At 41.9% G+C, this 466430-nt stretch overlaps 30 protein-coding genes and 1 non-coding gene across 71 annotated transcripts; 17 read left to right on the forward strand and 14 right to left on the reverse strand.

Annotated features, from left to right (window-relative positions):
• Positions 1–5882: 5882 nt before the first annotated feature.
• Positions 5883–8215, reverse strand: LOC135947771 (uncharacterized). The gene is made up of 5 exons (XM_065496710.1): positions 8074–8215; positions 7454–7735; positions 7103–7383; positions 6616–7046; positions 5883–6112 (listed from the first exon to the last, which is right to left on the reverse strand). Exons 1-5 carry the CDS (start codon positions 8149–8151, stop codon positions 5883–5885), a joined length of 1302 nt encoding a protein of 433 aa, XP_065352782.1. The 5' UTR covers positions 8152–8215.
• A 498-nt stretch (positions 8216–8713) lies between these two features.
• Positions 8714–10875, forward strand: Pcmt (Protein-L-isoaspartate (D-aspartate) O-methyltransferase). Of its 2 annotated transcripts, XM_065497727.1 has the most exons (8): positions 8714–8905; positions 9252–9394; positions 9456–9560; positions 9621–9741; positions 9796–9881; positions 10005–10183; positions 10246–10337; positions 10570–10875. In XM_065497727.1, exons 1-7 carry the CDS (start codon positions 8785–8787, stop codon positions 10328–10330), a joined length of 840 nt encoding a protein of 279 aa, XP_065353799.1. In that variant the 5' UTR covers positions 8714–8784; the 3' UTR covers positions 10331–10337; positions 10570–10875. The 2 variants fall into 2 exon arrangements, with proteins under 2 accessions (XP_065353799.1, XP_065353800.1); XM_065497728.1 differs by lacking the exon at positions 10246–10337.
• A 1429-nt stretch (positions 10876–12304) lies between these two features.
• On the forward strand, positions 12305–17582 carry LOC135945072 (uncharacterized). Its single transcript, XM_065492483.1, has 7 exons — positions 12305–12472; positions 13289–13582; positions 13654–13754; positions 13826–13990; positions 14191–14706; positions 15635–15894; positions 17239–17582. The coding sequence occupies exons 1-5, from the start codon at positions 12317–12319 to the stop codon at positions 14471–14473; spliced, it is 999 nt and encodes a 332-aa protein (XP_065348555.1). The 5' UTR covers positions 12305–12316; the 3' UTR covers positions 14474–14706; positions 15635–15894; positions 17239–17582.
• A 574-nt stretch (positions 17583–18156) lies between these two features.
• On the forward strand, positions 18157–21513 carry LOC135947848 (glutamate receptor 1-like). Its single transcript, XM_065496814.1, has 7 exons — positions 18157–18336; positions 18721–18990; positions 19051–19319; positions 20198–20427; positions 20492–20706; positions 20901–21166; positions 21219–21513. Exons 2-7 carry the CDS (start codon positions 18817–18819, stop codon positions 21511–21513), a joined length of 1449 nt encoding a protein of 482 aa, XP_065352886.1. The 5' UTR covers positions 18157–18336; positions 18721–18816.
• A 354-nt stretch (positions 21514–21867) lies between these two features.
• On the forward strand, positions 21868–26051 carry LOC135943832 (glutamate receptor 2-like). The gene is made up of 9 exons (XM_065490502.1): positions 21868–22054; positions 22143–22333; positions 22911–23198; positions 23255–23367; positions 23437–23601; positions 23660–23889; positions 24444–24658; positions 24708–24970; positions 25458–26051. Exons 1-9 carry the CDS (start codon positions 21883–21885, stop codon positions 25786–25788), a joined length of 1968 nt encoding a protein of 655 aa, XP_065346574.1. The 5' UTR covers positions 21868–21882; the 3' UTR covers positions 25789–26051.
• Positions 26052–28826: 2775 nt separating this feature from the next.
• Positions 28827–74003, reverse strand: LOC135948468 (potassium channel subfamily K member 13-like). The gene is made up of 5 exons (XM_065497765.1): positions 73535–74003; positions 35766–35968; positions 33016–33354; positions 31954–32268; positions 28827–31286 (listed from the first exon to the last, which is right to left on the reverse strand). The coding sequence occupies exons 1-5, from the start codon at positions 73917–73919 to the stop codon at positions 31128–31130; spliced, it is 1401 nt and encodes a 466-aa protein (XP_065353837.1). The 5' UTR covers positions 73920–74003; the 3' UTR covers positions 28827–31127.
• A 371-nt stretch (positions 74004–74374) lies between these two features.
• LOC135937392 (myosin-11-like) lies at positions 74375–75568 on the reverse strand. Its single transcript, XM_065480546.1, has 3 exons — positions 75006–75568; positions 74726–74945; positions 74375–74667 (listed from the first exon to the last, which is right to left on the reverse strand). The coding sequence occupies exons 1-3, from the start codon at positions 75539–75541 to the stop codon at positions 74551–74553; spliced, it is 873 nt and encodes a 290-aa protein (XP_065336618.1). The 5' UTR covers positions 75542–75568; the 3' UTR covers positions 74375–74550.
• Positions 75569–76243: 675 nt separating this feature from the next.
• Positions 76244–80021, reverse strand: Hakai (E3 ubiquitin-protein ligase Hakai). The gene is made up of 6 exons (XM_065480535.1): positions 79885–80021; positions 79472–79644; positions 79259–79415; positions 79015–79202; positions 78771–78959; positions 76244–77598 (listed from the first exon to the last, which is right to left on the reverse strand). Exons 2-6 carry the CDS (start codon positions 79577–79579, stop codon positions 77029–77031), a joined length of 1212 nt encoding a protein of 403 aa, XP_065336607.1. The 5' UTR covers positions 79580–79644; positions 79885–80021; the 3' UTR covers positions 76244–77028.
• Positions 80022–80638: 617 nt separating this feature from the next.
• On the forward strand, positions 80639–84956 carry Rab8 (RAS oncogene family member Rab8). The gene is made up of 5 exons (XM_065480557.1): positions 80639–80815; positions 81370–81430; positions 81494–81698; positions 81751–81891; positions 83537–84956. The coding sequence occupies exons 1-5, from the start codon at positions 80692–80694 to the stop codon at positions 83633–83635; spliced, it is 630 nt and encodes a 209-aa protein (XP_065336629.1). The 5' UTR covers positions 80639–80691; the 3' UTR covers positions 83636–84956.
• Positions 84957–85177: 221 nt separating this feature from the next.
• On the forward strand, positions 85178–88009 carry LOC135943728 (NHL repeat-containing protein 2). Of its 2 annotated transcripts, XM_065490402.1 has the most exons (9): positions 85180–85582; positions 85652–85808; positions 85878–86278; positions 86379–86590; positions 86645–86873; positions 86928–87116; positions 87171–87284; positions 87342–87519; positions 87574–88009. In XM_065490402.1, the coding sequence occupies exons 1-9, from the start codon at positions 85265–85267 to the stop codon at positions 87825–87827; spliced, it is 2052 nt and encodes a 683-aa protein (XP_065346474.1). In that variant the 5' UTR covers positions 85180–85264; the 3' UTR covers positions 87828–88009. The 2 variants fall into 2 exon arrangements, with proteins under 2 accessions (XP_065346465.1, XP_065346474.1); XM_065490393.1 differs by having other exon boundaries at positions 85178–85582; positions 86379–86873.
• A 146-nt stretch (positions 88010–88155) lies between these two features.
• LOC135943757 (PRADC1-like protein) lies at positions 88156–89292 on the forward strand. Its single transcript, XM_065490424.1, has 5 exons — positions 88156–88297; positions 88421–88557; positions 88624–88739; positions 88800–88967; positions 89027–89292. Exons 1-5 carry the CDS (start codon positions 88231–88233, stop codon positions 89145–89147), a joined length of 609 nt encoding a protein of 202 aa, XP_065346496.1. The 5' UTR covers positions 88156–88230; the 3' UTR covers positions 89148–89292.
• On the reverse strand, positions 89283–90656 carry Rpi (Ribose-5-phosphate isomerase). Its single transcript, XM_065490413.1, has 7 exons — positions 90331–90656; positions 90211–90271; positions 90036–90151; positions 89844–89977; positions 89648–89789; positions 89489–89594; positions 89283–89436 (listed from the first exon to the last, which is right to left on the reverse strand). Exons 1-7 carry the CDS (start codon positions 90565–90567, stop codon positions 89354–89356), a joined length of 879 nt encoding a protein of 292 aa, XP_065346485.1. The 5' UTR covers positions 90568–90656; the 3' UTR covers positions 89283–89353.
• Positions 90657–91048: 392 nt separating this feature from the next.
• On the reverse strand, positions 91049–92160 carry LOC135943768 (uncharacterized). Its single transcript, XM_065490434.1, has 3 exons — positions 91910–92160; positions 91591–91764; positions 91049–91533 (listed from the first exon to the last, which is right to left on the reverse strand). The coding sequence occupies exons 1-3, from the start codon at positions 91992–91994 to the stop codon at positions 91373–91375; spliced, it is 420 nt and encodes a 139-aa protein (XP_065346506.1). The 5' UTR covers positions 91995–92160; the 3' UTR covers positions 91049–91372.
• A 9925-nt stretch (positions 92161–102085) lies between these two features.
• Positions 102086–137550, forward strand: LOC135947698 (uncharacterized). Its single transcript, XM_065496593.1, has 20 exons — positions 102086–102391; positions 129131–129281; positions 129928–130153; positions 130747–130869; positions 130986–131257; positions 131694–132016; positions 132077–132308; positions 132373–132537; positions 132590–132743; positions 132798–132978; positions 133040–133264; positions 133317–133564; positions 133617–133799; positions 133858–134067; positions 134126–134303; positions 134364–134535; positions 134595–134748; positions 134806–134918; positions 134971–135178; positions 135809–137550. The coding sequence occupies exons 2-20, from the start codon at positions 129161–129163 to the stop codon at positions 136437–136439; spliced, it is 4119 nt and encodes a 1372-aa protein (XP_065352665.1). The 5' UTR covers positions 102086–102391; positions 129131–129160; the 3' UTR covers positions 136440–137550.
• Positions 137551–137590: 40 nt separating this feature from the next.
• Sec61beta (Sec61 translocon subunit beta) lies at positions 137591–138871 on the reverse strand. Its single transcript, XM_065496630.1, has 4 exons — positions 138715–138871; positions 138514–138614; positions 138156–138257; positions 137591–137971 (listed from the first exon to the last, which is right to left on the reverse strand). Exons 1-4 carry the CDS (start codon positions 138715–138717, stop codon positions 137884–137886), a joined length of 294 nt encoding a protein of 97 aa, XP_065352702.1. The 5' UTR covers positions 138718–138871; the 3' UTR covers positions 137591–137883.
• Positions 138872–138938: 67 nt separating this feature from the next.
• On the forward strand, positions 138939–147530 carry mop (myopic). 5 transcript variants are annotated; one of them, XM_065496592.1, is made up of 21 exons: positions 138940–139304; positions 139367–139569; positions 139653–139830; positions 139892–140036; positions 140088–140200; positions 140253–140671; positions 140729–140861; positions 140913–141047; positions 141451–141694; positions 141751–141956; positions 142019–142387; positions 143020–144132; positions 144186–144458; positions 144684–144731; positions 144794–144982; positions 145124–145417; positions 145639–145911; positions 145974–146158; positions 146215–146519; positions 146729–146861; positions 147043–147210. In XM_065496592.1, exons 1-21 carry the CDS (start codon positions 139218–139220, stop codon positions 147056–147058), a joined length of 5061 nt encoding a protein of 1686 aa, XP_065352664.1. In that variant the 5' UTR covers positions 138940–139217; the 3' UTR covers positions 147059–147210. The 5 variants fall into 5 exon arrangements, with proteins under 5 accessions (XP_065352662.1, XP_065352664.1, XP_065352659.1 ...); XM_065496587.1 differs by having other exon boundaries at positions 138942–139304; positions 146729–146866; positions 147043–147530; XM_065496590.1 differs by lacking the exon at positions 146729–146861 and having other exon boundaries at positions 138939–139304; positions 147043–147530.
• On the reverse strand, positions 147378–148977 carry LOC135947710 (peptidyl-prolyl cis-trans isomerase B-like). Of its 3 annotated transcripts, XR_010575705.1 has the most exons (6): positions 148779–148977; positions 148399–148726; positions 148261–148343; positions 148057–148199; positions 147708–147880; positions 147378–147647 (listed from the first exon to the last, which is right to left on the reverse strand). XR_010575705.1 is itself a non-coding variant. In XM_065496627.1 (5 exons), exons 1-5 carry the CDS (start codon positions 148863–148865, stop codon positions 147527–147529), a joined length of 762 nt encoding a protein of 253 aa, XP_065352699.1. In that variant the 5' UTR covers positions 148866–148977; the 3' UTR covers positions 147378–147526. The 3 variants fall into 3 exon arrangements, 2 of the variants coding, with proteins under 2 accessions (XP_065352699.1, XP_065352700.1); XM_065496627.1 differs by lacking the exon at positions 147708–147880; XM_065496628.1 differs by having other exon boundaries at positions 147378–147880.
• A 3193-nt stretch (positions 148978–152170) lies between these two features.
• Positions 152171–216812, forward strand: Ndae1 (Na[+]-driven anion exchanger 1). Of its 14 annotated transcripts, none has more exons than XM_065496607.1 (22): positions 152171–152194; positions 195847–195947; positions 197980–198108; positions 202562–202695; positions 203610–203840; positions 205188–205320; positions 207440–207655; positions 208294–208415; positions 208481–208666; positions 209205–209585; positions 210241–210485; positions 210545–210710; positions 210772–211089; positions 211153–211248; positions 211305–211481; positions 211542–211720; positions 211779–212097; positions 212170–212328; positions 212385–212590; positions 213236–213347; positions 213816–214091; positions 214666–216812. In XM_065496607.1, the coding sequence occupies exons 2-21, from the start codon at positions 195857–195859 to the stop codon at positions 214026–214028; spliced, it is 3813 nt and encodes a 1270-aa protein (XP_065352679.1). In that variant the 5' UTR covers positions 152171–152194; positions 195847–195856; the 3' UTR covers positions 214029–214091; positions 214666–216812. The 14 variants fall into 14 exon arrangements, with proteins under 14 accessions (XP_065352679.1, XP_065352675.1, XP_065352673.1 ...); XM_065496603.1 differs by lacking the exon at positions 152171–152194 and adding an exon at positions 153001–153196; XM_065496601.1 differs by lacking the exon at positions 152171–152194 and adding an exon at positions 157013–157067.
• A 670-nt stretch (positions 216813–217482) lies between these two features.
• On the reverse strand, positions 217483–223840 carry Gpo1 (glycerophosphate oxidase 1). The gene is made up of 10 exons (XM_065496611.1): positions 223665–223840; positions 222285–222412; positions 222064–222223; positions 221426–221648; positions 221206–221369; positions 220644–221135; positions 220196–220512; positions 219301–219780; positions 218779–218877; positions 217483–218717 (listed from the first exon to the last, which is right to left on the reverse strand). The coding sequence occupies exons 2-10, from the start codon at positions 222384–222386 to the stop codon at positions 218583–218585; spliced, it is 2172 nt and encodes a 723-aa protein (XP_065352683.1). The 5' UTR covers positions 222387–222412; positions 223665–223840; the 3' UTR covers positions 217483–218582.
• A 2466-nt stretch (positions 223841–226306) lies between these two features.
• Positions 226307–232838, forward strand: LOC135947701 (transcription factor Sp4-like). Of its 2 annotated transcripts, none has more exons than XM_065496609.1 (10): positions 226307–226442; positions 229293–229703; positions 229760–229855; positions 229989–230289; positions 230350–230573; positions 230637–230975; positions 231103–231310; positions 231370–231589; positions 231957–232125; positions 232187–232838. In XM_065496609.1, the coding sequence occupies exons 1-10, from the start codon at positions 226371–226373 to the stop codon at positions 232463–232465; spliced, it is 2319 nt and encodes a 772-aa protein (XP_065352681.1). In that variant the 5' UTR covers positions 226307–226370; the 3' UTR covers positions 232466–232838. The 2 variants fall into 2 exon arrangements, with proteins under 2 accessions (XP_065352681.1, XP_065352682.1); XM_065496610.1 differs by having other exon boundaries at positions 229760–229843.
• Positions 232839–232993: 155 nt separating this feature from the next.
• LOC135947704 (uncharacterized) lies at positions 232994–248188 on the forward strand. 2 transcript variants are annotated; one of them, XM_065496620.1, is made up of 9 exons: positions 232994–233133; positions 238225–238421; positions 243190–243350; positions 246420–246588; positions 246654–246791; positions 246985–247201; positions 247263–247447; positions 247501–247653; positions 247780–248188. In XM_065496620.1, exons 2-9 carry the CDS (start codon positions 238361–238363, stop codon positions 248052–248054), a joined length of 1359 nt encoding a protein of 452 aa, XP_065352692.1. In that variant the 5' UTR covers positions 232994–233133; positions 238225–238360; the 3' UTR covers positions 248055–248188. The 2 variants fall into 2 exon arrangements, with proteins under 2 accessions (XP_065352692.1, XP_065352694.1); XM_065496622.1 differs by lacking the exon at positions 232994–233133 and adding an exon at positions 234261–234583.
• On the forward strand, positions 243925–244065 carry LOC135934891 (U4 spliceosomal RNA). Its single transcript, XR_010574151.1, has one exon. It is a non-coding gene; the product is annotated as a U4 spliceosomal RNA (small nuclear RNA).
• A 15-nt stretch (positions 248189–248203) lies between the features above and the next one.
• On the reverse strand, positions 248204–249283 carry LOC135947709 (rRNA-processing protein UTP23 homolog). Its single transcript, XM_065496626.1, has 5 exons — positions 249118–249283; positions 248933–249029; positions 248740–248866; positions 248539–248688; positions 248204–248475 (listed from the first exon to the last, which is right to left on the reverse strand). Exons 1-5 carry the CDS (start codon positions 249235–249237, stop codon positions 248205–248207), a joined length of 765 nt encoding a protein of 254 aa, XP_065352698.1. The 5' UTR covers positions 249238–249283; the 3' UTR covers position 248204.
• A 42-nt stretch (positions 249284–249325) lies between these two features.
• Positions 249326–250695, forward strand: mRpL15 (mitochondrial ribosomal protein L15). The gene is made up of 5 exons (XM_065496625.1): positions 249326–249483; positions 249545–249683; positions 249898–250066; positions 250131–250290; positions 250344–250695. Exons 1-5 carry the CDS (start codon positions 249378–249380, stop codon positions 250643–250645), a joined length of 876 nt encoding a protein of 291 aa, XP_065352697.1. The 5' UTR covers positions 249326–249377; the 3' UTR covers positions 250646–250695.
• Positions 250692–257654, reverse strand: Dlic (dynein light intermediate chain). Of its 7 annotated transcripts, none has more exons than XM_065496619.1 (11): positions 257384–257654; positions 254182–254255; positions 254009–254125; positions 253723–253953; positions 253436–253608; positions 253149–253378; positions 252318–252429; positions 252056–252259; positions 251965–252006; positions 251807–251918; positions 250692–251293 (listed from the first exon to the last, which is right to left on the reverse strand). In XM_065496619.1, exons 1-11 carry the CDS (start codon positions 257449–257451, stop codon positions 251148–251150), a joined length of 1509 nt encoding a protein of 502 aa, XP_065352691.1. In that variant the 5' UTR covers positions 257452–257654; the 3' UTR covers positions 250692–251147. The 7 variants fall into 7 exon arrangements, with proteins under 7 accessions (XP_065352691.1, XP_065352685.1, XP_065352684.1 ...); XM_065496613.1 differs by lacking the exon at positions 257384–257654 and adding an exon at positions 255337–255484 and having other exon boundaries at positions 251819–251918; XM_065496612.1 differs by lacking the exon at positions 257384–257654 and adding an exon at positions 255337–255484.
• Positions 257655–258561: 907 nt separating this feature from the next.
• l(2)gd1 (lethal (2) giant discs 1) lies at positions 258562–264211 on the forward strand. 2 transcript variants are annotated; one of them, XM_065491196.1, is made up of 13 exons: positions 258562–258742; positions 258823–259062; positions 259270–259496; positions 259555–259742; positions 260182–260372; positions 260430–260862; positions 261846–261992; positions 262100–262428; positions 262485–262660; positions 262719–262839; positions 262895–263046; positions 263092–263206; positions 263754–264211. In XM_065491196.1, the coding sequence occupies exons 1-13, from the start codon at positions 258674–258676 to the stop codon at positions 263880–263882; spliced, it is 2517 nt and encodes an 838-aa protein (XP_065347268.1). In that variant the 5' UTR covers positions 258562–258673; the 3' UTR covers positions 263883–264211. The 2 variants fall into 2 exon arrangements, with proteins under 2 accessions (XP_065347268.1, XP_065347277.1); XM_065491205.1 differs by having other exon boundaries at positions 263116–263206.
• Positions 264212–269789: 5578 nt separating this feature from the next.
• Positions 269790–272841, reverse strand: LOC135947705 (Krueppel-like factor 10). Its single transcript, XM_065496623.1, has 3 exons — positions 272537–272841; positions 271383–271577; positions 269790–271035 (listed from the first exon to the last, which is right to left on the reverse strand). Exons 1-3 carry the CDS (start codon positions 272606–272608, stop codon positions 270247–270249), a joined length of 1056 nt encoding a protein of 351 aa, XP_065352695.1. The 5' UTR covers positions 272609–272841; the 3' UTR covers positions 269790–270246.
• A 164-nt stretch (positions 272842–273005) lies between these two features.
• On the reverse strand, positions 273006–276366 carry zuc (Mitochondrial cardiolipin hydrolase zuc). Its single transcript, XM_065496624.1, has 3 exons — positions 275970–276366; positions 275438–275622; positions 273006–275217 (listed from the first exon to the last, which is right to left on the reverse strand). The coding sequence occupies exons 1-3, from the start codon at positions 276281–276283 to the stop codon at positions 274835–274837; spliced, it is 882 nt and encodes a 293-aa protein (XP_065352696.1). The 5' UTR covers positions 276284–276366; the 3' UTR covers positions 273006–274834.
• Positions 276367–276468: 102 nt separating this feature from the next.
• LOC135947591 (uncharacterized) lies at positions 276469–278220 on the forward strand. The gene is made up of 2 exons (XM_065496508.1): positions 276469–277414; positions 277577–278220. The coding sequence occupies exons 1-2, from the start codon at positions 276579–276581 to the stop codon at positions 278076–278078; spliced, it is 1338 nt and encodes a 445-aa protein (XP_065352580.1). The 5' UTR covers positions 276469–276578; the 3' UTR covers positions 278079–278220.
• A 29-nt stretch (positions 278221–278249) lies between these two features.
• Eogt (EGF-domain O-GlcNAc transferase) lies at positions 278250–280916 on the reverse strand. The gene is made up of 10 exons (XM_065496507.1): positions 280830–280916; positions 280559–280744; positions 280112–280318; positions 279911–280053; positions 279687–279850; positions 279361–279635; positions 279065–279301; positions 278868–279001; positions 278715–278817; positions 278250–278662 (listed from the first exon to the last, which is right to left on the reverse strand). The coding sequence occupies exons 2-10, from the start codon at positions 280736–280738 to the stop codon at positions 278414–278416; spliced, it is 1692 nt and encodes a 563-aa protein (XP_065352579.1). The 5' UTR covers positions 280739–280744; positions 280830–280916; the 3' UTR covers positions 278250–278413.
• A 3490-nt stretch (positions 280917–284406) lies between these two features.
• Positions 284407–464173, forward strand: CadN (Cadherin-N). Of its 11 annotated transcripts, none has more exons than XM_065488164.1 (38): positions 284407–284546; positions 291220–292140; positions 292630–293255; positions 332421–332612; positions 333130–333376; positions 333437–333653; positions 333752–334028; positions 334608–334884; positions 334944–335136; positions 335460–335585; positions 335641–335787; positions 336254–336445; positions 338648–338838; positions 341443–341632; positions 341691–341873; positions 343288–343477; positions 431481–431624; positions 438803–438918; positions 443533–443697; positions 445386–445523; positions 452133–452319; positions 454270–454676; positions 455798–455947; positions 456326–456631; positions 457180–457453; positions 457526–457734; positions 458176–458339; positions 458499–458667; positions 458727–458933; positions 459284–459555; positions 459619–459824; positions 459960–460363; positions 460534–461215; positions 461269–461458; positions 462481–462716; positions 463299–463499; positions 463598–463762; positions 463951–464173. In XM_065488164.1, exons 2-38 carry the CDS (start codon positions 291302–291304, stop codon positions 464070–464072), a joined length of 9201 nt encoding a protein of 3066 aa, XP_065344236.1. In that variant the 5' UTR covers positions 284407–284546; positions 291220–291301; the 3' UTR covers positions 464073–464173. The 11 variants fall into 11 exon arrangements, with proteins under 11 accessions (XP_065344236.1, XP_065344211.1, XP_065344252.1 ...); XM_065488139.1 differs by lacking the exons at positions 443533–443697; positions 462481–462716 and adding exons at positions 443912–444076; positions 461816–462057; XM_065488180.1 differs by lacking the exon at positions 443533–443697 and adding an exon at positions 443912–444076.
• The last annotated feature ends 2257 nt before the right edge of the window (positions 464174–466430 follow it).

A 466430-nucleotide genomic window follows, 5' to 3' on the forward strand; every position in this document is an offset into this window, starting at 1 on the left:
CGCGTTAAATAAAGGACTTCATTAATATATCATGACCAACTCGCCGCCGACTCTGCAGTGCCTTCGACTCGCCGAGTAAAACAAATAGACTTATAAAAATTAATATAGATCTGAGATCTATGAGAGGCGTGCGAGAATTTTAAAATAAGTCTCATATACATAAAGTTATGCTGTTCCCTTTAAAAATAATTTGTTCCACCTATTGCCACAAATTAAGACAGCTTTTCGCAGCCTTGCGTTTTGTGGACCGGTTCAGTCTCCCAAAACCAGCCTATTGGCTCGCATTTTTAAGGCACTCTCAGGAGTGTCAAAGCAATTGAGCAGTTCTAAGATCTTATACTGGCTACCCAATGTCCGAGATGGCAAAAAGTGGTTAGTTTAGTGACTCGAAATGCTCAAATTGCTCAACGGGCTGGGAGGCGACTCGCTACTTGCTGGTTTGCACCTTTCCAGCATGCGTGATTTGGCTTCACGGGACGAATGTCTAGCGTTTCAATGCAGTCCTCGGTGCGGAGGCAAGTGGCCCTTCAGTGGGCTGGGTCCCTGTGCGGCCTGGTGCGCCCATGTTATCCGTTCGCGGTGTTATTGGGACCCGGGTTTCAGCATTCGTGCTATAGTGCAGTGCGCGCCCTTCCCGGTCCTCGGACAGGGATGAGCAATATATATCATGACCAACTCGCCGCCGACCCTGCAGTATACCATCCACTCGCCGAGTAAAACAAATAGACGTATTAAAATTATAATATAAATCTGAGATCTGACTGAGAGGCGTGCGAGAATTTAAAAATAAGTCTCTTACATAAAATTTACGCTCTCCTCTTTAAAAATAATTTGTTCCACCTATTACCACAAATTAAGACAGCTTTTACGCAGCCTTGCGTTTTGTGGACCGGTTCATGCAGTCTCCCAAAACCTTTTGGTCTTCTGCAAATGCCGTCCAGTTCGATGAATTTTGGTCTTACACAAAAAAACTCTCCCTCAGGATATCCTACTGCCGTTAATCTTTGGCAAACCTGAGCAAATCCTTCTTCGCTATTAACGCATCTGCTCAAAAAATCTAAAAGGCATTGTGAATTGGCTGGTCTATAGACTTTGTCGCTTTGTAAAGAAAGTCCTGCGGACTTTTTCACCAACGATACAATTGACCGACTCCACTCGACCACAATAACTTGTTCAGGGTGACGTCAGTTTCACTTTGAGCCCGAGCAAGATGTATTTAATATTTTTAAATTCTAGCTGAACAATAATGAACTCAAAATTCTAAACTAAAACCATAATTACCCCATAATCAACAACAGACGAATCAACAATTTAGCTGCAGTTTAACAAGGGTAGATAAATAGGCCCCCTACCTAGAATACAGAGAGTCACGGGGCGCGATCCAACAATCAGCAAGCCCCGGATCAAAAGCTACAGAGAGGCTGCAAAACGGTTTGGTTTGCGGCGATTGCACACGAATGGCCGGGTTCTGCGAGCATCTCATCACCGCGCTGCACGTCTCAAACCGCCAGCAGTGTATATGTGTTCGTCTCGGGGGTGCATTGTCGGGGTGGCGGAGCGCAACCACACACATGGTGACGGCGGTAGAACACAATGTCCAGGTGTGTGTACACACGGTGTGCAGAGCGGTATCGGGTGCAAACACACAAACACACACAATAAGTGAGACGAGATGCTGGCTGGCGAGTCAAGCAAGCGGCAATCATTTAATATTGAACGCGATCGGCAAACAAATTGGGCCTGGCTCAGCGCAAGCAGATCGGAGCTTTATTAAAGACTTTGAGTCAATATCGTGAGCGCAGGGTTCGGCGTTTTCGATTGACTGTGCATCGGCACTGCATAATGCGGGCCACGCTCAATGCGTCCAAAATCACGTTAAGCTGTTGTGCACACCGAAAAGCTCTCTCGCACAATTGAGTGGTCAATCTTCAAAAGAGTCGCCGCCTCACCTGAGCTAATTTTTTCCACCATTGTGCGGGTGAAAATAATGTTACATATTTGTGACAAGCGTTGAGTAATCTCCACAAGGGATTTTGCTTCTTGAAAGGAGCCGCTCGGTTGCGAATAATTACATATTTTTAGTTTTTTTATGGCCACATGTGAGTTGTTAAAATAAACGTGGATGTTTTGTTAGGCTCATATTTTTACCAAATAATCTTCTCCCTATGTAATATAAAAGGAACAAAAGCGTCTTTCAATCTTCCTTCCCCTAAAATATCTTTATGATCAATTGAATTTTGAAGGAGAAGACTATGAAAATAAAACACAATGAAAAGGTTTACTTTTAATTGAAAAAATTCTTGCTTTGTTTGTTTTGTTTTTGGCGTCTGTCCTCCCTAAAAAAATTAGAGCTAATTCATCTGAGAGCTCTTATTTTGCTGCCCCAACTTTGATTATGATGATACTGGGCTTTAAAATTTATATTTTTATATAGAGTCCTGCAGAACAGCCTCATTTGATGTAATTAAAAATGATTAATGCTGGATTAAAAATCTTTAACGAGGGAATAGAATGGACAAAACCCTAATTTTTGCTCTCGAATTGTCAAAAATATTGAGCAATTACGATTTTCTTGGTCTGATATGTGAATGTTTATTGATGTTAAGTTTTTTTGTTTGATTTTTTACCTAAATCCATCGCAAATGATAAACTTTGATATTTTTAATTATTGGTGCTTTATGGCTCCAACCTATAGAATACAGGATCGGTTCGTTTTGTGCCCGCAAGGGGCGGGGGTGGGGGCCAAGACAAGATGATGCTTCAAAGGAATCTTCTGTGGGGCCTATAGGGCCCCCGCAGTGGGCCCTTTTGTAAAACGCTCCCATATGGGAGTTAAATAATCAGAGTATACAAACAACATTTTTATTCCATCAAGAGATGTTTCAACCTTCTACTATGAGGGGGTGGAATTTATTTATTTTACCTCTGGCCGTGCACTCCAGGATTATGAAGAATGACAATGTTGTCAATGTTCCACTGAGGTCTTCACAAAAGGAGTATTATTGGCGGCACAGATTTCTTCTTTGGGTGAAGCGTGAAAATCGGTTATATATGTATTGTGCGCTTCAGTTAAAATTAAATATAGGATCCTATAGTTCCTATAGAAATATTCGTAGAAATAAACGGCGACGTGGAAGCTGCATTTGATGTATATATCAACTAAAATGTCATGACATCTATTTTTGTGCCTTTACAAGTGTAATATTCTTTAGTTGTAACCAGCCTGTTGCCTCGCATTGTTAAAGTTATTCTTAGGAGTTTCAAAGCAGTGAGAGATATTTGAACAGTTCGGGTGATCTACATATCACTGACTAACCTACATAATGTCAGCAGAAAGGCAAAAGTTGGTTAGTGACTCGAAATGCTCCACTATAGACGAAATAATCCGATAAAAATGCTTTGTTACAAAGAGGCTCTCAAATGTTGGGGGACTGCTTTATTTCGCGACAGCATTTTTCCATTTCAGCCTGTAAAATGTTTAAATAAAAGTGTAATATTGTGTTGCCATTTTAGTATTTTAACTCGCATTTCCGACTCTATAGCTTACAGTTTGTCTTAACAGAAAATCTTTTATCCATATTATACTACTCAGCTTGTAGAGGAAGAGTAAAAGGTTTTTCATTTAATAAAAAACTCTTTAGATTGATAAAATCCAACTAAATTTAATCTATGACTAATTTGTAAGTGAGAATAAACTATTATTTTACTGTTCACTCATATTACAGTGATATTTGAAATATATTTTTAAAATTTGATTAGCCAGTGTGAAAAATGTCAATGCTCCGAATTAGACCTCCCACGTCAACCTTATCAGCAGTGCTCGCGTTGATAGCGATTTTCGGGCACGTCAATTGCAGTGAGAGCGGAAAAGGCGACCGGGCGGGAGTGTGAGAAAAAGCCGATGTTTTTGTTGTTGCTGCTGCTGAAAATGCGCAAGGGAGTGCACACGGCGGAAAATATAAAGCAGTGGTAATGGAGCCAGCCAGCACGGGTGAGTGAGAGACAAAAGAGGGTGCGAGCCGCTTTTAGTGGTTATCAAGTGGCTGATAGCTCTCAAAGATGATGAGAAATCCCAATATGCACTTCACCGCCCCCGCCCCGTCGACTGGCTGGCTGGCTGGCTCGCGGCTCGCTGCCGTTTATCCCCCCGCCGGCAAATAACATTAGTACTGACTCATTAAGTGTGTGCCCCGAATAAATTAGCCGCTCTGCAAAATAATCAAGCGTCTGCCACTTGACTCTCTCGCGTTATTTTCGTTCGTCTATACGCCGCGCACGCTGATGGAATAATTATTGTTCGTCGACGTCTGCTTTTGACACATTGCGTCGCTCTAAGGCAGTGGATTTTTTAGTCACACGCACTGACGTGGGCGCGTTTAATTGAAAATTGATCTAAACTCGACTTCTTGCAGAATTCACTGTGCGTCACCCCAAATTACTTAATTTATCAGCGTGTGTTCGGATCCCTCTCAGGGATTTAAATTTCTACGGGCAATATTGTTCTGGATTTTTTTTATTAATAGTTGAGAGGGATATTAATAACTTTCTAAAATAGAAATAAGAAAGAAATATACACACCTAGTTAATTATGAAAATTAACTCTGCGTGGATTTACTCAGGGTGGCTATTAGGTAACAGGGAAATGTTGAGTGAGTTCGAAAATGATATTGTAAATTTTTAATTTGCCCATGAACGTCCTGGAAGTTGTTCATTAACGACGAGGATGAGACTGGAGTGAAGTGCTTTAGCGAAAAGTCGATTAATTTATTGAACCAAAGTAAACGAAGAACAAAAGAGAGAGTGCCGTGGCGAATCCTGTGATGACAAAATCTGGCTGAATTATTGATGCACTTACTCTCTCGCAGGCGGCCTTAATAATGGCTTTATTCTCGATTCCACACAGGAATTGAGCTAAAACTTAAATCAGTTCGAGCCGCGCGTTCTCTTTATTCCGCCACTTGCAGGCTCCCTCCAGAGATTTGAATTAACTTTTCGGTTTGAAAAGCTCTGCAACAACCGCCAAAAACTTTTATGGCTTTATATATATCTATGAAGCTGTCGATTAAGAGCTCACTTTCGACACGTAGCATAGGACCCTCTGAAAATTATCACTTCAAATTTATTCTCAAAGTTCTTTTCCTTCCTTTTATATGCGAATTGCCAAGTGCATATTTTAGATAATTATGAAATTATTAATTTGAAGAATTAGTCAACTATCGGTGTTATAATCAAAATGCTCTTTCAGTCTCCACAGCCCATCCGTAATTTTATTGATACCAAAAAATATCTGATAATTACCATATAAAAATTGTTTCACGTGTGTCAAGTTTACGAAACTCATAGCATACCATTATTTACACACTTAAACAACATTAAAAAACTTATTTAATAAGCAATCTGACCGCAATATCTGGTTTCTCGCCGCACCCGCGTTACATTTGCTCGGTTCGAGAGCGTGGCGAGATTTTGACGGCAAATTCTAAAAGACTTTGATTACAAAAGGAGGAGGGCCGGTAATCCCTGGGCGACACGGAAATGTCATCTGTGATGGCGCCTCGCAGGCAAATACGCTCCTCTCGCGCGTCGGGGATTAGCCAAGCCAGCCAGCATCCATCAGCGGCTGCGCCCGCCCGCCAAGAGGGATTATCCAGCAAACGCGGCCACATTACGCCCTTCGAGTGGGCCATTTGCCATCAAAACATAACTGCTAATAAAATAATCATCCAAGAGGGTGTGAGAAAGACGCACAACAAGCGCTTCCTCCGCACAAACAATTATTAACACAAATACATCAAGATTTTGCTCTACATAATTACAAGATTCGCGCGAATGAAATTAATAAGAGGGTGACAATGAGTCTTGGGGTAAAAATAGTGCGGTACTCATTTAGTCGGATCGGAATTTTCCTTGTTTATCGGTCTGGGCGGCAAGGAACTCCGCCTCACCAGTTTGGGCTTCGGCGGCAGGCTCAGAGGGGTTGCGCTCACGGGGTTGTTGCCCTCCGTCACCTCGGCGCTGGGGGACAGCGTGTTGGTCCTCAACACTCTGCTTTTCTCTGTTATGGCGACGGTACGTCTCCGCATGGCATCCACGCTTCTTGCTTTGGAAGCTACTGAAGAGAATAAATTAAATAAGAGAAATTATTTCCTTCATTCTTTAATTATAGACATAATAATTTTCAATTTATGTGGTTTTACTGCATGTATTTTCTGCAATTTGAGCATTTTAAGAACGGATTTTAGTGGTATGAGTTATAGTGTTGATTGTGAGACTTAATATGCGGGCCCCCATGACGATTATGTTTCTCTGGGTCAGCGTGTATTTAAAATATTAATAAGAAAATTAAGTACAAATTATTATGGTTTGATCCTATTCCCAGACAAAAGCTTTTGACAGTTCATATCAGCCAATGAAATAAGGCTCTCCCAGTCCCAAATGAGGACCCTTTGGGCTCAGCATGAAAATCCAAATACATAACCCACTATTCCAACGTTAAAATCGTCCCGTGATGCAAATTTAATTCAAATCGTTCATAATAGTAACTAAATACTAATTAAATTTTAATTAACAGTAAAAATTACAAAAACTCAGCTTAAATGCATAAATTTTCATTACCTGGTATCATCGTCGATGGCGTTGCTGGTCCTCGGAAAATGGTCTTACTAACCACCCTGACCGAAGGTGAGGTGAACCTGCTCACGTTCTGAGTGCCTGTCGTCCTTGCAGGGCCAGGAGTCCCGAAGACTTTTGCACTTCTTTTGGCAGCGTCGTGTGAAGTGTCGCCGGCTGGAAGATTGAAAGTGGTCTTTCGATGCGGCACCACTTTTTCCGCTTTTGTGGGCTCCAGCAGCTTCAGGGCGGAGGTCAGCAGTTTTCTGAGAGCGTCAGACTTGGTCAGTGGAGACGCTGCCGCGTTTTGCACCGCCTTAGGAGTGTCAGGGTCGGTTTCAGAGGAACTGCTGGACAGTTGTTTCCTCGGTTTGGGTGGCAGCTGATTCAACAGCGGCATCACGTTCTTAAGGTCTTCGCCACAACCAATGCTGGCTCTGAAAGTGAATATTTTTTTAAAATTTATTTTACGGAGATTTAAATAGCTCTGTACCTCCTATTGACTGTGGCATCAATCATGCTCCTTCCGCAGTCCGTCCTTTCCAAGGAGTCCATGGAGTGCTGAATGCTTGAAGAATTGCTGATGCCTCCATTTAACTGCGGCGCATGGGTCAGCGACAGCCGCTTTCTGTCAGATGCATTTTTCGCTTCTAATGCATTGAAAAGATCGTCTTGGAGAATTTGGAACACTTCTTTGATAACCCTCGATTGCTTGGCGTCAACTTCCGGCAGAAGAGAGCTCCCGATTTTACCATTTCTGCCATTCAGGTTTTCCTGAATTTCACAAAAAGGAGAAATTAAAAATAATATATCTGCAGAAATAAACGATCAGGAATTTTTATACCTGACTGGCAGTGATTGTCCAGAAGGATGCCTTTTCTTGCACGTTGCTGTCTGCTGCGTCGGATTTATTGGTATCGAAAACAGAGCAGCGGCACTCTACGTCAGGCGGCGATTCCATTTCCGCGACTACGCCTGAGGCGGCGCACTCTAACGTCAGCTTCAACCCTGACAGCTTTGATGCGGAATTCGATGGGGCATTTTTGCCGAGACCCATGCTGGTCAGCTTGAAACCGACCGCTTCCAGCAACGTGACCAGCTCAGGCACGTCTGGCATCGGAGGATCCTGAAAAATGTCGGCAATGCTCAGGTTTGAATAACTGATTCTCCGAATCTGTTGCATCTTTTGCCTTTCCGATGTAATTGGAACCAACTTGAATTTATAATAATTATGCCGTATGTTTTTTAATCTGCTTAAATTGAATTGAATTTGTTACCAAAGCGTAAAATGTATATATTTCCTTGATAAAAATATTTTTTAAGGAACAACAAGGATTTAAAAAAAATATTTTAAATTTGTTTCAACGTAAGGGGCAGTTAAATAAGAACGATAAACTTAAGACAGCATTGTGTTCTCTTTTCAACGTTTAATTAAATTGAGGAATTAAATAAAAAAAAACTAACCTTTTTCACGCTAATGTTATAGTACCACTGGCTGTATTTACGAAAAATTCGCTGCTCATTAATGCGTGGTTCCGCCATCCCTGACCGGTTAGCGTGTATTCAACTGACACGCCTCTGCTTAGGATCAGTTCTCGTGTAATACACACGCAATAAGATCCTACTTCACAATTTCCTCCACTCGGCGCTCACCCTACCACCTTGTAGTGCACATTTTTGGTGACAAGGCGATAGGAGAGAAATTTCTTCGAACATTCATTCACTCATTGTCTATTTCTCGGCTATTTTATGATAAAATGATTTGAATTTTTGTCTCCAAAATTCTTAATATTAGCAGCATAATGATAAAAATTAATTTTGCTATTTCATTTCAAAAACGATTTTGTATAGATTTGGATCAGTTTATTTAATTTTTCATTTTTGCATATGAAATTTTTTAGTTTGGTAGATTATCAAAGGATTTACCTCTACGATTTCCCACTGCGCCTAAAAATTACAAAAATGAAACAGGCTTTACACGCGCGCCATCTTTATTCCGTTGTAAGAACCACGAGCCTCTCAAAAGTTTTGCGGGTTGCCGACCTGGGCGCTCCCGACCAACAAAAATCATTTTACGCTCCTTCAACATCAGCTGTTGTTATTATTCATTCATCCCGTTCGTTTAGCGCATTGCTTGGACGACCATCAATACACAAAAATTTGTCACTCGACTTGATGCGACAACTGCTCTCGTTGACGACTCTCGGTTGCTTCGTCGTTCCAAACCTCCTGCGCTCCACCATGGCTTGGCGATCACACGGTGCTACGAATACAGAACTTGTCGCCAATCTTAAAGGTATTAGGGGACTCACACTTTCCGCTCACTCACACTTCTCGCTCTCTGATGGGAAGAATCAATGTAGTTATGTATCTAACGTATCCTAGCGAGAAGTGTGAGTGCTGGGCGAAAAGTGTGAGTCTATCAAATTAGCAAATGTGACGACCTGCCCATTCAAAATGATATTAATTTATAAGCTGCTGGTAAATTTTAATCAGTTTTTTATTAAAAATTATTAAATAAATCCATGACATGTTTTGTTCAGTTTTTTAATAAAAATGTTAAACATAACTATTTGCTTTTGCAAATATCGTGATTTTTGCATTATTGTTATTTGAATTTTAAGTTGAGCTTAATTTTTCAGCAAATGGAATCATAACTAGCGCAGAGGTTGAAAACGCTATGCTCAGGACAGACCGCGGCAAGTATATTTTGGAAGTGAACAAACCCTACCAGGACGCTCCTCAGGGTATCGGTTATGGTGTTACCATCAGCGCTCCCCACATGGTAAATGTTGTCCTTTCTTGAAGCCAAACTCAAGCAATAAAAATCTTCCCCTCGATCCCAGCACGCCCATGCACTGGAGATCCTAAAAGACCACTTGAAGGAAGGAAACAAAGTGTTGGACGTCGGTTCCGGGAGTGGCTACCTGACCGTCTGCATGGCTCTAATGGTAACCCAGCCTCTGACCTCTTATACTTATTAAATAAAAAATCAAATGGTGTACCTTCAGCTTGGTGAGACTGGAAAAGCGGTTGGAATTGACCACATTGAAGAGCTAGTGGATACTTCTATTAAAAATATCGAGCTAGACAATCCTGAACTCTTGTCCTCCGGCAGAGTAAAAATAATTGGTAGTATTTTTATATTTACTCTTAAAATATTTTTATCTTTCATATTTTTTTTAGTTGGAGATGGCCGGAAAGGGCACAAAGCTGAAGCCCCGTACAATGCCATTCATGTTGGTGCTGCCGCGCCAAAAGTTCCAGAGGAGGTGATTTTATTCAACTACCTTAATCCCTTAACTAAAAACTAGCGAGATGATAAATACCTTCATATTGAAAACTGACTCGCCAATACAAGGAAACCTAAATATTGTTGTATTTTATTATTCCAGCTTATCGCGCAGCTTGCTCCTGGTGGCCGAATGGTGATTCCAGTTGGACCGGAAGGCTGGGACCAACAGCTGCAGCAGATAGACAAAGCCCTGGATGGCACAATCACTAAGAAGACTCTAATGGGAGTTATTTATGTCCCCCTGACAGACAAGGAGCAACAATGGCCTTACCCTAGAAGGTAGACACGTCTGCACGATTTATTTGGGGCAAAGCAAGGCCACATTTTGGTTTGTGTTGCAGAATAGTCAAGCGAATCCAAAGGGCAGTGAGAAAAAAGCTGGGGAAAAACAATGTTTCTGGTCAAAGTTCCAACTCTAATTCTTGAAGTTTATGTGAGTTGGAAAGTCATAGCATGAAACCATTTAAAACTTGCCAAGTTAATTTCAATATGAAATTAAACTGCTCTCTGTTAATATAGCGTTTATTCTCATATAACTTTCTGGCGCTTTAAGGAAATCAGAGTAGTTAGAAGTAGAAATCTTCCCCAAACACCATCCAAACTGGATGTTTTGCCATTATTTTCTTATTAAACGGTTGCTCAGGGTGGATATTTTATTATTTCAGCGCTGACCTTTAGACAGATGTGCCTGCACCCTTAAATATTACTGATGATGACTCTGCCAGGTGCTGTCAAATTTGCTGAATTGGCTTTGGATGCAAGAGCTCAAACCCTAAAAGGACCAGCTGACAGCATTATTGTACAACTTGGATTGTGTTAAATATCGCGTATGCTTCGTGCCAAGAAAGACTGCAATTAATTTGAAATGGCAAAAATTTAATATTTAATGATTATGATTTTATTGGATTTGCTAAAAACTTGTGCTACTTTTGCAAGAAGTATAAAATAAACAATAATGTGACAAAAAATAAGTTTGTCTTGTCTTTCAAACCATTTCCAAGGTTGAAGAAAATATAGGGATAATCACTTATTGAAAGTAAACAAAACTGGATGACAAAGTAAAGTCGTGATTCATCTTGCATTTGCTACAAGCCTGACATGCACAAAAAGTTTCGCTCTACCCACAAAACTTTCCACACACTCCACGACTTTTTTCTCACAGGGAGGGAAACAGTTAAGTTGTTACAAAAGTTTACGGTTGCTACACGCTTATTACGCAAAATGACGTTGGCAAGCCGCGCCGCCGTAAATCTTTTATTTTCACTCAAACATCGGTGGCGAAAGAGAGCAAATATATAATCGCGCCATTTCACCCGTCCCTGAGGTGCTGTTCGCCGGCGATTTATCAGCCGCCGCGATATGATGCTCGCCGCTTTGCTTTTATGGAGTTACAGCTGTTTTATTGCTGCTGCTGCTACTGCATATTCCCTCGGCAGTGATTGGAGTATGTTTCTCAACACTTCGCAAATATTCCTGCGCTCCTATTTGCACTCTGGACCGTCCAACAGGGTTGTTTTCTACTATGAGGACAATGAAGCTTTTGGTAAGACAAAATTTCATTTCTCAATTTGAATATACGAGGAATATATGAGCCTAAATAATATTAATCTAAATAAAGAATATATTTATTTTGTAAGCGGAATAAGCAAATTACAAAACCGTTTAGTAGACAATTAAAAAATACAGAATATTTATACATTAAGAAATAAAATTTACGATTACAGAAACTCAATTATTTTTCCATGTGACTGATTTTTTGCTTATTTACTTTTTAAGTATTCCTCAAGGACCGGAAAAGTTGCTGCCTATCAAGTGTACTTACTTAAAATTGAAATTACTAACCTATATCCACTTAATTTTTCACAAATTAAATCGATGTGGCAGTGTTCCTTTTTAATTTTTTCCTAAGCTTAAGAGTTATAAACTGATATTTCATGTTCTACATAATTTCATTTAAGCTGTTGTAATTCAGCGCCGAAAATTAATTTTCCCGCAGATTTCCAATCTTCCTTGTTTGACAAAGGCAGATTCAATTTATAGCGTGTACCTAAACAAACAAACGGAGTGCAGAATATTAATTGCCTATTTATTTACATATTTGCTCTCGTCTGTGCTCAAATATTTGCAATCACAAATTGATGCCGCTTGGCCTAAAACTGTTGGAACCCGGGCCGGAACACTTTCTGCGTGCATGCAAAGCGTTTTTGGCCGGCAAACTCCGCGTCGTCATGCAACCCCGATCCACTACCCTCTCGATTATCTGTTCTTCTCTGTCATTTCTGACGCGCGCACCCCCTCAGTTAAAAAGAAAGCTCTTAGTGGAATGAAAAGAAATTCCTGCGCTGAATATTATCCTTGGAAATAAAGAAATCTTGTCGCATTATTTTGCCAACAGGCGATGCAGTCAGGTCGATGGCGCTGGGCTTTTCATTAGGTGGCTTCTCCGTCAGCGCAATGCCTGTCAAGCCTTCGAAAAACCTGCAGCCGACGACCCCCAGCCTAAATCGACGCGCCACTGCGATTTTGATCACCCAAAGTGACTTAGTCGCTGCTCGATTCATCAGAGTGGTTAGTTTCCCTTTCGCTCGGATCATCACCGGCACAATTTGTCAGTTTAATTTTGATTCCAATAAACAGTCGGAAAGAACATCATCATCATCTGGCATAACCAGTCAAAAAGTTTTGTCAGTGCGAAAACAAACTAGTGTCGTTAGTTGTTCTTGGAATGAAACTTTTGCTTATTCAATTTGCGCAGCCTGCTGCTGCTTGTGCGAACAAAACTGTTCCAGAGGCATGCAATAGCATTTCTGAGACATCACTACCAAAATTCAATTACAAAAGTTAGCCCAAAACGCTCGTTGAGCTAAACGGTAGACGCTCTCACTCAGTTATGAACTTTTGTTAGCGCTTTATGTGTTTATGCAACCTGAAAGCGTACGTGCCCGGCAAGTTGCCTAATTCTCCGATACCAAAGAGATAAGAAGTCGAACTTTGCTCCACTCGACTTCCAAATCACGATCGATTTTTAATTAATTGAAGATATTAACTTTCATTGCGGAACATAGTATATTGAAAATTGAGGCATTTACCACAGGTTTATCCAGCTGCGCAGTTTTTTTTTAATTTAATACACTAGAAAATTAGTATTAATCAGCCGATGACAAATACAAGTAAATTTGTTAATTATTTGCACTTTCATACATATATAGATCTGGCTGGTCATTATTTTTCAGGGGTTTCTACCAAAAATTCTCCTTTAGAATGCAATTAGTTCTCAAGCTTAAATTTTTAATATGTTATGTTAAACGAGTTGCTTTTAAAATGAAACTAGATCGTTCGCTTTGAACGCAGAAGTTAATTTTACTTCCAATATGTGTATCCTAGGCCAACTCTGAGGAATCTGTCGCCTTCTCACAATTGGACTGGCTCATTCTTGCGAGGAACAATTCGGCAGCGAAACTCACTGGAAGCAGTTTAGGGCTGCAGGCGGACAGCGAAGCCACGGTGGCCGCAGTGGCTGCGAACGGAGCTGTGGAGCTGCTCACCTGGAACGGTGCGCGCTTTGAAATGAGCGAAAAAGCGCACGACTCGGCCTCGCTCAACACCTTCTCCTCGAATCTCCGCTTCAAAGGGCGACGCAGCCTCGAGGGATATCATTTTTCTGTAGCCGTATTTCACGTGAGCCTCATTACTCTGACACTGAAAAGCAGCTCGAGACGTGAAATATGCGTATTTTTCGTAATAAAAAGGACCCGCCGTTTGTGATCATAAAGAACGAAGGCAACAAAAGCTCCGCAGAGGGGTGGCTCGTCGACGTCTGGAATGATTTGCGCAGTCAACTCCGATTCACGTAATATGTTATAAGGAAATTTATTGACGTAGGTGATAATAACGTGTTGTGCTGCTTTATTGCGAGACAAGGTCCAAATTTTACCAGCCGAGTAGACGCAACGCCAATGCAAACAAAACTAAAGTTTCCGTTCAAGAGCTGTCTTCTGGGAGGGCTGAGGTGATTCTAACTCCGGCTGTGCCTACTTTGGGAAACTTTCACCTGGCTGAGTTTACCTATCCTGTTGCCACTTTAAGGTCAATGTTATGATTAAAACTAGTTTGATTAATTAAATTGAAATTTTTTAGACACTTTTTAGTGTTTGTTGAGGAAGTTAAATCAAAAACTCAGAAATAAAACTCGCAAAAATTAGACTAAAAATGACACAAACGAAATAAAAAAGAGGTTTTACATCTTTAATCTCTTCCAAAATTTAAAAATATTTCTTTATTCTCAGACTGCGATTTTTGATTCACCGTTCATCGACTGTATCCGGCATAGGCCAGTTCGTGCATCCATTTTCGCCCTTTCTGTGGTACAGCCTTGTCGGCCTGACCACCTTCTCTGCCCTGCTGATGGGCACAGCTTACACCCTGGCCAGGAGGATCGGTCTTGAAACGCAGGAGGCGCCGATATTCGAGCTGCGCGAGTCATTCCTCATAATTTTCAGCTCGCTGCTGCAGCAAGGCAAGCACGAGAAAACCGAAGCAAAGCCGCAACCACCATTGATGTCGTACTAATCCAGAATTTCGTTGCAGGCACAGACAGCTCACCGAGCTCTCTATCAGGACGAATCATTCTGTGGTGCTCGTACACCTTCGGGGTGGTCATTTACACGGCTTACTCGGCTGCGCTAATTTCCAAGCTTGCAGTCAGAGAAGTGGATTTCCCGTTTCACTCGCTAGATCAAATGCTTGCCTCTAACTACAGACCGATCGTCGTGAGAGATTCGATCCTCCACTACCTGATTAAGGTATTTATTTCCAACAAAAAGAGCGACAAATTAAAATTTTTCATGTACTCGTAATTTCTTGTTGATGTTATTATTTTTTGAAAATCTATTGTTTGAAGTTGCGAAATTCTTCAAAAATAAAAAGCTTGCACCCTTTAAAATAATGCAAATTGGATGGCAGGTTTGTTATTTAATCCTAGTTTTCTATTTGAGGACAAATTTACAGTCAAATTTTATTTTTTTGCAGAGGGATTTTTTTTTAAATAATTCGAATGAAAAAAAATCGACCCGTGGACACCAAATTCCGTAAAGAAATGGGTATAGCTCCCATTCCATTCCCAAAGTTTTCAATCAATTGAGCAGAAATTAGCATGCAAATCATTAAAAGCATGAAAAGTTAATTCAAAGAAAATACTTTAACTTGTGCTTGCCTTTGCCTGCAGTGCTCATTAAAAGTTTTACCACATTTGTAAAAAGCGTAAAATTAGCCCTCTTTTTGGCAAAAGTTGAAAAGGAGAGCAGCAAAGTTCCCTGCGGTCTGGGTCATTAAGATTACTTGAGGGGTGATTCCTTTGAGGTGCACCAACATACTAATAAACTTTAATCACATCATGCGGTGAAACACACCTCATGCTTATTATCGCAATTGCTGTCGAGTAGTATGTATACATTATTTCTCACAGAGTCACTGAGCGTAAGCAGCTGACCCACTGCGACCTGTTAACCTAACTAAATGATATTATTATACTCCCATAGCAGGGTTTCAACAATCCTTTAACCATGGAAGTTTTAACGGAACTGGCCCAATTAAAATTGTAAAATGTTTCCAAAATATATTTAAATTGCATTACAACACTTATCCATAAACCTGAAATATTTGTTTGAGCAATCGATTCCTGAGAAAAATAAATCAAATGAATATTTCAGTTTGTTGTTTTTCTTTTTCAAGGAGGGTGAGACGGGCAGTTGGAAAAGTTTGCGAGAGCGGAAGCCAAGTGTAAAATTGGTTGGCGACGTGAGCGAAGCGATTGACGAGCTAATGAGGTCGAACGAGAAACTCGCCCTGCTCGAGGCACACGAAAGATTCGGCCCTTTGGTGCAACAGTCGCCGCTCGACTGCGAGCTGCTGGTCATGCCCGGACACGAGTTGCTTCCGGTCACCCTCATGCTGCAGAAATCGTCGCCTTTCAAAAAGGCCTTCGACCAATTGTGAGATTGACAGCCTTGATTCTTTAGTGGAAAATTGTTGCTAAAAATTGTAGACAAAATTTTATACCAAAGAATAGGATCAAGACGACTTGATTTAAGAATTAACTACACAAATTCATCAGCCCAATTTTACCTCCAACCAATTTAATTTAAAAAAGGGTACCAGTAAGATAGAGCCCAAACGCGTAGAAAATGTGTCAAGAAATGAAATCGTAGAATTTGAAACCAGAGTGACAAGATTCATTTTACCATTAAAATGCCTAAAACCAAAATAATTTGTCCTTACAGCTGTGAAAAATTACAACAGTCGGAGAAATGCACAATGCTTTAATTTAAAGGAAGATCCTTTTAAGACAAATAGCCCACTTTCTTAGAGCCATGTACCATCAGGCTGAGCAGAGCGAAAGAAATTTCAATTTGTCAGCTGACTTCCTCGCTGCGTGAGCGGTGATCAAGCTGTTCATACAAATCTGGCAGGTCATTAAAAACATGTTTCATGTTCTTGTTTTGTGTATTACTCCGCAATTTGTGCGCGCAAGCCGCTCCATTAATCTCGTTAATGACGCTGGTGGCAATTTTCGGCTGCACGCTCGCTCGCAGCACTGATAAAGAGCGCGCGGGGGCCTTCAATTTGAGTTTGGCACTGCGGCTGCGGCGCGGTCGCTGCGGCTGCTGCTCCTGCTCCTGCTGCACGGTTTTGTATTTTGAATTACATTGTTCGCGCGACTCGACGCGGGCACAATGGATTGTTGCGCAAATACTTCAACCTCAACAAAAACCATATTCATGTTCGGATCTGCCTTGCGATTAGCAATTTACCGCAGTTTTTTGTAGCTGTTTTTGTTTTATTCGCGGGAGTGCTGTTATGAAATGTTGTCTGCCTCAACAAAGCGGATATCTTTTTCATTTGATTAAAACAGAGAGTGTACACTACACGTGTGCTGTTGCAGACCTGTGCGTTTTTGTGAAAAACATTTCCTCTTTTTGCGGCATCTCTGGAAGCGTTCATCCCTCTTTCCCACTCTGGCCTCGCCAACAAAATTAAACTTTATGCCAATTTTGTTTCATTCGTGTGCCGCTATTTTAGAATATTTAAAAAACAAGAATATGATTTTTACATACTTAAATCATTTTTATTTTTTGTAGCATTGTTCTGGAAAGGAGAAACAAAGTTCTTTATTATAGTTGAAATATTTCACATGCCCTGATTCTAGCCTTTCCCTAAAAAGAGTTCTTTAAACTGGTTGAAAATTTTCATTATCATCTTCACGGCCAAATGCCATTCCACGCAACAGTAAAAGCGCCTCGCAAGAAATAACAAAAGCTAACTCGGCTACTTTTCAGACTGTTAAGAATGCTGGAAACGGGTCGTTTGTCTCGTGCTCGCCAACGCTGGATGTTTCTCGTGGACGAAGACCCTTGTCCGCTAGACTCGACCCTGCCCTCGTTCGCCCTCAAGCACGTCACTCTTCCCTTTCTCATATTCCTCGCCGGCATTGCGTCCTCCTTTCTAATTTTCATAATTGAGATCTTGGTGCACTGCGCAAAGAGGAAGTGAAAAGGCACCTCGCCGCAAAATATGAATAAATACGTATGTAAAGCTGCCTCCTAGCTGTGTGTGGTGTGCTATAGTACAACATTTTTACGCTCATGCGAGCGACTGCATTAAAAGCTTTTACGAGTTCAAACATGGCAATAATGGTGTTTGATTTTTCTTGCACCCGAATACCCGCTTTGCAGCCCAGCAACAAAAGTAATCAGAGCAGGCGAACATTAAACTAGCAACGCGAATTTCTGCTCCGCCAGCCATCCGAGCCGGTTGCAAAATGAAAATAGATTACTGCGGCTTTATGCCGATTTTTATTTCGCTTATTTTTCGGCAAATATGCGCCCAGACTGTAGACCAAGCACAAAACGCCATCGATTTTTTGATGGCCCTTGACGAGCAGAGGCCGATAAGAAGATTAGTCGCGTTTTACGATGGGAATCATGGTGAGTGATTTTCCTACATACACTAATTACTGTTCAGTATTATTTTGATTCACACAGATTAAATAGAATATTCAAATTAAGTCAGTTCAACTAAAATTTGTTCTCAGATTGAAGTTTTAAGTATTATAAATTGCTTCATTCACAAAAAAGGTTGACATAGAAATATATTTTTCAATTTATTTTACTATTAATTACATTACTATCGATTGAATTTGTATTAACTGTACGCCATCATTTTTTGAATGCTGCATATTCGCAGCCGTGCAGGGGCTGAGATCCGAAGAAGTGCATCTCAATCTGCAACGAGCTTGTTCAGCCAGAGGGATTTATTTGAGTGCTGCGAAAATATCGAGTTCGTCGAGCATTTCCCTCGTGCATACCAACCAGCCGCCAATTGTGGCGGCGTTTTTCTTCACATCCGCCGCACCGACTGCATCGTATCTCAGAACGGTTTGTATACGAGAAGGCTCATTCATTGATGCTCTTTTGCGCTGGTATGCCAAAGAGCTCGCATAATAAATATCGTTGCAAATTAATGGTCTATTCAAATAAGTCAATTTCGATAATGGATCTTTGCAAATCATGAACGGATCACTGGTTCTCCAAATAGAAAATAACATCAGTCTGGCATGCGTAGAAAGAGATAATAAAAACAAGCAGTTCCAGTTCCTGACGGAGGGGGAAGTAATAAATTAATTTCGAGAAAAGGAACAGGAAGTTCAAAAGTAAAGGAAAAGAAATTGATTTCCTGGCAAATTTCCCGGTTTATCTCGATATATTAAATTCTTGTGAAAATAAAAGTGCTGAGAGTGAATTTATCGATTTTTTTTTCAGGCAACGGAGCGTACGGACCGCGTTTTTTGGATATACTTTCCGCGAGCAGGAACAGGCATTCCAAACTGGCAATTTTTACGAGCAGACACGCAGTTGATGCTGCTGATGTGGGAGAGCAATTATGAGGCGAAAATTCTGCACTGGAGCGGCGCCGGTTTCGTCAGGTCCAACGTTTCGTGGAAGAGTGGTGACAAAATAACTTCATTAAACGCCCTCGCCCATCCCAAAATGAGCTTGGCAGGCAAAGTAATAAGCGTCGCCGTTTTCCATGTGCGTCAAAATCGAGGTTGCATTAATTTACATCGAGGTTAACACACGCCTGTGTTCCAGGATCCACCGTTTGTGATTTTGCCGGCGGGCGACTCGGAATTTTCGCAGCAGGCCGTCCGCGGCTGGCTGGTCGAATTGTGGCTCGAGCTGCAGGCCCGCATGAATTTCACCTCGAAATTTTACCGCACCGCAAGACAAAGCGGGGGAATTTTTAAAAGGGCCGTCACCGAGCTGCAATCCGGCAGGGCGGACGTCGTGCTCGCACCGTTTGCCGTTGTTTTCGGTGACGCGGATGTCATTGACTTCACCGCGCCGGTCACTACTTTGAGGTTCGAAATTCGTCATCACAGCTCAATTGGTTCACTCACGCAAATCTTTCATTTATTTAATCTCCATTCAAATACACATTTACAATACTATCGATAAAAAATCATCGAGTAACAATTATAAAAATTTTACAAACATAACACATCTTCAATGTTGTAATTATATCTGACTCCATCCTCTTCGCTCAAATTTGATGAGTAGAAAAATATCTTGCGGCGTAAAAGAGGTAAATTCTCATCTCAAAATTAACCAGTCCATATTTTTTTTATTAAATAATTTTTCCGTCTTGGTTTTCCATGGAATTTTGTATTCTGAAAATATCTAAAAGATTGAAGGATTTTTTACTGTTGTATCGATGTTAACTGTGAAGCCAAACCTTGTCGGAATACGAAATGAAAGGAGAAATTTCAAGCAACGAGGACGAAGTCATGGAAAAACCAAACTCGAGGGTTGGCATCTTAATTAACAACATAACTTGACGTACTAAAAGCGCTAGGCAACCCCAACGCATGAGCGTTCAGCAGGTTGCAGAGCTACACTAAATTTAATTTTCAAAGTAGCATTTTAGCATAGCTTTTTTGTAAGAGTTTAAAATATAGACTTAAAAATTGACATTGCATTAACAACCATAGAATTTCTTCTTATAATTTAAAACCTATTAATATGTTCAATTTTTTATTTAGTTGGAAAATATATTGACTTTCAGTTAGAAATTAAGCTCTCTTAATTTTAACACCAATCCAGTGGAAAATGGAAACGCCCAGTTCTTTACCCGAGATTAAATTGATTTTTAATCTCACCTCTGGTCCCACACATTCGTTCTCCAATTTCCGGAGGTGCATTTGGCCGACAGAGGCGTTTGAGCTTGTTGCTGTTTCAGTTTCGGCTTTGTGGTGCCTCGAATATCCGCCACTTCCAGTCTGAACCAATTTCTGAAGCCTTTTCCGCTACGCCTGTGGACAGCAATCGCCGCAGTACTGACCCTGGCGGTTATTTTAATGACCACAGCCTTCATGCTGGGCCAAATTTTCGGCTTTGAAGCTGCAAACCGGCCTCTGTACGGACTTTACGAATCGGCGCTCATTATTTACGGCTCACTGCTAACACAGGGTAAGAGCACTCCGCCGTCAAAAATTATTTATCATTCCTCGTTTCCGCATTTTTGCCCGTGCAGGCCCCGACTTTTCTCCTCGCTCGCTCTCAGCGCGGACGATTTTGTGGTGCTCGTACGCGTTTGGAGTTTTGATGGGACTGGTCTATTCCGCTTCGCTCACCTCTAAATTGACTTTGGGGATTCTGGAGCCGCCATTTACGGGGCTGGATGAGTTTCTCGCAACGTCCTACACACCGATTTTGGTCACTGACTCTCCACCTCATCGATTGATCACGGTATAAATAAATGAAAAAAAAACTGAAAAGTTTTAGCTTTTAATCCTGTGCTGTTGGTGGGTTGAGATTCCCTTTTTAAACTGGTGATGGCTAACCGAAAATTTTGACAGTGATGTAGAGTTGAATCAATAAAAATTCCTTTGCCCAAATCTTTAATTTTATTTTTGTTTTATCAATTTTCCTTCCATCTCCAGAGTGCAGTGTCGGGTGCTTGGCGAGATATGCGCGAGAGAAAGCCGCAGCCGCGCGTTGTGCAAAACATAGAGAGCGCTCTGACCGAGATAGTGGATCCGTGGTCATCAGCTACTCTGCTGGACGCCAAGGAGCGAATGCTACCCAAAATTCTTGACCTCGCTTTGGAATGCAATTTGATGATGGCATCTCAGGAAAACGTTTTCCAGCTGCCGGCCCACTTGATGATATCCAAAATGTCGCCTTTGAAGAAGCCTATAGACCAAACGTTGGTAAATGAGTTATTTTACTTGCGCGCCCGTTTTATATTTGCTCCCAAGGCTTGCAAGAATGCTCACCAGCGGACAATTAACCAGACTGAGGCAACGGTGGTTGCGTATTCCATCAGCCGAGGAATTTTGCCCGCGGACCACGAGTTTGCTCCAGTTTGGAATGGAAAATGTTGCAATGCCGTTTTACCCACTGGCCGGAGGATTTTGCATCGGAGTTTTGCTTCTTTTCTGCGAGCTTGTGGCACGAAGGTGGCTCTGGGACCAATTCCAGCCGCTGGAACTTCTACGGCAAATAATGCTGCAATATTCTGCGAGGACAACCATGCAAAACAATTTATTCTAACCACAATAATTACTGTAAAGATGTTTGTCTTGTAGTAGTTTTAGTTTATTATTGATTTCATATAAATGTACGTTGTTTTATATAAAAAAATTGTCATTCAAAATAATGGCATTGCTAGTACAATACTGACAATTCAACTTTTTAAAAATTACCTGGTCTTCATTATATAACATGCATTGCCAGTATACATTATTCAAATTCACTCAAATACGCGTAAACAGAGGACAAAAAGCTTTTATTACAAAAAGTTTTCAAAACACGCACAGAGACAATGGTAGTTAAATGCATTGGGCCGATAAAATCACCCCGTCGACAAAAGAGAGGTGAACGCGACTAGCATTTCACTCGCAGCAGCGATAAACACCGAATATGAAAATATTTATCGCGCTCCTCGGCTTCTTTTTCTTGGTGTCCGCGCAGAGGAAAGATGAAGACTGGGACGAGGTATTGTGGTTCCAGGCGTGCGATTTTGTGCTGCAATATCACTCGCAGTGGCCGATGCGGCGGACCGTTGTCGTGTACCACCCTCTGAAAGACAGGGGTGAGTTTGTTGGTCGTTCGATACGCACGTACAACAAATTTCCTCTTATTCAATAGCACACACCCTTTTGTTAATGTGTGCATTGCAGAGAACTACATGAAGGAACTGGCGATGGATTTCTCTAGGCGTCTTTCGAAGGTCGGTGTCTCCTCCACTTTCGTCCGAATACCAGGCCCAAATACGGTCGAAGTGCTGCGTTTAAAAGAGCCAAACCAACCGACCATATTTTGCGTTTTGATGCTCACGCCCAATGACGCGACCTCTGGATTTGTTCGAGCGGTAAGCGCGTGATTTCTATAAATATACATAAATAAAAATATGTTAACAGACTATATTATGACATTGCACAATTAATGTCGTTGACAAAAAAAACGGCTTGAAATGCAACAGGGCAAAAACTGACACGACTGCATCTTGGTATAAAAAATTGAAATTGAAAAAAAAATCAAATCAATTCAAATAAAATCCAAGCTGAACTACAAATTAGCAGACAATGACTTTGTTTTTAGAAAACTATGCTAACTAGATTTACTCTGCCGGAAACTAATTGATTAAAAAATAACATAGCCAACCAGCTGCTTTTTAATGCCTCTGAAATCGACCCAGGGTTTATGAAATCAGCAACCAAATTTGGAAGCGATATTGTGTTTGATGAAATAGACCAGCACATGTTCATGAAACATGCTTGTCACGTTTTTCCCTACTTGATTTGTAAAAAAGTGACTTAGCACTTCTGCGCGAGGGAGGACTGATTGCAAATTATGTGATGAACCAATTTGCTTCTATCATTTCCTCAACTTTGTGTCATTCATTCATTCAAGTTTTGTAAAAAGAGAGAGCACTATATATGTTGCAGGCAGCTGACGCTGGCGGTACGAAAGGTGACTTGGTGTCTTGGATGCATCTGAGTTTCGCCGATAAACAACGGTTTCTGACAGCTGACGTTGGTCTTCGGCCGGACACCCAGCTTGTGTCTGCCAAGTTTCAGCCGTCAGCGGTAACAAATCTGTACCTGTGGAACGGAATAGATCATATGCAGACGAAAGCGCCGTGGGATGGTCCAGGCAGGCCAATCCCGTCTGACGCTGTAGATCAACCAAACATGGATCTCTCTGGCCAGAAACTGAGTGTCGCCATTTTTGACGTTAACTTTGTCGTTTCCACATTTGAAAGAATTCTCATAGAGGTTATCTCCTATAGGACCCACCATTTGTTATCGCTCCAGCAACATTGAACAAGAAAATCAACGAATCTCAGATTTCAGGCTGGATGGTGGACGTTTGGAAAGATTTGCAGAGCTTTTTGAAATTTAGGTTTCATTTTCTAAAAGCATATAAAATATATTACAAACATTTTAATTCTTTTCTTAACACATTTTGCAGCTCTACCTATTACAAGCCAACGCGAATCGATTTGGCTGTAGGAGTGTTTCGACGTGCAGTGGAGGAGTTAAAGTCGGGCAGGGCCGACGTCGTTTTATATCCATTCGTGGTCACGGCAGACGACATTGACATCGCCGATTTCTCAATGCCTGTCACCAACCTAAAGTTTGATCTTGATTATGTAGACGGTCATTAATGATGCTGACAGAGATTCTACCAACAGATACCGCTTCCTCCTGCCGCGAGTGTCCGCGACGTCAACCATAGACCAATTTATTCAGCCTTTCCATATCCTCATGTGGAGGGTTATCGCAGCAGTTCTGACTCTGGCAGTAATTTTGATCACTGTCTCGTATATGTTTGGAAGGCTTTACGGCTTTGAGGAGGAGGGCACGCCAATTTTTCAACTCAAAGATTCCATTATGGTAATCTACGGGTCTTTATTTGCACAAGGTAACTCATCGCTCGTGCTGATTTATATTCATTTTTTTGTTTTATAAACAGAATTGTAATAATAATCAATATATTATGTTGTATCAGAATTGTTCACAAATTATTCATTCCAGAAATTAACACGTAATACGTTGGGAAAAATGAGAAAAGTTCCTTATTTGTTTTTTTCTTTTTTATTATTCGGTCAGGAAATGAAAATTTAAATAAATTGTCCAAATAAGAGACAAATAACAGAATTAATAATTGTTGCAAACTGTTAATATTTTTGCAAATATTAATATTTGAATTTTCATTTACGCATTTACTGACGAAAGCAAATAGAAAATTCCCTCCTTGGGAATTTTTCTCAATATTTTAAGTAGTATTCGTCACATGTGCAGGCATCAAAATCTACAAAATCCAGTGCGGACGGATAGAATTAGAATAAGAAATTCAATTTAACACAAATAAATACACAGACACTTATTATATTATTTGAGCTTTTAAAAATTTTAATATAACTAAAATCAAACTCATTTTCTAGAAAAATTTAACATTTACTTTTTCGTTGACAGGGCCAGATTTCGCACCGCTATCATACTCTGGAAGAATGATTATTTGGATGTCATTTCTATTTGGCGTGCTCGTCAGCCAAGCATACTCAGCTGCCCTGATTTCCAAACTGACCGTCGGAACCTTGGCGCCGCCTTTCACCACGCTAGACGAAATGACAAGCTCGACCTACACTGCCATTTACAGGCCTGACTCTGCCCCTCAGAGGCTGGTTGAAGTAAAGAATTCTCATTCCCTTAAAACAAAACACTGTAAAAACAAAACAGACCGCCAGAAAAGGTGCCTGGCGAGAATTGGGCGACCGCAAACCCTACCCGCGTGTGATGACCAATCTGCCAGACGCGATCATCGAGGTTTCCAACTCGTGGACGGAGACTACTCTACTAGAGGCGAAGGAACGGATGCTGCCGTTGATCAACCTACCGCCGTTCAACTGCAAAACAACCATGCTGCCAACAGACATCATCAACACTCAAGGCCAGCTTATGCTTTCAAAGTCTTCTCCGTACAAAGCGGCGATCGACCAACAGTACGTATATTGGGGTGGATTACACGGCACGGAATTTTAGCTCGACCTTGAAACACTGTACAAAGCTACCATTGGTGCCCAGCGTTGCCATTTTCTTTCATGGTTAAGCTAAAAAATGGTGCTGTAATCCGCCCTATGCTTTAATTTTGGCAAAAATTGATAAATTATTTGCCATTACTTATACTTTCACTTAAGCAAATAACTTATTTAAGCTGCATTTTTTTTAAATTTAAAATTAATTGTAGCTACTTTATTCAAAATCCATGGTATTTTCATTGTTCAGATAAGTTTTCGAAATATTTGTTTTTTCCAAGCAAATTTTTAACACTCTGATAGCTAAAATTTCATGTACATTTGAATCATTCCGATGATTTCGGTTATACACTTTTCACTGCAGCTGCGCAAATTCATTTTAGCCTGATTTTAAAATTTGCTTTTTATAATACACAAAGGAATAAATAAAGCAGCTGGAATTTCTTGTGCACAGGTTGATTTCCATGTTGGCGAGCGGACGTTTGGCTCGAGCACGCGCTACTTGGCTCGGCCAGTACTTTGAAGAGCCGTGTCCCAAGGAAACGACTCTTCCGCAGTTTGGCATGGGGAGCGTCATCCTCCCGTTCGCGATTTTGGGAGGTGGATTGGCGGTGGCTTTGGTTCTTCTAGCGGCGGAGTTTACGATCAAGAAGTGGTTTGGCCGTCTGCTAAATGAAGAGGATGGGCCGACCGCTTTGCAGGAGATTGCTCGCAGGAACGGATTTCGCATCTCTAAGCATTGGATGAAAGTGAAAAACAGCTTGCCTCTTGGACCAAAAAATTGAAACTTATAACTCTGACAATGACCAATAAAATGGTTTCTGTAGCTTGTCAAAATATTCCATTGGTTTCTATTTTTAAATGAATTTAATTATTTAAAGTAAAAAAAAAATTAAAAAGTTAAAGCAACGGCACGTATGACAACGTCGAATCAACTTTTTGTTTCGCGTGTACATGCAGATCCTGCTTGTCATTTATGCCTTTCTTGATGTAATTTAATGATTGTCTTTTCTTGAATTTCATGTTGTGAATCATGAATAATAAACAACATTATAGGGCTTCAAAGCAAGAAAATCTCATTCGCATTCATTTCATTTTTTTGCATTTTGAATTACCATTTAGATTTCCATGAAAAAACACATACATAATGCAACTATATACAATTAAATTTTATCTGCAATTTTGATTACAAAAAGCGCCTTAGTTAGTGTGATACATGCAGTTTACATTTTAAATGTTTATTTAGACGCTCAAACTCTCTCTCTCTCTCTCTCTCTCTCTCTCTCTCTCTCTCTCTCTCTCTCTCTCTCTCTCTCTCTCTCTCTCTCTCTCTCTCTCTCTCTCTCTCTCTCTATTTACACAATCGTTGCCCGACAGAGCGAAAGGAAATTAACTAGGTTAATTCCAAGAGATACAAGTTTACGAGCAAACAAACTAGAGCGCAATGCACATGTTTGCACGCCCGCCAGTGCATTGCGCTTAGTCTTTAAGCTGTGATTTCGCGGTCAGACGCAAGCTGAAATTCGCAATAATTGTTGCAAGTGCCGGCAGCGAGTGTGTGTGAAAATAATCTCGGTTGCCGCAGGACAAAGTTGGCCTGCTGTATGTGTGTTCTCTTCGCGTATAATTAAGTTGAGCCCCGAGTGAGTGCCCAAGGGTGCATGCGTTGACCGTGGCAGATGCTGCTATAACTGCAATACACCACTATCCACTTTTGCGCTTAGCGATTGGGGTCAAGGAAGAAGAGCTTGCCGATGCGAAACGCTCATTATTCGCTAGGATTATGGAGTCAATTAGATTTTACTGCTTGCGCTGTTTGTATTTGTCCCGGTGCCTGTGCATTCGCAAAGGCAGAAGTGCCCGAGCGTTATTTCTCGCTCGACACTACTCGGTAGAAGTGTATGTACTCTAGAACGAGCCGCTCGCCTTTTTGCACGAGTTTGCAGTCTATTCTTCAAGGCGTAGACTTCAGAATACGCTTTTCATGGATACTTTCCTTACTCCCAGAGTGAGAGAAAGGAGAACGGGGAAAATAAGGAATAGATTTGAAATGTGTTTACCATTTAGACCAATTCTTTTTTTATTTTATTTTTTAAATACATAATGCCGGAAACTGAAGCTAAAAATGGGTTGGAAATGAAACTACAAGCGAACGAAATGTTTGCGATGATTTACCACTTATAAACAAACAACAGACATCAATCAAATCGAATGGAATGATGAACGCCAGGCCACTCTCGACTTCCCCACGCTTATTTCGTACAATGTCCATCAATTTTACAACTATATTTTCGACGATTCCTCGTGATCAGTCATTTCCCCGGCGCGAACTTTCGTTCTCATCAATCACCTGCTGCTGTGACGGTTTCATGCCCATTCCGAGTCTGAGATTCGCTAAATTGGTGGAGCAGAAAGCGAGCGCACGGACTGCTTACGTTGCCCAAGAGCCAGCCGCTCGTCTCGCTGGCTGCTGTTGTTTGCGTTTCGCGACGGTTGGCCTGCCAGAATAAATCATTACACGAATAAGGGACCGCAAATAAAGCGGAGGAGACGTGCGATGCATCACACGCGAACGACCTTGTCTGTGTACCAGCTTTTGCAATTTATGTCTCTCTCACTCCATTGACAAAGAATTTGCGGCCACATAAATTGAAAGCGAAAGATAGATTCGACCAATATTATTTTCGACTTCGAAAATTTTAAGCTTTGAAAAGTAATTCAACCCCAGGAAAAACGAAAATTGACAGTAACTCCGGTTTTATGCATGCTAGAGAGATACAATTGCAACCAAAAAATATTTTTACTGTCCTCTTCAACTTTGCAATTTGGATCTGTGTCGAAAAATGTATTTTAACTATCTTATAATTAAATATTTAATTTACTAAAAGTGTATCGCGATTAACAAAAGGTGCAACTTAAAAAGAAAATCATGAAAAGATAACAACGTATTACTTAACCAAATGAAGGTGCAAAACTATCACCCATTAAGTTGAAGAATCTCCTATAATAAGAAACTCTTTCAGAATTTAGATCTTTCAGCTTCCAAACTGCAAGAGCTGCGTGTTGCCTTTCAAAAGAGCACTCGGTGATGGGAAGCAAAATGCAAAAAAATAACTTGTAAAGGAAAAAAAATTATTCATGTTTATTCTTTATGGAACAAAAAATGTTGAATAGTTTGTTAAATGGCTATTAAAGATGCTGGACCAAGTTTCCTAATTTTCATTCAAACATCATCCAAATTAGACTTTACAAAATTAATTTTTATGTGGATCAGTTAAGAGAAACTTTTAAAATGGAATTTATTTTGATTCTCATGTTTTATGTAAATACTGTAGCTCATGTAAAAATAATTTCAATGTCTTTTAATAACAAAAAAATCATATAAAACAACTTAATTTTAACGATATTAATCATATTAATACTGAAAATAAAATGTGAAAAATATGATGATTACGTTTTGCTATTTTTCCTTAAATCAAAGCTGAGTAGAAGCAAATTGTTAAAAAATTACCTTTTTTGCTTGAGAAAGTTGGAATGGAGCGTCGGAGCAACAGCAAGCGCACGAGTTGTGCCGCTTTTTAATCAATACGTCGCGCACAGTGAAAGTTGCATCAGACGCGTCGGCATCGGTGTTACTCTTCATTCCTGTGGCGGGCACGCTTGTTCGAAAGGGCAATATCCGCTCTCGGTGGGTAAAGCCAAACACTTGACTGCTGCTGGATGCTCTTTGAATCGCTGCCCGCCGCTCTCGGGTCTGTTCTTCGTTGCCTCTCTTCATTAAACAAATTGACGGTGTGCTTCGCGGAAATGAAAGTACTTGTGCCGACGTGAAATGACAAAATATCATCGTGTTTATTGATTCGCTTTTAAGTTTGAGGATTCTCTGGAGTTAATGTGAGAGTACATAATGTTTTTGTGTGTACAATTAATCGTAACAGCATTTATTTTTCATAGGTTCCCAGTCAGAAATGTGAAAAGCGGTTGGACATTTTTGATGCGTTTCATATCAATATCTAGTCTCCAATTTTTTTCAGTTCTTGTTAAGTTATTTTGAGCAAAAAATGCAACGGTGAATTGCTTAAAATAGTTTTTATTTTAAATTTGTCTTGGAATTTAATCAAACTCACTCAACTACTTTTCACACCTCCAACTCGTGACACGTTGACTTGAATTAATCAAGCATTATTTAAGCACTTATTTAAAGTTGAAAACTTCAAATTTACAAATAGAATCTCTGCTAGTTAAGCCTTTCGTAATATAACAAGTTCATAAAATTACCTTTCACTCTCTATGTTAACATTCTATCAGACGCGTGCCTTCATCCAGAAGTGTATTGGGAAAGACGCGAGACATGAGATATTGGAATGAATGAAATCTTTGGCAAGAAAACTAATCGCTTTTCCATCTCTTGGTTCTTATTGATTTAATTAACACAAAACTCGCCCACGCAGATGATCTTTTTCAAAAGCAAACCAATATAGTGTAAGATTTCCATAGAGAGGCAATTGAAATCAGATCAGATGGAGAAGTTTTAAAATTCATCAAGGGAATTTCGGGTTTCAAACGGCACTAAAGGAAAATCATTCATTCTGACTGCAAAGGGTTAGCGATGAGAATTCTTTCATACATAAAAAACGAAATCCAAATCCCACAGCAAATGCCTTGTGATTAATTAAAAGGCTCGTTAGATGAAATACAAACGAATCACGATAAGAACCCTTCATTACAGAATGTGTTGTGCGTCATAGCAGCAGCGTACCGAAAATCGGCCAAAATATTTTATCCATATTTGAAAGCAGATTAACCGCGGGGAATGGTCAACCAAACGAAACGCAGCCTCGATATTTGCAATGGATCAGTCTGTCATGTTAATTATAAATGCAATTACGACCAAACTCAATTATTCACGTGGCCGCGCCGATAACGCCTGCTGGCTTAATATGTGTTCGTGCTGGGGCTGCGCGCGCGAGATCATCTTGAGCAGCGAGGAAAGCAGAAGCTGCGCTGCTCTAATTAATATGCCGGAGTAGAAAAGCACCTCTTTACTGAATGCAGCTTGTTAGCACACTTTTATGTCTAGAGACATTTGAAGAACACTGCGAAATGAATAATTAACTTTCTAAAGGAAATGACTGCAGAGGGATGTGAGAAACAGTAAAATGTCTTTGGTAACATTGCACAAATTTTACCAAAAATTGTTTCCGTGTTAAATCCTAAAAGAAGTTTGCAAAATGGATAATTTTTCAATATTTTATGTGATATATTTTATCTAATATAAAACTCTATAGAAAAATGGGTTTGTATTGTGTGTCACCGCGAGAAAATCAAAAGGGATCGCCTTAAAAAAAATAGCCAATCAGAAGAAAGGAATGAATCGTGTTAATTATGAAATGCATATGTTAGAATTTTTTGCTATTGTTATACCTTTGCGTATTTCTATTAATATCACTCGACACCTTCCAACAAATAGTTCCGAGAAAGGGAAACGCAATGTATGTAATCCAGTTAGTTGGATCGTTTCCTATTTACTACCATCTTTTCCTTCATTCTTGGAATAAAATTTAATATTGCTTCCCCCTTTTTCTACAGCTTCTCGGTTACTTCGATAGTAGATACACCAAGGTATCCAATCCAAGAATTGTATTTTTCGCATCTGACAAAGCGGCTCCTATTTAAAGTGCAATATACCAAATGATTTTCTCGCGAATGGGAAAAAGAGCTGGTTTTTAGCAACAAAAAATGACGTTAAGGACAGGAAATATTCCACTGATAATTCGTATTCATCCCTGATTCTTCAAATATCAAGTTAAATAAACCAAAATAAAAATAGCTTGTAAGAGAGGTATTTAAGAGCTTTTACGAAACCTAGTTAGTCACACTCCCCTGCAGTCGGCGTGGAAACGAGCGTCTTTTGATCTAGAACGACTTCATCTGGATTTAGCCCAACGCGAGTGTCACTTGGCGCGCGAACCTACTTAACAATTAATTGAGCTTCTCTCACTAACGAAAGTATAACAAACCGACCGACTACGCTTTCTCTGCCGCTCCTAACGACATGCACTCGCAAAACGTAATTTCTCGCGTTCAAGTACTTGCACTGTATTTGCAGTCGTATCACAGCCTTTCACGCATTGTTGTCCAGCTTCTGGCTGACGATGGCCAGGGGCCCAACATTGCCCGGTGTGAAGCCGCCGCTGGCGCCCCTCGACGGCTGCGCGCTCACGCCCCACCGTTGCATCTGGGCAGTTTCGTAAAGCTGCTTTTGCATCACAGCAAGAGATACCTTTGGACATAAAATAATCGCGTGTTACCATGAAACATCCGATTAGAAAATTTCCTGTTGCTGTCAAAATTGTACAAGGGATTAAACCGTATAATAGATATAATATCAAGAAATGTGAGGTAAAAAATGTTTGTGGTTCTGAATCGTTTGCAGTGCATATATGCCACCGTTTAAAATTTATTTTTTATTTGAATCATTTTCATGCTTTTAATATGGATTTCATTGCAAGCACTAAAAAAATTAAGGATGTTTGACTCACTTTAGACTGAGTTTTACTCATAAAAAGTACGATCCAGACTCACAATTTTTACAAAGAAACCCAAAAATTTGTTTAGAAAATTAAATTTTTTCAGGAATATGAATTAGGATCAATAATTTATAGAGCTATTAGAGGAACTTAACGTGTTCTGTTTTCAACTAATTTTTTCTGCATGATTAAGCTTTCCCGAACCATGTCTTTTTTAATTACATGAGTGAACAATCCAAGAAGGTTCTTGTGTCATGGAGAGTCGAAAGAAAATATGTAAATTTTCCGACTAAATGCTATCTTAAATTGCTCAAAATTTAACTATTTTTCCTTTTTGATGTGAAAAATAAAAATGACGAAACAAATACAAAAGCCCAATGGAAGATTACATAATCATTTAAGGCGATGGTTGGTCCCTACCTTGTTGGCCTGGAGGAAATCTTTCATGGAGATCATCTCGCCACTGAGTCTGCGTTCTCCGTCGGAATCGTAGACAGAATCCGAGTCCCCAGTCTCGCTGGGATTCGTGTTAGGCGCTGCCAAGGCGTCGCCACCGCAAATGGGCGCGTGTCGGATCGGCGCCGGCGGCCGTCTCTGTCGCCGCAAATTGTTTGGCCGGGCAGTGCTTTTGCGGCGCCGTCGAATACGCTGCGACTGGCGGCGCCACATGCGGTTTGCAGCGCCAGCCGCTCGCTCGCAGCGGAAGTCAAGACGCGCGATCATCCAATTCAGAGCCTGAGAGACAAATTGGTCCAGGATATTTAGAATTAGGGAACTTAATGTTTAAACGAGACACTTTTGAACCGTAACATTCATGTTATGAAACCTATTCCGCATTTTAAAATTAAATTTTAATGTACTGATGAAAAACCAATGTCAATAGATATACCAGTAACTTTTTACAAAAATAAATTTCGTCTTAACATTTTTTTGTTGATGAGTAATTTTTTTTAATTCAATTTTGTTTTTAACATGGCTATGTAAAATTCTAGGGGCCAAACAATTATGAAGAGCTTTCAAAACCACTATTTGTTTTCAATAGAATAGGAGATGAAATTAATGGGAAATCAATAGCTTCCAAAACTAATTAATCAACACAATTTTACAGTATTCTAGATTTAAAAAAAACAGATAGGGAGAGAAATATTTAAAATTACATAGAAAAACAATACCGCATGCTATCGTACTATGCAAAATTTTAATTTCCAAAAGTGCATAATTTAAACATCATTCTTAACAAATAATCATTGAAGCTTGCAAGATAACTAATTTACGATTCCAGAGACTCTTCTCGACTAGAAAACTCGAAAGCAATTTAACGCTCTCCTAATAATTTACATTTTCTATCCAGTTGACTGAGCAGACAGGCTGAATTGAACGCGGTTTTTTTTCGCATGCAAATGCAGCGAGCACATGCATCATTCAACAGAGAGAGAGAGAGAGAGAGAGAGAGAGAGAGAGAGAGAGAGAGAGCTTTCTCACCTGCTTGATTACAATGGAGGTGACGTTGAAGAGCGAATAGGTGCAGCAGCAGCCAATGACGAGGAAGAGGAAGTTTCCGAAGCGGTACCAACTGTCGTAGGAGTAGCTCTCAGACTGCGTGGCTACGTAGTCGCCAAAACCGATGGTGGCGAACGACACGAAGCAGAAGTAGAGCGACTCGAGGAAGGACCAGTGCTCCAGCGGAGCGTACATCAGCGACGCACACGCGGCCACCACGCTCGCGGCCACGCTTAGGCACAGCATCACCCAGTACACGCTCGGCTTCCAGTTGTCCAGGCTCTCCTCGTCGTCGTCCAGCGATGCATTCGACACACACACCTGACAAATTGAGGAACATTAATTCTTCCTTCTAATAAATGTCAACTTAAAAGTGTAATCAGGTCGTATATGCAGAGACCTGATAAAATAAGGCCGAATAAAATTTCTTAATGTTGACCTTGAGGTCTCAGCAGCGTAATTTAATGCGGCTGGCTAGACCGAATTTTAGGACGGTGGCGGCTGATAAAATTTTAAAATTGAATGTTATTGATATAGTGCTTCACTGCCCGAAAAATTTCCCTGAGCCTTTCCGATTTGTTCTACTTTTTGACTAGCTGGCACGTCTGGGAAAAATCCAAATTATTAGCCCTTTGAATTCAGTCTCCCCAGAGTCTCCTAGAAACGAATGAGTTACATTGCTGTAGATTTTACACCATAATTTGCAGGTCTGTGCAAATTTGAAATTGGTTTTAACTTTTTCTGAGAAGGTGTCCGAGGTTTGCTATTTCTAACAAACCGGATATTTTACATCTGGTTATTTTACAAGAAAATTTCTTACCAATAAAGCGCAGAAAATGTATTTACAAATAATGTCTCTTAAAAAGTCCGAAAGTAACATTATTTCCAATATAATAATAAATCAATAAAATTAAATGAAGTGCAGCTGCTTTTCGTCATATATTGCCATTGGTGATGCATTTTTAAATTTTTTTAGATCTGTTCTGAGATTGAAAATTATCAATCAGGGATTTTATAAGTAATGTTGTATTGAAGAGTGCTCTCGCCCTCAAATTGCCCAAAATGTTCTACTCTCTCCCCCTGCACCCTTCAGATCAATAAAAAGAAAACCACTGACATATTAGTGACAAAAACTGCATGTAAGAAATAAAATAATGATTGATAGTGCTTTGCATTAAAAAAACGTGAGGTACAGGGATTTTTTATTCCAATAAAAGTGAGACGCAAGAATTTGGTGAGTCGTGAAATTTTGTGGAGATTTCCCTTCATAATCTTGATGCAGACGTATAATATCATAACTGGAATAAATTTTATTGCAAGCATTTGAGGAGATGTGAGAGTCCATGATTAAATTTACAATGGGTAGCACTGAAAATTCCTGCGCTGTGAAGGAATGTGTGAGTCACTGAGCAAACTCACCGACTTGACTAAATCACATGGTAGACAACGAAATTGAATTACATTATTGTTGAATGTTACATGTCTATTTGCACACTGCTTTTCAAACTTAAAAAAAAAGCTTTTGACACACCCGTAAAGCAAAGTGGAACGCCTGCAGTCGCTGAGTATGCAATTTTTCTTTCATGAATGACAAACTGGTTGCATAAATCTCAAATCCCAACGTCATTCCGTCCGTAATCATAATGCGGAAGAAGAAGGGGAATATAGCACACTCCTAAACATGCATATTTCTATGGTACCTGTGTTTTCATGCACTGGATTCTGCATAATCCGTGTACATTCAAATTTCCCTGCTTTTCAAGCAGAAGGAAGCAAATATAACGAAGTGAGTCATAAAATACTCACTCATATGTGAACACCTAGTAATAACTTTTGCTCGTTTCTGCGGTCTCTTTGGTGCAAAAGTGGCTCACAACTTATAAAGGTACAGATTTACCGCTTTTGCACAGCAGCCTACTTCTCTGAGCTTATTATGCAACCGGCCCGTGATATTGATTGAAAAAGATTCGTTGGAAGCAAATTAAATCACCTGCGCGTTGCAAAGTTCACATAAAAGCCTTGTGAAAAAGTTCTCGATGAGTTTCTGGAGCAAAAAGCTTTTTAGACTTTTATTGAGCGGCGCTGCTTGTAATATTCAAGTTGGAAGCGGCAAGGGGGAAACAAGACTTCTTAGTATCGTCCCAAAAACATTATTGTTACAACGTTGATATTAAATTATAAAAGTATCAGATGTCCTGTTTTGTTTCTTTGAATTCTTTTTAGATATTATTAGAAATGAAAGAAAGTCAATATCTTAATTTCTGTGTAGTTTAGTTGAGCACATTAACTTCTGCAAATAAAATTGAAACCAATCGAATCGGGATGGAGAAATGTTTTTATCTGTTGTAATCATCAATATGAGCAAAAAAGACTAACTCAGTTTGAATTGACTCTTGATTAAATTAAACAAATTTAGCAAAATTTTTAGCTCCAACATACATAGTCAATTTTAAATAATAGTAATAATCATGTGACTCTGATTTGATAACAGTTTTTGAAAGCCGTTTTAGATGGCCAAAAGTGGCTAGAAATAAAATTTGGGCCTAAAATCAATGAGTATGCAAACAATGAAGGCAGAATTCTTAATAAATGTATAGCATAATGTTCCTTTAGCTGAAAATTTCTACTTTTATAGGAAAGGAAAATAGTTTTAATTAAAAGCGATTCATTTTAGTATAGTGCAGCGTTATAGAATGTATTTACTCGACGTCGTTAGTAAAAGGCAATCTCACCTTATGGCCGTTGAGGCCGTTGGCCTGGTGCACGCGCTTAGACAGCTTGCGCACGTGGATGTAGCGAAGGGCGTATGCAAGGAACGTGATGATGCGCTCGAGGAAGAGGTTGAAGAAGAGGATGCCGCCGGAGCAGCCGAGGAAGCCGTACAGGATGACGGCAACGCGGCCCATCTCGGTCTGCGGGGTCGTGCTGCCGTAGCCTGAAAGCAATTAGCACGCAAATCATCGACACACACTTGGTGGGTTTTCGTGAATGTAATCAATTAGTTTTCATGGCTTCATCGCCTTAATGAATCTGACGCTTCTTTTATCTGGAGGGCCGAGAGCAGAAGCGGCGTGCTCGTCCAAATTGGGGTCATTCATGTGTGGCGTCAAAAGTGTATGCACTTTCGGAGGTGCGATTACTAAGTGAGCCAGCGCTGCCATGCAGCTATGTGAGAGATGTTTTGTCCCTTCCGAGTTGGGGGAGTCCCGGGGCGGGACTTCATCACATGTTTTGACAAGAGATCAAACAGTTGGAAAATACACGATTTTCTAATAAATAAGAGGTAATAGATGTACTGATTGGGATTGGAAATAAATTGTAGGAATTTTCATATAAACTTTGAATAAACTATTTTTGTTCACTGTTTTTTACTCAAATACAATTAGTAATTTTGCAAAGACTTGTATAAAATTACGCAATTTAAACGGAGTCCATGTGGATGTCAAATTATAGTGTATGGAAATTTGTTTAACAATATCTAGTTCCAACTCAAGTTCCATTCTAACTCATGAATTAGCCGAAAAAAGTTGAGCGTAACATTTATGTTCATTTACGAAAAAATAAACAGCTTAATTAACATCGAGCAAGCTTCATCTAAATTTAACAAAAAAATGTTAATATTGATACATTATTCTTTAACCTTTTCATTCAAGACGCACAAGTTCTTATCTAAAATAAAATTCAGTCTCAAGCTATTCAACACTGAACTTGATAAATAATGTGTCTTGGAAATTTTGGCAATTCTGCATCGCATCTACGAAAGGAGCTAAAAGAATTATTTTGCGTGCCGGTGGTGTTTAAATCAGGTCAATAGTTGTAAACCAACTTTGTGAGTTTGGATAACCGAGGCAAAGCTGGGAAATACCAATTCCGTTATGAACACTCTTCATAAGCTATCGCCGTGTAAACACTCGATTTGTTGTAACGCGGACGACAAAGAAGCGTCAATACATAATATGCACTTTGTGATGCATGCCTCAGAGGAGCAGCAAAGATGTGGATCAAAGAGAATGCCAATTTATCTTTTGCACGCTTCAAATAAGTCGGTGCAAAACAGACTTGTAAAACTGGCTCACGCTTTGCCGTTTTGACAGCTTCGTAATTTAACTTGCAGGCTTGAAAAGGCTGTAAAAATACGCTCTCGCTGTTATCAATGCAGCACACTTGACTACCCCTTCTGACGTTTCCTCTCAAGTCTGTCACCCGCAGCACCTCGAGTTGCATACAATTTGCACGCGAGGAAATGGAGTTAAATAGGAAATTGTTGTGCAGTGTTCATACACCGGAAAATCTTTTACAAATTCTAACAGCGTGTCTTTTCGTAAGTCGCTTGCAAGGGATTCCGGCTTTGCTGTATTCCCATTTTTCAATTTACTTTTCCCCTCAGGATTGAACTAAATACGAATATTATTGCTCGACACTAAACGAGGTTCTCTAATGCGGATAAAATTTTTTTAGCAAAGCTGCTACTTGACTGTGAGTTTCCTTTCATAAAATCTGCAAAGTATCGTTAAGTTTGTTTGGAAATACATCAGTTCCAATAATAATTGGCTTAACTCTGTAGTAGGCAGTGCTGGTAAATTACTCCAAGTGGATTTTCCGCGGCAAGCTTTGCGTAAAATATTTTCCAATTATTTTCATGCATCGCCAGGCAAACAGAAATCCAATTATACCCTCGAGAGGCAGCTTTGTGTTTGTATCTCAGTGGAATTAGTTCCGAAGTTCGGCACAGATAAAGAAAGCGAGAAGATTTGCGCGGAGACGAGAAAAGCTGCGGTGGGCGAATGGAATCGCTTTGAGATGGGAAAGCGTAAACCGTGGAAAAGCCTCTCATTGTTGACGCCGCCGCTGTCACAAAATCATCTGCGACTAAATTGGCAGCCGCTTTCGCACCAAGTTTTAATGAAACGGATTCTCGGCAATCTGTTATAACATTGTATTGATTAATTGGCATTTGACGAAATCAACACGTAAATTATTCAAACAGACGAGTGATTTATTTTAATTTTTGTAATTTTCTTTCTCTCTTACTATCTCCCTTTTCTTCAAATTGCGCTTATCTTAATTTTATGTGAGTCAAACGACAAATTTAAAGTCATGTAAAAATCATTTACCGCATGCTGAGAACCCCAATTATTGCGATATTTGGGATACCTCGCAGGCGCATGAGGGGAGTGCAATGCGTTGCACTCACGGTGATTTAATAGTCAGAGGCCCGAAAACCACCAAAAGGCATAGCACGCAAGCTGGTGTGCTATTTGCCAACCAACGATCTTTGTCCGATCGGATTTCTTAACTCCCCTTTGAAATTTCAAACGTAAGTGAGTTTTTATTTGGGCTTCTACCTTATTTATGTGACTTTTGTGCATATTAATTTATCGGGCCATTATCTGACTATTTAATTCGCTACCCTCAGGTGCCCTGCGGGGCCGTTTGGTATTTCTAACACCGACGGCCTGCAGCGCCTTCCTGGGCATCGTACAGGAGAGGTACGGGCATCGCCAATTGTGTCCGCGTGGAACGACCAACCCAATTCCACTCTGCATGCGCCAAACTGACCATACCCTTTGAGCCGTGAGAAGAACGACGACAAGATAGACTTGTGATTAGAGACCCTACCGATAGAAGAATTGTTGAGTAGAATTTTTTTGATAAGCGCAATTATTTCAATATCTAAACTTGTTACCCCTTTACTAACCCTTTCCTATTTTTTTATATATTTGTCGCTACACATTATCGCTACGCACATCACCATAGGTTTCGTAATTTGTGTAATAAATCCGACGAATATATTTTCTTTTTATCCAAAGTATTCGCCAATATTATTCATTTTTTTCGCCTTTTCAAAGTGAGCATATTTGTTATTTCCACGGAACCGAGGTCTGCACCGAACCCATCTTCTATTAATTAGGATTAATCTGGATTAGAATCTTGTGTTTTCCTCTGCTATTGGAGGTACAATAGCTGGCATCCCTAAATTCTTTAATAGAGCAAAGTTTGCGATATGGCATCCCTTATATGTGTCAAATGCGACATTTCGGTTCCCCCAGCGTAGTTTAAATTGTTTTCCATATTAGATGAGACAGTTCTCTTGTATCGCGATACCATTGCTGAAATTCGTGGTACTTAGAAATTTTTGTGGTGCGTTCTCTTGCGGCTGTTTGTTCATTTCTGGGGCGGCACGCATTTTTTCCGAAATTGTAGTGCGACTAGAATTTTGTTGAATTCGACTAGCGTGAATATTTGTAGATAAAATAGATGCGTAAAATCGTATGAATTTTTGAGCTGTTTTTCCGATTCGAGTAGAGAATTAGATTAATAGTTTATTTTGTGTTTAAAGATAAATAGAGTTTGAGAGTTAAATTTAAGTTTAAGTTTTTGATTTGAATTAAGTTCAGAGTGAAGATGGATCGACTCATAATTGAGTACGACCGTTTAGAGGAGAAATATGTGAAGAGAGAGTGCGAAGTCCATCAAATTGATTTCACGGCGGATGATTCGTTGACAAGTTTGCGTGATAAATTAAAGATCGCGCGCGGGAAGGTGCTTGCGGGTGAGACCCAGGAGGTTGTAGTGACTGATATCACTGCGATTACTGGCGAGATTGCTGTTTTGACTAGATATGTGGCCGAGTTAAAGAATTGGGCAGGCAAGGCATCTGTTGCTAAGGATCCGACTGAAATCCGGAAGGTGCGAACTTATATCGCGTATTTTAGGGATCGGGTTAAGCGACTCACTCCTCCTGAGGACGCGGAGAAATCGCGAGAGAATATTCAGTTACTCATGCGGCACATTGGCAAAGCGTATGATAAGTTGCGTAAAGGCGCGGAAGAGACTACAGAGCAACAGGCAGGGTCGAGTTTGGAGACGGCTCCAGAGGATCCGCAGTTAAATCAGCTAAATTTGTCAATTGAGTTGTTAGAGAACGGTGACTCGGACGATGATAGCGCGCGCGAGGGTCGGAGCGGCGAGCATGGAGTGACAACGGAAGGTGCAAAGTGGCCTACCGGGGCGCTTCTGTATATGCCGATGATCGTCGACGACAAGTCCGTACCAGTGCCGATACTGGCAGGGGATGAAAGGGCCAAACCGTGGCCGATGACTGAGACTGTGACAGAACCGCGGAAGCGCGGAAAGATCATATCCGTTAGGGACTGGAGGCTGAAATATGACGGAGATCCGAAATCAGATTTGAGTTTTGCAGAGTTTTTGCGTGAGTTTGATTTGAAGAGATACGAGAGCAATTTGTCCGACAAGGAGATTTGGCTTTCGGCTCATAACCTTTTCTCGGGGCAGGCCAGAACGTGGTTTATGGCGAATCGCGAGTGCTGGGCTTCGTGGGCAGAATTCGTGCCAGATTTTCTTCAAAATTTTAAACCTCCAAACTATGACGAGCGACTATGGCAACAATTGCGATTGCGAACGCAGGGTTTAGATGAACGGTTGAATTTGTACGTGGCAGAGATGAAGCAAAGTTTTGCTTTGCTTGCAAAACCACCGAGCGACGCGGAAAAGCTTGAATTCATTTTAGCGCGTTTGAATCCGATTTCGTTAGATAAATTGCCGGTCGAAAGTATTTCGTCAATTCAAGATTTAGTTAGGGAGGGACTTAGACTCGAGAAAATCCAATGCCGTATTCAAACCTACAAAGAACCGACAACTCCCGATAACCCTGTTGAACCAAAGTTGGTTTATAAATATGACGAGAAAGGGCGAACGAGCGAGAAAAAGACGAAAGAGGCGAAAATGAGCGCGATAGCGAGCGAGAAAAAGCAGCAGCAGCAGCCGCAAACGCAGGCGGCAGCTTCTGTGAGAGAGAATGCGAAAGGGAGTAAGTACACGCCGCGAGATTATGTTCCGGGTTCAGCAAAACCGAATCCTGCATTTGTGCGAGAGGCAAGAGCTGATGGTATAAGTAGTAGAACTTGCTGGAATTGCAGGAAACCGGGGCATAGTTTCAGGTATTGTCCTTCTTCTGACGCGAAGAAATTTTGTTGGACGTGCGGGAAGCCAGACGTGACAAGAGCGAACTGTCCGACCGCGCGTTGTAAAGAGTTTTCAAAAAACGGACCAACGGGCCCGACCGATGGGCACACTGCGTCGCCGCGGCCGTAAACAGTGCCGGCAATTAGGACCGGGCTGGAGGTGCCATTTAGACAAGATTAGGACAGATACGGTACGCGTGAAATTGGCCGCAATTAAAAATAAATTGCGTACAAATTCACAGAGCGGACCGGGTAATGATAGGACATTTTTGACTTTAGCAGATGATGACAGGCTTTTTCTGGACGTGAGAATTTTGAATGAACAGCTGACGGCTCTTTTAGATTGTGGTGCATCGGTATGCATTATTGGAGGGCCGGGCATTCCAATCGTAAAGCAGCTAGAATTGCGTGTAGAGAAGTCAAATATTAAGCGAGTTGAACTAGCTGATAAGACGTACAATGAGGTGACGGGTAGTGTTGATTTACCTATTATGCTGGACAATAAATCTTTTCTGATTCCGACTTTAGTTGTTCCAAAAATTGATCAGTCGTTAATTTTGGGGCTTGACTTTTGGAATAAAACGGGGTTCATTCCTGACGTGAGAAATGGCACTTGGCATTTAACGCGCGCAGGAGGAAAATGCACTCAGCCAAAGGCGGCAACGATTTTGACGGACGGCAACAAATTGGAGGAGCGCGACAAAGCGAAATTAGATGAATTTATTGCTGAGATGAGAGATAGTTTTCCGACAAAATTGGGACGCGTAGATATCGAGCATCATATTGACACAGGTGATGCAAAGCCTGTTAAATGCAAGCAATATTATATTGCTCCGCCAGAACTAGCGGTGATGCACAAAACAGTAGATGAGCTATTAGCGATGGACGTGATTGAGGAAGCGAGAAGTCCGTGGAATGCGCCAGGGTTTTTTGTACGCAATGAGGCGAAAGGATCCGAACCACGTTTCGTTCTTGATTTGCGCGAATTGAATAAACTCACGACACCTGACGCGTACGCGGTTCCAATTTTGGCGACGATTTTAGACCATTTGGGTGAATTTAAGTTTATCAGCTCAGTAGATTTCCGGAAAAGTTATTGGCAAATACCTCTGGACGCAGAGAGTAAGCCAAAGACGGCGTTTTTCATTCCACAGAAAGGTCAGTTTCAATTTAAAGTGGTACCATTTGGAGCCATAAATAGCGGGCCAGCGTTCATGCGTGTTTTCGACAAAATAATAGGCGATTCATGGATAAAAAAGTATTTAAAAGTTTACATTGATGATGTATTTTTGGGTACGCCGACACTCGAAATGCACTTTGAAGTGCTTCGCGAATTTTTTAGACTGATACGCGACGCAAATATGACTCCAAATTGGGATAAGAGTAAGTTCCTACGCAGCTCAATGAAAATGCTAGGATATGTGTTGGATGAAAACGGTTTACATCCAGATCCAGACAAGATAAAGGCGATTTTACAATTAAAGCGGCCGGAGAGCGTCAAAGAGATAAAAATGTTACTTGGCGGCGTTTCTTACTATCGACGTTTAATTGACAACTTTAGCACGATTATCGAACCATTGACGAGACTAACGCGCAAGAAAAATTCATTTGAATGGACGTGTGAGCAGGAGGCTGCATTTACTTCCATTCGCGAGGCGCTGATCAAAGATCCTGTAGTACGACTTCCAGACTTTTCGCGACAATTTATTTTGTCGACCGATGCGTCAGATGTAGGCATTTCGGGTGTGCTTACACAATTATTTGATGATGGCGAACATTCAGTTTTTTATGTCAGTAGAGTTTTGACAGAGGCGGAGCAAAAATATCCGACTATTCACAAAGAAGCGCTTGCAATAGTATGGGCGATTGAGCGACTTGAAGGTTATTTGGCTTATAATAAATTCTTGCTGTTCACCGACAATAGACCGCTAAAATTTCTGAAGGATCTTAAAAATCCGAAAGGAAGGCTAGCTAACTGGGTGTACAAATTACAGAAGTACAATTTTGACGTGTACCACAAGCCAGGAAAATTAAACGTAATGCCAGATTTGCTGTCGCGATCATTCTCTGCGCCGATCAGAATGTGTGCTGTTGCTTCAAACGCGCGCGTGAAAGACAATTGGTACCTGCATTTATTGCAAAATGTTAGATCCAATCCGCAAAAATTCCCTTTGTTTAAAATTGTAAATGATAAATTATTCAAAGTTGTAAAATCGTGGAACCCGTGGGAAGAATCGTGTTACAAACAAGTAGTACCTAAAGAACAGAGAGCCGAGATTTTAAATAGATTCCATGCACGCCCAGAAGCAGGTCATTTCGGTTACTCTAAGACTTATCACAAAATTGCTGAGAATTTTTACTGGCCCAAAATGCGTTCCGACATTGCGAGATTTGTGTCCAACTGCCGTACTTGTCTGGAGCAAAAATCATGTCAGTCCGCCCCGGCGGGATTTATGGCCTCTCATCAGGTCGAGAGACCCTGGCAGGTTTTTTCTTCAGATTTGGTCGGTGAGTTGCCGCGAAGCTCGAGTGGCCACAAATATGTTTTGACACAGCAAGATTTCTTTTCAAAAATGGTAATTTTGGCACCACTGCGCGACGCGACTGCAAAGAGTGTATGTGCGGCGCTTGAAAAATCATTTCTGTTGTACGGCGTGCCGGAATTGATGATTCAAGATAACGCCAAAATTTACCACAGTATTCAATTTAAAGAGTTAGCCAAGAAATATAATATTTCGTTGCAGTATACACCGCGGTATCACCCTCAAGCAAATCCAGCAGAACGAGTTAATAGGGTTTTTGAAACCATAATGAGAAGTTTCGTTTCCGAGAATCAAAAAGATTGGGACAAGCACCTAGCACATATTGCGTATGCGATTAACTCCAGCGTACATGAGACAACTAAATATTCACCATTTTTCTTAGCGTTCGGAAGACAGCCGAAATTATACAATTTTGACGCGCCGCGCGATAATGATAATGATTCAAAACTTAATCCAATTGAAGATTACTCAAAACGGTTTCCCAAGCTGAACAAAATTTATAATTTAGTTCAGGAAAACACGCAAGCAGCCAATAGGAAAAACGCGCATCATTATAATTTAAGACGTAGGCCATGTGAGTTTCGGGTTGGTGATTTCGTTATGAAGAGGAATTTTGTATTGTCTAAAAAAGGAGAAGGTATGTCAGCTAAATTGCTTCCCACGTATGTCGGACCGTTCGAGATTGTGGATCAAAAAGCTCAAAACATGTTCACTTTGATTGGCGAGAATGGTGATAACATTGGTGATTTTGATGCAAAAGATTTGAAGAAAATGCCTTCCCAGTAATTGATTTTCCAGTTGAAAATTTGATTTTCTGCGTGGAAAATTTAAGTGCGGGGGGAGGTATAACGTTGTATTGATTAATTGGCATTTGACGAAATCAACACGTAAATTATTCAAACAGACGAGTGATTTATTTTAATTTTTGTAATTTTCTTTCTCTCTTACTATCTCCCTTTTCTTCAAATTGCGCTTATCTTAATTTTATGTGAGTCAAACGACAAATTTAAAGTCATGTAAAAATCATTTACCGCATGCTGAGAACCCCAATTATTGCGATATTTGGGATACCTCGCAGGCGCATGAGGGGAGTGCAATGCGTTGCACTCACGGTGATTTAATAGTCAGAGGCCCGAAAACCACCAAAAGGCATAGCACGCAAGCTGGTGTGCTATTTGCCAACCAACGATCTTTGTCCGATCGGATTTCTTAACTCCCTTTTGAAATTTCAAACGTAAGTGAGTTTTTATTTGGGCTTCTACCTTATTTATGTGACTTTTGTGCATATTAATTTATCGGGCCATTATCTGACTATTTAATTCGCTACCCTCAGGTGCCCTGCGGGGCCGTTTGGTATTTCTAACACCGACGGCCTGCAGCGCCTTCCTGGGCATCGTACAGGAGAGGTACGGGCATCGCCAATTGTGTCCGCGTGGAACGACCAACCCAATTCCACTCTGCATGCGCCAAACTGACCATACCCTTTGAGCCGTGAGAAGAACGACGACAAGATAGACTTGTGATTAGAGACCCTACCGATAGAAGAATTGTTGAGTAGAATTTTTTTGATAAGCGCAATTATTTCAATATCTAAACTTGTTACCCCTTTACTAACCCTTTCCTATTTTTTTATATATTTGTCGCTACACATTATCGCTACGCACATCACCATAGGTTTCGTAATTTGTGTAATAAATCCGACGAATATATTTTCTTTTTATCCAAAGTATTCGCCAATATTATTCATTTTTTTCGCCTTTTCAAAGTGAGCATATTTGTTATTTCCACGGAACCGAGGTCTGCACCGAACCCATCTTCTATTAATTAGGATTAATCTGGATTAGAATCTTGTGTTTTCCTCTGCTATTGGAGGTACAATAGCTGGCATCCCTAAATTCTTTAATAGAGCAAAGTTTGCGATGCAAAACCGTGTTGAGATACTTTGTTGAGTATGTGTTTTCACCTAACGGGGAAATTTGTAACCGAGGATCGTTGGAAAGTAATTACATGAATGCAAAAGGGATGCTATTCTGAGAACCCTCCTTCACGTAATGCTTCAATGAAAATTTTAATTTTGATCAACTTGAGCACGTCAATCATCAGAGTTCTTCGAAACGGAGCTAATCAAATCAGAGAGTTTCAGATCCAATGACGCTGATCGTTTTTCAACCAGTGAGAATTTATTTTACAGGGGACAAAAAGAACTCTCTTTATCCCCTTAATCAGACGAGTTTTATCGGTGCCATTACTTGCCACTTTAATTTATCGGTCCAACTTTCTCGCTTAATCCCACAAAACAACAAAAGGAGCGTTCCACCACATTGCTACTTGGCGACTTCTCTTTCTTTCGAGTGCAGTGAGAGAGATTTCGATCGGGACGAAATTGTCGGGGAGCTGTCTTAGGGAAGATGGAGTGTATAGGTTGCCAAGAGTAGCACCTGCGTTTGGCACACCCAGACACGACAGCAAATTTTATGGCCACATTAAACGCAATGAGCTCCTTTCTGCCAGCACGTTTAATTCAGCCATTCAATCAATAAACACGAAAATTCGTTACTCTTAGCTATCAGGCTGACACGTGAAATCGGAAAGAAAACCGAAAAAGAACTCCATTCTGCTATATTTTCTCTCCGAAATAGGTCAAAAAAATTTCAAATCCCCTTTTAAAAGACTAAATTAATTTTAAGTTCGTATCATTTCAGGCGCAAAAAATGAATTTAAAGTTGTAGAATCAATTGGAACCACGGGTACAAAGCATGCAATTTTATGAGAAGCGTTTTTGAATTGAAAAATAGTAACTGACGTGCTTTCCCCCTTCATCTCTCGTCGTCTCGTCTCTACACATTTCTCAAGACTCAGCTCGCCACCAGGGACTGCGAAAATTAAAGCGAAAGTGGCAGCGAACAATTAGTCGACGGACGCCTAATTACTTTCACCGTTAAATTGAATCACAGATTATGCTCGAGCTAATGCCAGTAACCACCGCTGAGCGCGAGCGGCTGTCTGTTTCTCTCACGCGACAACATGAATATGCAATTTGCTGCGGGACCCAATTAAAAAATAATCAATCCGGGCTAATTAGTGCACCCCTCTCGTTGTTTCCCTCTCAGCACATTTCCACTTGAAGCGACAATTTTAATTCGCTTTATCTGTCAGACTCTGCGTACATCTCGTCAAATGCAGAATTAACCCACCAAGTTCCTCGTTTGAGTTGAAGTTGTCATGTTTCGTAAGAAATTTTGAAAGTACGTAATTTATGGAATTGTTGTAATCATTATAACCAGGTGTTACAATTACAACAGATGAGAATGGATGCAACATTCACAGCTTTTTAGGATTTTTAAATCAACTATGGTTTAAAATCCAATCAATATTACTTTCATTCCATTGATCCGATATTTACAAGTGTGCTCTAGGAAAACTTCAATACATAAAAATTAGAACAGCCAAATACAACAATACTAAAAACCATAAATACTAATTGATTTTTTTTGTTTCTCACTTTTAAAAATAATCTGCAAAAAATGGTTTGTCCGTATTGATTAGAATGCCTTCCCTGGCGGGTGCGTGTGTTTATTTTTAAATAACGATTATTAAAATATTTTATGAAAAGAAATATCATTAGTGAATCCGCTCAGCAAAAACAAATAATTACTCCCGAGAAATTGTTTCGTTCTGTGATGCTTCTCCATCATCTCAGAGCTTAACAAAGAGCTTTGTTCTCCCCTCGATTATACAAGTTTGCAGTCGGCTTTGGCCAAGAGTCGACAGACACTGGCGAGTGTAATTTGCGCTGAAAACTAACAGGCGCGATTCTCTTTGGCCGTATAGGTACGAAATAAGCGGATAAACAATTTTGGCAAAGTCCACACCGAGGGAAATGCCTCAGCGTGTCCTCGGTGGAAAGTAGCACAGCCGTCGGTGCCGCTCGCTCAGACGGAGGGACGACGCGATGGCCCGTAGAGTGACGTCAACTGGAGCCGATAAAAAATGGCAGGCTGACTGAATTATGATGTGGCCGTGGCAAAGCAGCAGCAACTAACAAAAGCGAACCCTTTGGGGAAGTATTCCCCCCCCCCCCAGCAGCTTCTGGCTTAATAAACACGCTTTTATGACCAGAAGCAGCCTATTTTTGCCCTTTGAGACTGGTTTTATGCTGCACTCGGCCCCTGCTGTTAATTACCCGTGGAAATTGCCACGAACAATAATGCAAGTTGGATAAAGAGACCATATCAAAGGAGGCTTTCTGGTGATAAGGAAACGTAAGGCAGCATAATAATGCCACTCTTTTTATACAAGACCTATGGAAAATAGGTTTCGAGATAAGATTCCTTTAAGGACGTTACAATCTTGACTTGGAAGTGGCACTCACAGGGCTGAGTTGCCCATGGTAAAAACAAATCAAGATCTTTTTTTGAATAATTAATAAAAGACTTCAAAACCCTTGATTCAAATATGCTAAAGCTTTTCCTTAAATATATATGCAATATGTTTTTATCGTATCATTATGAACACCAAGATATTTGTAAATGTTAATTTTGTGGTGGACGGTGTGGCATAAGTTATTATCATATTTTGAAATTTTCAAAAAAGAATTAGTTTAAGAGAAGCAGCAAAGAATTGTAAAAATTGATGATATAGAAGATTGTAGGCGTAGTGTGGCACGCATAATTCACCAGTTGCATAAACCCTAAGTGTTCGAAGCCGGCAACAGATGGCGCCACCGTAGACTTTCGATTTTAAGGCACTTCCGCTGCGATTTAAGACTCAATCTAGCTACTGTGCATTCTTCAATTAATATGCTTTTTTTGACGTGCTGAAAACCAAAATCGGTTCAGCCAATTGCCGTAGAATCGTGAAAAACTATTTTTTGAAATAAAAAATATTTTCCAACGTTTCTACGGCGAATGGCTGAACCGATTTTGGTTATCAGCACGTAAAAAAAGCAAATTAACTGAAGAATGCAAAATAGCTAGATTGAGTCTGAAATCGCAGCGGAAATGCCTTAAAACCGCTTAAAACAACAATTTTTAAGAAAGTCTGTGGTTGCGCCATCTGTCGGCGGCTTCAAACACTATGGATTTATGCAACTGGTCAATTAGGTTTTATAAATAAATGTATTCAATATGTTCTTAATTTTGTTTTTACTTTGAAACCCTGACTATTACCAGACAAAGATATATTTATATGAAGTTCATAAACGCAATTGCTCTACTCCGCGTAGAGTATGCACGAAATTTTGAGCAGACAAATAAAACATCACGTTCTCTTATTGAGCAGTGGCTGTGTCGGCCCCACAGGTCTCATCAGCAGTATAATACTTTCTATTCTATATTATAAATATTCAATTATGTTCAATTCGCAAATCCAGATTTCCAGCTTGATAATGAATGATTCATTTTCCGATTTGCTTGAAAAATATGCATCCATGGTTCGAATTTATTTGCATACTCGCCATTTTATAATCGGTTAAACGCTAAGGCTTTATTGTTATCCACGGGTAAAACTGCGTTTCAATAAATTCGGTCCGTTCATACGAACAACATGCAAATTAATCTGGTGGTTAGGCTTTTGAGCCGGTTCTGTTTGATTTACGTGCGAACACCAAACAAACGGAGCGGCGCTCGTGACGTTCGCAATTATTTGCATTGATCACAGCCGCCGCTCAACGAGCCTTTCATGCATGCTGAACGAACTGTGAAGTATAAAAAGGGGGCAACCACGCCCTCTGCGTAATAATCACTCGTTTCCCTTAATGAGAGAGACCGCGGAGAATGCAAACGGCTTGCACGTAGTAATGATAGATCTAAAGATTTTTGTTTGCTCTTATTACAAAAGGGAATATTTGTTTTCTTTGATATTTGATTATGATCACAGGGAAAAAAATCAAGCGCTCGTCTGTTTGATTTGCACATTTATTTTTAATTACCATTTTATTGCGGATCAGCAAAACAACTACGCGCTCTACTTTATGGTTAAGATTGTTTTTCAAATACAAACAAAGGCCAATTCGTAAAATTATATTTTTTATTCCTTCAATTATTATGTTTAGCGGCTTTAATCACTTCCATCTTAAATACAATGAGTTACATTTTAAATACCTTTTAACAATTTGATAGAAAAGAATTAATGCTTTAATCTCACAGAGCAAATATTTGGTGTTTGGCTAACTGATAAAATCGATCCCATTATATAACTCTCTCAGACATCCAATTTTAATCGCTTGCAGCAATCTTAAAATAACGGTTTGCTCGTTTGGACTCCAAAAGTAATAGATTATCTGCCCCGCAAGTAGTGCCCTGAAAGTCATTTTCCGCCACCAACTGGCTTTCTGACTTTCCGGGGGCAGGCGTGCGCGTATAAATCACTTTTTTATACGCGGCACGTGACAATTTTGTTGACATTCCGCTGAATAATAACCAAATTCAGGCTGAGTGAGAAATGGCGCCGACGGCGATAGCAAACAAAGAGCTCAAGTGACAGCACTTTTCTTCCCCTCGGAATTTATCAGTCGTTTTCGAGACGCATTTTTTTGCCGTCCACGCTAACTAGCACACAACGCGCATTAGTTCAGCGTGCATACGTCGCTTTTTATTTGCGAAAATGACACGCCACAATATTTATTTACGTTCGTCGCGAAAAGCTTTAGATGTATTTTCGCGAAATGCTTTCTCGCGCGTCGGCGGCAATTCGGCGTTGGCCGTACTTTGTACAAATTTATGCGAACACGTCTGCACTGCGGTTGCTTTTTCTGCTCACGTTTCAAGAAATGAGAAAAGATATTTATGCACTGGTAGCAAACACAACTTCGAGCGAACCAAAGCGGGAAAATTGGTGTGAGTTAACATTTTCCCGTTCCAACAAACCGTGGGCTTGATTTGATCTTAAAACAAACCAAAGGTATAAATTTAATCTTTCTGTGAAGTGGACATTTTAATTTATTTCCTAAGAACGATCGAGCTTCAGAGTAAAATAATATTATTTGTTCCGCGATTGCAAGCATAAGAACATGAAAATATGAAGCATGTTTTCGCTCGGGACCCGGCATAGATTGGAGATTGATAAGACGCCCACGCTTATGAAAATCGAATCAATCAATGCTCGCAGGTTGCGGCAGAGCAATCTCGACTCTCTCGGCGCAGTTCTGTCGATTTGATTATAATACTCAAACAGAATGTGGGACGAGCTGCTTTCGCAAAAAGCAACCCTCGGCACCGTGTGCAAACTCTTGTGCAATAATTATCATTACGCTCTCAAGCTGTGTGCAACGAGCAAGAAACTTGCTCTTGTCGCGCGGCGAAGATTTTTGCCTCGCACTGAAATGAAAGCACGTGTGTCTGGCGTGTTTGACTTTTGTCAAGGGTTGTAGATTTTAGACCGAAAATGTTTTTCCTCTGCTAAGTGGAGCAGTCTAAAGGCAGATACAAATTTAAAATTAACGGGGAGATTACATTTTTGTGCGAGGTTGTAAAACTGCAGATGATTCATTGACTCATCAAGAGTTTTGCATAAATTATTTCAGTAAAAAATATATTAATGTTTAATTTTCATGAATCTAAATAATCTGCAATTAACTTAAACACAAGAAATATTTAACAAATAAGACATAACAACGTTCACTTTATCTTTTGCGGCTTGAGATAAATTTTTGTAGCCTTAGTTTATTTTTTTTTTAATAATTAGAAAGTACGCAAAAAGTGACTAATGCAAATTAGTAAACTTATAAGTTCTTGTCATTCATCCTTTAAAAATTTTGAAATATCATAATCAAAATTCACGAAATCCACGTTTTGTGAGAGTAAACTTCTGTTAGCTGTTTTTCATGTTTACTAAAATCCTTCTATCTAGACTTTTATATATAATTAAATTTTTAGCTCTTTTTTTAATTCAGCCATTTTTAAATTCAGTGCATCTCCGGCCAAAGTATAATTCTGTTAAGTACTGACAGACAGCTAATTGTTCATTAACAAGTGATTAAAAATACAAAAATGCTTTGGCATTAATCATCATGCCGAAAGTACAAAATTCCAAGACAAAAAATTGTATACTAATAAAAATATATTTTGATGTTTCTAGCTCTGAGGTAATGCAATCAGCATTCAGTAAAATAATTATTTCTAATCCATCTCGCTGGGGAGATCCTTCTCCAACGCTCACACACGTTTGCATCTATTATTTATCGGGGCTCAAGGCACTTGCGTGCACAAACAAATTAGTTAAGCTTCATAAACTGTGTCTCAAACTATAGTTGTATTCCCGATTTCGCGCTGGCTGCTGCGGGTAATGCACATTTGAAAAGGACGTGTGTGTGTGTGTGTGTGTGTGTGTGTGTGTGTGTGTGTGTGTGTGTGTGTGTGTGTGTGTTTCTATGGAAATTGTGGCAGCAGCCAAGCCTCGCCTCACCCCGCGGCACCCACCATCAAATATGCAACAGATGCATCGGGGGCTTTGGGCGAAATGAGCGAGCGCACCGCAAGTTTTATCCGTCTCTCTCGCTCTCTTGCAAGCCGACAAAGCGGATTTATGTTCCCTCTGTGAATTCTGGAGCAACCCACACACACGGCAAGCCTCGATAATTTCTCCCTTCCGAACGGAAATTTCCAACGCACGAATATTAAACATTATATCAAGTGCGTTTGAAGAGCCTGTCTCGCGGTTTGTTAATAGCTCTATGAATGTTTCATAATTGGATTAGCTCAAATCAAATCCTGCATTTCTCTGCTAATGAACTGCAATTTTAAAAATCAGCGCTCTCTCTTTCTTCTTTGCTTTAATTTAATTAACTCATTGCAGATCTTTTTATGCAAAAGAATTTATTAAATAACTTTCTTTGCTCTTTATTTTTACCTGTCAGCAGTGTTCATCATGACAACGCGCATCATTGAAAACTCTCACGGACACTAATGAAATTCTCGGCGAATGCCGATCAATGCCCAGCAGTCGCTATCCTGCTGGCGCCTCTGAGAACAAATAATGCTGGCCAATCGTGTTTTCCACTCAACTAGCTTTGAAGCAAACCGCAGCAAGTGCAATAAAAACACTGTTCAATCTCTCCTGGAAACAAAAGAGTTGCGGCATGCACTCGTGCGGGATTAAAAATTCTCGTCAGCTTGTGAGGACCAGACGAGCCTTCATACATGGTGAGTCCAGATTGCCAGCACGCGAACATGTTTTCCCGACCGCGGGCGGAAAGCACAGCACTTCACCACCGAGGATTGTTTTGCGCCTGACACAGAACTCGACACTCATCCACGGTTCTCCCCTCGAAACGGCTTGAGGCCCGAAATTTGACGACGCGAGACCAGCAGCCCCGGGTTAATTATCAGCGCGGCTAAATTCTTGTTTAATTTTGCGTCCGTTTTTAACATGAAATCTATCCGAATTAAAAACATTTATTTGCTCAATTTTTAAATGTTAACTTCCTAGTCAAAATTTGAAATGAAATACGGAATAATATGTATAGTAAATGAATGTATATAGGAAAAAAGCTAAAATTCACTCAGTGCCGTTTAAAGAGGATTAATTTTGATTGCTCTCGTCAGTATATTTCACTTTTGGGGGAAAAGTTAATGCATTTGGCAACAAAGATCTTATGGGGTTTTGCAGTATCAATTCTCCTTAAATTTGCGGGAAAATTGGATTTAAAGTTTGCAAGCAAATCAAGCGGCGAACACTGTGTCCCTATTGAAAATTATAATGGGCAATTAATCTCATAATTCACACACTTGTGGAAAGATCGCGAGGAGAGCAATCAAAATCAAGCCGTTTAATTTTTCGAGGAATCGGGTAAAATCTAAAATTTAACTATTACGTTATAACGTTGTATTGATTAATTGGCATTTGACGTAATCAAACGTAAATTATTCAAACAGACGAGTGATTTCTAAAATCACTCGTTTGAATATTTTTCGTGTTGATTTCGTCAAATGCCAATTAATCAATACAACGTTATAGCGTGGTCCTGATTTTACTTTTGTGTACAGAAACAGCAAGATGAAGTGTCATTATATAAATACGTAATTTTTAACAATTTGGAAGTTTTCCACACTGGTAGCGTTTACTTCAGCTCTATGGAGGTTACCTCTGTAATGAAATTTATTGTCTTCCCTTGAGACCCTGTTTAATAACTGAGCGCAGCGGAAAAACGATGGTTAATCAAGTGGAATAAATAGATCCCGTTTTTTCTTGCCACGCATTGTGCCGACTAGATGAATAATGAAACTCTCTAGAGAGAGCAGCGCCACTTAATCCCATTAAACCCATCTTGGAGACAACCGAGAAGGGAACGCGCATTAAACCGCTTCATTTGACCCGCATACTAATTAAATATCGCTTAAAACACTGCATTAGAGAAACATAATGCACTGGAAGATTGGTCTTTCAAGGAAAAACGCATTGGAAAATGCAATGGAATAATACTCGCAGGGAAAGATTTTGTGTTGAATATGAATGTAAGAATCGACATGAAGTTGTGTTTTTTATTGAATGGTACTATTTGAATGAAATTATTGAATAATTTAATACTATAAGAAGGCGGACTGTTAAATAATTTTTTTTTTTGTTAAAATGGGAGCCATTTGAACATAAATAATTTGGGTACTATCTTTTCCAGCAGGGAGAAAACGCAACAGAAAACGACTGACCTTATATAGGGAATGGTTTTTGGTAATATTAGCTTTGCGCCCCTGTTCAAGCGCATTTGTATTTTTGTGTAAACCTATAGTTAGCCTCCTTTCCATCCCTTCAGGCGAGCGTACTTTTAGATCGACTAACATGAACTTTTATTTTTACCCAGCATTATTGGGTATAGTTTGGAACACGAAATCAAATGTGTATATACTGTAGACTGGCACCCACAATAATTTTCGACATGCGAGCAGCGAAAATAGGCCGAAATTGCCTCCGGCAGCCAGTTTTGACACCAATAAAACCTCTCATTTCGCGTGTCACTCTCACTTTGCAAGGCAATAAAACGGTCTCAAAGCTTTTTCGGGCGGCGATCAGCAAGCAGAGCGTATTTCCTCGATTTTCGACTCAGTCCCGCCGATACTGGATGCTTTGCGGGCAGACAATGTAATAATATAGGGTGCCGCGCCGCCGCGCACTCCACTGATTGTAATGCATTCATCATCGAGCTCTGATTCATTACGCTTCCTGTCACTTTTTGAGCCGTTGACAGAAGGTTCACGAAAACCGCGCACTCACGCGGCATCACAAACACTCACATGACAATCGCCGCATTTATATCTGAGTCGAGAGTTGCGGCAGAAATGGAGCGAACGATCCCGCGTTTTTTACGCCGCAAACTTGCACCGTTCGCTGATTGAAAAGTAGTTCATTCCTGAGAGTGATGAAAATGTAACTTGCAACGTGTGCACTGCAGTGTTGAAATCCGTAACATTTTCACCACGTGTACTTTTCAATTAGTTGGGAAACGCTGATTTCGCATGCTAGCCAACTTTTTGCTCGACGGCAAAACTAGACAAGTTAGAGTTATCATCATTAAGACATTATTCATTAGTTTGATTTTTGTAATTTTGGCTAATGGTGTAAGACACACGAATATTACGATGTGTATTTTTACGACTGTCAAAATTTTTATTGTGATACTAAGCTCACTGTGGAATGTATAAAATTCATATTTTAAAGTTTTGGTTTTTTAATTAGCTCTTTTTATAATCATATCAGAGAATTAAAGTGGAACTTTACAGAGGCCAACAATTGCGAAAATTTTGCATTTTTTCCAAGTAATTCATTAATTCTAGTGTTTGTGGAATTAAGCATTAGTTAATATCTGCATAGTGAATTATTAAAATCTGGATAAAGTAACACTTAAATTTCAGAATTTGAACAGTTTATCGAAAAATTGAACGGTTTTTATCAATGATTTCTTCGCTTTTTTTATTCCTCTCTTCGCGATTTATCCTACGGAGTACAAATTAGGAGGTAAATTTCCCTTCTGGGAAAATTAATTCAGATTTCTAATAAGGAGAAAGTATTCTCGCTGCTTGATTATTTCTCATTTATTTTAATTCTTCATTATATTTATTTAAACATCTAATTTTTAGAGAGTTTGTTAACTAAATGTAAAAAGGATTTTTCGCAATTTTTGTGTACACCACCTTTGCTATGGTTAAATTGAAATAAATAAGAAAATTGTATGGATTAAACGAGACTAAAAGTATGTTAAAAGGAAACTGGCGAGTCTGGTTTTCCACTTGATATGCATTTCATGATTATTAATCATCTTTAGTGCTTCTGTAAGATTTCTTATGATTCTGTGGTGGGGATGTGAAAAGCGTGTCAGGCAAGAAAAGAGGAAATATTTAGCTAACATTGATGTTTATAAACAATTAAGACGTAGTGTAATAGGGTAAAACACTTGATCTATTACTAACAATCGAAGCTCGTTTAGCAGTTACGAGCTCTATTCTAGGAAAAAAGACGATCCTGAAGTGACTGATTCAGCTTTTTGAAAAGGTCTGAAAGACACGGAAGGGTGCCTGCCGTTTGAGTCGGACTTCCGCCCACGCAGACTTGTAGAAATAAATGGGCATTTTGTGAGGACGCCCGGCAGGGGATGCCAAGGCCAAGAAGAGCGAGTGCATTCAAACCACCCACGTTTCAGCGGAGCGGAATTCAAATCAGGCCGACTGCTCTATCTGTCTCGGCCTCGATCAACGTGGCTAGGGCGCGCCGCCCCTAATCAATTTATTTACGGCGCGCGCGAGCAACTTTTCGCCGCCGCTCCATATTGGGACCCTCAGGGGCGGCTCTCTTGCTTTTTTTACTCTGGCGCCCCACATTCCGCACGTCTGCTTTATGTGCACGTGCCCCAAGCAAACACCTTTCGAACACGACACCCTTTTGGCGATTCACATGCTCCCGAACCGACTAGTGACCGCTAGCTGCGCGACCGATCAGGTTTTCATTGACAACCTCCTTCTCAGTCATCTTCGCACAATGGCAGCGTGTGGGAAGCTAGCGGCACGTGCTTCCTTCCTTTTCCTGCTTTTTGTGCCGTAAAAAGCTCGGCCAGCTGCCGCGTCTGATGACCTCATTATCAGCTTCATTTGCTCTTTTCACCATAGTAAAAGAAGCACCACCTGACGCTGACGTTTATGAGCTACGAAATTATGCGCTTGTAAAGTCTCATTTGTACGGCAGTAACTTTTCTAAATTTTCATCTCTTGCTGCATTGCAGGAAAAGCAGGGAGCATCTGCCCAACTTTTTACTTAAGATGATGAAATGCCATTTCCAGACTCTTTAACTAATTTTTTTGGTCCAAATGCATCAAGAAATTGCACGAGAAATAATTTTTATAAATTACTCCACAGTTTTATATACAGTTTTATATTCAATAAAATAATATTTAAGCTTTAAAGAGAATCTTTGCAGGGCAATTGAATGCATCATTTTGTGTTTGTTAAGATTAAGCTAAATTGAGATAAATTTCCTTCAGATCACACGCACAAATAGTTAATTCGACCAACAAATGCATCGTCAGAGATTTTCGTTTAAAGAAGCAGTAACCAAGAATCAACCAAATATTTGTAACAGAAACACTCAGCTTTTCGTGTTTTTTAAAGTCTATCAAATGGTATGCACCACGTGAGGAAACTTCCTTTTGACGAAATAAATCACGATTATCAGTACTTTAACAGCACTCGCCACTTGAAAATTAAATTTTGAGCCGTATTTATTAATTTTTTTGAAAAAGTTTAACCTGATAATAAGGCTTTTTTTAGAATTGCTGAGGATAAAAATATTTTCCTGCATGGTGCACTATCCACATTTAGGAGACCTGAATAAAAACAGAAAACCCGGCAACAACCATATAGAGTGGCAAAATCTGGAGCTCAATTAGTCTCTCCTTGACGTCAATGGAGTAACTTTGGAAACCATTGCTATCTTGCAAGAAGTCTGTGCTCCATTTTACAACACAGTCCTGTTTGGCGAGCGTGGAAAACGGACGTAGAAAAACACAAAGCAATCCCTGGTGGTCACCCATCCAAAAACATATTAGTTCTCCCCGGGAAACATGCGATGAGAGGCTCTGTTTCAGGGTGATAAATGCGATTATGTCAGAGCGTAAAATACCGTTCCCGCAGCTGCCTGCCTGCGCGAAAAGCCCCCGAGTGTGTAGGCAAAAAGTTTACCAGCAGTGTGATGCGGGACGGCATACCCCACTTAAATTACGATTCAAAAAGCGCCAGCGAGCGATCCGAACGAGCTATTCACAAGTTTGCTTTTGACCAATAGAAATTAAAAAAAAATATGAAAAATTGCTTTTCCACGAATGGTTTTTCGTAGAAATCTCGAGAATTCAAATCCAATTTTCGTTATTGCTTTAAAGTTTGATTGAAAACGTATTTTGTATTCTCTCATACTGGTTTTTTATGTAGGCAGGTTAGGGAGCAAGGCTCCCCCTCAAAAAATCAGAGCAGGAGTCTAAGGACAACAATAAAATTTTATTTTTAAAAATCTGACTCTAAATGTTTTAAGTGAAAGAACATTCCTTTCTCCCAAGCAGATTGCATCAGTCTAAATTTGACAAAACTGATTTAAACCTCTGGTGATTTTTTATTTGCCAAAGTGTAGCGCTGTCGAGGAAACGTCAAAGCTTCCAAACTCGAAACTGATTTGCACAAAGACCTTTGTTGCTGTAGAGTGCGGTTTATTTAGGAAAGCGAAATTTGCATTTACACGACACTCACAGCTGTGACGGCTAAGGGCACAAAAGGTGTTTCGGTTTCGACACTCCCAAACATGCACACGTGTGTTTCTATGTGTTCCTTCCTCAATGGTTTTGCCCGTGTTATTGAGAACGGAGATGGTATATATCAAGAAGGCAAGAACCAACTCCTACACAAGCTGCCAAAATAATCAAAGAGCAACTTAATTCCACTGCGGATTGCGACTCTGAATTTGAGTGGGCGCCTCAGGTGTTAATTTAATTAGACGTATGTCTTTTAGTTCTCAGAAGTCATTCGTTGGGACCTTTTCCTCAAAAGCTTGTGAGTCAATATGTTTTTACTACTGTTAAAATATTGGAAAATTAACAAATGAAAGTGTCCGCATTTCATCTTATGACGTAACTATGGTTATGATGGAACTGTTAGAAGTTTCGGTAATCCTGTAGAAGATTAAAGAGACAGACACAATTAATCTTCACGCAGTGAAAAGCACGTGCACGTCTGGGACAAAAATGAAAAGGCCCTGCTTTTTGACCCTTCACGCGCAAAAAAGATCCTTTTCATCCACTCATCCAGGTCAGTCTAAGCAGCGGACGAGACCAGCTTAGTTTTCCCTACTGACGTAGTCTCAATGCTTCAGTCCACATGGGCTTGGATGCTTTTTTTTATTCCCCTGCTGTTTCTCTTTCGCCAAACCGGCCGACCCGATTTAAGCCGTCGTAAAGAAAATATATCATGCACTCCGTTCATCTCCGGTTGAAACCTTACTAGTGAGTGTTTGCACCAATTTAATCAGCATATATACTTAAAAAATCTATTTTTCAAGGGAAAATCTGATGTGTTGCAACTTGAAGAATAGACATCTCTGACAAAGATGCTCGTAGGATATTACGTTTTGTTGTTAGAGTCAATTTTGATCACTTTTTAACGAAATAAGTAAAATCACCAGGGATCAAAAACCAACCCAAATTATTAAAAACTTTGTATTAAAATTGCCAGAGCACTGTACCTAACAAAAAAAATGGCAATTTCATCAGCTTCATTAAAATTTTACAGACATTTCAGAATAGCCCATCGGTCTCATCAAAAATGTCAACAAACCAAAACTAATCTAAATTGCACAGAAACTTTATTTTATTTTTATAAATTTTGAATATCTTTTCAACCCTCCGTAAATTGCTAAAAAGGTAAAAAAAATAACCACATATACTGAACTTTGCTAACGTCACTCTAGGGTTTAAACAAATACGATGATATTCTCCACCAGCTAAATTGTAGAGTCTTAAAAATTTCTCTTTGGGCAAAGTTGGGCATATTCGAGGGTTTTTTGCCAAATAATTTACTCATAGTGTAAACAACGATCTAAGTAAAACGATTACAAATTTTGTAGGTATGCTCTTTGGACAAACTTTAATCCAAAGCTGCAAAAGATAGTTTTCTTGCTCGTCTCTCAGGTAATGCCAGTTTATCGAGATCAACCTTGAACGCTTTTGCTGACAAGAGAGTGCACGTGCGAGCAACGAGGAATCAACCACAAATTGATAATTGAAAGTTTTTCAAAGTCAAACAAGACGTTTGATTGGATCACGAGCGAGCTCAGTTTTATCTCTGGGCAAAACAGAGATTTTACTGCAGTGACGATGATCAGGTTAGAACTTTGCTTTTGACAAGGCCGTGTTTGCCTAGCAGCACATAATCCTCCTCGTTGAGTAGGGGTGTTTGTCGACGAGCTCCAACAGATTTTATCTGCTCTAAGTTGGCGTCTAAATTATTCCCGGGCCACGACAAGCGCGATCATTCACAATTTCCTAATCCCGACGACGTGCGCCCGCTTCCTGCGCCGCCATAATTCTCGTGCAACGCGTGCGTGTAGGTTTGTGCTAATCGAAAATTATCTGCTACTGATCCATGTTAATGTAAAACGCGAGATCGTGCAGCTGTAACATTTATGTTCATGCCTGGCGGCGTCAACTTAATCACGTTGTTGCCACTCGAGAGAGTGAGAGAGACGGTTATGAAGTTGCACTAAATTTAACTGGCACGCAACGATCAGCCCTCGTTGACATAAACTCTTTGGCTTCCACAAGGCAGTGGTTTGTTTTACTCAGATTAAATTGTACAATTTTTAGGACCAAACGTTATAAATAATGAATTTTAGAGATCAAAGATAGAATTTTAACAGAAGTTTCTTCTGATCGTGACATATCTTTTATGAAGCCTAACAATAAGAACAAAGTGATTTAAAACTCTTTTTGTGTGGAAACATGTCGGAAAGGTTAAAGTTGCTTCTTTTTTGCTGAAACCCACGCAATTATTGGAAATATCAACCCTTGTACAATTTTTCAAAAGATCAATTCAGCAAGTTAAACCCTAGAGGTACGCTCTGTCTCCATCATTTTTTACGTACCAACTGACAAAAATATTATCTCTACTCCACTTTATACGAACTAGCTAACTCGTTCACCACACAAAGGCATATTGGGTTCGACGCAGCCTTTGGCTCATTCAGTTCCGTCTGCAAGTAGCGTCCTGCCAAAAGAGGGCTTTAGAAAACTGAAGCACCCTCTGGTCAAGTGGATTGTTTCCACGCAAATAGGCTCAACGTCGCATCACCTTGAATTACCTTTCTTTAAGCCTTTCCGTTCCAAATAAAGAGATGTGTAGGGTACCTATATACATTCCGTCAAACAATGACCATTCTGCAACACACAAATTCACACAACAGACTAATCACATTGTTTGACGAGCATATATAAACCGACGCGACGCAATTCAAAAAGAGAGAATTCCTGCAGCAGCCTAGACGACCGGACCAACCCTGAGGACTATCTGGACGAGGACCCTGTAAGACGTAAAGATCGCCATCGCAGCAGGACGATGTAGCTTCCGTCCCCGATGTTGTCGATCGCACGCCTGGGCTTAAGCGGTACCATACTTCGGATGCTGCGCCCCGCTTCACCGAAGTCCCTGACGAACCCACTCGGACGCGTCCCGAGTCTTTAATCCGTCCCACTCTCCGAGCCTCACAATTCCACACATATTCAGCCCCGCAGCCAGTCTACACTTTTCCGATGTCGTCCCATTTCCACAAGTCGCAGTCCACACACGCAGCCCACAACTACAGCTTTAATAAAATTCATAATATAGGAAAATACTGCGCATCATAATTCCTTCCTATAGATGTATTATTCAAGCTGAATTTTCGCAATCTCTTTATCTTTTTATCATCTTATATTAACGTTGATACGAGGGTTTTAAACAAATTTTGCCTAATTAACCACGAAATTGGAATATTAGTAAGATGGATAGAATGAAATATAATTTTCAAGTTATTTAAAATATAAAACTATTAGGAATAATTAATTTAAAAAAAGATTTTGGTTTTTTCATTTCAAAGGTGCTTGGATACATAAAAATCCATTGAGTTAATTTCATGCCCATCGTTTTCTATTCAAAGATCGAAGTGGTCCATTACGCAGGCTGATAAATAGGTCGTTTATCCTGTCAGCGGCAGCTATTGATTGAAATTTAGAGTCCGACTACTTTGAATTCAACCTGTAAAATACTCCGGTGAGAGTAAAAAATATCCTTCTGCTTTTTTACTCAGCCAACCTTTTCCCTAATCACCCGGCTGCACTCTCACTTTTCTTGTTTACAGCATGGTCATCAAAAACCCTTACACCATAGCTTAGCTGGCTGGATGTTAATTTACGCCGGAGATAAAGTGAACGAAGATTAGTGGTGCGAGGTTGATGGTAATTGTGACCGCATTATTACACGCTCCGCCGGTGCCATTGCAACATGACCTCGGCTCGCATCTCGGATGCTGCAGGAAAATGATTACAATGCTGAGAGACAGAGCCGAGTCCTGCTTTTCAACTTACACGCGCTACGTGTGCGCATTTTCTCGGTTAGCAACACTGATGCAAAATAGCCCGGCGCTCGTTCTGCTTTGAACTGCTGGTTGCACACATTTCGATAGAAAAAGGGCTTAGTATGCCACATATACGCATTGGCGAGTTTCAAAACTTCCGCACGTGGAGCTGAAGATATCTTTGTTTCTTCCGTTTCTTCATTTACGTTTTGACTTTGTCGCGAGCATCATTATTCAAGAAAGCTGAATGAACTAAGTGTGCAACTTTTCCCCATGCAACATTTGTGCTATATTAAATTTCACGTATTTCAAGTTCAAGCTGCAATTCTCAGAGACCTTATGTAAATTTCTGGATTGTTCACAGTTGATAGCTACGTGATTGGAATAAAGAGCGCTGCTCAAAATTTATGTTTAAACAAAGTGCGGTTCGAAAGTCAGCTGTAGGAATTTCCACCGGAGTATTTAGCTCTACAGAAACGCAGATTATGTACCGAGCAAAGCTCCCGCTTTTCCGCGTTGTTATTTTCCGTATTTGCATTTTACACTGCACCGCTTGACTGCTTGCTCATTCGTTCTCAAACTATAGCTTATGTAAATACGAGCGTTTATCTGCTTGTGTTGCTAAGGCAAAAGCGTTGGTGAATGATTTTAAATCTTTTTCTGATAATTCAGCGTTTTTAAATGCACCATTTATCTGAGACTTCGAAAATTAATTAACCCTAAAGTGAACGTGACCAATGTTGAGAGAAACACTGTACTTTTAGAATGAGCGTAAAAGTTTTGTCTTTGTTTGCCTTCAGAGATGAGTGCAAGCGGACGTTTTCAACGATCACTTATTCAGAATTCTCTGCAGGTATTACTATAGTATTAATTTTATTTTGGTAGCGATGTACATCTGATAAAACCTGCGGGGTCGAAACAGCCACTGTACAGTTTTAGAATGTGTATTTTTTCTAATTATTTCAATTTTTACTGTTTATCTATGGGAGAGGCTATTGAAAAATCAATTTTATTTAGAAAAAAATTGGTTTGACTTTACAAGTTAGATGGCTCAAATTAATTTTAATCTATCTCGGGAAATAATTTTATAGAATATGGTGGAGCCAAAAATTGTTGGAAAAACAATCATTCTAGATATATACGATGCTCACATTTTCAAACAATAAGGATGCTCAGGGCTTCGCGGCAAACAGTGCTATTGGAAATCGTGACGGCGAAAGAGAGCGAATTTAATTAGTTTAGCAAACGGAAAGCAAGGAGCCTCTCTTTTGTTTTTCTGTCGGCGTGGCGTACGGCTTGAGTAAATGTTGTGACTGGCTGTTTTGGCTGCAAACTGGCATGCTAATTTAGAACACAAACACAAATTTGAACAGATGCTAAAAAATTACAGGCTTTGGTTGGTTAATTAATAACTTCAGAAAAACTGATCTGAACCAAAATTTTTCATATTTGAGCAAAGAGTATTAATACTGTTTATTAAAAGATGTGCTCTGTGAAGATGGAGATGGATCTCTCTCGAATGAAACGCGAAAACTGACGCTTTCCGCGGAGAAACACGAGCCTGCAACAACACGCCCGCAGCTCGCATTGAAAGGAAACCCCTGAGTGCGTAGGCAAAAAGTTGGCTGGCAGTGTTATGCGGGATAGCCTATCCACTGCTTTGCCAATTACGCACACCCAGTGAGTTGGTAACGCGAGCAGAAAAGTGAGCGGAAAACTGGCCAGGATCAGGTGTCGTTGGTAATGGGCTAACAAATGGAAGGAGCAGTCTTATCTACAGCCAGATTTTTAAATCACACATTCAATGGTATATTTTTACTTTTGCACCGCACATTTTTTCAAATTTTTCTCTTGATTTTTAATTCACCGTTGGTTCAATTGTTAAGACTTAATAGGCAAGCACAAATTTCGACCCTCCGTTCCATTGTCTATATATATCAGTTAAGAGCCAGCCAGCTTTGTGCTGTTTTTACTGTTAATCATTTGGGCTGCAGAGAAAAAACAGCGAAGCTTTGCGTGATGTTCTCTATTCTACTTTCATTCGAGTTTGCTATGGCTGGACTTTTATTGAACAACTTTTGTGCTGGGCTTATAAATGAATTTTTTTACTCTGTCACTTTTGACCCACCGCTTTTACGGCCGAAATAAAATGTGTCGGTGCGTTAGTAACATGATCACGGTGCCTGTTTATTGCAGCTCCATTGGTGCAGATTTATCGCTCCATTTTTTGCTGTTCGCAAAATGTGCTTCGCTCACGTCGAAAATCTCAAACGGTAGACATTTTCTCAATATAGATTGTTTTTCGATCAAACCGTTTTTTCAAACGCCTACATTTTCCGCATCAGTCATCAAGCGAGGAGGAAAAGAGGAATTTGGCATTGCGGCGCAGTTCAAGCGGAAGGAGAATTCCCATCGAGCTTATTGCTGTCGGCGGCCCACGCGGCGATTGCTTTCCGCTCGCTCGCTTCGCCTCTCGCTGTCCGCTCGTTGTGATGATATCAACAACACGGAAAAGTTACCCCCGGTTTTTGAGGAACGTGTGTGTTTGTGCTCATCCGCTGACGGCGAAACCACTCACGCTTTTCGCAGCAAAACATGCGCAGCGAAGAGAGACGCAAAAAGAAGCAGACGCTGTTTATCCTTGGGATGTAATTAAATTTGCAGGTATCCTGGCGCAAAGCAAAACACGTCCAGCTTCCAGGCTCATTGAAAATAAATTATCAATGATGCCAAAAGCCATAAAATAGCTCTCAAAGGAAGGTGTTGAGATTAGATACGATTTTTTTCGTTTTTATGATATTTAATCCAGTTAAAGATAAAATTGATACATCCAAAAGCGTTGATTTGGAGAGATTGATTGGTTCTCGTCCAGGCGCATATTATTATTTTTCACCTCTCTCACTCGGTTGGAAACCATAATATCGTTCATATTCACGACTGCCAGCAAGCGAAATTAAATTACCGCAGACGTCACAGTTCCGAGCCAGCGAGACCGAGCCGCGTGAAATATATCACCTGCAAATGCACGACTCTCGCTCTCGCTCCCGCAAAAAGCAGCACAAATTTCGCCGATAATGCTGAATAAGAGAAAAAGACCGATGGTGCCCCTTTTGTTGCCGCTGCCGAACAGGTTTTAAAAATAACTTTTGCGGGCCTGAAATTACCCTCTGTCCTCGCAGGAGGGAGCATTGGAGCTCATGAATTTTCATTGCTTTGCGGGGAAATGGCACAAACAGAGGTGGATCGGTCGACCGGTGTTAATACTTGTAAAACCACTTTTTACTCCTGCATAAAGGCAAGCACCTTTTTGGGGAAATTTTTAAATTAAATTAGAGTAAGCCACAGCCTCCGGACGCAATAGGATGCTTATTTATTAGGACTGCAACTATTAAACGAAACTAGGAAAAATTTGAATGAACAATTTATTAAACGCAATTATCCGTGCAACACTAAGCCTGCAATTATTGTTTATCGTCAATTTTTAAATCACTTTGCCGTTTCTCTTAAACTAGTCTTTTTGTTATACATTTCTAAATATAATACTTTTCACACCATACACCTCACAATCTATATTTACAAATTTCTTTAGGTTCATAATGAGACATCTGATGGACACAGAACAAACATCGTGCTTTGACTCGCTCTAATGTTTCAAAGTCAGTCATGGTAAGGTACGCAGCCAAATAACTTTTATGCCATAAGAGGCATTAGGGGATACTTTTAGCTCAAAGACTTTAACTGCAGTTTCAATCGAAAGTTTATGCAAATTTTTAATGCTATAAGTTGTCAGAAGGGCAGCCCTAGCTCGTTCTCCACATGCATACCAAAAAGACTCCCGAAAAGCCAGAAAAGGCAAAAATTTTCTTTAGTAATATTTATTTGGAATTTATTTATTTATTTAATTTCATTTTACAGAGCTTTGTCAAATTCATATGTGATTTCTAATTTTTTATTCTTCAATTAAGTCTGTAATGTGGTGAGTGATCGGGCTAGTATAGCCATTTTTGTAATTATCCTGGCCATGAGTTTCAGAACTTTCTCACTAACACTACGAACGTCTATGTATTCATAATGTTATATTTTGACATCAATATTAAGTTTTAAAAATGCCATTTCATCTGCTATCGGAGATATAAAATGAAATAAATTGAAAATTTTTATCTGCTCTAAAAAGACAAGAAATTATATCAGCTTTCAAACGTGAGGTAAAATTTTAATATTTTTTTATCGCTTCATCCTTTCGAGATGGGTAGTGAGTGACATCAGCCCGCAATCGACCTCAAACATCGCTCGGATTCTCACATTGCAAGTGCACGCTAAGCATGCGCTCAAACATTTGGTTTCACATATCTTACAATCAGAACATCAAATATGACCCATCAATCGATTTGTCTCATTGCATATTGTAACTGAAGACCAAAATTGGTAGAATTGGCGAATCGAAAAATTTCGAATCCTATTCGATATTGGATGACATCACGCCAGACACGGATTTAAACAATTCAAGACCTATTAAAATGTATAAAATTTCCTTAAAAGTTTATGTTTGAGATTTTTGGAAATGAGCCGAAACCCATTTTAAGAAACCCCCCTCAAATTTATATGTTATTCACAGGAAGACAGAATACAATTCTATTCGTTGTCAGTCTAGGCTTTTTTAGCTCCGAATGTTACGAGCTCCAGGAATAACTCATTCCCTCGTCTGAAAAGACTATGTTTACGAGTGGTGCGAAAGGACCCTCATTCGCTCTGTCTAACACACCCAAATCGTTGATTTCTTTTCCTGTGACGTCACTAACCATTCATCATAGACGCAGTTGGATGTTGAGCGAGATGCAGAAATACAAAATCACGCAGTGTTGGCGGTCTCAGTCTGGCGAAACAAATAAAGGCCGCGCTGCAGATCAAAAGAATCGTGTCAATGCCAAACTGCTTTTTCATCTGCCGCCTTTGCGCACAGAAAAATGGAGTCCAAGATAAATTTTCCCATCAGCGCCTTTTTGCCTGGAAATGTTTGCGTTCGGATATTGGAATTAAGGAGGACATACACATCGTTTGCATGCAGGGCAGTAAAATTTAATAGCACATTGCAATCCACTTCAAATCACGCTCGTGCTCACTTGCTCTTGCACAAAGTAGGGCAACAGCATAAACTGACTGAACATGAAATTTTAATTCACCTGCAATATTTCTCGTTTTTATTTCACAAGGCAATTTTCCATCGAAGGTCTTTTGCTCCAGCTTCCACAAAGGGAGTCGAGTCAAATTAAGTTCTTGAAGAGAAGAAATAATGTACCAACCACTATAATTTGAATACATTACAACTTGCTGAGCTTGTTGGGGATGTGGAAAAATAGCCAAGAGCAATACATAATTCTATGGAATAAAAAGGGATAGTATTTTTTAACAGGAAAAATGTTCCACAGATCAATTGATAAAAAGTGTTGCTAGCCAGCAGACGAAGAATTATTTGTAAGCGGTCTAAAACAGACACTCCGCGCGGTGACATAAAAAAATCTTCAAAACATTTTGTAAGAATTAGGAAGAGTGCGACCGCCGTTACGATGATGAGTTCAGGGACCCAAAATCATAAGGCCGAAAGTGGTTTTTACAGAAAAGACTGATATCTGGGGGTAAATTTAAGCGAGCCGCCAGCCGCCGTGAATTTGTTCAAGGGGTCGGATTACGGCAACTTTGACAGAAAATGGCAATGCTGGGCATAAGGCTAGCATTATAGTACAGTGTTTCAAGGTCGAGCTTAAAAACGGTGCCGTAATCCGCCCCAAGGCGCCAGTAAAAAAATCGAAAAGTGCTGGGGAAAAAATTGGTCTCCGGTCCTTCGGACTGTTAAGCACCGTCAAACTTCAATTTCAATTTTTGTCAGCCTCGTCAGCCGTTGACGAAAGGAAATAATACAAAGTCGAATCTCTCTACTTTCCAATTGAGCAGATGCTAATTCTTTGATCACGCGCCTTTTCCATGAGAGGTAATTGTTGAAAACATCGCTCTTTAATTGAAGCGAAACACACTTTTCCGCTTTCACAATAAAATCAGTAAATCTATAGGGACGACCGAGTGCTTAGAGGCGGATGGTTCGTGTGACCGCAAATTGTGTAACGATAAATGTAGCACCTGTTTTGCCCACAACGGATCCCTCAATGATTATGCAACGATATTAGAAAAACCGCTGTAACCGCTCTTGAATTACTATCATTACCCATCGAGTGCTACTTCGATTTTAGTTTCAAATTGAAAAGTTGTTGATGCAATGGTTTACAGCAGAAATCCGATCGGACACTAATCAAATACCATGCAGAACTGATATTGTTTTTACGATTTTTACATTAAGAAATGACAAATTCTTTTGCTTAAACTGGGTTAGACTCGCCCCTTTGAATCGGGTTGTGGCCGACGGGCGAAAACTGAAATCTTTATTTTTAAAATCATCTTCCAGCTGTTAAACTATAATGCAAAATTACATAATACAATAATTCAAACCACCGACAACTATTGGCTCACAACAAAAAGGGCAGGACCGCGCTTCTGAACCGCTACAGTAGTACATATATACCGGGATTAATGAAAGAACACATAAGTATAGTACTTGTTTTTGTACATTTGATTCCCAGTTGGTATTTCGCTTCTCTTTTCCTTCAACCCTAGATGCGAAAAACTAATTTAATTGTTAATTAGCCACGCTTTTGCGAGCCATTTAGGGTCAAAAAAGAAGTAGCAGTACTGCTCAGTTAATGTTCAGGCGGGCGTCAAGGGACGCTAAAAGGCACGGCCAGGTGGAACGAATGCGCCTTTTCTGATGCAAATGGCTAGCCTCTCATTTAGAGCCGCGTGTGCGAAACGTAAAAAGTGAGAGAGGGAGAGAGAACGAAAGGGAACGAGCAGGGCATATGCTGCTGCGTGAGAAAAGTGGAGCGCAAACAATGGTATTTGCGAGCACCAACAACTCTTTTTGCGTGCCTGGACCCGCTGGATTAAATGCTTTTGGAGGCGGAATGGACAGTTTTGTTTCGAGCGAATAACGTGCCGCAGATTTTGCCCCCGACATTAAAAGAAAAAACAAAAATCGAGTTAGCAACTTGGGTGGATTTGAAATTCTCTTGGAAAGCATGAAATTCATCCCTGTCTGTGAGAGTTATTTTTTTCCGTTCAATAAAAAGGCGACAGTGATAGTTTGTCCCCAAATTTTGTCACAAAAGCAACCTTTGAGAAGCCAATAATTCGATTTATTGCAATCTCTCAAATTAATTGTATGAGTAAGTTAAATAAATACATTTGATATTAAAACAATTTTCATGAAAAAATTCGATTTTTAAAATTGTAACATCAGTCAGAACTCAACAAAAATACGATCGGTTTGACAAAAAATTCATCGGTAAAATTTAAATCCCGGCACTCTGTACCTATTACAGCTAGCACAAGCTAGCGTTGATTGCCTGTGCCGTAAAGTGGGCTTAAATTTTATGAAGTATGTATCATGAAGCGATCCTAAATTTTAAGCTTAATGAATTGCAAACAAACTACCACTTTGTGCGCAGAATTGTAATCTCGGTGGCTACAAACAAAGCAAAATGAATAATGTTCCATTCCCAAATTACGTCCTAAATTTTATATGACTCCTTCCACACTCACAACAATACGGCACCGGTCCTTTTTCCTGCTCAGAGTCGACGACAGAATAAAGGCAAAGGCAGCACATTTCCTTGAGAGCGAAGAGAAAGGAAAATAAAATCTGCGAAAGCTATGTAGAGTAGCTCAGCGAAACAAAATGAATTCCAGCAGCTTTTAATTTCGATCTGCAGAGCATTTAATAAAGCGCAACTGCACTGATCTTTAACGTGCCTCTTTATATATATAGGTATATAGGGTTGCCAGACTCTCAAACAATTTCATCGTCTTTGAGGATAGAAAATATTTTATATCAATCTATATTTTCTGAAGAAAAAAATATCTCATGCAGAGTTTGTTACACGGGTAAAGCTTAAACATAACAAAAATATTCGAATTTCACGTTTGTTATACTGTATTTAATTATTATTTAGTATCAACGGGGTAAATAAACACAATAACAATAATAATACAAATTAATTTACACATAAAAAATTTAGCCCCAAAATTTTTTGCAGTGATTTTCTAATATTAAAATACTCCCTTCATTTATTATTCCCTCTGTTCTTTTCAGACGTGGGCGAGACTCATATCGAGAAGGTGGCAACCGTAACTGACATGCTTTTCAATGCGCGAGTTGAATTTTAAAAAGAAACAAAGCGATCTCGGCACACGCACGCAGTTTGTTAGCGCCGTCATTGCTCTGATGAATGAACCGCACGGCGCTCAACTTCGTCTTTTCGCGTCGAGAGTCGAGATTGCTGTTTTAAGAGCGAAGCTCTTGAATGAATTGCGAAAACGGCGATTTTGTATTCAACGCCTGGCTTTCTTTCTTCTTTCACCCTGCATGGGAACACAGCGGGTAAGAAACTCGCACGTCACTGGCCATAAAACATGCATGCTGAAAGGCGACTTTTCATTTTTAGCCTACGTTCTTTTCACCCTCCACGTTCGCACGAAGGGACGAACGAGAAATTGCATGTCTGCGAATCGAAACTGAGCTTTTCCCCGATATATTTTCATTTTGGGTTTAAATGGCAAAAACCTGCCTTGGGTTGCAACTGATCGAATAGCCATGCAGGGATTGCTTTTTTGGTGTGTCAAATTTACCTAAAATGAAAATATCTTGCTGGCTCAGTATATAATAAAAATGGACACTGCCTGAGTGTGCAACTTCTATTTTTTATTCAAATGAGATAAATGTGTGTTAAAAATTTCTCCCTATTTACATCACACACTTTGGTGAAACCTGAAGTTTATATATATATATGGCGTTGTCCCCATATTTGTGTGCTTTGGAAATTTGACTCGAATCGGAAAGTTTCGATTGCCATTATTGAGAATCCCTTGCATCGAACACGCATCCAGTTTTTAGATAATGATCCTCCCTTCTAAAAGGGAGAGGCCTGATCAAAGCACTCTTCCAGATCAATTTCAGAGTGGCAGGGGACAAAAGACCAGCAGTAAAGTTGGATGCTGAAGGAATTTATATGATATATACGAAAACCGCGACGAAATTTACGGCCGGGCATAATTTGCGTAGCGGCTGCTTCGTCATTTTGGATTATGGCAGGAAAGCTGTTGGGGGTGGCTGGCTGGCTGACGCACTTTATTAGATTTTGATGGTATTTACGGTGCGCATGAATCGACGCGATGGCTTCAGAGCAGATTTTGCAAAAGGATAATCGCGCTGTTGACTGCGCAAACATCAGCGGTTCCGAGAATTTAGTTGGCAGTTGCGAAATTGTGTTTGCAGAATCGAAGAAAAGAGATCGCAAACATCAAAACGTTCCCGTGTTGAAACAAGTTAACGGAAGCTTTTTGAACATATTTGTTATCATTGTTTGATGCTTTTTTATGTGTTTTTTTGCCATGAGAAATTTAAAAAAAAATCGATGAAAAGAGGCTATAAAAAGCTTTGTGATAAATATTTAATGCAATTTTTATCCAACTTAAAATTTCCCCTGAGTTTTAAACAATGAGGTTATTTCCATTTACTGCGTTGTAGCAACTATGAATTCCAGCACTATTTTATCATTTTTTATAATGAATTCGTTCGCCAGAGACACGGTAAAACATTCTTTCGCGTTCCTACATTTCCCAGCAATTCCATGTCCTTTAAACCGGAGTGAGTCGAAAAGCGCCTACCAAAAGTGCTCTCCTGATATCATTTCAAGGTGCAATTTCGTCGAAAGGGAAAACGAACGACAAGAGAGGGCCATAAATTAATTGACTTGAGAGTGTGCGCATAAAAGCCCGGTTGATAGTTAATTTCAGTGTCAGCACTGCTGCGCCTAGGTCTTATATACGCTGCTGTCGCTTTATCAGAGTCGGTAAAATTTATTTGTCCTCCGCCGCCCACGCAGGATGAGTGCAAATCAGAGTCTCTGGGTCATTTCGAGCCAAGTCGCTTTAATTGTGCATGCATACACACTAAAAACGAAAGTCTTTTATGGATTTGGCAACGGGGCCTGCTTTTTTAATGTGTTGCTGCAACGTTCAGTGAAATAAAATGTTCGCGGCGAGTTGGAACCGCTGCCAAAAATTACTGCTGCTTAGATGTACACAACCCCGTAAAAAAGTAGAGCCTAATATGCCGCCTGTCAAAAGTAATGATTCCAGGAAGCGGTATTTTGAAGTGTCACTTAAGAAGAACGCGTTTCTATAATGAGATTTTGTAAAAACAAGCGTGAAGACGAGTTTTCAGTTTACCCTCCAACTGATCAGATCAACGCCGTGAATTTGTCTTAATGAGCGACGCGAGATCTAAAATATTTACAGTTGCATCCTCTGCTCTCACCGTTGGAAATAAACTTGTGCGCATTTTAATGAGAAATTTGTTTGTTTTTGGTATCCTCTAGTCGTTGGAATGATGGGCTCTTAAATATAAAAAGTTATTGATTTCTATATAGTGCGGTCAAGTATTAGTTCCGCGAGGACGTGATTATTTTAGTCATTAATATCAGATTTCTTTGACTATTATTTTTATTTTTAACATATTATTTTCGTTTTTAACTCAGAGCAGTAAATGCTGGAAGTAGTTTTATTATATTTGCTGATTGTGCAATTACATAAAAGTGGAGCTATAGAGGCGAAAAATACGAACATTTTGTACTTTTGGCTATATAGCAAGTAGTAATAGTGAGTGCTTCATTGAGTTTATTTGTGTGTTGAATTTAATAACTTCAATGTGCAATAGAGTAATATTCAGAATGTGTATAACAGAATAATTCCAAATTTTGCAAAATTTCTCGACAAAATAAAAGGTCAGTCAATGATATTTTGCTTGTTTTCGATTCCACTCATCGCGATCAATCCAATGGTGTGCGAAATATGAGGTGAATTTTCCTTCTATAGAAATAAATCACAATTTTCAATATGGACACAGCGTGCTCGCTTTTGATTAGCGTGCAAACCTTTGAGCCGAATTTCTCGCAAATTTAAAAGGCAACTTGGAAAATGTTAACTCCTACCCTATTTTTATAAGAATAATAGTTTTAAGTAAAGGTAAAAATAAAAGGGTGCAGCGACGCAGCAACAGTACAAAAAAGCAAAATGCTTGTTTAATACTTGTCTTTTAATGAAAAGTACATCATGGCAAAAAGGAAATCCGTTTCCGAACAAATATTTTGCTGATATACTTATATTGTAGGTGACCCATAAATATCCTTTACGCTTCAGTAATAGAAATAACTCAATCTATCCTTAAAAGGGAGCCCTTAAATTTTTTAGCACTATATAAAATCTTGGGAACAAAAGGCTGAGTAGAAAGCACTCACCTATAGTGGAGACAATTGTGCCGACAAAGTGGAAACTGCCGGAAAAGTCCCAGCGGCGCCTTTTGTGAACGAGCCCGACAGCACTAGCGTTGCCGTACGCGTAAAGCAAGTCGTTGACGAGCGCCATGTCCATCGGTGCGGCCGACTCGTTGGCCAGGCGTCTCTGGAAATCGGCGTACACGTCCCAGAACTTGTTCACCATTGCCAGCTCGGTGTCCTGCTCGAGGAACTGGAAGAGCGCTGCGCCGGCCACCATATAGAGCAGCAGCACGACGGCCAGCAACACGAACCTGGCGTTGTCTTCACTCAGGTGCAGCGCGTTGCAGCAGCCCGTGGAAGCGGCGGGGCCTCCGCCGCCACCTGCACCCTGCAGGTGCGTCACCATGCCAGCAGGCACTGCCTTCACATCGGCGGCCGAGGCATGCAGCGGCGCGGTCGCGAGTCGAGCGGAGACTGCCACCCGCAGCCAGACGAGGAGCTGCCTCCACGTGCTCGCCAACCCCTTCCCTGCCACTTGCTCTCTCTTCTCCTGCGTGTGCGGCCTATTTGCCCTTTCACTATTCGCTCCACTTTTAACTGTTGCGATTTTTATTCTGTCTTTTTAAATTGAATAGTTCATATATATCTGTGCTTATGAATTATTTGAAGTATTGAGTTTAATACCTAAAAATATATATTGTTTAAAATAATAATGTCACGTAAATTTCGTAGTTTTTTTTTTAGCTTTCGTCATTTTTAATTCATTAAATAAGAGATTTTATTGTATTTTGTAAAAGAAGTTCAATAAAATATTCAGTGGATAGATTTACAACAATGATTAATTTAATACATATTTACTTAATTACATTTTGTACTTCAGAAGACTACATCATAAATAAAAAGGTTTGAACTTATATTGATAGTAAAATCTATTTTCATCTGTTAACAATATCTTCGATTCTTTCCATTAAATTTATAACACCATGCAAACAAATGCGAATTAAAAACGTTTCTTGACAGTAAAATGCAGTATCAGTTTAGTTTTGGAGAGTATTCCTCCTGATCAGAGCCAAATTGTGGGAGTGTGCATTTTTGCGGAGTTCGCTCAGCTCCTTGTTGGTCCTGTAGAGCTGACTGCGCAAATCTTCCTCACGCTGTAAGAGAATATCTTGGTATATTAAGTTCGTAAAAGAAAACTCTTCATCGCCTTACAGCCTTGCAGTCACTGAGTTCAATCTTCAGCTTGTTGATCTCTGGTTTGTGGTTGGGGCGTTTTAGGTCATATCTCAAGGCTCGGTTTGTCTCTCGCAGCCGTTGCATCTCCTTCTCTTGCAGCTCCATCTGCTGCTCCCAAACTCCCAGCAGCTTCATCTTCTCCTGAATCTCATCCAGTTTCTGTTGTTGGTGTAAGTCAATGCCCAATTGTTCATATCTGTGAAGACGGTTTTATCAATTAAATCTATATCAATCACGCTTTAATTACAAAATATACCTTTCATCAAAGTCTGCCTCATTGTCCTGCTTAGCCGACAATATCTCCAACTGTGAATTTTTCTCACTCAGCTGCTCACACTGATGCTTCAAGCCATCAAAACCATTTTTCAAATTCTTAGCCTCGATCATGAGATTGGCCTTTTCCTTTTCAAGAGTTGAAATCCTCACCTCCAACTCAGAAATCACAGATTGGTGTTCCAGGCCTTTCTCCTTGAGCTTTGCCAGATATTTTTCTTCATTTCCCATGTTCACAGACTCCAGTTTTTCTTCCAATGCTTTCTTATCCTCTTCCAATGCTTTCTTATCCTCTTCCAAATCTTGGATCTGTTTCTTGAGTCCAATCTCAAGTATTTTCAGTTGGGTGATACTCTCACTAGCAGCCACAATCTGGTCCAGCTGCTCCAACAATTCTTGTCTCAGTCTTTCATTTCGGCCAAACACCCGATTTACGACCACAGCGCACACCTCTGGACAGTGGTCATTATGCAGAATGATTTTAAGTGGCTCATCCAACATCGCCTTTCCAGCATCCATTTCACCGTCAGGAAGATTTCAGCACTACAATTAAAATCTAGATTTAGTTAATGTGAAGGCACACAAATATGAGTGAATATAAATGCTAAATAGCATTTAATAGCTTTTAATATTAAAAGTATTACCTTGTTTCTGAGGAATGATTAAGAAGCAGGACCTCTGCCTGTGCAGCGATATTTGCCTGTGGCAACTGTCAGCGCCAGATGCGATTGGCTTTGGCGCTGACATCCGATGAAATATCTGAGGTATTTGCTGGACACCTCTGTTTGGTGAATTATTTGGATTATTGAGTCCAGTTGATGGAAATGGTTGAAATTTTTCGCATTCTTGGTCATGACACAATATGATTTCCAAGTGACATTGTTTTCATTACTCATTATTTCTCTTTGGAAGTGGGGATACATGGGCCAAAGTTGCCTTGCTGATTCATCAGCAAAATCAAATTTAGATCCTAATTTAACCACAACAGATGCGCCAATATCATTCTTGCATTCCTTTTTAATAAAAGCTAGGAATTTGTTTTAAAATTAAAACAAGAACAGGACATTATTATTAAAATACTCGACTAAAATAAAAGTAACACAGGAATAAAATTGGCACAGTTTGACTTTTTTAATTCCATCTTCTTGAGGTCAGCTTCTTTGGCTACATAGTACTTTAGCTAAGGAGCAGAGGTTGGCAGGTAATAATAATTCTCAAAAATTCCATCTTAACAAGAGGGTTATTTATTGAATTTAGACATAGGAAGTTAATGCTTGAAGAAAAACAACATTGCTGTTGGTTAGCAATAATTGTAATTAATAATGTACCGAGATAAAAATGCAAATCTGATTATCATCAAAAGAAATAAATAATGGAAGAGTGTCTCTAACTAAAATCACAATAATCATGTGTCTACGATTCTGTTTGTCAAGTGTAGTTTTTGTAAAAATATTGTCCGGAGTGAGAAACAATGCAGTATATAAAAGTGAGAGGTCAAGCGAAGCAGAAGTGTTTCAAATTTTAACATCCATGAGCAGTTTGCTTTCATTTGTACATCAATCATGTTCAAAAGCCCTTCAATGAACAGCAGGGCTTCAAAACGATTCTTGAACTGAGACTTTGCACAAAATATTTTCTTCTGGAACAAATATTCCCTGTCTTGAACAAAGTTGTTGTAAAATTATGCATAGTTTTGTGTTTAATACCAAATGACACATATAATGTTTTCATAAAAATAACATGGCAGAGAAGGAGGTGTAATCTCTTCATCTTGCACAATTTCATTGTAGCAATTGATGCGGAAAAGAACTAAAAATGTGTTTGAATGATCAGACAAACAGCACCCGGCTTGACCTCTCAACCCGCCCGTGATGATTCCTACTCGATTCAACAAAAATAGCGGTGGAGCTAATCCGTTGAAAATGAATAGCGGATTGCGGTAGAAGCCGTTACAAAAAGTGCGCTCACTCTCGAGAGCGAGGGAGATGAGGGTGTCGCGTATGGCCTCAGCGATAAAACGAGTTGGTGGCTGCCGGCGGATGCTGCCACTGGCCCTGGTAAGGAGGGTCGTACCTGGGCTGCGGGGGAGGGGCGGCCGGCACGCCGGGGTACACCTGCTGGGGGTACTGGTAGTACTGCTGGGCGGCGTACTGCGACTGGGCCTGCGCGTACTGCTGGCCTGCGTACGGCATCGACTGCGGGTGGTAGTTGGGTGGCGGTTCTGAAGTGTCCTGAATTGGCACTGTGATCAAGTTAGTCCGTGAGGCGGCCGCCGCGCTCTGGTAGGGCGCCGCACTCACCATCCGCTGGTACATGGCGGCGGCCGGCTGCTGGCCGAACGCCGCCCCGCCGTCGGCCGGATTGGTAGTCCATGCGACTGGCGGCGGCAGCGTTGTTGGTGGCTGCAACGAGCTAACCACTTGAGTCCTATCACTGCTTCCTCGGACAGCGTCCTGGTGCACTCGTGGGTCGGGTGCAGGAGGCGCCACCTTAACCAGCCGCGGCGAAGCCTTTTCCTCCTTGACAAACTCGCTAGCGGCAGCCGAGCTTTGAACATGCCTGTGATTGATGTGGGCCTGAAAAATTTTCAAATTTGTAGTTGATCGAATATGCAACAAATAAAATTTATTTTATTTTACCATTTTATGAATATTATTTTTCTGAATTAGCAACTTTAACATTCGAACCTGTTTAATGTTTTATCCTTTCGATATTTTAACGTTTTAGTGCAATGTTACCTATTGCCCTTCCCACCACCCCCGTTGTGTGTACGTCATTACTCATTATTTTTGGTCAATTTACCCAAAATTCTCGACAAAGAATCTTCTCATTTACTTAGGACAAAATGTATTTATCATTACAGTTGAAACAACTTCACTCTTGATTTCTCAACCAAATTCTAGTACCTACCAGTTTAAGTTTCAGGTTATTTTTCTATACTGTCCATGGAAAAAAATCAATATCTTGAAAATTTTGATTGATTTGAAATGAAAATCATTTTTACGAAAATAAAATATGCAATGCGAGGTTGAAACGGAATTTCAATACCTCTCGTTGATTTTGTGAATAAAGTAAGTAGGTGAGTTACTCCTTGTGTTTCATTCAACCGACACCTACGCTTTCAACTGGTGACCACCGACGTAACAGCCTCGACCGGCAACTCTAGCCGTCGCTCCGGACCGACCACCGACTAGAAACCAGCGTTCCGATTCCAAGATGTCCACACACCACTATCTTAACTCCTTCTCCCGACGCTCAGACATCTGCTGATCTTTCACCTTTCGGGATACTGAGCCTAACCAATCTGGACAGTCTGATCGCTCGACAGACGCTTACGCTCATCCAGCTGACTCATTCCAGGACACACTTGAATGTTATCAGATATTTCACTTTTACGCATCAACTCATTAACCTGGACTCTTGGCTATCATTGAACAGAACCCTAGGTATTTGGACGCTAGCACAATTTGTGTAGCTTTCGTACTGGTGTCTACAAAAGCAATTCTGGAACTGTCTTACACTCGCACATATTTGAGCACCAATAACGACATAAATTATATATTCCAACCTGACGTTTTCATATTACGTAAATTTCTAAATAATCCATAAACTATTAAGACAGTGTAAACAATTATTGCCATTTTTGATTCATTATAATATGAGTGCTGCGCTAATTTCCCCTCTCAAAATTTAAATTTCAAATATACAGCAACAGTTAGTTCATTTAAATGAAAAATCAAGAGCATACCTGGAGGTCTCGTTGTGACAAATAAGTTCTTCTGCAGCCGCTGTTTCCGTATCTGGAACCACCGTGCGTACACATGAACACCGTCCCTAAGCCAGTCTGCTCCACTCGAATAACTTTCTCACTACATCTTGGACACAGTTTTTCCTCTTTCTTAGCGCAAGTTAAACAGAACACATGTTTACAAGGTATCTGCAATGAAATATTCACGTTTAAAACGCTTCTTGTGGAGTAAAACACTTCTCACCATTCGGCCATATATCAATATAGGCTTCAAACACCGATCGCAACAGTGGATCATGGGGTTCAGCACTTTGTTGCCCATCAAGTTCACCCGGTGATCCCAATTGAGTCTTAACATTGGCTCCGGTGGGCCTCGGTTTATAGTGGTGAATGTGGGTGCCTCCAGTTGTGATATATCAGCCTCAGGGTCAACTGCAAGAAATAGGACATGAGGAGAGGCCCATTTCAAGGTGCAACTTCCAACTCACTGCATGTCACAGGGGAACTTGGTTTTGGAGTTTCGTCCTCCTCCTTAACAGGTTCTTCGGCGTCTGCAGTATCATTTTTGACTTCTGCCTGAAGGACAGGCGTTTGTTCGTCCTCAACGTCCATCTGCGATTCGTCTTCCCCATCGCTTTCGATGGGCTGGTAGATCAACCTTGTTAAACTCGCTTTGCTAAGTTGGAAAAGTCGATTTATACCTTGACGGCCTTCTTTCCCCGGCCCCTACCACGTCCTCGGCCCCTTCCGCGGGCTCTTCCTCGACCACGGCCTCTCATTGTCCTGGGGCCTGAGTCATCCAGTTCCATGCACTACTGCGGAGACTGCATCTGCGCGACTTGCATTGATACTCGCCCTTCTCAAAGATGTGCACCTGGTCGAAAGGGTATAAAAACGAAATTAAGATTGGACATTGGAGCGGCAAGCGATTGTTTAAAAGGTCGGCTGCAAGAAGTGCCGATGCCGAGACATGGAAAACACGTTGCCCGGTGCGAAAACTTCTTTACCACGCTTAAACCTCAGGCATTAAAGCAGTGTGCGGTGACTAAGAGACAAATATTTTTACTTCAGTTCTCAATAACTCACCTAAAAGAAAACAAAATTTTAAGCTCACCTTGATTTCAAAGAGTTTTAAGGTTAGATTTCAAATCGAAACCAAACATAAACACTTCATGGCCTTGGCAGCTGAGCAGAGCACCGCCGGCAAATTTGAAAGCGCATGCGTCTGAGTCGTGTGCTTCTTTTCTTGCTTGCTATCCCGTTCATCAGCAGGCGCGAAAGCAAAGCTCTATCGTGCCGATTATTTTATTATCTTATTTAATGAGTTTTTTCAAAAATAAAATAAATATTATTCTATCAAAAAATTCAAAAAAATTTAATTTAACTCGGTCAACCTTGCTTCTTTTAATTTTTTCGAATAATGATCAAAATATTTTGTGTTCTCACTACTCACAGAACAAATAACTATGTATTTTGATCTTACGTTCCTGTTGAACATTGCAAAGATTGCCAACCTATAGATATGTAAATCTAATTTTTCCAAGTTTTTTTATATCAAATAATGCCTTACAAAAACGAAATTGCTTCAATTTCAAACAATTAAATGCGCTCTCTCGTTTTTCTTCTTTATATTATATAATTTTTAATCATAAACATTTGAAAACAATCTAGTAAGAACTAATAATGAAATATTTTTTCAAATTGATTAATTTTCAAGCTCCAAGCATATTTGATCCGAACGATCAATTTTACAGTGTTAATTATGCCTTTAAAATTTTAAATCAGTTAGTGGGAGTTTTCGTCGATAGAGTGGAAGCATTAGAACTCAAACTTGGAACTAACTGTTGGTGATGGTAGTGTTGGTAGCACTGAATTGTACTCGACTCATCCTCTCATCACCCGTTTTTTAGACCGAGCCAAGATGGCAAAAACATACGATTATCTTTTCAAATTATTACTAATTGGCGACTCTGGTGTCGGAAAAACGTGCGTGCTGTTCAGGTTTTCAGAAGATGCGTTCAACACAACTTTCATCTCCACAATTGGTAGGTTTAGATGCATAAAACTGGGCAGAGCCAGCGTTTCCACACCCTTCTCTCCCGTCTGTTGTTCTCGCCCCTGTTTGCAAAACTGTCAAACGTTTGGAAAGTGCTCATAAAATAACTCGCGAATTCCTTTCTACATTGCATTATTGTCTGAGTGAACCTTGATCTATCATGATCATTAGTAAACAGTTCATATGTTTGGGCTCGTGACGTGCAACCAGACCTTTTATTTTGTGTGTAATCGAGAGTGAAATTCGTAGAAGACTACCAATTCGCAGGATGTGCAGTTTCACGCATGCCTTAGTTAATGAAATCAAGCTTACTTGTTGTTTCCCAAGGAGCTCTGTCGCAATTTAAATAATTAAAATCTTGTCTGCAAGGTTCCCATCGGAGCATAATTCAATTTCCTCATTAATTACGGGGGCGTGGCAACCAGCATCTTTTTACAATCTGATGTCATTATTCTTGATTGAATGAATCTCTTGAAAAGCCTCACTTGTTGCTATAGAAATGAGTTAAGGAACAACTTGGTTATTTTATTTTGTCTTTTGCAGGCATCGACTTCAAAATTAGGACAATTGAGCTGGATGGAAAGAAAATCAAACTACAGATCTGGTAGGTCTACAAAAATACAAATTCAACCTCATTTTACTTAATGAGCTTTTGCTGTCGCACTAGGGACACTGCTGGGCAGGAGAGGTTTAGGACAATTACAACAGCCTACTACCGTGGAGCCATGGGCATCATGCTAGTTTACGACATCACAAACGAAAAGAGTTTTGAAAACATAAAAAACTGGATTAGAAATATTGAAGAAAATGCCGCTCAGGACGTCGAAAAGATGCTCCTGGGCAACAAGTGTGAGCTGAATGATAAGAGACAGGTTAGAATTCATTTGAAAGTTGAGTTAAATTCCTAATTTTGCGATCTTCAAGGTGTCAAAAGAGCGGGGGGAGCAATTGGCTGTAGAGTATGGGATCAAGTTCCTAGAGACCAGCGCGAAAGCATCAATAAATGTCGAAGAAGCGTTCTTCACTCTTGCCAGAGATATCAAAGCAAAAATGGAACGAAAGTTGGTCAGTATACATTTTCTATTACCCTCCTAGAACAAACCAGCGCCCTTGATTAAGTCAAGCAACAAGCAATTCAACGCTATAGATCGATTTAGCCAGACCATGGTGTTGATGAAATCCTCTAATACTAATTTTCTTGCTCTTTCCTTCTCGCTGCCTATTCGTGGTTCAACCAATTTAGAAGGTAACCATGAGCATTCAAACTGCTAGATGTTTTTAGGGGCCTTGATTGTGTGCGTGTTTTTTTGTTTATATTCATAAATTGTCTTCAAAATAGCAATAGTTTATTTGTAAACAGCTAGAGAGACTTTAGTTGATGTATTCAGTGGAATTGAACAATTATTTGTTTCCCTTAAGGTGATAACTATTTCAAGCACCGAAGCACCTTAAATGTTATTTATAAGTTGGACTTTTTTTAAATGTTAAGAGAGGAGGTAATTTCAGTAACTTCTTCTAAATTTAAACTGTTTTCCTGTCAGAAATTTCTTGGACTCGTTAACTTTCAAAATATTTTGTTGACTATCTTATTTTTCAATTTTTCCCATGAATCACTAATATAAGCTTAAAAATTTCAACTCACAATAAACCATCAAATTTTTTCTTCATCAAAAGGTGCTGGAAAGTTAGATCCTGGTCTAAATTAAAGATAGTGTGTTATAGTTTGGGCATGAAAAGTAGCAAGTGAGGTCTTGTGTGTTGTTGCAGTCTTTTATGGTTTGATTTTGATTACAGTTAGAGAAGACATTAGTAATTTTCTCTTGAACAACAGCATGAATTCAGACATCAGCTCAGGGATATTAGCTTTTGTTGCCTGGTGCATGCTGTTGCATATTTTTAGATTTGTTAAAATGCTCCCTCTCCCACTACAGTAAATTTTTGGCGCCCTAGCTTGTTACAAAGTATGCTTTTGTAAGTAAATTTGGATTGGGTCACATCAGAATTCAAAATTTGAACTATTTTCTGCTTTATCATGTTAACGATGGGAAATGTCACAAATTTTTATTGCTATTGTCTTTATGAGGTGGTTAGTACTAGCTTGTTTCCCATACATTGACTTTGGAATTCTAGTCAAAGCTCTGTAGACGGCGACTTTCTGCATATTTAATTATCTTCGCGACATGAAATTCTGATTTAAACCAACTTAAAACAATGTTAATCAGTTACCTTTGATCAAAATACGACTAAATCGCCAAAATGCAAGCTTAACAGCATTATTCGCTTTGTAATCTGGATTTTCCCCCAAAGCTGGCATCAATTTTTAACAATAAGAATTGTATCTGCTATAGTTGAGAAATATTTTCTCTAATTTTTCATAATTTTGTATTCCTTGGAAAGGATACAAAACTCAATTTCATTGGAGTCAACCAAATTGCAATAAATGCGTGCGTTTTTATCTGAATTTTCGAATGTTAAAATAGTAAAAATTAGTATTCTCATTTTAGTCATTGTAGTGCTTCTCTGTAGATTCATCTATTTCATAACCGACTAAATTGGTCTAAAAGCTTTGACTTTGGTCTTCATCTGGACAAATGGACTGAAATTCCTAAGTCAACTCAAACCTATTTCCAAATTATAAAGCATGTGGATTAATACTCTGGTCAAACTTCACTAAATTTTCCGAAACATTAACAACTGGGACAATTTGCAGGAGGCGAGCAACCCACCCAGAGGCGGCGGCCACCAGCTGAAAGCGCAAGAACCGCAGAGGAAACCAGTCAGTTGGCTGTCACGCTGTTCGATACTTTGACAACGCCTGGCGCCTCAAGACCTGTGCACTTTCAACACAACTCCTCTAGAACTGGCAGTGCCGTGACAAATAAGCATTTTCTGCCGCCCGATTCACACCCGCTCGGCGTAGCATTCTTGGCAGACGGAATGGGAAAAGGAAGGAAATTGTGATCTGTTTTTAAATAATGTTAGCTTTTCACCTCCAAGCTGCTAGCAGTCGTTCTTTCTTCAAAAGCTCAAATTATTTAAATGCAGTGCAAGCAAAGTGGCTTTGTTTTGTGCCAGCCGGTTTCACATAATTCAAATGGTGTGCACAACTGAAATCGAAAAAATGCTAGTACTATTTATGTTGGTGTTTCCAAAAAATGTTTGTTCTTTGACACTCGGTGTGCTTCTCGGAGGCGTTGTTGCCTGCTGCTTTAAACTTTGATTACAGCCGAGCCGCGTCAACCGCGCCTGAAATTTCATATCTTTTTAAAAGCGGACTCCTTGCACTCCGTCAGCATCAGTCTCTCCTTCCACGCCGTGCCAAACAGATTGAAGGACTACTTGATGCAGCAGCTGCGAGAGGACTGCTTTTCTGCAAATTCCAACTGCCAACTCAAGATCAAATTTATCTCATTTATCATCATGACATAATCCAAGCCTATAAAGAAAAAGGATTCTGGAGAGATAGGCGTGATCTTTGTTTACAATGTGGTACGATGTAGAGTCTTTAATTTTAATGAGTACTGTGTAAATATCGAACTTCAGGACTGCACACGCTCTTGCTCTTTTCTCCATCATACACACTTATTAAATTATAAACTTGCGCTACCCTCACTAGAAAAGCTTAGGCTGATGAATTATTATTTGCCTGATTTTATGTGTACAAGTTGTGTATGGATTTCGTAAATCTACCTGGCCTTGTCAGTGGTTTATGAAAATCTAATTTTAGGCGATTGGAAGTTATGTGCCTTTTGTTAGCAATTATGTGTGCTACTGAGGAGCCTAATTTAAACAACGTTATTTATCGTAATCATTAGTGTGGTATTATTATTATATGTTGCTTAATTTGGTGCACCGAAATTATGTTCGTCTGACTGCTGAGGAATGTGAATGTTCAGTCAAGTTTCTCCTGTGCAGCAAAATTCATTAAAATTATGTTCAGTGTTCAGTATAATCGTCCACTTAAGAAATCAATTCACAAAATGCATACCATACAATTTGATAAACATCTTTTCGACCGAAATCATGGAAAATGTTATTTTTGTGACCGCTAAAGTTAGGAATGTTCTTTACTTTAACTGTTCAAATACACGGAAGTGAATAAAAAAATGCCATTTTCTGTAAAAAAAAAACGTGTTTTTCTTTCAATACAAAATTAAATTCGCGTTTCATTTTATTTCTGACTATCAGTTGCAATCTAGCATCAGTTTCAAAATTTAATTTAATTCTTAAAGAATCTTCGAAAGAGCCACTGATTGTGAGCAGTGAAGATTAAGATTACCTTTTGCCTCCCACTCTTGCACTTCTTTCGCGATCAGCTGATAGAGATACCAAAATAATACTTTTATCGGCGGCGTTAACCGCTTACCGCTTTCACTACTCAGCGAGCGACGGAGCACCACACAATTTTGGATGTTTCTTCCTATTATTTAGTTTCTTCATGATGGATCTTGTGTACGAGCTTAGTGCTGACTTAACTGAAAACTTGGCGGATATCGAATCGCGCCAGGGAAAAATCTTGCTCGTGCAGAAGTGCATCAAGCAGCTCTTGAATTCGAAGGATGTTGTAGCTTCTCCTGACTTCAGAGAAGCTCTTGAATGGTTCAACGTGTCACAGCCGCTTTCCCTGAGAAAACACCTAAAGGACAAGCTTGTCCTCTTAGATTTTTTCACTTATTGCTGCATCAACTGCCTTCACGTTTTACCTGAAATCAAGAAGCTGGAGGAAAAATACACAGTTGAACACGGCCTTGTAGTGGTATGCAAATAATGCACTTTTTAAAATGTTATAAAGTGCTAAGTACTTTGGTGCATTCTTACATTGCAGATAGGTGTTCACAGCGCAAAATTTGATGCTGAGAAATCATCAAAAAATGTAGAAGCAGCAGTCCTTCGCCATGAAATACATCACCCGGTTGTGAATGACGGCATGATTTTGTGGAATCAACTGGAAATTTCTTGCTGGCCCTCCATTGTTCTACTTGGTTGGTTTTACTACTTCTTAAGAAATTAAAAAAGCACACTGGTTTTTATATTTTTTGTTAAACATACAGGTCCTGGCAACATTCCACTTTTCATTCTGATGGGAGAAGGCCACACAGTCATCCTCGACTTGATTATTGAAGCCACTTTGGACTTCTTCAAGGACAAGATTTCTATGAAAAGTGTACCTGAAATTTCACCCCGCTCTCACCTTGCACCATCATCAGGCCTGCTGTTCCCTGGACGTGTCGCAGTTTTTGAGGAAAAGCTTTTGATAGCTGACTCAGGACACCACAGACTATTATTGGTGAACTCAAGCACGGGGCAGGTTGAAGTCAAAATTGGCTGCGGAGACTCAGGGCTGAAGGATGGCTCCTTCAAGGAAGCTAAGTTCTTTTTCCCCCAAGGAATCCAGTTTTTGAACGCAGATGTTGCTTTTGTTGCTGACACTGAAAATCACGCCATTCGAATGGTAGGATTTTTGAAGTATATATATAAATAAAAAATTATAAATAATGCAATAATTATGTATTTTCAAAAAGGGGCAAAATGCATTTTTTTACTTTTTTTAGATCGACTTCAGAAAGTGCCTTGTATCCACAGTAGCAGGAACAGGAGAAATTGGCAATGACAGAGTTGGCGGCTCAGTGCCTGCAACAAAGCAACAGTTGAACTCTCCTTGGGGCTTGGCACTTAACCCAAAAAAGACGATCTTGTTCATTGCAATGGCAGGAAGTCATCAAATTTGGGGACTAGCACTTGAGGATACTAAACTTTGGAAAAAGTATGTCTCATTCATATTTTTGTTTTCATTCATTAAAAAAATCTGTGCCCACAGGAGTTTGAAGCAGGGTTACTGCGTGGCCCTTGCTGGGAGTGGAAGGGAGGAAAACCGCAACAATTCCTATCCGCACATTGCTGCATTTGCGCAGCCATCAGGCTTGGCGCTCAGCGGCAAGAATTCCGACTGCATTTTGGTCGCAGATTCTGAGAGCTCCAGCGTTCGGAAAATCTTGCTAGATGACGGAGCTGTGTCCGGAGTTGTGGGTGGCGAGAAGAACCCAAATGTATTGTTCTTTTTATTAATTAAATTGCGCTATTCTGATTTCATTTTTCCACAGAACTTATTTGCATTTGGTGACAAAGATGGAAAGTCCACCGAAGCGAAATTGCAGCACCCTATTGATGTCTGCTGGAGTTCAAAACTTGGCCTGGCTTTTGTAGCTGATACTTTCAACAACAAGATTAAGAAAATCGACTTGGAGAAAAACACGTGTGAGACAATCATCTTGAAAAGTGATGCTTTAACTGTAAGCAAACCCAATTTTATTTATTCTAATTTCAATTTATTCTTCAATTTTCAGCTCAAGGAGCCCGGTGGTATTTTCTCTGATGACGCAAGTGGCAGGATTTTCATTGCCGATACCAACAACCATGTGATCAAGGTTGCTGATGTTAACAACTGGAATCTCAAAGAGGTATAATTTGTTAATTTGTATAAATATCTGTTCCGTTTTTTAATGATGAATCTGCAGTTTCCAGTTAGGTTTTCAACAGAGGCTGATTCGGTGACCAAATTTTTAAAATCGACTGAATCGTCTGTGGTGATTTCAAGCAATGAACTGAGACTGAAATATCAAATTTTGGTCAAATTTGATGGTGCCTTGAAAGCGGCCGCTGATGCTCCTCATTCATATATGATTTCTCTTCCTGGTAAAGAAAGAAAACCGAAAAAAATTGCAAATTAATACAGAATGACCTTTTCAGATGACTTCAAAGTTGATGCTAAAAAAGGAGAGTTGTTTATAAGGGAGCAGAAGAATGAACTTTATGGGACAGTGAGCCTTGAGGTACCGTCTTCTCACCAAAATGCTCAGGTTGTGACAGTTTTGAAGGTTGTCACTTGTGGCGATGGAGTCTGCAAAATGGAAACTCTTAAAGCTGTTTTGAACATTGTCAGGCAATCAGACGCCCCACAATCCTCAAACGAAAATACCATCGAAACTGTTTTCGAGTTGTAATATTGTATGATTTAATATGACGATGTGTCACTCTCCTGTTTGAGAGACGAAACTAATACCTCAATGACTATATGATTTAAATAATACTAACCAAATTCAGTGCTAAAATATATTTTACTAAATAATAATTTATATTAATAAACTAGATTGCGGCTTGAAGTTGCTATCAATTTGGTTTCATATTACAATTCTGTTATTTTTTAACTGAAAAATACGCAGTTGAATGAGAAACCAAAGAGCAAGGAGAATTCTGGCCAGGCAGGTTACCTTTTGGCCTTGGCTGGCCAACCTTTGCCGCCAATGAGATTTGAACACGACAACGCGCGCGCAGTTGATACGTTTACGTTTCCCAGGCTGTGTTGTCTCTATACTTAAAAGTTCAATGTTTCTTCTTTATTAAATTATGATCAAGCAAATCACCTTCACATTGGTTTTAGCGTGCCAATGTATTTCAATCACCTATGCTGGAGGTAATTATCCTTTCTCACTATCGATTTAATTTAATCAATATTGATTTTCCTCAAAGTATCATCTGCCAGCCACACGTACCATATAAAATATTCAGCAGCAATATTAATAATATTAATTTTCAGCAAACAACTTGCATACGTTTGATGGAGGAGGGATGGTAGAATTTATCGGCAGTGACCTTTTCTTTGAGATTTTGGAGCCAAAGGTGCTACGGTACACATATAAAATAAAACCAGCCAGAGACTTCGGCCCAACTTTTGTAAGCATTGCAATTAATACACTCTATCCCGTGTTCCCCTGACAGCTAAAATTTGCAAATTCACAGAATAGTAGCTTTTATGCTCAGAGAGTGAGACTAGTCCCAGTCGACCCACCTTGCGGGTGCGGCTGGCCAAAAAATGCAGCTGAGCTGGAAGGAAGTGTGGCTTTGGTGGAGCGAGGGTAAAAAGATCGCAGTAATTACCTGGAATAGTTTTGAACTCATGATTTTAAATGATGCAGAGAATGTTCATTTGTCAGCAAAGCTGTGAGGGCAGAAGAAGCTGGTGCCATTGCTGTTGTGATCTGTGATAATGATCCTAAGGAGGCAAGCTTTTTCATAGAAATGATAGACGACACCACAGGCAGAGAAACTAACATTCCTGCTGGGTTCTTGCTTGGAAAGAATGGGTAAATTTACAGCAGTGTGGTTGAGCGATGAATTAACCAGTCTTCAAAAAATTTTGCAGATTTTACATCAGAGAGAATCTCCGTAAGCTAGGCAGAAACTACGCATTGATCAACATTCCAGCTAATTTGACTAACGTTCCTTTGAACAAAATGAACCAGCCACCGTGGGTGTTGTGGTGACTCTCATCAAAACTTGACGACTGTGCAAGCATGATGAAGCATGGATCGACAGCTATTAATTTTTTAATTCTGATGGTTAATGTTGATGTGCAATTTCCTGATATTATCTCTAAGTAAAAAGAAACGCTTTAAATATCATTTTTTAGCCCGTAGTGTATTATTTATGGCACATACACTATAATATATATATGCAGTCTTAATAAAAATTACTTTGACAAAACTGATCCATCTGCCATTCCAAAGTAGACCTTTTCCGCCATACCAACAAACAGACCAGTCTCCACAACTCCTGCAAAAGATCAGATTTTAACAACCATCATCAGAAAATACCAAACAAATACCAGGAATCATTGTAATAGTTGTGTTGGTGCTTTTCCAATCAAAGGTCACATCTGTCGGGAATTTCCAGTCGAGGATAAAATTGCCATTGTCAGTCACCACGGGCCCCTTTATTGATTATCTTTACAATTTTCGTTTGTAAAAAATATTATTAAACTCACGGCTTTCTTTTCTGCCATTCGAAGTTTAGCAACCCCTCCAAAGTTTTCTTCAATCTTCTTTGCCACGGGAGTGAAGGCACACGGAAGGACTTCAATAGGAATTCCATTCTTCCACTTTTCACCAAGCTTTGTACTCATCTTTCTAAAGTTGAATGAAATTAAAAGTGCGATTCTAATCTATGTCTTGGAAATTCACGTGTAATCGGCAATGATGATCAACCTCTTGGCGCATGAAGCAACGATTTTTTCTTGAGTAAGGCATCCTCCTCCACCTTTGATCAGGGTCAGGTTTTCGTCGCATTCGTCAGCACCATCAAGGGCCAAATCAAGCTAGAAATGTTTTTAAAATAAAAGAGATATATAGCAAGATAATTGTGCTGAATCATACTATAGGATGAGAGTTGAGATCACCGAGGATCAGATTATTTTCCAGGATCAACTGCCGAGCTTGGAATGAGGTCGGAATACACACCACGTGCAGATTTCCGTCGCGGATCTTTGAAGCTGGGAGATTAAATGTCAATTATATATTCATTATGGAAATTCAAAGCCGGCTCACTAACTTAGAAAGCGGACAGCCAAATCTATTGTGGATCCACTCCCAACTCCGATAACCATATTGTCCTATATTTTCAAACAAAATTGAATAATGAAACTTATTTAAACTCAATTAAAATATGTACCTCAACAAACTCGGTAACAACCTGGCGAGAGGCAGAGAGTTTCTCCTTCACCAAATTCCCCATAATGGACATGCCTTTTGTGGAAAAGTACTGACTCTTTCCAAGCGTGGAATGTGCGAACGGAAAGCTGACAGCTTCGCTTGGTGTCACGGGAAGTATACTCAGGTTTCCGCAACGATGTAAGCGTGGATTCTTGACAAAACAACTTATTGCTTTTGTCAGCGTTCTCGCCGCCATACAACAACAATAACACGTAGAGGAACTGGTGGCAACTGTGCAAGGTCTTGGCACTTACTTGGGTAAATAACAGTGGAACTATTGCGAGCACCGAGCGGGTGCGGGTGGTCGCTGTCGGCCAAGCTGATGCTGCCCCCAACTCTCGGCGGTGAACTACCTGCGCACTAAAAAGCGGGCTGAACGGCGCAGGGGAAAGCAATAATTTTTATATTTATTTCAATTTAAACCCTTTTCATCGTATATTGAGTAATTTATGCTTGCAAAAAAATACTAATTTTGTGATAATGATGTGATTAATATCTAAGGAAAAGGACTAAAGCAACCCGCCTGATACATCTGTCAAGCGAATTGCCTATGTTCGAAAATCTGCAGGGGCGTGAAGTCACGTTCTTAAATAAATAATTCCTTAGTTTGATAAATTCAATTCCACCTCCAATTAAATATAATTGAAAGTGGTAAAAAATAATAATCTTAGAAAATATATCTTTATCAGATTTTCTGTTCTTTTGAGGAACAATTTGCAAGGAAATTTTATTATGAAAGCATTTTACAAAAAAATGGCAGTTAGATATTAATGATTTAAAATGCTCAACATAAATAAGCGGAAAAGTAGAACATCACAAATTCACATGTTTTTATAAAGAATGTCAAACAAAATAATAATGACAAACTGACAAGATTCTCCACCACAATGCGAGGCGCGGGTGCCTTTCTTTTTAGTATAAAAGTATAGGTTCATACATTCAGTACAAAATGCAGATTTTACATGGTATTTTACAGCAAAAGGTTAAATGTTTAAATTCTTTTAAACTTGGCTCATGGAGGGTCCTTGGGAATTAGTGGGACCGGATGAGAGCTGACTCGAATCAAATAAGAACGACTTCGCCTGGAGCTGCCTGTACAGTTGCAAAAGCTCTGGGTCCAATTTCATCATTTCTTTGATGTGCGTAATAAATCTAATCAAACCTAGAGTAGAATTAGGATTAAGATTATTTGAAATGCTTTAAATAAAAAGTCTCCCACCTTGCGCTCCATGCACTCCATATTTCTCAATCGCTTTGATTTTTATGGACACTACTTGAGGGTAGACGTAAACCATAACTCTAAGAGCGTCGTTCTTACAATCATCTCTTATTTCTTTCAACATTTTCACATTCTCCGGTTCACTTAGGGCATCAATTAAAGCTTGCATGATTTCTGAAACGAGAAAAAAATTATATTTTTTTTACAAATTCCTCTATGCGCTTAGGCGTGCATAGAAGAGCTACGCAATAATTACAAAATTGTTTTTGAACTTCAAATACAATGTATTTTGAAATATTCAATTATCATGTATGTTTACCTCTTGCCAATTCGTAGGTCAAATCATTCGCAAGGTCCAGCTCACTGTGGCTGTCGCCGTTTTGGTGTTCCGCTGCCATTTTCATCAAATTTGCCTCGCAGAGAGCACTCCTCGCTGATCACTTGACGCAAAAATGCATTTCTTGCTCGAGAATTCGACACCCTCCGCCCAGTTGTTTTCACGCCTCTGCGAAAAATTCACACCTTTCTCGGCTATGCAGACAGCCGCGAATAAAAACAAAATTCATCTTCGCATTCGCAACAGGCGCCATCTGGAAAGCTGGTCTGCGGACGAGAGTCCTCATCCGGACGAGGTACTAACTATCCGGGCGGCACCAGAATTTTCAAAAAACTCAGCGCCGTTTAATTGAAGCGACCGTGACCCCGGATATGACCAGGCAAAATCTACGACGCAATATTATACAATCGGTCTTCCATATTATTTGTGAGCCGACGATCGAATCTAATTAATTTATCACGTGTCGTGCTTCTCCCGATTTAAATCTCGATCAAATCATGGCAGTTTTTACAGTCAGATCAATTAGCAGCAATTTCATAGCGTGTTTGATTGTTCATAGCGCTTAGACAGGGAAAATGAAAAACTATAAATAGGAGCCGTTTTTATTTTGCTCAATGTTTCGTCACTTTCATCTTAATGAAGAGTGAAGATGAAGTTACTAAAGCTGTTTTCGAAGGCGTAGAGGCGGATGATAACAAAAACATGTTTATGGCTTTTTGCAGCGCCAAGATTATTCGACAAGTTTGTCAATTAATTAGCAAGTGCTGAAGCAACAATATTTCCAGGGGCCAAATAAGTTTTCTAATAAATTAATGACAGTAAGAATGAAATGAAATCGAGATTCTAATCAAAAGCATGACTCAGAACCCCTATATTAACTGTTCTTTTGCAATTTTTAATTAAAGAGTTAAATTATTTGGTGAGTCTAAACAAAACGATACTTTCGAATTAAAATCCTTTCTTAAACTCGCATTTTATTCAACGTCATAATGGATCTCTCTCTTTCTTCCTACGACCACCCCGTTCCGCAGTAACATTTATATTACGACGTGTCTCCATTTTTCTATACAACTTTTAAGTACCTTCTGACAAAAAATAAAGCATCGCTTTGGCAGCCTCTACGCCCTTTTCTTGGCAACTAAATCGGGTTAGCTGGAGATTGCAAATAGCACACTGATACATATATCACGTTATACATTTTTAAATCATTTAATTTCTGAACTCATGGAACTAGAATAGTCTGCGTTGCAAAAAAACAATGTTCAAAATTCAGGCGATTGTGAACTTGCTGAAGGATATGCAAAACGGACGCGTGAGGCGCCAAGCAATTCTTTCCAAGGTTAATTTGCAGCATTTTTACGAACAAAGTACGCGCATATATTTGAAGAGAAGCCGTCGGTGGCTGCTTTTTCGCCGCCGCCACTCCCTCTCGGCGACGCACTTGTTCGCGGCTTCGGCCAATGGCACCTGAGGAAACCTTGAGAATCTCGAATGCGCAAAAGAACTGAGAGGGATTCACAGCGGTTCACCGACTGGATTTTGTTGTATAATTTGCAGTTCACGCGCAAAATATTGTTGTTAGGCTAGACCTGCCCAGCGCGATAGCCGCTTCCGCGATCTTGAAATGGCCATAAAAGCGAAAAACCAATTTGGTCAGGCTGGGTCAGGCGATAAAGTTTAACGCTCACACGCTCATTAATTGCAACGCGTTTGCTTCCGTGGCAGATTCGGCAGAACAGACTTTCAATTTGTCCGACCAAAATACCACATGCCAGGAAGTGAAATATGCTCTTGACCGCAACATTTGGGGGAAAAATCAAAAGTAGAAATTCACCTCTCTTTATCAGAAAAACAATCCTATCAAAAGCCTAACATGCCTGATTTTGGTAAATTGTAGAAAATAAATCAGCAGAAATAAAAAAGAGACAGGCACGCGTCAAGAAGATAAGTCCCACACACATGCAGGGCGTAATAATTTAGAATAAACAATTCACACCGCAGGTGTGTGTGCGATTTTTGACAGCAGGGAAGTGACTTAATCGAGCAGCTGCTTTCTGTTGCTATCGCACTCTTCAGTAAACAACTAAATTGAATTTTTGAATAAATGCAAGAAGAGATAAATTTACATGAAATGAATTTTTGATGATGTCGATGTATGCTAATAAAGAATATTGTACAGCTACCATGGATGTGAGAATATTAACATTATAAAGCGCAGACAAAATACAAATCAAGCTTCGAGCCAGGGAATATAATGCTTGTGTTTTTACGTTAATTACTCTCTTCCCAACTATACAAAGCAATCCAGTAAAAAAAAAACTGTCCAACATTATAAATTCCATTGATACGCCCCCTCTAATTTGTTTCACCACACTGTTATTGACTCACAGCAGCCATAAAGGCGAGATAGGAAACAAAGGACCGCGCCAGTGGGATAAGTGATTCAGTTCCATCCGCGTCAGCTTGAATGGCCTTAATGGTAAAAGGGGCGCAATCAGTCCAGTCCATTTTTAATCCATCGCTTCAGCTCCGCTCTTTGACGCTTCTCTGATTATTTTTGTGCCTTATTCCGAGGCGAGAGGGCACAAAAGCAGCTCTTTGCTTTGTCACCTCTGGCCCGAAATAAAGACCGAGACTCGGTCGCGGGCGACGCTTCTAAATTTATCAGACGCGCACCAGCGGTGCAAGCGCGCGTCTTTGTGATTTGCATTCTGCACAGGACGCTGCCCCTTTCGCTCCCTTCTTTCTGTTCTGCCGAGAAGACGTAAGTTTATGACAAAAAGCTCCGCATTCTCGACGAGTCGAGTGGAACCCTGACCATCAGAAAATTTCCCGTGTTGAAGGGGTGGCGACGGCGACGGCTTATGCGCTTCTCTCGTTTTTACAGTGCGGAGCTCACTCAGAATGCACGACTTCTAAGGGTCTGCTGTTTTATTTAAGGTGGAATTAATCTTATGGGGGATTTCCAGAAAGTATAATATAGAGTTAATAATTAGAATTATATTTTTTTGGCAATACTTAATACACATTTTCCTTTTTCCAGTAACTTCTTAAAATGAAACACAAATTTGAGTGTTTCATTGAGAGAAAAATCGCTTCAAAATTGATTTGTTTATTGTTCATCATTTAAAAACTTCCAGCCACTAGAAATTGAAGATTTTACACGAATAAAGGCAAGAAACTGTATGAATAAATGAAACAAAATGTTATGGTGACTTTGTCGTGTGCCACAGTAAGATAATAAATTGAAATTAATAATTTAATTCATTAACTGACACAAACACTTTAAACATTGCACCACAAAAGAACTGCTCGGAAAGGGAGGGGAATTTTGATGCATCGCAGTCTTTCAAAATCGGTGGCAGATCGTTCCAGGGTGTTATATACAAACCCCGACTGAAAAGGAGTGTAAACAAAGAAGGATTTAACCGATTGAAATTGTTTCAAAAAATTAAATACCTGTAGTGGTTGCAGAGCCTAGCTCCCACTCCTTTTTCATTTTTGGTCTAGGGTATTGTTATTAATGATTGTTAGTCGATATTTGTTAGAAATTCGTTAATGCAACAGAGAGAGATTTAGAATTTAAATTAGTTTTCGTCGGACACTCAAGCCAACAAGTCGCATCTTAATTGTTCCGAGCGTTTAATTGAGAAGGACCCGGCTCATTCGGGTAAATTCTTTTCTAATTTTAAATTGTTCTTCAACTCAAATCTCTTGAATTGTAGATTAAAAATTCTGTTTAAAGGTCCTTGTATTCTGTTAGACTTAGTGGCCAAGTGACTGTCTCATAAAGAGAAGAATTGTTGAAGATCCCGCAAGGTTTTAATTTCCACCTCCTAACCCCCAAAGTGGTGACCATTCTGTCAGTGTGCAATATGGTTTATAAAAGAGCAGTGAAAATTTATGATAAATTTTATGTGTATGGATTCATGCACGTTCTCCGGACGGTGACATTGAAGCCGTTAAAGTGAGCTGTGCGCAATTTCACTAATTTTTAAATCTTGGTGGCGCAAAAGGGAAATTGGATTTTTGCAGCTCTCTTAAATAATTATCACTGTAGGAAGAGAGTTATCAAAATCTCTACTCGTGGTTAATTAATTTAAATAATTTAACAACTAAGATTAAGTCTCAATTTACAAAACATACTCATATCTACATCTGTTATATTGAAAAAAGTTTCATTATATTTTTCATATAAACCTTCAGAATTATTTTTCAAACCAACTTCCGTAGAACTGTTGACTTTCTGATCGCAAAAGACGATCAACTCGTGCCAATTTCGGAGGGCGTATTCAGATACGGAATTGAGACTGAGTGCGAGCACGGGTAGAATGCTTTATGTCGTAGACACACACACTCACACACACATCCCATTCTGTTGTGGTGTGTGACAGCCAGTTTGAAATGATGAATGCATCCTGTCTTTTCGCAAAATAAAACTCACGCGCCGAAGCAAACACAAGCCCAAGCCGTCATCCTGAAGCGGCACGTGAATGCTTGTTCATTTGAAACTTTGTCTTCGAGCGCCGAGTATCTTGAACGCAAATTCTGGCTCTCAGTACAATTTTATTGGCCCGCGGCTTTTGAAAGTATGCCGAGCGCACGAAATCAGACAGGACAAATATATCGCTTTACGCCGCAATAGACAATTGTTTTTATGACCGGCTGAGAGTGAGATCATCTCGCGACTGCGAGAAATTGCGCGCAGATTTATGGCTTGCGAATTGTACTGGCTCGATTATTATTTCGCTGGTTGCCCAAAGTGTTAACACGTGGAGACGAAACCGAGCCTCTGCGACCTTCACTTGGCTGATTTGATTGCAAAATTTACTGTGGGGAGCGCATGCAATAATAATATTTGAGCTCATGGTTTAAAAGTATAAAATCTACAATGTATAAGTCAGAACGTATCCTACTACATCAAACTTTATTTGAAAAATTATTCAAATATAATTCTTGTGTTTTAAGAACGGTGTCAATTTAAATTCAATATAATCCATACGTTAAAATTAAAATAAATGAATCTACCTAGCGTGGAAATTAATGCAGATGGTCAGCTGATAGTGAAATAAATTTAACTCAGCAATGAGTATATAACCAGACGTTTTCAGCGATCCCTGATTCAGAATTCCCTGCAGCTATTACTATAGTTTTGAATTTTATTTTGGAGGTTAAGTACTGCTGATGAGGCCTGCGGGGCCGTAACAGCCTCTGGACAGTACAAGAGCGTGTTAATTAATTTTGTCCTTGCAGAATTTTCAGTATTATAACCATCTTGCATTAATTTCCACGCGGAGACGAGCCATTCAATCATTTTAATTTTAACAAATTTAATTAACCTACGAGCTACGAGTGTATGTCTTTCTTTTTCATAATTCAAATAATGGTTTGTTGAAAGCTTTAATGCATCTTTTATAAGATATAATTTTGCATTTTAAACTATAATATGTTAAATATTTGCAAAAAGTTTACAGGTGCAGCGTTTTTATTTGAAATTTAAAGGTTGTTTGTCAAAACACGTGCACGCAGGCAGGAATCAAGCAAAGTTACAGCACGATTTGTTAACATTGAACATTAATTTGTCAACTCATTTGTTATTGTCAGGGTTTACCTTAAATTGTATCAAATTTCGTAACCCTAAAGTTGCCAAAAAATATTAAAATTAAAAAAACCAACAGCAACACTTTGCAACTAGTTCTCTTTTTTATTCCTTCGAATACAGACTTCAAATTAAAAATACGTATCCATCATTATAGCATATTTTAGTGCAATAGGAAGTTTAGTAGATCTTGTAGCATGATTGCTATAATTGTACGAATATTTTTTTAACTCCAGTTTTAAAATAATTTTTTGTGATCAGACGTGAAAGAAGTAGCAATCACATGTTAAACTAAATTAATACATTGCAGTCAATATATTGAGATGTCTCCAGCATTAAATCAAGTGTAATAAACCTTCAAAGAGTTCAAACAAAATATATCTGTCAATTGGGTTAGGTGGAAGAGGATTTTCCACCGCCCCCAATTTGAATTTAAAATATGCGCATCACAAGCCTGCTTAATCATGGGTTAAGAAACCAATAGCCGGCTATCAAAATTTCTCTGCGCGACGTACGTGATCGGCCTCACGCGTTCCGAAAGTCGAAAATTATTCGGGTCGCGTTAGATACACACATAAGCGCGCGGCGCAGGGCAGGGTGTGATTTATAGAGGCAGGGGATGAATTAAACCGACAGATTTATTCCGTTACACACGACTACCTTGGTCGAATAAGTCTCGCAACAGCTTTTGATATCGACGGTCGAGATGCAGCCAGCACAGCACACAAAGAATAATAAATTGCAATTTTTCTAAAATGCGTCTGGGTCTGGATGGAAGCGCGTGCACCTTTCTTCTTCTACGTAAAGGCAGATGAATTTTATTTCCGCAGACACAATAAGAGAGAAAAGGACAGACAGAAGCTGTGTTGCTTTCATTCGTTTTGTGCTGGGACATTTTATGACTTTAAGGCGTTTGCTCGCTTATACTTGGCCATTCATTGAAATTTAAACGTCAACGTCTTAAAAACTAGAATAAAATTATTCAGGACAGTTGCATCCATGATTTTTCATCACTTATCTTTTTTAAATCATCCTCATTAAAAAAGTCAACCAAGCAAGCTGATTCTTGAGTAATTTTCCAACTGTGTTATGCTTTTTCTAGATATCAATATTCTCAGTCGGATGATTGATGAATTCAACCTTTGATAGACCCAATTGAAACCTGCACATAATGCACATCTGTATATACATCCCGTTGGCTCGCATTGTTAAGGCATTCTCAGGAGTGTCAAAGCAATGCGGGGGACATTTGAACAGTTCGGGGATCTAATACTGGCTGCCCAATGTCAGAGATGGCAAAAGGTGGTTAGTTAAACAGATTTTAAATGCTGGCTGGGAGGCGCACCGCCGCCGACTCGCCACTTGCCGGTTTTTGCACCTTTCCAGCGTTTTTATAGGGACAAATTTCTGGCGTTTCAATAAAAGGTTCGGGGAGGCGAAAAGATGGCCAAATTGGGCCAAAGCTCCTCTGCGGCCACTCTTGCCCCATTTAATTCGCTAAGCGGTGTTATTTGGGACCCGGTGAGCTCATAGCCCACGGGATGAGCTGAGCAGAGGTTAAAAAAAAATCGGATATATCGTGCGACTGATAAGTGAATTGAAATAGCAGTTGGAAATTTTATTGTGATTGGTTGGTGTGGTGCAAGATCTAAACTGGAGCCGGGGTCTTGTGATAAGGCGAGGGTTCATCTAACCTAACGATGGGGTTGACCCCCTCGCCTTGTGTGCATTCAATAAAACATTTTATCTTCTTTATCCGAACACGCACTCATAATAAAGAGTCATATACAGTGACGCATTTCTTGTCAGAGTCGATATTTTGTTGTTTTAAACTTTGCATCTTACAAATTGGATGGAGGAAAGTCGGCGTCAAATTACGGAAGTTTTATATTTGCGTCACTTTGTTCACATAGCATCTACATACGCAATAAAAGACAGTGTTTCTCGCGAATGACGCTTTCTTGATCAGCCACTCAAATGAAGAATTGTGCGATCAAGCCTCCCTCGATAATCATAGTGCGTCAATAATTTTCTCTCTTCAATTGGGCTGTTTTTAAAATGGAAATAAAATTTATAATTAATTTAGTTAAAGCTCGCTCCCAATGCAAGGTGTAAGAATATTTCTAATTACTCATTTCCGTATAAGCCCCTTGGTGTTCAAAGGTGCCAAAAGATTTTTAATTCTTTAAATTTTCATTTAACTTATTTATTCAAGTAAAAAATACTACAGTAAAATTTTGGTCATTATGTAAAATAAACTTCACAGATTTATAAGTAACTATTTAACTAATATTGCTGGTTTTATGACTGATCTTATCAGATACTAAAAAATGTTGCCTTGTCTGTTTTATTCCAATTTAATTTTTTAATTTATTCATTCTAATTCAAATTGCAATATATTCATTTTTGGCAAAATTGATTTTATTTTTTTCTAAATATTTAACTGCTGCCTACGTTACATACATCTTTAAAACACGACTGTATCACATAAATTACGTAATAGGGAAGAATGGGCTGCGCAGATAATGTTATATAACATAGCAAAAAAGTATTGAGTGTCGTATTGGTGTATAACTCAATCAATTTAACTAGCCTATTTATTGTACATAATAATTTGCGAAAATTGTATCTATTGCTAAAATAGCATCATAGATTTAAACAGAGTGCGAAATACGGTCACTTTATTCTCAATTTTAATTTTCGTTCATATAATTGATATCTCGTAACGTTTTGGATTATTTTAGAACAACGCAACGTATCACCCTTTCTATTTTGCTATTCGAAATTGCTCGCCAAATGCAATTGTTCGCACGTAATGGTATTTTGGCGGACAGGTGATGAGTGATGACGGTATAAGAACCAGTGCCGGCAGCAAAGCCAGCGTTTTCACGTTTCCATAGAGTCACTAGTTGCATATGCTCGCCTGCTTTCGCCGAACATGGGCTCTCGAAGGGGGCTCGTGCTCACTGAAGTGGATGATTTCCATCATGCGGTGAGTTTTGTTTCAAAAGATCAGACATTAATAACTTGATGTTGTGTTTCACGTGGAGGACGTTTTTTAGGTTGTATTTTTTGTTTTATTCTACTGCTTGCTTTTCTCATCCTATTTGCCGGTATGTTTTATTGGGAACAAGAAGATTACGATATTCGAAAAATAAAGAGGCAAACAAAAGCCCTCAGCCCTGCCGCGCCGCGCCAGCCGGCAAATTTTGGGTCACGTATAGGCAGCCGCCGTGAATCTGGCTAAACTGCGCCAGCCACGCCAGTTGCCGGTGAAAAAGGGTCAAAAATAAAAAAAATTGCAGGAGAAAAAGTGTCTTCCGGTCCTTCAGGTCGTTAACACCACCAAATTTCACGTAAAAAATATTGTCAGCCGCTCCAGCCGCCGGTGAAAATGGCCAGCCGCCGCCACCTGGCAAAAAATTCAACTAAATTAGTCGCGCCAACCACCGCCTTAAATCTTGCGGCTTTATAGAACACACAAATATATTTTATTCTGTTGTGTTTGTTGCTTAATTATTCCAGACGCTCTTGTTGGTTTTCAAAGTCACCCTCTTCAAAATAAATCGTTCCGGTTTTGTTGTTTATATTTTCGTAAAGCTTACATTTGTTTCTAACGAGGTTTCAGCGTTCCTATATTGTAGCAAAGTAGAGCTAATTAGCACCTTGTTAAGAACGCCCGCACTGATGAGTATACATGCAAGCGCAAATTGCCTTTTACGGTAAAATACAAGCGACAGTCATGAAATGAACCTCGTCTGTGAAAAATAAATCATTTACATACTCGAGTTTCAACATAAATTTGCTGTCTTCCTATATTTAGCAATAGCGAATCCGCAAAAACGCGCTGAGATCCCTTGAATACGACCGCGCTGATCATCTGCCACTTGAACGCGGAAGTGATAATTATATGCAAACCAGGTGGGAGAAAGGCTCGGAATCAGCACAAGTTTCTTCTGAGCCTGCACCACGTCATTGTATACGTTCATTTTCATGCGAAAAAATGAGAATTTTCATGCGAAAAAATGCTTTTTAAAAAATAAATACAGTTTTACCAATGATAAGAAGTGCCGAATTTTTAAAGCAAAATAAACTACCTTTTAGTTCAATAGTGGGATGTGACGATAGCTCCAAACTCAAATGTTTATTTTTCACAAAATTAAACCCACTTTGACTAAAACTAAACTTTTTTTTATTTCTCGCTATTCTTTTATTAAAAATTGCATAATTGGATCAACGTTTGGCTTTGTTTCTATTTTTTTTTATTCTGTTCGACAATAATATCTGGGTGGCAATTATTATTTGTCCGTTGTTTAGTGAAGCAACCCTGCACCACAGAATCTGTTGATGATATAAAAAAATAGGCAAAACGGAGAAACTGGACAGGTTAGAGTTGAAAAGAAGAGAAGACGGCGGCGGCCACGGCAAAGGCGCGGTGCGGCAAAAGGAGGCAAGCGCCACAACAACTGTGTCGAGGGAGGGGAGTAGTTGTTTCTCCTCGTCGGTCCGTTCATCAACTCCACTGCGACGCACTCGGGTGGGAATGTTTTGTGCGCCAGAAACGCCAGTTCGCCTTCGCCAGTTGGTTCTTAGAGCGGAGCAGTGCTGGCAGGGAGTGTGTGCCGCGGCAGAAGCGGCGTCGGGCGTAGCTGCTCGATTGCGCGACTTTGTGTTTATGGTCGCTCGCGACCATCAGGCCAAATTTTTCACCTGCAGTGAGTGACACGCGCCCTGCAGACTGCTACCTTGTCCAATTGACTTGTCAGTGACCATGAGTTGTGCCCAGCGATCTCTGCTCCGAGGCCCCGAATCCTCAAGTTCGAGAACGGCTGGAGCTTAGCTTCAACTGCGGTCTTGACTTTTCGGTGAGTTGGAAACAACTTCGGCTGGCAGGCAGTGATTTTTATTTTCAGGCTTACATTTATGAATATTATTCTCAATCAAGGTGTTGAATTTGAATTGGAAAGAGGCGCATTAGTGAAAGTTGGATTGAAATAAAAGAAACGTTAATTTATTGACATGTTTGTTGTGTGAAGTTTTCGGTCTCTTCTTTATAAAAAATACCATATTATTGACTCAAAAGATAAAAAATTTAAACTTTCTTCCAAGAAATTTTGTTTTGTTTTCTTGTTACTACTTAACGTGTAGTTTTCTCTTGTTTGTTTATTCACTGAAATTGTCTAAACGGACAAACGTTCAATCCCAGTTAAAATTTGAAACAAAAACTATTTTTATTTGAAGTAAAAATTCGATTTCACAATTAAAATTAGGCCCATTTCTCGCTAAAAAATAAAATGAAAGTCTCTTAAGAGGAATAATTCAAGTGCCTCTGTTTATATCTGCATTGAGTTTCATATAAACGCGTTGACTGCTGTATATGTATATATTTATGTTGTTGTACCGATTGTGAGTCACGTGCTTTGGTCGTTGGCTGGCTGTCTCACTCGCAAGTGGGGGCTGTTGGGCTGGCCCGACTGGTTTTTGCGTATTTCAAACCACCGCTCGAGTCACTCGAAATTCTCTCGATATAAATTTAAGGCGAATTCATACACTATACTCCCTACAAAATACAAATGAATTGAAAAAGGAGCCCAGTTTCATTCATGGCTCAAAATGAGAAAATTTTGTTTGTTGCAAATTTGAAAGAAAGAGAAGAGCGAAAAATGGTGCTATTGAACTGTAAATTTATCTCGAAGCTGCAAATTTTATGTCGCAGCTTAGCTGGCGCCGTCGCCAAGTTGAATGCAATTTAATCGTTAAGTAATTGAGATAACGCCTTTTGATTATCAGTTGGCAGCTGTCAAAAAGAGCGATCTTACCTTTCTCAACAATGCACACAATTATAGAAATATCTAATCTGTAGAATATAGCTCTCACTGTGTCTCAGTGTAGCAGAGAAATCGCAAGGTGCGAAGTCTAATTAAATTAATAGCAACAACAATATAGTGTGGTAGCAGTTGACTTTCGCGTGGCGGCGCATCCACACGTATAAGAATAGCAAAGTACGCAGTAATCTGCCACTCGCTCAGTGCCTGTTGTTGTTATTGGCACGTTAAGAAGCCGGAGAAAAAGCCTTATTCCTATTCACCCTGCGCTGCAAAGTCTTTTACCCCACTTTAGTTTGCTGCACATTTCTAGGAGCTCCCCCGCGAGCGTGCACTTTCAACCGCGAATTCCGCGCAGCCATTACCTTGCTCAACAATGACTCCGTGTAGAGTAGACCTTGCATTCAATGTATGCGAACGGCTCACAATCAGTGCGACGTAAAATTATTGCACAAACATGCGTTCGCAGTTTCTCGCCTGTCGCGTGCACTATATAATATGTTTAAGTTAATCCGAATTGACCCCCCTTCGTCGAGGACAACCTTCTCCGTTATAGTCGCGACTCACGGCTTCAAAAGTTGAGATTTGAAAAGTTTGGAAACATTGAATTCCAATTTTTTCCATTGTTTTTTTTTAATTTGTCCTTTCTCGCGCAGGAGTGATATAGGTAAATTTTTTACAAATAAAACCGTGACAAGTGTGTCTCGTAAACATGTGTCTGTCAGCAAATAAGGAATTTTCATTTGAGCAAATAGAAATTTTGAACTTTTTAGAAATTGTATCTTCCTTGTGTAACATATTATTTTTAATTGTTGAAACTTTCTTTTATGTTTTTACAAGAGACTTTAATTAAAATTTTACAGTAGTTTCTAAATTTTGAGGCACAAGTGGCCTGCCCTTTTAAACCAAAATGTATGAATAATATAACCACATGTAAAATGATTATTACTGTCTTATATAAGCGACACGCAATAATGTCTTTTTGGAGTGCGTTCATTTGACGTGCTCCATTATACGACTCCCTCTCAAGCCAGCCTTCCCCGTGCATCCTAGAGATAGAGGTGCACCAGGCTCTTTATTGTTGTTGTTGCAGCAGGATAGGTATTATTATTTTTTGCCCTTCCTGTACACAGCGTCGACTGCTATGTAAAGAGCGTCTCTGCATCGTGCGGTGCAATAATATATATAAACTCCAGCGGCCGCTGGAAAATCAATAGGCGCCTCTGGCAAAGTGTCATGGTGCATTTCTCGTCATTTCCCGCCGCACTGAACAAAATACACTGCAACGTTATGTAACTTATGTAAAACTTTTGAAAAGTCTGTGCAAGTGGAAGAACGGAGATTGGAGGCGAATGTTTCTTGGGGAGCAAATCAGGCACGCGCTTGGTTGTATTTACTTAAAAGAAAATTGGCTGTTTTGCTTGATTTGTCCGCTGGAAAATTTCTAGGTAATTTTCCTCTTGGATTGGCTCACTTGGTTTGATTGTTGAGCAACGGAGTGGAATTCAGGATGAGCAGTGGAAATGAAGAAGCCCTAACGCACGACGAATGTTGCTTTTTTGCATCCTGGAATTTGCAAGTCATGCTTTACTCGTGCTAATATTTCCTTTGTTGCGCTACTGAGACTGAGCATGATTTATTCACGCGTCATTCATTCTGCTACTTATCAAATATGACGGCGTCTTTAAAAGTTCGACAAGTACAACACATAATAAGTATAATTCTACGACGCAGAACATCAACAGCATATAATAAAAACCGTAATTATTTTACGCACCTAATATGAAGCTATTTTGAGCCCCTAACCAGCTGGACAGGTGAAATAACAAAACATAATTCGACGTTCAATCAGGTTGCTTGATCTCCGTGAGCAAGGGACACGAAAATAGCCCCCAACAAAAGCAACAAGCCATTTTTGTGCTCGGACGGATTGAAATGGATCATTTTGGCGCGCCGCAGCAGATGGGGAGGATTTGTTTTGGTGGATGCTGCAGAGAGCAGAGAGAAGGAATGAAATGTGCGTGTTTGTGCACGCGGGCAAAATCGCCGCGCCTCCTCCCCTCGCAACGCGTCTGCTCCGTTTGGGATACAATAGGGGTGTCTAGTCTAGCCTAGTACGCTGAATTAGGGGACTTGCTTTTTCTGTCTGGATCTGGACGGCTGCGGAACAACGTGGGTGCCGCTAGACAATAGGGGTGCGAAAAATAGGAAAAAACGTTATACTTTTCGTCAAATTCGCCTATGTTTCCGATTGATTTGGGTAAATTCATGGGAAGCAATTTCAATAAAGATCCGAGCTCCCAAAATGCAGTTTCAAAGTTGCTCCAAAGTTGTTTGCCACTTTGATAAATTCATCTTGCCGGTAGATCACGCAAATAGATAAAATTGCTCCTGTTTACCAACGAACTGCCACCGGCAACTCTGGGCTATACCTGGCTGAAATCGAGGGAAATAGCCAAGCTACTGGGAGAAGAAAAACACTTTTATTGTTGATTTTCAATAGCACACTCCCTGACCGATTTTCACGCACGAATCACATCCAGACAGCAATCCACTGCCGGGGGTTGCATTCCTTACCTCCCCTTAAAAATCTTGCTCGCGAAATTACACCCCCGCAAATTATGAAGATTTATCTCCGGCAATAAATCTAATGTTTTACAATGTCGGACGAGGTCCAAGTGCATCGGACGTCGCGTCACTTCTCCCCTCGTCGGCTCTTTTGTGCTTTTTTGAATGCTTTGCCATTAAAAAGCAGGTGTGGCGCTTACAAAAGGTGCGGCTGCTCGAGTTTTCGCCTGTGATGCTGTAGTGCAAGGCAAGGAACGGAAAGCTGTTGCTCTTTGCTTCCTGCCACCGCTGAGCATCGTTTATTCCCCAACCCCCGCAGAGTGGCGCTCTCTGATTTACGAGCCTTTTAGCTCTTTCCCTGACTTCCCTGTATATTATCCTGACTGCTCTGCGGGAAATATTGTCTCTTTGTGAGTGACAGAGGTGTTTGAACTCACTCAAAGGAGAAGTACTTCACCCGTTCGCTTGTTTTCCACCCTGGCTGCGTTTCCTGTTGAACCATAAAATGTTTTCAACTAGAAGCAACAGGTCTGCTTTCAATGCTTGAAGCATTTACCAAATTTTAAGCTACCCCTTGACAAACAATTATAAAAATTATGCAAAGTGCTTGATATGTAAGGGTTTGTGCAAATGTTATATATTATTTTCGAGAGGGAAAAATGCTCGCAGATAATTCAAGTGAATCTTGATTATTCATTTTTCATGAAATGCAGTCAAATATCTCGTGTGCATGCTTTAAAAAAGAACCTATTTTAGAGAATAAAAATTCTTCCTCGCATTGTCTAATTTTTTATGCCTGCTAGTTTCAGCTGCTAACTGCAGCCCTATTTCATGGCTCAAACTCGCTTTGTTGGTAGGTAAAGGAAAAATTTGCCTTTCGACGTGCACAAACAACAATAGACATAAAAGGAATCTTTTTGAAACAAGTATTTAATAACATCCCTCGTCAATCACTGAGCTGGACGCTGGGGTGTCTTATGGCATTCTCAAAGCTTTGAATAGCTATTATATTATGTTGCAAGTCTTTTTAGGAAATTCTCTCTATTTTATTTTCCCAGTCGAAGGAGTGATTGATTTCTTGTGCATGCTGCGCGATGTTCAATATATTATACTAAAAGCTACAGTTTTCACATGAGATACTGTAGACACAGTTTTTTTTACCAAATTTGTCACACGTGTTTCTTTTCTTCCTTGAAAGAACCCTCGAGTGTGACCTTCAATCATACAATTCAAATTGTTTCTCCGCTTATAAAAACTGCATATTTTGCTTTCCCTTTGGATCAGCGTGAAGAACAAAATCTTCTTGAACTCCTTGCATGAGGTGCATGGTGGGCTTTTAACATAAGCGACAAAACGGGTTTCAGAGAAAGCCATAAATTTGAACCCTAACGCCCACTCTTGTGTAACGATGCATTAAATTTGTTTCTCATGTCAGTCGGTTGGCCGCATTCTTATTTTCTCGTGAATGAAAGTGGCTAGCATCCGACGACGAATGTGTAACCATTAAGCTGACGAGAGTACATATAAGAAACAAAACACACAATGTCTGTAGGTCGACTGCTGGCAGATAAATACGCAGTTTGCTCCTCGGGTGAAAATAACATGTCGATTCCCCGAAGCGGCGCTACGCTTCTGCATTTTTTGCTCCTGATTCCACGAGAACGCGCTAATGCTTGACACACGCCCTTTCTAGCAGGTAAACAAAGCAGCTTGATGTGCGACCGCGGCCACTGGAGCCCCAGGGAATATTATGAGATGAATTGGCAGAATTGTTTGTTTACATCTCAATACTTCACTCAAGTCCCCACGAAAGAGCTGCAATTCCGCCTTCTGGTCACTTAGATAAAGCCACTTAAGAAGTTTTTTTATATTACATGTTAAGAATTTTTTGCAATGCTTTACCACTAAATAGCACTAAATGTAGCTCTATAAATATAAACCTTAAAATGTCACAAAAACGCTGCAAGAAATTATCCGTGGCATTGAAGTCTCATTTATTTAAAAATCCAAAAGGTACAATTTTAGGTGTGTTTCATAACTTGCCAGCTAACAGTGAGCCAAAGTGATTTCAAGTCCATACAAAGAGGCTTTGTTGACATCTCATCCACACTTTGTACAATAACACAGCAGGACGAGCCGACTGATTATGGAAATGAGCGTCTACAGACGCAGTGTGTGGGAAAACAATTAGCTATTACGTATGCGCATGGAAATTCCTTGCTATAGTCAGCGCAATTTATTTTTCTTTTCTCCTGTCTTCAGTGGGCGTGCTGCACGGGCAGTGCTTATTATTATGCTTGTGTCTAACATACTCATTTTGCTCGCTCGCACGTGGTCGCTCGCTGCGTATATAAATAAACGTACCAAGACTATATTCCTTGCATTTCCATGCTCACCAGGCAAGTAGCTTGTCAAGTACTGTACCAATGCAATTTAATGAATGGACTGCCGAGTGCATGCTTAATTTTGAAAAGTGCGGCGACGCCCTGCGCGAGTTCCATTGTTGACTGCGTGGAATCGTGCAAAAATGCGACGAGTCCATTCAATAAGGAAAAACTCGTTGACTGAGAAGATGCGCTCTTTTTTATGCTGATGACGATCATCATGTGGAATGACATTCTCATGACGTTCGCTTTGATCCAGTGATTTCCATGAATTTTTGTTATTGTGTATTTTTATTTATTAACCAATTAGCTTTTTCTTGACTGAAAGTTTTGCAACTAGCAGAGATAAAAAAAGTGCTGAATCAAAAGGTGGCTGAGTTACATCAAGCATATGCACAAGCGCCATAAAGTTATTAAGATTTATCACCCGAGGTGCTGATGAAAGGGTTAAAGACTTTTAAAGTGCATCCGCACTCTCTCCCTCTCTTTCTGTGTATTTATTCGTTAATATCTGTGTTTGCTGAGTAGTGCAGCGAAGAAGACAATGACCTGCAATATCGTGTTCTCCTCTGCTCAGCTCGTTTTATTTTTATCTGGTGCTCTGAGAATGAACACTCTGCTTTCACTCCAAATCGGATTTTAATCGATGGTAAGAGAACCAGAGACATTACTGTATTAGATTCACTCAAACAAGGGATACACGACACACCACTAATATCTTAAGCCCTGCTGGCTCATAAACAATTATATAATAATAAAAAAATTTTAATTGGATTGTGCGGCCTCCTACCACCTTTCTGTCGGTAGGGTATAAAACACTACAGTCAATCATTTTTGCTTGGTAAATAGAAGAAAACTAATTGGGCTGCCAACCTGACGCAAATAAACAATCCTACAAAATTTTAAAAAATGGAAATTTTATATATTTTAAGATTTTTCTTTCAATTTCCTGAAGTTTAAGACTGTTGAAATTTCCACCTCAGATTTGGATAATTTTCAACATAAAAACGAATAAAAAATTAGTACGTAGAGTTCCGCATGAATCCGCACTTCTGGCAAACTGCGCAATTTATTTCGTAACCGTTTCTTGTGGCGTGTGTACAGCCAGCCATTCGTTTTTTCATCCAAGCGCCTCTCGCTTTGTAGGCGCCCAAGGGAAGCAATATAAAAAGAAACTTTGAAGCGCAAAACTACGTCTAATTGTACCTCCAATAGCGGAGAGGAGCAAACCGCTATACATAATTTTCCTCGCCCTCCTAAATAATTTGACCGGGCTTGGTCTTTCCGCATTCAAACGCAGTTGACGTTCAAATTTTTGGCTCTGCAAATACAATTTACCTTGAAAAATCTGCAGAACTGTTTTTTTATCATTATGAAAACACCATACGCTCATTTTTTTGTCGTTATCGTCTGGCTGTCAGCGTTCTTCGCATGCAGTTGTGATTTTATACTGTGACGTGGTTATGCTCGCTGCTGCTTTTGTGTTAGTCAAAGTCGCACGATTTTGGGGGCATTTAACAAAAAAAAGGTTGATTTATTTTGATCCGGAAGTGGCTAGCGGGGTAAAATATTGTGAAGGCTGAATGTTTTATTATTGGGTTTGAGTCTGATCTGGTCAAATCCAACTTTGTATTTTACTTATCTTGTGCGTGAACCGCAACTTAGTGATAAAAAATAAGTGCGTATATTGTAAGTTGTGAAAGAAAAGCTGACAAAGTGGATTAAATTATGTAGAGTGTAGTATGAAAGGTTTAAATTATTGTTGTTTGTTATTTTCCATTAGACGTCAGAACGCGTGTATACAAACAATTTCTTGCCTGAGTTATATAATGCTTTTAGTCCTGCATTGAACTGTTCTATTAACTGATTTTTTGGTTTGAGGGCAAAAAGTGCTGCGCAGTTTTAAAGAAAATGCGTAATATAGGTAACAGACAGTATAATCCGTGAAAACTCGGAGCTTCATTTATTACATTTATTGCTCTTGGCTTCTTTACAGACAAAAAGCAAAAAAAAAAAAATCCAATGACAACAGAAATTTAATCCACTATGTAGGACAAAAGACGGCCTTGGGAATGAGATGGAGACGAGTCACAAACCAATCTTAATTTACGGAAAGAGGAATCTGAAACGCACACGTGCTCATTTTGTGAAGAAGAAAGGAGTTCCATCTCAAATTAAACGCTATGTAGTGTTTTCCAAATGAGAGAGGAACTCTACACGGTGTCTCTCTCTCTCGATCTTGGTGGCGGTGCTCATTCACCGCCTGCCTGGCAGCATTATTTCCAATCCCCTCCCGTCGATATTCGGCAGAAAGATATAAATAGCCAGCGCCGTTGCTTTTTCTCCCGTTTGCATGTTTTGCGTTGCGTGCATGTGACATTTTGGCGGAGCGTAAGTGGATCCTTGTATCTGCGTGTCTGCTTAATTAAACCCTCTGAGGTTAATTAGTGACTAATTTGTCCGATCTAGTAATCGAATCATCGTTCAATTCTGCGTGAACAATCGCTTTGATATACGTTGATTGAGCTCGGTATTATGGGAAAGTAGTCTTGATTTCTTTATATAGCAAACGTCTACATTTGTGCGAGAAACGTTGCAGCACGCGTCGGATGTCGGCCTTTTGCGGCAAACTGGCTTCCCAATTGGACGATGTTAAGGTCAGAAGCAAACGAGCAATGCAGAGACGAGAATTTTGTCCAAACAAGTTATATAACTGTTTCTGAGTTTATTAAAATCTAAATATAACTTCTTGAAAAAATTTAAGGGGTTATGGTGCCTCTTTTAACAAGATAATTATTGCTATTTTGATAAAAAAAAATGCAAGAAAAAATTACCTCAAAATAGTTTAGGGCAATGGTTTTAGGAAATAACTAATTTTTAGGAAAAAGATTTACGAATCTGAAAAGAAATCGGTGACCAAGGAAATTTAGAAAAGATTAGAGTGTTTAAACAAGAGTAACATAGTTTGTTGATACTTGAGGTTCGCAGACGATAACGTTTAATTTTAGAGACCCGTGGAATAATATATGCTGCCGCCGTTTTTCAACGTCTCTTTTCGCCCACTCGCGCAAGTTCGGTTGGGGAATAAATTAACCTCCTCCGGCGCGTATCATTTCATATCACACTCTCAAAATGAGCTATCCATCTCGTTTCAAACGCCGCACGCAACAATAACAGCAAGTTATTCTCGCACTTAACCGAGTGGAAAATCGCCGTGAAGCTGTTTTTCCGTCGAGCACGTCAGTTATTGCCCCGTTCGTTCGCTTCTAATGGCTGTTTGTTTTTCTCTCCACTACCGACCGCCCATTTCAATTATTATAATTACTCGTCAGCCAATAGTTTATGAAGAAGAACGGACGTAAATGGCCGCAAATCGATTTAATGAGGGTGGAAATTGGAACTTATTCAACATGATTAATTCGCGTTAGTCAGCTTTTGAGTGATTTCCATGCAAAATCTATGTCTCTTGTCGAGTTGTGCAAATGGCCATTTCCTTCAAAAGAGAGTGGGTTAAAAATCGCCCGGCGAAACAGCAGCTGACGTTACAGGAGCCGGGTAACACCTGTGTTGCCATACAGGGTCTCCTCGTTTTTCAAAAGTTCGTGTAGCACACCATTTTCGCCGCCCCTCCACTGATGAATTCGGTGTACATGCCGTAAAGGTCTAAGTGCTTTTTGGTCAGTCACAAACACAATTAACGTTAAACCCTGCAACTATGTCACTACATGATTTAAAAGTGGTGGCTAACGCAATAAATAACTTGCTAACCCAGCGGAGGGTCCTTGTTTGAAAACACCAAAGGAAAATCCAAATTGCAGAATTCCAAGGTCCGCGAGTTTCTAGCCAGTCTCGTTTTGTTTTTGCGTGCCACCTCTTTAGATGGGAGCGGCGTCAGCAGAAAGATTTACCGCCGCGTGTGTCACACACAGGACCGAAAATCAGCCTCACAGCGGCCGATTAAACGCTGGCCAAAGCATTTCGGCCGCTGCCAACGCGCTCGTTATATCAAAGTTCAATAAATGAAGCCTGTTTCCAGGCGGCGCATCACATGTTTCGGTGACTTCACGGACCATGAGTGACGTCGCTTGCCTCGAATTTGCAAATCACGCTGAAATTGAGACAAGATAACCTACAGGCGACCGCTGAAATTCATTCAAAAATTCCACAGCACTTGCGAGTGAACCATCGGTGTTTTTTTTTCAAGACTGCTCGTTTTTCACTTAGCATGCATGTATAAATGGTTACTGTGTTGGCAACGCAGATAAGACATTATAGTCTTGGTCGCGCGGAGGCGGCGAATGTAGAGCAGTCGACAATGACAGCGAGACGAGAATGGCACTTTTTACAGTACCAGCAGCGGTGGCGGCGCTGCTTTTCTCTTAATAAACAAGCTGCACATTGGCCGATAAGCGCACCGAAATGCCGAAGCAAAGCGTTATTAAACGCGTCTTGGCTGGCTGTGCCAGTGCTGATACCACCGTCTTGCCCGGTATCTCGCCAGGGCACGCAAATTCGGCGACACGAAAGCCTTTTGGGCAATAAATCAGCGGGAGCATGCTAGCTTTACCTGATGAAAACTTAATACGGTTGCCAGCAGATCTCATTTTAATTTCGTGTTATTCTTGGAACGAATTCAAGGGACTTTGACGAAAAAGTATGCAGGACTTCTGATTCGATTTAGAATAAGCAGAAAATTAAAAAGACCGCAAAGACTTTCCTCCACGAACTCAATAATAACTTAATAATTAATCTATACGTATCTGTTACTTTATAAAGGTTTGAAATACCTTTGAAATTTAGAAATTTTAGCATTTTCATGGAATCACCAAGAGTGGTCAGGGTTGGCAACCTTAGTTTAGAGTGAGTGCCCGCAACGCCGGCCGGAGGCTTGAATTAATTGATATAAATTGCAGTGGTGGTGGTGAGACAGTCTTTTATGCCGGAATTTAACGGTGTGTTCGCACGAGAGGGAAAATTTGATTAACACTAGCGCAACCGGCCATTTTTTGGTATCAACTAAATAAGTGGCTGCGCCCCGCTAATTGTGTTGCTGGTCGCCGTGGGTACAAATGAAATTCCCAGCATGCTCGTGATGGCATTTTGCCGTAAATTGTGCTTAATGAGTGATTCATGGGGCAGAACGGCGAAGCGAGGTGAGAGTTGGAGATTCAACATTCATCCAACCTCGACTTTTTTGTGTTGCATAATAGCCGATGTTGCAACGAAAACCCTGGAATTTCTCACGGTAAAGATATTTACTTGTTGGGCGCAAGTGGCGAGCAGTGAATTGAACGCCCCTAGGCTGAAAATTGGCCGAAACCGCGAGAAAGCTTTTAAATTTACAATATCCTTATCTGCTCGCGAAACGGCGAGCAGCGAAAAGTGCTCTCACGCAAGCAAAACAAATTTCACAAACAAACAAAAGCGAGCGTCTAGGCTACACGTGCGAGAGCCAACCAGACACAAGCGAATATAAAAGCGGCGGCGAGCGAATAAAGGAAATAGGCATATATAAGCTTGGCTTCGGTTATATTCTGGTTCTTTATCTCGACCCATGCCGGCGAAAATCTTGTTTTGCATTTGGCGGCGCGGTCGGATTTTTATATCAGCAAAAGCGCATGGCAACAGGCGGAGATGTGTCAAAAGTCGCGACAACAAGCGCAGCATCCGCTCTTGCTCTCTCTCTTTCTCGCTCATTAATATTTAAGCCAGTAATAATTATTAGCAGCTGTCACGCTGCATTTGGCCTGCTGGCCGCTTGCTCTTTTTATTCAACGTGTGACAAACACTCTGGTGGTGGGCAGTCCCCTCGCAATCGCAATTTATGGGCCCGTTCACGTTTATTTTTCGAATAATTTATCTGGCTGAGAACGCCTCGTCGGGACGCCGCCGCGCTCGACAAAATTACTGCCGCTGACAATTTTCTTGGGGCTTTTCCAGGATGTTATGCTCGGCCAGCGTGCGACTTTTGATCAAACTCGTAAACGACGGGCGTTAAAAGTGGCGAAAACGACGCCCGCACCCAGTTAACTACGCGCGCAAGTTTTAAATGCTGACATGTGCAACTTTGTCGTGTTCTATTTCTTTCGCAACGCAGGTCAGATTTAGAGAGAATGGCGAGCTTCCATTTGTATATTAAAATGCACGAATCGTAAAAAATAAAATAAATAAAAACTGAGAAATTCTAATATCCCACAAGGTTTTTTTTGCTGATTTAGATAGTTAAGTCTCAAGGATAACCAGAATATGATTTTTCTTTCTAAAAAAAATGCTAGAGAGTGCCGCAACCAGGGCAATCCAAACCAAATAATTCTCTCTTCCATTCTGCACCTCATTTTTGTCCCTGTTACGCCGGCACGCTTTCGGAAAGCACAATAAAAAGCAAACCGTGATACACAGCAGCGGAAGGAATAATATCACTCCTTTCGCTCCCTTCTCCCGTGTGAGTTGCTGCTCGGAACGAAAGGAAATTTCCCAAGTCGGATGCCCGCCCGCCCTCGGCCAATAAAGCTAAACAAGCCCTCGGAATGGCACGCGCGTAATCTGCATGCGAACGAACTTTAGCGCCGCCCAATTTACATAAAGCGGATACGCGAATTGGGGCGCAAAGCGACCCTGCTCTCATTTAGTGCGAGAACTTGTACCCCTCTGCCAAGGGAGCCAATTAATTAGCAGGTGAGCTCCGCTGACCTAATTTTGATCGATTTGATAAAAATGTGTGCGCATGAGTTCATCTAATGAGGTGTGAGATTGGTCGTATTTCAACCGGAAGGGTCCGTAAATTTAAATGTGACGTCAACCTGCTTCTAAGATAATTAATGGGACATATTTAGTGGCGGGAAGAGTGAATTACATAACTCGATTTTTAATTTAAAAAATATTTCAGTTGCAAATTATTTTCTAACTTTCTTTAATTTTGCTTAGTTATGCATCATCAATGAATTTGTCATGGAACAAAGATAAAATGCTTAAGGTTTGTTGGGGCTTAACACCATGCGAAAAGTATTCAAAGCGGTTAATAAACATTAGTTTAGTTCTTAATTGAAAATTGGCACGGTTCAAATGTGCAAATACACCCCATCACCGATATTTTTGAAGCTATGGTATTAACCCGTGTTATTTTCTACTCGGCGATCAAGAGTTTGTCCTTTGTCACATTACAATAGAATGCTTTCACAAACCCTGGATAGAAAGGTTCTTTTCCACTGACTTGCAACTTGTGCGCACATGTAGAAAGCAATAGCACGTTGCACGGCGGTGATGCAGCTCGGCTAATATTATTAAACGAAACGCCAACCGCGAGTGGCACGACGTAGTAACCTATTTAAATAATAATAACGCCGACGAACGGCCTGTGCATATTAAAAGTAACCCGTATGCGATGAATCTTCTCTTCTAGATGATTTATTGTCAATTACGGTACGTGGCAAGTGTATATTTTTTCCATTATAAGGCAGACGATTTTACGTCAGAAAAGCGGCAGTGAGTAAATCATATGTGCGCGTGTTTTTATAAAAGAGACGGACGGTAGCCGGTAGCTGAGTGGAGTTATTTTAATTTGTGCGCCGCCAGCAGAGCGCACCTGATGCACTCCTTCTCTCTCTCAAGTCGTTGCTTTATTTTTGGTGAACGAATCAAAATAATGCCACGCTTGGAAGGCAAAATTGGCCCCAACTCCAGTTCAACAACCCCGACAAAGGCCGGCCGTTTAATTTTGTCGGCTGCAGGCTGCATATCAAAGGCGTGCATATCGGTATTTTTTTCTTCGTCGTGCCCAACACGAGATCACTCTCTTGTTACACCCCAGCTGACCCCGTGCGAGCAATACACGGATATCCACTGTGCATTAACCGAATAAATTTCATAAACACGCGCTCTGTCAACAGAAATCTGACACTAAACTAATTTTACGAGTGTGCAACTGAGACACGCGGCTGCTTTGCGAAAGTGCATGCGTTTTCCTTTTCACACCTCTGCTGCTGTCGTCGATCGGTGTCAATCAGTCGATCAAAGCAGCCGCGCGTTAACAAGCCTCTGACCTTTCCGACTTCGAAATAGACAAAGTTGAGCAAAATGCCCGTCTGGTGAGTCAGCACGATGGCCTAGTGGTTCGTTGCCACTTTATTTGAAGTGATTATTGCGCTATTTCGGTCCGCTCGACCATTTGCTCACCTATAAATAGCACCTTATCTTCAAGATGTCACGTATGCGATTGTTTCCATATGATGCAACCCTCGCTCATAAATGCGTAATGCAATGGAGACGAATTCACCACGAGCAAGATGTTTCTTGAGAGCCAATAAGTTCAACTTGTCGTGATTTATTACAAGAGCGCCACCGCGCAGACTTTGGAGCTGTGTATGTGGGAAGAGGATTCATAAATTTCGAGCTCATTTTGAAACGGCTATCAAAGTTATGTTCGTTGTAAAGAGTTCCCTGCCTGGCAAACGGGTTATTCTACACGTGCCATAGATTCCTGTAAAAATATTAAATTGAGAGTCCAACCAAATGGTTTCCTTTAATTTTTTCAACGAGGTCAAGGGTCATTGAACATTTGTAAACACAGATATCTCCTTGAACAGTTCCGTAGCACAAAAATTCCATTTCTTGGGTGCGTTTTCCCTTTTATTTTTAGTTGAAAATTCCTATTATTATTGCAACAACCTGAAAGGTATCAACATTTTATTTAAAATTTTAGTGGCTTTTGTCGCGTAGTTTCATAAAAAATCAATTTCCAGTTCTAAATAAAAAGTTTGAAATATTTTTACTAATTTGAACGTATTTAAGAAGCCGGGGTCGAGCTGAAGCGGAAGCGATAAGCGTCCAGCAAAATATCATTCTGACAAATTAGCACGGAGTTGATAAAAATGCGGGCAGAACGGGGGGGCGTATCGAGTCGTCGGCGGAGGCCCGGCCAGGGGCCCTGCTTAATTACGGCCACGACGCTCGGGTGCTGCTGTTCAGCAGGAAATATTTAAATGAGAGTAAACAGGCAGGTTTTGTCGCTTCGCACGCCCTCTCTTTCCGATTCCAAGCGCATGAAATCGAGGGCACTCCGCCAGTGTGGGCAAAGTGCGCGGCGCGGCGGGCGTCATCCGCAATTTTATTTAAATCGACGCCACACACGCGCGATTTCGAACGTTGGCAGGGCAAAAAGTCGCGGAGATTCGCGCAATAACAGGTGCCGAACCAAAATAAAAACAAAGCTTTTTAATTCCGACCGCGCGCCTACTTTGGCGGCGACTGCAGAAAATAAATCGGTCCCGGCGTGAGTCAAAGTCGAGCAATGTCGTCGAGTGGGCGGAAAATAGTCTCTGCGCTTGTTTTGACCCTCGTATTTTTTCGCGCATCTTCCCCTGCTGCTGCTGTTGCTGATGGGCTTTCATCTTTGTTTTGGAGGTTGACGGCGACTAATACACACGCCGGCCCCACGCCCCTCCGTTTTGCGGAACAAGGCTGCTCTCTTCAAGTCTGTTGAGCTGCAAAACTATAAATCATTTAGCTGATTAAATTCACAAAATGATGTCCTTGCAAATGAGTATTTTTTGTGTGATTAATGTAAGCCAATTTTAAATTGTTAGGCGTCAAATGTATAGCAGTTGGAAGATGAAAAATCAAATTCGCCCGCACATATCAAATTACACGTATAAAATTTTTCTTTAAACTTGAATAAACTCATATTCTGAGTTCCGGGATTTTTGTAAGTGACAAGCAGTCCACCAAACTTAATAAAATGGTCCGTTTTAAGAGAACCTCTTTGAAAGTTCAATTTTCACAACAAGGACGTCGGATTGAACGTAAATGTCTTGTCCAACGAATTTACGAAGTTGTTTTATGACAGTAATCCCGACAGCCTACACTCGCATGACTCCAATCTGCCTCTCGATTGGTCGACGGGCCTCTTTGAAGTTGCAACAATCTTGCAAAATGCATCATTTCATATTATGTCGGGCAGAACTCGTTCCTACTAAATTATGTTTGCAATGAGACGTCACGTGACGTCACCACTTGCACGAATGCTCGCAAATGGAGGCTCACTGAGAATATTAATAAGCGAGTTTCTCAAAAATTTAGTCCGAATTTCGTTCGCCCCCTCGCACCTTCTGGCTGGCGGGATTTAATTAGAATTCTTGAAAGAAATGCGCGGTGTTGAATTTCATTCAAGCATGTGCCGAACGTCAACTACGAGTTTTAACTGCGAAATACACACGCGCAGTGGTTAGGGAGTGTCAAGCAAATGTCCCCTTTCTTTGTTTCGAAACCAGAAGTACACGGTGTGAAAATTTGTACCCATTTCACGTTCAAAATGAACTGAATTAGCTGCTATACATGTAATGAAAGACTACCACGTTAGATTCTTCAATTTTGTTTTTTGTATGCACACCGTTGTAATTTCCTTCTGATTAAGAAGTCTACGTCAAAACCCAGCTGCGCTAATAGTTAGTTTAGCCCGTACACTTCTGGCTCATTTCAACTGAAGTGCACTAAACTTGTGAGTGCTGAGAGGGATTTTTACGCTCATTGCTGTTCAAATGCGGTGAGTAATCGTACACCATAATTGCACTCACACATAATAAAACATCAAAAACAAAACGTGCGCGAGCATTCCTTACCGTCGTAAAGCAAACAAATAAGAGTTTTGTACTCATGATCACATTAGCCATTTCACTCGTTTCAGTCACGCTTCCGCAGGAATAATATAAATTAATTGCATGTGGTACTTTAGGATTCAAGTAATTAGCTCAATGAGATCAGTTGAGCCATTTCTCACCTCTCTGCTGCAACATTGAAGTGCGCTAATTATAATACTCATCCGGCGCTACCGACACATTTTGGCCGGCCGCAGATAACGAAACCCTTTCACCAGCACATGCAAGCGTGTGCCAGAGAAAATATCTGCCTTCAGGATAAAAACATTCTCATTAGTTGAGACAACTGCGTCTCATTTTTCAAACCTGTGGCCTAAGCGTTTAATGCCACCGCAATAAAAATACTTGCTCTCATTGTCAGTGTGAAATTTTCGGTTAGTTTTTAAAACATAAAATACGTGCATTTCAAACCATTATGAAACTTACCTTTGGATACTTTTTAACTTGTAATTGAATTTTCGATTGAACTTTACATCTTACCAGACTAAAATATAGCTGCTTAAGAGTCGGGTCTTTTCTTCTAGCTGTTCATTACTTCTGTCCAACAGTTTAACTATTATTATACCGTTCTTGCAATGTCGTTTTTCTTGTGACGCACTGTTTGAAGTGAGTAAGACTCGGAGTCACGCGTTACGGTCCAAAATAAAAAGACGCACCTTCAACGGCGCCTCGCCGTTTTAAATGCTCCAAGGGCAAAAGTTGCTTTTCACCTTTTGACTCGCTCAGAGTCTCGTTGACGGACAGAGAAATTAAAATATAGCGTAACAACGAAAAAAGTGGCACCGCTTTCTTAATTTTTACTCCCAAAAATGTTTCATTTTTTGTCACTAGTTCGTCAGTTGCAGGAAGTAAAAACCAGACAAATTTTAAAAAACAATATCCGGTTCTTCACGTCACTTGAGCCATTTATCTTCAGATGTAATTAGAGGGAAACTTTGTGATTGGCAATTATTTGCATTATTTTGAAAACTGTATGCAAAGCCATTAATTAATGAAAGCGTAGATTTTTTATTAATAATTCATAAAATAAACCGGTTTTACCTGTGCTTCAAATTTTAATTCAAGGCAATTTCTCTAAAACTAGTTGTTCGTGGCTGAAACCCACTCGCGTGCCTTTTATATCAAGCCGTGGCAACCTTGCTTTCTTTAGTCTCTAATAAGAAGACTTTCATCCAAATTGCGCACAATCTGCGCTTGCCTTCCCACAGCCTGCTCGTGCTGATTTTCACGGAAGCGTGATGCTTCCTCGGCGAAGGCCGTGTTTGTTACCAGCTTCTCACGCGCTGCGAATTGCAAACGCGTTGTGAAGCAGTTGACCTTTGGTATTAGAATAAATCACGCCTTATCGTGGCGCCCTGCACTCATTAATTATTATTCTTTTTTTCCAGCTCATTGTTACAGCTCTAGCTATAAACTATTTAAGCTGAACAAGCTAGATTTAAGAGCTGACAATAACCTAAGTTCAATGGCACGGAAATAAAACCAGCAGAATGTGCCTGAACGAGAACATAAAAACGGGGTTTATTGGCGCTCGAAGTAGATTTTCTCGAACCAAATCTTAACTTCTTCTTTCACACCACCATTGTCTTTGAAGGCTCGCCACGGCCGAAATAGAGCGGCGGGCGGATTTCACAGCGGTGAAAATATCGATCGCGACGCGAGCGACGGCGAAGTAAGCTGCAGAGCTATTTGTGCGTAATGAAACGCTCGGTACACCTCTATTTTTTGCCGCTCAGAGGACTACTGTCGCTGAACGAAAGACGCTCTCTTCATTACGTCGTTCCCCACCCTTTCTTCGCCCTGCGTTGCGTGCGTCCAGTCACATGCATCTATCTGCCCCGGGCGAAAACTTTGAGCCGGAATGTGCGAAAGAGGATTTTGTCAATAATGCTGGGCGTAAATCACGAATGAAGGTCGTCTTCTCAATAAAAGCCTTAAGCAGAGGACGGCACGCGATACTCGTCGCGCGTCATCAAAATTTCAGATTCCATCTTTGGATTACGCAACCCGCACGACGCGCCTGTCTGGAGTGCTCCGCCGGTTGCATATCTATTAGCTGATTCATGTGCTAATGTGCCGCTCTGACGACGCAATCGAGTCTGCGAAAAGTCTCTGACGTGACTACTAACCTTTCTTTTAGCACTTGCTGTTCCCGTCTGCCGATAATTCAGTGCAAATAACGTTATGAAAGCTGAAAAATCATTACGTGCTAGGTTATTTAAACCAACCTACGAAAAGTTAATTCAACAAAATCCTCTGTGTGAATTTTCTATTTCAAGCCATTTAGTTACAAACACTCCTTCTCTTTTCCTGTGCAATGTGGCCAATTCCTAAACGAAGAGGTAGCAAAAGTTTTCATTCCTTCCGATCCAATTTTACCAATTTCTATTTCTGCCTGACGCGAACGGCGTTCAAGCACGGATTGCAGCTCGAAAAGCATCTAGAGGGAATGACGAATGCATTCCAATTGTGCGCGTCGCGGTGCATGAAACGCTCGCCGTTGAGCTAGGTCATTTATTTTACGTTTCGCCACACAGAACCGACAAACGAGCGAGCGTCTGACTGACTGACAAGCCTGGCGACTCGCAGCTGGTGTGTGTGCGCGCCACACACTTAATTACCAGCCGCGATGAGGAGATTTCATTAGCGAGCCACTTTGCACGGCCGATTCGGCTAACCGGTAAACGATCGCCGCGCGATTGATCGTCCTTGACGCGACCTTGGAGCCCAGACTGCTTTCAGCACTTGTTGCTTTGCTTCCCTTCCAATGCCCCGCCCTGACTCGCCACGGAGCAATACTCTGATCCAGAGTATGTACACACACCTTGCGCACATTTATGTCATCACCTCAAGATCGGAGTAAATGTTTCAAGGTCAGGTACCAAAATAAAACTCACTCAGTTCGCTCGACAGAAACCAACAATTCTCAATTAATATCTGAAGTAATGATTGATTTCTGCGGGTAAAACGTGAAATGTGTAAATCGGCACGTTTTTCATTACTTTGTTCCACACAACGGGTGCAAATAAAGAAATGCGACGGCTCGGCAGCCTGTGCAAATATTGGCCTTGTCGGTTCGAATTTACACTTTGTCGTCAGATGGCCGAAAGTCAATTTCCATAATGCGAAAAGCTATTTTTGTCCGACGAATTTACATTGAAGACGTGTTGGTTTTTGCTGCAGAAGTAGTGTTTCACGCTTCTAGCAATCCCTTAAGTGGTGACTTTGGCACGCACCTGACTGATTGATGTTGACACTTCGTTTCGCAACGCTGATTGCGAGCTTTTGGCATTGATCGCTCTGAAAAATTTGCTGTGATTTTGTCGAGCCCTTTAGAGTGGCTTCTTCGCTGAAAGTGCCAGAGAGAATTATTAATTTATGCCATCGATCAACCTTTCAGCTTTTTAAAAACCCTTTTACTGAAACCGTGAATTCACCACGATATAGCAACAAGAAGCTTCAAGTAAAATGAAAATTCATAATTGATCTTGTTCAGCTGTCGAATGAGCTGTTTTTTAATTTTACAACAGACACTCATGCAACAATCAAATTGGACCAAACTGCAGTATAAATTACAATTTCGAAAAATTTCTGAAGTGATTTCTTCTCTATCAAACTGTGGATGACGAATCAGTGACCCGTTAACCCCTTGTATCGAAATAAGTCCAGAATGAACGGAGTTCATACTATTTTAACTGTCACACACTTCCATATTTTAATTAAAACGGACTTCTTCCTCGCTGCTCAAAAACTCCCTCCTTTTTAATCTTTCTCTTACAAGTTTCTGCTTCACAGTAGAGCCCTATTTCATGGATACAACATTAAGAAACTAATCAAATACAAAAATCTTGCAACGTTATAAATTATAAAATCATACAAATAATGTTCACTTATGCCTCTTTCATGATAAACACAACTGGCTCCAACACAGGCGAACAGCAGAATGAAGCGAAAAATGCTACAAACTTAGCTGCCAAATTCCAAAATACAAAATTACAAGGTAAATTTTGGCTCCAAATCAATTCTCAAGGTCCAGTTCAAGCAATAGCAAGATGCATTTTTATGTACTTGGCAGTATCATTCTTCTTCAAGCTGTAATGCTCTGCTATTCCCTTGACACAAATTTGCTTTGTAGACGGTGCTATTTTTGACAGTATTCACGAAAGGTCCACAAGAGAGTTCCATTAAATTCTAAATAAACAGTAAACTCCATCTTGAAAAGCAAACAAAAACAACGTCGAAACAAGCAAACCGTGAATTGTGAGTAAATTTCGTATATTTGTATGCGACACAGGCTTTCCTAGTTCAGGTAACTTTTTAAATTTTGTTGTTTGAAAACCAATTAGTCTAAAATTACACCGTCAAATTGGTTTCTTATAATGACCCAATAATGGACCACAAGACTCTTTTATGCCACTTTTGCTGTGCCTAATGTTGTGGCTTAGTCAGTTTATGAACAGGAATTAAATTATTTAATCAACAGACTTGTTTTCGGTGGTGGTAAAATTACTGTTCTGGTGGTGAACGAAGGTTCACACATGTGCCACCAAAAGACAATTCGAATTTATTTGGGTAGCATTAATTGAGGGACAAATGTTGCCAAAGCCGTAGTCGGCGGCGGTGGACGAGAAGAAGAGACCGCTTTATTAGCTGGGTGACCTCTTTTTTGCCGCTGTCGCATCCCTCATTGTCTGGCGGCGACGGCGCCCTCTTTCTTCTGCCAAGACAGAACTGAATAATCTGGCGAAAGAAAGTGAAAATAAAAGCGGCTGGGAGCACACTGACAATGAGTCGCACGAGATAGTCTGTTTGCAAAACTTGGCGTTGTTAGGAGTTTAACCACTTTTGTTCTTACTATCTCTTTGTATTTTCTCGCTTACCATTGGTTAGAGTGTTTATGATTATGGAAATTTTCAAGTGTGATGCTTTGGAGCATGAAGTGATGAGGTTCGTACAGTAAATTTTGCTCTGAAATCCAAGCTTCAAGAAGCATTTTTTAACTTTTGAAGGCGATTAATTAAATCACTCATACTGAGATGGAAGTAGGAATGTTCCTGTATAATTACTCTAGCGTTGCGAATTTCCGCCAGACCGGTTAACGATCAAGCAATAATGCCAAGAATGCCGATGGAACAGATTTGCTCTGGCGCCGCAGCTTTTAACCGTCTTGCGCGCGGTCTTCAATTCCGCCACGCCCTGTGAAGTTTTGCTCTCTTGGATCCGCTCAAATTCTGCTCCGCACGAAATAAATTATATCGCTTTTGAAATAAGCGATGCAGCATGCCATCAATTAGACCTGAAGGCCGCCGAGCTTTTGGCAAATTGTAATTGGCCCTCTGGATCATTCAAAATACACCGAATATATGATAAATGGCGTTTGTGAGCAGAGCACACATCGTGAATTGAACCGTTAAAATTATAATTTATCTTGGATTTCGGCAGCCCAGGTGGAAATATAATAGAGACTTGTTTGTTGACAGAGGGGCTTAAATTGTTGTGACAAGACATTTTTAATAGGATATTTACAACTGCAAAATCTCTATTTGTTTCACAACATATTATGATATTGCTACCGTTACGGTATTGTCTTGTTCTGAAATAAGACATACACCTTTTTATTCTGAAGATAAAAATTAAGTCATAAGTTCTACATAAAAAATGATGACGACGTTACAAGACAATCTAGACAACTTTGATCATTTTTAATCCTTGACATAATACGAGTTAAGTTTGCCAGACATCTATATTCTGTATAATCACTTTATAGACATATCTTTTTTATTTTTTTTTATTTATTTTGGAGATGGTGAAAAATGATGAGCCAACTTTGCTTGTTAAGTCCTGGAGGAAATTTTTAATTTCATTCCCAATTCCGAACCTAAGCTCATATAAAAGTTGAACCAACATTTCTTCTCAATACTCATAAAATTTCTAGCTCTCGGTTTCAATCGTAGTTTCAGCAGTAATTTTAGCCACGACTGCATCAACTGCTTTCATCCGTCTAATTGGCACGATAGAACAGATTCGTGAGTGTGCATCATGCACCCCTTCAAGCCGTCAGTGTGGTGTAACGTTCAAAGTGCGCATTTTACACCGATTTGCATAGTGCGCAGCTTTGAATCACTCACACGCGGATATCCGTTTCGATGCACGCATAGCTGCTGCAGGCGTGTGCTGGTGCATTCGCTCACGTGGCCTCATGCATCAGCAGCGGCAGCATCATAAATAAATATATATATGGGCAGCTAATCAGCCCCGAGCTCTCTCCTTCATTCATTCATTCATTCCGCCAGCTGATGCTGCTGGTGGAAAACAAGCGCGATAAAAGCAACTTCATGGAATGCCTCATGCTCTCGTCATGCTCGCCACAAACGGTGCCAAATGAACAACAACCTGTTGCTCTCAATAAAACGATAATTTACTAACTGCAGTTCCTAGAAAATTGCCAGACAAATATAACAGAGACCGCTTATCAGTTGGTGAAAGCCCGAGCTTATGGCTTTGTCGGTCGGGATCTTATATAAATAGACTGTGAATTTAGATAAGTTCGAAAATATGCTTTAAAAACTCTTTTTGTCCTATTTCCCAAGATTCCTGTCTCTAGGATTTTCAACTCCTATTTTTGAACCACTCGATGCTTTTTATTCTAAAGTTTTCATATTTTTAATTAAGTGATTGTCCTGATCGATTGAATCAAAATTCTCTTAATCTATCTGAAAGATGTTTCGCCACTAAAATGTATACATAAAAGATTCAGATTAAAATCAGTATAAATTATTACGGTCAACATTGGCTCAATAGAAAATTCAGCTCTCATTCTTTTTTAACTCTAAAATTAATTATTTATTAAACATATACTCTACTTTGACCTAAAGGTATTAATTTAAAAGGGATATTGCGAGAGTAAGTGTAGTTGCACGAAGAGTTAAATCATAGTCAATTAACTTTCTTTGAAACAATAAATTAATATTGAAATTAATTCGTGAATATTCACAATTCTTCAGTGTCTGCGCCTTGTCTTGGATCGCATTAGACGTGTAATAAATAACTGCATGTGCTTCTTGGGAGGTGCCAAGCCCACAACAATAAATTCATTTATCATAATGTGGAGCTAAAGCACACCGCGCGCCGTGTCGGCGTTTGATTGATGGAGCTGACATTGGAGCCGTCTTATTCTCGCTGACTAGCGCCGTCGTTAGTGCACGGCCGAGGGCCGTTCAGTTCTTTCTTTGTAAGGTGTCGCGCAACTAATTACTTCATTACTTTTTTGCATTTCAATTAGCCAGTTGTCAGCTTCCTCATAATTTCCTTGCCGCATTCTTATCCACTTGGATTCGCCATCAACAATGAGACTGGCTGATTTCATAGAATTTATGAAACTTTTTCGTGGCTTCTAAGTCAGGGTAATAAAATTCTATGCTCTTGCAAGAATGTTTTGTTCGTAATTAGATGCTGTTTTATAGCATCCACAGGAATTCTCGTCATCATTTTTATAATAATAACTTGTTTGGACATTTCTCGAAATTCAAATTCCCCAAAAGAACAGACATAATAATTACCCTATTAGTAGAGTCACGATGCTCTTTTAAATCAAATGTTAGCATGATTTGCCGCAAATCAAGTAGTCTCTGAATGATTCTCGGGTTCTCGCCAGTCATCTAAGTGAGTAAGCGGTGCGTAGAAAAATAATCATTCCTCCGCCCTCTCATTCTTGTTCTCTGGAACTATTAACTTGGTTAAAGGAGAGACCTCTTTACAAGAGAGTAACACACTTCTTCCCGCACCCTCAAGACGTAGATGGAGAGCAAGGACGGGATCAATGTCCTTCTCCCCTTTGGCAGCCGAAAACAAGCCTATTTATCTCCAGCATTAGAGGCTGTGGGAAAACACGACGGCTAACCTAGCTTGAGGAACGATTACACGCTCCCGTCTCAGGAGTGGGAATCGGAAAATAAATTGTGCGGCCCATGTCAAGGACGGAAGGGTTTTGAATTGCCATTTACTTTAAAAATATAACAAACAAGTTTTTACCCTTTCCTCTATAAGCGTGAATTTATGGCCTGCGAAATGAGCGCTACTTAAGAATGACACCCTCACCCAGGAAATGTTTGGAAAGTAAACAAACTGTCTAAAATTACCTCCACTATTGCTGTCGTCTGTTGGCACCACTAAAGAAAGGCATGTGATGCGAGGCGCAGTTCGCGATAATCATATTGCGCCTCGTGACGTGTCCGCCGTCGCCGTCTGCACACGTTGGAAGCCGTCCAGCCTCAAAGACACGCCGGTGACTCCGCGTCCCAACACTTGACAGTCAGACACTTGCGATTTTTGCCGCGGGCATCTAACAGGCTCTTCTTGCAAAACGTTAACTTTTGCTCAGTGTCTGACGTTTCGCTTTTTCAGGCAAACAAACAAGATTATTTTTTTCCGGCAACAATTTCGCTATATGTTTCTTGACAAGGTAGACAGCGATTTATTTTTTTAAATACCAGTCTGCTCTGTGAATGCTATCATTTTCCCCAATCTTTCGGAGATATTTCCTGACCTTAAAAATTACCATCTGGAATTATAAAGCCAGGCGTACTTCACGTATGGTCCAATCAAAATGTAAAGGGAAAATTTAAGAGGGGCGAGGACAAATTCGCAATATTTCATAAAAGCAGCGTGGAACATCCTGTTTAGTCCGTCAATGGCAGATTGCGGTCGTGGACTGCAATTGTAATTACTACACTGTTGCTGCGGCGCCACGTTAAAATACGTGTTTGCGCGAATAGCCCATAAATTCATCCCCGCGCAGACGAGTCACGTCGACATGATGCGAACGAGCCAATTCCCATGCTAGCGTAACCTCAAGATCGAAATCTGTCGGCCGAATTAATGCTCCGTTTTTATTGTCCAGCTCTCACTCACGTATACCGCTCTCGGTGATGAATTCGTCCAAACTGAATATACGCAGTTCACAAACACAACACGAGCAGAGCGGTGGTGGATTATTTATTATTGCGCGCGGGCATCTCGTGTTTCCATCATGCAATGCTCACTTGTCGAGTAGCTTTTTAATTGCGCACTTACAACTGTGAGTACTACCTGCCGTGCCGACTGGATTCCTGCGAGCAAAGTAAGTTTGGTCGTAAACCGAATCAGGCACAAGTCGAGCCGGAGCTCATTTGCGAACATGATTCCACGTGGCTTCGTTATCCTCATTTGCGTGTCTATATTTTACTCACCATAATCGCTGAAAAAATGTTTTTATTTAAAGGTTTGGTCTGAATAGTCAAAGCTCTGCAAAACTGAAAATATCACACATTCCGTACTGGTTTTAGCTAATTTACCATCTTTCTGTTGATTTATAAAGAGAGCTTAAGTAACAATAGTTAAACTTTCTCTTCTGCCACCCTAGTTTGCTGAAATTTAAATAAACCTTCAAATTTTCGCCAAAAAACACAAACGGTACATTCTTTTTTGCGATCCTTTGCTAGAGTGCCGAAATGCGCTATTGCGGGCACTCACCGCTCTCTACTACTTAGCGACCCGCGCGCACAATTAGCGTTTAATCATGTTTGCCGTCTGGCCAAGGAGCGAGCAGGCGTCAAATTTGAATTTTATGGTTCCATTAACCTCTATTGGCGGCGGCGGTGCAACTCGAAATAGCGCACACAGCTTCAAAAGCGAATCCGATTTTGCCAACAATAGCTACAACGGTGCCAACGAGCGTAATTGCACCTCAAGGCGATCGCCCCTTAGCACCTCCTTGCGTCCCAAAACATGTTCACAGGTATATGGGAGTTTCAAGGCGTTTCCAGTCTCGTTGTTTTCAGAGAAATTGAAATATGCGTGGACAGCAAAAGGTTTTGTTGCGAGTTATGTGCTTTGTAAACAACGATTTTACATATTTTTAATTGGCACACAAGTTGATCTCCTCCCTTTATGAAGATTTAATATAATCATATGCCGCCTCCTGCTCTTTATTTATTTTCTAAGTGCCTCCGCGGCTTGTATAAACACACGAGATTGATCGCAAAATATCCACCGTCAAGATAAGTCAAGCTGCACAGAGGCTGTGCTCGAATCGATTAGATAATGTTTCTGAGAAATGTCTCCTTTGCTTTTTTTGTCCGGTCCTATCAAATATTGCCATAATTGCAACTGTATGCTTATGTTTTTATGTGTTGTTTCAGTTGCGGACGCGAGTCGGATTGAGAAACGCGATGCAGCCCTTGGGCGTCTTCGGTCCCACGGCGTTGTTCATCTGCGTCGTGGTACTCTTCATTTCCAGTCCGCAAGCTTCTTCAGCTTCAAGAGGACAAAGATGTCTCGATCATATCACAGGTCGGTACTGTCAGCAAGGTAACTTTGTGAAAAAGAGTTGTTGACGTGACAATTTAATGTGCATCGTGTTAAAAATTGCTTCGATGGGTAAGGCACCCGTATCGTTCTGCGTCACAAGCGCGTCATAATTATTAATATTTAATAAAGAATTCGTTCCGCTTCCATATCTATTGGTCTGACGAAAAAAGAAAAATTAATTTTTGTGTTTGCTTATCAAAAATTAAAAATCTAAGATTGCCACGGGATAGGCAAACCGTGCAGCACGCACATCAAGGTGCTGCATAATTCACCCTTTTCACGACTTTTTTTATTCCTCGAGCATAACGCAGCTCATAAGTCCACCCACTTCCTGCCTTTTGGCGCTTTCTGCGAGTTTCCTGCCTTCATAGGCCAAAAAATCAAGTCTCCACACCGCAAGCATAATGAAGGCCAGTTTCTATTGACGCTAAGGTTTCCTGCCGCAACGACGATTGTTAAAAATGGAAAATACGCTCGCCACTACAACTTTGGTGTGTTTATTTTTTCTTTTTTCCTTGTGAGACTTGCGCTGATCCCCTGAAAGAACATGAGCAAAACTACTTATTCTTCTCATTCCTCAAGTTTACGCCTCTGGATGATAATAAATAAAAAAATCTTCTGATTGCAGAAGTGCATCCGAAACGGTTCTTGTTCTACAGAGGACAAACCATGTTTCTCACCCTCGAGACGTCTACCCGTCCAGCACACCAGGTGCTCACTAATGTATTCGCAATTTTCCTCCAAGAGGCGTTGGGCTATCCTTACATCACGGTCAACGTAGTTGACGACAAATTCAACTCGACCAACGCGATCATCGGTTTCAAACAACCAGATGGCGGCACGTCAAATATCACGTAAGTAACATTTCAAATTTAACCCAAAAAGCTTTAGTGACAAAGATACTTAAATTTCATTTATCGTGGAGCTTGAAAGATGCTCTAAACAACTGGCTTAGAGTTAAATCTTTGTTTATTTACGTTGGCCGGAAGGGTAACTCGTTGTCAGTCAGAAGTATAGAACGTGTTATCTTAAGCGCACACGAACGACGGCGACTTTGCGTTTCAAGCCTATATCCATAAATTTCAATTATGCAGTGGCGATTTGGAGCGAATTCCGGCACAAGAAAAAGGAAGTGTGCAATCAGAGTGGACCTATACTTGATGAAATAATTTCCATTGTCGAGAGAGCTCAAGTGCGTTGACTCAAACGCGTAGATTGGTATCTTTTGCATCACACGCGGAGCCTCTTGAATAAGAATGGTGCCACAAACAATGTCATTTCGCTCCAACCTTGAAATCGCTGCTGCCGACCGAGAGACCTAGCGAGCAAATATTAGCCCAGCGCAACTGACGGTCAGGCGCCTCAGCCAAGCCCGTCATTGTCTATGCGTATTTTTAAAAGCACGTGCTCTTCTGAGGACGAAAAGTTAATTGATCCTCTTTGTTAGGCATCCTCCAAACATGATCAACCTGGAAATTATGATGGCTGCAAATGAGGACCTTTCGCTCCCTAACAGTCACAGGGGTTCTCTGGACGTGGAAGATCTTGGAAACTCGGGACCAGGCGGGAGGTTCGTGCTCACATTTTATTCTATTACAAATAAATAGTCGATTGGGATTGCTTGATTTAATTTTTCATAATATTTTCTAAAAAAAATGGTAATTCCAATTTTAAATAATTTTGCAGCTTTAGTTGGACCATCCCAACCTCGACTATTGGTCACTACAAAAGCCAGTTGCTGAACCAGCCATCCCCCGATCACTGGAGAGTGCTAACGAAACCAGAGTGGCTAACCCTGTTCGATCAAGACATCAGCCAGTTCCTCAAGTACTCGAAAACGGGGAAAGGCTATTTTTGCGAAAAAAGTTTTTGCACAAATGGCGTCTACACCCCCGACCAGTGTCTACAAAACAGCAAGGGCAAAGCAAAATGTGCCACTCTCCTAGCAGATTACCCAGGTAATAACCACTTAACGACAGAGTCTCTCCTTTTCGCTGCACGCTGCACTTTTCACACTTGTCGCGCGGCGCGATCTCATAAAAAATAGAGGGACAGAGAAAGGGAGAAGTGTAAAAATTGTTTAAAATATTACAAACCGTTATAACAGCATTCATTTAATTCCAAGGAGCGCAATTCTTTTTATCTCTTTTTGAGATTAATTTCACAAGTTCACAAGAATCTTGGATTATGAAGCACAAGTGCCATTATCGCACCGCATGCTATAATTTTTTCCTTATCTGCATGGTGATTTTGGCACCCAATCTTGTAAACAAGATAAAATCAGACAGGCCTGACCTCCAGAGTCGAAACACAGCCAGTTGACCTGGTGGATAACCCCCAAACGCGATAAGGAAGTGAGAGATGAAAAATAGCAGCCAACTCATGAATTTTCAGATAACAACGAATTTGTTATTAAACAAATCAACGCGCTGAAGCTGTTCGTCAGGGTGGTCTGGATCGGCCCTCACCTGCAGTCGGTGACAGAGCAGTTTGCTGACAGTTTGAACCTGTTAGACAATCCCAAAGCCGTCATCTCCTTGAATTGGACTCCAGGACCCCTAACGGCTAGGGATCCCAAGAAGTTTACATCAATCAGCTTCCCCTCCTGCGAAACCTACGGCCCGTCCTCGGAGTGGCCTTGCTTTAAACTCACCCCTCACCGGTCTGCCAAAGTCGCTTGGAGCGTCCTGAAATTCAACGCGAGGGTTGCATATGAGGTAATTATACTCTGTGAGCAGCGATTTGATTTTTTATTTAAAATATGTTTTTAACTATAGGCTGTGCATCGATACGAATTAAAAGACTACGAATATGCAGACTTACTCACGAACTACACAACCACAAATGAAAGTTACGGATTCAGAGACCTTGGTTGTCAGTGGTTAAGGACGCATGAGGATATTTGGTTGAAATGGATTCCGTCCGATGACAACGAAAGGACGAAAATCTACATTGGAGGAATTTTCCCCATGGGTGGTGAAGTGTACACAGCCAAGGGTATCATGGCAGGTGAGCGAGCGATCCATTTAAAATTTATACTCGATTTCTCAAGTCAAATAATGTTCCGCTGCAGCTGCATCATTCGCGGTCAAAGCAGTCAACAACAATCCAGACGTGCTCAGGGACTACACACTGAAACTATTAGCTTTTGATGGGCAGTGCAAGGCTGACACAGTCATGAAGAACTTTATTGACTACATCAGGCTCCCGTATTTCAATCAGCTTGCTGGAATTTTAGGTAATGACGATACGAATATATTTTAGTCCTTTTTACAAATGGCGCATTTCAGGTCCCGCTTGCTCTGATACCGTTGAGCCCCTGGCCGGTGTCTCAAGACACTACAGGACCGTTGTAATCAGTTACAGTGCTGAGGGTGCTAGTTTTTCAGACAGAAATAAATACCCGTTTTTCTTCAGAACCATTGGCGAGAATAAGCAATACAAGTAAGCCCTTCCGCAGAGAATTTGTGTAATTTTAATGTTATTTCTTCTGCTCAGATATGTCTACCTGTCGCTTTTCAATAAACTCGGCTGGAAAAGGGTAGCAGCGCTGACTGAAGACGGGCAGAAGTACACCGAATATATATCGCACATGCATGATTACATCCAGCAGCACGGAATAATCTTTGTAGCAAACAGGAAATTTCCACGAGAGCGAAGCGAAGTCGCCATGTCCCAGGTATTAAAATAATTTTTCTCACTTTGCGCTTTAAACTGTAAAAAATAATTTTGTAATATAGTATCTGGACGACCTGCGAAGCAAATCTGCGAGAATCATAATTGCTGATGTGTACGACGATGCCGCGAGGACCTTGATGTGTGAGGCTTACAGACTTAAAATGACCAGCAAGCAGGGCTACGTTTGGTTTCTGCCTCTGTGGCTGCAGACTCGGTGGTACGACACTGACCATTACAACAAGGTTAAACACGAGAAAATCGAGTGCACCACTCAGCAAATGATAGAGGTAAAGGTTCAAAATGGCGCCTGAGTGACGTTTCTTCAATGTCCATTTTCAGGCCATCAACGGTCACTTTGCTTTGACGCACGCTTACTTCGCTCCGAACGAAGCCAAAATGCAGGAAGGAATCACAGTTGGAGAGTGGAGGAGGGATTACGAGAACAGATGCAATAAGCATAAAATAGAGCCGTCCAACTACGGAGGATATTCAAACGATGCTGTCTGGGCCTACGCATACGCCTTGGACAAACTTTTCCAAGAAAACCAATCCTACGTTGCAGATTTGCACACAGATGAGGCCTCAAGGTAAAATATATTGAAGCTATGTTGAACGAGATTGGTCTAAAATAAAATTTAGGGCTTTCGTCAAGCACTTGAATAATACCGATTTTAATGGTGTGTCTGGGCACATTAAGTTCAACAATGGACCGTCCAGAGTTTCCGTCGTCAACGTTATGCAGTGGATCAACAACAGGACCAACATTGTTGGCTCATTCTATCCCAATGTTTCCGAAATCAGAGGCGAAATCATCGGGGGGAGGTGATTATAAAGTTGCTGAATGAAATCGTTGTGTGTTTATTAACAATTTTAATCTCAGGTTGGAACTTAACGAATCTGCTTTACACTGGCTGTCTCCTGACGGCCTTAAGCCAGAGGATGGCACTGAACCGCCACCATCTTGCTTCGTTGATCCGGTTGCTAAGTTCTTCGACTGTTCCTGCGAGACAGCTATTATTATAGTTAATTTACTTGGCTTTGGAGTTTTGGGCAGTATTGCCATCTACACATTCTTTTACTTGAAGCGAAGGTAAATCACTGATTTAATCATTGCTGTTAACAATTAATGCTGTCATTTCTGCTCTCAGGTACGAGAGGGAGGCAAAAAGATACATGCAGTCCATGGGAATTGACGGTCTGCCACCCCCTAATAGTCTCGATAAGTGGGAAATCCCAAGAGAAGAAGTGGTTGTAAACCGCAAGCTAGGCGAAGGTGCGTTTGGCACTGTGTATGGCGGTGAAGCATATTTCGGAGAAAAAGGATGGGTTAGTTTCATCAGCACATATATTGACGCTGAATTAAACAATTATTCATCCCACCTACAGGTTGCTGTTGCTGTGAAAACTTTGAAACTAGGCTCGACAACAGAGGTTAAGCTGGATTTCCTGAGCGAGGCTGAAGTCATGAAGCGGCTCGACCATCAAAACATCGTCAAACTGTTGGGGGTGTGCACCAAAAACGAGCCCGTCTACACAATCATGGAGTTTATGCTCTATGGTAAAGCAGTCGTTTGACGAAATTGTGTCTTACTAATACCATGCATTTATTTCATTCAGGTGATCTGAAAACATTCCTATTAGCACGTCGTCATTTAGTTACCGAGCGCAGCTCCGAGGAGAACGAAGAGATCAACAGTAAGAGACTCACTAACATGGCGCTGGACGTTGCTCGAGCTCTCACATACTTGGCTGATCTCAAATTCGTCCACAGGTTTGATTGCTTTGTTCAGAATTTATATTTAAACTAATTGTAAAATGAATTTTTCAGGGACGTGGCTTGTCGAAATTGCATGGTGAACGCAAACAGAATAGTCAAGCTAGGCGATTTCGGAATGACCAGGGCCATGTTTGAGAGTGACTACTACAAGTTCAATCGAAAGGGTAAGTAACTCACTTTTTAAATAGTGGCTGGGTTTTATAAATTATTCTCCAGGAATGCTGCCTGTAAGGTGGATGGCACCAGAGAGTCTCGAGCTTGGAATTTTCACCCCTCAATCAGACATCTGGTCCTATGGAGTGCTTCTCTATGAAATCATCACATTTGGCAGCTTTCCATTCCAAGGCATGAGCAATAGCCAAGTCCTGGAGTTTGTCAAGAAAGGAAACACTCTTTCCATTCCAAAGAACGTGAAACCAAATTTGTAAGTATGCGCCAAATTAATTTAGAATGATCAGTAAAAAACAAAAATGTTGTCAATGAGTAAAAAAGAGCGGGAGTAAAAAGTGAAATAATACATCTGTGCGACTTTAGTTAAAAGCTGTAGTAATTTGAAGCAAATTAAGAAATCTATGAGAGGAACTTTTTTTCAAGACGAAATTAAAGACGCAAGAAACACATAAAAATCTTGCTGTCACATACGCCTTACATATATGAAGGGAAACTGTGCCGCTGAACAGTCTTTCAGTGCGGGTGGCATATCATTCCAGGCGGCTGCTACAGCGGAGGGTACAGCGAGTCGACGCGCGGTGCACTCGAATTATATAATACATTAATTAATATATTTTCAGATGATATATTACATTTAGATTCCTTTGTTTATCAAGAGCTGTTTATTTTCCATGTGTCTTGCTCAAAACTAGTTCCGACTGCTGGTTGCAGCCCATATTCATTACAAGCAAGAGTGGTACAACGGGTACTATGCATTTCTCTTAGGGAAAATAAGCAGCTCTCGCTATGCACCAAGAAAGCTGCATTAAATGTCATCTGAAAAATTACAACCTCACGTGCTTGTACCAACTATGTATAGTTTGACAATGCTAAACTTTTGCAGGGAAACGCTGCTTCGGTCGTGTTGGGCGAAGGAGTACAAAAACCGCATCACCTCCCCTGAAGTGGTTGAGTTCCTGGCCAACAACCCGCGTCTGATCGCGCCATGCCTGGACGTGCCGCTCGCCTCGGTACAGATGGAGGACACGGCGCAGCTGGAGCTGAATCTGCCAGAGAAGACGCGTAAGTGCTCGGTGGCGCCGGTCAAGAACCGACAGCGGTCGTTGTCGGGCGGCGGCGCCGCCACCACGCCCAACTCGCCGACGGCCACTTTCGACTCGGATCCCAAGCTGCTGCGTTCGGCCACCAGCCACGACGTGCAGTACCCGCTGATCCCGGGCCCACCGAGCAGCGGCCCCCGCGGCCAGGCGGCGGCCGCGTCGCCGCCCACCACTGCCGACACGGTGCCGCTGCTGGCCATGCGAGGCGTTGACCACCAAATGGTGGCACCGAGCGCAGTCAACGTGCCCATGCTGCCACCGCCGCCGCGTCCAGCCGACTACATCGAGAATGGCGGCGCCTACATGACACCGCGTCGCATGCCCATGGCCAAGTACAGCACAGTCTTCCCCACCAGAAGAAAAGACGACGTCAGGAGAAAAGACGACGCGGCTGAAATCACCTCCGTCTTGTAGCTCAACGTTGGCTAGTCGCAACAGTACCGCGCCAAACCGCGCACTCGGGAGTGCATTTGAATGAGTCCTATTGTCGTAGTGTTTGGACGTTTCACGTAAAAAGACGCCGAAAATTCGGCACTCTACGTCTCTCCATCCGTCTATTTATGTCTCAATACTCATGTCTAAGCGGCCATATTATACACGCGTGTATTGTTTTCGAAGTTGGTGTCAACCCAAAACGCCCCAGTAGAAGTCTACCATTTTTTTTTAACTCTTACGTTAGTTCCTGTGATCCATAAAACAAACACGCAACTTAGCTTGCTTTAAAGCTAGTTTTTAGTTCACCAACACATACACATTCAGTACAACCCCCAGTTAGTAAGGAGTACGGCAGTGACTGTTTCAACGTTAAGTGTTCATTTTAATCGCTATTTCATGTTTGATGTGTCCGAATCTCTCGCAAACGCTAATTTTGCCCTAATTCTGGAGAACGGTCCGAAAAGACACGATGGAAATCTTGCATACTGAACAAACTCCCTCTTTGCTTACGATTTGTAGAGGAATCACGGAATGTACCTGACGTGTTAATTTTTAAAATCAAAATTACGTAACTGTTAATGCTAATTTTACGGATCAGTTAGATATTTAAGATTTTTACTTCTTAAAATTTTAATGAATTATCTACGCAACTTTTTTTATCATGTAAAACCAATACTACTCTGAGTTGAACGAAGGGCAAATTCACTATTTTTATCGCTGTTGGTAACTGTGAGTTAGGAAAATTCTTATAAATCTATGTCTACGTTATTGCATGTTATTTTGCAGGACAAAAAGATATTGGAAATAGCTTTGCGTCTTCGTATTGAACACCCAAGCAGGACTTGTGTTTTCAATAGCTTCTAAAGACCGAGTATCCCTAGTCGCTAACCAGAAGCTCGATATTGATAGATGAAGGGAAAATCAAAATATTACTTTGGTTTTTTTGCTCAGTTTTGTCAAATGATAGATACCTTTCATGGTCAGAATACATCATCATGAATACTAATTTAAATCTGACGCACTGCTCTACATAGTTGTTGTAACCAATAAAACGTATTGAAATAATATATTTATAATAAAACATGGAAAAGTTGTTTCAATCGGATAAGCTAGAAAAGAAACCACCGATATTTCTCAAAAAGTGAGTCTTTTTAATTCAACCACAATATTTCAACATAATAACTTATAATGAGCCATTTTGAATTCAAAATACCAGAAGAAATCGTATAAAGAGAAAAAATTAACAGAAGCACTTGTTTTAGATTAAATTCTTCATGCATTGGAATGGTAGCACATCCCTTTTTCGATGAAAATGGTTCTCGCTCATTATTTTCATTTGCTCCAGCACAAGAGTCTCTTTTGCAGGGTTCGGGACATGACAGGTTAGACGATGCTTCGTGTGATTTTTGTCTCAAGTGATACATTACGAGCGGGTGTACTTGCCCCAGATGTGCAGCATAAAAACGGAGGCGATGAAAAGCAGCGACATGACCAGGACAGGAACGGGTCCACTGCAAAGAAAAATAAACAATATTACTGTGATGCTTTTCACTCATAATATTATAAAATATTTTGCACGTTATAAGGCACAAAATATTTTTCAATCTCATAAATTTCAAATATTTTTGAGAAGCTGATATTTTAGATCAGATTTATTATCCTTTACCCTCACATAGAAAAAAAACTCTTTCTTACACTCTGATTCCAGGAGAGTCATCTGTGTAGAAGCGCCACATTCCACCACTGTTGGCACCAGTAGTGCGACCGCTCCTTGCAGCTGTTGTAGTAGTGGTTTTCCTATGAAATTTAACAAGCGAAATTAAATACATTGCATACTATTTAAAATTTGTCAACAAATATTTTGAAAGATTTCAATCAATATAATAGCATAGCCCCTCAACTACCCATATGTTGATAAAATTAATGCATTTAAAGTCTGGTTCAAAGCATGTCTTAAAGCAAGAAAATACACAATATTATACAGTTTATAAAACTAAGAATTATCACGTGGGATGGAACACTAGAAAAATCAGAAACTGAAATCGTTGCCCACCTCTTGACGACTCCGCCGCCGCCGCTGGAAGCCCTGGGCTGAGCACCAGCCTTCATCGAGGGCGATTTTGATCCCACATTGGTAGAGCTCGGGGAAGCCGGCTGAAAATTACAAAAATTGAATTAGATAATTTGTTGATGAAAGGCGGGCTCGTTAATCTGCAAGTTTACAAAAGTTAAAATGTGATTTCCAAAGTCGTACCATCTTTCTGAGGAGGTTGAGGGCAAAAACAGAACTGCGATGGTGTTCACGTCGACGTTTTGCTTCGTGTTTGATTTCTCCACGTCAGCCGGAGTGGAGGAGAGGTCACCAACATACCGCAGTGTTGCCAACATGCTGTTATAACTGTCTAGACTCTAGACAGCTGAGGAATAAACACAAAGCACAAAGGTATCGGCGGCAACTTTTTAAAATGTTTGAATAACTTTTAATTCTGCCAAAATTACCTTTTTATTACATTAGCTAGCAAATAAATAACTCTTAATCAAATATAATAAGATGCCAAACAAGTTGGTTACTCAAAATTTTAAGGAGACCCATAATTAAATTAGCCGATGGAAGCCTTCAGTTGGACGGCAACATTGGATTGGACGTGTGTGACGTCACGAATCACTTGATTTTGTTCGCTTTTCTGTCAAACCCAAAACAAACCCTACAAATTTTGGTTTTGAGTCAATTTACGACGTGAGTTCAGAGTGACCGCAATGGAGGCGGTTCCTCGTTTGCCGATGCTCAGTTTCGAGCTGAAGCAAAGTCCCGAGAACACCGAATTTGGACACAAGCTGCGAGGCGTAAATAGTTTTACCGGAGGGTGAATCATTCGGCATTTAAATTTGTGTTATCTTCTTTCCAGTACATTCGCGACTACTATCACGAAGACCCGGAGTCCTACTCTAAAGAAATCCATGAAATCGAAGGCCTTCGAGCCACTGCAATCCGGGTTTCCAAAGATGTCGATGGGTGTGCGCTCCTCAAGAAATATTATTGCCAGTTGCACTTCTTGCTCAGTCGATTCCCAATGCAGGAGGAAGGCGCAGCTTCTGTCACCTATTTCTGGTATTAAATTCAACTTTTTAAGATTTTTTTCTGTTGCCTTGTATGAATTTCAACAGTTTAATGACACATTTTTTGTGCTATAGGATTGACATCTACACAAACATTGTGTACAGCACGACATCAATCAGGCATGAAATGGCAAGCATCCTGTACAACATTGGGGCCTTGCACTCTCAGCTAGGTAGCTTTGATGGAAGGACCACCGCAGATGGAATGAAGATGTCTTGCACTCACTTTCAGTGTGCTGCTTGGTGCTTTCAAGTATTAAATATCCTTTGTCTTGCTGCATTTAAAATCATTAAATAATGTTTCCACTTAACAGCAATTAAAGGAGACATTAGGGAGACCTAAAGGGTCAGACATGTCTCCAGACTTGATGCAGTTCTTGAACTACATTTGTCTAGCTCAGGCTCAAGAATGCATTCTGGAAAAGAGCATGATGGACAGCAGAAAGTCGTTGATTATTGGTAAGTTTTTTGATAATATGATATCGCTATTTTGAAGTGTTTGCTTTGCAGCTAAAGTTGGAGCCCACGTAGTTGAATATTACAACCTAGCTCTCTGCATTCTGAACCAAAATTCTTCAGAAGCAGGCTCTATTTTGGATACAGTTGGTTCGAAACAACACAAGGTAAAAATCGTGAAGCAAAATCTGTTAGAATTTTCATTTCAAATCTGCTCAGAATTGGTCCAAGTACATCAATTTTAAAATCGCCTACCACAACTGCGTCGCGCTCTTGTACCAAGGCCAAGCCATGGAGGAGCAGCAGAAAATGGGCGAGCGCTTGGCCTTTTACCAGGCTGCCTGCGAGAAATTAACAGAGGCCGCCAAGCTAGCAAAAGGCCTGGAACTGACTGAAGTAATTGGAGACGCGCTTCAGTTCACGCAGGATGTGGTGGAGGGGAAGAGGAAAGCTGCTTTCAACGACAATGAGTACATCTACCATGAAAAGGTTCCTGACAAGGACAGTTTGCCACCTTTGAAGGGTGCCTCTCTGGTAAAAGGAATACCTTTCAACGTAAACGATGGAGATGTATCAGGCCCTGATGTCTTCGCCAGATTAGTTCCGCTCAGGGCACATGAAGCATCATCAATGTACAGGTTGGCTATCCAAACCAAATGAGAGGAACCATTTATTAGAGCTTTTATCTTTTTCAGTGAAGAAAAGGCTAAACTTCTTCGCAAAGTTGGCACGCAAGTTGAAGAAAAAGACACTGAGTTGAACGCTTTTATGTCCTCTCTCCACCTGGATGCTCTAAACGTTGGTTCTGATGGAGACCAACTTCCAGGCGTAATCATGGAAAAGATTTTTAAATGATGTGACTTTAATGGAATTCTTCAGGAACTGATTGAGGCGTGTGCAGCGCTGAGTGCGCAACCAGAGGCTGTCAGAGAATTGGTTAGTGCCATGGACAAACTGGCGGAAACTTACCACGAAGTTGAAGCGATGCTGCAAGAAACAGATCAGATTCTCAAGGTAAGCTCTGGTTCAAAGGAGCATCCAATATTAAAAAGGTGTCCTGCATTAGTTAAAATTTGTCACCAATTCTTTGAAAAAAATGGCATAGAAATGATTTATAAAAATAGGTAAATAAAATAACAAAAGGTATAAATATTGCAAATTTTATGTATTATGCTGCTGACCTGGAGAACATCTAAACATTTTAAACCAGAAATTGAATTTTTCTACATTATAATATCTGCAAGCTCACAATTTTTGGAGGAGATACTATTTTAAATTTTAGCATTAATAAACTGCAAAACTTGTTAAAGTATGAAAATGCTTACAATTTTTTATTACAAGTGCCACAAAATCCATTGAAAAATTAGTTGATCACTTCACCAAATGATAAATTCCAATTCTAACATTTTTATTTCAGGATGAGCTGGAGAAGGAGAAAAATTGGAAGGAGACATTCGGCATTGACAGGCCACCATCGATTGCTGCAACAGAACTGACAAGGGAAGCAAATAAGTACAGGAAAGCACATTCCGTAGCTGGCGAATCAAATCAGACGCTTCACAAAGCCATGTCGTTGCATGTTGCAAATTTGAGGACGCTTTGTAAGCCTCTCGAGGAAATTGCAATGGAACTTCCGCAAACAGTTGGAGCTGGAGCAGAAAGTATTCACTCGCACTAGTTACTTTATTTACATCTTCATAAACATTATTCAATACAGCTGTAGAAGAACAGGAAACCATCAAGGAAGTGACGCACCTGGTGGCTAAAGTTAGAGAAATGAGCAGTCAGCGGACGATGCTGACCACCCAGCTCAGAGAGTCAGTCCTGAAGGACGACATCACAGGCCAACTTGTCACCAGTGCGTCTGAAGGAGGACATTTGGACGTGGTGTTTGACAAAGAAATCTCTAAACATCAGGCTTTGGTAAAAAATATCTACCTACGCTTTTAATTTGGATTTTTTTCTTACCTTGCATCAATCTGCAGGTGGCCATCATTGAGCAAAATCTCTCTGCCCAAGCTAATATCTTGAGAGCATTGACCGATGCGTACGCCAGATACGCGCCCTCTCGAAAGGCGGCAAGCAACGCAAGCCGCAAGAGACAAGGCACGATCGCTGCCCTGCTAGCTTCATTCCACGCCAGGGAAGACTTGCTGGCCAAAGCTAACAAGGGTCTTGAATTCTACTGCCGTTTGGAAACCAGCGTGTCAAAACTGCTTACCAGAGTCAGGTCTGTCTGCAAAGTGCAGGAGGAGGAGCGGCAGCAACAGCAAAGGGCCAATGTGCCCATGCAGCACGCAACAACTGACATTGGTACCACTGTAGGAAATCCTAAACTGAAAGACTACCTACAGGTGAGTCTTAAAAGCAACATCCAAGTTTTATGATCCTTGAAATATCATAAATATTTACACTAGCTTAACACAATTTTGTATTTTTAACTTTTAGTTGGAAATATTATGTAACTTACACGTTTCAATATTATTATCAGATCAATTAATTTCCCATACAAAAGTCGTTAGTGATAACTCATAATCTTAAATATTCAAGTTGTACATCATTCTGCATTGTTTCAATTAGTTTTTCTGTGGTATTTCAGTCTTGAACTTGAAGTAACATGTAGAAGGCTAGAAGTAGGTGTCGTATGATTGAAACACGACAAGTAGGATAATTACTTATTTACTCTATTTCACAAAATCAACCAGGGTTTTTGAAATCTGGTGTTAGAACTTCATGCCGAAATTTATAATTTGAATCATATTTATTGATGCTCTACACAATTCTTTGAAATCAAATATTGTCAGAATTTACAGTACATGATATTACATCAAATAATTAAATTCAATTTGGAAAGAGTAAATTGGAAACGAATGTTGTACTAGAGATTCTGAAACTTGCCTAGGAAACGTCTAGTGTACCAAGTAGTAGGGAGAATCACCACAATCTTATGTATTTTAATTAAAATACATAATCCTTCTTGTTACAGGCCATGAAGCAGGGAGGACAAATCTCCACCCCCCTGAACAACATGCAGAGTGCCATGCCATCAGTAGGAGCGGTTCCTCCCTCGACCAACCCATACTACCCCCACAACTACAATCCTGGCGTAGCGTCAACGCCATTGCCAACACATACTCCCCCACCGGTTGCAAACGCTGCTCCAGCTGAAAATTTGCAGTGGCCTCCATCTGTGAGACCAAACCAGGTTGGCGCTAACGGCCCAGATATGACTGCCACGCATGCAGCTCCACCTGAAAAGCGGATCAACAACGTGAATTCTCAGGAGGGTCCCAAGTTTGGTGGGCAACAGCAGAATCTGCCATACATGCATCAGAACCAGCTGAGCCACGGAGTGCTTCCTAAGGTCAACAATGATGCCCAACCCTTCTCAACATCTAACACAGCGCCAACCTACTCCTATCCGGCTCCAGCAAACCACTCGTATGCAGTGACCCCAGCTTACCCTCCTGCTGGCTACCAAGCTCCCGCTTCCCCTGCCCAAAACGTGACCCCTTCTAGGCCTGGCTACCCACCACAGCAATATGTGTACCAGCCCAAGCCGCAGCAGTACCCTACTAACAATCATCAGCAGTACGGAGCCAAGCCATTGAATAACTACCCTCAACAGTACTACCAGCCAGGATACAACAACCCTGCTGCTGTTTCCACCCCTCAACACGCAACATACCCCGCTCCAACGCCCAGCCCTCAACCCTCGGCTTACCCTGCCCCTGTTTCGACCCCCCAGCCATCGTCATACCCCACTGCAGTTTCCACCCCTCAACCAGCCCAGCCACCAAATGGTTACCCTGCTGCAAATCCGCAAATACCGCAGAGCTCTCCAGTCCCCCTACCGCAGCAATCTCCCCTGCCACATGGTGCAGCACAGGCTTATCCAGGGCAAGTTTCCACCCCTCAACAGGCGCAGGGTTACCCTTCGCAGAGCGCCCCAACCACCTACTCGGCGTCTGTGACCACCCCACAAGCGACTCAAGCGTATGGGCAGAATCCTTACATGTACACTTACCCCTTCAATCAGACTGCATCGGCCTTTTCTGACTCTCGTGGATACCAAGGCCATCACCAGTATTCAGGAAATGTAAATAATTCTTGCACGGCTGTCTCAATGTTTCTACCATATCGCATTTACAGGTGGTGTACAACACATCTCCCGCACCAAACAACGCGAGCCAGTACACAAGTGCTGGGAAATCCAACATGCACCAGACCAACACGTCCGAGACTGCTGTGGGAGGTCAGACATTCGCCAACCAGTATTCTGCCGGCACCAATGCGGCACAAGGAAGCCAATTGTCTTACTACAACGCCCCATACTATGGGTACCACCAAAATGTGCATGGAACGCCTCCCCCTGCTGCAATTCCTAACTATCAGGGATCACCCGGTCAACAAGTTCCATCTCAGGTCAGTTTAATGTGAAACATGTAATTTAGCCTGCGTGTACATACCTAGTAGGGGAAACCTTTTCAGTTCAAATCATTTTTCAGTAGTATTTTTTATGGACTGGTGTGTTATGGTCCTTGATTTGGGCCCTCCTTTCCTTACTAATGCTCTTTTTTGTTTACAAGCGGCTCTTCTCACAACAGTTCTCTCACTCTTATTAAAAAGGTGGGATATTTTGTCTTGTAGAATCCTGTCTTGCATGCCGGTTTTCGTGAATTGCAGGATACACCTAAGGTTATATTTCAACTCCTTGTTATTGAGTTAAGAAACTTTTTCAGTATCCAACTTACATGCAGGCAAGGATGCCAGATGCATTGACTCAAACTACCTACAGCAGTTCGCCCAAGAAAGAGTCTGTTTTGACGGATTCCTCTTCAAATGTGGATTTATTGGCTGGCCTAGATTTCAACGTTACAACACCACCTCTCATTCCAGAGGCAAAGGTTGTCCTCAGTACTCCTACAAAGGACCCTGTTGCTAATAAGGTATAATCGCAATTTTTAAACAAGGTTAAAGTATAGCAATTCAATTTTAATCATCATCATTAAAATTATTACATATATCTGGTGAAAGTATATTTAAAAAAATGTGAAATTGAAATGATATGTATTTACAAACTCTGTTAGGTTCCTGCTGCTCAACCTGAGGCGGTAGAATCTAAAGCTGCAGCCCCAAAACCACCAGTCGTTGAGTCCCAACCTGTAGAACCACCGAAGGCATCTTCTCCAGCAATAATGCCCATCCAACCTGTGGTGAAAGAAGCAGTGCCAAGCAAAGATCCGTATGCGGAACCTGATGCCCTAGCTCAGTTTACGCAAGAGGTCGAGAGACTGGAAAAACTGGTGGAAGGCCTCAACAATAAAACCCTGAATGGACCCACACCTCTGGACCTAAAGTGGAAGGAGCTCCAGGAACTGCAGGTTAAACTTTAATTCAAATGGGTGTTTAACAATTGGGAGTTACATGCATGATTTCTTGAACCCTATGTCCATAGCTGAAAATATGGAATTGCCAATTTGAGGCTTTTGACCACTTTTTGTTGTAATAATTCATTCATTTCAATGGACAATAAACCCCAAATCATATTATGTCTCCAAATTGAGGTGTAGAAAACTACTTGAAATTTTAAATAAATTTCCAGGAAAAAGACGCTCACAAGAGAATCATATCTGTGGCCCGATGCTATCCCATGAAAAACAGGTTCCCAGACATTCTGCCGTTTGATCACACAAGGGTGGAGCTACCATCAACTAAAGATGATTACATCAATGCTTCATTTATAAGGGGAATTTCCCCCAGAAGTTGCGAGTACATTCTAACGCAAGCTCCACTGCCTTCAACCTATGTCGACTTTTGGACCATGATTTGGGAACAGCAAGTGGAACTGGTTATTTGCTTGCTGAGTGATGCTGAGGTATTTAGTAAACTTGATCATACGGAACCTTGCGTTTCAATGTCTGTCGAATTTATCTGCAGCTTAATGGTGAAATTTACTGGCCAACGCAACGGGGTGAAGAGCTGGCGATGGGCAAACTGCGCCTGTCGCTTAACTCGATGAACACCAAGCCCAGCTGGACTGAGAGACTGATTTCGATAACCCACACGGAAACTAAAATGTCAAGGGTGCTAGTTCACCTACAATTTAGTGTGTGGCCTGGAAGGTGAGAGTAGAATCATATTCAAACTGAAACAGTGCCTGATGAAAATCCTAACGCAGCTCATTTCCCGACTCCCCGAGTACATTCCTTTCGTTTGTGGCCGAGGGATTGAGCCAGCACGCGCAGCAAAGGTCGGCCAAGCGTCCCGTAGTGGTGCACTGCCACTCTGGAGTCGGACGCTCTGGCCTCTTCTGCCTGCTGAGCGCTGCAATGGCTGAGGTCCGCTGTGGAGCAGGCCTCCCAGAGCTTCTGACGGTGGCCGCCAACATGTCCCACCAACGCAGGGGCCCTTTGAGAGACCGACAGCACCTGCTATTTGCCTATCAAGCAGTTCTCTACCACTGCCAGGATCTGCTGATGAAACGTTAGCGCTTTGAATTATTTTTCTGAAGTAGATCTTAAATTAAAGAGTTGATGCAGACTTCATTTATGCTGGTGGCAAAAAATCTATATTTGAAGCAAATTATGTTGTCTCTTTTTGTTGGTGCTCTCAAGTTTAATTGTTAGTTCACGTTTTTATGCCGTTTATAGATGCCATGGCTTACACTGCTGAGCTTGTAAAACTTTTTGCAGGAGGTATTTTGACATCTAGATCGACTTTTGATGCTCCGCTAGCTCCCAAAACCCATGTGCGCCATCCCTCTGAGGATTTCCTCCTTGGCGCTGGCAGTTTGAGTCAGCTTCAGTCAGGAATCGAGAAAATGGGGTTAGGTACTTTCAAAGATTTTAGTTTTGCGCTTTATTTTGATGTTCTGTAACTGCCATGACTTTTTTTTAAAGTGATCCTTAATTTTCCTGACCAATAGTTAAAGCCTGGCTTTTATGTTGAACATTTTTCGTTGTTGCCAATACGGAAATGCTAAAATGGTTTCATTTATTGCAATTAGGTGCGGCAAATATTGAGTGGAACGTAACGCAGCCAGAGAAATCAGCAACACCGCCTCCACCCGCAGAGGAATCGAAATCAGCTGAGCCTCCTGCCGCCCAGCCAGTTTCTTCTCTGTCGGAGCTGACATCTCTCGTCCCAGACCTGAGCACTCTCACGCCCAACAAGTCGAACACAAAGAAGGGCCGAATTTGCAAGGAAGATTTTGAGAAAAAACGTGGCTCGTTGACAGGAAGCATCAGCCCTCAGGGGGACGATGACCCCTTGAGCAAGCTGGATCCTTTGTGGTCGCTGAAGTGACGCAAATTATCCCATTATTTAAATAAACAAAGTAGGTGCTTTTTGTAATTATTTATTGATAAAATCGGCACACGCATTTGCAGCTTTTTGTATAGTTCTGCTCTTACAATTAAGATTTCTCATGCGCAGATTGTTCAGCTTGCTGGTGATAAATAAATTTTAAATTTTGCTATTTGCGTCATAAGTCAATCGATTTTCGTTTTCTCGAGGTGTTTGTCAAGTTGCCTTATCACCCAGTGGAAAAATAGTAAAATTAGAGAAGACATAGTCAGAGGAATTGCTGCAGCTTTCGCCCAGTCCCACAAGCTGCAAATTTTAAAAGGAACGTGGAAATTTATTGATGCATTCACACAATAGCTGGCTTACAACACAGTCGTGATCACAGTCTAGAATGAAACGCTGATGGGGATAAATGGAAGCTCTAGGAACGCACCGGATTGCATATCAGTGAAGTGGAAATACGCCCTAGTTGGATAATGCGAATACTGGCAATACTTCTATCACAGTTGCATCAGCATTTTTTGCTCTACAAGTTCTCGCTGCAATGGTGTAAAAATACAAATTAATCTAGGAAGAGAGCTTTTTGGCAGTGTTAACATATGACTAAAACTAAAGGCGCTGCAGATGGCAATTGGATTTGTTTAGCGCCTATCGGTATTAAAGCTCATAAATGCCTACAAAGTTTATGATTGCACGATTATTAGCCGATAATTACTCGTAAGGTTGGTCAGCAATGATGAAGGGCAGGTTCAGTGGCAGCTCTCCGCTGTCAACGATCACTACGTCCTCCTCAGGGTGGTCCTCGGTGTCGGTTTTCTGCATCTCGATCTCGTGCACGATGCTCTGTCCTTTGATAACCTGAGAAAATTTCAGAATATTTGTCAGATGCGTCGTTATTGATCTGCAAGTTTTCAATTACTTTTCCAAACACGACGTGAATCCCATCAAGCCACGGAGTCTCTACAGTTGTGATGAAAAATTGGCAGCCATTTGTGTCCTTTCCTGGAAAATTGATTTTGAAAATACTTCTACGATAAATCAAGATTCAAATATTCACCAGCATTGGCCATGCTGACAAATCCCGGGCCGAGATGCTTGATGTTGAAATTTTCGTCCGCGAAATACTTTCCGCCATATATGGTTACACTGCCGGCTCCGTCACCATTTACGATATCGCCGCCCTGAATCATGAACCTGCGGATGACCCTGTGGAACTTGGAGCCCTTGTAGGTCTTGCCGTTGAGACCCGTGGTGGCCAGCGTGGCAAAGTTCTCAACGGTTTTAGGTACGTCATCGCCGAAGAGCCCGATGACGATTCTGCCGACATCGCGCTCGCCGATCTTGATGTCAAAGTATACCTGTCGAGTCACCTTCAGCTGGTCGGCCTGCAAATCGGAAACTTAAGTCTCCGCAAAATCGATAGAAAAAAATTCTTACAGAAATGGTGCAGAAAGCTCCAGAGAACGCGAGGACGACAAGGGCGAGCTTCATTTTTCTTGTGGGTGTCCGCATCTGGAGCCGCATCTGTCGTGTTGGAGCTTTTCGATGTTTTCGTTAGCCGCTTCTTCTCCTCTTCGCGTGGAGATTTCCTGGCTGGGAAAGAGAGAGAGAGAGAGAGAGAGAGAGAGAGAGAGAATAAAAAAATCAAGCAGACTGCGTTATCCAGCGGGCAGACTGAAAGAGAAGGGGGCGATGGTGTGCAGTGTATGGATGTTAGGGGGTGACTAACAAGATAATAAATAAAATACGCCGCCGCGCGCTCAGCTCCCAGTCAAACGATTATATTAGCTGTTACGCGCGTGCTCTTTTTGGGTCAGAATAAAAACTTGGAGTTTGATAAAAAAAATATTTATAATTTAGCTTCTTCTACACTGGAATTATTAAAGTTGAGTAAAAGTGCAATTTTTGTACGCTGAAGATCTGCTAAAAAAAAAGTAAAAATATTTGGTCCGCAAGAATGTTTCAGATACACAATAATGAAAGGGATTTCGACCTATAAATCGTTCAAATTGATTAAGATTCAAACTTTCAGTAAAAAAGGAAGAAAGAAATAAAAGTTACCCTGCTAACACGAATTAAAATCTATATCTAAGTAAGGGTGCGGTAGAGCTGACCTGAGTAAAAATTTACTCCAATCTGCATTTCAGTTCTTGGTTTAGTTCAACTGATTAACTTATTACGGGATGATTATTACCCCTCTTTTTTAGAACCTCATCTGCTCAGCACATCTCGTAGGCTATGAGCTCATGCACCGGGTCCCATTATTAACACCGCTGAGCGGATAACATGGGGCCCGAGTGGCCGCAGAGAAGCTAGGGCCCAATGTGGATATCCTTTCGCCTACTCGCAATAAGGTCTTTGATTTGAAATGCCAGACATTTGTGCTTAAATAAGCCACTAGAAAGGTGTAAGTAGCGGAGCTTTCAGTCCGTTTGAGCTAGTAGAGCATTTTTCGATCTTTGATTATTTAATTATTCGTATACTTTGTATAATTAAATCATTAATTTCATTTGGCCCAAAATAAATAGTTGGGTTCTCAGCATCAGGTTTTAAGGAAGTAAAAGTTGGTGATAAATCCAAAAATCGAACTACTTTGTCTTAATCAATCTTTTGTCCTACCCAATTACATTAAAAAAGTGCGGTCGATAGAAAAACAAATCTTTAAGTGTCCATCATTTTAAAACAAAATATTTAACCATTTTTGTGGTCATCAACTAAGCTGCTTTTTATATGAATAAATTTTAATTACTTCCTTTGCGATAGTGGACCACAAAATGAGTTGAAAATGCAAATTTTACAATCGTAAGCACATTCTCCAGCAAAACACTGTTATTAAGGCCGTGTATAGTATTATAAGCATGATAATATAAACAACATACATAAGCTGCTTTGAAACAACGCCCATTAACTTTCACCGTAAATTGGCTTTTGAATAACTTCCATGGCACACGCATGATTGCAGCCGAAAAATTAAGTGCCAAAATATACGGCAGATAATAATTATTAATTTGCATCTTATTGGTGCAAACGCCTGAGGGCGAAAACGCAGGGCGTTGAACTGCATATCTGTGCAAGCTTTAAACTATGTATAAGATCAACAGGTTTTTGTTTTGCGTTGTTAGTTAAACAGTTTAATTTGCAAGAAACACGTTGCTCGGACACTCGCGGCTATCGCACATGTGCCAAAACAGCGGTCGTTGAGCCAATCATTTCTCCCGCAAGTAGATTGCCCTGACTCGATTGTGATCACTTCACCTGAACAACCGGCAATTACGTGTACACAAATCTTGAAGCGTTTATTACTCTCGACCGACAATCTGAAATTTAGATTTGCACGCCCAGAGCATGAAATCTTTGCGAGATTTGAAATTTCTCCAGCGCTGCAAATAAGAGAGCATTGCACTTTCTAAACTCGCATTGCCCTGGAATTGTCATTGTTACACGCAAGTTAATAACTAACATACATATTATTATTGTAGATCAATAAAAGTTGCGAAAACAATAAAACCACGTATTTGGGACAATGTCATCTGACCGCAGAGAAAAGTGCACTCTGCTCTGCGCTGACCTATTTGAGATCAAAAGTAATTGTGACATGTTCGCAAAAAATTACCTGCTGACTTTGATTTAAACATTAGAGACTCTAGCTCAAGAGTCCAGTCATTAAACACGACGATGTATCAAGGCTGTAACTTTTATATTTCGCTCTCACGTACACATGATTGCATGCGGCCCAACCTTGTTAATTTATTTCAGCTTTGATTTATTAACAATTTTTACTTCAACGAGTGACTTTAATTGAAAATTTTGTATTTCGTGCTGCCTGTTTAACGATTTAATTTGTTATGTGTAAATGATTCGGATTCGCAATAAAATTTCAGCTCCTTGTAAGACTTCATTAAAAAATTATTACATGCAGATATCAAATATTTAGCAGTTAATAACTGTGGTATCAAGGTAAAATTTTAATTGCATTGTGATTTATTATTCTCTCGCACGGCTAAATTTCAATTTATATCAATCAAGTTAAAATTAGTGTCAAACCATTTTAGAATTAATTTTTTTATTATTTATTTAGTCAGAGCACGACGAGGTCTTATGCCTCTCTTGTTGCAATAGAGGCGCTGCCAAAATTTGAATATTTAAATTTATTTTGATTTTGTCTGAAACAAGCTAAAGTTTTCCTCGGTAAAATTGTCATTAAATTAAAATATTCAGTGCACGTGTGGATGATATAGATAGTGTAATATTGACTTTAGAATTTGAAGCACTTCATCCTCAAAACTGCATTTCTGCATCGTAACATGAATTCCAAGTTAAACGCGGCGAAACATTCCTTGGATTCCTCATGACTACGTGTTCCCTTTTCCAAAATACTACTCCCTTGTGTCGGATTTCGCGGCACACGTTGTGGATTGTAAAGTTCCTTATCTCCGCAAGAGGTTCATTTGAGTAGTGAGTAATTAATGCGTGGCAGCGCAGTTGGTGTTGTGCCCCGAATTCCCGGCCTTGAGCACGAGTTAATGGGTTAAGCTTCGGGACAGGTCAGTTGTGCTGGTATTTGCCGCATTGGACCACTACGAAAGTGTGTATAGCCACCGGGACAAAAAGAAGCATGCACCCGCCACTGAAATAGCTAGCCGCCGCGCCGAACTCACAGTGGGGGCACAGCGTGCTTTTATATAAAGAACCCGGACCCGAACCCAAGCCTTTTGTCTGTTCACCGCTCTGCATTCGGCAGCGCGTTTCGGTTTCGGTCCTTCGATCTGTCCTGACAAAGTCATATAGTTTGTCTAAAAGTGCAGCTGCATTTCGTGTTTCCAATTCAAGAAGGCTCTCTGATCGCATCATCGGTAAGTCCAAAAAGTTTTAAAATCAATCATTTACACCATAAGATTTATTCTTATTGTTTAATTGAACCAGTTTAAATTTGGTTACAGCAAAAATTACTCAGATTTTTAAAACACATTAAATTTAATAGATCTAGTTAGAGTAATTAAAGACTAAACCTCTTTGAATTGCCAAGCCATTAAAGTTGTGATTGTAGCTTTAACTCACTGAAGCTAAGTAATCTGCAATCAAATGTTACTTAGTTATTTGATTAGCATCTGTTAGTGAAAGAGTTAAAGAGCTCGTTCCCTATCCCATTCACATTTGCAACGTATACAGAGCTTGGGGCGATCCGCTAAAAAGATCTTTTGAATAGCAAGTTCCACAGGTTGCCGTGCACTCTAAACTCTCATTACAATAATTATTTTCTCGCAGCAAAAAGAAAGGCTGTTTTTGTCGCCTGCAGCCTGCGTATTTCTCAATTTTCGTCTGAACTAAAAAAATTGGTCCACGAAAATCAAGCGGAGTAGTATAATTTTTCGCATCACTTGACGAGCCGAATTGTATTCTCTGGAGGAGTTGAATAATGCTAATTACAATATTAGTCATGATCTGGGTGTGCCTGCCGCTCTCGAATCGAGGAGCCGCGCGGCCAGAAAGCAGCGAGGAGAGAATTCAAATTTGTGTGTCACATAAATATATAAACACTGCATATATACATATAACGTGTAGCACACACATGGAGAGCCGACTTTCCTGCTCGGCTCGGCGGCGCGATTCAATCTGGCTCTCTTTCACTAAAGCTCTCGCGTTGGCTGCGGCCGGTTGCCGTCGTTTCCTCGCCACTTAATGACTTTAATTGAGTATTGGGTCCAATTTCGGTTTCATTCAAGAGCGGCTTCGATCGACCACCTGTGATTATTTGCTCTCGCGAATCGGTAATAATTTGCGGTGTGTGGCCAATAGCGCCGTGCTACGGATTTTTGCTGAAGTTCTAGCAGGCAAAAATTTGCCATGGAAGGAACGTGAGTACAATTTTTCGCAATTTTCAATTGAAAATAACATTTTTAACATGCTCAAGCAAGAAAAGTCAGTTTTAATTGAATGATTAGGAATTTCCAATAACTTATATTTGGTCCCGACACAAAATTCTGGTATTTTATTGGGATCAAACTATTGCAGCCGTGTCAATTGTCGATATATATGTAAGCCAACCTCTCCTATAAAGTGAGAGTTTTATGTATGACATAAACATAAATTATGGGTTCAAACCATGTGATGGGGAAGCGAAGGTCATGTTTTAATAACACGAATTTTCTGAAATCCATCAATATTCTTTTAGAAAACCAATTAGATGCTTTCTCTTCTTCTATACCTCCCAATCCGGAAGGAGAGGATGGAGTTGCTTACAATATTGATTAATCCGCATTATCCACGTGACATAATATAGTGAGAGAGAGGGAGAATAACGTTACAATGGGTTTAATTGATCATTGAAGTTCTCGACCGCACGATCGCTGGGGAATTAATAAAATTCACCGAAACGAGGTCATTTTATTGCTGCAGTTGCTTTTAAAACGAAAGCGCGCCGCTACGTATTATATTTTTAATCACCTCGCACACATCTGCATGAATTGTACTTTTCCAAGCACATTTGTGGTCTGCCTTGCAGTTTTGATTAAATCTGTGTTAAGTGCCGCGCGCACACACAGGCGCTCAATTAAGTAAGTTGGTGCACTTGCGCATGTACCACACGTGAATTGCATTAGGGTTCTATACATGCGGTGCAAACAGCGCGCAGTTCGCCTCTTTGTGTAATTATAATTCATGCCGACCATAAATTACCTGTGCGGCGCCACTTCTCTTTGAACTCACGGACTGTCGTGCGGTGAAAGAACATCGAGGCACACAACATTTCATTTGTTTAGCGTGTTTTTACATCAAATATCGCGTCTCCCCCCAAAAAACGCTAGCATTTTTATATGACCAAGGCTGGTTTTGACACATTATTTTCTTATCAGGCGTGAGACCCACTTCCTTTGAGGCTGATAATTTATAATTATTTTGTCTTTTTATCAAACATAGACAGGATAAATTATTTATTTAATCTCAAAGAACAGAAAAAAGTAAAAGGTATCGTCTTACAAACAAAAACAATAAGCGATATTATTTTATAACAAAACAATGTTATTTAGCAATAGATAGATACAATTATAATCAAAACATAAAGTTGTGATAGTAAGATAAAATTATAAAATATATCATACGTTAGTTCTTTTGAATGACAGTTTAATATTTTTTAAATTATAAAGAAATGTAATTATCTAAACGCAACAATGAAAAAGATTAGGCATTAAAACACGATCTGAAAAACCGAGCAATTACAATTTTCATCAAGATTCTTCTGGCATTCAAGATCATATAGACAGTTTCTTATTTATTATTGAAAAAAATTAATTAGGAATCACATGAAATTAAAAAAAAACTAAAACGAGGATGGGTGGTGCTCCATTGAAGAGAAAAAATATAATTTTCTGACTCGTTCTCATAATCAGGCTCATCAACAGTTTACTTTACCTGCAAAACAAAATACATACCACAGAACTGCAGAAGAGAGGTTTCATGCCACCAACAGTTGAATTCAGAGCCATTTAGCTTTTTTCTCATTCTTAGGTTAACATTAGGCCATCTGCTACAATAAGATAGTTTAAAGAGGAATGATACTAGAAAAGCCTGGAAAATGCTTGTTGCCAATGCATAACCTCGCCCCTTAGGATTCAGTTAAAGCCTAAATTGACCTAAGGAGCGCTGTAATTTTTTGAGAAAATTGGCTGGAAAGTTACCGTGATTTTCAAATGGTAATGGCTGTCTCCTTACTTGAAATCCGATTTAATTTCAAAACCAAGAGTCTCCCCAATAAGTGGCATACACCGTTGAACAGATCTCGACGAGAGGAATCGGAATATGCCAAGAAAATATGTTCGAGCACTGTAAATTTTGGAGAAAATTGGCAAAATTTGAATTTTTATTGTAGGAAGGTCCATTTTTTATTATTGCAAATTGTTGAACAAATTCTTAATCGATCAATTGTTTATGGCATCCAACAATTTAAATAATTTTCAATTGTTGCCCAGGATCATTCCACTAGTTAGCAGCATTTAGAGTTTATACACAGACACACAAACTTCAGAGAAAATGAGTGTCATATAACACATCAGAAAAACGCGAAGCAATTAAGTCACATCTCCAGAGAGAGTTTCCATTGAAATAAATCTCCTCTTACCAATTACTGGCTCGTGCAAAGTTTCACGAACTAAAACTACCTTTTAGCAGCATAAAAAAATGAGATTGTGATGGTGCAGCATTTTCTGCACAGAAACGAGGAGCTGAGAGGATCGCTGTAGCTGGCTTGACGGATCGGGTGACCGTCTGCCTGGCGATTTTGTATTATAAAGCTGCGTGGTGGTTGATTTCACGCCGGCCGGCTCATCTCACCTGCTGTGTCTGCTTTTGCACGCGAGCCAGCTCAGGTGAACGTGACGTGCTGTTCGAGTCCCATTACGGGCCAAAAGGGATAGGCCATGGTTGCCTGTAGCGCGGCGCGGCGCGCTCTCCGGTGGGTGTCCCCTCCTTTTCCGTCTGGCTCCGAATCGAGGTCACTGCTCAAGATTCACAATTCGCGCCTGCCGCCGATTGTTCGAATAATTACGCTCTGTTGGCGGCTCGACATTATTTGCCCCGCAATTTGGAATCAAGCGCGAATTTCACTCGGCGCGGGGCGACAGTAGTTGCGATATCAGTGTTTGGCTGCATGCAGGCATTATTGTTTTGCGAATTTGCATAACTATGCCAAATGATTGTATCACTGAGACCTCAGCACGTCTCGTTTGTTGGATTTTTAATTTCACTTATTTTGCGCTCAACCACTTATAATGTGGTCTCCAGCCTTGAACGTGATGAAATCGCAGAGACGAGAAGGATAAATATTCGGACCGTGTTGTATATAGAGAGATGTGAATTTACAACGAATACAGTTTAAATGAGATTCTATACACCTTTCAAAATTAATCTGGCCTCGTCTGCCTAAAGTATAACTTGAATTTTGTGGGCGTGAGGAGTCTCAAAGGGAAGCGACCAGTATATCGTGACGCCAATTCTGTTTCCCTGATTAGTGGTCTTTGCTGATTGTGAGTTTTTGGTGTAAATAACATTTAGTAACAAAGGAAATTTCAACAAGCATCCTAAAAATTAAGGGATAGCAGTGATTATAGGATCCAACAAAAATGTCTCTCCCCAATGCAGTTCTTGTGATGAGATTTTATAGGATTTCTGAGACCTATTGTTAGATCCTAATCTCTACCATCCTTATAAAAGTTGGTATAAGGGATGAGGGTAGTGACTTGGCACATCCTTATATAATATCTCATTCATCGCGAACAGAGATGATGTACTCGCCACTCCCTGTGTCCAGCGCTTTTGTCCGAAAATTTCAAAGGCATTCTTTTTTAAAATAACAATTGTTCGAGTAAAAACTATCATTGAAAAATCACCAAAATTTTTCACTTCAATAATCTTTTAGCCTCACAAATCTTCAAGCTTTGGAAAAAATGTCATCGCAGCATAATTAATATACCATTAAATTGCAACCCTGCTACTAATCCAATTGATTTTCTTTGAAATAAACTAATCAAGCTCATTTCATTGTTAATTACTTTATCCCTTTCCTTTCTACTGAAAATTTTTGAGAACACAACATCATCAACTATTTATCATTTTTTAGTTAACGCTATGGTTGTGGTGCTTGCTAACATCTTTTTTGCTTTTCGCCTTATGCTTTCAGCTGGACTAATATCTACAAAGCCAGATGGGCTGGAGCAGGAAATTTACGATCCCCCGGTAAGTGTAACGCTTTTTTGCGCATTCTCTTTCTTCATTAACATTTGGGAAGGCTATAAATCTCTTAATTTGCGCTAACAAGTGACACGAAAATCCACCTGCGACATTTTCTCGCCGAGAACAGTCTTTTGAGGCAGAAAACATGTTTTGAAAGTCATAAAATTCCAGCGAAAATTGCAAAAGAGCAATTAGCGTGTCGCACGTGAGGCTCGAATGGTCCTTTGTTGGTGACAGCGGAGATTAAAATGCATAGGTTCGCCTGAATTGTGAGCTATAAATCCATTACGCACCTGTGCGTTCATTTGTGACCTTCGACGCAAGTGAAAATTTTGTGTTGGCACAGAGATTAAGTGCAAAAGGAGCGCCTCCGCTGGAGTAATAAGAAATTTATTCGCTTTTGCGATATTCGCCACGCTGAATTATGCACAAAGAATAATTTTTGATCAGACCACCTGCGGAGCAAAGAATTGCGTGCTGTCCGACATCAAGATTTGAATCATCTTTTACCGGTTGCAATTCGTTTTATTGCTATTTCTATTAAGGTGCGAATAGGCATTATTTCCGATTTAAAAAGTTCCACGCCGAAAGCATTTCAAGCCCGTTCTAGTTGATAGATCGTGGTCTGCTATTCCAAGGCTATGGTGACAGGAAAAGCGTGAAAATAAATGTTTGCTGGTATTTTGTAAAGCTGTTTGAACAGCAAAACGATTACTGTGAAACTATAAAGTGACAAGGGTAGTGGGTCGATAACAAATTGAGTTGTACCCTTATAATAACAATAGAGAAACACCGTTTCAAAAATAATTGGGATTCCCTTTTATTATTTGAAAAGCTCACACCAATATTTTATCGCGCAGCCTCTTCCCCTCGTTCCCAAAACGATTATCTGCGGCAAGAAGTCCTTGTTTAGAACTGCCCGGCAAATAAATTTCTGTGCCCGCACGGCACCCTCCCTCGCCGCTCATTTTCCCACGAAGCAAGTTGGAATAAACAATGCGTGAAATGGGATCGTTTTCCTTAATCACCGGAGCAATCGGCATGCAAGGCGAGCAGGAGAATGCCGGCTGCTTCCAAGAAAATGAATCGGGCGGCGCCGAAAGGAGAAGCAGCAGGCGGGCAGGGTTCATGGCAGATCATTCGCGCACTTTTTGCACCGACTCAAGGTTTCCAGCCGGTCGGCCGGCCGACTTTGGCCGCGGCACAATCGGCCTGCTTGAGCTCCTCAACCCGTATATCGCATTGATTTCACCACACTCCACATCCTACGATCATAATGCACTATAATTAGACATAAAGGGTCCGCAATTTTAGACCTAATCAAATCTGAGGAAAATAAATGAAAATTCTTTCACAATCAGGGAGGAAAACTGTTAATTCTCTCGAATGTTCCATTGTTGAAATGAATACCGGACCTTGTTTTTCCTCGTTTCCAAGATCGTCAATTTGATGTGTAAAAAATTACTAGTCTGGGTCCGCTCCGGCTCTGTCCTCCTGGATAGTGTTTTCGCAAGTTGTTTACCTTTTCTCACATGCTTTTTTAGTTTTTTCGACAATGCCATAAAATTATTATAGTTTGACAAATTTGAGAGCAAACAAATACATATAATATACATATTTTCCAACTTAGTTTCGGTAAAACATCTGAAGCCCTAATTCATGGTTTAGAGTTTAGATAATAAGAAATTTGAACATAAATTATATATCTACTTTTCTTAAAAAAATCTTAAATAGTGTAAATTTGCCATTATTGTGCATTTTACCATAAAACAGGGCTTCAAATGTTAAACTAGTGATTTGTAATTTGTGAGCAAAATTCGCAACCCTTAATTGTATTAATGACATGTGAGTTACTATGCAGACGTTTTTCCTTCGGCTGCTATGGAGGGAGAGCAAAGACCTCGAGGGTTTTGTTTGGGTACACTCTATACATGCCAGCCGGTTTTAATTACAAACGCTTGCTCAGTCTGATGAGAGCAGATGAATTCGCACTTGAATTGAGCTGTGCGCGTTATTGTGAACGCCTGTATTATGAAAAAAGCGGATCACCATTTAAACTTGCGCTCTTTTCTTCTTTTGTGATGCTCATTTTGCAATGTCTGGTTGCTAGGATCGTACTTCCTCCTCTTATTCGCACTTTGCAATTATGTACCAGCCGCACTGACTGCTTCGTATTCGCAAATTTTTCTGTTAATTTTGAAATAATTCTCGGGACCAGTTCACAGATAAAATTAGTTTGATTCTAGAAGGAGTATTTCTCCTTTGTCGAAATCTTGTGATATTGTTGTATGTTTATTTTTCTTTTGTATTTTATGTTTGTGATTTGCAATCAGATGGAATATGTTGTGAGAAGATCATCACCTGAATGTATTACCATGCTGAAAGTCGAATAAATGAATTGAATTGAGCAGTTAATTTTACTGATTCGTTTTAATGCTGTTCGTTTTGACCACAGAGTTATTGCTCTGCGTTATTTAAGGCTCCTTGCGCGTAGATTTCACAATTCTTAAAAAATATATTTCCTATTTTTTATTGATCACTGAATAGAGTATATTTTTATTTGTGCATCGAATTTTTATCAAATCATTTAATTATAATCAACCGAGATAAAACTCTAATCTTAATTTAAAAAAATATATAAATTTTTCAGGAATTTTCACGTAAAAATGATGTGTACATTGCAGATGAAGACAACCAGAACAGCTTTTATAATAATAAAAATGTGATTGATCAGTTAATAGTATTTAATATTATTTTGCGATTGAATTCTGGTTTCCGATGACTCTTACTTGTTGATTCACTTTAAGCGCCCATTTCTTAAACTAGGGGAAACTAAAATTACTGTATTTTTTACTACAAATAGATAGTAAAATTAATGCTCTAATTCCATGTTATTTTATTACCGTTTGGTAGAATTTTTGTTTTCTTCCTCCGAAAAATTAAGCAGTTAGCTTAGGATTGAAGTGTGTTTTGTGGTAGCATGCGCTACGGGGAGTCCGCTTCATTCGAAGGAGTTCTTTGTACACCCTCAGAAGGTCATTCTCATAGCAAAAATAAAAATTCCTTGAAAAAATTGACAAAGCAAAGACGGGCTTACTTATAAATTAGGGGTTGTCACAATATTTTCAATTGCTGCTGTGAGGGGAGAAAAAGGCCGTCAGCCGAGCCTATTGTTGATGAAGGCGCTGGTGATGAAATTTTTTAAAGAAAATAAGGTTGTAATATTCATTGTTGTGAAAAAGGTGATGCTTAACGCGGAGGGGCGAACATCGCATTGTTAAGGCATTTATTGCTAACATTGTCAAGGCAATGAATTATTTTTAGTAATTCTGGGATCTAGTACTGGCTGCCCAGGGGCAATGGGCAACTTAAAATGCTCGAATAGCTCAACGGACTGCAAGGAGGCGCCACATGCTGGTTTTCGGACCTTTCCTGCGGCTTTAGGGACAAATTTCTGGCGTTGCATCAAAGACCTCGGTGCGGGGAAGCAAAAATATGGCCACATTGGGCCCAAACTCCTCTGTGGCCACTCGGTTGGCGGTGTTATTGGGTTCGGTGAGCTCATAGCCCACGGGATGTGCTGAGCAGAGGTTAAAAAAATGAAATAATATTTTGGTAAAACCCATGCATGGTAAAAAGACGCCTAAATTTATTTAAAAATCCTGCAAGCTCAAGGCTACAAAAGTACGGGTACCTGCATGTAGGGAATTTTTAAATTGAAGACAAAAATGAAATTTGGCTTCCTTTTTTTAAAAAAAAAATAGAAGGTGAGGGTATTTTTGTTTGTAAAACTATTAAAATTCAATTTAAGCGCCTTTGATTTTTCGCGAACTATTTTTGAGCTTTACATTTTTTGCAAACGAGTCTATTGAATGCCTGCAAATCAGTTAGGGCTGATAAAAAAGATACTGAAAAAATATTTTTTATATGGATTAAACGGATTAAACACAAAAATACAGACTCTTTATTTCTAGAAATATTCCGCCAAAAATACACCAGTATTTTTTATTTGATTTATTCTCAAAATATTTCGCTCCTCGCCCAATATTGAATGTTTCTAGTGCGACGCGGCTTTTCATGAGCTCCACCAGTGCACGAGAGCAACACAAAAATTGATTTTTCATAAAAAAATAAAATATATGAATTGACAAACAAACAGGCTGCATGCGTGCACTGCTTCCCCTCGTTCGGCTTCCCTCATCCCCGCCACCGAAACGTGTGTGTACACAGGCTCTATTGAATAGAGCCGTGCCTGCGTCTCACATCGCTCGCCGCTCAAACTCACAACACTAAACAGTCCCCTTGTGTGCCACACGCGCGATGCACTGGGGCCGTGAGCAGCACTGAACGGCGTCTGTTTTCCTTTCCTCGCCGGCGTCGGCCGCGTCCCATTCGTTCCTCTCGCGGCCCGGCTCCTGGCAGCACCCTTCCCGCCGTCCTTACCGCTCGTCCGTCCGGAATAACTCGTTTCTGCCGTCCTGACCGGGTCCTGAACGAAGCCGGGAAGCCGCTTGCCGTGCACGCCGGTGCAAATCAGCTGTTCGTTCAGCTGCCTCGCGGATCAGAGAGTTCAGTTGCGGGCCTCGAACGGCACCTTGTGATACTCGGGAGTTTGGTGTCTGACTGCTCGCTGTAGGATTTTTGCACGAGGATGGCACCCACGCCGACGGAACGCAGGTAAGCCGGCGTTTTTCTCGTCGTTACTACTTTCTGATGTGCGGGGGTTCCAATTAAATTTATCTTAAATTTTCCTCAAAGGAGCAGTGTTTTGATTTTGGAGCACTTTTCTCTTTGGGAAGGTAAAATCAGCCTTATTTAACCATCAAATTAATTATTCTATCCAAAATGGCTGTGAAATTTAAATTTATTAAAAATATTCTCGGAAAAATAACACACGGTTTATCGTTTTTGGCCGGATGCATGAAACCAAAACAAAATTTACCAATATATATTGTTGACAGTAAAAATGGTCAATGAAACCTTATTACATACCTCAACGATTCCGCTGGTTGATGAAAAGATTAGTCTTTTCGAGGGAGAGGTGGATGGCTAGGATGTGGTACAAAAAATGCAGCCGTCTGTTGCCAGGGTTACCGACCACCTGTTGAAATTCCCTTCTTATACGTAGATAAAAAAATGAAATACCGACGTCTCTCGCCGTCTGGAGGGGGTTGATGAGCTCTCCCGCGATTCTTCTCTTTACAATTACTAGTAAATTCTCTTGATACACATTTAAGTTGGCCTACACCTCGCACACACGTGCTATCTCAGCACACACTACACTGCAATCGCGTGGACGGAAGTGGAGTTGAGTCTGAGTGATACGCAGCACTTTTCTTTTTCTCGCTCGCTGGATTAGTGCGATTCAGTTCGTTTTCGAGGTTTCCTTCTGCCACGGTATTATTTGACGGCGGGCCGCGGCAGCCGAAAAGACCGAAAAGACGGCCACTTTATTTAGTAATCGCGTTCGATCTGTCGCTCCCTCGGCTACGCTCCTTATTGGATTATGCCTCCTGCAAACTTGGTCGACCGCCTTTAAACGTGACAACAACTGCCTCTAGCAAAGGCACATTACCGTGTTGATACAATTTCAGTGGTGGTGAAAAGAAAATTAATTAATTTTGTGCATAGGAGATAAAAAAAACTTGGAATAAATTTTAGACACCTTGAATTGAAATTGAAACAAATTTTTCTAAGTCAAAAATCTTTCCAGCTGCACTGTTCTATTTTTAAATTTTGTTTTTACTCATATTAAATGTCGCCATTTTAATAAATAAGATAAAATTTATTTAAACTGTTGTTGGTAATTTTGACGGCCACCAAAAAACCTTGCTTCACATCCGAAACATTTTTAATTTTTCCCAATGTATGCATTGACAATAAATTAAACTTCTTGGTGCATAGCGAGCTGTTGATCTCTCCGTAATTTTAAATAAATATCCTGCTCAGATAGTTTTGGCTTCTGGTTGTTGCCCTATAATGCATGAGCCGGAATGATACACAGTTGTTACAATAATTAGAGTCTGTTCTTAAATTTCCAAACAATAATTTTACACAAACATGAATTAAAAACAACGTTGCGTTGCGTTCTATTTCTCCCTTAAGAGAGTAGATTTTAACCAAGTTACATGTTGAAATAAAAATTTTCAGAGCTTTGTTGTAATTTCCTATACATGTTCTCTCTTAGGCTAACTTCATTGAACATATAATGACATTAAACGGCTCATTCCGTTACTTTCTTTCCGCTTTTCAATTGCAATATGAATGGATTAAACCCTTACTGTGATTTTCCATTTGCGGCCCATTGTGTGCTTTATTTTTTACTCTTCCCAGCCCCCTGAGGTTACTCCCCGTCTTTCATTGACGTCTATACTAAAGCCTTTGTAACTTTTGCCACTACTTAAAAATTATTAAGAAAAACTTTTCGATTAAGGAAGGGGGATGCCAATTGTCGGGCCACCTGCAAACACTTACTACCTGCTGCACACAAACAGCAATACAGCAATACCATTTCCATCGACCCTCCAACGTCTGCCACGTGAAAGTGTTTCTAATTATCGTAAAAATTTTTCTGACAACTTCGACGGGTGAAAGTGTGATTTAAACGGATATCGGTTGAAATGTCACGTTCAAAACGAGCTACGGACTCGATCAGCTTGAAACTGCTGTTGAGAGATCGTTCACCCCGTCCTTGAAAAGCGAGCAGCTGCTGTGAAATATTCGCGTGCAAGCTGCAGCGAGGATTCCATTGGTCCAAAACTAACACTCGGAGCGAAGAGACTCTGAGGGGGCTCGTTCCTGTTTTCAGTTTTAACTGTTACGACAGCTCCACCATTCAAACCAGGCAGGAATTAAAATTATCATTTTATTTCTTTCCAAGCCGAGTTGCCTTTTTAAAAGTGTTTTCCCATGAAATTGGATACGGCTGTCGGCATAATAAAATTGAATTCCGAACGAAGCGCTCTTGAACTTGGCAAATCAAATATCCTGTTGATTTTGTGTTTTATCCGTTATCGAGTGGGATGACGTAAATTTGACTGGCGTCAAATATTTGAGGAGCCGAGCGACGCCGAAACAAAGACGGGCCGCGTGGATAGAGTGCACTGGCGGTGTGCCATCTCTTTCTCTCAAGCCTCCTCGCTCGAGTCGCATGCACTCAACATTTTTCATGATAAACAAGAACGGTGGGTCGCGTGGTGCGCAGGGGGCGCGGCGTCAGTTGCATCTCGAGTGCACCGTTTAACCTTTAATATTTCGAGCTTGAAAATAGAGCTCGGCGCGCAAGGGCAATGAACATCGGGGCCGACTGCGTTTTTCCTCCAGCCTCCTCGGGCAGGTAGGCAGGCGGGCGGGCAGTCATGGGTCTAGACCTTGAAAAGTTTATGTGTTGAGAGGAGCAGCGTGCTTAAAGATTAAGTTTCACCGCGCTCGCTGCAAATGAGCCGCTCTCGCCGTCTCCGCGCCAATTCGCAACCTGCCTCGCCGCTCGATTGCTTCCGATCGGCACTTTTTTGCACCTCGATCCTCGTTGTTGGACACGTGTAAAAAAAACTCCTCGCGTCCCCCCGCGGGGCTGCGAACCGGCAACGCACGTCCATTGCTCAGAGGGGAAAGGGTTACGCATACTTATCAGGCCGATGATGTCACGTCTCGGAGGATGTTTGGAGTTTTAAGCGCGCTTCTTACAACAATTTTCTCTCCGACACTGCTCACTGACCTGCAGTACGCATTACGCCTTGCACAATTTAATGCGTTAACTCGCAATGACTCGCATTTTGATTTTCACTGCCGAGTTAGCGCGGAAATTTAACCCATTGAAGTCTTCATTCAATGAAAATGACGAGTAGATTTAGTAAAAACACACGTTATCAATATTTTTGTGTCCTGTCAGCTGTATTTATTTATTTATTTTTTAAATGAAACCAAGTCAAAAATCCAGTTTATGAGTGGGCGCATTCAACTGTTGTTGTTGTTTGTAAACTTTTAATTTTTTATCAATGTTGTTTCTGCTTAATTCCGTATATACTATTACAAAATAATGTCCTTATCGCTAAGATAGCTGCTTTAACAATAAGTTTGGGCATTTTTTCTGATGTAATAGGCGTTTTTTATTCCAACTTTTTCCTATACAATTGTTGATACCAAGAATCAGCTTAAAAACAAAAGTATAAGTTATTGCTTGAATTAAATACAAACGTCATGAGAGCTTGAAACGTATAACATGAAAACAAGTTATATAATATTGGATGAAGTATAAATGAAATGATTCAAACTGGAAATATTAATTTTTATTAGCAAAGATTGTTTCATCCGTTAAAAAAACCGATGTATTTTTTCCTGAAGCAGGGAGCGTTACAGAAAGAAATAAAACCCGACAAGGAAACCCGCAGTCCAACCGCTCCTAAAAGATGTTTTTTTAACAAACGTCCTGCGTACACTTTTGTGATGTAAACATATGTACCACCAGTCGAAATGTTTCTTTATAGAATTTGCATTCGAGTTACAGACTGGACAAATCCAAATTTCGCAATGGATCAAAAATTCAAAGGAAATCCCCGTCAATTTCTTTTCTTCTAATTTCATGAAAGTCAACATGTCTGATGGAAAAAAAATCACTTTTAATTTCGGTCGGTATCCAGGGTTTCCTTGCTAGCCTTTCAACGTTGCTGCTATTTATATTATTATTCTCCAATTTAATGAAATAAGCAACACAGGTTGGGCTAAAATTAAATTCCTCAAAAAAATTAAAAAAACGGGGAAGTAACTAAGCTTGATCAACGGAATCCGGAGGCGCTCCACTCTCAAGTGGTTATATAACAATTCGAATTTTAATTAAGGAGAGACTGCGTCGGGCGGTTGAAAGTTGCGAGTCAAGCGTCAGGCACAAAGCGGCTGGAAGCAGAGGAAAGCCTGGTTAGTCGGTGGTCGTCTAGACTCTAGACGCCGGCGACTGTGAACTTTATTTGCAGCCGCCTCGTCTTGATGGATTGCGAATAGGGAGCGAGCGCGCGAAATTAATAAAAGCCGCAAGGTGTTTGACTGGGATTAAGCCGCCCCCTTCACTTCGTGACTAGTCACGCGGCCGCCTAGTGATCCCATCAAATCGCTTATGAAAAAGCCACCGCGGCGAGCACCTATATATTTTCAATTTATTATTACCAGCGGAGAGGAAAGTTCATTTGAGACTCGGAGTGCCGGCGACGCTTTGTAGATGGCATATTCGTCGAGTGACCCAGCAAGCGCGAAATATCACTTCCGCTGCTCAATGCTACCCTTTTGATTACAATTTTGCACTTGGCTGGGTTCGTCTCGTTGAATAGATTCTGCCGCTTTGAGAGCAAATCGTAAATATTATTTCCTTTTGGGGGCCGCTGAAATGCTACTGTACTAATTCCGCAGCGGATTTTAATTCGGGTTATTAGCAAATCAGGGAATTTCTAAAATGTCATGACACGTTTGACTGTCAACTGGAGCTCAAAGTTTAAAAACTATTGCTGGACATAGTGCCTAAATTATATTGGGTTCTTAAATTTTAACAATTAAAAATATCAGCTCGATTTTGGCGGAGTAAAAACTTGTTGAAAAATATAACAAGATTTGCAAAGTCGCATAAACACACCAGCCGCTTTGTGCCTGACGCTTGAATCGCAACTTTCAACCGCCCGACGCATTCTCTCCATAATTAAAATTCGAATTGTTATATAACCACTTGAGAGTGGAGCGCCTCCGGATTCCGTTGATCAAGCTTAGTTACTACCCCGTTTTTTATTTTTTGAGGAATTTAATTTTAGCCCAACCGATGTAGCTTATTTCATTAAATTGGAGAAAAATAATACATAGCAACGTCGAGGAACTAGCAAAGAAACCCTGGATACCGTACGAAATTAAAAGTAATTTTTCCCATCAGACATGTTGACTTTCATGAAAATAGAAGAAAATAAATTTACAGGGATTTCCATGTTCATTTTTGATTCATTGTGAAATTTGGGATTGTCCAGTCTGTAATTTTTGGTTGATGGCTTAAGTAACTATCGAAGTACGCATTTCGAAATCACCAAGCATTCAATTGTCTCTAACTGATATTTGCTGGCTCACAATGCAAAAGCTTATCAACTGGCTGCCTGGTTTGTATTTCACCTGGCCGGTCACTAAGAATCGGTTCAGCAGGATGAACCACCGCTCAAAGTTGCTGGCTATTTTCGAGCTTAGGTTTGCCAGAGATGAGCCGCCATTCCAGATCGATAGACAGGAATAAAATATAAAGGAGCAGTCCAAATTTAGAAAGCAAGCAGGGATCATCGCCGGCATTATAGTTAATAAGTCATCAATCTGACGGCGAATACACAGCGCGTTTATATTTTTTATAAGCTTTGATTTGATCAATCTGCGGCTCCACCAATTCAGTCCAACGGGGCCACTGCTCAAATAATGTGACCTTATTCAATTAATCTGTGGCAGACCCTTGCTCGTTGTAATGAAACTTCACTACACTCGTGCGAGAAGTGCTGGCTGGCGAGTGCGTCATTTCATATCCGTTGCTACGTCACTCTCGACTTGGGTGTTGGAACTTTTTTTGCCCTAGCAAAGTGTTTTTTTTTTGCATTTGATTTGCGTTGCCTCCAAATGGCGCTGTATCAGATAACAGTAAGGACGATCCCCGAAACCTCTGAACTCCCAACAACATTCTTATTTTTAGTCCCATTCTCTTGAAAGGGAAACGGACTCAGTGTTCCAACAATGCGGGCTTTTAGTAAAAATAATTTCGTCCAAGCCGACTAAACTGGAAAAAATGGCTACAATTTTACAAGCAACAAAATAAAATAATTCAAGTATTAAACACATCACCACATTTAATTTATAAATGAAGCATCAAAAATAAAATCCTAACAGTGTTAAAATTAGTAAACAACCTATTTTAGCCATAAATTCGAACCGATTTAAAAAAAAGCCAATTTATGCCGGAATTAATTGCCTGGTTTTAACCACCCTGGCTGAAACGGGCTGGTCAAAATCCGGAGAAATGGTCTTACCATGTTGAATTTAAGTCTCCATCAGCATTATTTGGATATAGAGTTTATTTATTTATTAATTTCTTTTAATCGCGCACAAAATTCAATAAATTTTTTCGATGTCTCCGAATATTCAACCAACCGCATTGCAAACATGGTGTTGATATAATGGGAACAAATGTCTGGCAACCTTCGCGTGCTAGGGCGGTAAAATTGATCGAGCAGTTGCGGCGTATATAATTAGATATCAAAGTTCTGCACATATGTGCTCAAGGCTCCAGCTTTGTAAATGAATCAAGCTGCGGCACGTTTGATTCTCAGAAAATAGGAAAATTATCACGTGTCAGAGGTAATAAACAAGCGATAAAACTATTTTTGAGCTTTCCACGAAATTTTTCTGCCGATACAAGTGATTTTCTTTGTGTTTTCAGTAAAACGCTACTACTTGTTGGATGATTAAAGCGATTCCTTTTTTCGGAGAAGCTGAACTGCTTTCATAGTAATTAATGAACAAGCCTGGTAGAATTGACTTTAATTTATGTTTATATTGATCCTGCCGCTATCATTTAAAAAATAAGGTGTAAATCACGACAAATTCAACATTTTTATTCTTGGAATGCTCGAATTTAAGTAACGAATTTTGGATGTAATTTCTTACGCAACCATTTTTCCCCCTGGAAAAAAACAGTCGGAAAAGTAGTGCTTCAGAGCGAGCTTACAACCATTCCCGCTCGCACAGTTCCAGCTTTAGCGTCGCCACAATTGCCTTTATGCAACCACGTGAGCAGAAGGATGTTGCAGGCTGCATAAGCACCACCCACGAATCCTCAGAAAAGGCACGCATCGAATTCGCAAGTGGGTACGGGAAGCACGTTCTTTCGAGAGCGATCGGCGAGCCAGCTGATTCTCTCTCTCCGTCGGTTCATCAGCCTTGCGTGGCGCAACGAGAATGGTGCATGCACCTCTGTCTTACTTCACCCACGGCTGCTCGGATTTGCCAGCCTGACTATCGCACGCACCCCAGTCGGTGAGCACGAACAAAAACTATTGCCCGTGTGTTGTCTCAGTATGCTCTTCTGCGCCGTCACCTGCCTTTAGGTTGTGAGTATTAGTCACAAAACTGTGGTTTTCATTTCAGAGGTTTCAAAGCGAGTCTTTTGAAACTTTTTTCACGTAATTTTACTGTAACAAGGAAGTAAAATTTGAAATCAAGCCACACTAATTGAAATAGGAAACTTATTTCATTCATAGTCAGTTAAAAGTTAATTTTGAAATTGTCTTCAGTGGCCCAAAATTCCAGAAGATTTTTTCAATACGTCAAAGTAGCTGTGCTAAAAACAATCCTATCATTCGCTGCCCTTGCTTTGAAATCATGAGAAACCGTGTTTCATCTTTTCAAGTCCAAGAGTGTGTTGATAAATCCGCGAATATTTCAAAAGAACGGCGAGTGTCGCGGGCAGCAGGAAGTCTCGCAAGTCGCTCCGCCTCGCGGTATCCCCGCCATTGGTCCATGCTTGTTCGGAAAGACGCCGGTGGCCGAGGACGCCAAGAGCGGCCAGTCGGAATTCAGCAGCCAGCGCCGACTGCTGAATAATCCGCTCTTCTGGCCCGGTGATAACGCTGATTATGGCGTGCCGGAGGCGACACGAGTTGGCAAGGTCAGGGTTGGCGAGCAACAGGTCATCGACTCTTCTTCGCAGTTCCCCCGCACAGCAGTCCTCCGTGGCCGGCAGGTGACTCGCAACCTCTCGCACCTCGAACGCGCCGAGAGTTTGTTTGTGTGACAACAAGTAGTGCCAATCGGCCACTTTTCGCCGCCCGCCACCATGATCAACCTGGAGATGACAGAGTCCGGCCGAAAGGTCCGCTTCCAGGACATGGAGCACATTCTCAGAAGCACCTTCCTGTGAGTACCGCATCGAACCGCACTGGAAATTTGTTCAATTAATTCTGTCGGGTTAGGACCCTATTCTTTTCGAACTGCTTTTAATTTCATTTTGAAATCTAATGTCACGCAACAGCCTTGATCAAATTTTATTTAGTAACACACATGTGTGCGTCAGAATTGTTACAAATCGTGACGTTGTTTACACTTTTGCGCACAATATTTAATTCATCTCATGAACTTGGCATCGTCTGAATTGCAAAACTGACTTTGAAAATCCTTCAGCACTTTCTTTTGTTTTCCATTTTAAATCAACCTGATTTCTTGTTTCCCCCGCATTTTCCAGTGCCAAGATGTGTAAGGAAGTTCTACGCATAAATTCATGTACACAAGTCCATTTTCCTTGTATATATATCAGCTGTAGTCTGCGGATTTATATCGCGACTCGGCAAATGAATGGCTAGGAATTCCCGGAGACGCGTGCCACATCCGTCTGGAAATTTAGATGATATTTGAATAGGGAAAAGAAACTAGAGATTGTATGCCAATAACGAAACCGGCGCCTCCAGCACTTTTCGCAACACGCCGAATTGAGCAAAGCGTTTTGTGCTGTGTTCTAAGTGCCGTCAATGTGTATTTAAACTCGATTTGAATACTTTCTTTTACCCATTCGATATATATGTGCTATTGAGCAACGAGGAAAGATTTTAACCTGCTCAATAATGAGGCAACCGGCTAACTGGTTTCAAGCTGCGCTAGGATTATTATTTAGCGCCGGCTTGTGTGTGTCAGTTTGTCATTCGGTAATTGTCCGATAGCAGGCGCAGCGTAAAAGGGAATTTCCAGTTTGGAAGGTGGATTTTTTTTTATTTCCTCGTCGGCCTTGAAAATCGCAAATTGTAAATCACCTTGAGCGACTGCATCAGGAAATTCCAGTTTAGCTACCAAATAGTTAAAAACAGAGAAAAACAAATAGAGTGAGAAAATTGGCTTTTGACATTGTGAACGCTGCACACAAAGGTGAGGAAAGAAAATCTCCGCGGCCAGCTATATAATTGCAAAAGGCGCAGAACTTGCGTGCTTGAGTCACTCACAGCACAAACTGCCAATGATGGTAATTTCTTCGACTGTAATTATGTCAAATTGTTTCCCGCTGGATTGGTGTTGCAATTGAAACCGTGCTGATCAAGGATGCAAAACGTAAATAAACAGCGTGCCTTTACTGCTGACTTATCAACAAGTGGCCGACACGTGTGGATAACAGGGCAGACTTTGCCCCGATTCGGCGTTGATTAATTTCCTCCTAAGGAAGTTCTTGCCAGTTAGAAATGTCTTATACATTGCTGAAGCAAATCCAGCAAATCTCGTGCTAAAATCCTAAGAAAACGAGGAGGGAATTTTTATAGGTGCGTGCTCACCAATAAAATCTTGCTGAATTGAGTGCTAAACCGTGGTTCCTCTTAGGGAATTTCAACCGATTCGGCGAAAAGCATTCGGATTAGAGGTCGATCAGCATTCCAAATATGTATCTTTCATCAGTTGATTACTATTCACTCTGCGAGATATCACGTGCCCCGCTGCGAATTTGTAAAGGAAATTCCAGCGAATAGGGGGTCACCGGCTTTTGAAAGACATCCACTCTACATTAATTGCAGAATCGAGCTGAACAAAGAAGCTCAACCATAGTCCGTGGGCGTGTGGCACGCTGTGCTTATTTTTTCTTCGTCACATTAACGACTGCGGATTGGGTCTGATTGTCCGAGAGTAAAGATGATGCATTATGCGGTCACATTCAAAAGGGCCCAATTGTCAAGTTTGGACTATCAAATTTCGCTCCGACACGGCTCATTATGCGCGCAGCTGGATTTTCGCTCACACATTAATATCAATGGGTGGAATTTTGCTTCGATTATGACGTCACGTGTGCGAATTTGTTGGTTAAATGTTGGATGCCCGTGCTAATGCGTAATGCTTCTGTTTACTCGTCGCAAATATGGTGACGTTACACTTTGCATCGCAGCGCTAATTTTACTAACAAAGGCCGAAATCCTTTGTCTCAGCTCAAACAAAAAATTGTGGATCAATCGTTTTCTGACAATTTAGCGCCAATCAATCTTCTTGCTGCCTGCAGTAACAAATCACCCTGTGCAAAATCGCGAATTGAACAGAAAAAATTGCTATTTTTGGCGCTGGGCTAAATATAGACTTTCTTAATCGATTCAACAAGATTTGATTGATGGTTGTCGACCGCAACTGGCCGCTCCTCTCTTTCCATTGGGTCCAACAAGTGTGACATTACGGCCAGCGGACGGCCACTGTAATTTGAGCGCGGCGTAATTTCGTTCTGCGTGTGTCGATCCGTCTCTCGCTGTGTAATAAATTTAACTCGGGAGGAAATTACACTTCAACGAAGAATCGTAGATTCGGCCTGTGCGTGCGAACGCTCTGCGTCCTTGGCTTACTTTTCGCTCCAGACGTGTGATAATACTTTTCTCGTGCGCTCCAGTATCGAATTGGGTGAGTGCGGTCGTGGACCACCAATCATACTGAGTGATACTAATCGGCAGAGCATCATGTGGTCCTGCCCAGCACAATTGAATAAGTAGGGTGGCAACTGGCAACAGCCGATTTCGACTCGTAAAAAGGGGATACTTTCGTAAAATCAGTTGCGTCTAATGATTTTCTATTTGTAATTCGTAATCCAGAAAACAAAACATTGAGCATCGACTTTGAATCCTGCTTATCGCTTGCTAAGAAAAATATTTACTGTTTTTTTTCTGAATCCTCATCTGCTCATTATTTGCCTTACAAAATTCAATTTCACTCTTGTACTCCGTCAGATAATTGCGGAGCAAGTCAAGGCTTCCCGCCGCAATCTGTGTTGAGCAAGTTAAACCAGATTTACTCGGCTGATTTCCATCTTATCACAGTGCAAACAAACATTTCGCGTTGCAATAATTCAACTCTCGTTCTTCCACAATAAGCTACAGCTATCATAAATCTGTATAATCCACACTTTTCTGTGAAAAAACTGCTCTGCTTTATTTCTTTTCCGCCAGATATGCTATGCAAAGTCGTCTTTAGACGACCACGTTCCTCATCCGGCGCGTAAGAAAAAAGAACGAACAGTTCAATGCCAGACTATCGGTCAAGTCTGAGAAGAGCGAGCTGGTCGGTCGTGCACCTCGAGACTAATGTGATGAGAATGCCGCCTCTCGTAGACACACCTACGTGCTCAAGGAAAACTGTATTCCGTCGCTCTTCGCCGCCGATCGACGTCACGCTGCTTCATGATTGACTTCTTAAAACAGATTCCGCCAAAAATCGAAGGGGTGGGCGATCTTTGAAAGCTCTTAACAGCTTTAAATCGTTTCACACAACCTGAGCACTTGTATTCGTCTAGATTATATCTAGATTATGGATTCAATAATAGCACGCACGTGACATTTTCAGATAAGGAAGCAAAGTTGGAGATGCTCTAGAGTAAAAGTGCCTCTGGAAGCAATAAAACTTGATTAAATGTTTAAACAGTTTAATCGTCACTTTGTTGGGGAGAGATAACTCCAAACCAGCTCATAATATAAATTAATGTCATCGCCTTATTTGTTGATCCAGGCCACAGCTGCCGTAAACACTAAATTCAGGACAAAAATTCTTCTATGTTTGTTCCTTTGTATTTTTTTCTAGCTCAGCAAATAGAGAATCGGATTAAATTAAGTAGGCGTCTCCGAAGCGCGAGCAGAGTGTTGCGCTATCATCTCTCCTCTCATGATATTGTTCATGCTCATTTTGCATTTTGATTTGATGCAACAGTAATAAGGCGATCCAGAGGCACATCCCCTCGCTGTCGCATTTCAACTCGAGCAATTTTGTATGCATCCTCTGCACAGTATAATAATCGAAGCTGATTTGATCCACGCCTTTGATAATATTCCACCAAAAGGAAGTGGTTTCTTTTCGCTATGCAGGCCTTCACGATAGTTTTGGCATTTTTTCAGTTTTAAAGGACTGGAAATACCTTTTAATTTCTACACTTTAAAAAAGTTAAAGCAATTTTTACCGACTAATATCAACTAATAAGACGCTGAGATTTCCACTCTTTCGCAAGTAGCACCGCAGGAGTGCCAACCGTGAACTGAGCGACAATCCACTTCAATTGGCAAATTATCTAGAAGTGTTGAACTGGACGAGAGGGCACAAAGCGCCCATAACACAAATCCATTATTCCCCCTATGGTGTCAGTGGCACAAAAGCAGATCTGCGAGCAATTGAGGCAGATATTGCGGGCATATCGTAAGTATGACCTCTGCAACCGAGATGCCTGCCTCTCGTTCACAGGCACAAATGTAGCCGGCAGGGAGGTCAATCAAATGCGCGACGAGTCATTATTTATCACGTCATTATCGTCGCACTCGCTGACGATGTTTCTCACACGCTCGATTCGCGAATTGGCCTCGGGGCCGTAAATCTCATGCCGCCGAATCCGCAACTGCGCCAAAGATTTGGTCGGCCGACCAGAACGACCACTCGCCTGGTGCCAAATAATTTAACGCAGCTCAACAAGGTTCAATGTCAGTTGGTCTGTGCGGCTGACACATTTTGATGGATTTCAAAGAGGGAGGGGAATACAATACATCGCAAACTCATATCCTTTGGAAGTGATTTGTGCTTTGGTCAATTGATCTGTTCTCATTTACCTTTTGTCAAATAATCCATGGTATAATTGTTATCATAAGTTTTCTTTTACTTTTACATCTGTAAAAATCTGACATTGGGGAGGGAAATTAGATAGAAGCAGCCTGCAACTTTTTCCGCGTGCGCAGCGAAAAAAGGAAACTGATATGTGACTTAAAATGCAAGACCGCATGTTTAAGATATGGTGAGCATTACGTTTCAAACTATCTCTTTCTTGGTCCGGCTGGTGCTATTTGATTTTGCTGAATAAAAAAAATCACATTTTCTGGCTAAGAAGAAAAATATTTGTCTACACAAAGCTGGGCAAATTTTACTCGTGGAAAGCGAGTCGGCAGTCGCGCTCTTGTGACATTTATGCGCCGTTTAAGCAAGCAATAAAGATCACTTTACATGCCAGAGCAGGCTGTCCACTTTACGGGAATAACCAAACTCCCTCGTGGCGTTGGCGTGACATTTGCTGTGTGACAAAGACAATTATCGTCAGCAGCAGCACCCTTAACGGCTGCGTCAGACGGAGTCAAATTTTTCCGCTCAATTTACACAGTAGTTTCTATGGGTTAGTGACAGAATGAGCGAGACCTTTGCTCCCTGAATTATTCAGATATGATGACCTGACGTCATACGATAAAGCTCACAATAACCTCTAGTGCTTTTTTATGTGCTCTCTGTGAAAAAAAGATCGATTTAAGATTAATCACAACTTCCTTATTATCTTAAGGCATTTATTGCAGTGGAAAGCAATAAAATAGCTAAGTGAATGGAATTTATCCTCTGCATGAACCTTTTACGCACGTAATAATTCAAAGAAGTGTTTTTTATCGCATATTAACAATTAAACTAAAGAAGAGACCACGCAGGCGTGTTTTTGAGAAACGAAAACACAAGTTTGAGCCGGCCACGTGACTCGCGTCTCAGTTTACGCTGACTCCACTGAAGAGCTGATGCGTTGATTGCACAATTTATCGATGATGAACGCAGTTGGCGGATTTTCATAGTTGGTTGGGTACATGATTATTCAAGCTGAATGAATGAATGAAATGATTATGAAGGACGCTGAAGCCTTCTAGTTAAATTTAGATTCAAAGTAATTTTAGACCAAATAGAATGGAAATAAATTAGTGGAACTTTAGCATTTTTGCCAAATAGCTTCGAGTTCTCAAGTGGTCATCAAAGATAATATTTTGTAAAACCCTTGAGCTATTTTTATCTCGGATAGTGCATTTTTGAAGCGGACGTGCAAACAAGTGGCAAGGTAAATTAATTAATCGCATCTGATTAGTGAGATCCGCACTACTTCGCATTATTTGCCAAGGCTGACCAAACGCGGCTGGTCACACAAGCCGAGTTCGCAGGGTCGACTTCCGCCCATTTGATCGCGGAAGTGTGCGGGGCGCCTGCGGACTACCGACTCCCTGGTCTGTGTGGATGTGGACAGTACGTGGCCAAGAGGCGAACCTGGTAGATCACTCATTGGCTCCATCAACGAGCCGGTTCGTCGGCGTGGAATGAGATGACGACGCCTGATAAAGTGTCTTTCTGTCGCCGATCCGCCTCTTCCGACTCATTTCTTGTGCGAGTGTGTGCGCGCACGGAGCGTGGGGCGAACTTAACAGATCGGAACCAGCCGGCGCATCGTGACTGACCTTAACCTAGGATATTTCTTTTCGAATGAGGTGAGCCTCTGAGAATACAACTTCATTCTTGCTTTTACTTCAGGGGAGATTTTAAGTATATTGAACTCACGTGGAAAATCGTATTTGTGGAGAAAAATTTTTAAAAGAGAAAAATTAACTTCAAATTGACGTCAAACAGTTTAAGCTCATAATTTGATAAAGAAAATTACATTTACCAAAAGGCTTCTTAGAATTCTCGCCTTGCGGGTAGAATATGAATTTTTACATCATTTTAACATTTTAAAGTCGATCTTCATGTTTGTTCATTTAAGTTTCGGCTTATGGAAAAGTGCAACAAAATTGGCAGAGCTTATGCACCTTGACATTATAAGCCTTTTTTAAAACTAAACAAATATAACAAATAAAAACGTGGCATGGAATTCTCTGTCACATTCCTAATAGAAGATATTACTAAGAAGTCGCTGTTGCCTCGTAAAACTGTTTGTAATTGCTACTAATGTTAATCAATGCAATTTAGAATCGATGCCTTTTATGTAAGGTGAGATCTAGCTGTGACATAAATAATACTGGTTCGCATGTATGTTGCGTACATATCGCGTGCCAACACCAGTTCTCAATACACTGCATTGCTTGCAGGAAAATGCGTCTTTTCAGTAATGTTGACGCGGTGTGCATTGCATAATAGATAAACAATCAATAATTTTTATACAAAATTTACTTTGAATTGAGATGGATCAATTAATTATTTCCAATTGCGCTTTTCAGTTAACATGATTGTCGGTTGTGGGATTAAAATGTTGATCTCCTGCTTTTCTAATCACTATACCGTGGCTCTTTAAAACTTCGAATTTTGTCTGATAAGGAAAACGCGAACGTGAGACTCGAGCCAATATAGAGAGAGAGATTGTTTCGAGTGCTTACACGGGAAGGCCTTATCTGTACATGCTTCGCCGGCGTTATTAACACGCGTCGTTACCAAATTAACTCGCGCACAAACATCAATCACCGATCAAGAGTGCATAATCCCAAAATGAAAAATAATCAAATTGAACATGTAAGATAACAAAATGGGAAAATTTGCCTCACTTTGCGTTTTCAAATCTCGCGAATAACAAGCTTGAATTTGTTTGTTAAATTAATGAGAGCACTCAAGTGATAAGTGTTTTGTTTGTTCGGATTACTGTCGGTAGGACATTGCATAATCTTTCAATTATTGCTGCTATCAAGCTGTGCGTGAATTGAAACGGTGATTGGCTGAAAAAGATATTGTTTCTGAGTGAGTGTCATGCTAAAGAGACATTTAATTTTCACTACAAAATTGATTGTTCATTATGATCGCAGCTTAATAAATTAATACTATTTCATGTATAATTCTACAGAGAATGTGTCCGATCCAAAATTGAATTAACAACATTTTTTAACTGTCTACCTATTGCGAAATCTGATCCGAAGCAAATAGCAAATCATGCACTGCATGTTGGTAAATCTTCATCACGTTATTTTGTTAAAATTTCCACTCTTTGATTTTGTTGTTGTATTTTGTTTTAGTTTTCATACATTCTACCCTTACGAAAATCAACTCATTTAGAAAAAATAATTCCTAGCCATAGCAACTTACAAAATAAGCAACAAATCCGATACATAAATACACGAAGGAAAATAAAATTCAAAGTAATACATAACCATCTCAAGCAACTGCATCGTTTCCGGAAATTGACCTCTCCTAGCAATACCAGAGATAATTTTTCTGGTACTTTTCCACTTGGCGCAATAGCCAACCGTTCTGCGAGCAGGCACCAGAAAAGCCGATCTTCTTTCCGCGTTTATTTCGAAGTGCTGTGTGTTTATTTTTTCCTCGCGATGCATAAAACTCTATCAAATTGCACGCTCTAGGAGCCTTGCAAACCACCATTGACCTACAATCCAGTGACCCGGACCCTAATTATCTGTTCGCTGGTACGCAAGACGCTTTTTGAGCCGCCGCACACTCTCACCAGCCGGACCGATCCAAATTAAGCCGCTTTTGTCGCGAACAAGCCAGATGAAAGTGATTTCGGCCCATTAGTCATTCACTTGCGACCCTTGCGGGCGACGACGCATGCCACAAGGTCATCTGGGTGCTGCACACAGAAGGACAAAAAGCTGAGCAAACGACCCGCCGCCAAAATAGTCAGTGGAAAACATGGAAAGTGGTACGCTGGTCAAGAATCGCGCAACTTCAGAGTTGTGCTCGCGAATACGAGGCCAAACCATCGAAGTGGCGCCTCTTCAACTTGTTTCTAGCTATTGGTCGTATTCATGAGCTTCAAGGAAACTGGCATAGATACAGTTTTTTAAAGCCCTGAAGTGATGAGGGAGCTACTCTTTGAATAGCGTAAACAAGAAGCAACTTTACTGCAGTTTCTCTATCTTTTTTACATTCATTTCATTATGACATTACTCCGCTAGGAAAAATTATCTTATTAGCCTTTATAGCAAACAGCTCTTTTGAACCAATTTCTAGAAAAGTACGTTGACTCAAAACAAACTGCCGCACTGCTGCACTTCCAGGGTGTTCGCGTAGAGATTTTCTCCCTGTTGCCCAGAATCACACGACGTGAACTCGCAAGCAAACAACAAACACGCCCGCACACAAGTTTGTAAACTCTGCCATTGTCGATTCTCCGCACGAGGAATGCCGTTGCCTATTATCACACTCATAGGTCTGCGTTCGCACTCGAACGAGCGCATAGTCTTCACACTGTCTGGGTTTTTATTATTCCAATCAGTATTCGCACCACAGCACGCGCGGCGTTTGTTTTGTTGGAAGTGCGCCCAGGGATGATAGGGAACTTGCAAATTGTTTAACTTCCATGTTAGAACTGCTCCTCTGGTTTCCATCTCAAGTCAATTTCATTGGAGCCATAATTAGTTCAATCATTTGAAACATTTATTCAACTTTGGATTAGCCGAGTTAGCTCTAAAAAGGCGCGAAAGCTAATTTGTTCGGTGGAAAACAAAGACTGATTGGTACAAAGACAAATACATCTCAGAGCTGTATGGAAAGAAAAGAAATCAACCACCTCTATGTATAAGAAACACGTGTCAATTCCCAGCACACTCCAAATTTTCCCTCTCGGTGCCTAAGCCTTTTTACTTGACGTGAAAGAGTATTACAAACGCGTGCATTATTGATCGAAACACTAGCCAGCTGACCTATTTCCATTCAATATTTACCGACAAACTAGGTGAGTCTCGGCGAGATCACTTACTTTTCTACTCGTCTAAACAAAAGGATTTTCCTATTTCACTCGTGGTTGCATTTCCAGTTAATAATCCAGCAGCGAGTCTCGCTTTTGTTAAAGACAAAGGACACAAGTGTTTACATGCTGATCAGCTTTGAAAGAAAATCGTGGAATTCAACGGGCAGAGAATGAAAGTGCCCGCTCTTGTTCGAATGAGCCTCTTATGCATACCGCCCGACAAGCCATCCCGGCGGGTTGCATATATGTTTGAAGCCATATTTTTACTCTCATGTCTCTCATGCGTAACTACGTGGAAAATAAAACAAAGTATTTCTTCCGTGGATTTTTCTTGAAGTACGTGCATGAAATCGTTCTTCATTACAAGGAAGAGTTATCCTATGTGATTTGCTCGACATACTAAGTTTATTGTCCGATCCTGATATAAAAACCGCGATCGTGAGTCTGATGGAAGGAAGCCTCTGAGGTTTCGAAAGAACTCTGACGCATTTGCTGAGAAAAAAAATAACAAGGCGCAGTTGTTGTTTCCGTTCAAGTTCTCCGTCGCAAACAAATGTTTTTGCCACACTTAATTTCCAAAAAGGAGAAGAAAACACACCAACACACCCACGCTGCAATGAAACAACCCGCATAACCGCGCCGGTAAACGCACGGCCAAGCCAATTTTGGTGAAGCCGGTGGCGGGTTCGGTTCTGCGAGCAGAGATGTCGCGGGCCGTCCGCAGCGACCGTGGCTCCTGATCAATAGTGCTTCTGGTGGGCCTCTGCACCGCACGTCGGCAGTTTGCTCACCTAACCCCTTCCACCCACAACACACTGCCTGATAAATTCGCCGTCAGTCTCGTTCCGGCAGTCGTCCTCAAGTTATGCCCCACGAGGAATCGCGTCTCGCTCACTGAACTGCAACTCGCTGACCAAGGTAATGTGAGAAAGTGCCCCTCAAATTAGTCTTACCGACCACCCACGCAGGCCGGACCCACCTGGCGCCCCGAAAATTCGAGACCAGACGCATGAAAGCTGCAGTCGGGAGGCGCGACGACCGAGCTTTGGGGTTGCTAAGCGGTCCTGCCTGTTTTGAATAAATTTTTATAGAATTTCATATTTGCCGAGTTGGAAATTTTTCTTTTATTTCAATTTTTTTCAGAGCAGAGTTTTGAAATCCCTATTGAACCTAAAGTCGCTCTCGAGCACATTTAAATTCTAGTTACCAAGGAAAAATGTATGACCAGTCCGCCTTTGACGAGAAAAGAGTTTTTGCTCTTAGTACTTAAAGGTAATATTTTGTTGAAATAGAAACAGAGCCTGACCAGAGATGCTTTTTGTTGCTTTTTCTCTCTCTTTTTCATGGCATTGATTTTCCCCGCGTGTGTGCATCTATTTCGGTTGACTAAACATTCACGCACAAAACGACCCGCGAGCGCGTTTTCGCCCTTCAGTCAAAGCTATAGCAGCATAAAAGAGTACAAAGCACCGCGTTTTATTTTCCTAACCGCCTGTCTCTTTTATTGGCCGGATTTACGATTTAACTTTTGCGAAATTAAGCCGCTCGAATCGGGGCCGGTTCCTGCCAAATTCGCGGGTACGTGTCAAGGAGTGCGTGTCCTTGGAGCGATGACCTTCGACGGCAACGGGGAAATAAAGAAAGAAATTGACTTTAACAGCTTTCAGAGGCAGGTTGTGCGTTGAATTTTTCATGGCCAAACCACTTTATAGTTTTAATGTGATTTCAAAATAATAGAGTTCATTGCCATTTCACTACTTACATAAAATGATGCCTACTTACGTAAGGCTACATAAATTTCGTCCGTATTTTGGTTTTCCCTTAGTTAAGCATTCCTCCAGCGCTCTAAAGTGATCATATTTCTTTGGCCTTTCCACTCTAGCAGAAGTAAAATTAGCAACGTTGTACAAATTTATTCTGAGTGTGCACCACAAAAAAAAAGGCGACGGACAAAAAATAAGCGTGGCGGCACGATTTGCATTCGTCGCCAACACATACAAAAGTACAGAAAAAAACGGCTCAACGTGTATCTCCTGGCTTTCCTCGTCAAGCGTGATATTATTTGTTTTGGTGCCCAACAAACGCACGAGACGCGACGATTTTTGTCGGGCCTGCAGCCAAATTCTGCCTCGAAGATGATCGCAAACTGTTTTCCAACCTCCAGCCGACGTGAGTGACGAAATAATTCACGAGATCTTTCCTTCTCCGCCGTTTGGCACAGCTTTCCATCTGTGAAACGACCCTTCCCCAAAGCGTGGTTTCTATTTCGCAGCGTATTGAATGAAAAATGGGCCGTTTAGAATTAATTTCACGCCTCCCGAAGACGCTCCGAATGAAAATTAATTGCGCCCTTCTGTGCTCTAGCATGAAAAATCTCTGCGGGTCGCGAGTCAAAGTTGGAAATTCGCCTCCCTTATCTCCAAGGCGGTCCATTAATTTGCGAAACGTGAACAGCCACCGCATCTCGCGCAAAATGTGTCTCGAGGGCGGGCAAATTGCTTTACAGTTTTTGGCTGGGCATAAACTAAACGCTCCTCCTTGAGGGCGAACCAAACCACAACAACTATCGATTTGAACCGTCGGAGCGGCAGGCAAATGCGTTGTGCACTTCGTGCACGCAATTTCACCTGAATGGCGGCCTGTCAGCTGCAAAAACACGCCGAAATGTATTTCCTGGCAGTTGATTACGGCCATCATATCGACGTGAGTTGGTGAGAGTGTAATTATAATTCCGGATAAATCCAGCCTGCGGCCGCTATGCAAATGAAGCTGGCAAATAACAGGTAGAGCCCCTATCCACGGGGTGTGCTCACCATTCGGCTGCTTGTTGCCGCTTCGCCGCGATCGAATTGGCAGACGGCGCAGGAAATACAGAAGCTCGCACGCGGACGAACGCATTGATACAGTTTCAGGCTGGATTATCGATCGCCAGGCGGATTTTATCATTCTGCCGTCTGCTTTTTATCTCCACAACCCCCGCCTCGTGTTCGCATTAGATCAACAGCTCTGTGCCGCGAAATGAACCTCGACAGTTCATCAGGGCTTGCTGCTCTCATCAGCACTGATATCGACCAGGACAAATCTCATGTTCGCCAACGCACAAGTATCTTTTATCGCCCTTCAGCGTAAAAGCACTTTGTCTTTTGTCCCCGCTACTCTTTTACTCGATACGTGCCTTAGCCAGGTTTCATATTTCAAAAAATACCAGTGTGTTTGTTATGGGATGAAATTTTGATCATTCCTGGAAGTGCGAACACCAATTATAACCGCGCCGCTGCCCTTCCTTTCCCTGACTGAGGCACGGTTGTTTGCTTCTTTGTAGACACAAAGTAGGCAACCTGAAGACACCGGAGTCACGCGTGCTGCCTAGCTTTTGAAATTTCCGTTAGTGAGTTTATTTTGCTACTCCTTCGTAAATATTTGTAATAAAGTTGATGATAATGGTGAATTGATCGATCTTTCGTGTTTCTTTCAATAGAGCTTCTGGGGGTAAAATCTAATCTGCGCAAAAACGCACGTCATGTTTAGGTTATTCCCAAGAACAACTTATAATACTTTTTAGTTCGCTGCAATTAATATTGCATTTTCTCTGAATTTGTCGACTCAAGATCTCTATTAAATATTAACATTACACAAATTATTGCATTGCAGATGTCAGACTTGCATAGTTTTTCTCATTCCTTCTCGAAATGACGCAAATGGAGCAACTACAGAATGTGGTAAAGGGTGCTAGAATAGATGGCAAAGCTATGTAGGCAATATAGTGGTGCAGTTAGCTATTTCAATTGCGGCGGGAAACTAAAGTGCGCATCAAGGAATAATACAGGAAAGGTGGGATGCTTAGTGGAGTTTAGTCAATTTACATGACAAATGGTAGATAGACACGCTGCGAGGAAAGCACTCATTGCATTTGCATCGTAAAGATCGCGCGTTACCATGTCAAAAAGAATTTCAACAAAGATTGTGATGTCTTCTTGAATAAAGACCTTGACAGTGCACAGTCATCAGATTTAGCAATGGTTGCGCGATTTGACTTTGTTTATTTGATAGGACAAATCAGGTTCAATGAGATGGAATAATTATCAAAGATTAAAGGTGAATTGGAGCCATTTAAGTGACTATCAAAGGTCTGAGAATGCCAGGCCATGGTTATGAATAATGCCCTTTGTTACCAATTCAAAGAACAGTTCAGGAAAGGCAAATTATGTGTTTAGCATTGCAAAAGCTCCGGTTTACGTTTACTCATGAATTCTCAGGAGAAGCAAAGTCCACAGAGTATCAAGCAACTTTCAACAATGCGCGGGTTATCCTTGAATTAATGTGTCTGGGGTGAGCAAACTTTTCAGCTTTGTAAATGACGGACCAAATTAATTTTCTGGAATGTTTCGACGCTTAGATAGAATTTAACTGTTGCACTGAGTGGTGTTGAAAAAAGGAAGTCAGCGTCTCTTTTGTTTATGAATGTACCCGCTAATGTAGGTGGAAAGTGCTATAAATCGATATGTATAAATGCCGAGATAAACCGTATTTCACTGCAGAGAGAATGGAGACAAAATTGTGGCCTGAATTGCACTGTGATTTATCGCGTTGCCACCCGATTGAATGGAGCAACAAGCTCTTACACAGCTCCAGCACACCGCAATTTATTCCATCTGACATGTTTCACCTTCGCATAAAGAGCCAGCCAAGAATTTGACTATCAAATCACCCAATTATTTTCAGTCTCGTATGACGGAAATTTATCGCGTCACGAAACGCAAGTCACAGAAAATAAAACTCAACTCAGATGAAACCCGGGGATTCTTATAAATTGTCCAAAAGTCAACCATAAATTTTAAATTAATTTCCCTATTCACCCTGTTGGGGTTTAGTTGAAAAATGTTTGAAAAAGCTTGGTCATTGAAAAAGGGCGGTAACGCTTTTGCCTTTGTAAAAAAACAAACAAACAATTTTTGCCACTTCCCGGGCTTGCGCCAATCCCAGCCGTGTTTTGATAGGAGGTCTATAAATAAGTTCAACATTGATTATATCCAGCCAGACCGGGCCAATATTAGTAAAGGTCACGTCGTTATTAACTGTTGCTCCATTCCATAATGCTCCTCTGCTGTGAAGAAAACAACATTACGGGCTAGACAAATAATGCTGTTCCACCGTTGCGGAAAAGACCGACAGTGCGTGCAGTGCGTCGATTGATTCGCAATTTTTAGTGATCGTTGACCTGGATTTATAGCCGTCGGCTAACGAGAACTCTGGCCACCGCGACGTGCTAAATGATGCGTGAGCACTTTTACGGGCGAAACGTGCTAAAAGTGGCGTCTGCCTGGCGACACTGCGTCTCTTGCTCTGCATTCCAAGTTCATTTTACCATATAGGTGTGCGGAGGATAAGCAGAAACTCGACGTTTGAAATCTCTTCGCACGCGCCCGGTAATTGTCCGTCGAGGAGAGCGCGACGCACCACTACAGCTAGCTAGAGCTGCCTCTCGTGTGTGATGTACCTGCCCGTGTTGACTCGCTCGCCGCGGGTGGAGAGGCGGGCGACGCAAACCGAGAACAAGAAGCCCCTGACCTTGCGCAATCTATTTGCTTTATGATACGCCACATATTTACTTGAGATGAATACCCCCTGAGGACCTGGTACGTGTCCTAAATATTGTTCAATGCTCTTTGTCGCACAATGGGAACTGATGAGCGTGGATTTTTTTTATGAATATTATCAGTATATTTTTCTTTCTAAGTATCAAAACGAAAGCTATAATTAGAATTCATATGAATGCATTTCTACAAATGTAAAGTGCTGGATTTAAAGCAGTGTAAATTATTCAAAGAACTCTCCTGGCTCTTTTATTGGCAAACTACGTAGAAGGGGATGAATTCAAACTCACATTTCTACGCAGCTGGATGCAGGCAGAAAAACGCTAAAAATTTACAACTGCTGAAAAGAGTGCTTGTTAAATATTGATAAAAATTTCTCCCTTGCTGGCTGAAATTGAGAGACTTTTCCTACCCTAATTTCGAGAGTTGAAAACACGTTCTTTGAAGCTCTAATAACTAACTCAATCTAATAAAATTAACCTAATAAAATTAACCCTTTTTGTTTGATGTCGATTTCCATCTTTCTTATTTTTAAGCTGTAGTGTGAATCATTAATATTCGTCAATTCTCAAACTTGAAGCCATTTGCAAAGTTATCCCATTCACGTTGTAAGTAATCGCTTAGACGTCAATCAAAATTAAGGGCACATGGTGATTATTGCGTGTGCGGTTGGATTAATATGCACATCCACGTCGAGACCAATTAACCAAATAAAGTGGCAAACGCTGCTGACTGTTCGCCTAACAAGCACGCTAGCCGTGAATAAATTAATACTGCTCGTCTTGCGACCGCGCGACTAATTGACGCCTTAGAGAGAACGCCAAAATTGATTAGAAGCTTTGCTGCGATTAGGCGCACGCATTTTTTCAATTAGTGCGAGCAGACGAACAGTTTTATCAGCATGTGTGTCAGGTGATGGTGTGTCGCGATGCAAATATTTGCGCGCGAGTTAAGAAAGAAGTGCTGGTCAAAATAGCGTGCGGACCGGTGCTAAAAGCGAAATATTGTTACTTGTGTATTTTGGGCCTAACAAACTTTGTTTGCTTAGTCCCACACCATACCAGAAGGTGGACAAACAAACGAACAGCCCACGTTGCGTAATCCCTCGTTAAAATTTAATTAAATCAGATGCGCATGATGTTATCACTTTTCAACTGCCTCAAACTGATTATAATTTTGGCATTTCATCGTTACGAGTTGTTTTGGAACTAACAAAATGCGTGTGAGCAATATATTTGACTTGATCGAAAAACACGTAATTTAGAGTTATCATGCTTACAATTAATTTCTATATTGGTTAATTTAGTCATTTAAAATGGCATGTCGTCTCAATCAGTTTGAAGACAAATATCCACAGTAATAAAATACTCAAAACCTTCAGTTAATTTATCCGAGGAATACCAAATACAATAGGGTAATTACAAATTTCTCTACTCTGCGCAAATTAACTAACGATAGATGGCCAAGAGTGAAATTCTAAAGATAAAGCTTCACGTGCTGGATTGGCACTCCTTTGGCCTCAATCCGCGAAGAGCAGAGTCACTTGAAATTTTATTTTTTTATTTATCTCCCGCGAGTGTTATTTTTTCTTCCTAATTTAGCTGAATCTGGAATTCCTGATTTCCTACAGTAAATTTTACTGTGCGTTCATGTAAATCATTTTCTCGCTGAAAATGCAAAATCAGCAAGAACGCAAACGAGCAGGCTCGGCCAAACGGAGCTCGCACACTCTGCCGATGGTACGTTGAAGGTATCGCATTAGCGTCAGCGCGTAAAAGCGATGAAGTCGCTGGCTGCAATCGAATTTGAAGAGCATTTTGTTTCTGCACGCTCAAACTAACTCGTCAGATGATTGGTGATGAATTAATAACAGGCATCACTGCAAATGCTGCTCCGGCAAAATTTAATGCACTGCACGATAATCAGGGCCCCGAAAAGCCGACGCGGAAGATCGATCGGCGTCAATCACGGCCGCGACTTCTTAATAGAACGGCCGAAGGAGCGAGCGACTGCAGAAGCGAGCAGAATAGCATAGGCAGTCTATTTTTAGAACAAAACAGAGACGGCGAGAAAAAGCGGCGCACTTGGGCCGCTCGCATTTAGAATTTCAAGAACGCGTGCCCCGCCGACGCGTTCCGTCTGGCTGGACGAAAATTAACCTGGCGAAAGATACAACTACTTTTCTATTGATGCCGCTGGCGCCGCCGCTGCGACGGAGCAGATGCAATTGCGCTTGCTTTTCAGCAGAGAGATGCAGCGGGCAGAATGCCTGGCCCAATTTCTTGGGATATCGCGCAGTTGAGCACGTGGCCCGTGCGTGGTGCGGCGGGCGGTTTAAGTGCGTGTTGAAACACGAATGCATGGACTATCCCAATTGACCCCAAGCAATAATTATTGCGATTCGTGTAACTTTGTCTTTGAGGAAACCTATTTTGGTTCGGAAAATACTATGATTAATAATAAAAATATGTGAAAATGTGTGATTTAATTATTTACAAATATGGGACTGGTGGAACATTGATATATATTTTACTGACTGTCTAACCGCTGCAAATTAACTGTAAGCACACTTTTATTTCTCACCGCAATGATATCGTTCACGCCGCGGAATTTTGGCCCATCTCTTTCTGTTGCAATTTGTTTTTTTGGCCCAAGGGCAAAATCTCCAACAGAAATTTTGGCCCATCTCACATGGCGACAGAAATTTTTTTATTGTATCCATAAGCTCTAGACACACCTATCTACCATCTGAAAATGGTAGATAGTAGGAAAAAATTCCCAGAGCGCTCCAGAGCATCACTTTTCTGGTGGCTCAGCCCCTTGCGCGATGCTGTTCCGCCATACCTACACAGTCCTGGTCGTCGATAATTGCTTTGTTTTTGTTTTTTCATCCATTAGATTTTAAAGAACTGCACACCGTTCGACTCGTCTTAATCGTCCCTAGACAGCCAAAGGTGTTTGAGGGTGACCCTCCCTCATCCCTCTCCCACCCCATGCATTGAAGTATCGTTAAAAATCTTGTTCCTTCGCACATTCAGAAACTTTCGCTGAACATATTTAAATTTTTGTTTTTTCGTACCCATTTTGTAGAGCACAAAAAATTAAGTTTGAAAAGTTAAAATTTGGAATGGTGTTTTCCCTCATTTTTTTAATAAAAAATGAAAACTTCGAAAACCCTTGTTTTTCAAGGTTGGTAAAAAACGATGATCGACTAAATCTCGACTTCTAATCACCAGATTTTAAAAAACTGCACACTGTTAGACTCTTCTCGACGTCCCCAAATGCACTAAAGAGGTTTGAGACCCACCAACCCCCAACCCCCTTTTAACCCCCTCAATAACTTTTAGCATTTAGCATTTTTTGTCTGTTTCAGCACCTTAGCACGACGTTGACGAATAATTGTCCTCTTGAAACCAATTCAGTTACTTAGTTCACTACGAAACGAGTCAAAAGGTAATTAATTTTAGTTAATAGGACCACCACAACCCGAGATCCGGGTGCACAAAGATTTTTATTCAAAACGCGATGCAATAAAATTCTGGATGATCGACCAAATCTCGACTTCTAATCATCTGAAAAACAGCATACCGTTAGACTCGTCTTGATGACCAAAGTGCACTAGAGGGGTATGAGACCCACCAACCCCCCTTTTAACCCCCTCAGAATTCGAAATCACGTCGATCATCCAGAATTTTATTGCATCGCGTTTTGAATAAAAATCTTTGTGCACCCGAATCTCAGGTTGTGGTGGTCCTATTAACAAAAATTAAGTACCGTTTGACTCGTTTCGTAGTGAACTAAGTAACTGAATTGGTTTCAAGAGGACAATTATTCGTCAACGTCGTGCTAAGGTGCTGAAACAGACAAAAAATGCTAAATGTCAAGTTATTGAGGGGGTTAAAAGGGGGTTGGGGGTTGGTGGGTCTCAAACCTCTTTAGTGCATTTGGGGACGTCGAGAAGAGTCTAACAGTGTGCAGTTTTTTAAAATCTGGTGATTAGAAGTCGAGATTTAGTCGATCATCGTTTTTTACCAACCTTGAAAAACAAGGGTTTTCGAAGTTTTCATTTTTTATTAAAAAAATGAGGGAAAACACCATTCCAAATTTTAACTTTTCAAACTTAATTTTTTATGCTCTACAAAATGGGTATGAAAAAACAAAAAATTTTAATATGTTCATTTTCAATTTTGAGTTTAAAATAAAAAAAATCAATTTTTATGACCTTGACCTTTGACCTAACACTTTTAGATCACCATAAAAGTTGTTTGCCTTGTTAAGATGAGTTACACGGTTTTTTAATTTATGTTCTAGGACCACCCTGAGAAAAGTTACAAAATACTCAAAATTCCCAAATTTTGACCTTTGAACGCCCGCAAAACCCGAAAAATTAGAAAGTTGGAGTTTTCTGAACTGTTTTGTCGGTAAATTAGGGCAAAGATTGCGCAAAAAAACTTGCGTCGAAACCCATAGACCCCTGGACAAAAATTTGCTGCTTTCACAAATTTTTGCTATAAATTTTATATATTTCTAAGATAGTGAATAAATAATTAATTTATACTATAAAATCGATTAATCAATAAGGTAATGAAGTAACGAAGCCAAAATAATGGACACCGCAGTCTTATGCCATGATTTTTTAAGGTGCTTTACTAGTCATTGCCCGCAATTTTCTCGAAAAATACGGCTTTGAGTGAGAACACGATGAAAAACTTCTACTAGATTGATTAGAAATGCCTTCCTGTGTCATATATCTATTTTTAATAATGTTTAATTCAGCATTTACAGATTTAATCAGTTTTTTGTTTCCCTTGTAAAATTCCTCAAAACAGAGATGGGCCAAAAAAACAAATTGCAACAGAAAGAGATGGGCCAAAAAAACAAATTGCAACAGAAAGAGATGGGCCAAATTTCCGCGGCGTTAACGATATGCAAAATTTAATAAAAAAGTATAATGGAAATTGTGTTTGAGTATTTAAATTGGATTGCAAAGTTTCATGGAGAGTAGGAACAGAAATTAACAACCAAAATGTTCCCGTGATTAATTTAATGCATTTCACAATATAATAAACCAAATCCTTATTTTTGAAATTGCACATCATGCTTTGTTTGTACGTTTGGTAGCGAAAGAATACCTTCAACTGAAATGCACCACGATGCAGTGACACTTCTATATGCATTTTTTTAGAATTATAACTCTTGACTGATAAACAACGCAATTTATTTTCCTAGAATTACATTTTTTTCGAGATTTGTTTCCACTTGTGAGTTTTATCTATAAGGCTTTTGAGGCCGAATCCAGCTACCTTGGAATGAACTCAAAATTTTCAAAGAGCATTATCAAAATCAGAATCTTTCGAAGCAAAGCAAAAACGGACTCTATTAACTGCTTGATTAAATTTAAGTGCTCGCAAACAGGGTTCAGATAAAAATGGTAGAACGCTTGCGGTTACAAATCACAACTAGATCGTGACGATCAGGTGATAATATGAAGCGCGTTGCAGCAGAGATAAAACAAAATGAATAATGTCAAAAAGTGTTCAAGCGTGTCACACCTGGTGCTGCACTCATTAAACTGCCCGGGGGTGCGAACTAGGGCGTCGTTCTCGTCACTCTGCCGTTCTTAATTACACCGACTCCGCAGTAAAATACAAAGATTGCAGTGCTGCGAAGAGGTTGTTTGCTAATTCGCGCGGCTATAGATTAAAAACGGGGTCAAAAGAGCAGGAAGTCGCGTACCAAAGGCATCGACCAGCCGGCGAGGTAGTCGGCGGCTAACTGGATTTTGCAACCCCTTCCCTCGGCCACCCCCTATTAGCAGACATAGTTTGCTTAGCTTGTCAGTCTCTGTTCCGGTCGTGTCTGTGCCACGTTCAATCGCAAATGCCCAAAATGAGGCGTCGTTTTGACGACGAGAATGACGACCCACCCAGCGACCCCGAGCCGACGCCGAGCAAGCTGTGTTTCAGGTCGCTCTCCTTCAAGAAGACCAATCTGCTGCTTCCGAGGTGCGCCCGCGGCTTCCGCCAATTTCGTGGCAGATACTTCCGTCCTCTGCCCGCCAGAATTGCTTTCCTCTCTTTTTTTATTTGCTCCGAGAGCAAATTGGGGTTTATTTTCGCTCCGCAACATTTCCCAACCGGCCTTGTGCAAACTTTGACCGGGGATAGCATATTTTTCCCACGTTAATTGGATAAATAAACAGGCCTTGACAATGTTTTTGGTGACGCAGAATATGATATGGGCGAAACAAAGCCGCCAACGCGCCCCATGGGAATGTGTTGAGTTTGAGTTCGCTCGAAGGTGGTGGCTCGAGCATCCCGCGCCGCTTCTTCTTTTCTTTCTGGCGCTTTCGTCTCGCTGCTACATAACACTTCCACGGCCATTAAAATTAAGACGGGGGATGACCCCGACCAATTCAGAAATAGCGCCCCGTGCCTGTGGCGGCGCCGAGCGCTTCAGCTTCGTACGCACGCCACTGCCGTGTGAGAATAGAGAATGAAGAAAAAAAAACGCCGAATGCGAGGCTGCTGAATTAAACATGTTTGCAATGAGATGCGCGCTCGTAACGCCTAACACGCGCGCGCCTTTTAGCGGTGCACGTTGCGTGCTGCCGGATAACAAACTCGCGGGGAAAGGTGTTAAATTTTCATTTCCTCGCGTTGTTAGTGCTGTTTGGGGAAAACAGGGTGGAATAAGTGGGCTCACTGGGCTCTCGCACGCTGCTGTTTTTCTTGAATTAGTCTTAAAGGGTAGAGACGCTAGGAAGTCGGCTTGTTTAATGTATCCAAATAATCTTCCAGTCAACTACTGGGTTATCTAAATTGAACAAAATTTGTGGAACAAAAGGTTAATTGAAAAAATTTGGTTGACACGAGTTCAATTATTCACAGTTTGAAGAGAGAAGAAAGAAAAGTTATGGATTTGAGTCAATTTAAAATTAAACTAAAATTTTGACCTTTTGGCTGTTGAATTTTGTTAAACACATGAGGTTGAGTAGCGCGACATTCTGGTTTTGTCTGGCTCAACAACTATAAGTGCAATTAATCGTTTTAAACTTCTAGTTATTCTAAATCCTCTGCAGAATGTTTGTGCTGATTTTTTAGGGATTAAAGCCGCCGATGAAGGCCGAGGGATCGAAACACTTATGAGAAATTTTCTGTTAAGATTATCTCTTGATTTAGGAGAAGTCTCTTTAATTTGTAGTTTATAAAACCATAAATCTCTGTACTGGACTGCAACTGTCTGACAATAACAATTAAGATATCATCAGCAGTATAAATTCTCTGCTCCCGGAAAATTTATTCGCTCAACAAATCACTAAATCCACAAAGTTCCATCCGCACTGATTCCAAAAAAGACCTTCACGAATTCTGCCATTTCATCCATTAGTTCATTTTAGATTGAAAAATTCCCTTCATCAAGCTAGCCTTCTTGATTGACTCCATAAACAAAACTAAATAAACGCCCGTGTCAAACAACTAAAACGAATCAACCAAACTGGGCTATTATAACCTCGTGAACCGAAGCCGACTGGCTATTTCAAGTACTCGTCTCCTTTAATTGGGCACTTAATTGTAAGAGGCCGTGAGAGCAGCACGGCTGAATGAATGAAGCGTCGCGTATCTTGTCCCGAAATAGAATTCGGGACGCAAACAAATTAATTAATTAATTGTGCGAAGCCCATCAAAAAATCCTTCGCAACAGTTGAATTGTTGATTCACGTTGCGAGAGTCAGCACGTGTTACCGTATTTCCAATGTCGGAGAGCGTGTTCAAACGGAGCAATTGTGCCGCATCATGTCGGCAATTTATGGTGGCGGCGCAATATGTGCTCCGTCGTAACGTAATGAATGCTCTGCTGGGACACGCTGGCCTGTGTATACTCGCACACATACACTCGCGCCGGCACGTACCCATGAAATTGTGTATGACAGACCGGCTTAATTTATTCGCCTGGAATATATTGCGATAAAAACGCTTGCGCCAGCGGGCACAGAACTAAGGCATAAAAAGGTCCAAATAATATAAAATTCCCGACTGCACAACGTTGCATATAGGTAGTGCTTTGGAGGTAAACACGCCCTCTTTGTGCGTATGCGTGTTTACTACTTTTTGCTTTTTGTGCTGGGATAAAATTTTATGAGCGTGTTAATAAAAATTTGCTTTTTACTGCAGAGTTCAGATGAGGTTGCTGCTAATTAATTAATTAAGAATTGTTTAAAAATTGAACAATTTTTGGTGCTATTTTTTCTAATGCCAAATATCAGCTCATGAAATAAAAAGATCTGTTGAAGAGGAGGTTCTTCTCTGTAAGTGGAATAACGTACAGTGTGAACTACGAATCATAAACCTCCTTTCATTCACTTCAAATTCCCTTTTTTAATATAATATCGACAGCTAAAGTTCGAATACTGTGACTGAACTTGTTTTAAATGCGAAGTCATTTTCCTTCCTGAATTTATTTTTACAGCCAATCTCAATATAAAACTAATCTCAGAAAGTGATTCGCCAAAACGGCAACCCTTTTTAATAAATTCAGCGAGCTTGAAATCTCTCGCCAATGCCGTGCACGTGCACTCTCCCTTTTGTATCTTGCTCCTCTGCTTCACTTTGCTTTACAGCTTTTCTTTATTATGTCCCGTTTCGCAAGCACCGCGCAAATGAAGCTGCGAGTAATTAAAGTAGGCACACTTGTTTTAGGACTCACTTTGGCGTAGTCGACTCTTTGTGTTCGCAGGCAATCATCATTATGCCAGGCGTCTTTTCGGCCAAAATATTTGGCCACCGGCCAAATTGGTGCCGGCGGGCAGAGAGCAGTGGGTGGGAAATAGAATCGAACTCTATGGAAAGCTACCGACGAAGGCAAAAGTCGACCCCTTACATAAACGCTAACTGTGTTTGACCCCGCATGGCTTCAGGCGAGCTCAGCACCCACTTTACCGGCGCCCAGTGAGATTCAAATAAGTGCACCTGCTGCATATTATTCTTGTCACGCTTTGTTGATCGACCGAACAGAGAACAATTCGATATTTATTTGCTGCCTTGGTAGCTGCAATTTTAATTAGATTAGCTGATCTTGATTGAGTTGAAGCCATACCTTTCATTCAATGCTCGAAGGGTTTAACTTTAAAATCACAACATTTTGTATTGTTGAAAATTATTCATGATTTTAAAACAAAATAGTAAAAATATAACTGAAAATTACAAGCAGAAATTTCATAGATGAATGAAAAAATATTTATGTTCTTTTTTAAGTTCAAATAGAAAAATGTTAAATTGAAAATCCCTAAATCGCAGATTGATTTCGATAAAAATATTTCTCAACGTTGGAGGAAAAGATTTGGTAGAGATTGAGTATACTTAACGTAAATTGCTAGATGCAAAAGTAACGTGAAATCTTCTGATCAGAGATATGATTATTTGTTGTTTCACCGCACAAAAAATCTTAAAGAGCTGTCTGAAATTTTCGAAACTTCAAATATTTGTTTTCGTCAGCTTCCAGAAGAGAAATGAATGACCGTTTAGAGGCTCCAATGTTAAACACAAATTGTTTTGAGGGTGGTGTATAGGGAATGATGCCGTCAAATCGAAAATATAATAGTCAAGTGTCACCGCACCCAACAGTTAACAGTCGGCCTAATTTCTCACTTTTGCCCCCGTTTACACAATGCAATAGTATGTTTGCAATCCTCTAGAGCAGAAGTAGCGTTCTAATGCATAATAACGAGGCTGCTGACACCGGCAGCGGTCGCGCGCATAGAGGGAGGAAAAATCCGAGTGCACACAGCCTCTGGCCAGAGCCGTCATTTGAATAATTACATTCGCAACATTGTGTTGCACGCAAACCCTTTGCAAACGGCAAACAGCCTGCATAGGTAGCAAAGAGTGCAATTCCTTGCCCGGGAATGTTGTGAGAAGGTGATTTCATTCGCAGAGAACGTGTGGCGAACAGGAGCAAAAGTTCCGCCGACTTTCTACTTCATTTCATCTGCAAGACGACGAGCAAATTGGAACGCGATTGGAAATGTTGCAATTCGCCTTTCTCGGAGGCAGATGTGTGCGTTCACTTTATTATTCGCTATTCTTCTGCTTGAACAGAAGAGAAAAAATCCGTGTTGACATTTCTTCTTTAATTCTGCAACAATCCTATCTCGCCTCGAGATAAATTGCTTTCGTGATCTGCATAAAGAGCGAGGAGAAACCATTTCAACTGAATGTGAAAAATAAAATCTCCCTACTGTCATTATCGATAAGTCTAAAAATTGATAAAATATGAAAACTTCGTGTATTTATTTGAAAGTTGATCCAGACGTATCGATTTTCCCCAGCGTCACATTACGCCTTAAAGCATCTGTAACAATACAGGTGTTGGGTACACGAAAAAAATTGAAAAGGGGTATTTTGCTTACAATGCTCGCGGCCATTCTGCTCACGCATTGAATGCGTTGCAGACGATGGCGATAAGAGCAAAAAAGTCTCATTCCACGGAAATCAGATATGTCTCGCGGCGCAATATAAAACGGATCCTTTATCGCTAGTTAGTGCTTCTTGGTGTGCAAAAAATTCCTTTTGAAAGCAAATGCACTACTGCGGACTCGTTCGGCAAATTAACTCGCGTCTCTTTTATTTATTACGAAACGCAAAGAGCGTTAAACTTTTACTGCTGCTCTTTACAAGTCTCATTAGCTGCCGTTGACTAATCACCGCTGTGTTTTATTTTTTAGACCGTGGGTTATGGATACCGCTCCAGGGGATGATGAGGCCCCTAAGGACCCGGGGGCCTTGCAGACCCACCACTTGGGATACACTGAAAAGGACTTTGAGGGTGAGTATTTCTCAAGAGTAAATAGAGATTAGTCTGTCGAACCACCTACTTCTCCCGCATTAAAAATCTTTCTCTGGAGCACTCTGGAGTTAGCGGGAACCAATCAATTTCTTTTCGAAACCGTCGGCTTCTTTTTGCCACAAACAGGAAATTTAAATCTTTACTTTTCTACCGAGAGGATAATGCTAGGCAATGGAAGTTTTGCATTCAAAACAGCTGGCAATGTTTGCAGACAAAGCGGCAGTCCGCCAGAAATAAAGTTACTCTTCTTCGCAATTCCATTCTTCTCCGCAGAGTTTCGGGCCGTCCATCCAGTTGCACGCTTGGTCGAGAACCCTCGCCTCTGTTCCTTTTTTACATGCGTTCAGTTTTATTTCGCATCCACGACAATTTCCTCCGTGTTCATTGTCTCGTGGTTTTTGTGTGTGTGCCGCCTGGTTGTTTTGAGGTCAGTGGAGTCTAACTCAAGCTAACACATATACATACCAAACAAAAAGAACTACAATCTTGCCCGCCCGAGTGCGAGACACGAACCGTGCGTGATGCTTCCCTCGTGCATGTGCCAAAAATGTCGTAGCCAAATACCGATTCGGAACTATCAAATATTTCTCTTACTTAGTAAAACTACGTTTCAAAACGTACTTTGTTTTTCTGTAGAAAAATCGCGATATTAAAAATGAAATTTCATTAAAACTCTCGCTTTGTGTTAAAGGAATTTGCTAACCGAAATCCCTCTGTGCGAGTAAAAAGCAGCGGCAGACTAGCCGTTATTATTATTTAGGTTTTAGCTGGTCAAACGCGAAATAATTGAAAAGCCAGCGCACAACTCTTTTTGATAAAGCCGCTGTAGACACTATGTGCGAGGGGAAATAAAATTATTTGCAGACGTGAAAGCCGCTTTTGAGCCGACGGGATCCGAGTTTGTTGCTCGTGATTCAATTACTCTGACGACGTTATTTCGCCAGACGGCCACTCTTTTGCTTGCATTACAGCCACACGGCTACGGTAATAGAATAAAACTCCTTTTCAGATTTATTCCCTGAACTACAAAAAAGCTTGAGCAAAAAAATCTTATTCAATCATCTCACTTTTTGAGTCGAAAGTCGAAAAATCCTGTGTTAACGAGCAAGTTATGTTTTGTCAACTGAATCTAGTCTTTTGACGAATAGTCGAGAAAAAGATTGTTAACGACCTGTTTCTCGTGAGTGAAGCAACACATTCAGTTCGATTCTGGCAGCAGTGTGCTAAATGGTTGTACAACCGCGCAGAGAGTGAAAGAAACCTTCAAACTGTCCACTTCCAAAACCTTTCGTGACAGCCAGAGACTTTTCATTGATTTCCCATTAAATCGCCGATAATTTCCTGCGTGGTGCTCGACCCAAATTGTTTCTCTCGGAGCAATATATTTCCTGTGACCGAAAAGAAGCCGGCTGGTTTTTAATTAAACATTCTCGTCGATTCCCCAAAGAGCTTTGTCGGGCTTCAAGCAGCATCGTTGATTGCGCTTTCGGCTTCCTTCTCCTCTGTTTTCTTTTTGCATGCACATACAGATAACGCGGAAAGTTTGCGTGGGTGGAGGAAAGTTTTCGTCGGCAGCATCTTGTCTGACAGTTAGGAAGAGAAAATTACGATTGTCACTGTCGCTGCTGGTGTGAAATTTGTTCTCGGCACAAAAGGAAATCAAATTGCAATTTAGGTCTAGCCACCAAGATGGAAAAATCTAAATTGGTCAAAAATAAAGTATGAACCCAGTCAGTCACGCCTCTTCAACGCTTATTTAATTTCGAGCATTTTAAATGCAATTATTCTTGTCACATGAATCATTAGCTAACGCCTTTCAAAGTCCGCCCTCTCAGCAGTACGCAAGAAAAGTATTGATTCAATCTGTGCACATGAGGTGACGCATACCAGCTGCCTTGCTGCCGCGGCAGCTAGCTCTGGTTTGGTGCCGACAGCTTCATTAGTTTGAAATTTGACGACAGCGTGTATTCAAGAGGTGAAATAAGACACGATTTTGTCTTTTTTTTCGCAGGTCACCGAGCGCACACCGTTTATGTAGGGGTGCACTTGCCCGGTCAAGGTCACCGCAGGCGGTCGCACCGGAAACACCACAAACACCACAAGAACAGCAAGGACAGCACCGACGAGGATGACAGGCCAAGTGAGTAGCAAAATCTTTTTGATCTAAAATAGCTTTAAATACAGAAAAGCCTCAAGGTAAAACTAACGCTTCCTAATTCAGAAAAAATCCACATAGAAAATTTCCAATAGAAAATCCTATTTTTTTCGCTCTTTACCCCCTCATTCACAAAATAATGGATTTATTAAAATTCAATAGTGTTTTTAACACCCTACAATATACAGTCATATTTATTGGCGCAAAATATAGCCTTTTCTAGGTCCAAATGAAGGAATACGGGGAAAAATAAAAAAGTTTTTTGCGCATAGCCCAGTGGTGCATAATTGCGCTTTGCAAAATTGGCAAACCTCCTTGAAACTTTCGCACGTTGAAAGTTTTAAAAGATAAATAGGGGAAACTCCGCTCATAATTTAGCAGTTCACATTTTTTCTCCTCTATCTTGCCAATCATTAAAGCGCGCTCCGTAGCTTCTTTAAAAATTCCCGTTTCGTAATTTTCAGACAAACACTCTTTGCTTTCCTCAGAGACACATCAAAGACGCTCTTCAGGGCTCATTTCAATAATTCAAATTTCACGGTGCGAGGGTTTCTTATTTGCTGTCTGAGTGCGTCGCGTGCTCTCGTAATGATTTCATTTCGTTTTATGGTGTTTCGTCTCAGGATTTTGTGCTCGTAAATTTCGGTAAGCGCCTGTCCTGAGACGCCATTCGCTACTTTAATAGAAGACTTACAACACACATTCACCGGCAAAATAAATTCAGATGTCACCTGCGGGAGAAAAAAAAACAAACTCCAGAGCCGGGAAAAATCGCCCCGACGTGCCATAAAGAGCAGCACGACTTTTTCCTCCGATTTGTGTTAGGTCTCGAGCGATAAAAACCGCGTTGACACAACCTCTACCATGGGGAAGACATAGTTCGTGCTCCACATGGTTAGTGGTGTGGATTTTGCTGCAATAATGAACAGCAAAATAATATTTTGTTTAAAAATTTTAAGCGTTCGGTGAACATAGAGACTGCAAAATAGTAGATGAAAACCTTGCAAATCTTGAAATCTATATTTATGGACTTATAAAACTGCCTTCTCTAGCTTACCTCCAAATCACTTCCCTCTTGCGTTTTTTGTACATAATATCAAATACTTTTCCCATTGATTTCGGAGCTTTAATGACCTATATTGACTGTGAGGGTCAAAGATTAACACTCGAAATCTTCTGGTATTTCTAATTTCACATCTGGATACCCCCGCAAAATTCCATTTAGCTTTGCCAAACAAGATTCAATTCAAATTCCTTCTCTCGAGTAGCAATTTCGTTTTGGAGGAGGCTTTGAACCTCATACCATATGATTCGGCAGCAGCCAAATTCCCATTCTCAGCAACGCATTCACACAAGTTTCGAGTGCCCTTCAGACAAAGTTCGCCTCACTCTACATCTCATCAGAATCGATGCTTACTGTACAAAGGATTTACTAGGCACGCATTGAAATTCACTTGAGGCACATAACTACCGAGTTTGTAAAACCTTAAAAAAAAAATTACGTCACATTATTTCTCTTAGCTGTCTAAAAATAAATCTAAAATTATTTCCTAGCTTCCTTGAACTTTGGTTTCTTTATTTGCTCTAGAACAATATTAGCCAATTGGAGTGACAAGCGCAAGATTTGTTCAGATGTATTGTAACTCATTTACCGCGTGTATGCCACGCGTCGCAAAATAAATATTCCACTACTTCGCAACTCGTTTGTTGCCTAGTCCAGTTTGATTAGATAAGAGAGGGTAGCCTCCAGGGGTTGCACCTCGCGGTGCATAAAAGTGGAGCAGCAATTTCGCTCATGTGTGGTGAGTGCCTTTTATCCAAACGCGTCTTTTAAAACACTCAGTCGTATACATTATGCAAAAGTCAAACAGCTACTCAACAAGTTCGTTTCGCTGGCCACTTTTCCCGCTCGGCATGCACGGAAGGATGGATTTTGCTAGAGGGCGATGCTCGAGCCACGCAGCTTTCAGAGTAATTGAAGGGCGCGGTGGATCGCAAATAAAGTTATTCATTTTGGCAAACTCGCTTTTTGGCAGAATGGACTGTGGAATCATAGCCTAGAGTTGTCTATTTTAGATTAATCAAAAATTTAATTTAGTAGAAAACGTCGCGACCAACACTTGTGATTGGAAGTAATCTGCTTGTGACTTCAGTATTTTATTTTCATGAATATATATATAAATAAATAAACTCGTGATACGTCAAGTTTAGTGAGCATCACTAGTTGAGTGAATCACGAGAAATATAAATAAGATATTGCTTGTGATTTTGACCTTCATTGAACAATGTTTTGTTTAGAACATAAATAATAATGCCGCAACCCTTCGCGTAACACATTTCTATTGTGTGCTCATAAACAATATTATAGCTATTAAGATAGGAACAAATAATGCGTAACAAAAGCAATACGTAATGGAGAACGACGCAGAACCAATCGCTTCAGTGTAGAGTTTTTGTTTCGGACCAAATTCGATGCTCGTTTAGAATCAACGACCCAAACGAAGACCAGTTGTCACGGCACTACTTGAGGAATCGCCATCAACGCTGCCAACTTATCCGCTTACACCCGCCATGCGCATTTTTCTCGCTCGTAATGCTTTGTTGTAACTCGCGAGCTGAACGGCGCTCTCGCCGGTAATTAATGCCCTCGCTTTAGTCAGTTCGAAGACATCAAGATTTACATTTTACCACCGTCTCGTCTATAGGAACGCAAACGCACCCACCCACTGAGCAAAGCAACTTGACCCCGTTTGATAGCTGATTTGGACAAATTTTGAAACTACTTTTGCTTTAATTTTAATAATGACGATATTTAAAAGTTGTCAGGTAAAAGATTAACGAATCTCAAGTTAAAATTTGTCCAAAGATAAAAAATATAATTGGCAAGTTTATACGTAGAACCAAAAATTGATAATGAGGAATAAATAAAAACCTGAAAGTTTGATTATAAAGAATTTGGATGTTTTATGGAAAATGACCTGACGATTCAAAGGTATTTTTAAGCTCAGAGAGAGTCCAATGACACCTTCGCGTGATCAGCCGCTATTTATCGTGTTGTGCAGCTGGCTTGATCTCGCCTCCTCTAAATGATGTGACGCAGACAAGAGCGAGCCGAGTCTCGTCGCACTTTATTATCCGCGCGGCGGTCTTTTAATTCGATCGGTCTGCGCGAATAAGATGAATCTGCGGTCTCACAGTCAAAGGAAGGTTAGGGCGTTTTGCGCTGATTCGCAGCAATCTGATGCGTCTGCTGGAAGGTGGCCAACACTTGAAAAACCGCCAGCGCACGCGAGTTTCTAGCACTTTACAAAATTTCAGACACATATACTGCTTCTTAGCGACCCATTTACGAAAATCGCTTTTCTGCGTGATGCTCGGTTCAAAGTGTGCGCGCCTCTCTCTCTCTCTCTCTCTCTTTCTCTCTCTGGGGATAATAAGAAATAATAATGCACTTTCGGTAATGGACGGGTGTGGTCATTGCACGAGCAGCGAGATGACACGAGCATGGCACGCGGCCAGGTTGAGGGTGCAACACGCACTGCGTTTCGAAAGTGCTTTCGCCCAAGTTGGACTAACGCTCGTAAAACAGAGCATTTTTTTACATTTCGACGCAATATGCATCGCAAAAGCGCCTTTGCGGTTGTTTCTGCTATTGTGCGGGTTTTCGTTCGACCATTTTACGCGCACTATTTTCACAACCTTCGCCAAATTTCTGCAGATTAAATGATTCCGATTATGCATGGTAATGCACAGCAATATTTTCAGGAATTATTGCTTCGTTGTGTTAACATTTTTAGAATGAAGATAACAACCTAAAAAAGTCAATTATTTGTCTCAAAATTAATACATATTTTTAGAATTAGTAGCATTCATTAGATAAAAATACCCATTATAAATGTTCTCCCACGGTTGCCTATTCAATTCATATTAAAACATACTATTTGAAAGTAAATGCAGTTACGCGTAGTTTCCAACATGTTTTCTAGGGAATCACGCTCACTGAATATACTGAGTTTTATGTACATAATTCAAGTATACATTTCAGTTTCGCTGATGTGCAAATAGACTCATGTTGTTTACCTGATCCATACAATGAGGCTATTACGTTGCAGTTAAATGAATGCTTATTGATCAAGTTAGGTCTAAAATTGTGGATGAAATTCAAAACCGTTTGTAATATATGAATTGCTATTTATTCCTCCTATAAATTTACACAGTTGGAAAAAAATTAACATTTTATTTGATGAACCAATATTAACTAACAGAAATAACTGCTTGAAATAGGGGTTTCCATGTCTTTATGCGGATCAAAATATATAGTATCATTTTATTGTTTTTAATCACCGCAGGAAAATTTGATCTATACATCCTCACAACCAAAAGAAATCAACACAGATCACTAAATCGGTCTAATGAATATTCTATTCGATTGTTTCAGTCACTCCGCCCGCTCAACGAGTCCAGTTTATCCTGGGCGAGGACGCCGAGGAAGGAACCGGCCATGAGACGCATCCTCTCTTCTCCGAGATGGGCGAGTTGGTCCGCGAAGGGGACGACTTCGAGTGGAAAGAGGTGAGAGCTAGTCCTGCGCGTAATCCCAGTCTAAGGCAGGTCGAGGGTGTCTTCTTGCACGGAGACGCCTCGTGGATTTATTATTCATTCACTACAAGGAAGGGTCCTCTTACCCTCGCTGTTGGGGCGTGATTACTCTTTTATTACAGTCCAGAGAAGCCCTGAGTGTCACGAGCCACGCTCGTTTTGCCACGGAACAAGACAAAAATTCAGCCAGGGCTTAAAAGATTTTGCTCCCGCAAACAAGATTCCGTAATGATCGCGCCATTCAACAGCTGTCAGTTTCTTTTTAAGATGATTGACGTGTAAGAAAAGTGGTAGCGTCGATTTTGCTCGGCGAATCAGACGGCTAATAAAGCCGCGGTGCCTGTGTTTCTTGCCTGGCTGAAATCAATCTAGCGTGTGTGCGGCTCGTTGAGCTTCACTCTGCTGGCAAAATAGCAAACACACTTTTTGGCACATGATAGATGACGGACGCGTGATTGGAGAGTGCGCGTCCGTCCAGCAGCCAGCTCTGGATCTAATAAAGAAGGGAATTGCAGTCCCGGATGGTTTGACACAGCAAGACTGGAGTACGGCGGCCAACTGTAAGAGGGATGGTTTCCACCGCCCACTTGATATTTCCTCTCCATCGCATCGACTTTTTCCCGTCCGCTCTCACGCTGAAGTAGCAAATTTTGCCGGCTGAGCTGAGCTGAGCGAGGACGGTGGTTCAACTGCACCCTGCTTATTTTTCTGCTAAAAGGAAAAGATGTTGTCAACGCTCAGCCAAAGGCGGTCGCAATCTTCCTCAATATTTTTTATTTATTTCTTTTGTGAACCAACCAGATGTAAAATTAATTACCTTTTTTCTTTGTCATTTCCCAATATTTGCCTATTGTTTTTATTAACCAGGTGATTGGTCGTTTTTGCAGACGGCTCGTTGGATCAAGTTCGAGGAAGACGTGGAGGAAGGCGGCAACCGTTGGTCGAAGCCGCACGTGGCCACCTTGTCCCTGCACTCGTTATTCGAGTTGAGGGCCATGCTGTCCAGCGGCACCGTCATGCTTGACATGGAGGCCAGCAACATGGAGCAAGTGGCAGACCTCACAATCGACGCTATGGCCTCTGCAGGCCACCTCACGCTTGAGGAGCAGAAAGAAAAGGTACAGCTTTGTTCCAATCTGCATGAATTACTATAAAAAAGCATGAATTCCCCGCAACCGGCTGTCGCAACAGTGAAATGAGAGCAACACCGTGCTTCTTGTTGCCAAATTCAATTAAACTCGCAACTATTTTCGCGCAACAGGGATCAAGGTCGGTGTAAAAATTAATGAACAAACGTGCCAGAAGAAGACATGCCCGACAATTCCGTAATTCAAGACAGAAGCAGATGCGACGTGCGCGTAAAAACAGACACCTAATTTCATCTTTGTGACTGTTGCGGCGAAATAAAAGTTTCGCTCTCGTCAGTCGCAGAAAGTCGGTAAATTCGTTTTCCAGCGCGACTGGAGTCTGAAGCAGGGCAAAGGGACCAAGTGCAGAATCCAGCTGCCGCTCTCAGTCGGGCAAAAAGGTCAAAACCAGACTTTTGGGAAAGGGATGCCAGTGTTTTTGCTCGCTGTCAGACGTACTGGGCGCACGTAGGCGACGCAGGATTTAATTGAAAACAGCCGTTTCGCAGTGTTAAGCCCAAACGATTGCTTTTTACAAGGCTATTTTAAGGGCGAGAGTTGTCTGACGATGGAAATAATGATTTGACGCAACGCTTTGTTGGATGAAAAAGTAATACGCGGTGGTTTTTGCTCTTTTATTTTAAAGATCAAAGCTTTATCATAGTTGTTTGTTTTTAATTTATGCTCCCTGTACGCAAAATTTTTATTTCTCATTTTTATGAAATTCCTATACTTGAGGAGGAAAATGCTGCTCTAAATTCTGCCACATGACCGATTTTCATCTCTGGCGAATTCTCTCTCCACCGATGCAGCGTCGTTATTGAATTCCAGTTCGCCGACATGGACTGATGAGTGCGCGCGTCACGTTAACGCAATAATGTCACTCGCGTATTTCACCCAGTTTTAGCTCGCAGGCGGAAACATGTGTGTGTGTCTCCCGATTGAATCTGCAGTTTCGTTTGCTGACACTCAAGTGCGCTGCGAATCGAGTCCTGACGCGTCAATACGCGCAAGAAATACACATAATAATTGGAACTGTCGTCGGTCAGTGTCTGCAATCAATAGATGCGCACGTACAAAGTGAAGCACCAATTAATGTACACGAGCGCGTCGCTTGATTTGCTTGCGCATTGTCGGCAGCCGAACGGAAATTCATGCTTGCCAGCCTGGCGAATTGCAAATGCAGGAACTTAATTATTGCCTCCGAGGCTTTCAAAGGTCTATTTTTATCCTGACTCCTCGTGACTCCCTATGGAAGACCATTTTTTTATCTATCTCTCAGCATGAAATAGAGCACACAACTTAAGGAGCGTTTGTTTTCTTCTCGGCGTTTGGCAGGTGCGCGACGCCCTACTGCGTAAACACCGACATCAACACCAAAGGCGCAAGGAAGCGAGTTCGTCCAACATGGCCCGCTTACCAATCATCCGATCGCTGGCGGAGATCGGTCGCAATCATTCCTCCTCCAAAAGTGAGTAAACATAGTTTCATTTTATTCCTTCTACCTTTTCACAAAGAGCAGTCCATTTTTAGGGTTTGCCCAAAACAATTTACTTCGAAGAGTTTGGACCATTCTTGTTTCAAGTAGAACTAGATTGCCTGAACTAACAACCCCCTTTTTCAATTTGGAAAATTCCCTTCGTGTTTCCTACCACGCCGGAATTCAAAATATATCCCACGTCACACCCGCTCCAGCAAAAAATTAAAAGGATATGAGGCCGGTGCTGATCCAGCAAGTATTAAACAAAAACTCCTTGTCCGTGTCCTTTATAAAAATTTCCGCGCACGCTTTTGCACTGACCGCGCCGAAGATTTCGACCTTAGCCGTGTGAAAATAATTTGAACGACTCGCCAAAGGAATCGCCTCGGAAGGGGGCAGCCGCACGCCCTCGCCGACGCATTCGACGGGCCCCCTGCTGAGCGTGCCCGGGGGTGTGACCCGCAGCAGCAGTTGCCCCACGCCCAAAACCTCCTTGCTGGAGATGCACGACTGCAAAGGGCCATACTTGACAGTGCCAGGTCAGGTACCACGCACCCTGACACACCCTGACATAAATACTCGCATACCAAAATTAAAATTACAGTTATTATAGACACCCAACCGACAGTTTGTAGGCCCCGCTTTTAAACCACACGCAAAATATACCCCTTTAGACGCATTGCTGTTTTGTGTTATTTAATTGAAGTTTCAATTGGAAGCTGAAGTAATTAGAGGATAATATACTTGCTTGAATTTATTAATTAGATAATCATGCAGTTAGAACATTATTAGACCAAATTATTCAGGAAGACTCAATTTAGATTTGTTTTGAACCATACCTGGACAATGTTACTCAAAAATATGTATGCAAACTCAATTTTATTGATTTCATTACCTGTTTTTAGACGAAATAATGTACTTGCAGACTTTGAATAAACATGGAGTAATCAATATTCAGGCAGTAACGAGGTGAATTATTTAAAAATAAAAATCCAAACAAGCAACGCAATTTATCAAGAGAAAAAATATATATTTATTGAACCCCACTTTTAGAAGAAAACTCATTTTATCCTTACGCCAGGCCAGATGTGCTGAAAAAACCAACAAAAGCACTCGTTAACAAAACTGTCGCTTTCCCGACATGGAACTTGGAAATTGTGCAGATCTTCCGTCGGTAGAAATATTTTGCGCAGTATAGGACTCTCACGCCCCATTGACGCTGCTGTTGCTCCCATGGCTGCGTACTCTCGGACCGAGTCATTTAGCATTGCTGTTGGCAGCCTGCATTATTATTCCCGGCCCGACAGTTTTTATTTTAGACATACGCACGAGTCGCGTTAATTATGCAGCGATTATATCATAATCTGCTGCCCGGCTGGAGTTGTAAATCCAAGCCGCGGGTGCCAGCAAAGGAGATAGCACTTTAATTTCAACAGTGCGTGCATGGAATATTCGCGATCAGATGGTTGATCCCCTGAAAAATGTATGTTATTAAAAAAGTTTTAGGTACGAACCCAAGCGTGAAATTATTCGCGAAAATGGCGCTTGAACGGATTTCCGGCTTAATGAGAACCCAATATTAAACCCGCCCACTGACTCTCACAATTTTGCTACTAATTCTCCCGGCTTTTCATCCGGCCCTTTACAGAGAAGAAGAAATTGCAACGTTTCCAGAAAAAGCAGCAGAAGTATTTTGAGAGAAATCTTGTTTATAGTGAGTCTAGAACAACTTGTTGTGTAACCTCTAAGTTGGTGTCACGGGAAAGTTCTGTCGTCCAAATAAAGGGCCTCTGTGACCAAAAGTTCAAAAGTTCGTCAAGCCGACGTCGTGTGTCCGGTTGTATGGTGAAGATCTATGTTTTTTACTGCACATATATCAAAGCTCCAGCCTCTCCTTGTCAAAGACACCACTCCCTGGTTGGGCAAAAAATAATAATAAATAAATAAATAAGCTCACATGTCTCTGGATGGTAAAAAAAGATCAAATAATGGATCATTCCGCTCTTTGACGAGGAGGTTACTGGTGCAAAATGTATATAATTTGTGTGCCCATGTTCCCGATTTTGACCCGTTCGTTTTTGTCCCTTTCCGGACGTGATTTCGTGCACAGTAAACGACCGGCGGCGCAGCAGCACAACGAGCGCGCAGGACGGGTACATGATCGACGACGGCTCCGTGGTGCCCGTGACCCCGATGTCCATGCTGGTGCAGCAGTCCATGATGGCGATGGCCGCGCCCCAGATGCACGGAGACCTCGTCCTGCAACCACCCAAGATTGTTCACCAGTACCAAAGATACCTGTCGTTGCCCGCTGGCTCCGGTTCTGGTGCGCGACCCCAACTTTCAGTTTTGGCGAATGCTGAGAAACAATTAACACGAATAATTTGTTTTGGCATGAATATCGCTGTTTTCGATTCGAAATCCAAATATTGAACGTACTCAACTAATTTTCTCCCACACGTTGTCACGATCTAATCAACCTTTTATTGGTGTTTACCGTGTTAATATTTTGATCGTGAAACGTGGAATACTCGTAATCCCTGCAGTGAACCAGGCTGCGAAATGTTTTGGTGTAATATTTCCAGCACCAAGTAATCAAATTAATTTACCGCCTCATTTTACAGCATCCTCATCAGCCGTTATTTGTGATTTGACGTTTGTGCCATTTTTTTTTTGTCAATTTTGTGCTGACTTGCGTGTTTTAAAATTTATATATGCTCTATCGACATGCGTGTGCTATAATAAACGTAGCTCCCGTAATTATTGTCCAGGGTAGCTATACTACAAACGAAACCCCTTTCTCGTATTTTTGGCGTTTTTCCGCCAGTTTGTGTGCTATTGCCAGTCGCCCGCCAGTTTCCTTCGAGCGGCGTCCTCAACAGCTTTTGCTTTTTGTTTCTCTTTTCCTTTCTTCCCGATCGACTTTTCTCGAGAGCGGAGACTGACGGTCTGGTTCGATTTCAGGCGCAGCCAGCGTGCCTCACGAGGGCATGGACCACAGCCCCTCGTCCGGCTCCATACCCCGAAACCAAAGTGCCACCGGACTCTCGGAAAGCGCCACCAACGGCGATCTGTCCCAGCACAAGGTCGGCAACTCGATCTAACTTTAAAATTGGGCTCGTGTTTGATGGCAGAAAAACTGTTTTTACAGACAAACGTACATTTCATGCGCAAAATTCCTCAAGGCGCTGAAGCCTCAAACGTGCTGGTCGGCGAGGTGGACTTCTTGGAGAAGCCCCTCTCCGCCTTCATCCGTCTTTCGCAGGCCACCTTTATGGGTGACCTGACCGAAGTTCCCGTCCCCACTAGATTCATTTTCATCCTCCTCGGCCCAGTGGTAAGTTCCTAGTTGTGTAAAATATCAAATTTTGGTTAAGAATATCACTTTTTAATGCCGGAAATGTCAAGAATAAATCTTCTAACACATCAATCTCATTTCTCGCAACGTAAGCTTCAAGGCATTCAATTTAATTTGTTACACAAAAATTTTACTCTAATACCTCAAAGTGTGGGCAGATCAATTTGTTTATAATATTTCATTTATTTATAAAAATTACGTCACGATAATTTCAAGATTTCAAAACGACAAACATCAGCGTTTTTCACACATCACTTTTTGAATTATTCGATTTATTTTGCAATCTTACATAAATATTAAAAAAAAAAACATTTTCAAAAGGCCACAGACCAACAAGATACTATCTTGGTCTGAATTGCATAATCAGCCATTTAACAATTTTAACCAAAAATATGTTCAAAACTGATATTTTTGCAGTCTCTAAAAATCACGATACAACATTTTAAAAAATATTAAAGAATATAATAAAATTAGTTCTTTCAACATCCACTTTGCGTCAAACTCAAATTCTCCCCAGGGTGGCAGCTCCCGTTTCCACGAGATAGGCCGTTCGATGGCGACCCTGATGTCGGACGAGATCTTCCACGACGTGGCGTACAAGGCGCGCAAACGCGAGTACCTGGTGGTGGCGCTGGACGAATTCCTGGACGCGGTCACCGTGCTGCCACCAGGCGAGTGGGACCCGACGATCCGCATCGAGCCGCCGGCCGCCATCCCCCAGTGCACCCGCCGCAACCCTCCAGGGAGCGGCAAGGATCCCGAGGTTGACTCTATCGAGGAGGAGGAGGACGAGCAGAAGCAGCGCGAACAGGCTGGCCTCTCGCGCACAGGACGCCTCTGGGGTGGACTCAGAAACGACATCAAGCGAAAGGCGCCGTGGTACTGGTCCGATTTCAAGGTTAGTTAAGATTAAGTTTTAAAACAGATGAATTATAATGCGATGTAAACACGCATGGAATTTCATGATAACTAATAAATTACGAAATGGCACTACTATGCACGGAATTGACTAAGGATGAGAGGCAATTGAAGATAAAAATTAAATCACACGTCCTCGTTCTGTGCAGCTCGATGTTTTGGCATTTGGAAGTAAAAACCAAAATGATGCCCCAGTATATTTGGTGCAGTGAATCCTGATTAAATTCATAAATATTTCCCTGAACAAACACTCTACGAGTTGTAGGAGTAAATAACAGTGGACATAATATATACACATTAAAAAGAGTGCCATTTACTTTTTATGTCAATTAGTAGCAAACAATTTTACAGTGCTGGCTGCGGGCGTTTAAAAAATAACTAGTCTAATTTTATCTATATAGAAGGTTTTTTTGTTTATGCAGGTAGTTTTTTTACCGCTCTTATTATAATTGCTTTCATCAAATTATGTTGCCCAAAACAAAAATAATTAAGCAGCTAATTTTAACTCCGCGTGCACAAAACACCAGTCGCTGCGACTAATTTGGTTTCTCAAAACATTTTGCGCTGAATTAAAAGGATTGCACTGACAAACTCTATATTATAGCGATGAAATTTGTGCTTTCTTTGATTTTTAGGACGCTCTGGCAGTTCAGTGTATAGCCTCTTGGATTTTCCTCTACTTCGCTTGTCTCTCGCCCATCATCACGTTTGGCGGCCTCCTCGGACACGCAACTGGCAACAACATGGCAGCAATGGAGTCCCTCGTGTCTGGTTTCGTCTGCGGCATGGGTTATGGCTTTTTCTCTGGACAACCACTTACCATTCTTGGCTCCACGGGTCCAGTTTTAGTTTTTGAAACCATTATGTACGACTTTTGCCAGTGAGTCTTTTTATTCTGATTTCATTGATGAGTCATGCTAAACCCATTTCCACTCGCAGGTCAATCGGCTGGGACTACTTGTGCTTCCGGTTTTGGGTCGGCATCTGGGTCGGAATTATTCTTGTGATTCTGGTAGCCATCGATGCGAGTGCTTTTGTCTGCTACATCACCAGGTTTACTGAGGAGAATTTCGCAACTCTGATCGCATTTATTTTCATCTACAAGGTATGTCACACCTGACGCAATTTAAGTTTTGTCATATTAATTAAATATTTTCTCTCGTCAGGCCATAGAAAATGTGCTGAAGATTGGCTTTGAGAATCCTGTCAATCCAATGGGAGACATGAATAATTACTTGCTCCCTCAAAACTGCTCGTGCGCTCCAGGAAACTCAACGGTCATGCAAGAGTGGAACGCAGCAAACTGGTCTAGTGTGGGGAAGCAGGAATGCATGGCTCTTAACGGCACGCTCATGGGTCCTGGTTGCGCGGCCATTCAATATGTGCCAGACGTTTTCCTGATGTCTGTCATCCTGTTCTTGGGCACCTTCATCATCTCGGTCATTCTGAAGGACTTTAAAAACTCCCTTTTCTTCCCCTCCAGTGTAAGTTGCAATTCTCATATACCAAGATCCTTCCAGAATCAATTTATTTTGCGACATTTTTAGGTCCGCCAAGTGATCAGTGACTTTGGCGTTATCATTGCCATTTTTGCGATGACCCTTCTTGATGGCTACATGAAAATAGACACTCCCAAGCTCATGGTAATTTGAATGCGACAGTCTGAGTGATCCTCTTCTGACTCAATTTTGCTGCATAGGTACCGTCAGAGTTCAAACCAACTCTTCCCAACAGAGGTTGGCTTGTTTCTCCCTTCATCAACCCTTTTTACACCATATTCCTGGCACCTTTGCCCGCTCTTCTGGCTACCATCTTGATATTCATGGACCAGCAAATCACAGCTGTCATCGTTAACCGCAAAGAGAACAAACTCAAGGTGAACATATCATTATATACAATCACGAGAACATTTTAATAGTAATATTTTCATTTACAGAAAGGAGGAGGTTACCACTTGGATCTGTTTGTTTTGGCCATACTGATCATGATATGCTCCGCCATGGGTCTGCCATGGTTCGTGGCCGCAACCGTGTTGTCTATTAACCACGTCAATTCTCTGAAACTCGAGTCTGAATGCGCCGCGCCCGGCGAAAAGCCCCAGTTTTTGGGAGTCAGGTTAGCTTGACTAACGCATCTCACTGCTTGATCTTTTACGCACTCGTCTTTCCTGCAGGGAACAACGCGTGACCCACATCATGATATTTGCCATGATCGGTCTGTCAGTGGTTATGACTCCACTGCTTCAGCACATTCCCATGCCCGTGCTCTTCGGCGTCTTCCTCTACATGGGTGCAGCTTCGCTGAAGGGTCTGCAGTTCTTTGACCGCATCCTCATCATGTTCATGCCCCTCAAGTACCAGCCGGACTACATGTTCCTGCGGCAGGTGCCCCTGAAGCGCGTGCACATGTTCACCGCCATCCAGCTCACTTGTCTTATCGCCCTCTGGGTCATCAAGTCATTTAAGAAAACCTCAATTCTGTTCCCTCTCATGGTGAGTTAATGCTCATGATTGAGATTATTTCTGACATAACACGTGACATTCCTATTTGCTTTTGCTCTTCAGTTGGTTGTGATGATTGGCATGAGGAAGGGTCTAGACTTCTTTTTCACGCGACGTGAGCTGAAAATTCTGGACGACGTGATGCCTGAAACGAGTAAGAGGTCTGCAGCTGAAAAGAAGCACAAGTTGGGGGTGGATGACGATGACGAGTCGGGAGATATGGTAAGAACCTGGCCTAACACGCGAGGATGGTGGAGCTACATTTTGGCGGATTGCAGGAAGGTGGACAGGGAAAGCTGCCCATTGGGCCATCTGGGAACCTGGCTATTCCTCTGGCGAACGGCAACATCATGAAGATTCCGCTGGCGTCCATCAACATTTCAGAAGAAGTGAACAAAAGCGGAGTATGGAAGCAAGTCAATGAAGACAATGGAATTGCGATCAAGGATGAAAAGAAGAAAAGTTCTTCACCCTCAAAAAACAGGTAATTGCAATAATCAATACTCCTGTTTTTGAAATCAATTTGTAATTTTAAATGGAATGGTGACACGCCATTAACTTTTTTGAAAGAAGATAGACTGTTGGCTCGCATTGTTAAAAGGCATTGCTTGCAGTGTCATAGCAATGGGAGAATTTTAACATTTCAGTGATATTTTACTGGCTGCCCATTGTCAGATGTGGCAAAACGGTTGTTACTTAACAACACTTGAAATGCTCAAATAGCGAGGCTGGGACTCGCCACATGCTGGTTTTTAGCCTTTTCCAGCGGATTAAGGGACAAATAAAAGACCTAGGTGCGCGAAGGCGAAAAGATGGCCATATTGGGCCCAAGATCCTCTGCGGCGGCCACTTGGTCCTCATGTAATCTGCTTGGCGGTGTTATTGCGGGACCTAGTGAGCTCATAGCCTACGGAAAGTTCTGAGCAGAGGTTCAAGAAAAAAATATGAGCTAATTATAATTTTAAATAGCTCTGTTCTTTCTCCTTTTTGCTTTAAGTTAACTGATAAACTATTTAAATGAAAATACTTATATTGGGACTTGTTTGTTACCTTATTTAACCATTAGTTAGATAAGCTTACGCTGTTGGCGTTGGAATATTTTTGCTATGAGGATTTGCTTTTTCCGCAGTAAACCGCGAAAGAGAGGCAGTAAAAAGGACGCTTTGACGGAAGACGAGCGACACCGCTTGTCCACGATGACGGAGGAGCAGGAGGAGGACGACGGAGGCATCACCATCAAGGTGGGGATGTACCAGCTGTCGTACGATTAGACACCTCCTCCACCACTTCTCGCTTCTATCTGTCCACCAACACACAAATGCAATTTAATTACAAAAACAAACAACAACCAACCAACCACCCCTCGCTATAGCTGTGGCTTATAGTTAAAAGAAAATTTGCTGATGGCTTTCTCAGCGGCAGTAAGTAGAAAAGGGACCTGCTTGCTGCTACAATTTTTATTTGCTGCACACAGACGGGCTTTTGACCGGTTAGACTTTAGAGCTGACGAAAGCAACTCGCTAGTGTCCCCCTCCAGAGAGCGCACCCCTTGCCCCTTGGTTTCTTGCACGCATACTGCTAACACGCTAACCGCGCGAAGCAGTCCGAACCCAAGGCTTTTCTGAACACACACGTTTGGGTGTCGGCTGCAGTGGTGTCGAGTACTCATTGGAGCATGTTGTGATTTTGCCAAACCTCCTGACATTTAGAAAACCCCCAAGCATGAGGCGAGCAACGGTGACAGGCAGAAAATCGCCGCCGCTACTAACAACCAAACGGCACCGCTGGCCCCGCAAGCTTCCATGGAGGAGGACGAGGAGGAGGACCCTTTGAGCGTAACCCCGTCCACGCCCATGTTGCAGAAATCCAAGCAGCAGGAAGGTAGCCAAGAGAAAAGCAATGGTCTGCAGGAGCAGTCGTAACGGTGCCTCATCACTAGTCACCCAAATCTTTCCACTCACCACTCAAATCATTCCTAGCCCTAGGTATGCGATCAGAAAACTACCTCCAGGGTTGCCAGCCCTCTCAAACTTGACCTATTCTTTATTATACAAATTTGGAACTGGCAACTCTTATCAAAATTAGACAAAGCGGCAAATATTTGACGACCACCTCCCTTAAATGTTCTCAAATCCCGATTCAGTGTGATATTTAGGGTCAATAGATTTTGACCGTATTTGCTACCCCTTGCGAAGGCGTATTTTTTATTTTATCCTCTTGGTTTTTCCCGTTCTGGGCAGTGATTTTGTGTGCTCAGCCAGGTTTGATATGACATGAGTGTTTGCTGGCTGTCTTGATGTCGGAATTAATGTTTTACTTGAAAGTCAGATTGATTGGTGTTCTTCTTCGCTTTAACAGCACTAACCAGGCTCATTTTTATCTCCTTTCAAATCGCACATGCACATTTCTCAGCAAAGTCTTTCTCTATATTTGATAAATCGATCCGGAATCAATTTTTTAATGCATAAAGAGCGAATATTTTTGATGTATTTTTTTTGTAATCATAGTGAAAGTTTTACCCCAAAAGAATTTCTTCTAACCTGCGTCTTTTGTTTGCAGATCGACAGTTCAAGAAATTTGCGCATAAGTGACCCCAACCAAGCATTAAACGGGAAAAGTAAAAACGGCGCTGAGACGTCTGTGTAATCCAGTGGGACAGCGCCAAAGCCGAAATCAAACACTGAACGCATTTTAGCCAAAGTCTGCGACCCTTTTGACTCCATTTAGGTGCAGTAATACCGCAATTAATTAACTTGTTACATTGTCTCCGCCGCTTCTTCGGTTCCTTCCCAAGGAACTGTGTTGTTTATTATGAAACACGCGCGCGCTCTGCCGGTGAATCAATTCATCGGGGGGTTTTTTTTTTTATTTCTCTGACAACAACGCAGGCAACTTTTATCCAACTCTCATCCCAGTGCAATTATCCATCAACGGACGTGAGTCAGGCAGGGCGCGCACGCGGCTCGTAATAACGTCATTTTGTTAAGATAATATTATATATCGTTGATGTGCTCATTGTGCTCTATTATAGTTTTTAAAAACTCAAAAGACAAAAAATCATACTTGTATTGGTTTCGCCAGGCTTGAAGCAAAAGTCAATTTCAGCAGTGTGTATAGTTGTTGATGCGGAATACGGCAGTTGCATTGTAAAACCGTCATTTTTACATATCTGCCATTCTGTCTCGAGTAGACGGCAGCTGTCAATTTTTCAGCAATTTCGGTGCATTTGCTTTCTCTGGAAACACAACCCCCTTCAAATAAGCAGGCAGCTTTTATTCCACAGTAGCGAAATTTCAAGCAAAGGGGCCACACACACACACACACACACTGTCGCGAGGAAACGATTTTGAAGCAGTATTTTTAAGAAGGGAAATGTAATCCATCAACTTCGCTGTAAAATGAGCAGAAACCGAAAAACTAAACGAAGTGACAAATACCGTTGAATAATATATTTTATCACGCGTCTTTTAAGGTGAGAATAATTAGCAGTTGTAAAACGATTAACTACTACGGAATATTTAATGCGTAGTGTTTTTAGCTCTTAACATTTGGTGAACTCTTTGTTATAGAGGACGAGATTAAGCTGAAAATCTACTTCTGTGTTTAGTTTAGTTGACATGTTTTTGAATGGTTAGCGCAATCGCCCTGTTTTGTTTTTGGCAAAATTTTCTAACGTTACTACATGTAGGTCGGCTGAATTGTTGATGATTTTTTGGTCGATGTTTGTGTCTTTAGAATTCCAATTTAAGCGGCTGTGTGTTTCGATGCAGTTTGGTGCATTTTATCTTTTCACGTTGATAACTATACTGCGTTTTAACCCGTTTAACGTTTTTGCCGTCTCCTTAAACATTATTTGTTGACTCATGCATCACAACAAGTTTACTTTTACAACCCTCGATAGTTTAAAAAAGTTAAGCGTTGCAACAGTAACTTTACTGCCACATGTGTATTACTCTTTTGGGTGCCAGGGTTCTATATCGATTTGAAATGTTGTGCCAAAATATGCTGATTTTATTTACATTTTTGGTACCTATTAGCAGATCAGGAACGTTTTAACTGAAGCAAATGGGAAAATATATTCAAATCGGAGCAAACTGATTGTGTAATAATTGTGCCTAAAACGCTGGTATATATATATTTTACAAGTATTACATATAGGGAATCATACCTCTGTATTACATACGAACGCATTGTGTAAATACATAATTTCACCTAGACAAGAAAATTCAAGAACCAGGTGGACAGAAATCAAAATTGCTCAGTGTCGTGAAGATCTGAATTGTTAGCCAAATTCAATCTCCGTTTTGAAGTAAAACTCGTAAGAAACCACACGCACGCTATTACAATACAGATGAGTGTTGAAAACAGTACTGAATGATTGTGAAAACACACACACGTGAGTGTTAGTTCTTGCACTTGTAGGGTAAAATAGAGAGGAAATTAGGCTCAAAATAATCAAACACTTAATGAGAACTGCAGTAGTAAATGTCGTTAGATTTCTGATTGACAGAGCTTTAGCGTGCAAGAAATGAGCAAGTGAATAATGTTATGTGCATTGTGTCAATTTTTGGGGGTCAGTTGAGAACGAAAATCAGCCATTTTGACTTTCCAGCATTCTGATCGAAACATTAAATTAAACATTAAAATTGAAGCATTGAAAGAAACAATGTCATAATAAAATCGAGATGATGTATAATCACAAGGAATGTGAAAATAGTTTTATTTTGACACCGAATATATCACCTTTTTAAAACCTCATGAATTTCAGAAATAATAAGCATATTATATAACCATTATTGCCATTTTATTTAGAAGATCAAATTTGTTGAATTCTGTCTTGATGGAGAGAAACATGAAATTTATTCTTTGGAAAAATAGTATCTTTTTCGGCAGCGTAGAAACTACGCATAGCTTAACTAACTCTTGAATTTCCATTGTCGAATTGATATGACTACTGTTGCCCTTTTCATGCAATAAATTACAGTTTGTTTTAGTTATGAGCAATTTCTATGCTGACAACAGGTTATTGTGTAATTTATGATATGCGCATTAAAGTCTTTGGATTTTCTATATTTTATAGATCTGCAGTTTTCATTCAATAAAAATTAGCAAGATTTTTCAAGGAATTAAAGCCAATAATTGCAGTTCTCTGAACTTGGCACGATTCAGTAGTGTCAATTTCAACTAAAATCTCCCCATGACCGAAAAGTCGACGAAAAACGTGTAGGCAACCAGCGCAGCTGATGTGTTTCGCGGGTTGCAGATTAGTATATAAATAATGTTGCTGCAACTACTTAACATCAGATTTTGCAGCAACTTTGCGTAACAGAATAGTTTTTTTTTTTAAATAAAGGTGGAGCATTGAAAAATACGAAGTTATATCAACAATGACGACTTTCAATTATTTATTAATGGATTTCACCGAATAACAGTTTGCACTAGAGAATATAACAAAACGAATTGAATAAATAATCTTGTGACAGATGCACAAAAATGAAAATTCAACTTTCCATCATAACGAATATTAATACTCGCGTTAAGGGTATATCAACAAAATATTTGGTGGTTTCGCACTGACTACAAAAATAAAATTTCTACTTTGGCAGAAGAGGTCCTATTATTCTACAATATTATTTTCATAATGATCTTAGTAATTTGCGCTTATTATGGCTTGCAAGATGAGAAAGTCCAAAATATGAAAAGCATTTTGCAACAATAAGGGACTAAGCGATTCTCGTGTCGTAGCAAAGATGAAAACCAGATAGAATGATGTCTTTTAAAACTCAACGTGACATATGACGTTGATATAACAAATGATTGACTTTTCATGTCTCCGAATACATTGAATTCATTAACATTAATTAGTCTTTTCATTTCAAGGATGAAATCACAAAGGGTTAACTGGTAAACAATAGATGTATACTTTCACATAATACTGTTCAATTTAACAAAAATGGTAACTTCACAAATCAGGTAACATAAAGCAATAAATTATCTAATACATGTGTGCAAGCAGGCACAGATCTGTGTAAATAGGATTGCACAGTTTCGTTCGCCGAAATCAATAAGTACAAAAAAAGTTCCTCTCAATAATTGTGAAGTCGAATGACTGATCCCTCAAAAGAGGCAAGAATAACAGCTCTTTAGACTAAAATGAACTTCGCAGCGGGTTTGAAATTTGAACTCCTGTCAAAAGCGTAGCAAAAATGCCCTGGCTTTTGCTCCAGAATATCGACATGATATAAAAGTCCTTGAATCAGCAATGTAGATAGGAGAGATTCTCATATATAGTTTATTACCGTCATTTGAAATGCTCCGTATAAAAAGCCTCTTTTATCAATCTATGAGTTTTTGGAGTTCAATATTGAAAAATCAAACTCTCTCTCTCTCTCTCTCTCTCTCTCTCCGCTGCGAAAAGCAATTAACCAGACCAGAGTGGTAAAGACAATACTGAAATGAGTTGCATTGAGTTCAATTTACAACCCACCACCGCTTCGATCAACGCTGATTCCCTTCTTCAGCCGCTCCCTCTCGAGGTGCTCTTCCTCAATCTCGGCAATCGTCGCGAACCTTGAGTAAGTGACAGCACCAGATTTGATGGCAGACATCATCTGTAGATTGAAATATAGGGTTAATATACATTACGTTGGAGAAACAATAATAATTCATTACCTGTAAGTACTCATCAAGCTCGACCTGCCCGTTCATGTTGGTATCGATTTCTCTCAAGATTTCATGCAGCTGTTCTCCAGAAACTTCTTCACCAGTGCGCTGAAAGAGATTATTTTACATGTCAAAAATGTAAAATAGCATGTTTGCAAGCAATTTAAGTTCAAACTGGTTTGAGATAAACAGTTTCAACACCCTGTTGGTATGGGTGGACGAAATTTACTGGGGGAGGGTGTTGCCCTTGTCCTAACAGTCCTATCTTGACGATATCTAAAATGTTAGGTTAAATTTCCAAAAATTGACTGTTTTACAGGGACTCAAAAGAGCATTTCTTTTGCCTGGATTGAGGTAGATAAAAATGGTTGTTAATGCTTTAAATTTAACGCCAAACATGTTTCCTTTGGTGACCAAAATCAGGTCGAATATTAATAAATGGCATACCTTAGCCCCTAGCACATAAAATCTTGAAAATCCTAAATAGCCAAAATGTTGTCCGTTTACGTGGCAACAACTTATCAAAAATACCTTCAAACTGTTTCTGATGTCATTGATGGAGACGTAGCCCTTCTTGTCCTTGTCGATCAGGTTGAACCTCTTGATGTACATCTGCACCTCGTTCTTGCTCAGGTTGATGGGAATCTTGTCCCTGCTGGCCCTGTTCACGTTCTGGCCCATCTCTAGCTGCAGGAACTTGAGGGCCGCCTCAAATTGCGCCTTCTTCTCGTTGGCATTCCAGCCGAGCTCCTCGCCCATCAGGTCAACGATCATGGGCAACGCCTCCTGGGCCGCCTGGACGTTGAGGAAGGCCAGGCGGAGGCGGCGGGCGATCACGTCGATGGCGGTGCACGCATACTCCTTCACAGCGTAACGCACCTCAGCATCAATGTAAGGGAACTCGGGGTGCAGACGCTTGCCAATGATGGGCCACCGCTGGCCGGTCATTGCCGCCAACCTTGCCACTGCGAAGGCGCGGTCGCCGTATGTGTTGGCCAAGTGCTGAGCAACCTGTGGAAAGGGGAAAAGGGATTCATGATACTTTCATCAAGAATGACTAGACTTTAAGAACCATAGGCATTCCTCTTTCAAGGAACAGTCCATTAACTTGTAAAACTATTTTATTATGTTGTTCAAATATAAAAAAATATCATCTACAACTAGGAATTAAAAAAATTATAATTGCAAATTAAAGCCCAGCAAATCCAAATTTAAATTTTAACGCAGCAACTCCCAAAATGCATGACAGTAGGTCCAAATTAGTATGATTAGTTAGGTTGAGGTCCATTAAATTTACCATCTAGATTCACACAAGCCTCTGGATTGTTTTTTCAAAGCTCATCTGATGTACATATAATCAGTTTTGTTAAATGCTTTAAAATTGCCAAATCAACAAAGTTATAGCTTTAAATCTGCAGTGATTTACCTCGCACTCAAGACCAAAATCCTGCACCAGTCTAATATACATGGTTGGCGACCATCCCTTGCCACCTTCAAGATACAGCCCGTCGGTTTGTGTATTCTCCATAGGAGGTTTCAAGTTAAGCGCCTTGACCGCAGCATCGATGGTTTCGTACGCCATGGCTCTGTATGTGGTCCACTTTCCACCGGCGATGGTCACCAGGCCGTTCTTGGAAACGTGGACAATGTGGTTGCGAGCCAAGGATTGCGTATCAGGTTTGTTTGGGTCAGACACAAGGGGACGGATGCCGCTCCATGCAGAGAGTACATCTCCTCGACGAACTGCAATTCATTAAGTCAATAACAGAGTTTTATTCAGTTATTTATTGATTTTGTGAGTTAATCATCAGACACCAACTCCTTCAAACTTGGCTACTTTTCATTTCAACTTAGATTCTACATATATCGCTCACCTTCAACGTCAGGGCTCAGGTAGTGCTTGACCTCATCCAAAATGAACTGAATCTCATCCTCAGAAGGGGCAGGGTGGTGAGTGATCTCGCACGGAGCGTCAGTGGTGCCAGCGATGGTCTGCTTTTCCCAAGGCAGGAAGAAGATGACTCTGCCGTCGGAGGTGGCAGGGTCAAGCAGGCCCATTTGGTCAGGGCTGTAGTAACCTGGCAGCACAATGTGCACTCCAGAGCTTGGAGCGCAGATCTCCTTAACTTTTGGGTCGTCCATCTTCCTGATTGAGTCAGTGAAGGGGCCAGTGGCGTTGATGACGCACTTGGCCTTCACTTCCCACTCCTTGCCATCGCCCATTTCGTCCCGCATTTTGGCACCGCAGACCTTGCCGTTGGCGTCCTTCAGAAGGCTGGTCACCCGCACATGGTTGGCCACGGTGGCGCCGTATCGCGTGGCAGTCAGGGCCAGGGCCAGGTTCATTCTCGCGTCGTTTTGCTGGCCTAAACCAGAAGCAAACCCGCAATTATTGATCACCCCTTTTAGTGGGGAAAGGAACACTAGAGGCTTTACCGTCATAATAAACAATGGCTCCGCAGAGCTTGTCTTTCTTCAGCATGGGGAACAACTCTAAGGCGTCTTTCTTGGACAGATAGTAAGAGCTCTTGACACACTTGGAGCCGGCGACGAGGTCGTACATTTTGATGCCAAACCAGAAGTAAGGGATTTGCCACCAGCTGTCAAGTGTTACCGTCAGTTGTTTGCAATGAATTGGAAAAAAGAAGATCGTTACGTGTAGACAGGCAGCATGATGGGCAGCGGGTGGGACAGGTGGGGCGCCACAGCCAAAAGATTGGCTCTCTCGTAGAGTGCCTCCTTGACCATGTTATACTGGTCCACGTCGAGCTGCATAATGGCCTTTTGAAGGTAGCGGACGCCTCCGTGAATCAGTTTGGTGCTACGACTGCTAGTGCCAGAGCCAAAGTCGTCTGCCTCTACCATGGCCGTCTTCAAACCTGAGAGGGACATAAAAGTTGGAAGTTTTACAATTTAATGGCATAATAGTCTGGTCCAAAATGGTGATGACAAAAATAGCTTTTCTTTAGAATAGGGCTGAACTGGTACAGGGATAAAATTTTATACTTTATAGCCACAAATTCAATGTTGTTTATAGGTTATAATAAAATCAGCTTTTATCATTAAAATATATATGTAGAAAGCATAATAGGACCTCTTATCAAAATAAATATTTACTAATTTACTAATTTTCATTCCTTCTAAGAGATTTTTTTAACCATTGGCACGCCAGCTACGCAACAATTAGATAATTAGCAACTCCTAACTCTATACCTTTTAGGACAATGTTTCACTATGAAGGGCTTAAAATAGAAGCAGCTCTATAGTGAACAACAGCAAGCACTTTAATAATACCTCTTGTTGCAGCATCCACTGCACATCCTGCTCCAGTTGCACCGCCTCCAATGATGAGCACGTCAAATGATTCTTTTTTCAGTGAATCCAACTGCTCTGCTCTAGTGGGAAGATGTCTAGTTGACTTTACCTTTGCCAGGTTGGTCTCCATCATCACAAGCTTTTAAATGCAAATTATTCGGACTGATTTCTACAAACAAGTTTAATTTTAGGAAAATAACCTTCTTTTTGCTGTTCAGGTCATCCCAGAGCCAGCTGCCCAGGACACCTGTGGTTCCCAGTAAGGCTCCTCCATAGGCCAATTTTCTCAAGCGTGAAGCCATGATTTCACGATAAATTTAGATCCAACCTGCAACAGAGCAAATCCACTCTTTGAGTTTACATTAAGCACGAAATTCAAGCATGATTCAAAAATAGAACTAAAAATAAAAGATTCGTATTTGGACCCTACAAGAACGCCGGGTTTCGTGTTTACTGTCGGACCTGTGTGGGAACGCATGCCAACAGAGGGTTTTAACACCAATTTGGTTAAATGATGCTGTTGTGAAAAGCACAAAAATTTGGCATCGGATCAATTCCTAGCGCCAGTTGGCATTAATATAGTAGTCTGTGACGTTAAAATCGTCTCACGGCAGCCGCCACAGGCCAGAGTGCGGTGTCACGTTTTTCGAGCATGATTTTTTCGAGACACCTTTCTTAATCATACAAGTCGTTGCAAAATACGAAGTGTAAATAATGACAAGGAAACGAGCGATAAAAAAGGCTTTTGCAATAAGCCGCAAACCAAATAGAAAAAAGGCTTGGGAATAAGCAATATATATGTTTGTCAAGATATTACCAGAACTATTTCGTGGTTACCATAGCATTGGTAAGAGATAATTTTTTATATAAGACCAATAAACTGAACAAAAAATTTGAAAAACACAATAATATAGCTCACCAAATATAACAAAATAATTAACTTACAGTAAGTTCACATTGAGTATAGCAAAAGAGCGACTACAACTAAAGTCATTGCTGATCAGGATAATTGCATTGCATAACAAACAATAAATATATGCAGGGCTGCATTGTCATTTTTTTCTGCTGGGAGGAAAATTCAATAACCATATAGGTTTCTAGCAAACCTAACAAGGTGTTATCCTTGGCTCCAATTACAGTGCGCTCTAAATGCATTTGACAGCAGCACTGCACTACTTGACGAAATGCACCCGCGGCAAAGGCCAAGAATCACGCGCGCGCACATTGGGAACATTGTATTACACCAGCAAAAATAAAATCAGTGCACTCACCCCTGTAGCTTCTATGAATAAGGTCCAAGTGCAAAAACGGTCTTATTTTGGATAATGCTAGCCTGTAGCACAAAAGTGAACAAAACTGTCAGAAGTAGCAGAACGTACTGTTCAATTCAGCTTTCTCCAGCAATTTACTAGTCGAAACCGCAATTAGAGATAATTATTAAGGTCCGCGAGAGCCAGTTGCCCAACACCCGTCGACTGAGGCTGTTTCTCCGCGAGACAAAGATTTAAAGGTGCACACACGGCTGCCGGCAACCACAGGTCGACCCCGATTTGCAAGCCAAATTGTCCAAAGGGACTTACCTTTCAAATAACCAACGGCCTGCAGACAGTGGAGGCGTGCAATATTGTATTTTCACGGGCGGTTCGATTTCATCGCCCTCTTATCGTCCTCAGAGAGCACCGAAAAGGCAGATCAGAGGTCGCAGCTGGGTCGAGGCAACCGCGACTTCGACGACAACGGCCTCTCTTTGCTGAGCGTGCGAATAACGTCGACTATCGTATAGAGTTGAACCGCTAGATGGGCCTGAAAAGTTTCAAAACGCTCATTTACTACAGTTGAAATTAGATTCGCAAGTCGCAATCATATTAGGGTACAACAGTGTACAAAATTATGCAGCATATTCAACTTTTCACAACACGAAGTTAAAAGTGAAGGAAGAGGAATTTTCGGGAATTAATTAAATTAATATTTTTGGCTCAGAAAATCATAAACATTAAATTATATTTATATTGTTATTACTTTTACATTTTTCAGAAGGGAGTTAAAATGTGTGCTACAATGTTAAATTTTTAAGGTGCATCAGGTTCATAATTTTTATTTTGAATAAATAACCAATTATGTTACTTCAATGTGGTGAATTTAATTAGATATTAAATTATTTTGTTCAGGTGGCTGAGTTCCAAAAATTTGGCAATGAATGCCGGTTGTGGTTCATTATATCGTTAAATTATTCTAAAAATTTCCAAAATGAGCCAGGGTCACTCTCCTTCCAGCATGTATATCGCACAGTCTGCGCTGGCCAAGCAAATCGATTCTGCTCATCAGTGATCAAAATTCATAAAGTATAGTGAATGTTTTCATCCCGAATGACCATTGGGGCCGTAGTGATTCAAAAGCGTTTGAGCGGCAACTTCCGAAGTCCCACCCATGAGTAATGTGGGTGTGTTCATCGATTAGACACCTTTTCAAGCCCTCTTTGCCACCGCAGACAAAATATAAGGCGGTGGCGAGGGGCGGGGGGCCTCTGAGTTAATGGGCTGGCGCACGGTTGAAGGCCCAGCTCCGCCCTGACTCTGCCGCGCACTTCGTCTCGTGGAGCAGGAAAACACGAGGCTGATACACTCCGAGAAACGACACAGCTCCGGCCAAGCTCCGGCAACGAGAGACACACAGCTCTGGCATCACCTAGAAGGAAAAAGAAATTTGGAATGAATATACGTTTATGTTAATAGAACAAGAACATGAAATAAACTTATCAATAGCTATAGCATAGCTTATTTTTGCGCTTAAAAATTTATATATAAACTTAATATAAAAAGAGATATAGGGAGGGATTTGCTTTTTGTGACCTCATGCAGAGTCTATTGGGTCCCTTCGAATCCACATGATGTAATCCTTAAAAAAATCATGTAATAGGCAGTTTTTTCAAGGTTTGACCCAAACCTTAAGACCTGTCGCTTCTGTAAGACTGATTTCGGAGTGGGTCCAGAATTGAAGCCGGACAGGAAATTGAATAGAAAAAATATCAGCATGATCTAAGTATGGATCTGTTTATATAAGCAGGAATCTGACCTATCACTTTTAAAGAAATTAATCCACTCCAAACAATATCAAATTTCAAATGTCCCCTCATGTATTCCTCATGAAAGTTGGCATGAAAAATTTGAATTTAGGAACAACATGCTGTGATGCAACCCCCATATCAAAACAAACCCACGTGGATTCAAGTCCAGCCTCCTAAGAAACTGTGGGTTTATCAAGACGTGTAAGGTGCAATAATTTATTTGATGAAGGGGTGTGCTTGGAGGCGAACCCGAGAGGGTTGTATTTTTCTGCGAACCCTCCCTTTATATCGCACCCTCAGTGGCACCCGGCGCTCAACCCCCGTGGAGCGACCGCGAGTCTAGATCGGGGGCCGGACGGGGTGCATTTGAGTGTGTGTCTCCACCCTTGTTGCACCCCCGAAACAAGGGAGGCGACCCTCCCTCTATGCAGCTGAGGGCCGCAACGCTAGGGGTGCCAGTACTGTTGGTCTAAGGGGAGGTCTTTGCGAACCAGCTTGGTCTGAGGCCGCGCCGACCGGCCGCAGAGCATCTGTTATTGCTTCGACGGCAACGCCCCAAAAATTTCCGACATAATTTTTACCTTTCAAAATTCTTGTTGATTGGGGTCAATTGAAATTATTTGAAGACTGGTGATGGATTTTTCACTTGCCGGAGTTTCCAAACCGGACATGCCACATAAATGTCAGAATTTCCAAACATCGAAGTGGCCTAGGGCGTTGAGAAATAGCACGCCACCGTGCAAGTTATCATACGTGATTCAAAGCCATGGCTGAAAATAGGACTGGAATTTGAGAAAAAATCATGAAATAACCTATTCCAATAAATGTTTAAGTTCGACACGTGTAGTCACTGATGAATCTTGTTTCGCGCGCTTCGTATTGATTGCTCGCGCGGAGCAGCGCGGAGGGATACAACAATAAGCAGAGCATCGCAAGCGGAGAGACCGACGATCTAGCAGTCGTGAGCACGCTGATCTCCACTTGGCCGAACAAAAAGCTTCGTTTCAGCCGAAATCGGCCTCTCTGTCGGCCGTGCGCTTCAATTTTACGTACAGTTGTTACACCCACTTTCATCCACGTAAGGTTCGGACGGACCACGTGTATTTTGGCGGCCAAATCGAGCAAAATTGGATCGAGGGCCGTCCAAACTGTAGGCAAGGCTTAATCATTCAGGGGGCGGGCGGTGTCGTCCGTTGTGGGAGTCTTTCATGTGTCCGTGAATATGTCCTCCGCAACCAATAAGGTCAAAGAGGAAGACTGTTTTCTGCCTTACACTCCGTCGCCGACTAAACAGGTGAGTTTGCACTCTGACCTTTAGACCTTAGTAATTTTTCCCTTTGCTGTGATGGCGTTTGTGTGTGTATTATTATTGGTGCTTGATGACGTCACTCACTCCGTAGCTGATTTTCATTATTCTATGGTACTCTCCGCGTGCTCCGATGCTGTTATTCTTGCTGTTGAAGACGATCGCTTGTCATACAGATACACTGAAATATTTCTTCCTCTTGTTTCTGCCAGTGCAATGCACTGTGTATTCCCTGCTTTTTTAGTCGATTTGTTTACGCTTGTTTATTTAAGGGTGGCGCTGTTTGCACCAAACGTAATGTGCAAATAAGCTGGAAGAAACAAATTAGGCACGGATAGAGGCTGGAAGGGTTAAGCCTTATACGATGATAGCCTGCTCTACACATACTCCCACTAATAATTGGATAAAATAATGTCCTCCTCCTCAACTAATATGAAAAAATATTAAAAAATTGCACATGCGAATTTTAGATGTCGTGATGCCTGAGATTTTTGAGGAGAGGGACCATTTGCACCTGAATGAAGGCTCCTTCCCTGAGTAATCGGGTTCGCAATGGGCAAGAGAGTTTGGAACACCCGGCCGCTGCCCGATCGAAAGAGGCCTAGAGTCGTGTTACAGATTCAATGATTCTAACTTTCCTTCTATCCAACTCGCTCTCAAAGGGGTGAAAACCACCCCTATCGCGCTGCGCGAAAACCGTGCTATTCAAAATTCTGAAAACGGGCTGAACCCATTGATACAGACCCCCGGAGGCGGCCCACGCGTGAAACCCCTCGGGAATGTTCCAGGTCGCCCCGAAGGTCGCTATTCGCTGCACTAGTAACCTCGGGCCTCGGTCGATCGGGAAGAAATTTACTTTGGTGCTAGAGGACGTTGAGGGCCACCCGGGAAGGATGACGCACCCAAGGGCCGGAGCCGTCCCGAGGACTGAAGCTATCCCGAGGGCCAGAGCTATCCTGAGGGCCAGAGCTGTCTCTAGGATTGGAGCTGTCCTGTGGGCCAGTATCTTACCGGATAGCTCTCAAGGGTCGGAGGGACCCGTAGGGATTTTCAAGGGCCGGTGGGGACCGAGTCCGGAAATGCAGGGGTCGGAGGTGTCCCAAGGGCCGGAGTGGTCACAAGGGTCGGAGGGGTATTAGGGGCCGGAGTTTTATATATCAAGGGCCGGAGAGGTTATACAAGGGTCAGAGGGGCCAGAGTAGTTAGCAGGGGCCTCTCGGGCCGGAGGGGTCTCAATGGTCAGTATAGTAGCTGTAGCGATCAAGAGGGTCGTAGGGGCCGAAGGTGTCTCACGGGCTGGACGGGACAGCGATGGGCCGGAGTGGCCTCAAGGGCAGGAGGGACCCCCGGTTTAGAGAGGACGTTGAGGGCCACACGGGAAGGATAACGCACCCAAGGGCCAGAGCTGTCCTGAGGGGCAAAGCTATCCTGAGGCCCAGAGCTGCCTCTAGGATTGGAGCCCAAGGGCCGGAGTGGTCAAAAGGGTCGGAGAGGCCGGACAGTCCCTTGTATCTCCAGACCTTAAAGGTGACAGTCGATTAATTCATAATATATACATTCCCGCCCTGGGAAAGGGGAGGAGTGAAGCAGCTTCCAAGAGAGGGAGTAGTCGAGGGGAGTTTTCTTTAGTTGTTTAACTTTGGCCACGCAACAAAGTCACGCGTGGTTTAAAGGAGGTAGACATTTTGAAATCTGTATTACTTCCATCAGGGTGGGAACTTAACTAGTTGGGAGTGCATTTAGCCGTTTAAATTAGTTTGAAGGATGTTCTTGCTTGAGCAAGGACACATCCCATCCAATTTACATCGATCCCTTAAGAATTGGGTAAGAAATTAACCCAATTGACTGATTTCAGGATATTTTGACACGGGGTGAAACCAAAAGCTCGTTAATATAGTGCAATTTCGGAAATTTCTATAATAGATAAATTTATTAATTGGCCCAAGTTCACTAACATACTATCGCATTGTATAGTTAAAGCTTCATTTAACTATTAGAGAAAAACTTCACAGAAACTTCACTTGGACACAATGATCACGTGGTGCAGTGGGACACGTCGCGTCGTTCCTTTTCTCTTTTATGATGTTCTCTTTGACTGATATTGATTTAAAAATTTCTCTTTTATCCACTCAAGTGAAATCAGTTCAGGCATTATTCCAGTTAAATTAAAAGAGATAAGTTTTACCTTTCTTTTGCATTTTGGTGGTTGACTGGTTGAGTGTCTGTCACCACGTGTACTCAAGTTAGGATAAGTGCGTACTTAGCTCAAAGAGACCTTACAGCCAATATTAAATCATATAAAGAAGAAATAATATGGATAATTATGTTTGCAAAAGTAATTGGAATTAAGAGAATGTATTAAGAAATCCGTTGGTATTTTTAATTTGCGGACATCTCACGCCCACATCTAGGCAGTCTCCGTGGTCTTCATAGCGTATTAACTTTCTTGGTCGGGCGACTCCGCGCTAGAGCTGCCAACCTTCGGTTTTCGACCAGAGATCTCCGGTTTTGGGACTGCTTAAACCGGAGTGTCCGGTTAATGTTTCTTAAAATTTAACACGGGAGGTATTCGGATATCTCCGGTTTTCGGTCCTAAAATTTAACATAGGCTTATGGAAAATCTCCGGTTTATAGCTGTTTGGTCGTCTGGCACCGTCTGGCATTATTTTAATAGAAAATTTTCGGTACTATGTAATACTTCTTTTTAATTTCATCCGCGCCTTTGCTTTTTCGAAAAAAAGCAGTAAGCTGTACAATCAGACTTGTTAATAACCTATTATAAGATGATGTATTTAAAAACACTATGAACAAAGTAACTAACATAATGACTCATTTCAGTTGCAGGACAATCCCGCTCCTTCCCCCCTCGCCCTGTTAGCCGCTACGTGCAGCAAAATAGGGGGTGCTAACGGAGAAGGGGGCTCGCCCGGAGAGCCCCAACCTGTTGCCCAAAGCCAAGACGGCAACATTGTCATTGTACCTGTGAGCACGCCGCCGCCCTCGCAAACGCCGACGCAGCAGCAGCAGCAACAGCAATCTGGCACGGTGACCCCGGGGCCTTCGACGCCCCAGCAGCAGCAAATTAGGCTGGTGAATGGCAGCGCAACTTTCATTCAGCAGGCGGATGGTTCGCTGGTCCAGACTTCACCGCAGACTAACCAGCAACAGCAGATCATCACTCTGCAACAGCTGCAGCAGCTGCAGAATCAGCAGCAACAGCAATTTTTGCCGCAGCTTGTGCAGCAACAGGTTTGTGGAGTGAAATAATTTAAAAAGCGTCAAAATTTAACCGACTTTGAACACAGGTGTCCTGTTCGTCTGATGGAGAATCAAAACCCACCCTCGTTTCGTTGCAGTCTGTTCAAGGACTACCTGGGCAGTTTCTACAGGTATCAGCAGAGGTGTAGATCAGATTTGTTGCAATTTTTCTCACTTCAGTTCCTTCCCTTCTCAAATTCCACCTATTATTTCAACACCATTTAAAATTTACCTATCAATTGCTAGCCACAGCCTAAATTATGGCGGCTGTTTCAGGGCCAAATCATGAGCGCGCAGGCGCAGCAATCACAACAGCAGAACCTTGCGGCTGCAGCTGCCGCCGCTGGCTACAATGTGCATCCGCTTCAAACGGTCACCGTCGACGGGCAAGAGGCCGTGTTCATCCCTGCCACCGCTTTAACCTCCTCTCCTGGCGGGCAAGGTAGCGGTCAGACCCTGATGACCCAGACTGGACAAATTATTCGGACACAGGTGCCGTCTTCCTCTGCACAGGCCACCGTCGTCAACGCTGGACTGCTCCAGAACATGGTTGCACAGCACACTGTGCAAATGGCAGGTTTGTAATTAAGTCCTTTGCTGTGACTCTCAGTTACTTAACTTGTTTTAACATTGGCAGCTCCCAGTGGACAGCAAATTATCAGAGGGGCCAACGCGCAGATGGTACAGTTCCCCACGATGCAACAATCGATTCCTGTACAGGTGCCAGTGTCCACTGCTAATGGACAAACTGTCTACCAGACCATCCACTTCCCAGTGCAAGCACTCACAACCACCATTCCGGCAGGAAATATTCTTAGCTCGCAAGGGCAGACTTTGCAAATGATCCAACAGCTTTCTCAGGTGATTTTTGAATTAGTTGAAACGTCAAGTTTATTCTGGTAATTAATTCAATTTAAATTACAGCCAGTGACTCAGCAAATCCAACTACCTTCGCAACCGCAAATGGCTCAAATCATCACCTCGTCCGGACAAATACAACAAGTGCAAATTGCCTCGCATCAACTTACACAGCAAACTCCTTCAAGTGCCAATCAGTCGACTGTTGTCAACACATCAGAAGCTAGTAGTTCAGCTGCTGCCGCGCAACAGGCGCAGACAGCCCAAGCTGCTCCTCAACAGATACAGTCACAGCAAATAACCTTGACGGGCGCCAACGGTCAGCAAATCACTGTTATCCCTGCATCAAGTCTGGCAAACTTGCAAGCAGCTCAACAAGTCCGACAGCAGAGTAATATCATTCAGGTGTGAAAATAGGAAATTTTTGTTAAATGCACCACAACTTTCCCGTTTGACAGCTTTTTGCTGGCTTATAAAAGGAGCTCCAATTTCCGTCTGACAGTTAACTAACTAATTGCAATTTTCATTTCAGATTCCTGGTTTGGGCAGCATCCAAGGTATCCCAATCCAGAACATCCCGGGGCTTGGCAACGTGCAAATCATCCAAGCTGGCTCGTTGCAGAACATCCAAGGCCTTCAAGGCCTGCAGAACATTCAACTCTCGGCGCCCACCACAATAAATGTTGCGCCTCAACAGACGACCACACTCCAAACCTTTCCTCCAGGCACCCAAATCATTTGTAAGAGTCTCCAAAACTAATGACTGATAGCTTTTAACGCATTGTTTTTGTTTTTACAGCTGCTCAGCAACTTCAGGAATCTGGAGATTGCAAGTGGCAAGTGCTGACAACGGCGCAGTCTACGCCACAGACATTCCGTGCTCCTTCGCCTGTGCAGACGCAAACCGTGACTCAAGTTGCCACTGAAACTCATTTGGACCAAAGCTCATCGACAACTAAAACACGAGTCAGAAGGGTGGCTTGCACGTGCCCCAATTGCACGGATGGCGAGAGATATAGGTTGGTACTATTTTTACGAACAAATATTTAATTGGTGAGACAGGTCTCAATCAGCTAGCCATTTTCTTTGAGAATTGAATAAAGTAAAAATTAAAAAGCGTCGAACTGTTCACTATGTAGGCTATATTTTGATCCTTTATCAAATTGAATACAAATTTATTCCCTTTAATATTTGATTGGTTTTTCTATGATTGGGCAAAAATTACCTTAACTAAAATTGGTATTATAACTGCTTTTTTGAGATGTTGTTGTTCCTTGGTTGTATTAACACAAGAGAAGTACCAATTTTCCTTCTCTGGTGTTGATACCTTGTTCTATCACAAATTTAACTGGCAAATGTTAAATTTACGTGGCTTCGTGTTCTCAGGGGTGGAAATCGCAAAAAGCAGCACATCTGTCACATAGCAGGGTGCAACAAAGTTTACGGAAAAACGTCCCATCTGCGTGCCCACCTACGTTGGCACACTGGAGAAAGACCTTTTGTCTGCAACTGGCTCTTCTGTGGCAAAAGGTTTACCCGGTCTGACGAGCTCCAGGTAAGCTATTACTGTCCCATTTAGAAGCACCTTGTATTGATTTGTTGTTTATTCCGCTCAGCGCCATCGCCGAACGCACACTGGCGAGAAACGGTTCCAGTGTACTGAGTGCAATAAAAAGTTCATGCGCAGTGACCACCTTTCTAAACACATTCGCACGCACACTAAAAGTCGGACCGGTGGACAAGCAGACGGCAGCAAGATCGAAGACTCGATGGGTGAGGACGATCCGTCCTCTCCTGAAGATGAAAACAAAATGATTATCACAATACAGACTGAAGCAGATCAGTCGGAAATTATCAGCGATCAACTGCAAGGGGAGTCTTCGTTGTCAAACTAGAATCATCATGTCTCTTTTTCACGTTAGTGCTATCAATCAGGCAAGACGTTTCTTGTATTGTACATGACGTACCTTGTATCATAATGCAATGGCAACTGCAAATTCTACAACTGTTATAGAACTGTTACAAGATTTTGCTCTTTGATGCCCATTGCACTCTTGTTAGGAGTCTGAGGATTGTCTTGAAGACTTTCATACGCTTGTCCAATTTTATCATTATTTTCCTCTTCAACCGGATGCCATTCATTCTTTTCCTACAATCATGTTTTTTCGCCCTCTTATATCTATATTTTTCACTACAGTAGCTTGTATAAGTTTTGTAATCAAAATCTGAAACTTATCAATAAAATCTAACAACGAAGTACAAATTTTACTCAAAGGACGGTTTAATTTATTTTTGTACAAAAATTAATAATAGAAGTTCATGACAGAACAGAGAAGGAATCCTACATCAAGAGAGCCCAGCCAGTGCGCATGTGTGGAGGAAGGAAGGATGGGGAAGACTCAAGACAGGCTCAGGCTAGCAAGATCTTTCTCTGCTTTGCGACGTTCATTCACATTCAGTGTGGCCGCAGCCGCAGCACAAAACACTCAAAACACTGAAGGTATTGGGAGTTGGCTGGTGTTGCCGTAATCTGCCGGCTTAGATTCTCTTCGCCTAATTTTAGGTAAGCTTGCGTTTAAATTCTATTCTAACAACCCTACAACAACGAACAAATTGACGCTTAAATCTTGCGTATAAATTTAGCAACTCTGGCTCCAAATTGTTTGTCACAAAACATACTATCATACATTATGTATACATAGTTTCGCATGAATTTCAGCACCACTTATAAAACCTTCATATCATCTTCAAGACTGAAAATTTTGAAAAATCTGCATAAAATTAAATTTTATAATATAACACAGCGTACATACTAAATAAATCAGAAAAATAAAGAGATCCGGCGATTTCAATGCTTGCAGCTTTGATCTTTTCGTTTACAAGTTTGATAAAATAACAATAAAATATGTAATCAGTAAAGGGGTGCCATTCTTATGTTTTTATGGTTTCTTTTGCGTCTCAATATCACGAAAACTTGGTTATTGTTTGTATTTGCATAATTTTATGTAATACAGAGTCAAAATTTAATTCAATAGAATCGTGCATGTACAATTAAAAAACACTCTTCACTATACTATTATTTTCATAATTGGAAATGGAAAGAAATTAATTAATAAATGCACACAAAGTATTTTGTAGTACTAAAACAGCAATACAATAAAATATATTATTTTGAATAAAAAGATATGAATTCAATCAATTCTCGTCGCACTGCGATTGAGTCCTTTGACGCGCACATAAATAAAGTAGCAAGTTAATTTTAAATTTTTTATTAGATCCTCGTTAATGCCGTCAGGAACATTAAAATACTGTTGGCCGTTTTTATCATCTCTACTCTCTTGGTATATCAAATGAATTATTTTATTACTTTGCTAACTATCCTCCACATTCTCCTGACATCGAGCATAAGTAAGAGCATATTCAATAACTAATTACCAGCTGCAAGTTTTAATGTTATGGGTTAAGGCAAGAGTGCGAGATCAATGAGATCATGCGCGACCTTGACGCGGACCACCGGCACCGACAGTCGCATGATCACAATAATACCAAAGTGATGTGAAGTCCGGAAATCAAACAGCACATTATTTGGTGCTGGATTTTATTTCACGCGGTGCGGTCCAGCACACCGTGATGCGCACGCAGAACGTCACTAAAACGCGGAGAGCGATAAACAGTCATGAGCGAGGGACACATCAGCACACTACTCTTCATCATTTCTGCAACTTTGTGCTTTCATTACAGTGCGTGCAATTAGGACATTGCAGTTTCAATATATAGCTAACCAAGTGCCTATACTCTTTTTCTTGTCTCTGACTAACTGACAGTGCTGAGATTTCTCGCGGCCGTGAACCTCGGAGCTCAGAGCGTCGCAGTGTTTTTCGCAGTACTTTATATTGTGCACCACTCTTCGTCTCCACTCATTTGTTTCGTTTTGAGTGACAGCTTAATAGCAAAGACGTATACGTGATTAAATTTATTCCAGAGATCAGCAGCAGCCACGCACTCAGCTGCAGGTAATTAGCGTTCCTTTTATCAGGAAAAATATATCTCTGTGCTGCATAATACCGCAGCCATTTAAATGTGCTGAAGTGCAAACCCTTCGTCCTTCAAACGTTAATGTTTATTTACACGTTTCCATATTACAATTGACACGTGCGTTTCTAATGAAGACAGTAAGGTGATTGGTGACCCTGTTCGTAACAGAGACTTTGTGTATGATTTTTAATTAATTGCCCGCAAATTCAAGTATTTTAAATTCTTCAAATTGGCAAAGCTTGAAATTTTGGCTACAAAACCTGTTAATTTTTGCAACTTGAATTCCATACTCGCGCAAATTTTTTTGTTTTAAAAACTGTCCCAGGCCTAAAAATAAAATATAGTGTATTGAGAAAAAAAATACAAATTTTCCGTCCAAATCATAAATTTTTACAACATGTATTTTAAATCTAACGTGGAAATTTAACTCTGTATACAGTTAGGTAATTGCAAATTCTATGAGGAAAAATTAAATTACCCGTTCTCATACTGTACAGCAGCTGTTTCGTCTCCACAGCCCTCATCAGCAGTACTTTAACCTCCAAAAAGAAATTCATAACCGCAGTACGAGAACGCGTTATTTAATTATTTCCTCATAGAATTTTTTGCTATTAACTAACTGTACAGAATTAATTTTCCTCACAAACCAAAGCCATTCAGTTTTTCTTAAATTTAAAGATTAAACCTGTGTGTGTGTTTCTTTCTTTGTCTTATAATTCGTGTAATTTAAAAAGAGCCGGTTTGCTAACAGGACAAAATATTTAGCTGATTGTGAGGCTGACGAAAATTGCATTTGCCGTTCTTTTTTGTCCTCCTCTAAAATTATCAGAGCTTGTCACCAAAACAAGCACGCGCGCCGATGTACGATCTTTTCGTTTCGATCTCTCTTGGCTGGGCTCCACAGTGAAGGCGAAGAGCAGGCGTTGACACTGCGCCTGCTGTCGTGAGAGAGAAACACGTACTATTATTATTTTTGAAGCTGAAAGGAGATGCATCCTCTCTCTTTCTGCCTGGAATTGTGATTTTCATTCGCACTGCTGATTGGAAACAAATGACCATGGTATTCGGTCCTGTGCATCTGTCGGTCAGTGCCTGACACACTCGGTCCTTTTCTTCTCTCGCGCTTCCAACTCTGTGCGAGAAAGAACACCTGGGTTGCTAACTCGCCTTAAGAAAAAAGCGTTTAGCTTCGGTTTTTGCCTGCATTTTGCATTTTCGAGGCCACCACAGTGAGGGGGATAAATTACAGTAAGTGATTTAAGGATTTATGAGACTCTTGGAGACGGCGACCTGTTGTCTTTAACAATAAGTGCTAACAAATCAGGAATTCAATATTAAAATTTAGTCATTTTTAATGGCTGAATGTCAGTGAAAAATTTCCTCAATGCATGGCCTTAGTCTTAAGTTATCTTTTCATAAAATGCACTGATCATGATTTAAAATTATTTATTAACTAACAACACTTAAACTCCATCGCTAAATTTTTGACTATCTTGCTCTTACATACTATTTTAGCAACATAATTTTTGTATCGGCTTTAATTTGAACGACTACAAATATTCCATTTATTGGAGTTAACGGTTCTAAAGTTTTTGGCCGTTAACTTTAAGTATAATCAATGAATTTTTAAAAAATGCACATAATAATAAAGCAATATTATGCTGCATGGTGATTTTCTGTGTCGTGTCTTCATCCACTCGTGCCTTTCTTTTCTAACTGGATTGATAAACGCTCGTTCAAGCTGTGCAAAGCGTGTCTGATGGAAAAATAATCCCCTGCGACGTGCGACTTTTTCTCTCCCACATGTTCTTTTCTGACATTCGCGCCGCGTGCATTTTTAATGCCAGCGTGTCTTTGTCTACGCTCTGCCAGCTTTGTATTTTGATAATTCCCTTTCTCAGCATTGTTCCTGGAGTAATGACCTTTTTTCAAGCCCTTTTTAAGTGCGTAAAGTGCTTTGCATTTTCGGAGATGCCATTGTTTGCACTCGTTGATAAGCGATATATTATAATACACACACGAGGAATGACCTAACCGCGAAATTGGTGCACAGAATTGTTTTATCAACACGTCACTGGGAAACATCTTAACTCCCATAATTATTTTTTTTCATACTACTTGCGTGTGATGTGCAAATTGGAGATTTATATACATAATTATGTCGTAACACTGCTAATTTTAAGTTGTTTACAGTTTAATACAAAGCAACCAGCTGTCTCATCGTACAATTAAGAGCTGTAACTTGAAATTTTGGTTTTATTTTTTGTTTCGAAAATTTTTGTAAAATTTTGTGGCCCGTATGCGTATTATTTTAAAACTCAAATAATATCACAAATACAATGCAGGCAGCAAGTTAAGTATTGGATTCTCTCATCATTCAGTCAATTATATTTAGACAAAAAAAACACCATCTCACATGTCTGCGCAAAAAACCATATAAATTTCAATTCCTTTATAGTTGTGTTATTTAAAGAAAAATCACTGAGGTTTAACTCCTGTTCAGTGCGTTGGCTCACTCTGTATAAAGAAATTCAATCAAACTCTCTGAGAAAAAAAAATTTGATTCCAAGTCAGGATGAAATAAGCAATTATTTATCCTTTTCGAGTGATTTTCTCACAATTTTAAAGAGCTGAGTTTCGCATGCGTGAAAAGAGCGTGACGGAAAAAATTAAAGGTGAATTGCAAACGCCGCCGGGTTCTCTTCTCTCGCGGCACTTGCAGTCCGCAGCTTCTTTCTGCTCTGCTCACTATCCATCATAAAAGCGAGTGGCGGCAGGATATATAGGAGGCTGAACCTTTTTGCCAGGGGTCACAAACACACACACTCAAATCGGCGGATGTGTCTACCGGTATTTAAAACGCTGAGCAGCAATTCACGATGCAAAACGTGCAGCGATCAAATAACCTCGGAAGACGTTCATTCGCAGACTGAATTTAAAAATGCCGGATGAACATTTAAAGTGGTTTGCCAAATTTATTTTGAACCAATAAATATCAAATTTTATCTACATTTTCACCGTTTTTATCACAAACGAGAGAGTTTAAAACAAGAATTTATTGCTCCATGCATTCATGAACGTTAAATCTGATAATTTATTAAAAAAATTTCGCCGCATGCTAAGTTTTTAAGCGTGCGGGCACACATAAAAAAGATTCTAAGATTATTGAAAGTTCGACGACCCATGTTGTTTTTTCCTCGTTATACAAGGGTTTAAATTACACGCTAAGAAAATGTTATTAAGCGGGCGTTCTTATAACAAGAAATGCAGAATATAAACCGCTGCTAAAATAAATGAAACAACTCTCGTTTAGAGCATTTATTCGTGATTATTGTAATATGTAGTTGCACCGTCAGGCGTGGCAGCTTGGAGAGCTTCCTGGAAAACAATTATCAAAAGTGAGAAATCAACTTTGGTAAACTAAGAGGGACTCTTTTTCATCGCACTTTATTGCTTTGTAATATTTCGCTCCTCTTACCGACGTCAGCAGGAGGCAATTATCGCGCTCAGTGAATTCTCTGTGTTGCACTAACTGCATTTTTTAGACAATTACTCCGGACCACACGTACACAATATATTTGTCTGCTGAGCAGAACCTCAACCTTTTCATTTTTCACAGGAGATGCAGTAATCAGGAAGCTAGCCGAAAACCGCACGGGAGCTCAGAGTGAACGACACCACGCCACGATCTAAGGGGATATTGACGGAAGTGGCCATTTCGATCGTCTGCTATTTTGCTAAACGTGCCTAGCAAGATGAAGTGGGTGTTCATTACTCATTTCCTCACCTTCGCGGCACTCAATTCTGCGACAAAAGGTAAGGCCGCAGAAATTTCTACCACCCAAAAAATTAGTTTTAATTTTCAGAAAAATTGGAATATATATAGAGATAAGAGAAAATGCAAAACTTGACATGATGACAAAATTTAAAATCCCCCTTTGAAATTTATCAAAATTAAGACACATATTAAGATAACTTAGCGGTAACTCATTATCATCCATCTTCGTCTGGATTTTATTTTATTCCGTCAAGGCTTTTGTTTAAAAGAAGCTGCTCAAGAATATTATTTATGAATTATGAGCATTATTAGAATCTGAAACGGTACAAATCCCGCACAAGTGAAAATAATGTGCGGAATTGTTGAATGCACATTCACACTCCAGCGCATGGTTGCAGTGCTCTTACACTGCAACAAAGTAATTTGTCCTTGAGCTCTACAATCGATAATTAAGTTTTAATGGTCAGCTTCGAGCGGTGACCAATTAACTGAAGCATTACATGGTGCGTGAGGGAGAATAAAAGAGAGATTATATATGTGAAGTGCAGTGACTTCCTGCTCTGCACCGACTATATAAATGCGATTGAAAAGTCATGTTTGCTCGGGGATATATGACGGTGAATGCGGAGGCGCCTGTAACGGCTGTAACGTCTTTTCTCACAAAATCCAGCGTCACCTCACAATCAGCGGATTAATGCAGCAGCACCGGCACCTATAGCGGAGCAAGTGCTTCAATAGCATAATCATCAAAGCAGTTTGTTATAAAATAGACACAAAAGTGCACATCACCGCGCTTATTATCTCATTTTGCTAGGAGCCGCAGGAGGAAGATACGGCACGTCTTTCGTGCAGAAAAGCCCGTCCTGTTAGTTCTCTCATTACTCTTGAAGCCTCGAAAGAAGTCATGATGCTCGAATTTTCACTCGCAGCCGTTATCTCGTTCTTCATTATTCTGCCGTGTGTATGTGTAGCATTTCAAGTAAATCCCAGCACAATCCGATGAAAAAATTGTCTGGCGGTAGTTAAAAATTCTCTTCATCATCTATAAGAAAAAAATGACCCAAAGATGATTTGCTATTTGAATTGATATTATAATTTCGTACGTTGATATCTTATTGAATACGTGTAGTCTAAATTTTTCTCTAAATTTTGAGGCAAACGCAATTCTTTAAAAATTCCTTTGACATGGTGATCGGTTTTGGCAGTGTAATTTTTGAAGCTGATAAGTAGAGCTTCTTAAATTCAATTTCATGCTCTCTTCACGGCTAATTTTCTCGTAAAATTGTTTTTTACGTCAGGCACATTTTGAGTGAAACGTTAATTTCCTCCTGCTATCAGCACGACTCAGAATTTTCGTTTACGTTCTCTCCATACTCTCATAGCGGCCCTGACCAATTTAATGCTGCTCTAGATTTTTACAGTTCTTCGTAGTGTGATTTCGATCTCAAACTTGCTCGCGTGCACACTTCCGCTGTAAAAGCGCAGGCGATGAAATAACGTAAACACGCGTTGGATTTTGACTATAACTTTAAAGCAGAAAGCTTCAAGAGAAGAGATAATTAAATTGCCCTTTGTCCGGATATAACCCAAAACACGGCCGCAAAGGAGGATATTTAAGACAATGGTTCTGTGCGCCTTTAATTACGAGTGTATAAAATTACGTGGGATATTTTGAGAGCGTGATTGATAATCATTGAGTAATACTTATAAATGAGAATGTATAAACCTACTTATTAAGTAATTGAAGTTGTATGTGAATGAGGGAATTATGCTGTGTGATTTTCATTGGTGTACAACAAATATTTTCATTTTCATTCATTTAAATTTAATGAATCCCTCTTATGCACTGCATTATTTAACTCATCTCTAAGTCAGGTCAAGGTGTACGCCTCTATGCAGAATTAATAATCCGAAATATTATGGAAAGCCGGAGAAATATCGTAAAATTTACCTTGGGATAAATTTGATAGCAAAACTAGATAAGCGCGGCCACTAATTAAAATTCTGATCTGATGGTCGATTACTTGCATCGTTTGAAGCCGGTCCAAATGTCCACTAAAGCGTGGCTTTGCGCGTTTACCCGTGAATGATGCGCGTTGAGCCTTTGCACACATCAATGCTTTTATTGTCCATATCTATATGCAAATCGTGTGTTCCGCTGATTGGTAAAGAGATACAACATAACCGATAAGAAAATTACACGCTAATTATTTAACTGAAATGCTCTGAAAAACACTATGCTCTCGATTTACATATGGTACAAAGAGACGGTGCAGTATAGAAAGAAAGAAAATCCATTTCAACAGGATCATCCTGGATTAAAAAAGTAATTTAGCGATAGCTACTGTTCTTGACCGCGGGAAGACGTGAGATTGGTGAAAGAAGGAGTTTCAGAAGCAGTGGCATTTAAATTGAATTGTGCATTGATTCGTGTAATTTTATGATCTGAGAAATATTTTTTATTCTTGTTTTTTTTATTGAACACATGCGTTTGATCTGTTATTCTGTACAAAAAATTTTAACCTTATTTTACAATCTGTACTGTCAGAGGCCTAATTGTTATTAAAAATACGGCAAAAAAAATTGTGCTCTGAACCGCTAGTTTCCGTAAATTTACACATGAGGGGTCGATACTCTAATACTCGTCGTTAAAATGTATTTCTTGCCAGAAGCCAGAAGCGAAATTAAAGATGATGGCGTTGAAAAGTAATGTACGAGCCAAGCAAGCAGAAAAGTGCATGTCTGGTGCGTTGTTTCAGAGAGTCACTTACCTTTTCTCTTCTCAAGTGAGGAACATTAAAATGTGGTCTAACGTGTGCTGGAATTTCATGTACATAATTTTTTGCCACTCACCAGTTTTACTTTCGTGTAAAAGCAGAGCGCAATGCTCCTTTGGGAAAATCACAAGATTCACAAGGGCAACAACTGCCTCTGAACGAGAATTTATCCAAACGGCAAAAAATGGTATCTACAACATGAAAGCAGATTAATAACTAGAGTTTTGCTGTAAATTTTTAACATTAATTTAGAATATGACAGAGAAAATATCAAACTCTCAAATCGAAAAATATGTATTTTTCCAATTTATATTATTTAGTCGATCTTGTGCTACATTCAATCCAATTTAAGTATATTTTAATAGACCGTGTAAGAGTATTTGAAGAATGCGCAGTTCGTTGGCCTGTGTTAAAATTTTTCGAAAATATAAAAGAACAATTTTATTTCAACGTAGAGCAATTTAATTTTCGCTGCGCGTCGTTAGACACAAAAGCAATCAAACTGCGTGCAGCAAACAGACCATTAGCCGTCAAGTGGAGAAGCATGCAAGGTTAGAGTGTATACTATGCACTCAATTACTCGTCGTGCACACTCTAATAGTCGCGACGAGCAGCTTCCCTTCGTTTTGATCTCGCCTGTTCTGCCACTCAGTCAATGTGTCACGCGAAACAATCTTATAGTTCAAACAATAAAACTGTGCCGCGCAAAAGTCGCCGTCGTCTGTCGAGGATCAAAAACACGTCTGCGAGTACAGTTTCGGAGACAGCAGCAATCGCCTTTCCCAATAATGAAATCGCGGCCAAAGCAAAATAATGATCCTTTGTCCAACTCCGCGTTCCGCGTACAGCTTGCGTCTCTGCTTCACTCTGAATACAAAGAATTGATCATTCAGAGCGACATGCCACATTCAATGAGGGGCGGGATGTGTGTGTGTGTGTGTGTATAGTGTGCAGGGCACAAAATAAATAAAAGAGTGCAGTGTAAATGTGGGTCGTTAGATGCGAACGAACTCACCAAACTAAAACTGAGCCATTCCTTGCACTTCCCTATCCTGACTCATCACCAGAAATGTGCGCAGGTCGTTAAACTTTTAATTATGAAAATGTTATCAATGAATTTTTCCAAATAATGTACAAGAAAAATAATTCGTGAACCAGCTGATGAAATTTAAAAGAATTTCGAAAGTTATTTGAAAATATTACGATTCACTATGGAATACGATAAATTTTTACTTTTACTTTATCAATACTTTTCAATGAATTTTGCATGGTCAAAATCAAAGAAATTATCTCTCAATCCATTTACTTTCAAATTTTCACCAATTTCACTAATTCGCTTCATATGGACAATTCAATTATTGAATGTATTTAGTTTTAATTAGCGTTCTATATTTATGATTGTTACACTTTCCAACCTATACTAATAACGCTACTTTTTCGTTATGCTCTACTAGTCTTTGGCGTCTTTATTCCCACGATTCCCACATTAAACTATTAATCCACGCGCACGGTTTCCTCTATTCTCTCATCGCAAATAATAGAGATCTTGGTTTTCTGACGATTATGACAAACAGTTATCACGAGTAGAGATTCTGCTGCTCGCATAATATATATGCATTTGTCACAGTGGCGATGGACTTTAATGGATTTTTTTACACGCTCAGCGGGATTAGCAGGTTTTGATCAGCTCTAATTAACTTGCTTCGCTCCTATTTGCTTATTTGCTGCCGTCCAGAAATGCTAAGAATCAAGCTTTGCAAATTCCAAGCTTGCTCCCATAATTTAAATTAGGTGTTAATTTTTACAAAGCAACAGTTTAAAGCAGCTAAATTAGATATAGGGAAAATAACAAAAATTTTAATTAAAATCCCTTTTTACTTAAAACTAATTTAAGAGTATCTTTTTCATTTCTGTAATACGGAATTCTGTGCCACCATATTAGCTAAATCGAATTTCTAATTCATTTGAAAATATCGGAAATCTATCAAAAAATTTTGAAATAATTTTTTATTCTCTTGTTTCATTTTAGGTGAGGATTTGGAGGTAAATCCTGACTTCCGCAGCGTTGTCCTGCAATGGGGAAGCACCCCTGAATTGAGAGACCAAGTTGAATCCGTGGAAAGAGTCGGCAAAGTGCTTGTATCCTATTGCGAACTGCAGGCCTGGGGAACCCAGAGGTGCAGGGAAAAGGTGAGAAAATTAATCCGAATAATGTACAAGAAAATTAATCAATCCGTAAACCAGCCGATGAAATTTTAAAGATTATTGAAAGTTAATTTGAAAATATTACGATTCGCTATGAAATTCTAGTTCCGTGTCCACCACTCATTTACTCTCAAAATTATAATGTTGTAGATTTTATTATTAAAATTTACAAAATGTATTATAAGGTATTAGTTAGAACGCTGTAGTGATTATTTGAAGTGCCTACTGCCGCGCTCTACCTGTGACTCATCTCTCCGTACTGCAATGGGAAGGGAGCAACGATTGGCGCTTGCAGCGCTGCCGTGGCCAGCGTTGAAATCAGAGAGAAATATTGCCTCTTAATTTGAGTAGAAAAAGCTGAATATAAAATCGTGCATAATTAGAAAATGAATTTTATTTAATTCAAAATTTGGAAATAACTTAGATAAAATGAGTAATGAAAACAAATTAGTTGATCCGATTCAGTGAAACTAAGCATCGTTTGAAAACTCTAGCATAGCGCGACGCGAAGTTTGCTTTTTGTTCACAGTGGGTTTCTATACTAAACCATGATGAAGTTAGCTTTGCGCAGTGGCATTATCGTACCCAATGAGGTTTTACCGAGGGGCGATTATTGCTAGTTGAAAACTAATCCCAATACCCCGTCTAGTCCTCATGAAATACTGAGGGCTAAGACAATTTTTGAATGACCCTACCGGGTCTAATGATTAAACCCAATAATAGCCCTTGTCCCCTCAAGCTGAAGAGCACTCTGTGGATACAGATGATGCTTTTTAGATCTAAATTCCCGATTGTGACTTACACAATTATTATTCGCCAGATATGAGTGATAGTCTGGGAAGATGCGTGATTTTTCCGTAAAGTTCACTTAACCGATTTTTTACATTCCCTACTCTCATCCCATGAAGTCAAAATGTGTGCATTCAGCAGTATGAAGATGGCATTGAATATTTGAAATTTAAACTGAGCTCGCTCACCTACAATATTTTCAAGTTTTGTTTGGTTTGACTATATTTAATAAATCGATGCACACGTCAAGTCTAGTTAAATTTAACCTCATCCTTCTTCCACCATTCTGGAAAAATAATAATGTGATGGAAGGATCTAAATCAAGTGACACCCCCCTTGGCAAGTGGTCTTCAGATTTTGATAAAATTCGGTGGAGATGTTGCCCTAGGGGACCTAAGTTGAACCCTAAAATATTAGGTGAAAATTCCAAAAATTGCCCATTTTACAGGGGTTAAAAATTTGAGATTTTTGAAAAAGGTGATGTTTTCGGCGATTTGTAACTTTGACTCTGTTTGTGGTAAACACAAAAATTTGGTATCCAAAATAATCTACGTTTAATGCCAAACAACTTCCCCACGACAACCAACTTCGTAGGTCAAAGGTCAAGGTCACTAAATTCGGGTCAAATTTTTCAAAAAAATCCCACATACCCTAGTACATAAAATTTTGAAAATTCAAAATAGCCAAAATGTGCCTCATATTCATGGTAACAACATATAAAAAATTGGCGAGACTTATTTTTTTCTTTTTCGAGATATTTTGAATTGAGTGTTAAAAACCGGTGTTTTCCGGGTCTTCTGATCGCAAATAAAAACACGTTTTCCGCTTAATCTCAGCTTCTATGGGTCCGATTTAGAAAAACCGCACACCATTTGATACGTAATGACCTCCCCTAGGTAATGCAAGGGATCATAAGGGTGCCCACCCCCTTCAAACCCTTAACCACCCCCTGGAAATCCGAAAATTTTTTTTTCAAATATTTACTCTTGAACTCGATTAATTAAGCAAAATACTAATCAAACGTGTTTTAAAATAATTAAAATATAAAATATTTTCATTTACTTTGTAGAAAAATAACTTTAAAAAAGTAAAATTGCTATTAATAAAATAATTTAAGTTTATTTTAAATATATAATTATTTTCGGTTTTTGTTTATTCAAAATAGCTGATTTTTTTATTTTTTTAAAGAATCTTAAAATATATTTAATATTCTAGAGTTTTCTTTTATTATTATAATTAAATGCAACCATTAATATTTGTTAAACCATAAGCATTTGGTGAAAATTGTGTGTTTAACAAATTATTGGTATTGGTTGCATTTATTTATATTTATAAAGAAACACTGTAAATTATAAAATATATTTTAAAATTCTTTAAAAAAAATAAAAAATCAGCTATTTTGAATAAACAAAACCCCAAAATAATTATATATTTAAAATAAACTTAAATTATTTTATTAATAGCAATTTTACTTTTTTTAAATTATTTTTCTACAAAGTAAATGAAAATATTTTATATTTTAATTATTTTGAAACATGTTTGATTAGTATTTTGCTTAATTAATCGAGTTAGAGAGTAAATATTTGAAAAAAAAAATTTCGGATTTCCAGGGGGTGGTTAAGGGTTCGAAGGGGGTGGGCACCCTTATGATCCCTTGCATTACCTAGGGGAGGTCATTACGTATCAAATGGTGTGCGGTTTTTCTAAATCGGACCCATAGAAGCTGAGATTAAGCGGAAAACGTGTTTTTATTTATGATCAGAAGACCCGGAAAACACCGGTTTTTAACACTCAATTCAAAATATCTCGAAAAAGAAAAAAATAAGTCTCGCCAATTTTTTATATGTTGTTACCATGAATATGAGGCACATTTTGGCTATTTTGAATTTTCAAAATTTTATGTACTAGGGTATGTGGGATTTTTTTGAAAAATTTGACCCGAATTTAGTGACCTTGACCTTTGACCTAAGAAGTTGGTTGTCGTGGGGAAGTTGTTTGGCATTAAACGTAGATTATTTTGGATACCAAATTTTTGTGTTTACCACAAACAGAGTCAAAGTTACAAATCGCCGAAAACATCACCTTTTTCAAAAATCTCAAATTTTTAACCCCTGTAAAATGGGCAATTTTTGGAATTTTCACCTAATATTTTAGGGTTCAACTTAGGTCCCCTAGGGCAACATCTCCACCGAATTTTATCAAAATCTGAAGACCACTTGCCAAGGGGGGTGTCACTTGATTTAGATCCTTCCTGATGAATTTCAGCTTGTAAAAGCAACTCGCGCTGGCCGAGTGTTCACTGCCCAACTGAGCGGTTTGCGGATGGCCACTAAATACACCTTCCGCGTCGCTCCCGACCCTGAAGAGCCGAGAACCATGCAAGAGGCCAGCATCCCTCTGCCTGCTGACAGTGCCACTGCTCAAACAAAAGGATGTGAGTTGCCATTTAGACATTTAGTGTTAAACAAAAAACGCAATTAATTGGCTGAAATATTATAGTCTCTGCGAGAGCCACTCAATGTCTTGCTAACAGCACTGAGGTCGAGGTGGACACTGGCCCCTACTTCGGAGGAAGAATTTCAGTTGAGAGCCTCGGAGGACAGCCCGGAGAAATTTCCCCGGCTTCAGACGACGAATGTAATTTCACTTTTATCTTTTAGTTTTGATGTGAATAATGAAATGGTTTAAAATTTCCGCAATAGATTTTCTGCAGCAAAAAAATAGGCTTCGCCTAAATTTGTATTATCAGTGGTTAAAGGGTATAGAACAATTTACTAACGTTCTTTAATATACGACAGTGAATGTTTATGTTTAAATTAAAACTCCGCAGCTTCCTCCTGCTCGGTTTGGGGCAACGCTAATAGTCCGCAGAGCACCTACAAACTCCGATTCGACCACAACATCTGCGGAGGCACCAAGGCGCTAAATGAGTCAGCAGTGGCCACGTTTCTGCTTGTCCAAGAAAACCTGCCCATTCTGACGCACAGTACCCGGCGCTTCCTCGTCTTGTGCACTGCCCAGCCTGACACACTGACCGTCTCCGCTGGGTAAGATCCACTTGATTGGCAAAGCCAAAGAGCCCTCACTGTGAACTTCTCCTTTTCACAGAATCAGTCTTCCTGGAGGAGTCCACCCACACGTCCAAGGGGACAACAGCGTGGGCACAGGCGAAGCTGAGGCACAGTCCCGAGGCGCCAGGCTGCTGAGGAACCCTGCCATTCCCCCGGCCCTGCTGCGCCACTCGAGTTCGCTCCAAGCCCAAATCCAGCTGCCATACCAAACGAGACTTTCCGGTAAAAATAATCTTTAAAAGCAGTGGAAAATTTTGTTCATTGTTTATTTCTAGGCTCGTCTGGTGCTCAACTGGTCATGATGTTGGCTCTGGTGACCACGGTGGCTATCGGGAGCGGATTCGCCGCTTGGTGGGCCATTCGTAGGCACAAACAAATCGCAGAAGCCACAGCTATTTCAAGGAGGAATCTGGACGCCTGCTCAGCAAGTAATTCAATGCATATTTCTTGATTTAATATGGGTGGTAGTTCTCTTGAGAATACTAATAATATTTTCTCTCCTCGAATAACACCGCTGAAAGGCATTCCATAATTTCTCAATTATTTTTCAACAGCTGCAGTGTCTATGAGCCGGTCTTCGAGCTTCTCTAGTGCCGATCTGGATGACCTTTCCATCAATAGTTATGAACAGTTCGCGACAAGGCGCAGCATTAATAGCGATTTGAGCGTGATTTCCTCGGCCATTCGAGGCGATGCGACCTCCTGCAGTTCTCTTTCGACCGATACTAGCGCTGGATCTCTGTCTAGCCACCATTATGGCTCCAATCAACAATCCCCGATTTATTCTGTTGTCATCAAAAATATCGATGATAGATCTTCTGACGCCTAATTTAGGGCCTAATGTGTTATCTAGAAAGGGTTGAGGGACTGGTAATTTTATACTAACTATTTTTAATGTAAATATTTGCACTTTTATCAAGAGTGAATGCTTTTGATTGTGAAGAATAAATTGATTGAAAAACATTCTTGCGATTTAATTTCACGATTTTTCAACCTGCAATTTAATGTGTTCTTTGACATGCTGAGGGATTTTAACTCTTTTCCTTGTTCTTTTCTTTTTGACTTGTCCTTCACTCACTGTTGCTGGCGCTGGAAGGTTCAGTTCTGCAGCCTTTTTCTTTTTCTTGCAAGAAAGAGGATTTGGGCCTTTGATTTTCTTCTTGAAAATTTTTTCTGTATTCTCTTCAATTCCCAGGACTCGTCGCTTGATTTCCGCCACACTTTCTCCGGACTGCTTTTCAGGCAAAAACCTACACCGTATCAAACATAAAATTTACAGGTCAAATCCAAACAAAATGAAACTCAAATCTCACTTTTGCTGGCTTATTTTCTCTGATCTCTTGGTGCTTGCAGCGGATGGAGCTTCAAGGGTCGGGGCTTTGTTGTGAATGTAAAGAAGGGGCGCTCCAGGCACTAATCTGAGCTTTTCCTGCAACTCTCTGTCCTGGGTGCCAATGATATATCTAGAATTTAAATTGGAGCGAACACCTTCATTAAATTTTTGTAAGAATTACCTGTCCTTGTTATTTTTGTTGACCATAGAACGAAGACATTTAGAACCAGAAACAGGATTTCCGTCGTGACCACAGCGATGTGTGGGAAATTGCTTAGCAATTAGTGTTGCACCAAAGAGAGCTGGACCTGGAGTAGAGAATATAATTTCAATAAATAGATACATAGTTTCATGGAAAAATTAACAAAACTTGCCTAGTTTTTCTGCCTCAATTATGACACATGGGGTGGTCAGCAATTTGACTTCAGCACCAAAATATTTTGGCAGCTGCTCTTGGAGATTGACCTTGTTCTGCAAGAAAATATTTAAACAAACATGATTCAAAAATAAATTTTCTGGAAAAATGGCTCATGGCACATTACGACAACATTTTACGTACCTTCAAAGCGTAAAAGCACATTGTTCCGTCAAGTAAAACTTGATAAGGCTTTCGGAAACCAAAATTGTTTGCATAGAAGCTCAGGGTTTTACTCACGCGCTTAGAGCGTAAAATCTTCATGTTTTTTAGTTTTTCGTCCTCGTGGTGGATTTGTTTACAGATTTGACTTCTGTCTAGTTTCCAGTTCTGCCACCAGAGCAAACCTCCACAAAAGTGCCACGCCCACAACGAAGCAGCCGGTCTCAATACTCTCAATAACAATGGCCGTGAATAGAAATGTGGTTGACAGGGCTCTTGCGGTCCTTCGTGCCCTGCCAAGGGTGTCCCTGTATAATATAAGAGATCACGATCATCGGAAAAAGAAAAGTAATTAATTTACTCTTATTAATTCCGATTGATTGTATGAAGAACCATTCTGTTTTGCTAGGTGCCCGTGGACAACATGGTGGAGGAACACATGGTCACGGCAAGAAATTTAGACAAAATTATTTGCCGCTGGGGTTTGAAAGTGGCAACACACCGTTTCATTTGAGATTTGGCATGGAGAAATATTACAAGAGATACCGGTAAAATTAAAATATAAATGGTGACTCAATAATGTAGTACCCAATGCCCCCAGTTAGTGCCAAAATTTCGTTCTTGCTATTGCAAGACAGATAATAACCTTTTTGTTAAGTCGCCCCTAATTGAGTCACAAAAAGAACATAGACGCTCATTGAGTCCACAGTTAAAAATTCACGTATACTGAAATAATTAACACATAATTATATAATTTTGCAGCTTGGAAAGAGAGTATCCACCTGTGAGTCTCTTGATGCTGCAGAAGATGATCGACACAAATCGACTGGACACAACGCAGCCGATTGATCTTTCTTCCATTTGTAATACTGGAGTCTATTCTATGAACATTAATTTCAACCATCATGGTGTCAATTTGACTGATGAAGAGGTCCGAAATTTGACCAGTTTTGTATTTACGTGACATTGAAACCATCTCTTATTGTTAATGACAGGGGTTTGACCAATTTTGTGCTAAAATCAACATTGAGGTGCAGTGGGCATCAGAAGGTGCGATCGCTGCTATTGAGAGGAATGGTGGGGTCATAACAACTTCGTATTACGATCCGTTGTGCCTCCATGCAGTGACTGATCCTGCAAGGTTCTTTCTGAGAGGTTTGTGTGCATTAATTATAATAATATTAAGTCATAAATTAAACTCATACCAGGTGATCCGATTCCAAAGAGGATGATTCCCCCTGAAGACGCGATCGAATACTACAGTTCAGCTGACAACCGGGGTTACCTTGCTGACCCTGAGAAAGTTTCACTGGCCCGACTCGCGCTAGCTCAAAAGTATGGTTACGAGCTGCCCAAAATTGAGGATGATCCTGATTATACTATGCTCACAATGAGAAAAGATCCCAGACAGATTTTCTATGGACTTGAGCCTGGCTGGGTCGTTAGCTTGAAAGATAAAGCAATTTTGAAGCCAAAGGACAAAGAATTGCTGGAATATTACAGAACATAGGAATGGTTAACAATGTTAGTTGCAGAAGAATAAAAACTATTTGGCATTTATTTTGGCATATTCTTTATTATTCATTTAGCTGATCAGTAAATTTAATTTACAAATAAGTTAAAAATTAATAGTTTGCCTTAGCATCCAATTGCCCAAATGAAATGTAAGATTTTGTGTTCTGGGTATCGCCTTATAAAAGCATAGTGAACATATTATTGCGAAAACTACACTCTACAACATCTGGAAAAGGTTCTGCTAAAAGATTTGCTACGGATCAAATAAATTAGACTTTGGAATAAATAAACAAGATTTCAATTCCACTAGCTAGTTGTCCATTGTGCTATTTTTACAATGTGGGTAATCGCAAATCAAGACAGACCTTTGGATGAATGAAAAAATTGGAGAAAAAACTAGCTCTCATCAGGATCTCTTGGTCGACAAGGAATCCTCAGAGGGAAGAAAGAGAGATGTTTGGTGGTACTTGATACGAGAAACTATCACAAGTCAAGACTCAGCAATCAGTAGATGACGGCGGCTGCTCCAAACTCGAATTGGCCGAGGAGTCCGGAGATCCTGTCGGAGAGGGCGGCTTTTTGTTCCTGGTTAACCGGTCCAGTTCTGCAGCTGCGTCAGAACGAACAGCAGCTTTATCCATACCTATAAAGAGCAATGTAAAAAGTTTTAACATTTCACGCCAGATAAACTGATCGCAAAAGCCAGTAGCTAATTACAATGTTTGACGAAGGCTGAATCAGATTTCAATTTACGCAACGTCATTCTACGGATAATTCACATTAAACCTCTGCAGATTTCAATTTTGTTGGTTAAAATAGTGAAACCTGAGTGTTAAATCCTTTAGAAATAATCTGAAACAAATCTAAAACTGTGCTATTGAAACTGCATCACAGATATCAGATATCCAAAAATGTTAGTATTACTGCCAATAACAAAATGATTAATACTTTTATTGTTTAAATCAACTACTTCTTTAAGATGGCCACATTGATTGTTACGAATATAAACTGCAAAAGCGTTTTTAATCTTTTTAGACAAGTGTGACTAACTACATTCAACAAGAAGAACTGCTTACAGTGTCACGAGACCCACCATTAACACACAAAACTCGGAAGTCACACCATGCCTAAAAGGGGAATGCGCTGTCTGCCCTACCTTGCACTTTACCTGGGGAGGGAGAGCCTGTTTTCTTGTGCAAGAGCGAGTTGAAAAAGTTGGCTAAAACACCCTCCCCTCCAGCTGCCGCACCCACTTTGGCTCCATCCATCTGCATCAAAAGGGTAGAAAACAGATTTGTGATAATATCACCTTACAAAAGTGGTTTCCGACTGAGAACTTCGAAAGAAGCCAAACATCTGCATTTTGATTGTCAACCTCTACACTCAACGTGAAGTTAAAATTTACCTTTTTCGGGGAACCCTGCGACCCAGGCGTAGCGGATGTGCGTCTGTCACTGGTTTTCGAGCTGGTCGGAGTTCTCATAGGAGACTCCTGTCTCGTCATGCCGAGGGGGGCGGACGGGGTGCCACCCTGCTGCAGGAGCTGCTGCTGTTTTATCAGGAATTGCTGCTCATCTTCAGCGTGAATCTCAGTTTCTCTCGTAATAGGCTGCGCACGTTTCCAATTACAATGGTGGAACGGTTAATTGAGACTGTTAGATGCACACCTTTCTGGTTTGTGGTCTTGATATGACATCGGTGTAGTAATCGTCTGGTTTCATTGACTGCATGTTTTCATAGAGGATGCTGATTTTCTTCATATTATCCCAACCGGATGGTCTGTTCAACATAAAAAATTAAATGATTAGGGGACTGATTGTGATCGATTTAGAAAGTTAACATAATTAATGTATAGCTTAAGTTCATAGTAAATTTTAAAAAATAAAATTTAGGCCCTATTCAATGATGCATAGATCAAATCACCAGGCATTTTTTAATTTAAGATATTATGGAACTTCAAAGAAATAGGACCTTATGAGATTTTACATGGTAATCATCTTGAAATTAAATTTTAGGTTAGTTTTTGTTTAGTTACAAACCACTCTCTCTTCAATTATTAATGTGTATTTTATTTTTTTGGTTAATATCCTATTTTGTTGAATTATTAACCTTAAAAACCACAAATAGCTTGTCTATGGCTCTAAGTAGTTGCTCTGTAAAGGAGATTTTATATCTCCAAAAATGTTAACAAAAGTTAATTGATTCGTAAATTAAAATTTGCTGTCAAAAAATCCAATATTTCCATAACTAAAACTAAAACTGTATTATTAAATCAATTTTAGAATAGTCAATTATTGTTCTTCAAACATCAGAACAATCGTGAAAAGATTAAACAAAAAAACTAATCTCCATTACAGCAGGCTTCTTGTGTAACTTTCATTGAACACAGGAGCCAAAGAGCCAAATGCCAGAAATAATTTATTAACCAATTTCAGGTTTAATACAAGATAGCATTTAAGTATTGGGTATATTATATTTTGCAATAATGTACTACTTACATGAGAACTGCATCCTTTTCTACAACTAGCGCTGGGGTGCGGAAGGGCAAGTGGTAAATTCTGTGCACCAGATACTTATACAAAAGGTCACAGTTCTTGTCCTCTTTCACTGAAGTGTAAAACAAAGCTGCCCCATACTGAAGGCAAAATCTCCGAATCCACTGCTGAATAAAATCAAAATGTTCATCTCGATAGTCCATGTCTTTTTCTAGAGTTCCCATGTAGTCAGTCTGGAAGAAAGTTGCAATCGTGACAAAATCATTGTAGTGTTTGATCACAAAGTTTACCTTAGTTACGACAACGACCATATCAAGACCGAGGTTTCGTGTGAGAGTTCCCTCACCGAGGGGCAATTCTTCATCCAGCAGATCATCCTCCAGAGTCCTTGTCGAGTGCCTCATTGGCGAACTAGCCTCTAGTTCATCCCCTGGCTCCATGTACTCTTGCCACCTCTTCAGAACTAAATTCCAAAATTAAACTGGAGTTAAATATTTGCATTTTCTGTTGCTTTTGCTTGCTTCCATAGAATATACATTTAAAATAAAATCAAGCAATGAAAGCAATCTACACTTACCTGATTGTTTGCGTTCTTGAATGAAGTCTGCTGATAGGTTTAATTTATCGATGTGGTCCTGAAGAATGGTGGCCCAGTTTTGAAGCTGGTCAAGCATGGCCCAGGGCGAGGTCATTGACACCGAGAACATAATCATGGTGTCAGGGAAGGTCTCCTCATTGAGAGCAAATTCGAGCAGGTGGGAATGTTCGGGGTCGCCATCAAGAACCCAAACTCGCAGTCTTGTGTTATCTAGAGTTTAAGGTTTAATTCTGCTGTTTCTGCAGGAAACTGACTAGATACTGACCATCTCTATATTCATCGCGCACATCTATATAGGCATACTCTAAGCCAGAACCTTTTTTGGGGTCTTCGACACCTTGCAGTTTGGCGATTAAAGTGGTCTTGCCGCTCTCATTTTCTCCTGAAATTTGACAGTTAGTTTTAAATTGAAAAAGTCTCAAGTGGGCATAAGCATACCTAGTACAAGAACTGATTTAGTAGTTGGCAACTTTGTGTTACCGCGCGATTGTACTTCACTTAATATAGCTGCCCTGTGAACAAGAATACACATACAAACTATAGTTCGTAGAAAATCATTTAAACAATTTGAAGCTAAAAGAGGCGAGTTTATTTTGTAGTTATCGATAAAATAAATAATATAAAAACTTGGCTGCTCAAAACACGAAAAGAGCCATTTTCGCAATGCGTTAAAAACTTGAATTTTTAATAAAAAATGAAATAAAAACCATTTATCTTGTGATTTTCCCTAACCACGCTAAACCAGGAAGGAAAGCAATAATATTAGCTTACAGATTAATGTATTTTAATACATTATCAATTTTAAATTTATATTTTGAGCTGGAGCTGGTCGTTGATTAAATTTGTCTAATCCTGCAAGGCTATAGCTAAAAAAATAGAATATAATAATTGTTTTTACCTAAATTTGGTACGAATAGGATAAAAATAATTATGCATGATGAAACTTTGCTACATTATTTATTGCTGGAATTTTATGAAAATAATAAAAATAAGCCATGACCTCCAGCCCCTATTCGTAACTAATTTAGGTGCTAATGCTACGAATAGTGCCACCCAAAAATTATTTGTTTGCCTGTTGTTTTGGACTCTGGACCTGACGTTTGATTACCAAAACCTATGTTATTTTGAGTAAGAATTAGGGACGATAATGGCAATTTATAAAACGTTTTTTCTTCACTGTCATATGATGTGTACATCTTCCGCAATAAAGCGTTTAGGCACAAAAAAGGAATTGTGTCTGTATTCTGTAGACTGTATTAAAGGAGAGAAAGGGTTATTCCAAAGTGGGCGGCCCATCCCATTGCATTGACGCATGAAAACTGGCTGGCCAGACTCTAAAATGATATACGATTATTTCATGAATACGCTTTTCCTAGATCTCGAAATTACACGTGTCTAGATAAAAATAGACGTTGTTTAGGCCAGGACTGACAGGTCTAGCGTAAACCCCAGACCAATTTATCTACTTTAAGGCATTGACCCTTCCTTGCAGGCGTCACAAAACAGATCCGTTTTTAAGTATTTGGAAACACATGTACTACGAAAATGAAAGCCGCGTGATAGCAAAACAATTTAAAATGCGATTTAATTTACCATAGGTTTTCCTTGTTGTCTGGTTCGTCTTTATTTTTAGGTGTAACCCCGGTGTCACTGATTTTTTCGCTGATGGGCGCCATCATTGACAAGACGTACACCGGGGCGGAAACAAACGAACTACGACGACACGCCTCAAACAAAGAATAAGTGGCGCGAAAAAAGTGGTTAACTCTCATTTCTTCATTAAGCTCGTTCAGAAATGGCTTAAATCTAAAAATGTGGATGAGAATAATTGGAATTATTTGGCAATTTTATCCTTCCCAAATAATTTGGTTGATTCCTTGTAAGAATGAGAAGGCATTGATAGAGATAAAATAAATAATAAAATGTAGACGTGTTTTCCTGAATTTATTAATTTTTATATGTTTAAGACACAAATGACTAAATTATATTTTAAGTAAGAGGATAAAATTAATATTTCAAAAAATGTCATTTTTTATTTTTGTGAAAATTGGGTGATTCCTATTTTAGAGCGAAGGGATCAGCAAATAGGTAGATTGGGTTGGTAGAACGGTAGGAGACACAAAGAAAATGACACAAGAATGTTGAGATTGAGACCTTTTACCTCTCAAAGGCGTAAAAGAACATTAAAATCGTTAAAATCCCTCTGATCTTCATTTTCTCTCGATCCTTCCCGTCATTGTTTAAACAAATTAAAATATTAATTTTTAATTCATTCTTTTAATAGAGGGCAAAGTTACAATTTTTTAATTAATCTTGAGATAAAAAAGGTCACAGCTAGTCTTTCTAATTTAATTTTGGTGTTTTGTTCATCAATTTGGAGAGTATAAAATTTGGTTTTAAATTTTGCGTGTTGCACTTTGTTGCGTTGAGGGTAATTAAATTAAATACCAAGGTCTATAGTACTGAAAAATTTAGCACCGAAGTAAAAGTATAATATCCAACACGTGCGTCTTCTACAGTTCCTGTTATTTTATCAAAGGTATAGCGATATGCTCACTAAAGCGCATTCATCGCACGCTAAGTAAGTGTTTAAAAATAACGTATCACTCATATGCATTATTTGGTCGCACCCAACACCTCTTTGGTGACCATGAAAACCATTAATCTTCCGATATATCTGAATATTTCGGGGTTTAACAATAGAGCGGTGTTTTATTTTTGAGTATTGAGTAGTGCGGGGCACGCTTTAACTGTGCTGTATCATCTCTAACAATTTTGACAGTGTGCGCACGCGATGACATCATCCCATATGTCAGCTATTTATTTTGCACTCGTAAAACAAGGTTCCCTTGACCATGCATAGAGGCTCTATAGTTTATGAACACAGGATAGAGTGACGGAATGAGTCGACATACTGACTGATAATAAAGGCTCGCCACGTTGGAATACACGATAGCCGAGATTTTAATTTGAATTTTGCAAAAAGCTCCAATTGGTTTAGTTAATTTTTATATGAACTTGTATTGAAATTTTGTATTTTTCATGGAGGTATTGTTTGTATATGGCTATTTTTTTAAATTAAAAATAAAAATATTGACTAGTTTTGTCTGCGTGAGATTTAATTCAACGTTAAAATAAACTATTTTACAATTGTTACAAACTGTGGAAAGTTAGTTCCTCTTCTCTTAGCCAAGGAAAAACAAAATTTGATGGAGGAGCGGTGATTCTTTAGGAAAGAGCACCGCGTTTAATTATTTTCCTCGAAACCACAAACAGCTAACAATTTCTCGGCCTACACTGATTATTTTAAAATAACAAAATAAGATATTTCTTCACAACTTGACACGCATAGATAGGGACAAAATTTATTTCCAGCTAAATGCTGGATGGGATGAGTCAAGTCGTGTGAGCGGAGAGCCTCCAACAGGCGGCCAAAATTAGCTAATACATAAACACACAAGCCGCGCGCGAGACGTATATCCTGCCTCGCCCCTCGTGACATCTCGTTGCCCTTTTTAAATTAAAGTTGAATGCAAATCGATCAAAGTATTCCCAGCAGAGGACAATAATTTATTTACGATGCTTTTGGTGCGCACAGAAATTAAAGCGAGGCAAAGAAAATTTTGGGAAGACAACTCACCAAATGGAGCTTTTGACGTCCTTTAAGCAGGTCATGCCGCCGTCGGTGGAATTCCGCGGATCGCTCATAAAAAGTTGTCACAGCACACAGACACACGCGAGCAGAGAGAGTGAATCAGACGTGCATGCTGCGGCCATCAGCCAGCCAGCCGGCGGTGCTGCAGCTCGTCGCCTCGTTCTACGCACACTGACGATGACGACCTTTTTTAATACCATAACTCAGTCAGCAGCAGCGCTCCGATCACCAAATTCCTCCGTGCGGCGCCTCCTGCGCGTGGGAGAAACAAAAATTGGAAAAATTAAATTAAAAAAAACACACGCCCAATTTTATCAACAAACCTGCACCCACGCAATTAGGAAACCTTTTTCTCCGACTCGGCTCTCGCGAATGACTGTGACTGCAGAATGAATTTTTTAAAAGGCGCGTCCACACGACGACACTACTTCTTGCTCGCGGGATGTGACAGGGCGCGCGGCGCTTCGCTTTTATATGGATGTTTGCCTTTTAGAAAAGGAAGAAATGCTGTGCCCAGCATTTTAATTGTCGCTGCTTTTGTGATGAGCGTGTACTGCTTTATATGGAATCTGGCTCTGTTTGCGCCGCGTGCACTAGCCATACACTGCTCCGGGCAAATTTTGTTGTTTTTCTATTTAATGACTTATTTAAAATTTTAAACCTAATTATAATGACCAGTTTGCACTAGTAATGTCCAATCGCAGTATATTTAAAATCGCAAGCAAAGCGAGGAAAGGCTATATCTTATCTTTGTCGTATTAAATTGTTATCTCTCAGTCAATGAAAAGAAAAATCCATTGTTAAGTTAAAATCGCGAGAGTGATGCATGAATGAATAATAAAATAGTATTACGTTAAATGCTGTAATTTTATTAATTTTATCCAATTATATATTGTAAAAAAATAAATGTGGAAAAAAATCCTATTTTATATTAAGATCATTAATCTTAATTAAAAGAAACTGTATTTAATATTAAAAGTGAAACTAGCATGTTGGGAAGATAAAATTAATTTAATATTCAAGGCCATTTTTATGCCCAAATTTGTTTACCAGCGCCTATTGATCTAATAGACACTAGACAGTACGGCGCAAGATATGAAGTACATTGTAGAGCACTAGATGGCGCAGCTGTACACCAAGAAGTGTGACTCACTCTTCCCTCTCATTGCATTGCTCACATCAGCTGTGGAGGAAAACAATTATATCGGAATCTGACACAAGTGGCCGTTAAATCCGGAAATTAGACGATTTTTCTGTGTTAGCAAATAGAGAACCATGTTCGGCTGGAGCAAAAAGGAAGAGAAGAAGCCGGCAAAACCACGGAGAAAGGCAAACCTTTCGAACGTGAGTCTTGAACTTTATTATTTTTATTGCAAAGGTTTTATTATTCGTTATTGTGGTTAATTTTATTGTATGTATCATAGCTTGGGCTATTTGACATACCTGGAGACTACGACCAAATGGGTGCTGATGGAGATGGTGACACTGACGATGAAGACCTGGAGGCCGAACTAGCCAAATTGACCACTGCCGGAGCAGCAAAGCCGCGCCCGAAGAAAAAGCCTCCTCCGGCTGTCGATTTGGACGCGATGATTGCAGCCAGCATGAAGGACATCCCTTCAGATGAGGAAATTGGCTCTGACGATGATGATCCTGCTCTCTTGGTAATATTATTATCAATTTACATGTATCATTTTATAGAACTGACATGTTTTTTTTCTAAAAAATATTTGTTTATTGCTCAAATGAAAATATTTATCAGATATGTTCGATTTCACAAGCTTGAATTGTTCTATAGCATCAACACAGTGTTTTAGTTTCAAAATAAACTCATATGTTTTGATGCTCAATCATGTTTCTTGAAAATTCAGGAGGAACTTGGAGATTTGCTGTCTGACGGAGATGAAGATGAAGCTCAGCCAGTTCCCGTTGCACCTCCACGAAAGTCATCTGCGCCTGCGACACCAGCCCCTACTCCTGCAACCCCAGCTACCTCCAGCGCTGGAAGTTTGGTTGGAATTCTGGAGGAACGGTTAGACATGTACAGAAAGGCAGAGGATGCTGCTAAACAGGCTGGAGATTCATCCCGGGCTAGAAGGCAAGAGGCTAAACTAATGTTCTCTCATCAATATTAAGGGTTGAAATGACTGTTGCAGATTTAACAGAGGGTTCAAAACTTTGACGGATCAGATAAAGCAGGCGAAAGCTGGCAGAAATGTGCCTGAAGACGAAATTCCACCACCTGTGTCGGTGACAGCTGGAAATAAGCCTGCAACACCTGCATCACCTCCTGTTAAAGTGACTGATGCTTCGCCTGAAGAGATCAAACCACCGCCCATTCAAGGTAATTTTAAGCAAGAAATGTACATGTTAATAATAGTACTTTATCTCTTTCCCTCCACAAGCATTAAATCCTGAAAAAATATGCATGACTTTATGGTTAAATTTAACATTGAAACGCACTGGGGTAAAGCTCGTGTAATTTCCCTGCAAATTTTTTTAATTATTTGAGAAAATGTAAGGATCAGATTTCAAACGTTTTGGTCAGATACAAGCATGTTGGCGTTGCAGGAAGGCCCATAATTTTTTTGGTTCATTCCAGTGCTTTCTTGATATAAGTTTAGCAAATTTTGCTTTTATCTAGATATATTATACTTTGTCACATTGGTTTGTATTGCATGAGAAAATCTACCCAAGTAAGCATAAATTCAGATTTATTTTGATAATTTACCAAAGTTAACACTTAAATTATATGGTAATCATCATTCTTTTGTTACGCACAGAGCCACTTCAGCCGACTCGAGCGCCACCTCCTGTTCCACCTGCACCAGTGACTGTTGTACCAAAGGTTGCTGAAGAGAACAGCGCTCTGGTGGAATTGCAACGAAGACAAAATCTATTTAAACAGGCTGCATTGAGCGCCAAAAGAAGTGGAGACACTGAATCGGCTGTGAAATATTTGAGAATATCGAAGGTAGATTATTTTTCTCACCGATTTTCCTCAACCCTTTCTTACACTTTCAACTTTCAGCAATTTGACTCTGTAATTGCCGCAGTGAAAAGTGGCAATCCAGTTGATCTCTCTGAGATGCCAGATCCGCCTTCTAGTGAAGCAGCCACCATCTTTGTAAAACCAGCTGCTCCGAGACCCCCGCAACCTGTTGTGGCTGAAACGCAGGCCTCAAGTGAACCAGCTGATCCAGAGTCTATGCCCGAGCCATTGTCCACGCCAAAGGTCCCCAGTCTGCCGGCTGAGCTGCTTGAGCCTCCTGCTCCAACTTCTGTGGCGGAAGCTCTCAATCAGCGGTTGGCCAGGTACCAGGCTGAAGAGCAGCTGGCCAAGGAAGCAGGAAACACCAGCAAAGCCAGGAGGATGGGCCGCATAACCAAGCAGTACCAGGATGCCATTAAAATGCATAAAGCGGGGAAACAGATTCCTGTTGATGAGCTGCCTACCCCTCCAGGTAAGATTAAATTTTGGCCGTTGGAGCATTAAATTCAGAAGATAAAAAATGTGTATCTTGCGAGTATATCTCGTCATAATTTTTGTTTTGATGATTTTTTCGTGGTTTAAATAATTTTCAATGCTAATTTATAATTATAAACGCAAAATAAGTTAAAAATTCTTGTTATGTTTACTTCCTGTTTGTAAAAAATATTATATTTAAAAATCAGTCAGAAAAATTAGTAACCCCTTCCAGAATTCAAGCAATTGATTCTTGGTATTCATCTAAGGAAAAACTAACCGAGGAAATAGTTTTATTTGTATAAAACCGCGAAAATTTTTATTTTAATAGGAATTTGCAAATATTTATTGTAAGACCAATTGCGGGATTAAGCATAATAAGAAATTTTACTGATTCAAAATAATGATTTAGCAAAAAAATGGTGACAAATTCCCCTGTTGGAGGTGAAAATTTCAATTATTTGCTTCTATAGTTAGGAAAATGAAATTTAAATATTGAGCAAGAAAATAAGTAACAGAATAAATTGATGAACTGGTTTTGTGATTGATTCTTTTATGGATCTTCTTACGCAACTTTTAAATTTCACATCCTGACTGATCAAACGAATAGATGATTCCCACCTTGAACTAAGGATTTTTTTACGTTTGTTTAAACATCTTTTTTAGACCTTTCCAAATTGATCCAGGTATCATTCCACAGCCTCGTGCACAAATGGGCAAAAATAGAATTATCAACCTAAATTTAACAATTTTTTTTAACCTTCTATGAAAAATTTATTATTTTGCTCAAGCTTACTTTACCAAGGAAATGTAGGAATTCGCGCCTCTGCTCCACCAAAAAATATTGAAGGCTTACAGAGAAGACTAACTACTGACCCGCCAATAATAAAATAGCCATATGAAATTCCTTGGCCTGATCCTGGGAAAATAAACAAATAAATAGACATCACGCTTATGTGTCAAACCATTGTATGGTTTTAGGCTATGCGCCCATCCCTGTTCCCGGTGCAGCCGCACCTGCAGCTCCCCCTGCACCAGCGCTTCCTGCAGAGGAAGAAACGCCACATCCCCCAAAAGTCGCAAGGCCGCCGAGACCAGACGTGCCTCAGGCAGAACCGCAGCCGCCACGTAATAAACCTTTACTGTAAAAATCCTTCAAAACTGCCTTGCAGATTTTATTGCTTGTCCTCATGCCGGACCACACAAGTTACGATTGCGAATGGTTGTTATTTCAGCTCGCAAAAACACGCAGACGAGGCAAGAGAAACAAACAATGGAGCTGCTTGCCAAGCAGAAGGAATTTAAAGAAGCTGCGCTTACTGCCAAGAAGCAGGGCGATCTTGAAGCCGCGCGTGAGCTCCTTCGGCAGGCCAAGGGTTTTGACCTGGTGATCCAGGCGTCCCAGTCAGGTCTGCCTGTCGACTTCAGCTCTTTGCCCGTTCTACCCAGCTTGAACGACTCCACTGACAGCGAGTTTGAGTACATCTCGCAATCAGAATGCACTGGAGACGATGCATCCGAGATCTACCTCAAAATCGAAGAGGATCTTAAGAAGCAGTTAAAAGTGCTGATCAATTTATTATTTCTGGTCCTTGAGTAAGACTGAAATAAATGTTTCAGCTTTGTATCGCTACCAGAGATCATTTCAAAGCGACTGGTGATGTTGCTGGAGCAAACAGATTCGAGCAGCTGGCCTTACAAACCAAAAGAGACTACAGTATGGTCAAAGCGTGTCATTTGAGGGGCGAGACTTTGCCTCGATTCCGCTACGAAAACCGTGCCTTTCAAATTTTACAGTGAGACACTCAATCTATATTGGTAGGAGTTACATAATCATTTACTTATATATTTTAGATGCAACACCGACCTTGGCGAGAATGATTTGGAGCTCGTAATTGTGCAGGGCATTAGCTACACTGTTCCAAATCCAAAAGAGATTGACACATACGTAAAATTTGAATTCCCGTTTCCTTCAGTGAGTTCATCCCTTCTCTGTAAAGATTATCAACTGAGATACAAAAAATTTGCAGGAGAATCCACCCAAAGATAAGACTGCGTTAATCAGGGATACGAACAATCCTCAATACAATCATAATTTTACTCTGGCCATCGCCAGAAATTCACGACCATGTCAAAGGATGTTCAAAAGACACGCCATCAAGCTTGAAGTTTGGTCCAAAGGGTATGCTAAAAACTGATCGAAATAATCTTGCTTCATTCCAATAAGTGGGTGCTCCTGGTGTTGTTGCAGGGGATTCTTGCGGGGCGACACTCTCCTTGGAACAGTACTCGTTAAGCTGTTGCCGTTAGAAACAAAGTGCACTATTCACGAAACATTCCCAGTAAGTATTCTTCTTAATAATTAAGCGGTTGATTAGTTTTAGGGCTGCAAGATGGGAACATGGTCAATATTTTGATCTTCCTCTAGGGAGAAGGAAATTTTTTGGTAGTTTATTAGGAACACAATACTATGGGTACAAATTCAAGAATAATTCTAGTTTTGGTTGCCCTTCCATACTAATATTTTAGGTAATATATGTATCTTTCTGTATGACATCAGAGAGGAAATCCCAGGATAATTATTTATAAAAATCTCATCGAAAATTGCCGTAAACAAGCCATAAATTTATGATTTTTTTTTTAATCTGACAGGAGCTTAATTTTGTTTATCAGTTTGCTTAAGATATATATTATCCTGTCTATAAACTAATGGTTTTGTTATTTCTGGATTAAAGAATGTTTGCTCAATGTTTGGGGAAAGTTGTAAAAGTGTTGCAACTATAGGGGACACAAAAGCTTCTATCATTACAAAGAATGACTTGGAACTTTTTGCACTTTCAGTGCATCTATTTCTGTTCGGTTGACATCATGAAGTTAACTTTGTTTTAGCTTATGGACGGACGAAAGGCAGTTGGAGGCCAACTAGAAGTCAAAGTTCGCGTGAGGCATCCGATCGTAACTCGGCAGGTGGAGCAGCGCCAAGAGCGGTGGATTGTAGTGGCCCCTGACGATAAGTAGACGCTTTACTCATGCTAGACACACCCGGAGAAATTCCTGCGTGCGTGACGATTGCGAATCATTTTTCACACTCCACTTCTGAAGTCAAGTTTATTTCGGGAACAGAAATTCACACTATAATATCAAGGGCCGTGAAAGAGAAATATATCTGGCCAACCTCGATCCTTAACTTGACGCTGCTATTTTAATTTGATCATGCCCAGCTTACCCGAGGAGCTTTTCTGCGCTGAGAATCTTCACATTCTCATGTGATAAACTGTTTTGCAAAACTGCTTTAGACAATTAAATTCTTTATTATATATGGTTACAAATAAAACTTTATGTACAAATTCGTTGAATTTAATTTCTCCTTGCAACCAAAATTAAATAGACTTTTCACGAAGAAAAAAAAGAAAGGTGGGATCGGGAAAATGCCATTAAATTTACATTAATTTAGCAGTAAATTTGGGTACTTGACTAGATTAGTCAAAACCAGAGGTTTAATTGTGTTTTAGGTTATACGCTATTTTATTTTTAAACCAGGCCAAGGCTGAAAAATACGGATACACCTCACAGAGTGATTTTTGTTTCACAGTACTTCCACCAAGATTGATAAAAAGTTCAGGTATTAAACAGGTTATTAATTGACTAAACTGGTTTTAACAAGCCTATAGGCAGACATTTGAAAAACACGTCTAAAAATTCTTGAAGCTATGCTCACAAGATGCGTCATTGCGAAATGCACTTATCACAATGTCTCAAGTTGTTTTTCGAGCAGAATGATAAATACTGCCTCGCGGACTTTGCTTGAGGGTTGTCCTGCAAACGCGAGATAGCTCCGAAAGCTGCGGGCCGATGGCCAGAAGAGAAGAGCAAAAAGTACCGGCTCACCGCCGGCATCAAAAAGGCGCGGTTAGCCTCGTATTATATATGCCTTACTCGGATTTGTTTTGGTTCAGCAGTTCACGAATACACACACACACACTCCATTTGAGTATGCTCTGGACTAAGGTCGCAGGTCACGACCTTTTGGTGCAAGTCTGCTGATAACACTATAGTAATCTGCGCCACGCATGACTCATGTTATGTAACACGCGCAGTAGCCCAATATTGTTCCTATTGATAACCTTTCCACGTGTAAGCTGAAATTATTGTCCGATCTTCAATTTTATTGCACGTGTGAAGGAACAATGTGATTTAACTAACGAATCGATCACAACAAGGATAAGGTTATTTTATTTTTCTGCTCAGTGCGAGGTGAATTTGAAGGATTAATTTAAAATTACAATTGACTCTCCAGACAGCAAGGTTAAAACACCAAAGTCTGCTCACAGAAATGACGTGTTTGACGTGAAAATCATTCAATATGACTCGGATCGACTTACGCAGGGGAAAATTTTGTGTTTGCGTCAATCTTTTTTAAACCCTGTTGCCAGTGCGCGATAAATTTCAAATTTGACCCGCATTTTGACATTTAACTGTGAATATTTTTGGCTGGTGACGCGAGTGTTTTTAAAACGTGCGCTGCTAGGCTTTTGGCATATATATATATAAGCTCGCAGATACAAAGCGGCTCGGCAATTCATGCGCCCATCACGTGAAATTTAGCTGCCTCCTTCCTTCGTCAGACAAGCGCTATAATACATATTCACGTGTCCAATAGACTCTGTACCATGACAACGTAATATAACTTGACTGAGAATAAAGAAGCTCCGCACGACGATCATATATATATAGAAGGAAATAATTTTCACGTTACGCAGTCTTGTAGTTTAAATAAGATAACTGCTCAATCACGTTGTTTTACAGTCTCATCTCCAGGCAAAATTTCAATTTTTAAGCATGCTGAAACCGTGTCCCTTTCCTGGATTTTCATTTTTTTTCTGGTATCGCTTTTGAGCCGTGATTAAAAGATTTTCCATGCAAACACTGTCCGGATTATTTCTTTGTTGGCAACGAGCCACGTGCTAGATGCATAGCTTTCGATTAATAACAACAGCCAGCGGCCCTGCCTATTATTTACGCAGGCTATTTAATTAGCGAGCTGCGCAAATATTTATCAACACAATTTGCCTCAGCACATGCATGTTGAATCATATTATCTATTTTGCCCGCGATTTTATTGCATTGTTTATTTGCGTGGGGGAGGACTAAATGCCCTCATCTCTCATTTGGTCGGACAATATTTGCAGTGCAAGATGAAAGTACGCCCACAGTAACAATATGCTGCCTATCATATATAGTGCTCGATATGAACTTTACAGAAAAAAGCTAATAATAGCGACAATAACCTAGTTTGCAGAAAAAGATTTTTAATTTAAATTTTATGCCTGAAATTTAATTTAAAGTCCTTTATTGAATTTTATTGTGGTAGAATTTGCCTGTTTAAATCCTCATTTTCTACCTCTGTCGTCACAGCCAAAAACATTTCAACTGCATGCAACAAAAAATGCCACTTTTACGGCATCTTACAGACGCTCCACTACGGTTTTCGCGAGAAGCTCAAAAAGAGCCATTTGATCAGACGAAGGAGGATGTTCACAGTACGAAGGCCGGCTTCGAAATAAACAAGATGATGAAATAAGCACGACTGTTACATACGCCATGGATTTTGCTGTTTTCGCAAAAAGGCTGCCGAAAATAACCTTTGTTTTTATTTCTTTAGCAAGCCCTCCAGTGAACTTCTGAACAGCAAAAACAGCCCGAAATAGAGCCTATAGCTATTTTGTTCTACTACAAACTCGCATGATTTCCTCATAAATGCGATAAACACTCTTTACTGTGGGACTTTGTCGCTTCTGACGTGGGAAACATGAAGGGTGTGCGGATGCGTATTCCAGAGACTATATGGTCAGCCCAGCCGTCAATACCGCAACCGCACCTGTTGTTATCGGGCACACAACAAAAGATAGTCCTTTGTGCGTCTGTTGCTACTCCGATCGAAGGCCTCTCTGTGAGAACCGAGGCACGTGCTGCGCGCCTGGCGCAAGAGAAATTTTTACTTCGAAAATCTTTTGATGCCAAGTGAAATTTCCCGATGTGAACTTTGATCACTTCTTGAATTCCGGGTTTTCCATTTCACCTGTTGAACGAGTTTTCAATTATTATCTATAATTACAGCATTTAAATTGGAAAGGTTAATAGATAAGATACGGCCCGGATCATTTGGAATTTGCACATTCACAATTAAGAGACGAGTGTTTTGACTTTATAAGGTACTAAAATTCGCTAACATCAAATGTATGATTAATATTAGTTGTGGCTGGAGGGGGAAAAACCTATTAATTGGTCCTAGTTGACGAGATTAAAGTTGCATAAGCAGGTTTTCTCTTTGCGAAGAGTTCCAAAGTCCGACATGGAATCAATCAATGATGTACCGTACCCGGATGACTATCTATCTGGCAATGATGATTAGCCCCACCGGTTTCGCCGTCTCTTTGCACTTGATAATCTGCTAGAAATGTCTAAAAGCATGCGATGCAACGCTGAAACGTCACCGCACCCACGGAAAATTCCACCTCTTTATCCACCTGAAGAGCAGTCTGCGCCGATAAGCGATTGGTGTGGTCCGTCTCATTGTCGTTAAAAAAACTAGACGCACTTCAAATCTCTATCTGTTATTTTCGCCTTATCAGCAGCTTGAGCAGAAAATCCAGTGTTGAAGCGGTCGCAACCGGTTCGATTCGAGACCATTGTCTTGTCTTATCAGCAATTATTGGATGAGCAGTTCTCACGCAGACATTTGGGGCTATCGGGGCGCGTTATTGGTATTTTTGTCGCCGGCCTTGCTCGCCTGCATTGGCTGCTACGCCGAGCAATTATTCAAAGGCCTCTTTGCGTGCGTCAAAGCTTGACGCGTTTGCTAATTGGTCCATCTGTCGCCATGGAGAGTAGACTTGCGCTAATTGCTCCAACAGTCACTTGCTAAAAAAAAGTAATTTGACAAAATTATGATGATTGCGTTATTTAAAAAAAAAATAGTTTCAATTAGTTATTGGAGCATAACTATTAAAAAGTGTTTACCAAAAATCTACGTAAAATGAAGTCAGGCTTTTAAAATATTAATACTGTGTTTTTCTAGCTTTGCATTGTCTTCTTTGCGTAAATCGCATTCAATGCAAATGTCTTCTCAAGACAATGAGTTATCTTTGTTCGATTAAGTTATAAATAATCGCAAGCCAGTGCGGCTTCTATTTCGCATTCAACTCTCAACATTTTGTAAACTAATAAAAATTCCACTTCCCGCCCAGCACGTGCGACACAACGTGCTTTTAATTTCAGACCCTTCCTCGATGAGAGAAAATAAAATCCCAATTTATTACACGTCAGATTCTGCAGAAACTCGTGTTCAGTTATAGAACAATCAGCGATTGTTGCCAAGCGGATGTTTGAACCAGAGCTAACAGCTCTACTGAGTTTTCCAACTTCAAATGCTTCAAGAGCTCTCGACTTAGTTTGAATTAAAATCGCACCAATGGAAGCAATAATAAAGCTAAATTTAGCTTCGAGGTTTAGGGTTTCCTTAGGGTTGGAAAGAGCTCAGGGTCGGCGACCCCATTTCGCGCCTCTGTGTGTTGGCAATTTCGCTGAGTGAGTTTGCGGGCAGCTGTAAATTATCTGCGGAGGCTCAGCGGAGGGTTGGTCTCTCTCTCTGTAGAGTTTATTCGCATGTGGACATCGCAGCCACTTTTAGAGCTACGCACACCCGCGAATACGACTCGGCCGTGCAGAGAGGCTCGCAACCGCCCGTTGATCGCCTGCTGTTCACGTGAGACTCGCGTGAAATGTGCAAAACAGCCGCCTTTGCCATTCTCTCTCTCTCTCTCTCTCTCTCTCTCTCTCTCTCTCTCTCTCTCTCTCTCAAGTATTTCTCGAAAAATTTTCCCAAGCGACAACTACTGGGGCTGGGAATTTATAATTATATATAGACTACTTTTTCTGCTGTGTATTTTATGATAATGAGTACGAATCATGAAACTTATTTTGACTTTTGAACCTCATTCTTAATCTCTTTTTGGAGCCCCAAACTGTTTAAACTGCAAAACATGTTTTTGAAAAGAAAAACGCGGAAAGAGGTTTGCATTATCGGTGCGTTGAAGATTTTACTGCAAAAACTCTATTTAAGGTGGAATTTCATTGTCAGTAAAATAAACAGTATATATGAAACCATTTATAAATAAATTGAAGTTTTTGTCAGTAAAACTGAACAAAATCACATATTTTTAGCATTGGTGATGCCATTTATTGCTAATTGGTCAAATGTAAAGGGCAAAACACAAATTTTGCTAACATTTACCTCTGTAATTTTTGTGTTAAATAGAACATTCATTTTGGAAACCATGTTTCTCGCGAGCTTTACTTTCCAGACCAGTATATCCGTCTAACAGACAGCCCAGACAGCTTATTTTGACGACTATCTAAAGGAGATGAAGCTATACGAAATGCAGGGTTCAATGATCAATACGTCCTTAAAACGGTATGTTTATTTATCCTACACCTTCTTTAAACAACCAATGTTTGATTATATTAATCTCAAGAAAACAGCAGGAGAAATGATAATGAATCAAGCTTGGTCTTGATGCGTCGTTAAATCGTGATTTGTGATTCAAGCTCATGTAATGCTTCTTTGTCCCAAGTGAATTGGTATTGGTACGTATTGTAATTGTGTGGGTGAGGCAGTAAAAGATGACTGTACTGCTGCGCAATTTCAGTCCGTTGGGTTACGCGTGCCTGAAAAAATGCTGTACAAACACGCGCCTTTAACATGTGAGAGCTAACCCTGTTTACCGGGAAACTGGTTTTGAAAGGCACCGCGCAGTAGTATCGTTTTCGGCCAGGTGATACTCACTCTTTCTCCCTGAGTCACGTACGTTTTCCTTTTGCGTCTCTAGCTCACAGTCAGGACAAATTTTGAATGAAAATGCAGAGTTTATATTATTTCATTTTTAGTTTGTATTTTTGTGTAAAAAGTGAAAACATGTCATTCAATCAATTATGTACAAAGAGTAGAGAAACACGTGCATTCATCATTTAGGAAAATTCTCACAGAGTGGTAGTATTACGTCGATTAGTCGAGCATCAAAAGCAAGGATGTGGCAGTAGTGTACTCATTATGTGTTGAAAAGAGCGCGCTCATCGATTTAAATCAGAAACACATCAGTCGTCTATTATTAAAAATAAATATCTCAAGATTACATCTCAGCGAGATAAAATAAACCTACACTGACAACTAAACGTGTAACATCACAGCATTTCGTGTAATAAAATTAACAAATTCGTTTTAGAAATTGCACAAGGCTCGCGCTAGTCCTTCTGAATACGCAAGCAGTGGAATGTGTCCAACCGAAAGAAAATACTGACGCTTTCTTTTGGATTATTGCTCGAATCACGCTTTGAGGGCGGCCAGGTAGCTCGACGGCAGCACCAGCGTCTGGGTGGCGAACGGAGCCGGGGTGGCGGGGGCTGCCGTGGCCGTCGACTGTCTCAGGTGGCGCCTCTCGTGCTTGGCCAGGTGGTCGGAGCGCATGAAGCGCCGGCCGCACACCTTGCAGCCGAACTTCTTCTCGCCGGTGTGCGTGCGCTTGTGCCGCGACAGCTCGTCTGAGCGCGAGAAACACCTTCCGCAGTCCTTCCACTGACACCAGAAGGGCTTCTCGCCGGTGTGAGTGCGCATGTGCGCCTTCAGGTGCGACGACTTGAAGTAGTTCTTGCTGCAGCCCTCGAAGTTGCACTCGAAAATGCGGCGGCGGGTGTCGGGTTCCTTCTCAGCGGCGACGGCGGCGACCGCGGGCGCCGCGCTCGGCGCCAGCAGCACGAACGAGCTGGGGTTGAGCACGAGCCGCATTGGCTGTTGCTGCGCGTCGCTGGTGGTGAAGATGAGCGCCGTGGTTTGCGGCAAATCCGGCTTCGGTGCGATCGCAACCGGATGGTGAATAATACTGCAGGGCGCCGCAGGGACCGGGGGCGGCGTGCTGGGCGGCATTTTGGCCAGGATGCGCTTCTGCAGGGGCAGTTTGTTCAGTGGCGTGCTGGCGAATGGCTCGTACGGCACCTTGGCCGCCTCCGGTGCGGCCATCGGCCTGCACACGCCCTCCTTGCTCGCGTGCATGATGACCGGCACGCGCACCGGACTCACCGGTGACGGGCTCTGAGGTGGAGTGGTGCTCGTCAGCAGCTGTAATTAGAACAACAGACGCGAATTGTTAGAGAATTGCATTCATTTTATCTGGTTGATTTTCTGTTTGCACTGATTTAAATAATTTATCTGAATATGCTAACGTTATCATAAAAAGGGTATTAACTTATTGCCAATGAATGAAAATTCAGTTTGCACTTATTTAATTGCATTTTGGTTGATCGATATTAACGACATTAAAATTAAAATCGCTTGTATCAGGGAATTGGCAGTTATGCAACCCGCCTGGTTTTTCTGCGGAGCAGATTGCCTAACTCGGTAAAAGAATGTGCGTGAGTCGTCGCGAAAGCCAAAACAACGGCGTGTTTGGTGTTTATGGTACTCACTCTAGCCAGCTCGGCTCCGTTCACTGGAGCGGAGAGCCGCGACTTCTTGGTGGCCGGTTCAGGGTCTTCGCTCTCCGAGTCGGACGGCTGCGGTGTGGGCAGTCCATGGTGGAGGCCGTTGGTGGTCAATTGGCCCGACTGGCCGAAAGACAGCAGGGTCTTCACAGCGTCAAAGTCGACTGAGGAGCTCTCCTCCTGCGAACGAAAGAGAACAAAACGGCACCATTAGTACTGGTGGCATTGAAAAGGTCGCTAAATTTATATCGCGATGATTATGTAACCTTTATCTCGAGACGACCTTTATTTAACGCGACATCAAGGTCTTTAGTCGTTTCACTGCAATCAATGCAGGTGTGTCTGATTTCGGCAGAAATTACCCGGAAAAAATTCGGATTAAGGAAACTCTTGAATAAAACGAAAGGGGTTTTTTTCGTGACTCATCGAGAAAGTGTTTCGGATTTCGGATCATCGACCTTGCGGGTGAATTCTATCCTCCACCTTTCCTAACGTCTCAGCGGTGATATAATGCTCCTTCGATTATAATTATTCGGCGCGTCGGCCGGCAAGCGGCGTGCGACCTCAATTTCCCTCATCATCGCAGCTCAGCTCAGCGCGCGAGCGAGCGCGTAGCCCCGGTCTGTTCACGTGCTCGACGCCTGATAAACACATGCCAGGCCCGTGCAGCGCGCTCCTGGCCGGAGCTCTCAGTGATGCAAGCTCCGTGCGCGTTCGCGTCTATTTTCACGTAAAAATGCGCTAAATTCGCTAGCAACTCGCGAAATCTCGGGAGGGTCTTCTCGGAAGGCGAGCTCATTATATGCTTTAATTCGGCCTCGTCGCGCAATCACGTTGCTTCTTCTCTTTGTATAAGGAGAAAACGGAAAGACTTGGCGGACCAAGGTGCGGAATGAGCGAAGGCATTGGGTTTAATTCTGTACACGCTGCGTGAGACTATAAACGGAGATACACCTAAAATATACTTGTCCATTAACGAAAAACTATTATTAAACCCCGGAAGGTTGATAACAGGCCGAGAATTCCATGCTATCACAAATCCGATTGATTTTGTCTTTTAAATTGAGAAGCTAACATGCACGTACGCGATTGAAAAGCTCATTTTTTATAAAAATATAGGAATAATTAAATTTACTTACATTTATGACCAAAGGTGGAGTGCAAGGGGGTGACAAGCACCCTGGCGCTTGGACGGCGGTTACTCGATCCATCGGAAATACAGATTCCTTGCTATAGATGCGAAAATAAGAACTGTCAGTTGTCGTTCCTGCGGCTCCTGCTTGTAGTAATTGCAAAAAGCGAGTTTGTAGTCGGCAGCTGCGTCCAGTTCAGCGGCAGAAAAATAACTGATAGCTTTGTCTCCAGTGGAAATGATCCACCGACTCATCCCAGAGTTATCACGACGACTGGACAGAACAGACGGACTCGCAGAGACACGGATTGCTAGTGTCTAAAGCGAGGGCTCGCGCTGCCTGGGCTACCCTGGCTGATCATGCAGCGCCGGCGAGCAGCCAATGGCGAGAGGGGGCTCGGCGGCGACCGGCCAATCGCGCCGCGCTGATCACTCGCCGCGCACGTGAACATCAGCAAAGTGTTCACGTGCACCGCAGATGACTAAGGGCGTGATCGGGTGACGTCACGACCAGCCTCTCGCCGCTGGGGAAAACAACAGGCAAAAGTCTTACCTCGACTCGCCCAGCAGACGCGCATTATTCGAGGCCGAGCGAGCGTTTTCTTCACCGCACAATATATTTCGCTGCGCTCCGTTCCTAGCAGACCTATATTATTATTGTGTGCGATACGTTTTTCGTTGCGAGACACACCGACACTTTCCCATCGATTTTGCGCTTTTGCGAAATATGGAGCAAGGAAACGCTAGCTCACGTGGCAAGGATGGAAATTAAAACATTTTTAATTATGCCTGACTATCAGGGAAACTTGAGCGTTTAATTTGCAAGCTATTATTCTTAATTTTCTGGAGAAATTTATTTTTTTTCAAGCTATGCAGCATTTATTTACAGCTTAAGCTAAAAAATGAAACGCGAAAAGGTCGACAAGGGACAAAAACCACTTATCGAGAGCATCAGATTCGTTTTTGCGGCTTGGAGCTCATTGCCTTTGCCTTGTGCTCATTATTTGCAGACTGCATCCGCGCTATAGTATTATAGTCCCAGTCTCCTTGGCGCGTGTTTTGTTTGATGCGGACTACGTGACTGAGGTAATGAACTCGCTTGAAAACAACGTGCGCGCGATTTCCAAGTCGATTTTGACTTTCAAAAATGGAAATTGAGAAATTATAGTTCACCACATGCTTATTTCCAGCACGCACGCACACTGCGCACTACTTGCTCTCGTATTGATCTCTCCATTGCCGTAGGAGCGTACGCCACGCAGCCGCTATAGCTACGAGATGCTATCCAAACACAGCACGCGCGGAATTTATTCATGAGGAGCTTGGGCGGGTAATGGAAGTGTGCACTTTTTGCTACTAGAGGAGAGAAGGGTTTGAACGAACTAACTGGACAGCTCATACAACTTCAATGCGGATAGTAACAAGCGAAAAGTAAAAATAGAACTGTAACCGTATATTGGATTATTTTATTATGTTAAATTTTATTGAAAGTAAATGCGACAGCTCATATACCAGAAACAAAACTTCTCTTTTAATTTTGACGGTGGTTGCAAAACTTGCGACGAAAATGAGCGTTCCGTGGAATCATTATTTGCGGAAACAACTGCTGTGTCGATACTCAGTTTCTCATTTATATCATTTGGATTTGACATCGCTCAGTATCCTGCACTGCGTTATTTCGTATTTAATCAACAACTTATTATTTATAGAATACGATGATTATATTATACCGTTTCCGTTTCTTGCCAACCAAATTAAACTATTCTAAATTTTTAAAGAAACTCATAAATTAGAATGTGCAGGGCTTGTTGATGGAATATTTTTAGCAAGGTAGCTTCTGTTTTGAAATAATGAATCTATATGCTAAACAGTACACAAGATGAAAATGGCATTGCTGATTATTGATTCATTACTGCTGCCGATTAGTCACATCGCGGATACTATTACAAGGAAAGTCCTGCGGTGGTGAGGCTAACAATAACATGAGTCGGCCCCTTGCTTGCAGAAATCTACTTTTTAACTATAAACACTAGAACGCACAGCTACATTCTATATTTATATGTGCGTAATTGAGGTCAAACCGCGCTCTAGTCCTTTTCAGCAAAGGAAAAGTGCATCCCTAACCTACTTGTATACTTATTAAAAATAAGGACTTAATGAACATAATTTATGTCTTGCATCAAAATTATCTATTCAAAAAATTTCGCTTCTCCAGGGTTTATACCCTGACGCTGCATGAGCAGGCAAAACGTGGCCATCTTCTACTATGCCGCGATAGAGGCGCATCAATATTGACCACACGCCTTCAGCACCTCCTACGTCTCGGCTCTGGCATCCTGTTCCCGCAACTATTGTAATTATCGACTGCTGCTGGTGCCTCATGTGGCTCAAACCCGACGATAATCCCCTCCCAAGCGGCCTTCTTCAGTGGATTAAACCGGTTCTCAGGGCAGTTGACCGTAGGGTGATCGGGCATATTTAAATCGTAAAAGGCCACCCACAACTCTTCAAATTTCTCCGCGTATTGACGCACCAGGTTCTTGTTGCCAAATATCGCGACATTTTCGTAGTTTCCATTTGTACCTTGCATTGTCCAGTTCAACGAACCGGTCATGGCGATTTGCTTGTCAATCACAACAAACTTGTTGTGCATCAGGAAGTTGGACTTGGCTGCTTGGATGAGTGCACCTTAAAAATAAATAATATGTTAAGTCACAGCGTTGCTTAAGATTGTGCAAAACACGTTTTTTAACACATGCAGAAAGAGCACTTTCAGGTTTACATTTAAAAAGGAAAGAATTTGATCAACACCTAATACGCAGTGTTAAGTCGCATATATTTTATCAACACTTAATACGCATTGTTAAGTCGCATATATAATTATTTTATTTGTAATATATTTAATCACCTTTAGGACCAAGCTTCATAAGTTGCTTTTCAGCTGAATCCATCATGCTGTGGTCAATTATTAGTCTCACGGATATGCCTTTCTCCAAAGCGTGCAACAAACTTTGCACAAGCTGGTAGTTGCCAAGGGAGAAAACACAAACATCAATGGACTTTTTGGCTTTTCGAAGATACATGCACATTTTCCTGTAACAGATTTACAGAAATAAACTTTAATAAATTTTCAAGCCCGTTTTACATCAAATGTACTAAAAACTCGAATAACTAAGGTTGCAGAGAGACTATCACCAGAGAGCTTTAATGTCTCTAGTACATGTTATTATACGATAAAACTAAATTAATTTTTATCCCAATTACGTGCAATATAGGGGTTACTTCAGTGGTTGAAAACAAACTATTAATTTTTATTTGCATTGATTGCGATGATCAAGATGTAAAAAAGTATATTACATATTTATGATTTCAATCCTAATGTTATGTAGATATGATATAGTATGTATGTAAGTTGTTACCCACAGTAAAAATTTTATTACCATAACTCTGTGGGTTTGTGTAAGAATTTACATTCATCATCTTTCTTCTGGCAGCCTTTGGGGTTGTAGAAGAAATCGTCGCACAGAAATCCCTCATCAGGAAAGAAAACTGCCTCTGCAACCTCTAGCTCAGATTTCTCAGTCGAGTCAGCAATTTGACACTTCTTCTTGCTGCCTCTCTCTGCAAAATGGTCCTCGTCCTCGTTTCTGTTGGGCTTTTCCCCAAAGAGATGGTTTCCACGAAAAAGGTAGTGACCAAGAGTGATTCCCGCCGTAAAGGCACCGAGCGCAAGCAAAATTTCAGCCTTTTCCATTGTGAAATTAATAGAATATCCCAAAATTTAAATAAATAACCAAGCAGCATGCAGCTTCACACATTACGGAAAGCGACGACATTCGCGCCGGCTTTGAGTGACTTGGAGCTCGACATTTGACAAGTCAACTCTTCGAAAGTCACTCGCGCGCCAGCTACCGGGTGTCATGCGAGTCAACGTGACAGGCACAGAAGAGACTCGCCCCTTTCTGCAGCAACTTTGTTTTTGTCCGAACTTTTATCAGCTTGATTTTAATCGGCTAATGAGCAGAGCTAGCGTTTAAACGACCGGAGCGATGGACGCCAGAGCGTACAAACTCTTGCACGAGTCTTTCATGCAGAACAACACGGGGACAACACCGTGGGAGACTGTTCTCTTCATTCTGCCGACGGCCGTCCTCACCATCTTATCCAATTGCCTCAATATAATTTTAATTAACGTTACTCGTAACTCGTTCCTAATAGAATTTTTTGTCATGGTCATGCCGCAAGTTTTGCATTCGACCATTATTTCGGAAAGCATTTCCGTTAGCCTTGTCATCTACGCCCTCATCACCTCATTTTCAATTTTTGTCCTATACAATTACAGCCCCAAGAGGCATTTAGTCACTTTCGATTATTTGAACAAACACCTCGACATATCTCTTGTGATCACCAACTTCAGAGGCTCGATCAATTTGATAACCGCGATCTGCATTCTGGCTGTCGACTTCCGTGCATTTCCTCGAAGGTTTGCCAAAACAGAAACCTTCGGATGGGGCCTGATGGACACAGGAGTCGGTCTCTACGTCCTGGCCAATGGACTCGTCGAACCGGCTGCCAGAAACAAGCCGGTGTCGCTAAGCAAAACAGCGAAAGGCTGCTTTCCCATGCTTTTCTTGGGATTTTTGCGCTGGTTTTCCATTTGGTGGTTTCAGTACCAGCAGCACGTTTCAGAGTACGGAGTGCACTGGAACTTTTTTGTCACTTTGGCGTTCACCAGGCTACTCGGCACTGTCCTGCTTAAAATTTGGAATAGGCCAATATGTTGGACTTTATTCTGTGCAATTGCGCACGAAGTGTTGCTGCAGAAGGGAGTGGCCGATTTTGTGCTGTCCAACTCTCCAAGAGACAACATCTTCACTTCAAATAGGTATTTCATTTTGTAATTTATCTCTGGATGTTTCAATTTACTTCAAGCTAAATTTTCCTCTTGTTTCTTTGAGCTTTGCAGTACCATACATGGATATTTTCCGGCATTTTTTTTTTAATTTTCCTAGATGCATCTAATATAATTAATATTTTGACTTTTCAGAGAGGGTTTCTGTTCCCTTCTCGGCAACGTGGCTTTGCACCAGGCAGCTGTGGCGCTGGGCCAGTGGCTGCACACGAAACCAGCGCACAAAAGCGTCAACTGCCTTGCCACGGTGTCCTCAGTGAGTGCCACAATGTGGCTGGTCGCCCTGCTGACCTCGCCGCCCTCCAGAAGAGTGGCCAACCTGAGCTACATCGCTTGGATGCTGGGCTATGGCTGCACCATACTCGCTCTCTTTGTGCTGGTCCACATCGTCTCCTCTGCCCTCGGCGTTTTGTGCAATGGCCACATCTACATGCCCACCATCCTCACCTCCATCAACTACAACAGCCTGGCATTCTTCCTGCTGGCAAACCTTCTCACCGGAGTCATCAACATGTCCGTTCCCACCTTGTATGTTGCTCCGATTGGAAGTTTGTTTGTTGTAAGCATTTACATGTTCCTCACCACGTTCACCATTTACAAATTATACTTGAACAGGTGCAAGTTCAAGTTTTGGTGAGGTGTATTGTAAATCTGTATTATTTGCGATATGAATTTATTTGTGACAAAGCATTTACGTGTTCAACACTAATATCAAACATAGTTGTTATCAAGATACAGGATCTCAATAAAACAAGTGCCAATTTTATATATTATTTTAAGTTGAGGGGTTTCAATGAAAAATACCTAGTCAAGTTGCCGTGGAAGCATTTAATTTAATCAAGCCAAAGCATACAAAATACAATACACATTAACTAGTAAGCAAAAATAAATTTTAAGTTAGCAGCCTTTTGATTACATCAGTTTTGTAGCAAAAATATTAAAGCAAATAATTAAGCATATGGAAAAAATCAATCACAGCTCATCATGGTTATTATTAATTTCAGCGTTATTATTTGAAATTGAAGTCAATTCAGCAGGTTGTATGTCAACTTTCTCGGGAGATTCGTCTTCTCTTGAATATTTCAATTTTTTTAAGTATAGTTGATACGACTTGTGCGCTCTAATATGTTTAGCAGCTTCATTGATCTTTTTCACAAACTCATCTGAGTCAAACTCGTAATTTGTAAACTTTGCGTGAGCTCCACCATCAGGATGATGCCCCTAATAATTAGATTTGAAAATTTTGTTGAGGAGAAAATATGGAAAACAAAACCTCATCTTGCTGTCTCATGGCACTGGAGTTAGTCCATGTCATGTATTTAACTCCTCTCAATCTGGCGAGATCCTTGTAACAATGCTCATCCTCACAATTATAACTAGAAATTGAGAGTCAAAAAGAGCAACTTTTCCAAGTTAAACCTTTTACATTTCAAACAAGACAGCCCAATCAGGAAGGAACAAGAGGTGAGTGAGGCCTGCTCCGTGCATCCCAATGAATATGTCTGAATTTTGCGTGATGGCCACCTGCTTAGGGAAAGGAATCTGACGATTGTACTCAACCTAAAACAAAATTACAGAATTTGAGTTACAAATTATATATTTTTAAAATTTAAAAATACCCACCCTTCTCACTCTAAAGTTCTTATCTTTTCTCAATTCTTCAAGCAACTTTGCTTCATTTAAAACTCTACGGTATGCAGTATTTCGGGACAAAAACGTTATGCGAATTTTCTCGTTCTTTCCGGTGGAAAGCTTTTTGTCAGTCTCAAAGTGTTCCGAGTCTCTCCTAGTAATTTTCAGCCGGTGCAACATGAACTGAGAGAATGCCTTAAACAAACCACTGTTTTCACACCCGTATATCTGAAGAATAAAATATGAAGTTAATTATCAACTACTGTGAAAAATAAAAACATTCTTACAACAGGAGTGTTGTAGTAAAGTCCAAAGATCATTCGAGGCAGCAGTGGAAACACTACTGATTTAAAGCAGACCACCTCTCCGCGGAATGTGTTCAGGTCTAAAATCGGATGCTTCGTGAAAGCCTTGAATGCGTCGGCAAAAGAGGAGTGGTAGGCGAAGGTCTCCCAAAGAATAATATTGTTGTCGACAGAGAAAGCATCAGGGTGCGAAGCGTTCAGATGGAGGGAACCGTAAAAGTTGAAAAAGTCACAAAAGTGGTGGTACATGTTAACAGCTGAAATATTATGCATCAGCTTGATATTGAAGAAATATATTTTTTTATTACCTGCGTCAATTTTTAAAATATAGGTTGGTTTTTCAATAACTATATCGCAGAGATTATTTTCGATCGGTCTTTGAAGAAGGGCTTGGAAATTTCTCATTTCTGGTGCCCACGACTGCAGCGGACTGAGATGCTCCAAATTTGCTTTCAGCCTTGCTTCGTGGAACCTGTAAATCGATATGAGGAAATTAGCTTTGAATAGCTTAATATTTATTGGAGGAACTGACGTGCAGTAGCCACCGATTTGGCCAGGCCTCAAATAGTCCATTTTATATCGAGATGGTTCTGAAGTAAGCTGTGTGAAATTTATCATTATGTTCCTTCCGCGGCAAAACTTCAAATTGTCACTGCATTCTAACGCCGAGTCCTCCTGCGTAAATATTAAGAAATTTAGTATTTTAAAATATTTAAATAGTTGATAAACAAACCCTAAAAAGTGGCTCGCACATAATTTTGATTTGCTTGAATTGTTCTTTTAAAAATCCAAAATCTGCTTGGGTGTAGAACGTGTTTATCTGCGCTTCCTTGTCCTTAACCCATCCTTTGTGGCTGCCAGGACAGAGTGGGGTTTGGAATGCTTCGTCTCTCTGACAATCTGGCTCATAACCCCAGCAGACTTGTTTGTCAAGGTGGACCTTTAATAAAATTATTGTTCAAAAATAAGATCAATACGAAATTTTCAATTCGCGTGATAGGAGGGAATATAACAAAATGTTTACTTGTCTTGCAGTTAACCACGCATTATTAAATTTCTAAACACGCACCTTATGAATTCCATAAAAGGTTAGGCCGTTGTAACTCTAACAGGTGTGTGGGTGTTAAGGCACTTCCGAAACGAAAATTTAAAAAATAAATATTTAACAAGTAAATGAAACCTTGAATGGGCACTCAGGATCTTCTCTACACTCTTCGGCAACTTTAGGAAACGTTTTGAAGTAATAGGGCAGATGTTCATCAGGCAAATCGATGTCAGAGAAGTTGAAAGCAGCTGTGGTGAGCCGAAGCAGTTGAAGACAGAAAAAGAGGGCGTAAGGCCACTTTAAAGAGTCCAGCATCACGACCTGTCGATGAAACACGTACCACAAATCACATTCACCAATTAAGACACATTATATATGAGATTTTCATTGAAAATTCCGCAAAAACCGGTCGAATTTTCAGAAAATGAAGAGCGCAGCTGGTCGGCAGGTCGCTGGTCGGGCTTCCGCTGTGTTTACGACGATCATATGCGTGAGCGTGAGACAGTAGTGATGGGAATTTTCCTATCGATAGTTTGAACTATCGATATTTTTCGGTGAAAATATCGATATTTCGATAGGTATTTTTTCTCAATCACCTATCGATTTTAGATATTTTTGGTCAAAACCTATCGGAAAAAATATCTTATGATTTTTGAGCCGCCACACCCATTTTAACAGCTGCAACCAGCGCGCCCATTTTATCAGCTGGAACCGCCGCGCCCATTTTAACAGGTGGAACTGGCCCGCCCATTTTATCAGCTGGAACTGGCCCACCCATTTTAACAGCTGGAACTGGCCCGCCCATTTTAACAGCTGGAACTGGCCCGCCCATATTACCAGCTGCTACCGGCGCGCCCATTTCAACAGCTGGAACCGGCGCGCCCATTTTAACAGCTGTCGTTCGCTCACTCGTCACTCCCACATTGCACATACTTAAAACAAACACAACAGTAACAAAATAAATAATAACAAATCAAGCAATAATAAACTCAATCACAACACAGCTAGAGACAGCCGAGACAGGTGGTTGACACTAATGCGGTAAACAAGTCACACCAACTCTGGAAAGGCGGCTAATTGCATGCACTTAAAATCCTGATCAATTATACATACTATAAATTAATATTGTTATATGAGTTTCCTGTTGAGCAATTTATCTCTATAATTACAAATTGAAAGTAATTGATCAATTAAAAGTCATCATTAATAAGACAAAAGAAATGGCATGACGTCATAGTTGTTTTGTTTATTTTCTAAATAAGGGTAGAGGGAGCAATCATGAGTGCTCGAGTGCTGCCACCTTTAATAAATAAATGAAATAAACAGTTTTCCACAATTTTAGGCGCGAACTTTAAATTTACTGCAACCGACACGCCCATTTTACCAGCTGCAGCCGGCACGCCCATTTTACCAGCTGCAACCGGCACACCCATTTAAACAGCTGCAACTGGCGCGCCCATTTTACCAGCTGCAACCGGCGCGCCTATTTTACCAGCTGAAACCAGTGCGCCCAAATTTAACCGGTTTTTTTACTTCCGGGATTAAAAACACGCATTTTTAAAGGTTTTTTAAAAACTATCGATTAATTGACTATCGATAGTTTTTCGGTTAACCTATCGATATTTTTTCGGTAGTGAAAAAAAACTACCTATCGGTTCTCGATAGGTACTTTCTCAAAGATTCCCATCACTATGAGACAGGCGTGAGACGCTGTATGCGAGAGGAGGGGGGCACCCAGGACCAAAAACTCGATCTGCAGCTGCTGGCTCCTTTTGTCTCCTTTCTCTTCCTCACGTTGTACTGTTAGGTTCCAATGCAGTTTTTTGACTGGCAGAATTTTTAATATAATTTCTCTCTTTCTCAAACAAGATTTATAATCATTTAAGACTCTTTCACTATTTAAATAAATTTATTTGGATCGTGTGTCAGTCTTTCAAAGCGTATATTTCAAATGATTGCACTCTATACCATTATACTCGTCGGCGGGAGGCTTTATTGGGAAAGGCCCTATATTATTTTACGAGTTGCAATTATTATTTTTTTTTTTTGGTGTCGCATAATTATATATATATCGCACGTTTAATTTCTCTTATTGGAGTAGAGTATAAAAATTAGATAATTATTAACATCTCTTTTTAAGATAAATAAAAAAGGTTGCAAAATCATGGTTTAATTGGGCCTTGGCATGCGCCTCTGTACGCAGAATTGAAGAAATCACGATGACAAACTTTTTATGTGTCAGGTATAATTTCTCATTAAAATATTTCAAATTATGTAGTAATTTTCCCAAAGAAGCGCTTTGTTTGTTTCTCCAGTGCAGGCTGGAAACCCATTTGGAAGGGTATTTCAAAATAATGTGAAATATGTTTTGGTCAGGTGTCAGAGCTAGAATGTTTTTCGCTATGTAAATTGCGCGTTAACACCAACTGCGTTGACAAATAAGCAGGAGGATGAAGTAGACCTCACAGTTATTCTACAACTCGCGGAGCGCGGACAGAACAGGAATGCTGGCCAGATATTGAACAAATATAGGACTAAAACTGGAAAAGATCGCGTTTCCCAATATTAATCTTGTAAGTATGATTTATTTAAGCCTATTTATTTATTGCTTTTAAATTCTATTAAAAAATCAATTTAATTTAGGTATTGTTTTGTCGGGAAATAATGGCATTGTTCAATGTGATAAACGACATCCTCATCCCTTCGATGGAAAATTATGAACAATCCCTGAAAATGAGGTCTGAGAATAGAGGTCTTCTAAAAGCCAGAAAAATGAAAGAAGATAGATGGCGTTCCATTGCCAATAAGGCTCCGTTCAGCAGCACCCCACATTCGTCGCTTGGAAGCACCTCATTTATTAGTGACTTTGCGTTTGCTTTGACACTATGGAACTGTAACATTTTAAGCCTGAGGAAATTAAGGTGTCGATCAGGCAAGGCACCCTGACTGTAGAAGCTAAACATAAGGAATGGGTGGGTGGATATGGCGTTCTAGGCCAAAATGTTGTGTTACGAATGTGCACGTTACCAGACAATGTGGCCATAGACAAGGCTGAGATCTCTCTCTCAAGAGACGGAATGCTGACGAGTATTTATATTTCAAAAGGTGTGGACAATAGCAATCTGAAACCCATCATTTTGCAAAATTATTCAAAGCTCTAATTAATTTATTGTTTTAATGTGTTTCAGACTGAAGTAAAAAATGGCTAACAAATAACGCTTTCAAGCAACGGCCGGACAGCTATTGACCAAAGACACCTGCGCCAACAAATTTAGATATAAAATTAACTATAAATAAAATTCTTTACACATTTTAAGATTAAATTGTTTTAGATGACTTAATAGAAAAATAATTATGCGCTTTAAAAAAATAAATTTAAAAAAATTGTCGGTATTGTGCGTATTTTGAAAGTTTACAACGCTTTAAATCCTATTGTTTATTTACATTTTATTTTATGGTTTGAGTAGGTGTTAGATTAACTGGGATAAAAGTAACTAATAGATGACTCTTTATATAAGGGCAACATTTTTTCATTTTTAAATCTACGTCATGTTCAAAAAGCGAGATTATAAAAATTTAAATTAATTGCTAAGATCATTTATTTGGTTGAGATAATAATCTTTATGAAAAAAAATATTTTGCTGGTACACATAATTGGTAAAAACCCTTTCAACCGAACTAAGAAGAAAGTATGTATTCGTTTTGGTGCGCCCCAAGAGGCCAAGGAGCAGTGCTGTGGAGAGGTGGTGGCTGGCTCCTCTAGCATTACCGACTCTTACCAAAAGAAGATAAAATTTTCAGTTATCTATTTTTCATATTTCACGACACTCGTCACTCTTGTCTAACTGGAGGAACTGGAGACTGGGAGTACTGGGACTGGACCTTTACCTTGAGGTGCGGGGTGCTTACCGGTGCTGCCTCTGGCGGCGGTCGGACGCCCTTTCGGCAGCTGGCGCGGTGGAAGGGGGCCTGCCGGGGCTGAGCGATCCGAGCGGGCGACCGCAGTGAGTGATGGACCAGCGTCTGCTGCGCTCGTATGGATTGTGCTAGCATTTGAATGGGCAGTGATTCCCGTGAGTGATTTGTGTGTTCCTGAGTGAAAATTCGGACTAGCAGCCTCCCTGTAAGTAAGAGCCCCACCGCGGAAGCCCGTGCAGACCGTAATCTCGAGCAAAGGGTCCGTGCTGGGGGCGCAATCGCCGCCAAAGCAACCCCGATGACAGCTGAGCCAGCCCCCTCGGCGACGGGGAGCCGGGTCCGGGGTCTCTTTGCCCCGACCGAGGGTGTGGCAGCACTCGAGGGTGCCAGGAGGGCGTCGGAGGGTCCTCTCGAGGGCAACTCAGCCCTCGCAGCCGTGGGAGTGGACGAATGCGCCAAGCGGCCGGAGAGCGAGCGCGCGTATTGATTTTTACCCCAAGACACGAACGAGTACGGAATTTGCGAGGGTTGTTTTTCGTGTCGGCGGCCGACAAGGCCTAATTTCTGCCCTAGTCGACGGACGCGTGCAACGGGCGCCGACAGATTTCGGGAGTGGTGCGAAAACGGCTGATTCGAAGGGGTGACAGGAGCAGCAAAGGGGTTGGGTGGGCGGAGACGTGTGTGCCCTCGGCTGCGGCTCGGTCCTGTCCGTTTTCCTCGCTGCCCCCGCCATCAGGGTTGGGATCCTGTTTTTCCTCAGCACGTGCATATGTGCGTCAAATCGCGGGACCGGCCGGCGTGAAAATACTGGGAATTCGTCAAAAAGTTGAAGAGCTGTCTGGCCACATTTGGCTGCCAGATGTTACCGTGCCGGAAAGTTTCGAGGCAAAAGGAAATAGTTCTTTTATCACCTTGGGAAGCAAATCTTTTGCTTGCTCTCAGTGCATTTGTCGTCGTGACAATTGTTAATGGTCCTAGACTGTCCAAGGCAGCTCTTATCAGCTGGCTCGCTTCCTTTGATTGCTAAACCGCGGCTCTGCTCTGCCGGCGTCTCGTTCCAATCAACCGAATTGCAAGGCAACTGCATCGCGTCTAATGCAGCCGGCGACTCTGCTGCATTGATTTTTTGGCTCAATGAGCAGCGTGATTGCACTCTGCAACGCCGGCATTTCTTTTAAGACCGGCACTGTCTGCATTATAACACTCGAATTGCTTGCAAGTATTGTTTTTTTCTAAATAAAATCACGATAAATATTTATTTGTTTAATTTCTTTTGGTCACTATAAAATGCTGAATATTTATTCGTAAATATAACGAGAACACCTTTTGTTTGGAGCGAAATAATTAATTCGTTGAGATATTTATCATTAATCTGTACACCAAGATGGTACTTCATATATTGATCGATGTTTTTAATGATGGTTCACCAACGAGTTCCATTGGGAAATGATCTTGAAGTGTCTATTAATTTTTTAAACAAAAAAACCGCTTAATGCTAACTTAAAATTTTATTATTCTTATATCTCGACCACGATGAATATTGATTGTTATTCTGCTTATCCAATCAAATAAGCTATATGCATATGACAGTTTTATACAAATATTTTACCCTTTTTCAGAAGAAACTGGATGAGGTATTTTCAGGTCATTTGCATACTTATCAACCCGTTCGGAGAACGTTACAAAAGAAATTATCATCTCGTTCGACCGAAACAAGAGCGTCATCGACGAAATGAAATACTTATTTTATATATTCGAGCCAAGCGAGATAAGCGAAAGTATAAAATGACAAGGAGACTCAATTTAAAATTCAGATCAATGCTTTGACGGAATAGTCGGACCAAATTCCAATCGGTGATAAGGTTAACAAGCCTGGTTCTCAGGGTGCACCCACCTGTCACGGTCCGTCTAATAGAGACCTTATAACCGGCACCTTTTGATTTCACCTTTGATACGTTTTTTTATACCTGGAATCCAGAGAAATATTTCTTTGGCGCGCTTTTTTCATCGCTGCTTAAAATGAATAATAGTTAGAAGGAGCTAACGTTTTTTGTTTCCTCGTGGTAATAGATAGGAATCGCGAATGGGTGCCTTTTCAAACAATAATATCAACGCGTGACTGCCAGTTCTAGTGATCCAGCTGGCTTTTTTTTTCGGGGGAATCGAGCGAAGCGTGAAGGGAACTACTAAGACGATATCATTATTTTGTTGATGTTTGGCTCCGCTGTTAAATTGGAGATCGCGTTTTTGCTTTTGCTGTTTCCACGGAAAAGCTGTTAAAACGTGAGCTTTTTTGGTTACAAGTGTCTAAATGGTTATTTTAAGCATAATTAAAAAAGCAGCGATTACTTTTTACGACTCACGTGTAATTTCTCTTGTCTCGACCCCACAAGTTTTTTCTTCACTCTAGAAGGAAATTTTGCGATTCTTTAAAGTAAAACAGCATCAACGTTTTGTAAAATAATTCTTACAATTATCAATGACTAATATTACTTTTACAAATGTCAACCTAATACCGTCACTGTTGCTTTACACCATTAAATGATAGATCAAATTTAGATTTTTGGTGGAAGAATTATATTTGAATTTTATCTTAGATACCAATCTAAACAATGAATCGTCACTTTTGACTCCTGTAGATCCATAATTAAATTTCTCACCGTGTGGGCCGCACAAGATAAAACACAAGTTGGTTGGTCCTATCGATCTGCCTGAGATTTTATCTTGACATTAAAGAGTTGCGTGTTGCGCACAGCCGCACACAGGAATAATGGCAGATGCGGAGCGAAAGAAACGGAGATCGTTCGTATACACAAAGGCAAAGATGGAAATCGAAGGAAAGAAAGGATTGCGAGAGAGGAATAAGCCAGCATCCAAAGGGTATACAGCAGCCCCGCCCTGCTCTCGATACCAATCGACCTGGTGCATGCATCTCGCTGCTCGAGTTCCATTGTGCCGGCTTGCGCGTTTTCGATTCATTATTTATAAGGCGTAATTATTAATTTTCAGCTTCGCTTGGGCAGAACAAAGAGGGACGAGCGTTTTCAAAATGAATTTCCTCCTACGGCCGTTGTTTCAACGTTAGCTCACATAGGCAAGGTGGATTTTAGTCGATCCTTGGTTTGCGACACTTGATAATCAAAAGCATGAACAATTTATAAGCATTTTCTACTTAACGGACAAATTTTTCATAAACTTAGTATATAAATTAGAAAAATAAACATTTATTTATTTTTAATTTGTCTGGGTATTTTTACAAGCTTTTTATGATATATTTTACGTCTCTGTAAAATCAATCAGAAATAGTTACTTACAATAAATCGCTGTGTCAGCAACGATTGACAGTAACTACTCACAATGAAGAGGAAAATATTGCTGTTTTTACGTATTTTAAGAGTAGTAATTAGACAACTAAAAATTCAAAACATTTGAGACGTAATTTTTACCGTTGGATAGACAAACCAACTAAAATCCACTGTCCGGTTCATTAGTATGACCAACCAGCGAGAGTGGTATCTTTCATAAAGAATCTCCTCCCGTCGAAATAAATTAATAGCCGATTCCCAGCAGAATAACAATATAGAGAGAGATAAACTCTCCCAAATTGATTGCTTGCCACCTTTCTTCATGCGTGCGGCCGCGAACGCATTTATCCTCGCACTCCATTTGTGATTATGTGATTATTTCAATGAGCTGCGATGCGGACGTGTTAGAAAAAACTTTTTGCCCCCCAGCGATTCGTTTTCGCTAGTTCGCCGAGCATCTAGATGGAAAATTAGCGCCGGCCGTCAGTTCGCAGTTTTGCGTCTGCTATTATAAATTCATTGCGGATTGTTTCGCGAATGTGCGTCCGTTCGTACGCCGCGCGTGAGCCAGTGCTGAGCACTGTAATTTCCTAAGCGTGAAATATCGGTCGAAAAGTATATAGACGCTCGTTCGCTCGTTACGAAAAGTCGTTTGTTGCTTGCATCTAGACGGATAATTCATGCACGACTCGCGAAACGTGGCTATTTAGGGGCCTAACGACTTGTACTGCCCGCTTTTCTTTTTATTTTTACCGCCTTACGTGCTTTCGTTTATTGATATGCATATTTTTCTTGCTGCTGAGGTCGTTAATTAAAAGGCGTTGAAAAACATGTGTGTAAGTGGCGAAATTTTTACACTAATATAGTAACATGCAAATTGAACTCCTTTTCAATATTTTTACCTCAAAAAGAAAATTTTAGAGCATTATATATAAATAAAATGTTTCTTTTTCCTCGACGGAATCAATAAATTAATTGGTTATTATCAAATGAAATTGATCAGAAACGATCAAAGCGGGAGTTGCTTGAAAAACATTCGTAGAACCAAAAGTGCGTGAGCGTCGTTACTAGAGAAGGAAATAAATTCACCTAATCGCGGGAACGTCATCCCGATTTAGTCATTAAATTTAATTTGGTTGTAAAACGCAATTACTGAAATTTAACAACGAATTTCACGCTTCAAGAGCGACATTCATTTCATTCTTCTGAAGTCATAGCTTACAAAAACAGAACCTTTCACCGTCCTAGCCGTAAAATCAGTCCCGAGAGTCATCAGCATAATTTGATTACGCTTTTTGAAAAGTACATTTTTACTGCCCATCATGACCTTGGATAAGAGGCGGCCATTTGAAATAAATAAATAATAGAGACGCCGAGAAACACGGACATGGTCATAAACACCAGCCGAGAGAAGAGCCTATTTAATTGCTATTTATACTTATGCCTCGTCTGCACACCCAACTCGAAACACATTATAAAACGCGTGTAGAATAGAAAACCAGTCGAGTGCAGCGTGTGTAATCTTGTTAGCGCTCCATGAAAATTCCCCGCTCACACTTTTTTTTCCCAAAATTTAAATTGATTGACGCCTCTCTGCGGGTAGTTTTATAACAAAATTTAACACTCTGGAAACGGCTACCGCTGTTCGAGAAATCTTTATTTAAAATCTCTACGTGAGGTTCATTTGCTTGATCTTAAAATTTATTACAAGCTCCGCGGCTAATTTATTAATGCTCTCGTGGGCCTGTCGTCTTTTATTTTTGCTATCTCTCCAGCTCTTTCACAAGCGTTATTAATAATCCTATTAATAAACCCACGCACTCCGTCTTGAAAAAAATCACTTCGGAAATCGCGCTGCCACTAATTCATTATATGAAATATTAATAAAGTATAGAAGCGTTTTGCCAATAATTAATTACCAATTCTAATTTCAATCTGACCTGGCGGCTCTTTGACGGTTTATAAATCGAATATTCTTGGGGGCCAATATAATTAAAGAATATTTTAGCACATATTAATATGATCGAGCTTCGCTTTGTATTTAAATGTTAATTAGCTTTAATTGCAAAAATGCAAAATATACGTGTGTAAGTAAAAGGCATTATCATATTCCATATTTTAGTAACAAAAGGTGCCAATAACGTTGCTCAATTAATGATTATTTCTATCACCAGCTTGCTCTTTTCACTAGCATACACCGACAATGGAACTCGCAATCCCGTTTAAAATGCGGGAGCCCAATTTTATCTGTAAAGAATAATGACGTAGCTCTTGTGTCCCACCGCGTTGTATATCTTTATTCCATTTTTTGCTCATTATTCGAAAAGCAGTCTATTTCAAATCGATGGCCGAGTGGCCGGCGGTGTCTCTTTTCAAAGGTAATGATGCCGTTTTTGTGTGCTGGCCGGCGCGTTTGTTTGCAGCTCATTGTTTTATTAAGTGGCCGCTGCTCAGAAAATAAATGGCCGGGTCTGGGAGGAAGATACCACCCAGCAGCCGGCTGGCGCAACAATAAATAATCAGCGTGCATATCATTAAGCGAGAGATGCGTGCTCCTCTACCGTGCCAAACGTAATTGGCGCCCAATATGGCCAACGGTTAGAAAAGCGTGCGGCGCCATTTATAATCCACGCTGGAATTAAAGCTCAATTTGTCTCACGCTCGCCCTTGTCTGATGGAACGTCCGTTAAACATGCTACCGTGTGTGAATTTCATTAGTCCAACGTGTGTTATTAGCGTGTTTGATCTTCTGTTTTTGCGCTTATTTTTAATTCGTCCTAGCTTCTGTTTTGCGCAAATTCTATTTGGAAAGAGTTCTCGTTCGCTGCAAATAATATTCTTTTTGCAAATGCTCGTTTTCTCCGATCAATACATCAAGTGCGATAGCGATTCGAGATCGACGTGCCAATTTGTTATTACAGCATTAATAACTTGGATTCGGAAAAGATTGGAGTTCTCTCGCATTTCTTTTCATCTGTCCGGCACATTTCAAACGACTCGTAATCCATCCATCTGTCTGGACGATGACAGATTTGGTGCAAGAAGGGTGGCCCAAAGAAACGATTAATCTCCCAGCAGGCGCCAAAACGTGTTTCACCCTCGAGTCACTTGCAGATGCACACATATGTACGTGCACAAGGGCAATAATAAATCAGATTCGCGCCATTTGTCTCGGCAGTTTGAACAAATTCACGGTTGAAGGTGCGTTTTGTGCCGATTGAACGGTCCGCGAGTGCAGAACAAAAGAACATAATATATTATCCGTTTACTGCATCTACATTTAATTAGCCGTCCTAATGAAAGATATCGCGCAGGTTGAAAATGATAATTATTTTATGGCTGCTGCATGCATGGCACACTCAAACTATGCCGTTGTATGCGGTTCATCCTGTGTCTGACACTCGGGACTTTTGTTGTCTCCTTTGAAGTTGGTGCTAAAACGCCTCACTGTAGCAACCACTCAAATTTGCCTTTTGTTTCGAGCCTCTGTGCAGAAACATTTTTTTTTATCGAAATGAAAGCAGATTTTGTTATGGACAAATTGAACCACAATGTTTTTCTGTTGTGTTGCAGAGGAGGACCAAAATTCATCGCTCACCAATGGATTTATAAGGGCAGCGAGTGAGAGTAGCAAGAAAGCCAGTTCCCTCGTGTAATGCGCCTTGCCCGTTTAATAGACTCGGCCACCGCGATGGCCCCCCTAATCGTGCTGGCGTTGCTGGCCGCCGCGGCCAGCGGCCACCTCAGCAGCCTTCACACCAATCACTTAATGAGCGAGTCGCCGACGCGCGACGAGGCGCTCGTGATCGTCTCGCACGACGTGCGGCCTGGCTTTGAAGTGGCCAAGTTCGCGCACCACCCACACCACCACAGCAGCTACCGCCTGCTGGACACCGGACACTCTCAGTACTTCGCCGTCATGGAGGACGGCGTGCTGATGACCACGACGGACGTCGGACCACTGCGGGGCCGGCCGATCACGCTGATCGTGGTCGAGGAGACCGAGCCCGAGGAAAACAACGAGGCCAACGTCGAGCTGCGCTCCAGCGTCCGACACACCGTCCGCGTGCACGTGCTGGACGCCCGCCGCCGCCTGCACTTCCCGCACGAGTACGTCGACTCGGGCTACGTGGAGGAGAACGCGCCCGAAGGCACCGTCGTCATGGGCCTGCCACCGGACACGCTCCGGCCCAGATCCCTCCGAAGGCCCAGCAGCAGTCACATTAGGTTGGCCGTCGTCGAGGGCAACGAGGACGGCGCTTTCATGCTCGAGCAGACTGAGGAGAATGTGCCCAGACTGGTCACAGCCAGGCCTCTTGACAAGGAAAAGAAGGACGAGTATATGCTGACCGTGAAGGCAGTTGATGACCTACTCGACCCCTCGGACGACGAGGCGGGTACCAAGATCCGAGTCAAGATTACAGACATCAACGACAATGCACCCCGCTTCCCCAAGAGGCCGTACCGCTTCAAGGTTCCGAAAAATGCAACAAGGTCAGCTATAAGTTCAGTGGTTTTTGCGCACTAAATTTTTTGCCATAAATTGCTTTATTTCCCTCACATTAAACAATGGATTTAGCCAATTTAAAAATAAGTTCTTGTGGATGTTTGAGTTTCTATTTTATAAATTTTCTTTCAAATTTGCCCAAAAAGATTGTATTATATTGATCAAAACAATTGAACTGTCTTAAAAATCAATACGATATCAACTGTCGTTTTAACGCTCGTAAACTTCTTGAGAGGAAAATAAATAACAAGACATCCTCCTTGTTGATATCAGTGTTGTTCAATTTAACTCGACCAATTTCGACGAATCCAGTCCACCCTATTTCATGAGTTAAAACATACAAATCATTATAATATGCATTAATACAATATTTTTTGTCACAAAAGAATACAGTAACTCTTAAACGTATTTGGCAAAAATTAAAAAATGATCAAACTGAACAAGAACCACTGAACTGATTTCTTCGCGTACCGCAGGTTCTCAACAATCGGCGCCGTGTCCGCGAGAGACGCCGACGGTGACAAAGTGGCCTACCGCCTGGTCTCCGGTCCCCAGGGTCTAGTGGTCGTGGTGCCGCAGACAGGCGAACTGCTGCTGCTACTGCTGCCGCCTTACGGTCAGGACGACTTGGTCAACCTGGGCCCCAAGGAGGGCACCACCACCACTGTGGCGCCGCTCCTCAGCTCCTACGAGCTGCAAATCGAAGCGCACGATGTCGGTCGCACGCCAACACAGTTTTCTGAGCCGCCAGCCAGGGTGTTCATCGAGTTTAACACTGAGGAAGAGGAGGAGGAAGAAGAAGACGAGATTTACGACGGCGACATCGTGATTCATCGCATCGAAAAGCGGCGGGTGACGCGCGCCGTGCGTGCCACAAAGAGGGTAGAGTTCCTCGAATCAGACGGCGAGACCGAGGGCCGCGTCGTCTTCCACCTGGACAAGGAGACGGAGCGCGAGCAGTTCAAGATCAGGGACGAAAACCCTTGGGTCACGGTCGAGCCGAACGGTGCCGTCAGGGTCAAGACCCGCTGGGACTACGAGGAACTCGGACCTGAGAAGACCATCGACTTCTGGGTGACCATCAGCAACACCGCAGGTGGGGGTGAGTACACGTTTTTTACTAACTCAAATAATAATTTTCGATTTTGCAACATTTCGATCAAAATGCTGGTTAGATAGAATTTCCCGTGTTTTTACCGCAAACGAATTGATGAAAAAATATTTATGGTTTTGTGATATAAGCAATATCTGAATTACCTTCATCGATCGGCGAGTGTCTGGCTGCCTCCTCTTTCCCTTTTTCTGTTCACCGCCAATTTCGCCACCACCCTTTTGTCACTCTCGCAGGCCGAGTTACTTTTTATCTTTTGGCACTGTTTTTCCGACTGGCGTGTCAACGAGCGGCTCATTAAACGCACCTGTACCGGTAGACAAAGCAGATGCGCGCAAACTGGGCGTAGGTCAGAGGTCACGAGGTCACCGTTCGCACGCGACTGCCGTGACGTGCCGCCGATGCAGTTTAATTATTGACGGAGGCTATTGATTCGTAAACAATCGCTTTGCTCAATCACGCCGCCTTTGCGCGGACTGATGCCCCCAACCAGCCCTCGTAGAGCGGAGGCCGCAAACGCGTGGCTGATTAAGCGCTTTGTTTGCTTTAAATTTTCGCCGGAGCTAGTGCCGCCGTGTGTTGGCATTTGTATTTCCTTCCAGTGAGCTGCTTGCTTTGTGTTTGTGCAAATCCTTATTTGCGGCAGGCAAATATTGGGCTTGAGCCTCTTCGAGTCTGTTTGCGAAAATTTAATGAAAGTCGGTGTGTTTCGGTATAGTTTTCAGTCGTGGGCTCCAGTGGCTGCTAAGCCCTTTGAACGCTTTTTTTTGCGGTGTATTTAGTTGGTGCTTTCATTCCGTTTTATTTGTAAGGCTTTTACGCTCCCAATATTTAAAAGACCTAATCAACAGCAAAAAAAGTAAAAATAAAACGTGCTTGGAGCTTTGTTTCAGTTTTCTTTTCGTTACTACAGTTTCTGAGCTGCATATTTTTTTAACATAAATTCAAAATAATTCTACTTCTTGTTAACCATGAAACAGCAATGAAATTATATACGTAGAGTAATCATAAAATATATCTCTGTCCATTTCAATATCATATAGGGCACGGATGCCAATCGAAAAATGTTATAACACAGACAGCTCACGTTATATGTCCGAAGCAAAATGCATAAAGATGGTATAACTCACATTCTTCTGCTCTGAGCGCGCTGCGAGAATGCATGAATAATGGGGATAATAGGGTTTGTGCACACGGGATGCAGAAGGTGCAGTCACTCGGCCACGGCGAGATATTGATCGCAGCGTAATGCCCAAGGAAGAGCGCGAGCGAATAAAACCCAATAATCTCCCCTAACACAACCCTGAGCTAAACGGAGCAATTCATCAAAACGTGCAACCCGATATCATACATTGGAATATTTTATGTGGGTTTAGTTTGTTTGACGTGCTAGCTAGCGGCCCACGAACATATTTTGCGTGTTATGACCATTAAGGTCGCATTACTTGCCTAACAATAAATAATTTTAGTAGCACTTCAAATTTTAAACAATGAATAATTTTAACTGTGGGAATAAATCAACACGTAGAGCACCAGCATCACATTATTGCAAAACCATTTTTGCAAACTGTCATAAAACAGGCTAATAAAAATAGCGCATTGTGTTTTCATGTCGCTTTTGACGAGTCAACTCAAGCGACGTTATAAATTTTGATGTCGCTGTGACACTTGCCCGCTTGCGTCTCTTTCGTTTGTAAAACTCGTCCGCTTGCATTACCCTCCTAATTATTTCCAGCGCCATTGTCACGACTCAAACGAGACCCGGTTCTGCGGTTGGAAATCGAACTGACGCTCTTTTCGGGAGCAGGCCGCGGGCCGAAAACAAAAATTAGAGGCGGAAAGCGTAATGAAAGGTGCCGCGGTAATGAATTGGCTTCTGCTGCACCCGAGCCCAAAAAATTGGACGTACGTCGAGCTCCATTACATAATTATGCTTGCGGTTGTTGAACCACACCGGTGAGAACTGAATTCTCTCTCTTCCAATTGTGCTGCGGTATCGATGGGAACGACTCATTGCTAATGAGCTTCTTGTTTGTAATAATTTCGGCGTGGATCCGACAACACGTCCATGTATTATGCATTGATCAAATTTCACGCTCGCGGAGCTCGAAAATGCTTTACCGCCGAGATGAAATGAGCTGAGAGGCAAATCCTCGCTCGCTAGCATTATCAAAATTTGCCTCCTATATATACAACCTCCGCTACCAGACAACCTTCGCAGCAGAACAAAATTTTAAGGAATTATTGTAACACGTGTCATGTTTTGTAAACAAGCCTGGAAAATGGTGTTTGATGATTTTTTGTTAAGGGTGACCAAACATCAATTTTTAATTATAATTAAACCTGGACTCTCACAATTTTTAAACAATATTATTCGTTATTTGAGACCACGAAATGCGATCTATCTCTTAACTGGACCATAATTTAGTTTCATAGTATTTTAATTAAACTCAGTGAAGAATTCTTCAAATTTTCTCATTTTGAATTTCGCGTTCCACATTATTCCTTGGGAAAATAACTCTTCATCGAGCTTAACAAGTTCCCTTTGAAACCTGTTAAAAGTTCACAGCGAGCGAAAAGCAGCGAGCGCGTGCCGCAAGACGCAAGACACGCGCACAAATCCACCTGGCAGACGAATTTGCGGTGCCTTTCTCATCCCTTCGCTCTGATCCATGCACCGGCTCTTCGCTTTGCCCGCCCGCCGCCTGTGTACTACTATATTTTATTGATTAGTCAGTCGCTCTCTGGCGGAGCTCGCCCTCTCAGTCAGCGTATATGTACACCAACCATTTCATTGCCCGTACACTGTGCGCGTCTGCGCCCTCGTCGGCCATTTGTCGTCCCTTTTCGCTGCACCACCACCACCACCAGCAGCAGCTTTGCCCTTCCTGCACTGCCGAGCCGATGCTGCCAACCTTTCCGGCCGTTCTCCATCCCTCGCGTGCGAGTGTGTGTTTGTGAAAAACATTGATCGCGAGCTGCAACCCGCCGAGCGTGAATCACACTCGCAGGCACAAATGAGAATGCATCTCCCGCGCGTGCAATGCAATATGCCAGTTTCCGAACGAGTCTTTCTCATGACTCGAGTAAAGGTGGCGGTGCTGGGAATATTGCGGTCGATGTCGCTCACTGCTCCAACGCCGAGTGAGAGCAGGTGGATGTGATATGGCATTCATGCGAATGAGGATTGATTTTTTTAAGACTCGGATGACGCTTTTTGACCCACTTTTGAGTGTTCTTGACCAAACCTAACACTCGAACAATTCAATGTGACTCATATCAGGTTCCGATACAGAACAAAATATAAAATTAAAACGTAACAACTGCGATTATTTAAGCATAATGAATGTTTTTGCACTACTTCAATTTTGCTGCTGCTTTTTTCCTGACCATGTAAAACAACTTCAGCGTTAGCAAGAGTTGTTCTTCTCAATGGGGATCGATCGATAATTTTTGCGCGTGTGTTATAATCTCCGGTCGGGCTCAATTCAAGCGAGACTCATCAAAGCTGCTGGCGGAATGCACATTTCCGCGCACGGCTCGGGTTACTTTTTGGTGCGGCGGAACGCGATGCGCAGGCCAAGCTTCCGACGGCGACGGCAATCTCAACAGTGTTGTTTTTTTGCTCTCCGCTGGCAGCAGGTGAAAATGAATCCACACAGCTGAGAACATGCGACCGCAGAAGTCCGCGGTGGTTTTAATTATGCGCCGACATTGAACTTGCATTAGACCGCGTGAACATGCATTAGACGTATTTGAACGAATGCGACTATACTATACAGACGAAGATAGTTGCGTTTGGAGTTAGGAGGAAATAACGTCGATAAAAGTTGGGCGTGTGCGCCTGGACGAAAACAATATTTAACACTGCCTTAATTGAGTGTTCAACAAAAAGCACTTTATACATAGGGTCCCGAGAGCAAGGGCAATTTTTAACGGCGGCTTAATTGAATTCGAGTCTAATTTACTCCCGAGGCAATTCATCTTGATACTTTTTCAGCGTTGACATCGCATTCCGTTTCGAGTTGATCGATATAAAGAAGAGCTAGGAAGTGAGAATTGTCGTCTTAGGTCGACTATTGAATTTTCACTATAATTTTGTTGTAACGCAAATAGCGAGTTGACGAGTCTCAGACACCAATTTGATGAGGTCAAAAGGTCGCAGCCGCATCGACCTGACTCTAACTCACACGTGCCATAGTTCATCATCTGCTTTCGATAGATTTTCTCGTGGTAAACATTTTATTTACTTGTACATGCGAGCCACGTCGCCGTATTAAATTACGTCCATTCAGCACATAAAAACTGGCATTTTCGTTGAAGCGCGACTTGTTCCTCCGCACCTTTCCGAATTTTCTTTCTGAACAGGCGGTGTCCCTTTTACTTTTTATGTTTTACGGGCGCAGCGAGAGCAACCGTCGGTGTCTGCTGCAAAATGAGCTCATAAAATTTGGAGACGCGACGTGTAATTGGGTATTACCTTTAAAACGCACCCGACGTCTCCGGAATGACTCTATTTCCGGCCTAATTTTACTTCCACTGCAAAGGTATTAAAAACTGAAGGCTAATTCAGTTTGCAACTTTGCACAAAGGAAATTTTAATTGCGTTCCCATTCAATCTGCTTTTGTTACTCTAAAAATAAACATGAAAGAGCTCTTATTTCAATTCTCTATTATATTCACCGAAGAGGAATAAAGTCGAACTAAACCCTTTGAGTGGGCTTTAAATAACAACAAAAAATTCGACAAAACAATCGGAAAATAAGGATTTGAGCTCTTCTCGCCCAACCAGGAAGGGAATGGTTGCATCCGGGCGATCTGCATTTCAGTAAGCCCCTATGGACAAATAAACCATTCCAACGGGTCGGGAAAAAAACAATAAAGTAACACGTGTTGTGAGTTGGTTTCCCCGCTCAGCAGCAGCAGCAGCAGACCCTTCTGCTCAGCACTTTTGTTTGATTTGGTCTTCTTGTGCTTTGACCTGAGCCGCTCTACCGTTTTCCCTCTCCAAATATTAGCTTCGAAGTGAGAAAATTTCACTGGCGAGTGTTAATGCCGCAGATAAACTAGCTGCAAATGTGCAGAGGTGTCACTTTTATGGGCGTCGGCAAACACGCACGGAAAATTTGTTCATGCCTGACATAGAGTTAGCCGGAATAAAGAGTACTGCACAATTTTCTTTCCGCTTTTCCGGCTTTTCCAAGAATATTCGTGTGCAGGATGACTGAAATCACGTGGCCATTCTTACGTAACTCGTATCGATTTTATCATTCTCTCGCGGTTATTTCCGCATTCCCAACTCTTAATTTATCAAATTAATGTTTCGCCCCGAGCAGACTGGTGCAAGTAATTGAATTTGTGTATATAGCCAGTGGAAATTCGGTCTAGCGTTAAAACAAAACGTCTTGAGCCAAAGCACCAGCTTCTGGCTCGAGTTTGGCCCCTTTTTTCGCAGCCGCCACTTCTTCGCGCGCGCAAGCTTGCGTCTATTTTTGCGATATTAAAAGGCAGTATAAAAGCGGGCTGTATACCTATTCAACAGCGACTGACTGACGACGCGGCCCTTGTGAATAATATGGTGAAAAAACTGCCGCTTTTTCGAATGGAACAAACGCGTCTAGCGAAAGCGGAAAAAGCTGCGGCACTGGTGTGTGGGCCACTCTGCGTGCTGTTAAATATTAATGGAACATGACGTCATTTTAATTCACTTGAGTTACCGATGTCACGGAATTTCATTGGGCTGCTTTCCTGCTCAAAAGCAAGCGAGGAAAAAGGAAAATTAATGTGGTCGCGATTCAAATCCCGAGAAATCGCATGCCTGTGGAGGATTATTAATGTATTTCATTAATTGAATGGAATGGAAGTGTTTTAAGCCATAAAATTCGACTTTCTCGGGAGACATTCAAATTGATCAAAATTGTTATCGCCTCCAAAATTCCGCTTTCTCGATTCCAATAAAGTAGCTTTTTCATTCGGTTTAATCCGTTCAAAGATGACGCGTCGGAAGTGCGATGAAACCAAAAAGCAGCGTTGCCCTGAGGAGGGAAGCACGATAATGCGGCAAAAAAGGCCTCACACGCCGATTTCGGCGTTTTTAATCAAGGCAGCGCCAGCCTGCAGCAGCCGAAAGCTGGCTGTCATGCAAGTCGTAAAAATATCCTGCCAAACAGTGCTCGCAAAAGAGATCTTACTGGATCAAGGAGGAGCCTGCTGTTGCTTTTAAAACACTTCTGTGAAGAAAAATGACCCCGCATTTCTCGAGTGCGCTGGCGGCGGCGGCGTCTGTTGGCTACATAGTGCTATGGGGGGATGTTGGTCGGCTGTGCTGTGCAGAGAGTAATCAAGCCACGCATATATTGAATTACAAACAAGGTCTCGCTGAGCAGTAAGAAGGAAGCTAGCTGCTGGGACCGACCGACCGTCCGCCCGCCCAACCGACGAGACGGTCGTATTCTCACACATCGTACATTGTAATATTCCCGCCAACATAATTGGACCGAGTGCAGTGTGCTCGTGTTTTTGACCTTGTATGGAGCACAGATGAGGCGACGGCACCCCTCGGCGTCGTTAACTCATTTTAATTAAAAGGGATTAATTTCTGGTGGTGCCTTCTCACGGATTCGCCCTCCACGAGGGGGGCACCGTTTTGATGGCCCCATCTTGACTCGGTCGCTGCTAATTGTGGTCGACAATAAATCTTTGCAAAAGTGCTCGTGGTTCAAAAGTATTTTAATATTTCGCTGCAGCAACGACAAAATAAATGATTTACGTAGCATCGCAGCGTGAAGCGTTAAAACAATCTCTCCGTCGGTTGCTATTGCAGAAATTTAATTGGTTTACTGTTGCCATAAAAGATGTTATCAAATTATTTTCATTCAATCTCTGCGGAAGTGCAGACTGAAAATAATTGTTTATTGTGTGTCCGAAAATACAAAAGTAAAAGCAAGCATTAAAATTCAAAGCTCAGCCTGGCATTGACTCACTCGTGTCAGTCGTGTCGCAAATTGCATCTTGATGCAGATTTCCTTGCAAGTACACGAAGAAAATTATGCAACGTGCTGCGCATTCAAGGCGCACCGGGTGCATACGGAGAAAAGTGGAGTGCAGTAATGATGTTTGACTTCATGTACATTTGTCAAACGAACCGCATGCACTATTCATCTTTATGCATTCATAACCGTTTTCGTGCGAACACTCGTTCTGAGCTGAAAAAAGCTCCTCTCTAATTCCATTTCGTTTCCAGCACTCGTACAAAGCCGAAAACGCGGGGGTCCTCTTCGCGATTTGCAATGTAAAAATGAAAACAAGTTAGAGAGGAAGCTGCAGAAAAAACGGGCGCGCGCTCCTTAATGACGCGGAATTTGAATAATTTATGCAGCGACAATTGAAGTGGCCGCCTCTCAAAATGACGCGATTGAAATGCAAATAAAAAGTGAGAGCACGTCGAAAATAATAATTTAATCTCGGCCTTCAAAGAAGCGATACAAAGCAGCGAATGTACTCTCGTTTTACATGCACTTCCTGCGTGCGTGCATAATGCAAGAAATGTATGTATTCACACATACCGCTCGCGCGTCCAGCGAGCGTAATTCAATAAGCTCCGCGGCACGAAAGGGTGTAGCCTCGTGCACTGCACTCAGCGATATTAAATTAGACAACGGAAATTCTCTCTTGCGATGCTAGGAATTCTGTCTGTAATTATATCGCGTCTGAATTCGTCTTTCGGATTAAATAACACAGCTGTCGACGCGAGCCTTCGGTTCATCGTGTAATTATTATCACAGCTCTCATACGCAGCGAGCCTCCGGAGATATTGCGGTGGTGATATGTAAAGCGAGCCAACTGCTCCGAATAATACATTCGGGCCCTCTGCAATAAATCTCAGAAGGCCGAGTCACGTGGAGATGAATGTGTTTCCCGGCCGCAGCTAATAATCCACGCCATCTTGATGATTTTGTTAACGAGGGATTATCTGATGAAATATAGTGTTTCCGCCGCTGAGCTATGGGAATTTTCGGACAATGGCCTGAAAATTGGAACTGAAAAATTGCCCTATTCATCATCGAGCCAGCGAGCGAGTTTGCGCGGACGATTTTTGTGATGGAACACTCGAAAATGTTGTTGTTTGCGGCTGAGGTTGAATAATTAGTCTGGTAAAATGACGAACTCAACACGCTAGCAAATTGCCTTTCCAAAATTGAGATAAATGAATTAACCATTAAAAAACCAAGGAGAATTCGGGCTGAAAAAAAACGATATCACGAGCTCAGCTGGGGACCAATTCGCCCACGAATTGAGCGCGTCTAATTTGATTACCCGGAATTAGTCTCCATTTCTTGAGAGACAAAAACATGTCGTCGCGGACACCCGCTGCTTCTTGCAGGAATTAATTCGGAGCGCACCGATTCCTATCTGAAAGACATGAGAAAAATCAATTGCGCTGCTTGGCTAGCTCCCATCTCAAATCTCCCATGAACGCAGCCGGCAAGCTTGCTAGTGTCTCCAGCAAAACGTACTACTCGCTCACTGCTGGCGACAATTTTCCACTGGTTTGTTCTCAGCGCTGTTTGCTAGCGCGCGGTTTTCACGGAGCTTGAGATGTGTGAATAATTTACAACTTCGCCATGCGAACGCCCGTCAAGCAAAAAATCGTGCGGTTCACCGAAAATGTGCGTCATTCGCTTCGGTTAGAGAGCTGCAGAAATGCGTTTGAATTGATTCTAAAATATCTCTTGCTCTTTCATATCATTTGTGATGAGTAATCCTCACTGAAAAATGAGGATTTTTCTTTAAAGAAATTGGAATAAATGAAGCAATTTTGAGATGTGAATGGCGTGTTGCCTCAAATTGTCACAAAATTTTTAAAATTTAGAATTTTTAGTTTTTTGACTAACATTATGAGTAAAAAATGACAATATATGGAGATGAGAGAGAGAAAAGCCATTCAGATAAATGACTGGAGTTCCTGGGCTGGAGGAAAACGTTTCCGAAATATGGTATGGAACACATACTATGCTAAGCCTTAATCTGGTGGCGTATCGGCAACGCAGTACGGTCCCAAAAGTCACATTCTAGGCGGTCGTGCCAATAAACTTGCCGCACTTTAGATAACACCCTTCTTTGTGCACTCCGCATATTCAGCGTGCAAATAGTGTGTATTTCTGGCCGCACGCACTCTGCGAGGACGACCCGCCGGCAGATAATAATATCAAATTTTATGCGTTAAAAGGCATCATATGGCACGACGAGATGCAAATTGGCGTTCTGCTTGCTCGTGTAAGGCATCCTTGTGCTTATAATTATAATTCGTTGCCGGCTTATTTTATTGCGAATGAATGAACTGATGCTTACTTCCTGTTCAGCCGGCCGCCGCAAATGAGGTGGATTTCAGCAAGGGGCGGCAATGTGCGAAACGGCGGCGATGTGCTTTCATAATGGTGGATACACACACCTGGTCGGGACAAAGCAAATTACCGGCAATTTGGCTGTCCCTGCTGCTCTGCGTATGGCTAAATTGATTCGAGCGAGCTCATCGAGCGGAACATAAAACGACCAAAAAGTAGATGGAAATAACATTTTCGGGCCTATAATTTTTCCCAGACCGGCCGATTGTTTGCTCAACCACACCGGAGCTTTCATATTATAATCAGCGCGACTCTATTCCCTGTCAATCAATCAATTACAGATGCACGACTGCGCTCTCGTGTATGACTTTATGCACGGCGCGGCTTGTTTGTGGAGTAATTGTTTGTAAAAGCTTGTGCAAACACTCGGCGCCGCTGTTTTTATTCATGCAACCAGTCGTAGGGTGCTTATATAAAGCAGCGTTTCATGTCCGGAGCTGAAATCTGATTAAATGGACCAACAAAAATCCCTTTATCTGGTACTATGCTTTGTGAAAATTTAAAAAAATGCACGCAGAGACGATGATTAAATAAATTAACAAAAATCTTCAGTTGGAATCAATTGAGAAATTTTGTCAAATTAAAATTGCTATTTACTAAACGCTCATAAATAATCCTGGTCAAAATAAATTGGCATAAAAAGCAAGAAAGTTTGACTAAAATTTCCCAGGGCCCGGTTTCTATATTTTTGCCCAGATATAGAGCCAACAAAGCAGCTAGGTATTTGCATTAACCCTGCCCGGCCTCCAGACCTCTTTCCTGCTAGCCCTTTTCATCCGACCGTCTGCATAAAGAATCGGATCTGAGAGGTATAGTGAGGAGGAAATCGCGGCGGAAGCTGCGCCATACATATTTGCCTTTACACAATGCTCACCTAACATCTACCCACTCGGCGCATACGGCAGCATATACGTCAAAACACTCATCGTGAGAGGCTGGCTGCCCGTTTAAGTAAGACAAACTCATTAAAGTTTGACAGCGGCGGAACACCTCCTGCCCGCGTATTCACAACAATAAAACAATTTAAGTTCTGCGCAGACAAAACACGCGTGTTACGTGCACATTCATTCGTTGTGTGCGCTACGTGGTAGTAATAAAGGCAGAACCCGTTCGCATACTGACGTTCGGTGTATACAGTCTCGAGTGCTCTCGACTCTGCTTTTTATTATGACAAGGAAAACTGTGAGAGTGCGTGCAGTAGCGCTGAAGTTGTCAACCAAACTGAGCCGAGCTGCATTTGAATGGACTGAGCCGCAGTCGCCCCGGGGACTTTTCCCATTCCAGCACTCCCGACTTGATGCTTTAATATTAGAGTGCGCGGTGCCGAATTAAGGCGTGGAATCCCGGCTGTCGGTAATCCCTCATCGCGGCTGTCAAACCCTGTCCTGATGGGGACTTATTCTAATTCAATATTGTGATGGGCCATTGGCGTGTCTCGTGCAGCTCATTTTAATAATAATGCCGCGTGAGAACAACATTGTATTATTCGAGGAGCTATGAAAAATTCTTGATGTGAACAGATGACAAAGTGAAAATGGATTGGGAACGAAAGCGATTGGAATTTTTCTTTGGGAAGGTTTGAAAATTTTTCTCCATTGGTGTTCCATTTATCTTCATTTGAATGTCATCTGTTCAGGTTCAATAAAATTTTTCTCCCCTCATAGCCGCCCTTGAGGGTGCTCTTAGTGGTAATCGATCTTGATGTGGCAGGAAAAGGGGTGAAAATCGTGCAGACATTTATTTATAAAAGTTTTGTCAAAGTTTGAGGTTATTACGTCAGTCAATTTTGAGAAAAATGATCTTCCAGCAGCAGTGAATGCGGTTGTCCTTAAATGGATCCCTATAAAGATGCTTCCGAGATTATGAACGGGAAAAGGGATTTCGCTCTCTGTATCATCACGAGCGATCTGGATTTAATGGAACACATCTAGCACTGGTGTTTATCTGTTGCGTTAATTCGCGCTCAGAAGAAGACCACATTGCCTGACAGGGTCGGATTGCATGCTGCGCGGATTAATTAATAGGACCGCTCCTCTGTCCGCCTGCGCGCTAATCCTTTCGGTCCGAAGAGAGCCAAGGGTTTCTACTAAAGATTAGTAAATTTTTTATATGCATTTCCAGAAACCGCAATTCTATATTCAACCGGCGCTGGGATCCACAGCAGATAGGAGCGTGTAATTACGTTTACTTTCGAGAGCATACAAAGCAAAATGATTAACGAGCGAGCGGCTCTTCCTTTTGTAAGTTTGCGCTATTCAAATTTTCTGGCCCATTTTCACGTGAGACAAAGGCGGATTCATTCCGACTCGCTTCAATGCCGGGCGCAAATTACACCGTAAATAATTAGCGCCGCGATGTTGATGGCTGGTAAATCACGTTGTGTTTCTTGTATTGTTCTGGAGACGGCCGCGAAACCGAAAAAAGAGGAGAAAAAATTACAAAGAACGAGTTCTCGAAGAGCATAAGTGCCCGGAGGAAGGTAAACGAGAGCGGTAGAAATGAAATAATATAGCAATCATGCTTGTGTTTTTACATCATTAGGACCGAAAGTGCTGTGTAGCATCATTAGTGCTGAGAGAGCAGCTAGATTTTGTTCATGCTCAGATGCACTCGCTGCAAGCATCTCCCGGTTTACGTCACAACGATTCATCTCGCAGCGATAACTCGCGTAAAATTTTTTGATATGTGCGCGACTGGAATGATTTTCGTGTTTTTATTCGTATATTCTAAGAGCGAGCGAGTGAGCGCAGGAAGGACCCTCAAAACACAGAGCTTATCGTCCGCCGAGCTTTTATTCGGCTTCCTCGACACAATGCGGCTGGACGATTTTTTTGAAAGCGAAACCGTCCTTTTCTCTCTGCGAGGCACTCCTCCCCAAATAAAGTTCTCCATGTGAGGTATCCATTATGCGCTCGCATGCGTTTGGATACTCTTTCAGCCCCAGCGTGAACGGAGCACGCTGGGGAGAAAGAGAGATGACCTTTCACAGATAAAATTCCGTTCTAGTGGAAAGAAATTATTGTGCACAAATCGAATTGAAGCAGCCGCTATCCAAAGAGCTTAGTAAGCTTTTTGTATTTTATCTCGCTAGCTTTAAAAAATAATCGAGAATAACGGAATTTCAAAAAAAAAACCATTTTTTGTTGTTATATTTTCCTTTTCGGAATTTCGAGATTATAATTAAATCTATTAAAGTTGTTCAAAAGAAAATTAGATTTGTGATCTTGCTGTCACTGTGGAGATGGTTGTTTTAGATTAAAGCTGCGGTTACGCATGGAAATAATGCGACCACTGCTGTTTTTGTCATTCTGCACCTGGCACATACGATTTATTTATTTATATAGGGCAGCGTCGAAAAAGCGAGGGAAAAGTGCCGGTTTTTTGTGTGGGTTTGGTGCGTGCCCAGCAGGCAGCTTGATAAAATTTTCATCGTCGTCCTGCGCCATAAATATAATCTGGAATGACACAGGCGACTTGATAGAGGAATAATTTACACCAGCGAGGCCTTATCTGGCAATTAAAATTTCAGCCGAGTGGAAAGAATTAAAAAATGAAAATCAATCCCTCTTTTTCCCGTTTTAATTAATTTTAGGAATTTACATGGAAGAGAAAAAAATTGAACAATGTTATTTACGAGCGTGTTTTTCAGGCGGCTAACGTGCCAGGAAAGAATAAAAGACGCGAGGGCTGGAGTTGTTTAATTCCTTATTTCATGGTTTATTTGGTTGTATGTAAATTGGCTGCGAGCCTCTTCTCTCGCTTTCCGCCATTAATAACAAAAGCGTGCATCGGAATAATTTTGAATAAAACAGCCATAACTCGGCGAGTGCTGAAAATATTCAAACAACACGCGCACGCCTCTTTACTTCTTATCCGCAGACTGGCATGAAAATCTCAGAGAAAATTAAGGCTGTAAATTCGAATGGCAGATGCGAATCTGGACTGTCATGCACGATTTTCTCAAACAAAGCCGCTGATTTCCCAAACTGCTAAATGAAGACAAAGACGGCGTGTTCAATGGAGCGTGTTAGATGCCAATAATAATAATCGGGTACACCTCTTTTGCCGCCGGAGAAGCAGAAACGGTCTACGGACGAGCCAGTCGGTTGGCATTCGTGGAATATCATCTCTCAGCCAGCTCTCTGGACAAAGGAACACCCACAGGGCAGTGGTTCCAATGAAAGCGTATAGATTTTACCGCCGCCGTGTTAGATATATGTATATTTTCTTTCATATTCGGCCCGCCGCCCGCGTCTCCTTTTCCATCAAAATATAAAAAAGTATATAAATCCTCTCTCCGGCCGCTTCGCTCTGGCACAGCTTTGTCTGAAACCTTTTTTGTTGGTCGTTTTATTAAATACGGGATTTACGAAGTACCTCAGTGCGGATCAAAACATGCGTGAAATATTATCATCTTTTGTAGCCGACGCATGTTCAGTGTATATGTCCATGCGGATGTGTGGAAAAATGAGTTTCGTCGGTGTGGCTGCTGCCATTATACTCAGTAGCTTTAAAAAGATATCCAATTTGACAAAAATATTTGAATAAGAATAAAATATCAAATAAGCTTTAGCATCCAACATCAAAGGTTTTGCATTTTTTTTTTGAAAAACTCATGCTCTTCCATCCAGATTTTTCATTATAATTGAAAATTTGGACCATTTGTTTTTGCTGGCTTCAATTTTTGCTGATAGGCGCTGAATTCAAGAGCCGCAGAGGCGCACTCTCATTTGCATGAACAAAATTACTCTCCACAGTTGTAATCTAAACGAAGCAGCGGTCAAAAAATAACCAGCAGAGTCAGCATAAAAAATAATTCAATGCCTTTCTTCCTTTCTCCCTTTTTATAAACGTACGAGTGACTGTGTGTTTTTCTTGCTGGAATGTTTCCCAGCAGTCGACTATCAGCGGCCGCCCGCTGCATGCTGCTGGGAAACACGGCCAAGCAGCCAAGCATCGCGAGCAGCCGCATATAGCTCTCATTACGCTTCTCTACTTTCCATTTCTTTCCCCTAGAACAAACGGCCGGCCTGGCGATACATAAACACAAGATATGTAACAAGTATCGATGCGGTCATAACCTCGACTCCCACGCTCGCTTTTTATGCCCTTCTCAGGGCCGGTGATGGAGATTTTTAATCCGGCGCGCACGTCACGTTCGGGAAACATCGAATTTTCGAAGAGCAATCAACGTCAAAACAGCGCGATCGGCTTCTTTTTGTCCGTGTTGATTTATAAAATGAATGAATGCGATGCTCGCGAGCAAAAAGCGCCGCGTCTTTCGTATTATTTTCCCCCGTGCAGCTGGATTCGTTATTTTGTACGCTGATTGATTGGATTCCTCCGTGTTGAGTGGGAGAGCGAAGCGGCTCCGTTCAATATGCCAACTTAAGACCTTTTTATCCGGCTTTTGAGGATGCTGCATTTTTCATAAGCTCCTTATCGATTTCAATTACACCCAAGAAAAATGTAATAGTATGGACAGTAAAATAATGGGCTCTCTCCTCATCGTCATATTTTCTCTGCGTCAATGAATCTCACAACAACCTTTCAGTTTCCGTGTTTTCCAAATTATTGATTTTAAATTCCTGGAAAATAGGAAAAATAGATGACAATTTCTATTTAAATAGTAACATTAAAACTTACTGTGAAACAACAATACAGATTAAAAAAATAGACACCTAATAGCCTGGGTGCCACGTAATATTTCATTCCGGATCTCAACAGAGTCTTATGAAATGACAATATTTTCTTCTATCAAAGGACCGAGTTTATTAAATTAAAATTAAATGTAATAACTTCTTGCCATATAGTTTTTTGTGAAAAATTTTATTAATTAATTCAAAATGTAACATATTGTAAATCAGCTTTAAATATCAATTCATTAATGAAGTTACAACTTGTAATGTGTTGGTTTAACGACACGGAAAATTATAAGCGTATGTCTTGTCTACAACAGTATAGTGTGTGTTTTCTTACTCATTAACTCCAACACAAAAACAACCCTTAAGAGACTAGCCATTCAGGTGAACAACAAAAAAGATTTCATTCAACTTTCTGAAAGACATGGACGCAGTCGTTAAAAACATTATTACGTCCAGAGTGCGTGGCTCCCACACCACAAGCTAAATGCTTTTGTCGTGTATACAATTCCAGGTGCCATTATATATGATAGCTTTCCAGCGGACAAGTAAATTTTAAGCCGTCGGTTGAGGCAAAGTGCATGAACTCGGATCCCTTGAAAAGGTGCCACTTTTTACGGTTTTTCTCAGCAGCACCTGTCCTCCAACCAGCAGATAAAGAGCGCGTTAAGCGAAGCATTCGACACCCTGGGGGTGCTGTGACAATTTCCCATGCATCACGTCGCCCGCCGCCGACAAAAAGAAACGTGCCGCTTCCCTAATACGTGTTCATTATCTGAGCGTGCTTGTGTATATTTTAAGCATCTAGCCCAGAGGAGTTTCGCCTGTGATATCTCCTATCCACTTCTGCCTATTTTGGCTTTTCCACCGGGCCTTGAGGTCTTTCGCGAACTGCTTTAGCCAAGAACTGCTCTGGAGGCGCATTGTGTGCCACTGATTTATCGACTCGAAAATTACACACCCGTGGATTTATGTATTTGATAGGGCAGGCAAGGCAGCCGCCGTCGCACCCAAACAGACTTGTTGGTCCTTGTGAAATGGCCTTTCGCGAGTGATTTGGCGCGCAAGCGAAACCACCTCTTTATGTTTCAGGACTATCAGCCCAAAATTGGCTGGAAGCAATAAAAGCATTTAATAACATAATTTTCAACTTCATTTTCATTTATTAAAATAAAATATTAAAATACTTCATGGCTGAACGGTCTAATCGAAAAAAAAATCACTAATATATGGCTTGAAAAATATTGCATTAATTTTATCCACTCGATTAATAATAATAATTTACTCATTGGAGTTTTTTGCAACGTGTAACATTGTCAGTCATAACATCAAAATGTAATTACAATAAGCACTGACAAGCCCTGCCATATCATCAAGTGCTGCCGCTGCATGATAGTAATTGAAAGCGACGCTGCTGAAAATCAATCAAACAACATTAACGATGTTCATAGAATCAGACGTAGCAAAAAGCGCGTATACACACACACGCACACGTGAAAGTTGAGACGCTGATATTTTGATACCTGGCTTGCTATAGCATATATATTTAGGTACCTGGCAGCCTACAATAAAATACAACACCATTCAAATCCGCTGCTGCTTGCTGCCGCGAGTGTTAACTGACAGCCTCTCTCATTTCATAATAATATCGAGTTTTCTCCGCAGTCTTCGAGTCTGTGCGGACTAGAAAAAATAATCTCTCTGGTTATGAAGGGACATTTACATGGTGAACGAGACCCACCTAGTCGTGCATGTGTGTGACGGCTCAAGAAATTTTGCTGGTTCATCTCGCGGCAGCGCCCACACCTTGTATATGCATGATCCACCTTCTGGAGAATATTATTAAGTGTGCATTAGCATTGAGAGATCGTTTTTTATCCAGGGAGGCAATAACAGAGTGTTATTGTCCAACGACCAATTCACCTGAAGCTCCATTGTGATGGTAATGGCACGAGCATTCATCACGGCCCAAAATGCCTCGCGTCCCAATATGTGATCATAATAAATTTTCGCCTCTCAATTGCCGCCGCGCTCGTGGGAACGATTATACGCTCGTTTATTGTTGTTTGGCACAATGATAATCTAATTAAGCGCTGTCTCGCAGACCGCAATTTATTTATTTATTTTTCAGCAGGCAGGCAGATGAGGATGTGTGGCTAGTAGTTCGCTTATATGATAGTTTCCAGCTTGGCTGGGAACGTGACGCGTCATTATGCTGCTGCGCGGGATGAAATTAAAGTGGCCAATTTACGGATCAGTTTAGTGCGCGGGGTAATTGTGAGAAACTGCGGCACAAAAATGTCATGGAAAATGACGCATTTTATCCTCTCATAGGTACCATCAATTTCATTTTACACACAATAAAGAACTCTCTGCATTTAGGCCACAGATAAATTAGCACAATATAAATTGCGCTATTTCGAAATAGAAAGACGACATCTGTTCGCTGCCACTATAATCACAATCATTTATACGAGAGCATTTAATGCGCAAACAAATCGATTCGCCTGCATCTCAACAATCGAGTGCATAAATCCACCAATTAAACAATTGACCTTGCAGAACAATCGGTTCATTTAATTAGCCTCCCCATGCAGCAGCAGACAGACAGTTGGACGTGTTGAAGGGTTGGAGCTGCAGCTGGCGAAACGTGCTTAATGAGCAGCAACAAGCACCCTCGGTCTATACCAATTAACCCCGCGACCACTCGAACTGTCTCTGTATGATCAATTTTTCAATTCGAGCCTCTCGAAACGCGACGCATTTACTCTCTTGAGAACTAGAGCGTACCTCCCCCTTAACAACTACATATTATTTGTTATTATTGCTTGACATTATTCAACCCCTTTTCCTGTGTGCTGGGCATGTTTCCTTTTCGTCTCGTGCCAACCGACGCCGCTTTCGATTTCGTCTGTCCCACGACCAAAAATAAAACGCGGCACCCTAGCTTTCGTCTAGCTCTCCCAAACGGTACAAAATAAACCAATTCCAGCAGTCAAGTCTGCTCAATTCTCGGTATTAAGCAACGTCTCACATATCCGCTTGAAACTTGAGCATTGTTCTAAAAATATGGAAGTCGAACAGAAGTATTTTTTGGATGGAGTCGGGACGTTGAATACGTGGGCCGAGATTTTCCTTGTCGAATTTGTTTTTTTACATATGCATGCACGCCGTAAAATAGTAACAACATGGCTGGGCCATTAAAATCCGGTGTGTATTAATGGTGTGGCAAGCACGCCACCGACGCCGCCACGCACGGGACGTATATGTATGAATCGTCGGCGCCTATACCTTATGCCGCTTATTTTTGGACCAGTGGCGCGTACAAAAAAGAATATTGGCTCTCGTCAATCCGGATTTCACACCACAGGTTTGCGAGCTTCACCTAATACGGGCGAGTTAAAAAATTTAATCTTAGAGCTGTGAATATATTAACGGCGAGAGTTTATTTCTTATTGTAAATCTTAGCTTATAGCCAAAAGTCTATTCAGGAAATCGGCAGTGACTGCTGACAAAATTGGCAATAAATTCTCTTTAATACAGACACAAAACGACACGGGTGTGAATATCACAAATCCCTGTGTGTGACTGTGTCGCTTTACGAGTACTTATTGCCAAATAGTCGGCGTTTGTATTGCGACTTCAAAGACCGGTTGAAAAGAAAGGCAAAAAAGGGAACATGTAAAACGGCGATAGTGCCAAAGTAGTCTGTAGCTTATTCTCCGCGAGCGGACGAGTGGAGGTCGCAGGTCAACCACTTCCATGCATAATTATGAGCCCGCCGCCTCTCTTGGCTCCTTTGGCAGATGCTGTTTATGTGAGCCATTCGATGCGCCGTCTGCTGAACGAAAAGCGAGTTTGCCCGCATCAGGATTTGTTCCGATCGAAAGGCTGAAACTGGCGTGAAGCACGTGGCAATTAAAATTCAATTTTGATCCTACAAGGAATGATTTTTCAACCGTGAAATTCTGCGTATGCTTGGTAATTAATTGTCCTCAAATTAATTTGAAGCTGACGAATAAATTAAAATTATCCTCCGTGAGGTACGTATAACCCACGAGATATTTAATTGACAGCCCATTAGTTACGAATTTTATTACATTGAAACTATTTTAAATGTGACCTGGCCTCATTTTCAATCGATATAATGGCTAACATTTTCTATTTCAATTTTTTTTGCTTTTTTGATCAAGAAAAATGACTCTGAGAGAAGCAACAACTTGAAGTATAAAAATATTTTAGTATGCCGAGTACGTTTGGTAAATTTTTCTAATCAAATGTCCTCTATGGAACGTCAAGGAAAAAAGCTCGCTGGTATTGAAAAAAGTGCAAACTTGCTGACTGCCCAAAGGCCGTTGATAAAACTAACGAAACGGAGCCTCCATGATCAATTCCAGTCACACAAGGCGACGCAGACAAATCCTTCTGCAACCCCTTGAGGCAATTGGGTCTCTAATTCGTGCGTCTGAGGGGCACTCGAAAAGCAAAGACGACGGGCTGTTTCGTTGAGCAAAGCGGACCAGGAAGTGGTCTAATTTATGTGTCTGCTGCTCGCGGAGGGACCGAGCCAAGCAAACTAGCTGCGCGCACAAAAGACATGGCCGGCTATTGATTTTGCTGCGCTCTCGGAAGTCGTGTCGGTCCGTCCGTTCTGCCGATTCCACACATCTCGGCACGCAGTACTGCTGAAAGACCCTTTTCCTCGCGAGATGCAACTCACAAGGAGCAGTCGCAGCCTCCAGGCGCGTCGGATTATCTTTCTTTCCGCAAAGTTTGTTGCCCGCCAAAGTTTCGCAAGGGTGCCCAGGCCGCGTAATGGGATCGCAGATTTCCCCGACGACAAAAAGTTTGCCACACGCCAACCTTAATTATCGGCTTTGCTGCCTGCGTGCATTTTGAGTCAATCGCCGTGAAAGTTTGCGTTCGGGAAATTTGTTTTGTCCTTAAACTATTTTCGATTTGTTCAAATCGAAGCTGATAATAGAGGTAGTAAATCGTTGACAAGAAAAACATTTAAACCAGTTTCTCTCCAATCGATTCAATTTTTATTTTTTAAACATGATTTTTTGACAAGTAAATTAATCAAAACATACATTCCCAATCGATTTCTTCATCAACTTGAGCCGTTTGAATATCTTAGCAACTCTTACGCCCACCACCTCGATTTATGCTCGAATCGCAGAAGTTCGACTCGAGCTCGCCTTCGAAAACTACTTCATGTTCCTCTCCCAATCAGCAATTAAGAGAAAGAACCCTGTTCAACGCAAAGAAAACATGTCCAAGGTATTTTTATTGGGCGGAGTTCACGGCGCGGGTCAGCGTCACGCATCACATGTATTTACATAGGACGTTTACATTAACGATCACATGGTTTCTTATTATTCTCAAATGGACAAGCAAGCGCCTGCTTGAATCATTATTTTTAATTCCTCTCCGAACTGACACTTGGAAATGATGAGCGACATCAGCAGAGTGATCCTCGCCTCTTTAATTAAGCCGCAGACGGATGCTGCTCAATGAAAAAGAGAGACATCAAGCACCGTGGCGCCTCGAGCATCGAGAATTGAAATTTCTTTGCGCACGATTGGCCCTTTCAATGATAAGAACTTTTAGTACTCATTCACAAATTGATCTGGCGCTCACTTAGCTTTTCCCACACAGATTTTATATCAGCTCCAGCAGCAGAGTCTCAATTACACTTGAGAGGGAACTTTTTAATGGAAGGTTAAATTTGCCATTCTTTTCGAAACGTGCCAGTAAGAATTCAATTTCCCAGGAATACTCATTCAAAGTTGTTAAATAACCTGCTTTTTGTGACTTATTGGAATCTTGAAATCATTAAGTTTACAGTTTCAAACTTCTGTAAAAATTAATTAAACAGTCCCTCTTTTCCTGGAAAAATCCATACTAGAAAAATTGATGCTTGCGAAGGAAAAATACTTGAAAAGCCCGAAAAGCCTAATTTTATTAATGAATTAAATTACATTTTCGGTCGGGTTTTTGCTCCTTCAACTCTACAATCTTGTTCCGAATTTCCTTAGCCGTAGCAAAACGTTCTCATCAATAGCGGGGGAAACGGAGCACCAAAACCAATTTCCCTATAACGCCGTTTTTGTTCATTTCCCACACGAGTCCTCGCGTCATCGTTACTCGGCGTGCACTTTGTGAGTGCACCAAGGCAGCCGGAATTTAATTAAGCGTCGAAAATCCTAGTCTGACGCTGAAGCTGCGCTTTCGTAAAAGAGAGCAAGGAGCCGAAATTACATGGCGTTAGAGAAGAAAGACGGATAGTAAAGGAAAGGAGAGAGAGGGAAGAAGTGAAACGAGTTCTCTGTGACTGAGAGTCGAAGGCGTCGTCGCACAAATTAATTTCAGAAATCTGTTTTCTCGTCGAGCGCGCTTTGGAACCAATTTGCCGCGGGATGTTGCCCGACGAGTGAAGCTCTTAATTTTCTCCTTATTCTCGCAGGAAGTTACAAGAAGAAGCGACTCTATCAAGGGGCAGAATTTCGCTAAGTCACTTAGCGCCACCGTGATGGGAAACAATGAATACGCTTTTAAGAGCTCAGAACTAATGGAATAGAAATTTAGCAGGAAATTTCTAATCGTGAAAATGCCGCTAATCTTCCAACACGGAGTCCTAGTTTCCTGTGTACGAAAACTCCCATTCAGTGTCTCCCTCTCTCACAAACACCTCGTCTCATTTATCGAAATATCTAAAGATCGCATCAACAGCGCGGCACAAAAGAATTTTCAGCTCGATCGCAGTTTTGTCGAGAAATCTCTCAATTTCTGTGCTTTTTGTGCTCGATCACATAATTCAGAGTGTTGGCTGGGACGCTATTATTATGATTACGACACGGACAATGCAGACGAAACTCCCCTCCCGACGTGAGTAGTGAGGCATGACAGTGACGTCACCAGAGACACTTTGTGGAGCATTTGGTCGAATTATTTATATATCAGGGGTGCAGCCGCGGCAGCAGCCAGACGCTTTGTCGTAACCAAAAGAGAGATGATCTGCAGAAAAAAATATACTTTCGAACGATTGCGCCCGCGTGCCTTGTTCTGGGGGACGCGTGAGCATTCCACTCCAGGGGTGGTCCACACGCTCGGCTGGAACAAATTTTCATATTTGCTGCGGACGAGACGACACTTCTCGCTCAAATGGCACTCGGAATGTCACTAAATCATGTGGTTATTGCTGCATTCCGGCTCAATGGATATCGGTCTGAGCAGTGAAATGCAAAAAGGGAGAGTTTGAAATGCCATAGTCCTTTTTATTGCCGAGTAAAATTGAGTTTGTCTGCGGATCTCACTTTTTTTGCGGTGGCTAATATTACCTAATAAAATACCTCTGAAATGTCGTGTATGAAATTTATTTCCAGCTGGAAATCAACCGATTGGCATTTTGTCATTTCCATGACTCGCTTTTTGCCTTTTCTAAGGAGCTTACAGTCAGGCAGACATGTTTCTTTGAGAATATTAGCTTTGAATTTAATGCGAGTTTGAAATGTCTGAAGTTGGAAATGGATGGAGCTGTAACGTCTCTCGAAATCTTGAGTCCCCTCTCTTTTAGCTTTCACGAACCCTCATCCCCCTTTCTTCTTTTGTCAAGAGAAAGACCCTCTAATTTCTCTCACGTTTTCGTGCCATTTCCCTGATTGCTGGTTGGCAACGCGCTGTTCTCCATTTCCGATAATTCCCTGGTTGGATCAGCGCCATTACATACCGCTCTGACGGAGCGCTTGATGTTGAGCTCACAATATGCAGCGCGGCAGAAAGTGGAAAAAGGGCCTGCGAAGTGCATCGACGCCGCAATAATCAGAAATCAATAAAACGATACGCGCGCCGAGCCGGTAATTGAGTTGCCGATCTGCACAGCTCACGTCACATGTCTGCGCATAAATAGCCGGCTTCGCTGCAAATTTGTACGCCATGTACTTTCGCATGTGTGAGTTAACACTGCGGCGGCATCGGCACAAATTTGAGAAATTGACACTGCATATATGTATCTATCAAAAGCTGAATGAATAGTGAAAGTTGCAAAACACAATAGTATATATCCAAACGCCGCCCCTGAACATGACGATTTGTATTATTTCTGATTTTCCCTTCACCAATGCCTGTTTTTTTTGCGAAATTGTTTTTTAATGTAATAAACTGGACCAAAAAGGTCCAGTTATTCCTCATTTATAAAAATTCAAATGGTTGATCAAACAAATGATACCCTGCCAGCTGCCAGAGAGACAGTTTTGCTCTAAACATAATCCATCAAATTTAACAGCGAAATGCACCTTATCTCATCAAAGTCCTGTTAATTTCGGCGCATTGATTGATGAGCTAATTTCCCCTTTCTGCTTCTTGTTCTCTCGAGACGTATATTTAATGGCATTCGAGCAAACTGGACATAAATTTCGAAGTGAATGCTGCTCGCGGACGTGTTTGCCCAGCAGTTGCAGTCGGCATACAAATGCACCGGCAGCGCACTGCAAATTACGCCGCCAGCGGCGCAGCGCAGGCAGCCAGAGCATGTTAATAATTGAAAGGTCAGGAGCAGAATGGCATACAGCTCTGCAGAGATGCTGGGCGTTTTCCTCTGGATCGCGCGGGGGCGAGCAAATGGAAAGTAGCTGGAAAATTGCGTAGGGGTGTGCCATAGAGATTTCATTTGGGAACGAATTCTGCGTCAAAACGGTTATTACAAGCGGGAAAAGGCAATTTATAGCATTCATAATGAGCTTTCACAGGAAATTGCATTTTTAAATTTTCATCATTTACTCCATAGCCCTTTGACCGAAGCCTCTAAATGATACCAAATATTTTTCACAGGCCAGGAGTTGTAATTTTGAAGCTTTCACTGGAATTGAAAAATTCCTTTTTCCCTAAATCTCATTCTTACACTTTTAAAATCTAATTAAAATACAGACTGAGTCGGTTCTATAATTTTATTTTAAAATGGCAATGTGGTGCAAGAAACCGGACAATCTGCTTTCCTATATATTTCGAGGCCCTATAGTTTCATTCGCGCACTCAAGTGAGCGATTTAAGCCATGCTACGAGCTGTAGAAATGAAAGTGCTCGCAAAACGGTTAATGGAATAATCTGAAGCTTCCACGCAATTGCGCCTTCATCTCTCTACTGAAACGCGACATTATCACGCCAGCCTGGGAGACGTAAACAGAATTAAAGTGCGCTACTGAAAAAATCGATGCACACGCGGTGAGTGAGCGAAGTCAGCGTAGTTTTATCGCCATCGTCGCATTCATTGTCGCAGACTTTATTAACCCATTTAGCAGATTTAAGGCGCGTAAACCGGCAAACAGAAGGGCTGAAACGCCACCCCTATTTACAAATGCTGCGTGAATATCTTTTCCCTTGGCGGCCGTATGGAGTATGACCCAAATTATTGCTCCCCAGCCAAGTGTTATTCATTCAGTTACTCGCCTATAAAATAAAACACGCACTGTATGCAGATGAGGGGCGCGTTAGGAGGGGGGCACGCGATGATGCACTGCTGCACCGGCTTGGCTTTGGCTTTTTCGTCCCCTTAGCCAGACGCCCTTGCACGCTCTCACTCACCCCACAACTCCTCTGCAGCCGCCAATGTCGGGGCGGCGAATCGATCACAACTCTGCGAAAGACGAGGGTGGCAAACGCATCCATTTCGCTGCGTTTTCCTACATTTCGCACACGTCTGTTGCTCGGCAGCACGGCTTGCGTTTCTCTCGAGTACTTGGAAAATATGCTCGCACGAATCGGCAGACGAGCTTTGCATGACGGGGGTGGGTTTTTAGCTCGTGATTTTTATTAGGTGCCATAAATATCGGTCGTAAAAGATAAGATCGGACGAAATCCTTCTCACCCGTCAGAGAAGTGGTCGCTGCCGTTTCTCCTGGAATTGAATTTTTTGCCCTCTCGCTCACTGGACTCTAGAGTGATATCATTCGGGGGTTAGGTAAATTGCGTTTACTTTTCGGAGTGGGCGATTCCTCTTCTTTGATGCGAATATAATTGCGTTGCAGAGTTTTTGTGCCGCAGTCTTGCTTCAAAAGGAAAATATTATCCACGGTTCCCCCTGATGGAATATTTTTTGAGAGGGATAGCAATAAAATTACTTCTTTTCCTTTTCTTCGTCTGAACGCAATGGTAGATTGGTATTCTCCCTTCGTGTATATTGGAAGTTGTTATCAAGAAGGTAGGAATAGGAAATAAAAAAGGCTGTTGGACTATCTAACATATTTTCTGTTCTTGTATACTATTGCCCGCATCCGTTTTTATTGGCATCGATTATTTTTTACGTTAAGATCAAGTTTTCAGTATTAAATTTACGATAAAAACCAATATATTACATTTTTACGGCAGTTGTAAATTAGAAAAGAAAGATATTCTCACAGAGCACGCTTTTCAACTATCGAGCTGTAATGCAGTGACTGGAATGATTTTATCTCAAGGAGAATCCAGCTGGGCCTTCAATCAGAATTAGCGCAGCAACCTAATCGGCCGAATTCGCTATCAATCCGACATCCTTCTTGTTGCTGCTTTAATTAGAGTATTGGTGGTGGTGCGGTCGGGCGAATCGACCTTTTAGGGGAAAAGTCAGGCGGAGGAACGCTCACGGGTTGATACATTATGTACCAGTCATCTGACGTGGAATAAATCTCCTGACACGAGTAACAAATCTCGCCAAATAAGGCGGCCGTTCGCCTGCAGAGCAATTTCTCTCGACGTCCGGAAAGCTTGGAATTAATCAAACGGGCGCACGCAAATAAATAGCGGGGTTAATATTTCAGTAATCACTGCTAATGCAGCTGTTCGCTTTTTCCTTTCCTCCAAGCGTGCGTGCGGCCGATATTAAAAAAACACACAAAAACATTTGCCGCGCTGTTATTAATTACTCGACGGCGGTCGCATGTTTCGTTTGTTAACATCATTACTGGCAATTAGTGTATGGTCAGATAGAGCTGCGTAATGGTGTTACTTTTTTAATCTCTTTGGATAACAGCCGGCGAAGCAGTCATTACGCCAAATGATAATGCGTTTCGGCCGCAGTCTTTGCGGAATTCCGCAGCTTCGAAGAAATTCTTATAAATGCGAATTCCGTTGCTAATAGACACTGGCGTGGTTTTGAGTTCAAGAAATTTCTAATGCCACAACGCGTGCAGGATGGAACTGGAGATTCGTGAACATATGCACCGCGTTATTATTTTAAAAATTTCAAGTATACACACGTGGAAAACATAAGGGATGCGGCACTATTGAATTAATCACAGGATCAAACTTTTGAATAATGCATTTGCAGATTTATTGGCACCATGCACGCTTACCTAGGTTGGCAGACCGGTCTCTCGTTCAATCGGATATTTGCAAAAGCGTTTTTTTGCAATAATAATAACTCAATTCACGCCTATCGCGCTCAGAACCCATTTGAGAATGTGCACTTCTCTTTGAGTTATTATTACTGTTGGCGTAGGCGCGAGATCGCCACACCGAATTTACGACTGCCAACAAATTTACGAGGGGTGTGTATAAAAATATGATTGCTGCTCTCCATACAGCAGCATTGTTTCAGTACGGGTATGCAGCCAAAACTGCCCACTCGCAAATTGTTTATCTGCGACCGTAAAAATCGCAGATTTATGGAGATTTAGAAAGGGACGCCAGGCTAGGCGAGAAACAGACCCCGAAGTTGCAAAATAAAGACGGATGCGACACATTCCACCCCTAAACACGCGCGTTGAAACATTTATTTCAATTTCGACTTCATTACAGAGCGAGACCAGCCAGCACAGTAAAGGAATTTCCTGCTTCCGAGCTGAGTTGAAACGAAAAGTGTGTGAGAATATTCAAATGCAGGCCGGAAGTGGCGCTGGCAAAGCGAAGCCGCGTCCGTTTGGTTTCAGGTCGAGTGTGACGCCGGTTGCCGACTTCGCACACTGGCACCGAGGGGGTGATGCTGAACGCGAGACCAACATGTGTGTGCGTTCGTTACACCTGCTCGTGCAGAAGCGGCTATCTGGGGCGAAAACGCCATCAAAGCTATAATATACCTTGATAAAGCAGCCGCAACGCGAGCAGTAAATATTTTATGCGCTTTCAGCAGCAGGCCTGACGCCGACAATGGAGCCATTTATTGACTGCCAGTGCAAATTTACTGCTGCAAGGAAGCAGAGTTAATTTTGATCCAGATTGTTTGCACAAAGAGGAACGAAGCTTTCCCGGAAGAAACTTGCATAATTCGCTTTCCTCTCCATTTTATTCGAAAACTGAATAACTAATTTTTACTGCAGCACTTAATATGCAAAATAACCATCAACCACTGTCGTATGCATGTATATTTTTTGCTTTTCTATCGCGATAAGCTCGGATTATCACCGGTTCGCAGCCTCCGCTATCGGAATTTAATTACACACCGCGAGAGTGACAGTGATTTGCATTTGAATGTCGGTCGTGCCACCAGCGCTATCTCGCAATCCAAATCGACCGAACGTACTGAGAACGGCACACATATACGAACATTGGTTAACGGCGGATTGATATAGAAACCCGAGCGACATCGTTAACACGAGCTCCGCTAATTTCGCAGACACTGCGCCAGCGGGATGGGAAGAAGGAAAGCAACTAGCTTCACTGCAATTTCCTCTTCCTCCATTTAAAGTACGCCGAGTAATAAATGGCTGCATATAGAGTGGATGCGACAAAAATTTAAAATGCAAAATTCATTCAATATTTCGTTTGTTGCTTGTTCACTGAAAACGATATTTTCATATAAACATAATCAAATTACACAAATGCAAATCAAGAAAAAATTTCGGGTTCAAACTCTATTTTATTGAATCTTCTTTTTTGTTTTGATGAGTTATTTGTAATGCGGCATTGCACACTAAATGGTCTTTTTAGAAGCGCAAAAACTGTTGCGCGTGTCGTAGCCAGCAAAATTGCTCCTGCTCTCGCATCTTGTTTCGATCCATTCCCCGCTTGCGGTGTCGGTACAACAGCTGGTGCGAAATGTGCAAACGTTTCAATTGCATTCATATTCGAAAATGAAAGAGTCGTCGACAACTGCTCTTTTGACTTTCGCCGCCGCACACCGTCGCCGGCGGCTGTTGAAATATTCATGCTACCGTCGGAGACCAGTCTAGTGGCTATACGAAGGTGATCGCAGTCGAGAGGAAAATTGTCTCCGCCTCACCTTTGCCCCTGAGCCTCGGCTCGCGCTCACAGGCGACTTCATCGCGTTGTGTGCAATTCGTCTGAGCAAACAATCGCGCAGCAGACGCTTTGTGCAACGCTTATCGGACACGAACGTTTGGGAATTGACGTTTCCATTAGCGGTTGTAAACGCCCTTGTCGGAGTGGCAGAAATACGTACACGCACGCTGCTCTGCAAATGTGTATATGTTATGACGGATGCGATGTGAAAAGGGTTGGAGAGAGGCGTCAAAGAGTCGAAAGGGCTTCCAAACATGTTTGCCTGTCATCCAGTGAAGTGGCGGAGGAATTGTTTTAGGATGGCCACTTTTAAAATTTCAGGGTCCGGCCGAAATTTCGTGCACATCCGTCTGAATCGCAGATTCCGAAACTCTTTTCAAAGAGCTCGTGCAAAAGCAAAGCGGACTCCTGCGTCTTTGTGCCGGGCAAATCCTTTGGCGCAGCGAGCACCCAAAACAAAACGCGTGAGTGGCCTTTGCGCCTGAAAGCGCCGTCGTCGCGCCTTTGTGCTTTGACCCAGTGCCATATCTGTGTGTATGTGTACGTGTGTTTATTCGCAACAAAGCCGAGTGGCAGTTGACCCTTGCCGGGGCTGAGAAGGCAGCCGGTGCCGATCAGGTAGATGTGCGCCCAAACACGCATGCTAGAGTCATAAATTGTGCATACAGCCCCGCCTAATAAACGTCCAGCACTTGCCATCGATATGCCTGTTAAGCGGGCTGCGTAGGATTTGACTGACGCGCCTTCCAAAGTACGCAAGCTGCGCACCAAAACCAATAGTAAAAAGCTATATAGACTATCGTAAGTTAGAAATGAGTTTATAACCATTTGATTAAGGCACGTCCTTTAAAATATTACAATTAGGTAAAACTTTCATGTAATTTGAAGCAAAAATCCAAAATGTCTAAATTTAAAAAATGTTTTGCATTCCAAAAACATCATGTCTTGTGTTGCTGTGGTACCTTTTCCTTTGAAACTCACTTTTACTTAAATTATTTATAACTTAATTTTATGCATAAATGGGCCTGGAATTTTTACTCCGCTAACGGGGTACAACACGAGCACGGGGAGGCGATGCCGTAGGTACAGGCTCTCTTTGGTGCCACGGTCGGTGCGTGTGCAAGCATCCCCAGCCGTCGTCATGACGACCACTGCTCTCACGAGCCATCCATCTCTCACGCAGATACCTCCTCGGGCAAATGAAGGAGCAGTGTATATATATTCGCAATCTCGACCGCTTGTACAAGAAAAAGCAGCGGCAGCAGTGAAACGTCGTTGCGGCTTGGTGACCTGTCATTTGCGGGCTGGCTGACTCGATGAGAAAGCATAAGCGCTTTTTAAAGACCACACAGATGCTTTTGCTGCGGATGTACCTTACTTAACTGCACGGTTCATGTGTGTCTCTATATGTGCGATGGAAATGCTTATGTCGATTACTTTAGCTTCTTAGTGTGTGCTTCGGGGAAAATACCTGGAAGTAACTTTCTGAAGAATTTTAGAGATTACGCAGGAATTCTGGCTCTTGTGTTGGCTCAACTTAAGTTTCATTTGCAGAGCAAATGTGTTGCATCCGTTACCCACACAATAATTCAAAGGATTTTTTTGCAATAAGCTCATCCCTTAACATCAATTCAAAGTTCAATTGAAATTCACTTCAAAGGAAATAATTCAATCCGAGTTTCCTTGTTTTGATGGTGTACGCAAATGATGTAAAGCAGCCTTCCAAAGGATAATCTATAGAACTTTCCTGGGTTGTAATATGAATAATGCTCATTTTGTTCTCTCTACCTCAGTGAGAACCAACAAGTACCGCAGCACAGTTTTTTTCTCGCAGAAACACAAACAATGCGCTGGAAAACAAGCTTTCCTGGGATAAGGAAAACAACATCAATTACAAAATAGCCAGAGCTCCATTTAGTTTTCGACCATTGTACGGTTTCGTTTGGAGCGAGGCGGCAGGAGAAAAGCACGCACGGTCGATCGAAACGACGTAGCACTCATCCTCGGGAAATAGCCGTCTTAACGGCAATCGAATTTTCCGCCGTTGTTCCCAGCTTCAATGCAGGCTCGCTGGCCGAAAGAAAATATTATTTCTCTCGGATGACACATCAGAAGCGGGCGAAGCGAAAAAGCACTCGCTGCAAAAGCGACAGTCGCGTCGATTGCCGTATGTGTGACGGACATTTTATTTTTTTTTTGCGCACAGCAAACCCCGAGGGATCGTGGAATGAATCCGTACAAGCAGGCGATTTTGCACGGCGCCCGTAAATTAGGTGTCCGCGTCTGACAGGGGTGTGTTATTTCAATTAGTCCTGAAAGACCGATTTCCATTCGAATCAATTTCGCCTCCAATACGGGCTAGTCAGCAGTTATGTTCCGCTGCCTGTGCAAATCCCGGCAGTTTGCAAATGTTAATTACTCTCCAAAAGCGGTGCGAGACCTTATGCAAACAAAGCCTGCCAACCCTTGAGCCGCATTCAGCTGCTAAATACAATAATTTCTCCAGGGGCAGATCGAATGGCTGCGCACGCCAGATCTGAAACTCCGCTGGTCGCCGAGCGTGCCTGTATGGCCGTCTCTGGGATACCTAAGCCGGCAAAAAAGTTCGCAAATCCTTTGCCCACACTCTCTGTCCAAACACCGCTCTCGCTCTCGAAATTTGCAAGCGAGAATTAAAGCATCGAGCCAGAGACAGAGAAAGAGAGAGGGTCTTTGTGTTTTGCCTGCTCTGCTTTCTTTCTTTCTTTCTTTCTTTCTTTCACAACCCTTTCACCAGAAACCGGTGTTTTACAACATCGCGAGCAAGATGGCGTTTGAACCCTCTTCACCCCTGTGTGTGTGCGTGTGCGAGTACGCGGGGGTCGTCCGCCGAGATAGCGCTTGCGCCCCCCGCGCCTCACTACTGCCGCTTTCGGCAGAAAAATATCGACTTAGGCCGCGCATCGATTGTTTGCAGTTGCGGAAAAGCTCCGAATTTGATATTCTCGTGCTCCGCACCGCGGAGAATTTTGACAAAACGCCAAGGCAATTGGAGCCGGATTTCCGAACGTGTATCGCCCATGCAAATTTTGGTCCCCAGTTGGTGCTATTCCGCGTCAACTCCATTGATTCTCCGCCTTATTAATGGATGCCGGCTTTTTGCCCGCATTGTGTAAATACGCGCGCGAAACGTGTGGTAGTAGTTGTAGGCTGCGATACCCCACGCCGTGGAAAATTCAAACAGTCAACTCGGCGTTTTGAATGGAAATTTTGTCCTTGGTGCAGTAATTAAAAGGTCGAATCTCATCAGGAATTTCAGTTTATTTGGAAACAGGAAATATTTTTAATATGTACTTGATTCTCTTTTCATTGTTTATTTCCTTGAAAACGAATTTTCATATTAATAAATGTAAGTTTATAATTGTTGCTCAAAATTATATTTAAATTTAAAATGACTCTTAAATTAGTTTTCACTCAAAATTTCTTGATTATTTGATCTCGATGTATTTTAAACAATTTTCATATGTAACCATTTTCTCCGCCTCCTTCGTCAAGTGACGCAAACAAAATTACCAAGGCGTACGTTTTGATTTCCGTGCAGCGCTGTTTTCTGCCGTTCAAATAACGTTTTGAAGGGCTGCCGATCGGCGCGGTGGCTTTGAGCCGCCGCCACCGCCGCACAAACCAATTTCAGGGGCGGCTCAGTGTAATTGCTCCAGACACACACTCGCACACGCGCCATCAAAATGAGATTTGCCAAGTTATTTACTGGAGGGATTAACAATTTGCTACACGTAGCTGGATATGCACACCCCCCGAGTAGAGAGAGTACACGCGCTCAAAATGCGGAGTGACGCGCCGCGCATGGTGCCTTTAGATTTCGCCAGCGCCACTTTGCCAACTTTTAATTGACTTTTAGCGTTTCGCGACTAGAGCGAGCGTGCCTACAGTCGGCGACTGTGCACACAACATTACCAGCAAAGTGACAAGCTCCATTTTGAGGGGATATTTTGTTTGAAGCATGAACACAAATGAGTTTGCGTGGCGAATTTTGCAAAAGTTCCATCTGCTTACGAGCCGGTCTCATTGTCAGCAGGATATTCGAAACCATTAATTTCACATATTACCATTGTCTTTTTGGCGGAAAAATTGCTTGTGCGTTTTTCCGGCACTTTGACAACCCAAGGGGCTCCGTACGTCGACGTCTCTCCTCTTTTTTCCTTTTGCAAATACGAAATCGATTCGCGTCACGTTCTCCCTCGTTAATTGCCACGTCAAAACCCCAGCGGCAAAACTTTCCCGGCCGTCGCGAGCGTGGAATTTTCTTTTTACAAGATAAATCTCGGCACGTGGTGTAGCAGAAAAAGGAGAAACTCGGCTACTTTTTCGCGCGCTTGGATCGGCTAAAAAACGACTATTTGCCGCGCAATTACGCGTAAATCTGCAAAAACGCGAGGGTGGGACGCTTTCTTTTGCTTCGCGCTGCATTCGCGGGCGCTGCTCTCCAACTCCATTCATTATTCACAACGGCCGCCGCTCTAAATAGCAGGTGCCAACGCAAACTTCGCAGCCAAACATTAATTATTTCACTCCGTAGCTCAACGAGGAGAATGATGAATTCCTGAGTTACGGTATGAAATTTTTATTTTTAACGCCATCTCATTGTGCTAGCCTGCTGAAATATGTCTGCCAAGAAGTGCGTGTTTAGCTACGGCTCCGGTGATGAATTGAGTCATTACGCGTTTTTAAGGAACTTTTTAAATTAATTCTCTTCCTCTACGGTGTAGGGAAATGAAATACAAGACATTTTTAGGGGATGTCAAAACTTTCTGACAGAGGGCTTTTCATTCGCGTGATTCGGAAAATAAAATGTTCTCATTGAATTAATTCATGCAAGAGAGGATAATAAGCTTTAAAAATGTTTTCTACTCCTCTCAATTGGCAGGCGTGCAAAGCTTTTCAAAAATTTCTTCATTTTTCGATATCATCTTCTAAATTTTACCCTCTTTGGCAGCTGCTTGCCCTAAGAAAGTTGTCCCAAAGGTGGTCTCAGCACTTAAAAATTTTCCTACAGAGAGTTGCTAAGTGAAGTTGGCGGCGAGAGCAAAAAGGTATCGATTACTGCATCAGAGCAGAAAGGCGAGTGACTCTCCACTCATAAACGTGCGCTTGGAAATATGTACGCGTGCAGACGTAAAGTCGCCGCGCGGCGTAATGTCATCCGCTGACGTCACCCGATCAGTTTACCAACCCCGGGACCGTTTATGCTGACAAAAGTCGATACAGAATAGATATTCGCCTTTGACGGCAGAGAGTGTGTGTGTGCATAAGCCCTCAAAGCTTTGTACAAGAGCAAGCAGCCGGATCGATCGTCGCGAATTGGCCGCGGAAAATCAGTCGCGTGTTGATAACGCGGCCGCTTTATTCAGATGAGGCTCGGGCTCACTTTCAATTTGCAAACTCAATTACGGCCGACGCCCTATTACACATGCAAATGCACCAGAGCCGCGTCGTGTGTTTTATTGTCGGGCCGGGAGAAGCGCGAATCACTTGGTGCGCGAAATTCGTGCGGTTTGTTGACATTGCAAATGTCCACGAAGGGGTTCCGAAATCATTCCCGGGACACGCAGTTTGCCGAGTGAAGGCTTGTTTGCGAATCAAGTTTGCTCACTGGCGCGCGACGGCTTTTAATTGCGCGCTCGTCACTTTTTTACTCTGCACTGCACAAACAAAATTAGTCAGTTCCAGACTAATCAAATTTTTACATAAATTACCCATGAACTGATTTGTGATATTCGACAAAACTGAAGTGGAGTTCAACCAAAGGAGTGGTTTTGTGGCGTTGAAATCGAGTGCTCCACCAGCGTTTCAGGTTACAAAAACACAATTTGGTCTCCTTTACTCAGATTTTCCCACAGAAACTTGCTCTTGCGCGAAGAAAAGTGTTGAAAAATTCAACGCACAATTCCGGTACCTCCCACCTGCTGCATCAACAAACATTTTTAGAGGCTTTGGTGTGAAGAAATAACGTCACCAAATGTAGGAAAGTTGGCTCTGATCTGTTTTAAAATGCAAAACTTGTTCCGCCGAAAATTAACGTCTTCTGCGAGTGAAACAAACCACATGAAATATTGCACCGCGAGGCAACTATTTCCCGGCGAAAATAAAATAAATCACGCGGCTGAGAGGCAAGTTTTGAGAAAGGCAGCTTTTCCGTCCTGCTTAATTTAAGAGAAAAAGTTTTGAGCCGAGAGAGCGCAAAAGCCCACACGGACCCTTTATCAGCGAGCAATCGACCAGTTCACGTTTAATAATTCAACCGCAAGCTAGGCGCCTTTCGGCTGTCGGCCCGGCACTCTGCGCTCTGCAAGCTTATTTTCTGTTTTGTCAAACGAGAAACAAAATTACCATAATACACATAGATACGCGTAAATCGTAATTTGCGGGCACATCAATCTTTCATTGTTCCGAACCGAGTAAATTATGTAACAGCCAAGGTTGCAAGCCGGCGTAAAAACGGTATGCTACTCCTTGACCGTGAAGAGGAATAAAAAATAACTCCTGGAGGTCAACAAACATCCGATAAACAGTGACAAATTTTTGAAATATTTGACTTTCAACTTTTTTGATCTCACAGCAAAATCAATGCGAAAGTATTTTAACGTTTGATTCTGGCATGAATTTTGTCCTCCAATGAATTGAAACGATTTTTTTAGTAGAGGTATCAGTCAGCCTCAAAATTTTGGGTCTTTTGGTAGCCGCCAGCCACCGTGACTTTGACACGCTAGCCGCCGGTCAAAAAGTAAAAAAAAAAAAAAATGGAAAGAAATTGGCCCCCGAATTTAGCACTATCAAACTAGACTTTTTAAATTTTGTCAGCCGCGCCAGCCGCCGATAAAAATGCCCAGCCGCTGTTGGCCCAAACTTTGACTGCAGTTGCTCACCCAGCCGCTTCTTAAAATTTGCGACAGTGTAAATTTTCATTATAATATGGAATAATATTCAATTTATAAATTTTTACAATCGTTTCCCTTAATAATTGACACAAAGGGACTCTCCTGTGATACAAATCTAAACAATGCAAGCTGCAATATTAGGCATTCTATGTTCAAGCAGATCATATACAACAGAAATTTACATTGTAAACTCACCATTGTGGTGAAGTACTATTCAAGAAAACAAATAATGGCGCGTTCTAGGAAATTAATTGCCTCTGTGAAGCACAAAAATAAACCTCGGCAGCCACGCTAAAGCCTTTCAAACTTGATTATCCAGCATCTGGCTGGCATAGTTATTATTCGCCAATAAATCACAGGTTGCTTGTTTTCTTTATTCTAATGAGTGTAACGATCACAGATAACATCATGGTGGGCGTTTCCTCAGTTTGCATGTTCACCGCTGGCGAATCTTTCATTTCTCTGTCTGTGAATAATTTGCGCGTTGTGCTCCGTCGTATTACGTTTCGTTGTGATTCGCGAGCTTACATTTTTCTACGTTACTATTTTCGCGTGCAATTTTTTTCCGGTGACACTCCGAAAAGTTGGAGACAATCAGCCCTTTTAAAAGACACGTCCCGCTCGTCGTTTTTCATCTCGATATTTTTTCGCTTAAATGCCCCGGCGCGTGCTTGGAATTTCCACGAAAAATTGCCTCTGAAAACTTTAGCCCTGGTTTCTCACAAGAGGCTGGAAACAAACGTTGTCTCTATATTTGTTTAGGATGCGTAAGTGCTTGTTTGCATTCGAGTGTTTTTGTTTAATTTTCCAAAAAGATTTTTATATTTGTCTTTCGCTCTCGCTTTCTTCACAACTCAGCTTGTTTGCCGAATCAATATTTTCCGTGGAAAAGCTTTACACAAATGAGACGGACAAAAACGGCCTGTTTAATGTTTTAAAAGTGGTCACGAAAAGTCAGCAACACGAAGAAAGTTCATTTTTGCACAGACCTGTCCGTGAAAGCGGAATTTTCGACGAACACGCAAATTATTCATCGGCTTTGAGACAGGATCGGATAGAGCAGGGGCGTTGAAAGGCGCAGCGTTGGCTCATATATCTCTTCACTAGATGAAACGGAATGAAAAATTAAGAGTTGAAAACGCTGACGCAGAAGGAACAGCCGCAATCACAGCCGATTTTCATTCTATTGAACAAGCACTATATTAAACTGCATCTATCTACAAAGAGTTATTTATTAAAAGTTTCATAGTATGGTGATAATAGCCTTTTTTAGTTTAAAGAATCTGCCAATATTTAATATCATAAAAAATAATTTCCCCTTGTATTTCTCCGAAACAACACTGCAAGGGCTACTGTCGTTTACTGCATTAAATCAAAACTTCACCAGGGCATAATCTCCGTGCAATTCAGCTAAATAGTGACATAATCCGTTTCAAACGCACAGACCGGCAAACATGCAAATCCCCAAATTAATCACCACCGCAATGATCGCCGCCATTTTTAATCTGCCAAAGTTGTTGCAGTGCAGATTCGTACTGGACCGCGGATAAATAATAGATGGGGTGGTGGCGCACCCTAAAACAAAGTTTTCTCGCTCCAAGGGACTGATGATGCGAAGGCCGGCCAATTTTACTGCGTGTTTATTCACCCCCGTGCCATAAATAGTTAATTACAGTGCTGTGGGAGGTTTGTCGCAGCATTCATTAGTGATTGGCCCTGGCAAGAATGCTCATTTACGGCACCCCAAAGATGAGCGTCCGAATTCCGACCTAGACAAACGCAGAAAAATCTAGGCGCGTGACGCAGTCTGAGTGTGCAGGGGGTGAGTCATATAAGGGGGTGCCGGACGAGCACGGAGCGCACTTGTGCGCGTACTTGAATTTCGCTGGCTGCAGCAGCTTCCCTCATGTTCTCTCCTGGGGATGAAGTATGCTTTCTCTCAGAGACGGCCACCCCTACGTGCAGGGAAAAACTACCCCCGGCGAATGATTACCCTCGGCGCGCCGAAATGGACTAGCGGCGTTCCAACATCACATGTATTGGGTGGCAACAAACAGCTTTTTGCAAATATTTACACACCCTGCGGGGGTAGATGGTAAAAAATGCGTCGTTTTGAGTTTTCTCTCTCGTCAGATATGTTGTTACTTTTGATTTATAAGGCTGGGGTGTGAACTGCTAGCGGCAATCACATTATGAGAGCAAAACAAACAGAACTAATCGCGCCAACTTCAGAACAACACTACTGCCTTTCGAATGATCTATACGTCAGCTAGAATGAGTTTTCAATTTATTGCTATTTATTCTTCTTCCTACAATTCATACACTATTGAAATCACAGCCTTATCACAATAATTACGCAAGGAAGAATGGGCTGATAGACTCTTGCTTTGTTAAATAAAGAAATGCCACCTCACGCCGCACGGAGCTCTAAATGAAAATGTATTTCTTTGTCCATGATTCAGTGAATGAAGAATGAACTAATCATCTCTCGGACACTGCACAAATGTATTATTTGAGCGGATATTGAAATGGGAGCATTCAGGAAACAGCATTTCCATTACAACAAAATGCTAATTCGCCGGCTGCCTGCGAGGGTGTGGACGTCCTGCATCGAAAAATAACAAATGGACCGCAATCCAGCCCACTCATTCATTCACCCAGCATACAACAGCTTTTTCCTCAAAGCTCTCGTTTCCATTCCATTTCGCAAAATAATTTTGGTCGGATGAAAAAACTACGGTTTGCTCGTTCCGCCAGCATTATCCAATGAAAATAAAATTTAAAACGCAGCGACAGGCATTATATATGAGTGGCCATTTGTCATGCCACATCTGGCGAAAGACGTGCTAGCCTTGGGGGTTGAAATGAAATAAATCTGACGCGGGTAAATAATCGTAAATCATAATTTCTGCTGGTGTCAGTATTGTGGAAATGCCGACTGAATTTCCAGCAGTTGGGCTCGACGCTTGATTTGACAAAAAATTTCACTCGACGCAGGTATACTGTTTTGATCGAGGCAATAAATTTCGGCAGGGAGCGTTAACTAATAGCAAATCAAAATCAATAGTTTCTTGTGCTGGGCGCTGAATCATCGCTCCAAACACGCGGGAGATTCGTGATTAGCCAGCTCCACCGAGCATTCGGGAGAGAGCGGATGATTACAGACCGAAACAGGCACTTTAAGACGCACACAAACACTCGCTAGTGATTTTTTCCCTAGCCATAGTAATTAGAGCCACCGACATTGGCTCTTGCTGGGCGCGAAGGAAAAATGAGCGAAGGCGCGCAGTAAAGGCTGTTACAACCCAAGCGTGAACCTCGATGTTTCAAACAAAATTATTCTCCATTATATTAATGAAACCCTGGAATAGGATGCATATATTTCATGTCCAATTTACCCGTCGGAAATATATTCTGTACGGCTTTTCATCAATGCTCTGCAGGTTATTCGCTCACTTGTGGGTAATTTTATTTCCTACTTTGTAGCCTTTGAACCGAGTATTTTCCACGCGAGCAAATTAATTTGCATTTATCCAATTAATTTTGCTTTTATCCAGTTTGTAGACCAGCATTTTGATCAATATTTGTTGCAATAATTACGCTTGATGGTACAGAACTTGGATTTGAAATTAATGTCGATCTTTGCTATTTCCCCGCTGCTTTTGGAAAAATAGGACTGCATTGTAAGTACACAGGAGTGTTATTCTGCGTGTATAGAATGCCGTTTTGTTAATTTGCTTTTTGGTTCGCTAACGTACTAACCAGAACTTATTTTGCTATTCATTTTGTAATTCAAATATGTGTTCGTCTTTTTACAACAAAAACAAACAGAAAATTTACGCTCCAAAGAAGAGCCAATTCTTTCCAGTCAGTTATCCCGTCAGTTTTTTTTCTTTCTGTTTGAATCGTTGTCTCGACAGTTCATTAAGTATCAGACTAATTTTTTGTCTCTCCTCTCGGCAGACACGGACAATCAGCGAGTGATCATCCACGTGAAGGACGTCAACGACGAGCCACCGTACTTTATCAACCGGCCGCTACCGATGCAGGCTGTAGTGCAGCTTAACGCGCCGCCCAACACGCCCGTCTTCACACTGCAAGCCAGAGACCCAGACACCGACCACAACATCCACTACTTCATCGTGCGTGACAGAAGTGAGTGTGCCATTCAATCGATTTCGGTCGGCGCGCTGATTAATTGAGTCACATCAAAGAGATTTCAATGCGGAGATTGCAACTCTATATTCAAAGCAATTTGTGCTTGAGATCTAAACAATGTTGTCATTTTGCTATAAATCGGATGCTTTTTCTTAATCAAAGTTAAAACATTCTCAAAAATTCGAAAAATTCATTTCTAAAAACACACATAAAATTTTATTAGCAGATTAGCATTAAAAGTCCAGTATTTTTGGTTAAAAATATTTAAAATAGCAACTTTTCAATTAACTTATTTGAAATTTAAGAAATCAATGCTCCTTATAATAACAATATCAAAAAGCAAATACTGTGTGGGCGCATGTTCTGATATTTTAATTTTGCAAAGTCATAATGAGATAGCTCCATAGTGGTGTGGAAACTTCGTTCTTCTTAAAATCCTGAATTAAATTTGCTCTTGCAGTCGACCCAGAATTGTTGAACGTACGCGAAAACTAATGGTGGTGTAATTTTTCAGCTGGAGGCAGATTTGAGGTTGACGAGCGGTCCGGCGTTGTACGCACCAGAGGCAACGATGCGTTCCAACTGGACATGGAGTACGTGCTCTACGTCAAGGCTGAGGATCAAAACGGACGGGTCGACGAGAGACGCTTCCAGTCCACTCCCGAGGAGCGCCTCTCCATTGTTGGTGGCAAGAGAGCACCCCAATTCTACATGCCCAGCTACGAGGCTGAGATTCCTGAAAACCAGAAGAAGGATTCTGAGTATGAAATAAAAAATAATTTCCTTGTATAGAATATTTACGATTAATTTTTTCTCTCCAGCATCATCTCTGTCAAGGCGAAATCGTTTGCGGACAGAGAAATCAGGTACACCTTGAAGGCCCAGGGTCAGGGTGCCGGCACCTTTAACATCGGTCCCACCTCTGGCATTGTAAAGCTGGCCAAGGAGCTGGACTTTGAAGATCTCAGGCAGCCACACGTCTACTCATTAGTTGTCACTGCTACAGAAGATTCCGGTGGTTTTTCCACTTCTGTTGAGGTAATTATTACCGAAATTAAATTTTTGTTATAAAAAGGAAATAATAAAGATCAATTTTCAATTTTTTTCTCTTTTAAATACCTATATTCTAATTGCAGTTGACCATCCGAGTGACTGACGTGAACGACAATGCACCCAAATTTGAGCTTCCCGACTACCAGGCGCACAACATGGACGAAGACATTCCCATCGGCACCTCACTGCTCAGAGTGAAGGCGACAGACTCTGATTCTGGCACCAACGCTGAAATTGAGTACCAAGTCTCCGACGAGCACTTTGCAGTTGATTCTGGCGGCATTGTGAGCAACGCCAAGCCACTCGACGCCGACAACAACAACGCCTACTATGAGTTCACAATCACAGCAAAGGATAAGGGTACGCAAAACCACAATTACTCATGCTCATTGTCAGAAGTTGGAGCAAAAAATTTAATTAGGTCTTTATTATTTATTCTCCATTGAAGATACAATTATAATCACAAAAAAAAACAGGAACCATATTATAAATACTTGAAATCAACACAAATACAAACAATGAAAAGTCACACACTAATATTATACAATCATTAAGTCAAACACAAAAATTCACAAAAAAATGTTTACACAAAATGCGATGAATGGATACTTTGGCTCTACAAGTCACAGGCCATATCAATTATGTAATGTGACAAAATTTGAAGATCACATTTTTTGCACATAAAAATTAATTGAAATATTTTAAATTACTTCATTAAATTATTGCGAATACCATATATGGTATACAAAAACCTAAATACCCACAATATAAAATTTGAATAATAATGTCAAGGATATATTTTGAATTTCAATTGTCGTAAATTTAAATTGAATTTGAAAAGGTTTGCTAAGAACTATTAAAAATCTTAAAAAATTTAAAGCCAAGCATTAAAATTAAGGACGTTAATGAACAATGTTTTTAATTTCTTCTCTATATTAGGTGAGCCTGCTAAGACTGGAACTGCCACCATCCGCATTTACACCAAGAACAAGAACGACGAAGAGCCAAAATTCTCGCAGCAAGTGTACACGCCTAATGTTGACGAAAACGCTGGTCCAAACACGCTTGTGACGACCGTGGTGGCCTCCGACAAAGACGGAGACAATGTTCGCTTTGGATTCGTGAACGGGGGCACCACCTCGGGACAATTCGTCATTGAGGAAATCACTGGTGTGATTCGACTGCACAACAAGGCCATCAACCTAGACAAGGACAAGTAATAATGGCCCAAAAATGAGTTTAGAAAAAGATTTTAAATATAATTTCTAACAATAGGTACGAGCTGAATGTAACTGCGGTTGACGATGGTTCCTGCTGTATTGACGGAGACAAGACTCCACACACCAGCACTGCGGTCGTTGTTGTCTTCATCACTGACGTCAATGACAACAAACCTGTTTTCAAAGACTGCAGCACCTATTATCCGAAAGTGGAGGAAGGGGCTCCAAATGGCAGCCCAGTTATTAAAGTAAGCTTTTGATTTTTTTTTAATATACTCTTGCACAGTTTAATATAGAATAAAAATAAATTCTTGCAAGAAGTGGCACACAGAGCAAGGATAATGTTCCAAAAATATTAACTAGATATTAGCTAGAATCACAAACGATTTAAATCTCCGATCTCTATAAACGTGACATGGATGCTTTTTGCACAGGGAGGGAAATTCGGACACTGTGCAGTCCGTGAGCTCAGGTGGCAGGACTCCAATCAAAAGATTGCCTTTCGACTGGAGTTTATATTAATTATAAACTTCCCTCTTTTGACAATGCTTGATGGATCATTTTTTTCTAGGTTCATGCAACTGATGAAGACAAAGGTGTAAATGGGCAAGTCAAGTACTCGATCGTGCAGCAGCCAAACCAAAAAGGCACCAAGTTTACTGTCGATGAGGAAACTGGCCAGGTCTCAACAAACAAGGTAACATTGACCAAATTAAGGATTTCATGCACAAACTGATTTAATTCGATTTTAGGTCTTTGACCGAGAGGGAGATGATGGCAAGTTTGTATCAGTGACGGTGAAGGCCACTGATCAAGGAGAGCCTTCGCTTGAGGGCGTCTGCAGTTTTACTGTGGAAATCACTGATGTCAATGACAATCCTCCATTGTTTGACCGACAGGTATTTTTCTAGAAAAATAAATAAATAGACTAAGGAATGATATTAAAACGATTTTAGAAAAATCTTAGATGATTTTCTTTTTGCTTGAACGGCCAGGACGTTTAAATTTAAATAAATTAAGCAGGGACATGAATAACAATATATTGTAGCACTATGTATAGTGTGTTATTCGTATCTCTACACAATTTGTTTTAAATTAAACTTCCTGGCCGTGGAGGCAAATAGAAATTTAAAAAATACAAACGCAGGGCATTTAAGTAAATTTAAAATCCAACCGAAATTAAAATTTAAAATTGTTTTAATATCATTCTTAACTGGTCCAGGCATCATTTCATAACTTCCCGCGCGAACGGGCTAAATTGTAACATAAAATGCAATTGATAATGAGGTATATTAAAAGAAAAAAAATTTCAACTGATTGAAGTGAAAAATATTGCAGGACATTTATCTGACCTTTTCCTTTCAGAAATACGTCGAAAATGTCAAGCAGGATGCCAGCATTGGCACCAATATTCTGCGTGTATCTGCGTCTGACGAAGACGCAGATAACAATGGCGCCATTGTCTACAGCCTGAGTGCTCCCTACAACCCTTCTGACCTGGAATACTTTGAAATCCAGCCCGAGTCTGGATGGATTGTGCTTAAGAAGCCGCTCGACGTAAGTGTTGGCACTCTTTTGCAATCTGAAACACCACTGAAATACCACCACATGCACATATCCGATTTATTTTATGCTCACTCATTTCGGAGCCGGTGGAGCTGGCTCCCAGATGGGATTTTCTCAAACTGCACATCCCTACTGCACTTGAGTCAGATATATGTCATTATTTCCTTTTGATTTTGCGGTACAACAGCACAGCTGGCAACTCATCGGCTAAATGCTGATTTGAGTGCAATTAACAAAGGTGCCAATCTTCCTCTTGCTGCTCATATGGGTTTCTTTTCTGCTCTTCCTCGAATCCTTTCTGGATTTGTGTTTGTGACTCAAGTGTTGAAATGAGAAAGTCAACTCTGCACCTTTTGATGTTGTTTCGCAACGCTTGTTTGGTTTAATTTGAAAGAATGGCAGGCGACTTTGATAGAGCTCTCTCACACAAACATGAATCAGGAGAGGATATGATTACTCTACTATTTTGTATTTTCATGTGCACTTATATCTCTCTAATCCTGAATGACTAGAATTGGGAGCGGGTTTGACGTATTTTTGTCGCCTTCCTCTCTCTCTCTCTTTCTGTACTCTGCATTGTGTACACCCTTTTTGGCAACTCAACCCTGGTGATGGTTATTTTTCTCACCTTTGGCGCTTTTTTGACGAGAGAGGAAGGTTATTTTTACTAAGATTTTTGCAGGTACCTTTTCTATCATCATCCCCAAACATACATACGTATTTTCTTGTAGCATTAACCATCACACTGATCTATAACTTGCCTCTTATCTCTTTTGGCGCAGTTTTACAGAGATGGCCCCTTTTTTTCCCTCTTGCCTGTGCCTCAAAGAGGAGCTGATCGCTTTTAGCCCCTGTCTAACACTTGGACACTTTTTGATGCAGTTTTTCTCCCGATTTAAAATCTTTTTCTGCCATCTGCGGAAATATTTTTCAAAAATGAAAAACGAGATCTCTGACCATTTTGCGCGCTTTTTGCTATCCTCACGAAAAGAGAGAGATACCCTTTCATTGCAAAAAATATTTCTACAGATGCAAATCTTCAGTTGCATTTTATTGGGGGTGATGGTACATTTTTGGACTACAACTTTTTGGAGCTCTGTGAAATTCATGAACAAGTGACAGGTTTCACAGAGAGGTCGGAAACACGCACTCAATATTTTTGGATCTTTTTACTAACTGCCCTGATGTGACATTTTTGCTACTGTGTATGGGCCATATCAAACAATTTTTCGATAGAAAACCAACGTGGACATTTTGAATCGCGGGATCTGTCAGTTTAGATGGAGTCTCCCTTCCCAATGCACAACCCTTTACCTTGATGGGACATTTTAAATTCAAATTTGGAAAAAAAGAAACTCTCATAGTGTTCCAATCAATGCTATCCTTACCTGTAGCAGAAGCCCTTACCTCTCCCCAGGACCAATGCACTGATTTCTGTTGAGTTGTTAGCCTAGAATAACTACATATACAGTAGCTTTTCATGATATTTTCTGCCTGCTCCTTTTGGTTTGACTTTAATTTCCTTTAATTTCTCATTTCCAGCATGAAACACTTTGTTTGATTTTGTTCTCTCTGACCAACCATAGACTAATGGAGTTTAGCCTGCCTAGCATTATACATAACTATAGTTAAGAATATTAATATTAATCCACCAGCAGTTCTTTTAGTTTCAAGGATGCCTGCCTTAACCATGTTGATTCACACTTATTTCTCCTTAGTTGTTTGATTTCTTTGGTCGTGTGTTCAAGTGATACTTATTATTTCTTTATCTTTCTGTTCCATTTATTGCGCACCAAATTTTACATAAAAATCGTAAACTTCTTCAAACTCTACAACTTCTCTGCAACTGAATATTGAAAAATCCAAAAACTCTGACCGATTTTTTGGATTTGAACCAAAAACAGGGATGTTATCCAGTAAGTAAACCAAAGAAGCATCAACGAAAGTATCGTTTGACATATAATAATTTAGTTTTCAAAATTAAAACCAGTAATCCCTAAAACAGTAGTGATACGTTTTCAAACAAATTTTTAATTACTATTATTTTGATGGAAAGTGTGGTTTTGATTTACAATTTTATAGTTTTTTACGATTGATTTTAACCTCCTTGTGGATGGTCCTGTCCCACGCAAGCGAGACAAGTGAAAATGAGAGTGATTCTAATCCTGAACACCGCCCATTATTGTGATGCAGCGCGATAGGTACCGGCTGCGAGTGCGCGCCTCTGACCGAGGAGAACCACCGTCGAGTGCCGACGTGGATGTCGAATTAGACGTAGTCGACAGGAACAATAAGCCTCCCATCTGGGATCTCAATATGTATGGCCCCATACACATCCGAGAGAATGTCACTGTTGGGACGGTTGTAACCACCATAAAAGCAAGGTTTGTAGCAAAAAGCAGGAAGACACCCGCCAAAAGGAAAATATGTATCGATAGCCGCCCCCACTGTCTCTCAATATTGCTGCTCGATGTTCTTATAGCGCCAGGTGCTTGTGCGTAAAAATAGCTGCGAAGTTGTCGCCAGTTTCTCTCTCGACCATATTTGATTTTAACCATGCTCTATGATATTCTCCGTTTCTGCGAATTTTTGCCGGCGGGAGCTGCAGATGTTGTTTTCAACCAATTTTTGCAGAATTTTTGAAGCTGCTGCTGACGTGTTTTTTCGAAAGCGAGCGAGCCAGACATCAAAAAACACGTACACCTCGTCGACCGGATGCTTTTTGGCTCCCGACTGCGTGCTGATGATTTTTTAGTGTGGAACTTGATGATTTTTGACGCCACCACCCCCGATTTTCCCATGCCCCCAATCTGATGGTTTTTGTCTCTCACACACACACAATATCACGCACACTCACATGACCACACACAAAACACACGAAATTTATGTGCAACATCAACAACAGAAACAAACACCAGATTGATGTCTGATGCAAATAATTTTTCATCGCTTTTTTCGGCGCTCTTTTTTGCCGTGTAGCGCGAGACTTACAAGTTGGAGGCTATGGCTCAAGATAGAGGCTATCCTCCTCTATCGAGGACCGTTGAGGTACAGGTCGATGTCGTCGATCGCGCCAATAACCCTCCTGTCTGGGACCATGTGGTCTACGGGCCCATCTACATAAAAGAGAACATGCCTGTTGGGGCTAAAGTTGTTTCTGTAAAAGCCAGGTCGGTTCAAACTTTTTGACAGCAAATACCAAAACTCCTTTGACAACCCTTCCATTTTTTACATTTACGTTTCAATTTCCCGAGTTTTGCCTGCAAGGGCCTCACTTTTGTTCATTCTGTTTCTGAAGAAAATCTTCCAGCTCTCTCGTAGAAAAGTTTGATTTTGGCTGGAAAATTTTCTTCAAGCTGAGCCTCTTCACAGTTTGGTTTATGTGGGCTCAGGTTTTTGCACAGCAGACTCGCAGAAGGTGTCCAGTTCTCTCAAGGGGTAAAAATATCTGGTTACTCAATCTGCAGTTGCGTATTAATTTAGTTTGAAGCATGTTCTCGGGTCAAATGCCAATGGAGAGAAATTGTAATATCTCCAGATCGCCAGCTTCAAACATTCCACAAACGACTTCTTTGATAATAATTTCACATGAGTAATTTTACTAAACTATGGTGGCCTCGATTGCCTACATTTAGTTTTCATTAACTACATTCTTGGAATAGACACGACACCTTTTGCTCGTCTGGTTTGCACAAAGCGCATGACCAGAGGTTTTGAGCTTTTCTCCAGTTACCTGTTCAGCACAAACTCACGTTCTCAAAGCGAGCCCCCCAAGAGCACAGTTTCTGTACAAAAGCGATGAGCTGCTGCACTGAAATGATAAAAAAAATCGATTCCACTGATGTCATTCACTGTTAATTTTATCCGTCCAGCACGTGTTTGCCGACGGCAATAGATTTTAATTTTCATTTTGTTCGGTCATGCTTGGTATTAATTAACTTGAAAATTTCATTTCCGTGTCGCTTGTACAACAGCCGACGGGACCGCTTTGCCCGCAAACCTCCGCTGTACAGAGACGCACATTCATTTTTATGTTGTTTGCTAACCTTGTTTTTTATTCACATTCACTACCGCAGCCAATTCCGAAGCCTGTGAAAATTTTGGCACGCTCCACGGAATTTGCTGCGATCCAAGGACGCGCATGCAGTTTTCTTAATGCTTGCTGATTTCGCCCACTAATACTGATTTACGGGTGTTTTTTGTTTTTCATCATTTGTCCTGTTCCACTACATTTGGTTTTTGAGTACATATATATATTTGTTTACATGTGTGCATATATGCAGGGAAGATTTATTTGGCTGCTGGAGCTGCTGCTCTGTTTCATACGGCCGCATGACTTCACTCCCCCGCCAACGTTTCTTTTGCAAGCAATTGTTGAATTTCGCATGCACGCATTTGATTTACAGAGTTTCCTAGCCGGAAGCTTCTTTTTTGTCCGTGTGTGTATATTTATTTGTTTTTTGTTTCCATACCCGAGCCACCCAATTCATCATGTTGGATGAAAAAAAGGACAATAATAACCCAGACGAAAAAAGTAATAAACCATCGCTTTGCATTTTTGGTGAAAGAGACACACTGAAAAAAGCAGCAGCAACCATTTTTGTATTTTTCATTCGTTTGGACGTCGTCGAGACTTTTTTGATTTTTGTGGCATGTAAATTTTTGTAGCCTTTCGTATACATATCTAGTTTTCTTGTTTTCCGTCTAAAACAAGCGCCGCGTGTGAGTTTCCCATTGATTCACTCATCTGGATTTTGATTTAACCCGCTATGATAACAACTGAGGAGAGTGTCATTAAAAATAACAGAAGCAAACGCTCTCTCCGTTTCGATTTAGGTTTTATTTACCACCTCCGTCTTCTCATTAATTCATTAGTTAGGCAGTAAAAAAAGTTGAGTTTGACTCCCTTTTGCTTTCGACCCCCGTTTTTGCCGAGAGTGGCGACCCGAGTGCTCGATTTAATTCCGGTCTTCTTGCAACCCTTGCAGCTCCGGCATCGAAAACAATCCGACCGTGTTCTACCGGCTCATGCCCGGCTCGACAGCCCAGACAAATAAATTCCACACGTTCTATCTGCAGCAACGTTCCGATAATGGTTTCACGTGGGCTGATATAAAAGTAAATCACCCATTAGACTACGAGACCTTTAAGGAGTACAACCTCACCATCCGAGTCGAGGTAAAACTCTCCACCGCTATTTATTGCGCGACGGGTTTCTCCACGGCTCTAATTGCAGAACAACGGGGCCCAGCAATTGGCTTCCGAGGCCACCGTCTACATCATGCTGGAGGACGTGAACGACGAGATCCCTCTGTTCACCGAGCGTGAGCAGGAAACTGTTCTCGAGGGCGAGCCCATTGGCACCAAGGTGACGCAGATCAACGCCATTGACAAGGACGGAACGTTCCCTAACAACCAGGTAAGAGGTCGTCATTTCTTTTGATCTCGGAAGTGCGTCTCTGATGAGCATTTTAATTAGGAACCCCACAAAATTCGACGAAAATGTTAAATCAATATTGTTTACAATGTTCTTGATTTTTTTTATTCCCTCTCCAAATTTATACGACACTGAATAATGACTAAAGCTGTAAAATTTTGAAAAGTTTTCTGGAAACAAATTAATCCGTTTGGACTGGCCAACTCAAATTCGAGTTTAATTTATTCAATGGAATTGGAGCGAAAAATGAACGAGCTTTGTATTTTAAGATGAGATTCGTCCCTCGAGAATTCAAATTACAAAAATTCTAACTACAAACGAAGTTTATGAAATCCAAATTTTATTTCCAAAATTAAATAATGTAAGGACAGTTGATAATCTTGAAAATTAAGAGATTTTTCAATTTTAAAACAACTTTAATCTTAACAAATGTTATACAAGTTAAAACCAATACTAATTTTTGCTAGATTTTAGCTTCGCAGCATTGGAAATGACTAAATGAGCTCAAAATGTAATTAAACAATGAAATCTTCCATTTGTTGTGTTCTAGCAAACCGATAAAAATACATCATAGAAATTTTCCTTTTAAAGTAGAGCTTTACAGGCAAATAATTAAGAATATTTTGCGTTGTTGACTAGAAGTTCATCGAGTGAAGGTTTAGCAACAGATTATCTCTACAATTTGCAATAATGAAATCAGGCCTAATTGTAAGGCACAGTTAAATTTCATATTATAATGCCAAATTCCTTGAAAAAATTAAACCATTTGTCAAAGATTTTTTCATTTGATTTTGATCCCTCTCGTCCCGATCTATCCAGTGAAGTGCGTATTATGAGGTAAATATTCTTTTTGGCGAAATAAATCATGATTTCCAACAAGGAGACATTGCTCGACGCTTGATGAAAACCTTTGAGCCGATTTTCTCAAAAGTTTAAATGGGGAACCTGGGATATATTTAGCTTTTTCCTCATTTTTAGATAGTGTTCCAAATAAAAGTTAAAAAAGAATTTTCCGCAAAATTTCTGTGAAGCTTTACTCAAAGTAACATGAGTGTATTATGTGCGTAGGTTTTTCACCAATATAGACGGCTGAGGTAGATTATTACGATTTAAAATTGGTTTGAATTGCACGAGTTGCCGTGCAAAAATGACAACTCTAAGAATTGTGACTTTAAATGTTAACCAGGATAAGTACTTGCGCGTCTAATTTTACCAACTTGGAAAATTATGACGCAGATTAAGAATATTAAATTTAATAAAGAGCAATGCGTCACCAAGTACTCAAGTACTGTCGCAATTTCACGCTACGTGCTCGCACGTACTATTCAGGCTTCAAAGCACCTCACAATTTGCATAAAAGCTAAAAGGCACGCATTTCTTATTCATAACCCCGCAGGTTTACTACTTCGTCGTCGAGTCGCCTCGCAACGAGGGCAAGGACTTTTTCGAGATCAACATGCAGACCGGCGAGATCTTCACCAAGGTCGTGTTTGACAGAGAAAAGCAGGGCGCCTACGCGCTGGAGGTCGAGGCCCGGGACGGCGCCCCTTCGGCCCGGCCGAACAGCAACGGACAGCCCAACTCTGGTGAGTACAGCCCTCTCCTTCAGGAAGCAGACCGGCGGCAGAGTCATTAATCTCGGCCCCTTGGGAAGAGCCGATTGCGAAAGTTCGCAGGCTGTGATTAATTAAAAAAATCTCCGCTAGTCTGCTTCTTATTTTTTATGCATGAGTGTCTTTCTATCAGGGAAATCTGTGATTGACGTCCATCTTGTACATTATATACGTTGTGTGTGTGTGTCAGCGGACACGCGTCTGAGGGTCGGATAAGGAGCCCCACCGCAACTCCTTTCTTTTCGGTCTGTTTTCGTGTAGATAACAAAAAATCCTCTCGAGGAAAGAGGAAGCCGCTGATGTTTCCTCTGACTCGCGTTTTTGTTCCCGCAACAGAAAGAGTAGTTGCTCGCGCGTGCCCAGCAAAAAAATAACTCGGTCACCTATTCGCGAACTTTGTAGGCTAGCAGCGTTTGTATAAATGTACGTATGATATTTACCATAATGGCTTCGTAAAATACGTTTTTTGCTGATTGCTATCGTCTGGGGAGCAGACGAAGAGAAGATATTGTTATGAAAATGAAATTGGAACGGGCGAGGCTTATTTTTCTCGTTTAAAAACGTGAGGTTTCTTTTGGAGATGGTAAGCTTACTTGGTGTAAGATATTTTTGCTGGTATTTGCATTTTCAAAGATGAATTTAGCGAGAGTCAGCACGTGTAGCTACAGACAGATTTTCGTTTGGTCAAGGCTGTGTTTCTGATTAGATAACGTGTTCTTGGAACGGCGCCATTTGAAATCCCCTCGGGGCCAAATTGTGCTTAATTCAAGGTTCTGTTTCTTTTCCTGAATCTTTGTGTTGCCAAACAGCCCGAGGAAAGTTGAGTGAAGGCTCTATGGATAAAAAGCAGTATGCGTCTTGCCTTTGTTTTTCATCAAAAGCCAAATGACATTTGCTGGGAGCCTTCTGAAAGCTCAATCGGATCCATTTGTCGAGACGCAGACTTCAAATGCTCATTTACAGCTGAGATCCCGTCTTTTTCCGGGATTAAAGTCCATTAAACCAAACAGAAGAAATCGTTCGGGCTCTTTGCTCTTTGCCTGTAGGGAAAATGTACATCCCTTTAAAAGCTTTGTCTGTTGAACTTTAGTAATTTTTGCCGCTTTCCCTTTGCATGAAAGCTGAAATTTGCAGCAAATCCGATGAAAGTGCTGTTGACAGAGAGCAAGGGATTCATCAAAAGGCCCTTTGCTAACGCTTCGAATGCAAAAAAGGGCGGGGGTGGCGCGGACTTAGGCCAAAAATAATTATTCAAATTGAGAGGCAACGCGGAGCGAGTGGGGCATATCGAAAAAGCAGCACGCGAATTAAATCAAGACACTCGGGCAAGGAGGATTTTTCGTTTAATTAAATCCTCCCTGGCCCAACTTTGGATGTCATCCCTTTCATATTTTATTTGCCCGGCTCGTGTTTTATGAAAAGGGACGACGGCATGGTAAGCCTGCTGCGAAACAAAGTTCTCCATTACGCTCAGACGGCTTTTTCCACACGCCCTCCTCTGCTCTGCCCGCCGCCCGCGCTCTCTTCAACTTATTATATATTGTATTGCTCTCTGCCCGGCATCCCGCCGACTCGACGAAAAGTTTATATTGTTTATTCGTTGGGTCCAATTTTATCGTTGCGAGCTTCCGCCTCCGCGAGCGAGTTTGTTCATTACACACAGACTTATTACCCCGTGCGCAGTAAGTTGGTCGCTCGGTGAGCCGCCTCTTCAACTCGACTGCACTCACTTGTCGAATTACTTATTGTCACTTCTTGAACGGCAACCAGCTGTGCATCCTGCTGACAGTAAACGAAACTACCAAAAGTCTGCTCAAGTCACTTCATTATGAGCAGATACACAATTTGCCTCACTCGTGTCAGTCGAGGGCTGCTTTATTATGCAAAGGTCGAATTTGGCAACGCTAATTGGAGGATAAATAATTCAAATTAGCTCTCTATGTGCTAAATACGAGTGGGACGTACTTATATTCGTCCTAGGTTGTTAAAGATATAATCAAGTAAAATGAATAATGTACAAGGTGGATGCTTCTTTGTCGACAGTCATTACATTTAAAAGATATTTTCGCGACACTTTTTGTCTCAAGTTTCAAGGTTTAGCCCTCACCTCAAAATAGGAGGATTTTTTCATGGCTATTGGAAATTTTGCTCTTGCAGAGGAGATTTAAATATTAAATTAAGCAACACTTTCTGCTGTTCGTTAGTCAAGAAAACAGAGAAATACCTGATTTTGCCAGGTCCTGTGAAAAAACTGAACGATTGTTGATTAATTGATTTTTATCCCTCTTTTCGTGATGTCTTCAAAGTTGTGGGGCTGATGAGATAAATCTTCCCTCCTTTTGAAATAAAACACGATTTTCAGAAGAAACATTCGCATGCTTTTTAAACCTTTCAAACCAAAGGTTGAGATGATTTTTCTGCATTGAGCAATATTGATTCACTTTTAAATTAATAAACATTACATTTTCTTCTATATTTCTCAGGGGTTAAATTACCAAAAAATATTTCAAGTCAATTTTTATGGCCAGATAACATTTTCACAAAAACCCGAAGAAGAAATTAACAAAATCGGCAAGTCAATTTGCATAAAAAACTTGCATATTTTATTTATAAGCCCTTCTTGCTCACTGACAAATGAGTTCTTCTTGCAAATCTTGAATAGAGGCAGAATTAGTTGAAGCGTGCGTGCTGCTGGTTGGTGCAGCTTTAAAATTCGGCCCTCGGCCCGCTTGTCGCTCTTTACACGAGACGGGATTCAACTGGCGGGCCGCTCGCAGCGCGCGGCAGTTCCTCGGTATTGCTTAATAAAGAGAACGGGCTGGCTGGCGGACACGAGCGGCACGGGGCTACTTTTCTGCAGCGCGCAATCTGTCACACGTGACACTTCCTCAGCCCCGCAGCCACTTTAGCGAGAGATGGAGCGCGCGCGCGGGAAATGTACGCCTCTTCGAGTTGAGCAAATTGCCTGCAGACGAAATTATTATTGTTATTATACGCTGCGAGGTTGGGCGGCGAAAGTGCACCACCGCCGCCGCCGCCATGTTAAAATTAATTAAAAAGAAATTGTGCAGGGAGCGGCAGGCCGGACAGCCGTTGGACCTCGTGCCGTTTTGCGGCTTCTGCTTTATGAAACAGGGGGAATTAATGACCCTCGCTACTGCCCGTTTTGCAAGTCAGTTGGAGCAGATTGGACAGGGTTAGTTAGTTAGTTACCTGCAACTCTACATGAAAATGCGAATGCCGAAGGGCAGAACTGCATGTAATTGGAATTTAATTTTGACGCTTCATTACCTTGGAATTTGCTTTCCCTTACTTTTTTTCCGATTGAAAAGTCAGACGTGCAGTGATTTATGTTGAAATGATAAAACGCCTGAGCTGGCAATCTTCAAAGTTCTGAGTGCCTCCGTTTTAATTAATAGAAGGCCTGAGTAAAAAGTACGATTGGAAGTAGCGGAAAAAATAGCTCCAGCGACGCGCGTCTAATGACACGACTCCGCAATGTATAGTAACGACTCGACAGTGGAGCTCTTAGCAAGAAAAAAAACTGCTCACACTCGCTCTGCTGATCATCTAGAGCACACACAAATAAACTTGGGAATTAAATGGGAAGAACCGAGAAAGTATATATGACAGATGTAAAATACATGGAGAAAAATACGACGGCTGGCTGGCATCTTTGGAGAGCAATTAGCAGGTTGACGGGCTCAAGAGCCGGAGCCCTCATTAAGTTTCAAGAAAATAAATATGCCCATTCACTGCGCGAGTGCGGATGAGTAGGATTAGCGAGTCGTGGCGGCTCGTTATTTTTGAATGAGCGAGTCGAAACGTATGAAAAGAAGCGTGTCCGAATGTTTTGCGGCAACTAATTGTGCGGCCGCGTTTCCCTCTGCAACCCTTCTTCCTGTCTCGGGGAGGAAAAGCCGAGCTTTGGGTTTGTTAACCGTTTTCGTGCAGCAGCTTTTTACGCCACACAAACTTCTTAAATAAACAAAGCGGTGCTTTTTTCCATTAGCGGCGGTCTCGTTTACTCCTCGTCGCACACACACACTTTCTTTTCTTTCCCAATTGAGCGAATTTCTCTCCGGAATAATAATTTGCGCAGCCTTCGCGTTTAATAATGTTGTTTGCTCTTGCCTAGCAAAGAACGCTGTAATTGCTTTCCTCGTCTCCTGCAGATTAATTCCACTTTCCATGAGTAAAAAAATATTTTTTCTCTCTTTGCCACGGTTATGAGTTGTGCTCAAATGGACGGAATTCCCATCTCTGTGCTCACATCAGGGGTAATTATGGTAGCTAATCACCATCATCCAGATTCATTTCGCTCGGAGACGTGTTACACCGTTGAAATGTGTTCAAATTTATTACATCTTCATATATTTACCTATTTTTCTTCCCTTAACCAAGGAATTTAAAAAATTTAGACGAATGATTTAAAGGAATCGACTCAGGCTCTGAATGGCGCAATAGAATTGTTATAATGTTACAACTCTATCTTTCTCTCTGTGTGCAAAATGTGAATTGCATCCTGCAAACGGCTCATTTCCCAGCTGCTACTTTAACGGGCGACGAAATGTACATAGCATGTGCAAGAATGGAATTATTCAGTGCAAATGAGGTCGTTACTTTTGCATTACCGCCTCCCAGGCGGCATTAAACGAGAGCCCCTGCAACGTCGAGGGTATGCAAACTGCACAACATTAGTGTCGTACAAAAAGCCTACCTGTTTTAAAACAAAACTGCCGCACGAGAAGTAAATACAAGAACTTGCTGGCTCTCTTCTTTCTTTCTCTCTCGCCCGTGAACAAATATTAGCTGCGGCGGAAAGTGGTGTAATTATTAATTAGACCTGCAGCGGCCCGTCAGAGGTGGGCCTCTTTGATAGTGTTTGACGGCAGCCGCTTTTGTGTGCCTTCCTCCCTCGGCTCCGAATTTCTAGTCACGTTAAAGGCACGTTCGCCAGCCACACAATGTTTCGCTTTGGACCCAGAAATTGGATTCGGGTTCAAGGAAGCTATTTGAAAGTGAAACTCGTGTTTCCAACAAAACTCTATTAGGCATACGTACGGTAAAATATTTTCCCTGGATAGGAACAAAAACGCATGCAGAGAGGAGTAATATCCTGGTTACTGTTCCTTTCCATCAGAAAAACGCACGCATTTCTATTCACGCGTCGGTAAACAGCGTGACAGCAGTCGAAAGTCTCATTTGAAAACCGTCACTTGGCCCGCTGGTTTTTGCGGCGATGATGAAAGACGTGACTGCAGCGCCGCGAGGGCCGTTTTTGCACTGGTCGCGGCAGCAATTTGCTCAAAACTTCGCCAATTTCTTGCTTTCTTTTGGAATAAGACAACATGTCGGCGCGATATAAAAATAAAATACACACAGCGCCGGCTGGGCGCTGTGCCGACTTGTTATTCAAAAGAGTCTCGCTGCCTCGTGATTGCGCACACGTTCTTCCGAAGCAGCATCTGGCACAGCGTTGCTTGTTTGCTTGCCCTTATCGGCCTGATGGCAAATTGGTTCCAAAAGATTTCTCGCCAGCCCGCTCGTGTGAGCGGAATATCAAAACAATTTTCGCGACACTAAATGCGGCGTCAGCAGCTTGCTCCCACTGCCTGGGTTAAACCTCAATTAATCGAACCTCTTTTCGCCTCCGCTGTTCCTGCCGATAATCAAATTACGCGGAGCGCAATTCCAGCCAGACCGCAGTGATTTTTAATCTTGGAAAGTACATTATGCATATTAAATAATAAAAAAACGAAATATATGCTATGTATTAAAAATAATCGTCTTAAAAATTCAAAATTTCAACGATCATTATGGTTTTGCATTGTTTTTAATCAAAATGTTGAAATTCTTCAATTTTCCCCGCTTTTATCATAAGGTTAATGCATAATTTGAACGAATGACCATTTCACGATCATTATTTACAAATTTTAAAACAATTTAAATTAAAATTGCACAAGCTAAAAAATACAATAGACCTCTGTAAAATTAATGAAGCTTGCAAAACCAGAAATTTTGTGAAGTAATGTTGTAGCTTGCTACAAATGAAGAACCTGGGGCGTGCAGCTACATTTGAAAACAGATGAAAGTGAGCAAAGTTCACGTTTATTTTCAGAAGCTTTTAAGGTCTAAGGTCGATCTGTCTGAGAGCTACATTATTTTCAGTGCATTTGTGAGCCCTAAAATAGCATCAAAACCCGATCCCTAGACTCTGGTTTGGCGCGAAAATCGATACGCGTGGACCGAGAAAATGTGCCCCACGCGAGCAGCCTCTCCTTTTCCTTCCCGTCGTGCTAATAAAACATCGAGACCCGTTCCTCTCGTCTGCCGGCGCAGAGATAAAAATCAAGTTTGGCACCGAGTGTATAAATATTGCTGGCCGCCATGACGAGAGCCGAGATAAACGGCCACTGAGCTGATAACCGGCTGCCTTGTAACTTATTCATTGGCTAGATGAAAGCGGGCTGGACTTGATGGATTAATTTGCATATTGGATCAGCGTGGTTGCCGGCTCGAGGAGCACTCGGCCCTCGCTTCAAGATGGATTCGACATTCGACAGGCAGAGTGAGCGACGCTGTGTTTGGTTTAGACGGCGTGGGCGGAATATTGCAATTCTGCGAGGGAAAAATGCTCACCGCCGTCTTCAAATCAGATAAAGAGACTCTTTGTCGGACTTCTATTTGTTGACAATGCGCTAGAGTGAAAATAGACTAGAAGAGATGGACAAATAATGTGCACGGAAAGGAAAATGGAATTGATGCCAGAATTTTGATTTCTTTCTTTTCTGATTGTGATTGCCAAAGTAATTCACATCAAATCAATTTCGGATAATAGAATTTGCAACTCACGAATTATGTATCTCCCCTCTACTGGTGCAAAGCAAAACAATTACAGTTTCGCGAGAGTCAATATTTGCATGTTATTAGAGAGGTGTATAATTTCCACGTCAAATGCGGTGATCTATAACTTTAGCCAGACTGACACATGATACAAAATTGTTGTAGTCGGAACTAGACCGAAATAATTACCGGCTGCAACGTGTGAAACGTGAAACCACCGTTTCTAAAGCAATTTTCCGCGTTCGCTCCTCGCTCACACTCTGGCGGATTAAAACGCGGCGCCAGCAGTTGCCGGAAATCCGCCGAGGCCTGACCGCACGCCTCCTGAGACCAAAGGATGCACTCTGCACTCATTGGCCACGTTTTGCAATGCATGGTAAACACCGACAGTGCAAAAATGCAAATGCGCTCGCTGCAGTCGTTTACTCGGCTGCAAATCTGAGTGTAAACGCTCGCGCAAGAGCAGCTTTTTCATCGCGCGCATAAATATGCACAGGCAAACTTTTACTCGGCGGTCGCCTTGTTTGTGCAGCAAGTTGGCATGTTCTGTTGAAATATTCAGCAGGCGGTTGCCGAGAGCAACTCCAAGTGCCGCAAAAGAGAGCCAATTTGGTGTAATTCGTGTATGTACCAGCCACCCACGCTCAAAGAGTTTACTCTGCATTGATGCGAAACTTTGCCGCTATACCGTGCCAGAAATTTCTAATCCTTGGAAGATAAGCCCAATTTTCACTTATTTCTCGCCGCGAGATGTGCTGATATGATGAACTCCAGATGGTGACAAAGCGAGGAAAAAGCGTCCGCGAGTCGATTACTCTGCATTCGGGCCATTAAACCGTTCTAATGATCTCCGTCAGCGCGGGAAGGACAAAAATTGCCGAGATACATATCCGCTTGGTCGTGAGCTAGTGATAAAGTACCGCGCTCAGCCAAACAATAATAACTCACACTCAGCCGAGCACGCCCCATTTGTATGAAACAAATTCACTCGCTCTTTCAACTCGATAAGGTGCGTAATTTCCATTTGCATTTGTTCGCCGCCACCGCTCTCATGAATTCTTTCTCGTTCGGCGCGCCAACGCGACTGTAATTTATGACCAAACTTGCCTAACAAGATTCCCACCAGCGAGGAGAGGGGCAGAGAAAGAAAAAGGAATCCACCCGGCTTGGGCGACGTGTAATTTAACTTTTCACCAGGGCAGAAATACTCCATCAAAAAATGAAATGATTAATGGTGCCGTCCGCTGGAAAATTCCTCCGGCCCTCCGAAAAAAAGCACAATATAATGCATCTTACGAAGAAGCTGCTGCAAATCCAGCATCACGCCCTGGAGCAGAAAACGGATCGGTTGGTGGTGGGTGATATCTCAGCACCTTGAAGAGAGATACGCAGTCGTTTAACACTTCGTCATAAACTAGATGGTCTGGAAGAGAATTCTTAACCTGCTTTGAAAAATAATTTTACTATAATCAACACCTCATTTTGTTGCAGGTCATAAACGACCCTTCAATGATGAATTAATTTTTTTACTAAATTCTATTTACGTGAATATTTTCCATAATTTAGTTCATGCATTTTTGGAGTTCAGTCATCCAAACTAGAGTAAAAATGGTTTATTTTCAAGATTATTTTATAGTACGCTCTGCTGACACCCATTATGATCCTCAAATAAACGACTGTTGTTGGCCCATGAAATGCCCGGTTGCCAAGATCACGACGAGCAACAAAGCCTGTGAGAAATGCGCTCCGCCAAGGAAACAATTCAAGCGGAAATTGTCACCGCCGCGTTTCTCTCGTCTAGGTCTCGGCTGGGAGCCTGGCGTGGCGTCAAGGGGGCGCCATTTCTCTCAAATAACACCACTTGAGCACCGTGTTCGCCCCCTACACACCCTTCTGGTGCGTCGGTTGATCGAGCTGTCTCGGTGCGCTCTGCTCCTAGGATGCGTCGTTAATGTTTAATCAAAAAGCCCCGGCTGGCAGGCAGGCAGGCGAGGCGAGCGACCGAATTCGGCCGCCGGTGCTCGCTGCTTTTGATTAAGACGGCGGCCGACCGACCTCACCGCCTCGCTCAACTTGGCCCGCATTACTCATGCTATCCTGCGGCAGACCGGCAGATTTAATTGCGACAAATTGGCCCGCTCTTGATTTCATCAGCGTACATCAAACAATTGCCGTGCCCGGTGGCTCAGTCAGCTAGCCAGCCTTCCTTGTTGTACCCACAACTTTTGTTCGCCGATTTCCGAGTAGCAACGGAGTGAAAACGGTTGATTGAATTGAGCTGATAAATATTTACCCTTGCCAGTTTGTAGAGGGCGAAGTTTCCTCACGGACGGCTGTAAAACAACTTAGAATAGTTGCAGTAACTAGAATAAAAGATGGGTAAATAAGTCAACAAGATATTTTTATATTCATTTTACTTTACTGCCTTTTTACGGCCTCGTTAAAATCTAAACTTTATGCCGCGTACTAAAAGTGGAAAACAAGCAAATGGTAGAAGAATAGCCAAACCACTTTAGAGATATGTGCTATCTGTGACACTGCGCTGCTGGGTCAAAATATTACGAGCAATAAGGACAGATTACTCATGCGTCTCACAAACACAAACAAACAACAGCGAGTGAAAAAGCGTCTCGGGCAGGAAAAAATCGTCCCCGTGGCTCATTAATCACGAGCCGCTTATTTTATTTGCTGCTGCAAAGGCGACCGCGCGCCATCTGTCATCCTTATTTAGCTTGTCGCGGGCGATTTAATCACTGCGGCGGCACGTCCACTGTGACCTGGCAATTGCAAAAAGCTGCGACACAGCCGACATTTGTTTCCGCTTCTCGCACACGCACGTCCAGCTACTCTCTGCCTTACACTCACATACAACGGGGTGGTTATGCTTTCTGGTGATAAATCGAGGCCATAAAGGCGGAGAAGCGTTTTATTGTTTCTGAGACATTAGGCCTCATATCGATAACGCGTCTCATCCCGGGGAAAGGCTTAGACGTGTGCAGGAGCCCATTTTTCCTCTGATCAATGGGTGCGAAGACGGCGAGAGCAAAGCGGTGCGCGGCAGTTTCTAAAGCCGTTGCGAACACGAATCGTCACTCGCTCGGCTCCATTATCAGCCGATTCAAATCCGCTTCGGTCAACGAGGCACACAATTGTTGGGTGAGCGACAAAGGTTGTCATGCCACTTGTCGCTCTCGCCCGCATAAACTAAACTGCTGTTGCCGAAATCCGATGAATTCCATTTGGAACTCTCACCCTCTCGGAAGCCTGAGGATAATTGCGAAACAGAAGTGCTCTGTCGAATGAATCCTAAATTGCGAAATGGTAATCGAATTTAATTTTTTCCCTGTGTCTCATTAAAATTGACGATTCAGCCAGCTTGCTGCAACAAGATTTCCTGCTCATCCTTTTAATCTCTGCGATATTTTCTTTTTTGGGATAAGCTGCTGTGTTTTATCCTAGTATTGAACATAAAAAGTGTTTTTATAGTTTTTGCTTGCAACTACTTTGGCGAATTTATCGGTTATAATTTATTTGGGAGCATAATTAAAATCACAATTAAAATTTTTTGTGGATGTTTGGAAAATTCGACATACTCAAGCCTTTTCATTAATTCGCAAACGAATAGAGGGAATTAAAGACCCTTGTATAAAACAATCAAAGAGTATTAAATGTAACAGTCCATTAGAATTTTAGGAATTCCCTCGGCGCCGAGCTTTTGTATTATTAATGACTTTTCGATCTCAAAAACCGAACCCGATGTGGACGCGCAATAAATTCGCTTTTATTGCCGGTTCGTAATAAATTGCTCCGGCGCCTTTTCGCGCTTTCAAACTGCGTTATTGTCAGAGCGTTGTCGTTTCATTCCGTTGGAAATTCCATTTCTGGCCCGCGCGTGCGAACCCAGTTTTCACGCAGTGGGCGAAAGCGCCGGATGGAAATTGCAAAATCCAATTTTCGCGTGCATGGCTACTGAAAACATCTGTTCTCGATTTTGGCCCATTAACCGGCGGCAAATTCCGCACTTTCCCTCTTGCGAAATAATTTGGCCGCACGTATCACGCGTGGAAGTGGAAAGGCTCCAAAAAGAGAAGTGGAGCTTTAAGTAAGTTTGCCAGTTTCGCAGAATGCTACCTTTGTGCATATTAAGCGATGAATGGGTTTTTCAGAATTTTCCCAACGAGTCAAAATTGTTTTCACGAGAATGCCAATTTTCTCCGAGAAAGCTTCACGTTCTACACTCCTCACGTCTCTCAGGAAAGAAGGCTAAATTGCTCAGATGAGAAACACTGAAAATCCATTTACTCATGGCTAAATTTGCCAAGATGTCACACTTAGCGGGCCGGAAGCGAGCGGCGAATTTGGACACTCGAGGCCTTATCAAGCTGTGTCCTCGCGGGGCTGTCTGGTGCACACGACAGCGGGGGCGGGGAGCAGGCTAATTAATGAAATGCAAATTCCGCCGTCTGTGCGCCGAGCCACAAGTGACTCTGGCGCTAAACACAACGCGGAAGACAAGCCGCCACGCGGAGTGAGCGACACCCTTTAAGGCTGATATCCCTGCGGGGAGATGCGACGTTTAAAACTTTCCCCCGCGTCGAGAATTATGCGCGAATCGAGGCGGAATAATTTTATTACCAGCCAGAACGCAATTGCGAGACGCCTGCATTTCGCCTGGCTTACATTTTATCTAAGTAAGTGCACAAGCTCGTGTTTGGCTGCCTTTGAACTTCTCGCCACTCGTTTCTGTTTGGTTAAAAGCTGCTGCTGCCGCCGCAGAGTGCGTCGAATGGAATGAGGCCGCCGAGCTACTATTTTGTGACGGAGTAATTGGAATTTTGTTTGCACTCGCAACAGCGCGTGTCTGCGCAATTTTCACGTGAGCTATCCGCGATGGTTGAAGCCAGGTGATGATTTCCAGGTGAAGGCGCTCGTTGAACACTAAATCGTTAGAGAAATGTGTCAATGCGAGAGCGGCTGCCAATCGGTTAGAAATGAAATATGCCGGTAAAGGGGCAAATCGTCACCAGCCAGACCTTTTCATTGCAGAGCTTAACTCAATATTGGCGGAAAATTGGAGTGTGGCCAGCTCAGCAAAATGCTTTTCAAAGGTGATTTTGTAATGATATAATAAGAGATGCGAAGCGTATGTTTTTAATCGGATTTGTAGAATATGAGATGACTCTGAATTTCGCCACAGATCTTTTTTTTTTGTATGGCTTTTGCAATATACAAAAATTCTTGTCAAGCAAGAAAAGCGTTTAGAATCAATAACAACACGCCCTAAACAAAATTCAGATCGAGCAATCCGATCAAGCAGCAAATTTCACTTTGAATGCAAAATACCTTTGCAAAGGCGCCTTCAGCAAAAATAAAACTTTTCGCCGCTCTCTTGGAAACTTTTCCGCGGATTCAGTCCTCGCTTTCTGGCTCCCGTCCAGACGATTCCTTCTCTTTTATTTTTTTTCGTTCCAAGATTGGTTCCGCGGCGTCTGGTAATTGATGGGGGCTGGCGAGCCAACCACAATGGAATTCATATCTGGCGAGAATGGATGTGACGCTTGCTAGCAATTGTTTCCTCTTGCTCGTCATGCGTGCACCTTACCTTGGCGACGCTGTCATTTGCAGCCCCCCAGCGGGCGGGCGGCTGCCCCACTTCGCCCAGTTTTTCCGCGCCAATAAAAACGATCAAAAGAAGGCAAGGGAGTCTTCTGAGCCTGACGCTGGCACAATGCACGCAGTAAACAGACAACTACACGCGATATGTGTATATAATGCCGCCCATTGTAACGGACGCGAGCACCTTGCTTGCGAGTGAAATTGCGCCTCCATTGTTGCACGACGCCCTTTGTTTGCGCACTCTCGGGCACAATGTACTGCGCGAGGAATTCGCACAGTTGTCTCCTCCCTCCGCGCTGCATATTTCAGCAAATTTGCTGAGTCACTCACCCACTCTCTCTCTCTCTGATTAAAATATTTATTTGGCCCGCGTGACGTACTTAGCTCAAAAGGGCTGTGCACTTGCAGTATTGTGACAATTTTGCTCAAAAGTTGGTGCACGTATTCGGCTTTTAATGCAAATGAGCTTGGACTGTGGCAATTATCCCTTGGCTCGTTATGTTGCGTTCCTGTTTGCTCACATCTGCGTATAAATATTTTATTTTATTTTAAACCAAATGCCGCGCTTCAGTTCAGATTTCATAATCACGCCTTGCTCGATTCATGTAAATTACTTTTCTGGTCTGCCGGGATCAAATCTCCCAGTGCAATTTGCTCTCCGCAGTTTTGCACCATGCGGAAAATTGCTCATTTTAAACAATAATTTGTTTATAAGTATCAACGGTACAGACATGTCGCTCCGCAAGGCAATTTGAGCAAACCCCCAAGAGCCTTCTAAAGGTCTTTTCCATAAAATATAGCTCTGAAAAATCCAATTTCTGGCCAGCAATCTCGAAGCCAATCCAATTAGCTGGGGATTTCCGGATTCCCAGCGCTAACAACAAGCCGCTTCTGCTCAAGTAAAATTGTCTCTCGACTGCTCACAAAGTGGCTTTTGCTAACTATATAAAACTGCCTCACTCCTGAGTCATCAGCAATGGTTTATAATGGTGCAGGCCGAAAAGGAGCGTCTGCTTTGTGCAGCGAAGTTGAAAAAACATACCGGGCGGCAAAATAATACAATTCTCATTACGCTGAGAGGAGGGATGTAGTCGGCTGGCTCTTCTCAAATAAAGTAGAAAATTAAATATACCAGCGCGTCGCACATAATCCCTTTTGACTTGCACTGCGGCTGAATTTCCAGCGAGTCAGCAAAAAGCGCGCAAACTGGGCCAGAACGCAACAAGGACTTTTCTTTAAATAATGAATTTGTCAGATTTTCCCGAGGCAACGCCGCCGCTTTATCTTTTCGGGGTACACACGCACACACCTGCCGCCGGGCTGAGTAGACGCTCTTTGTTTCTTTACAGAAAGATGAAAGCCAGGCCCGCACGATGCCTGCGAAAAGGATTTGAAAGTTTAAATAACTTTCTTGGGCTGCGTCTCCCCTCCCCCCTCCGCTCGACAGAAATTGCCGATGCAAATTAGGTCGAGCCCATTACGATCGGTGATGAATTCTCGGAGCTGCTGCAGCCCGCTCCAAATGTGCCACCGTTCTGAGCATCAGCCGCAGAGGATTAGGCACTTAAGCGCCGCTGGAAAATTACGGTCTCTGTTTTAAGTCGTCTCCGCGTGCATTCCCGAGATTCGCTCGTCTAGCTCTTCTATCGCCGTCGCGACACAAAGAGAGGAGAGAGCGAGCTTCAGCGTCGTTTGAGACAAACAGCTGCCGCTCCTTCTGAAATTAGAGCTGCGTACTTGTTGAATCCGAAGCGCAGCTGTAAACGAGACAGCTTCGTTATCTGCAATCAAACGGTGCATCGATCTCACCTTGCTATTTATGAGTTTAATTTGAAAATGGAGTAGGCAGCTTTAAGAACGTAGGCAACAGGCCAATCACTCAGGATGCGCGGGTTGCATAACTCCTTTTATTTCAGTCTGCCCTCAGCCTCAAATAATTAATGCGAAAAGTGCCTGATGAGTGCGTTTGAAACTTTAAATCAACTCATTAAGTTCCCCTGCTCCTTTTGAGTTCATTAAAGTTGGTCTTTCCGTGGCTCTTAAAAACTGGAACGACCTCGTAAAAGCCCGCGCGCAGCGAAATCCCGGCGGCGTAAATTTTTGAACGGCCTTCTTTTAAAGCCGACTGCCGAATCCCTTTAAAATGTGTCGATCGCACTTTGTTTTCCCTCGCCGGAGAGGCTGGAGGTGGTGGTGAAAGTCAAAAGTATCAGCTCGGCAGCCACTTTGGCTCTGGCGATCCCCAAGTGTAGATTTAGGATCACTACTCGTGTCCGCGCGCTTCTCACATGATCCTGTTCGCAGAGAATTACACCGGCCGCAATAGATTTTCGCGTACTGCCCGGGGGCCGCCGTCGGCGAATATAAATACGCCTACTCGGCGACCCTTAAAAAGCCTGTGCTTTGAGTGGGCGAGCGTAAAAGAGGCCTCATCCATGCATAAGAAGAAAGGCTGTCTCTCGTAATTCAAAACACAGTGGTCCACAAAGCCACTTTTTGTTTGGATGGAAACAAAACTGGACTCGTCCACTCTCTCCGTCTGGATATAATTGAAAAGGATGAGAACAAGAAAGGCAATTGGTTCCGTTTTAAGCCTGGGCGGAGCTGCAGTGATATGATCCAGGCGGGCGGAAAAAAAACCGTGCGCGCCCGCTCACAAATTGCTTCTTTTATCAATCGGAATGAAGTCTGGTTGGCGGCGAGTGACGCAAAAAGCGCGTCGAGCCAGCTATATGGATATGACGAGGCAAAAACAACGAACGCCACTCCGCCGGCAGGCGTGTGCGTGTGTGCGGTTATTTGATTTACGGCGCCGAAATTCGGAAGCGGCGCGAATTTTGATGGGCTCGGCAGTAAAAAACGCGCTCGACGAAAATCTTTTCGCCTTTTTGCCAGCGTCTTTGTTGCAAGCGAGCGGTAAACAGGCGGTTGTAATTCGAGCTGACGCGAAAGTTTTTAGTACTGCAGCCCAACCCGCTCATCGCGGCGGAGGTTGCCAAACGCACTGTTTTTCCACTCGGCTCCTACTTTGCCGTGATATTCAAATTGTATTGCAGCTCGTAAAAATTTGTCGACTTTCATGAATAGCAATCGACTCCCCCTTACTTTCTGCATAGACGCGCGCGAGAAAGAAGCTGGTTGCTACAATAAGTTGCCATCGCGCGTCTCAAACGAACCGGAGCGAACTGCAAACGCGCGCCGGATCCCATTGACTCGGCGCGCCTTTTGATGTTTCTGCCTCATTTGTACTAGCTGCCATATTGCATTCAGTGCAGAAGAGCAACGTCAAAGAGCCGCGAGTAATTGAGTTTTCGCCGTCGTTGAATCCAGCCTTTAAAGTATAAGGTCAACGGGAAATTTATACATGCATCCTTTTCGAGACACAAAGCGAGGCAAAATCAATTTGCAGCGATTCCTAAAGCTGTTGCGGCAGGCAATGTTATTTTACTCGCGCCAGATGCTCCTGTTTTGCATCGAATCGATTATTGCCCTCCGCGCTGAGTGAATTCTTATGACGCATTCGGCGCGTGAAATTAAATTCACTCGCAGCTGCAGAATGATTTTTCCGGATATAATAGACGCGGTGGAATGCAGCACGCGCATCGATTCGATAGCATCGCGGTTAATTACGCGCGTGGTTGCATTATTAAAACAGCTAGCTTTGATGTTGCTGATCCGAACAACAGATTCTGCGTGTACAATTAGATCCGGTGGAATCGAAACAATTCAAATTTGTTTGTATGTTTGCCTTTCATCCAATCGAGCGGGTAGCTCGGAAAGGAATCCACTCGACTGCTACCCAGCTTGTCAGCTAATTAAAGCGAGGAGGGTTCCATTGTGACAGCCATCGATTCGACGCACTTTTGGCCAACTTTTAATTTTGTTTTATAAATAAAGGTCGCTGCCACGGCAATGTGTTTTTACGACCCAGAGAGGAAGAAAAAGAAAGACTTCTCATTCGAGCAGCAGGAGAAACTCGTAATTTAATTAAGCTCCTACGAAATTTACAACTGAACTTCTATCCCCTTCTGTACTTTTGTTGTAGCGCGCGTCGGCTGCCGGCGGTCAGATGCACTGTGTTGCAAATATTAAAAGTTGCGAACCTTTGAAATGGCCGCCTGCTCTCGCATTCCTGCGGTCGCTTTCGCTACGCCGACGTGACGAGCGGCGGCCGGGCCAGGAATTTTTCCAGCGGAAATAAAAAAGGGCGCAGAAGGGCAGTGAATGATAGTATTTTTGCGACGTAAAAGGGTAGCACGGTGCCGAGTGCCGGCTTAAACTGATTCAAATAAATTATGTTGTCTCTTCTGCTCCTGTAAATATTTCAGGTCTTTTTGATCTCGAATTGAATATTGGCCTCTTTGATTACAACACCGAGTCAACCGTTTTTCACGCCCCTTGAAGAAAAAAAGAGGCTAAATTATAACACAAGTTCGGCGGAGCGTGCTCTACATAGAAATACATGCACGAGCTCTGTTGAAGGAATGCAGCAGGCTGCTGCTGGTGCTTAAAACGAATTGCAATACATTCAAAACGAGCTCCCCAGTCGCATATTAATACACGCCACTCTCGGGAGGAGAAGTTTTAATAAATTACCCGGAGATACCGCAGCCAATGCGAATGACCCGAATTTTACCGTTTTATTTATCTGCAAAGGGTTCAGACACGCTCGAGGGTGAATGTTTTGCTTCGTTTTTTTTCTTCGTTCCCTGAAAGGGACCGATGGAACGGGCGGCTCTATATCGAAAAGTGGTCTTGGAAGGAAAAGTCCTCGGCTGAATGAAAAGCGCTCCGCCCGCGATATAACCGCAGCAGCAGGTTTTCGCATATTTCACGCTGAGCGGGGTGAGTCGGAGCGCGAGAATAGTCGGAGGCCGACAGCGGGCTGGCTGCCGAGCCAAACGCCCACTCGTAGCACACATATACGAATTCCGCTTTTACCGAATCTGCGATACATTTACCAGCTTTGGCATCTGTTTCCGCAAACTTTCGCCATTCTTCTCAAGAGTAGGAGCGTTTTAATATTTCGCCCTTGCTGCGCGTGACATTAAAATAAAGACGCAAGAAACACATCGGCGCGTGAGTTATTTACAAAGTTGTTGCCTTTCTGTTTGTGTGCAATATTTATCTCCCTTATAAAGCCGACTGCCGGGAGAAAGATAAAAAAGAGCACCGCTCGCGAAATTAAGTAACGTGCCCCACTCGCAGTGAGCGAACTCACAAAGAGATGCGCGGTCGAAAAGTCGGTGAGCCGTGGCCAAAACCCGCACCCTGCTCGAGCGCTTTGAAACATTTTGACAAATTCCTGGAATCAGATTTGCGAGGGTGAAGAAAAAGTGTGTTGACTGATACTTTTGGGGCATTTTCAGCAGCAAAAGCTTAATTTCATCAAAGGAAATGGCGTCTAGAAATGATAGGAGTGAGATTTATTTCGTTTTTTTTTTGTGTGAATTACACGTGGGGCTAAATTAATTGAGTCGATTTCGAAATGATTTAAATAGCTCAACGGGCTGGGGAGGCACACTGGCGCGACTCGCCACTAGTTGTTTTTCGCACCTTTAGGGACAAATGTCTGCCGTGTCAATAAAAGACCTCGGGGCGGGAACCAAGAAGATAACCACTTGGGGCCCAAGCTCCTCTGCGGATATTCGGACGCCCATGCTATCCGCTCGGTGTTGTTATGGGGACTCGGTGTTCCCATTCCCCATAGCCTACGTGAAGTGCTGAGCAGAGGTTCAAGATAAAATGTTACTAACTTCAAATATCAAGTAAAAAATAATTGACGTTGATAATAATGTAATGAATGATTAATATTGTAATATAATCTATTTATTTTATGTTAAACAGATTGATAATGGAATAGACCTTGTGTTCTAATTTTATTATTTTTTTAACCTGGCGCATCTCCATTCCAGGTGCCTCAATGGCAATGGCGGGCGATCTTTATTAAAATTTCCAGTGCTGGCTGCTTGGCCGGCTAAAAGGCGAAACAAAAAGGGCAGGGCGGAGAACGGTGATAATTTTCTCGGCCAGTCTGCAAACAATGCAAGCGGCCGCAATAATTTTTGCGGCAACACAAAGGCGGGCGGGCGACGTTTGCGCGCGAAATAATTAATTCGCTGTGCGTTATCGCCTGAGGCTGCATCTTTTGCTTCCTTCCTCCCTCCCGTCCGGCCGTATTCCCGAGCACCTGATAATTCCAGGCCGGTCTAAACCCACGAGCACCACAAAAGGGAGCACTCCGCCGCGCCATTGTCGCCCGGTTCGGCATGAAAATGAGATTTCGCGGAACAGGTGGCGACAGACCAACCGCACGGATTCGCACTTGCGGTCCCGCGGGGATAGGGAGGGTCTGAATCATGCCTAGCCAGTTGTTTGTGCGTGGTTTTTAGTGCGTCGTTGGAAGTAATTGGTTGGCTTGATGCGATTGTTTTACAGATGCGCGTGTGTTTTTAGGCCAGATTAAAGGGGAAGTGATTGCGTAAAAGAAATTCTAATCTGATAAAGGGACGTTTAATGGAAACATAAAATTATAAAAAAGTAATAAATTCTGCCCCTGGTTTTTGATTCAATGAACTAGATGATTTGTCAGAAAATAAATCTTAATTTAGCAAATAAAATACACTGTCTATATCCATTAAAACACTCGATTCCATGCAACTGGATTTTTTTACACTCAGCGACCCATCGCAAGTAATTTATTCACGATCGAAGCTGTTCTTTTCTCCCCATACGGAGAGATTCTAATTAAAGTGAAAGGCGCGATTCAAGCGCTTACTTCAATTAGATCACCTGCTCGTAGTTCTTCGAGAGGTTCTTTTTGTCCTGATTTTTAATCAGTTGCAGCACACGTTCTATTCAGGCGGTATAAATCCAGCCGCTGTCAGCACCAATTGCTTCGAATTTTCCCTTTGCGGACGTTTTTTTTTCGGAACAAAAGCAGACCAGTTTTCGAGTCAGACTTTTTTAATTAAATGCCGCGCCGTCCGGTGGCCAGAATCGCTTCTAGCTCAACTTTTACATCGCTCGCTTTAATTTATCAGCAAGTCTCACTCTGCCCCGACGGCGGTACTGGTGCACTGAACCGTAATTGCAGAGATAGATGCGGGAGGGAAGCTGTGTGTGTGTGCATTGCCCGTTTCTTATGTGCTTATTTAAAATTTATACTCTCCCCGCTGCAGCAGAGTCCATTAACATGGCGGCTAAATTATTGCCACGTGAGCAGGAGAATTTCATCCTGCCCTTCTTCGTCTTCTTCTTCCATTTCGTCGACGAGTAATCCGTCTCCAGAAGCAGTGTGTTGTTTTTCCGCGCGCTCACAACAGATGTAAGGAGCGGCTAATTTATTAAAATTGCAGACGAGGGCTCAGAGAATAATATCCGCGAGTCGGCGTTAGTTTTTCCCTAGGGGCGAGCATAAATGAGAGTGAAAATAGAAAAAAATGTTAATCCCGCTGAAAATGCTGGACGAAATTTTACGCTTCTTCTGCAGTAAGTTGCTATTCGAGCTGGCACCTAATAGAGAATAAGGAGATTGTGTTTTACGTTCTGCAGCGAAGTCATTATGCTGGTAGTGCCTCGAAGAAAGCGCCGCTGTGGAGTTTCTTCTTTGGCTTTAAAACAAAAGGTCGTAATTTATTGCGCTGGCGGAAGCACAAAAGAGAAAAATTCTCCAAGGAGCAGGACTTGCGTCGGCCGCATAAGGAGAAACAGAGAAAGATATGTGTGCCGCTGTCATACGTACAAACGGCGCGGTAACCACCGTTCGCTCGCCAGTTGAAATCGTAAAAAAGGGGCGCTTATCAAACGCCGGCTCGTGTGACACGGTTGTCTTGATGAAAAATCGCGAGTAAACCGTCTCTTTCCCCGGAGGGAGCGTGGCCCGCCCAACACACGCCGCACGCACAGTTTATTTGCCTATATCGATTTTGCCGAGCTGCTTGCTCTTTCTCGCCAACAATAAGCACCCGTGGTCGGTCAACTCTGCCGACTGCATCCATCCGATCGTGTCAAAACGGTCAAAGATGTGTCGTCCATGCGTGAAATGAAAAAACCACGACTACATGTTTGTGTGACGCTAATGCTGACTTTTCGCGCCGCAGACATATGCGGATTGCTTTTCCCGATACAAAAGGGAACTGAGCAAAATAGAACTGACACACGCATGGAAAATGGATTTTGTCATTCGTGTCGAAAATTTTATATGTGTTGTCAGTGGAGTGATAAATTGGTGCCTTCGTTCAATTTTCAAACCGGCGTAATTGGAAAGTCTATATTCGTCACCATTTGAAAAGCGTAATTTATTGTTAATTATGCAAAAAATGTGATTTTTTTATAATAATTCCCGTGCAAATGCAAAGCTGCTCATTAATTCCAAGCGAGCAAAACCTACGCTCCACTTAAAATTTGCTCGTTCACTTTAATTTCCCTCTCTACAGAAATAGTAATCAACTTGCGTAATTGTTTATCCGTTTTACAGAGTAAACAGTGCTCTTATTAAAGTCCACGTCCGCTGCTGACGAATCGAAAAATCGGCACGAAAGTTTGCCGGAGCGATCAGGCGGACGTAATACGGGCCCTGCGGGGCATATGCAAGCAGATGCAAATGAATCGGGCCGTGCAAACAAAGTGTTTGCCTTGGGCAGCTGATGCGCTCGGCAATTTTTCCTCTGCGGGCTGACAAAGTCGAGCGCGCTATTTCTAATTAACTGGCAGCGTGCATCTGACACACATTGGATCGGTCGCCCGTCGGTCGGTCCGTTCCGTCCGTCCGTCCATCCGTTAGCACGCCCGGGGCCTGGTTCGCGCAAAGTTGCACAAAACTGCGGCTTGCAGTCACAGCATCAATCAGCACTTTTGCTCTGATCCATTATGCAGACGAGTGAGCACCATTGACACGGGGCGTCGCGGCGCTTGAATGGAGCCATTAGAGCAGCGGCGGCGGCGTGATTAAAATCTTTGCATAATTAATCGCGCCGCGAAGAGGCCGAAAGTAAATTTGAGCTGCGGCAAAATCATTTCGTCAGCTTTTTAGCTCTGGTGCGCGCGTGTGTGTGTGTGTGTGAGCGAACGAGCACCGGCGAATCAATATGCAAACGCGCGCGGCGCGTCTTCTTATCACCTCGGAGCGAGCTGTTTGTGGCGTGTAATAATGCTCCTCGCGTTCACGCCGACGTAATGGATGTCGCTGCGTAGGCTCATTTTTGAGAGCCCGCACCCGCCGTGACGAGATTGATTGAAAATAAACAGTTTTTTGATTGAGAGGATTTATATTTGTCGAGAGGAGAACGAGCCTTTTTTGCTGTCTCCGTGACGGAGTACTCTCCACTTAATCCGGCCTGGCAAAATATTTATTAAGCCCGCGTTGGCTGTTCCTAGTTTGATCAGTGACGAAATAGAGGAGAGAGGTATAAAATGTGCCCAACTTTATTAGCACTAATCACCTATGATCAAGGAAAAGTTTTGTTTCTGAATAATGCGGGTGAATGACACAATGAATCAGATTGGACGTGAACCAAATTAGAAAAAAAACAAGCCTTTTAAGTTGAAAGAAGTTTCATGGAAACGTCTGAATTCCACCATTATTATCATTTTTATAGCTAACTTGGGCATAAGTTTCCAGTCTCATTTCCCACAAGTTCTTTTTCTTTACAAATGCATTCTTATGAGTTTTTGATTGCAATAAGAAGTCGGCTAGTAGAATTTAACAAAGATTTTTCAAGTCGTCGTTTCACTTCTGCTAAACTTTCGACAAAGCAATCCAACTGCAAGATGTAGTTCGCGAGCCTGTAAAATCTGCACATTCTAATAATCTAGAGCTCCATGCACAAAGTTACTGGCAGTCTTTGAACCCTTCGCTGCACAAAGATGAAATCGGAGCAACAGTTGGCAAATAACTCGCCTTCAGAATGCACTTGCATGCGCTTAAAATCGTTCTTGCATTACCACCGAGCTGAATATTTCAACCCCACCAATTTCACTGCCCCAGTTTAAACAGCCTGCAAATTGAACAGATATTTACGTTCTGCGTTTCAAATGATCTCTACACAAGTTTCATTTTTCATGCGGGTTCGCTTTACAACCAGCAATGTATTTAACGTAATACTATTCCATGGTGTGTAGTATTTAATTTCACGCTGGACCGGTGGCCATCAGGCCGCCCTGCCGCTTTCATTAAAACAACAAACGCGTTGCACCGACAGCATTTATATTTTACTGTACATCGGCCGGCAGTAGTTGTAATTTTAATAATATTTTCGGTATTACCTCGCAACAGAGGATTATCCGGCGCTGATGCAGCCTAATTACTGCAGCTTTCCTTTCCTGCCACCAGGCCAGGCGGAGGCTGCTCTCACTGAGGGCTTATTTTACGTTCCCTGCATCGAGTTTCTCAGCAATAACGTTATTTCCAGCTACAGACTCTTTTGAGCCTAGATGTAAATTTACCCTCCAGGGGTTCCATGCGAGCGACCATCCAAGCGAGGACAACATTTTTAGAATCTTTTAAGGAAATGAGCGTCTTTGATAACTGTCAGAGGGGTGTCTTCACTCTAAAATTAAATTCTTTCGCTTGACTCGTAATTGAGGAACAAAGAAAATTTTTACCATCGATTTGTAAATAGCATGAGATTGAAATGAAAAAAAAAACAGCTGAATTCAACCAACAACCGCAGCAACCTTATTTATGAATTCGTTTCCGAGCTGCTAGTCTAATTTACGGCGGATTGGAGAGATTGCGGACAGTAAGCCGCTTAGTAATTAGACCTTGAATTACGAGTCTGACCACTGGCTCAATAAGTCACGAAGGGAGTTTCAAATCGAATTAATAAAAGCGAAATCGCGCGCACGAGCAGCCAGCTAGAGCCCGCTGCACAAAACACGGCGTGCGAATCGGATGCGGAGAGAAAGCATGCGCGGCGAGTTGGCCGGGACGGCGGCACAACGGACGCAGGCATTTCCATTCTGTGGCTCGGCCGTGCCTGCTGCTCCTTGCCGGAAACCCGAGTAATCCTGTGAAGTGCTCTTGCTTCGTGCTTCGGTGCTGCGATCTGATCATTTGGCCAACTTGTGTCAGTGCTAGTGACTGCATCACCTTGTAAGGATTAATTAATTAGCAGTTGGACCAGGAGAAAGTAAGCAGATAATTTTCATCTAGGCTTACAGCGTCTGTCCGAAAGAAAAACAACGCGAATAGTTTGGCTTATTGACATTAGGGTTCGTACTTTTGAGATACAAGAATTTTAATAACACCAGTGGGATTTGTTTTGAATTAATTAAGTTCGGAATGAATTGTAAACATGGGAAACTCTTGATATATTTTTAATTCGCATCTCCAGACAAACTTACCCCGCTCATTAGAAACTTCCTCAGGCGTTCTCTTGGTCTGAAACAAATTTCGCTTTTCCCCTTGGGAAAACGTCCTTCTTCAAAACCCTCTGTGGACCGACACGTATCATAATTAATCCAACCCCGTTCGACAGAAGGGAAATCTCTCGAGATCGAGAGAAGTAAAATTGGTCTCGTTCTTTAATTAGTCCTCTCAATAAATCACCGGATCAGCAAAAGTGCGTTCGTTGACGCGTCGTAAATTATATTCGCCTCCGAATCGATATACAGTACACTCTCGGACGCACGGCGTAAACGCAATTAATATTCTGCTCCGACGCAATTACGCTGCTCGGAAGGCTAACTGAAATAACACACTCTTCTCCTTTCCGGACCATTTACGTCCGAGAGGCTCTTAAAGGCGTCTCTTTAAATTAATATTTACAACCACTAAAACGCTTGTTCGAGTGGCCAAAGGGCTTTGGCGCAGAAATGGACGCTGTGCATAGTGCCGGGTTTTCGGGCCGCGTTTCAACAACACATCATTAGGCTCGGGCGCCAACAGGATATTGGCCAGCGTTAATGACGGACACGAGCGACACAAACGAAATGGCACGTCAACCACCATCCAGCCTGTCAATTCGTATCTGTCCGGCAGCGCTGCAAACGCGGTTACACCCGCACTTGAGCTTTTGTTAGCTTTGTTCGCTGCAGCAAACGTGATGCTGGATGATTTCGTGTGGTTTACGCGCTTTTCTGTATAATCCGATATGTATATGTGGGTCGGAAATAATGTCTTTTGGTCGGTGCCGGGGCAAAATTCGACTAGAGCGAGCTTGCGTTTAGTTAAATGTTGCTGGACAAGAAAGTTTAAACGAGAATGCGCGAGTTGTAAATTTTGAAAGCTCTTTTGACATAATAAAACAGCCAATTTCTCTGCTCTCCGGCTTAATCTTGTAATGTAAATTTCATTCAGTGGGAATTGCGAGAGGATAACAAACTTTCCGTAAAGACCATTCATTATAAAAGTATTGTCTTCATAAACAAATTTACGCTTGCTAAATTCTGCGTGCGTAAGCTGATTACCGCACACGGGAATGAAAAGTTTGGCGTGAAACTTGGTTGGCTCTTTTTGAAAACTTCACAAATTCTCATTCTTTCAACGCCATCCGCTTTAAAACATATTTCTGCACTCGCTCGTCATACTCCCTTTTTTCTCTCACTTTCACACCCGCCTCTGCGTGAGAATGTAAATTGACGCAATGAGGAGAGTTGAACGCGCCCGCTCGTAGATAAATAAGGGTAAATGACGGAAAATTCATTCTTGATCGGAAATAAATTTGGCAATATATGGGCCACTCTTTTTTCGGGCATCCGCAGGCGTGAATTCTGCGACGAAGAAAAGCGAGCGACAAAAAAGCTGACGTTTCTCTCGCCATATCAATAAATATGGTTAGCAGGATTTTTTCCTTGGCAGGCCAAACATGACCCATTTAGAGGCGTGCGCGCGCGATTTTTATTGACTGCCTCGGGCCAATGATTCTTTCGCTTTTTTATTTTACGATGGCGGTTGCAGGGGCGCATTCCGCGATACCACCGAAGCTGCAAAAGTTTACTGCCAATATCAATTTTCCTCCGCTCTCGATCCTATTGAAATTTCTGATCAAAGGGCCTGCACGGAAAGGGTCACGATACGCTATTCAAATTGGCCCGCCCCAGATGTGTTTTTTTCGCAATTTAAATAAAAATTCGCCCGGACCGGCGTGCAATTATTTACCTCGGCAGAGTCGCTCGCCTGGGACGGATATATCTCTTACGGCACCTCTGAATAATTTAGCACGCCTGCTTTACGACTCGCCCTGCTCGCTTAAGTTCATAACTCTCATTAATGGCTGCCCGCCGGCCGGATGTCAATACGAAGAGGTAATAAAATTATCCGTCTCCGAGACGAGTGCTCGTAATGAGTCCAATTACACGGCTGCTGAGCGACACCGCTCGCATTCCTTAATATTATTTGGCTTTTTGCTCGGGCGGATCGGCTTATCTGGCACTATTAGAGGGAACTGTTATTGCGATAGTCAACGCTTCGATGGGGAAAGTTGCAGCGCCTGGAGGTATCGCGAGTTAGGCAGCCGGTTGAGCTTTTGTGCCGAGCCGGTCGCGTACACCGACACCCGCTAGAGACGTGCTTCTCCTCTTTGAAAAAGCGGAGTGAGGTGAGTGTTTTGTGTCCGACTCGACTCGAGTCCCTGCGCGCCGTCGAAATTATTTTTGCTTTGTCAAGTGCAGTAATAACAGCGGAGAGACGACGCTTTTTATGTTATTAAACACAACTTTCTCAGTCAGGGACAATCCTTTCAGCTGCGCTAAGAAGTTTCAAGGAGCTCGTGAATTATGCTCTTTACGTGTGGTGAAAGGGTCACCGAGGGTGCTGGCTGTGTGAGAGCGTTTTGCATTAAATACGAAGAACAGGTGCTGCACGATTACGAATTCAGCCGGCCTCTAATCAGCGCCACAATTTTCATTTACGACTGCTAACAGCAAACGGTTAGAAGGCGTCCTGCATCAGTGATTTGTGAGTTTGGATGAAAAGCAAATTTGAAGGAAATTTCGTGCTCGGCCTCGAAATTTGGTGAGCCATAAATTATTTGTGAAACGCGCGCGGTTATCAACTTTTATCTTAACGAGATCAGAGTGCGCTTCCGCATAATAAATCAGCGCTTGCAGCTGAGGGTGATGGCGTTTTGGTGCAGTCCTGTTCTTCGCACGCTCATCAAACAGGTCAAGCAGCTAGAGCTGTGAGCTGTGCAACAAATCTGGGCGACGTACAGATGTCTTGTCCTGTTGGAGCAAAAAGCGCTGCGCACGGTGCAAAAGTAATCACATTAGTTGGCTACGGAGCGGAGCTAGTTTGGATTTGCGGCCGGCGCTGCTCACGTCGCCGTTATTTAATTTGCCAACTCTTAAATTCTTCCGGCTAATTTAATTTAGGTCGTGTGATCAACGCCCCCGGAGCTCTAATTGTGCACTCACCAACTCGCACACAAACACACACGTGAGAAGCGAGGCGCAGCAAAAGCGTTTGTTTTGATCTCGCAGCCAGCTTTCCGTGATTCGATCTTTTTGCCAGACTTCCTCCTAGTAGAAAAGAAAAAATAAGTGGATTATAAAAGAGCAAGCCAGCCAGCACTGGTGGAGATAAATTCTTAGCAAAGCTGAAAGCCAGTTCGTGAGATGGAAATTTTGGCTAAATTCTGTTTTATATTATCATTAAAATGGTCTCGTGGAAATGCGGTGATTATGTTAATTAGAACGCACAATGGGGCCGTTTCTTTGCTCCGGAAACGCAGCGCAGAAAATTAGAACCGCTTTTCATGTCTCACCCTCGCATTGCAGAAAAAAATCAATAAAACCCCCTAGTTTTACTAATCGCAAGAGATCCATCGTTCTTATTTTTTCTCTATCCGTAAGACTTTCGTGCTGCCAAGGAGCTCTCCGCGATATGACAAATCCCCTAGAACTGTCAGGATCGACGACATATAGCGGAATGCATGCCAGGCACTCTCGCGTCTCAAATGTTTGCAGCGAAATTAAGTCGTCCGCGTGAAATATGGGCCGTCGGATATTTACACATTTATCGCAGCGCGTGCTGAAAAACAGACGGCATTCGCGTTCTGGCTCGCTGCTTACTTTTTGCACACACAACATCACATTTCAAGCTGCGCGCCACTTAGGCCGTGATTCGCTCCGCTGAAACAAATTGAACGAGTAACTTGCAGTTTACTAACTGTTTTCTTCCCAACCGTTTTCCACAGCGCCGTCAGAAAACTTAGCAAAAGTTCGTGTTAGTGCACACGACAAAGTTGCTGCAAAGTGCGCCGTGGGAATACTTCACCTCTGGCAGTTTTGAAATCGAGCGACTTGTCGATATCTATTTGCCGAGACTTGTCATTGTTAGGCGAAAATTGTTTGTGATGCGTTGATGTTGTGCAAGTGACGTCTGTGCTAACTAGTTGAAACTGCAGTGAAAAACGGAGCGATCGTTAAGGAATATACAAACTAAAATGCTTGTGGACATATCCACTAATGTCAATTTAGTCGCATATTGTATAGTTTTTAGCTAAGCCCCCAGTAGGATGTTTTCCAAAATCGACATTTTTGTTAAAATTTGGAATTTTTTGGTCTCTCGTTGAATAAAGTTGACGAGAAAAACCAATCTGATCATTTGAATAGTAAGCTTTGTATGCTCGAATTTCCATCCATGGCTTAAAATAGAGACATGAACAAGGAATAAATAAATTATTTATGTGTTTGAACTGCTGTTATATTTTAACATAAATATTCCTCTGCTTGTGTACAAAACCTTTACTCTTAGCTGTGAATGCGGACAAACGAACAGTGCTGTTTCGACGACTCTCAATTTTACAGCAATGATAGAGCGCATCGCCCGTTAACCATTGGAGAGCATCATCAAAATTCACCGAGGCGCGGATTTATGTATGTGTTCTGTGTGCCACCACCCTTTTTTATCTGAAAGGCTGACTGTGTGGGTTGTTTTCTCTTCGCAACCACTCTCTCCCGCGCGCGCACACACATACATAGGACTCGACGGGCATGCTGCTTGATATGCAAAAAGTTGGACTCGGATTTCCATATTTCGCTCTTAAACTCTAATTTGGATGCAAATTAACGTGATTACATGGTGGCAAAACGCTGCTCCGCGAGCAATTATGGCGGGGAGAGACCAAAAAATGCCACCGTGATGAGCTTGTGGCCCGGCTGATGAACTGCTGCGTTTGCTTCTTTTGCTGCCGGCCTTCGCTCGCCCCACTGCAGCCTGTGCTCGGGGGGCTATTATTTTTGCCTCCCTTCGAGAGCTATCGGCTTCAGCGTTTTCACTCTTCGAAACGGAAGTGATTTGCAGCCGATGCCATTCGAGTTTTTCCAAATCCAATGCGAAACACGCAATAAAATGTGATACATAGTCGAAACGATTTGCTTTTCTGCGCCGAAAAGAACTTTGTAATATTACATCGGGCCGTGCATTTTTATTTTGACTCGGCGCCATGGACGAATCCACATTTCAGAAATCGTAATTTCATACGAAAATCATTTCAAAGTCAGAACATTCGTTATTTCCGCCACGTAGACTGTGTTTTATGGCATTGGCAGTGGGAGCTGCTTGATATGATAATAAACCATGCAGAATTGGGTCAAATTCAAATTTCTCGCCTGGCAGCTCGAGCAACGCTGCTAAAGTACACAAAAACATCCCATTTTGATTCTTCCGCGCATAATTTTGCCGTAAACAGTCTTCTCGCGTGAACTTTGGTTCATGCCACTAAGAACTTTTTGCGAATAGCCCCGAATACAGGGAAAAAAGCGTAAAACCTCTAGCAGAGCGCACTCATCGTTCAGAAAATTGACGATCAGTAACCATGAGGTGCCTATTACATCATAAAAGTTATGACAGCCGTCTGTTGCTGTTTCGGCCTTTTCTACTCTCTCACCCGTTGGCCTGAAGAAGAAAGGCTCGAGCTTTTGATTGATAATATCGCTCGATATTGCCGTTCTGCAGCGCAAAAAGAAGGGCGTGGATCTGTTCAAGCTGCTCGAGATTTGGGATTTGCATTTGTAAATGTCCGATGTCATTGTGCCGCCGCCTGCGGTTGGCTTTTTGCATTATTCCTCACATTTTTACGGCGTGGCGCGCTCGTAAATTCGCCTGTCGTCTTTCTCGCAAGATGGAAGATGGTTTATTGTGGAAAAGTAGCATTTTCCTATATTTCCCAAGATGTGTGTTAGTGTTAGTGCGGCCGGCAGAAGAGTAAATTCATCTTTCGCTTGCGGCCAGCCGGCCGGTCGTCCGCCATAGTGAAGCCGCAAAACTGCGTTAAAAGGAGCTTCCGACATCAGAATTTATAACGGCGTTTTCAATCGCAAAAAAGCTGCTCGCTCGCAATTTTATCTGTTGGAAAAATAAATTTCTTGCTCTCTTGCAAGCCCGCGGGTGGGCTGCTAACTGCGAGGCACACGCAGAGCTTTGCGCCTTCTTTTTGTTCGGCCCTACGCAAACATGGTGTCTCCGCTGAGCAAAATGTACATTCGCACTGCATCCCGGCACGCGTGAGACCGTCATATTTTCCCTGCGAGCAGCGTAAAAAGCGGGAAGGCTGCGAATCTTGTTGGTGTCTCGAATAAAAATTCGGCAACTTTACGATCACAATTTCCATCGCCATTGCCACCGGGAGAGTGGCGCATTTTTTATACTTTGCGTTGTAAAAAAGTACACCCCTTTCCCACGCGCACTCGCTCGTCATTACGCGATAATCTGCAAAAAACGAGCACGTTCGACTAGAAACGTCACGTCTCCACGCTCTGCCAGGGAAACCCTTACGCTCCGCCACTTTCTCTTTGAAATTCATTCACTCATTAAATCACGAACGCAGATCGAGTGCGGAAAATTGGATTCGGGCTGTGCTCTTTGTGACGTCGCCTGGTGACAAAGTGTTTCTGCAAAAGGGCCGTCGTCGTGCGGTCAGAGATTGATGCCGTCCGACGTCAGACTCGAGATGCAAAAGCAGCAAAATTGACTACGATCGTCGCCGCTGAAACTCCTTACGACGAGCTATTTTGATTTATTCTGCTTCCTTCTGTCAAAGGCAGTCGAGAGAATAATGTGGTTGCAAAGATCGTTCCTCGCTTTCAAGCGATGAATGAGCAGCGGTGAAAGCTCGATCAAATGGTGGAGCCATGTTTAAAGCTGTACTTTATCGACAGCAGTGGATCTTTTATGAATTTTCCCAGGGAGAACCAAGCTTCTTGCAACACAAAAAATTAATAAATTCTATCTGAGAAAGTCCTTTTCAATTCACTGCATAAAATATGAAATAAACGTGTTATATCTGATATCAGATATTTCAAGGAAATTGTTTCGCCATTATTTTCATTTGTTAGAACTTCATTTCGGCCTCGTTTATGAATTTTGCAATTACCACAATATACATTAAATTGTTATTTATTGCCCTTGAGAACAAGCGCAGCTGTTCAAATACAACTCGTTATATGAAGTACCGAGCATAACATAATCTGTTGAGTGCAGCCCCAAGTTGCAAGAATCATTTGCTCATTAGTCTGACAACTTCGCTGCAAAGATACAAGACGGCTAGAGTTCGTCTCCCACTTTGCTTAACTATCGGCGAACAAGTTGATGGATCCGGCAGAGGAGTTGTTCTTTCTTCACTTGGGATGCACAGCGAAAGGTCGGGTCGCGAGCCGGATCCAAAGGGTCGGGGCACGTGATCTGCATTAATTCTAGCGAACTGTGCGTCGAAACCGGCACTGCTAAATAATAAGCTCGCTTACCATGGCAATATGTGTGTGTGTGCAGCCAATTGATTTATGCTTCACATCCCACCGACGGATTTATCGTTGATAAGTCAACAGCACGGGCTGACCCCGTCGCTCTTGAGTTGAGTGGAGTGTGGTTGGTGTTTGTTTCGACCCGTGGCGCATGCAGCTGCGCCCCTCGACGTCCAAATAGATACACACATAAATAATCGGCAGGTGCAGAGTTTCAGAGCAGAATCGAAAAATACGCTTTGGTACCTCTCAAAACTATTGAGGCAGGGAACTTGAATTTTGCCACGATTTATCTCGTTATTTTGTACCAATAGCTAGGAGGAAGCCAGCAGATGAAATTTATTAGCTTTCTCTCTACAATTATTTTATTGAAGTCATTATAAAGCGAAAACAACGTCAACTATATTAATAGCCAGTTTAATTGCACATTTTCCTACTGCATACTTCTTCTTTGAATGCCTCGTTAGTTATACTTCTCACCTGAATTGAAACTCGCATTACGACTCAGCAGTCCCCCTTTCGAAGAGGAAAACACGAAGGCAAACAAACTCTTCCAGCTTCATCACATTTTCAATTCAAACGCACTACTTTTTCCGCTGTTAATGAGGCTACAGGGAAACAATGAGAAGCAGTTAGAGCGCATTCCTTTTATGTTGCGAAAGATGAGTAACGTTTCCATTTTGCTTCATAGCTCTAACTAGAGCATTCCAGCGACGGAACTCGCGACGCGAAATAATTTCACAACGCATTTCGCTCTACTAGACAGCATTCGCGGTATGCATTTTGCAAGAAGCCGTGCCCGGATTAATTTTGCAGCTAAAAGCTCGTCGGCATGCATGCACTCTCCTCCTCCGTGCGCAGAAACACAAATGCATATTTAATCCCCGTTCTGTATTTGCACACAGGGGAGACAGCTAGGTATATTATATGTGCCGCAATTTTACATTAATTATTGGCAGTATCTCATGTAAACTTGCAAACAAACAAGTGTGCAAGTGAACAGAGCTTTCTGTTATACTGCGAACTGGGTTATTCAGCCCGATTGTGGTGGGATCAGCTTGCGGGGCGAACGGCTGCCACGAACAGAGAACGGAACAATAGATAAATATGAAAACTTTGTCGGAAAATTTGCAAAGTTTTCCTCTCGCAGCTTAGAAGAAATCTCGGTATTGTATTTCCTTTCCGTTACATTTTTTGCTGATTAGCCAACAACTTGCTCGCAATGCATCCCATTCAAGTTAATTAGTCAAATGTTAACCTATATACTGTTCAATTATTACTCTGAAATAATTGCACGCTTAAAAATTTAGAGGCAAAATCAACCGTAACATCGCGGCCGCCATGTTGGCGTACATTTAATTGCAATTTAAGGCAGCACAGCGCACGGTGCGCGGTTCGTTGTGTGTTCGCTCGGTCGTCGGCGGATGGGGCCAATAATTTGCGTGAGTGCGGCTGTGGTGCTTGCGGCCGTTAAACGGAAGAGGGAACCTGTTGGCTTAATTAAAACAGGGTACATGCATACATGCACATGGAAACGAACGGGCAGGTGCAGCATCTTGCAAACATAAATTAACTTACGTTGCCAGTGTTCAACACGGCTGCTGCTGTCAATCGTATATTTGCAGTGCCACGTTTTGTATAATCGCCTCAAATTTTAAAAGTAGTCCTGTTTCCTAGAGAAGTAAATAAGAAGTTTTTGAACAGGTTTTGACCTTTGACTGATTTTCTTGCCTCCTTCTATCGATTCGCTGCTTTGCCATGGGGATAAATTGGCAGATCAGAACCAAAATAAAAAAATATCGCATGGCTCCCCTCACATCAACAGCGAAAAGGAGGTGGTCGGGCAGCAGGATATTAATGCAAGTTGACATTCGGCACTTAATCTTTGTCAAGCCTGCTTGCTATTTTTTCGTGTTGTCTCATGCTGAACACGCATGAGTTTTAACAAGCTCTGCAGATAAACCTGCCTGCCGGCGATTGCGGACCAACGATGTTGGGAAGCACATACGCGGCAGTTCCAAGAAACGAAAAAAAAACGAGAGCTCATCCCTCAACGGATTTAAGTAGCTGCGCGGTACGCACGTGTGCAATTCTTTTTAGCATGCAAATTTTGTACTCTTTACTGCCGCGTGTTTGTTGCTGATGCTCTAGTGAACGCTGCGCCGTCTCTTCTAGGCGCAATAAAATGAATGGCAATAACGGCCGCCACTTATTTTGATGGGGTTAGCTGCTGGGCACGGTTCGATATTCGCTCGCTTGCCATCACGATCCCTTTTGGATTCTTCTGAACGAGTATGTGCGTGCGTGTGCAATTCAGACATTCAGAGCTACAGTCGAGCACCCCTTCTCTGATTAAAATTTAGAGCTGCACTCGTAATTCGCACGCAACAGCTGTTTTTACTGCATTACATAATCGCAACTCTGCCGGGTCTCTTGTTAATACGAACTCGACGCATTAAAAGCATGTTTTGTGCTGGGTTTGAGTTTCATATTGCGCTTTTAGTTTATTTTGCTCAGCAACTGTTTGTTTGTTTACCATTTTGCATCGACGAAAGTTTATTAGAATTTTGGATTATCAATAATATCGGAGAATGAGCTTTAATTTAATCACATCGCTGCTGGCTTTGATCATTATTCCTCCCGAAATGTAAATTTTTATCGGCAGACAAACAGAGGGGATGTTTGTAAAAGCTTTTACGATAGTACTAATGGAAAATACATTGGATTTCCCCTAAACCTTCAACCCTGTTCAGACGGGCTTCGGATGCGAAGTTAGCACAAACGAATCCCCGAAGTTTAATTATTTCGTGACCTTTGCAAGGATCTGATTTTGACATGTCTGCCGGTGCCGATAACATTTCGGCTGTTTACCCGTTCCAAATCAGTGAGAAAACATTTATCTCCTTGCCGAGCCGAACGTATTATCGCGGTTGTTCAAACAGCGTTTCGCACCCCTTGGGCGCTAAGTTTGCGGGACGCAAATCCTGCTCCCCCATATTTGCCTCGGGGCAGTGGAAAGGACCGAAATCGACCCGCTCTGCGATTATTTGCTCGACTTGTGTAATCCAATCTCTCAATACGCCCAATACGCAAACAAACACAGAGGGCAAGCTATAATTCTCGGCAATATTTTTGCATCAGCTGCGTATGGATGCTGTGTAATAATTATAATTCAAGCGTAATTAGCAACGTAGCAACGCGCCGACAAGCTCTTGATTAATTAAAACTGCTCGCCGCAGGGCGCATTCCGTGATGCAAAAGTGGACGAGTGTCGATGTCCCGAATGTCAGCGCCGACGAGAGCGACGGACGGACGAAGCGCGCGTGTTATGCAGATGGCTGATTTACGGGATTTGGTAATTCGCGCATCGGTGAACGATTTATCGCGTCCGCTCGCGTTGTTGTGCACTCGCACGGCTTTAAAACGGATATCAGCCAAGCCATGAGAGATGAGCGTCAAATTGCCCTCTTTTTTCGATAAATATAAGCGACTGCAAAAGGAATAATGAAATTTTGAATTGACTGATTTGCTCTGTCGAACTCGCTTTGAACCTTTGCGGATTAGCGAGTTTTGTTTGGTGATGTTGGATTCCATTTATTTTTTCGCTGCTTTGTCATATTTGAGCTGTTATATGTTCATAAATCGGATTTCATATTTCATAATTAATGCCAATCAATATAACTTCTAAAGTAAACCCCTTAATATAACTGTGGAATTTTATTCGAATCGATCAAAGGACAGTGCTTTGTATTTCATTTCCAGCGTGAAACAAAAAAATATCATCTTACGCTTGTAACTTAATCCTGTTTAACTTTATTTCGCATTCCGCCATGTTGTTTATACGTTAGAAGCTTTCAAGTTGTGCTTGTTGCTCAGCTTAATCTCGCATATTTCACTGTTCATTAAAAGTTGGATCTCGGTGAAATGAAGGAAAGTTTCTCTACAAATTAATTGCTCGCAATTAGGTTGCCGGTAGTTTATTCTTCGGCTCTAAAAGCTTTTTGCTGCACCTTTCGTCTCTCTTGATAAGCCGTCTTTTCAAGGAGAAAGTCGAAATTTCTGCCGAAACCAGCTCTGATTTTTATTCACGCAGCCATTAAATAGGTCGTAAGTGGTCGCAGAGAGGTGCTCAACAGACACGAAAGTGGAGCCAAATGAATCCGCCCGCGTTCGTCTCGAACTTTGTAAAAAAAAGCCCGACGAAGGGCTGGTCGAGGAAAAGGAACAGATTAGGCTCCGAATGTCACAACCCGCCGCGTGGGTGCTTTTAAAACACTGGCTGAACGAGCGAAATTACAAGCAAGCGAGCGGAGAGGAATTAACGGCCTCTTCGGATAATTTATCTCCGCAGGGTAGAGAGTCTTGACGGGCTGGCAGACATGCAAATTTTTCAACGCGAATTTTTCCTGCCTTGAATTATGCACGCCGCGAAAGTTAAGAAGATCAAAAGCTTGGGACACACGAACTGCTTAACCTTTTCCGCAGGGAAAAGTCAGCCGTGGGTCGAATGAAACATTTTTTTTGTGTACGCCAGAAACGCGAAAACGCACGCAGCGTGACGCACTCGAGCACGCAGGGGCCGAACTTAATTGATATATCGGTGCAAACCTGGTCGGGTGCCAAATGCGCGCCGCCAAAATGGAGGCTGGATGGGTGAGTGAACGCTCCAATATTTGGTTGTTGGCGCGCGCTGCGAGAGCACACTGTAAACAGAGCCGGCAGCCGGCAGCAGCGCAAGTTTTATTAAACTCGGCTCGGCAGCTCCTAGAAAGGCGGCTGTGCGGAAATTCGGTTCTGCTCGTTATTAAATTGGGCCCGAAATTGAATTTTGGCTTCTTAATTTCAATTAAAAAGGCTTTCGTGCCGCTCCCTTGATGAAAAATTAACGACCCATGTTGCGCCCTCTGGCAACATTTTTCTGCCTAGCTGATGCAAAATTGCACTCCCGGGAAATGTGGCCGACTGTGGCCTCGTGAAACTTGCGACGTCGGAATGGCCTGTTCCCACTCTAGGAGTTGATGAAATTCGAGTTTCAAACTGGGCAGGGTTCGACTGGAAAATTAGCACCCTGCAAAGGGTAGATGGACGCAGCTGGTGCGCATGTCCGTTTCGTGTTTTAATCAAAATAATTACTATTTAATTCTGCATGCGTCGTCATTTGCAGTTATTGCGATCGCTAATCGGAAAACAGTAATTAACAGAAATGATCACAGTACAGTATTCGGCGAATTAACACGCCACCGTCGTTTTCCAGCGAACGCCCATCGGGTAACGAGCGCAACCAGCGTCTCTTCTAATTTGCTAAACAATCGTGCCGCAAATCAAACAGAATTTTCGGCAAAACACGGTCCGGTGGCTAACTAGGGGCGCACGATTTCAAAGGCTCCATCCAACCTGCGTAGTGGACTTAATTTTAATGCACGCGCACACATACGCACACCCGTTGTGAGTGCGAAAGGAGGCAGACACATTTCGAAACAAAATCCGCAAGAGCAGAACGGGAAATCCCACAAAAGCTGGATTTCGCCTCTCCACTTCGTGCGGCACACAGAGCCACAGAATTTTTGACGAGCACTTCTTTTCTATCTCTCGAGTCCTCTCTCGCTGCAACATTAGTCGATTTGCTCTGTTTGTATCCCATATGGTCGGAAAAATCTGTGAGCCACTCTTCAAACGAGTGCGTCGTGCGGTTTAATTGAATTTTTAATGACGTTTTTTTTAATGTGAAACTGCTAGACCTGCTTTCTAATTAACTAGAGTTTCATGACTCGTGAGCAAGTAACAACCATCATAAATTTCTTTGAATTCAATTCAAACGCAGCGATTCAAATATATACCGAGTCGTAAAAGTTGTAAAGCATGGACAGTTTTCGTAAACAGTGGAAAAAACGCAGGAAAGGCAAATTGAATTGAGCTAAAAAACGGCACTTCCACGAATTACGTGTGGTTGTTAAAACGCGCAAAATATTACAACTTAAATCCACAGGCTAATTATTTGCACATTTTATTTTTAAAAACACCAGCAGCATTCACGCGCTGCTTTATTCTCGTTTTTATAATTTGAACCGTGCGAAATTCACCCTAGCTAGAAATCCCACATTTGCCCGCGCGCCCGGAAAAATTATTTGAACGTGACAACGATGAGACATGCTTTATGTGGTGAGGAACACTATACATATATATAGCACAGGGACGGCGTCCGCATGCAAATTGGGCGTCACGTGCCTCGAGCACCGTTCTCCAGCCTTCAATTGATGGCAGAATGCTGTTTGCGTTAATTAGTCGTTGCGCGCGCGTGTGTGCACATACCAGTTATGATGATGTTGATGTGCCACAGCTGAAAATTATTTGCCAATCAGCGAAGGGTGCGTTTTACGTTTTTCCCGCTTCCCTGAAACATTGTTTCGCTGTGTTAGTTTTGTAGGTCTGGGTTTGTTGATTTAAGAATATACTGCTATTCAATATTCCGTTTATATTTTAATTTTACGCATATTTTCAGATAAAACAATGAATTTTTAAACAGAATAATATAGGCAGCTGTTTGAAAATATTTTTGAAAGACAAAAATCGAGAGGTTTTACACTTGGAACCTAGTAAATTGCTTTACATTGAGAACAAAGACTAAAATTTATTCGATTTTTCAGGTTCAAACTAATTTCATTTGCACCTTACATGCAGTAGATTTCAGAATAGTAAACGTTTAGCAGAGAATGTTAAAACATTTAATTGTCTTTTGCGAGAAAATTACTTCTGCTGGCTTCATTCATTAAGGCGCTTCCAAGAATTTAGCTCTCACGCTCTTCAAGCTCAGCCGTAGGTTTTTTCTTTTAAATTTTATTTGTGTAGCAGTACTCCTGATTCTGCGGCGAGAGAGTTGGTGGCGAGTAATTGGAAATTTCTCCACTGATAATTGTCTCAGGCAAACAAAGACAACGTGAGTGCGCACTTAACTTCCATATGAACTCGCAGACGTGTCGCTTGTGGGCAACTCCTCAGTCAAACCGCGTGGATAAAATGGCTGCACGCGCTCTCGTAGCTGGCACAATTGTGTGTTTGCCTCGGCGTAATTAATGTTGTTCGGGACGCACTGTGTCTTAATTTGTTTGCACTATGTGCGCAGGCAGTTAGTTGTTCGCGCTGAAATCTGGCTAACTAGCTGCCGCCACTGGCTGATATGCTAATGAGGAATTCAACAACTGTGTTCGCCAGCCTGGCACAATGTGCCTCCGTTTTGTGCGTGCAAAAAACTCATTTCCCCTCATAAAACTGAATTGTTTGTCAACTTGTTACCCGCCCAACTGCCGGGATGGTACTTTTTCGTGCCAATGAAGTCGGCTGCTGTCGACGCTGTTGATAATTGAATTAGCATGTGCGCATTTCACGTTGGATAGGCCCAGATGGGACCGTTCGACCCGAGAAGACGCGCTCTTTTCCACTCGACCGCACCAGCTATTTGATTTTATTGTTTTCCTCAATCTTTGCCGAGTTAGCAGCTCAATTTGTGAATTTCGACCTTTTTTAACCTTGGTTGCAATTGTTACTTTCCGCAAGGACGAAATGACTCGATTTTCTCTCAATTTTTAGAGAGAATCCTTACAACGTGTTTCATTTCTGATCAAATAGAAGGAATCAGGGGAGTTGCAGAGTTCTGAAATTAACTATTAATTAATTAATTTATTTCTCTTTATTTGCGTATTTTGCATATATACATAAATCAATAAATGTTTGCACGAGGCTGAGCGGGAGAGTGCTCTTTTCAGGAAAATGCTGAAAATATTTGTCACCAATTTGCACAAGGGCTAATGGAATCCTTTAATAAACACCATTATTTAATTAGACAGTTTTTCAAAGAGTATTTATATTTATTTTGGAGTTATTGGATAGCTAAAATAATATACCATAATGTCATAAACTTTTCTTTCTCGGCTTTTTCAAGCCAGCGGGTCAGTATATTTTTTGTCATTTTCTCTCCGCGTGAGCTTTTTTCTCATTTTCGTAAACTATTATTTTCAGTTAATAAAAGAAAAAATTGAGTGTTTGACAGCTCCTCTCTTCACAATCAACGTCACATTTTAAATCTGTTGATCTCTGTCGTAAAATTTCAATTTTTTTTCTATCCCTTAAGCAAAATCTCTGCCTCTCTACAAATGCTGCCGCAAGGTTGTCTCTCCGTGACGAAAATCCAATGCAAATTATGTCAGCTCAACATGTCAGGCAATTTCACGTGCGAACTCGTTACACACACTATTTGTCAAAAGAGGCCCGCAGAAAGTGCTAACGACTTGCGAGTGAGCAGGCAATCTTGCTTGGCGGAGACAAAGTGAGAGAGAAAGGTGTTTGGTTTCAGCTCGTGTAAATAATTGGCGAGGTGCGCGCAGGAATGGGTTAAGGTGCCTTCTCTTGCAACCTCGCAAAATAGGTTCATCGCACAGCAGCACATCATTGTTGCTATAGGCATGCGTCAGATTCGTATTAACGACGCAACAGGGAATTAATTACGACCTGAATTTTCCACGAGGGGTTGTGCGCGCGTATTTTTGGCCTTGCCGATAATCACCCGCCGCCCACAGCTGAAATCACCCCAGCCGCTGTTATGGTTGCCACCAAATTATTTCCTTGTAGGTGAACTTTTGCAATTTTTGGCCGAATCAAACTATTTTGTATTTGTACAGGCTTTGAAAAAATTCGACCGCATAAATTCACGCAAACGGCTCGCTGAGCTGGAAATCCACAAACAGCCAAATTCAGAAAGTTTGCTTAAAAAGCTCGCCAAAAACACTCCTCGGTTGCGTATATTATTCCGGCAGGGCGCAATGCGCACGTGAAATATTTGCACAAAGCTCTCTTCAGTTGATGCTAATTTGCATTCGCAGCAGAGGTGAAAACATTACGTGAGACCGCGTTGATCAAACATTACATTCGCAGAAGTTTCGCAACAGTAAAAACGACCCGGCGGGAAAAACAGACAAAAATGGACTAGGAAGACGAAGCGTTTGCCCAAAGTGACTGTAAAGTAAGCCGTGAAACGTCACGCGCATAGGTTAAATCTGATCTAGAATTCCAGACGGCGCGAGTGCGAGGGAGGAAACGGGGCTTCAAAAGGGCCGTCGCTCAAAGCTCGATGGGGGCATGGTGTTTACCTTGGCGTCGACATTGCTTTCATTCGCCATTAAGCAGCGAAATTGCAACGAGTCGTGTATTTATTTTATGGAGCCTGCGAGCGCGTGCGTGGAATATCTCGCTGCGGAATTGCCTGCATATCTTCACAGATCATGAAACAAGAGCCACCATTAGCAAGCACGATCTTTTTATTTGCACCCGATGATGGTGGCAAAGCAAAAGCAGCTGCAGCTGCCACGCGCGTTTCATTTGTCTTGCAATTAAGCAACGGACGGAGAATTTAATTAAGGACTTTTTCTCTCGGTGAACTCTGTCGCCGTCGTTTTCGGCTTGCCTGGCGCTGGCAGGTTGTCGTTAGCGGAATTTCACTGCAACATACACACACGAAAGTTGCTTTACAATGTGCCGCATTACTTTTGAGGGCTTTTACGCTTTCTAAATTTCAGTGGAAGTCGTCGGGAACAATTTACGGGAATTGGTGAGCCCGTTAATTTGGGTTGCCATGGCAACTATTCGCGAACGAAACCGCAGTCGGAGCGAGGTGTTTATTGCCTGGCATCAATCGGGCTTCATCAGCCTCAACAAGGCCCTTTGAAAAGTCTCAATTTGCCAAGTGCAATCTTTGCAATGAGCCGCCTCTCTATTTACGGAGCCCAAAGACTCCGCCTTTATTTGTGTATGATTTCCACCCGCTTGATGCGCACAGCGGCGAATGAGAAAGGGAGAGTCTTTGGCAAGTATTCGTAATATAAGACATTAACAAAGAAAAATCCCTCAACTGCACGTTTCTTCGTAATTTTCGCGTCCTTCGCAAGCGAATAAAGGCACAAAAAGAAAACCTGAGTGATGTGAGAAGTGCGTTCACACGTTCTTCCTTTGCCTGTGATTCGTTTTTTTTTGTCCTGTACTGACAGTGCTCAAAGGAGAAGCATTTTTATCGCTTATATATGTTGCGTGAATTCGCGGAACGTGAATTTGAAAGCTGTATTCCAATCATTCTGTCTTTCCAATCATAAAAAGTTTGCGTCTGTTTCGCAGGAACTTTTGTTCGGCGGTTCACTCAGATCAAAAAGAGAGGTTTATTGAAGCGTAAGAAAGTAGAATATTAAACATTTATCGATCTAAACAGAAGAAAACATAAGTTGGCTCCAAATGAAAAATGGCTTTTCCCGTGCTGAAAATCAATACCTCCTATTGTGCGAGCGAAGATTTACGAGATGCATTCCTCATGTGCGAGCGATTTTCATCAAAAGCGCATTCGAGCGACACACCGTGTGCACGTGGCGTGCAAGATTGTTTATGGATACAATTAATTATGACGACGGCGTCGCGAGTAAACAGCTTTATTGGCAGACGTTGCCGCGCTGGCTGGAATTTTGGTTTGGATTCGCACGCGCAGCATTTTATTTTGGCTGACAGAGAGCCGGGGGCGGATCGCTGCGCCGATATTGGATTCTGCTAGTTGATGTGCCTCAAAGGTGGCTACGATTGTCTTTTTATCACTCCGACACGATCATACGAAACCGTTATCGAGCAGATAAAGTTTGGTTAGTCCCTCGGCGGAATCGTTACAAGAGCATTTGGCCCGGCATTTATTCTCGTCCAGCTCTTTTGATATGAAAGTACCATTTTTTTGTGGAGGGTCGAAATCCTCAAAAAGGCACGTGTAGCTCTTTGAGATGATTTAAAGAGAAGAGATTGTCGTGTAATAGAAATGGCATGGTGAAACACTGTGCGCTCCGGCGTAATTCGGTAAATGCGGCTTTTTTGAGAGGAAAGTTTCTTTCCTCATGAAATTACAAAGAAAAAGCAAAAACGTCTCTTTAGAAACATGCCCCTTGCTCTCTTTGACGAGCTAAGCATTTTCCTTTTGCAATTGCTCCTTTCCGCGAGCTAGAGCTGCTGCTGGCTCATTAGATTCCATCAAGCCTGCCATCAATCTCGAATGCCTGCATCACATAATCCGGCGGCATTATTATCGAGCTCTCTACGCAGCAACAAGATTGGCTGGCGGAAAAACAATTTTCAGGCGACGGCACGCAGCAGCTGTAAAAATGAAAAGCTATGCTATGGTGCCAATGGAAACGCGTCCGGCAGCCCTTTTCCTCCGCAACGGATTTGGTCTGATAAATTATTCGCGTCGTGATCGCCGCCTGCTTAAAACTCGGCCCCGAGGCCCGTTTCGGATCGCACTCTGCGAGCTTATTACCCGGGCCCGTCCGCTCGTGCGTCGGAGACTTTATATAACGCAGGCTCGGGTATATCAGCCCCATATCGCAAGGTGTATTATGTCCTGGTGAAATGGTCATAATCGTACTTTATTATTGCTGGCTCGAACCAGCAGATTTTTATCCGGCCTTTCCTTCCGCTTGATTGCCTCTCTATTTTTTACGGTTATGTCTGGCAAGCTGCGTTGAAATTTAATCTTGTCTGTATAGCACAGCTAGGCAGTTTGGGGTATATTTAATTCGAGACTGTTCCAACACTTTAAACTTTTGTCTCCTCGAGAGTTTCTCAGAATTCGAACACTGCGCTTAGGAATTCGAATTGGCATCGTATATTTGTAATTCGCAATTCGCAAGTTTGGCTGTAAACGAGGAGCAGAAAGCAATAAAGGAAAGTGTTCCGCACTCGGCTCGCGACGTCGGCTTGAAAAAGGGTAGAGCTTTTCGCATTTCTTTATTGCTCTCTCAAATATTGACTGCAAACTGGCAGCCAAAAAGCACTGGGCTTTATATTAGGAGAGCGTCCTCCAGAGAGGGGTGCAACAACTCGGTCATTGCGTCCAAAATTTACGAGCGCTCCTTGGCACCTCTGCTTTTTTATCCGCCTCGGGATTTTGTTTATACGTGACCACGGAGGCCGGCTCGCTAATATTTTAATAAAGAGTGCGTCTAATTATTCATGCGAGCAGACCTGCAAAAATTAAAAGGCGTGAGCTGAATACGCGATGGGCCGCTTTTAAGGATGCTTTAATTGCTGCGAATAATATTTATGTCCTGCGAGAGACAAGAGCACCGCCACCGCGCGCTAGCTCAAATTTATCGCTGCTACTTTATTTAATTAAGATTTGTAATTACAGATAGTGCTGTAGTGGCGCTGCAGTGGCGGAATAATAACAAAAAAGACTTTCTTATTTTCGGGCGCCGCGTTTCACTCCAAGGACTGCACACTTTGTTTAGTCCGTTCCGCCGCGGGCGCACCCCACCTCCCGGCCCCGTCGCTCCCTCAAGATTTTCCCTGCCGGTGGAGCGTAGCAAGGCCGCAGACCAAGCCTCCTATTATCTCCAGTCGGATAAAAAGTGTTTGCCAAAAATTCTGCGTTCGAGCTTACGTCTTTCTCCCTGCCCGCTTTGAGCTAGCGTGCGTGTGTTATTCTTTATGAATACGCTCGCCTGCTCAGCGCCGTCCGTCGCTCGCAACCACCGCCACCACCGCTGTCGCCGCTGCCGCCACCGCCTCCGTCGTCGTACATTTTTATTGGTTTCCCTTTTGTCGAGCGTAAATAAATTGTGTCCCAGAAGGCAACAAACACAGAAGCGCCCACTCGACGAGTTGTTCGCTCTCTCTCGGTGGCGGAGATGATGACTCGGATAGGAAATAAAAACCATCGCTTTTCTATAGCGCCTGATGAGAATATTTCCAGTTTCTCCCCGGAGGTCGGGCGGCAATGAAAAAAGTTGATTTCCTCCACAGTAAACATGACTGGAATCAGATTTAACTCTATCCTGTAAAGCTTTTCTCAGCTACTTCCGTTCCAAGAACTTGTAATCAGTTGCTATTTTTGCGGAAAACTCTGGATACGCTTGTTTCCGCTACGATGGTTATTTGGCCGTCAAACGCAAAAACTCTTGGGACCAGATTTAAGAGAAGATCTAAGCAAGCGTCGATGATAATCACGTTGTTGTTGCCTTTATAGGCATTGGCAGTTAAATAAACGATGGAAAAATTGAATTAAACATGGCGGAACCTCTGGTGAGCCGCGCAAAAAGGAGTTGGCTCTATTTGCCTCGCTTATTTTGGCGCGCCGCAGCGTTCTCATCACATGGTGCGCTCAGGGATGAAATTCCTAATCTCTCGGGCAAGCTTGTGCGTGCGCCTCTTCTCTAATATTTAAAGTTAGCGCACGCAAAAACGGTGAAAACAGCGAATCCTCCCCCTGAAATAGCAGCGACTCCCAAAACAAGCGGGATTGCGATTTAATCTGGTGGCGGCGCAATCCATCATGTCGTCGGATGTGAAATCCTTTACTAAAACCACTGATTGCGATATCCTGCTGCGGTGGCTCTTGATTTAGTTGCCGTGACAAGAATTTCTGCTCCTGTCACATAGACTTGATTATTTCCATTTGCCTTGAACGTTTTTGTACAGAACGCAAAATGTTGAAATGAGGACTGGTTTCAACATCCCATTAAAATATCTTTACCAAATTCAATTTTACAGTGAATATTATTGAATATTCTCTGAAATATAGTCTTGTGATCTTCATTTTCGGCACGTAAATACCGTATAATCTCTTTTTCCAAAGCAGACTAATTAATCAGTTTACGGAATGGGTAAAATGGTCACGCCCACATGCTGATTACGAATTTGCGAATTTCGACTGCTTTTCCTCCTAGTCCTAATGACGTTTGATATTTACGCCGCAAATTACCATGTCCTGTTTCCCCTGCGCGGCAGAAATTCCAATTGTTATTCAGCAGAGGAGGAGCAAAGCATATTATACCTGTCGTGTGTGGGCCTTCTTGCGCCATGAATTTTCCTGGGATATGGAGTGCCGCTTGTTGTTCCTGACACCATGAGCTGCTGTCTAAATTATTAAAAGCAGGCAGGCCTCTTGCTCCCAGACAAAGCCGCAGAGATCCATTTGCTAAGTGGCGCACGCGGTCCGTCTTTGCGTTTGCTCTGGAATTAGCGGACGATGATCTCCTTGTTTGCTCAACTAACATCCGCACACAAACTTTGCACTCAAAACGCCTCATTGAAATCTGTGGAATTCCGGAACGTGCGGAATCTTCCTCTCTGCAGGCGGTGACCCAGCCAAATTAGCCGCCGCTTCACGAATTCTAAACGTCACGCGCGGGCCAAGCTGCGATAATTGCGTTTCTGCGGAGTCGTTGTGATTTTGAGAGAAACGCTTTTCGCAGAGTGCGACCGTCTGCAATTCCATCTTCAGATAAAACCGTAGAATTAACTACACGCATGAGCGCAATATTAAATTTCGGAGGATCGCTACTAAAAGGCTATAAACTTGCAGAATTCTTTCCCAACTTAATTTATTTTCCATTCGCGCTATTCAATTCCAGAGAATGCTTTTCTCGCCACTCTTTGGAATGAGGGGGCGGGCAAGCATCGGTCGTAAAGTGTTTTGGTACGCTGTGCTCTCGCCGGAAAATTTATTTCTGTATTCAAGCAGTCCTCTGAGAATCGTATATTGTGATTTTCTTAAATGCGCTGCGTTCTTAGAAATAAATTTTCTTTCGCGTTGATAAAATCAGGACGTACTATGTTACATACAAATATTGTGATTAATTTTGGTGTTTTACTTATTTTGTGGCTTGGAATAACGTGGTACTACTATTTTTACAATTCAGCAAATGATACGCATCGATACATTCTTCTAGATACATAAATAACCGCTAGACGGAAATGTTTATTTTAACACATTAGAAAATGATTACCATTTGAAAGTAGGAAACCACCAAATCCTATTTATTTGTCATTGCTGGCGTGTGCCATAAAAATTGGGATGACTATTTTTTGCGGATAATATACCATTTTTATTTTTTAAATTTATTTAAAAAAAGTATGCAGAGCTGTTTCTAAGAAGACAATTTATATTTTAGATAATTTATAATTCACTAACTCGACTAACTCATAGAGCAGTCTTGATTTCATCATTTTGTCTACGCATAAATGTTTTTTAAAGAATCTTGTCTTAGCACATTCGAAATTATTTAAGTCATTGAGGGTTAAATGTTTTCAAACAGTTTCAATATCATATGATTCAACAAGAATTAGCTAAATTTAACAATTTTGTTAGTTGAATCAATATAAATTTTCGACACAATTTTTACCTTGTATGGAGCAGGCGAAAAATAATTAAAAATCAAAATTTTGATCCTAACAAATTTTTTCACATGGGTCATCCCGAGAAATTTATCGTTATGAAGTTTCCCAACTAAAAAATTCATCTGCAAATTCCCGATGCGTTTGGGGAAAGTGTAACTTTTTTGGAAGGAAACATTTCAATAATTTATTAAACACGAGGGTGTACAACTGACATAATATATCAAAGAACAATAAAAACAATCGTTCACAATTTAGTACTGGCACTTAAAACTACAGTATTTTTTATCACAGTTCATTCCTACCTGAAGAAAGGCTTCTAAATTAAAATTTGCCTTAATTTTTAATCAAAAGAAAATAGCCGATCGGAAATCGGAACCAATTGGATCGGAATCTAAAAATTAGAAAATTTTCTGCGGGCAAATCTGGAATTTTTCAACGTGAGTATATTTGGATAAATAGAGGTTCATGCATTAACATTTGCCTAAGTTCAAAAAATGCATAGTGGTAAAATCTCAGCCAAATATGATTAATGGCAAAATTTCAAATTCTTGCAAGTTATAACAGGGAGAGCTTTTTGCAAGTGCTCACGATATAAGATTAATTCCAGAAGACTAGCTTCGAATCACTTAGTGTCGATCAATATGAGCCAAACTATTCGCAATTAATTTCGCCTGAAGCACCGCTTCCACTTTTCGGACAGACGCTGGGCCGGCATTGTGCGCGCCAATTTGATTGATGGCGGTCTGACCGGATCCTTTGTCTGCCAATCAGAGAGGATGCGAACGGAGCCTCCTGCACTGCGCGATGCCACACCGTGGTGATCGCGATGACGGCTAGTGGCTGCCGGCCTGGCTGACGCGGCAGCCGCAGGCCGGTCACGCCACTTGCGAGCAGGTACCTGATGCGCGGCGGGCTGCATGGCGCACTCGGCGCTAGGCGGCCGACGCTTCGCCCTCACCCTCATTGCCGCCATCCTTGGTAAGTTCGACGTTGCGATGTGAAACTTCTGCTAGATGAACACGCCGTGTTAATCAAAGCAAAGTTTTGGATGCTCTCTCTAAGTCAGCAGACTTATCTTTAAAAGTTTGAGAAGAAATTATTAGAATTACAAGACTAAGTTTTTTCTTTATCTTAAACTCGCTGAAGCAATTAGTTGATTGAATTATCTTACAACGTTTAGTAAGCAATTAACTTTCAGTAAAAAATATTTTAATACGTTCTTCATCACAAAATTGACATTTTTTGCTGTTGGCAGAAACCTCTTGATGAAATTAACTAATTAATAATGTGGCGTCTGTTCTATCTAGAACTTTAATTGGTTCCTATATGTAATCAGTATGTTTGTTTTAATTCGATTATATCAAACCTCTTATATCCTTTCCCTCAATGAATCTTTACAATCGACTCTATATATACTCATTCAAATATTATGAATTTGATTTGAAACCGAGTGTATTTGTGCATGTCGATATAAAAATATTTTTCAGACATCTACAAATTAAGTGATGGTTAATCAAAAATGCGATTCATTTTCTTTTGTGGATGGTGAAATAAAAATTATTGCACCCCAAATAATGAGATAATTGGCTGCAATTAAAATCAAATCTGAAATTACAATTACCAAAAAGAAATAAATTTTCCTCTACATTTTGCTGAGCCAGGAAATTAAAAAAAAAGAGGGAGTATGCATATGCACCATTTTGCGTTGAACAAACACACAGATCAATTGCTAATTCATCAAGCTAAAAAGGGTTTTGCGTCAGTTAGAGCAGTGTGTCACACGTCCCAAAAAGTCCACGTATGTGATGCTGGTAGCAAACGGCGATATACATCTAATTTATGTTATAATATGCTTTCCCTATATATTTGAATTTCAAATGTAGCTTCAGTGCATTTACATGACTAGCGCGGCGCGAGTGAAATAACCAAATAACATTTGCCAGGCAGTAATGAATTAGTGTTGAGTTTGTTTGCCAAACTGGCCGCGACTGAATAATATTCTCGCGGTGGAAAAACGCAGCGTGATAAATTTGATCGTTCCCAAGATGGAAAGCGCCATTCGTCGCGCCGAATGTCGCCGGGCGCCGGGGCCCATTATCGTTCTTTTTGCGTGTGCCAAATTTAACGAGCCAATTTCCATAATAGAATTTTCCTCATCAACATGACACTGAATAATACGAAACAATTCCCTGCTTTGACTCGTGTAGCCAATTATTCAGCAAAAAGGGCTCATTATGGATGTTGAAAGGGCTTGTTGAAAAGAAAGAACACAGTATTGCATTAGCCTCGCTGCAGAGAGCAGGCCGGCCTCTCACTGCTCGAGCGAAAAAGTTTCCTGTGGAGCTGCCATCTGAGGGCGAAAAGCACCAACCATCCGCCTGAACAATTTATATGTGTGAGTTCCGTGTAGTGTACAATCGATAAAATTCGGCTTCAAACTCGAAACCCGCGGAATGAGAGAATTGCATAATGTATTTATTTGCCACAGCTTTTGGAATATCAAACTAGATCGCCAAATACAAATTTGATGCGAAATAATCAATTACAACCACTGCCTCTCGTTCGAAAGGGGAATTGATTTGAACGACAGAGCTTCCTGTGTGAATCAATCTTTATCATTAACCAAAAGCCAGCTCAGGCGGCAACAGACATTACGTCGGATCTATTTCCGATTAGCTGCACCGGCTAATTGATGGCTGCTCTCTAATCAGTTGCTAGCTAGTTGAGATTAATGACGATGCAGTTGCATTAAAAGTAGGATGGATCGCTTTTCTACGTACAGCTGCAGCGTCAAATGCAGACGCCGCTTTACGTACTCTTGGGCATTTTTTGCACTCGGCCGGTGAGTGCGATCATTAATATTTCCGCCACGTCTCTCGCGCTCGACTTTTTCTCCTTTGCCTATCAGCCCTTTCATATATATTATTGTCGTCGTCAGCAGCAGCGAGTCGAGCAAGGAGCAAAATTTATTGCGCCTCGGGCGAATTTCCGCACGTATTTTATTATGTACATTGACACTCGCCGCTCGTCGCGTAAATATATATCTGTCGCGCAGCCCTCTCAATTGACTGCCGCAGCGTGAAACAACTCCAGGGGGTCGAGTTTTACGGCCTTAGAATCCTGAGCGTAACCATGGCGAAATTCAGCTAGTTTTGCCCAAGAACGTGCGTTTTAAGTGAGTCACGTAGAGTGGGTCGTCTCCTAGATGTTCGCGAATTTCCCGGTGGTGTCAGCACCGCGCGAAGCTTCGCTTTTCTCTCGATTTCCCTGGACCGGCAGCTGCGAGTGTTGGCTTTTCCAAGCAGATGGCATCCCCGTTGCTATCTTCTCCTCGCTTTCCCTTGCAAAATTTAACTGCATTGTGCTGCTGCGAAAACTGATGAGTGCTTCTGTAATGATATTGGCATAATACAAATCAAAATCAAAGGAATCAAAGGATCAACAATTTCTTCAGTGTCAAAAATGGTGAAGTCTTAAACTAAAGTTGATTTTCTTTCACACACGTGATAATAGACATTTCTGAAAATGTTTTATTTGTTACTCCAGAGTTTTAGGAAAGTTAAAACTAAAAAATGAAAGTGATCATAATTCATAAAGCAATTATTTTACAACGTTTGTCACAGCATCACAAAATTCCCAAAGTACAACATACATAATGATAAGATCGGCTAGTGAAGTTATGCTAAGTCGTCTGTACGTGACAATGAGTAAACTGCCTCATTTTTATGAGAAAGTTCCTTGAAACAAAACTAAAGCAATATCGCAACTCGACAGACGCGTCTATCATTATATCCGAGAAAGTGTTTTTACAACATTAGTTACAGAAATAGTTTTCGTGTCGTATTTGGAAAAAATCACAGATTTCCCTCTATGTTGGTGAAAGTTGCCGTGAGCAACTTTCGCCATTATTTCCTTCCTCTGTCCTCGCTTTTCTCCTGACGATGAGCTAATTCGTTTTTCTCTTTTTTTAGGTGAGTACCCGTCATTTGTAACTTTTATATCGACGCCGATGATGAGCAGCCCTCGCGCTGGGTGAGTACACGTCCGACGAGCTCGACATCGAGGTCAAGTTGGGGACGAAGGGTCATAACGCGCCGACAATTGACTTTATTTGCAGTGAGCGAACGACGATGATCTGGACTGTGTACAGAATGCTAAGGGTGCGTCGCGAACGCTCGATGGGGTGATTTGTCTTTCCATTCGCGGAAGAGGCACGCCGAATGAAACAACTGAACGGTGCAAAATAATTAAACCTGCGAGGCAAGTTAATTTATTCACTGGCTCGATCGTAATTGCAGCTCACGTGCCGATGGGTTTAAAAGAGCTCCTTTGCGGATATTGAAAAGCCAAGTGAATGCGGTGCTTTATATTCGCATGTCGCAGATTTTGTAATAATCGCTGAGGTGGTTATTTTTCCGCTCACGTAGAGATCAACCCGGCTTGTTTACTGCAGCGAGAATCAGAGCGTGAATTTCCGTGCCACAAACAAAAGCTTCTTTCACAAAATATACGTCTACACACTTGCATAATTTTTGTTCAGTAGCGACCGGTCGCCATACTCGAGTAATTATCATGCGGAGAGTATAACATGCGACTCGAACACGTGCTCAGGACGGTGGCAAATTTCAGCCGTCGACACGACATGGCTTTTACGCCGACATGGAAATGCGACAGGCAGTAATTGGGAAATAAGCCGAGTTGAAAAATGTGCTGATTTGGAGCAATTTGCGTTCAACACTATCGTCCTTGCGACCGCGAACAAAGGACCTTTGTGAGCTGGACAGTCAGCCAAGTCGTTAAAGTGCAAGGCAAACTTGTGAGAGATAATGAGACTCGCTTTGTTCACGTGAATGTAGTCGTCGATCTCCATCTCTCTCGCAACTTTTGCTGTATAGGCTGGCTGCGGGGGTCGCTTTGGAATATCTGGCAAATTCAGAGGCGGTCAATTTCAAAGTTTCGATCCACTGTCAACAGTGAACTAAATGGAACTTGTTAAAGGACGTTTGTTTGAAATAACGGTCCATTTCTCCAAACGATTTTCTGGTCTAAATTAATTTTTTCAAAGGCTCGTTGAAGAAGGACTTACATTGCAATAGGTGAATAGGAAATAAATTAATTTAGAACAAAATATTCAAAGATTTCTCGAGTTAATTTGCCTATCAACATAATGCAGTTTTTCACTCAAAATTATAAATCAATTCAGAATTTTTTGGGATCAACCCTGCAAACAGTTCAGATGGGTCATAATGTAACATTGAATGACAAAAAAGCGAGTGTCTTCCTTGCGCTGCTTCAGCATATTTCTGCAAAATGACAAAAACGTTGCTTGTCACCGCGAGTTGAGACTGACAGCCTGTCGCATTTAAAGCAAAATGGCATAGAATCGTTATGAGCTCTCCACATACAAGCATGATTTTGAAGCTATTACAGAGACTAATGCTTTCCAGCTTTTTCCAGTACGCTCGCGATAATATCACATTATTCGAACTGAATCGAACATTCGAAACCCGTTCGCTCGCTCACTCGCTCGGAGCACTGAAAACGATCCCTTTTCTCTCTTCTCCGAAGTGAAAAGCCTGAAATCCAGTCGCGTAATAATCTTGTATGTATTCCGAAGACGCTGGCAGCAGTCACTCCGTGCACGATATTCTATCTCGGGGCATTTGCATTTTCAATGGCAACATGCTGGAGCTCCATCACATTGTGCGCTCGCCGACGAGAAATCTCATTTTAAGCAGCAGACGTCGGGCGGCGGAAATCGCGTGATTCGGCTTTATGGTTTATGAATTTGAAGTTGCCGGATACAACTTCTGGACGGGCACAACTGACTCTATTTGCTCGTTTTATGAACAGAAATATGGAGAGAATGGAAATTCAGTTTTTGCAACTTATGAATGCGCTCTGAATTGTAATTTTGGAGTTGGCCAATACATACAGGCAATAATTTTACATGAGAATAAACACAAAGTGAGTTTTAAATCATAAAGTTTAAATGTAAATTTCGATAATCATAATCCTATGAAGATTAAATTAATGAATTACCTAATCTACACTGAAATTTTTCATCTATAAAGTGCAAAGCCAAAAAATGCTGAAGCAACCGCCTAGACTCTGTATGTTCTCCAAGTTTCTTACTCACTTAGCCAGCGAGCGAAGAAATTTGTGGATGCTCGCGCTCAAAAATGGCAAGCTGCCTGTGCCTGGTAATGTCAGTGTGGGAACAAGACACTGCTCTTGCGGAGTAGCAGCAGCAGCAGCAGTGGCACATTTTCTGAATACGCACGCCTTAACGAGCAATGGCACTCTTCGCGCCGGAAAAGAAGAAGCGTGCGAATTACTCTGCCGCAAAGACGAGGCCTGCTGCTGTGACTCGAAACTGCGGCGCCCGCCGCCCGCTCGCCGCTCTTAACGGCAAACAAGCCCGAACAAACACCTCGACGCCTACGGATTAACGAGCTATACAACCGGCTCATCGGGCGTGCATGCGGGATGCCTAATCACGCTCCTTGCAGCACCACCGGCTGGCTGCTTTAATTAAAAATTCACGCGCTATATATCGGCACGAACAGTAATTAAAGCCGAGGAGAGTCTGCTGCTGAGGTGTTTCGATATTTTGCTAACTCGGATGCCTCGGATGAAAGTGTGAATAGACGCTAAGCCGCATCTGCAAGCTGAAGATAAAATGTGCGAATTATATTGTTTGCTAATTGGATTAAACTTTGATGAAGACCAAGGTGAAATATTATTATGTTACACCGCTTAATTACTTCATTATATATAAGGTGTGCATTAATGTTTTTTTAATGAAATTCTCTTGAGTATACTTCTTGACCTGAATTTGAACTGCATAATAGCCTTACAAATAAATAAAATTGATAATCTCTAAATATAATGTATTGAAAATTTTGATATTATGAAAAAAATATATTTTCTAGTGCTTGATTTTGTTTAATCTGTAAATTTCCTCCTCGGTCGCTTAAGTAAACCTCCCGTTTTTTCTTAATATTAAAAGAAATCGCTCTTTGACATTATTTTCAAATGCCTAGCAACAGCTAAGCTATATTGCATACTACACAGTTAAAAATACTAACGTGTCGTGGACGCAACCAGCCGAGCATCTCTCTTAAAGTTTGAGAAAAGCTGGCAAGCAGCCACCAATCTCTCGGGCCCCGATCCACCCCTGCTGCGGCAAAAATGATAATTCGCCACGGACCGGAGACCGGCCTGAAATGAAATTTGTCCGTCTCGCGCTACGTAATGCGTGTTATGAAGCCTTTATACGGCCGAATTTCCGGCGATTCGCGCGTGACCAATACTTGGGAGTAGGCAGGCATTTTTCTGCTTCACCATCGCTGCGAAAGCCGGCGCGAAAATTACGTCTTGCCCGAACGCTTGTAAATAAGAACTAACTGCTTGCCGCTGTGCTATTGGTCCAGTGTCGTTTTTTTCGACTCGCTTTGAACGTGCGGCGCGCTGTGTTTGCTGCTTTTTGCCTTGTCCTAATGGCTCTGCCCGGAAAACTACGAGTTGTTGGATGAGCCTGCTGGAATTTGGCTTCTTGCGTGATAATTTCTGAGGAAATTGCGCCGCCGGGCTCTTAACACGACCTGCAAACGTCGTGCAAATCATTTCAGTGACGCACCGAAATTCCCATTCCTCATTTTGTGGGAAATTCTAAAACTATGTTTAAGATGAAAAAAAATCGTTCCACGAAATGAGTCTTTAAATATATTGTTAGCGTTGGAAAACAAAACAGAATAAAGAGCGAGTGTGGAATTGTCTTTTCAATCAGTTTGCTTTGCAATTTAAACGTCTTTGTGAATGGCAAACTGCTCCTGTGTCTCGTGACACACTCTCTTCGGCAAACAACAGTTAATATTATGCAGTTTCCGCGCGTGCTGCACGTCTTTGTTGTCGCAACACCAGCCAGCCAGCCAGCGAACGAACGAAAGAGTGCGGAGCAAAGGAAGCAGACAGGCGCCCCATTACTTTTTTGCCTCGCGCGCTCTTCTTTGTTCAAACGCAAACAATGTCAGAGCGTACGCGACACACGCACATTTACACTCGCGCTGCGACTTTTAATATCGTACGTGTATGCTTAATTAGAAAACGCCGCAGCGAGACTGGCAAAAATGCGGCTTTTTGTCGATGTTTCGTTGTATGTGCAAATAGTTTTGCCGCGCCACGGAGCATCTTCTTTAATAATGAAGGCAGCTGACTGAGTTGAGAGTTGCGAAAGACTCGTGCTGGGCCTGATGAAATTGCTTTGGCGTAAATCATTTTTACGAGCCTCGCGTCGAATATATGGATTGAATGTAATATACTTTGAGAGCCCTCTACACTTTCAATGACGACGTAAAATTTCCAAACAAGCAAATCCTGATCGGAAAGCAATTGGGCGTTTTAGCGCAGCTGCGTCCTTTTTACTTGCATCTGAACTAATAGATATATCAATCGAAAGCAGAATTCGGGTTGACAAAACTTAGTTTCTGAAGCAAAAGCCTTTTCTCAAATAAGAAATTACATACATTTTATTTATATATAGTTAAAAATTCCAATAGTTTCGATTTAATTCTGAACAATAAATATTAGAGCATTCAAAGGACAAAAAAAGATTTTTTACCTGTCCGTTCGATAAATAACACGACCTCTTATGTATTTTATTAAAATTAATTTGCGCAATTTGCAATAAATCGATACATCCTCACGCCTTTGAAGGGCACTCTTTATTGCGTGGATGCGGGTTCGGTCATTTGTCCACGATGACAGGGAGTTACCGTTAGCCCGGAAGAACCCTCTCCAAACACCAATTTGTCCATTACGCCACCATAATGGACGCCCGTGTGCAAAGCAGGCATTTTCAAGGGCTCACTGAATTTGCAAATGTTCTTCTCGGAAGCTGCGAGTTTCGCCTCCTGCGTCGCCATTAATTACCGTTTTTATCCATCAGCGTGGAGCCGCGTGCTTAAAAGAATGATGACGAAGCTCTAATTAGCGGCTTTCCATCCTGCGTAAAAACGAGAAAGCGTCGTTTACTCTGCAACAGGAAAGGAGCTGCTGATTTACTCTCGCAATTTTCCGCCTGTTCGGGCGTTTTTTGAAGGCGCTGCTAAGACATTTGCACGACGTTTTTTCTCTTGAAAATACGTTCATTATACGCTGTTTTAATTAGGGTATTGAGAGACTACTTCTTGTCATTCAGTATGCCTAATTGACTTAAATGGCATTTACTGATTCGATTCCCGATTATCAAGAGCTAACCGCACTAATCATGCTTTCTCTGAGGAAAAAGTAACTGTCCAAACCATAATTAATCAGTTGCACTTGAGGGAAAACTATTTTTCTCCTCTCCTGAGACAGTTTCTTTAGAATCGAAGCTTTCTCGTTCAGTTTTAATATTTTATATCAAAAGAGTCGGCCTGTGCCAATAACTCCCTTCTCGTTCCACCGAATATAACTTTTTTGTCGGTGGAAAGAAGACCTACTTTTCTTCATTTCTGCTGCTGGCATCAAGGTTGTCTCCAGGCCAAATTAAAATTTAACGCCTGCCCCGCGATTAATCCCCGGCTGGTGCTTTTCTCGCTCCGTTTCGGGTGTCAAGCCGGCGAGTTAGCTGTGCCGGACATTTTTCTCGAGCAACCCGCCGCCGGTGGGCCTTTTGGGCGCGTGTCAAGGAAACGGTGGGCGGACCACGGTCTTATCACGTACACCCAGAAGATGACGGCTGTGAACTTAGATTAATGAGCGCGCAGATAACAATGCAGATGACGTTTCTCGGCGCACAATTGAATTTATCCCCCGCCCGTCCCCTCGCCCGCCCCGCCGCGGGCGAAGGGAAATGGTTTGGAACTCGTTGCTTCCGCGAAATATGGCATAATCTCGTCCTGCGTGCAGAGTTCATTTTTCTGGCCAACTTTTCATTCCTCGCGTTTAATCCACCGTATGCACTGTCGTGCTGCTGCTGCTGCTCCACATTTTCAACTATAGCGCTGCCGCGTCAGTGTCGTGCAGGCGAGGATGGAGAGCACGGGGGACCTTTAGTTGCCCGCGAGTTCATCCATTGGGAGCTGTCGTGACTGCGAAAAATATAACACGCTGAGGCAGAGAAGCGCTCGCCCAGGTGGAATGGAGAGGACATTTGAAATAAAATTATATCCTCCTCTTTCTCTTGCACACTGTGGCGTTTGCATAATTGCGATAGAATCGATCCGATGTGTGTCTAAACTTGGATCTTTTGCCGCCGCGTCGCTCTTGACAATGGCGTCTTGCTTTGCAATTTCGCAAAAAGCCCCGGCTTATTATCCGGGAAACAAGCAATCATTGCTGCTCTTATCCTTCCCTAAATTATTGCCAACTTCAAAGGAAGCGGAGGCTTTTAAAGTGATTATCTTATGCTCTTTTGTTTCGTTATCCGTGCTTTTTAAATGCGGACTTGCTTGCTTCGTCAACTTCAGGGTTCAAAAAGCAGCGATTTAAAATTTTTCATTTCGGACGTACATTCTTCAGCCTAAAAGCAAAAGTTAACATCTGTAGCAGGAAAATTAAAGTGTTTCTATTTCGAGCACAGCACGAATATTATCGCTGAAGAAAACAATTTTGCCCTGCTTTTGGCTTCGTTACGCCAAATCTTCCGCCCCAATGTTTATTCATGTCAATAATAATCCTCTTTGTTAAGTCACGACGTGCGCAGCTCCATAAGCCTCCAGTAATTGCATTGCAGCCTTTTCCAGGAGCGATTCGGCGCAGAGCCACTTTTTCCTGCGCACAAGTGACAAATATTTTGTGAGGCGCCCCCTTTGCAACAGGGGGATTTTGACCCACGCCTAATATGAAATACGTCCGCCTCTGACAAGAATGCAGCAGTGGCGGCAGCGAGTGAATAAATTTATTTTCCGCCGCTTCCTTTTTGTGCGTGTGCATCTGTCCGTGGTCGGTTCGCTGCGCCCTATTTATGTGTGGGCTGAGCTCCGAGGAAGAAAAAGCAAGCTGGGCGCGGAGAAAAGAGAAAGAAGCAGCCCAGTGGCGAAGTGATGCGTTTCTCTGCCGAGGGTCGAGCTGCAAATTGAATAACTCGCCTCTCATTCCTCTGGCCGGCCGAAGCCACTATTTATAAAACCGTGGGGAGTGGAGCAGCCGATTGGGAAAATTGCTAAAATAGCTCTTTTTTGGGCTCAATTTGCAGAGTGGAATTCCAGAACAAGAGCTAACATACAAGAAGGCGAAATTGATAGCAAAATAAAGTTGTGCAGCTAGGCGGAAACTTTGTCGGAAGTTTGCCGCTGTTTTTCTTAATCTTCGCCTCACTGTTGGCGAGAACGTTAGCACATATTCGGCGGCGCTATCAATATGGAAATCGCCTAATCTCTTAAATTGTTCAAGTTTTAGGATCCTCCAGAGTGTTGTAAAATTTGGGGCTGTTAAAATGAGCTCTGGAGGCTGATCAAGCATAATAAGCCCAATTACGAAAATGGTATTCTATCAAATATTCCTGCTTTCTCGCGAAATTGCTTTTGGAACTTGATGCTGATACATACAAAGAAAATTGTATCATTTTATAAGCAAGTTGTCCTCAGAACAATAAACAAAACGGTGAAAAAAAAAATTGTTTTAAAGTAGATTGTTGCAAGCTTTTTGTGTCAAATTGTTAAGAAAATCTTGATATTTCCTGAACAAGTTCAATGATCCGCACTTAGTTATAATAGCTGTAAAACCAACGTTTCTCCAGCAGATTGATTTCTTAACTTTCGCTGCACTCGAGGTCTTTGAAATTTACGACAGCAGCAGTCACTTGCGCCACTCTGTGCAGCCAGGCTAATTAAACGGGTCGCAGGCCTTCTGCACAGCTGCATGCATTCGGCCTTCGTTAATTAAGCTGCGCGTGGTCCGGTGTTCATAGAGTCGTTGCTCGTTTTACATGTGCTTACACAATTGCCGGGCTAATTACGGTTGCGTGTGTGCACACTGGCCACCCCGATGTCAGCAGCGCCACGTGTTCGTTCCAGCATCTAGATTTCAATTATTTGCACAGCCATAGAAATAACACTACACACTCTCTCGCGTCTGTCAACGGCTGCCGAGTGCTGGTATTATTTTAGCCTCTCCGAAGTTGGCAAAACACTTTTTGCGGTTGGATCGTAAATTTTGCCGAGGGCTTAATTCATAATCTTATTTCAAGAGTCACAGTTGGTTACGGCCTCTTTTCCCGGTGGTGCGTTCAAAATTTACATTTCACTTGGGACAATCCCTTCATTTCAAAACTCCTGAAATGAACTTGCACCGCATTTCGTATTTTGCAAACTAATTCAAATTTCTCACTTTCACCATTGCCATTTGAAATCCGGGCAGTCTGATGGGGGAAAAGCCATTAAAGAGCGTGAATGTCTAACAATAAAGGAAACGTCTTTATCGCTTAGGCATTCACGCACGACGCGATTTCCAAAAAGTTTCGTAATAATGGTGTTTTCCCCGTTCGGTCCCTGATACGAACTTTCAAATTAGTGCTGTTCGCACTGGAGGAAATGGGTGTCGTTTCATAAATAACGCGCTTTTGGCAGCCACTCTGGCGCCTTATCATCCGAGTGCAGAGTGCACAAAGAAAGGCTTTGGCCGATAAAGGATGGCGAGGATTAAAAATCGATTCTTGTGTTCCTCGCTAGGACCTCTCCTTGTTCATATTTGTTGATCTTTTGCGCAGATTAAAAGCGGCTAACATTTTCTTGAGTTTAAGTGGGTCGCTCGCTCGTTAAATCCGCGTCGAGCCTTTTTGCGCGACACGTTTCTTTCGGGAAATAGAACAAGTTGCTGTGTCATCGTACATATTAACCGGATGTTCAATATTTTACTACCAGAGACAAGGAGATGTTTCCGAGCTGTCTTTGCTGCATGAGGGAGTGTTTCTTGCTTTAATTGAATTTTAATATGAATGCGGACGGTGCTCTAAAAGCCGCTAGGTTCTCATAGAAGCCAGCAATTTTATTACTCCAAAGTGTACCTCTTACAACAAGGCAAGGAAATCAAGAGGTTTTCCCGAGCACGAAGATACATTTAATTTGCGACAGATGTTTACTTAGCCTAGGTGCAGACCACTTTTGCTAATTCAAAGGTCAGAAAAATGATATTTTTTAACTTTGGCCTCAAAGAAGTTGCTGGATATGGCAGGAAAATGTATTGCCTTCAGTTTGAGTGGATGTGTGTAGAAAAAAAACCGTTGTCAAGTGTGCATCTCTCTCCAGTATGATCTACGATCCCCGGCCTTTCACAATTGAAGAGCGATCGCCTCGAGTGTGCACTCTGTGCCTTTTCATTTAGACTTGAGAGCGGATAACCTCCGAGAGATTTACAGCTTGGTTACTGGTCAATGAAGATACCGAAAAAATGGTTCACTCTCCTCGTGGGGCGAAGTGGAAGACAAATTCATCAATTTAAGTATTAATCATTTTGATGGAGAGAAAATGTGTGTGAAGCATATTGCAAACTTCTTTTTTTTTAAATAAGTTTCCTCCAAAAGCGGAAAAGTAATCAACGCTAGAGCTGGAGTAGCATCTTCACATACAGTTTGATTCTAATAAAAGTAAAAATTCCATTAATCAGTCATGAGAAAGCCGTCTCTCATTTTAATCATGCTGTCGACCGGTTCGCGTATAACCCTACTTTTGCTGTGCAAACACAATCCCGAGCGGCCGGCACAATCAAATCACGTGCGAGTGCACACTCGAAAGCACACTGTTGCGCACTGCCTGCCTCCAAATGGAGAAAAACGCGGATTAATTTAATGCACGCGGGTCAACTGGGGCTCGTTTTAATTCAATCATGCCCCGTGCGGCCTCGGCAAAGCAGTACGTAGCTCGCCACCCATTCGTTTTTTCGCTATTGCCGCACCGCACGAACTAAACTAATATTTGCGCCCATCCAATATCACTCGAGAGCGACTTGGTATGTTCGCTCTCCAGACTGAGGGAGGCGGTGTATTTGCAGACGTACACGCAGCTTTCGGAGAAATTGTTATCATTTATGTGTGGGAGAGCGAGAGCAAAAACTGACCTGACAGTTGTACCAGCTCCGTGTATTTGGAAGGCCGAGAGCAGGGCAGTTTGTTCCTCTCGCAGTTATTACGGTTAATGGGAAAATATGACTTCATTGCTTCCTCGTCTGTATGCGCATGCTTCTTTCATATTTCTGACTTTGTCCGAGCCGGATAAGATTAGTTTTGTAATATTCTGTTTTGTGCACAAAATGGGAAGAAAAATTAGATAATGGGAATGAAAATTCAGCTCTGGTTTTCTTGCTCCGTCGGTAAAAGGATTGTCACCCTGCGTAATCTCTAAAGTAGAGAATTGCAACAAACGTCCATATCGCGTTGCTGGAATCAAATTACATATACAAATTTTTAAATCAAGATGATAGTCTTATTCTGTTTCTGGCCTCCAGTTCTCAATTTCCACACTGCGAGCTCCTAGAAAGTAAAAATACCGAGCTGTTCCTTCACATGCCATACGTGCACGTTATGAAATTTTTTATAAATTGCACTACAAACTTTGCATAACCCTTTCATAAAATAACATCTCCATAGCGGTGCAATACCTGCAAAAAAATAGGGCATTCAATCCCGTCTTTTACTGCTTCATCCTGCCGGCTTTGTCTTGGCACTTATTTAAGTCTCTGTTTTATCCATGAAGATCAGTTGCATCTGCTTCCCGACCTGTTCAACCCTTTGATTAATTGGCCAGTTAGATAATGGTGCAGCACGCAGGACCCTGTTGCGAGCGAGTCGGGCGCAACAGCACAAAATCGTGGGCGCGGTGCATGCAGTTAATTATTTTGCAGTCGAGTTTTATGCGCTCGCGTCGGGCCGTAAATTGCCGGATTATTGCGCGAGGCAGTGGCTCCGTTACGGCCGCTCCCGCAGCACCGTATACATTGTGATAATATTCAATTGCGCGTCAAAAGGAGCTGCCTGCCTGTGCCGTGTTATGAACGCGTGCCAAGAAATCATGCGCGCGGAATGAACCACGACCCGCGCGCCGAGCGACGTGAAATGTGGTGTTTACTGCGCCGTGAGTGTGTGCATTACCACCAGCGAGCGGTAGCAAATTTATTTAATGCACTTTCGTTGCCGCCGCTGCTCGTGAAGCGATACGAACCATTGTTGGCACGTTTCGCAGTCCTCATATTGATTTGAATGGATTTCGAATGCTCGTGGGAAATTACAGGAGTGGCCATTCCCAGCTAGATTTCTGTGCTATCGCTAATGCTGCATATTTTTAAGCAAATAATCCAAAATCCTTCTGGACGTTAGAAAAAAAATCAATGAGGTAGTTTTATCTATTTTTAACGACTTAGAATTGACATTCGGTATTGCTGCAGAATATTTGCTGAGTAATTATCTGTAAAATTCGATTAAAAGAGTGCAATTAAATATTAGTAAAACACACGATCTATAGTTGGATTACGAACCATGTGGTAATTTAATGATTAAAACTCCCTCGGCAGCCTACACGGTACACGACCTCAACCATTCCGACCTAAATCTCGTGTTCATAAAGAAATTTTTCTCCTAACCATGCGTATTTTTAGACTCAAAAACTTCCTGATATGAAAAAATCGAGAAATGCACTCCAGTAGAAATGTTGGCAGCTCATTGAAAATACACGATGCTGAGCAAATGAGCCTGTGAATTTCAATCAACAAATTACTAAGCAATCTGCAAGCAGCAGCTCGGGGTGAAATCAAATGTGAACGTTGGCGAGCAGTGCACGCGCGTGTTTGTATTATTATATTGTGTGTATATAATATGGCGCAATCCAAACAAACTTATTATTACAGCACATGGCTCGATAATTGCGCACACCGTGTAGACACGTTACCAATTAATTTGTTGCTTACTGGCAAATCTCTTCGTAACTTGGATTTAATCTGGCGTGAAATATGAATTTCAAATCGGGCGTGTGATGGACAAACAATGGATTCGTTTCGCCTGTTTGCTTTTCCGGCCTGAGAGAGAACGTATTTTCATTGGTTGGATTACCAAGTGCAGTTTGGATTTTTTGCGAAAAAGCCTTTTTTCCATCCATGGTGCGAATCCGAATCGTGTGTGACGGGTGATTTTTCCACTGACGGCCCTGGCTCAACAACGTCACGCCAAAGCTGCGGACATGGAATTGGCCGTGATTCTTGATACCTGAGCCAACTGATCTATCCGAGCCAGCGTGTGCGGATTTGGTGCGCGAAAAGTAAAAAGAGCAGCGTCGGGTTGCCGGCCGAGCGCAAAGGCAGACTTGAAAGAAACAATTTTTCAGCACCACTTGGCCGCCCTTTCGGTAAATAACCGCCGAGGGACGAGGCAAGCGAGCTCTGGTGTCTTTTAAACTCGCGTTGACCTCGTTTTTTTCTGGTAAGTAATTTTTTCCTGCGCCCCTTGAGCAATCTGCTTATATTTACATCAGGTCGGTAGTTTCGCAAAAAGTTTACTCGTAACGGAAAGAAGAATCCGAGTTGGTTTTCGCAACCGACGGCGATTAATTGAAGTGCGCAGTGGTAAAAAATCGAGGCACACTTGCTGCGGTGGAAAAAGAGAGAGTAGAGAGGGAGGGAAACAGTAGTAATTTAATAAGGGTGCTCTTGTGGGGCAGATCTCATTAAACTACACAGCCGCCGACGAAAAATGGACGGAATTTGCTGGGCGAGAATAAACAAAAGAAGGCGAGCCGACGAAGAAAAGGGAACTGGGCGCGCCGAAATTAAATTTCGCCCGGCCCCTTTGTGATGCAAAAAACCTCTGCAACAGACAGAACTCACGCACTTCTTTATTGGCCCCACTGGCTTACCCTTTTTTGATCGATACTGATTTATACGCGGTGCTCCTGGTCCCTACGACGCCCCTGAGATTCGGCTAAAAGTTTGCTATTAAAATTTGGCCCACCGCATAATGAAATGGGCCTTTTTTACAACCGGCGTAATTATTCCTTTCTGAGGCAGGCGCATTATCTTTTGAGTCACGTAATTGGAGCGTCACCGACGCGATAAAATATGTGTAGAACCCACTCGGCACCAGCAAAAACCGAAACAAAGAGGCGCAAGCCATTACACAGTCGCGGGAATCCATCATTTAGTCCTTTACAGTTGCTTCCCAAAGGGAGCAGACGCGGTGAAAATTTCGCATTAGTCACCAAAGTTCACATTTTTGCAGCCGACTGCACATAAATCCGCGTGATAATTGAACGGATCGTCGTTCACTGCTCTCTCGTGCTTTATTGCCTGGCAATTTTATGGCGCGTCGGAAGCAGGTAATGGCTCTTCTACTCTTACGTGCAACGCGGAATTTCATGCGACCTATCAAATTCAAGCGCACAAAAGAATGCAATAAAGATTTTCTGCCCCGTCGTGCTTCCTCGCGAAGTTTGTTTGCCAAAAGATCTCGTCGGATAGCAGCAGTAAATACCGTCGGGACATAAGCAATGCTGTTTTGCAGAGCATTCATCACTAATGAAAGCAAACAGGCGGAAAACGAGGCTGCGTATGCGAAAATAGATTCCGAGCCCCAGAGACCTCTCTGTTGGTTGACACATTTTCCTGTTTCAACATATTTGGCATGGTCTAATTGTTTGTCCTTTGAATAATACGGATTCTTGAAATTCTGGTTGTGTACGAAAGAAAGGCGACTCCTTAAACGCCTGTGGAAGCCACTTCTTTCCCCTGCTGAAAGTTATTAAACCTAGTGACCCGTGAGGGGCGAGCGCAAATAGACGATTCCTCTCCCGTCTCATATTCCGGAGGGCACGTCATGGCCCATCAGGATTTTTCTCAAAGCGAATCTCACCTGCGAACTCAAACAATCGTGCACGTGAGCGTTTCTTCGGGGAGCATATGATTACCCAGCAGCTGGGGTGGGATTTTGTTGAACTTACGCACACGTCAGCAGGTAAGCAAAAAGCATTCCACGTACGGCAGCGCTGATCAAATAGCGCGCACGTTCACTCGTGTGATTGCGTGCAGCAAAGTCGTATGTGAAACCCAGTGAAACCGTCGCAACTTGGATCACTCACTTTTGTGAGTGCAATTAGAAACTTGCAATGAGAGTTTGAAATGGCAAAGTTGTACGCCTTAGTATAGACTGCGGAAAGTTTGAATCATTCTGCTGTTAATGGTGGGAAATCGCACAGTGTTGATAATTGATCAGTTTGCGAATGCTTCGAAATAATAGATACAACGCAACTTATAGCTGCTAATTCCAAGCAAGGGAAAGCAGTTAAAAAAGACCAAGCAAGGGACTGGAAGACGCAAAAACACTGTAACAATACATAAAATAATAACTTTCAAGAGCTGCTGTCCTGCAGAATTACTTTAGTGCGTGTTAGTCTCGACAGCGACAGTGCAGTTGAAGTTATACTTTTCGCGCTGTAAAAATGAATAGCCGTGTTGTACGCAGATAATAAACATCTCATAAATCTTGGTACTTTCACCACTGGCAAGCTGACGGCTCTCACACACCCTGCCAGCAGAAACAAAAGGCGAGCGAGAACATTCCGGAGCGTCTAGCCAGCCTCCGAAAATACAACTCCCAACATTCGCAGCGTACGCAAAGGAAGAGAGCAATTGTTCAAAGAGCACTCGTAGTCAGATACATACAAATGAGAATTTCATAGCAAAGTTAAATATTTTTTACTCAAGCCCCTGAAGGGTAATATTTAAATTGTTGCTTTATTCAACAAGCTGAATTTGAATATTTGAGCTGAATTTCAAACTGATAACAGTTTGAATAATTAACATTTATTTGACTTCTTAACTATACCACCGCAGGGTGCAGGAAACGTGAGACAAAAGGCAAAATAATTCCGCGAACCTGAGCAGGATAATCTTGCGTGCAAATAATTTTCACCGCCCCAATGCTGTCGACGCAGACATAATGATTCGGATATGCTGTCTCTTGTGCGTATTACACACGCGCACGCCCGCCTGTCTTACTTGAAGCTAAATTCCGCACACTGCTCACGTTGGCCTGAACGCTGCTGCTTTACAAACCGGAGGCAGCGTGGCACCACGTCTTCCGGAGGCATAAATCTCGCAGCTGTTGGCAGAAATTAAAAGGCGCGGCTGCACTTTAGAGATTCGGCTAATGCGTGTTGTTTGTCTTGCCTTGGGGGAGCGACGAGGAAATCTTGTTTCGCCGCCGTGACAATGAGATCGCGGTAATGAGCCTAAGTGGAGAGCGAGCAGGCGGGCGGGCGGGCGGCTGTCTTGCTCCTGAGTGTGTTTGGCAAGTTGTGTGCATGAGGCATTGCTTCTGCAACTTTGCCTCCGAAATGAGTTCACACCCTCTTAACACCGCCGGCCGATAACTTACTGGTGACGAATTTCAAGATGCTCCTTTCCGGTCGATTGTGTGTTCCTGGTAGAGCGACAAGGAAAACCGCAAATTAAATTTTCGCTCAACGCTGCGTGATGGATTTAATTGTTCAACAACAAATAATTAAATTTAAAAATCAAGGAACCCGTTGGAATGGTTGTTGGAACCGGCTGCCGATTTAGGAAACAAAAGCTGGCCAAATATAGCAGCCAGTTAATCGATAAGTCATCAATTTAAAGACTGGGAAAGATTAGGAGTCAACATTTGGTTGCTCTAATTGTTCGTTTTTTTTGCCAATTTTAAGCATTAATACATCTAACAAGAAGCCTAATAATCTCTATATTAAACCTATATCTTTGTGATCATGAGAAGCGATAACATCACAATGGCTACTCTCTTTGTCCTGCATTTGTTTGCTACCGCTGTGACAGATACCAAAAATTTAAAGGGTCTCTTTTTCCCTGATTTTGATATTTTTCCTCGAATCAATTTAATTACATTAGTATTTATTTTTAGGAGCAACATCATTATCTGGTCCAACGCTTCTCTTTAATCTCGTTCTATGCAGCGTTTTGTCGCAGCAGTTTTGTGCTAGCTTTTTCTCTCGCTCTGCCTTCTCTCATAAAAGGATTATTCCCGAGATAACTTTGCCCACTGTCACAATAAGCGCCAAAGGCTGTAATTTAGCGAACGGGCCTTAAGAGCCGCATTTTATTCGGCCGGCGAATAAAAAGCCAGCCGTGCGGGCAAGTGCGTTTACAAATGTGCACGCCATCATTTAGCCCTGGTCGAGAGTTCACCGTCTCACTCTCTCTCTCTCTCGAGAGAGAGAGGGAACCTCTGCTTGTTAATACATATCACGTAGTACTTACACGCACTTAAGCTCGTTCGAGCATTAGTACACGCTATGCGTAAACACGGCTGGAAAGTTCTTAATGCTAGCCAAAAACCCTCAGCGTGCAAATTATCTCAGCTTCCGGAACGCCGTATTGAATTTTTGCGCTCGACGGGCAAAACAATTTGGCGTGATTTGCGTGGGAGACGACGTACTTTTCGCCAGCCGGAAGCTCAAAGATTTAGCCTCGCGAATGAAAGGATTTGCACGCCGTCACGCTCATCGCCCGTAAAATTTAGAAAGGGCTCAAATTGGGAGAATCTCGTTGCTGTGCCACAGCACCTGCATTTTGATTATTAAAAGGAAGTGTAATTAATTAACTGACGCAGCAGGCCTCGGGGAATGTCTGTTAATTTAATAAACGTGTTGGCTGCCTGCCATGAGTTAACGCAGCAGCCTCCTCCCTGGTTGAGAATTTTCTATATCAAAATATTTCTTGATGCAAAATTTTGATGAAAGAATGAAAACTTTGAAAACTTAATAAAATTAAATTCAAGTACTTCGTCACGTCAAGGGAAACAAATTCATCGACCGTCGCACCACTCTCTCACTCCCACGCCGAGTGCAAAATCAAAACTGGCGTGTGTATACACACTGCAGGCCTTTCTCCATCGATGCGTGCACGTCAATTATTTAGCAGCATGGGCAAACGAGCGGCAGTGAATTTTTGATTGAAACCCGCGGCTCTCGCCCGCTTAGGCTGAATCTTTGATGCGTCTCTGCTCGGCAGTTTGGCGAGCGATGAATTTTGATTAGGCCTCTTTTCTGCGTACCGGAGAGGGCGAGTGCTGTCTGGGCGGCGCACGGCGCAAGTGCCGGTGGCCGGGGCCGCTCGCGGGAGAGCGAGCCAACGCAGTCAGTTGGCGGCCCGACTCGAACATGTGCCGTGGAACGCGTGCCGACGCCTAGTGCGCTGGAGACTGCAGTTGGTCATGGCCAGGCTGTTGTTGTGCGACGTGCTCGTGTTTGTGCTGCTGCTCTGGCAAAATAATGCTCCTCACAAAGTGCGTCGAGACCCCCGTGTGAGCGCCGTCGACGCAACCTCCGACCCTCCGCCCGTCCTCGGCCCGATCGCCTTCGAGAGCTGAGGTCCGGCGCACAGCCTCGCCATGGTGGACCCGCTCAAAGTCTTCTGGGTCCTCACCAACAGCACTTATTTGAGTATGCACCACGTCCTTTGATCTTTCGGCCGTAAAGGGGTGAAAAATCGGGCAACAGGCCCAAACGTGCGTCGAGTTGTGGGCGGCGGTAATGAAGGCCGTGACGGACAGCCGCCGGGGAAATGAGATTTGTGTTTGAATCACGCGTTTTTCGGCTGCAAGGGAAATCAAAGGTGTTGCTGAAAAAATCCCCTAGGGTGTTGGTGAATTTTTAGCAATTTTTACCAAACACATTTTCGTTTTTAGCTGGAACTTTAATCGAGTTGATGTGAGGGATAAAAAAAGTGTATTTTACTCTTTGATTTAAATTACTCTTTGATTAAAATACAGCCATAAAATCGGTAATGCAGTTATTTATAGTTGTTGCTGTGACTGTGAAAATAGCCAATCCGACAAAACTCATAAATTTCCCTCTGCCAAAACATAATAAAGTAGAACTTTGGCTAAAAACGCAAGCCTGATCGTCTACTGTACAGATTCGTTGGCTTTGGCCGGTCAGTTGCCGTCTGCAAACAATAATTCGCTGGGCAATTGCCAATACCGTGTGTGCTCAACAATAACCATGTCATGAGCATTCCATAAAGCCTAAATGGACGTTTCCATTTTCGGACCGCAGCGCTCCTTGCCTTTTATTTGTGCCCTTTACAATCGAAACATCATTATTATTGCTCCGGCGACAGCTGCCGCGTTTCAGCGAGCGCTGGCAAATGAAAAATCGCAGAGTGAAAAGGAGAGCGTTTTTAAATATCGCGGAGCGCCGAAAGAGTCGGCGACGACGTAAAAAAAGGCATGAGGGAGGAGAAGTTTCGTTCGCACTCATCCCCCGAGTTCCACCAATGCTAATGGACCATCAATCAATTTTAAAGCGCCTCTCGTTATCACCGGCAACGCGCGGGATAAATATGCACTTAAAACTTTCACCTTTGCTGACGGCGGAAAGCAGCAACTCTCTTCGAATTCTGACTGCAAACGTTAAGGCATAAGGGGTTATGTGGCCTTGTTTATGTCTCCCAGGGATCTTTTGCCACGAAGAAAGTTTGGGGTCGAAGGATTTTCACTTCATCGGCCATGACCGCCACCGGGCGTGAGCGTGTGTTTTGAAAGGATTTTTGGCAGCTCGGCCGGCTTACAGGCGCAAAGGCAGTTTCCTCGGCAAACAAGACCAGAAATTTTATCTCAAAGCGGCAGGGAAAGGTTTAAATTTGGCCTGACACATTAGCACGGTTGCGCCTAGCTGCGCCCCGATCGTGTTTCAAACGAGCAAAGCCAGACGCTGTTTGCATACGGTGACAATTAAAACGTCTTAATTCGACAAAAGCCGCTGCTAGAGCGAGCTGTCGTGCTGCTCAGCGAAGTGATATTACAAGCGCACGCTTGTTAAAATAATAATTGGGTGAGAAACGCGTTTGCCTCTCGCGAAAGTTCGGCAAAGTGTGTGCGTGAGCAGGGAGTAATTTGTGGTTATCGGATATATTAAAACCTGTAATTTGCCTCGGAAGATTTCTCCATGAAATTGTATTTTGCGCCTGCTGCATCTCTAGAGAAGTAGAGAGAGAGTATGGAATGTGGTTAGAAATGAAATTACTGCTTGCCATATAGTGGTTGGAAAATAGCAACGGGATAGCCAAGTGCGTTGGAGGTTGTAGAGCTTGATCTCATTACTTTGTGAACTTTCATGTTGTTTCTCATCTTGCTTCTTAGAACTCTTAGTAGCAAACTAGATGAGAATAAGTTGCTTCAAGGAACAATCTGTTCTGGTCAAACATGTCTCTGAAAAGTCAATGAGAAGAAGTAAAATATAATATATCTAGGATGGGAACTGAAGATTTAATGGCTTGCAAGAAACGGCCAACTTTTGCAAATGCTGCAATGAACTTAAAAATGCTCAAAGTATTTTGAAACCCTTGTCTTTTTTGTGGTCAGTTCACCATAAAGGGGATACGATGTCACTGTTCATAAAAAAGAGTCCTTTTCCTTCCTCTCCAGAGGACCTGTATTGCCTTGGAGCGTGCTGAATCGGCGCCCTCGTCTCAGAGCGGTGCCTTTTTGCCTCTGCTCGTACAACATCAATGTTCGCAACTGCCTGTTTTGACGATCGGCCCTCAACTTTTTGCCGACTCCGGACTCATCTCATTACCAGCGACGGGCGTGTTTATTAAGGCAGCTGCCGTTGTATTAGCAAACACAAACTTGCCTAATCAGAGGCGTAAAATCGATCGGCGGCAACCGGCTGCTGACGAATGAGCGTCGATTAATCAGTCACTCTGTGCTTTTTGTCGCCTCAGAAACTAGCGTCTTAAATAAATCGCGTGAACTGCTTTTTGCGCCGCGCCGAACGGAAATTCGGGGCCGAATTCGGCGCGCAAAAACGATCAGATTTGGCAGCGGACTCGGATGCAACGCGCGCGGGGCTATAATTATCGTCTCTGCATGAAACAATCGCGCGTGGCGACGAAATTGCTTCACCGCCCGTCCTCCCAGCGGAGGCAAGAGTGCAAGATTAATTAAGCACAGCGTGCACCGGCGGCGTTCGCGCGCGCATTAATTAAAAAGCAAGCTGCTGTCGCAAAAGTGCAATAAATTATACGCGCCTTGCTCCGCTGGAAGTGTCGCGATATTCCTCGCAAATCTATTTGTTTATAATGCTCATTGCTCTGTTTCATTACTTAATACCCCTGGCATTTCAAACCTCAGAATGACATGGCGCTGTTTTTATGAAGGAGCAAAAGTATGTTTCTACTTAGATTTTTTTTTATTTTGATCGGATCATATCTTCCGAGACCGGTAACTTTGTGATAGCGAACAACTCGCGAAAATTCCGCGTTTCAATAAAACATCGCGAACGAATGACAAGGCCGCACGAACCACATTTGAGGAAGCCCAGCACAGAAAAGGACCAGCTCGTGTTACTGCCCCCGCACTGAGGTCTTTTGTTAAAACGCTTGAAATTCATCCGTGAAATTAAGTCACGCATGCTGGAAAGGTGTAAACCAATAAGCAGTTAGTCGGAAAACTTTCGCAACCGTCCCAAATCTGAATGGACCCGTTATTTCAATGTAAGAGAATGAAATGAAGGCGCCAATCAGCCCGCACTCGACCCCTCGCTCAGATTCTCACATTGCAAGTGCACGTAAAGCATGTTGCAACAATGCGAAATAACGGCTAATCTGAATGCACTTTCTTTTCAATTAAATTAGCATATATCCAAAAAGCTATTTATCCGTGTTTCATGCACATATGTTGGACTATATTTTCATGAGAGAAGCATTCTTACTAAATAAAAAGCAGCAGATGTGGCCAGAATAAAATCTTAGCATATGTGACAAAGCCCGACTCCATTCCGTTTGAGAACTATTTTACTACCCCGTTGTGTTATTCGAGCCTCTTTCAACTTTAAAATCCATTAGTATATACCATTTTGAAGTAAATTGAATTGGAAATGTCAAAGTTCAGAATTGGAAATCGAGTTTGGGTTTGAAATTCGCTGATGTCTTATTCCTTATTCCATACCAAATGGTAACCCGCTTATGAGATGTAACCACTGCTGCCTACGTGATGCGAAACGAGAGGATTATTTCAATGCTGCCTTTGAAATATATTTCTGGGAATTTCTTTTAAACAAAAGGCTCATTCCAAACAGAAAAGGTCCTGTCAAATGAAGCAAAATTTCACTAGCGCCTCCAGCTAGAATATATTCTACAATGCTTTTGTTCTGCTTCTATCGTAAACATATTTTCGTTGGAAATATTCAAAAATATTCTTAGAGGATTGAAGCAGAGATAACAGATAACCGGCTGGTGTAATTCAACGCAAATTTTATTTATCAAACACACCCTACACTGCTGATGAGCCGGCAGAGCGCGCGTGCGGGGCCCATCGATTTTGCAGCAGCTAAAATTGCACGCTCTCACCTATCTCGGCCGTGCAATGATTCGGGAGATACACGCGCCGGGCGATCCGGGGGTGCGTCCAGCAGCTGCCCTCGATTCAATCCGTTTGATTTATCCCGATGGGCGAGATGACTTTGGAAAATCCGCACTTTATGGACGCCTGCATGCGACTGACGGAATAATAAAGACTCGAATTTGCGATGCCTGTCTCTGGCGCAGGCAGCACCACGTTTGAAACACCATCGATCAGCCTTCTGCCTGCCGTTCATTAAACATTGCTGCCGTATTGCAATGGAATATTTATTAACTCGGCCTTTGCCTCACGCTCGCCCGTGGCATTCACACAAAAAATGCTATTAATGCGCGTGATGCGTCGTTTTGCAGAGGATAATTGCGTGGGTTATTACTCACAAGAGTGCAGTTGGCAGTTGCGAAACTCTCTGGTGAAAGTAGAAATGAATCCTGGAATCAGCAATCAATCTAGTTTTCAACTAAACATACAGTTCTAATTTTAGTCAACTTTATGATTTGGCCGAGCTTTGAACAGCTTTTGAAAAAGCAAATATTTTACTTTGATAGATGAAAAATACATGTACGTTGACAAGCATATTTTCCATATGAACTTTGAAAATGATTTAAATAGCCAACTCATATTGATTTAATTGCCTCAACAACCGTTGAGGTTTCTCAAAAATCATTATCTAAAATTTGTTTATTATTACATTTTGCGGTTTTAACACGAAGGGTCAAATTTTAGCCTTGTTTACGCTTACAATATTGTTGTCAACAGCGAATGGCTGATTTCGCTTTGGTTTCGCCAGAAATTCTAGTCCCAGAGTACACAGTTCCTCCAATCAAGGCGAGACCTGTTTGAATGTGGTGCAAACAATTATTTCCGCGACCGCGTCAACGGCCAGCCTCGCCGTCAACGCGTGACATACCGCCATCGCCGCTGTCGTGTTCGATCACGCTAATTGCACACGTGTGCAACGGTCTAATTTGCAATTTCGCACGTCGTTGGCCGTGAAATATTTAACGAAGGACGCCGGCAGTGTGTAAAAAGAACACACATGTACACTCTGCTGGTTTAATTTGCCTCGGTCATTGTTGTTAATGTGTAACGAGCACCGAGCACCACCCACTTTGAGCATTATGGCACAATTAAATTCTTCTGGCCCTTTCCGCCAGAGGGTGAATGGATTACATATGTATAGCCTTAACTATTAATATTACTGCGGTCGCCGGCATTGTTGTCTCACTATTATGGTGGCAGGCTGCTCGTTTCGCGGCCGTAAATTAGCACCGCGCCGCAAGTGCTTGTTCAAACGTGCATCAAAATTACTTTGTAATTCGCCGCGTTGCAAATGTGGCGTGCGCATTTCCATTCTCCGTTGTTTGCGTGCAGCGTAAATCTTGTCTAGAGCACATTTGCAAATTGATAAATATATACGCGCGCTCTTCTTGCAACAATGGCGGTATGCTAATGCAGTGCCAGAATAAAAATACGAAAATTTTTTCACAAGGCCCGCCGCATCCCTTAAAGCAACGCTGACCTCCATTCTTGTTTCCACGATATATATATTGATTTTGAATTCCACATTCTAACGGTTGATTGGCCTGAGGTCACATCTCTCCAATTCTGTGACATATCTCAGATAAACATCGGGGCGACGTTCAATCTGGTGCGGTTCGAGCGGAGATGGATGGGTGCTTTTTTCGGCCGTGTGCTCGCTCGGCTCCCCGAAGGCTCGATATAATTGCACTAAGCCGACGGGCTGGCTGTCGACAAGTGGACTTGTTATTATTGACTCTGGCCACAGCGACAGACAATGACGGCAGTTATACGACCCTTCCTCCTCTCAAAACTTTCAAGCTAGACACCTGAGCCACTACTCCTACCCAGCGGCGGAAGACGCGTGACTACGCTTGTTTTTTGTTCACCGTGCTAAATTATGGAGCTGGGAAACTTTTCAGGACGCTCACTTATCGTGCGAGGATAAGCGTGTTGTATCTCAACACAGTATTTTTTTTTCAAAAATTAATTTTAAATTCACAGGGTAAAGCGTCTCAAGCAATACAAAAGAACAGAAAAATGACAAGAAAGTTAAAAGTTTTCAATCAACTGTGTGAAAAGATCATCTATAAGAATTGTCATTTTAATTTAAACCTGAAAATCCTCTTTAATTTTTGCACAATTTGCAAAATCTTTATCAAACGCATTCTATTTTTTCTTATTACGGTAGAAACTGAAGTAAAACAAGCAGTAGAGCGTCGCGTTTTTTTACTTTATCGTACCTAAAACACTTTTTACGATCGGAACTGCCGAATAAACAAAAAATCTACCATTTGGCTAATTTCGGTCCTGAAAACCCTTAATTAAAAGTATTTTTCATCAGCGTAATTTGAGCTGTGGACTTCAAAGCAAAACAAGCAGCCTGTCAGCGCACCCGCAGTTATTTTTCACGCACTTTTCCACGTTTCGCTTTAGCTGGCTTTTTAGCGATTCATGTTTCCGCAGCCGCCGTCGAAAGAACGGAACGTAAAACCGAAGACACGTCTGCTCCCTTTTTACAACACTCTCCGCCTACGTTGCACAAGAAGTAAAAAATCTGGAAAGAGTCAGGCATCTGTATATGCCGATGCTTTTTTCCGCATGCGTTTTCCTTCTTTTCTTCATTTTACGCGTCGGCCAAGAGAGAACTCCGCGAGATTTTTTTCCGATCCGCGCTCGGATTTGGCGCGTCATCTCCGCCTTTTCGCCGCCATTATATACTACTACTCGAGCTGTACAATAAATATCAGGCACGCAGCCATAGGAAAATTCACCCTTTGCATTGCAGCAAGGAAAAATTCACTCGTGCTTCTATGTATTTTGATCCGGTACGCTCCGGAAATGAGCCCGTAATTGACGTTTCCTGGCGGTAAAAAGTATTCTTGCTAGCTTTCAAAGCCTGTGTAGCACTGGACTTTTAATCACACATTCTCTTTGGATGTCGGAACACGCTGAGCCACGTGATGAAATGCGCGAAGCAGGAAAAAAGGGCAATGCACTAATCCGCACGTTTCGCTCTGGACGCGTATATACGCTAACGACTATATTTGGGTTGGAAGTGTCAATGCAATTAATTGAAACCGTGCATTACTTTGACATAAAAGGTACGCTTTTATATCTTTGCCTCATCAACTGTGTAAAACGCTACGTACCAAATTCGCTGTTCATTTAACTAAGCTAAAATGGCGTATGAAAAAATTTAATGATCAAAATTCATCTTTCCAACATTTTTTATAATTCATACTGGAACATCCTTTGAAATCTTGATGTGCTCAGCAATTTATTTTATTCGCTTAGTTGCTCTCCTGTTATGCAATTGAATTTCAAGGCTCCCGCAATTAATTTTAATTATAAAGAATTTAAACTGAAAACTAAACTGTCCATCTTTTTGTACAGATGTAATTAATGCACCCTCTGAACAGTTAATTAATTTTTACTTAAATCATACACTTCAGGTGGTCTATAAGCACCATCCGTCTGGATTGAAACTGGATTTAGCAATGGAGCCAATGATTTGACATGTCGTTGAAGCCGAATCGGTCATTTTTTAAGCTGTGCCCTTCCAGCTCATTCGAAATAAAACCCACGCAAGTTTGATGCTTGTTGTCGGTTTTCAAGCGTGTTTTGTTTTCACACAATCAACATCTACATACTCTTTTTAACAGCACAACATGAGGCGAATTGAAAAGAGTGCCACAGATGTTAGCCGCTGGATTTCGTTGTCAAGCAATCCCATCACTCACGCACATACCATTCTTTCGCGCGGTTGGTTCCCAAAGAGCGGATGAACAAGATGAAAGAGGGGATAGCGCCTAATTCAAAAGCATCGGCGTCAGCAGAGATAGCGTGGCAACTGAATAAATTACGCACGCGGCCCTACGGGTGCGACGACGGCCCATTCTGCGCCATTGAGCCCCAATACCGCTGCGAAACACGTTTGATGCGTCTGCCTATCTATCTCCATCTTTGGCGTCGGAATAATTCTGGCCCAATGTGCAAAATGGCGGCCGCGACCAACTTTCGGCCGCACGCAGCAGGGATCGCAAATAAGACGATTATTGTTTGCCCTTCTTCAGCGAGCACACCAACTTCTGTTGATTTATTTTCCCGGCAGCGCGGTTTTTATTTGGACCACTTCCAGAGCAGGCACACAGCGGGCTGTTTAATTTACCTTAACCAAATTACTGTATTTTGCCCACTGAGTGTGTGCGTGTTTGCCTCAAAGTTTTTGCAAAAACTTTGTCAGTGTTGGCAAAAGTTGAACGCGGCCGGCTGTCTATTTTTACCAGATTTAATGCCGAGTTTTCGCGAAACTTCGGCTGGGGAAATTTCAGAGGTCAAATAGTGTCTCACGAACTGGACGTGATTCATTTTTATTATCAGTAAAAAGTGGAGAATATTATTTACAATGACCCGTGTTGCTGCTGTTTGTGCTTGCTTCACACTGGGGGAAAAAGCAGTGGCAGAGAGTTAATAATACGAGTGGACAAAAAGCACGATAAATCTCAAATAATTTGACGGAGAGAGCGCTTCGTTAGGCCGTTTTTCACTGCAATTTAGCCGAGCGAATACGAATGAACGGGGCCGGCGGCTTTTTATTGCGATCGTCGCGGATTTGCGATGCCGACAAAAACTGGAATGACCCGACTGATCATAATTCTCTGCGAACGCGCGGGAACAAACAGCTGCTGGCCTGAATGATCTCGAGCGCGCCGTACTATCCAGTTCATCGGTCGGCCAAAGAATATCGCGCTGCTTTTGTCTCACCCGCGCTCTTCTTGCATTAATGCAATTATTCGAGCTCCACTCGTTCTTTGCAAAAATTGGAGCAGCGCAAGCTGTTCTTTTCTTCCACCGAGTTGTGCAACTTTTTTTGTGTGTGTGAAGGAGCGAGTAAATGGGGCGGAATTTCGCAATTTGTGCTTAGTGGCGAGTGGAATCTATTTTGGTCCGAGCGCTGTCGTTCCGGTGAATTGTCAGATTGTTTTGATGGGACGAAGACGAAGAAGGAAACCGATCAAAACATCCCCGTGATTCGTCCATTAGCACTCAACTAATACTGTAACGCAATTGCATCCCTTGGATTGTGCTATTTTGTTTGTTATTGCCTATGGAGTGAATAAAGCAACTTATTCAATGGCTCTACTCTTATCTGTGTGGGTTTTGAAAACAGTACGAGAGGCTGAAAGTGAACAATTGAAGAGTAAAATAATCTCGTACCATCTTAATAGCACGTTTTTTATGCTTCTCAGTACAACGCTGCATTATTTAATTTGAAAGAACTTAAGAATCACTGGTCGATAAAAATATTTGGCTACTTTTATTACTGAGTAAAATTAAAAAAATAGAATCAGAGACGAATTTTTGTGAAACCCCCTTAAATAATCCCTTGTGACCAAATAAATTCCGGATTTTTTTAAAATTTATTTTAAAGAGTAAAATTCTACTTCCTTTGACACAAAAATCAGGAAAGACAAATTTAAATTCTGAGTACATCAATGAAGGTTGCAAATTTTGTTCAATATTTTCCCGCCAGAGAAGTTTATTTTCAAGCAAAATGAAAATTTAAGTGCCGCTCCAATTTTTCCAATAATTGTGAACTGTATAAAGCAGTTTTATTTTCAAGGGAGCATTAAAAGTTTTTTCTCAAGCTGATATTGTGCAAGTCCCGATTATCCCTGCAGCGCACATTAAAATAAAATAAAGAGAGATATTGAAATACACTAGAAAAGTACCAGTTTTTATGGTCGTAAAAGGCGATATGTGCTCTCTCAGATCAGAATGCATGCAAAATTCAGTTCTATTGTTGGTCGGAAACTATCATCTGGGCGGGAGAGCGCCTGTAGATATCGAAAGTAGGCAACGCGCTCTACTCCCAAGCGGCGCTCGTTGCCTATCACAGCCTCCATTACCCGTGTGCTCTTACGCCAGCGTTGCGCTGAGTGTAGAGCGGCAAAGAGCACTCTTTGCTCGGCGGAAAAAATCTAGCAACAGCCACTGCAGAGAGGTAATGAAAATTCGAGAACTTTTCGCCGTTGCTACCGTGTTTTCGAAACAGGTGATGTGTTCTCAGATTATTTTTTTAATAACTTGTTCGTCAGTGCCTTTTTCCACAACTTTGCTCTGCCAACATTTTACCCTGCAGTCGCTCGGCTTTTATTAAATATTTTCGTGGACCAAGGCGGATGTGAACACTACTCTGTTGCCAAATTGCCCAAATTGGTTGTTTCTGCGATGCTTCACTTCATACTCGGGCTTCCAGCATTTTACGATCTTTATACTTTGACGAGTTTCCTTGAAGATCTTAATAACATTGAAAATTTTAAGTGGAGATGTTGTGAAGTTTGCGATGGATTGCTCTAATTGTTACATGGCCAAGTTAACTTTTATTCTCTAGCCAGTAGGATGTTTTGTTGTGTTGGTTGGCTACTGAATTTGCTGAATTTTACCGAGCAGCTCCATACAATGAGAGTTATTTATCTATCCATGACTGTGGTTCAATTTATTTATTTAAATTGTTTTTGTTCACCGTAAAAACTAAACAAACAGCCACGAAATTTTACGCGCAATTGAAGCTAAATTATGCGATATTTATTTATTTTTATTCTTATGCTGGCTGATTTTGGTTGGAAATTCATGCGAAGTGGAAACCATTTGCCACATGTGAATTCCCCACCGCAGGCGTAACACCAATTTCCTCTTTTCGAAATCCTGCCGTTGGTGCGGCGCAAATGATCGGCGCGCGAAAAGTGTCGCCAAGATGAAAGCAGAGCACGAAACAGGCCATAAGTTTTGATGTGGTGCAAATTTGAGGCAAGCACCACTGTGCAGATCCACCCAGTGGATCTTTGTTTGTCTCCGAGCGTCGTCGGCCAAAAAAAGCGGCCCGCATTTTTGCCCACTCGCCCGCCGCCACAAAGCATCGCAGGCGCATTATGTATGCGTGCTCGCTCGCTCTCTCGCTCGCTCGTGCTGCGGCGTTTGATGTAATTTATTTATTTTTTTCTCGCGCGCGTTGGCTGCTCCGTCGAAAGCTGGGAAAAAAACACGCCTCCGCGCATTTTGACAGTTTTTCGGCAGAAAAATATGGGACCAGCGAGTTTCATCAGTCAGGCGGCGCGCTTATCAATCCCATTCCGGCTTTTTGCGCCGTCGTTTGCCCTCACGAATTGGCTTGATTAATTCGCGCTGCCTCTAATTGGATTTCCGCTCTGAAAATGAGACCGGGTAATTGAGGGAGAGCGAGCGAATTCCGCGACTTGGCACATGCGTGCTTATTGATTTTACGATTGTCGCCCTATCATTAATGACTAGTCAAAAATGCGCTCGCATTCTAGCGTCATCCTATCTTGACGTTGAAATCCAATTTGCCAACTCAGCGGAAGAGGAAGCCCGCACAATTTATTTCGAGTGTCACTCTGTGCCTCACAAATTGTGGATCCAATGAGCTAGCAGATACTCTTCGTTGGGAACCCCTAGAAATGTGGTGAAATTAAAAAATAAAAATGCGGAAATATAAAAAAATAGGCGTACCGTGCACATTTTCCAATGACTAAAAATCAGGGAAATCCCGTGGATTGACACCCATGAATACCAGCCCGTTGGCTTGCATTGTTAAGGCATTTTCAGGAGTGTCAAAGCAATGGGAGATATTTGAGCAGTTCGGGGATGCTACCCAATGTCAGAGATGGCAAAAGGTGGTTTATTTAGTGACTTGAAATGCACAAATAGCTCAACGAGCTGGGAGGCGTACCGACGCCGACTCGCCACTTGCTGATTTGCGCACCTTTCCAGCGGCTTTATGGACAAATGTCTGGCGTTTCAATTAAAAGAGTTCGGTGCGGGGAGGCGAAAAGATGGCCACATTGGACCAAAGCTCCTTTGATGTTTATTTTATCCGTTTGATGGTGTTATTGGGACCTGGGACCCAGTGAGCTCATAGCCCACGGGAGGTGCTGTGCAGAGTTTCTCTAAAAAAACTTTTTTGTATCAGATAGAGACTACGTCTTGTCAGTCTGTGTCCTCAACAACGAGGATGAAGTCCGTTTTTATTATATTATGGTCCGTGTCCTGTTGGCAGTGTAGAAAGCGCTGAACAACTTCTTTTTATAATACTTGACTTAGAGTCTTCAGATCCCGGATATCTCTGGGCGTCTGGGCGCAACCCTGACTGAGGTATTTACGTCAAAACAGCAGCTCTCTCTTTTCAACTGGCGAATGAAAAGCTTTAATTCCAATGCAAAGCTTCAAAATCAAGAAGCAATTATTTCAATTCACCACCGGTATTTAGCCAGAAACTAGAATGAAATGGTTAAGCCTGCCTGTACTTTCCTAGAGGTACAGGAGCAGTAAGACCCTTACATGAAGTACTCATTCATTAGGGCTTAGTACTAATTAAAATCCATAGCAAACGCACGCCAATGAACCAGCCTGTGCAGGCTTACGCCTCTGACTTCTGACTGATAATGAGACGAATAATAATCTCGTTTCGAGGACACTGCTCCAGAAGCAATTATTAAACATGCAATCCTTTAAGCCGTCAACTTAGAAACGAAAAGACGCGCAATCGAGGCGAGTGCATCCGAGCGATGCCAATGTGTGCACTCTCGACTCGACCTCGTCAATAATCGGCCGCTCCTTTCCTCCCTCTCTGCTGTACATAACATGCAGTTTATGAGACTCGCTAGGGAATCGGAACGTGCGCGCGCGAGGAAATTTTTTCCCGGGGAAGAATCTTCGCGGTTGTTGAACCACGCCGATAGAGCCGGAGGGCAAGTTAATGTCCCTGAAGAATTCGCTGATTGAAAGATCGTGATCTGCGAAATGGGTTAACGAGGGCAAACGCCATGATTTGGGAAACTTTGTTCTTGTTGATTCCCAATGTGAATTAAAAGTCAACAGGAAGGAAAACTCGGCGGCTGGATGAGTAAATATCGCGGGTGCGGTTTCAAAGAAGCAGAGAACTTAATTAATTCTCAAGTGACATTGTCGTATTTCATGCAATTTTATGAAAATTCTAATCTTAACTGAGGGTAGGATTATTTATATTGAAAAGCCTCCACAGAATCAATAATACACAACTCGATAATGCAAACACAGCTTATCCTGCATCTTCGCGGAGCTTATTTAAACTGCAAGATGCAACCTCAGTTCATTGAAATGCGCATTGCATCCTCGTCACTGTAATCTCACACGTGCTCATTTCTCAAATAGAATAAGCTTGCGCGTCAAAACGCTGCGCTCGGTAAACAGCCAATAACCATCCAGTCGCATTCACAGCCTGGGTGTAGTAAAATAATCAAGATGCCGTGACAGAAATGAACTCGCGGCACTTTTATCAGTGGCTGCACACAGCAGCCAGCGGATTGCATTACAAATTATACTGGCAGAGCAGAGAGAGCGTAAATAAAACGGCACAACTGCATGCTCTCGCTGCTTTTATATTATCTATCACGCTCTCGGTCCGTATAAAATATCGACTCTTTCCTGATTTTATTACCATAATTTATAAATTTCCTCGCTCGACTCGCAGATTGCACAAGATCTTTTTTGCGTCATTTGCGATGCAAACTGGTAAACTCTCTTCGACAAGAAACATTTCGTAATTAAAATTTTACACACGTAGTCGCAACCTTTTGAATTTGTGCTTGTGAATCACGAATTTATTTTGGATGTGAAACCCCTCGCGCAGGACATCTGCTTCTCCAATACTTCCGTTTGGCTTCACACAACATTTTTGTGAAAGGGTTTAATTTCCATCTGATGGAGAGCGAAATGTGAAAGCTCTGTCTATCAGCGAACGATCCTTCGGGACAAATGCTCGGTTTCCAAATGAAAGCGAAAAACGTCGAGCGGAAAATTTACAATTCAATGGAGCGAGTGAAATATTTGTATCCAACTGTTCTATGTAATTACGCAACCCAAATTACCAGGAATTTGTTGGCGATGAATAGCTCTTAAATAATTGTAGATGCTGGGAAAAACTGAATATCCCGTGAGGTAAAGATCAAAAGCTGAGATAGTTTTTGTGCGTTAGGTCCCACAATAAACCACCTTCCGATTTAATTTTGCGTTCGTGAGGCAACGCGTTCTTATAAAAAAAGGAGGAAAGCGAGTTCATCGTTGTTAAACCTCAAATATTGATTTTTGCAAAAATATAAAGAGGCTGAGCTTGAAATTAATAACTACGCAGACCTTGTCGTTCAAGAACCTCATTAATTTTTCACAGTTAAAATATTTTACAAAGTTTACGAGATAGGAAAATGTTTGCTAATCTGACCCTGGCATCGATCGATTTTTGCGCACGTGCTGAAAAAGAAATGTATAATGTAAGCACCGTTTAGCGCTACAGCAAACAGGAATTTCCGATCGGCTTGGCTGATCCCAGTGCTCTCCCTGTCAATAAAACAAAGTGCTCGGCCGGATTACAGGTGCAAAATTCCGCAAGCTCGCTCCGGCGCTTGCTTCACCCTCCATAAATGTGGGCCCGCGATGAACGCAGTTTTACCCCTTATCAGCATGTACGCACTTTGTGCATGTGCGAGTCCAACGACACGTGATGAAGATACAATTTCGCTGCGGCAACGCGGTGGTTATCAAAGCCAAAGTCAGTCAGCGCGCGGGCCTCGACGTCTACGCGATGAATATGGACCATTTGCTAACGGCTGCACTCCATTGTGCGGTTTATTAGGCTCGGGCTTTAGCCAGCCCCGGCAGCTGGGGCTGATTTACGCATCCAGATATCGCCCCCACGCATGCAGGCAGCCCGGCCGGCACGAGACTTTGGGCTTTGCAACCGCAAAGATATGGCCCTGGCGCGCGTACAAATTTCAATGTGATTCCAAGAGGATTTGCCTCCAGGCCGCCGCGTGCTGGTAATAAGATGCAATAAAATATGGCCGTCGCGCCCACCGAATAGGCAGCCGATTGACTCTAATCGGGATAAATTGGCTCTAGGCGCGCTGCCTGATTTCAATTTACTGCCTCGCTCCCTATGGCAAGGAATAGAGTGGAAATTGTCGCGGAATAGCCATTTCGCACCTTCTGAATTCAACAGTTCCATTTACGGAGCGTCAATGCGATCGAAACATTGCCAGAATTAGAAATAATGTTGAAATTGACCCAGGATAATGTCTTTTTGGCGGTCATTTTGTCCAATCTAAATTGCAACAAGATTAACATTCATGAATACCTGTCTGTCGAACCAGTTGAATGATCTGCCTTCGAACTTTTTATTTATATCTAGCAGCGGAAAAGTTTTTATCGGTGCAAAAAGGCAGAAACTTCCTGACCGCACAAATAACCCATATCTATCAAAGTCAACAGCCGCACAAAGGCGTATCACAAATAACAACACATCCATTTCATGTACGGTAAAAAATTCGCGCCACGTCGCTGTAGGAAATAAATTGAGGCGTGAGCCAAGCGCAGCCAATTAAACGCGGCTGTAAAGAGCGAAAACGCAATTTCCGCGTGCTAAAAGCCGTCGGGGAAGAGCAAAAGCTTCGTGCATTTTTGCCAGCAAACAGCCCGGTGGCGCGCACAAAGGGAATTTTTAATGTTGCACTGTCGGCCGGGTTCCTCGGCGTGTCGATAATTGATTATCATCCGGCGAGAGGCCAGTTTTGAGCTCATGCATACACCAAAACGGTGCCAGCGCGAGAGATTCCGGGAGGATTAGCTTCGTTTCAAATGCACACACACGCCCGCGCCGTAATTATTACAATATGCTCAGCGAACGTGAGCCGCCCGGCTGGCAATAATTAATTTCCTGCGACGCCCGAATTTATTTGGACGCACACGATTTAATCTGCTCACCCGACCGCTCGCCGAATTCACTTCTAATCGCATTATTTCGCGGCCATATTCAACTATCGATCTCAGCTGCAGATGTCAACGTGAAAAATGAGCCGCGGGCAGAGCTAATTTGCGCCCCACTTTTCACCGGCTGCCACGACGGAGCTGCTGTGCAACGCGATTATCAATTTGTTCGCGATTCGCCGGTCCATTATTTTGCAATCTGTTCCTGCGGGCGTTTTTGTCACACAAGACGCGAACGCGGTTGCTGAGTGAAATAGAAAAACGATCGAAATTGTTTTGAAATGTAAGAGCCCTGTTTTTTCCCGCCCGAGGAAAACGAATGGTTGCTAATGAACCGCGACCGAAATTGTCCGCTAGCGAAATCACAATTCAATATTCGAGTGGAAATTCTGCTTATAGCAGCACATTTCTAAACGTCATCAACCCTGCCTCTCTTACCATCTTAATGACAAAATGCTAGAAACTTACTTATAAATTCAGCGCTGGAAACTTTATAAATTATTAACGAGACGCAATAATTAAAGTTGACAGTGTTGTAATTGCCATATAGACACCAGTCTCGGCTAATTCAAAAGTTAATTACACTCGTTCGAAGAAGAAGAAGGTGTCTCTGCGCTGCTCAGGTTGATCAAGGCACTCTCAAGCTGTCACACTCTAAAATGCCGCGATGAAATTTTAATGGTGGGAGGTTGAAGCGACCCAGATTCGACAATGGTTCCGTTCCACACAAATTTCGACTCGTTAGCCGACCAGCGTATCTGTGCAATTAAAGCCTCCCCTCTGTAGGTGGGATTATGAAATGAAATAGGTCGCAAAGCAAACACTCCAAGAAATACGAAGCGTTCGCCGGCAGCAGGTCGCGTTTCTTCCCTCGAGCCAAAACAAACCGCGAGGAATTCTGAAAAATTCCACCTCTTCCTCGTTAGCTAATGCCCGCCGCGCCCGCTCTTTCTTTTTTACCTCATTTTCTTGCTCTCCCTTTTCTCCCGACTGAGTTTGTAATTCATTAATTACAACCCATTCGTGTTTTGTGTGCTTAAATGTGTGTGCAGCCGTTCCTCTCTTTTTTCCCGTGTGTTTGCAAAAGCCAGACGTATGAAACAGAATTTTTGGCCAGGTCATACATCATGCATTCCTGCGCCCAGGCAAGTCGGCTCGTGATTGCCAGCCGTGGTGTAAATCATTTTTAATTAGCGAACGAATTTTAAAGCTTGTGACGCAATTAGATGGGCGCCGCCATAGCAAACTGATTTTTACTCGCGCTCAAAATGCCTGGTATTAAACGGGCATCAGTTCAGCTTGGAAAATTCCTTGTACTGTCAGTCAGCCCAGAGTTGAGGCAAAGGCGGTAAAATTGAATATTTTGGCCATTTGTGCACGTAGAGAGATAGAATTTCAATAAGGAAATTCAATTTTTACCGTCGTTTTCTCACTTGCACCATTCAAGGCATTGCGATATTAAATGTCGAGTGCTGCGATAACGAGGATTTGGAAGGCTTTCAGCGAAATGGGAATATTGAATTAAAAGCGGGCAAAAACGTGTGGTTTATTTTACACCATATTCACGCAGCGACTCAAATGCTGGCACACCGCACAAGTAAAATCAATTGTATCGAAAATGGGTCCTGTCCTCTCTGCACAAAAAAAAAATGCTTTCAGCTGTGCGCGAAAGCGTGTTGTGCCCTCTAATAATAACGCCTTTACGCTCTGAATTATTTATTCGCAAGCGGCTTCGAGCGCTGAGAGCGACCATAATTGCGACCGCAGAGCGGACGAGCGCAAAAATGGGATTTTCTGCCAGCCCGCATGCACCCGCAGAACATTTTTTGGGCTAGTCACAAGCACGTAGAAAAAAGGGTCAATATCTATAACTCAGCGTGCTGGCAATACACAGCTGCGAGGCCTAAAAAGCTCTTTGAATACATACGTGCGCGGCACACGTAGCAAATTGGTACATTGATTCGCAAAAAGCAATTCTTTGAATTATGGAAGTAATTGTATTTCATTTTAAAGCCAGCCGCGTACACTCGAATATTTTTTGAAACATTTTTATGGTAATACAAATGTCCACATAAATTTAAGGGATTCGGAGAAAAGCTGAACTCATTAGCAGTTCGTTTCCATTAGAAAACTGTTGGCGGTAAAACAGGACAACTTTTTCTGCGAGCTTATTTTCATAATATATGTTAAGGCGTACCTTCTCATTTTGTTTTGTTGTAAATTTCTACAACCACGAGTGAATGTTTTTTTAAAAACCATTAAATAAAATTTTAGTCATAAAAGCATTTTTTCTGGTTAGGAGCAAAATGAGGATTACCTTTGGAAAAAATGTACATTGATGTGTTCTCTTTAATGCACTCTTTCTAGATTAAAAAATAAATAAATCACAAGTAATCGTCAAGTTTTAAAAGAAAATGAAGCAGTCTGTTTTTTATGCAGCAAGTTTAGCAATAAACAAGTTTTTTTACAATTTGGCGGAAGACAAGCAAACTCACGTAGTGTCAAGGCGTACCCCCAAATGAAAAGAAACGCAGACAAGCTTGCAAGGGGCCTAAAATTAAAAGAGCGCGCATCGGAGAGGTCTGCCTGTGCGCGTCCTCCTTTTTGCAACGTTGTTTTTTTTCACTACTCTGCAGCAAAAAGCGAGCGCGGCGAAGAAGTGTCTGTTGCTGGTTAAAAAGGAAGAATAAAGAAGGACAGACTAAAAGAACTCGTCGCTCTTGATTTTTATGTTCGCAAAAATAAAAATAAAAGTTGGGCGAAAAGCGCACGACATAGTCATCGGGTCCTCAGCCAAACAAATGGAACTTCCTTGTTCCGCGTAGCGCTAGCTGTGTTGCTCGCTGCGCGTTTTGTTTGTGTGTGATTTGTGCTTGAGCGATTGGCTTTGCGGCGAAAATAGGCTGGCTGCCTGATCAAACAGCCAATGTTCTCTCCCTGCTCAAACACAATGGTCCCATTCGGTAATTGAGTTTCGCTTGGAGAAACGCCGCTCAAATTGCTACCGGTCGCCTTTTCTGGGAGAACAAGACAATGTCGAAAGTGCTCCGATCGAGGAAAATTTGTGTGACGTTTGACATTTGGAACAAGCTGAGTGGCAAATCGACTCCTGGCGCTTAACACGCTTAAACGCTAAAATGAATTCGAACGAATGTATATTTTCTCACGAAAATCGATTTCAAGTGAGCAGCACAAAATGGTTGATGGAAAGTTTTCTTCGACAGAAAAGGAAGGAATTTAGTTTAAAATTCTTAGGATTGAAGTTGATTAACTGAAATTTTGAGGTATACAACAATACCAAGTTGTGCCAGGTCTAAAATTTATCAAAATGATTTGAAGGGGCAGTACAATTATGTTCAGTTAAGGAAATTTTTGATGAGATTATTGGACCCCTTTTAATATTTTGAAAAAATAGGAAAACTTCGTGTAAGGCTCTGAAGCTTTTTCAAAATTTATTAGTGGGGCAAATACTTGCAAATATTTTTTTTTTTTGCTCTTTTTATCCCTGTCCGAGGACCGGAGGACCGGGAAGGGCGCGCACTGCACTAGCACGAATGCTGAAACCCGGGTCCCAATAACACCGCGAACGGATAACATGGGCGCACCAGGCCGCACAGGGACCCCGCCCACTCAAGGGCCACTTGCTTCCGCACCGAGGACTGCTTTGAAACGCTAGACATTCGTCCCGTGAAGCCAAATCACGCATGCTGGAAAGGTGCAAACCAGCAAGTAGCGAGTCGGCGCCGGTGCGCCTCCCAGCCCGTTGAGCAATTTGAGCAATTTAAGCATATTTAATGATTCGGTATTTTCGTGTTAGCCAAAATTTTATCGCAATTTATCCTATTAAAAAATAGGTTTCATAAAAATTTTTAAGTACTTAAAAGTGATCATTAATCAACAAAAATTGCCTTCAAAATTCAATCTTAAAAATTTTCCATTTCAATTTTATGCTCCTTCGAAGCTCTGGAATTTCGGGAATCTCGATAAAACCATTGGATTGCAAATTTTTTCCCGGTGATTTTACTTGATCGTGTATAAGCGCTCGAGTTTTCTAAATTGACCAGCAACCTAAAATTTTCCGTGTTGGTGTTCCTGCTAAATTAAATAACGATCACACAAAAAATACACCCGAAAAAGGTGGAGGCTGATTGAGAAGCCGCCTTGTTGATATTTCGCACCAGCATCACGTCAGGATGTGGGCCTAATTACAGATAAACAAAAGTTTAATTTGCCGGCATTCTCTCTTTACCTCTCCCCGTGCAAACATTACCCAGTTCCACCAAAAAGATGTATATGCGCTCGGAGATATAATTAACTCTCCTGCTGAATGCAAATTAAGCTGCATTGGCACGCATTTCGCATGCAAAACACGGAGGAATCGAGCGCCATTCGCCCTTGGCTGTGCGTCTGCCTGGAGCGGAACCCCGGAGAGAGCAATTACCATAGACTAACGTGGCCAAATTTTCGTGATTTCAGTGACCAAGTTCATCCGCATTGGCATCGCCGACAAGAACGACAACCCGCCCTTCTTCGACAAAGCGCTGTACGAAGCGGAGGTGGACGAGAATGAGGACATCCAACACACGGTGCTCACAGTCACGGCCAAGGACCTCGACGAATGTGAGTATTCGCCCAACTCGACCCTGCGTCAGTGCCCCGGGGGCCGTAGTACGAAATTCGCCCGTCGCTGACCGCTGAAACTTTGCGTTTGCTGTCTCGCTTTGAGGCTTGCTTAGCATTTCAATTGTGCAGCAGTTGCATTAATGAACGCGTGCGAGCGCGAGTTTTGTTTGCTCTGCCTCGCGAATGAATTTATCTGCGTGGAAACAGAAGCCTTTGTTTGTTGCCCGTTCAACTAGAAAGTGAATAAATGGGATTTTCATTAATTAATGCGTTTTCCTGCCTACCGCCAGCGAGTCCAACGTTTTCCTCGCTAAAAGCAATCGGCTTATGATGCAACTTTCAATAGCAAATTCCCGCGCTTCAACGGGAAATCTTAATTTTCTTTGATGGTCCTCATCGGCGGCGGTAACAGGATCGCGAGACGTCGACCGGCTATAATCCGCCTGATTAAAGAAGCCGCCGAGAAAAATTTATCAACAGTAGGTACAGCCGGGATTAAAAAGTTTCATTTGCTACGTGCTGCCGTAGCATTCTTTCTGCTGTCGCACACTTTTAACGAATACAATAAACCAGCGGTATATACGCGATCCCACGGCAGACTTTCTTGCTCATTTATCGCTTGGCTTCCAAGGGCCTTGAGGCCTTTTTCCTTTTGCAATAGCTCCATTCCGAGATGAAGATTATTTGCAGCGATAAACGTGTCGAGCCCTGTAGATAAGTCGGAGCCGCCTCCATAAAATCCATTGACTTTTAGACTAATCAAATTAACGGTTAAAAATAATGATAAAAATAAGTAGCAAAACTAGTGGTACAGAAAAAACAATAAATTGAAGATAAAAATAGTTAACTTGTTTTGCTAGACTCGACAAAAATTTAAATGTTTTGTTTCATTTGCTTATTGAAAAATCATTGTATTGTTTAATCAGTACTTCCAAAAGCAGAAACTGACATTTATTTTACCGTTGAAAAGGTTTTTTGTGCTCAATTTAAATACTGATGCTTTAGTTGTTCATTCTTTTCAAGTGTTTGATTTTTTGATATTTCGAACACATTTTTTTGCGAATGGTATGTCTAGTTGGTACTGTCAGTGTTAATTCAAACGTGAAACAAAATTTTTGTTAGAGCCGATGAAAATGGAAGGCAGACAAAAGTCAAACAAAGCAATCCTTGCAACATCGCACTCGATTCAATCACCGAAATTAATTCGCGATTCGCTCTGAAAGCGTTTCCGTTATTCGAAGCAGATGCCTATTCGAAAATAGCGCAGAATTAAGTCGCTTTGTGACGTGAACAATGGGAAGCGTCGTAGATTTACAAAAATTGAAACACCCGCGTGATTCGAGTTGTGTGGCCTGGCCGGGCTGTTGGGAGCTGGGAAGCAAGGGAGGATATGAATTCGGGGCTTGCTTGGGCTGCTGACAAGTAGGCCCTTTCTCGCTCCATTGGGTCTGCAAGCGAAACTGCATAAAATCGCCGCCGGCGAGTAGTGCTCCAGCAAGCAAAATGCTAATAGCTCTGCTCGGCTCGGAGGCGAGCAACCGCAAGTGCGGGGCCGGTAGCAGCAGCGGCAGCGAGATTAGGACCACTGCTCGGCGGCTTCTGTGTGTCTGTCTGTGTTGGTATAATATTCCGCCACCCATAAACATTTCCAACTGCTGCAGAGATGAGCTTGCTCGGTGCGTGCGTGTGTTTCCTACCTTCCAACCTACCTAGCCCGCGTACATTCGTCTATGTGTGTATTACATTCGGGGCTATTTCCATATACGAACGCTCTCGGTATGCAGACGGCCTGCGAATATTAAAGCACAGGTGTTGCGAGTTTGCAATGCTGCGGGCTGCCGATCTGTCTGCAAATTGCGCTTGTGCTCGCGGTTAATTGCGTCGACGCCGGCCAATTTCGACCTGGATTAAAGCGGCCTACGGGCCGAATAATTTGTAGTATAGGTGCTAATTGCCACCTCGACTCAACTGATCTCTCTGAGTCTGAGAACAAGCCAGAGGGAAAATGGCTAAATATTTTATTTTATCGCGATATTGCGGAGAAAAGGACATATCTACAGAAATAATTTAAATTTATTAGTTTAATCTAAATTTTACAGTTGAAACGGAAAGGAAATAGCAACCGTTTTGTCAGAGATAAAGTTGTGTTACACAAGCAAAAACTCAAACTAAACATCAAGAAATTAGTAAAAATTGCCTTGTATTGATTTTATCAAAGTGATTTTTTTATTTTGTTCCATTAAATACAGAAATAGTGAAATGGAATCCCAGCGAGTTTCTGGTAATGACTAAACGAAATTTCCTGTTCATTTTTTCATGCAAAAATTATTCAGCGAACAGCAGAACACGTCGCAAAATGCAGCCAGAGCTGTAAAAAAGCAGATTCAGAACGCACGTAGAATTCATTCGCGTTGTAGTTTTTTATTGCTCAGCCCTCTGCTGCGAAATTTTCATATGACAAAAAGCACTCCCCTTCAATGCAACTTTCATCTTTTATTAGCGCGAACGTAACTGGATCTATTCAACTCAAAAATCGTAAAACATCCAAGCAGAAAAATTAGTTTCAAAGGACTTTCTTTTTATTTTTAATTCGTCTGCAAACAATTTTGGGTCAGGAATTCTATAGACACATGCAGAATAACAAAAGCTACTTTGTGAAACACAAACACGAGTGGTCCTGTTTTCCCGAATTCCACGCAGCATAGCAATAAAGCAGACCAAAACAAGCGCATTATTCGTGTGTCATTTGCACGCATACATTATAAGGTTAGTGCGTGCCAAAAAGTCTGCGTTATCATAGAGACAAAAAGCGTTTAGCTGGATGCAGCGTGGAAGCTGGTGAGTTATCGTTGCGCCGGCCAGGACGAGAGCAGTCGAAATAACTAAGGCTCGGTGCTTATTATCATAGCTGCATGGCAGGCAGCCTTTCTCTCGCTCGCTCACTCGCTCCCAGCGGACTTTATGGTTTTATTGCCACCGCATGCTCCTCTCTTTCCTTTTCATCCTACCAACCAACCAGCCATACTTGGCCGGCTAAACAATGTTGCAGACGCAAAAATAAGCGAGAATGCGCCCGTAAACACTTTCCTGCCGCCAGTGCTTGAATTTCCGGTCTCGTATTTCTGGCCGCTGGCTCAATTTCCTTCGTGGCGCGCGCGTCCTGAAAATCTTGAATCGCCAGCCGACCGACACCCACCGACCACAATTTACGACCGCGCGCCCGATCCAATTCTTTGATAAATGAATATGACTAAGGGATGCTGTGCGCAGCCTTGTAAAAAGAGAAAATATTATTTGGGGCTGCCATGGAGGTGGACTAAAAGGAAAGTCGCTCGCCACGAGGCTATCATGTCTATGGGGAAAGGTATTCCTTGCAGCAGTAGACGGTTTTTTCCTCCCGGCCGCCTTTGTGCGGATTTTTTCGTGCGTGCAGTAAAGGGACGTGGGGAATGGGCCCAGTCGATCCATAAAATATTGGAAAAAGGTTGATTCAATTTGCATCGACCGTTGACATATTGTATTCACTTAATTTGCTCAAAAAATACAAAACACGATGTTAAAACCTCTCTGCTGGAGAATATTCATGTATGTTGGATATTATTGTTTATGTCTCTCCCTGTTCCTCGATTTATCCCTTTTTGAATATTTTAAGCAATTTGCCACCTCAGTAACTTTTGTAAGACGAAAGAAAACAGAAGCAAAGCAGCTGGAGTTTGCGGCAGAGTGCACGAGTCGGCATATTAATCCCACTCTGTCACCGCGGCTCGAAACTATTTATTTCATTGTGCGATGGAAAAAGCAAAACAAATCGTCGTCCTTTTTGCAACCCCGCTTGTTAGATATGACGGAAAGAGGCTTACAAAATTTCTCACAGATTGCAATTTATAAAACTCAGCCTTTTCCCTCGGCTGGCAAAACAAACACTCCTACTTTTCCCTCGCGCTCTTTTCGGCACGTTCGCCCCGCGCCTCGATGCTTGATTGGTTTTTAATGTCGTAAAAATGAATGGATCGCTTTTGACAGTGTTTGCGTGATGGAAAATGAATATAAAAAGCCTAGAGTTCGAAAATAGCACGTTCTTCTGCGTTGATTGCTTCCCATGGCGCCTTTTAACTTTTCTTGAGATTCGAGGCTGCCGCGCTTTCTGCTCCATCCAGCAAAAATAATTCCATTTCTCGAATTTAAACTCTTTCCCTTCATTAAAATTTTAGTATGCCTTCATGTTTGACTGAATTCTTATCTTGCCGTTTAAATGGCAGTAAAAACACAACACTCCTCGTAAAAAAATTGTAATAGCTTTTATTTATTAAAAAAATTCCAGACTTAAAATAGAATTTTCGCAGTCATTAACTTAATAAAGGAAATCCTCTGAGATGCCCCTATTCCTGCAGTTTGTCAGCTTCCCCGCCGGTCTTGGTATACACTTGGTAAAAAGGGGCAACATATCTCGTATTGGAAATCAGAGCCTTTTATCATCTCGAGACCCGGTTTTCACGCCAGTCGCCGCGAATTTATTGCCTCCGTTTAGTGTCGCATCGAAGCAGTGTAAAACGTATCAGCAAACTTTTGCATGCGCCCGCCCGCCTGGGAGCGACAAAAAGCCAGTTAAGTTTTTACGATCGAGCCTATGCTCTGACCTCTGGCAACGCGGCACTCTCGCATTGCACAAGCCGCACTAATTTTGACGCAGCGCGAAACAAAACTAGATTTCCCCTAGCTGCAGCAATCGGAGCATGGGCAAAAAGAGGCTCGAGACGCTTTTTGTCCTCAGCTCTATCGCCATTACTGCACCAAAAGCTCTTCGCCGGCTAATTCTGCAGTTCCTCTTAATTTAAAAGCAGCATTTGCGTTTTAACAGTGCCGCACGCGTTAAATCTCAACTAATGAAGTGGACAATGCGGCTGTTTGCGGAATGGCGCTACCCCTTTGTTTTGAAATTTATGTCCGCTTTTGTTGGACCGTGTTGCGGAAGTGCTTTGATTTAGTCGGGCTATAATGAGTTAATTGTACTAAAATGATTCTGCGTAAACCGAATTCCCAGTTTTGTTTGGCCTCTTTTTGCACTCAAACTCCACGTGAGTCCCACTCACAAAAAAATTATGCATTTGAATTTTTTTTCTCATCCATTGGACGCAAACATCTGATTTTTTACCATCAGCTAGATCATAATATTTTAAACTCATTACGTAGAAAATATAACCTGCACACGGTAACAAATATAGGTCAACCTAGAGCTTTTAGTGAAAGAGCCAATTTTGCCTCAAAATCCAAACAACGATAAATTGCAAGCTTGTTAGTTAGGAAATCCCTCCACTGCCGAGTATATCAGGTTTAACAATTTAATCTGCTTTGATGAAACGATCAAAACCAGATCTGCATTTATTCCAAGTATTACCCGATTGGATAGGTGTTGATTGTTGCGAATTTACAGCGTGGGCTATTTCAATTTTAGCGTTTTTGGCTCCATATCAATATAGGAGCTCTTTTTACCAGCCTCGCTCCTGAGTTCTAAAATCGATTTATTCTCTCATATCATGTGTCACAATATGCAAAATATCCAAAAATCCAAGCACAATTTTTGCTGTTTTGAATTTTGGCGTCGCGCAGCAGTGCTGGAAAAGCAGAATCCAGAATGTCATCATTATATTCGGCAACCTCTGCCCCGAAGCTGAACTGGCAAAAAGGCGGCGTTGCGCTTCCTGCGGCGTATCCGGTTGTTATATTTGCCTTGGAAAGCGCGTTTATCGGCGCAGCAAAAATGGGTGCAAAGCTCGCACGATCATTTTCCAATAGCAATACGTCATCTGGGAATATTAATCGGCTGCAGGGGGTGCAAATTTTGGCCCGTGTGCACACACTCCGGTCGGCTGGTTGCAAATAATACAAAAGCAGCCGCCTTTCGCCAAACACCCGGCAATTTTTCATCCTCGGACTGGGGCCAGATTCCGCTGAATCAGCCTTCCATGTGTACGGCAGCTGCAACCGGTTGGTTGGCTGACCGACTTACATGCCACAAACCGATCGACGGGTAAAATTGATAACGTCGAGTGCATCGCCGCCGCGCCGACAACTATTCCTATTTTTATTTCACTGCGCACCGAGGTGATAAAGTCACTCACTTTATTTCATCCGACGACTCAGCAGCCGCGTTTTTTTTATTCACACAGAGCTGCTTTTTCCGAGCACGACGCGTACGCGGTTGGTTATTAAACGATAAATCACTGCAACCTTTATCTTGTTGTTTTATTACGCGCCGCTTTAATTGGAAATTATTCGCGATCCCGTCCACCAGGGTTTGATGGACGAGTGCCAAATTCGATTCCGGCCGCGCCAGATATTCACTCGGATGATTGGATTTGGACCCAACTGAAATCAGAACCCACCTCAAATTGAATTCAGAGTTTCGTTTGACGTGCTAAGCTGGGTGAAATCCAACGAGTTTGAATTAGCCGCAATCGGACCGTGTTTGTCAATCTAATTTACCCAGGAGGCTGTTATGGAAGAGAACACATAAGCGACCGTAAAACTGGACCATAGTGAGTCGTTTTAAGGGCAAGGAAATAAACAGAAACGACAAATTCGATTGGCCCGAATCAAAGAGGCCTTTCAATGTTATAGGCGAGGAGGCAACCACCCTCCCACCCACCCGAATTAGGCCCCTGCAGCCGGCTCGAATGGCTGCATGGTGGCGTGCAGCCAAGCCCACTCAGTTGCCGAATGAATCTGCATCTCAAATCCCGACTGCTGCTGCATTGTTCGCTCGGTCCGCATAATAGCGTATGATATAACGGAAACTGCATCGCGCAAAATGAAACTGCACTGCTTATTAACCGGCGCTCGTTGGAAACAATGACGCGCCATTACGGCCCCGTCGTGATAAAGGGCTAAACAATCGGCTTGGCGACAGAAGGCACGTTTCGGCACTTTGCTTTTATGCGTGCCGGAAATTCTTATATTATGCATTATTTGCCACCGCGTGCAGCGTGGGAAAGGCGGAAAAGAAAGCCGGGGTCCTTTTCTTCGGAGGCAGCCAAATGAATATTTATCACGCGGCGGTGGCGCGGGCGACGGAGGGCGGCGGCGCGGGCTGCTGCGGGTTGCTGCGGGCCGGGGGGCTAAATTCCGCGAATTATGACGGCACTTTCTACAAAATGTCTCTCTTGTTCACTTTGCAGCGTCGAGAATTCGTTACGAGATCACCAGCGGTAACATAGGCGGCGCTTTCGCGGTGAAGAACATGACAGGTGCCATCTACGTCGCAGGTGCGCTCGACTACGAGACCAGGAAGAGGGTGAGTAGTCAGCATGCAAAAATTTATTGCAAGATGAGTTCTAATATGCCAGAGAGAGAAAGAGCCCCGACGCCGAGAGCACTTTAATATGAATTCGCTGCGGTGTAATTTCAACGAGCGAGAGCCTCCTCTTGTTTATTAAACGCTATTAAAAGTTAATTCCCGCGGCCCAACTTTTCCGCTCATTCTCTGTCTGGCTGCAGGCAGATTGGAAACTTTCGGAATAACATTTAAATAACGCTGACGCGTCACCTGATACCCGTCCTGCGAATTTCCAATTTGTCCGCAGAAGTTTCCAATCGTCTTTCTCTTTCTCTTGCAGGTGATCTTTTTCCTCGTGACCGTATTTTTTTTAACTCCACGTTGCCTTTTCTTTTACTTTCTCTCCAATTCGCAGCTAGCTCTCCAGCGAAGCACCAAATCCCGACCCGCCGCCAAATTGAGTTCGCAGGGCCGACTCGTCGGTCGTGCTTGCCTTTGAAATTTTCATGCTCTGCCGGCCGAAAGCTGATTACCCGCCTGCACTACGAATGGCGAACTGATTAAAAATATTCCGCGCAGTAACGAGATTGTTTCGCTGAACTTGACAGCGCTTGAAATTTTGTCGACTCGAGGGCCCGGAAAAATGCCAGACGCTGTTCGTTTTGTTCGCGCCGTTGTTATGACATTTTGACTTGCACGGGCGGTTAGGAAAAGGAACGAGCGGTGTGTGAATTATGCACGAGTACCTGCCGCCCGCGTTTCACAGCGAAATCCGTTTCAGCAATTTTCACGCCCAATGGAGCGGCAAATCGATTGGGGAAATTAATTTTTGCTCAATTAGCAAAACAGTTTATAATGATTAAATGGCAAACCGCAATATGCACCCGCGTTATTTTCCCGTTTTTTTAAACTCACCTTCCGTTTCCCAGGTTCAACCGAAAAAATTGAATGCCTTCTGTATTGTGAGTAGTCAAATTTAATTTTGAACAGATAACGGTGCAGAGAAAATTTATTTTATCGTTTAAAATAAGTTATTACAAGCCAGTTTCGGTTTTTGTATCGTCTTATTTTCCGTTTATGCGCGTCGACCTACATCTTCGTAGAAAATGATATGAGGTTCCATGGCATTGGTTTTCCACCCATCACGGCTTAAAATAATCGTCCATATGTGAACTTGGTGGGCTGCTTCCCTTTCCAGACGACCAGTTTCGAATCGGGAGTTTCCTCGACACCGCTTTCCGCCGTCGGAGAAAGCCTCGCATCACTGACTCGCCATTGGAGACCTGCTCCGTCTGATTTATTCGCAGAGATGCGAAACATCAGCAGACAAGACAACGTCCACCGCCCGCCAGCTCGCTCGCGTCGTTGTTTTTTGGCCAGCGACGGACGTTGCGACAAATAAATCCCGGCAGTCACTTTTTCCGCCACTTAAGCTCTCCCCACAGCCGACCGTTTTGCACTCGGGGAGAGCGATCGCATTCTGCTTGCGCTTCGGCTGTTTGTACCGCTCTACCTTTTCAGCCGATCATGCACCGTGCATGGCATGAGCACAGGAAAAAACGTGCTCGACATTCATCTTGCTTAAACGCACGCACTCATCCCAGCTTGGATCCCATCGACTCACGCGCGACTGCCACCCAAATCCGTCTCCGCCGCTGCAGAAAAAAATGATCTCGGAAATTTGTGTCGGCTGCTTTTGTCCGCGGAACGTGACCGAGTTGCCGATATGCGAGAGAAACGTTATGGCGTTTGAATTTTGGTAACCTAAACAGACGTCAGCAATTTGAAGAGTAGGCACGCGAAAAGCAACTCTTTTTTCCTTTAATTATTAGCTTGAAATTGAACCAGATGAACTTTAACTTTTTGTATTGTTATAATGAGCTTTGATTGAATTGGAACCGACGTTCCTTGAGAAAAGCGCAATCTTCTTTGTACTCCTGTGTGTTTGCGGAGTTTCCTAATTTGGTTTTGCTGCGCTGCGCTCACTGTTGACCCGATTTCCACAAAATAGTGTGCAAATCCCAACACGTGTGGAGGCCCCTTTTTAAAGTTTAAACCGCTGCTCTTTTGGAGCAAATAGCTTTTTACTAATTCAGATGCACTCTGAAAAGTGAAGGGGGGTGACAAAAACCGGGCTTTGTTTACCTCTGGGAACGGGCTGTAGAGATAGGCTGACGGACAGGCACGCGAGGACGCACTGCCGCATGGAAACGAGACGAGTTCGGCAGCCGATAATCGATAAAATCTGCGTCGACAAATCGAATTTTACACCTTGACTGACACCGCGCGACCGGTGCCTATTTAATGAGCCAGTTTTGATGAAGACAAGCACGTCGCCTGCCAATAACCGCCGCACTTAAAATGCTGTTGAATATTCAACGCGTTCCACATCGTGTGGTTGTGCGGTTTTTGCAGCCAAACACGAATCCAGAGCCGCTAATGGATGACGTGGGTGGGACGAAGCAAGAGTAAACCGCGCCGAGTTTCTGTCGAAATTTGCAAAGGCAGGCCGAGTTTGATCAAAACATCCGGCAGCCAGCTCACTTTGCAGACGAGCCGGGAGAAAAATACATACTTACGCGAAAAAGGTCCCTTGTTTGCTTTAGCCGTGCGCCGGATGAAAAGCCCAAAACAAACGGCTCAAAGTTTTGATGCTGCCAGTCAACATTTCGCTCATTATTCTGCCTCACGGTAGCCAAAGAGTTTCGAGCTCGTTTAATTAGCACTTTTTCTGCGCGCCGCCTCGGAAGGAAGTTTTTGAAGCAGTCGACGGACTAATCATGCCTTTCGCAGGAGACCTACTCCGCTCACTATTTGTCAGGGCCGCGAGACAGATGGAAAATAACGCATTCTGCTGGCGTTTTCCTTTTTTCGTCGGCGTCGCGCGAGAAATTCGCTTACCGCACGTCAGCCGCTTTTATCCCAGGGCTGACTGCTGCGCGCGGTGATTGATTAAAATATACGGTGTACTCTGCAGGCCGGGTCGCCCGCCGCCGCAAACACGCGAGAACGCACATATCACTTTATTGAATTTTTCACCGGGTGTTATCTAAGAATAGATTCCATTTTTCATGGGGCCGCCTGCCGTCGTAGGAGAGATTTGCCGTATTTCATCCAAATTGCGTTTTGCGCGAGAGGTCAAAAATCGCATCGACACCAAGGTGACGCCTCCAAATGAATTTAAGGTGCTGTTTGCTCAGAGACGTTGGCTTATTTATTCCCAAAATAGTATTTACAGTCAAATAACGAGTGCTTTCATGCGACCCACACTTCCCTCTTGTTTGTGGAGCTTGCTGCCTGCGTGACAGCTTTGTCGTAATCGTCTGTTTGTGTTTCTTCCGTCTTCGTCAGCACCGCTGGTGCCTGAAAAAAACACACCTAGAATAGAATCGAGCATTCTCAATCTAATAACTTGCCTGCCAGTGCAGAGGCGAGATCTTCGCACTAGGATCTCCGTAGATTACAATCCCACGCACTCTCATTGGGCACGGAACACCGTGTCGTTTAATTATCTGGAAATTCAAAAACTTTGAAAAATTTTAATGCAAAAGAGCACGAACTCACAAAGATGGTTGCGTATCCGACTAAAATTACAAGCAGAAACATCTGGTAGGGCAAAAGCAAAAGCCACCACTTCCGCCCTGAGAAACCGTTCGCTACCCCGAAGAAAAGCACGCCAGAGACCAGGAACATGATGATAAAAATCAGCAGCCCAACGTAGGTCACCACTCGGTTAGCCAGAAGATAGCCCGAGTCTGAAATTCAACCCTTTAGAAGCTGCTCCTATCTTGGTTACCGCAGAACTTGCTTGGATCTCTAGGGTCGAGCCCGTCGACGCCCAACCTCGGTTTCCACCTACTCCAGAATCCCTTCTTGCACATAATCCCAGCAATCCTATTTTCCACCTGTCCCTTTCACATCTTGTCGCTCGATAACTCTGGTCTCTCTGTGCGTTTGATACGGATCAAACTCACACCGCGCATGACGCTGACACGCGTTTGTTGTGAGCGCATTTAACGCGACTCAACAGGCGCAATACACGCTATGTTGGAAAATCAATCCAACCCAAATTGCCTTTCTCTATTTTCTAGAAACCTCAGCCAGGCCTTTTGTTCGCGCGGCTATACGTCTCGCCGCACTCGGAAACAGAAAATGCATTATTTCTTGGTCAAATCCAGCAGCTGCACTCTCGGTAGTGACTTCTCGAGTCTCTTATGAAGTTGAGTTGATGCGGAAAGTGCACAGATGCTGCAAGAAGGCGCGTTGCTTTCCGAGAGCCACGCTCCGCCGGCCGGAGTTGTAATGCGCTTAGCAAGTTCACGTTTTAGTTGTTAGCCGTTATTTGCCGGGCACCTGACTTCTTAAAACTTCATTACTAGTAATTTCACCTCTGTGTTTCCCCCGGACGGTCGAACACCGGAATAAAACGCAGCCCAAATCGTCTCTAATGCCCTCTCGCGAATTTCCTGCCTTAATTAACGGAGCCTTTTGCAATTTTAATCAGCTTCCGGACCGGTAAGATTTGAGCTAACAAAAAATTCTCTCTTCCACAGTGCTTGCAGATTTCCTCCTCTGAAAATCTTTTTCTCTCTCATTAATTTTTAATTAACAAATGTGTTCATTTCCGTGTAGTACGAGTTGCGCCTGACCGCGTCAGACAACTTGAAGGAAAATCACACGACCGTGGTTATCCACGTCAAAGACGTCAACGACAACCCTCCTGTCTTCGAACGACCGACTTACCGCACACAAATCACCGAGGAGGATGATCGGAATCTGCCTAAGCGCGTGCTGCAGGTGCTGGACCGAAAAAAGCCCCTCGCTTGCCGCGTTTGCAGTTGCTGTTCTTAATTCCTGATTTTCATTTTTCCAGCACGAGTTGAATTTTAATTTAACCATTTTCGATCCGACTTATTTGTGCATGACTACATTTTGCTGTGTTGATTAATTTGTTGATTTGAATTTTCTTTGTTTTCGTTCCTTTTGTTTGGTTGGCCCGCATGATGAGCAGTATGAGTTGCGTCTCGTTGCTGGAGATGGTCGTAACGAGAACGAAACTATTGTGGTTATCCATGTTAACGACAAGAATGACCTACCCCCCGAATTCAATCAACCCTTGTACGAGGCAACCCTCGAGGAGGAGTCGCAAGGCCCCTTTCCCATTAGTCTGCTCCAGGTGATTTCCTTTGCTCAATCTATCTCTCTGCCAACCCTCCCTACTTTTTCACCATCAAATCTTTCGTCATCTCTCGCACAGACATTATATGACGGTGGGAAAAAGCGAGGGATGACCTCTCTAGCAGCTTCCTAACGATCGGTGACCGGAAATGAAAAGTTTTTATCTGGTCCCTGATGATTCCTCGCCAATTCGCCTTTTGACTCATTCAAAAGTGAGCCAAGCCGCCGAAGATTTTTTTTGCCTGTGACAATGTCAATTCAATCTTTCGGCTTGTATAGAAAATCTAATTTGAAATTGAAATAAAGTTAATATTGAGTTTCCTTCAATTTCGATGAGCACCTTTTTCTCCTGTCAATCACAAAAGCAAAGCGTGACGCGAGAGAAAAAAAAACTCATTTTGACTCAAGTTTTAAACTTCCTGAAGTAGGGACAGCATCCCACACTTGCAGGGTGCTTTTGTCGAAAAATCCAAACTTCTGAAATTTTCAACTGCTCGACGTCGGAAAGAGCGTCGCAAAAACTTTTCCTTTGATACACTCGTCGGGGGTAAGTCTGGCGCGTATCCTTTGTTTTGGGGATGGCCAAGTTTGGCATCGCCTCCCTCCCACCAGCTTTCCGTGGAAAAAATACTGCCCTTTTTGCACTTGATCGGCTCTGAAGATAAATTCGGCCATTATCGTGCAGAAAGAGAGTCATCAGCCCCACAAAATTTGGCGAATGATCAAGAGTTTCGAAACCCTTTATTTTTCCTTCTACTTCTCATTTCAATTCCAAGCGATTTTTGTCGCTCTCCGATTTTGTTCATTCTGCATGCTACACACTCACTTTTGATTCGATTCATGGAATTATAAATGCACCGCATTAACCTAATAGAGATGCACCACACATGTAGATGAGCAGGACAATTAAATTTGCTGCGCGCACGTCAGAGAGTTGTAATGTCAATTCGTTGCACTCACTTCATTTGAATATTGAATTAACATCGAGTATTACCTTTGGTCAGTTTGTTAGGAGTGCAGCATTAGCATAACCTGGCGGGCGAAACTTTTAAATTGGAGATTTTCATTGAACTAGCAATTCTACGTGATGAGAATTCAAATCCCTAACAAAAGTAGATCTTTTAGATAGAGTAAAAATATTTCATATTTTTTTAAATTTCGGTGCAAAGCTGTCAATTTTTTTAAAGAAACTTCAGTTTTCCAGTACGAGAAAATCGTATTTTCTATTTGATGAAAGAATAACACGATTTTCTCTCGTTGCCCGTTTATGTTTTTACTAAAAATTCTCTTTGTGTCGCTTCAATTAGGTGACCGCAACTGATGGCGACAAGGACAGGCCGCAGCAAATCGTCTACTTCCTCACAGGCCAGGGCATCGATGCGGACAATCCGGCCAACAGCAAGTTCGATATCAACAGGACGACGGGCGAAATATTCGTGCTCAAGGTAGGGAAAATTGAGAGCGACGCTCTAAGCCGGCTCGCCCCTTTTTATAGGTGAGCCCGCCCTTTGCCTTGCGCCGCTTATTTATGCGCCGAAAAACAAGCAGCGCTCTCCCTACCGGCTGACATTGAGTTGGGTTTTTATTTTTTCAAAGAGACCAAGCAGGCTAAATGGTGGACGAGTACCGTGCCGCTTGTGAGAGCGATTTCTTCACTTTCTTTTAAACATTAAACTGCTTGCTTGCTGCTCGACGCAGGAGAAAAAAATTCAGCCCCACGAGAGCAGCAAGCCCTTTCGTCGTCTTACTTTAATAATAAAAATATTTCTCTGCCGGCTTCCGCCTGCAGTTAATTATCTCGATTCTTCTCTTTCTCGTGTATATGAACTCGGAATGGTCGATCTCCGCGTGCTGCACAAGTGCGTTTTCTTGCGTGGAATAATGCAGTGTTTTTCTTTCTTGTTTCGACCCACCTACGATTTAATTGGGATCGTGCTGTTTGCACGTTGTTCAAAGAAATTGCTCCATCAGGAACAGTACGTTCTGGGAACGAAAAATATGCGTTTAAAGATTAAGGGAAATTAAATTGTTGTTTAATGAGTTAATTACGTTTGTCCATCGAGATCAAAAGGCGTAAATTTACACTACAGTCAAAATCTCGTGATGGATTATGAAGCTGCACACACTAATTTGATTTTTAGTCTTTGACGAGGACATTATGCACTTTGATATATTGCATGAGCTTCGTAACCTGACAGACAGCCTGAGGCTCTATCCATCCATGTTCCGGTGCACGGGCATCAAAGTTCAAAGCAATTTCGCGAGCCCCTAATCCAGTATGCAGCTCAGGTCGTGCATGCATTTTGATTACAGATGGAAATGTGGCATCAGCGGCAGTCGTAATTGAAAAGTAAATTACGCCCCGTTGATCACCATTGTCTCGGCAGAACAATATATCGCTTTATTGTACGGCCTGTTGCTGTGAAAGCTTGCATCCGGTGCAATACGTAGAATTTATGTCGTTTGTGACGTAACTGTCAATATGTGCGGCCCCCTGACAGTGCCTGGTGGTCCTCGCGCGTACATAAACACCAAGTAGGCCCCAGGGACCGATGTTTAATTTCCATGCAACGTGTGTGTTTTCCGCGTTTTAAAAGCAATTCCCTTGGTCAGTTAGCAAAAATTTAGCCCAGAATGACTGCAGAAAATGGTAACCTGATCCTCTTGGGGAAACGCGGGTGGAGGAAAAGATTATAGAATAGAACAACTATTCACAATTGGACATTCCTTGGCAATCCAAGCGAATGAAGGGAAAATGTAATAATGATCACTCATCCCAATCGATATATTCACTCGTTTAATTAATTCAAATAATGAAAAAATTAAACCCATTTTTGTTTTATTCAAATTATAAACATTAACACTATTAAATTTATAAATGGCTCTTATTCGATCTCTGCACTAAACTAAGGTGATATTCTCAGAGTAAAAAATCAAATCCTTCGTTTCCTTGCTGCATAAAAGGCCTCATCAGCAGCAAAAAACCAACCTTATATGCCACAGTTTATCTGAAAAGAATTCTGAATCGACGATCTCTGAAAGCATTCATTGTGGAGCTCAAACGTAAAGGGGAACGAGTGAATAAATCTTGTCAACCCCGCCACTGGCCTGCCTATGACTCTTTCCTCCCTCACAAAAGTTCACAAGCCCAAAACTCTATTCTTTATTCTAAGAAGTGAAATTCTGCTTCTAGTATCACAAAATATACAAGGAAAATTCCGTGTGATAATTGCTCTCAGCAGTGGGTCTTGTTCACTTTTTGCAATCCATATATATACTTTCACAGAGTAAGTCATTGAATACTTATCTCTGATTTTAAATCAAATTCGTTTATAAATATACGACATATTCTAGACCGACTTTCTTTATGTATTGAACAGAGAACGATGAGAGACAATTAAAATTTTCCTCCTTGTATGAACTTGCGACTTGCGAACTTGATCCGCAAACAATCTCGCTGGAATCCAGAGCTACACAAATTACGCGGCGAAAATCAATTAGCCAAGTCAAAGGCTGAAGCGAACAAACTCTCATATCCAGCGGAGAACTCGCAATCACGGCGTGCACATGGTAATGCGCCAATCAAAAACTAATCCGCGCTCGACTCACACGGTTGTTGCCAAGTTGTCGGTGCGGTTGGTGGTGCAATTGCTTCACTTTGCTCGCGCGAATTTAATCCAGCTGGTCGGGCGAACGCGTTCTGAAGCAAACAACTCACTCACTCGCCCGGCTAAATGCAGGGGGCTTGCCTTTTGGCTCTGGAATAATGGCAATGATAATAATAATTCAGCCGGATCGTAATTAAACTTCCATCCCAAGGAGCGGGCGAAGGAACGTCGGAGGGGTTGAAAGGAAAGCCGAGGGCCGGCGGCCTTTGGCAGCGTTTTCTCCGCTAACAAATGGGCCTTTGTGTGCGCGGCGTATGTGCATTTGTTACCAACCATTATTCGGGCGCGCAATAAAAAATTCTGCCACTGGCACGGCGAGCAGGCCAACATACACACACAAGCACACTCCCGGGCGCGTGCATACATACACAGGAGCAGGCAGGGTCCATTAAGAGACGAGATGCGCCGCGCCTCTTAGTTAAAAGACGGCACACGCGTGAAACAAAACTCGGCGTGCTGCCACCGCCACCGCCTTCCGCTTGCTTGGCCTCCGCTGCCGAGTGCACTGCACAACACGGGCTGCGGGAGATATTTTAAACGAGAGATGTGGGCCTAAAAGCTGAGCTGCAAGCAAGAGTTTGACTAACAGGAAAATAAAATACGTGATTCATGCTTTGGCTGCCTCATTACGTTCCTCTGTGGTAAAAACTTTGTTCATATTCCTGATATTCCTAGCTCAATCTGGCAACAGATGGAGAGTGGGTAATAAATATTAGCATATTCTCTAACAAATGTTTGAAGTGGAAATTTTTTTAAAATAATATCCTGTTTTACTCGCGCCCACAATTTCTAACTTTCTGAATAAACATTTTGTAGTTATGCAAATTGTTGTTCATTCATGTAGAGCCGGTTGCATACTTTTATTACATACTTCTTGATATTTTATAAGATAACATGAAGTGTTTTTGATGTATCCACGAAATTTCATGTTGTCATTGCAAAATATAAACCAGGAGATAAAATTACAGCCAGAATAACTCGGATATCACTCATTTTTTCTAAAAATCGGCTCCAGGTTCGTTTGCATTTCGAACAGTAGGCATCGCTTTCCTTCTTTATCTATTACTTTATTCCATTTCATTACAAATATTTCTGTAAAATGGACACAGCAGTTGGAAATTCAAAATATCATATTCATTTTAGAGTTGTTTGGCTAAATTTGATATTTTACGATAGCATGGTCCTGTGTGTGTGGTTGTCAATTAATTGTGTGACAGCTTGTGGGAGCCAACAGTAGAATATTTCATATTGTAGCCCAGTATGATCACGCTTTAAATTGTAATAATCATGCAAAGTTTACCCAGTCATATTTGCAAGGTTTCCTTTTTAGCAAGTAATGACTTTTTGAGCCTTTGAACCCCCTCGTTACTGGATTTTTCCACAGCTCTGCTTGTTAGTGAGGGGAGGAATTTTTTAGCATTAGCAATGAATTAAATATGCAATTCCCGTAAATCTACTTTCAAAGTCGGCTTTTGCTAAAATATGCTGTTGTTGCAACGGTGAACAAATCAGGCGAAACCCTCTTTGCTGTGCAATCCCTCGTTTTTTACACGGGCACGCAAAGAACAGGAACGGAAAACATTTATTATGCCTCTAGCGGTGGTGGTTTGTGCACTTGAGACAAGAGGCCTGCTGATAAACGAAAAGAGCTCGGCATTTTCCGGCATTACAAGTGCGTGTGTGTGTGCACACTCGTTTGTTCGCGGCACACACACACAGAGCAAACGTCCAACTTTTCGTGCTTAAATAATTAAATTCCCCCAGCTCCTCTGCCGCTGTCATCTCGACTCCTTTACAGCCCATTTTATATATTAAAAACATTTTAGAGGCACGATAAAAAAAGAAAGAAACTGGCACTATGGCTTAATTAAAAAGAGCAAGCTCTAAGGGATATTATGCGGACACAGAATAATTATCCTCCTTGTTAGGGAAATTTTTAGAATTCTTCTTATAGTTTGAATATTAGAGATTTTATTTTTCGGCGTTTCAAACTTCTCTGGTATGTAAAACCAAGCTCAAAAAACTTTATTCTGGTCGTTTTCGAGTGAAAAAAAACTGCCTAGAGCACGCAATCCTACTTACATGGAGTTGTTGGGGCGAGACCGAAAGGCAGTATTGAATGAAAGAAACAACTTTGCCCGGCAAAGTTGAGGAACAATGTTTTCTTGGGGCTTATTTGACTTCTTCGGCACGTCGGAAAGTTTCCCTTGCCACTCGACTTAGTAAACGGATTTTGGTTTGTTTTTCTTGTTTGCTGAAATTCTCCGCCAGCTGCTGTCAATTAAACTGTTTAGCTATTGCTTTAAATGATCTAGGCAAATATGGATTCAAAAGTGTTGCGTATGCATGCACGCGTCGTCGGTTGCCAAAAGTTCACGCGATACAGACGACCGGGCCGCTACTCGCTTGGAAGAAAGAGATAAACCCTTTGCAAAAACTTTTGCTCGCCTATTGAAAAACTTATTCTGTCAGCGTCGGATCCCGGTTAATAATTTCGCTTGATAGACTCTTGCCTAAATTTCAAAAACTTTCCACTACATTTACCATCGTTTGTGAATTTCCTTGCCACCCTGTTTTTCTGCGGCAGAATTCACAGACCTCGAGGCGTTCGAATTTAATTACACTTCTTTTGTAGCGTGCCAGAGAGGAGAAACGGAAACAAATTGAAATGGTTCTCTTTCAAAGAGTCGTGATGTGGTGAATACGTTTTATGGGTTAGGTTTTTCAATGATTGGAACGGTTTGAGTACTAAGAAAAATGCATTTATCAAAATGCAAACGTTACTGTCATTTTTCATGCAAATTGCCTCTTTCATCACGCTACAATTTTTCCAATTAGCTTACGGACTGTGCAATTTACTGCGCGATTCATGTGAGAGCGAGCGCTTGAAAATTGAAAATTACTCTCCGAGGGGAAAATTAGGTTGCAATCTGCTTACCTATAAAGCCACTCATTATCAAGTTATGGGTAAAAAGCACGAATCACTGCTCGTTTTCTATGCAGCGAAAAAACACATAATTTATCAACAGGAGGCGAAGATTTTTGCTGACTGTTTTTATTTCATGTACTAAAAAAGACATTCTGTGCAGTTCATTTGCTTCTTTCTGCTGAAGGCGGAAATATTAAAATAAGAGTATGATTCAGTAAGCAGTAAATTTGCTTTTAAAGGCTCAGTTGCCGCCGCCTAAATCGTTTTTTGGAGGTTAAACCGATTCCGCGAAATTACAAATCTGAGGAGGAAGGCGCACATAACTGTGGCAGCAAATAAATCGCGAGCTCGGCGTTTACTTTTTTCGTCATTACTCGGCGGATGAGCCAGACCGTCATGTGCTGTGTTGTATTGCGCCAATCCGATATATATATTTCATCCGTGTTTGGCTTCTCCAGAGAGGAGACACTGCATTATTTATCCCGCGCGATTTGCATTTTTACGCAGTTTTAAACAAGCGGCGGCGACGGCAAAGTACCGCGTCGGTGTCGGTCTAGTCCTACTATACCAGTGCCGCCGCCGTCGCGCTCGTTATTGTTTAACGGAACCAGCAGCCAGCTCTTTTCCAGCCGAGCTCGATTTACGACTAGTCCGAGCAGCAGCTGCATTTTCCATCCATAAATCGCGCTGGCCGAAATCAGAGAAAGGGATGAAAGTGAGGAACTGCGAAGAATCCGCTCCGCTTCCCTTGGACAAGCGCCAAGATTTGCGAGGAAAATTAGCACATTTTTTGCCAGTCGGGTGAATTTTGTTTGTTGAGACGGTCAACAACAAAGTGCAGTTTTTACACCATATTTTTTTAAAGTCTTCAGAGATTACGAATGAAATACGACAAAATATTTTTTCTAGTTTTGCCAAATGAAATTCAAGTTTGTTTTTGTTTCTGCTCTCTATCCCTTAAATTACGGTCCTGTTTTCGTGAACTGAACGAAGGGGAAGTGCTTGGTCTCTAGATTTTTTCTATAAAATTAGTTGATCCGCCCACTGCCGAAGCAAACGTGTCCTTTTCTGTCCCGAATCTTTCATTTTCGAATATTGGATACGTAATTGCTGGAAGCACCCAAACACACTCAGCCCCTTTGTGCTGAGCTTCCGTCAGCGAGCTGTTTCTGAAATGAACATTCACCTGCGCCATTTCCACCCGCATCAGTTCGGCCTCGACAAAGGAATGACGGTGAAATTGTAGTCAGGAGTTTGGGATTACGCGCTAAATTCGGCTCTGCAATTACGCGCGGTCCAGAGCAACACAACAATGGCGGCGCACGCAGCGCAATTGGCAGCGCCCGAAGGTGAAAGGCGAAACCAGCACTTGGGGGCCCGTCGGTCGGATTCGCCTTCAATTTCACGCATAATAAGCCACGTGTGCAGGAATTTGACGTGTCTCTTTTTGTTCGCAGCCTCTGGACCGCGACCAGCCGGGCGGCCGGCCGCAGTGGCGCTTCACCGTCTTCGCTCAGGACGAGGGCGGCGAGGGTCTCGTCGGCTACGCGGACGTCCAGGTCAACCTCAAGGACATCAACGACAACGCACCCCTCTTCCCGCTTGGCGTCTACTTCGGCAACGTGACCGAAAATGGCACCGCTGGTAAGTAAAATGTTTGCGTTGCTTCTCCACCTTCCAGATTATACACAACTTTCGCTATTTAGCATAATAATGGAATTCATAACGGAATGCAAAGGGGTGGTTTTTCGCGAAGGCTGACTGAGTTCTCTTGGGCTCTGATTCAATAAGTTTCGTTCCGTCACGACTGAGCATTGAGTTTTTGATGAAAATTGTGTGCCTGAGGAATTCCAAGTAAGGTGCAATTCCATTAGGAATCAAAAGGAAGGGCAGCCCGCCGAAAATCACGAATCTCAACACGCCTAGCTGTAGTTGAAATGACCTTAATTTACAAATTTGCACTAATAGTAATAGGAAGTGACGGCCGGATGGCAGGAAAGCAGGAAACCGAAGTTACCGCACAGGCCTACAAGTTCTCGTCAGGCTATGTAATTACACCTCTCACTCGAGTCAATATTTGGCGTCATGCGGTTTCCCTACGGTGTTCGTCTCCTGCTCGCAAAGTAGCTGTCGTGTGTCTCGCTGCCCACCGACAATGCATCTAATTTCGCCCTGGCAAATTGGCTTAGCGGGGAACCGTTTGCAAACAATGATGGACCACTGCTTTGATCCATTCACCTGGACCTCTGCGGTTGACTGTAATTAGAATTAATTTCATTGCCCCCGACGGAGCCATACCGGTTGCACATTTACGAAACGTGCGCGCGACACCTTGGAGAATGGGAGCAAGGTTAGATGTATAGCGATCTTGCAACTAATTTCAGTCTTAACACAATAATAAATTAACTAAATTGTCATCCAAAATGTCGTCCCTGGTTTCTGGCCCTCTTTCCCTTAAAATAAAACGTATGGGTCAATTTGTTTAAGAATTTACAGGGATACGAATAAAAATACGATACAAAAATTAACAGAAAATCGAGTTTAGACTTGACATTATTTTATTTCATTGTTAAAAATGTTTTTTTCCAAAATATTAAATAAATCAATGAAAGAGTGAGTCGTCGACTGCGACAGGTTTTGCAAATACGCCGTAGCAGCAGCCTTTCAACCAGGCAGTTTGCATAAGTAGATAGAGGCTGGCCCAAAGCGGTACTAATTGATTACTTTCCCTGGGAATACATTGTGAGGACGCCCTTACAACTCGTTCATTTCACAACCATTGAAAGTGCTGGTTCCAAGCTAGCTTCTTTGAGTCGGTTGCAGTTCTCGTAAGTAGTGCTATTTCCACATTACTGGTTACTTCCTCGACGCGTAATTGCTTTCTTTTTGCGAAGAAAATTGGATGGTGATTTGATTAAGCCTCCATCTTAAATCCTGAGAGCATAATCCAAAGCTGCAGTTTCCACGCGTGTAGGAGAGAGGTTGCCTCTGGAATGAAAATTTTGTGCCTTTCCTTTTTTGTTGCTGAAAAAAATGCAAATCTCGTAAGCCCTCCGTTTAATTTCTGCCTAGAGCAAGGAATTCCTTCTGGCGGAGGCGGCCAAAAATTCGCCCACCCCAATTAGCATTTAACATGGGACGCGTGCGCTGTGTTTACATTTGAGACATGAGCATCCCGTCGCTCGCTACAAACAACTCCCCCTCTTAATTAAATGAATAATGCATGAGTCGCAATTATATTATGTTAATACTTCGTCAAGAGCAAATGAGGGCGTTGCATAGCCTTATTTGCTGATCAACCGCAACATAAGAAAAATATTCTGCAAAATGCAAATCAACCGTGATGGCCTGGGAATTACCAGGTTTTGCAGTTGTCGCTCGATATAGGCATTTGCGGTTAATTTTGTTTGCTTGTAATACTCCAAAGGATTCGTCCAAATAACTATGTTTGGTCCCAGCTCAAAACCAAACAGCGACCACCGAAATATATATTCAACAAACATTGATATGGTTCAAATTAATTTACATCTTCATAATTTTATTACCGCATTATTATTTCTAAAAATGAAAACAAACTCCTCATCTCATTTTCAGGTATGGTGGTAATGACGATGACAGCCGTGGACTACGACGACCCGAGCGAGGGCACCAACGCCCGGCTGACCTACTCAATCGAGAAGAACGTGATCGAGGAGGAGACCGGCTCGCCGATCTTCGAGATCGAGCCGGATACTGGTGTGATCAAGACTGCAGTGTGTTGTTTGGACAGAGAAAGGACTCCTGACTACTCAATACAAGTGGTTGCCATGGACGGTGGGGGGTTGAAAGGGACGGGAACAGCGTCGATACGAGTGAAGGACATCAACGACATGCCTCCGCAGTTCACTAAGGACGAGTGGTTCACCGAGGTGGACGAAACCGACGGTGCAAATCTCCCCGAGACTCCCATCCTCACCGTGACAGTGCACGACGAGGACGAGACCAACAAGTTCCAATACAAGGTAGGGGTTTTCCTTTTTTTTTTTTTAATTTAAAATTTAAAATTCTAATGCTTAAAGTGAGTTTGTATGAAGAAAATAGCGTTACTTTGACATCAAAAGAAGCACTCTTGTGTCAAGTCGACATTAAAGACTAGAGCGTTGTTCGATTCCTTTTTCACGCTCTTCTTGTAAGTTATTCGAGCCATCTCCCTTATTCCTGCAGAAGCACTTTCATATTACATTGAAATTTCTTCCCCCTTACGACGCGTGGCGTTTTATGTTTAATTTTGCACGTGACTCGAGATTAAATTGCACAAAAAGCGCCTTGTGCGACTTGCATATAAGCAACGACGTGAAAAACGAATTTATAGCTGCGGCGGCAGATGTTTCCAGCTTATATACATAAATGTGCGTGTCCCATTCGACTAGTCATTATATCGCAAACTTTGAGGATGATGGCGGAGATGAAAACACGCTCTGTGCTCAGGTGGATTAAATTTTGGCCTGCAGTAACACCGATTTCTCCAAGTGAAAAATTTACATAATCCACATAAAATTGCCTTTTGCAGAGAAGACAAATATAAAGCTTTCTATTTGGAGCGAAACTTTTTCCTGCATCGCACAGTTTCCTGCCCAAACCGAAGATTTCTAGGTATATCTGTAGAGCCTCCACTCTACCCCGAGGCGAACCCTTTTACATTATTGAATTTCCAGCGTTATTTGAAGGGTGAAAACGTTCGCGACACTTCACCGCGCACTTGATGCACGCACACACGCTCAAGTGAATTGTTTTGCCGGCTGTGCCCGCAAAAAAAGGTCGGTCCCAAAATGGGGCGGCAAACAAACACCGCCTTTGATGTGCACTTTGTTTGGGCAAGCAACTTTTTTAATTGGAATTCTAACATGGCAGGCGGAAATTTGCGTCCCTCCAGCAAATCGAGAGCAACGGGGAGCGCCGCCGCCTTTTCTTTGCAAACAAATGCATCAAATTTTTCCAATTTCGCTCTCCATCGATCTGTTTGCTCTTCAAATTTGCACTCGCGTTTCTGCAATTTCCGGTTTTCTCGGGATCAAAAAGCTTATTCCTGCAGTATATAGGATCAAAGTGAACTTCGCCTGATTTCGCGGTGTCTTTCTTGCAGGTGATTGAGAACAGCGGATACGGCGCCGACAAGTTCACGATGGTGCGTAACAACGACGGCACCGGCTCTTTGAAGATCGTGCAGCCGCTCGACTACGAGGAGCAGCTTCAAACCAACGGCTTTAGATTCCGCATCCAAGTTAATGACAAGGTATGCGCGCACATGCTTGCACTAATTGCGCAAAGCACACACACGCTGCTCGGCAAGGTGCTTTTATCCTGCAAGCTTCATACATATATGGGGAGATATAATGGTTCAGTGACGCTAGACTTGAGGTTAGACGAAAATGTCGTCTAGGTTTTAAGATTGTTGCGCTTGCAAAATGATCAAACAGTTGAAAATAATGAAGGGATTTAAAAATCACAGTTTAAATTTTACAAATAATTTATTGAAATTACTTTTGATAGTTTTAACGGCTAAAATCATATTCTAAATTGAGACCTAGTAAAAAATTCAAAAGGGACATATTTTTTCAAGATTTGATCGTCGTTGTAAAAAACTTTGCACGAATCCAATTTTTCCTTCCAGGGTGAAGACAATGACAATGACAAATACCACGTGGCCTATTCGTGGGTGGTCATCCGACTTCGGGACATCAACGATAACAAGCCGCAATTTGAGCGTCCCAACGTCGAAGTGTCCGTGTACGAAAACGCCGAGGTCGGCAAGACCCTGGAGACGTTTAAGGCCAACGACCCCGACCAAGGGGGCAAAAGCCGAGTGTCATATGCGATCGACCGCTCCTCAGACCGACGGAGGCAGTTCACCATCAACAACGACGGCACCGTCAGCATCCAGCGGTCTCTCGACAGGGAGGACACGCCCAGGCATCAGGTATGAAAACTTTTTTAACCGCCTTTTTACATCTGTTTATCCCCCATGGCTTTGGCATTTACTGCAGCAATTATCTTTAAATTTCGTCCGTTTCGTTTTTCGCTCAGAAAATACAAAGTTTTTACTGGAGCATATTTTGCTCTGCGCACACAGTGATAATAAATTCTACTTCTGGGGGAAAAAAGGTGGTCGAATTCCCAAAGTTACCTTAATGTATGCAAAGAGCTCTATTTGCACAAACAATTTCCCGCGGGTTGATTGCTTTTCTCCATTATACGGCCGCTCTATAATAAAGGCCGGCTGGCTTTACAAGCTTCGTTAAAACGTGGAGAGAAACGTCGTAAACACTCCGCACTATAAAAACAGCTAGGCCTGCTCGCTCTGCGAAATGGAAATGAGATCGATTTGTCGGGTAAATAGGAAAGGAATTAAGGTGCAAATCCTCCACCACATCGTTTCCATTAGCACTTGGAAATGACTATTTGAATTATAGATCGCGCTCAACAGGCAAGCGTGCTTTTTTAAATTGGAATTTTCCTGCGCACTAGGTGAAAATTCTGGCCATCGACGACGGCGTGCCCGCGAAAACGGCCACGGCGACGCTAACCGTGATCGTGCAGGACATCAATGACAACGCGCCCACCTTCCTGAAGGACTACCGTCCTGTGCTTCTGGAGCACTCACAGCCTCGCAAGGTTATTGAGATCTTGGCCACAGACGACGATGACCGGTCCAAGAGCAACGGCCCACCGTTCACCTTCCGAATGGATCCCAATGCCGACGACTCTATCCGAGCCTCTTTCAGAATCGAGCACGACCAAAGTGCGTATAATATATTTTTCTCCACGGTTCTTTTGTACTCACATGGTTTTTTTCTGTTCTTTTCAATTACAGAGGGTGCGAACGGCGACGGCATGGCTGTGATTCACTCGTTGCGCTCGTTCGACCGCGAGCAACAAAAGGAGTATTTGATCCCCATTGTGATCAAAGACTCCGGCAACCCGGCTATGACCGGCACAAGCACCCTTACTGTAGTAATAGGCGATGTCAACGACAATAAAATGCAGCCTGGATCCAAAGAGATATTTGCCTATAATTACATGGTGAGTACTACACGCCAAGCGGGGCACTTCAATCATCCTCTTCAATTAGTGTCTCTTCCAAGAACTAGATAAAGCTCATGATGGATGAGGCACGCTAATGCTCTTGGGCATGCTAATTCAGACTCACCTTTTGCTACTGAATTTCGCAGAAAACTTTTTCGTGAATGCTTTTGTGTCTCTGCGGGATGAATGAGTTTTAATTAATATCTTGTGGGCTGGGGAGGCTCTCTGTGGAGAAATATTCTCCACCACGCAGTTTCCAAGAATTGTTGATGAGTACATTAAGACTCTTTGTTTTCCTGCTGATAAAAAATGAAGGTCTTATTTTTCTGTCACCTTAGATTTTTCTTGTCTTGGATTCTAAAATCTCGTGAAAAATACTCAGCTCATTTGAACGTCAGCCATTCTGTGAGAGTAAATAAATCACACGATACTCCTCAGGGACAAGCGCCTGACACCGAGATTGGCAGAGTGTACGTCTACGACTTAGACGACTGGGATTTGGCTGACAAGAAGTTCTATTGGGACGGACCAGAACACCGCAATTTCAAGTTGAACGAAGACAATGGCATGATCACCATGCGGCACGGCACCAGAGATGGAAAGTGAGTTCATTTGAATTTTGCAGAGCAGGAAACTGGTTTTATTTATTCAGCTTTCAACACTTAATTTATGCAGAACCAAGTAAAGATCAGTTTGAAACTCATTTATTTAAACTGCTGAAGTAGAAACAAATCTAAAAAATACAATCTGCCTGCTTCCAGATACCAATTGCGTTTCAAAGTGTACGACCGCAAACACACGCAAACTGACGTGCAGGCCAATGTAACTGTTAGCGTCAGGGAAATACCTCACGAGGCTGTGATAAACTCCGGGTCCATTCGGATAGCTGGTCTTAGCGACGAAGATTTCATCCGAGTGTGGAATTATCATGTAATTATTTAGAAAAAAAAACAGCTCAATCAGGAGTTGATTTGTCTGTTAATTTGCAGTCGCAGAGTATAGTGCGTAGCAAGGCTGATAAACTAAGGGACAAGCTGGCCGAGTTGCTGGCAACAGAGCGTGATAATGTTGATGTGTTCAGCGTCCAACTCCGCAGAAAAAGCCCACTGCAGACAGACGTCCGGTTTTCGGCACACGGTTCGCCGTATTACAAGCCTGTCAGACTGAATGGTGTCGTGCTCAGACACAGAGAGGAGGTAAGCGTCAATAAAATTACCGAAATATTACAAAAAATAAAATATGAAAAAGAAAAAAATGGGGAGATTCAAGCTGTTTTTATGCCACCCATTCCTTTTTGCTCGAATTTGAGAGGAACCATTGTAAAATCAATTTGATATTTTTAGTCTCTCAATTTTAATTAGATAACATATTTTTTCGTATTTATTTATGCCCATTTTTTAACTCTAAATTTAGTGAAAGAAAACAACTCATTTCCACCAGAATTGCGATTAATTGTTATTAAAATAGAATAATTTTTTATTAATTTTAAATTTTAATAAAATTGTTGCAATGGAAGTTTCAACTATTTTTCATTTTTACCCATCAGATTGAGAAGGACGTTGGAGTCAACATCACCATGGTTGGGATCGACGAGTGCCTGTATGAGAACCAGGTGTGCGAAGGTAGCTGCACAAACGCCCTGGAAATCAGCAACCTGCCCTACATGGTGAACGCCAACAAGACCTCGCTGGTCGGCGTGCGCGTCGACGTTTTGGCCGAGTGCACGTGCGGAGCGCGCAACTTTACTCGCAGCGAGACTTGCCGAAACAACCCGTGTCACAACGGTGGACGCTGCCAGGAGACCAGATACGGATTTACGTGAGAAACGAGAGACGCAGGCACGTAGGACGTGTGGAGTAAATCTTTGCTTTTGTCGTGCAGCTGCAATTGCCCCAGCGGCTACTCCGGACCCAGGTGCCAGCAGACTACCAGGAGCTTCAGAGGAAATGGCTGGGCGTGGTACCCACCCCTGGAAATGTGTGATAATTCGCACTTGAGTCTTGAGTTCATCACCCGCAAGGGAGACGGACTGCTGATCTACAACGGTCCCATTGTGCAGCCTGAACCTGAAGAGATCATTGTGTCAGGTGAGTTGAGAGAGCTAACTTGTGTGCAATCCTGTAGAGACCTAAAAGTTTACAACTTGACAGTTAATTCTCAAATGAATTTTTAATTAAATAGAAAGTTTCTAATGTTCTCTTAATGAAATTAATTTGCAACAGACTTCATTTCGCTGGAACTGGAGCGTGGCCAACCAAGATTGCTGATCGACTTCGGCTCTGGAACTTTAGAGCTTAAGGTAAAAACCAAGAAGGGGCTGGATGATGGCGAATGGCACAGGCTGGACGTATTTTGGGACACAGAAAACGTCCGTTTGGTGGTCGACTACTGCAAGAGTGCCGAGGTTATTGAGCTGGAGGACGGTTCTCCTCCTGAGTTTGACGACTCTTCCTGCCAAGCCCGAGGCATCGTTCCTCCTTTCAATGAGTACCTGAATGTAAACTCACCATTGCAAGTCGGCGGCATGTTCACTGAGGCCATTGGACAGTCCCTGTACAACTGGCAACACATGCCGGTCGGCAAAGGATTCGATGGATGCATCAGAAATATCGTTCACAACAGCAAGGTAAATTTCAAATTAATTCCTATATTTCAATATATTTAGTTTTTTGCGATGCAGTGGCGTTTTTTAAATGTGTGTTTTTATGAACCCTAATTAAGTTTACAGCTTCAAATTGATCAAGAGTAATTCGCACAAATTTTTATTTCTCAACATGTGTCAACTTTTGTCCTCAGCTCTATGACCTCGCTCACCCAGGAATGACGCGGCACAGTGAAGCCAACTGTCCACAAGTTGATGACGCATGCACTGGCGGCTATGGAACCAGCACCCGCCACGACGGCACCCCGGCCATCAGGTGCTGGGAGCCGCACGGCATCTGCGCTGGCTCCTTCTCGGAGCCGAGGTGCGAATGCCGCGCCGGCTGGACAGGCCCAGGCTGCACCCAGCCCACATCTCCTACCACCTTCCGGCCGCAGAGCTACGTCAAGTACGCGCTGTCTTTCGAGCCGGACCGGTACTCGACGCAGATCCAGCTCAGGTTCCGTACCAGGGAGGACTACGGCGAGTTGTTCAGGGTCAGCGACCAGCACAACAGGGAGTTCGGCATCCTCGAGATCAAGGACAGCCGCCTCCGCTTCAGGTACAATCTGAACAGCCTGAGGACCGAGGAGAAGGACCTCTGGCTGAACGCCATCATGGTCAATGACGGACAGTGGCACACGGCCAAGGTCACGCGATATGGATCGGCCGCCATGCTGGAGCTCGACGGCGGAGAGGGCAGGAGGTACAACGAGACCTTCACCTTTGACGGCCACCAGCACCTGTTGGTGGACAAGCAGGAGGGCGTTTACGCAGGAGGAAAGGCTGAGTACACCGGAGTGCGCACCTTTGAGGTTTACGCAGACTTCCAAAAAGGTGCGTTAGTTGAAATTAAAAGCACTGGCAGTTTTTAATGATAATTTGTGCAGGCTGCATTGACGACATCAGGCTGGAAGGCAAACACCTTCCTCTGCCTCCAGCAATGAACGGCACTCAGTGGGGACAGGCCACGATGGCCAGGAATCTAGACAGAAACTGCCCTTCGAACAAGCCGTGCGCCAATGTTTACTGCCCAGAACCTTTCGAGTGTGTCGACCTTTGGAATGAATATGAGTGCACGTAAGTGTTGGAATTTTTCTTTGTTAATTTCAAACATCGATTTACCGCTGATTTGTTGGAGCATATTTTGATTTTTAAATTTCAGTGATCTCAATTAGGAATATTAACCGCCTGCGATATTTAAAACTATGCAACCTGCGTGACAAGCAGATAATTATACCGCGTGTTTTGTTGCTGTTTATTTTCCAAACTTCAGTTATCAGGATTTTTTTACAATTTATTGACAATTGTAAAGAAATGAATGAACGCCAAAAAAATGTGCGTGGCGCGACTAATTTACATAAGACCAAATTGTCATTTGTACGTGTACCTTTGAAACTTTCCCAAATAATGAGCTGGTGCCTTCTGCTGGTTCAGTTGCGGGGAGGGTAGGATCATCTCTCCAGACAACAAGGGCTGCGTGGACAAAAACGAGTGTCTGGACGCACCCTGCCTGAACGGCGGCGTCTGCATCAACCAAGATCCGCGCCACCGCTACCGATGCATTTGTCCAGAGAACTTTTGGGGCGAGAATTGCGAGCTCGTACAGGAGGGCCAGACCCTGAAACTGAGCATGGGCGCGCTGGCCGCCATCCTGGTGTGCCTGCTGATCATCCTCAGTACGTTCCGTGAAACGATCTTCCCCATTCTGAATGTTGCTTGCTCTCAATGTCAATTATTTAGAAATTCAGCCCAGTTCCCAATTAGAAAATTGCACATGTACAATATTCCAGCCTTTTTTCTGTTTGAGTCTTCAAAACTTAAATAATCTTTCAAATCAAGAGCGGTGTCATCTCTTACACATGGGAGGTAAAGTTTTATAGATAAAATAAACATGGCTTACCAGAGGGTGCGTGGGGACTCTGGAAAGGTATGTTCGACTGTGTACAGTTCTCACCAGGTAGATCGTTGAATTGCGTAGGGACACGACTAGGTTCTAGCATTAATGGCGGTCCGAGAAATGAGATATTTTGGAGGTGTCAGTCGCGGCAGAGGTGGCGTTGTGAGGTATGTACTCAAGAGAGAATGTGCCGATTTTGCAGGTGCCCCCAAGGCCTGAGGCCGCGTGGCGTGCAGTGCGGAGACATTAACGAGTGCCACGAGCAGATGCCGTGTCAGAACGGCGGCAAGTGCAGAAACCTCGAGCCTGGCTACCGGTGCTTCTGCAAGGAAGGGTACACGGGCCAGAACTGCGAGCTCAAACTGCTGCCGGCCACCACAATCACTCCTTCGACCGACTCTCTAGTGGCCTTCCTTGCCTGTATCCTCGCCCTCATTAGTAATTACTCCCTTTTGATTTTTCGTTTGGATTTACTTCTGCTTTTCGTTCTTTTCTCTTGATTTTGAGTGGGGTTTACGAGTGGTTTCTTTTTTATTTTAACCTATTAATTGCAGTGGAGTGTGGTGGCTTTGGAATCAGTACTAACTAACTATAATTTGAACTATATATATTTGTCTGAAAACAAACTCTTCCAGCGGAAAAAGGGAAAGCTGACTGTTTAGCCTAAAACTAAAATATGTTAACAATTTTCTGCCAACGCCAGAAATTTGGAGTGTTAAGTCATACGGAGGAAACCAGTAAGATTGCATGGCGTTGTTTGTGAGTGAATAGTGTTGAAAAAGCTTTGCATGACTCTTGTAGTGTTCGTTCTTTTTAAAAATGTACCAAAACCACGTGACTTTACAATGAGTTGGAAGAGAAATGGGAATTTGACCCAATAAGGACCCTTGAAGTCTTTAATGTATCAATTTAAAGCTTTACTTTTTAAAAGAAAAATTCCAGCTCATTGAGAGTCTCGTTCATGCACTTTTAATTTCTCCCCAATTGAGCGCAAACTAAAAATTCAATTCTGAATTTTAGTCTTGGTGCTCATCTTCGTCGTCTACAATCGTCGCCGCGAGGCGCACATTAAATATCCCGGACCTGATGATGACGTCAGGGAAAACATCATCAACTACGATGACGAGGGTGGTGGCGAAGACGACATGACCGCCTTTGACATCACTCCCCTGCAGATCCCAGTCGGTGCCCCTGACCTCGCAGTCCCACCGAAACTGCCATGTAAGTTCGTCTAACTCATATTTTGAATGACGACTTTTCAAATTAAAATCTCGAGATTTTCGACAGTGTTTTCAATGAATTTGTGTTTTTTTCTTCAGTCCCACCAATGGTTATGGGCCAGGAGCCAAACGTTGGTCTGTTCATTGACGAATACAAGAAGAGGGCTGACAGCGACCCTAACGCACCGCCCTTCGATGACCTCAGGAATTATGCTTACGAGGGCGGCGGCAGCACTGCTGGCTCCCTTTCCTCAGTCGGCTCAGGTACGAATTTGAGAGTAATTCCAAGTATTTCTATCCCCATAAAATTAAAAAAAAAACAATAGAATTTACAGTTTTGTCTGTCGGATTTTTTTCCAAAAAGAAATGTGTGGTTTTTACCAGATGATGGAAATTATTCTGCAATTTTTGCTTGTGTAAACCCCTTGTTAATATCGACCACATGTTTTTAGGTGACGATCGCGAGCAAGACTTTGAATACCTGAACAGCTGGGGCCCTCGCTTCTCGAAGCTCGCTGACATGTACGGCACCGACCTCGATGTCGACGAAGACATTCTCCACCAACTGCACTAAGTCACGACTGAAAGCCCCTGAAATAGCGACTACACCAAGAGTTAACAACTATGTTAGTATCAGAGTGCGAAAATATTTTCATTCACGGCATGTTAGAAAAACAGCAAGTCTCTCGACTGGACGGATCGGAGGGCCGATGAGAATACTTTCGCACCAAGCCTAATGACAGGGAAAATACTCACTGAATTTGTCAGATCTCAAATTTAATTTTAATGATTGTTGCGAAGCACGCCCATGAGAAAGAAAGGGGGCCAAAAGTCAAATGGCCCGCAAAGGAAAAGGGAATCGTTTCTCAAAGCCAAAGAAAGTCACACAACCAGAAGATGAATGCGAGTGTAAATTTTTTGTTTGTATACAACTGAATCAAAAGTTCTGAGTTGATTAGTTTTAAATGGATTGAATTAATTTTTGAAAATACAAGTGTGCCAAACAGCTTGTAAAATATATTGTATTTACCGCAATAACTGCTGAGTTTCCTATTACCGGATGAGCTTAAACTGTACCATTAATTCTCACTTTTACTTTTTTACGTGTGTGAAAAGCGAAATAGTTGTGTAAGTTCACTTTGTGTCATATATATTTATTATTTATTTGCTTGCTTGCTTGCCAGCCACACTCAATTCATGTAAATAGAATCGATGGGCCAGTCATTAATGTTAAATTGTAACTCTTAAGGCTAGACTGATGTGTTGAGGTGCAGCTATATATAACAAGAGCGAAAATACGAAGTTTGTCCAGAAGCAATGTACGAAAGGGGGGCCTTGTTGATCAAATTTGAGAAATTATAAAAGAAAACAAAAAAGATATGATATGCAAATGCACGAAAACCCAAAAAAGCATATTGACATGTTATTAAAAGACATCAAATCCAAATATGATGTTATGAATCTTCAGAAAGAGGGGCTTGAATGCGCAGAATTTGAAAGAATTTCACACACTAAACAGAAAAATCAAACGCGGAGCCATTAGGAGCGATGTGAGCCCTGAAATGCTCAATTTTCCACAAAACACGGTTAAAAAGATGGAGTTGCGGAGGTTGAAATGATCGGCGGAAGAAAATGATTATTGATATTCCCATCAGTCTCACCACTCTCATGTAAGAACAATGAAAGCAGTGATTTCACTCACTCACTACCATCATACAAGTTTAGACTTTAGGTTCCATTTGTAATAAAGAAAAGAAACTACCTGTAATTGTAAGGAACTTTATGAGAAGAAAAATTATTATCTCCTCTCATCACATGAATGTTTCACCACCGACATGGTTACGAAATCGCATTGCGTTGTTGTCTTGAATGTTTTGACGTAAAATCACATACACACTCTCACACATCCGCAGCAGTTATGAAAATGTAAAAATTGAAGACGCATGTATAAAACCTCACGCGAACACACAAGTAGGGATGAGAAAGCAAGATCGATTTTTACTAAAAAAATAAAAAAGAAAGTGACAAAACAAAAATCTAGCAGCTCGATTGTAATTTTTTAAGTGCTATAGCGAGGAAAAACGACGTTTACCGCCTAAATTAATAAGTTACCACACAAACACACACAGAACAACAAATATTTCTGCATTTACAGGAGTGCGTGAGGCCCTGTTGTCTGCAACTGATCGGGGGTGCGTGCGAATGCCAGTTTTCAATTATTTACGGGTGTGAAAAGTGTGCGCGATTTGAAGCAATATAAATACATTACGATGTGCGAAAAGATCCCCCTCTCGTTCTCCGCGGCTAAGTTCGTGATGTTGATGTGTGCGAAAGTGTGCGTTGCCATTTTATGAGGATGCCCATTTTTATAGAGGAAACTAACGTGTCAATCGCGCCCCATGCCATACACCCCACACACCTGCTCTCTTTGGGAACCGAACATATTTCCGACACACTGCCAGAAACCCGAGAATATAACCAAAAAGAAAAAAGAGAAAAGAAAAGAAAAAAAGTACTCTTCTACATTGCGAAAAAGGAGCTTTGCTGACTATTTTATCAGTGTATGGTGTGCGTCGACGGAGCCATATTAGAAAGTAATAATAATTATTACTACCGTAAAAATACATAAGCAAACTCGACTCGATTTGTTAACTCGATATTCACCCGCAAACCGTGCAAAGGAACATTGCCGGCTGCATAGCTCTCGAATTCGGCAGTTTTCGTTTTTACTCAGCAAATTCTCATCGAAAGCAGCGCAATAACTAATATCAACTCGAAATTTTGTACGTTTTTTGATATATCTGAGACACACTACTTGGTATGTGTTGTGGGCCTCTGGTCTAAATGTGCGAGCGAGTGCGTGTCGTGTTTCTCTCGGCGAATATTCTATGTATATCAGCATACATCGGTTTTCGGGCAAGCTCTAGGCCTA

This window comes from Cloeon dipterum, chromosome 1, assembly GCF_949628265.1.
Source record: "Cloeon dipterum chromosome 1, ieCloDipt1.1, whole genome shotgun sequence".
Classification (NCBI taxonomy): domain Eukaryota; kingdom Metazoa; phylum Arthropoda; class Insecta; order Ephemeroptera; family Baetidae; genus Cloeon; species Cloeon dipterum.

Coding starts and splice junctions, on each gene's coding strand:
- Dlic (XM_065496612.1), bottom strand. CDS start 255,422: ATGATGGCGCCCATCAGCGAAAAAATCAGTGACACCGGGGTTACACCT. Junction 254,256..255,336: donor GACAACAAGGAAAACCTATG/GTAAATTAAATC, acceptor TCTTGTTCACAG/GGCAGCTATATTAAGTGAAG. Junction 252,430..253,148: donor GAAAAGGATGCAGTTCTCAT/GTAAGTAGTACA, acceptor TATGTTGAACAG/ACCATCCGGTTGGGATAATA.
- LOC135947704 (XM_065496620.1), top strand. CDS start 238,361: ATGAAGTGGGTGTTCATTACTCATTTCCTCACCTTCGCGGCACTCAAT. Junction 246,589..246,653: donor CACTGCTCAAACAAAAGGAT/GTGAGTTGCCAT, acceptor GAAATATTATAG/TCTCTGCGAGAGCCACTCAA. Junction 247,202..247,262: donor ACACTGACCGTCTCCGCTGG/GTAAGATCCACT, acceptor TCCTTTTCACAG/AATCAGTCTTCCTGGAGGAG.
- LOC135943728 (XM_065490393.1), top strand. CDS start 85,265: ATGATGGATCTTGTGTACGAGCTTAGTGCTGACTTAACTGAAAACTTG. Junction 86,279..86,378: donor AAAATCACGCCATTCGAATG/GTAGGATTTTTG, acceptor TACTTTTTTTAG/ATCGACTTCAGAAAGTGCCT. Junction 87,285..87,341: donor ACAACTGGAATCTCAAAGAG/GTATAATTTGTT, acceptor ATGAATCTGCAG/TTTCCAGTTAGGTTTTCAAC.
- LOC135947591 (XM_065496508.1), top strand. CDS start 276,579: ATGGACGCCAGAGCGTACAAACTCTTGCACGAGTCTTTCATGCAGAAC. Junction 277,415..277,576: donor AACATCTTCACTTCAAATAG/GTATTTCATTTT, acceptor TTGACTTTTCAG/AGAGGGTTTCTGTTCCCTTC.
- LOC135947698 (XM_065496593.1), top strand. CDS start 129,161: ATGCAGCCCTTGGGCGTCTTCGGTCCCACGGCGTTGTTCATCTGCGTC. Junction 130,870..130,985: donor AACTCGGGACCAGGCGGGAG/GTTCGTGCTCAC, acceptor ATAATTTTGCAG/CTTTAGTTGGACCATCCCAA. Junction 133,565..133,616: donor CACACAGATGAGGCCTCAAG/GTAAAATATATT, acceptor AATAAAATTTAG/GGCTTTCGTCAAGCACTTGA.
- LOC135937392 (XM_065480546.1), bottom strand. CDS start 75,541: ATGGATGCTGGAAAGGCGATGTTGGATGAGCCACTTAAAATCATTCTG. Junction 74,946..75,005: donor GAGGCAGACTTTGATGAAAG/GTATATTTTGTA, acceptor CCGTCTTCACAG/ATATGAACAATTGGGCATTG. Junction 74,668..74,725: donor AACTCAGTGACTGCAAGGCT/GTAAGGCGATGA, acceptor ATTCTCTTACAG/CGTGAGGAAGATTTGCGCAG.
- LOC135948468 (XM_065497765.1), bottom strand. CDS start 73,919: ATGGTGACGCACCTGCAGGGTGCAGGTGGCGGCGGAGGCCCCGCCGCT. Junction 35,969..73,534: donor CACAATTGTCTCCACTATAG/GTGAGTGCTTTC, acceptor AATTGCTTTCAG/GCTACGGCAGCACGACCCCG. Junction 31,287..31,953: donor ATTTCCTCCAGGCCAACAAG/GTAGGGACCAAC, acceptor TTATGTCCAAAG/GTATCTCTTGCTGTGATGCA.
- Eogt (XM_065496507.1), bottom strand. CDS start 280,738: ATGCTGGACTCTTTAAAGTGGCCTTACGCCCTCTTTTTCTGTCTTCAA. Junction 279,002..279,064: donor AGAACTTTAGAGTGAGAAGG/GTGGGTATTTTT, acceptor ATTTTGTTTTAG/GTTGAGTACAATCGTCAGAT. Junction 278,818..278,867: donor TGGGCTGTCTTGTTTGAAAT/GTAAAAGGTTTA, acceptor CTCAATTTCTAG/TTATAATTGTGAGGATGAGC.
- mop (XM_065496587.1), top strand. CDS start 139,218: ATGGAGGCGGTTCCTCGTTTGCCGATGCTCAGTTTCGAGCTGAAGCAA. Junction 144,732..144,793: donor AATTGCAGGATACACCTAAG/GTTATATTTCAA, acceptor ACTTACATGCAG/GCAAGGATGCCAGATGCATT. Junction 146,520..146,728: donor CCAGGATCTGCTGATGAAAC/GTTAGCGCTTTG, acceptor AACTTTTTGCAG/GAGGTATTTTGACATCTAGA.
- CadN (XM_065488139.1), top strand. CDS start 291,302: ATGCGCCTTGCCCGTTTAATAGACTCGGCCACCGCGATGGCCCCCCTA. Junction 431,625..438,802: donor GGCCAAGGACCTCGACGAAT/GTGAGTATTCGC, acceptor TTCACTTTGCAG/CGTCGAGAATTCGTTACGAG. Junction 438,919..443,911: donor ACTACGAGACCAGGAAGAGG/GTGAGTAGTCAG, acceptor CATGATGAGCAG/TATGAGTTGCGTCTCGTTGC.
- Ndae1 (XM_065496596.1), top strand. CDS start 191,013: ATGAGGCGTCGTTTTGACGACGAGAATGACGACCCACCCAGCGACCCC. Junction 207,656..208,293: donor GCCCGCTGGCTCCGGTTCTG/GTGCGCGACCCC, acceptor GTTCGATTTCAG/GCGCAGCCAGCGTGCCTCAC. Junction 211,482..211,541: donor GCAAAGAGAACAAACTCAAG/GTGAACATATCA, acceptor TTTCATTTACAG/AAAGGAGGAGGTTACCACTT.
- LOC135947710 (XM_065496627.1), bottom strand. CDS start 148,865: ATGCGGCTCCAGATGCGGACACCCACAAGAAAAATGAAGCTCGCCCTT. Junction 148,200..148,260: donor TTCACGTCGTGTTTGGAAAA/GTAATTGAAAAC, acceptor AAATTTTCTCAG/GTTATCAAAGGACAGAGCAT. Junction 147,648..148,056: donor ATTGCTGACCAACCTTACGA/GTAATTATCGGC, acceptor TAAAATTTGCAG/CTTGTGGGACTGGGCGAAAG.
- Gpo1 (XM_065496611.1), bottom strand. CDS start 222,386: ATGGCTTCACGCTTGAGAAAATTGGCCTATGGAGGAGCCTTACTGGGA. Junction 219,781..220,195: donor ATTTTGGTCTTGAGTGCGAG/GTAAATCACTGC, acceptor CCCTTTCCACAG/GTTGCTCAGCACTTGGCCAA. Junction 218,878..219,300: donor ACATCAGAAACAGTTTGAAG/GTATTTTTGATA, acceptor AATCTCTTTCAG/CGCACTGGTGAAGAAGTTTC.
- zuc (XM_065496624.1), bottom strand. CDS start 276,283: ATGGAAAAGGCTGAAATTTTGCTTGCGCTCGGTGCCTTTACGGCGGGA. Junction 275,623..275,969: donor CACAAACCCACAGAGTTATG/GTAATAAAATTT, acceptor AATCTGTTACAG/GAAAATGTGCATGTATCTTC. Junction 275,218..275,437: donor TATGAAGCTTGGTCCTAAAG/GTGATTAAATAT, acceptor TTTATTTTTAAG/GTGCACTCATCCAAGCAGCC.
- LOC135943757 (XM_065490424.1), top strand. CDS start 88,231: ATGATCAAGCAAATCACCTTCACATTGGTTTTAGCGTGCCAATGTATT. Junction 88,298..88,420: donor TTCAATCACCTATGCTGGAG/GTAATTATCCTT, acceptor ATTAATTTTCAG/CAAACAACTTGCATACGTTT. Junction 88,968..89,026: donor TTCTTGCTTGGAAAGAATGG/GTAAATTTACAG, acceptor AAAATTTTGCAG/ATTTTACATCAGAGAGAATC.
- LOC135945072 (XM_065492483.1), top strand. CDS start 12,317: ATGGCGCTGGGCTTTTCATTAGGTGGCTTCTCCGTCAGCGCAATGCCT. Junction 13,583..13,653: donor TTTCTGTAGCCGTATTTCAC/GTGAGCCTCATT, acceptor CGTAATAAAAAG/GACCCGCCGTTTGTGATCAT. Junction 13,755..13,825: donor CGCAGTCAACTCCGATTCAC/GTAATATGTTAT, acceptor TTGCGAGACAAG/GTCCAAATTTTACCAGCCGA.
- LOC135947705 (XM_065496623.1), bottom strand. CDS start 272,608: ATGGATCGAGTAACCGCCGTCCAAGCGCCAGGGTGCTTGTCACCCCCT. Junction 271,578..272,536: donor CTCCACCTTTGGTCATAAAT/GTAAGTAAATTT, acceptor TTTCGTTCGCAG/GAGGAGAGCTCCTCAGTCGA. Junction 271,036..271,382: donor ACGGAGCCGAGCTGGCTAGA/GTGAGTACCATA, acceptor TTCTAATTACAG/CTGCTGACGAGCACCACTCC.
- mRpL15 (XM_065496625.1), top strand. CDS start 249,378: ATGGCCGTGAATAGAAATGTGGTTGACAGGGCTCTTGCGGTCCTTCGT. Junction 249,484..249,544: donor CGATCATCGGAAAAAGAAAA/GTAATTAATTTA, acceptor CTGTTTTGCTAG/GTGCCCGTGGACAACATGGT. Junction 250,067..250,130: donor TCAATTTGACTGATGAAGAG/GTCCGAAATTTG, acceptor TGTTAATGACAG/GGGTTTGACCAATTTTGTGC.
- LOC135947709 (XM_065496626.1), bottom strand. CDS start 249,237: ATGAAGATTTTACGCTCTAAGCGCGTGAGTAAAACCCTGAGCTTCTAT. Junction 248,689..248,739: donor AACAAAAATAACAAGGACAG/GTAATTCTTACA, acceptor TTTAAATTCTAG/ATATATCATTGGCACCCAGG. Junction 248,476..248,538: donor GAGAAAATAAGCCAGCAAAA/GTGAGATTTGAG, acceptor GATACGGTGTAG/GTTTTTGCCTGAAAAGCAGT.
- Rpi (XM_065490413.1), bottom strand. CDS start 90,567: ATGGCGGCGAGAACGCTGACAAAAGCAATAAGTTGTTTTGTCAAGAAT. Junction 89,978..90,035: donor ATCTCAACTCTCATCCTATA/GTATGATTCAGC, acceptor AAACATTTCTAG/CTTGATTTGGCCCTTGATGG. Junction 89,790..89,843: donor ATCATCATTGCCGATTACAC/GTGAATTTCCAA, acceptor ATTCAACTTTAG/AAAGATGAGTACAAAGCTTG.
- LOC135947848 (XM_065496814.1), top strand. CDS start 18,817: ATGCTGCTGATGTGGGAGAGCAATTATGAGGCGAAAATTCTGCACTGG. Junction 19,320..20,197: donor GCGCCGGTCACTACTTTGAG/GTTCGAAATTCG, acceptor TTGCTGTTTCAG/TTTCGGCTTTGTGGTGCCTC. Junction 20,428..20,491: donor CGGCTCACTGCTAACACAGG/GTAAGAGCACTC, acceptor TTGCCCGTGCAG/GCCCCGACTTTTCTCCTCGC.
- LOC135943832 (XM_065490502.1), top strand. CDS start 21,883: ATGAAAATATTTATCGCGCTCCTCGGCTTCTTTTTCTTGGTGTCCGCG. Junction 22,055..22,142: donor CCACCCTCTGAAAGACAGGG/GTGAGTTTGTTG, acceptor TGTGCATTGCAG/AGAACTACATGAAGGAACTG. Junction 23,199..23,254: donor TGAGTGTCGCCATTTTTGAC/GTTAACTTTGTC, acceptor TATCTCCTATAG/GACCCACCATTTGTTATCGC.
- LOC135947771 (XM_065496710.1), bottom strand. CDS start 8,151: ATGGCGGAACCACGCATTAATGAGCAGCGAATTTTTCGTAAATACAGC. Junction 7,736..8,073: donor ATAACATTAGCGTGAAAAAG/GTTAGTTTTTTT, acceptor GACATTTTTCAG/GATCCTCCGATGCCAGACGT. Junction 7,384..7,453: donor GGACAATCACTGCCAGTCAG/GTATAAAAATTC, acceptor TGTGAAATTCAG/GAAAACCTGAATGGCAGAAA.
- Hakai (XM_065480535.1), bottom strand. CDS start 79,579: ATGGAACTGGATGACTCAGGCCCCAGGACAATGAGAGGCCGTGGTCGA. Junction 79,203..79,258: donor AAGTTCCCCTGTGACATGCA/GTGAGTTGGAAG, acceptor TATTTCTTGCAG/TTGACCCTGAGGCTGATATA. Junction 77,599..78,770: donor TGTCACAACGAGACCTCCAG/GTATGCTCTTGA, acceptor AAAATTTTTCAG/GCCCACATCAATCACAGGCA.
- Pcmt (XM_065497727.1), top strand. CDS start 8,785: ATGCGACAACTGCTCTCGTTGACGACTCTCGGTTGCTTCGTCGTTCCA. Junction 9,742..9,795: donor CGGCAGAGTAAAAATAATTG/GTAGTATTTTTA, acceptor TATTTTTTTTAG/TTGGAGATGGCCGGAAAGGG. Junction 9,882..10,004: donor CGCCAAAAGTTCCAGAGGAG/GTGATTTTATTC, acceptor TTATTATTCCAG/CTTATCGCGCAGCTTGCTCC.
- LOC135943768 (XM_065490434.1), bottom strand. CDS start 91,994: ATGAAAATGGCAGCGGAACACCAAAACGGCGACAGCCACAGTGAGCTG. Junction 91,765..91,909: donor GACCTACGAATTGGCAAGAG/GTAAACATACAT, acceptor TTCTCGTTTCAG/AAATCATGCAAGCTTTAATT. Junction 91,534..91,590: donor TGGAGTGCATGGAGCGCAAG/GTGGGAGACTTT, acceptor ATTCTACTCTAG/GTTTGATTAGATTTATTACG.
- Sec61beta (XM_065496630.1), bottom strand. Junction 138,258..138,513: donor GGCGGCGGAGTCGTCAAGAG/GTGGGCAACGAT, acceptor TAAATTTCATAG/GAAAACCACTACTACAACAG. Junction 137,972..138,155: donor GACTCTCCTGGAATCAGAGT/GTAAGAAAGAGT, acceptor TTTTCTTTGCAG/TGGACCCGTTCCTGTCCTGG.
- LOC135947701 (XM_065496609.1), top strand. CDS start 226,371: ATGTCCTCCGCAACCAATAAGGTCAAAGAGGAAGACTGTTTTCTGCCT. Junction 229,856..229,988: donor TTCTACAGGTATCAGCAGAG/GTGTAGATCAGA, acceptor CGGCTGTTTCAG/GGCCAAATCATGAGCGCGCA. Junction 231,590..231,956: donor ACGGATGGCGAGAGATATAG/GTTGGTACTATT, acceptor TCGTGTTCTCAG/GGGTGGAAATCGCAAAAAGC.
- Rab8 (XM_065480557.1), top strand. CDS start 80,692: ATGGCAAAAACATACGATTATCTTTTCAAATTATTACTAATTGGCGAC. Junction 80,816..81,369: donor AACTTTCATCTCCACAATTG/GTAGGTTTAGAT, acceptor TGTCTTTTGCAG/GCATCGACTTCAAAATTAGG. Junction 81,699..81,750: donor AGCTGAATGATAAGAGACAG/GTTAGAATTCAT, acceptor GCGATCTTCAAG/GTGTCAAAAGAGCGGGGGGA.